We start from the raw sequence: 554,118 nt of genomic DNA on the forward strand, positions 1-554,118 counted from the left end.
GGGACTCCAAGCTGTCTCCTTTTTGAAGGCCTTTGCCTTCTCCTTAAGAATATAGAGGGAGGGAAATTAATATTCACAGAGCACCTAGGGATTGGATCTAATCATCACAACAAACGTGACACAGATAGTTTTGGTTCCATTTCTGTGGATGCAAAAACCAAAGCTCAGAGATGGTTTAAGTGCCTGAGCCCTGCAGAAAATAGCTAGTTCCCTACAAGTGCAGAGACTCACATCCCATCCCTGGGCCCCCAGAGCTCCCTGCCCCTGTCAGAAAGGGCTGACTGTCCCTCTTTTTGCCCCTCCCCAATCCCCCACCTACCAGCCCGAGACGCACTGTGCCATTTCCCCAAAGGCCACATGGCATTGTTTTCCCAGGCAGACAAAGTCCTAAGCTGGCAACATTAGGTGAGGGTTTTTCTGCTCCAGTGGTGTGGATACCGCCTTGGATTTGTAGCAAAAAAATTGCTAGAAGAACCGAGAAAGCCATGTTTTATGAACTCGCAAAAGAAAACCGACTTAAAGACCAAGCGTACAAACAAACCCAGCCTCCTCTGTGTCCAGTGTCCAAGCCGCTCTCAGGAAGGGAGGGAGGAGACCACGAGAGGTGCCTGCGGATGACCTGCTCAGCCCACTCGGATCTTATGGTGGAGGAAATGGCCCAGAGAGATTACAGGAGAGGCCAAAGGTACAGTCTGTGTGGCAGAGGTGGGACCAGATCTGAGCAGTCCTGACACCGTGCCTGGGGTTTCAGGAAAGAGTGTTTTTAAAAACTGTTCACATGCCTCAGTGTTCAGTTGGTACAAAAGTCAGTCCATCCCTGGACTGTATCCTTGAAGGTAACAAATATACCGGTTCTTTCTGGAGCTTTTATGCAAATACAAGAAAAAATGGAGACTGTTCTGATCTCTCCCTTTTTACTGGTGGGGTAAGGGTCATTACTACTGTGGGCATCAGATAGTTTCCCAGAGCCCTTCTGTGAGACTGTTTGTTGCTGATTTTCTTAAGGGGCCATCATTAGGCATGCTGGTTGCCCCCCTACTGTGAAAACTCCCACACAGAATGGCAGCAGGGAACCTTAGGACACCTGGGTTTACTTTTGACTTTGACACCTACAAGTGCTATGACCTGAACAAGTCCTTTCTGGACCCTTGTTGTCACTGGTCAGAATCTCTAAACCCAAATCCACACTCCAGAGATGAAGCAGGGTGGTGCTTCAGCTTCGGTGACAGAGAAGTCTGGCTTGGGTGGGGAGCTGCCCTTATCCAGAGAGGGGCTGGAACCCCTCTGGTGTCCTAAGATAGGGCTCAAGTGGAGAGGGGTGCTGGCAGGGGGTTGCCTGTCCTACTAGCAGCTTCTTTGTGGAGGCAGGGAAGTGATGGTTAAAAATGGAGCATCTGCCATCACCAGTGTTGATGAATTGCAGAGTCTCCTGTTCCTCCTTCCCTTTTGCATCTCTGACCTACCTCTGCTGCCTCCCGCATTGGCTTTGCCATCTCCAGCAGGCATTTACACAGAGGGCCCAGTGAAGAGCAGGGTAACACCCATTGTCGTAGTGGAGGAGAGGGACGTTTGCTCTTGGGGGCCCTGTCTAGGTTTAAAGGCAGAGGAGGTGTGAATCAAAGTTTCCCACTTTATCTTTTCTGTGCCTCTATTTTCACATATGTAAAATGGGGTTAATAGCAGTACCTATCCCATAAAGTGGTTGTGAAGATTAAAGAAGTTAATCCATACGAAACTCTCAGAACAGTGTTCAACACATAATAAGGGAATTGGTGTCACCAAGATGGTGACATAGAGTGTTCCTGACTTTGCCCTTCCCCCTCCGTCTCTCCAAGAGCAACTAACAACTGTTCATGGACAGGACACCACTGAGAAAATCCCAGGACCTGGGAGCCAGGCTGAAGCACCCCTGGTACCACAGATAGCCAGACACGCTGCATTAGAAGGATAGCAGAAGTGACCACATGCCAAGCACATTGACCTTCCCCCAGGCCAGCACAGAACCACATGGAGAGGTCTCCCCTGAGCCTGTTTTTCCTCCAGACAGAAAAGAAAGCCCTGGGGCGACATCCAGCATTCCCCAACATTTTAGGTCGCTTCATGGGACCCCTTGCTTTGGTTTTACCCCACTTGGATTGCAGGGGACTCTGGGGATCAACCACTGGGAATCAGATAGTGGGGGAGGGGCTTCCAGCACCCACCAGCAGAGCCCAAGGAGTAGTCCCAATCTGTAGATTGCTCATCTGCAGAAGCAAGTCATTGGTGCAGTGTGACCAGGGAACTCGTCAGGGTGCAGGTCTGCATGACTCAGATCCTCAAATGAGTTTTGCTGGCTGTGGAGCCTAGTCAGCTCACTTCTAGGCAGAAGACCTGAGCCATATCCCCCCCCAGCTGTAGAGTATGCCACGTGGTCCCTTCTGACCAGAAAGCCTACTAGAGGAAACCTAGGAGTTGTCCAAAGTGGGCCTCTAAGTCCTGTGCAGGTGGGAGAACAGATAGCCCTACCTGCTGCCAGTTGGCTGTTGGCCCACCTGACAGGAAGGGCTGCTGAGAATACGTGGAGGCTGCTGTGTAATCCAGCAATGCTTGAGGCTAGAGGCAAGTGGGCAGAGCAAAGCCAGTAGCCTTGTTGGGTCAGGGAGCTTGGGGCACAGGTAGGCTTGAGTCAAGGCCACAGAGAGCCTTAGTGGCCTTGGAGCTGTTCTTCCACTTTACCTGAGCAGAGAAACTTATCTGTAGCCCCACTTAATGCTGAATCTAGACTATACACCACCTGAGAAGTGAACCCTCCCAGAGCACACGAGAAGCTGCATAGGCCATCCAACAGGGGCACTTGGACAGAGGTCACAGCTCATGGCCTGTCCTGTCTCACCTGATCAGGATATTCAGTGCACTCTTGCCCTATTTGGGTCCCCAAACAATGAGTCATGCAGGCCCTGGGGCCTATCCTATTGCCCCACCAGGGCAGGAAAGCTAATTCACAGCCCCACCTGCTGCTGAATATAGCACCCAGTTCTGAGTGCGCAGGAAGCCTGATCAGAAAATTCAGGCAACTACAGAGCCTGTCCTATAGCCTCATTTGAGTAGGGAACCAATGTTTGGATAACATTCTTATCCAAATGTTCTTGCCAGTGGCACCCCCTTCCAACCTCAGAGCTTAAAACAGTTGCCTCACACAAAAGTAGACCCTCGTAGCAGGCCCTACCTGCCCAAGGACATTATCAGCAGACACATACAGAAACTTAAGCTGAGCTGACAGGTCTGTCTCTGCCACAGCAAACTTGCTAAGTCTAGAAGAATAGACCACTTACTCAGATGGAAAGATACCAACATAAGGAATGAGGATCATAAGCAATCATATATGAGACCACCAAAGGAAACTAATAAAGCTCTAATAAGCTGATCCTGGACAAGTGGAGATCGATGATCTGTCAGACAAAATTCAGAATAATGCTCTTACAGAAGTTTTGTAAACTACAGGAACACACAGATGATAAATGGAATTAGGAAAATGATGCATGTACAAGTTCAGCAAAGAAATAGAAATCATAGGAGTTCCCATCGTGGCTCAACAGTTAACAAATCTGACTAGCATCTATGAAGAAGCTGGTTTGATCCCTGGCCTTGCTCAGTGGGTTAAGGATCCGGCATTGCTGTGACCTATGGTGTAGGTCACTCATCTCAGAGCCTGTTGCTGTGGCTGTGTTGTAGGCCAGTGGCTACAGCTCTGATTGGATCCCTAGCCTGGGAACCTCTGTATGCTGCAGGTGTGGCCCTAAAAAGACAAAAGAAACCTTAAAAAAAATCCTAGAGCTCAAAAACACAATAGAAGTATTCAATAAATAGTAAACAATAAAGGCTCAATCATGCAGAAGAAAGAATCAGCAACCTGGAAGATATAAAATTTGAAATTGTAAAGTCAGAGGAGAAAAAAAGAGGAGCTAAAAAAAAGTGAAGAAAGCCTTTGCAAATTATGGGACACAATGAAAAAAACCAATATTCACATAATGGGAATTTTGGATTCTGGAAGGATAAAAAGAGAAATGGATAGAGGGTATATTTAAACAAAAATGGCTGAAGATTCCCAAACCTGGGGATAGAAATAGACATCCAGATCCAAGAGAACCTCAAATAAGCTGAAACTGAATAGGGCTACACCAAGACACATTATAATTAAATTGTCAAAAGTCAAAGAATTTTAAAAGCAGCGAGAGAAAAGAGGTACACATAAGGGGATCCCCACAAAACTTGAATTTCTCAACAGAATCTTTTCAGATCAGAAGAGAATGGGATGACATATTCAAAATATTGAAAGAAAAAACCTGTCAACCAATAGTACTATACACCGTGAAACTGAAGGAGGGATAAAGACTTTCCTGAACCAACAAAAGCTAAGGGAATTCATCACCATTAGCCTTGCCTTACAAGAAAGGTTTTTTGAGTGGAAATAAAGAGTCTAATTAACATAATAAAAACACAAGAAGCCAGTGTAAAATTCAGTGGTAATAGTAAATATAGAGTCAAAGTTAGATTCAGTAATATGGTAATGGCAGTACATAATTCACTTACAGATCTAGTTTAAAAGTTAAACAAATGGGGGAGTTCCCATTGTAGCGAAGCAGAAACGAATCCAGCTAGGAACCATGAGGTTGTGGGTTTGATCCTTGTCCTTTCTCAGTGGGTTAAGGATCTGGCATTGCTGTAAGCTGTGGTGTAGGTTGCAGATGCAGCTCAGATCTGGCATTGCTTTAGCTGTGGCGTAGGCCAGCGGCTATAGTCTGAATAGACCCCTAGCCTGGGAACCTCCATATGCCATGGATGTGGCCCTAAAAAGACAAAAAACAAAAACAAAAATAAAAAAAACCCCAAAAAACCAAAGAAAACAAAAACATAAAAGTTAAATGTAGTAAAAGTAACCATAACTACAATAATCTGTTATAAAATGTGTAAATTTTAAGATCAATAATTAAAATGTGAGAGGGAAGTGAAGTACAAGTGTAAAGCTTAGAAATTCTATTGAAGTTATTCATTTAAAATATGGTGTTAGATTTTTTTTTTTTTTTTTTTTTTTTTTTGCCATTTCTTGGGCCGCTCCTGTGGCATATGGAGGTTCCCAGGCTAGGAGTTGAATTGGAGCTGTAGCCACTGGCCTACACTAGAGCCACAGCAATACAGGATCTGAGCCATGTCTGCAACCTACACCACAGCTCACGGCAATGCCGGATCCTTAACCCACTGAGCAAGGCCAGGGTTCGAACCCGTGACCTCATGGTTCCTAGTTGGATACGTTAACCACTGTGCCACGACGGGAACTCCTGGTGTTACAATTTTAAGATGTTTTATTTAAGCCTCATGGTATCCACAAGGGAAAAACCTATAGTAATTACACAAAATAACATGATAAAGGAGTCAAATCATTTTGATACTGCAAGATGCCAAAGCACACAAAAAGACAGTAGGATAAGAAACAGGGAACAATGGATCTACAAAACAAAACAGTTAACAAAATGGTAATGGTAAGCCCTTACTTATCAGAACTTTAAATGCAAATAGATTAAACTGTCCAATCAAAAGACAGAATGGCCGAATAAGTAAAAATAAGATCCAATGATATGCTGCCTACAAGAGACTTGCTTTAACCTTAAAGATACATAGACTGAGAGTGAAGGGATGGAAAAATGTTTCAAGCAAATTGTAATTATAACAATGACAACAAAACAGAGATACTTATATCAGAAAAAATAGATTTTAAAAATGGTAAAAGAGACAAGATCATTATATAATGATCAAGGGACCAATATATCAAGAAGCTAAAACAATTGTAAATATCTATGTGCCCAACATTGGAGTACCTAAATACATATAGCAAAAGCTGGGCGCTAAAAGAAATAAATAGCAATACAATAATAGTTGGGGATTTTAATATCCTACTCTCAACAATGGCTAGATCATCCAGACAGAGAATAACAGTGGATTTGATTAAGACTATAGACCCAAGTGGATGTAACAGACATACACAGATGTTCTTTCTTACAGCAACAGAATATCATTCTTCTCAAGGGCACATGGAACATTTTCTAGGATAGAGCATACATTAGGTCACAAAACAAATCTTAGAAAATTCAAGAGACTGTAATTATACCAAGTGCTTTCTTTGACAACAATGGTACAAAAGTAAAAATAAGAAAAGGAAAAATGGAAAATTCATAAATGGAAATTAAACAACACTCTCCTGAACAATCAATGGCTCAAAGAAGAAATTGAAGGGGAAATAAAAGAGTATCTTGGGACAAAATAGAAACACGAGGACTAGAATCAAGATGACAGAGGAGTAAGATGTGGTGTTCACCTTCTCCCACAAACACATTAAAAAAAATCATCTACATCTCTTTTTTCCCCCTTTTGTTCTACCCAGTTATGGTGGGTTTTTTTTTTTGCTATTTCTTGGTCCACTCCCGAGGCACATGGAGGTTCCCAGGCCAGGGGTCTAATTGGAGCTGTAGCCACCGGCCTACACCAGAGCCACAGCAACACGGGATCTGAGTCGTGTCTGCAACCTACACCACAGCTCACAGCAATGCTGGATCGTTAACCCACTGAGCAAGGGCAGGGACCGAACCCGCAACCTCATGGTTCCTAGTCAGATTCGTTAACCACTGCACCACGACGGGAACTCCTTTTTTTCTTTTTCTTTTTTTTTTTTTTTTGCAGTTCTATCCAGTTATGTATAGAATGAATGGCAAGAAAAAAAAATTTACTGAACATTGGCAGAAGACCTTAAACCTCCAGAGAGGGCAAGAAACTCTCCACAAAACTGCATAGAACAAAAGGGAAAAAAAGAGGAGAGAGAGAGAGAGAAGGAATCAGGATGGGACCAGCACTCCTGAGAGGGAGCTGTGAAAGAGGAAAGGAACCTGCACCCTGGGAGGCCACCTAACTGATGGGGAGATCAGCCAGGACAGAGGGGGAATCTCAAAGCCTTGGAGAAAAGTGCACCGGCTGGACTGAGGAGGGAAAAGCAGAAAGACAGCCATACAGATCATTGGTACCACTGCCCCCAGATACCACAGCCTGAGACATCACTTGGGTGGGGCTGGGCACTGAGACTAAGGCTTTGGAGGTCAGTTCCAGGAAGAGAACTGGGGTTAGCTATGTGGAGACAACCTGAGGGGCTAAGGAGTGGTGCACCATGGGCCAGAGAGTGGAGTGCCACAGATGAGGGAGCATGGAAGAAGCAAGGTGCCATTGTTTGGGAGGGCAAGAGGAGGAGGGGTGGGGCACCATAGAAACATCTTTCTCTGCACATGTGTGGGTTATTGGGCAGAGGGGCGCCTCTTGCACAGGCTACTGGCAATGGGGGAAAACTGCTGCAGCTATCTCAGACTCCAGAGGTAGGTGTGGCCTGCCACCACCAGGGGTCCATGAACAGGAACTGCCTGTGGCCCCAGCCACCTCAGGGATCACTGCAGAGGAAGGCACTGCAACCAAGCACCACCCATTGCCCTCACTCCCCTGGGAACACACACTCCCTGCTGTTGTTTCTGCTAAAGGCTCTGGGCACTGTCTACACCTCCCTGAGGGTCACTGCCACTTCCCAGGGCCCTGTAACCAGGAGCAGCCTGTGACACCTCCCCGAGGTTCCTTACCACTGTCAAGGGTGCAGCTACCAGGCACTGGCTATAGGCCCTGTACATCGCCTCCATCTTCCTGGAAGCAAGCTCAGGACACACACCAGCACACCCCCTATCAAGGGGATACTAGATAATAGCCTTCACAGACTGAGGAAAGGAGACAGCAAGCGGCCTCACACCAAAGTCATCATCATCATCATCATCCCTCATAAACTACCCAGGGGCACTCTTGCATATAAATAAATCTACAAGATTATAGTAGTTGTTTTCCCTACTCACAGAATGAGAAAAATATAAGCAAAATGACGAAGCTCAGGAAGCATTCCCAGTTAAAAAAAAAACAGGAGAATTCCCCTGAAGGAGCAAACAAGGTAACAGACCTCTGCAGTCTAACAGACACTGAGTTCAAAAAGGAGATAGTAAAATACTGAAGAAATTAAGAGCAATATAAACAGTAATGCAGATTACTTTAGAAAGGAACTAGAAATATAAGGAGGAGCCAAGAAAAATTAGAAAATTCATTTGCAGAGATGCAAGCTGAGGTAAAGTCCTTGAAGAGCAGAATGAATAATGCAGAGGAATGAATAATGATTTGAATGATAGAATAATGGAACTCACCCAATCAGGACAGCAGACAGAAAACCAAGTGAAAAAACATGAAAGCAATATAAGAGATCTATGGGATAATATAAAGCAGGCCAGTCTTTGCCTAATAGGGATTTCACAAAGTAAAGAAAAAGAAAAGGAGATTTAAAATATATTTGAAGAAAATATGGCTAAAAAAATTCCAAATCTAAAGGAAAAAGATAACAAGGAAGCACAGAGGGCCCCAAATGAGTTGAACCCAAACCATCCCACACCAAGACATATAATAAAAATGGCAAAAGTTAAGGAGAGTCTTCTAAAGGCAAGATAAAAAGAAAGAATTATAAGGAAACCTCCATAGGGCTTTCAGCTGATTTCTCTACAGAAACCCTACTGTTCAGAAGAGGGTGGCAAGATACACTCAAAACTCTAAAAGGGAAAACTTTGCAGCCTAGACTATTCTTCCCAGGAAGAATATAATTTAAAATAGAGAAATAAAGAATTTCTCCAAGAAACAAAACTAAAATACAGCAATACCAAACCCATTCTAAAAGAAATACTGAAAAGTCTCCTCTAAATAGGAAAGAAGTAAAAAGACATAGGATGGAGGAAATCACAATTGGAAAGCAATCACTTAAATAAGCCAGTATACAGACCTAAAGGGAAAAAAAAACTATTTGTAAAAGCGATGATAAACACAAGGAACAAAAAAGGATATCAAAATCATAAAGGAGGGAAAGTAAGAAAATCTGGATTATTATTATTTTTAGAATGTGTTTGAGCCTACATGACTATTAGGCTAAAGCAAGCAGACATAGGTATGCATTAACTAACATACTTGAGAAACAGGGAAACCACAAATCAAAACCAAAAAATACATTCACAAAAACTAAAAAGACGACACAAGCATAAAATAAATCATCCAACCAAAAAAAAAAAAAAAAAAACATAGAATCAACTGGAAAACACGGTTTAAAATGGCAAAAAATACATATTTATCAATAATTACCTTAAATGTCAATGGACTGAATGCTGCAATCAAAAGACATAGAGAGCTAGACTGGATAAAAAAAAAGAGCCTGCAATATGCTGCCTACAAGAGACTCACCGTAGGGCAAAGGATACATATAAATTGAAAGTGGGGGGATGGAAAAAAATATTTCATGTGAATGGAAATGACAGAAAAGTGGGAGTTATAATATTCATATCTGACAAAGACATTAAAAACAAAGGCCATAAAGAAAGACAAAGAAGGATATTAATGATAAAAAATCAGTTCAAGACACTCATCCCACTGTATATACCCCTAATATAGAAGCACCCAAATACATACAACAAATACTAACAGACATAAAAGGAGAAATGGATGGAAATACAATAATATTAGAAGATTTTTAATACTACACAAACATCAATGGACAGATACTCTAGACAGAAAATCAGTAAGGCAACAGAGATCCTAAATGACACAATAGAACAATTAGTCTTAATTGATATTTTCAGGACATTACATCCAATCCCCCCCCCCCATATACATTCTTTTCAAGTGCACATGGAACATTCTCAAGGATTGAGCCCATACTGGGGCGCAAAACCTCAACGAATATTCTCTAACTATGATGGCATAAAACCAGAAATCAACCACAGTAAAATAAATGAGAAAAAATGGACTATAAGGAGACTAAACAACATGCTACTTAAAAACCAGTGAGCCAATGAGGAAATCAAAAGGGAAATTACCTTGAGACAAATGACGATGAAAACACAACCATTCAACATCTATAGGATGCTGCAAAAACAGTTCTAGGAGGGAAGTTCATAGTGATACATGCCTTCCTCACAAAAAAGAAAAATCTCAAAACAACTTAACCTACCACCTAAAATAATTAGAAGAAGAGCAAACAAAACCTAAAGTCAGCAGGAAGAAAGAAATCATAAAGATCAGAGAGAAAATCAATGAAATAGAGATTTAAGAAACTAGGGGGAAAAAATCAATAAAGCCAGGAGCTTATTCTTAAGAGTAAGCAAAATTGAAAAACATCTGGCTGGACTCACCAAGAAGGGTAGAGAGAGAACCCAACTAATGGCCAAATAAAATAAGAAATGAAGAAGGAGAAATCTCAATGGATACTGCAGAAATACAAAAAACTGTAAGAGAATACTATGAACAATTATATGCCAACAAATTTGACAGCCTAGAAGAAATGAACAATTTTCTAGAGACACACAGCCCACCAAAACTGAATCAAGAAAGAAAAATAGATAATTTGAATAGACCCATCACTAGAAATGAAATTTAATATTAATATTAATATTAATCAAAACACTCCCTACAAACACAAGTCCAGGACCAGATAGCATCACAGCCCAATTCTACCAAACATACAAAGAAGAACTTATACCCATCCTTCTTAAACTCTTCCAAAAGGTTGAAGAAGGAACACTTCCAAAGACATTCTGTGAAGCCACCATCACTCTAATACCAAAGCCAGACGAAGATACTACCAAAAAGAAAATTATAGGCCAATATCTTTCATGAATGTAGACACAAAAATTCTCAAAATTTGAGCCAACCAACCAACAACACATAAAAAAGATCATACAATATGACCAAGTGGGAGTCATTCCAAGTTCACAAGGATGGTTCAACATATGCAAATCAATGTCATACACCACACTAACAAAAGAAAAGTCAAAAGCCACCTGATCATCTCTATAGATGCAGAAAAAGCATTTGACAAAAATCCAACATCCATTCATGGTAGAAACTCTTACTAAAGTGAGTATAGATGGAATACATCTTAACATAATCAAAGCCATTTATGACAAATCCACAGCCAATATAATACTAAATGGAGGATGCTCCTGAGTTGGAAAAATTAATGTTGTAAAAATGGCCATACTACCCAAAGAAATCTACAGATTCAGTGCAATCCCTGTCAAATTACCCATGACATTTTTTTCCATAGAACTAGAACACACAATCCAAAAATTTATATGGAATCATAAAAGACCTGGAATTGCCAAAGCAATCCTGAGGAATAAAAACCAAGCAGGAGGCATAACTCTCCCAAACTTCAGACATTGTTACAAAACCATGGTGATCAAGACAGTGTGGTCCTGCTACCAAAACAGACATACAGACCAATGGAAGAGAATAGAGAACCCAGAAATAAACCCAGACACCTATGGTCCATTAATCTTTGACAAAGGAGGCAAGAATATAAAATGGGAAAAAGACAGTCTCTTCAGCAAGTGTTGCTGAGGAAACTGGACAGCTGTATGTAAATCAATGAAACTGGAACATACCCTCACCCCATGCACAAGAATAAACTCAAAATGGCTTAAAGACTTAAATGTAAGACAACACACCATCAAACTCCTACAAGAGAACATAAGCAAAACATTCTCTGACATCAACCTTACAAATGTTTTCTTAGGTTAGTCTCCCAGGGCAATAGAAATAAATGCAGGAGTTCCCATGGTGGCGCAGTGGTTAACGAATCCGACTAGGAACCATGAGGTTGCGGGTTCGGTCCCTGCCCTTGCTCAGTGGGTTAACGATCCAGCGTTGCCATGAGCTGTGGTGTAGGTTGCAGACGCGGCTCGGATCCCACGTTGCTGTGGCTCTGGTGTAGGCCAGTGGCTACAGCTCCGATTCGACCCCTAGCCTGGGAACCTCCATATGCCGCGGGAGCGGCCCAAGAAATAGCAAAAAGACAAAAAAAAAAAAAAAAAAAAAAAAAGAAATAAATGCAAAAATAAACCAAGGGGACCTAGTCAAACGTTACAGCTTTTGCACAGCAAAGAAAACCACAAAAAAAGACAACCTATGGAATGGGAGAAAATAGTTTCAAATGATGCAACTGACAAGGGCCTAATCTCTAAAATATACAAACAACTCGTACAACTCAACAGCAAAAACAAAACAAAACAAAAACCTCAATTGAAAAATGGGCAAGAGACCTGAACAGACATTTCTCCACAAAAGATACAGATGGCTAACAGGCACATGAAAAAATGCTCAACATTACTGATTATTAGTGAAATGCAAATCAAAACCACAATGAGGTACCACCTTACACCAGTCAGAATGGCCATCATTAATAAGTCCACAAATAACAAAGGCTGGAGAGGGTGTGGAGAAAAGGGAACCCTCTTACACTGTTGGTGGGAATGTAAATTGGTACAATCACCATGGAAAAAAGTATGGAGGTACCTCAGAAAACTAAAAATAAAACTACCATATGACCCAGCAATCCCACTCTTGGGCATAAATTTGGACAAAACTTTCCTTGAAAAAGACACATGCATCCGTTTTTCATTGCAGCACTATTCACAATAGCCAGAACATGGAAACAACCTAAAGGTCCATTGACAGGTGAATGGATTGAGAAGCTGTAGTATATATATGCAATGGAATACTACTCAGCCATAAAAAAGAACAAAATAATGCCATTTGCAGCAACATGGATGGAATTAGAGACTCTCATACTAAGTGAAGTAAGAAAGAGAAAGACAAATACCGCATGATATCAAATATCTGGAATCTAATATGTGGCGCAAATGAATCTTTCCACAGAAAAGAAACTCATGGACTTGGAGAACAGAGTTGTGGTTGCCAAGGAGAAAGGGGAGGGAGTGGGATGGACTGGGAATTTGGGGTTAATAGATGCATTGGAATGGATAAGCAATGAGATCCTGCTATATAGCACTAGGAACTTTATCTAGTCACTTGTGATGGAGCATGATGGAGGATAATGTGAGAAAATGTATGTATGTGTGTGTGTGTGTGTGTGTGTGAGACTAGGTCACTTTTGCTGTACAGTAGAAATTGACAGAACACTTTAAACCAACTATAATGGAAAAAATAAAAATCATTAAAAAATAAAACTATCTGTTATACAATACGGTGACTTATTATAAAGTACATATTATTTCTCATAATTTTGCTCTACTTACCACCCATTTTTTGGGATGATGTATTAAACATTTGGGACTGAAATTATTTTGGTTTATATCCTTTTAATTTGGAGAGGCTCTGGCCACTAAGCCTTCTCAGATTCAAAAAAAAAAAGTATTTTTATTTTCTAAATTTCAGTGAAACTGATAAGACTCTGGCATTTTAATCATCAACAGTTCTGAGAATTTATTTATTGAGCATGTTTAAATGACTTTATTTTGCTATTAAATTATTATTTAATTAAAACTAAAACAAATTCTAAATGGAGTAAATCTGAAAGTCTTCCCACTAAAATCTGGAAAAAGATAAGGATGCCCACTCTCACCACTTTTATTCAACATAGGATTGGAAGTCCTAACTACAGCAGTCAGACAAAAGAAATAAAAGATATCCAGATTGGAAGAGAAGAGGTAAAATTGTCACTATGTAGGTGACATGATATTTATATATAGAAAACCCTAAACCCTATAAAAACTCCACACAAAAACTACTTGAACTGGTCAATGAATTCAGCAAAGTAGCAGGATATAAGATTAGCATTCAGAAATTGCTTATATTTCAGGATACTAACAATACAATATTAGAAAAGTAAGATAGGGAGTTCCCATTGTGGCTCAAAGGAAACAAATCTGGTTAGTATCCATGAGGATACAGTTTTGATCACTAGTCTCGCACAATGGGTTAAGGATCCAGAGTTGCTGTGAGCTGTGGAACAGGTCACAGATGTGGCTTAGATTTGGTGTTGCTCTGGCTACAGCTCTGATTTTACCCCTAGCCTGGGAACCACCATATGCCAAGAGTGAGGCCCTTAAAAAAAAAAAAAAAAAAAAAAAAAAAAAGGGAAAGATATCCCATGATCCTGGATTGGAAGAATTAATATCATTAAAATGGCCAAACTACCCAAAGCAATTTACAGATTTAATTTGATCCCTAGCAAAGTACCCATGACATTTTTAATGGAACTAGAACAAACAAGCCAAAAATTTATGTGGAACATTAAAAGATCCAGAATTGCCAAAGCAATCCTGAGGGGAAAAAACCAAGCAGGAGGCATAACTCTCCCAGACTTCAGACAATATTACAAACCTACAGTAATCAAGACAGTGATTTTGTTCTGGCACAAAACCAGACATACAGACCAATAGAACAGTATAGAGAGCCCAGATATAAGCCCAGACACCTATGGTCAATTAATCTTTGACAAAGGAGGCAGGAAGATAAAATGGGAAAACGTCTCTTCAGCAAGTGGTGCTGGGAAAACTGGACAGCTGCATGTAATCGATGAAAGTGGAGAACACCTTTATACTATGCAAAAAAAAAAAAAAAACAAACCCTCAAAATGGCTTGAAGACTTAAACATCAGACGAGACACCATAAAACTCCTAGAAGAGAACATAGACAAAACATTCTCTGACATCAACCATACAAATTTTTCCTTAGGTCAGTCTCCCAAGGCAATAGAAATAAAAACAAAAACCAATTGGACCTAATTAAACTGAAAAGCTTTTTCACAGCAAAGAAAACCATTAAATAAGCAAACAAACAAAATGAAAAGAAAACCTACCAAGTGGGAGAAAATAGTTTCGAACAACAAACAAGGGCTTAATCTCCAAAATATACGAACAACTCATACACTCAACAGCAAAAAACAAACAATTGAAAAATGGGCAGAAGACCTAAATAGACATTTCCCTAAAGAAGACATACGATGGCCAACAGGCACATGAAAAAATGCTCAACATCACAAATTATTAGAGAAATGCAAATCAAACCACTATGAGGTACCACCTCGCACCGGTCAGAATGGCAATCATCAATAAGACTACAAAAAACAAATGCTGGAGAGGGTGTGGAGAAAAGGAAACCCACCTACACTGTTGGTAGGAATGTAAATTGGTACAACAACTGTGGAAAACAGTATGGAGGTACCTCAGAAAACTAAAAATAGAACTACCATATGACCCAGCAATCCCACTCTTGGGCATATATCGGGACAAAATTTTCATTCACAAAGATACATGCACCCATATATTCTTTGAAGCACAGTTCACAATAGCCAAGACATGGAAACAACCTAAATGTCCATCAGCAGATGAATGGATTAAGAAGAGGTTGTACATAATACACAATGGAATACTACTAAGCCATAAAAAGAACAAAATAATGCAATTCACAGCAACATGAATGGAACTAGAGACTCTCATACCAAATGAAGTAAGTCAGAAAGAGAAAGACAATTACCATATGATATCACTTATGTGTAGCCTCTAAAATATGGCACAAATGGACCTATCTAAAGAACAGAAAAGCAGTTCATAGCAATAAGTGCCTACATTAAGAAGCAAGAAAAAAGGAGTTCCTGTCATGGCACAGTGGAAACAAATCTGACTAGGAGCCATAGGTTGCGGGTTTGATCCCTGGCCTTGCTCAGTGAGTTAAGGACCCGGTGTTGCTGTGAGCTGTGGTGTAGGTCGCAGACACAGGTCGGATATGGCATTGCTGTGGCTGTGGTGTAGGCTGGCAGCTGTAGCTCCAGTTTGACCCCTAGCCTGGGAACCTCCATGTGGCACAGGTGCAGCTCTAAAAAAAAAAAAAAAAAAGACAAAAGACAAAAAAAAAAAAAAAAACAAAACCAAGAAAGAGCCCAGATAAACAACCTAACTGTACACCTTAATGAACTGGAAAGAAGGGAATAATCTGAGCCCAAATTTAGCAGAAAGACAGAACTAGTAAAGATCAGAGCAGGAATAAATAAAATAGAGTACAGGAAAATAATTGAAAAGATTTACCAAACTAAGAGTTGTTTTTTTAAAAAGATAAATAAAATGAACAAATTTAGCTAGATTGACCAAGCAAAAAAGGGAGGGGACCCAAAATCACAAAATCATAAATGAAAAAGGAGACATTACAACTGATTCCACACAAATACAAAGGATTCTAAGGGGCTGCTATGAACAACTATATACCAAAACACACACACGCACACACAACTGGACAATCTAAAATAAATGGGAGAATTCTTAGAAACATTCTTAGAAACTGCCAAGACTGAATCAGGAAGAGACAAAGTCAGAATAGACCAATTACTAGAAAGTAGATTGAATCAGTAATAAAAAAAAAAAAAATCTTCCAATGAAGGAAATTCCATGCTAGATGGCTTCATTGGTAAATTTTACTAAATATTTAAAGAATTAATTATCCTCTCAAACTATCCCCCCAAATTTAAGAGTTGTGAATATACCCAAAATTATTTTGTGAGGACAGCATTACCTTTATATCAAAGCCAGAAAAGGATGCTACAGAAAAGGAAACCATGGACCAGTACCTGATGAATATAGATTCAAAAAGTTTTAATAAAATACTAGCAAACTGAGTTTAGCAGCACATTAAGTGAATCATCCATCATGATCAAATTAGATTAATATCTGAGATGAAAGGATGGTTTAACATATAAATAAATATGATGTATCACATTAGTAGAATGAAAGAAAAAAGTTGATCTTTTCAGTAGCCACATAACAAACATTTTATAAAATTCAACATTCATTCATGATAAAAACTCTATAAGGAATGTACCTCAAAATAAAAAAGGCCATTTATGAAAAGCCCACAGATAAATTCATACTTGGTGGTAAAATTTGAAAGATTTTCCTCTAAGATCAAAATAAGGGAAGGGTGCCCACTCTCATCACTCCTATTCAATAGAGGTGATCAGGCAAGAAAAAGAAATAAAAGTCATCAGAGTTATAAAGTAAAGAGTTCTCATTGCGGCTTAGTGGATTAAGAACATGACATCACGTCCATGAGGATGCAGGTTTGATCCCTGGCCTCGCTCGGTGGGTTAAGGATCTGGTGTTGCCTCAAGCTGCAGCATAGATTGCAGAAGTGGCTGGGATCCAGTGTTGCTATGACTGTGGCATAGGCTAGCAGCTATAGCTCTGATTTGACCTCTAGCCAGGGAACTTCCATATGTCACAGATGTGGCCCTAAAAGGAAAAAAAAAAAAAGAGTATTATAAAGTAAGAAGTAAAATTCTCTCTTATTTTGTAGACGACATGATTTTATATATAGAAAATTGTAAAGACTCCATCAAGAAACTATTAGATCTAATCAACAACTTTAGTAAAGTTGCAGGATACAAAATTAACATACAAAAAATCAGCATTGTTTCTGCATGCTAATGAGTTATTTGAAAATGAAATAAAAAGATCCCATTTATAATGGCATCAAAAATACTAAAATTCTTAGGAATAAACTAAGGAGGCAAAAGATCTCTATTTTGAAAACTGCAAGTCACTGGTGAAAGAAATTGAGGACGACACAAATGAATGTTCATGAACTGGAAGAATGGAGTTAAAATGTCAGTACTACCCAAAACCATCTATAGATTCAATGCAATCACTATCACTTCTGTATATTTTTTACAGAAGTAGAAAAAAACACTGAAGTTTATTGCAACCACAAAAACATTGAATAGCTAAAGCAATCCTGAGAAAGAAGAACAAAGCTGGAGGCATGATGGTCCCTGATTTCAAACTGTGTTACAAAGTTGTAGTAATCAGAGCAGTATGATACTGGCATAAAAACAGACAGATTAATGAACAGAATTAAGAGCCCAGAAATAAATCCAAGCTTATAGAGTCAACTAACATTTGATAAAGGAGGCAAGATTACTCAACAGAGAAAAGGTAGTATCTTCAATAAATAGTGCTAGGGAAATTGGATATTCACATGTAAAATAATGAAACTAGACCCCTATCTTACACTACTCATAAAAGTTAATTCAAAATGGATTAAAGACTTAAATAGAAGACCAGGAATTATGAAACTCCTAGAAGAAAATATAGGAAAAAACTCCTTGACATGGGCCTTGGCAATAATTTTTTGGGTATGATATCTAAAACATAGCAAAAAATGAAAAACAAGTAGGACTACATTAAGCTAAAAGTCTTCTGAGATAGAGGACAAGATGGCAGAGTAGAAGGACTTAAGCTCACCTTCTCTCATGAAATCACTGAAATACAATCAACTGCTGAACAACCCATCAATAAAATAGAGTAGAAACTAGTAAAAAAGACATCCTACACCCAAAGACAAAGAAGAAGCCACATGGAGATGGTAGGAGGGGTGATTTCACAAAATAAGCAATCCCATACCTGCCAGTTGGGTGACCTGCAGACTGGAAGATAACAATATCACATAGGCTCTCCCACAGGAGTAAGAGTTCTGAGTCCCATGTCAGATTACCCAGCTCAGGGGTTTGGCATTGGGAGGAGGATCCCACAGAACATTTAGCATTGATGGACAGCAGGGCATGTGTGCAGGAGCTCCAAAGGATTTGGGGAAACAGATACCCCATTCTTGGAGGATGCACACAGGATTCCATGTGCACTGTGTCCCAGGCAAAGCAGGGACTCCATAAGAATCTGGGTCAGACCTATGTGGGTCAGGAGGGTATCCTGGGAAATCAAAAGCTTTACAGAAAAGCAAAAGCTAAGAGAATTCAGCAGCACTAAACCAACTTTACAACAAATACTATAAGGTGGCTGTGTCTTGTTGTTTGGGCAGGACTTTGGAGGCAGAGGTCTCAGGAATATTCATCAGTGTGAGCTCCCCTGGAGGCTGCCATTTTGGAAAAAGCTGGCACCAACCATCAGGGCTGAGAAGCCCCAGGCCAAATGACAAACATGGTGGGAACACAGCACCACCCATCAACAAACACTGCCTCTGTCCCCCTAGGCACACAGCTACCTCTAATCACACCAAGAGACAAAGCCCACCCACCAGAGGGACAAGACTCAGCTCCACCTACCAGTGTGCAGGCAGGCACCAGTCTCTCCCATCAGGAAGCCTATAACAAGCCACTCTATCAACTTCCCCCACAAGGGAGCAGACACCAGAAGCACAGGAGGCTACAACCCTCTAGCCTGCAAAAAAGGAGACCAGATGAAAAGCTATACAAAATGAAAAGGCAGATAAATATAAGTCAGATGAAGGAACTAGACAAAACCCCAGAAAAACAGCTAAGTGAACTGGAGATTAGCAGCCTCCATGAAAAAGACTTAAGAATAATGATAGTAAAGATGATCCAAAATCTTGGGAAAAAACCCAGGAGAAAAGGATTGATGAACAGCAACATTGATCAATGAAATAATAGAAGATTTAAAGACTAAACAAGCAGAGATCCAAAATACAATAACTGAAATAAAAAATTCACTGGAAGGAAAAAATAGCAGCTTACAGGAGGCAGAAGGAATTAATAAGTGAGGTGGAAGACAGACTGGTGGAAATCAGTGACATGGAAAAGAATAAATAAAAAAGAATGGAAAGAAATGAAGAGAGTCTAAGAGAACTCTGGGACAACCTTAAATGCAACATTTGAATTACAGGGTGACAGAGGAGAAGATAGAGAGAAAGGGTCAAAGAAAATATTTGAAGAGATAATAGCTGAAAACTTCCCTAATATGGGAAAGGAATCACTCAAAACCAGGAAGCAAAATGAATACCATATGAAAATAAACCCAAAGAGGAATACCTCAAGAAATGCATTAATCAAACTGACCAAAATTAAAGACAAAGAGAAAATACTGGAAGCAGCTAGGGAAAAGCAACAAATAACATACAAGAGAACCCCAATAAGGTTGTCAGCTGATTTTTTCAGGCCAGAAGGGAGTGGCACCATATACTTAAAGTGATGAAAGGAAAACACCTCCAACCAAGATTACTCTACCAGCAAGGCTCTCATTCAGATATGAAGGAGAAATCAAAAGCTTTACAGAAAAGCAAAAACTAAGAGAATTCAGCAACACTAAACTAGCTTTACAACAAATACTATAAAGTAACTTCCCTAGGTGGAAAGAAAAGCCCACAACATGAAACAAGAAAATTACAAATGAGAAGGCTCACCAGTAAAGACAAACATATAGTAAAGGTAGGAAATCATCCACATACAAATATAATATCAAAACCAGAAAGTGTGAGAAGAGGAGGGTACAAATGCATGATACTGGAGGTGCATTTGCAACTAAAAGACCAGTAACTTAAAACAATATTGTATATATATAGACTCCTATATCTAATGAAAACCCTCCAGAAAGTGGGCTAGAGGGAACCTACCTCAACATAATAAAAGCCATGTGTGACACACAGTTAACATCATTTTAAATGGTGAATAGCTGAAAGAATTCCTGCTAAGATCAGGAAAAAGACAAGGATATCTGCTCTCACCATTTCTGTTCAACATGGTTTTGGAAGTCCTAGCCATGGCAATCAATCAGAGAAGAGAAAGAAATAAAAGGAATCCAAATTGAAAAGGAAGAAGTAAAACTATTGCTATTTTCAGATGACATAAATACTGTACCTAGAAAGTCCAAAAGATGCAACCAGAAAACTGTTAGAGCTCATCAATGAATTTGGTAAAGTTGCAGGATTCAAAGTTAATCCACAGGAGTGCCCGTTGTGGCGCAGTGGTTAACGAATCCGACTAGGAACCATGAGGTTGCAGGTTCGGTCCCTGCCCTTGCTCAGTGGGTTAACGATCCGGCGTTGCCGTGAGCTGTGGTGTAGGTTGCAGACGCGGCTCGGATCCCGCATTGCTGTGGCTCTGGCATAGGCCGGTGGCTACAGCTCCGATTAGACCCCTAGCCTGGGAACCTCCATGTGCCTTGGGAGTGGCCCAAGAAATAGCAAAAAAGACAAAAAAATTAATCCGCAGAAATTGATTGCATATCTATATACTAACAATGAAAGATCAGAAAGAGAAATTAAGGAAACAATTCCATTTACCACCACATCAAAAAGAATAAAGTGCCTAGGAATAAGCCTACTTAAAGAGACAATAGACCTGTACTCTGAAAATTATAAGATTCTGATGAAAGAAATCAAAGAATACACAAACAGATAGGAAGATATACCATGTTCTTGGACTGGAAGAATCAATATTGTCAAAATGACTAAACTACCAAAGACAATGTGCAGATTCAATGCAATCCCTTATCAAATTACCAATGGCATTTTTCACAGAAGTAGATCAAAAAAATTTTTAAACTTGTATGGAAACACACACACACACAAAACCCTGAATAGTCAAAGCAATCCTGAGAAAAAAAAGTGGAGCTGGAGGAATCAAGCTACCTGACTTCACACTATACTACAAAGCCATAGTCATCATAACAGTATGGTACTGGCACAAAACAAGAAATATAGATCAATGGAACAGGATAGAAAGCCCAACAATAAATCTAAGCACCTATGGTCAATTAAGCTATGACAAAGGAGGCAAGAATATATAATGGAGAAAAAGACAGTCTCTTCAATAAGCAGTTCTGTAAAACTGGACAGCTACATGCAAAAGAATGAAATTAAAAGTTCTCTAACACCGTACACAAAAATAAACTCAAATGGATTAAAGACCTGAATGTAGACTGGATACTATAAAACTCATAGAGGAAAACAGGCCGAACACACTCTGACCTAAACTGCAGCATATCTTCTCAGCTCTACATCCTAGAGTAATGACAATAAACACAAAAATAAATGGGACCTAATTAAACTTAAAAGTTTTTGCACAGCCAAAGATGCCATAAACAAAACAAAAAGGCAACCTACAGAATGGGAGAAAATATTTGCAAATGAAGAAACTGACAATAGATTAATTTCCAAAATATACAAATACCTCCTGCAGCTCAATATTTAAAAAAACCCAATAAAAAGTGGAGGAGAAGATATTAAATAGATATTTCTCCAAAGAAGATATATGGATAGCCAAGGATCCCACGAAATGATGCTTAATGTTACAATTTATTAGAGAAATGCAAGTCATAAACAAACATCATATGATATCACCTATATGTGGAATCTAAAAAAAATGATACAAATGAACTTATTCACAGAACAGAAACAGATTCACAGCCTTTGAAAAACTTATGGTTATCAAAGGGGACATGTGTGGCAGGGTGGGATGGATAGATTGGGGGTTTGGGAATGGCATATGAACACTGAGGTATATGGAATAATTGGCCAATGGGAACCTGCTGTATAGAACAGAGAACTCTAGCTAGTATTCTGTGATAATCTATGTGAGAAAAGAATCTGAGAGAGGTATGTTCATGTGTATGACTGGGTCAATTTTTGGAAAGCAGAAATTATCACAACCTTGTAAATGAACTATACTTCAAAAAAAACTTAAAACAAAACAAAATAAAATAAAATAGCACCGTAATGTCTTCTAAACAAACAAACAAAAATCATCTGCACAGCAATAGAAACAATAAAGTGAAAAGATAACCTACAGAATGGGAAAAAATATTGAACATGTATTTGATAAGGGATTAATATCTAAAAATATGTAAAGAAGTTATACAACTCAGTAGCAAAACCCCAAATAACCCCCCAAAATGGGCAAAATCCTGAGCAGACATTTTTTTCCAGAGAAAATATACAAATATACAAATGACCAACTGGTACATGAAAAGATGGTCAATATCACTAGTTATTAGGGAAATGCGAATGAAACCTACAAAGAGATATCACCTCATGCCCTTAGAATGGCCATCTTCAAAATGATGAGAGATGACAAATGCTGGCAAGGATGTGGAGAAAAGGGAACACTTGTGCATTGTTGGTGGGACTGTAAATTGGTACAGCCACTATGGAAAACAGTATGGAGTATCCTCAAAAAATTAAAAATAGGACTATCATATATTCCACTTCTGGGAATATATCCAAAATAAATAAAAACACTAATTTGAAAAGATAAATCACCCCCAAGTTCATAGGATTACTTACAATAGACAAGATCCGAATGTTAAATAAATGGAGAAAGAAATGGTGGTATATACATACAATGGAATACTATTCAGCCATTAAAAATTGAGGCAGTAATGCACAAATAGTGACAAGATGGATGGACCTGGATGGCATTATGCTAAGGGAAATAAGTCAGAGAAAGACAAATACTCTGTGATCTCACTTATATTTGGAATCCAAAAAAAAAAAAAATTGAATAAACAACTTTTTTTTTTGGTTGTTGGACTAAGGTTCTTTGGTTAGCACTATTGCTCTGAGACTGAACTGCACTAGCTTTTTTTTTTTTTCGTAGGAGTTACACTTTCTTACAGGTTAATTGTAAAGATGTGAAAGCATCCATGCTAAGTGGTCAGCAGAGTGCTTAACAGTAGATTCTCAATAAAATAGTAGTTATTATTGTGTTACATTGTATTTTTTTTTCTTGTACCTTGGGACACTATGCTGAGAGAACCAAGGTTTCATGAGAATTTAGTCTTCACTGGTCTTCCACTTCCTGACCATTTCTCCACTCTTGACCTGCCGTCCATCTCTCTAACACACTTTATACTCCTATTAAGTCAGACATCATCCTAAGTATCATTGGGAAGGAATAGAACTGTTCTCTGGTCTTGGTGGTACCAAGCCTTTGGATGAAAGTCAGAGGGGTGGATCAAGCTTCATGTAAAGGGGACTTTGTTAGTGGCGCTGTCCAAAGGTGCAATGTGCTGACTTGGAAGGATATGTTCTCTATCAGGAGGTAAGGACAGGAAGGGCAGACAACACTTGCTAATGGCCTAAGGGATTCAAGATTTCAGTGGAAGTCTGAACTAGGTAACCTTGAAGCCTTCTTTGAATCCTGAGATTCACTGATTCTTAAAACCAATCATGGATCACCTCCATGGTAGCATATAGCTGGCAGCTATTCCCCCTTCTGCCTGAAAGCATTGCAGCTACTGCCCAGAAGATAAATGTAGGTTCTAGGAGGAAGGACGGAGCCTGGACTGATCCTCCACCCTCCTCTCCAAGAGACACACAGCTACCTTCCTCCTCTCTGAGCTCATCAGTTGCTGTTCCCAACACTGCTCACAAAGATGTGGGTGGAGGGGAGATAGCATGTGGGGAGATGCCCTATACCTGGGTTATGGAGGGAGGATTTCCATGGGGAACCAAGTTTCTCCTCGTCTTCTGTGTAAATTAAGACGCTGCTAGCAGTTGTAATCTCAGTGGCTTAATACAAATTTATTTCTTGTCTACATAAAGTCCAATTGGCATGGATGGGGATAGAGGGGCCTCTGCTCTGCACAGACGTACAGGAACCCAGGCTGATTTGGGCCCTTCCATCTTTAGTAAGTGATTTATGAACTCACTTTGGACATGATATACAGTTGGAGAAAGCAGAGGGTGGATAAACCAGGTCTGAAAATAGCACGCACCATTCCTACTGCATTCCACTGGTCATAACTGATTCTTAGGGCCCAATCCAGATGCTAGGGGACTAGGAACTGTAGTCATCAGTAAGGTAGTCACTTCCGAGCAACTGTGTACTATGGAGGGGGAGCATGAGGCTTTGGCAGATAGCTGGCTATCTCAGACATATTCTTTTACTCCAGACCTCCATTCTCAGGGCTCTGGCAGTTTGGACACACACCGGACAGTGAGCCCCTTGTGCCTAAGAACAGACCCAATGGCCCTTTGTATCACCACTGCTTAGCTCAGTGGCTGGGCACAGGAAAGTTTTGTGGTATTTGGTGAGTGAATAATTTCTTGGGTATCATCTTTCTTATTACAAATACAGATGTCTGGAAGAAGACAGTTGGGAAACCCCTCGAGAGTTAATAGAGAATTACCACTTGATCCAGCAATTCTACTCTTAGTTATATACCCTAAAGAATTGAAAGCAAAAATTTAAAGAATCATGTTCACAATGTTCATAGCAGTGGTATTCACAATAGCAGTATTCACAGTCTGCAAAAGGAATCAACCCAAATGTCCATCAATAAGTGAGTGGGACAAGAAAAGTAATATATGCATATAATGGAATATTATTCATATTTAATGTATACATTTAATGGAATGAAATGCTGATTCTGAGTGAAGAAACTGGACAAAAAAAGACAAATACTGTTATGATTCCATTTATATGAAGTTCCTAGACTAGTCATATTAATAGAGAATATAGAATGGTAGTTACTAGAGTCTGGGTAGATGGAGAAGCAGAGCTAGTGCTTAATGGGTGTTGAGTTTTGGTGTGGGAAGATGAAAAAGTTCTGGATATGGATAGTGGTGATGTTGCACAACACTGGAAATGTACTTGATGCCACTGAATTGTACACTTGAAAATGGTTAAAATGATCAAGGAAAAAACTAGAAAATTCACAAATATGTGGAGATGAAACAATATGCTACTGGGCATGAATGAGTCAAGAAAACCAAAAGAGAAAAAAAATCTTGAGATAAATGAAAATGAAAATGTAATATGCCAAAATTTATGGGATGCAGCAAAAACATTTCTAAGAGGGAAGTTCATAGTTATGCCTGTGGTGTAGGTCTCAGACACAGTTTGGATCCTGCATTGCTGTGGCTGTGGTGTAGGCTAGCAGCTGTAGCTCCGATTTGACCCCTAGCTTGGGAACATCCATATGCTATGGGTGTGGGCCTAAAAAGAAAAAAATTTTTTTCAGAACAACCTAAATTTACCCCTCAGGGAACTAAAAAAAATGAACAAATAAAGCCCAAAGTTGGTAGAAGGAAGGAAATAAAGATCAGAGTGTAGTAAATGAAATAAAGACTAAAAAGACAATAGAAAAGATCAATTAACCAAGAGCTGATTCTCTGAAAAGATAAATTGGTAAACATTTAGCTAGCCATTAAGAAAGCAAGAGAAGGCTCAAATAAATACAATTAGAAATGAAGGAGAGGGCATTGCAATGGATACCACAGAGGCTCATAAGAGACTACTCTGAACAATTACTTGCCAAATTGGATAATGTAGAAGAAATGGATAAATTCCTAGAAACATACAAATGTGAAAGACTGAATCATGAAGAAACTTACAATCTGAACAGACCAATCACTAATAAGGAGATGTAGCAGGTTAATGCTGGCAAGGACACCACAAGAAAAGAAAACTACAGGCCAACATCTCTGATGAATATACATGCAAAAATTCTCAACAAAATATTAGCAAAAAGAATTAAACAATACATTAAAAGGATCACACATCATGATCAAGTGAATTTATTCCAGAGATGTAAGGATGGTTCAACATGTGCAAATCAATCAACATTATACACCCTGTTAAAACAATGAAGAGTAAGAATCCTATGATCATCTCAATAGATGCAAGAAAAACATTTGATAAAATCCAACATTAATTTGTGATAAACTCTCTCAACAAAGTGGGTATACAGGGAACATACCTCAACACAAGAAAGGCCATATATGACAAACCCACAGTTAACATCATATGTAAACAGTGAAAAGCTGAAAGCTTTTCCTCTAAGATCAGGTACAAGACAAGGATGCTCACTCTCACCACTTTTATGCCACATCGTATGGAAGTCCTAGGCAGAGCAATTAAGCAAGAAAAAGAAATGAAACTATTGGAAAGGAAGAAGTAAAACTATCACTATTTGCAGATGACATGATATTGTATATAGACAACCCTAAAGACTCTACCAAAAAACTGTTAGAACTAATAAACTCAGTAAAATTGCGGGATATAAAAATATACAATATCTGTTATGTTTACATACACTAATAACAAACTATCAGAAAGAGAAATTAAGGAGACAACCTCATTTACAACTGCATAAAGAAGAATAAAATACCTAGGAATAAATTTAACCAAAGAGGTGAAATACCTCTATTCTGAAAGCTATTAGACACCATGAAAGAAATTGAATAAGACACAAATAAATGGAAAGATATTCCATGCTTATGGATTAGAAGAATTAATATTAAGATGTCAATACTACTCAAAGAAATCTCCAGTTTCAATGCAATCCCTATCAAAATTTCAGTAGCATTATTATTATTTTTTACAGAAATAGAATTTAAAAAACCCTAAAATTTCTGTGGAATTACAAAAGACATCAAATAGCCAAAGCAATCTTAAGAACAAAGCTAGAGGCATCATGTCCCCTGATTTCAAACCATATCACGAAACTATAGTCATCCAAACAGTATGGTACTGGCATAAAGATAGACACGTAGACCAATCGAACAGAGCAAAGAGGCCAGAAATAAACTCACACATATATATGCTCAATTAATTTACAACAAAGGAGCTAAAAATATACTGTGGATACTGTGGGGGAAGGACAGTCTCTTCAATAAATGTTGTTTGGAAAACTGGACAGCTACATGCAAAAGAATGAAACTTGAGCACTATCTTACGCTATACACATCAAAGACTTGAATGTGAGACCTGAAATCATCAAACTCCTAGAAGAAAATGTAGGCAGTAAGTTCTTTGGCATAATTTTTGGTGATGATTTTTTGGATCTGACTCCAAAAGCAAAGATAATAAAAGCAAAAATCAACAAATGGGACTACATCAAACTAAAAACTACCACACAGCAAAGGAAACCATTAACAGAATGAAAAGGCAACCTACTAAATGGGAGGAAGTATTTGCACATCATGTATCTGGGTTTATTATCTAAAATATACAGAGAAGAACTCATACAACTTAGAAAAAAATCTGATTAAAAATGGGCAAAAAATATGAATAGAAAATTTTCCAAAGAAGACACACAGATGGCCAACAGGTACATGAAAGGTGCTGTACAACATTAATCATCAGGGAAATGCAAATCAAAACCTTAATGAGATATCATCTGACACCTGTTAGAATGGCCATTATCAAAAAGGTAAGAAATAGCAAATGTTGGTGAGGGTGTGGAGAAAAGCGTACTCTTCGTTCACTGTTGGTGGGGTCATAAATTGGTGTAGCTACTATGGAGAAGAGTACAGAAATTCCTCAAAAAATTAAAAATTGAGTTATCACATAATCCAGCAATTCCACTTCTGTGTATTTATCCATAGAAAATGAAAACATTAATTTGAAAAGATATCTACACCCCCATGCTCATTGCAGTGTTATTTACAGTAGCCAAGACACGGAAGCAACCTGTGTCCATCAATGATGAATAAAGAAGGTGTGATAGATACCTTCAATGGAGATACATACAATGGAATGCTATTCAGCTATAAAAAGAATAAAGTCTTGCTGTTTATGATGATATGAATGGACCTTGAGGGCATTATGCTGAGTGAAATGAGTCTGACAGAGAAAGACAAACACCATGTGATCTTACCTATATGTAGAATATTAAAACAACAACAAACCCGAAAACTCCAAGCTCATAGATACAGAGAACAGATTGGTGGGTAGTGGAATGGGCTAAATGGATGAAGGGGGTCAAAAGTTACAAACCTCAGTTATAAAATACCAAGTCAGGGGGATGTAACGTACAGCATGTTAACTATAGCTAATAAAACCGTATTGCATATTAAAGTTGCTAAAACAGTAGATCTTAAAAATCACACACACAAAAACTGGTAACTATGTATGGTGACAGAAATGAACTAGTCCTATTGTGATCATTTCACAATGTATATAAATATCAAATCATGTACATACAATGTTATGTCACCTGTGCCTCAATAAAAAAATATGTCCTTCATTAAAAAAAGTTAGGCATAGAATTACCATATGATCCAGCAATTCCAAACCTGAAAGAATTGAAAGCAGGGACTCAAAACAGGTACTTACACAACCAACGCTCATAGCAGCGGTGTTCACAACAGCAATATTCACAAACTAAAGGAAACAACCCAAGTGTCCATCAATAAGTGAATGGGATAAAAAAAATGTGATATATACATGGAATGGAATACTATGCAGCCCTAAAATGGAATGGAATTCTGATACGTGCTGCAACATGAATGAACCTCGAAAACATGCCAAGGGAAGTAAGCCAATAGAGAGGACAAATACTGTGTGATTCCCCTGACACGAGGCATCTAGAGTAATCAAATTAATAGAGGCAGAAAGTAGAATGGTGGTTGTCAGGGGCTGGGGGAGGGGGTCAATGGGGAGTTACCATTAAATGGGTACGGGGTTTTCGGCAGGAGGGAGAGAGCAGGGGTGTGATTGTACAACAAGGTGAATCTACTTAATGTCACTGAATTGTACACTTAGAAATGGTTAAGTGGTAAATTTTATGTTGTGTATCTTTACCACAAGTAGAAAAAATACAAATGCCTGGGTTGCATGCTCACAAACTGTGATTTAGTTGGGATCGGTGAGATCGGGGCTTTTTTTAAAAAAAATTTTTGGTTGTACCTGTGGCATAAAGTTCCTAGGCCAGGGATTGAATCTGAGGTGCAGCTGCACAAATCTTTTAACCCACTGCCCTGGGCTGGGGATTGAACCTGCACCTCTGCAGCAACCAGAGCTGCAGTAGTCTGATAATTAACCTACTGTACCACAGTGAGAACTCCTGGGCTTGTTTTTTTTTTGCTTTTTAGGGCCACACTCACAGTATATGGGAGTTCCCAGGCTAGGGGTCAAGTTGGAGCCACAGCTACTGGCCTAACGCCACAGCCACAACACCAGACCCGAGCCACGTGGATCCTAGTTGGATTCTTTAACTGCTGAGCCATGAAGGGAACTCCCTTCTTCATTCCTTCCTTTCTGCCTTTTTAAAAAAACAAGCTTCTCAGGTGAATCTGATGTGCAAATAAGAGACCCCTGGTCTAGCTCTGGTTTTTGGCGGGAGGGAGAGCAGGGCTGTGGTCTCTTGGAAGCCCTTCTAGAGGAGGGCTTCTTAAACTCTAGGGCACATCTGAATCCTCTAAGGATTTTGTTAAACTTCAGATCCTGATTCCAGAATCTGACCCAGTGGTTCTGGGGAGTGGCCTAGGTGTTCCCATTTCTAACAAGCTCCTAGGCGATGCTGCTGCTGCTGCTGGCCTGTGGACAACACTTTGAGAATAAAGACTCTAAGAGACACAGAGTCTGTGGTGGATGAAGAGATCTGGAAAGGAGCAGGGAGATATTCAAGATGACTGCTCCAGATACAGAGCTCAGTGATGATGAGCTGGGGGTGAGGGAGCAGGTGAGCTGATATGTGAACTAGCTTCTGGGTACCATTCAAACAGGCAGCCTTGTGGTTTGGCTAAAGAATGTATTGAGGTTAGAGATCATCACATAAAATTGTGTGGATTTTGCACAAGTCTGTCTGAATTTCCAGAACTTGCATTTTATAGTAAGGAGCCCAGCTCAACTGAATACAAGTGAAACTAGCTCGTGCTTCATTGCTCTGTTGCCTCTTCAAGTCTTTTTCCTCCTACATGGTTGACCTCTGGCCACAGGCCTTCTCCATCAGACCCCTAGAGCTAAATCTCTCCCCTCCTATCACTGTCCCTTGCCAGAGTCAGCCCATCAGAGCTGCCCACTCCATCCAGCCCAGCACATTGGATTGGCTCCTCTCCCTGAAGGGCTAACAATTCCACACTGGCTGCTTTCCTGCCACTAAATCCTGCTGGTTCACCTGGTCCTGGCGGACCATGGGAGCAGGATGGCTCAGTGGTTAAGGAATCAGACACTCGAGTTTCAACCTCATCTGCATCTCTTCCTTTGGCTACTTACTCAACTCTCCCAGGCTCCCGCTTTCTCACCTGTCAGATGGAGATCCTGATACCTAATTCCCAAACCTGCAGTGAGTTTACATCAGCCAGTCCTCAAAGAGGAAAGTGTTTTGCTCAGCACTCGGCATGCAGTACAATGATGTGTTTTCATGATAGGGTTTCCCTTCACAGCCCTCAGGCGGGTGGCTCCATACCACTGTAGCCTCTGGGGATTTGCTCATTCCCTTCTGCTGGTTGGAGGTGGGTCTTATTTGTGTTTGTTTCCCCTGTGTCCAGCCTGCAGCAATCAGGGTCGGGGAAAGGGTGTTTTCTTAGAAAAGTTCTAGGAAAAACTCGGGGTTTGATCATTGTGCCTGTAGTTTGGGAGGTGACCTGCAGATGGCGCGTGCAGCCCTGGGAGGCGGCCTGTCCTCCAGCGCTGGAATGGAGCTGGGCGGTCGCCAGGAGTCTGCAGTGCAGGCCTTTTCTCACGAATGCGAATGCCGTTAGCTGGTTCTCCCGGGTGGGTCCTGGATGTGGGGGCTGAGATGTAGTCTCCCCAAGGGCCCAGGAGTCACCCAGGAACACATAACTTCTGCCTCCCTACGTCCCCTCAACAGCCTGTACCCTGCAGTGTAGTTACCCTCGGGCAGGAGCTCCTCGATCCGTGGTCGCTAGTGCTCAGGGAACGTTTGCAGAACGAGCTGCATTTTGGAAAGTGCTTCTATTCAAGGTCACGTATTCCAGAGAGGGCTTCCCTAGGGCCCAGACTGACAGGTACAACTCACATCCTGCCCAAACCTCCCCTCCCCTCCCCCCTCCCTCTCCAGCCCCAAGTCCCCCTCCCAGTTCCTCCGCTCAGCTGCGGGGGGAGCAGCAGGACGACGCCGCAGACTCACCTTCCTTCCAGATTCCGCATCCACCACGCAGCCTCGACTTGGGGTGCTGGACGCAGGAGCCCTCTGCGTACTTCTGAGGGGCACTTCCTTTTCAGCCAGGGCGCCTGACCCTTTGGAAGGAGACCACGAACTCCACGCCCCTGGGCTTTTGCAGTCTCCTGTGTCTTTCCCTCTCCTCTTCCTCGCCAAACCCTTTTGAAGCCCAGCTCATGTGCCCTTTGACCCTCTGATCATAAACAGGCCCCTCTGCGCACCTGCATGTGGATGTGGTTCCTTTCACCTGGAATCTAACTGCAGCTCCTCCACCACCAGATGCGGTACCTGGCCTCATTCTCTTCTGCTGAACCCCATTCCCCTCCTCCAATGAGCCCTCTTCACCTCTCTGACCTCTGACAACCTCACTGCTTCCCCTTTTGGCCTCCTCTTGCCCTAACAGTCAGCGCAGAACTTCAGGTTCTGGCTGGACCCCCCCCCAGAATAACACAATCCCCTTCCTTCCCAGTTTGGAGGCACCTCTTGCACAGCTGTCCCCTAGGCTTTGTTCCCCTGGCTACACTGTATTCACCCAAAGGAGAGAAGCCAGCAGACACAGTCCCCCACCCCCATAGGGAGGGCTCCCCAGTGCTCTCGTCAAGGCTGCCTCATTTTACAGATAAGCAAACTGGGCCTCAGAGAGGTTTAGGAACCTGCTCAAAGCCACACAGCTGCTTCCCTCTAGAGCCCAGCACCAATCAGAGAACAGAACAGGTGCTTAAGGAGGCACTCTGGCTAATGGAAAGCTTTTTAAAAAGTTTAACCTGCTGAGCTAAAGCCGGGCTTTTCAAAGTTGCTCCGTGGGAGAAAGACGGCCTGGTATGGGGGCTTTTCCTCCCTGTCTCCCCACTGGCCCTTGCCAGATGGGAAAAAAGCCACCACGTAGAAACATAACCTTTATTGCACACGGCGCTGGGTCTTTTTTCATAGAAAAAGGTATTAACACATAAGCATCTGCAAATTGAAGCAACTCCTGGTTTTCTTGGAACAGTAAAATCGCATGCAGTGTCTCTGAGTTGGGATTTTGGTCTTTGTCAAAACCACCTAGATTGGAAGGAGGGTGAGGAGGAGGGAAAAATTGCTGAGTCTTTGTGCCTCTGTCTCAAAATAAGGTGAGAGAAATATATAGATATATAGCTTGTCGGCGTGCTCCTACCCCTCTATATACGTATATATCTCTCCACACATATTTTGTTGGGGGGGGTTGACTTGTACTGTCAAATTCTTTGTGCCCTGGCTTCATGGAGAAGAAGAAAATAGTTTCATTTGTACAAAAGAGTTCTATGTACAAGTGTTCATGACTTGGGGGTTGTCTTTTCCTTGTTGCTTGGTTTTCGTCTGTCGGTTTAATATAAATAATGCAGGAAATCAGCCAAGTTGGTGTGTGAGGGCTGGAGGTGCAGACAGGTCCAGGCCTGGGGCCGCTCGTTGGCTGTGCGTCTACACCAGGGTGTAGGATTTGGAGTAAGCCCCGGCCCCCTGCTTCTGAGACCTCCCCACCCCCGACGTGCTCATCTCAAGAAGCGAGTCCCTGGAGCCCCCCATTTTGGTGTGTGGGCCCCCGGCCCGTGGAGGCTCGGTGCTGGGGGCCGGAGGGGCAGCACTGGGCGCAGCCGGGGGCTCGGCAGGGGTGGGCCGGGCGCTGGGGGGGCCGTGCCGGCTGGGGGGGCTGGCATGGCCAGAGTCCTCTGAGGTAAGGTGGCTGTGGAGGCGGCAGCGGGAGCCCCCGGGTGCGGGAGGCCCAAGGGCTTGCTGGCAGGGTCCAGGGTCAGGTGGCGAGCCTGGGGGTGGTAGGTTCGAGCCAGGTTCCTGATGGAGGCCTCGCGGGGTGGGACCACAGGACAGGGCTCGCGCCCGTCTGCCTTTCGGAAGAAGGCTTCCGACTTGGCATAGAGGGGCAGGTTACAGTAGTCACCTGGAAGGACAGAGAAAGCACAGGGTGTTAGCAGCACAGGCCTCTTGGGACCGGCTTGTTCCCCGAGCCCCGTATCTCAATCTTCTCCCTGGTCTGGCACAGGAGTCCCTCCACCGGACAGGCAGTAAAGTCAAGGAAGGATCAGTTACTTGACCTCTCTGAGCCTTGATTTCCTTATCTGTGAAATGGGGACAATCCTATTTCCCTGCAGGAATGTGATGAGGAAGGAATGGGATTAAGTACAGAGGAAAGGGCTTCAATACAGTGGCTGGTGCAGGGAGTTGCCCAAGAAATTGATCCTTTCTGTTAGATGATCACTATAGCTGGTCAGCTTTAGCTGGTGGACAGCTCATCTTTTAAAAATTTTATTTTCATATACTTTTATTATTATTATTTTGCATTTTAGGGCCGCACCTGTGGCAGATGGAAGTTCCCAGGCTAGGGGGTGAATTGGAGCTGTAGCCGCTAGCTTACACCACAGCCACAGACACAGCAGTGTGGGATCCGAGCCACATCTGCGACCTACGCCACAGCTCATGGCAATGCTGGATCCTTAACCCACTGAGTGGAGCCAGGGATCAAACCTGTGTCCTCATGGATGCTAGTCAGGTTTGTTACTGTTGATCTACAATGGGAACTCCCGAAAATATATATATATTTTTTTGTCTTTTTGTTGTTGTTGTTGTTGCTATTTCTTGGGCCGCTCCCGCGGCATATGGAGGTTCCCAGGCTAGGGGTCGAATCGGAGCTGTAGCCACTGGCCTACATCAGAGCCACAGCAACGCGGGATCCGAGCCGCGTCTGCAACCTACACCACAGCTCACGGCAACGCTGGATCGTTAACCCACTGAGCAAGGCCAGGGACCGAACCTGCAACCTCATGGTTCCTAGTCGGATTCGTTAACCACTGCGCCACGACGGGAACTCCCCGAAAATATTATTTTTTTTTAAATTGAAGTATAGTTGACGAACAATAGTACCTCTAAGTTACAGGTGTACAATACAGTGATTCACACCTGTAAGGGTTATGCACCCCTTATAGTTGTTATAAAATATTGGCTATTTCCCCTGTGTGGTACCATCCATCACTTGCAGCTTATTTTGCACATAATAGTTTGTTCGTCTTAGTCCCCACCCCCTCTATGTCCCCTCCCCCCTTCCCTCTCCCCACTGTTAACCACTAGTTTGTTCTCTACATCTGTGAGTGGTTTTTTTTGTCTGTTTTGCGTTTTTTAAAAGTTTAATTGAAGTATAGTTGATTTACAAGGTGGTGGATCATTTCTGCTGTATGACAAATTGATCCGGCGATACATCTACACACATCCATTCTTTTCCAGATTCTTTTCCCTGATCGGTCATCACAGAATATTGGGTAGAGTTCCCTGTGCCAGAAGCAGGTCCCCGCTGACTGCCCATTCCATACACCACAGTGTCCCTGTGCCCACAGGGACTTCCTAAGAGCTCTGGCTGTTAGAAAGCTTTTCTTTATCTCAAGGAGGAAAGGAATGTCACTCCCTGTCACTTCCTGACACTCAACCTGACTTGTCCACTGAGGACCCCAGAGCAAGGCCTCCCCCTCTTTCCCAGCTACATTTCCCCAGCCCTCTCCTTTGCCCCCTCTTCTCCAGGCAGAATGTTCCTAATTCGTAAAGTGCCTCTACATCCTGGCTACTCTGCTCTGTGAGCATCCTCACCTGGGCACGTGCCTCTGTCCTGTCCACTGTGCCAGGCGCTTTCCTTAGGGGATTTCGTTTGGTCCCCATGGGCCCCTGAATAGGTGAATATCTGCCTGCCTTTTGCAAGCGAGGAAACTGAGGTTCAGAGAGATTAAGTAATTTGCTCAAATTCACACAGCCAGACGGGGAGCGGGAGCCATTCTCGTGCTAGTCACCCATGACCTGGTATTCTGTTCTCTGGATGACCCTGAGCCCCTAGGTCAGCATGGTCACTTAGCAAGGCCAGGGCTGAGCAGACCAGGCTTCCTTTTTTTTTTTTTTTTTTTTTTTGGTCTTTTTAGGGCCACATCTGCAGCATATGGAAGTTCCCAGGCTAGGGGTCGAATTGGAGCCGGAGCTGCCATCCTACACTGCAGTCACAGCAACACCAGAACTGAGCTGCATCTGCAACCTATGCCACAGCTCACGGCAACGCCAGATCCTTAACCCACTGAATGAGGCCAGGGATTGAACCCACTTTCTCATGGCTGTTAGTTGGGTTCGTTGCCACTGAGCCATGACGGGAACTCCAGACTGCCTGGTTTAATGGCCTGAGCCTTGCACACCGTGGCCCTAATATCTGCTGATGGACCCCCTGTTCCCTCCCCCCTGGTTATCCTAGACCTAACCTGCTGACCCTGAAGAGCATATGCTCTGGCCCGGCCCCTGGGTCAGATGGTTCCCAGTCAGGCTAGGTCACTGCCCACCATGAGGTGTGGCCACCATGGCCTGAGCTACCAATTGCTCCTTTGGATCTAGATTATGCTCAAATAGCATTGAGACCACTGGCCACTGGGTAGCTGACCCCATAGGCAGTCTCTCTCCATCCTGGTGTAGCTTGAGATGAAGGGAGCGATCACCACTCAGTGAGAAGCTACGCTGTGCCAGGCAGGTATGTAATTGCTCATTACCACAATGCAAAGTAGATGCTATCATTTGCATTTTACAAACAAGAAAATTAAGGCCAGAGAGAGTAAATGACTTGCTCAAGATCACAGAGATGTTAAGAGGCTGAGCCAGGATAAGAATCTGATCTGCTTGCTCCCAAGTCCTTGCTCTTTGCCCTATCCCCCCACCGCTAAAGAGCCACGTGGGGCTGGCAGGAGCAGGTGCAGTTAGGGCTGGGGTCTAGCAGGGGCTCATGGGGTTTGAGGACAGAGAACACAGCAAGGGCACTCACTCTTGTTGGCCCGGTGAGGGATGGGCACAGCCACGTTTTTGCCCCGGTCGGCATCCTGGGGCTTGGGTGGGGAGGCGGTGAAGCGGCAGATGCCAGGCTCTGAGGGTGTGCTCATGGATGTCATGCTGTCAGCGTTCTCGTTGGTGCCCGTGGTCATTTGGTCAGAAGAGCTGTCGGAGATGAAACATTCGGTGATCTCAAACTTGGCGTGCTGCAGTTGCTCCTCCAGCTTGGCATGCTCATAGGCCCGGGCCAGCTCCTCGTAGGTGGAAGAGGCGCTCTCGGTGGACACCATGCTGTTTCGTCCTTTGTCTGGGGGGATGGAAGGCACAGAGTTAAGAGGAAACGAGTGGCACCCCCACCCCACGTTCACTGCAGCACTATTAACAACGGCCAACACACGGAAGCCCCAAGGTGTCCACTGAAGAATGTAAAGAAACACAATGGTAATAAACACAGTGGGATATTATTCAGCCATAAAAAAGAAGGAAATTTTGCCATTTGAGAAGATAGGGATGGACCTTGAGGGCATCAAGCTACATGAAATAAATCAGACAGAGAAAGATAAATACTATATGATCTCACTTATATGTGCAATCTTAAAAAATAAAAAATCCAAACAAAAACCCCCCAAATCCCCAAACCTCAAAACTTACAGATATAGAGAACAGATTGGTAGTTGCCAGAGGTGGGGGTGGGAGGTGAACACAACGGGTGAAGGTGTTCAAAAGGTACAAACTTTCAGTTATAAAGTACATGAGTCACGGGGATGTAATGTATGGCATGGTAACTATATTGAATATTTGAAAGTTGCTAAGAGAGTAGATTTTTAAAAATTCTCGTTATAAGAAAAAAAATGTAACTCTGCTGAGAGATGTTAACTAGACTTACAGTGGTGGTCATTTTGCAAGTGTTGTATATCTGAAACTAAATGTTACATGTCCGTTATATAAAGGAAATGTGTTTATGGGGAGAGGGGTGTAAATGAGACCAGGGTGAACAGTTCCCCTATCCCTGACCCCAGCAACCATCTGCAAGCCTGACTATGGAGTGGACTAGCCTTGCAAAATCCTGCCCTCCCCCTGTGAAGGTAGTGATGGTGGCAGAAGTGGGATCTTTGATTAATAAAGGGCAGGACAGCTTTCATTCTTGATAACAAGCATCACCCCCTGAGCAACACTGGATCTTTTCTCCAACAAACATCGTGTGAACCATTTTCTTTGTCATCTTCTGGGTGAGCAAAAGGAAACCCTTGATCAAGCCAGGCAGAGCTCAGCTAGGTCAAGTGCTTTTGTCACAGCCACAGAGTGAGTCAGTGGCCGGCTGGAAATGAAACTGACTTGTGCCTTGGACTCCATGAGCTAGTGGGTAGGAGTTGGGAAAAGAGAAGGTGCAGGTGGCTAACAGGGAAGCTGGAGTAGAGTGATCAGGATGAAGGGAGGTCCTTGGGCTTACCTGTGTCCTGGGAGAGGCTGGCACTGTAGCTGTCACTCTCGGTGACAGTGACACCATGTTGGGAGCCCACAGTGCGCCAGTCAGAGGTGAGGGTGCGGGCGGGTGTGGAGGCCTGGCACTTGGTCAGAGTCCACTGGCTTGAGTACCGGTTCCGGGTGCTGTGGGCTGACTTTACATTTTTCCTGGACACTGGATCTGCACAGAGGAAGAAAGAGCTGGCACCTTCCAACTGAGGGCATGTATACATGGGCAGAGCTGGCATTTACCAGGAAGGGCAGCAGGGGAGCAGGGGGCAGGCAGAAGCAGCCTCAGAAGTTCCCTGGGGAATGCTGAACATGCTGCTTTTCCTGACCACACAGCTATCCATGGAGGAGGAGAGCAACAATGGTGAGGCACATGGGCACTGGGCTGCATCCTAGTCCTCCCTGGCCGCCCCATTTGTTCCTTCAGCCTGGGAAGAATGTCACCTCCTTGCCTGCTACCTCATGACTGTACATTCATTCCCTAAAGTCTTGGGTGTATTCTATACTCATGTCCAGAGTCATAGGGGTAGATGCCTGAGGAGAGAAAGAACAACTAACCCTCTCAAAATTTCTATAAGGAAACTGAGGCCCAGAGAGATAAGGTTAGTGATATGCCCAAGGCCATGGCTAGTGAGTCTGCAATTAAGGTCTCTAGACTCCAATTCCAGTGCTCTTTCCATTCTTCCATGCTGCTCCTCCCTCCTTTAATGTCACCTCTGTCTTACGCTGTGCCCAAGAAACCCCATGTGGGAGGAGGCCTGTCCTCCTGGGAATAATGCATACTGGTGCCTGGCCGGATGTCAGACATGTCGATGAGGGGTCCTGTGCTCTGGATAAGGGCTGGGTGGTGCAAGGAAACACCGGTGCAGAAACTCTGCGGGTTGACAGCTTGGCTGAACTCAGCATCCGTCACAGGGATGGTAGCCTTGTCATCTCCTGGGGGAAGAAATACAATCAGCCCGAGTCTTTCCCTTTGGGCACCATCTTTGCTTCCCAGATTTCTCCTTGTTTTCATCCAATGTTGAAACCAAGAAGAGTCAGGTCAATTCTCCCATTAACAGAGGAGGAAACGTAGCCTTTCCTCCCATTGAGAGAAGCTACAATGAGTCTTAAGGTTGTTGAGTTGTTGATGGGGCTGCTACTAGAACCCTGGGCTCTGCATGAGGACGCATGGTTGTCCTTCAAGGGTTATGATGTGGGAACACACACTCAGAGCAGGACAGAATGCTCATGGCACCTGGTACTCACCCAGCTGCTTGATGCCCTCCTTGTCCTCGATGAGCAGCTGGACCCTGGGGATGTCAATGTGTAGCCGGGGGCCCTGGGGTGGCCCCTTCACAGGGGTGTCAAAGCTCCGGTTGTTCTTGCTGTGGGGAGAAGGGCTGGAGATGGGTGACTCAGCAGCCATAAGGGGTTGGGGGAGGGGGTTTGCAGGATAGTGGGGTCTTAGAAGCCTGTACCCTGCAGGGGGGAAGGGAGAGTAGAGGAGAGAGGAAGCAGCTATGTGACACCCACCTTATCAACATTTCTGCCAAACTCTTTGCATCTGCAAAACAGTAGAGAGAGGGGACTGAGTGAGACTGGAGTCTGAGCAGGACAAAAATTAGAAAAGGCATGAGGAATAAGGTGGGAGAATTCCCTAAAATGGGGCAAGGGCTGGTCTCCTGGGAAGGAATGTAAGGAGCTCTGAGATGGTCCAAAACATGATAAGATCTCACTGCTCCCAATTCAGGATTTCGCTTGGGTCTGTTTTCCTTTCCCCAGATTTTTATCTAATAGGGAGGGCCCTCCCAAAGGAGAGGGTATACAGAGTGCTCCATCTGCTTCCTGAATTGACTCTAATCAAACAAGACATCATAGCAGGTTAGAAATGAGCATCAGTGGTGGGTCTATCCTCAGTTATCTGTTGGAGAGAAGAGAGGTGGGGATGAGGCAGAAGTGGTCAATGAACAGATCCAGATGACATCAGTCAAGAGGCTTCATTTCCTTCTCTAGGGCATCTGCCCCTCAAAAGTCCATGGGTGGATTTGAGGGTCACTGCTTTGTTTCAGAGAGGCCCTGAATAGGTTCAAGCCTCTCACATTAGTAATTGACCAGAGAGGAGAAGGAAAGGACCTTGGTAATCCATTAGACCTCTGATAACTGAGAATGATCTGTTAGAATGAATATAGCTTCATGAATGCATTCGACCATCTATCTACTCATCCATCCATCCATCCATTATTGATCTATCCACTTGTCAGTCCATTCATCCACCCACCCACCCATTTATCATCCATTCATTCAACTACCTATCCATCTATCCATTGAGACATCCACTCATTCAACTACCTATCCATCTATCCATCCATCCATTGAGAGAACCATTCATCCATTCAACCATCAACCCATCCAAACATCTAATCATCCATACAATCATCTATCCAACCAGTCATCCCATCTATTCACACAACCACATAATCACCTGTCCATCTTATCACCCATCTATCCATCCAAACATCCATTCATCCATCTACCTAACCATCCATCCATCTAACACCATCCACCAAACCATTCACTTACCCAACTCCTAAACACCCTAGGCAGCCTTAGTCATTCCCCTTTCTGTGCTATTATTGTGCCCTGGCTTCTCACACTAGACCGTGAATGCTATAAGCGCATGAGTTGTTCCTTCTCATTCATTTTTATATCTCCAATGTCCGGCAGTATCAACAATATAGCAGATACTCATAAATGTTTTCCAAATGCATGAACAGACATTTATTAAACATCTAGTTGGTCCTGGGGAAATCAAGGAGAATCAGATCCATTCATGCCAGACTGTGGTATGAGGTGTAGAGGGGATATATTAAAAATGTTTAACACCTGGCAAGGCATGGAAACTTCCCAGTCAAAGCTGAGCAAGGTCCTAGAGATCACTTGCATATCTATTTTTTTAGTGGCTGAGTCCTAGGAAATTTGCAGGGATCCTATAGAAGAGAAGGGAGCCTCCATACAGGGTGGAAAGGAGCTACATCTATTTACCAGTCAGTGTGGAAGTGTTTAAATATTAATGAGCAGTATGGTTTTACCAGTGTGTACCTCTAAAAGTCAGCCCTGGTGAGGGAAGGCACAAAGTCCTGGGGGCATAGAAGAGGACAGCTGAGGAGTTTTCAGAAGATTGAGGTGGAAGCTCTCCCCTCAAGGGGACACAGGCACCCTCTCTTATCCAGCTGGTGCTGTGAGCCAGTGGGAAGTGGCCAGTGTGGCTGAGGGTCAACACTCCCTCCCAGGAAGCCCTGGGGAAAACTGCCCACCTCGGAGCCGCTTCAGCCGCTTCTCTTTCCTCTTCTTGCGGACGATGAAGAGCAGTGCCACCCCCAGTGTGGCCAGGATGACCGGGCAGCCGATGGTGAACAGCTTCTTCACGTCATCCCCCTCGCCTTGTGCAGACTTGATGGGTGGGATGGTGCCTGAATAAGGATGAAGGAGGGGAGTCAGATGTCCATTAAGAATGTTAGGCAGGAGTTCCCGTCGTGGCGCAGTGGTTAACGAATCCGACTAGGAACCATGAGGTTGCGGGTTCGAGCCCTGCCCTTGCTCTGTGGGTTAATGATCCGGCGTTGCCGTTAGCTGTGGTGTAGGTTGCAGACACGGCTCGGATTCCGCGTTGCTGTGGCTCTGGCATAGGCCAGAGACTACAGCTCCGATTGGACCCCTGGCCTGGGAACCTCCATATGCTGCGGGAGCGGCTCAAGAAATAGCAAAAAGACAAAAAGACAAAAAAAAAAAAAAAAAAAGAATGTTAGGCAAAGTGTCATGGGCAAGGTTGCCCTTTGACCTCTCTTGCTGTCTTTGATCTTACTCGGATCTCTACTTCCTAGTACAGAGCCCCAATCATCCCCAATTCTGGTCCCACCAAGACAGCTGGGAACAGCTATATAGTTTCCATACTGCATATAATAGCAATGACTTTCTGAGCCTCTTTAGAATTACCCTGAAGTCTCCCAGGGATAGTCTCCTGCATGTTAGAGCTCAGGGTTCATTTCTAGAGGGTGGGTTGATGGGCTTCGGTTCCCGCATTTGGCTCGGAAGGTAGCGGTGGGGGGGGGGGGATGGTGAGGATCACAGCAGAGGGAAATCAGGGCCATAGGATCCTGGGTTCTCTTTTCCGGATGGGGGCAATAAGCTACTACACACCCTGCGTTCTCTCCCTGCTCCACCTCTCTTGGGCAATATCGCTAACCTCGGGGGGCTGCAAGGGGGCAGTGATGAGGTCTCCTGCCAAGGCCAATGCTTCTTGTTTCAAAACCTCACCTAACAGTCATCTCCTTCATGGAGCCTTCCTTGGTTGAGCCCATCCCCTGCCAATACCACTGTTATTCTGTTTCCTCACCACGGAGGTAGACATCATTTAGCTTGTGATAGCTGGTCCCCATGAATCAGCTTTCTATGTGCCTTCAATGTGTGTGTGCACATGCATGCACATGTGAGCATGGGTGTGAGGCGTCCCCATGTGGCAGACACTGGTAAGTGCTCACCGAACACCCAGGTGCTCGTCTACGTTCCCCAGACTTCCTGGCAGTTAGGTTAGAACGAGGCTACTCGTTCTGGACAGTGGACTGTGAATAGAAGTGATAAGAATCACCGCCTGGCCAGGGCAGTTAGGAACTGTGGTGCCTTTTCTGCCTCTCTCGTTAGTCAGAGGCTACATGTTCAAGATGGCAAAGCTGCACGATGGTGGCCGGCTGACCCTCGCAAGATGTTATGAGAGCAAGAAAGAAGCCTTTGTTGGGTCAAGCCATGGAGCTTTGAGTGTTTAGCTGTTACGGCAGCATAGGCTGCCCCATCCTGGCTAATATACCATCTTAGCAGAGGGTTCTTGCAGGGCAGGACCTCAATTACATCCCCATCGCTCTCTCATCTCTTTGAAGCAACAGAAAGCAAGGAGTGCACCTTCAAAGCCCCTCTGTCTTTAGTGTCACTGACCTGCTTGTCTGCCTGTCCGTCTGCATTGGGCACTGGTACATCTACCCACTTCCCCGTCTACAGGTCTACTGTTCCCTTTGCTCGCCATTTACTTGTTTATGTACTTGTCAGCCTTTGTCCCTGACTATAGTCCTGCTGCTTCTCTGTTTGCTTGTCCATCTCTTTACATGCCTTGCCTGGCAGCACCTTGCCCCAGCCCTGCCCACTCTTGCCGACTCACTGCCGTCGTAGTCCAGGGTGGCGAACTGGGCAGTCTCGTTGCCGCAGCCAGCGCTGTTGCAAGCCCTCATGCGCAGCTCGTACCACGTGGCCTCTCGCAGCTCAGTCAGAAACACCTCCCCGGAGCTGTTGGCGCGCAGGCCCTGCCAGGCCCAGGTGCCCTTGGGCCGGTACTCCAGCACGATGGCCGTGATTGGGCAGCCCCCGTTGTTCCAGCCCTGCAGGTTAAGCCGAGCATGCGTGGAGTTGATGTGAGTGAAGAGGTGCTGGTCTTTGCTGAAGGAAGGCTCTAGGGTTCAGAAGGAGAGACAGAGTTTAGAGAAGCTGGGAAGGATTTCTTGGGTCAGTGGCTCTAGGGGATCAGTGGGAGGGGCTCCTGGGGACAGATTAGGGGGAGAAGGGAGGGAGAAGGACCTGGAAAGAAGGGCACGGCCAAAGAGGAAGACAGGTGTGGGAAGAAGGAAGGGGCGAGCTGCCCATCTGCCACCCTCCCCCCAGTTCCCACAGGGAAGAGGAGCCAGTTTCTCCTACTGTGATTTGTCCAGAGGCTATAGTGATGGGAACGAGGTGGAGCCGCCCCTTGGGTCTCCGTGCCTCTCTGAGCCCTCCTTCCCTACCCCAGCCGCCTTCCACCTGGTCCCAGGCCTCACCACGCCCGTGGGTCTTGGCCTCGATGATCTCACTGATGCGCCCAGAGCCCACGCTGTTCTTGGCCGCCAGCTTCACCTTGTACCACGTGCCACACTTGAGGCTGTCTAGCCTGAAGGACCGCTCACTTGAGCTGACGAATACGTCCTTCCACTCCTCGCTGTTGTCCACTGAGTACTGCAGCACGAAGCCTGCCCGGGACGGGGGGAAGGTTTACCTGGCTCAGGTGGGGCAGGGTGGGGCTGGGGGTACCCCACCAGGCATCAAGTGCTGGGCTCTGCAGGGGGCGAGGGGCCTTTGGCCATTGGGATGGGGCAGATGCAAATTAGACAAGAACCTGGAAGGACCCTGGGTGAGTTTTATTGCTCTTGTCAGCTCTTGTGTTATGGTTTAGAAGCCAAGGTATGGAAGGCAGCAGGCACCAGAGCTATGAGGCTTAAAAGGAGTCCTATTTACATCCTACTGCTCTGAGTGTGGTCCCCTGGTCCTGAAGCATCAGCATCAACTTGGAGCTTGTTAAGACAAGCAGATTCTCAGCCCGCCACCCCAAGACCTCCTGAATCAGAATCTGCATCCTTATAAGATGCCCTGGTGATTCACATGTACGTTCAAGTTTGAGAAGCACTGTCTAGAACACCTGTCTACCTATATAGATTTAGAAACCAAGGCCCTGAGAAAAAAACAGATTCCTTCAGGTTTGCACAGCTCACCAGTGGCAAGGGGGCAGGGTGGGTGTTCTAAAGCTTGAAAGTCTAGGCTGGTATATTTTTGGTGGCACTCGGCTAACTTCCCTGTGGTCCAAACCACCCCTCCTCCATCATTTCCTGAGCATTATGGGACAAGTGGTAGGAGTGGGTGAAGCCCTTCCCCTGAGCCCAGAATTCCTTCCTCTGTCTCCCCCCTCTTCATCCAGATCCCTCTTACCTCGGATGGAGCTGCCCCCGTTGTCACCTGGAATCCAGGTCAGAGTGATGGACGAAGCAGAGGTTTTGGAGACAGTGAGGCGGGGCTGGTCTGGAGGAACTGTGAGGGGAGAGCCACCAGCCCGCACCACAAATAGTTAACCTCTGATGGGGCGGGGGATGGAGTACCCAGGGCTTCCAAGGGGGCTGGCTTTCCCATCCTCTTGGTGCCTCCCCCACTCCTGCTCAATCTCCTCCCCACCCCTTCTGCCTCCTCTTCCATGATCCACCATCTGTCTCCCCAGTGGCTGGACTTCTTCTCCCACTGGACCACCTGCCCTCATACAGTAGATGGATTCCTCTCCCTCCTCCATCCCTGTGCCCAGCAGAGCCCTGTCTGCCTCCCCGCCTTGGGGAATCTCACCTTGCACCAGAAGGTTGACGATGATGGTATCGAAGCCCCCGGTGTTGGTGGCTGTGCAGGTGTAGTAGCCTGAGTCTTCAGCCTTCACTGCACGCAGCAGCAACGTGCCATTGGTGTGGATGAGCCGGTGCCCATCCATGGACACGGGGATGGCCGAGTCTTCGCTGCAGGGGTGGGGGATGGGTTATGGCAAACACCCCCTCCTCCCGGGGCCTCTCCCAGGTCTGCGAGCAATTGGAACTGGGGGCATAAGAGGGCTGCCTAGGGGACCCTGGGTTTTTGCTCAGCACATCCTGGGGCTATCCAGTAACCTTGGCTTCTTCACCCACCCAGGGAAGGGAGATCCTTGGCAGCCCACAGACGGGAGCCAGGGAGGCCAGGCCTGCGTGTGACAGCTGCAGCCTTGTCCCCGGCAGGGCCCCTACAGAGCTGGAAGTGACTGGGTCAGCTGGAAGGGAGGGGTACTGGTTCTCTTCATGCTCTTCTGCTGTGCCTGTCTCTAGGGGTCGCCTGTCCCCGCAGGGTCCCGCACACACCTGTCCTTGGTCCACTTCACAGCAGGGGCTGGGTCGCCCACTGAATTGCAAGGCAGCCGGACATCTCTCATCCAGGGTGTTGTTACGGTGCCCCCGAAGGAGATGATCTTTGCCGGGGCTACAGGGAAGACAGGATGAGAGCCACCCCAGTTTTACCCCCAATACTGCACTGCCCCCCTATTTCTCAGGGCTCCTGAATTTATAATTCAAGTCCTCCCTCCCCATCTGAACAGTGCCTTGGGCTTGGGGTGGGGGGTGGGGACAGATGGGAGTCATAATTTCAAGCAATATTTATCAAATACTTGTTTGGGGAGTTCCCTTGTGGCGCAGAGGGTTAAGGATCCAGTGTTGTCAGTGCAGCGGCTCAGGTTGCTCTGCTATGGTGCAGGTCCCTAGCCCTGGAACTTCCACATGCCCAGGGCGTGGCCAAAACCAAAGCAAAACAAAAATATTGGTTTAGGTCAGGTATACAGGTGGCTCTGGGGAGCCACAAAGTGAATAAGATCGATTCCTTGTCTTCAAGCTGCTCACCATCCCGGAGGGAGACAGATACTTCAGAAACCATTAGGGTGAAAAACGCTGTGGTAGGGTAGGTACAGGTAACCCTGGGGGCGGGAGGAACTCTGCCAGTTCAGTGGTGGTGGAAGTGACGGCCCGGGGAGGCTCCTCCAACTGGAAGCTTTGACTGGAATCTTGAAGTCTAAGAAGGACTGCACCACGCAGAGGAGGAAAGGAGGTAGGAAGGGGAACAGCACGGAGGAGAGACGGGGTGGGGGGGCTGAAACCCATGCTGAGGGGGAGGAGCTAAATCCTCTGGGGTCACCAAAGCCCAAGGTGAGTAAAGGGGGGGCAGCGAGAGCCGGGGCTGGAGTGGAGAGCAGGGGGAGGGCCATGGAGGGCTCTGCCGGCACCTCAGGGAGGTCCGGCTTCCTCCCCGGTCACAAGGGGGCTTATAAGTAAGCAGGGACACGTCCAAAGTTGAGTTTTATCTTTTTTTTTTTTCCTTTTTACTGTTGTACCTGCAGTATATGGAGGTTCCCAGGCTAGGGGCAGATTGGAGCTACAGCTGCCAGCCTATGCCACAGCCGCAGCAACGCCATATCCGAGCCACGTCTGTGACCTACACCACAGCTCACAGCAACGCCGGATCCTTAACCCATTGAGCGAGGCCAGGGATGGAACCTGTGTCCTCATGGATACTCCTTGGGTTCTTAATACGAATCATAATGGGAACTTCCAAAGTAGTTTTAGATAAATCCTTGGCTGCATGCTGAGGATGGTTTGGTGGCGATCTGGAAGAATACTGAACAGGGATGATACGGTGGCCAGAGGGCAGGCTGCAGTGATATACAGCAGTGGGGACGAGGTCACAGGCTCAGGGGAAGACCTGCCAAGACCCAGGGGTCTCTCACTTCCTGGTTTGGGGGAAGAGACAGGGGGGAGGTGAGGGTGACTGCCAGGATTCCAGCTGGGCCAACCAGATGGGTGCTGGTGCCCTCAAGGAGATGAGGCACGAGCGAGGAGGAGCGGGGCAGGCGGGAGGGATGGGAAGACCCTGCCGGACACTGAACCTGCCCCCCACCCCCCACCCGTGGGGCTAGGGTAGCTAGAAAGCCGTGGGAGAGACACATTTTGGAGCACGAGAGAGATGGCCAGACTGCACACACAAAGTGGAGTCACCAGCAGAGGGACTGAGGTCACCAGGAGGGGGAGCACAGATTGACAGAGGAGTGGCAGAGCCCTGGGGGCAATGACATGCAGGCACAGAGGAGGAAGGCATGTCCCCAGGGAGACAGGCGTGTGCTGGGGGGACCCGGGTGCTCAAGGAGCACCACGGAAAGCAAGGGAGGCCAAGTGCTGGGGCCCAGGGAGAAGATAATCGGGTCAGTGCCTCAGAGATCTCCAGGCCTGGAGTGGAAAGCGCTCCTTAACCCGGCCACCATGCGCTTGAGGAGCCCAGAGCCGTCCCCACTGGGCCTGGGCCCTTGGCCGGGAGAGGGGAGATGAAAGGTGGCCAAGGAAGCAATGCTTGGAGGTTTGGGGGTTCCTCTCCTGTGAGGCCAGTGCTGGGGTGATGGGCTTGGGAGCGCCTGGGGCAGTGGAGGAAAGCTGGGGCTGGAAACACATGGACTGGGCAGAGGGGCCCAAGCGAAGATGGCCTCCATCGTGGGAAGAGAGAAGTGTTGGGGTCCTTGGGGACCCCATTCTAGACCCAACTTTGCCCTGTGGCTGGGATCGGCTGCTGGAACTTCTCGGGGGGTGTGTGTGTGTGTGTCTGTGTGTGTGTGTGTGTGTAGATGGCACAGCAGTGTCCATCCCTCCTACCTCCCAGGGCTGCTGGGATGTCCATGTTCTAGGAACTTCAAAGCCCTCTAGGAATGGTTTTGTTTTTTGGTTTTTTGTCTTTGCTTTTTAGGGCTGCACCTATGGCATACAGAAGTTCCCAGGCTAAGGGTCCAAATGGAGCTACAGCTGCCAGCCTACACCACAGCCACAGCAATGTGGGATCCCAGCTGTGTCTGCAACCTACACCACAGCTCATGGCAACACCAGATCCTCAACTCACTGGTTTCTGCTGAGCCACAGTGGGAACTCTCTCATATTTGATGACCACAGGAGAAGGCGCCAGCCTTTAACCAAGACACCCAGGCCCTCAGCCCAGCTGTCCTGGGAGGTTCAGAGGCCCTGGAAACCTTCCCTCATGGGGGAGACGCGCTCAGGAGAAGGGGTTGGCAGCGCCCCTGGACGGAGGGTCAGGAGAGGTTAGAAACTTGCGGCTGTGTGGAAAGAGCCTCAACATGGAGCCAGAAGAGCTGGCCCACCACTCTCTGTAGAGGCTGTGCCACCCTTGCCTCAGAGAGCCCGCTGAGAAGGGGAAACAACGCCCACTGGCAGGGCAGCTGGAGGCCCCTGGCCCCCTCCCCACAGGCCCTCGGTCCAGGGCTGACTGACTCGGTCTGATGGGAGGGTTGACACCTCTTCTCTCCCAGCCAGAGGAGGCTCCTCACCCCAGGAGGGTGGCTGGGCTGAGGCTGGTACCACCCCATCCGGGTCCTGGTCCTGGGCTCCAGGGTGACAGGGACAGGCGGCTATGGGAGGAGGCAGGGCCAAGAGGAAGGGCCCAGGGAGGTCCAAAGTCAAGAAGAGGCTGGAAGTCTTGGACCTGTGTGGCGAAACCCCACGGGGCAGGGCGGGGGCAGCCCAGCAGCTCTGCGTGGTGGCCTCTGCCTTAACCTTGGGATGAAGCCTTGGAACTGTCATTCGGGGAAAAGTAGGGGTGCACGTGCCCCCATGCCACACTTAAGCCCAGGTCAGGGAGTCGGTGGGGCACCCCTAAGAACAGACAGGGCCTTCTTCCCCCTGGGAGCCCATCCGGCCCACGGCCTCCCTCCCAGTTTGCCCTCTGTAAATGTCTGCTGATTGAATGGGTCACCCATGAGCAGGATCACCTCGGCCTGAGCTGTCTAGGCTGTGGAATGAGGCGGGTGTCTTTGTGGCCCCTTGCCCGGTGGAAGCAGCATACCCCACCTTGGCCCCTCTGGAGGGGCTGAGTGCTGGGCTGGGGTGGGGCTAACTCCCCCCTCCGTCAACCCCGCATAGTGTGGGTATGTGGTGTGGGCGGCCAGGGTCCGTCATGGCCCTGGGTAGTGGTGCTGCCTCGAGCCTGTTGTGAGGCTTTCCGGGAGTCAGGGGGCAGCAGAGGCTCAGTCTTGGTGGATGCAGGAGCGAGGCAGGTGGCCAGCCAGCTCCTTACAGCCAGGTCACAGGCAGGGTGGAAGGGAGACAGCCCCTACTTGGGGACAACCAGAATTCTAGGCAAGGAAAAGGGCTTCTGGCAGCTTCTGTCCTCTGCCAGCTCCAGGCTGCTCACCCTTGCCAGCAGGCTCGATGGTCACCTTCTCGCTGCTGTTGCCTCGGCCAGCGGAGGTGACGGCGGCCACCCATAGCAGGTACTGCTGCCCACGGTTTAGGTGGGCGATGCGGTAGAAGAGCTGCTCTGGACTCGTCTCATACTCGCTGGGAGCCTGCGGGGCAGAGGAAGATGCTCGCTAAGGCCCAAGGCCCCCCGCCCCGGCCTCGGCCTCCACCCTTCCTTGGGACCCTGGGCAGGGGCCTGGGCTCAGCCCAGGCAATGAGGTCGGGGGCAGGCTAGGCAGGATCCTGCCTTGTTTGCCCTTTCTGGTTTTGCAGTAACACTGAACAGAGTTTGCACTGGGCCTGGCACTGGGCACGGCCCTGGGGACTGATGGGTCTGCTTTGGGGTGTTGCTGGCTCAGCCTTGGTTTACCTCTTGGACCGATCCAGGCATTGGCCACTGTGGCTCCAGGCCGGGACATGTAGTGTTTTCAGTGAAAGATGGAGGGAGTCAGGAAAGGGGAGAATGGAGGAGGGAGGGTCCTCAGAAAACCCTGAGAAAGGGGGGGGGTCTCTGGGAAGAAGCTAAATTACTGTATTTGCCTTATTAGGATGGTAGACAGGCTCTCCCAGCCTGTCCCCATTCAGAGTCACCTCCCAGCCCTGCCATCTAATTGCTTCTTCATTCCTCTCTCTGGGGGAGGAAGGGGTGGGAGAGGGAACTAGGAAAGCTTCCTGGGGCAGCACTTTATTAATGATTATTAGCAGTAAAGATCACCGTATATATTCGTAGGTTATATAAATTTATAAATTTTTTTTAACCAAATGACAGTTTTGACAAGTTGCCAACAAAACAATATCGGATCCCAGTGGTTTTACCAGTTGCTTTGATGAAAAGATTATGTTGCCTTGGAAACCAGAGGCTCAGATATTGAAATGAATTTGAGAAAGAGCTTTTGATAAGCGCTAGTTTACAGACCTCCTGTCAGCCCCTTCCCTGGTGCAGGCGGGATGGGGCCGACTTTCATTTTATTTTATTTTTTGGTCAGCCGCAGGGAAGGGAAAGCAGGACAGCACCAGGGCCTCTTTGAAATCAGGGCGGAAGTCTAGGGAGGGGGGAGCGGCCCCCGGAACAGATGGGGGGCCCCTGAGGCCAGAGGGAGCTAATAATTAGTTATCTCTGCAGTCACGGGATCCTGCACACACATGCTCACATGCACACGCTCATATGCACACGGACATGTAGACGTGTTCATGCACGTGCTGAGGGACAGACCTCCAGATGGATATGGGGTCACAGAAGAACATTCTCTGAGCCCCACGGGAGGGCAGAGGGGTCCAGGGACTTATCGCAGGAGAAAATGTCCTTTCTGGCCCCAGGCTGTCTGCCTGCAGGGGGATGCCTGGAGAAGGTACGGGCACCCCTGCAACACACACAGAGGCCCCTGGCAAACTCCCGTCCTGCCTCCCTCATGGTGATCTGGCCTTGAACCCAGGAGGCTCCTGAAAGCCACTCTGAGCCTTGGATAGCTGGGAAGTCCTTTCAGGCTGCATTGTGTGGGGACCATGTGGGTATCTGTAGGTCATATCTGAGCATGAGGAAGGGCAGGGCAGTGGCTTTGACACCAGTCTGCCCTTCTTACTATACAACCCATAGTGTCTCTCATGGTTCCTGGGGCCTCAGTTTTCTCTCCTGCAAACAAAGAAAGCAACACGGTTCTGCCTAGCCTGTGTGGTTAGACTGAAGCACACATGAGACAAGGGGTGTGCACGTCCTTTGTAAAAGTGACCATGTTCTTCTGGCACATTTTTCTTTTCTTTTTCTCTCTTTTTTCTTTTCCTTTTTAGGGCCGCCCCCATGGCATATGGAAGTTCCTAGGCTAGGGGTTGAATCAGAGCAGCAGCTGCCAGCCTACACCACAGCCGCAGCAACACCAGATCCAAGCCACATCTGCAACTTATACCACAGCTCATGGCAACACTGGATCCTTAACCCATTGTGTGAGGCCAGGGATTAGACCTGTATCCTCATGGATACTGGTTGGGTTCTTAACCTGCTGAGCCACAACAGGAACTCCCTGGGACATTTTTCTATGAGGGTAGAGGTGTGTGCACGTGTAGAGAAAAGCTGAGTGTATTTGCTTGTATGTGTCAGTGTGTACCTGGATGTACATTTGTGTCTACACAGAGCAGGAAAGATTTGGTTTCCCCTTGAAGGTATCAGCATCTTACCCAGATATTGGAGTAAGTCCAAGTTTTTTTAACTTGGACTCCCAATAATCTCCTGAAATCACTTTCAAAAACACACAACTATACACCCAAATGAAGTTCTAGTGAATCAAAGGTTGAAGGTAAAACTATGAAAGAAGAATCTCTAGGTAAATATTTATCTGTCTTTCTAATCACAAAAATAAAGGCAAAAATCATAAATGGAAATGATTTATAAATTTGAATTATATGGAAAGAAAATCTATGGTAAAATAAAAACTAGAATTGAAAGGAAAGTAGGAGTTCCTATGATGGCTCAGCAGAAAAGAATCTGACTAGTATCCATGAGGATGCAGGTTCAATCCCTGGCCTCGCTCAGTGGGTTAAGATCCGGCATTGCTGTGAGATGTGTTGCAGATTGCAGATATAGCTTGGATCCTGAATTGCTGCGGCTGTGGTATAGGCTGGCAGCTATAGCTCTCATTCGAGCCCTAGCCTGGGAACCTCCATATGCCTTGGTGGGTGTCCCTAAAAAGACAAAATATTTGCAACCTACGTGATCAGAAGTGGTTATTATCCTTAATATGTAAAGAGCACTTTAAAATCAATAAGAAAAACATAATCCATCCAAATAAAAAATGGATGAATGACATGAATTGACAATTACCCAAAGATGAAAAAACAGCCAAAAAACTCATGACAGTAATCAACCTAACTAGAATAAAGAAACATAACTTAAAACAAGACATAAAAAAAATCCAACTGGCAAAAAATGAAAAATATGTAATACTTTGGATTAGCATGGACACAAGGAAAAAGTATTTACTATTTACAATGCTGGTAGAAGTATAAATTGTGCAAACATCTATGCAAACCTTAAGAATATTCATACTCTTTGTGACCTATGAATTCCTATAGAAATTTATCCTAAGAAAATAAAATATGTCCATAAAAAAATTCATGAAGAATTCCCAATGAAACATTACACATAATAGTGAAACACTGAAAATAGATTAAATATAGAATAGCTGAGGGACTGGTTAGATAGATTGTGACCATATAGGCATTCAAGACAATGTTTTAAAAGAATATTTGATATCAACTATATTTCAATAAAAAAGGATATTTGATGTTGTGGGAAAGCGCCTACGTATATTTCTTGAAAAATACAGATAATATAACATTATGTAAAATTTTATTTTAATTTTGTAAAACCAAACCAAACCAAACCATAATATATATACAGATCAAAGACTGGAAGGTTATACGAATGCCGGAGAGAGTGTGGAGAAAAGGGAACCTTCCTACACTGTTGGTGGGAATGTAAGTTGGTACAGGCATTATGGAAAACGGTAAGGAAGTTCCTCAAAAAGCTAAAAATAGAGTCGCCATATGAACCAGCAAACCCACTCATGGGCATATATCTGGACAAAACTATAATTTGAAAAAAAAGCATGCACCCTAATGTTCATAGCAGCACTATTTACAATAGCTAAGACATGGAAACAGCCTAAATGTCCATTGGCAGATAAATGGAAAAAGAAGATGTGCACACGTGTGCACACACACACATGCACACACACTGAAATACTACTCAGCCATAAAAAAGAATGAAATAATGCCATTTGCAGCAACATAGATGCAACTAGAGATTCTCATACTAGGTCAAGTAAGTCACAGAAGCGAGACAAATGCCATATGATATCACTTACATGTAGAATCTAAAATATGACACAAATGAACTTACCTATAGACCAGAAACAGACTCACTGACATGGAGAACAGACTTGTGGTTGCCAAGGGGGAAGGATGGATTGGGAGTTTGGGGTCAATGCATATGAACTATTATATGTAGAATGGATAAACAACAAGGTCCTACTGTATAGCACGGGGAACTACATTAGATATCCTATGATAAACCATAATGGAAAGAATCTGAAAAAGAATATACATATGTGTGTAACCGAATCACCTTGCATAAATTAACCTAACATTGTAAGTTAACTACACTTCAATTTAAAAAGACTGGATGAGGAGTTCCTGTCGTGGCGCAGTGGTTAACGAATCCGACTAGGAACCATGAGGTTGCGGGTTCGGTCCCTGCCCTTGCTCAGTGGGTTAACGATCCGGCGTTGCCGTGAGCTGTGGTGTAGGTTGCAGACATGGCTTGGATCCTGCGTTGCTGTGGCTCTGGCGTAGGCTGGTGGCTATAGCTCCGATTCGGCCCCTAGCCTGGGTACCTCCATATGCCGCGGGAGCGGCCCAAGAAATAGCAACAACAACAACAACAACAACAAAAAAGACAAAAGACAAAAAAATAAAAATAAATAAATAAATAAAAAGACTGGATGATTACACACCAAAACATTGCCGATGTTTATCATAAGGGAGTGGCAGTACAAGTAACTTTTACTTCCCTTTCTCTTCTTTTATATATATATATGTATACACACACACACACACACACACACACATATAATATACATACATATATATAATATACATATATATATATATATATATATATATATTTGTCTTTTTGCTATTTCTTGGGCAGCTCCCGTGGCATATGGAGGTTCCCAGGCTAGGGGTCCAATCGGAGCTGCAGCCACCGGCCTATGCCAGAGCCACAGCAACGCGGGATCCGAGCTGCGTCTGCAGCTCAAGGCAACGCCAGATCCTTAACCCACTGAGCAAGGGCAGGGACCGAACCCGCAACCTCATGGTTCCTAGTCGGATTCGTTAACCACTGCGCCATGACGGGAACGCCTTCTTTTATATATTTATAGAATTTTCTATAGTAAAATTTTGTTATTTGGATAATCAGAGAAAAACAACAAACTTATTAACATGTTTGGTAAAATTTATAACAGGACTCAATGCAGCTCTGGCTGACCCGGGTAGAACTTTCTGGGAGCTTGCATCCTATGCCATTTCCCACATCTATCCTGATGATTCCATACACACAAGTTTGTACACTCCAGTGTGTATGCATACACTCGGACTCACACGTATTTGCCCCTCACCCCACACTCATACCCACGTCTTGCGTTGTCGCATATACTCAAGTGTACCTTCACTCCCGGAGCTCTTTCATAAATGAATTTGCAAAGCAGTTTTTTGGAATCTGGAATCCATCTGTGCAAAGTGATCACGTGCTCACACCACACACTCACAGGTGGTGGTTTAGGTCCCCTTGTCCCAGGCTAAGCCCAGTCCCTACTGTGCAACGTGGCTGAACTGAAGTTTTCATCACACTAGTACACCTGGCCCCTCGTGTGACATTGTCTTATGGGAAATCTCCCGAGAAGAGAGGCGGTTCCTCCATGCTCAGGATGTAAAGGGGAAGGAGGGAGCATCCCAGGGTCTCCAGGAGCAGGAGGAGGGGATGGAGACCAGGAACTCTGCTCTAGGAGCCAGCTGACCGGGGCTCCTGGAGCCTGAGTTAATGAGGAGGCTGTGTTCTCAGATACCAATCCCTTTAAAGACTTCATTATCAGAGGAGGTAATGACCGTACAAACCCAAGCTGGAGAATGAGTTCCCACCCTCTCATCAGTTTCTGGAGGGAAACTTGCTCAACGTCTGAGGCTTTACAATTGCCAGGCTGCTAAGTAATTCATTCATCAAACATGTGTTCAGTGACAATGATGTTCCAGGCACACTGCTCCGCAGCTGGGGACCCAAAGATGAAACGATGCTGCCCCTATCCTCACAGGGCCCCACAGACCAGGGTGGGAGACGGGTGAGTGAACAGCGAACTGCCATGGGATGCATTCCGCGTGTGCTAGAGGGTGAAGCACATGCAGGGGTAGGATCAGCAGGTCAGAGGTGCAGGGATGTGGAAGGCATCATGGGTGTCCAGATGGTGACTGGCCTAGTCTTTAACAAGAGCCTGGAACGTGTGTGTGTGTATGTGCACATGTATGTGCACGAGGGGCAGGAGGAGGGGGGAAAGAGGGGCAGAAGACATGGCTGAAAATATTGATGGAAAGATTGGCACAGCGCCCCCACAATGGCAGGGCGTTCTCAACCTAACATCTGCCCCCCAGAACCTGGCAGTTCCTCTGGTAGGCGTGCACCTAGCACGGGCACATGCACATGCACAAGACCATCAGGAGACATGGACATGAGTAAGCAGCACCACCTGTAACAGCTCTAAATGGAAAACGACCCGAATGCCTATCAACGGATAACACAACGGCTGAATAACACACACAATTGAAAACTAAACAGGAGTGACAGTGAAAAGTCTCCAACCACACAACAATATGAGCAAATTCAAAATAATGTTGAGTAAAGAAGCCAGACAAACAGTATACACACATGTATATTAAGTGATGTACAAAGAGGCAACGCTCATTTGAGGTTAGTTGGTGATTGCGCGGCCAGGGGGTGGGTGGTGACTGGAGAGGGCATCAGGAAGCCTTCTGGGGTGCTGTAATGTCCTGTCCCCTGCTCTGCGAACCCCTCTGCTGCCTGTCTGCATGTGCTGTGCAAGTTCATGGAGTGTAGAGTCAGTATATACACACTTTTATGCATGCGGGGTGGTGGCTGCGAGGATGGAGAGGAGGGGACCGAGTCACTGAAAAGACATTTCTCGGCTTCCCCTCTGGTAAGAGCACTCTGCCTCGCTGGCGAGGAGCTGGGCCTCCTATGGCTCAGAGGGTAATTCAGAAAGACCACAGGAGAGCAGAGAGCAGAGGACAAGATGATGACACAATTACTGAGCAATTTCTGGCAGCTTTCTGGGCTGCCAGCAGCTCACCTGCAGGTGCAGGGGCTGCTGTCACAGCCCGAGCTGCTGATGGAGGGAGGGGCTGACCTCTACCAGCTCCTTGCCCTCCCCCAGCCAGGCACAGCTCTCAATAGTATTCATGGCCCTCCAGGGAGCATCCCTCTGCCTGCCCTGCCAGACTGGAAGCGCCCTGAGGGCAGATGTCCTTGCATCTGCTCTCGGGACTAGAATAGGTGCGATCCAGCAGAACTCTGTGGTTGGGTGGCTGGACGCAAAGAAAGAGGCAGAGGGAAAGATGCCTTTATGTGATATGGATGTGCATCCCACCCCACCCATGCTCATCCTCTCCTTCCTCTGAGCAGCCCTCAGCCCGCACTGAGCCCCCTCCGACTCTGCTGCCAGGTTTGGGCAGATTGTGTCATCTCTCAGTCCTTGCTCTGCAGTGAGGCCCAGGCCCTGGCCCAGAGAGGGTCAGCTTTCCCCTAGCTGTCCATCATCTTGCCTCTCTCTTCAACTGGCTCCATGCTGAGGAGGCCACCCAGAGCAGAGGTCTAGCAGCCCTCCAAGCTCAGACGGCCCATGCTGAAAAGTGGTTCATTTCCAGAGGCCATGGATCAGCTGGTCCCTGGCCCAGAGCTCTGGGGTTTGCTAGGAGCTTCCTCAGTCAACCAAGACCAGAAAAGCCAAAGCCCTGTTCTTGCTTTTCCACCTGCATGAACGACCCCTGACGCAAAGGAGTTTCCAGGGCTTGAGGCAATCTTGCAGCCGTTGGAACAGAGGACTGACCCAAGATGGACTTGGGTAAGTCTTCAGCCACTATTGGGTGACCGGTGCCCATACTTATCCATGAATCCAAGTAGAAACAGAGATATAAGCAGCTCCAGGGTTTGGCTCAGAAGCCAGTTGATCTATAGCATACCCTCCCTTTCTCCTGTCCTGCTCATCATCTGGCCCTGGGCCCACTTACCGGCTGGCCAGACCCGGGGCTGGAGCAGAAGATGGTGTACTTGCGGATCACCCCGTTGGGCTTGGTTGGGGGCAGCCAGGACACGACCACGCTACTGGCGGATGAAGGGACAGCTTTGATGCCAGCAGGGGGACCTGGAACTGAGCAGGGGGAAGGCCAGGTCAGTTTAGAGAAAAGAGGAGCTTGGCCTTTGGGAAAGAATGGCAGGGTGGGGAGAGTGAGGCAGACCAATCTGGGAGAGCTTCCTGAAGGAGGCATCCTTGTGCTACATACAGTTTAAAGGAGGAGGTTCTAGCAAGGCAAACCTGTGGGAGGACAAAGGTGATCATTTTAGGCTTGTAACAAGTCTCTGAGATGGAGGCACTGGGAGTGGCCAACTTCAGAACTGTTTGGCCAGTACCAAGGACTTAGGACACGTAAGAAAGAAAGAGAACCCATAAGAACCCTTCTTGGTCCCTATGACCCCTAACCCCATCCCTGCTCCCATGCTATACTAACTGCTAATTTGTATTTAGACCAAACAAATATACTGATCACTTTCTCCAAAATTTTGGCCTGTGAGCTCCTTGAGGCTGGGGACTCTAGAGACTCATAGAACAGACCTCCTCCAGAGGGGCAAGGGTCAGTGGTCAGCCAGTGAATGACTGTGTTTCCTGCCATGTGCTCAGGATACTGCCCTTGGGATGCTGGCTAAGCCCTTTCTTTTTTAGGAGGGAAAGTCCACTTTAAAATTGGCTTGGGAAATCCATCCTAAGTGGATCCAATCCATACAGATTCTGACCTCCCATTGTCCCCATGTTGAGGCCTGCCTGGGCTCCCCGGGCTCTGTCTGGAGCCTAGAAGTGTTCTGTTTTCAGCCCACACTCTCATTTCTCTTTCCTTTGTGTCATCATGACTTGCCTTCCCTCATGGGAGCTTTCATGCTCCTTTGAAGACTGTGATGGTATCCTATTCAACTTATTTTACCTCTCCAAGCCTCAGTTACCCCAGCTACATGGACATAGCAACCACATTAAAGGTTTATAGTGAGAATTAATACTAATTAAAATAAAGCACCTGGCATGGGGCCTAACACGTAGAAAATACTCAATAAATTGTAACAACCAGTATTTTTGCATTTTCTCCCTGGACTCTCAGCTTTTAGCACCTACCTCACTTTTTAAAACCCAGTAAGTGGTCAACAATTCTAGGTTAAGTAAAATAATAAGAAACAGCATCATTATCCATCCAGGGGCCTGAGCCCAGAAGCTGGCAATCGTCCTTGACCCCACCCTTCTTCACTGCTACAGCCTTGCCATTTACCTCTGTTAGGGGTCTCTGTGGTTCTGGGGTGCAGGGGTTGGGGGGTGGTGTCTATGGATGGCTGCTGGGGCAACTGCAGTGTCCAAATCTTCTCTGTCCTTGCATACTTTTTCTTATCAATTACTGAGAGAAATATATTGAAATCTCCCACTATGATTATAGATTTATCTATTTATCCTTGTCATTCTGTTGGTTTTGCTTTTGTGTATTTTGAGGTTATGTTATTAGGTTCATAAAAATTTAGGACTGTTTTATTTGCCTAGTAAATTAACTCTTTTACCATAGCAAAATGTCCTTATAAGAACGATTTTTGTCTTAAAACATAATATGTCTGATATTAATATTTCAATTTTCTCTTAGTTTTCTATGGTTTTTCTTTTTTCCATCCTTTCATGTTTAACTTTTCTACATGTTTATGTTTTTAGATATCTCCTATATATAGCACATATTTGGGTTTTATTTCATGCTAGTCAGTCTGACAGTCTTTATCTTTTAATTGGAGAATTTAGTCAGTTTATCTTTAATGAAATTACTGATATATTTGGGTTTAAATATCATTTCTTGTTAGATACTTTCTATTTGTCCCATCTATTGTTTTTCTTTGTATTTTCTTTTGTGCCTTCTTTTGAAAATTCTCTCTCTCTCCCTCTCTATTAGTTTTGCTATTACAGTCTTTCACTACTTTTAGATTGCAATGTGAATCTTTGACTTACCAAAGCCTAATACCATTAATCGGCACTTTTCTTCTCAGACACTAAGGACTCAGGACTTCCATTTACTCTCTCTCAATTTATATGCCATTATACTGCATATATTTTATTTTATTAATTTAATGCTATTTTAAAAAATTACTCAATGGATTTTATTACATTTATAGTTGTACAACAATCATCACAACCAAATTTTATAGCATTTCCATCCCAAACTCTCAGTGCATCCCCCCCCCAACCTGTCTCATTTGGAAACCATAAGTTTTTCAAAGTCTGTGAGGCAGTATCTGTTCATTCTGCATATATATATATGTGTGTGTACACACACACACACACACATACATACACACACACATATATACACACACACACATATATATATTTTTTTGTCTTTTGTCTTTTCAGGGCACCTGCTGCATATGGAGGTTCCCAGGCTAGGGGTCTAATCGGAGCTGTTGATGCCCGCTTACGCCACAGCCACAGCAATGCGGGATCTGAGCTGTGTCTGCGACCTATAACACAGCTCACAGCAATGCTGGATCCTTAACCCACTGAGCGAGGCCAGGGATCAAACCCACTACCTCATGGTTCCTAGTCGGATTTGTTTCCCCTGTGCCACGACAGGAACTTCTCATTCTGCATATATTTTAATTCTGCATATATTTTAAACCCCTTTCTGGATAACATATCATTATGCAATCGATGCTGATTTTGATTTACCCATATAGTCACCATTAATTGCTTTTCTTTCTTTCTTTCATGACTGAGTTTACACATGGGATTGTTTTCATTCTAGCTAAAGAATGTCCTTTAATATTTCCCTCAGGGCAGGTATGTTGGTGGTAAATTCTCTCAGTTTTTGTTTGTTTGAAAATGTCTTTATTTCATCTTAATCTTGTAAAATATTTTTGTTACCTATAAAATCGTATGTTGATAACTATTTTTTCATACATACTTTAAATATACCACTCTATTGTTTTCTGGCTTTCATTCTTTCTAATAAGTTAGCTGACAATCTAATTGTTGTTCCTTTGAAGGTAGTTGATCTTTTCTTCCTTCTGGTTGCTTTTAAGATTCTTCTTTGTGTTTTTGTTTTTCAGCAGCCTCATTATGATAAGTCTCGGTGTGGATTTCAAGTTACTGCCTGTGAAGTTTGTAGAGCTTCTTGTATTTGGGCTTGATGTCTTTCATCAGCTTTGCAAAGTTTTCAGACATTTTAACTTCTGCTCCATTCTTTCTCCTCTTCTTGGGTATCTTATATCTTCTATGTCCTTGATATTCAGAATGTGGTCCATGGATCAGCAACAGTATCACCTGGGAGCATGTTAGAAATGCAAAATCTCAGGTTCCACCCTAGACCTACTAAATCAGAATCTGAATTTTAAGGGATCCCCAAGTGATTTGTACACACAGTAAAGTTTGGAAATCACTGCTCTATATATCTTATTCGCTCTTTTGTTTTCCATTCATTTGTCTTTCTGTGTTTTTTTTTTTTTTTGATATTATCTTCTGACCTATATTCCAGTTCACTAGTCATCTCTTCAGCTGTATCTACCCTGTTATTAAACCCATCCAGTGAGTTCTTAATTTCAGATATTAGTAGTTTTTGTTTCTAGATTTTCCATTTAATAGTTTCCAATACTCTTAAAATTTCAATCTTGTTAAGAATAATTATTTTAAAATCCATATTTGATAAAACTATGTTTAGAATTTTTGTGGATTTTTTTTTCATTTTTTTTTTCCTGCTGGCTTTTCTTCACATAGTCCCCATTATTTTTTATTGTATGCTAGGCACATTATTTGCAAAATTGTTTGTGGAAATAATTTGAGGTCTCAGATGATGTAATCTTCCTAAAGAGAGAATTATGTTTGCTTCTGACAGGCACTTGCAATCTGGGACACTAATGACCTGAGGTCACCTCAATCTAATTTCTAGAACTGAGATGATTCGAGGCTGTGCTGTCTACTTTTGGTCCACTTTTAATCTTAGAGTTCTGCCCTCATGGTCTCAATTCAAAGTGGGGGCAGGGTTTGCCAGACAGACCTGCACACCCTAGCTAGAGGCCCTGACCGCCAATTAATGTCTTTCTAATAATTCTCACTTTCTCAGTCACTGCCTCCATATTCAGCAAATGTCCCCCAGGGGAAGAGCTGTTCCAAATACAAGGCTCACCTACTGGGCCTCCATTCTCTCTTGGATCCTGGCCTAGTAACTCTTCACTTTCCTGTCAGCTCTCTGATGCTTTCAAACCAGGTGTTAAAAAAATTTTTTTTAAAATTCAGATTTCATAGTATCCTCAGTGGCTTCATTTTGTCTACCATTCCTGGAAGTGGAAATCCTTTGATACGTTTCTCTAAATGTGTCCCTCCTTCTCCCTTCGTCCTCACTGCTGCTGCCCTGGCACACACATTTCTCTTCTCTGCCTTGATGCCCACGGGTTCTAGGAGGCCTCTCTGACACTAGCCCTTGTCCCCCATCCCCTTCCCATGGTTAATCCTCTACACTTCTACAAGAGTTACCTTCCAAAAACACAGGTTGAGTTCAAGCCTCTTCCTCAGTTAAAGTCCTTTACAGTGACCTAAAGTCCAACCCAACTTTGCACTCTGAGGCCATAGAGCTATGTTTGGTATTCACAGGGGAGATGCCCAGTAGGCAAAAGGTTTTGTAGTTCATGAAATGAGTGCAGCTAAGCCAGCCTGAAACCAAGCTCAGACTGAGAGGTCTGGACTTAAATGAGCTTGAATCGATGTTTGCATTTTATCTTTTTATTTATCTTGCTTTTCTCTAAGTTTTCTGGTAATTTTTTCCTATGGCAAAATGCCAGTCCTGAGGGGGAGTGAGAGTGTAGGGAGTCACAGTGTCGTCACATGAGGGTATCTGCCCAAGGTCCCGTAGCAAAGCTGGAGTTGGAAGCTGCCTGCTTTTCAAGTCAGCTGAGGAGTAATTGTAATGACTGCCACCTACAAATGGGAGAAGCTGGTGGAGCTGGAGCAGCACTGGTGAAGCAGGCATGGTTGTCTGCCTACCCATCTGCCATCATTCCTTCCTATTCCTTGCCAACAGAGTCTCACTTTTGCTTGGGTAACCCCTGCTCCTCCACCCTTTAGAGAAGGCTGCCTCCATCACCTACACCAGAGGATTTATCATGCTTAGAGTAAGTCAGCCATGACAATTCCATTCTCCTTGCAGTGACTGGCTTAGCAAGAGGCATATTGCCCCACTGTGGCCCATGAGAAGTGAGGATAAATCTGTTGAGGGGGGTTTCTGGGAAAGGTTTCCTTTACTCCCAAGAGAGGCGTGCCCGTAAAAAGAGACTGCTTCTCTCACTCTGAACTCTGTCTTGTCTGGCGTGATGCCTGGAGCTGCAGACATCTTGAAATCTTGGGAGGAACAGCTGACAGACTGAAGATGGCAGAGCAGAAAGATGGGAACCACTGAATTAACCAACCCCGGAGCTGCCCTACGCCAGACTACTTCTCATGGGTGATAACAACTGTGCTTATTGCTTAAATCTTTTTTTAGTTGCATTACTCACCACCAAAAGCTTCCTGATACAAGTGGTATGATGGAAAGCACAGAGGCTATGGAGGCAAGAAAGCCTGGGTTTGCCACCCATTAAGCTTTCTGATCCTCTGCAAGCTGCTTTAACTCTTTAGGCCTCAGTTTCCTCATCTCTAAAATGGAAATGACACCTGCCCCACAGGGATATTGGAAGGTTAAATCATGCTTATGATGGCACATCACAAACATGTCAAGTTATGACCACTGTTCTGGACAAGACTTCATCTGACAGTGGCTTCCTCCTGGCTTAGGTTTCCCTCAAGGGCACTTGAGTCCACCAGAAGCAGTCATTTCATTGGCAGCTCTTGGTAGGTATAAAGCAGCAACCATTTGCTAGCACTTGACAGTTTAGAAAGGATTCTGCAGCTATGTTGTTTACAACATCTAGATTTTATCATGAGGAAACTGACGTGCATAAAGGTTAAGTGACTTGCCAATAGGTGGCAGGGCTGGGGTGTGCACTTCTGTGTTCATTAGTGCCCCTTCCGCTCTGAAACTACTGTCTCAGGACCCTGGCCCCTGCCTGTGTGTGTTCCTCCGTAGGTAGCTCTAGGGTGGGGGGCTGACAGCTCCTCATAGGGAGGGAGGGAGGGTGCTCCTAGACCTCTGGATTCTCTCACGGGGCCTCACCTGGGTCAGTTACGGTGGCTCAGGCTTTGCATCAGAATAGGACACAAGAACTCGGGGGGTCTGGGTGGTTAATTTCTAGAGCACAGGAAGGTGCCAGTTTGCGTATGTCCCTGAAGCCCCAGAAGGGGCCAGGCTCTGAGCACCATTCCCGTTCGGTCTCCACACAAGAGCAGGTGGCTTTGCCTGGAGCTGTCCCAGGAAACCTCGATGGGGGGATTAATGACAGGAAAAGTAGGGCAGGCAGGTTGGTAAATATTTAATTGCTCAGAGCTTACGGGGTGGGGGAGGGGGCTGATCTGATGGAAAGGGAAGGGCTTAGGGAGAGTGGGGAGAACTAATCTGAGCTGGGAGCTAGTCTGGTCCCCACGCCACCAAGCCTAGGCTGCACAGGGAACATCGCTATCATTCCCTGCCCGAGTCACCCCTTTTTAACTACTCTCAACCCTCCAGCAACTTCTGGGCAGAACCTAGGTTGGGGGTCTCTGCATCCTTTGAAAAACACTGAAGCTGAGCAAGAAGGAAGCCATAATGCCAACGACAGCCACCCTTAATTAAGTGCCCACTGTGCGCCAGCCACTTCACGTCACCCAACTCTTCTAACACAGCATCTGGCTCAGAAGGGGTAGAATCAACTAAGTGATGGGGTTGACGGGGGTGAGGAAGGAAGTGGAGGAGGAGACCAGAGCTGAGTAGGGTCACACATGGCACCTCCTGGGTGCGGCGAGGCCCCTAGAGGTTGCAGCTCTGAGCCTGGGTAGGAGGTCTGGCTCTTTTCCTAACCTGCTTCCTCCTGGGATGACAGCTCCCAGTCTCCCCACCTGACTTCATCACTCTACCCCTGAGGTCTGGCTCCTTATCCCTGTTTTCTTCTGGGTCTGCTCCCATGAGGAAGGGCTTTGAGATCATAGCTCCAAATGGATGCACATCCCATTCCTTCCCTGAGAGCCCCCAGCACACACGCCAGAGTCCAGGGGCCTGGCCCATTCTGGGGTCTCTGCCAGGTGACTGCCCAGTCCCTATCCTGGGATGTGTGGGGTGATGCTCCTGTTCCCCCCATCCCAACCAGCTGTATCCAGAGGAAATCAGGCCAAACCCTGCAGGGGAGCAGAGGTCATGAAAAGATGCTCTGGGTGGGGTGGGGGTGGAGGAGACTCTCTGGCTCCCTACCTAGTACGGGAAGCTCTTTCTCCCGCAGCAGGGCCCCAGCGCCCACCAAGTCACCCTCCAGCAAATCAAAGGGACGGGAGAAAGATGGTGCCCTGCTTGCACCCTTCTCCTCGGGTGGGATGAGCAGTGGGGTGGCTCGAGGGCAGCGCTCTGCAGCAGGCTCTGGGAGCCTGCCCCGTGCCAGGCTGGGCTGGAGGAGCACACTCACCATCCTCCTTGGTCTGGATGTAGAGCACACTGCTGCGCACGCCGTCCCCGGCCTGCGTGTAGGCCAGCACCTGCACGCTGTAGTTGGTGAACTTCTCCATGCCTCGCAGCTCCACCCGCTCCCGCGTGGTGGTGATATTCTGCATCTCGCCCCACTCTGCCGGACACAAGCAGCCTCTGAGTGCCGCCCAGGCTGGCCACGCCTTGGTCCCCTTGCCACTGCCCCTCTGCCAGCCTGGGCTCCGGACAGGCCTGCTCCACTGGGCTCAGACCTTGACTCCGTGGTGGTGGCGACTAGGGGAGCCCTCTACCTTGAGGTACACGGGGGCAGATCTGGGGCACTGCTCCCAGGCCACATCTCTCCCCAGCTGGCCCACCCAAGCGCATGCCAGCCTGGCCTCAGCAACCCCCTCCATCCACCTCGCACCGAATTCAACTTAATACTCTCCGGTTAGAACTCTTCCATCTCTCTAAGCAACACTTCCCTCTCCTCGCCTTGATCCTCTCTCCATGTGAGGGACCCCAAAAGTGACTTGAACCCAGAGGGGAGCCCGGGGCCAGGCAGCTGGCTGACAGCCATTCCTCTGGGCTGCCCGGAGCCTTCTTGGGCTCTGGGCTCTCCGTCGGCGGTGGGTCCTTGGGGGGATGACAGGCTGAGGCTGCCTCCCTGCACCTGACTCCTCCCGAGCCAGCGCCTTAAACTCTCGAGAGGATAAGGGGCTAAGTCACCGGGACCTTCCCCCCACCCTCGAGGATACCCGCCCTGCACTGAGAACGTGGGTGAGGCTGGTGGAGCTGCAGTCAGGAAGGGCCAGGCCTTCCTCAGCCTCAGTGAGAACCTATCTTCCTGGCTCTAGACTCTGAAGGAGAGCTCAGGGGGACGGTCCCATGGGATGGCTGGGGTCCTAAGGAGGAAAGAGACAGGCTCCTGGGCCGACAGCCCTCCCCTTGGGGCTACCGCATTTTCAGAAAGCGCCCCGAACACCGGCCGAGGACAGGCCTTGTAGAAAACAGTGCCCGCAAACCCGCCCCGGTACGTTGCCAGGGACCCTGCACAGGTGAAAGTTGGGCAGAGGGCCTGGCCAGGGGCAGGCTGCAGTCTACCAGGATCCAGAGGGTGAGGATGCCAGGCGCAGCCTGAGGGGACAAGTCAGCATGCAGCAATGTCAGAGGCCTGAGCAGCGAGACCTTCCTTTTCCAGGAGGTCAGAATCCAGGGTGGACCTGTCCAGGACCAGAGCCAGAGAAAGACCCAGGAAGAGGACCATGTGGCCAACAATCTAGGGGCCACTGGGGACCAGAGAGACGGATGCCTTCCTCCTGCAGGGGCTGAGCTAGACCCACAGGATTTAGAAAAAAGGAGGCAAGTTCTGGAAAGAGGGCCCACCCTGTTCGTGGCTCAGTATAGATGTGTGTGGCCACCTCACTAGGGCTGCGGGAGACCTTCAGGCCTCCGTGCTTTTGGTGGAGATGGTGGAGGCCAGGCAGGAAGAGACAACTCCTGTCGGCAGTGCTTCTGAGCAGAGGAGAATCCAGGTGGGGGAGGGGAGGGCAGCTGCGCTGGGGGGATGACTCTGAGCTGAGTCCCCGGTCCTGGGGGCGGGCAGGGGGCCAGTGGCAGAAGGCTCAGGTCAGGAAGGCTATGTCACTGCCATGGTCTGGGATGCTGCGCCTCTAGTTTGCGTGACTGCAGGCCTCCTGGTCACTGCAAAGTCTCTGTCACTCAGTGGGCAGGGGCTTGGTGTGTTTGAGGGGCTGCACAGCCAGTGTGGACTGGCACAGCCCAGGGGAAGGAAGGCACCCAAAAGTTTGGGCCATTGTTTTGGTTTTTCTCCTCCTGCCATTTCTACCCCTGGCACTGCACGCTCTTCTCTGCCCTTCTCCAGGTCCGGGTGGCTCTCTGCACAGACCACACACCTCACTGTCTGGCAGAGGAGCCACCCTCCCGAGGTTCTGGAGGCCCTGCTTCTTCCTCTTGCCCTTTCAGGTCTAGGCGGGGATGGCTTCCTGCTGGCACTAGGCCCAGGTGCCCTGTTCTCCCTCAGACCCCCCGGAAGGCAGCACCTTCCTTCGAGTCTCCTCCACTGCCCCACTCGAGTTTGGGACCCTGACCGACATGGCCACGAAGTGCTGATATCAACACATTCCATCGGAAGAGCAAATGTGCCTGTCACCCCTCAAGTCATTGCCCAACATGCTACTGTTCAAGAGCAGCTGGGTCCCTCTCCACCCCTGCCCCCCCAGGACCCTGGCTCTGGCCCAGAATGACAAGGACGGAGGAGGGGCTGGACTTCCACTTGACATCCCATAGGAAGATGCTGAGCCCCCACAGAGTGTGGACCTGCACCTGCACCGACCCCGCATCTCTCACCCTGCGAGCCAATTACATTCCCAGCAGACTCACCGCCATCAACGTAGAGTGACCAGAAGATGACGCGATAGCCTTTGAGGACGCCATTGAGGGTGCTGCGTGGGGGCTCCGACCAGGAGATGACGGCCACGTCGGAAGTGATGGACAGGGCCCGGACATTCTCGGGGGGCTGACTGGGCACTGCAGGGGGGGGGGGGGGGAACAGAAGGGCCCGGTCAGGGGGGACAGGACAACGTTCACATCCAGATGAGGCCTTGCTGCCCAGCTCGGGGAACTTTGGGTTAGACAAGCGGGAGGCCCTTCTGACCCAATGAGTCTTGAGAGTCTGGGCTGGTGGCCGGGAAGGGAACCAAGTCTCCTTCCCTGGAGATTTGGGTGAATAGAGATCTTTCCAACTTGGTTCCAGGGCTCTGGGTGGCACATTTCTGGATCTGGGTAAATGCTGGGGAACTCTGGGCATGAGCCCCTGGGATTTACCAGCAGGCACTGCCCAGGGAGTCCACTTCGGCTGTACATTCAGAACCTGGAAGACCAAGCCAGCCCTGAGGCATTTGTCATTAATGCTCTTATCTGATTCTCTGTGTCACCTGAGCAGCGGATCTGCACCCTGGCCTGGCTCTAGAGACCCTTGTATCCTTATGCCAAGCTGAAGGGAAGGAAATGAAGAATGTCAAACCACCCTGGGGCAGGGGATAAGGTTCCGCAGACATCTTCAGGACCTCTAGGGTCATTACATCTTTATCCCTTGTCCCTGTTCCCAAACACACCAACATGCGCAGGTGATGGGAAAACACTCTCTGAGACCAACTTGGGTGGTCTGTCCTGCCTTTAACCCTCTCCATCTGAGAGCTACCTTTGAGCCTAACCTAAGTCCCACCCCCTGGGGGTGGCCTTGCTGCAGCTCATCCTTTCTGAGATGAGTCTCCTGTAGCGACATCAGGCCCCAAGGAGCCACCTTGGCTAGGGACAACTTTGGTGGCACTTGCACTGGCTTCCAAGGAGCCAGGGGCAAAGGGAAGGGCCATGTCCGCTCTGCTCTGGGTGGGAGGAAGGAGGTGTAGGCTGGATGGAAGGCAATTAGATCCCGTTGCCCCACAAGAGGCAACTCTAATTTTTATGAGCATTTAAATGATAATACATCATCCTAACGATCCTCTTTGAGAATGATTATTGTTTCATATTACTTAGGTGTAAAAATATAAGCACCATGTAATTAGGGACCCAGTGTAATAAACTAATACAGATCGCCCGTTCGAATAAAATGAAGGTAATATAATTATGGAAAAGACACTATTGCTAAAGCAGGGGCCCTTGAATACCCCAGGAGGAGTGCTAATATTGCCAGGAAACGATCAGGAGCTGACAGGCTAACGAGGGCCTTAATTAAGTATGAAAAACTGCTGAGCAAATGCTGCTGGAAACTTTCTCCCCCCATCCCCCTCCTTTGTTTGGAAAATGACTCCACAGCCCATGCTGATCTCTCCCTCTTGGTAATTTCAGCCCCCTCCCCACCCCGTGGCCCCCAAAGCAAGGCAGGCCTGGCCTGGCTGTTTCCTGGGATGGCCCTGGTGGATGGAGTTTAGTGTTTGGTGTGGGCTTGGGCAGCCGTTCCTCAGACACGCCTTCCCCAGCATCCTGCGTCCACGTCACTTGTCCCTGCCTCCGGCCTTGCTCCCAACCAAGAGGATAACAACAGCGAGAAGCAGAAAGACTATAGGATTCAGGGTCAGGCTGCGATTTTGACCTGGACGCTTCTTCATTAGATGGGCAGTTCTGGCCAGGTTCTTAACCTCCGTGAGCCCTGGCGCCTTTTATGGGTAATGGCCTGGCTGTTAGCGCTGTGGTTCTCACAGGTGCTCCTTGCACCAGCAACATCAGCATCAGTTGGGAATTTATTAGAAAATGCACAGTTTGGGCCCCCACCCTAGACCTGCTAAAGCAGAACTCTCAGGGAGGGCCCAGCAATCTGTTTATAGCCCTCTGATAAGCGCTCAGGTTTGAGAACCACTGTGTCAGGGCACTGCCTGGGATTGGTACCGCTGGTGCTGAGAGGTGACAAGCTGATCTTCCTCTCTCCAGCCAGGCTCGTGGCCAGCATCACGGAGGGGAGGGGGCTTTGGGGACCGGGGAGGGTGAGGGATGGTTGAGGGGTGAGGGAGCTGGCAGAGTGCAGCTCGGGTACTTCTCTGCACCTTCCTGTGTTCTGGGCACCCTTCCCTCTTTCTGTGTTCTCCCTTTTTCCCGGGGGCCCAGTGCTCTGGGGCTATGATGTCTGCTCCTTCTCAAAGCCAGCGTTGTGCCCCCAGAGCAATTAAATGGGAATCTCTGGAGATGAAGCCAGACATCAGGATTTTTAAAGCTCCCCAGATAATTCCAATTTGTAGCCAAAGTTAAGAACCACTGGTACGAGCTAATCTACTCTCAGGTAGTTCTGACCTGATGTGTCCCTTTCCCTCAGGATGTTTGCATATTCAGAGAGAATGAAGTAGGGAGAGGGCATTGCTTAACAAAAGGAATGACTCTCTAATGGTGGAATGCTGGGTATTCTCATGGCCCAGGGTGATGGCATTATGTTACTGGGCACTTAGTTCCCTCCCTCTGCTGGGGGTAGGCTCAGACTCAGTGACGGGTTTTAATTTTGCATCCTGGTTTTGGGCGGGGGCATCAAGAAGGAAGCTTGGAGCATGCTCTGTTTCTTCCTTATCTGCTCCTTGGGGGGCTGTGACCACCCTGGCCCCACCTCTGGAGGGCATCAAGGTCACATCTCCCCTCCATTCCTGCCACAGGCTTGGGTACCAGCTGGCTCTCCTCTGTGCTTGGAGGGCAGGCATGCTCTTGTGGCCTCCTACCCCTCTCCTCCTGAGGAACTGGCCCCTAACTCACTCATCAGAGTTGAAGTCCTCTCCAGTCCTCAAAGAATTCAGTTTTAAAAACTGTGCTCTAATTGCTCCCACAATTAAAACTTGTGGCTCAGCAGTAATGATCCTGACTAGGACCCATGAGGATGTGGGTTCGATCCCTGGCCTCGCCCAGTAGGTTAGGGATGGTGTAGGTTGCAGATGCGGCTACAATCCAGCATTGCTGTGGCTGTGGCGTAGGCCAACAGCTACAGCTCTGATTCAATCCCTAGCCTGGAACTTCCATATGCTGTGGGTGTGGCCCTAAAAAAAATTAAATAAATTTAAAAATGGGCTCTAAATCTTCTGTACATGGATCTTGGGATTTCTTAACTCCACAGTCTCATCTCAGGTCCCTAGAACAGACGGTGGGCAGGTTCCAGCCTAGAATTCAAAGGTAACTTGGCTTTTGCTCCTTTTATAACCTGGAGGCTATAAAGGAGGAGAAACAGGAGGCAGCATGTAGAGGGAAGCCCTTGGGGACAGAAATGAGTCGGGGGAGGCAAAGGCAGAGGGAGGAACAGGGATGGAGAGTCAGATGGGGCACAGACAGATAGGCCAATAGATGAATAGGCTGATGGGCAGATCCTCAGCAAGTGATGGCTACAGAGCCAGCCAGTGGATGGAGAGGCTCCCAGCGCTCAATGGACCAAACAGCCCTTGAGGAGCCTAATGGGAGAGAGGAGGTGGAGGGACCCAGGCACCACAGGACTATGATGGGGCTCAGGAGAACCGAGGGACCCCAAGCCCTTCCTGACAGCCCTGGCTCTGCCCACAGCTGAGACCTGTCCCCTCTACCCTCTACTGGTGCCCTCACCATCCTCCAGGGTGGTGGCATTGATTTCGCTGGATGAGGGCCCTGTGCCAGCCCGATTGAAGGCCTGGACCACCACCCCATACTGTGCAAACTTCTTGAGGTTGTCCAGGGTGTAGACCTCACTGTCCCCAGTGGCCTTCATCTCCACGATGCTGTACTGCCCATTGCTGCCAGGGCTATTCTCTCGGTAGCCGATCTGATAGCCCCGGATGACACCATTCTGCAGCTCCTTCTTGGGTGCCTGTGAGCATGGAGTGGGGTGGGGAGGAGACAAAGACACAGTGACATTCTGAGAAGATGCTCTTAAAACCAAAGCCAGCTCATGTCAATCCTTTGCTTCCAAGCCTTCAAAGGCTCCCATCTCACTCAGTCAAGGCCAAAGTCCTTAGGGGGGCTCAAAAACCCTACATGAGCTGACCCCCGCCCCCATGCCTCTTGGACCTGTCTCCTCTCCCCATGTTCCCTATCTCTCACACACACCTCTCTGCTGTTGACACCAGACACATTCCCATCCAGGGGAACACTCTTTCCTCGGATATCCATGTGGCTTGCCTCCTCGCCATTGTGGCATCCTTGAGGAACTGCCCCTTTCTTTTTTATTTTATTTTGTTTAGGGCCGCACCCATGACATATGGAGGTTCCCAGGCTAGGGGTCCAATCAGAGCTGTAGCTGCCAGCCACAGCCACATCCACGCCAGATCCAAGCCACGTCTGCAACCTACACCACAGCTTAGGGCAACGCCAGATCCTTAACCCACCGAATGAGGCCAGGGAGCAAACCTGTGTCCTCATGGATCCCAGTCAGATTCGTTTCCACTGTGCCACCACAGGCACTGCTGAACCGCCCCCTTCTTAATGAGGCCTTAACTTAAGCTCTTGATGTAAGATTGCTCTCTGACCCCAGTCTACTCTTCCTTACATTTCCTCCTGGCTTTATTTTTCTCCATGGCACTAGTAGCATCTGATATTCTACATAGTTTACTTATGTCTGTGACTATCTGTCCCCAACAGGGTTTAAGTGCCATGAGGATGAGAGTGTGGCCTGTTTTGTTTACTGCTGTGTTCTCATCTAGAATGGTGCCTGGCATGTAGCAGGGCCTCAATACCACTTGTTGAATAAATGAATGAATCAACAAATTGGGATATGATTTGGCATGGGCCCAAGGGCCTAGGAGAAACGCAACAGCAAACAAACTGTAACCAGGTGGAGAGGGAGGTAAGTAATTAGTTTCAATAAAAAGAGAGAGTCCCGGAGTTCCCCTCGTGGCTCAGTGGTTAACGAGTCCGATGAGGAACCATGAGGTTGTGGGTTGGATCCCTGGCCTTGCTCAGTGGGTTAAGGATCTAGCGTTGCTGTGAGCTGTGGTGTAGGTTGCAGATGCGGATCTGGCATTGCTGTGGCTGTAGTGTAGGCCAGTGGCTATGCTCCGATTAGACCCCTAGCCTGGGAACCTCCATATGCCTTGGGAACGGCCCAAGAAATGGCAAAAAGACAAAAAGACAAAAAAAAAAAAATTGAGAGAGTCCCAAGATACCACTTCACACCCAGGAGGATAGTTATCAAAACATGAAAACTAACAAGTGTTGGTGAGGATGTGGGAAATTGGAACCCCTAGGCCTTGCTGGTGGGAACGTAAAATGGTATAGCCACTGTGGAAGGCAGTTTGGTAGTTCCTCAAAAATTTAAACACAGAAATACTCTATGATCCAGCAATTCCATCTCTGGTATATACCCCAAAATAACTGAAGGCCAAAAAAAAAAAAAAAATTGAAAACAGAGACTCAAACAGGTATCTGCGTTATTCACAATAGCTAAAATGGGGGCGCAACCCAAGTGCGTATGGGTAAACAGAATGTGGTCTGTACATACAACAGAATATTATACAGTCTTAAAAAGGAAGGAAATTCTCATACTTGCTACAGCATAGATGAACCTTGAAAATACTGTGCTACGTGAAATAAGCCAGACACAAAAGGATAAATATTATCTGATGCTTCTCTGAGGTACCTACAATACATGAATAGAATAGACTCTATACATTATACACTCAGAAAGTAGAATAGAGGTTACTGGGGGCTGGGGATGGGTGGGTAGGAGTTTGTGTTTAATGGGCACAGGGTTTCTGTTCAGATCATGAACAAGTTCTGGAGATGGACAGTGGTGATGGTGGCTAAACATCTTTTTTTCTTTTTCTTTTTAGGGCCACACCTGCAGCATATGGAAGTTCTTGGGCTAGGGGTCAAATTGGGGTTGTAGCTGCCAGCCTACATCACATCCATGGCAGTACCAATTCTAAGCCATGTCTGTGACCTCCGCCACGGCTTGTGGCAACGCCAGATCCTTAATCCACTGAGGGAGGCTGGGGATGGAACTCTCACCCTCACGGACACTATGTCAGGTTCTTAACCCACTGAGCCACAGTGGGAACTCCAGAGTTGCTAAACTTGTAAATGTACTTAGTGCCACTGAACTCTACACATGATCACGGTTAAAATCATAAGCTTTATGTAAATAAGATAGCATGTATATTTTACTACAAATTAAAAAAAAGAAAAGAGTTCTTGACTTTGATGTGGGCCCAGCCACTCTTGGAGCTGGATTGCCCTCGATGGCCTAGCCAGCAGCTGGGGTGTTGGACAGCCAAGGCCTGAAGTCAGCTCATGGATGGAGGAACAGAGATGGGCCAGGACACGCAGGTGAGAAGGGGGCGCCTCGGAGCTCTGCCTGGTCCGGCCTGAATGAAGGGCTGATCCCAGCTGGCTAGGCAAAGGGAGAGGACTCCACTGGCATCAATCTAGGGGTGGGAAGCATCCTCTCACCCCCAGCTTGAACCCGCTACACAACCAGCCACATGTACACGTGTCCTGAGAGAGAAAACATCAGGAGGCAAACATTCAGCGACACAGGCATTCTCATACACAATCACTCACACACACACACAAACACACACACACACACGCTCTCCATATATCCCCTCATATCCAGAACCATGAACATACACATCAGACCCATAAAAACAAACATCACAATCTACACCTACCCATGGCCAGAGACACTTAGACCCACAAATACAAAGTGGCTCCTTTAATAAGGGGCCCCGCCCATCTATATACTGAGAGAGAATACACATCCCGGTACATATAAAAACAGCTTGAATCACGGTGTTAAAGACCATGAAGTTAATTTAAAAGCCCACCTTTTATTGCACTAAAAAACAGTGTGATCAAAAACAATTAAGTTAGTAAAACAGCCTATTTTTAAAATCCAATGAATGTTTTAAATGAACTACATTTTTAAGCTCACTGTTAACTCAATAAAGTGAAGTTTTTAATTTAACATAATTGTTCCGAACTCACTAACTAGGTGTATTTAATTGACTTGACTTGTTGTTAATGCCCAAATAATGTTTCTCTCTGCATTTGGGCAGTCCTGTTTGCTGGTTTGTTAGTAGGCGAAATTTCTAGATTTGCGTCTTGTACGTGCACACTCGCACATTCAGGCAGACATCTGTCATAGATACAAACATAGCTTCAGGATGCCCTGGACATTGACATATACTCTCATATAACACATTCTTGACTATATTGAAACACACCGATATATATATATATATATACACACACCACACACACACACACACACACACACACACACACATTGTTACACAATGACACATGCGCCTACATACCCAGGAGCTGCCCATACTGTGATACACACTTGTATGTGCATGATATACACAGTACCACACCATCTTCCCTCATGTCAATGTATACTAGCAGAGGCCTTGGATAGGCACTCAGGCATATTCTGCTACCTGCATATAGATATTCACATATTTATATAAATCTTGACAGATCTTCCTTCCTTCCATCCCTCCCTCTCTCTCTCTCTCCCTCCCCTTCTCTCTCCTCTCCTCTACTATTGCCCCCCCACAAGAGGCACACTCAAGATTTAAATCAATCTTAACAATATTTCTCTGAAGCATTAAGAAATCGATAGGCCTGATTGCAAATTTATGTCATAAAGCAGTGGTGATCCATCTCGTGGAAAGAGTCTTAAAATGAAGTGACTTATCTTTCAAGTGAATCTTTATTTTTCATTAATCTGTTTCGTGGTGTTAAAAAAAAAATCCCCTGAGAAGTCAGCCCCAAATTTATTGATGGGCTGGTTCATTCTGAAGTTCTAACTTTCTAATCAATTTTATTTTTCATTATGAGACTTTGGAGAAATAAATCTGATTCTAAATTTTTATCGACCTCCAAGTTGGAGCTTTGTAGCCAAATGTCTCAGATTTTACATACTTACTCATCCCCGCCCCCACCTCCAGGCTTCCTTGGAATATTCCTAGGAAATGCATCTGCAGCCAGGATGCAGACAAGACTTGGGAATTGGACCAGACACCAGGCTTCACCTTCAGTTTCTGAGCAAAGTTCTGGGGCCAGATCTCAATCTGGAGGGAACCATGGTTCCACAGCATCTACTAGGAGGGCTAGTACCAACTGTCCAGCCTCTGTTCCACTTCTGTCCTGGTCATTTCTCTACAGAGGGAAGGAACCAGGTTCTGCAGCTGTGTGCATGCTTGTGTGTGCATGTGTGTGCGTGTGTGTGTGTATTTATGTGCCCATGCATTAGTCTTTTTTAGGAAAACTACTACTGGACCTTTCTGAATCTCTCCCATTCTTGAGTCTCCATTTTTGAAGGGCCCAGAAGGAGGACTAAAGACCTAGACATTTCCCCACCAGGAGTTAAAGTCAGAAAATGACCTTGGGAGTTCCTGTTGTGACTCAGTGGAAATGAACCCGACTAGTATCCATGAGGACGCAGGTTAAATCTCTGGCCTCACTCAGTGGGTTAAGGATCCAGCATTGCTGTGAGCTGAGGTGTAGATCACAGATGTGGTTCGGATCTGACATTGCTGTGGCCGTGGTGTAGGCCAGCAGCTGTAGCTCCGATATGACCCCTAACTTCGGAACTTCCATAGGCCTTGAGTATGGCCCTAAAAAGAAAAAAAGAAAAAAGGGGGAAAAAAAGAAAATGACCTTGGACTTTGATTCCAGATGTAGATGAGGAAAACCACCCCCAGCCTCCTGCCCACCAAGCTACACTGTTGAGATGGGAGAGCTCCAAGAAGAAGAGCATGAACTCAATGCAGTGGGCTCTGGTGGGGAGACTGAATGGGGGCTCCAGACCATGTGCGCTGTCACAACTTGAATGGCCATGGAAGTCACCTTGCATCTCTGTCCACTCCACGGGAACAGAGCATCAGATAAGTTAGAAAGAAAATACTCAGACACTGGAATGCAGTGTAACAGAAAGCCATCAGGATGGGCAGCCCTATGCACCCATGGTAGGGGTGTGGTGATGACGTCAGAGCTACCCAGGAAAGCATTTCTTGGTCCTGCTCATGGGTATTCTGATATGCTCCTCTGCCCAGCTGTGATGGAGTCTTCAGATATCCTCTAGATTTACACGTTTCTTCCTCTTAGAAATTGCTACAACATATACTGGTTTGTTTTCTCTATAACTTCCCTCCCTTAGAGCTGGGGAGGGCAGTTATTTTTCCATCCTGATTTTATAGGGGAGGAAATAGAGATCTGAAAAGATCAAGGTCCCTGTTTAAGGTTTCATTGTGAGAATATAGGGGATGGCTTCAGCCTACCTCCCAGCTCTAGCCACAAGGCTAAGACAAGGGTAAGACCCTACACTTCCATCTCCTGTCATCCACAGGGCCCCTTGGAAATTTGTACAAAATCAATTCCAACTGCAGACCTAAACATACAGAGTTTTTAGGATAGGCTACCATGGTGAGAGAACCATCTTCCCTCCCTGACACGGCCAAACTCTCCATCTCACCCCACAGAGAGCCAGTGTGGAGAAGGGAGTGGGGTTGGTGGTCAGACCTGCCCCTTTATCCTTCTCTCTTTTCAACCCTTGAACCTTAATGGATTTAGCAATAAACGGGATTTAGCAAGTCTGTTGGGGCTTCACTCATAGATTGAGGAGACAGGACTTCACTTACCTTCCATGTCACTTGGATGCTCTGTGAAGTCACTGGCTGCAAGGTTACATCCATGGGGGGCCCATCAGGAGCTGGAGGGGGTGAGGAAAGACAACATTACAAGTCAAATCTTGGAAGAGAAGCGTCCTATGTTCTCACTCCCATCCTTGAGCTGGAGGACTGCTGGGGAGAAAGGAAACCTTCATCTACAGAAGCAAAGGACCTTTGTTTGAGCCCCTTGACACGATCATAGGGTTTAACTCTCCTTTTCATTCTCCATAATTTGCTGAAAATACAACAAACAATGACTACGAGATACTGCTCCACATCCAGCAGGCTGGCATTTTTTTTTAAAGTTTGATAGGACAAAGTGTGAAGATATGAAGTGGCAGGAACTCTATATGCTGATCATGGGAGAGCCAGTTGGTACAAGACTTTGGACATTTTGGCATTTTGCTGTTGTTAAAGGTAGAAGTATGTCTATCTGCTGACTCTGTATTCTATAACTGCTTATACTCCCTGGGGGGATAAAAATACGCAAATGATACAGTTGTACCAAGGACATGAAGCCACAAAAGTAATGGCAATCAAAACAAGGAAGACACATGAGACTATATGAAGTATGATTTCATGCATACATTCTATTGGAAAATAGACAAAACTGAACTGTATGGTTTATGTGTATATACATATGGTAACAGTATAACCAAAAAAGCAAAGGCATTGGGATAATGCTTACTTTAGGAGGAAGGATGGGGTTATGATTGAGAAAGGACATATGGAGGACCTCTGGTAAGGGATAATGAGTGTTGGCTATACTAATTTTTGATTTATTATTAACTGTAAAACTGCATGTGTATATGTACTTTTAAACTTCTTTATTTTTATTTTTTTGCTTTATAGGGTCTCACCCACAGCATATGGAAATTCCCAGGCTAGGGGTCGAAGCGGAGCTGCAGCTGCCGGCCTACACCACGGCCACAGCAACGTGGGGTCTGAGCCGCATCTGTGACCTACACCAAAGCTCATGGCAATGAATCCTTAACCCACTGATTGAGGCCAGGGATTGAACCTGCATCCTCAATGGATACTACTCAGGTTTGTTATTACTGAGCCACAATGGGAACTCCACGTATATGTACTTTTTTGCGTCAGTTTATATTTTGCAATGACAGATAAAATACAACAAGGGAAACCTTGCTTAAAATTTCAGGAAAACTCCATGACAAAAGTCACAGAAAATAATCCAGGGCACTAGTACCCCCATCTTTTGCAGATCTAGCATATCCGTCCTTTGCAGACAGGCTGGGGCTAGGGGAGTGGGGCAGGACCGTGGACAGCTCCTAAAAGCATTGTCTATAGAATCCCTCAGGAAAAGGTCAGACAGGGTCTCCAATGATCCAGAGGCTGACTCAAACATGTACCTTGGAATCTACCCCCTGCCACACACACACTAATTACAAGCCTGCTGCCAGTGGACAGGGTGAGTGTGGGCCTCAGATGTCCCTGAACCCTGAGCCCACGGGCAGGGGTGGGTGAGGTGCTCACCGGCCTCCTCAGTGCTGATGGTGAGCTCTTTGCTCGGCTCGCTGCGGCCAATCTTGTTGAAGGAGTACATGCGGATGCTGTACACAGACGCTGGGTGCAAGTCCACGATATTTGCCTGGTTGATGGTTGGGGAGATGTTGCGGGTAGATTGCTTAAAGTCCCAGGAATCTGGAGAGAGGACACTCATTTCTAACCACAGCAAGGCAAACTCCAGGACCCCCCTCCAGGCTTAAGCATCAGCACATGCCAATCTCAACTTTGATGCCCAGAAGAGATCTAGTTCACACAGACTACAGCCAGAGGGCATAGGACTTCAAGACTATACAGAGAGAGTAAGGGTTCTGTTTCATGAAGCTCAAGAGACCAAGGGATGCCTGGGAATGGGAGCAGCAAATGCACTGACTGGAGAGTCAGGAAGCTTGACTCTTCTCTTCCCTGGGCTGGCTAGTTAACTCAAACCGCAGATGGGGGTCAGCTGAGGTATTTCCAAAGGTCCCCTCCAAGATCACTGTTTTCTTGCTATCCCTGAGGGTCTGGTTGGGCAGTGCCCTTGCTCCTTGTCTCTCATACTACATCAGTGACCTGCTGTAACTGTGAGCCACCCCATCCACCCATGATCCCAGTGCAAAGCCAGAAGCCAAGTCTTATCCCCTTTCTCCTCCTTTCTTGTTCCACTCTATATTTCCTGTGCATTTGTGTGGTGGTGGTCCTGAGTGTTGCTCAGGCTGTGGGTGGGACAAACCAAGTGCCAGAGTCCCTAGCCCAAACCCCACCCTCTCTCTCATCATCAAGAGTATGCTCTCTTGAGTCTTTAGAAGCCAACAAAGGGATGAGCATGTTCTCGATTCATCCATGGGGATTGGCAGCCCATCCCAAGGCTAATGTTTAGCAAAATCGTTGAATGTGAAAAATACTAAATACCACTCAGGGATACTGTGACAGTAAACACTCTGCATCTCCAGAGGAACCCAGTCATTCATTCAATATATTTTTGCTGTGTACCTACCAGGGGATTCCAGAGAGAAATGGGAAGGGGCTGCAGTTACAGCAATGCCTCGGCTAGGACTTTCCAAACCCAGAATTCATAACCAGGTTACATTATTGGCACTTTGCTTTGAAAGAAAAAAAAAAAAGGCAAAGCACAAGGAAACTAGCTGATAGTGGGGCTTAAAAATTTTCCCAGGGCATGTCCCAAAGCTGCTATTCAGTCTAATTTTCCGTGTCTTTTAAATCCACAGTAGAGGATCCTAAAAATTCTCAACAGAAAAGATTAAATTGTATTCACTACAGTTTAATCCCCAAATCAGGGAGGGAAGCTATCACATTCTGGAAAGATTTTTCGAAAGCCCCCACCCCCTTTTAAGCTAATGCCTGGTAAATCAGGAAACTCAGTTCACCAGAAGAGACAATCCATCACCCCCGCCAGTTCTGGTTAATTGAGGTCTTGACGTTTTTCAAAACACCACTTTTAGCCACACAGGCTTGGCATCTGTGAAAGGCAATGGCCCAGCTCCCCATCTGCAGTTTTGCATTTAATTCTTTGGTTTCATGAGCCAAAGTCACAAATGGCAGACTGTGGATGCTCAGAAAAACATTATTTTCTCCTTGTCTTTTAAAACACCCCAACTGCCTTAGAAACACTGTGGCTGGCAGGTTAAGCCAGAATTGCAAATATACAGGCTCCTACCTGCTGTGGGTACCAATCTGACTTGGGAAGAAATGGGCTAGCGACTTAGAGGCAGGTGTTCACGTCTCTCTGTGGCATCCTGGGGGATGGTGCCAGCTCACACATCATATTTGATTTGCCCATGTTTATAGGAGAGGGACAGCGATCATGAGTGAGCGCATTCATTTTTGATGTGTGCAGGCAGAGGGAAGAGACCCACGTGATGTGTCTGGAAACATTAGGGGCTAAAGAAAAGAGGTGCTAATATTTATCAAGCACCTGTGATGTGCCAGGTGCAGTGCTGGACACTGTTTACTCCTTACTCCTTTCTATGGCATCAGGACCATATCTCCACGGTATAGGTGATGCGCATGTCATCAAGCCTGATTTCTTACATGGCCTTTCAGGTGTGGTCAACACTTAGACCTCTCCCTTCCCAAAACATTCCTCTTGGGTTTCCTAGTAAAACGCTCTTTAGATTTTCCTTGTCTCTTGCATCATTTCTTCACTCTGTAGATGCATCTTTCTTACCTTACCTTTAATGGTTTGAGTTCTTCAAGGCTCCATCCTAGTCTCTCCTCACTCCATACACTTTTCTCACCTGTGACTTCTATTTCCATCTACACACAGGTAATGCACAGGTTCATATCTAGCCCAGATCTCTTCTTTGAACACAGCCAATTGTTTGCTTAATGTCTCCTCTTGGAGATTGCAAAGGCACCTCACATTCATCATGTTCAAGACAGGAGTTTAGACCATGGACTCTGTAAATCCATCACCTTCCTGGTTCCCTGCCTCAGGAAATGGCACCACCATCTACCATGGTGTGCCAAAACTTCGCGTTCTTCTTCACCCCCCCCCATCAAGTCCTACAGCTTCTGTGTGCACGTATATCTTGAATCTCTCCACTTGTCTCCATTACCATCCTCATCCCAGGCCAAACCACTGCCACGCATCATTTAGACCAGGGAAATACCACCATCCTAGCTAGCTAGTCTCCCAGAATCCATGGCGAGCCCCCTTCCATCTGTCCTCTGCATGGAGCCATCGTTCATTCTACAAACACGATTAAGCACCTCTTACAGGTCACACACTCTTTCTTGGCCTTGACATTGGTCTTCCCAAACACAAGTCTTATACTGACATCCTCTTGCATAAAACTCTTCAATAGTTCTTCCTTGCCCTTGGGTTAAGGACAAAATCTCCTAACCTGACCCAAGTCCTGCAACATCTGGCTTGTGTCACTCTTCTCCTCTAAACTCTACAGCACTCAGAGTCCCTCAGGTGAAAATAATGTGTAATGAAGAGGGCGGCTGCCTGAGGAGATGCAAGGTTCCCCAAAGGCAGGAACCATTTCGAAAACTTTGCCCTTTCTCTCCCATTTGTCAAGGGCTGGGCACTTAAAACCTACTGTTGGTTTTATACCAGAACCACTTTGTTGTCCTGGACTTTGCACTTGCAATTCCTCTGCGTTTTGTAGTCCCAATAAATATCCCTTGCCTTTCTCTCCCTTGCCTCATTCAGCTGCCAATCACAGGAAGGTTAGGGGGATGTCCCAGAGATTGGTTCCCCCCCCTCTTTTTTTTCTGCTTTTGCTGGTCATTTGCAGATGGATTTGCCCTTGTGTTCCCAAATCATCTTTGATGTTAGCACAAAACAGCACTCTCCCCACAGCCCTTTCCAGGCTAATGCATCAGAGTCAAATCTGGAGGTCTCTAGCTGATTTTCCAAACTTGATCACTGCCATCTCTCTGACCTGAATAGCTGAAATCATGGGCCCCATTTTCTTCCTTTTCCTTTTCAGCTCTCAGAGCACTGAGCTGGCTTTGGTGAATATTGTCTCTTTTAATATTCCCTTTCATATGAGCCTGGCTTACCCAGATTAACATATTTCATTAAGGGCTCTCTCTCCCTTTCTTCATCAAAGGGTTTATGATGCAAAAAAACTCTTCTTAAAAAATAAGGAAGCGGCTGGGGAGATGTCAGTGCCTTCTACTTGTGGGCTGCTTGCTGGGAGGGGACCTGGAGCCTTTGGTTTTTCAGGAGACACATTCACTGTGGAGGGGGAGAGCAGCTTGGACAAAAGCCACATCTGGAGCATTTAGCTGCCTGGACTTGGGAAACAAATCCGTTCTGTGTCTCTGATTTCCTCCTTGCATCACAGCTCTGAGCCCACCAGGGCAGTCTCTGCGCAGCCCTGAGAAGAGGTTTCCCGGGTCACCACGACAGTGCTGCACATCTCAACACTAGACCCTCTCGCAGCCCCACTCCAGCTCACACGGCATGCCACGCCACATCAAGCTGGTTCACTGGATGGTGGCTGATGGCTCGCACTACCAGGCTGCCTTCTGGGCTTGGAGGGCCATCTCAAAGAACCCATCCCTGCTCCTTGCTTGGGGAACAGGGGCGAAATATGGTGTCTGCATTTTTAAATCTGCACAGCAGCATCTGATAGATTTGAGTGGATGGTGCTATTTATCATTCAGCATTCATGTATTATTACTCTGCTGCCTGGGGCCAGGAGAAGTCAGCATGAGCGGATGGCTTAGAAAGGGCAGACTTGGTAATTTCCCTTGGAAAATTAGCACGATGAGCAACATGGCAGAAAGCCTGACAAAGGCACAGTTGTGAAAAAGAAAGGGTCGGGAGCAGATGGTCCAGACCCAGCATGGGTGTGGTCTGGGGCAAGAGGAAGAGGGGAAGGGAGAGTAGAGGCACAGAATGGGGACCCATGGAGGTTAGGCTGTGCCAGGCTCTGTGCTAGGCATGTGCATGTAAATCATCTCATTCATGTAATCCTTGCAACCACCTGACTTACACGTTATTGTTTCCATTTGATAGGTAGAGATGCCCAAAGACTTTAAGTACCTCGCTATTGATCACACAGCTCTAACACTTGGTTAAACCAAATCTTCTGCTTTGAGAATTGTTCTTATTCCACTACTCCACATGCAGGAAGATCTATTTAGACACACACACACACACACACACACACACACACACACACACATGCATGCGCATATATGCCCCTCCTTCCTTGGAGTTATCCATCCGTTCCCTAGGATACCTTTTCAGGTCTCAAGTAATTCAGTTTGTGATGTATTATACGTGATTGGATAGTGCTTTGTAATGGTTCTGAAAGTGCCTGCATGTGTGCGTGTGCGTGTGTGTGCGTGCATGCATATACACAGCGTATGTTCTCACTCCAACTGCCTTGTGAGCTCCAAGGGCAACCCTCTGTCTCCTGTTTCTCCCTCTCTCCCTGCCACATGGCTGGTGCATGATTCTGCAAAAAAAATTACTGGCGCTCAGTATGTGCTGCCTACTGACAGATACATATTTCAGACTGCAAGTCCCACAGGACTATCAATTGCCACATAAAGGATTTGAGTTAGAAGGCAGAGAGAAACTTACATGTATTATAGGTTTACTATAGCCCTGTGCTACATGCTTTCTCTTTAATCCTCAAAACAATCCCACAAGGTAGGCATTACTATTTCCACCTCACAGACGAGGAAGCTGGTCGGTGCTCATGCCTCTGCCTGAGTCCAGTGGTAACTCACTGCGGTTCCCATGGAACTCTTTCCCTAAGCACCAGGACAGGTGCCTATCTGAGTGGATGGCCTGGAGCAGCCCCACCCACAGACAGGAGAAAGGAGCAGCCAGCTTCTTCGTGCTCTTGATCCTGTGATTTATTTATTTTTTTTACAGGTGCAAAGCCCTTGTGGATAGGAGAGTTTGAAGTTGAGTTTTCATCACCCTCCCCTCCACTCTGTCCATCCATCCTTGCACCCCAGCTCTAGGGTGGGGAATGGCAGTCCCTCATCTTTCAGGAGCACCAGAGGGAGTTGGGGGAAGATGTGGATGAGCTCTGAAAATAGCATCTTCCTTGCCCATCTCTCTTTCTGCACTGCTGTCCAGATGTGTGATGTTCTCAGCTTCGCCCTGCTCATCGGTGCCGCAGGAAAGGTTTCCACACATTACAAAGGGTGGTCAGTGGAGGGGGGGTTGGGCAATGGGGCAATGTTGGGGAGGAGGGCAGGAAGGCAGTTGCAGGGAGCAGTGGGGGAGTGACGACCCAGGGATCCACTTCCCGCCCCCAACAGGAGCAGAGCCCTGCCAGCCATATGAGCCAGGCAGGGAGATGCTGGCCTGTGTACAGCCCCATCCCTTTCTATCTCGCACCTGTTCAGCTGGTTCCCAGCCTCAGGAAGTCCTGAAGTGTGGGAAGGACACAGTGGGCTTCCTCTCCGTGCCTTCTGCCTCCACTGAGGCCCGGCTGCTGTTGGTCACCTGTCCCAGCTGCAGGGCTGCGGCAGTTGCTGGCTCACCTCTTAGCTACCCCTTCTCTCACTGGATACCAGATGACATTTTGCAAGGTGCCATGATGCCTTAGACTCTCTCTGGAACCTCAGACATCACTAGCGGCTCTCAGGTATCTTTCCCAAGGAAGTTAGCTTAGCCCAAATGTCCCCTCCCAACCTGGAGCCCAGAGCACTCTTCAGTCTTACCGCCCAGGAACTAGATCTCTGAACCCTGGGTCAGATGTGCCACTCTTGGAGTGCACTGCACCTTGCTGGGGCTCCAGCCCCTTTCTTTGAATCTAAGCCCGTTACCTTTCCAGCTTCTTGCAGCTCAATGCAGCATCCACAGGGACCAGAGAACCCCTGTCAGCACAACCCCTCCTTCTCTCTGTGGCCCTTCTCCTACACTGAGAGTGGCCCCCTGGGGTGCTGGCTGTGAGCTGACTTTTCTCCCCAAGGAGACTGTAAGGCTCCTCCCAGTGGAAACCGGTGTCAAAGGTGAACAACCCAGTACCCTGGACAGAGCGGCTTCTCAAGAGGGGAAGAGAGCTCAGAGATTGCTGTGGATGCTATGCCAGGTGCTGGCAAAACAACAGGGACTAGGACTCGGCCACTCTAGGCGAGAGCACAGCTAGCCGGCCAAGAACTGTGTGCTGTGCTAAGGAACACAGGAAGGGTCTGGAAGGCATCGGAGGGAACTGAAACCTTGGATCTAGGCTAAGACCAGGAAGATGAGTTGGAGTTGGTAGGGGGAGAGGGGCTGGGGAGGACTGAGTTCTCCAGACTCTTTTTCTGCGTTTTAAAATAATTTTGGAATGCTTATATGGGCTTATGGTCTTGAATTCTGAAGGTATGCAAGGACCCCAAATGAAAAGTATGTTTCTCATTCTCTCACTCCTGCGTTGAAGTCACCCAGAGGCACTCTCAGGGGCAGCCCCTGTCACCCGTTTCTCGAGTACCATCTAAGAGACAGTCATGCAAATACAAACATGATCACCTATGGCTCTTTTTTTTTTTTTTTTTTTTTTTTTTTGGTTTGGTTCATTCCGCTCCTCTTGTCCCTTCTAAGGTTCTCTTCTTGTCATTCCTACTACCCGACTGTGGGTTCCTTGTTTCCCCAGAGACCTGGGGATCCATTGTTTACTCTGCTCCACATGGCTTCATGGCGGCGGGCAACCTCTTAGGAACTACAGTCTCAAGGAAGGGATCTGGGAGGGCTTCTAGGAGGAGGAGACTAAGATCTAAGCTTCCCCAGGGACTCTCATCCCCAAGGGACCCATTCTCGGTAAGGACCAGCTCTCTGACTCCCAAGCATCCCCACCATCCAAAACTAGGAGTGCCTAGTTGATGCAGTTAAATCCACCATGTCTCTGACACCACAGATACAGCCCGGAGCCCTGGCTCAGGGATTTAGAAACTGCTTTAAATCAGACCACCTTGTGGTCCTGCCCAGGGACAATTTTGGGAAGAAGGGGCTGAGACCTCCCTCCCCATCAGCTTCGGGTTCTTCCATCTGCCCCACCCCCCTTTGGTAGACACAGGGGCTTGTGTGTCCGCCTTAGATGGGCAGCCCTGACCCTACATGCTGGACGGTCCAGCATGAGGTGCAAGGGGCCACGGTGGGCCCAGCCCTTGCCTACCTGATTTATTCTTGTATTCGATGTCAAAGCCCGTGATGATGCTGTTCCCGTCGAATCTCTGGGTCCAGCGTAGGTTCATGCTCCGGGCCTTCACCTCTCTGATCTCCAGCTCTGGGGGGTCAGGGGGCTCTGGGGGTAATAGGGGAAGGGGGCAGCAGTGAGGATGGCAGCAGAGAGCTTGGCCTCCTGCCTCCCCCACGGAGGACCAGGGATCTGTCCTTGGGGACCGGTGTCACCTGTGGTCTACGCAGAGGCCCCGAAGCCCTGGAGTTCAGGCAAAGCAGGACAGGGATTAGGGGTGGCAGCAGGGCTGAAAGGCTGATGGGATCTGCTCCGTTCCTGCTCTGTTTTGCCCTTTTCCTGGACCCCGTTTGGAGGGTCTCAGAGCTGACGACCTGCTTCCCCTCCACACGGAGCTCCCAATTTTCCCCAGCTCCTTCGGGGTCTGGGCCATGAACCCAGGCTCCCCACTACTGCGAGCAGCAGCGTGCTCTACAGGACCTCAGCCATGGCACACTTGGCTGTCTGCAGTGAGCCTGGAAGGACCCCATGTCCCCACTCTGGGCAGGAGAGAGGGAAGAGGGAAGCTTTTTCTCAGAGCCTCTGCCAGGTGTGGGTGGCATCCTTGCTCTTGAGGGGACTTGGCAGTGAGCTCGGGGTCCCAGGAGAAGGAGCTGGGAATGGGGGGGCAGGTGAGGTACCTTGCACGGTGAGCTGGATCAGACCCCGATCCTCCCCATATGAGTTGATGGCGTGGCAGCTGAAGAACACAGAGTCCCCACGGTCGGCAGGCTTGAGCTGGAGGTGGCCAGCAGGGGCAGAGGGCAGGGAGAGAGGGAAGAACAGTTTTTAGAGCCAGTCTGCTGAAGGAGGGCCATCTAGTGGGGGATCAGCAAGCCCACCTTCTTCTGGGAGGGGACCCACTGGGGGTTTGTCAAGGGTTCCTCTTCCCAGAAAGTTCAAAGATGGAAGAATGCAAGGGTCCCGGCAGGAGGCACTGAGGGGTCCCAGGGTGGAGGGAGGGGCTGAGGAGGAGTCCCAGGGTGGAGGGAGGGCCCCCAAGAGGGACAGAGGGGCTAAGGATTCTACACATTTAAAGGCTGTGAAGTTGTGAGAGGAGATAGTGAAGTTCTAAGGCAGAGGTTCAAGGATGAAGAAGGGAAACAGGTAAGAAAGGGGACATAATTTGGGGGGGTGGGGGAGGGGCCCTCAGACTTCCCCTTTACCTCCTTTGGATACAGACACAATGGCTGTGGGCTCCCCACCTTCTGAGAGTCGGGGTCCCTCTGAGGCTGGGGCGTGGATGCTCACCTTCAGCGTGGAGACAACTTCGTCGCCGTTGTCCTTGGTGGCGATGGCATACCGCATGACACGGTCCGGGTCGATGACCGTGTCCCCCTTCTCCCAGCGGATGATGATGGGTCGCTCTCCCCGCGCCGTGCAGTTGAGCTCCTTTGCGTGGCCTTTGATGGCGATGGTGGTGTTGGGGTGGGAGGTGATCATGGCGGGGACTGGGGAGAGGAGGAGGCAGGAGGCTCCAGTGAGGCGGGGGAGGCCAGCCCAGGAGCGCGCATGCCCAGCGCAGAGGCCCCGCCCCCGGCTGCCCCTCCCTAATAATTGTTGGGGGTAGAGGGGGATACAGAAAACCCCAGTGCCTGTCCCCTTTCTATCCAACCCACCCGAGACCCCGGCAGGATGTCTCTTCATCAGGGGTTCTGATATTCAGTGGATCCCTTTTTCAGAATCTTTAAAATGCAAAGCAATATACATACAAGGACAAAGGAAACCAGATATAAGGAAGTAGGGTTATATAGACATTAACATTCAAAAGCAAACTTTTGGTATAGTATATATGTTCTTTGTGACTCTATGAAATAAGATCCAGTGCTGGGTTGTATTAGAACAATTTCGTAATAGTGATGAGCATGATTTTGAGATATCTGCACCAGCTGTGTTATGGGAATACCTATTGGTCTGCTGTGGTTTGTTGCTCATGTTCAAAAGGAAAGAAGTACAAAAATTTCAGTTAGAAATTAGTGAAAAAAAGGAGTTCCCGTTGTGGCTCAGTGATTAACGAACCCGACTGGTATCGATGAGGACACAGGTTTGATCTCTGGCCTTGCTCCGTGGGTTAAGGATCTGGTGTTGCCATGAGCTGTGGTGTAGGTGGCAGATGTGGCTAGGACCCCGTGTTGCTGTGGCCGTGGTGAAGGCCAGCAGCTACAGCTCTGATTTGACCCCTAGCCTGGGAAGCTCCTTACGCTGCAGGTGTGGCCCTAAAAAGACAAAAAATGACAAAAAAAAAAAAAAAAAAAAAAAGAAAAAGAAAAGGAAAGAAATTAGTGGGAAAAAGATGCCATTTTCCCCCCACCCAAATCCATAGACCCCTTGAATTGGATCCACAGACCTTTGTGGGGGGAGGACTGTGGACCCCAGGCTACACGCCTGGGGCTCTGCTTTGGGTCCATGGCTCAATCTCTCTCCACAGCCATCAGCTGCTTTACCCCCTGCTTCTAGGCAGCGGACCCTCTTAAATAGCTGAGAAACTCCCCTGTTCTTCCAAACAAGATGCAACAGAAAACCCTGGCCAGCAGCACCATAATTAACATCCTTCAGTTTGCCAACAGGTCCCCCCGACCCCTGACTCCCACCACTGACCTGAGAAAATCATCATCAAACAACTAAGGCCCTGGCTGGCCTTTGGGAGAGCCCTCCCCCTGCCTGGACAAGAGGCATCTCAATCCTGACCCTCCTCTGGGCCTGAGCGCCAAGGCCAGCAGCTCCAGGAGGGTAGGGCAGAGGGAAGGACGGTCTCGGCTGCCAGGGAAATCCCGTCCACTTTTCCTCTCCATCAATTCAGCATACACGCATCCAGCACTTATGCCAGTACATGGCACCGTGCCAGGCTTGGGGGAGACACAGTCCTTGCCTCCTGGGAGGAGGGGGAAGCAAAGGGAGAGGTAGACCCCCTTGCGAGCAACATGAAAAGGAGGAAAATCTGATGAGTATTTCCCAGAGGTATTAGGAGAAATTAATTTTGGCTGAGCGGGAGTTCCCATCATGGCGCAGTAGAAACAAATCCAACTAGGAACTATGAGGTTGCGGGTTCGATCCCCGGCCTCGCTCAGTGGGTTAAGGATCCGGTGTTGCCGTGAGCTGTGCTGTAGGTCACAGACGAGGCCTGGGTCCCGCGTTTCTGTGAATGTGGTGTAAGCCGGTGGCTACAGCTCCAGTTAGACCCCTAGCCTGGGAACCTCCATATGCCATGAGAGCGTCCCTCGAAAGACCAAAAAAAAAAATAAAATAAAATAAAATTTTTTTTTTTTGGCTGAGGGGGGTTTGGGGAAGGCATCAGCTAGCCATTTAAGAAACATTGATTGAGCACCTACGAGGTCCAGGCCTCATGCTGGGTTCTGGAACCAAGAGTGAGCAGGACAAACCTGATCTCAGGGAATTTCACTGCAATGGTGAGAACAGACAACACAACAGCAGTTCCAGGAGAGATTGCTACCTATTGTGCAAGGAGAAGTGCTCACTCAGACACGGCAGGATACAGATGGAGAGAACAGCGGGAAGGGCACTCCAGGCGGTGGAAACCACTGGAGCAAAGGCTCAGAGGCAGCGATGTGCAGGGCACTTCCCAGAGAGGTGAGAGGTCTGACACAGCTGGAGGACTGTCCTTTTTTTTTGGCCTATGCCCCAGACATACAAAAGTTCCCGGGCTAGGGATTGAACCTATACCACAGCAGTGACAATGCCGGATCCTTAACCTGCAGATGCACCAGGAACTCCCTGGAGGACTGTCCTTGTCTTTGCCTTTTCCTCACCACCCTCCTGGAAAATCTTGTCTCTTCAGAGTCCAGGTCCCCAGAACACTTGTCTTCTGTGGATGCTACAGCCATGCTGGAGTGCATGCATTAGGGGGCGCTGTGGTTGGCTGCAAGAATCAGAGGGCATTCCCACCCCACCCTGCTTGGGCGATGGGACAGGAGGACACTCCACCTTCTCTCTCTTTACACCCCCCACCCCTGCGGCTCCTCTCTGGGACACCTCTGCCCTGCTCCACTCCCCTTCCTTTCCCTCCTAGCATCCTAGGATTTCTCCCTGCTCCAGATTTAAACACCTACTCAGGCAATATTCTTCCCAGCCAACTCTCCAGGGTCATCTGACTTCTAAGGACAAATAAGCCCTTGGAGAAAGGAAGGCAGGCATGGAGCTCTAATACTGCCACCTGAGATGTCAGTCAGTGGGTGACGAGCTATCTGGAACAGGTGTGGGGGATGAAGGGTGATTTGTGGCATCCCCAAGTCACCATGCTGCCAGCCACCTCCTCTGCCTTCTGTCATGTGGAACTCGATCCTGAGGGCAGCCACGGCCCCCGGCCCCTGCACCAGCGTCTCAGCACAATCCCCAGCCGGGGCTCATCAAATAATGAAGCAGATAAATTTTATAATGCATGGCATTACACCAGGATATACAATAAAATGCGAAAGACAAATAACGAGGTGCAAGTTATAATGAAGAAAAAGCCTGCAGTCAGAGACATGCGAGTATGAATTATTGACTAAGGTTTTACACTCTCAAGGATGTGCGCAGGAATATTTTTCCATCAAAGATTTGCATAATTCACTCGTATAAACCTGGGTGGAATAGAGAGTAAGATTTTTACATCGACAAGTCGGGCCTTGCATTGCAGAAGCCTCCATCTTTCCTGGATGATTGAAACGCAGGGGTGGGGGAGAGGGGCACGGGGGCTGTTTCAGCGTGAATGGTCAGAGACTGGGACTTGGCAGCCCTGGATGGCCTGAGCCCTGAGGCCTTCCTGGAGGAAGAGGAGTCCTTGCTCCTGAGAGCTGCTGCTGAAGCCACAGAGGAGCTGGAGGATATTCATGCTGAGGTGTGTGTGTGAGAGTCAAGCCTTAGCATAGGTCAGAGGTCTGAGGAAGGGAGGAGAAAGGAAGAGCCTTTTTTCCTTTGGTAGGAGTTCAAGGCTCTGCACCAGAACAAGAAACGTGGAGGCCATCCCTGTTTTTCTCTCCAGATAGGGTGGCACCAGCCTGCCCAGAGGCTTGGCCAGTGGAGCAGGGACTGGGTTCCAGATTACACTTGCCTGTTAAGCTATGTTCCTGTGAGCAGTGCACAACCTGGGCATCCATACATACCAGTCCCACCTCATGGATCTTCCTAATAAGGTTTTTTTTTTTACTTCTTTCGTTTTTTGTTTTCTTTTTAATACCACACCTGCGGCATATGGAAGTTCCCAGGCTAGGGGTGGAATCAGAGCTGCAGCTTCTGGCCTATGCCACAGCCACGGCAGCACCAGATCCTTAACTCACTAAGCGAGGCCAGGGATTGAGCCCTCATCCTCACAGGCAATATATTGGGTTCTTAACCCACTGAGCCACAACAGAATTCCCCCAGTTAGGTTTGTTCAAAGAGACAGACTTGGGGACAACCAGAGACAACAGGGCTCCAAGAGCCCAACTGGTCTGTCAGCCCTGAGTGATAACCACATCTGGGGCCAGGGGTGGGCTCCCTTCACCATCGCCATGGCAACGAGCACCATGTAGCATAACCCAATGTTCTCCTCACAGCCTTACGGCTCAGGGTCAGTTCAGGGAAGCCCATCTGTAAGGAAGAGGAGACTGCTTCTGTGGACCCCACCCAGCTTGAGGAGCTTGGGGACCAGACAGATGTGTTTCTACCCACTATGTGGTCTTTAATACAGGCTACTTAACTTCAAGCCTCAGGTTTACCATCTGTGATGCGAACACCTGGCTACTGACCCTGCAGAATCCGTATATGCAAAGTGCCTGCCATATAGCAGCATCTCAAGAAACCTGGATATTATTCCCACCCCAAGGGTCTCATGTCCCTCTCCTGTTCCAGGAAAAGCGTCAGATAAATGCACACATACCCTGGGGCGTTCCTGTTGCGGCTCAGCGGTAGTGAACACACCTAGTATCCATGAGGATGTGGGTTTGATCCCTGGCCCTGCTCTGTTGTGGTGAGCTGTGGTGTAGGTTGCAGACATGGCTTGGATCTGGCATTGCTGTGGTTGTGGTGTAGACTGGCAGCTGCAGCTCTGATTCCCTAGCCTGGGCACTTACATACTCTTTAGGTGTTGCCCTTAAAAAAACCAAAAAACAGAGACACCTTAAGATGTTACTGGCCAGCTATTTTATAGGATCGCAGAATCCTAGAATTGCAGAGCCCAGATAATGCTCAGTGTAGTAGTCACAAGCCACACGTGGCTATTGGCCACTGGAAATGTGGCCAGTCCAAAGTGAGATGTGCTGAGTGTAATGTACACGCTGGATTTCAAAACCATAGGAAGAAAAAAAAAGAGAATGTAAAATAGCTAATAATTTTATGTTGATTATATGTTAATATTTTAGATATACTGGATTACATAAAGCATACTATGACAGTGAACTTCACCCGTCTCTTTAACCTTTTTGAACATGTGACAACTGGAAGATTTTAATTTTTTTTTTTGGCTGTGCCCCCAGCATGTGGAAATCCCTGGGCCAGGGATCAAACCCCAGCCAGAGCAGTGAGGACATGGAATCTCAACTTCTAGCCACCAGGGAACTTCTGAAAGATTGTCAATTATGCATGCAGCTTGCGTTTTGTTTCTATTGAAGGGCATGGTATAGCTCACCTACAGAGATCCTACCTTTACAAACCAAGAAGAGGCCACACAGGGAAATGGCTTGTCCCTGGTCACACGAATAAACAGCAACACCTCTTAAGAGTGGGCAGATGGGAGAGGCAATATGTAACACATGAAGATCTAACACTAATGGTGGAAGGTGAGGTGATGCCGGGAGAACCACTGCCCAGGTCTTTAGGACTTAGAAAGACAAGCTCCAGATGACTCGTGAAGCATCCCCTTTGTTCCAGGCTCTCCACTTTTTTTTTTTTTCTTTTTAGGGCCGCACTCGCGGCATGTGGAAGTTCCGGGCTAGGGGTCCAATCGGAGCTGTAGCCGTCAGCCTACACCACAGCCACAGCCACGTCAGATCCGATCCTCGCCTGCGACCTACACCACAGCTCACGGCAACACAGGATCCTCAACCCACTGAGCGAAGCCAGGGATTGAACCTGCATCCTCATGGATGCTAGTCAGATTCATTAATCACTGAGCCACAATGAGAACTCCCAGGCTCTCTACTTGATGGAGGACACTGACAAGCTGGAGTGCAACCAGGAAGACGGATGGACTTAAATCCATGCCATTTGAAGGGTGGCTGGAAACTGGGAGTATGTAACTTGCAGGGGGTGGGGGTCGGGGACAAGGCACAAGAGCTCTTCACAAAGGGGAAAGCAGACCTCCTATTTGGCCTGAGAAGGAATTTTCTAATAGCTTTTGCTGCTTAGGGAAAGGGCTGCTGTGGAGGCAGGGAGCTCCCTGCACTAGACAGCCTGGGAAGCACAGAGAAGGTTCCAGCAAGCCTGGATAGAGGCCCATGTCTTGGGTGCCCTCGGGTCTCAGGAGAAAGGGAAGGATGGTCTGGGAATCTTGTTACAGAGGTGACCGTGTGATTGAACATACTCTTCTTGTGCGAGGGGGTCTTCAGCCCTCGTCCTGGGCAAGAAGCTGAAGGTCTGCTTCCTCCTTATTCTTTGCCCTACGCAGTCTTCCTGCCAACACCAGAGCAGAGGGCTCTGCCATTGCGCCTCTCCCCCAGGCGCTGTCCTAGCTGCCAAGGGTTCTTGTGTCCTCCTGTGTCCGCAAGCTGGGTTCCTACGACCTCCTGGCTGCAGTACTTAACCAGGCAGTCTCCTAACAGAGCCGAGCCCAGGGAGCAGGGGCCCCACCCGATCTGCTCTCCTCTTCCCACCAGCTCCCCCTTCCCTCTTGCTCTGGACCGCAAGGTCTCTCTGCTCCACTGAACCCTCACTGCACTGGGAGCCGGCTGTGTCCCAGAGTGCTTTCTGGGCTGAGGACAGACCCCCAAGGGTTCCCTAGTGAGATGTTTGTGTGCAGTCACCTGTAGGAGCAGATACACACACCACACAGAGGCAAGGTCAAAAACACACCCCGACAGTCACAAGCAGTCACCCTTCCAGCCTACACTCTGACACCCTTACCGTTAATTCACACGTGGTGTCACATACATGTAATCTGATGCAATTGTCGATGCGTGTCAATACCCTGTGACTGTTTTAACACATATCTACCCACAGCCCTGCGTGACACACGTGCACCCTCCCTCTACACCACACACACACACACACACACACACACAAACACACACACCTCTTTATGGTTACCTTTTACTCGGCAGATCCCAGGAGCCACGAGCCTAGAACTCAACGTAGCTTGCATCACGGCGGGTCAGTACTGCTATCATCATTCCCCAGCCCCAAAGCCCGGCCCCAATGTCTTTCTTTCTTTCTTTTTTTTTTTTTGCCTTTTCTAGGGCCGCTCCCATGGCATATGGAGGTTCCCAGGCTAGGGGTCGAATAGAAGCTACAGCTGCCAGCCTATGCCACAGCCACAGCAACACCAGATCCAAGCGGCGTCTGCGACCTACACCACAGCTCACCACAATACCAGATCCTTAACCCACTGAGTAAAGCCAGGGATCGAACCTGTGTCCTCACAGATATAGTCAGGTTTGTTACAGCTGATCCACGACGGGAACTCCCCAGTGTATTTCTTGACTAAGCACCACGGCCTCCCTGTGCCTGCAACGTCCCTGATGGAGCAGGCAATCCGCTGGAGGCTCTGGCCTCTTGGTTCATTGCTCACTGGCCTCCCCCAACAACAACCATGAGAAATAAGTCTTACCCTCCCCACTTTTCAAATGGGGAAATCGAGGCTTCCAGAAGGCAGTTCTTCCCTCTTTAAGCCTATTGTACTGTAGTTGCAGGGCCTGGCCACCTCTTGCTGTCTGTCTGTCTGCCACACATACACAGTTCCTGGCTTTGGGAAACAGAACTTGGCTGACACCAAAACCCTGTGACTTCTCTCTAGTGGGCTATCTCAGGAGGTCACTCCTCGGGTTGGCATCAGGGACCTCAGCTTTAGGGACCCAGGCAGGAGAGCTGGGGGGCGGGGGTGTCTGTGTGTGGGGGGTTGCATGCACAGGGCTGAGTTCTGAGTGACAAGTGCTAATTGCAGCCACAAAGGCAACACAGTGCTGGAGTAGGACACAGGAGGCTTTAATGAGATACAACTTCTCTGCTTTCCGCAGTGTAATTCAATTAGCAGCCAGGGAAACCTAATTTCTTTTTACAAAGAGGGGTGCAGTGGGAGATTCTCTGGGGACTTGGGGACAGGGAGGGGCTCAGCTTAAGGGCATCAAGGAGACCCAAGTAGATGAGATGTCCCTTAATACCTAGCTCCTCCCGACACAGCCCCTTTAGGTGGGGAGTGTGGGCTCTTCCCTGGGGTCCTGCGGAAGGTTCTGGGGTGAGCTGGGCCAGTCTCATTCATAGCTTTACAACCCCGGTGCCAGTATAGTGCCAGTCCTGCACATGGCCAAGCTGGGGCAAACCCTGGTAGAAGGCAAAGGGGCTTCCCGATGACTCCCAGGGCCCTTCCCTGACACCCCATGTCACTGCAGTTACCCCTCCTCTGGGCATCAAGCGTCCCTGCAGGGCACGTGTCACACTGCCCTGGCCTTGTCTCTGACGTGAGACTCCAGGGTAGAAGCATTCCTGTTCAGGACTGAGCATGTGTTTGTGGAAAGAAGCCAGGCTCCCATGCACTGGGTGCCTCTCCTGCTCTCCCCACCCGCCCTGGTTACCCCGGGGGCAGCCTGCCCGGTCCAGTTAGACTCACTCTAGGGCAGCAAGGAGCCTTGCTGGGCCCCTGGCGCTCAGGCCATGGCCTTACAGCCCTGCAGGATTCCCAGATTTTTGCCTCCTGGATCTGAGGGGGCCTTATAGGCAGAGAAAGGCACCGGCCACCTCGGACCCACCCCCGCCCTCGTTCCAGGGCCTTCCTGGGGCAGCAAGGCGAGGGGAGAGGAAATCGATTTCAGAAACGAGACAGTTGTCAGAATCCGATGCAACCGGTTCCCGTCTGTGAAATTACTCGCAGGCCGGCTCCTGTCACCCCCAGGTCCTGCCCGGACCAGCTGCTATTTACATTTTAATTTGATGTGAGAGGCTGATAGATTTTTAAAACACCACGAGACAGCTCTGCTTCCTCACTCACCCCCAGCATCCACAGACTTTCTGACTAGCCCCTGGGCTTGGGATGGAGTCCTAGGGCCCCGAGACCCTGGTACGGGGTTTATAAACTGCATCTTCTTGAAAGCGGCCCTTCCCTTGCCCCTCCAGCTCCCCGTTCTCTGGGGTCCCACCCAGAAGCTGGGGTGGGCTGCTCCTTGCAGTCTGCAGAGCACTGGAGCATCCTTTATCAGGAGCTTCATTCTGTTAAGGAGGTGGCCTGGGGATTTTAGTCCCCAGAGTACTGGTGATGAAAAGGAGGCTCAGAGAGGCTAAGTTGTTTGTCTGAAGTCACACAGCTGGTGAGTGGCAGGAAGATAGAGCCCCAAGTCCCTGACAATTCACCCACACCCTTTCCTCTGGTTCCATCCAGCCTTCTCCCTCTGCCCAGTGGATCCTTCTCCCATCTTGGGCTTTGTCCCAGGAGTGGGAAACTGGGTGGGAATGACTGGGTGTGGATGAGTCATGGCAGGGGTGGGGATGCAGGAGGAGGAGGCTGAAAACTGGAGCAGGGCTGGACCAGTGGGGCCAGGAGGCCAGTCCAGGGTGGGCTGGGGCTGGGGCAGGAGTTGACCGGGGGGGGCGGGGGGGGGGAGAGTGTGAGTCGGGCCTTCTCTGCCTCTGTCGCCCTCCCTCTCTTCTGCCTGGTGATTGGAGCTCAGCTGGTGTTTCTGACAGTCCCGCGTCACCAGGGAGGGTAGACTGTCCCGAATACCCGAGGGAGAGGAGCAGTGCGTGTGGGAAGGAGGATGTGGAAGGAAGAGCAGGGGAAAGCCACAAGCTGTTGTTCGAGGCCCGATCAAATGTGAAAGGGGTGGAATGCTGCATCCCAGAAGGAAGCTTGGGGCACTTCTTAACCCCATTCGTGGGCGTGAGGATATAATAATTCTCGGAGTTTACGTTCCCGGGGGCTGGGCACTACTCTGCATGGCTTTACATGAATTCACTCATTTTATCCTCACAATAACCTTATTTTCAATCCTAGTTTATAGACATGGAAGCCGAGGCTCAGAGAAATAAATTGTCCAAGGCTAGCCAGTGACAGAGCTGGAATCCAGGGCACCTGTGCTTTGACCCATGATGTGACACTGGTTAGGGAAGGGCAGTGGTGGGGGCAGAGTGGGGGTGCACAGAGCTCAGCTTCCCTGAAGAGAAATGCAGCCAGATCTGGGGCAAAGCCGACTGGCCTGGGAACCTGGACACCAAGGGGTTAGGGCTGCTCTGCTTTTCTAGTTGGGTGGCCTGAGGGAGGGGGTTGAGACACTTCTCACAGGGTCTGAGGGAAGGTACCCCACCTCTGCCACCCCCCACTGTAGTGGATGCCCCTCTGGTCCTTCCGCTGCCTCAGGCAGGATGGTCTCAAAGCCAATAAGGTTGGAAGAAGGGCCGCAAAGGCGCAGTATTCTTCACCGACCTGAGGAGGGAACTTGACTGTCTCAGGAAGTCCTTCTGAGAGTCTAGCTGAGATCTCTCTAGGAGTCTTGTAGAGCTACTTGTAAAAAGGAAACTCTCTCCGGCATGCTAACATGCTTTTCTGGATGGCCTCCTCCTTGCCTTTTGGAAGAGGCTTTTCCAGGGGACAGCCCATGCCCCGAAGGTTCTAGAGAGCTTTGCACACCCACCTAGCCAGGGAGAAGGGAGCCTCTTGGCTCAGAGGCTTTCATCTCCTTTTGTTTCTGAAAGGATTACACGCACTCACTCGAGGTGGGCTCCCCCACCCCCCCCAACCCCACCCCCAAAGGCTGTGTCTCTGCTCCTTGTTAACAAGATCCTGACAAGAACCGCAGCCCTGCTTGGCGGTGTGAGATAAGCTGCCACAAAGGGGCATTGTTGGCACATGGGGTGGTCGGCCCTGGGGCGGGGCAGGGCGGGTGGGAGAAGTTCTTTGCACTCAGCCCTGGCAGCCGCTCCAGGCTTCCCCTGGGAAGGGCTGGTGGTGGTGGTGGGGGGGTGCCTTCTGGTGCCTGCTTTGTTTTTTTCCTTCTTAAAGAGCCAGGGCCTAGCGTTGTTAATTTGATTGCATCCACTTCGGCTTCTTGTCTCCCCTGATTAGCCAAGCTCCACCTGAAGCATGAGATTAATTCAAATTGCATGGAAGCAATCAGCCTCGGCTCTGAGAGCTGGCAGGGAGGTGCTGGGGGAGCTGGGGGCCCAGGGACCCTAGCGGTCCACTGCCCCTGAACTTGGGGAGCTGGACTGGCAAACAGTGTGTGTGTGTGAAGGGGGTTGGGGGCAGGTGATGGAGAATGGTGGGGCCTTTGAGATGTGGGCTGCAGCCCTGTTTCTGCTGCACGGTGGGCCCAGCTGGGACCCTCAATCTCACCTGGCCCTGCTTTCTCCAACTGTGAAATGGATCAGTCAGTCCCTCTCGTGGCTGCTTGCTAAGGAGAACAAGCGCAGGGCCGGGGGTGGGGGGGGAGGGTGGGAGGTGGTGGGGGGAAGAGTAGAATTCTCCTGGGAGGGTGGGACCTGTCTCCCCTGCCTCTAGTCTTCTACTCTCCCCAGAATATCAGAAAAATGATGGTTATAATGAAAATAGCCAATGTTTATCGAATGCTTATTATGGGTCATGCACCCTGGTTAATGCTTTACATGGATTATTTTATTAAATCCACCCCCTGCCAACCTTAGGATGTGGGAAGTATTTTTATTCCAGTCTTAGAGATGAGAGAACACTCAACTCAGAAGTGACCCTAAACATCGGAATCCTTTTGGAGACAAAAGGAGACGACACCCTCTTTCTTTAATTACTAGGAAGGTAGTGTTTCAGGGTCATTGCTGTGAACACCCTAGAGCTGGGGTCAGCAAACGTTTCCTGTAAAGGACTGAATAGTACTTCTCTCAGGTTTTGCTGGCCGTAGGTCTCTATTTCAAAGACCAACTCTGTGGATGAAGTGTGAAAGAAGCCAAGGACAATAGACTATGAAGACTGGGCGTGGCTGGGCTCCAGCAAAACAGGCATCTGGCCAGATACGGCCCAAGGCCCAGCTTGTGACCCAGTTGCTCTGGGTCTATTGCACAGGAGAGATTGGGCTTGCCAACTCTGGACCAAGAGGGAGTTTTGGTTAGGAGGCTGGTTGCATGCAGACAAGGGCGGGATGCTAGAAAGGAGAGCACTTCAGTTTCCAGAGTTCTGGAAAGCATGCCGTTATGGATAATAAATCACTGAGCTTGGGGATTGCTGTGCATCTGAATTGCCTCCCCTCAAAAGACATGTCAAGTCCTAGAGGCTGGTACCTATGCATGTGAGCTTATTTGGAGATGGGGTCTGTGAAGATGCAGTAAGATGAATGCTGCTGGAGGAGGATGGGCCCCTAGTCCGGGATGATTGGTGCCCTGATGAGAGAGGAGGGGAGGCGGGTGTGTGAGGATGCACAGGGAGAATGCCACGTGAGCTGGAGGCAGGGCCGGGAGTGACGCCTGTACAATCCGAGGGATGCCAACGATAGCTGGCAGCCACCAGAAGAGGCAAGAGAAACTTGTTCCCTTAGTTCCTGCCGAGAGAGACCAGCCCTGCTGGCACCTTGATTTGGGATTTCTGGCCTCTCAGAACCACGAAAGAATACAATTCTGTTCTTCTAAGCCACCCAGTTTGTGGCACTTTGTTGTAGGAAACTACTACAAGGTTCCAGTGGGTGACAGATGCCCAGGAAGACAGCCACAACCTGTCCCCATGGAGCCGGAGGGGGCTTCCTGAGGACGGAGGTTGTGAGCTTTGCTCTTCCTGCTCTGTGAGGAGGCCACCCAGTGATGCCCCAGCAGGAGTGTGCCCGGGCCACCTACCCGGCCCCCACCTCCCACCCCAGCACCTGGCCCTGGGACGGGCACTCCATGACCACAGCCTAATGAATGGACAGTGGCAGGCTGGGCAGGAGCAACATGAGCAGGAGAAAACGTTCCTCAGAACCGCAGTTTTGCCAGGGCTTAAGTCCCTGTAGGTGGGAACCTGGGGTCCTGAGGCTGGGCAGGGATGGGGAGGCAGCCTGGGCTTCTGGGGGAAGCCCACCAGACTTATCCTTTCTGGCCCAGGAAAGGACAGCTGTTAGTGGCACAGTACCTTGTAAGACACCTCAGTGAGGTGGGGGCTGTAGGGTCCTTGGGTCCAGCACGCTGTTCTGGGTAGGAATCCTGGCGGAAAGTCAGCCAGTGCCCGGCTTCCCCAGGCACCCCAGCACCACCACCTTGACATGGCCAAAGCAAGCGTGCCATCGCACCCCTCCCACCCACTCATTTGTATTGGTGGCAGCATCATACTAATCCTCAACCTCTAGCCCTTGACTCTCCCAGGTCCTTTTGGCCAGTCCGTCATCCTAGGAGGCACCTGTTCCTTCTCAACGACACTTAGGCTCCCTGTTTCTCTCCATTCACTGCTCAAGATCCGAGTATCACCACCAGACCTGGATGCCACGCACGCTCCATCCCCCAGCCCTGCCAGTGGACGCCCTCATTGCTGCCACTTCCCATGGTGTCGTGGCTCCTGCTGTGCCCTCCCCCCGCCTGCCCTCCTTTCTCCCCTTCGCCTATCCAAGCACTACCTGTTCCAAGGCTCCACCCAAGTCCCATGCCTCCAGAAAGCTCTGTCTGACCTCATCTGTCCACACTGGCTTTCACTTTCTCAAACCCAACCCTGGCACGTGTAGCGCCAGACCTTTTAGTGTGGGATCTCCTGATGGTTAGTTCCAGCTTCCTCACTAATTTATAAGCCCCCTAAGGGCAGGGATGGTGACTTAAACTTCTCTCTCTCTTTCAGACCAAGCTGGGCACGCAGGGGGGCTTCGGGAAGTACATGGCTATGGCTTGACTGATCCAGCAATTTCTCTACCCCGACCATTCAGGGGGGCTTCGGTAAGTACATGGCTGTGGCTTGACTGATCCAGCAATTTATCTACCCCGACCATGCAGAGGGGCTTTGACTGTGCCTGAGGGTGCAGTTCTGGGCTCTCTGCTTAGGGCAGGGTCTGGAGGCTCTAATTTAGCTCTTGGCCTGTCTTCATTTTCTTTCTATTTTTTTTTGGCCGCACCTACAGCACGTGGAAGTTTCTGGGCCAGGGATCGAACCTACACCACAGCAGTGACCCAAGCCACTGCAGGGACAACACTGGGTCCTTAACCCACTGAGCCACCAGGGAACTCCTGTCTGCATTTTCTTATCTAGTCAACTGTGGCACCTGGAGACAGCCCTGACTTCCTTGTGTCTCAAAATCACTGGCACCTTTTCCTTGGTTGGTAAGTATGATGAGTGTAATTTTGTCGTTAATATCCAGACCCGCTGGAGCTGAAAGCAGGACAAACCCTGGATGATACCTTGGAGCTCAGATCCATCTGGAAGCCCTTCTCTGCTCACAGTCACTGGGACTGACCTAGAGGCTGAGGGTGCAATGGTGGTGATGTGCTTTGTGCCACCACTGCCAAAGCCTCTAAGGACATAAGGGCCCAGATGAGAGCTTGGGACAGGCTCTTTCTCTCTCTCTTTTTTTTGGCTGTGGCATGAAGTGGCCTGATGTGGGATCTCGGTTCCCAGAACCCGGGCTGCTGTGGCCAAAGTGTGGAATCCTAATCCCTAGACCACCAGGGAACTCCCCCAAACTGAGAATGGAGGTTGCATAGGCAGGTTTATTCCTCTCATCCCTTCATTAAAATCTCTCCTGCTCTCAGGGGACCTGAGATGATGATGACGGGGGTTGGGGGTAGGAGCTGGGTGGGGGGATGGTTTCCCATGGAGACTGTTTTTTCTTAAAACCTTGGTACAAAGTCCCTTCAAGGGCTAAGTTTGAATTGTGACATAGCTTTGCTCCAATGTTGGCCTCTGGAGGTCAGTACAATCTCCATGGTTCTTGGTTTCAGACTTAGTTTTTCTATGAAACCCTGAATCACCAAAGGCACCAGCTTCAGCAAGGCAGGTTCTGGTGCTGAGAAGATGGGCCCTGCCAGGTCTCCACTGGCAAAGTGGAATGTCGCCCACTTGTTGAGCTCTGTTAGTATCTTAGGGCTGAGGGAAAGGTGCAAAAGATTGTGACTTTTCTGGGCCTCTCAGAGCCTCTGTTTTCCCATGTGTGCTGAGAGGGGTTAGGAATCTGAGTGTAGACGTCCCTGTCTACGCATCCCACTCTCTCTTGACACCCTGCAAACAGCCACCCCTCAGGTCTCGAGGTCACACTGGTGGCAGTGTCCTTGGCTAGACAGACTGGGGAAGATGCCCTAACAAGCCCTAGAAATTGGCTCAGGGCATCGGGGCAGGGAATTCCCGGGGTCCAGAGCGTGGCTTAGAAAGGGAGCTGTGGGCTCTGGGCCGCAGGTCATGGTCTTGCCCTGTGGGAAGGGTGGGCGTTGAGGAGGGCAGAAGAGGACCCCCAGAGCAGGAGCCCCAGTCACTGGGTCTGAGGGAGGTGCTGCTTCTGCGCGACATGGAGGAGTTTCCTTTGGGCAAATTTGAAATCAGGACCATCTCAGGTCCTGGGATTCACAGTTGTCATTGCAAGCCTCCGCATCCTGACCTCTGCCCCAGTGGCCCACCGCTGGCAGGTGACCTGGTCCACCCAGGCCCCAGGCTTCCGTCCACCAGGGTGAACCCCCTTCCTCCAATCCCACTGGGCTCCTCCTCTCCTCCCTCTTGAAATCTGTGACTCTGCAGTTGCCTGTGTGCTCTGGAGGGCTCCTGGATCTGGCTTTAATTGGTCTGACATTTTGCTAAACAAACAAATCAAAACTCAGACCAAACAAAGAGCCCTTATGGGTTTAATTGGCCTTGGGCTTTGCCTTGGCTGCATCGCTGGAGCCATCACAGGGCAGAGGAGAGTCTGGGGAACGTGACAGGACCTGTCTAATCAGGTAACCTGGGGCACCAGGGGGCTGCAGAGTCCCAGACAGTGGTGGCATCAAACACAGCAGCCCCTTGCACCCCGGGCTAAGCGGCCTGCCTTGGTACCTGCCTCAGGGTGAAGCATTCTCTTTGGAGATGCTTATTTTTGTCCCCCGTGTGTCAATGGGAGGGGGATTGCCTCCTCTTCCTTTTGGACATTATCTCCCTTTTTTATTTTACATTTTAAAAGGGAGATAAAAGGTAGCTCTGCAGACGTAGTATTTTCTTAATTACCTTTCTTTTTCTTTCTTCTTCTTCTTCTTTTTTTTTTTCCCGTCTTTTTGCCTTTTCTAGGGCCGTTCCTGCGGCATATGGAGGTTCCCAGGCTAGGGGTCTAATCGGACGAACTGTAGCTGCCAGCCTATACCAGAGCCACAGCAACTCAGGATCCGAGCCGCATCTGCAACCTACACCACAGCTCACGGCAACGCCGGATCATCAACCCACTGGGCAAGGCCAGGGATCGAACCCGCACCTCATGGTTCCTAGTCGGATTTGTTTACCACTGAGCCACGACGGGAACTCCCTACCTTTATTTTTCAACCAAGTTCTAGGAGGCAGTCTGAAAGGACCATGAACGCAGCTAGACTCATAGCCTGTCTGAGCTGGCACACACCGGGGATTAGCTATGACTAGATTCTAGTCCAGGCCTCTGACTGTACAGATGAGGAAACCGAGGCCCAGAGAGGGGAAGGGATGGCTCGAAGCTATGAAGCCTGTGAGTCATGGAGCTGGGACTGGCATCTGGTCATTTGTCTCTTGGTCTGTGCTCTCTCTACCAAACCATGAACCCACAGACGCAAGTTCCTGTCTCAACTAGGACTGTATCACCCCACGATCTTGGTCTAATACCTTCCCTTCCCGGGAAGGAACTATTGCCTGCCAACCTCAGGCAAGGTGTGAGCTTCGGAAACTGTCAAGTGCTGTGCTGTGCAAGTGGAAGGGCGGTGCTCACGGGCTCAGCACCACTCACTCCCTGGGACTCAGGGCCTGGATGGTTGCCAATAAGGGTGTCCAGGGATCAGGAGAGCTTTTTGCTTTCCCCAGCAAACTCCTAGAAATCTGGGGCCTTGAGGAAAGGTTCTAGATGGCAATTCTCCAAGAGCCAGCTCTGGAATCCCAATCCCCCCAGACCCCTGGGCTCCTGGAACTCTGCTTTGGTGCTTGATATGGAGTCAACACTGCACGGAAAGAAAACATGTAGCTTCCACAGCCCACGAACACCTCACACATGTTTCCTGTCCATCCTCCCTACTCTCCCCCCGTCACCCCAAGTTTCCACCTCATTTGATGGTGTGCGTGGACTTGCCTGCCTCCCCGCTCTTGCTTCACTTTCCTATCCTGGAATGACCTTTGCTCCTATTGGTTCTTGAGAGTCCTTCTCAGCCTTCAAGTCCTACTGAGCCATCACGGCTTTTGTGGAACTCTTCTGGACATGCCCTTATTGGTCCCCCAAATTAAAATGGATCACTCCATCCCTGGTTCTCTCTCTATCACCTTGTTTGTAGCCTTTTAAGGCACTTATTGCTTTGTGTATTATAGTTCTATGGGGGTGTGTGTCTATATCTCTGCAAGACTCTAAATTCCCTGAGAAGAGCAGCTCCACTTTACCCATCACTAGATTTTTCAGCACCGAAAACTAAGGATTGCTAGTGACTATTGAATGTGTCTTGGGTGCCAAGTACTGTGTTAATCATGGTAAGTGTGTGCCTCACTTGAATCTTACCAATGAGTGAAAACGCACTACAGTTCCAAGCTTACAGGGGAGGAAAGTGGGGCTTACAGAGATGGTCATTCAAGATCCCACAGCTATCAGCTGGCAGAGCTGGGATGTGAACTCTGGATCTGCCTGGTTCTTAAAGCTGTGCTGTTAGCCACAGAGGTTTGTGATCTTTTTAGTGAGCCCCCAGTAAGCAGCTGTTACCATCGGAACCCCTCAGGGTCAATGGTGTGGACACTTGCTAAGAGGGGCCAACTACCAATGTCCAGTTTGACACCTGAATGCTTTTTTGCGATGTGTGTCCCTTTGATATATTTAATTTCTTACTTCTCCTTGGCAAAAGTGGGGATTTAGGTCACACGAGCGTGAAGTCTGACAAGGTGGAGCCATATTGCGTCAACACTTTCTGAGTGTTGGAGGCACTGGGGAAAGCCATGAAATCGGCTTTGTAAACAGCAGGTCTGTCCAGAGCTGGCTCTGAGGTGGGTGGGAGTGTCTGAGATGGACCGAAGGATGACTAGCAAGGGCTCCACGCAGGCAAGCCCATCGGTGGCCCATGTGCCCAGCTGCTGCAGGTCCTTCCCCATCTGCTGCCCTTTGGGGACATAGCAGAGGTGGAGGGAGACTGAGGAGGGAAAGGGCAGAGTGGGCAGTGGGGGAGGACGTGCAAGAGGAGAAGCTGTGGGCGGGTCCCCTGGGGCAGGACCTGCACCAAAGCAGCAGGAGGCAGAACACATTCCCAGAAGTCAGGAGCACCCGGCCCCGCCACCTCGCACTGTCACACACATTGTCATAGGAGCCTGTCCTGGAAGCCAGATTCTGTGTGGAATGATCCAGGCTGTTACAGAACAGCAGTCAGACCCTCCAACCCCAGGCAGAGGCCCTGGCCACACTCAGCCCTCCACGCCGACTGCCCTCAGGTCTTAAATCCCTCGGTCTTGCCTCCTCCCCTCCTGCTGGCATTTGGAGGGGCACAGGAGCCTCTAGCATGGCTGGCAGGTTGCTGGGGAGAGCGAGGCTAGAATGGAAGGCGGTGTTTGTGACAGAGAAGGTGTGAGGAAAGGGCTGCCTGAGGGTTTGGAGCCCATGAGTGTGCAGAGGGTGTTGAGGGGTGCACAGCTGGGAAGCAGCCTGTGGGGGAGGGCTCTGTGAGGCATGGGGGCAGGGGGATGGGTAAGAAGCAAGGAGAGACTGTGTCACAGGCAGCAGATGAGGGACTACATGACCTGGAGGGGTCTGTGAGACGGGGCAGATGGAGGGAAGGCGTGTGTGGATGCCTGACTAAGGAAGGAAGCAGAGCAAAGTGACAAGGTGGCTCAAATGGGATGGGGGAGGATGGAGGGGACAAGGTCCAGATTCTGCCTATACGTGATGACAAGCAGCACGGAGTTCCTGTCATCCCTTGAGATGAGGGGCCAGAGGTTAACGCCACTGTGAGTGCGTGTGCACGTGTGTGCATGTGTGATTTCATGTGCCACGTGTACATGAGGCTGTCCCGGATTTACAAAATGTGCTTTCGTAGCTGCTGCCTGGGCTGTGAAGTAAGGATGACACAGAAAAATGTAGGTCCAGAGGAGGGGACGCGACCAGCCCAGGAGCCCCCAGGACATCAGGGACAGCATGATATGAACTGGGTCACCTCACCCACAGCGCACCTCCTATATACTGTGTCATCACCCACACCCACATCATGGTCCCAGAGAAACCATGGGCCACAAAGGCACAGCCATGCTTGCCCAGTGGAATGTGGAATGCCCTAACTTAGAGAAAAAGAGCAAAGATAGGAGGGGGAAAAAAAAAAGCCTGATCGTTTGGGTACTTTTCTTCTGCTGACAGTGGGGAGATAAGGATCAAATATGAAGGAAGGAGACTTCTACGAGGTGCCTGCTATTCCTCTCGCGGCACGCAGGCAGAATTAGCAAAGTTCTCCCCGGCTGAGGGATGTAGATTGATTGCCTGGTTTTATTAAGGACAAAGTGCTTTTTGATAGTACGAGGGAAGCAGCTCCCCAGGGCGGGGATTCCAGCGCTCGGAGCGCCCTGAGCATCGATCCATCGCCGGGGCTTCCCTGTCTTGTGCTGAGCTGAACATGGGTTTGGCAAGCGATAAAGAAGCTATGATTCTTAAAGGCGGGGACTCTGCAGAGATGCTGGGCAGACCGCACACTGGGCACTGCTTTCAGCAGCCTTTCCTACGTGTACCCTGGAGGGTCTCTCTCCTGCTAAAAGCCTAAACTGGCGCTTAAATCTCTGATGACCTATTGCGTGCCAGTTACCATACTGGTTGCATTGTGCATGTCATCTGACTTTTGATACAAAACCTAGCAAGTAAGGCACTCTCATGACTCTCATTTTGTGTATCAGAAAAATGAGAGACAGGGGTTGAGGAGACCCATAGAGGTCACAGTAATTATGACATGTACCCAGATTCTCGGTTGGCTTGGAGAGATGCTCAAAGTCAGGCTCATTGCCGTTCTCTATGGCCCATGGTCATAACAAAGGGCCACACGCCATCCTGACATGGTTCCTGGGCACCCACTACATAGACCCTTAAGAGCATAAAGAGACAGGCTCACCCAGGAGGAACGTCTGTGTGTGACTTAACGGACCTCAGGGAGATTCTAGACTTTCAAGGCCATTGATGCTGGCTCTGGGTCTGGGGATTTAGAAACCAGAGATATGGCACCAAATTGCAGGGAGTTTTATGGCTCTTTGGGCTTTTTTGAAGCTTCTTCCTCTTTCTATGATCCGTTCCTGGGTTTTTTACAATTTTGTGAGGTGATCGGGCTGGGAATGAACCTCTAGCCCAGGTGAAGAAGGGAACCTAAAGATGTGAAGTCACTGGCCCAAAGGCAGGATGCTCATCAGGCGGATCTGGAACTGGAACCCAGGTGTTCTGCCCCTAAGCCTTTCTCCTACATCACGTACACTGTCTCCTCTTTCTAAGCCACAAACAGGTGGACATCAAATAATAGAAATAAATGGTTTGCTATGACTATTCAGATGGAATTGCCAACCCACAGAGCAAAACAAGTGGACGGTCACGTGATCCTCTGGCACAGCAAATCTTGAGCTAATCGCGACCAGAGTGGAGTGAGCTGGTCATTCAGAGTGAGGCCATGGTTTTAGAGGAGGGTGCATTGGAGGTTCCCCAGCCCACCTCTGTCTAGGAATCCTTCCTGCCTCCCCTTCACGGAAGGAACAATGGGAACCAAGGGGGGAGGCCGAGTGAGTGCAGAGCTGGGCCTAGGATCAGGGGGTGCTGGGAGGGCCACATGGGGGCCAGACTTACTCTTAACAGTGAGGAACATGGACTTGCTGATGTCAGTGCCCACGCCGTTGCTGGCCTGGCAGAGGTAGTAGCCGATGTCCTCTTCCAGGACGTGGCGAATCAGTAGCGAGCTGTTGGGCAGGATCTGGATGCGGCCCGTGAGGGGCACGGGGTGGTACTGCTGGGGGTTCCCACTCCCTGAAAGGAGGCAGCAGTTAGGAGGCCTGGCGTCTAGGCCAGGGAGGGGGCTGGGGTGGACTGGAGTACCCCAAGGAATGGCCCTGATCCCCTTCTCATGCCCAGCTAGGGCCATGTTGTAATATCCCCGGAGTGCTGGGAGCCCACATAGTTCCTGCTTCCTGGGAGACAGGAAAGACCCTCCCAGAGGTGTGACCATGCCCCAGACCTGAGGCATGGAGATGGAGGTGGGGACCTCAACTGAGCCCTCAAATGGCAGTTGCCTGGTCTTGGCAGTTAGGCCTGGGGAGAAGCCAGCCATCCTCTAAGGGGGGCTTTGGATACCCCCCATCCCTCCAGAATCGGTCGTGGAGATGAGAGGGGATAAGAGGTTGGCATTGGGCTTAGTCAGGTACCAGATGCTTTCTTGGGATGCAGTTGGGTTGCAAGAAGGACCAAGATCCCAGAGTAGGTTTGCTCAGTGGGAAGCAAAAGTCAATGAGCTCTGGGAGCCGAGGATGGGGTAGGGAGAATTAGGGAGGGGTAGGGAAAATAGATTACAGTGAGTTCTAGGGCTGGAGTGGGGAGAGGAGAGGTCAATCTATGGGGATGACAGGGAATTTGGAATTAGCACGATAGCTGTTCCTGATCCATGGACCCTTGAGGGTGGCTAGAGATGACCTCCAGTTCAGACATGGCCTGGGGGTCCCTTAGCGGTCAGAACCCAGGGCTGGGCGTGGTGTGTAGAGACCAGGCCCAAGTCTCATTAGCATCCACCCCTTCCCCTTGCTGGCCATAATCAGAGATGCTGGCTGGCCAGGGGCTTACCCTTGGCATGCTTCCACATGACCTTGGGTGGGGGATAGCCATCCACCGAGCAGTTGAGCACACCAGCCTTGCCATAGATGCCATCCTGGTTGTTGGGCTGCACCACGAATCGAGGGGGCACTGCAGAAAGAAGGAAGGCAGAGGAGGAACAGGTCATCTTGATCTCTTACAGGTTTTCTGGGCCTTTGGGCACCTTCTGTTCAACATCAGCCCTGCCTGGACCACTATACAGTTGGGAGCAGGCACCGCTGAAACCCAGGATGTTGAGAGGTTTTGCCAGTGGTATCGGGCTGGGAATTGGCAATTCAGAGGGCCAGTTCTGACTTTACCATTGGTCTGAGGCGGTGTTTTCCCCTCTCAGGGCCTCAGTTTCCTGGCCTGGAGAGTTAAGAAGCTTGAACCTCTTGATCTTTAAGGCCCCTGGTGGAGCCAACTTTCCCTGAGTCTGTAATTCAAGCTCAAAATCTATAGAGACCGTCTTTTTTTGTTTGCTTTGTTTTGTTTTTTGCTTTTTAGGGCCACACTTGCGGCATAGAGAGGTTCCCAGGCTAGGGGTTGCATCAGAGCTATAGCTGCTGGCCTACACCGCAGCCACACCAGCTCAGGAGCTGAGCCACATCTGTGACCTACACCACAGCTCATGGCAACGCCGGATCTTTAACCCACTGAGCGAGGCCAGGGATCGAACCCACCTCCTCATGAATACCAGTCAGGCTTGTTAACCACTGAGCCATGACGGGAACTCCCAGAGACGGTTTTAAGCAGCAGACAGAGCTGGACCCTTACTCCCCCTGGCCGCCAGCGTGTCTCCACTTACCTCTCACGATAAGCTGGCGCTCCCTGCTCACGGTGGCCGCTGCGTTGCTGGCGATGCACGTGTAGTTGCCATTGTGCTTGAGGGAGACGCTGGAGATCTGCAGGGAGCTCATGAATTCCTTGCTCTCGATGGTCACGCCTGAGCCTGAGATGATCACCTGTCCGTCTTTCCTCCAGGTGATGCGGATGGGCATGTCCCCCGAAGACACCACGCAGGGGATGTAGAGCAGCTGGCCGATGGAGGCAGGCGGGAACTCGAAGGGCTGGATGAGAGGGGGCACTGGGAGGGCAAGGGGAAGTGCTGCTGTCAGGCCCCCACTTGCCCCAGCCCGGCCAGCGGCGCGTCCAGCCGCCTTGCCTTCCAGTCCCTCCCAATCCTGGGGTGGGCTGCGAATAAAGTTCCCTGGGCCTGTTCTTCTCTACATGTAGAATCTTAGGGTGCCCTGTCATTGTCCCCTGGCTCCCCTCCCCCAGCCCACCCAGGCCTGGATCACTGTTTGGTTCAGGGCCTGGGCTGGCCTGCGTTAATCATGACCTTCCGATCTGCCTTGGAACTTAAATGGTGATGCCTCGTGTTTTGGGACTCTTGTCCGCTTGCTGACACACTGCTCAGCTCTTACCCTGACTTCCCCACTGTTCCTCTGTGCTCACTGTCTCATCCCAGAGCTGCATCTCCCTGCTGTCTGGGGGCCTGGGATGGAGAGTGATGATGTGCCCCAGAGGCCGAGGCGGTCCTCCATGCACACCCTATAGCTGCTCATCTAAAGCCAGGGTGCTGTACCCTGGTCTCCTCCTGGTCCCATCACCCCTCCCAGCCCATTCCATTGCCATCACGTGTTAGGACACATGAGAGGAAGGTTGCACACTGGTAGTTTTAGCTGATTTATATACATGATCTTGCTGACTCCTCCCACCCATAATGAGTTTGTTCCCATTTCACAGATGCAAAAAACCGAGGTTCAGAGCAGAGAAGTAATTTGCCTTAGATCATCCAGCTTGTAAGAAGGGATGGTGGGATTTGAAACCTGATCTGTTCTTAAGTCCAAGCTCTCTTCCTTATGCTGCGTGGTTGCCTTTCTGAGAAATCCCCACACCCAACCGGACCAGAGATCTTTCTGTCTCATAACTGAGCGCCCCTAGGGTGGCAGGAAAGAGCAGACAGGGAAGGAGCCCTGTCGTCTGTGAGACAACCAGTGGCTTAGATTCCCCTGGCTGAGTATCCCCCACACAGCCCCCTCCCCTCAGGAATTCAGCCCTCCCCCTCCTACTGCCCACATCTCAGCCCCTTGGGGGAGGGGGTGCTGTCTGGAGCTAGAGCTGCAGAGGGAGGGATCCTCCTTTCTCAGCTCCGGCTAGAGCATCAGCCATTATCTTTATGATAACTCAATTAGGCCACGGTGACTTCCCCGGCAAGTGGGGGGGAGAAGAGAGAGAAGGAGACAGACAATTAGCTTAACAAGGACGAGCACCCAGTAGATGAGATCTCCTTTCTGCAGTCAAATAATTAAATTACAAGGCTGGCCACAGTCCTCCGGCCTTCTCCCAGGCACCAGCCCCACCCCTTCTTGGAAGCCTGCTACTCCCCCCACCCAGAGTGGCCACAGCGGGTGGTGGACCCTGAGGGGAAAAGGATGGGTGACATCATAAGCATGCTCAAGACTCTCCCTGCACCCCAAGGGTTTTCAGGGCTCTGTAGGGAGCTGTGCCTGAGAAGTGGCTAGGTGTGGACAGGCTGAAACCCTTGGCAGCCCCTTGGAAGTGACGTTTAGGAGGGCTATTGTCCCCATAACCTATGGGGTGGGAGCCATACTCCTCAGCAGGGCCCTTACCTGACCTTCTTAATGTCACCTCCCACCTCGCCCTTCACTCTGGCCCTGGGGGCGCATCAGTGCCCCAAGTATTCTGAGTGGTTTGCAGGGCCTTGGATATCTCAGACAGATTTCTCTGGAATCCTGACTCTAGCCATGGCTCAATGCTCATTGCTGAGATTTCCCAGAGAGTCCTCGTTGGATTCTGTGGCTGCTCCCATCTCCCCCTTTTTGGGTTCTTAGAGCAGACTGAGTTCTCTGGCCTCCTTGGACTTTTTTTTTTTTTTTTTTTTTTTTTTTTTAACATAGTAAGCATTGTTTCATGAGACTTTTGTGTCTAACTTCTAACATCGTAGATGAGCTTTGCTTGTACATAACATTTTTTCTTAAAAATACTCTTTTCTCCTTTTCCATTTTGGTTTATTATAGGATATGGAATATAGTTCCCTGAGCCATATACAGTAGGATCTTATCGTTTATCCATCCTATATAGAATAGCCTACATCTGCTAACCCCAACCTCCCACTCCATCCCTCCTCCAAACCTCCCCCCCCTTGGCAACCACAAGTCTGCTCTGTTCACTGTGCTCCTTAAATTTTTTTTTTTTTTTGGTCTTTTTACCTTTTTGCCTTCTTCTAGGGGCCGCTTCCCGGGGCATATGGAGGTTCCCAGGCTAGGGGTCTAATCGGAGCTGTAGCCACCGGCCTATGCCACAGCCACAGCAACATGGGATCCGAGCCACGTCTGTGACCTACACCACAACTCACGGCAACGCCAGATCCTTAACCCACTGAGCAAGGCCAGGGATCGAACCCGCAACCTCATGGTTCCTAGTCAGATTTGTTAACCACTGCGCCACGATGGGAACTCCTCCTTAAACTTTTTGATGGAATTATTGCAGAGACCCAGATTTTCAGTTTGTCTCCTTAGGCTTAGGAGAACCAGTTCTGGTCCAGTTTCCCTTCCCACAAAGGACCAAAGCTAGAGCCCAGCAGGCCTCATGGGAAACTCCTCTTCATCCTTTCAGATCCTGTTCTGGTACCACCTCCTCTGTGAAGCCTGCCCTCCTCCTGCACAGCCCTGAAGCCCCAGGTTCACACCTCGATCATAGCCCTTGATCAAGGCCCTTATCGTGGGTGTAACTATGTGCACGACCACCTTCCCTGTGTATCGGGGAGCTCCTGCAGGGCAGTAACTAGGACTAATTTACCTGGAAAATTGTGGGGGCCCAATAAACACTTGTCAGGTGAGCGAATGAATAAATATATGTCTCGATATCATTTCCTGGGTTGACCTCAGCGTTTACCTATGAGGTGGGCAAGAGGTGAGGGAGAGCGCAGGATGGGGGTTCATCTAGAAAAAGAAGGAGCTTGACCCTGTTCTTCAAGATGCTGTATTTATGCTACAGAACTATGGAGATGGGGGCGTCTGTCTTGGTTCTTCCCAGAGGTCAGGCCTTTGCCTGTCCTAGCACCAGAGTAGGCTCCTTTGATTTAGGAGGCCCTGGGGAGACTCTTGGCAGTGACGGGGGCAGGAGGTGGGGTTGCAGAGGGGAATGTGAGCGGGCAAGGCCCTGGGAGGCCCTGCCTAGGCAGGAGAGGGTGGAGGGGGTGTGAGGTCTGGAGGGCCTTGTCCCAGGGGTGGATGGTCAATCACTACATTTCCACTGGGGACAGAACAGGTGCAGAACAAGTGGAGATTGAAATTAGGCTGGAGGATTTAGCTCAGGCAGGGGAGATAGTCTCTCTCAGTAAAGAAGGGATTTAGATAATGGAACAAGTTACTAAGGCAGGTTAATTCATTAATTAACTAATTCATCTAATATTTATGAACTGCCTGCTCTGTGAAGGCATTATGCTCCGTGTGGGCTGGGGAAAGTAGAAACATGCGTAAAATATGGATAGAACCTCCAGGAGCTTAGCAGGAGCTTAGCTCAGAAAGGTAAGACATTTCCCTCTGTGCTTATTGGACAAGCACCACCTGAATCGACAGATGCTGAACTCAGAACAGAGGGAGGTGTCATGTGGTTGGGTGACCGCAGCCGCATGGAGGAGGTGGCCTTTGGACTGAGAAGTAAAGGACACACATGCTTAAAAAAAAAAAATAAGGAGCGGAGTTCCCGTGGTGGTACAACGGGATCGGCAGCATCTTGGGAGCACTGGGATGCAGGTTCAATCCCTGGCCTGGCACAGTGAGTCAAGGAGCTGGTGGTGCTGCAGCTGAGGCTTAGGTCACAACTGTGGCTTGGATTGGATCCCTGGCCTGGGAACGCCATATGCTACAGGGAGGCCAAAAAAAGAAAAAAAAAAAAAAAAAAAAGGAGTGAGAGAGTGGGAAAAAGCTGAGCCAAGAGGCAGAGGCCAACCAGGGGTTGTCAGACATTCACCTGGGCTGGCCAGACAAAGCACTGCTGTCCTTTGAGAGGCAGGTGACCAGACAACCCCCAGAGGTCCAAGGCAGGCCCCTTGCTCCCCTCGCCCCTCCACCCTGCTGCAGTTTGATGGAGCAGGCATGGTTCAGTCTGGGGGACAAGCGTCCCCTTAGAAAATCCTTGGTGGGCATGGTAGAGGCCAGAACTGCTCACAGAATTCCTCGGCTCCAGGCTGGCATTCTGACAACCACGTAACTCCAGGCACCTGAGGACAGCCTGGAGGGAGAGGCCAGCCTAGGGATCCTGGCTCCCTCACAGTCTCACTGAGTACCTGTGTGCTTGGGAGGCTCTGAGAAGCAGGTGAGGGGCCCTGAGATGTGGCCTTGGGGCCACTCTCTGAACGGAGCCAGTGGTGTCTCTCCAGCGCTCAGAGTGGACACCTTGCGCGCATGTGTGGGTCCATTCCCACATCTAGGAAAGCAGTCCTCCGGAGGGGGTTCCGACCACCTCCTTGGGGGTGATAACCAGGGACCTCTTTGGGGTTGACAGCAGTCCATGAGGGCTCCCCCAGCCCCTGACTGCAGCACACAGCCAGAATGGAGGGGGCACGGATGTCACGTCACTTGAGGATTTCTCTCTGGGAGCCCTGCTCTGGCGTTGTTATCTTTGGTGAGAGAGCCACGTGGTCAGCAGTGAGGGAGGCAGGGTTGGAACAAGACGCTGTGATGGCGAAGCGGCCAGAGGCTGGAGTGGCTGAGAAGGCACAGCGGACGTGGCAGGCCACGCAGTCTCTGGTCACCATAAAGCTGCTGGGGCCACTTGTTTGGGGGCGCTGTGCAGAGGAGGGCGTGCTGACCCCCAGCCCAGCCCATGAACACTTGAATGTGTCTCTCAGGCGCTCTCTTCCAGACTGAACCTTTTCCTTTATTGCACCTATTTAGGGGAGAATGGGCACCACACAAAGTTGGAGCATCTCTGCTTGTAGAGCACAGAGCCAGGGAAAAGAGTCTGTGACCCTGGAGCATCATGGGGAAGCTGCCTCCTTGCGGCCACGCTGCCTCTGCTCCCGGGCCTCAGCTTCCTCATCTGAGACATGGTGGAGCTGGACCAAGTAATCTCTAAGGCCTGATGGCCGTTTTCCGGCTGCAACAACTCTTAATATTTTAGGAATAATAGTACCTCAGGTTTTTTTTTTTTTTTTTTTTTTTTTTTTTTTTGTCTTTTTGCCATTTCTTGGGCCGCTCCAGCGGCATATGGAGGTTCCCAGGCTAGGGGTCTAATCAGAGCTATAGCCGCCAGCCTATGCAGAGCCAGAGCAACACAGGATCCGAGCCGCGTCTGCGACTTACACCACAGCTCACGGCAACGCCAGATCGTTAACCCACTGAGCAAGGGCAGGGATCAAACCCGCAACCTCATGGTTCCTAGTCGGATTCGTTAACCACTGTGCCATGACGGGAACTCCTCAGGGTTTTTTTTTGTTTTTGTTTTTGTTTTGTTTTTTCTTTTTTTGGCTGAGCCCTTGGCACGCAGAGATTCCCAGGCTAGGGAGCAAACCCAAGCCCCAGCAGTGGCAACATCAAGTCCTTAACTTCTAGACCACTAGGGACCTCCTCACTTCAGTTTTCAGTTTTTTTTTTTTTTCTTTTTAGGGCCACATTCACAGCATATGGAAGTTCCCAGGCTAGGGGTTGAATCAGAGCTGTAGGTGCAGGTCTACACCACAGCCACGCCGGATCCTTAATCCACTGAGCAAGGCTAGGGATTAAACCCGCACCGTCATGGATACTAGTCGGGTTCGTTACAGCTGAGCCACAATGGGAACTCCCATCACTTCGATTTTTTAAGGCACCCCCCCACCCCACTTCTCAGGAAGCCCTTCCCTGACCTCCCTATTTAAAATTGCAAACCACTCTCCCCTCGCCCGACACCCTGATCTCCACTCCCTATTTGACAGGAGGCACATTTTGCGGATTTCACAGATTTCACATGTTCACTCTTTCCCCACTAGAAAGTAAGCTCCCCAAGGGCAGGGGTTTTTGTCTGTCTTGAGCACAGCTGTGCTCACAGAATAGCGCCTGGGACATAGCGGGTACACAGTAAATGTCATGGAATGAAGAGATAGATGCTGCTGCTGTGTCCTCCTCCTCATCCTCACGCCAGCACCGCCAGCACGCCAGCCCTGACTGTCCAGGAAGGAGGGTGCTCATGCCAATGCTCCTGGCTCCGTCCGCTGAGGAACAGGGCCGTTGGCAGCAGCTTCCTCGGCGCCCCCTCCCCCAGCACTTTGGGCAATCTGCCTCTATGGAACCTGTTGTGCCCCCTGAGGATTCTGGTGAGTTCTTTCCAAACCTCCACCTGTGCCAATGACAGGCATTTGGCCGGGGTGGGGGTGGGGGCAGGCGGGGGCGGGGCACGGCTCTCTCCTAAGCCCTGTGACTGCAGAAACCCCTGACTTACTCTCTAGGGTGGAAGGGGGCCTCCTGCGAGAGCTTCAAGCACAAGAGAGGGACTTGTTGAGCAGCAAGGGAAGAATGAGTGTGGGTGAGGGGTACGGCACTTGGGAGTGAGTGTGAGTGTGTGTGTGCTCGCGTGTGTGCATGCTCACACTCCTATTATCCCTTTGCTCTCCATAGGTACCTGGCACTCCCTCTGGGTCCTGGCCTTACTGAGCATGCCCTTGATTTGGCTCTGGAGGCTCCGATGTGGGGATGGAGATGTTGCTCCCTGAACCAAAGCCAAGGAGCCCCAGTCGCAGCCCTGCCTTGTTAGATAATTAAACATTCAGCCTGCGTGCCCAGAGATGCTCTTATGCTACATTATTTTTCAGCTACAGGGGGCCCTAAAGACACAAAATCTAGGTTGGATCTCTGTGCCCTCCTCCTAGTATCATGCCAAGGGTCTCTCCAGATGCCCAGAGACGAGCACTCGCCTCCCCTGCAGCCCGGCTCTCCCGTGCCAGTCAGTGTCACGTGCACCCAAGCCCAGGCAGCCCTTGCTCCCTCTCCCCTCGGCCTCTCCTGCCTTGCCCAGTGCCGCAGGCTCCCTTGGGCAATATTTTGCATGGTAGCACCTGCAGCCACCTTTTGTGGCTCAGAAATGTTGCTTCATAGGAGGATATGGACAGAGGGAACATTCATGTATATGCAACTGCTGGCAGCATGTGTGTGTGTGTGTGGTGTGTGAAAGTGTGTCAGGCTAATGTGTGTCTCTCTGTTGCATGTGTAGGCATTCAATGCATACAGTGTGTACATGCATGTGGACTCAGGCACACAGAGGTCTCTGCACATGTGTGTACATGCATGCACACATGTGCCTGTTGTGTTCTGCTCTTTGCAGCTCAGTGTTTGAAAAATTCATCAGAAGACAAGCCATCCCAGAAGGAATGGAGTCAGCAGCAGTTTTGCCATCTCGTAGAGCTGCCTGGGTGTTTACCCCACCCTGCCTGCTCTTGGCACCAGAGAGATGGGGGTAGGACTTCCAATGGATTCCAAGCTTCCAGTGCCCTCTTCTGCCCCCACTCGCCCTTTCCTACACTCCGGGTCTCCGCTCTGATCCTCTGGGGGGGACACACGTCCTGGCCAGGTGGCAGGAGTGGCATGGAGAGTCCTGCCCTTGGGCCCGTCCCTCTTTCCCCCAGAGCCAGGGCCCCTTTCCACGCCCAGGGGCACCTCCTCTCCCCTCCTCCTCGAGTAGCTCTTAGAACAGCACATCAGCTAATCAAGAAGCGTGCTCATAATCAGCTCTGATGGGTTCTTCTGCAAAAGTGCATTCTAATGAGGTGGGGAGAGGGAGTCTGCAAAGAGCGCGGATGATGGATTTGAGCTTGTGGATGGGCAGGGACACCAGGTCCCCGAGCCTCCAGACAAATGCTGCTTCTTGGTCTGGAGAGAAAGCAGGTGACCTTACTCCTTCTGGGGCTGGGTTTGCAGACCCTGAGGGCAGGGAAGGGGGCGTGTGTGCAGACCTGCCTGTACATCATACATACATATATGCCTTGCTTAGGGACGCCAGGCTCGAGCTGTGTGCTGGGAGACACACATGCCCAGTGCAGGGCGCGCACGCGCTCGCGCGCACACACGTCCCCTTCCCTCTCCCTGGGCTGGCAGACACTGTCGCTCAGCACAATCACAACAGGCCCAGTGAGTCGCTGAGACGGAATGCATCAGATTCAATTCATTAGGACTGATCGCTCCCTGAATGGGGCTGAATAATTGATGAGCAGAAGCAGCTTTCAGGATGTTCTGCGTACTCCGAGGCTCGCTGGAGCCCTGTTATTTTTTTTTTTTTCTTTAAGCCAACAAACCCGGCCAAATGCTCGCTGGTGCGGGCGGGCGAAGCGAGTAGAGCAGAGGTTAGATGTTTTAATATGTGATGTTTACACTGTAAACTCTCGGTCCACTGCTCATTACAGAAATGGATACGGGTGCCCCGTGATGCTGGCAGGGGAGGCAGGCTGGGGGTGTGGCCTGGGGGTTTTGAGGTTCCTGTTGATCCAAGGCCTATGGGCTGAGCAGAGGCTTTAGGCTGAAACGGGGGCCCAGGATGCCCCTCAGCCTGGCTGGGGTTTAGCAGCAGGGAGCAGGGAGGCAGATGCTGTTAGGGTCTCCTCTCTCTGCCCCAGGCCCAAGATGGCCACAAAGGCAGCTCCTCCTCTAGTCTCAGGCTCTGAGCCAGGCTTCCTTGTAAGACACTCTAACCCAGACTGATGTCTCAGTTTCAGCTCAAGAAGCACTGTGGCAGGTGGTGGGTGCACAAGGGGGCACGTGCCACAGCCCCATTGCACCGAGGAGAGTGAGCCCGGGAGACAAGGAGCAAAGGAGCGAAGCCCTGACTGCACCGTTTGCAGCCACCTCCAGTGTCTCCAGCTGTTCTGACATCTCCACCCAGATGTCCTATCACTGCCGCACACTTGAAGGGGCCCAAGCCAGAGGCAGCATCTGTCTCCCCAAACCCCTCCTTCTCCCTGCCTCCCCTCTTCCTGGTCACAAGCCCTCCATGCCATCTTGCTTCAGGAGTCTGGGACCCCTGGGGGCCTTGCCCCTGTGCCAGCGCCCCTTGGCAGGCCCGGAGCCCTCTGCTTTCCCCTCCTTTCTCTTCCAGGCTTGTCTCCTCTCCAGGTTCATGCTGTTCCTTAGGATATGGAAGGGGCTTCTCTCCTTGCTTCCCTGGGAGACACAATGCCCAGGTGACAGGGCCTCTGGCTCTGCAGGTAGGCAGACCAGGGAAAAAAAATTCTGATTCCGGATAACAATTTACTTAACTCTGTGCCCTAGCTTTCTGCCCTGGAAATGGGGGCCAAAATGGTAGTCATCTTAGCTAAGTGGGCAGGGGTGTGGTTAAAGGAAACAGAGCCCCTAGGGCAGTGACTGGGTATGGTGGGACCTCCACAGTGGCATCTGTCATATTAGTATAATGATCACAACCTGGCGCTGGAGACCAGGACAGTGGCCGGAGACCCAGCCCTTCTTCCTCCCACATGGAGCCCCAGGCTGTGGGAACCTCAGGTCACAGGGCACAGCCCTCTGCATGCCCTCCCAATGCTGGAGCCCACCCTGGCTCTTCGGAAAGGGACATCATCCCCTTATTTGTGGCGGCAACCACTGACACAGTGACCTCCGCACCCCGGCTGCCTGGCTTTCAGTGACCTCTCCTCAGCCAGGCCCGGCAGGCCCCACCTCTCCGTCCTGCCCCCTGAGCAACCAGGCCATCCTGCTCTCACCCCGATCCAGGCCATCTCCAGGCCTGTCAGTTCCCAAGAGTGTATGTGGGAGGGAGCTTCAGAGCCCCACACAGCCCCTGAACCCAGAGGACATCTGTCATTCAGTCATGCATTCATTTATTGGCTCATTTACATGCATTCATTTGTTTACTCCACAGACCTTTACTGAATGGCTGCCAGGTACCAGGCACTGTGTTGGATGCCCTGTGTTAGACCTCACCCAGGGGAGCGGGGAGGGCTTGGGAGGGAGGAAGTTTTCAGGCACTAGGCGGTACCTTCCAGGCCTCCAACTGCACTAGCAGGTGGAAGGTCCTTGCCAACACTGTAAAAGCAGCCTGAGCTCCAGAAGGGAGCCAGGGCACCCAATCTCCTCTGCTCCCAGCTCCTGCCCCATGCCCACTTCCTGCTCTCTGGCAGGCCCTGCTGAGTTCTGGGTGGCTCTACCCTGACACCAGGGGAACAATACGGCCACCACCTCCCACCTGGGCCTCTTACCCCAGGTGACCTGCCTCCTCTTTGTGTGTCACTGACTCCTCATGCCCCTGGGGTCTGTGCTGCCTTGACCTGCAGCCCACAGAGGGAACCCGGATGTGGAGGTACTCAAGGCCTTCTTGTGTCCCCTGCAATCTTCTACCCCATCCCCTTTTCTCCAAGCTCCAGGCCAGAGCCCTCTCTTCCTTAGCCTTCCACTCACTCAGGATTGCCTGCTGCTGCCGGAGCGGCTGGCCGGAGCGGGCCCGCCACCCTGGGTGACCAGGAAGGTTCTGGTTCGGGGTGGGAGTGGGGGGAGCCTACCTTTGACGGCCACGTGGACGCTCTGGCTGATGGAGAGCTGGGGCTGGATGAGGACGCTGCACAGATACTCCCCTTCGTCCATGCCCTTCTGCACGTCAGTCAGCTTGAGGGTTCCGTTCTCGAACACCACCTGGCGGTGGTTGTCGGGGAGCAGGAGGGCATCCTTGTACCACTTGATGGAGTAGTAGGGGTAGCCGATGACCCTGCAGTTGATAAGGGTGTCCCGCCCAGCAACGGCCGTGATGTTCCGCATGGCCCGGATGCTGGGGGGGCCTGGGCGGGAGGAGGAGAGGAGGGGCGAGGGTGTGGTTAGCCAGGGACAGCCAGGCGCTGCCCCACGATGCTCTTTCAAGTTGCTTGGCCTTGGAAACTCTTAGGGGATGGAAATTCAGCATGGGGGAGACAGATACTTTTTTTTTTTTTTTTCTAAACCAGGCTAAAGGCAGAGGCTGGAAGGGGGACACCCCGTGGTCTCTCTAGGACTCATTGTTACCAGCTTCAAAGAGTTGCAGACAGACATGTTTCATTCATGCCTGGGGCAAGAATCCATTCCCCTCCTGGGATGGGCTAGAGGAGCACATGGAGGCCTTACTGAGAAGTGACAGTGATGGGGAGGGTGAGTCCTCATTCATGAGAAAATTAAGCTTTGGGGGTTAAAATGGAAATGTAGAGATTTTCTTATTTTCACTTGATTTGCTCATAATGGTCTTGTATCAAAAAGGGTCTGATACATGTGAACATTTAAAGGACAAGAGGAAGATCTTCACTGAATGAGCTGAGGATTTTCTTTCCATAGGTAAAGGGGTTTTGGGGCCCCTAAGAAGGGGCTATAAAAGAGGGGCTCTGATCACCCTGGTGGAGGGGAGGGAGGGTCGTCAGCCGGATGGATGGCCATGCGGGAGTTGTAAAGGGGCCACCGTGCAGGGAGAGTGCTGGAGCGGGTACACGAAACTCTGGGTTTCTGGCTCTCTCCCCAGTAGATGAGGGGCTGGACCAGGGCGTCCACCATGACCCTGCAGCTGTGTTCCCTTCTAATTCAGAGAGGGCAGCGGGGGGGCCAAGCAGAGACCACATTTCTGATGCGGGGTTGGACACCTGCTGCAGGTGAATTGAGGGTGAACCCCACTCCCATCCCTGTTCCCATGGCAGCCACCAATGCCCACCGCCCCCCACCCCTCTGCTCTTCTGCTCTTGGGTCAGGGCGCAGTGGTGGGGTCAGATAAGGACTACTCTGACCCAACAGGGCTGTAAAGAGCTTCAGAGGAGCCTCTGTTCCCACCACAGCAACTTGGAGACCTGAGGCACGGGGATGGTCACCTTGGGGACTCCTTGTCCCACTCTTGGAGGTGCCTGTCTTGGGGCACCCCCACCCAGCCTGAGCCCCACACTCTTGATGGCTGGGGTCTTAGGGGGTAGCCAGGGGATGGTGGATTGAGAGAAGATGATGCCCTCATTTCTTATACTTCTTGGAGCATTTGGGGGTTGGCTCAGTGGGAGGACACTGGAACACGGCTTTGGTAGGCTGGAATTCCCTGGTGGCCTAGTGGTTAAGAATCTGGCATTGTCATTGCTATAATGCAGGTTCGATCCCTGGCCCAGGAACTTCTGTATGCCAAGGGCACAGCCAAAAATTAAGAAAATTATATATATATATATAACTACAGGAGTTCCTATTATGGCTCAGTGGGTTAAGAACCCAACATAGTATCTATGAGGATGTGAGTTCAATTCCTAGCCTCACTCAGTGAGTTAAGCATCCGGCATTGCTGCAAGCTGCAGTGTAGGTCAGCAGCTGCAGCTCCGATTTGACCCCTAGCTTGCAAGCCTACATATGCTGCAGATGCGGCTGTGAAAAAAAAAAAAAAAAAAAAAGGTAGGTTTGGCCTCACTGCCCCTTTCTTGTCCCCACCCTTGCAAGACCCTGGAGGGGCTGTAGAGGACAGCGGAGTGCTTAGTGTACCTGGGGCCAGAGAGACCGATGAGGAGGAATGGGGTGGGGGGGACAGGGTTGTGGGAGGGGCAAAGGGGGGACGGAATGCAAAGGGGGTGACCTGTACCAGACATACACACGCACACACAAGAATGGGTGATGGGACCTGGGGAGGGCAGGGCAAAGGGGAGAAAGGAGAGGGACCTCTACTAAAATCAAAATGACGATTAATAAGAAGTACTAATCACCACAAGAATAATGGTAACCACAGAGATGGCAAAGGAACTCAAAAGCCTATTCTGATATTTAAATGTAGACAGGCACCTCTTACGTTTATTCGCGCCTGATATTCAGCACTGCCCACCGAGTTCCGTGCGGTGCACCGGTACACGCCCCCGTCGCGGATCTGGGGCCCCGTGACATTCATGTGGCTGATGGTGGTGCCGTCGGACATGGTGTACTGGTTGGAGCGGTGGCTTCCGTCCCGCACGATGGGCTCGTCGTCCAGGGCCCAGGTGACAGTGGGAGGCGGGGCACCCTTGGCCGCGCACATCAGTGAGAACTGCTCCCCGGGGTTGACCACCTTCTCGCTGAAGGACGAGACGATGCGGGGCGTGCCGTCTGCAGGGAGTGAGGGGCCCCCTTCAGGGTCACCGAGTCATGGAGAGACCGCCCTCCCAGGCCACCCCACCTCGTCAGGGGGAGGAGGCAAAGCCGTAAGCATCGTAAAGAGCTTTCAAGTACACCAAACCCCTGTTCAGTGCCCGTTACAATCGCGGGTGAATGAAGATGCCTGGATTTGAATCCTCTCTCAACCACCTGTTAGCTTTGTGTCTCTAGGCAAGTTATTTAACCTCTCTGAGTCCTTCCATCTCCCTCTGTGGGGGATGGAGATGATGGGGAATAATGACTATATCCTCCTACCGAGGATGTGCGGAGTGAATGAATTATTGCATTAAAGACACTTACAGAGTACTCTCTAAGTGCTTAATAAATGTTAGCTCCTCTCTCCTTTTCCCTTTCCACCTCTTTCTCCTCTCTTTGTCAATAAAGACATGGAATCTCAGAGGTTAACTATGTGTGGAACCAGGACCCGACTGGGCTGGACCTGCAGAATCCAGTTCTGGCTCTCATTCCAGCAGGAGGGGCGGGTGGTGGTTAGCAAAAGACATAGGCTGAGGCTTTAGGGGCAAGCTGCCCAAAGGCAGTGGTGGTGGTGGTGGTGGTGGGGTCTGGGAGGGGGCTTAAGTCTTGGTCAAGGGAACAACCTTGGACAAGACAACCCCCGGGCCCCCACTTCCTCCATGGATCGTGGAGGCTGTCATTATGAATCCTGGCCACCCTTCCCCACAGGCTTGTTGTAAGGGATTGAAATAGGTGCTGAGTCTTGAAAACGTCAAACACCAACATGCACTAGTCTGTGTCGAGCTGATGCGTTTCATCTCTGGGAGGAGAGACCAGGGGTGGGGCAGGGCGAGAAGATGGGGGGGCCTTTGGAGGGCAGTTTGCTGGGCATGGGCATGGGGTGAAGGATGAGGGATAAGGTTCGATGGATGCCCAATTGCCATGTCCCACTTCCCAAGGAATGAGGAGCCAGGGGTTGTAAATGTGAAACCAATACCTGTGGGGTTTGCAGGGGTTTGGTGTCTTCATTACCACAGTGGAAAATCCTTGCGAGGAATAGCATCACATAGCTTTTGGTTTTGGTTTGGGGAGCAGCAGAGGGGCTGGGGAACCACTTAATTTGTTGGAAGGGATAGGGCTTCTGCTAACCCCCATCTCTGTGCTGATAAGAAAAAAGTGCCCTCTGTATGGTCACAGGCTGGTGTGGGTTCATGGCTGGGTAAGTGGAGTACAAGTTGGATTTCCATCCTCATCCGCTTAGTTGGGCACCTTGTGCTGTGAACAACCTAAACGACCATACTCAGAGGCGCTGGGGGAGGGACCTAGGGGAGTGGCAGCTTTAAAGGGAGAGAGAGGCAGGCAGAAGCCCAGGTCTGTGGTAAGATATGGCCTGGTGTGAAAAGACCTCAGGCAGGGAGCGGATTCAAGAGTCTAGAGGTTCCTGGCACCCTTTTAGGGCCTCTGGGAGACCCTAAAGAGAACCCTTCTAAGAGTGACGTTCTAGTAATTTCGGAGAGCAGTAGAGGATGATGGTTAAGAGACCTGAGTTCAAACCCAGTTCCTTGGCAGAGCTGTGTGGCCTTGGGCAAATGACCGGAGACTCAGTTTCCTCAACTGCAAAATAGGTCATGTTAAAAATTATCTTGACCCCGGGGCCTTGGGAGGAGCTGCCTGGCATGTAGCAAGCACTGGATGAGTGACTCCTGTCTGGAGGGCAGGAGGGAGAGGGGGGCAGGGCATGTCCTGGCCGGGCGGTGGGAGTCCTGGCCCCGCCTGGCAACCCCAGCTCACCCTCAAGCACGATGATGGCGAAGTCCTGGGCGGTCTGGGCCTTGCGGCTGGCGAAGCACTGGTAGGCCCCGGAGTGGCTCTTCTGGGCCGAGGTGATGAGCAGGGTCTCGTTGCTGAGCCCGCGGATGGAGATGGCCTCGCCGGGCAGCACCAGCTCGGTGTTGCGGTACCAGCGGATGGTGAACTCTGGGGAGCCCATCAGGGTGCAGGAAAGGATGACCGTGCTGCCGATGCCGGTCTTCAGCTTCTTTGGTGTTAGGGTCACGTGAAGGGGGTCTGGGCCAGGCCAGGCCGGGGAGAGGCAGGGTGCAACAGGGAGGAAAAGAAAGGAAAAAGGACGGACTGTGAGCAGAGTGTGGCGGCGGGTGGGCTACGGTCACAAAAGGCCCAGGGATCAGGAGGTCCTGGTTCTGTCTACAAGACTCCTTGGAGGGGGGCAGGGGATGGAGAGGAGAGAATGTCTTTCTCTAGGCCTGTTTCCTCCTCCGTTAAATGCTAGGGCAGGAGCTCCCGTTGTGGCACAGTGGAAATGAATCTGACTAGGAACCATGAGGTTGTGAGTTCAATTCCTGGCCTCATTCAGTGGGTTAAGGATCCAGCATTGCCGTGAGCTGTGGTGTAGGTTGCAGACGTGGCTCGGATCTGGCGTGTCTGTGGCTGTGGCTGTGGCCAGCAGCTGTTGCTCCGATTAGACTCCTAGCCTGGGAACCTCCATATGTCACAGGTGTGGCCCTAAAAAGCAAAAAAAAAAAAAAAAAAGAAAAGAAAAGAAAAGTCTACAGGGGCACCTGCTGTGGCGCAATGGGATCATGGCACAGTGGGTTAAGGATCTGGCATTGCTACCACTGCTGCTTAGATTACAACTGTAGCTCGGATATGACCCCTGACCCGGGAGCTCCATGTTCTTCAGCGCAGCCAAAAATAGAAGAAAAAAAAAAAAACAAGGTAGGGTCAGGCCAAGACATGTCTCTGTCCTGGTTGCTCTGATGGCTTGTGCTTTCCTGATGTGGACCCCTTCCTCCCTGGCTGGAAAGCTCCCATTCGCTCATGAGGAGGAGGGAGTTTGGCTGGCTCATTGTCTTTGCTGTCACCCACCCTGGAAACCAGGGAGGCTCCTGTGGCCCAGCCACCTGTCTCTGGTACTTATACAGATAACCAGTCGCTACCTCCTGCTGGTTGATGCATGCCCTTCATCCCCACAGCCCCTGGCCCGGACCCTCATGGTACCCTCTTCCCGGTCTCCCTCTCCTCTTTGGGCCTCCATGCTGCAGCCAGACATGTCCCTGCTCAGAACTTCCACAGCTCCCAAAAAGTCAGCATGGCCTTCAAGGCCATCAAGACCCTTGGGGATCCGGCCCCCTTCTCAGCTCTGCAGTCTCTAGAGCAGCGGCCTGCCTGTGGTTCCTGCACACCCATTAGAGTGCTCTTTGCCCACTTTGCCCACTTCTCACTCCTCCTTCACACTGAACTCAGATGTCCTCTCTTCCAGGAAGCCTTCCTGGATACCACCGCCCTCCAGGCTGGGTTAAGAATCCCTCCTCTGGGGCTCCCTGTGTACAACTAACACTGCACTCAGCACACAGTCTTCTAATCACCACTTTGTTTCTCTCTCTCCCTCTGGACTGTGAGTCACTTGAAAGCACGGCAGTGTCTCTCATCTTTAGATCCCAATACTCTCTGAGTCATGTTTATTGATTGACTGGCTGGTTTCTTACCAGCCCTAAGCTGGCCCCCCTCCCCTGATCTCCGTGAGTTAGGGGTTCTGTGTAGAAGCTCCTAGGGCCCTCAGGGAGGGAGCCTGCAGGAGAGGGGGCACGGCAGGCCGTCCGGGTGGGCACAGTCAAAGCACCCACGAGCCTGCTCACACTCTCCTTGCCTGCTCCCAGAGCCTCTGTCAGCGCACTGTGACACAGGTGGCCTCCTGCTTGTCCCAGTCATAGGTCATGGCTCCCAGGGCCCTGCCAGCCAGCTGCCCTCTCCTCACTGCCCCTGCTCAGGCTCCATGGCAGGATGCAGGTGGGGCTTGGTGGCAGAGTGAGGGGAGTATGACCAGCAACGCTTTCCCCTCCCTCCATGAACCTGGCAGAGAGGGGCCGTCAGAGAGGATGGAAGACCGAGAGAAGCCATGGCACTCCCCCTTGAACCTGGACACCCAGCCCGGCCCTGCTGGGAGGGTGGGGAGCTGCGTCTCCAAGGAGAACGGGGTGTACCCTGTGCACCTGGGGCGGGGGTGGGGGGAGTGCGCACAGCTATCAGCCGTCACTGACTGTGTGTCTGCTGCATGCTCTGGGATGAGCATGTTACATGGAGGAATGTGTGTATCTGTGAATGTGCGTGGGCACCATGTCTGTGTGCACGCCGTGCACGAGGAGGAGTCATGTGCACGTTCAATACAGCTGCCTGTGCGCGCGCGCGGGTGCATAAACCCACCTGGCTGCCTGTACTGAGTCACGAGATGTGAACACCTCATTACTTAGAGTTAGGTTTGCTACTTTTCCAAGGATGTAGGGGTATGTGCCCCCTGACCTGTTCCCTGAAACAGTGTGTGTATGAATGTTTATGTGTGTGTGTGTGTAGTAGGAGGCAAGGAAGGGGGGGTGAAGGAAATATTAGATTAAACAATTTTGGACAGTGCTCTGGGCAAGAAGCGGGTACCCATCCTGGTCCTTCTATCTGCTACTGTGTGGTCCAGGGCTTGTATGTGTGAGAGGCCCCTGCCCACAGGCTTCCAGCATTTTAACCCAAGCCTTTGTATCATGAACTATTGCTCTCAGGGGATTTCTTGGGGCTCTTTCTGTGCTTCCAGCTTCAGAGTAAACTGTGAAGGACTGTCAGCGCCCCCTTGCCTGTCGGGGGAGAGGCTGGACCCATATGTAGGCTGAAGGTGATGGGACACCAGAAGGCCATCCCAGGAGGGATTGGGCTCTGGGTGCTTCTCTGGTGCCCCCTCCCCGAGGGTCCACAGCCCTGCAGCTCCATGCTCATGTGGTGAGCCTGGAGAAGAGCATCTCTGGTCAGTCTTAACAGCAGAGGGACTGTTTCTTTAGGATGAGGGTGTGATCACTCTGGACCCCCTCTTCCTGCTGCCCAGGTCAAGTCCTTCATGACCTCTTCAGGCACAAAGTTCAGGGACTTGGGCAACTGCTATCCCACAGGACTGCGATCCCACAAGGGTCTCCAAACCTCAGCCCCACTGCTGCCAATACCTTTCCTGCTGCCTCAAGAGCAGGGAACTTGAGGGAGGGATGGAAGTGGGTGTGGCTGGGGACAAAGGATGCTCCCAGGGCTCAGGAAGCCCCCTCCAAGGTTCTCTCTCTGGCCTCAGTCCCCCTGCCTCAACTTCCCTGCTCTTCTGGGGACCCAGCAGCAGCAGCAGCAGCAGCAGGGGACAGAGGAGGCCTCCTGCTCTCCACGCATGCTCCCTGGACCCTGGGGCTCTGGGATGGGGGAGGAACAGGAAGGACCAGAGTTAATGCCCAACTGGCAGGTCCTGGACAGGCTGCCTTGGTTGTTTACCCCCAGTGTCCTCTCTGATCAATCAGTACCCCTATCAATTATTGTTAAATATTCTGAACGTCGCCTTTGATGGGTTCCTAGGTCCTCTGATGGATTAATATCAGCATTGTTTCCTCCAGCACAGACACCGCCTCTTCCCAATAAGCTGAGAAGCCCCATGAGCTTATCACATCATCATCATCATCCCTTATGACCTCTGTGACCTTTGGGAGGTGGGAGGGCCAGGATTATCATCCCCTTTGACAGAAAAGGGCATGGAGGTGATGCTCGTGGTTATATGATTTCCCCCAAGTCAGTTACCACCATGATGTCAGAACCTAAAGGCAGGTTTCTGATTCCAAATCCAGTGCTTTTCCCAGGACACCAATCTGTCTTCCCCTGGTCGACCCCAGATGATCCCCTGGAGCCGGCCAGGGACATGTGCAGCTGCACCCATGTCCTCCCCATCACACGCAGTGCTCTCAAGGGTCCTCAGCTGGAAGAGGTGCTCCCCGACTCACCGATGACCGTGAGGGTGCCTGTGGCCTCTGCCGAGCCGAAGGTGTTGGTGACTTCACAAATGTAGGTGCCGCTGTCCTCGGTCCGCAGGTCACTGATGGTCAGCCCTGTGATGCGCTTGGTCCAGCGGCTGTCTGCCGGGAGGGGTCGGCCATCCTTGAGCCAGCGGATGGCAGGGATGGGGTAGCCGGAGGCGGTGCAGGGCAGCTCCACGGTGTGGCCGGCCCACACTTCCTGGGAGTGGAAGCCGTCCAGGATGGTGGGGATTGATTCGGCAGGGTCTGGAAGGCAGAGAGAGTGAGTAGCCCTGGGTTTAGGGGTTTGGGGTTGGGGCTGGGAAGGCAGACACCCAGAACTTGCTGCTCACTGGTGCCCAGAGTGAGTGATACCCAGGTGAGAGGGCTCACTGTATCTCCCTGTGCCCCAGGCTCTGGCCCAAACTCTCCTGCTCAGGTCAGATGGAGGCCCTGAGTATGGCTGGGGGAGGAGAGGATGCGGCGGGTAGGCTAGGCTAGAATGACAGACAGACAGACAGAGGGAAAGGGGAAACAGCAAGGGGCCCAGGAAGGGAGAGACTTTCCTACAAACAGCGCTTGTGATGTGAGAAGCAGGACATCTGGGAGTTGTGATTCTGGTTAGTCTTGGTCTGGGTCTCAGACTGGAGCAGAGGCTCCCACCAAGGATGAGCAGCCCTGTCTGGTCCTGTCTCCTCCCACTATGGTCTGGGTAGGTTCAGAGGAGGCGGGGCATTTCCACAGGGGCCAAGAAGATTCAGGAGTTAAGCCTTCTGCAGAACACACTTGCCACCCCCAACATGCTCTCTTGCTCTTTTTTTCTTTTTCTTTTTTTCTTTTTAGGGCCCACGTGTGGCCTCTGGAAGTTCCCAGGCTAGGGGTCGAATTGGAGCTGTACCCGCTGGCCTACGCCACAGCCATAGCAATGTGGGATCCGAGCAGCATCTGTGACCTACACCACAGCTCATGGCAAGGCCGGATCCTTAACCCACTGAGTGGGGCCAGGGATTGAACCTGTGTCCTCATGGATACTAGTCAGATTCGTTACCGCTGCACCACAACAGGAACTCCGGTGCTCTCTCTTTTGCATTCTCAAACCAAGAGAAAGCAGTGACTGGGAGGCCTGTGGCCCTGCACTGCAGAAAACCTGGGAGGATTCTGTGTGCGATGCCATTTCTTGGTGGTGTTCAGTCTAGTTCTCACCCTAAAAGCCTCTCTGGGTTTTCTGCCCACTGAGGAATTTCCCCTGATGTGAAACCTCTGCAGGCTCCCTTGATAGACATGCTACAACCCACATTTCTTCTCCTGACTTCAGTGATCTATGATCTCACCTGGCCAGGTCCTTGGCCTGGCCTGCCTCCCACACCTTCTGATCTAACCAGGTCCCCATGCGTGGCACCCTGTTATCATATCGTCTTCCACCTGGGTGCCCTGCCAGCCCCCTCTGCTCGGCCAGCTCCTACTGATCTTTCATAAACCAGCCTCAACATCACCCCTTCTGGACGTCTCCCCCAGGCCACTCACACTGGACTCCCATCAAGTATTCTTCCTTTTTCATTTTATTTTCAAGCCATCTTTTCTTTTGAAAGAAAAAAAAAAATTCCAAGTGCAACATATGCACCTGGCAAAACTTCAGAAAATAGAGAAGAGCATACAGGGGAAAGGGAGTCCCCTCACTCCTGCGCCCAGCCACCCCATGTCCTTCCTAGAGGCAACCACTGTGGCCACTGACCCCATGGCCCTTGCCATCAGCCCTTAGCACCAGGCATCAGGCTGTGCACCTGTCTTCCCTGGAAGACCAAGGCAGCATGGATCCACTGTGGTTTCTCCCATGCCTGGCACAGAACAGGGCTGCTGAACCCTACAAGTCTGAGGGAAGGTGAACGGGGACACACGGGCAAAGGGTGGACCAGTGGTCTGCCTCTTCTGCATGACACAACTGTGTAGGTTTAAGGACAACTCACCTAGGGACCTTGGAGGGCACCACAGGCGAGGATCCTGAGACCAGAGAGGTGCAGTGACCCACCCAGGATCACACTGCAAAGCCAAGATCCAAAACCAGTAAATGGGTCTGGGATAGAATAATCTAATACCCAATGCAGCTCCAGAGTGAGTGGCAGGAGCACAGACACCCTTCTGGCTCCCCCTTGAGTATAGGACATTTCCTCTGTCCTCAGCTCATCCCCCTTGAGAGGGGCTGGGCTGGGAATGTTCCTCCAGGAGGACTTTCTAGAAGGCTCTCTGCTCCTTTCCCACCATCAGTGGCTTTTCACCAGGAAGCTGGCCCTGGGAATCAGGAGACTCAGGTGCACCTCGGCCTAGGTCACTGCTAAGCTGTGCGACCTTGGCTGAGTCTTCTGACCTCCCAGAGCCCGAGTTTTCTGTCTGCACAGGGAGGTGATACCACTGCCTCCAGATCTCAGAAGGCTGCTGTGGGCAACAAAGCAAAATGTGTGTCAAAGAGCTTGACGGACGCGACAGCCCCACGCAGATGTGCCGGGCGATTACTATTCCGCAGCCGCCTGCCCTGCCTCCCCGCCAGCTTCGGCGGCCTCTTCCCCCCACAACCCTGTGGGAATGGCTGGGATAAACAAACCCGGTGCCAGGGAAGAATTACTCAATGTGACACTTAATTGATGCAAAATACACAAATTCCGTGGCACACCGCAGAATTTACAAGCGAGGGGCTGACGGGGCGGCGGAGGAAGGGGCGGGGGGAGGGAATTAATCACCGAGTCTCAGGCGTGAAATTAAATTCTGAGGGAAAGAAACCTCTTTCATTACTCCGGAGCAGAAGGAAAATGCTGTGGCGTGTACAGCGACAGCCTGGGGGGATCGGGGGCTCCCGGGGCCAGTGCCAGGCTGGGGGGACAGATGGCCCAGCCCTGAGAAATCTTGGAGGGTCCACTAGGGCTGGGGGGCAGTCAGGGTGCCCCGGGGAGGGGGTGCTGCCAGGACCTCCCCCAGCTGGCTGAACAGCACTGCCCTGGCTTCTGCCCCTGGCTCGGCGCTCTGAGCTGAGGAACTCTGGGCTAGTCTCTCAGCCTCTCTGGTCACTGGTTCCCTCCATGATAAATGCCAACAACAGGGCCTATTGCACAGAGTTAATGCCCGTGAAAGCACTTAGGAAACTCCAAAAAGCACCTCGATGTGTAGACTGCTTATTAGGTTGTATTTTAGGGGGCTCAGACTTTTCTTGCAACCGCCTACCTTGGACAATGCAGAAAGTCGCTCCCTGCCCCCACCTTGGAAATGTCGTGGGAATAACAAGGCAGGGACAAGAGAACGGCAACCACTATGACCATGACAAAGGCTGCAGTTACCTGCGCCTGAGTGCTTCCTCTGTGGTCAGCCCCATGTTAAGCCTTCTACATGCAGCATCCTATTTAATTCTCACAGTCACCCCGAGGAGGACATGCTGTCTCTCCCATTTTACAGACATGGAAGCTGAGGTTTGGAGAATTACTGATTTTATGCCAGGTTGTACTGCTAGTGAGTGGTGGAGCTAAGACTGAAACCTTGGCCTGATTCTTAAGGCCTTTTCCTGTACATCTCGCTCCACCCCCAGCCGCTTCCCTCCCTCTTACTTAAATACCTGGTGAGGACTGAAATAAACCACAGGTGTGGGTCCTGCCCGCATCCAATGACCTTCTACAAGGCGCTGCCAGGGGATCATTCTGTTCCCTCCGCTTGCCTTTGGGTCTGGGGAGAGGGGCAGCCGTCCCTTGAGGCTGTGCTGGGCTCGGACCCCCTCAGCCACCAGGTGCCTTGGCAGGGCCTAGAACTGCCAGGAAACCTGGCTGCATCCCCCCATCCCCAATGCCAGGGGCTGGCCTGGAGCTGAGGGATGACGCCCTTCCTGGCCACCGGCCCCCAATCTTGCAGGGTTCTGGGGATTAAGGAGTAAAACACCTCAGCTGAAAGCCGGCTCAGGACTGACCCCCACGCTTGACTCTGGGAGCGGATCTGAAATGTGAGGCTGGTGGCTCATGCCTGAGCCCCCCTGATGTGAATTTCCCTCTGCATTGCCTGGCTAGAGTATCCATTGCATTTTTGTCGAGACAAGCAGCTTGCAGATCGCCTTGTCACGTCCCATCACATCAGGGCCCGCGTCACTCCTGGGGCCCCTTTCCTCGGCTCCCTGTCGCTCTCTCCGTCTCTCTCTAGATCCCTTTCACCCCGTCACTGTCATCTTCTCTGTCCTTGTCTTTCTGTTAGGCTTCTGTTTTTCTTTGTCCTCTGTCTTTCTCTCGCTGTGCCCATGCATCTCCCCTTTTGTCTGCCTGGGTGCCTCCCTGTCTTTGTTTCTCTGTTTCTCTGTTTGGGCTTTAGCTCTGAGTCTTTGGGTAGCATCTCCCATTCTCTCCCTGCTTCCCTCATCCCATCCACAGCAGGGGGGCCATGAGAGCAGAAGGAGAAGAGCTGGCATAGCCTCTAGTTTAAAGAGTGTCTTTTTTGAGGAGTTCCCGGGTGGCTCAGCAGGTTGAGAATCTAGGATTGTCACTATTGTGGCATGGGCTCAATCCCTGGCTCTGGAATTTCTGCACACCGTGGGCATTGCCCCCACCCCCCAAAAAGAAGAGGTGTCTTTTTTTAGTGACTCCTGCCTATTCCCTCCAAAAGCTGAGATAAGATAAGGATGAAAGCACTAACTAGTCACGCAGGGGAAAGGAGCAGATCTTCAGGAGGGGTGGTGGTGGTTCCATGCCTTTTCCAAGCTGTATGAGAGGCATGCAAATAAGATGCAAAACACCATACAAACAAGTGCCTATAATTTGGAAGGGAACCACTGACACATTTGGAAACCGGGCTACCACATTGCCAAGTCTAGCCACAAAGATGGGGCCACACAGTGCAGCCCCACCTCCTCCCCTCACAACAGTGCAGCTTCCCTCGGCATTGGTTAATTCCACAAATATTTACCTCGCACCTAATATGTGCCAGGCCCTGGAGATACAAGGGGGAATCAGAGAGCCTGATCTTGCTCTCCTGGTTTCTGTTCTTCTGGTCTTGCCTTCAAATGCACCAGGCAAATAAGAGGGGTTCCTGGATAGAGTCACCTGCTGGTCCAAGAAGTCCTCACCAAACCACAGAATGTCAGACGCAGATAGAATCTGAGTGGTCACCCCATCCGGTTCCCTTCTCAGAGACCCTGAGATGTGGTGGGGGAGCCTAGTCCCCAAACACAGGTGTTCTGACTATCACTTCATCTTTCTTCCAAAAGCCATGCCCATCCCACCTCTTCCAGAGCAGAGATTTTCAAATTGCAGGTCACAAACGGTTAGGAAGTTATGAAATCCATTTGGTGAGTGGTGACCCACATTTAGTTAAATTGAAATGGGATAGAACAGAATAGAAAATATCAGAGTGCATTGCAATACACGTGGTGGGAAATACCAGCGTGCATTGCATAGGTTATACTGTCTGCGCATCGCCGTCAGGAGTTTGGAAAGCGCTCTTCCAGAAAACCCTCCCTGAGGAGCATGAAGTGCCTTTCTTGCTCCTGGGACTGGGGTCTGTGCGTGGGGTTCGATTAGCCCCTTCCATGGGGGTCTGTGGCTGGGGGAAGCTGGGGTCCGGGGCTTAAGAGTGTCAATTCTGGCTGTGCCTCCTACTGGTTAAACAGTTGAGGCAAGGTGCTTGGCTTCTCTAAGATCTGGTTTTTTGTAGAAATAGCAAGAACAGCACACATCTTACCAAGCTATTATGGTACCTAAGAGACTGAAATTTCTGGCACACAGGGGGATTCAGTTAATACCAGCTTCCATCCTTCCGTAAGGAGATATAATCACTCCAGAATAAAATCCTTTATGGAATTTAGAGGGTTTTCTTACCTTTTGTTTACCTACTTTCAAATGTTGTAAGGTAGGCTATAACAAAAGATATACATATATTCATAAATAGATAAAATAGAATCTTAAAAAATACAAAAAAATAGAATTTTAAAAAATACTTAGAGACATGAGGAAATTAAAAAAAAAATCTCCCTAATCAAATTGAATCATTACTATGAGTAGCAGATTTTATCTATGAGTTTCCTGGTGGCAAAGGCAAAAAGGGAAAAAAGAGGATGAGTCCATAACCCTCGTTATTTGATAAACAGTAAGATATCAGTTCTTCAGGGGAGTCAAGTTTCCTCAGGTACAGACTTCTGAAAAGTCTTTAACTGTCCAGTCCTTATATGAAGGACCCCCAAAACTAAATCAGATAAGCTCTGTCTCAGTGGTTTCTGAACCCAAGTTCTTTAATCTCCTTCTCTGAGTCCCCTGAGTACACAGCAGACTCCCTGATCCGAGGTGTTCACACATCCCCCCAGTCCTAGGGGTGGGCTGGTGCGCCCCCTCCCCAGACCTCTCACCTACCTGTCACAGAGAGGCGGGCCCCATTGCTCTGCCGGGTCTCCCCGCTGTACTTGTGCTTGGTGATGCAGCGGTAGGTGGAGAGGGCGTCCTCCTTCTGCACGTCAGAGATGTATAGCCCGCCGTGGTAAGTAATAAAAAACCTGTTTTCTGGAGACACAAGAGGGACACAGTTAATTATTCCTCTGGCTAGGCACACCACCAGAAGCAACTGGGGCCTGCAGCTGGCCTTCTCTCAGGCCAGGACTGTTGCCCAGGGGAGGGGAGGTGATGGGAAAAACAAGGGAGGTGAAGAGGGCAGGGGAGTGTCTCCAATAGATGAGAATTTTCTACATGCAAACAAATAGAAATCATGGTAACTATTCCTTTAAGTGAAGATGCTTCAGGTTTTAAAGGAAGATGTTGGGCTTTAGAATCAGAAGAGATGTGGGTTCCAATCTACCTCTTCCATGGATTAGCTGTGTGACCTTGGGGGAAGTCACTTAACCTCTCTGAGCCTTCTCTGTGCAACAAAGTATAAATAATACTTCATAGAGTGTATGTAATGACGAAAAAAATAATAAAGCACCTGGAACCTAGCAAGTGCTCACTTAGTGAATATTAGTCCTCGTCTTTCCTATCTTTTTGCAAGAGCTTGAAAAGCCTTAACATTTATTGCTTGTTGATTCTTACAACTGTTTGAGATGTTATCTCCATTTTAAAATCATAGTCAGTAGGTGGATCAGAACTCAGGCCTTCTCGTTTCCATCTCTCCCTTTGCACTGAGCCAAACACAAGCCTAAATTATTTTCTCTCAATTATTTATTCACCCAAGAAACAATTATTGAGGCTAAGCTATACTAGGAGTGGGGGTGTGGAGATGTGGGTTTACAGTACTAATTCATCATACATTTTTTTTTTCTTTTTAGGGCTGCATCTGTGGCAAATGGAAGTTCCCAGGCCAGGAGTCGAACTGGAGCCGCATCTGTGGCCTATGCCACAGCCACAGCAACATAGAATCCTTAACCCACTGAGCAAGGCCAGGGATCGAACCTACATCTTCATAGAGACAATACTGGGTCCTAAACCCACTGAGCCACAGTGGGAATTCCCATCATATAGTTCTTGATAGCATTTCCTGCGAGGCACAGGTGCCAGCAATGTGCTTTATTTTCCCGCCCCCCTCCACAGCCTCACTGCCGCGGTTTGGCAGAGGAGCGGAAAGGACAGGGTAGCACACCCACTGGGCTGACTATAGGATAAGACTCGACTCCAAGGTAGAGTGGATTTTCTTGTCCAGGGTCTTAAGGCAAACCCTGAACTTGAGCTAGTCAGGGCTGATTTTAAAAGAGGAGAATGTAGACTGGAGAGCAGGGGAGGGGCTTGCATTTGGCTTTGGGACTCTCTAAGCTCACAGCCTCTTGTCTAAGACCCAGCCAGACCAAGATTGAGAAGCTAGCCTTGGGTTCCTCTGCTGTTCTCTAGGGGTGCGCCAGCTTTCCCATGTAGGCACAGAAGATCCCAGGCTGCCATCTCAGAGTCTGGACAGTGATCATGACTTACAAGAAAACTGTAGGGGAGAGGGTGAGGCTGACCTCGTAGGAAGGACCTGCTAACACTGGACGCTCAGGCTTACACAGGGAAATATTTTGGGCAGCCCCAGCCCCTTCAAATCCTATTATTTTGAGTCTGATTTCCCACGCCTGAGGGGCTGAGCTGAGCCCTCTCCACTGCTGACAAGAGCTCTGATGCTGGCTCATTCTCCTATTAGGAATATTCTGTGGTGCCCAATCCTTCAAAGCACAAGTCCAAGATCTCGGCACCTGCAGACGGGGACTCACCAAAGGATGCTTTCCAATAATGCCTGCTTGTTTGAAAAGCTGAGTGTGCTGGACCTGCCCCCTCCACAGCTGGACCTTTGGCAAAGCTTCTCCAGCCTTCATTTGATTACTTCCAGGGCTAGGGAATTCACTACTCACTACTTCAGTGACCCATTCCTGAGTTGATAATTCTGACTTTGAGAAAGACCTTCCTTGGTCACAACTGGTCTCCATGGGTCCTGGTTTCTATTCATTGGACCCCTAGAGAACCAGCTGAAACCTGTGTCACTGATAGACTGCCTCACAAACTGGAAGGCAGCTATGACGCCCTTTGATCTTTCATCAGGCTAAGTAGTCTTAGTTTATTTATTTATTTATTTTTTGTCTTTTTGCTATTTCTTTGGGCCGCTCCCGTGGCATATGGAGGTTCCCAGGCTAGGGGTCGAATCGGAGCTGTAGCCTCCGGGCTACGCCAGAGCCACAGCAATGCAGGATCCGAGCCGCGTCTGCAACCTACACCACAGCTCACGGCAATGCCAGATCGTTAACCCACTGAGCAAGGGCAGGGACCGAACCCGCAACCTCATGGTTCCTAGTCGGATTCGTTAACCACTGCGCCACGACGGGAACTCCTCCAGTTTATTTTTTAAAATAGTTATTTAGTATGGTTTCAAATAACTTCATCAGTGTTGTTGATCTCTTGCTGCTTCTTTTTTTTTTTTTTTTTGACTCCAGATGTGGCAATATGGAAGTTCCCAGGCTACGGGTCGAATTGGAGCTGTAGCACTGGCCTACACCACAGCCACAGCAACACCAGATCCAAGCCTCATCTGTGACCTACCTACACTGAAGCTCATCTCAACGTTGGATCCTTAACTCACTGAGTGAGGCCGGGGATCGAACCCATGTCCTCATGGATACTAGTTGGGTTTGTTACTGCTGAGCCACAATAGGAACTCCCTCTGGCTTCTTAATAAACCTTGGTTTATCTACAAATCTCTGAATTTTCCCTCCCTCTCTCCCTCCCTCATGTCTGTGTTCAGGACTAGACCTACTGGGTGCCACGCCCTTTGCCAAGTGGTGGGAAGCTGACAGTCAGTGTATTTGACCAGGACAGAGTAGAGCCAGGTTACCAACCTCCAGCCTAAGCTGCATTAACCTTTTGCAGGGAGGAGGAGGAGGGGGAGGGGGAGGGTGGCATGGAGGTGGGGAGGCAGCCCCATTATACTACTGCTTCCTACTCTGCCCACAACTAAAGGCCCATGTCTTGTGTCTGAGAGATGCCGCTTGGCCACGTTTCCTCCCTCCGCCCTTGGACACCTGGCTATGTGGGCCTGGGTCTGGGATGTCACATGGATCCCCACCGACTGGCATCTTGTTGGGCTCTCCCTAGATGAACCCTAGGCCAGCTGGCAGCCCTCCTGGAGCTTGTGGATCCCTGCTCTGCCCCCCCAACACGAGGACCACACCCCACAGACCGCCACTCGGTACTGTGGCTAAAAGACGAAAAGGAAGCAGGAGGGAGCCAGGCCCTGCAGTCAGAAGACCTGCAGGAAGCAAGAAGAAAGCCAGGCTCCCCCACCAGACACTGCATGTGCCGTTTTGTCTCCATGTTGTGACATCCCAAAGTCAAATGCGGAAGCTCTCCTGTAATTTACTATGAAACTGGGACTGGAATGCAGAACTACTGGAGGGTGTGGCTGCCAATCAGAAGGACCCGGGTTGGGGGTGGAGGTGGGATAAGGAGAAAGAGGGAAAGACCCTAAAATCAACCCCAGCAGCCCACAGGTGCTCCAGCCTGGACAGCTAGGACCCTGTTATCCCCAGAACGAGGACGACAACAGTACGCTTGGCCCTGAGGAATTTTAAGCTGGGGAGGGGTGCTGCGGTGGTGGTGGTGGTGGTGGGGAACTGGGGTTTCTATGGCAACAAGCAGCTGCTGCATCTGATGTTTCACATCCTTCATTGTCCTCATTTTCCCCCTCCCTTCCCCCTTCTTGTGCATATTTAATTGCAGTAACATTTCCAGATACAGTGTATCGCTCCTCCTGAAACAAAGGCAGGCCACAGCCAGGGGGACGCACAGCAAGCAAGAGGGGAAGGAGAAATCAGGGGTATTATGTTAATCCCCACTGGGGGGGACTTGTGCAACATCAGTTCTGCATGTTTGATGAGAATCAGATGATGGGCCCCGCTGGGGAAGGAAGGAGAAGGGGGCCTGTGGAGTGAGAGGCATACAGCGTAGCCAGGGGACGAGGCGCAGCCAGCTGGTGGGGGATCAGGGGGGCCAGGGCTCCAAGCACACGGCTGGCCTCCACGGCTGGCTCCAGCGGGGTGCCCTGGCAATCTGGAAGCCCATACTCTGCAGCTCACATGGGAGCAGCTGTCCTCTGATTGGGTAGAGGAGTCACTAGCCCCCATCTTGGCTCCTACTCCTTGGGGCAGGCTGCGTCCAGCAGGAGGAAGAACGGAGTGGCAGCCAGGACCACCACGTCCAGTCCCCGTCCAGAGGCCACTGGGTTGTGTGTGTCTGGGGTCATAACTGGGGTGCTAATGGAATTCAGTGGTCAGGTTACAATAACAACTGGTCTACCCCAAACGCCAGTAACATCCCCATGGGAATATACTGGAGGGTCACTTTCCCTTAGGCTCTAGAATTAAGACGTGGAACTGTGTTTAAATGTGGACTCTGCCAGTGGCACCACTTGGCTGTTACATCGCAAAGTCTGCAATAGACCATGCCTATGACCAGGAAGTGCTGTGCATGGTTAATGAATCCTTTTCTTTTGATTATTATTGGAATACTCCAGCCTGCTTCACTATCCTTTTTTCCTGGTGATCTGGAGGAGGCTTCTCCTTTTTTCATTTTTCATTTTTTATGATTTATTTATTTATTTATTTATTTATCTATCTTTTCTAGGGCCGCACCCGTGGCATATGGAGGTTCTCAGGCTAGGGGTCTAATCGGAGCTGTAGCCACCAGCCTATGCCACAGCCACAGCAACGCAGGATCCGAGCTGAGTCTGTGATCTACCCACAGCTCACAGCCACTCCGGATCCTTAACCTACTGAGCGAGGCCAGGGATCGAACCGGCAACCTCATGGTTTCTAGTCGAATTCATTAACCACTGAGCCACGACGGGAACTCCGCTTCTCCTTTTTTGAAAGCTAAGTATTTATTCAGCACCTATTACATGTTGGGCCCAGGGCATATTATCTCATTTAACCACACCCCTTCGAAATGGATATTATTGTTACTGATGTTATACCAAAGCACAGAGAGGGTAAATGACCACCCACACACATAGGACTGTAAGTCTATTCCCTACGCTCCTCCGAAGCTCCACAGCCAGCCTCTGCTTGATTGCTTCTGTCACTTCCTCTTAAAGGAGCATTCATCCAGTGAATTCAGTTTGGCTTCTTGTATCAAGTCTTTATGGAGCATCCCTAGGTACTGAGCTGACTCCATGGAGAAGTCTTGAACTTGGTTTCCACCCTCTGGGATTCCACAGTTAGAAGACAGTGTCCTTCCAGCTCTCCAAAGGAAAGCTTTGAGCTTTGGTACTGGGGGCTGGTCAAGGATGGGGTGGAGTCAATAGAAGCCATAGTGAGAAGAGGAGGATAAAAAGGGGTCAAGCCACCCAGCACTGGGGAGCAAGCCCAGAACTAGGACCGAGGAGACTGAGGCAGAGCCCTGCTCTTCCATGGATGATGGGGTATATACTCGGTTGAATAGTGCCCCCCCCCAAATTAATGTCCACTCAGAGCTTGGAAATGCAAATAGAATCAAGTTAAAATGAGGTCAAACTGGATTAAGGTAGACTCTACACCTACAATGACTGGTGTCCTTATGTATAAGAAGAGGGAGAATGCGGACACAGACAGGCACACATGGGAGATGCTGTGTGAAGACGGAGGCAGAGAAGGGAGCGATGCATCTACAAGCAAAGAAAAGCCAAGAACTGTCAGCAACCCCAGAAGCTGAGCAAGGGGCGAGGAAGGATTCCTCCCCTAGAGCAGAGGGGGCACACCCTCCCCACACCTTGACTTTTTTCTTTTTGGCTGCATCTGCATTCGGAACTTCCTGGGCCAGGGATCAAACCCTGAGCCACAGCAGTGACCTGAGCCAATGCAGTGACAATGCTGGGTCCTTAACCCACTGAGCCACAAGAGAACTCCTGGTTTGTGGTCATTTGTTAATGCTGCCCGGGGAAATTGATACCAGGTGGCCTGAAGAAGTCAAGTCCTCTCTCTCAGGCCCTCAGTTTTCCCACCCACACAGAAAGGGAAGGGGTGGAGTAGGTGTGTGTGTGTGTGTGTGTGTGTGTGTGTGTGTGTGTGTGTGTGTGTGTGAGTTTGTGTGTTTTTAGAGCTGCACCTGTGGCATATGGAGGTTCCCAGGCTAGGGGTTCAATCAGAGCTCAGCTGCTGGCCTACACCACAGCCACAGCAATGTTGGATCTGAGCTGCATCTGCAACCTACACCACAGCTCACATCAACACTGGATCCTTAACCCACTGAGTGAGGCCAGGGATTGAACCTGCATCCTCATGGATGCTTGTCAGATTTGTTTCCTCTGAGCCACGACGGGAACTCCAGGAGTAGGTCTGTGCTTTTTAACTGTGTTTGTATATTAGCATCATCTGAGGAGCTTTTAAAATTAAACTCTCGTGTGTGTGTGGGGGGTGGCCTGGAAGTCAGTATTTCAAAGAAGTTTTGGGGTGCTCTAATAGGAAGCCAGGGAGAAGAACCCCTGCATTAGATGCACTTGTAGGGCCCTTTCACTCTGACAATGGATGTCTCTGTGATCAGATTCCTGTGAGTCCCATTTCTCCTTCAAGAAAATGGAGACAAGAAATAGGACTTAGGTCCCAGAGTCATTGGGAGGATTTGATGAAAGATGAGATAGCGCATGGGAAAGTCTCCAGCACGTGGGTGGTACTTGTTAAATCTCAGCACAAGTGGCTCCAGCTCGGGGAGGTGGAGGGCTGGGGGGGCCATTCGGGGGGCTCTCCATCCCTTCCTGTGGTCAGGCTTCCTGCAAAGTCTCCCCCTTCCTCTCAGGAGCTTGGAAATAAAGGAGGTCCTCCTTGGCAATTCAGAGGTCTTACCCAGGTGCTAAGTGAGCCGACAGCATCTTTTCTGTTTTTCTAAGAGGTCGGGGAGCTGGGACTTGGAGACTCCCCAGAGCTACAGGAGCCACAGAGAGGTAATGGGCAGAAACCTCGTGGTCCCTGGCATGCCCCAGAGACTGGAAGAGACAATGGGTCTTTCACAAAGGTGACACCCTCTTCCTGATCTCGGGGAGGCGTGAGGGTGGGGGAGAGGGTGCTGGGCAGAGGAGGGGGGAGTGAGGGTTTGCTGGAAGGTGTGAACTGAAAAAATCCAGCTCCAACCTCTAGAGCAAGGGAAGGGACTTACTGAACGAAGCAAGGACAGCAGCTTCCTAACTGGTCTCCCTGCTCCGGGTCCCCACCCCTCCGCCAACTGCTCCCAACAGGCAGCCAGAGTGATGCTGAAAAACCTAAGTCAGGTCATGGGGCTCCTTTGCTCAAAACCCTTCAATGGTTTCCCCTCTCACTCAGTGTGAAAGCAGTGCCAGTCACAAAATAGACACTTGATAAATATTTCTAGAATGAATGAATGAAAGAATAAATGAATGAATGAAAGAAACTTCCCAAAACTCTAAGGTAGTTTAAGCCCCATTTCCCTCATGAGGGAACTGCAGCTCAGAAAAGTCAGATCTCAGCTCTAAGTTTACCTCCTCCAGGAAGCCTCCCCAGATTAACCCACTCCCGTTTCCGAGTGCTTCTACATCTGGCAAACCTCTTGCCACTGCTAATCACTATTTCTATTATAGTCAATGAGACCTTTAAAAATAACTAGGGAGTTCCCGTCGTGGCGCAGTGGTTAACGAATCCGACTAGGAACCATGAGGTTGCGGGTTCGGTCCCTGCCCTTGCTCAGTGGGTTAACGATCCGGCATTGCCGTGAGCTGTGGTGTAGGTTGCAGACGCGGCTCGGATCCCGCGTTGCTGTGGCTCTGGCGTAGGCCGGTGGCTACAGCTCCGATTCAACCCCTAGCCTGGGAACCTCCATATGCCGCGGGAGCGGCCCAAGAAATAGCAACAACAACAACAACAAAAAGACAAAAAGACAAAAAAAAAAAAAAAAAAAAAAAAAAAAAAAAAAAAAAAAATAAAAATAACTATTTTTGAATATTCAAAAGTCAAGATTAAATGGTATGGCAGTTCCTTAAAAAAATTAAAAATAGAATTACCATATGATCCAGCAATTCCACTTCCAAGTTTATTCCCAAGAGGATTGAAAACAGGGTCTCAAAAAGATAGCTATTCACCCATGTTCATGGCAGCATTATTGATGGATGAGTGGATAAAGAAAATGTGGTATATACATATATAATGGAATATTACTTAGCCTTAAAAGGAAGGAAATTCTGTCACATGCTGCAACACAGATGAATCTTAAGGATATTATGCTAAGTGAAAAAAGTAAGATACAAAAGGAAAAATATGGTGTGATTCCACTTATAAGAGGTGCCTAGAAATGTGTAGTTATTAGAAACAAAATTAGAATGATGGTTGCCAGAGGCTAGCGGGAGGATGGAATGGGGAGTTGGGATTTAATGAGTTGACAGGTTCAGTTTTGAACGATGACATTTAATTTAAACATGACTGAACTTAAAACTGAGCTGAGGACTTCCCGTTGTGGCTCAGTGGTTAACGAATCCGACTAGGAACCATGAGGTTGTGGATTCGATCCCTGCCCTTGGTCAGTGGGTTAAGGATCCGGTGTTACCGTGAGCTGTGGTGTGAGTCACAGACACAGCTCGGATCCCGTGTTGCTGTGGCTCTGGCGTAGGCTGGTGGCTACAGCTCCAATTAGACCCCTAGCCTGGGAACCTCCATATGCCATGGGTGCGGCCCTAGGAAAGGCAAAAGGACAAAAACAAAACAAAACAAAACAAACAAAAAAACTGAGCTGAAATGCTACTGAGCTTAACACTAAAAATGGTTAAGACGGTAAGGTTTATGTTATATGTATTTTACCACAATTAAAATTAAAAAAATTCAAAAGTCAAGATTCTAAGGAATTTGAATGAGTGTCTTTGAGTGAGTTTCCTATCATCAGAGGTATTTCAGTAGAGGCTGAAGAAGCACTTGGCTGAGATATTGCATAGAAGATTTAAGTATTAAGTCGGGGGGGGAGTGATCATCTTTAAGTTCCCCTCCCTCCTGATTTATAAATTCATGGCTTCAGGAAGGTAAAGCAGCAAGACTCCATGAAGATCATCTGCTGTAATGGGTTTAAAATGAGTGTGCATTGCTCATTTCCACCCCAGGGCCTTTGCTTTGGCTATTCCTTCTGTGCCTGAAATACTCTTTCCTTGACTCACCCTGGCCCCGTTCAGATCTCTGCTCACATGCCAGCTCCTTGGAGAGACCTTGCCTGACCCTCTATCAAAATCAGCCTGGGGTCCATGTCCCTGCCCAATTCCTTGCCCCGCCTTCTTGTCTTCAGAGCATGGGGTATTTCTCGTTGAGAGCAAGGAGTTATTTTAGTATCCCAGTTCCAGAATGTGGCTGGCCCATAGCAGATGCTCAGTGAACCTGTGTTGATGGAATGAATCCTGGCAGGAGAGGAGGCACTTCCAACGGGCTCAGACAGCCGGACCTCCGGCCTGGAGTCCTGTCCTGAAGTCCCCTGCATCCTGGGGTCTCTTCCCCCTCTCACCCTCTGCTGCCTCATTGCAATGGTTTGGGCCACTTTGATCCTTGTCTTGGTTTCCCAACTCAGCAGTGGCCAGGCTGGGACATTAAAACCAGCCTGATGGTTTGGCAGTAGCAAAAGGGAAGTAAATAGACGGTGACATGCTCGGGGCAACCTGGAGCCTACACTGTCTACTCCCGCTGACTCCTCTTCAGGGAGAGGCCCCCTGCAGGGGTGACCTCACACTTCCCAGGAGCTCATCAAACACTCAGAGACACAGGGAGAAGGAGGGATGTGGGTTCTCCCCCTCTGGCCTGCCTGAGGCCTGCCTCCCATTGTCCCTCCCTGACCAAGCCCTCCCTCCTCCTCAGGTGACCTGGAGACCACCAACAGCAGAGTCGCGGGTTCCAGGTTGGAACCACATGGGAATCCCAGGGGCCAATATTCAGATCAGAGGCAACACAACACTCTGGGGGTGGTAGCGAGACATCTTGCTCCAAGGCGGACAGGGAAGTTCAAGAACAGAGCTGCCCTGAGTGGTTCTGTCTCTGCCTGCCTCAGGGCGAGTTCAGCCCCGTGGGTCTTAGAGGTTTCCAGAGCTGGGGCCTTGGAGGAAGGAGGCCTGGGTCCAAGGGACCTGCAGCTGTGAGCTTCCCCTCTCCTGTGGTGACCCTGCCTTGGGTTGGGAGAGGGATCCAGACTTAGCTGGTAAAGTGTCTTCAGTCGTTTTACAAACACAGCAGGAAAGACACCCCCAGGTGCAGGAATCAGTGGGTGCCCATGTGCCAGGCTCTGTGCTCGGCACTTGCCTTTCTTAAGCGCCATCACCAGCCTAGGAAGTGCGTGCTGCTCCTCTTGCTTCATTGATGAGGTCACTGTGTCTCGGGAGGAGACACATTCAGTGGATGGAAAAGCCGGGACTCCCCTCTGGGTCTCCTGAACACGAGTCTAGAGCTGTTCTCCCCAAACCCAGCTGCCAGGACAGCACGTGCTGCAGTTTGGAGGGGCTCTGTGACCCCCTTCCCCAGGGGGCGGATTTCTCCCCTCTCCTGGGCAGTCCCAGGCCCCATGCTTCCTCTGGAGGAGGTTTCCTTCTCACCAGGGAGGGCAGGAGTACTGGGTGAGCAGAAAGGTGTGAGGGGTGAGGTGAGACTAGTGTATTGTTATGACTGAAAGGACGGCTGAGGGATGTTTCTTGGGGGGCTGGTTTGCAGTGAAGTCAGAGGTTGAGGGTATCAAGCGGTCACTTGTTTTGGGAGGACTCAGACTTAGGGAGCAAGGACACTGCCCGGCCCAGGTGCCAAGTGTTAGCAGGAAGTTGGGCTCACAGGCAGGGAGCTACATGCATCTGCTGGCATGCACACTGCTGGGTACCTGTGCACAGCTTAGGGGGCACCAGACAGGACACGGAAGGGAATAGCAGCTCAGGTGACACTGACTCCAGTGAGTGCTGTATGGAGCACCGTATTTGGAGTCAGAAATGGGAGATTTGAGACCTACCATTTACCAAATGTGTGGATTTAGGAAAAACCCCTTAATCTTTCTGGGCTTCTGCTCTCCCGCCCCAAACTAGAGACATTAACCTCTGCTTTCCTGGCTTCCGTGGTTCTTTTGTGGTGTTCATATGATCATGACCAAGAAAGGGCATTGTGACATTTACTGCACTATACATGGTAAGGAGGGGTTATTACCATAATGTGAAGTGTGCCCAAGCACAGCGCATGTGTCCATAACACACATGCGGGTGTAGCTATCTGTGTAGATATTGTGTTGAATGAATACATCCTGGCAGTGGAGACAGTTTTCAGCTTCTGGAGTCAGATGCCTTCCTGAAGCAGGGAAACTAGAGGCTGGGGGTTGGGGGGGTCCTGCTCTGCCCCTCCATTCCTTTGCCCCCATAAGGAAGGTCCCCAGAGACAATGGGAGGTGTGGAGTGGGGGAGGGGAGGCGGGGTGGAATGGATGGAGTTCAGCGCTGGGACCAGGCTTTGGCCAGCGTCAGAAAAATCATCCAGTCTCTCTTGGAAGAGAGGAGCTACTTAGTCGTCACAGCCCAAAGTTTCCAGGAGTAGCCTCAGGATGTATCATTTAGCCCCCAGGGGCCTCCCAATTCCAAAAGAGAAATTGTAATCAATACAGGTTACCAGTTACTGCTCTAGCCAATAGAGATTTATAAAAACAATGTGGTCATCCTGCCACTTGGAGCCTGTGGGTGGCTCATGAGACTAATAAGACAACTCAGCCAGTGGCAGGGCTGCTCTCCCCCGAGGGCAGGGTGGGTGGGGGTGATCAATACTTCTGGGCTGGCAGGAATTAGCCCTGTCTGGGCCCCAGCACCAGGGCAGCCTACAGGGAGCTATTTGAGGCTCGCTCTGCAGAGCACCCTTCTTTCAGGGCTTTGCTATTTCTGCTGAGGGTGAGGGCCCTGGAGCTACCTGCCAGCCTGGGTTTGAAAAGCCCAAGGGAAGCCCAGGCACTGTTCACCTCCTCTGGATTCCCCAGATTGTAAGCCCTCCACCCAAGACCCTGGAGAGAGATTTGCAGCCTGGTGAAGGCACGTGGCATATGAGTCTGGAACTGGAGTTCAAGTCCCAGCTCTGGCCTCTCTATAATAGACTGATTTGTGTCCCCTCAAATTCATATATTACGAGTTCCCACCGTGGCTCAGCAGAAATGAATCTGACAAGCATCCATGAGGACCCAGGTTCTATCCTTGGCCTTGCTCAGTGGGTTAAGGATCCAGTGTTGCCATGAGCTGTGGTGTAGGTCACAGATGTGGCTCAGATCTGGCATTGCTGGGGCTGTGGTGTAGGCCGGCAGCTATGGTTCTGATTTGACCCCTACCCTGGGAACCTCCATATGCTGCAGGTGCGGCCCTAAAAAGACCAAAAATAATTTTTAAAAATTCATATATTAAAGCCTTTCCCCCTGCCCCCAGTGGGACTGTACTGGGGGACAGAGCCTTTAAAGGGTAATTAAGGTGGCTTAATTTGCAGCAACATGGATGGACCTAGAAGTTATCATACTAAGTGAAGTCAGTCAGAGAAAGACAAATATCATATGAGATCATTAATAGATAGAATCTAATAAAAATGATACACTTGAACTTAGAAATGAAGATTTCAGAACCAAACTTGAGGTTACCAAAGGGGAAACGTGGTGAGGGGAGGGATAAATGAGGGGTTGAAACTGACATATACACACTGTTGTCTATCAAATAGGTGGGTTACAAGGACCTCCCATACAGCACAGGGAAATTTACTCAATACTGTGTAATGACTTATATGGGAAAAGACTCTGAAAAGGGGTAGAGTTATGTCTGTTATAACTGATTTACTTTGCTATATGCCTGAAATCACCACAATTGTGTAAGTCAAATACGTTCCCATAAAATAAAAAAAAATAAAGAGGTAATTAATGCAAAATGAGGTCATAAAGATGGGGCCCTAGTCCAATAAGACAAGTGTCCCAATAATAAGAAGAAGAGACACCAGGGATGCCTGTGGACAGAGGGGAGACCCGGTGAGGACACAGTGAGAGGGAGGCAGTCTATAAGCCAGGGAGAGACCACCCAGTAGAAACCAGACCTTGGACGTGGACTTCCAGCAGCCAGAACTATGAGAATCAAATTTCTGTTGTTTAAGCCATCTGTCTGGTATTTTATTCTGGGAGCCCTAGGAAACGAACACACGCCTCCTCCAGACCTGCCATCCCCGGAGGACCCTTCCAGGGCTAAGACTGTGGAGTTGGGTTGTGCTCCCTGTGACACTGGACTGAGGACTATAGGATAGGAATGAGAGGAGGACAGTGACAAGCTGGCCCTGAGGGTCACCAGGTGAACTATGGAGGTTGGGTTCAGAAAGTGAGAGTGTGAGGGGTGGGGAGAGATGGATCCCGAGCCCCTCGTGGGCCCCTAGACAGAGGGAGGGATGAAGTGGCAGGGAAGCAGGCCAGCAATGCACCTTTGGTCACAGACAGGGCCTCGTCTACATTCGCCATCAGACACTCCAATCTGACCCACCACTGCATGGGACACTTGAGGGGACTGAGGCACAGAGGGTCACACAGCCAGCCTGGGTTGGAGTGGAGCTGGCAGGAGAAGCCTCCTGTCTCTGTGCCCACTGCTCTTTCCCCATGGGATTGAAATCGGGCAGAGCAGACATATGTGGGTCACGGTGAACCTGGCAGGATGGGAGGTGGGACCTCTGAGACTTGAGCTTGTACAGCGCATGCAGAACTGCAAACTTTACCATGCCGGGTCAGTGGCAAGAGTGAGGGGAAGGCAGCTGAGCTCGAGGGGCAGCCAAGCTAGAGGTGGGAGTCACAAGTTAACCACTTCCACGTGGCAAGTGACAGGCCCGCCACCTGCTTTCTGGCACAGGGGCTCCCAGGATCTTGGGAAGACACCACAGTCTCATATTCATCTTCAAGGCCTGATGCCAGGATGGGCAGGGGTTTGGTGTACCAGGCTCTGGGTGGGTGTCTCTAGGACCCTGGCAGAGCGGCCTCTGCCCCTCCCCTGGCACCACCACCTCTGAGATGAGAGGACAAGTGGCCAGAGGAAAAGACATAGAACTATGGAGCAATGCCATTTGTGCCCCATAAGAGGCATCAGCCAGGTCCCCCATCTTTATCTCTGCCTTTGGGGCTCAACAGGAGATAGAGTTACTGGGGGGACAGGTGTCTGAGGTCTCAGGACGGCCCAGAAAGTTGATAGCATGATGGAGCAGAAAAATCCTGGCTTGAGTCAGAAGGGGAGTTGGAACAACATTCCCCTCTCGAGCTGGATGATGCTGAGCAAGTCACTGAACCTCTCTGAACTGGAAACCTATGAGAATTAAATAAGTTATGACTTGTACCCAGCACAGGGCAGGGCACATATAGGTAGTGGGTTAACAGCTGTTGAATGAGCATGACTGACTGAATAAAGGAATGGATAACTCTCATAAGGGGGAGACTCAGAACTCGAACTGGGTCTCAGCCTTCAAGCCAACCATTCCCACCACCTCCCAACTACCCACAACTGGCTTCTTGTTGGTAGGAGGGTATGGATTTACAGGGAGGCACTTAGCTCAATTCCCTAGGACCCCGCTGACTGGTCTCTGTGAGCAGCTGGGATCTAGAAAGGGGTCAGCCCTGCCTCTGCAGTGGCCCCCAGGAAGCTGGGGTCACTGGGTGAGGGGACAGTATCCTGGGGAGGGGAGCCAGCAGGAGAGCCTTGGTGGAGGGGGACAGAGGGAGAGAGGCTAGTTTTCTCTCTCTCCCTGAGTCCTTTTCTCTAAATACAGCTCTATCTTTCTCCACCACAGGATTAGCACACATCTCTCATTCTCCTATTGCAACAAGATTTTATTTCTAATTATGCTGTAATAAAACTGGAGCGCTCCCAGGCTTCCTTTCAAATGACTTGTACACACACTGCCGATCGGATCCTCCTCGGCCCCATTGTAATAGCATTTCCCTGACATTCATTAGACATGCATGAGAGGGGCGCTTTAAGAATAGAATTGCATTTAAATGGATTTGCTGAGAGAGGAAGATGGGAAAAAAAGAGAGAGGAGAGGGGAGGAGAGGGAAGGGGAGAGAGGTTTGTTGAACAAACTATGAAAACAAGATGCCATAATAACAGGATGCTGAAATAAGCCTCTTTCTTCGCCCTTCTCCTCCTGCCACACATGGCAGAGCCCAGCCGGGGAGCGGCCTCCAACCCTCCCCTGGAGCCACCCCCCCCCACTTTTATGGTACCCGCTGGGGGGGGGGCTCCATAGCTCCTCGTGCCATGTGTCAGATGCTCATGGTGTAATAGAAAAAGCTGTTATTTCAATTCGAGAAGGCTGCCTTGCTTCGACAGAACCCCAATAGCCAGGCCATCGCCTGCAGGCAGAGGGGAGATGGAGACTGAGTGCCCCCTCCCACGCTCACCTTTGAGGTGTGGCCCCAGCCCTTCTGTCCCTCCCCCTGGAGGACCACCCACACCCCAAATCCCCATGGGTCACTGAGCAGCCTGGATTTTTTTTTTTTACCCTGGGTGTCTCTGAAGTGGGGGGGTCTGCTCCCCCGACCTCTCTGTGAGTGGACTCTCCCCGCGCGTGCTGGGAGTACCATAAACGGCCTACTAGGGAGCAGGGTCTACCTACTAGGTGTACCTACTTGTGGTCCCATCTAATTTACTCCCCTCACCACAACAAGACCCTCTTGAAATGGACATCTGATCACACTGAAAACCATCCGTGGCTTCCTATTTTTCTTAGGATAAAGTCCCAAATCCTTAACGGGGCAGCCAAAGCCTGCCATCCTTCCCCTGGCCCCACTTAGTTCCCTCTCTAGCCCCGGGCCCAACTCCAGCTACGCCAGGCTCCCTCGGGTGCTTCACGGGTCCCAGCTCCTTCTGCTGCCCCCAAACCCCACCGCTCCTCGGACAGTTACCCCACCTCCTGCTGACCCACCCTTCTGAGCTCAGCTCCCACCCCCTTCCTCCACACGACCCTCCCCCTAGTCTTCTGCCTTCTGTCCTCTTCCCTGTTTGTCACGGCATTACTGAGTCAACAAAGACATGGCACTGTGCCTAGACAGGGAGTCTGTTGAGGGCAGGGCAGGGTGGGTCCTGGCTACCGCTGTGGCTCAGCCCCCTCTCTGGGGTAAAGGCTCAGTGGGATGCGACAGAGCCTGGCACTGTGCCGGGGGCGTCCCCAAGGTTATTTCATTCGTCCTGCTGCAGCCTTATTGAGGTGGGGGTTTGCTCTTCCCTCCAACAGATGAAGTAACTGAGACGCAGAGTTCAAAGCAATTTGCCCCAAATCACAAAGCTGGAGCTGTTGGAATCCAAAGCCTTGCTTTTGCCGTGGTACGGGTTCCTGGGACACTGCATTGCCACAGGCATTTCCATTGGTTCCTTCCCACTGGGAGTGCCACCCACTTCCCCTGCACCAAGCGAGGCCCTTCTCAAACCCTGCTTCTTTTGGAAGCCCTCTTTGAGAGTCCAGCTGGTGCAGGCCTTGTCTCCCTTTGCAGACAGCTCCTGGCTCCGACTGCGGGGCTAGACCCTGGGATTGTCCCTGTCTGTTCCGTGGGATCGTTCTTGCATCCCCAGTAGAATGCAGGTCCCTTAAAGACAGCACGTGCCACTCTCCTGAACTCCCCTGTGCCCATACATGACCAACAGAGCACCGATCTGCAGCCCAGAGAGCCGCTCTGCCACTTAGTAGCTGCGTGACCTGGAGATGAGCCCTGGAGAGGAACCCAGGCCCTTGTCTAGAAGGTGTGCTGACATCACCCACCTCACAGGGTCATCGCGAGGCCTCAGGGAGCTGCGGAAAGCTCATGCTTTCTCTCATCCTATTCCTTCCTTGGGGCTCTCTACTTGGTGACAATGGGCTGGGTGGAGACAGGGAATGAGAGAGCTGGTCTTACAGGGTCCCAGAAGAGGGTGTGGCTAAAAGGGACGTGGCACTATGGCCTCTCGAAGTCATTTGATGTGGCCTAAGGGCCCTGCGATGGCCGTGGAGACCACCCCTGTCCTTTCTAGGCTTGTCTTTCCATCCACCACCTCCCCACCCCTGAGGCCTGCCTGGTTTAGACGCCTCCAGGGTCCACACACCACAGACAGAAAATGCTCCCTGGCTGAGAGGTCGGAGTCCCCAAGAGGAGGTGGCAGGTCCATCCACCTCTGCCTCCCTGTCCTTAGCACCGCCCAGGCCTGACCTACTGCATGTTCACGAATGAGACCATGGCCTCCAGGAGGGCAGGGACTGCCTGCCTGTCCACTGCTCTGGGCTCAGTTTTGTGGACAACAACTGCACTCAGTGAGGCTCAAAATGTATCTGCTGAATGAACGGATGAATGAATCACGAACGGAGTGAGTAAGGCTTTTTGCCTCTGTGGTAAGTGCTTAGGCTCTGAAGCCAGCCAGATTTTGTCTCTATCAGTGTGATCTTGCACGACTTACCTAACGTCTCTGATTCTGTTTCCTCTCCTCTAAAACTGGGCCAATAATTGTTCCAATCACACAGAGTTGGAGTTGTCACAAGAATCAGAGCACCTGGAAGTTGAATCGAAGCTACCAGCTTCCAAGGAAGGAAGAATCCATTTACCGTCCACTTCGGTCCACTCAGGAGCTTGGACTGACTACTCGTGTGGGTGGTTCTAGATTGCTTTCAAGTCTCATCTCCTTCTTCTTAGAATCCTTAAAAATCCTCTGATGCTGCTCAAACAGCAGAGGAAATTCTACTATTTTAGAACATCTACCTTTTTTATTTACAGGCTAATCAGCGGGACTATATGGCCCATCAGCAATGCCAACTGGGGAGCTCATGGCGAAAGGTAGAAATGTTCACAGTCCCATCAATGTTTGTGTCTTATCGGGTCTCAAGGCAAGCCTGTCTCATTGAAGTAATGTGAGCACACAAGTGCTCTGCCCCAACTCTACTGGCCCATTCACTTTCCCCCAACATTGCTGTGAATCTGAGCACCTTCAGGCTTGAAAGGACATCCTACGTGTCTGGGAGCCTCCCCTCCCCTGCCCAGCCTCCACTCATCTCTTCCTCCATTAACTTGTAATAGCTGTACCCCTTACCCGGCTTTTGACACAGACTTAATTTTTACCATTGATTTAAAAAAATGCATTGGTGGCTTGTGGTCTTTGGCAGTGCACGGGGGTGGGGGGGGGTGATGGGGAGGAACCTGTGATTGACGGATTTCCATTATGCGCCACGCAGAGGGCTAGATCCCTCGCATGGGTGGCCTCAATTTAATCCCGAGGGCAGGCAATATGATCCCCATTTGTTTTTTTGGCCACGCCCGCAGCATATGGAAATTCCCAGGCCAGGCAAGCTGCTGTGGTGACAACACCAGATCCTTAACTCATTGGACCACAAGAGAACCCCTAGCCCCATCGGGCTCACAGAGACACAGAAACTTGCCCGAGTCACACAGCTAGAAAACAACATTATTGGGATTTGAACCTGGAGTGTCTGATTCCACAGCGCCATGGGGACAGAGGCCTCAGATTCTCTCTTGGAATTTCCATAGGCCTGGCCTGGAAGCCCAAGGTCTGTGATTGACATGAGCTATGGTCAACAGTCATCTTTCAGGGAGGTACAAACATTAAGTAAGAAATGACAAACATAGGTAAAAGCTTCCCCTGGGCCAGGCACACAGCGAGGGCTCTGCTATGTGTGCGTGTGTGTGTGTGTGTGTGTGTGTGTGTGTGTGTGAGAGAGAGACCTTGGCCCCATGCTGCCTCTTCACTTTGCCCAGAGTGCCACCAGCTCCCCCACACACTTGGAATTCTGAGTTCATTCACCAGGCAGGTGCAATTTCCCACCTCTCACTCTTTGGCACTTTCTGTGCAATCGATCACAAAACTGTTTCCAAATTAACCTAGATTTAGCTCTGGTCTCCCCTATTCCGGCTCCAGCAATTTCCTCCCTACCGCCTGGGTAGGTTACCTCCTCCAGGCACCGCCCTTCTGTATCACCGCCTCTCTCTGAAAATTCCCTTCTCACCAACCCAGAGTCTGGGTTCTGCCCAGTGTGACCCTCTTGCCCTGGGTCAAGGACTATTCTGGACTTGGTCTCTTTCTCAGGATGCCTCTTTGCTCTGCTCTCAACCATGGCTTAGGAGCTTAGGATAAACAATTCCTTTCATTCCCTGCTACCTCTTCTTGGAATTCAGCCTATATGCTCAGCTTTTTTAAATTAATATTTTGTGTTGAGGGGGCCATAAAGATGCCTCTGCATGAGTCCCTAAAAACACGTCAAGAGAAAGAAATTTGGGAGGACACAGGTCAGACGGCATCTGTGCATGGGAAGAGGTGGGGCTATAACTCAAATCTGAAATGAGAATTTCTTTGTAAATTCCAAGAACTGTATACCCCATCCTCACCAAATTCCTGTCTTTGAAAGAGCAGAGAAGGAAAATACCATGAATTGAACACCTACTGAACCTGAGCAGGGCCGTGTGGCGTTCCTGGACACACAAGACTTTCTGTGTCCCCCATTTCTTGTCTTTGGGGTATAAACGTCAGCCTCCGAGACATTCCCTGAGTTCCAAAGGGCAGATTCAAGCAGTTGCTAATCAGGGAAGCGAGGGGATGCAGAGACCAGAGAGGAGCAGTCAAGAGACAATAGTGCAGCTTTGGGGGCAGGGTCCTGTGCGTTACCACAGCCTTACCAGATAAGCATCATCACCCCCAATGTATAGACGAGAAAACCGTGGCTCAGAGAGGTTGGGTGGGTTGTCTTCTGTGGACACTTTCATCTAAGACATCAAATACCTCTGCATCCCCCCCTCTAGTCTTCCAAGGGACCTGGCTTGGGGGAGGGATGGGAAGGAAGGGAGTGGATGAAGGTCGGGGGGACCTTCATTTATTATTCTCCTGCCATGTAACCTCCAGCTTAGCTCAGCCTCCCTGGCCCATAAATCGGAGGTATTTGATGGCCCAGAAATGGCAGCTGAGGCGGGTGGAGTTGGGGGGGTGGGTAACAGCAGCAGAAAATCAGAAAGCTGCCGACTCTGGAGGGAGACAGCAGTGAGGGCCTCGGAGTAATTTCCTCGCAAGGCTTGTGGTGGCCCAGCGGCTGTGGGGGGTGCTCTGGCCTATCAGCAGTCACACGATCAAAGAACAAGTAGGAATTAATATCCCTGAGGTGGTCCAGAGCCTCTGATACCAGCAGAAAATTACAGGACACGAGACAGGAACATTACAGAATGAATGGGAGGGGACAAGAGATTTCCATGGCTAATCTTGTTAACAAGACAATTTCTTATCAAACTCATTATGCTTTTGAGAGGAGGGGGCAAGAGGGGGAAAAGGGGGTGGGGGGAGAGTGTGATGGGGGGTTAACCCTGGAGGAAAAAGGAGAGAGATGCGGGAGCTGTGGTTACAGAGATGGCAGGTTCTGGGTAGGTAGGCGTGCGTGGCAGGCATGTGGGGGAAGACCCGTGCCTGCCTCTGCTCTTCTCGGATGGAGGCCAGGGGCAGAAACGTTCTCTGGTGGCTACTGCGAACACCTCCTCTGCTCGGCCAGTTGTCCGAACCCATGGGTGCTCAGGAGCAAAGCTGGTTTTCAATCCCCTTTTTGGCCAAATCCCCCTCTCGTTCCATCTCCCGAGGGTCAAAGAGGACCATCCCCATTTAGGCAAACGCCGATCAAGCAAAGAACACCGTGGGTCTGCACCGCGTCTTCCTGGCCAGCTTCTCATGTCTCCTCCCTGGCCCCGCCCCCCATGAGATGGGGCAGGGAGGGGATGACAGGGCCTAGGAAGTCAGAGGGTGCTTTCTGGCATTTACCAGCTGGGTATTTTGAGCAAATCACTTAACCTCTCTGAGCCATCATTTTCTCATCTTGGAAACAGAGGTTAAATAAATCCTGCCCTACTTACTCCATAGGGTCCTTGTCAGGATTAAAAAGGACAATGCAGGCAAGAGGACCTTGTGATCTGTGCACCATTTCATACAGAGAAGTGATCGTTAGGGCCATTTTGAAGTTGAGGTAACAGGTGCTAAGTGTCTTGCTGGAGGAAATGAGGTAGAAGTGGGAAGAAAGGCCTTGAACCTTTAGTTTCAAATCCAGGGTCGTTTCTGCTGCCAGGCAATCACTCCATGGCCAAGCCCCTAATCACAAGGGACTTCAGTTGGCACAAACTGAGTACCTTGTTTATTAACAGCCCACAACACACTCAGTATTCTCTCGGGCTAGCCTGGGGGAAAGAGTGAGGTCAAGGACAAAGTCCTGATCCTCAAGCATCTTGGCATCTGGGTGTGGCGGGGGGGCGGGTAGTCAGATCCAAGGAGCAATGAGAAAACTTCAGGTCAGAGTTCCTCTCCTTCCTCCACAAATACCCAAAGATATAGCATGAAGAGCCAGAGAGAAAGTCTTATGGGTGAGTAACAAGGGCAAAGACCCTGGGGCGATGCCATGGGGGAGGGAGGGCTTCCCAGGGGACTCAGGTCTCTTGTGGGTCCTGAAGGGCATGTGGGGTGGGGATAGACAGAGAAGTCAGGGGAGCACTCAATAGACATTTATGGAACACTTACCATGTACTTTGGTGTTGTGATAAATTAGGCACAGATACAAAAGATGCTAAAAATCTTTCAGAGGTCAAAGTCAGAGGTCAAGTCCAAAGTCAAGTCCAAGCCCCTGTTGGTGAGGGTGTGGAAAAATTGGACATTTATGCACCTCTGGAGGAAGTGCCAACACAGTGCAGCCACTATGGAAAACACTTGGCTGGGCTCCTCAAAAAATTAAAAATAGAATTATCATACGACCACGCAATGCCACTTGCTGGGTACATCCCCAAAGAATTGAAAGCAGGGACTCTGGAAGACATGGGTATACTCATGCTCACAGCAGCATCATTTATAAAACCCCAAAAGTGAAAGCAACCCAAGTGTCCATCAACAGATGAATGGATAAACAGAAAGTGGTCTGTACATACAATGGAATATTATTCAGCCTTAAAAAGATGAGAAGTTTTGCACATGCTACAATGTAAATAAAACTTGAGGACACTGTTAGGTGAAATAAGCCCATCACAAAAGGACAAATGCTATTTGATTCTACTTATATAAGGTATCTAGAGAAGTCAACTTCATAAAGACAGAATTTAGCGCGGTGAATGCCAGGGGCTTGAGGGGGTGGGCGGGGGAAGATGGGACGTTGTTATTTGATGCATACAGGGTTTCAGTTTTGCAAAATGAAACTGAACTTTACTGTCTAGAGATGGATCGTGGTGACAGTGCACAGCAGTGTGAATGTACTTAATGCCACTGCATTTAAAAATGGTTAAGATTGCAAATTTCACACTATGTGTATTCCAGAGCAGAATTAAAAGTGATAACATAAGGGCAGATTCTATCGGCATAAACATTTTAACCTTCGCCCTTTCTTCTTTTTTCTTGCTGAAAAGATGGACATGTGGCTCAGAAGTACAGAGGCCGTCTCGCAGTCATGAGGAAGGGAAGGGTCCGGTTTCTTAGCAACCAGGCCAGCCCTGGGCTGCCTGTTCCCGGACTCCGCTAGGAGAGAACAACAACTCTCCAACTTGGCTAAGCCATTGCTGATGACTTTTGGTTACATGCAGCCAAATGCCAACCTAACAGAGATGGTTTCTAAAGCTCATCACTTTTGGCCGCTTCCAGCCCTTCTGATCAGACCTCCCCGACATGATGGAAACTTGTACCTCTGGAGATGCCAAGCTCTGTGTCTCTGTGCCTGCCAGGCCCTCTGCAAGCCCTTCCTTCTGAGTCACCTCCTTCATTGGCCCAAAGGTGTCTTCCATGGCGCTCTGCCTCCAGGTTGGGCACTGCCCTGGAGGGGGGAGTTACCCTTTGCCAGACTGCCCCATGCCCAACTCTCGAGAGTGGCTATTTTCCTGTTCTTTCCCCTCCAGACAGGGAGCTCCTTGAAGGCGGAGAGCTGTTCAGGTCTGGACCCCGGTGCTGTGTGGGCGTCCGGCACATGGCACGTGCTGGGTAATGATGGGCGGACCAGGGCTCACCTGACTTCCAGGGGCTCACAGTTGGAGGAGGAGGATTCAGACCCAGAAAGGGCTCCCTGAGAGGAGCGGCCCAAGGTGCTGGGGAGCCCAGACGACCGAGTGACCACTCGGTTACAGAGGAGGTCAGCATTGTGCTGGGGCCTGAAGGACACTGCCCAGAGCGGGGGTGTCTGCCTCCCAGTGTCGGGGTGAAGGTGTAAGGCAGGAGAGAGCAGGAGCCTCTGGGAAGCAAGGTTTGTGGGGGGGCGGGGATGAGTTTGGTCACGATGGGGCCAGAGTGTCGAGCACTTGCCGGGTAGCCTCTGCACAGGGTGGGACTGCCGAGGGCTTTGGCAGAGAAGAGAGTGTGGAGGTTGGGGGCTGAGGAGCCAGGTACACCATCAGCGCAGCATACCTGTCAGCTCCACTACTGTGATCAACTTTGATTCATGAAAAGCTCTCTGGCATAGTGTAGAGGACAGCGGGAACCGGGAGAGGTGGCAGCAGGAAGCCAGTGTGAGCCTTTGCATGAGTCCCGGTGCCTGACAAACGAAGAAGGGGAGGGGGAGGGGAAGGAGGGGGGAGAGCGGGGGTGGGGGAGGAGGAGGGGGAGGCAGGTGTGGCGCGCAGGAGAGAGAGGAAACTGCAGTCCAGGGCCAAGTCACTTACTAATGCCACCTAGGACCCGTTCCCAATGCCTCTGTGCCCCAGTTTCCACATTAGTAAAAGGCAGGGTTCAACATGGTACCCATCTCAGAGGTGTGTCATGAGAACTAAGCACAAGGCCGGGCGCACAGCAAATGCTCCGCGACCCTGAGGGAAGATGGTGAGAGGGGTCGCCCTCGGTCCCTGTGGGGTGTTCAGGGACAGTGAAACCTGTGGCCGGGCTTCGAATGTCAGGGCACGGAGTCTGGGCTCACCTGAAGGTTTCTGGATGGTGGCATGTAGGACGGGAGGATTGCTGTAGAAAGATGAATCGGGCTGTGTTTATAGAGCAAAGAGGGAGATGGGGAGAGGGATGGGGTGGGGGTGGGAGAGAGAGGGGCAGAGAGAAAGAGAGGGAGGGGCGGCAGACTGGGAGGTGAGGGAGGAAGGACCAGACTTTTTCTCTTCTGGGCTCACAGTCATCAATCTACGTCCTGCCCAGTTTCTCTCACCCTCCGACTTGGCCCTACTGGTGGTTCCAAGAGGAAGGAGGTGGCGGGGACGTGGAGAAAAGCTAGAGACCAAGACACATCCCAGCAACACGCCCTGCATGAGATCCCACCTGAACGCGCGGGGCTGCAGCTACATGACCCCTGTGTTCACGTGAATGTCGAGAGCCAAAGCGGTGGCTGTGGTCACGTCCTCCACCACCACGTGAAGGTCAAGTGCCTTGAGAAGTCAGCTTGTCCAGCAGGCTTTATGCGTACTAGGGAAAGGTTGGCACCCTCTTGTAGCCTTTCCTCTAGAGCTTAAGACCCACATATCTGCCTCTTCTTGGTGGTGGTGCTGATCCATTTCTGTTGGATGAAATTGGCCTGGTGGGGAAGAGGGTACTAGATAAAGACATGGCATGTGGGCATTTTCCCAGTAAGAGGGAACAATGCCTTTCCTGGAGATGGATGCTGCGAAGGGCCAGTCCATACAGGACCAGGCCAGGCTAGAAGCTGGACTAGACCTTGGATGAGGGATCTTTTAAAACAGGCATGAGGATCTCTTCTGAGCCCTTCATGGTGTTGCAGACAGAATGGAAAATGTTCCCTAGAAACTCCAGTGAGAGTCAAGCATCACAGAAGGGAGATCAAGTGTGTGGAGACCTAGGGAAGCAGGTGCAAAGCAAAGTTTAGCACGAGAGGCTCTGACAATAGACAGAAGAGGACCTCCTGGGATGAGGCCAAAAGTGCTAAAGGCCAGTCCAAGCTGCTTCCCAGGAACATTCGTGGCCTCGGAATCCCTGACTTCCAGGGAAGAGGCTCTACCCTGCTCCCACCTGCCTCCTGTACCTTCCTGTCCTGGAGCGAAGGGGCCCCTCTGGGCCTGCAACCCCAGCCCCTCTCCTGCGTTTCCCCCATGGAGGCATCGGTGTCAACAGAGGGGGTGCTGAGTGGGATTTGGGAGGGAGTGGAACTGTGCCTTCCCAGAGCTCCAGGCCTTCCTTCTGCCTTTCATCTGCGCAGAACACAAGGGCATGGCCTCAGCGCCAGCAAAACATTTCGCTGTGTGCAATTCGCATCTCCTGTCTCCATCTTGAGCTTCTGGCTTTGAGCAGCCAGAAGAAAGGGCAGTGGCTCAAGCTGGAGATTGTGCTTCTCCCAGTTTGGGCTATAAAGTGTTGGTGGTGGTAGTGGGGCTGGGGTGGGGCATGGCTCTGAGCCAAGGAGAGGGGTAGTGAGAGGAAACCAGCATAGCAAGAAGACTGGGCGTGGGTGTGAGGGGTCAAGCAGGGAAAGGCCTGGGATAGTGCTTCTCAAGTGGGGGTGATCTCACCCCTCAGGGGACACATGGCAGTGTCTGGAGGCATTTTGGGTTGTCACAGCTGGGGTGGGGAAGTTGTTAGGGGTATCCTGTGGGTACGGGCCAGGGATGCCTCTAAACATCCTAAAAGCATGAAGCAGTGCTCCCAACAAAGGATTAACCAGGTCTAAAACGTCAACAATGCGAGGCTGAGAAACCCTGGCAGGGGGAATCAGAGAAGAGAGGGAAAAAGAGGGAGGAGGGGGATGGCAGTCAGACCTAACCAGTGTCTCCCAGGTGCAGGGCAGTGCTGGGTGCCATGGAGGTGAAAGAAGGAGCAGTGGCCATCTAGCTGTGGGCAAGCTGAGGAGCTGCTGTCAGCACCCACCTCAAGGGGTCCAGGCACCTTGCGGAAAGGTGGGGCAAGGATGAGGCTGGGATGAGGAGGGGCAGACAGCTCCCCAAGGAGAAAGAGGATGGAGGGAACCCAGAGACCCTGGGCAAGGTCAAAGGTCACAGAGGGCACCATTCAGGTGCAGAGGTGTGCAGGTTGGCTAGGGTGACTCAGGGCCAGGTTAGAAGGAAATGGGGCCTAGGGTTGGGGTAGGGAAGGGACGGACTCAAGCCCAGAGAAGCTCTGGCTAGGGCCAGAGCTCCTGAGGCCAGTTCCCCAAATGAATTGAATAGGTCTGGCTGCCGGGAGATGGTGGGGGGTGGAATGAGCAGGTGAGGGGCAGAGGTTGGCCTCTTCTTGGAAGGGAGGAAGGGCCACTCTGACCAGGACCCAGTGAAGAATTCAAGGGCTCGAAAGGACTGCCTTTTATTAGTGAGGATGGTGATGATGATGGAAATGAGAGTAGTTCTAACACAGCCACTGTGTGTAGAGCACCTGCTTTGTGCCAGGTATGATGGGAGGTGTTTTAATGAAGTCCCTCAACCAGAATGACAACTCCATGCAGCACTCAAAGAAGACCAGAGGGGTGAGGCGATGGTCCAAGCTGTCTAGAAACAGCCCTGTGGCCACCATGGCCCCTTTCTCTATTGTTACATCCTCATAATACCTTATATCAATGCTTTCAAAATCACTTTCTCATTGGATTTGCACATGGCCCCGTGAAGCAGACTGGACAACTACCTGCTATCCTATTTCATATTTAAGAAAAGCAGGACACCCAGTTTATTAGTGGGAAAGCCAGAACTAGAACTCAGCCTGTTGACTCCTAGCTGAGGATCTTTCCAGAACCCTCTAGAACTTGGAGGGGGAAATACTTCCTGCTCTGGCTCTGCACCTTCATGAGGGTGGTATGGAACCCAGTTCCCGTGCAACTTGCCTGAGCCATCCCACCAGCTTCCTGCACCACATCTGGTGGGGGCCAGTGGGCTCAGAGTGTCAGAGCAAAATGGTGTAAGATCCTGCCCAGCCATCCTCGCCTTGGGGTCAGGGCTTTCATCCTGGGCACACTGGCACCCCTTCTCCCCCACTGCCCATCCCCGCGAGGCTTTACTTATAAGTGTAAATTAATTCTCATTTACTAAATAATTCATGACGTGGCAACAGGAAATGCTTAACAAAGCATCACCTCCCCAGTCCCTGCTGGCTTGGATCAAGAGCTGTCCTGAAGGGTGGGTTCCAGGGCTGCCCAGGGACAGAGATGGAGGGTGGACACCGGGGCCCCTGGGCATAGCCCCTGTCCAGTAGGTGAGCAGGAAAACTCAGGCTGCAGGAGCAGACCCCTGCCCCAGGTGATCAGGGCATAGGCTCACGAGTGAACATTCAGCAAACAGGGGGTACACACGGCACAAGCTGGCAGCCCTACACCTCCCCCAGCCTTCATCTTGCGAGAGCAGCTCAGTGCGGGTGGGACCCCTTTTCACTGCGCACTTTCAGATCCAGCCCGTGCCATAGGAGGTTAGGCTGAGTCCCAGGCAGAGAGCTCTGGGTTGCGAGTCAGGAGACCTTTGTTTGTTCTGACCACTGCAGTGATTGTGGACTTGCTGCCTCCTGTTTCCCAGGTCTGGCTTCTTTGTGCAGAATGAAGACCTGCACCAGGTGACTTTCTGGATCTCGCCCTTAGACACAGTGTGATGCTACCAATCCTGCTCTGAAAACCCTACAGTGGCTCTGAGCTGTGGTCAGGATGAAGGTGAACTCCTTTCTCTTCTGGGCGCCTTTTCACAATGCGGCTACTGCTCGCATTTCCTGGCTGCCCCTCTCCTCCCCTTACTCCCTCTGTCCAGAACCATGCTACCTGCCCTGATTCTCTTTCCTTCTCCTTGCGGCCTTTGTACACACAACACCCCCTGCCTGTGAAGGCCTGGGTCTCTGTTTCCCACCCCACCGACTCCTTCCCTTAACATCTTTTTGGTTGTTGCTCTGCTTTGACTTGCACCGAAAACCCCTCAAGGACCACTCAGGGTGGGCTGGATGCCCCTTGCGCAGCTGCAGAGCACCTGGGCTTATTGCAAACTACCGCACTACATTTGTCTCTGACACGTTTCCCTGTTCAAGTACATGCTCCCTGAGGATGGGGCTGCATCTGATTTGACCCTAGCTGTATCCCAGTGCCTGGCACCGTGTGCAGTGGCAGATGTGGAATGAATAAATGATTGCACCTGATGATTCCATGAGCCCAAGAGGAACATGTTTCAGGGCAAGGATGAGGATGAGGGGAGGAAGGGGGTGGGGAGGCAGCCAGAGTGGCCTCACGGCCTCTGCTGGACAGACAGTGCTGGGAGAGGGCGGGGCATCACAGCCTTGGTGCAGGGACAAGCTCTCCGGGGCTCTGGGTCTGATAGGGCATGGAAGTGGCCCTTTAAGATGCTGGCCTGCCTGCCATGTGGGGCCTGAAGCGTTCAGACTCCCATCAGCAGCACATCATGGGTCCCCAGACAGCCCCCTGAGCCCCACAGATGCTCCCCACCTAGGGTTTGCTGCTCCCTGAATGCATCCCTCCCTTTGTGCCTGGACTTCATTCAACCCCCATGCAAATGCTACTTCCTCTGCGCCCCTCCCTGATCTCCTTGGAACTATTTTGTGCTCTGAGCCCTTACACCTCATGGCATGTGTTTAACACTGTTTTGTGAGTTGCGTTGGAATGTTGACATGTGGGTCTCCTTGGTAGAAGGCAAGTTCGCTGAGGCTCAAGGTCAAGGAAGCATGAATTAGTGGAAACCCACAGACTTGGGCTGTTAGTTGTTCCTCAGTAGCTGACACAGAGCAGGCACTTTGTGAATGAATGGATGAATGAGTGAGTGACGGCGTTTCACTTTTCTGGACTCAAGTTCCTTCTTTCTAAAAGGGCGATCACCCTATCCACTGCATAAAGATGCCGTAAGGCTGGCAGATACTGCATGGAAGGGTCCAACACAGAAAATAGAGGGTTACAATGATGGCTACTCATTAGCGCACCCCATCCATGCTCCCCATCCCAGCCCACTGCTTACTGAAATGTGAAGGTCAAGGCCATCACTGGAGCACCAAGCCCACATCCTGGTGGTGTGTCACCCACCCCAACACCAGTCCTGGGGGTGGAGGCGGCTTGTGGCTAACTCGGGGGCACTTTGCTGCTTTCTTACAGTGTGCTCATTTCCTTCACAGGAAGGAAAGGTAAGAGATTCAGGAAAAGGGAGATAAAGGAAAGAGGAAAAAAACAAACCCGTGAGATGGACGGCTCTGCAGGACCCATGGTACTGAGGCAGCTCGGCCTGGTGCCTGCCCCCATCCAGGCCCCCAGCTCTATAAGCTTGTTAAATACTGAACCCCAAGCTGAGGTGGAAACTAGGAACAGCTGGGAAGGAGGGGCCAGGGGCCAGCTGCATTTTAAAAACAACTGATAAAAGCTCCTCTGTGTGTGAACCTTCTACCTCCAAACTTTCACAGATGTGAACAAAGATACGTGCCAGAGGGAAATTGAGTCTTGTCGGCTGCCCTGAGGTTCTTAACGTCCTCCTGTGTCATTTGGGCTTCTTCTGTCACAGTGTGTGTGTGTCTCTCACATTTGCTGTTTGTGCTTAGTTTGGGGGAATTTCACCACCATTACATTAACTCCTTCCTGTTTGGAAAATGTAAAAGCAATAAGTATTGCAAGTGCTGGGCAGAAGAGGAAAACTATTGGAATGGATGCCAAAAGGGGGAGAATCTAAAACATGAGAAGTGGAGAGAAAACAGAGATGTTGCACCGCTTCCCCGTTGGAGGACTCCTATGACAATGAGGACCACCCTGAGGATAGAGAGTGCACCGTACAAGATGTGAAAAGGGCTGGAATGGGCCTGCACCACCTGGAGAAATAAGCGGCAAGGCGAGACCGTTTCTGTTTTTTAGGGCTTCACCTGCAGCATATGGAGATTGCCGGGCTAAGGGTTGAATTGGAGCTGCAGCTGCTGGCCTACACCATAGCCACAGCAACACTGGATCCTTAACCCACTGAGCGAGACCAGGGACAGAACCCACATCCTTGCAGATGCTATGTTGGGTTCTTAACCCACTGAGCCACCATGGGAACTCCAAGGTGAGACCACTGATGACATGGGAACACTGTGTGTGCTGCTCGGCGGCTACCCTGGATTCCAGTCCAGCTAGGGGCTCAAAGGTTTTACAACAAGCCAAACCTGGTTCTTTAGGTCTGAGTCCCATTGGGATCTGCCTCCCATCAAAGCTAGTTGGGGCTGCAAGTGCCAGGGCATAGCTGCCTTGGATGGAACGCCTGGGGCCCAGACAAGACCAGCAAGGTAGAGGGTTACTGTCCTGGGAGGTCTTCAAGGTTGATCACACAGGTCTATTTTGGGAAAAGATGCCTGTGAAACGTTGCATCTCCAAGAAGGTTTTAAAGCTTTAAAGGATGACTCACATTCCTGTTTCATGGGAGTGTGTGTAGGGACGGTCACCTGAATCTCTCTGGTCACTATGGTCTGAGGAATGAAGGGCTGGCTCACAGCCTTCACCAATAGGCCTGTGTGCACACCGAGAAGCCTCTCTACTTTATGCGGAAAACCTTTGTTCTTTGAACATTTTGGGAAGGCGGTTCTAGCTATAATTTCTATTGTTATTCACCTGGGGACTTATGCCTCTGGAGGCTGGTGGGAGGTTTCTCGCACCAGCAACTTCTCTCAGTCAGCAGGACGTGCATCCCCAGCAGTGTGGCCACTCCAGGTGTGCTCCTGGGGGTCCCTTGAATGTGCCAAGTGCACTCTTTCCTCGGGCCTGTGCCCTTCCTGTTCCCAGCCTAGGGAGCTCGTCCCTGGGTCTTTGCTGCTTACCTCCTTCAAGTCTTCACTCAAATTCCCCCTCAAGAAGGTTGCCCTGACCACTCTATTCGACCCTGCATCCTGCCTCCTATGCTGTCCTCCTCATGCCCCTTTCTCTGCTCCATTGTTTCCTTAGCATTTGGGACTTGTATACGTACTATACAATACCCTTATTTGTTATGTTGGTTGTTTGCCTCTTCCCACCAGGATACATGCCCCACAAAGGTGGAGATCTCTGCTGCGTTCACTCATCTGTCCTAAGATCTTGGATCAGCATCTACCCCATGGAAGGAGCAGGTATGAAATGAAAGGGCTCCATCATGCCCTGTGGTTAGGACCATTGTTGCACGTTTTTGGTGGCCCTCAGGCATGTCTCCCCTTGCCTTCAGCACTGGCTGGCTGTGAGCTGTTCTTATCTCTGGCCCAGGAGCGCCTGACCACAATATTGCCTTCTGGGTGTGACAGATACACAACTAGACACACCCAGAGCTTGGCAGCTAGAAGACTAGCTGCGGGTATGGCCAGATCAGGGATAGGGCAGACCCCCTCCCCGCCCATGTACGAGAGGTCAAAGCTACAGAAGAGCTGGTTCATTCTGTGAGATGGGCAGACACCTCTTGGAGAAGAGTCTCTCCCACCCCTCACTATCATCTTTGGGACAAGGTCAGGGTCTGAGGACTGATGGCCTGACCCAGTTCTTGAGTTTATGCCAATAATCTTAGCATAACATTTTTGAGTACTCACTAGGGGCAGGCACTCCTTGTGGGTTGCCTTCTTTTATCCTCCCAGGATTGTTCACCATCCTCATCTTCATCATCGTCTATGTTTTAAAGGTGAGGGAATGGAGATGCATAGAGTAACTTGTGCAAAGTTAGAGAACTGATACAGTGAAAGAGTCATAAAGAAGGTTACTTCCCACCCTGCTCACAAATTGCAGAGACGCAACATGAACCCAGGCCCCTTAATTCTCATCCTACCTCCCTTCTATCGCACCAAGCAATCACCCTTAGTTTATTCTGTCCTAATTTTGCTACAGGGAAGGTCAGAAAGTCTTCACGGGGATGGTGACATTTGAACTGGGTCTTTGTGGCCTGGATATTGTCATTGGCCAAGTTTTCTTACCTTGAAGGCTAAGACAAAACCGTTTCTTAGCCTTCCCTGCAGCCAGGTAGGCCTGTATGACTGACTGATGGGATGCAGGCTGAAATGACGCACTCACTCCAGGCCTCGCTCCCCAGACCTCCTGTGTGTTCCTCCATGTTTGCCCCCCTTTTCTCTGCTTACTGGCCACATACATGGATTCCAGTGGAAGGTCTGAGAGCTCAGGAGGAGAGCTCAGCCCCCAGTGACTCACAGGGATGCGATGTGAGAAATAAGCTAATGAGGTAGTGAGGCATTGAGAGTTTGGAGCTCTTTATCACAGCGGACTACGTCCTGGCTAATGCAGCCCTCAAGGATGAGGGTGTGTTTGCACAGGCAGAGCAGGCAGGGAAGGACTTTCTGAGAGCCAAGCACACCTTGGGCAAGCCTGTGGAGGGTGATGGGGGGATTTCAAGCTGGCAGACCTTACAGAGGGGAGGTGCGCTAGAATGTGGGGGGCCAGCCAGGAGAAGGCCTTCAATGCGGTTCTGGAGATGATGGGGGCCCTTCGAGGGGTTTATGCCAAAGACTGACACATTTAATCTGAGGTTTCAAAGGATATTCTAGTGCTTGTTTCCTCGAGACCTTTCCAAGCAATGCCAGTCCTGAGAGCTGTTCATCGGAAATGCAGTTTCGCTGCCCTTGGAGACTCCCTGCACGTTAACACATCAATCCCTCACCAGCCTTTGCTCGTTTACTTTCTTCGCAGCGCCTGCCACTCTTTGCAGCTCTCTTATTTACTTACACATTTATCTTCAATCTCCCGTACACGAGACTATCAGCCCCGTGAGAGCATAAAATTTGTCTGTCTTATTCACCACCTATTTCCAGCAGCTAGATGAGTACCTGGCCCTTGGTAGATGTTTCGCCTTCTCCCTCGCACACTCTCTCTTTATACATACACATACATACAATTTTTAATTTCTTTTAATCACGTGATACATTCATTTCTTCTCATGGTAACAATTCTTTTTTTTTTTTTTTTTGTCTTTTTTGGTCTTTTTAGGGCCACACCTGCAGCATATGGAAGTTCCCAGGCCAGGAGTCAAATCGGAGCTGTAGCTGCTGGCCGGCCTACACCACAGCCACTGCAAGGTGGGATGCTTAACCCACTGAGTGAGGCCAGGGACCAAACCCACGCCCTCATGGATACTAGTCAGATTTGTTACCGCTAAGCCACAATGGGAACTCCTCATGGTAACAATTCTAATGATATAGTTAAGTGAAGGTGCTTCTGCCCCAAGCCAGTGCCAGCTCCTCTCCAGCAGTAACGACCATTATCTGTTTGGTCTATCCTTTTCTATGTATTCGCATATAAAAATATACAGTTTGCAAATTTATATATATATATATACACACATATATATATGTATGTATATATATATATATATATATACGTATATATATATATATATATATATATATATACGTATATATATATATATATACACATATATATATAAATTGCCCCAGAGCTTCAATGTAATTTTGGTGACTGAGCAATTAAAGGCTCTAGGGAGTCCCGCATAAAGAATTGGTTTACTGCATGTGAAAGGCTTATTACTACTTCCCTCGACGGTCATACTTTGTAAATGCTGTTCTGTTGGCCAGTGGCAGATGGTGGCATTCTTTGCCAACTGTGCCTACTGACCCCAGGGGCCACTGAGGGCCATGACCCTTCATGGCATTGGTGATAGGGAGGTTCAGCTAAAATACAAGGATGCCATGGGCCAAGGCAGCTGGAAGCTGGTGCTGAGGCTGGAGCCTCAATCCCCAGGGAGCTCAAAGTGGGATCAGGTCTCCTGCTCCCCGCCAGCCGGGCTGCATGCCAGCTCCAAGCCCAGCTTTCCACACATGGCAGCCAAGGGGGGGAGGTTGAGCTTTAAGGATTAATGCTGGCCTTGGGCAGGGCCCGATGCCTGTGTCAAATGACCTTCAGCTGGGCACCAGGAGCCCAGACAAATGAGATAAGGAAATCCAACCTCATCAGGGGAGGCAGGGGGGCCCAGCAAACCAGGCCCCAGTGGGGAAGGTTTATGGGGAGACTAGAGCTCCGGAGGGCCCGATGCTGCACCCAGCTCACTTTGAGCACCCATAGTTGCGCGGGGGTGGGGGGGGGTGGTGGCTGAGAGGTGTTTCAGGGGTAGAAGTGGGGGCCTTAGTGCAGGAAGGGGCTTGGGAGCTGACATCAACCATTGCAGCCTTCAGTCCCATTTATTGAGCAGCTATGCACTAGATACAGACGTCGCGCGATACCCGTAGGGATAGGGATTTGTGCCCTTATTTTATAGACACTGAAGCTCAGGGAGAGAGAGAGAGAGATTGATTTCCCCAAGGTCCTGCTGTGAGTAAGGGGCCAGGCTGGGAGGAGGATCCCAGTCCAGGACTCCCTGCCCAGTGCTCTTTCCTCTACCCTCTGTGGCATCCCAGATGCCTAGCCTCTGTCCTGTGCTGCTGTGATCCGGGCATTCCCTGGGGAAACCCAGGCCCTGGGGCCCAGCAAGTGGTCTGCCCTCCTACTCAGAGAAACTGTGTGACAGAAGGCAGAGGAAGGGGGACGGTTCTCACCTGCGCTCGCCCCACCTATGGCTGCGCGCTCCGGCCTTCCTTCTGCAAAGAACATATGTTCTCTGAGGCCTTCACCAGGGCTGGCTCAGCGGCGGCCTCGCTGGATTCCCAGCATAGTCTGGGGAGATGAGGTCAGCAAGGCTGAGAAGGGAGCAGTGGCCTGTCCCAGGTCACCCAGCCAGCAGGGAAGGGGGGGTGATGCTGGAGGTAGAAGTCAGGTTCCTGGTTGCCTATCTGGCACTTTGCTGCCATCATTATAAATGTGGATTTCCAGCTGTGGAATCTGGTTCCTGGTGGGGCCTTGGCCTCCCCTCCCTGACTCCTGGGCCCCCGCCAGGGCCTTCTTGCCCCACCCCCATCTTGTCGCGGGGCCTGTGTTCGGGTCATACTAGCTCTGTTTCCAGTCTAACACCAGGGATGGGCCCTAAGAAGCCGGTCAATAAGAACTTGCAGGTGAATTATTAGGAAGGCCAGTATCCGGGGGAACAGAGCTGGTCCTCGAAATATGTGAGAAAGCAATCCTTGTCCAGTGAAGGGGAAATAAAGACGGCTTATCTGCCGCACTCCCTTCATTAGATGAGAGGTTGTTGCTCCAGTTCCCCTCGGCTAGTTCAAGTGCAGGTACACCCAGGCCCTGCAGGAGGGTCTCAGAGGCCCTCTCTCACAGACTGTTAGGTCACCTGGGTTTTGCCTCCAGGCAGGGGGAGGGGAAAGGAGACCTCCACATATTGGTCCATTCCAGGCTTCCTGGTCACAGTGGTGACCACGCTGATGCCCGCCAACAGTTTGGAAGCCCAGCACTTTCACAGAGGCTGTCTTAGCTGTTCTTCAGAACAGCCCCGTGAGAGAGCTGCTTACTGTTTTAGCAGCTTCCTTCCCCCCATGGGGAGATGAATTTAAGGGACGCGCTCAAGGTCACGCTGCTGCTGGGGGGCACTAGCCAGCACTCAAAGCTCACATGTCCTGGAGTGGCCAGAAGTGATCTGAACAGCCAAAATCCACCTGCTGCCGTCAACGGGTCAGGCCCAGAGTAGACTGTCCATGCGGCCTCTGCAAGCTTGTGTCCAGCCTCCATGGTTCTTCATTTAAAGATATTGATGGACTCAATCAGATTCCAGGCTGGAGGAATCTGTAGCCTCCCCTCACCCCCGCCCCAGCTCCTGGCGGCTACAAGGAGGCCGAGTCTAACTTCTATTTCCCCAGAGTCTTCCCCCGACCCCTTAGTCCCAGGTCTTGGACAGTGTCACCCCTGTGCTCCGCCAGCCCCAGCTGATCCCCCTCGCAGGTAGGAATCTGTGGATCACCATGCCCAAAGGTGGGGCAGGGTCATGCAGAGACAGCTGCTCTGGGCTCCTTCCTCTGCAGCTTCCTGCTCCCCTTCATGCCAGCTCCATGTGAGTGAAGCAAAGCTGGCTCAGACCCCCTGGGAGTGCCAGGTCCTCCCTTCTGCCAAGTTCTCCCTTCTATCTTCTCAGTCAAGAGGCAAGGGCTGCATCCGATGAGACTTTTGGGGGCAGGATACAGTCACCCTTTTCTTGGCGAGAGAGAACCTTCTCTTCCTCCCTCCCACCCAGCCCCCCACATCCTCCTGGGAACCTCAGCTCAGCTGAAGGGGAAGGCCCAGCATCTGCCAGCTACCACTTCCTTCCCCTGCTGCTATGGGTCCCTTGCACTTGGGAGAACATTCAAGAGGCCAACGCTGTTGGAGATCAGGAGCCAAACAGGAGACAGGACCCATCAGTGTCAACAGTATCAATAACAGTACAAACAGCCCTGTGGTTTGTCAAGTACTGGAGGATGAAGCCCTTGTAGGAAGCTGCTTTATCGTTTGGTGCCCATCACTACCCTGTACGGGGGGAAAGCCAGGTGCTTTATGCTCATTTATTTGCAAGGAAACTAATGGCCAAAGAGAGAAGAGATCCCTGCTGGGTTCCTTCAGCCCCAACTCTTAACTGACCACTCAGGCTGGGCATCTTGTCCAGGTCCTGGCAGGCACTGGTGATTATGCCTAAGCATCCCGCTCGCTCCCTGGGCACACACACTTCCCAGCCCTCCTTGAGCTGATTTGAGACCAAGGCCTCCCCAAAGCTGTGGATATCCAAGTTCTATTTCGCTGGGGCTGGATGCAGCCAATGTGAGGTCCTAGGGGGTGGGGGAGCCATAAGATGGGAGGGGCCTGGGTGCCTAAAGTTGCCTACAGACCAGGCCATCGCCTTGGACATAAACCTCTGCTGTGCTTGACAAATATAATTTTGAAGACCCATAGCCTGGCCCACTCTAACTGTTGTGTGCGCGTGTTCGCGCACACACACACACACATTTAGACTTGTGTGTTCTTTGCATTCATGGCAAGGAGATAAAAATCATGCAAGGGAGCATATTCAACAGTCCCTGACCTCAAGGAGGATGTGGTCTGGTGGGAGATGAGACAGACCCCACTAAATGACTGAAATGAGTGAGTCAGTCCCTGGGCTCAGAGTAGGGACAGTCTAGGGTGGGGGATGTGGCAGAGAAGGCATCTCTGGTTCTGCTGAACGTCTGGCACTTGGACTTTAAGGAGGTGTGTGTGTGGAGGGGGGTTCTTGGAAGGAAGGACAGCAGAGTAAAGGATTGTTTGCAGACACATGTGGTCCAGGGGGTCTCTGTATCACCTGAAGCCCCTCGTCAGGTTGTCGGCTGCATTGCAAGCCCCTCTTGTTTGGCCTGGAAGAGACACCTGTCCTCTGGGGTGAGGCTGCTGTGGTTGGAGACAGAGCGGAGGCTGGGGAGCCAGGGAGCCTGGGCTTCTACCTCTCACCCCTCTTGGGGTCCTGGGTTTTTCCCATCCCTCCGGCATAGCCATGTCCCCGGGTCTCCAAGGCAGTGATGGCACAAGCATGGCCAGGAGTGGTCTTGTTGCAAAAGCTCCTCCAAGCTCAGGCTTTCCATGATGCCTGCTCTGGGAGTATCTCTTCATCCTTGAGGTGAAGGGCTGGCTCCATGCAGCTCTAAGGCAGACAGGTGTTTGTCTCTGTCTTCCTTCTGCGTCCCACCGACTCTAAAATTCCAGGGCTTTCTGGAGCCAGGCAGGAGGGAGATCCAAATCGCTCATTCCAGGAGGTGGGTGGACACATGGGAGGTTCGGGGTGTCTATCCACCGTCTGACCTTGACTCCAACGCCATCCTGGGAGGACCTCTTTCTGGCCCTTGGGTCTCAGTTTCACCGTCTGTGGGAGCCAGCTCCACAGAAGGACAGACGGACATTGTCGGGGTCAGGGAAGGAACAGCAAACCCTGGTTCCCTGGATGATCCCCTAGGCTCCTCCACTGTGAGAGGATTAGGTGTGTGTGGGTGGGGCTTGGCGGTGGGCTCAGGAGGGGGTGCAGGTGGTTATTATCTATCTGGAAGCTGAGCTGTCGGAGTCTGGATCCCCCGAGGCCCCTGTCCTTCTGCAAGTCCCCTGTCCCCTGCTCTCAGACAGGCCTCTGCCAGACCGCTGTGGAGTAGCCTGTCCTCCAACCCTTGGGCTCTTCAGCATCGGCCCCTGGACATGAACTATAAAAGTCTATATCCTCTCTGCTGTGCCTCTGCTGTCACCTCTCCTCTGAGGCCAGTGCCAGGCCTGGGGGCCCTGAACCTGGCTGACCCCCAGGCTTTACTGACTCCTCCTTGGTCAATGAGGGGGCTTTCAGCCATGGGGAGGGATCGGCCACCATTCCTGGATGGGAGGGGGCTGCCACCACAGAACACAAGCTCTGACCTGGTGCATCCGGCGGGTCCAGCCTTGCCCTCCCCATCCCACAGGCGAGCAGGTGACGTTCCCAGCAGTGGACTCGCCTCACGTGGATTTGGTTGCTTTCTACTCCGGCCCCGTGCATTTTACTGCCAACATTTTCACACCCCCCTCCCCTCTTCCAGTGTTTTTGGAGTCAATAGAAATGAATTAGAGAGCTAAGATACTGTGCGGATTAAGGGAGAGATCATGCCCAGAGCTCGTAACACAGTGCCTGGCACCTGAGATGGGGTTAGAGATAGAAACCTCCCCGCGGTCCCTCCCCAAAGCTGCCTACGACACAAGAGAAGCCTGATTGTTCTCAACAAGCTCTTTTCTCTCTGTACCCAAACCCTTTTCATTTTCAGTTCCTGAGCAGGCAGGAGCCACTGGAGAGAAGGATCCAGCTGCGTCCTGAGTGTCAGGAAACAATCAGCTGCAGAGTCAACATTTTCATCAGTGCAAGTGAATAATCCAAGTGCAGATAATGGAGAACTGGGCTGGAGTCACAGCAGTGGTGCCCTTCCAAGACTAATTACCATTGATTTGAATATTCTCGGCATCGTACTCAGGGGCAACACACTTTCCACATGGCTCGGGCTTCACTTTGGAATTGATTTAGGGTCAAATTTATTCTACGACTTGTTTCTGTTTGGTGAATCCCTCTCTCCTCCAATCCACAGTAGCGATGTAATAGACAGAGGGCCCTATTAGGTAATAGGGTGTCTGTGGTCTAATCCTTGAGCCTCCTGGCACAGGTGTCACCCCAGGTTACTGAGCCTCTCTGGTCTCTGGCCTCTGGCCCAGGAGCTAGACTAGATGAGTGTCCTCCGGCGCTGGTCCATGGCCTGGCTGCCTCAGACTCACCTGGAGGATGTTTTACAAAATACCGGTACCCTGATCTTACTCTCAGAGTGTCCAACTCAACAGCTCTGGTAGGTCCCCAGCATCTGTATTTTCTGAAATCCTCATGGTGATTTTAATGCATGGCCAGGTTTGGGAACCATGTGGCCAGAGAAGATTTGATTTTCCTAACTTGTCCCGTTGGAGGCATTTACCCACCCGACCACCGCCTCCTCACTGAGACCCTTAACTTCTCTCGGCTCCATGATGCCACAGACTCCATTTTATCCGGTTCCCCCCTCCCTCACCGCCACCCCTGCTCACTCTTCTTTCTTGATTCCTCTCTTCTGTTGCACATCTAAATGGGGGTGTGCCCCAACGTCCTGCCCCCCTTCTCTGTCTAGACTCTCTCCCTTGGCTTTTGCACCTACCCCTATGGCTTTAAATCCCATCCATCTGCCAGGGGCTTCCCAGATCTGACTCTGTAGCCCTTATCTTTCCATATGATTTCACACTTGCACCTCCAGCTGGATGTCCAACCGTCATTTCAAAGTAATATGTTCACAACAGAACCTTTAGTTCCACCCTCACACTCCAACCTGTTTCTCCTGTCTTCCTAGTCTCCATGTATCTCTTTTAATCACCTCCATTTTAATCTATCTAGACACTAATCCAAAAATATAGACATTATCCTTTTTCCTTTCCGCCCTCATCCAATCATCAGTAAGTCTTGTTGGCTTGGTCTCTAAATATATCCCAGATCCAGCTACTTTCTCCAAGTACATTGCCATGACCTGCTCGAAGCCTCCTTTATTTCCTTCCCAGGCTCTGCAGGTTGACTCTTCTCTCTGTGGCCATTCTTGTCCTCTTGTGATCCATTCCCTACTTGGCAGCCAACGCTTTAAAAAAAAAAGTCACCTCTTCTAATAGCTTGCCACAGGTCTTAAAACAAGATCCAAACTCCTTACCATGACCTTAATTAAAGCCTTCTGTAATCTGCTCCCTGACTACCTCTCAGGCCCCATCTCTATGGCTCTCTCATCCTTATTCTCAAGACGCTGGCTTCCCCGCTCTCTTGAGTACAAGACCACGTCCATTTTGGACCTTTGCACTGGCTGTTCCCTCTGCCTGGAAGCTCTGCTCTGATCTTCACACGGCAGGCTCCATCCTGTCCTTTAGGCCTGAGCTAAATGTCACCTCCCCAGACAGGCCGTTGCTGACAACACACTTTGGCTGGATACAGAGCATGTTCTTTTTTCTTTTTCTTTTTGTCTTTTTTAGGGCCACACCTGCGGCATAGGGAGGTTCCCAGGTTAGAGGCTGAATTGGAGCTGCAGCTGCCAGCCTATACCACAGCCGCAGCCACGCGGGATCCAAGCCTCATCTGTGACCTGCACCATAGCTCATGGCAACACCGGATCCTTAACCCGCTGAGCAAGGCCAAGGATGGAACCTGGGTCCTCATGGATGCTAGTCAGATTCGTTTCCACTAAGCCACAACGGGAACTCCCTTACCTTGTTCTCTTGCATTCTCTGCATAGCACGGGCCATGGCCTGCTCTTTAATAGTTCATGCTGATGTGTTTCTTGTTTGTTTCTTGCCTGTCTCCTCTAGGATGTCATTAGTTTTGTTTCCCACTATATTCCTAGTGCCTAGAACACAGTTTGGCACACTATAGGTACGTAGTACTTATTAAATAAGTGAATAAATGGAAGTTGCCACCCAGTTCTAGAGGTACACAATCTATAGAGACTATTTTTAAAAAAATACGACCAACTAGTGAATAGAACAAAAAAGAAGCAGACTCACAGATACAGAGAACAAACTAGTGATTCCTAGGAGGAGGGGGTAATACAGGGGTGGGGGAGGGTACAAACTGCTGGGTGTAAGACAGGCTCAAGGATGTATTATACAACACGGGGAATAGAGCCAATATTTTGTAATAACTGCAAGTGGAAAGTAGCCTCTAACAATTTTATAAAAAGTAAAAAATAAATTTAAAAATTGAAAATGAACTTTATCAAAAAAAAAAGAACATGTAATAGTGAATGATGTTATTTTGTGTACAAGTTTTGTGGAGTCTAGGAATGTGTTTTTTTTTTGTCTTTTTGCCTTTTCTAGGGCTGCAGCTGCGGCATATGGAGGTTCCCAGGCTAGGGGTCCAATCGGAGCTGTAGCTGCTGGTCTACGCCAGAGCCACAGCAACACGGGATCCAGCGCATCTGCAACGTACACCACAGCTCACAGCAATGCTGGATCCTTAACCCACTGAGCAAGGCCAGGGATCGAACCCGCAATCTCATGGTTCCTAGTCAGATTTATTAACCACTGAGCCGCAATGGGAACTCCAGAAATGTGGTTTTGAATGTAAAGTCACTGGGAAGATTTCACTGTGGCTTGTAGCCATTGAGCTTTCTAGGTGTTTCAGGCATCAAAGCTCTGCTTCTTGAAAACATGGTGAATTCCATGAAGACGGGACCAGGCCTCACTCATCTTTGGGAGTTCTCAGAGCTCAGGCTTGCGCTGAGCTCACAGATGTTTGTTAAGAGAATGAATGGAGGGTCTTCTCCTGGGCTAAGGGAGGAGATGGAGATGAAGAAGGGAGGATTGTGCTCAGGGGGTCAGCATGCTATGGATACTCGGCTGGGCCTCGGGGTCAGCTCTGTTCTCAACCTCCTGGGCTGGCCGCCTCCAGGGCTCCTTTTCACCCTTCTTTGGACAAAGATGAGAGCCAAGCAAAGTCCCCAGCGCCTGACCCACCTGGGCCCACCCAAGGAACTTAGGAACAACTTACTTCTAAGGGGTGATCTGGCCCCGTGGTGGACTGAGGCCAGTGCGAGGCTAAGTCTGGACCATGTGTGTGCTGTGTGACCTTGGGTAGGAACTTCATCTCTCTGTGTCTCTATTGCTTTTTTTGTAAAAAAGGAATGAATCCTAGCCAGAGGCTGTTGTGATGATGAAATGAGGAAATGCATGGAAAGCTCTTTGTGGGTAACTTGCACACAGCAGTTGCTCAATAAATGTTGGCCATTTTAATCATCATTAAGAGTTGCAGCCTGGAGCTGGGACCTGGGTATTAGGATTCTCTGCCTAGGATTTCCTCATCCCTTCTTACCCTTTGCAGCCACAGGAAGTCACCTGGAGCCTTCCTCTTCTCTGCTTTTTTTTTTTTTTTTTTTTTAATACCAGGATAATGATAGCTCCCCTTCCTTCCAGCACTGCTGTGTGGATTAATTAGTGTTAATTAATGGGCTTTGAAAATGAAAAGCACCTAGGTAAGTGCTGATCATGATTATTAATGGAAACGAGCATCAAGAAGGCACTGTACAGGGTCCTAAAATTATACAGATTACAGAACAATGAAGGGAGTTGAGAAAGTGGCTATTAAGCTCGGAGGCTGGGGCCCCAGGTCTGCCAGCCTGCCGCAGTATTCAAACCAGAACAAAAACCTTGCAGTCATCTGAATGCAAAACTCTGTGGCAAGCCAAGGAGGTGAATGATCTTCAACAAATGTCACAGACTGGAAGGGACCATCGCAGGTCACCGAGCCAAGGCTGACTTTTTGGAGGAGCATTGCAACCAACTCAGTCCCTTTGAAGAATGTTCGGTGCCTGCGCGCTTTGAGGCAGGAAGGACTCCCCATCAGAGCCATCATAATAAGAGTTACCAGGTAGTGCCTGCTTACCATGAAAGTGGAGTTATCTAGGAAGCACCACACATTCAGAATTTGACATGAATGCCTTCCCTCTCTTTTTGGAGGACTCAGGTTTATTGAGGTACAATTTACATTCAGGAAAACTCACCCTTTCAGTGTACCATTCAAAACATCTGGATGTACTCGGATAGTCTTGTAACCACCACCATAATCAAGATACAGAACGAATCCATCACCTGCTGAATTCCTTCACGCCCCTTTGTGGGCAGCTCCTCTCCCCAGCCCCAGCCCCTGGGAACTGCTGATCTGTTTTCTGTTCTTAGAGTCTTGCCCTTTCTGGAATGTCATAGAAATGGACTTGCACAGCAGGGAGCCTTTCGAGACTGGCTTCTTTCACCGAGTACAATGCCTCTGAGCAGAACGCAGTGAGATTAAGGCATGTAAATCCACGCACTGAGAATTGGACGTGCACGTGTTATCTCTTTTCCTCCTCCAGCCAATTCTGAATTAGGTACTCTTACCACCCCCACTTATAGATGAGGAAACAGAGGCTTAGAAACGCTAGTTAACTTGATTAAAGCCACACAGCTAGTAAATCATGGAACCCAGACTTAAACTCCGATTTCTGATCACAAAGCCTGTGGATTTAGTCTTTGCAGCGCTCCCCAGGCAGAGCAGGGTGTGGCTTTTCCAGAAACCAATACAGCGAACTTGGTTAACTGAACTGATTCTACTCATGTTTCTGGAGGCCCTCTTGTCTCCTGCATTCCTATCTCTTCAAAATTCCCTTCCTCTGTATGTGAATCAGAGCCCCATTCCTGACCCCTAGGTTACAGCTTCCTATAAGACACACCGTAGTTCTCACGGAGGCGGAAGCCCCCACGACCATGGGATTGGGGCTCTGGATCAGGCAGGAGCACGTGCAGTTTGAGACAATGGGGATGAGTGCAGCAGACAAGAAGGGCATCTGGGACTTGCACAAGGGAAAGGCTAAGTTCCCTTTATGGTGAGAATCACAGCCTGCTTTCTTTTGGACTCAGTGTCTCATTTCATTTCAGCTGCCGCTTTGTTGATTTTGGGCTCCCTACCCATTTACAAGTCCAGTGGGATCTGGGGGTGCAGTGTGGTTTGAAACCACGAAACCAATCTCCCTGTCTTTGGAGAAGTGCTGACGGGGCCTGCGGAAGCAGCATTGATACGGACTCAGCAATTAGTACACCAACAAAGCATTTTCCTTGCACTGGTCCCTGATGACCTCGCTGGTGGAGACAGGGACAAGCCGATTTCCACAGCCCACGTGACCCTCTCCTTCCCATCCTCCCCACTATATCAACAATTATTAAGATGTGCATGAAAGTGCACTGACCTAGTTGGAGGTTTCATAAATATAAATAAATTAAATGGTTGTGCCTAAGGATGCCTGGGCAAGTGTGTGGGGAGGGAGAGGGCTGCTCATGGTTGGATGGAGAGGGAGGGTCCTTCAAGCCTGCTGAGTGAAAACAAGAGAGGACCATGCTGTGTGGAAAGGAGAGAACCCAGTGGGCCGGCCTTAGTGCTGGGACCCTCCATTTCTGGGACTGGCTGGGCTTGATGCCCAGGCCAATGGGTCGTGTCTGTGCCAGGATGCACGTGCCCTTGGCACCACTGCAGCCAGGTGGGGCCTGCACAGTGGAGTGGCCCCTGAAAGCCCTAACTAGGGACTTCTGGCCTTCAGTAGCCTGGTCCATGTATCCCAGTGTGCTGGAAAGAAAGGGTTTTTTTGTTTTGTTTTGTTTTTGGCTTTTTGCCTTTTCTAGGGCTGCACCCGCGGCATATGGAGGTTCCCAAGCTAGGGGTCTAATCGGAGCTGTAGCTGCCAGCCTACACCAGAGCCACAGCAATGCGGGATCTGAGCCACGTCTGTGACCTACACCATAGCTCATGGCAATGCCGGATCCTTAACTCACTGAACAAGGGCAGGGATCGAACCCACAACCTCATGGTTCCTAGTCGGATTCATTAATCACTGCGCCATGACGGGAACTCTAGAAAGATGTTCTATTCATGCCTTGAAGTGAACAAGGTTGAAGGTGAAGAAGGTCGGGGTTGGGATGGAGGTTTTCAAATTTTTTTTTATACTTTTAGCGCTATACTGTGGCACATGGAAGTTCCCAGGCTAGGGGTCAAATCAGAGCTATAGCTGCTGACCACAGTGATGGGGGATCTGAGCCATGTCTGTGACCTACACCATAGCTCATGGCAATGTCGGATCGCTGACCCACTGAGCAAGGCCAGGGGCTGAACCTGCATCCTCATGGATACTTGTTGGACTCGCTTCTGCTGAGCCATGAGAACTTTCGAGATTTTCAATACTGATTAGACCAGAAAACACTCACATCCCTTCACTCTTTTCATATCATGATCTTGTTTTATTCCCACAGCAGCTCTGTATGCAGGGATTTTATTAGCATTGTCATTCCCATTTTACAGATGAGGATGCTGAGGCCCAGAAGGATGAGTGACTCAGGTCCACGCACGGACTTGGTGGTTTTCTGATTCATGGCCTTTTCCCACCCCATGTTGTTTTGGGGGGTGGTGTCTGGACAATCTAGAGATTTCTAGTCATTTCTCTTCCCCTGTTTCCTACGCCTCTTCCATCACCAAATGCTCACATCTGCATCGCCTTGCCTCCTCCTCTGATCTGTCTCCCTCCAATATCTCCTGCACACACCCCTTCTCAAACACTGTTCAAACCCTGCTCCCACCTCGGCATCCCTCTGCTCAAGATTCCTCTGCTCCCCTTTACCGAAGGGATGCAGTCCGCGTTGGAAGCCTGCTCCTCCAGGCTTCCGGGTCAGATTCGTCTCAGAGCCCATCTAAGTCCCAGCACCTGCCATCTATCCTTCAAGGCTCAGCTGCAGGCCCACCTCCTCAGGGTGACTTTCCTGATTATCCCAGCCCCCGCTGCCCTCCCTTAACCCCTGTCACAAGTGCCATCACCCTCTGCCCCGAGGTGCTAGTCACCCCTTTCCACGTACATGTCGGCATTCCCCCCATTAGCCCCCCATTAGCCCGTGAGCCTTGGAGAAGCATCTGACAGCACAGGCCCGGACCCCCATGTAAGCAGTCGTGATGTGCCCTCTCCACACGCCCTCCACAACATGGGACGGGGCTAAACCCAGAGAGCTCAGGGGTCCTTTCAACCCCACGTTCCCGTGATGGAGGACCTCAGAGAGTGCCATGAAAGACTCATTGGTCCAACACAGCTCTTCTCCAGGAATTTGCATGTAAACAGGCGCAATGTTTTCAGCCAAAGGAAAGAAGCTCTGACGTTTTTTGGGGTGGGGGTGGGACTTCCCGGTCCCCTGCAGGGGGCCATCTCCTCAAGGCCGAGGGCTAAGCCTGCTTTGTGAGATTATTCCGCTCCCTGCTGCTTCCTCCCCCACCACCCCACCAACATTAAGGGATCCTCAGGGAACTAAGAAAATAGAAACACATTGAAATTCTTTTCCGCTTCTGTCCTCAGGCGTTCAGATGACTGACTCACACTGGCCTCACCTCCCCTGTCTCTAACTTTGGGCTCCAACCCCGAGGGGCAGGGACAGGGGCTTTATTCTAGCTTTGTTTTTGCATCCAAACTCAGACGCTGGGATCTTGGTCTGGTTCACATCCTGCCCCACCCCCACTCTCACCCCATGAGTTCATCAGCTCTCAGGCGCTAGACGCTATCCCGAGAATGGGTGGGAATTAGGAGGAATAGCCCATCCTGAAGCCAAGCTAGACAGCAAGGTATTTGTCTGCCATCCAGCCTGCATCAAGGAATTGCCTGGGACCAGGTTTGCCCAGATGCAGAGAACATCCCCCAGGATGCCTGGCAGAATCAGTGAGACTTGCTTTGGGTGAAACTGGACCACTTCTGCCTTGACCTTTCAGGGTCCTCAGAGCACAGTCCTCAGGGCCTGGATGGCATCTGGCAGCTCCACTATTTGTCCTGGGTTCTGAGTCAGGAAAATCAGACATAGGCTTTGTCCCTGGCGGGGGGCCACATGAGCTGATTTGGGGTAGCTGTGAGTGTTGATTATGAAATGCGGCAAAGAGCATGGGCTTGGAGCCATGCTGGTAGAGATGAAGGTACTTCGCCTCTATGATGGTTTAACAGCATAACCTACCTCGCTGAATTGTTGGGGGAGGGGGGCCGGAGGCGCACGCAGGTCAGAAGTAAACGTTAGCCCCTGGTGATCACAACATGACTTAGAACCAGAGCAAAGACCACGAGCTGGTACTAGATGGCCTGACTTTGTTCCCATCTCGTTTTGATGGTTTGGTCCAGATCATCCTCGCCAATATCCTATCCTGGGGTTATTCTGGGCTTCCTCTCTTCACAGTCATTCAGTGTTTCCATGTGACTCATCTCATTTTGATGCTCAGCGAAACAGAATTAGGAATTCATATTTTCTACCCCCAAAAGTGCATTTCAAATCAAGCAGAGATGATTTGGGGGGTAATGTGTTGTTTTAAGCGAGCGAGCAGCTTCCTAGTTCCTACAGATACATCGACGCGAGGGCTTAAAACAGAGCAGCGCTGGCCTTTCCAGGAGGTCGGCTGGACTCTGGGGTCACACAGTTGACTTCTAAGAGCATCCCCTGTTGATCTTCACTGAGCTGTGACACGAAGGAGGCGGCAGCAGAACAAGATGAGTGGCAGGACCACTGCCTTTGTCGGGGTGCTCAGGGAGTGTGAGTTGCCAGGGCTGGGAACCCCATTCCTTCCTGGAGGCTGAGTTGAAATGTCACTTCCTCTGTGAAACCTTCTTGGCCAATTTCCTGTCAGAATGAATCACACCTTTCCACACTCTCATAGCATTTGTGTTTATACCACAGGCCTTCACGGACCATCCCCCGCAAGCACCCTGAGGCCAGGTTGGTCTCTGATTCATCCCAGTGTCCTGCCTGTCCAGCACCACGCCTGCAGCAGCAGAACCTCTCAGTAAATGTCTACAGATAAAGGCAAGAATGGCCTTGGTGCGACCAGCCACTTCTAGAGTCTTAGGATGCTGGGGTGGGGAGGGACCTAAGAGCCAAACAGACCAACCTCCTCCTCCTTCTACAGAAACTAGGGAGGGGAAGGGACATCCCCAAGGTCTTACAGTTGGCAGCAAGCTGGGACTAGAATGCGCGTCTCTTGACTCTGGGCCTGGGCTCTGTTCTCAGCACCTCATAGCTGACTGCTTCCCACCTCACCCCTCTCTTCCACCTGTGAAGATCAGAGTTGACCTGTGTCTGTGGGAGGATGGTTGGGGAGGCTGGGTGTCTTACCTCTAAGGGACAGGAAATAGCCGATCCTTTGGAGCTTCCCATTGTGACCCCACAAGGGAGCCATCTGAGTGGGGAGGGCTCCTGCCCCTTTGTAACATCCCATTGGGGAGACCAACTCTTTTTCCCCGTTTCTTTTACAGACTGCACCTGTGACATGTGGAAGTTCCTGCGTCAGGGTCAAACTGGAGCTGTAGCTGCGGTCTACACCATCGCCACAGCAACACTGGATCCCAACCCCATCTGTGACAGATGTAGCTTGTGGCAATGCAGGATCTTAAAGCCACTAAGTGAGGCCAGGGATGGTACCCACATCCTTGCAGACACTATGTCGGGTTCTTAACCCACTGAGCCACAACAGGAACTCCAAGACCAACTTTTGTCCTTAACTTCCCACGACTAGGTTTAGAAGTAGGATATCACTCCTGGTGAAGGTCACCTTGGGTTAACAGAGCATCCTGCTCCTCCTCCTTCCCCCAAGTCAGTCCTGGCAAGATACCCTCTTTTTTTTTTTAAAGTGCTCTCTTCCTGGACACCCTATTTCCCATGCTCCAAATCCCCAATCCTGCTGGTCTCTTTGGATAGACCCAAGTCTCCCATGAGACACGAACTCCAAATCCGGTGCCATTTGGGAGATGAGGGAGGAAGCGGTGTTGGAGTGAATCCTGCTCTCCCAGGTTCCCAGCTCCCACCTAAAGGACAGGGGGATGTTTAAATGATGCTGGGGGAGGAGGCTGAAACCACAGGGTAGCTGGAACTCTCCCCAGGGTCCTTTCCCGACAGCTCTTCCTGATCCTCTCCTTCTCCCGCCCCCATCCTGGGTGTCCTGGCAACAATGGAGGGACTCATCCTTGATGCTGGCTCCCTCCAGCTCCCCAGTCTCTGGCCTCATTTCTCTTTGCCTGGAGGCGAAATCATGGATGGGAGGGCCCCATGTGCTCAACCAAGAGGATGGAGTGAAGGTCTCTGAAAGCCTCTTTGGGTCTAGGGAGCCAGCCAGAACTTTCCAGAGAGGATCTCATTACCTGCAGACTTCCCTCTCTCCCTCCACCCAGCTGGTCACATCTGCCCATGCTTCTGTGATGGTTTCTAAGGGCAGGAAGGAGGCTCTGAGACCCAGCCCTTTCATGAGCTGGGCAATATAACACTTATCCTTTGAAGATTCCTGTGGGAAGAGCCCTATTCCAGACCCAGGTTGACATCTCTCAGTGTTTCAGAGATTTGCTGAAGGCATCTGGCACCTTAGCTTTTGGGGATAAAGATGCTCAGTGCCAAGGCCAAGCTGACTTGCTAGATACAGGGATAATCATAAGGTGAGGCCCTGTGGGATGCTGGATGACAGTCCCCTGTAGTCCCATCTGACCTCATCCTCCAGGACAGGCACATAGTCAAGCTGGCTCTTCTCTGGACAAGTTCTTTGGGCAGGTCGCCACATGCCATGGCAGCCATTGTACTTTTTCCAGGGGTCATTGTTATTGCTGCAGCTCCCCAGCCAAGACCTGTCACCACTGCCCTCACTCCTAAGAAACCGCTGACCTGCCGGGCAGTGAGTAAGCGCTACAAGTATCACCTCATTTAATTCTTTCAAAACCCCCCTATGCTGTAGACACTCTTATGATCTCTATTTGATAGCTGAGGAAATTGAGGGGGAAAGAAGGTGAGTGACTCGCTCAAGGTCCACCGGTGAGAAGATGCCAGAGCCAGGACTCCCAGAGGCTGGCTCCTCCCAACCTCCACATCACACCGCCACCTGCCTCACTGCCTTGCTCCTCTGTGGTTCCGGGCTTTGCCTCCCAGCACCTGCACTGCTCCCCAGCCCACCTCGAGTCTGAGACATGCCAGGGGGTGCCACCATCCTGGTTCCAGGCTGGGAGTAGAGATGACATCTCCCTCTCCCCCGCCCCACCTCCTCCAGGGAGCCTGGGACCCCCGATGGAGGAGCTGTCTGTCGGAGCTGAGTCAGACCAAGGTTCTCTGTGTCTCCCTGCTGCCTGGAGCCCTGGCTGCCCAGTGGAGCCATCACCAGGTTGATGAAGTAAAGGAGAGGGGGCCAGTTCTCAGCCATTACCCCTCTGGGAGCGGAAAACGGAAGGGAAGGAAAATGTGGCTTTAAAAAAGAAAAATCTCAAAAAAACAAAAAACAACAAAAAACAAAACAAAACAGAAAAGAAGAGAAGAAAGAAAAATCTCCCTTGGTTTTCAGGACTAGGACTATTCTTGCTCGTCACACCTCCTCTCTGTCCCTCACTCACACCCTGACAGAGAGTCAGATGCAGAGCAAGCCCGCAGGGAGGGGGCCTTTCAGAGGGCGCCCTCCGCCGGGGAGTGGGAGGGCTGTGCTTTCCCGCGCTCCAAGAGCCCTGTGGCCCGGGGGGTGCCCACCCTTCCCCACCCACCCAGAGTTCGGGTCTCAGGGCTGACATCCTGGGACGTGGTGATACCATCCTTTTAAATCTCCGTGTAACCCACCACCACAGGGGAAGCAGCAGTACATCACACTTATTGCACAAACACCGACATGGCACTTCAACGTGGCAGGCGCCATTCTAAGCACATCAGTGAGATGAATTCATTTAATCCTATGACAACCCTCGGGGCTTGGTTCTACTGTCATCCCCATTTGAGGATGGAGGAAGCTGAGGCACTAAGGTGACATGGCTAGAAGGCGCAGGTCTGGGAGGGAGCCCGGCAGTCTGGCAGCGGGGTCTGTGCTCTTACCCTCCCCTGAGGCTGCCTCTCTGCCAGCTCTGTCACGGGCCCCTCTCAGAGACTGTGAGTTGCTGGTGCCACAGCTCTTCCTTTCCCTCTGGGATGGATGGGTCCAATCGCTGAGGGCCAGGTGCCCTTCGCTATCAGAGGGCCCATTCTGGTCACTTCTGGTTCCTGTCTGGCCTTAGGTAGCCAGTGCAAACAGCAGGGGCAAATTAATCCCGGCTAACACGGGCCGTAGCTCCCACACAAAGCCGTGTTGACAAAGCCCTCCTCCCTCTGAGGCCCCTGAGTGGGTGCATCGAGGGGCATGAAGCGTTTTGTAGGTTATTATGCAAACACACATGCGCCCTGGATGCCGGTGAGGCGGAGCCGGAGCCTTCACACCCCACAGCCTCGGCTGGGCTGCTGGAGAGAGCTCCGAAGTACATTGTCATCGAGGGACTGTCAAGCTTAAACATTTCAGATGCTTGTATCCAAACAGAAGGATCCAGTGGGGCGGGCGGGGCAGGCTGGGTTCCACACAGGGACATCAACACCCAGGACGGCAGGCGGGGGGGCGAGGTGGGCTTAGGGTTCCTGGCCCCATCCTCACGGCCACCCCACCTCACTGGAACCTCCTCCTTCTCTTCCTCCTCTTCCCATCTCCCTCTCCCTGTGACAATTGGGAGCATCATGCAGGATCGGGGGACCCTGCTGACATCTGTGGAGAGGAAAATGAGCCTCATCGACCCAAATAAATAAAATAAGCACACACAGGGGGAGAGCGGCTGCTGCAAAGAACAAGACATGGGTTTTGGAGGCTCTTGCAGGGAGAGTGGGGGTCAGGGACTCAGAGGCCCCCACTTTAGCTTATTCCAAGCCTCGGATGGGGCTGAGGAAGGGGATAGCAGCCTCTTCCTCCACCAGATTGAATACAAGCGTGGGGGGGGGGTTCTGGAAATAGAGAGAAGCAGATGACAGACGTCACCGTGTATTAAAATGCAGGCGACCAGCGCTGCCTCCTGCCCACATCCTCATCCACCTTGGAGGGGCTGCTAGACCAAGTCGGATCAGATGCGCGGGCAGACCTTCCTTCTGTCACCCAGCTATGCATTTATTCAAAACCAACATGCACTCAAAATCTTTTTATTCTAGGTGAACAAAGCAAACACATTCTGCAGCCAGAACATCCCCCCCCCCCGCACCCGCCACCGCCACCCCATTCAATGTGTTTTCATTAATATAAATTGTTTGCAGTTGGCAAATTAATTCTAGAAATGGTTTTTAGACACGGCAAATCGTTCCTCGTAAAGCAGAAGACGCGTGAGAGCCCTCTGCGTTTTCGTAGGCACCAGGGATCTTAGGTAAATATAATAACGTTGCTACTGATAATCGATGATTATAATGGCCAGGCTTAACGACCTGCAGCACCTGGAGCTGGGAGGAGCAGAGGGGTCCAGGTTTTGAGGGGCACAGAACCCTGGGAGCAGGGAAGGAACGTGAGGCTCAGAAGGCTTCAAACATAAGCGTTCTTAGTATATTTTAAAACTTGTCTTTGTAGGGGTTCCTTGCTTAAAAACACTTGACCTTTTTGAGGCTGACAGCAGTGAGGCAGACAAGCATAGCCCCATTGTACAGGTGAGAGGGGGAAGTGTTTTGGTTACGGCTAGGAACTAACAGAGCTTGGACTGAAGTTCAAATGCCCTTGGTTCCTACCTCCTACTCCCTCTACTGCACCAGTGCTCCTAGACTTCACGGATGGGGTTCCATTAGGTATTTTTTTTTGTTTGTTTGTTTTATCCAAATAACTCTGCATTATTATTCATTGAATACTCTTCTCAAAATCGACCTTAAATCACTGAAATTTTTGGCTGGCCTCATCTACAGTAATGATATCCATGAAACCCTGGGCTTGATGCCCTGGTTCTAACTTTTTCAAAATGAAGATTAGAATAAATACATAACTTATTAAAAAATTTTTTTTTGTCTTTTTAGGGCCACACTTGCAGCATATGGAAGCTCCCAGCCTAGGGGTTGAATCGGAGCTGTAGTTGCCAGCCTACGCCACAGCCATGGCAACGTGGATCCAAGGCGTGTCTGAGACCTACACCACAGCTCCAGGCAACACCAGATCCTTAACCCACTGAGCAGTGCCAGGGATTGAATCCACATCCTCATGGATCCTAGTCAGGTTTATTACTGCTGAGCCATGACGGGAACTCCTATTTTTAAAAATTTTATGTTTATTTTTATTTTTGGCTGCACCTGGGGCATGTGGAAGTTCCTGGACCAGGGATCAAACCTGTGCTGCAGTTGTGGCCTGTGCCGAAGCTGCGGCAATGCGGGATCCTTGACCCACTGTGTTATAGGGGAACTTCCTAGCTTTTTTTAAAAAAACGCTTGTCCGTGCACCCCAGTGTACAATGCCCAGTGTACCACGAGAGCGTGCGCACCACATTTCAGGAAGTACTGACTTAAACCCCAAAGCAGCAGCCTAGCACGTCTCCACTGTCCTCATTACGCACTGCCCCTCCCCCAACACCTGCCAGGAAGGATGGCTCCTCCCACACAAGTCCTGCCAGGGTCTACATATGTCTTCTTCAGACCCATGACCCTTCCAGAGCCCGGAGGAGAAGCACGAGGCTGAAGACAGAGTATTAGTGAGTTCTGACTGGGGTCTGGGGATGGGGCAGTTAAGAGCCCCAGGAGAAAGGTCTGCTGGCCTGGCCCTGATAGGAGAGTGCAGATGGCGGGGGTGAGGGGTGGGGGATCCCAGTGCAATGGCCAGGAGACATGTGGCCATGAACCCCAAAGACCCTCAAATGCAGACTGACTCCTGCATGAGGACAAGGGCGTGTTGCTGATTTTATAACCAGGGATAAAGACCACACAGTTCCACGGGAAACAGTCACACTCCTTTAAAAGATTCACCCTGAGCTATGCAGAGGCGAAATCACGGGATAGGATTAACTTTAAAACACTCGAGCACAGAGTCGGGGAGAGACAAGCAGCCAGTGTGGACAGAGCTTAACAATCATAGAATTGGAGTCATGGGGTGATAGGTATATGCAATTCCTTATTTTAACAATTTGAAATACTTTGTAATAATCATTTTTGAATGGTAATATTCTATAATAATTATTTGAAATTTGAAGTATTTTGTAATAATTATTGAAATATTTGAAATCGTTTGTAATATTTGAAATATTTTTGAAGTAGTTTGTAATAATTTGAAATACTTTGTAATAATTATTTATGAATGGAAAAACAATGACCCTCATTCAGCTGGTGTAGGAAAGGGGGTATGAAGACCTAGAAGGGAGGTAGCAGGGAGGAGGGGTGACGTGAGGCTCTTTGGGAAGGGGAGAGGGTTGGAGCACCCCCAGGACCCCATGGGCATCCCGGCTTCCCCAGATTTGCCCTCCACTTCTCAGTCTGGCTGGGTTTCTCACCTAGCCACCGCATGCCGTCAGGAGCGCCTGCCTCTGTAATGAGGAGTGATGTATAATTGATGAAAGCACAATGTGATACAGTCACAGAAGCCTCGTCTGCTAGAAGACATCTGTTCAGCACATAGAATCCACTCAGCTACTGTCACAATGCATTTACTGTATCGTATCCGAGCTGCAGGACTATGCGAGCGCCATGCAAGCTGCGATCTGTAATATTATATGTCTGGGGACGTGGAGAGGTAGGAACCCACGCTTCTGTTTTTGATATTTATGTGTTTGGGCTTCACTCCCTCTGCCTCCCTGGCTCTGCCTGCATGGCTTCAGCGTCCTGCTCATAAATTACCTCTGCTCTCTGATGGGCTTTTAGCAGACTCCGGGGCTGGCGTCTAACTTCTCTCCTTCAGACGCTGGTGTCACAGAAGCCTCGGGGAGCCCTGTTCATGCCACGTTCTGGAAAGAGGGAGGAGCGCATCCTGGGGGGCAGCTCCCAGGGACTCCTTTCCTGAGGACTCTGCCTCCTGGTGCATCCAGGCTCCTTGCCTGTGTCCATTTCCACATTGAAGGCTCCTAACCAGAGACTCTAGGCTGTGTGAGCTTTGTCCTTAGTTCTAAGTAGATCTGGACAAAGGGGAGGCAGGGTTGGGTAAAGGGGACATCTTAAGAAGATCTGGCAGAAGAGGCCACGGGAGTTGGCCAGATCAGGCCATGGGCCTCTGATCCAAGCTAGTCATCTCCTTGGGGGGTGGGGCAGGTGGATGAGGGACCCCTGGACCAGGGTGGAAACTGTGCCAATTGAAGGGCAAGGGCCTAGGACACCAGCCATTGTGGTCCCAGTGTTCCAGACTGGATCCTTCACAACTCTGGGCTGATGGTTTTGCCATCTCACTCTCTCTGCTAGGTCCTGTCACCCCTCTGACCCCTGACTCACAGTGCACCTTCTCCTGGATGCAGCTAAGAACGCCAAGCAGCCTGGATGTAGCCAAGGCAGTGCTGCCATTCAGCACTCATACCCAGACCTCATACTGTCTTCATTTGGTGTCTCAAGCATTGTGTGTGTGTGTGTGTGTGTGTGTGTGTGTGTGTGTGTGTGTGTGTGTGTTAGCACACTAGCCTACATGTCTGGGGTCTTTTATTTCCTGGAAAGACCCCTGAGGACTGGGCTCTGTGTCTTTTCCTTCCTGGGGATCACCCCTGAGGTCTGGGACAGGGCAGCAGAGACCCCTCCACCCATGACATCTAACTTCGAAGCCTTCTTTCTATTGAAGATTGGATGTGGAAGCCTGGTCTCACTAATGGACAACAGTCATTGTATTAACTGCTCATAGTTATGCAGCATCCACTACGTGCTGGGCAGTGTTCTAAGTGCTGTATTCAATGATAAAGTCCCTTCAAAAACCCAATGAGGTAGGTACTGTTATTAGCCTATTTTTCAGATGTGGAAACTGAGGCATAAAGAGATCGATTCCAAGACTCAGGGGCACACGGTTAGTAAATGGAGAAGCAGGATTTGAACCCGGGCAGCCTGGTTCTAGAGCCCAAGCTTCTGGTTGCTATTCTGAACTGCTGCCCTGCCAGGGCTCAGAAGAAAGGGCTCTGACTCTGGGCAGCTCTGGGACACTGTTGTGTGTGGTCACTTCCTCCAGGCTCAGTACTCTTGTCCACAAAGGGCTAAACACCCACCTCAGGGGGCGACTGGGAAGATGATGAAGGAAGTCACCCAAAGCATCTCACATGGGACCTGGCACTAGTGAGTCACTTACAAGGGGAGTGGGGACGGGAGGGAGGACTGGCTCAGCTTCTCAGTGACAGCGGGTTGAAGGCCATGTGTTCACCTGTCCCCACCCTGGCAGTGTCTGACCTAACCGATCTGCTCAGAAGGATGCTCAGCGGTGGGCAAACTCTGGCCCCAGGACCAAGCAAACAGACATCCTGTGCCCTCCAGCACAGCTCCTCTACTCCTCCCACCGTCCCCATCTCTTGTACACCTTCTCTCAAAAGGCTGATTCCCAGAAGCAATGAGGCTGCCTCCCCAGGCCTCCCTGGGGGCTGCAGGCCCAGGACACTCAGCTGGTATCTCAAGGTACCTAGAGTCAACCTGCAGTGGGAGCATCAGGCTGACTGCCACCCTGGCCAGTTCACCACCACCAGGCCAGCACCAGAGCCTCAGTTATTAGGAAAAGACCCAGGCTGGGCTGGGCTGGGAGCCCTCACAAAAGCAAAGTGGGGAGCCTCCTCTTTTTGCCCGTCACAGGGATGTGTAGTTCCCAAACTCCTCAAACCGCTGTATTGAATCAGCTGCATTTCTAAGTGTCATTTTGTTTTATTTTATTTTTTTTTTTAGGGCCACACCTGTGGCATATGGAGGTTCCCAGGCTAGGAGTTGAATCAGAGCTGTGGTTGCCAACCTACAGCACAGCCACAGCAAAGGATCCGAGCTGCCTCTGCAACCTACACCAGGGCTCACGGCAACTCCGGATCCTTAACCCACTGAGTGAAGCCAGGGATTGAAATACATCCTCAAGGATACTCGTTGGGTTCACAACCCACTGAGCCACAACGGGAATTCCCTCTAAGTGTCCTTTTAAGAAGGTAGCCCAGGAGTTCCCATTGTGGCTCAGCAGAAACAAATCCGACTAGGAACCATGAGGTTGTGGGTTTGATCCCTGGTCTTGCTCATTTGGTTAAGGATCTGATGTTGCCCTGAGCTGTGGTGTAGGTCACAGACACAGCTCAGATCTGATGTTGCCGTGAGCTATGGTGTAGGTCAGCAGCTGTAGCTCTGACGGGACCCCTAGCCTGGGAACCTTCATATGCTGCAAGTGCGGCCCTAAAAAGCAAAAAAAAAAAAAAAAAAAAAAAAAAGGAGGGCAGCACAGTGTCGCCTGGCAGGGTTAAGCAGGGAGGTGAGACCCCAGCCTTTCTCTGTGTTGCTAGAAGCAAGACAAAGGAGCAAGGGACACTAAAGGTAAACCTCAAGGAACTCCAGAGAGGTGCACAGATATTGGGCCCCCTTTTCCACTCCATTTCAACCCTAGAGTAAATCTCCTGCTATTTCCCAATATGGGGCTGCATTGACATTTGGGGCAGCCACCTTCCTTTGTGAGTCTTCCTCAAGCAAAGAAGGATGTTTAGTCTTCATGCATTAAATGCCAGGAGCACCTTTAGTCATTTGAGACAATAAGATGCCCCCTGCTAACCGCAGTGTTCAAACCCCCCCATGGGGTAGTGTTTGGGTTGGGTGGGTGATGCTGCCCTAATGGAGAGGAAGCCCTTCTGACTTACAAAGCTCTTACCAGGACTCACATGCCTGCTTGGATCTCTTATCCTAAGACTCCAGGAAGAGTCACGTCTTCCCTCTGGGCATCAGCTTCTTCTGCACACAGGCGGCTGTGCTCTGGCTTTGGCATCTGCGTTTTAGGTGTCCCCAGTAAGTCAGGTAACCTCCATCTCAGGTCCTGCAGAAGCCCCAGGTGCTTCTCTGCCTCGAGCTATTTGGTCCCCCCTCTCTCTCTGTCTGGACTTCCCAGGCCCCTCCCTGGTTTGTGGCAGCCTCGTTCTCCCCAGATGTTTTGTTCTTAGTGCTTTGTGGTTGGAGCCTAAGGAAGGAAGGAGGCCAGGGAAGGGAACAGGGTGTGTCGCTTTCCCCCCCCAAATAGACCCTCTCTGTTATTCAGTTCTCTCATCATCCCTTGCCCTCTGACAGTTTCTAGGGTGGGATGTTAATTCCTCATTGTTACCTTCGTGGAGATAGGACTCCTCTCTGGTTTACCCACAGCCTTTCTCTTCAGCTGCTCTGCTTTGCATTTCTATGGTGGGTTTCTTCCTCCCTGATATAATGATTACTCTGTCTTTCTCTTTCACTCACATAATCAGACACAGACACACACAGGCACACACACACAGCCTTTGATATTTCCTTAAGACACTGCTCTAAAGAGATGAGGGTGAGGGATGCCTGTAGGGGAGCTTTAATGAGGAAGGCTTTCTTCTTAGTGGGGATGGGGTGGGGGAGACTCATTAGAATAGGGATCAAGGAAGTCAGTGGAGTTCCTGTCTCTGAAGGGCTTTTAAAAATATCTACTTTTTTTCTGATTAAAACATATATATTCCTTGTAAGAAATTTGGAAAATATAGAAAAGCAGAAATAAGAAAATAAAAATTATCTGTAGTCCCACCAACATGAGATAGAAAGTTGATAATTTTTGGTGTATTTCCTTCCAGTCTTTCTTTGTGGGGGGAGGGGGAAGGGTCAAGATTGGGCTGGCTGTGTATGCAATTTTCTATGCTGCTTTTCTCCCTACTTTCTATTACAGGAAGAGCTTTTCTTCTGTATCATTAAATCATCTTCGAAACAGCATTTTAAGGACTACATAATATTTCCTCCTATGGATAGGCTGTGATATACCTCTCAGATATTCCAGAATCCTAAGATGCTAGGGCTGGCCCTGCCTACTATTTCCACCCTCCCCTCTCCTGACAAAAATGCATTTTCCTAACCTCACCCATAGGCAGGAAGAGTTTGTCACTGTCCATCCCCATCCCCATCTCTATCCTCATGCAGGCCACCCTGAGATGGATATTTTGCCAACTCCACATACAGTAACAAAAGTAACCTTTCAAGCTCCAATTCCATTGCAACCAACATAAGACCATCTTTCCTCAAAAACTCTCCCACAGTGAAGGAATAGAAGGAGGCAGGGTGGAAATATGCAGATAGAAGTGGCTAAGAAACAAAATGTCATGTCTTAAGTTCTAAGACAAATCATGCGGGAGCAAGAAACTTAATAATAAATTCTTTTTTGTTCTGTGTTGTCCATGATAAATGGCCGCATTCAGTGTCAATAAATGCAGACATACCTGGGAAAGAGATGTACACATAAGCCCATCGCTCCTGCTGAAAGCAGTGGGTTGAATTCAATTTTGCGTTTGAAGGCAAATTTCACAGCCCTAAGTAAAATTATCTAAGAGATCTGCCACCACCACACACATAATAAAAGTAAGACTATTGTAGCTAAATGGGGGAACATTATAAAAGATCTCAAGGCACTGGATGGTGAAGAATTCTATTCTTAAGTCCAGAGCTTTTGAAATGATAAGCTCTACACTTAATGGGATTCTTCCCAGGAAACACAACCTCCCTGGAAGTTCAGAGCATCTTCTGATGAGTCAGATTTGCAATCCCTCTTAGAAAAAAATCCCAGCGGGACACACTAAAGGTCTAAGAAGTAGCAGTTTGGGGAGGAGAGAGAGTTTTGGAGAAACCACTTCTATGTGCAATAATATATTTCTATGCTTGGGAGGAATTCAATAAGAGAGAAAATGTTGGAAAACACGTGCAAGATGAATATCAGTATGTGTCTCAGTTACTGCCCATGGAACATGCTTTACTATGCTTACAGAAAGGAATGGAAGCATGCATTCTAGAAAAATAAGATGAGGCATGGGAGGTGGGAGACAAGGACACAGGGATAAAGAGGTAAAAGGGAGCCACGTAGGTATACTGTTCAAAAAGCTAATCCCCATGAACCAACATCAGCCAAGGTAGATGCACGTGTATTTAATGCATAAAAAGGAAACTCCAAAAAGAGCTCATGGTTTTGAATGCAGGGGCAAACCTGGATGCCCAGCCTGTGACTATAAAAGGTTCATAGGACAAAAAGAGGAGGAAACCCAGGAGCTAGTTTTAGAATCAACTAGTTTGGCATTTACGAGGTTTCCACGTCCGCGAATTTGTCACTGCTGTGGGCTTTCTTTTCCCTTGGCATAGGATGGTTACTGTGATGAGCAGTCACATAAAGCACAATATAAATTTTTATTATTATTGGACGGTGCTGCGACTGGAACTGCACTGTTCTGCATGGAGGTTTTCAGACATATTATAATTACATTCTGTAGGTTTGCAAATAATGACATAACCCAGTCACCTTACTGTGGGGATGATTTATTACAAATAACAAAATGTTATTATATGGAAATTAGTTTCCACACAACAGCTGACTGGAGGGGAGAGCTCCAGAGCCACTTTAATCACCAAGATGGGAACCCAAGGCATTTCAGGACCTGGGACAGCGCCAGAAGGGCCTCAGTCACCTTACTTGCCAGAAAGACCTCTCTGCAAGAAGGCAACTGGAAGGGAGGTTGCTGGAGCAGGGCCCTGCGCAATTAAGACCTAACCTGAGTTCAAGGCCAAAGCCTTTGTCAGCCTGGGAGAAGGAGCTGCCATGGATTACGTTTGATTTTTCATTTGCGTGCTGCCTTCTTCTGACCTCCTCTTTTCACACCTTAAATGATCCTTCTCTAACTTGAAAATTGTCCATCTCATCATTAACCATAAACTCACCATTTTTTTTCCACCTCTGGGAATACTGTCATTATTTAAAATAAGAAGAAGAAGAAAAATTAGATCAAAGACACATCAAGGCATACTGAGCATATGAGCACATTGGGTCTAGCCTTATCCAGAAACTTAGGCCAGGCCCTATAGGAGGAATACAAGAAATATATAGTAAAATTAAACATTAATTGGCCATTGAGTTGTTTAAAATTTTCTCCCAATAGGGTGGATGGCTGCTGCTTATGACAGAAAGCATAATATGACACTTTCAAATATCCTTTCCAGCTCTCTTCTCTCTTACTGCATAAGCTTAAAAGATCTGGAATGCCAGCTAACATATCTCCCCATTCGGGTCATTTTCTGAGGTTTTCCAAGGGGATTACCTTTGGGTATAACGGATTTTTACAACATAAAAGTAAAAAATGAAAATAGTTTTCATAGAACCTTCATATTTTCCCATAACCTATGCGTAGAATTTATTACCCCAGTTACCTGAAGAGTAAGAATTAGTTTAGTCACTTAGACTGAAGAGCAAAGGGAGGATTAGAACTCAGGTTTCCTGGTATCCCACCTCATATTCCACTCCCAGGTACATCCTGCTATGTCCTGGGTGTCTCGAATGATTTAGGAGAGGGCAGCTGTCCAATATACAGCCCTGGAAACTAGGCTGAACCAGGGGTGGGCTCCATATACTTTCCTCCCACCTAGGAAGTTCTCCACTCCATGGAGAAATTCTGGTTTTTTCATTTCTGTCTACATCCAAGTCCATTAAAACTCATCTTACCTCATTCCCCGAAGGTAAACTCCAAACTTTTCTTTGCCCTGTCTATATCATTTCAGAGTTTGGGGTGAGAGAGGGTAGAGGGAAAGGGTTGAAGAAGGGGCAACAAGAGCATCTTGTGTGGTGACAGGGAGCTGTGCCAACTTTCACTGCAGCATCCTGAGGATGCGATTACACAGAACCCAAGTTATGCCTGTGGTCATTTCACAATCAGGCTGAATTGCTTTGGTTTAAACTGATTAAGGGTTCTGAGGAAGGATTCTGACTACCCTATTTTGGAATGGGCTCTCTGGTGTTGTCTTTTTTTGGACATTGGTGCCTGAGGTTTTGAGAAGATACGTGAATTAAGAATCGAAACACCTGGAAAGTAATCACTCAGTGATGTTAAAGAACATGAGTGAACATGGAAGAAGCACAGAATTATCATAGTGACAAGGATTCAGCATCAATTTCCTTTCAGTGATTAGAGGATTTCTGACCAATTAACATGAAACATTTTGTTGCAGATTGGGCTAAATCTCTAGGTCGTTTCTCGCTTTGCAGGTTTCCAGCCCTTGGCCACTGGATGTCAAGTTTAGTTTTGGTCCATACTCTTCTAATCCGGGGATGCTAGTGACTGGAAGGATATACATATTTTTTAGGTTGATAATTTTTTTAATAGTTCCTTTTTTTAATTGTTATTTCCCCAATACAATTTTTTCCCTACTGTACAGCATGGTGACCCAGTTACACATATGTGTACACATTCTATTTTCACACCTTATCATGCTCCATCATAAGTGACTAGACATAGTTCCCCGGAAGGAGACTTCTAAATTATTTCCCCCAATCAAAAATCTTCAGTGGCTCCTTATTACTTAGACTCCAGAACTGGGAAATGGGCCCTTAGAAATCTTCTAATGTCAGATACTTTTCTTTGGAGGTATGGAAGCCTTTCTCCAAATGAAATCCTACATGGAACCCCAAGGCATAAGATGAATGAGAAAGGTGATGCTCTGGATGAAGCCCCCATGAGGGGTTCAGAGCCCTCTCTGCTCAGCAGCACCCCAGCCCCTCTCCACACCATTCACTGAGTTCTTCCCCAGACTTCTCCCCTCAACATAAGACATTTGCCACCACTCTGCTTTTTTCATTAAGATGAACTCCAATTCAGGATCCAACCTAGAAAAGGCTGCAAGACCCTAGCTCTGATTGGGGCAGAAGATGGTCTTACAACACACAGATGAACAAACATCAGACCAACAGTGATGTGCACTCAGAGACAGACATCAAAGCCCTTTGGCATCCAGGACTGATCAAGGACTCCAGGAGAGCACGGAGTAAGTGGTGCATTGCCATACGCAGGAGAAGGGCAGTGCAAAGGGTAAGGCCAGGGTCTGCACTTGAATCTTGGCTCTGCCAACGTGTGTGTTCTGGAGCAAGTTACAGTTGGCCTTCTGTACCCATGGGTTTTGGATCTGCATATACGGAGGGCCGACTGTATTCACTGTTACCACGCCATTTTATATAAGGGACCAGAATGTCCTCAAATTTTGGTAATCAGGGGGGCTCCTGGACCCAATGCCCCAGGACACCAAGCGATAATTGTACTTAACTTCTCTATGCCTCATTTCTTTATCTGAAAACATGATGGGTGACACTGACAGAGCCTCCATTACAGAGATATGATGAGAAGTGGGTGAGTTTATTTTGAGAATAGGCACGGATTTAGGAAAATGTCTGAAATGAAGGAAGCATTTCATAAGCATCAGCTGTCCCGACTGCCAATCACCTGCCTGGTCTTTGTGCCCCATTCTGTCAGTACCCGCACTGGAGTTCCTGAGGGTGGGCTGGGCAGGGCTGCATGCAGCGCAGAGGGAGGGCATTTATCGCCTGTTCTTTGCAGCCCCTCCTCTCTCTTCCGGGGTCTGGCTGGCCAAGCGGGAACATCTTGCAGGCACGTGACAGCCTCTTGCGGCTGAGCTGCGATGCGTAAAGGGATTTACGGTTGTAGAGCTGCATCTCACTCTGGATCATGTCCGGGAGTGAATCCCCACTCCCTGCTCACAGCTGTGCACTAGCAGGCCAGCCCCACAGAGGGGAAATGCCAGCTTCCCTTGCCCCCGGGCTCTGGGTCCCACTGGCCATTCTGAGTCACCCCTCCCTACACCACAGGATCGCTTTTGCTCCCAGCTCTATTTTCTCTACCCCAGGGGAGGGAGGAGGGGTGGTCTGAGCCACCACATCAGGCAGTGACAATTAAACCCATTCAGAGCCGAGTCATTTGCATGCAACTCCTCGCCAGGCAGAGAACGCTCAACCTGTCATTATCTCCTGGCATTGCTGGTAACTGTGCCACGTGGCTGTGGAGATGGCAGGTTCCTTTCCCTGGGTACTGCCAGCCGGGGAGAGGCGATTGCTAAAGGGCTGGGGACCTTTCTTCCTGCCCTGGTTGACCTCTGATGAGGGCCAGGGAACCAGGGCTGGAGGAGGAGGTAGGTGGGGTTGAGGTGATAGGGCCCACAGACCCAGCTGTGCCTGGCCATGGGGAGGGTCTCCGGGGGGACACTGCAGGAGGACCGAGGGAGGGCAGGCATCATCTGGGGGGAGTTCCCACCTCCTCAGCTGGAATTTATTGAATGCGATTATCCCTTGAAAAGTATTAAAAGCCACAATTTTGCTGTATACCCACAGAGCTGGCTCCGCAGCAGCTGTTCCCTTCCCCCACCCCCTCACCCACTAATTCTCCCCTCTGTCCCTCCCCGCCCCCCCCAGCTCTAAATAAACCACAGTAAGATCCAAATGCTACAATGTCTAGTTGTGCTGGTCCAGCATTTCTGGTCTCAGAAACAGAGAGAAAAAAAAAGACCTAAAGGCTAAGGATCTCACATTGATTTCCCAACCCCGGATCCTAAACCCTTCATAGCCCCTCATGAAACTGGGGTTCAAAGGCCCCAACCCCCCAGGGCTGGGGGCAGGAGGGGGTAGACATGTTTTCGTAGGGAGACCTACTTTAACACTCTGAGGCCAAGTCAAGATGCCTGAAGTCAGGTCTAGCTTCCATTCAGAGTAGGTGGTACCATGACGAAAGATCCAGAAACACTACACCATCCAAAACACTATGTTTAGTACCCACTATGATGTGAAATTCCACTATTCACGTTTCATTCCTTTCACTTAAACATTTGATCCTGGTTTAAAGGCAAATAGCCCCGAGAGAGGCATCACTGTAAGATGGGTTTGGTTATTCACCCTTTAGCACGAATATATGCTCCAGCCTTTTCCGAGAATAAGCACTGATTAGAAAGGAAGGGAGGGGGACTCGAGAGTCTCACCCTCGAATGGCTGGGAGCAGCTTTCCCCCCTAGGAGGGAATGTGAAGAACAAGGAATCTGTATTGGGAAGCCTGGACCACCTCACATTTTTGGTTTTTTTCCCAGAGCCAGTTCTGATTCATTATTTCCTGGGATGGAGAGATCTGGGCAGGCTGAGGTCCAGCTCAGTGTCATCCCTCTGAGTTTAGGTCTCCAGGACGGCAGGGCCCTAGGTTCAATCCCAGGCAGCATCTGGAAGGTTTGACTTTCAGTCTCACTGCACTTCCGGCTGCTGTGATGGGGCCACACACCCATGCAGCGCAAGCTCGTTTCTCTTTTAAAGGCATGGACTTACCAAAAGGACAACTACATTTCCTGCCTCTGTTCCCACCTGAGAATCTGCATCTCTAGCTGGGCATGCCCAGAAGTGCTGCCTTTTGGTGATCTCGAAAAGGAGAGACTTCAGTCTGTCAGGTGGTATAAGTACCTACTTCGTGCCCCCAGATACAGGGAGACAGTTCATCTGGAGCTGGGTAAGATGCCCCCCTGGGCTCACATCTGGCCCTGGGCATAGGTAGCCTGGTGTCTCAGTGTGTGTGTGTGTGTGTGTGTGTGTGTGTGCGCGCGCGCGTGCACATGTTTGTTCTCCCCCTGCCTGTGACTCCTTGAAGGCAGGGTCCTTCTCTTTACACTCTGTAGCACCCAGCACAAGCCTAGGCACACAGCTGGTGCTCAATAAGTGCCAGTTGACTGGTTGCTAGTCCCTGCCCTTGAGTCTTTCAGTTTTCAGTAAGGCAAGTACTTCGCACACAGTTAAGATCTGGAGAGGGAGGGAGGCCCCACGGGAGACGCAGCAGACAGTCTACCAACCTGGCTAAGCAAGGCAGTTAGACTCTTCCAGATCCTGGCCTGGGAGTTCTCAAAGTGCTACAACACTCACCCTAAAACTGTCACTAAACTTGGTCCTAATTTTGTCCATCTGTGGTGCCCCAGTCCTGTATCACATGCCACTCACGTGGCTTCAAAGCAGAAGGAAATCAGGCATAGATTGGAGGAGTGCTCAGGGTCAGGTGTATTTGAACCTTTGCTCAGTAATGTGCTGTGCGACTATGGGTGAGAGAACCCCTATGAGCCTCGGTTTCGTCGTCTTTAAAGTGGCGACAGAGAGCTACCTGTGTCAGAGCTTGCTGCAAAGATTAAATGAGATAACGGACATAAGAGGCTTAGCACAGTGCCTGACACACAGTGAACACTCAACTGGTAGTGACTAATTTTTTTTTTTTTTTTTTTGTCATTTCCTAAAGCTCAAGGCTAATGTCTTAAGGGTCATGCAGCAGAATCCATCCTAAAGGAAGATTTTCACATTCAAAGTGGTTAGATCAGCATCTCTCTTCCAGCAAGGTGCAGCAGTGGAATTGTTTGGGGTCAAGAAGGCTACTCTCTGAAATGTCAAACCTTTGGATAGATACAGAAAACCTTAGATAATTTCCTGAATGATTTTAACGATCAAGATATTTGCAGGAAGGGCAAATACTATTACTGCCACCAGCAGTTCTAACTTACTAGGCATCTGCCATGTATCAGAAAATTGTACCAAATAATTTGCTTGCTTGCTTGCTTTATTTATTTATCTTTAGAGCTGCACCTGCAGCAGGCATTCCTGGGCCAGGGGTCTAATTGAGTTGTAGCCACGGCCTATGCCACAGCCATGGCAGCACCAGGTCTGAGCCACATCTGGGAACTATGCCACAGCTTACAGCAATGCCGGATCCTTAATCCATTGGTCCAGGCCAGGGATTGAACCCACATCCTCACAAAGTCAGGTTCTTAACCCGCTAAGCCACAATGGGAGCTCCCAAATACCTTATTTACAATCCTTCACACGGCATTTCAAAAGAGGCATTCTTATCCCCATTTACTTGGCAAGGAAGTTCCAATGGGTGGGTGCCATGTTTGGGCACTGATGGAGCTGGGATTCAAACCCAAGCCCGCATGATTCAAAGCCCGTCTTTCCTCCTAAGCAGACTGCCTTCCCTGCCATGGTATCGCTAGAGCACAAGCTCCTTGCAGGCAACACATGCGTCTCACGCACCTTCAGGAGCCCTACATGTTTGCCCAGCATCTAGGCTGTGGCAGGTGTTCAGTACCTGACTTTGAATGAAAGGTTTGGCGGCACAAATTATTTAATGTACTGGGGGTGGAGAAAAGCCCTGTGTGCGAAGTGGCCCAGCACTGCTGTAGCTCCCCAGCTGTAGCTCCCGGACTGTGAAAGGAGGACAAACTGTACTGACTGTGTTTCTGGGCTGATTCTGTGAACTTGGCCCCTTAAAGCATCTAGCTGCTGCACAGAGAACTACCTCCTTCCCAGTATCCCCCGACCCCCATCCCTCGCTCTCCACCAGGGCCTGAGTTAAATTGTAACAAACAACAGAGGCCCCCACCCCGGAGGACCCTGCTCATGAATAATGAACCTGAGCTGGCTCTGTTCTTTTGAAGGAATTCTCTCCTGGCCGTGGAGCTGTGTGGCAAGGCGGCTGCCTCATTATTGCAGTTGTTTATTTATTCATGCTCAGATGGGGTGGGCCAGGCCCGTTCGCAGACATCTTTTCCCTCATTGAATCCTACTCTCCACCCCTTCTCCTTCTAGCTTCTTTCCGAGGGCTCCAGTGGAGGAGGAGGTGCGGAGCCAAGTAGCTTGATTGCCCCAGGAGCCCAGGATGCGGGAGTCAGTGATGGAAATGGAAGGAGATCTCTTCGCATGCCAGGCTGCCTGCCCTGCCTCCCTGACAACCAGGCCTGTCTGGGATCCAGGGCTCCCTGCCATGAGGACACGAGGCAGGTGCCCTGGGGACCACCGTTGCCTGGCCGGTGGCAGAGGCTGTCTGTTGGCTGTGGGTCTGGGGAGGGGCCTGATCAGAGGGGCTCGGACTGATGCACCCATGGTAGCCAGAGAGCATCCTCTCGCTTCTGCTTTGCCTCCCTCCGCCCTCCCAGGTTTGATCTTCCTCCTTGCCTGTGCCCCCTACCCTACCCTACTCTCTGGCAGGGCTGGTCTGACAAACACTTCCCAGGGATATGAATTCGGCTGGGAAAGATGGGGCTGACTTTGCCCTAGACTCAGCTCAGGCCTCCCGCCTTTTGGTACCAATCCCCATCACCAGCTCAGAGAGCTTCCCTCTGCAGCAGGCACAGCCCTCTCTCACTGCGCATGGAATCACATGAAACCCTGCACAGCCCAGAACGCAACAACGAGGCGGAATGGAAAAGCACTTAAGCAGAGGCCCTCAGCCAACTTTCATTTACTCTGCCACCTGGCTTCTTTGAGTCCTGGGCACATGGAGTCTGTCTCTGTTGGACCAGATTTCTGCGTTAGGTCAGGAAGCCTGCAGGGGAGGAGGGAGATGCATGGGGGGAGGGTTGGACAAGTGAGGGGGAGGTTGGGGTGCGGGGAGAGGGTGGGGAAGGGGGTTCTGGCTTTAGCTCAAGCTGTCTGGTGAGCACCTCCTACCCCAGGGAGCACTGTGATGGGCTCAAGCCAGTTGGACCTGGATTTGAACCCTAGCTTGGGTTCTTTCTCGCTGTGCCATCAGAGTCAGGGCAGTCATTTAATCTCCTTGAGCCTTAGATTCCTTATCTGTCAACAGGGCCAACCTTGACCCCCTCATGGGCAGTTGTAAGGGATCGAGGCCGTGTATGCACAATGCCTGGCCCAGGGCCTGGGAGGTGCTTGTGACATAGTAGCAGCTTATCATCCTTTCCACTCTGCAGTCTCAGTCTTCCCTTCTGTGTAATGGGGAGAAAAAGGCTAGGCCCTTCAGTCGGGCATGTGGGAAATCATTTCTGGAGTGGCCATGAGCCTTCACAGCTCTCAGGTTTGCTGGGGGCTGGGGTCACCCTCTTGGGTCCTTTCCTGCCCTCCTGATACTCCCCACAAATGGATTCTGAGGAGCAGAGAGGAGACCCGGGGCTAGGAGTGCCTTCTCTTCTTGGGCCTCTCTGGCCCCAGCAGGAATCTTTATCTTCCCTGCGAAGGTTGTTCAGCCTTTGTGCAAACCCTGCCTGCCGTGGGGCCACCCTCCAGGCTCTCCATCCTCCTGCGCACAGCTCGGGGATCAAGTGAACCCCCTACCCTACACCTTCACCTACTCACTGTAGTTAGACCTTTAAACAAGTGTGATCTGTTTGCCATTCGACACCTCTTCAGATACCAGAGACAGTTATAAAACTCTCTGGAACAGTCTCTCTACTCTTAGATATACTCATTAAAAGAAAAAGGAAAAAAAAATCATTCTTTTCAGGATTGCACCTGCAGCATAGGGCAGTTCCTAGGCTAGAGGTCGAATCGGAGCTGCAGCTGCTGGCCTATGCCATAGCCACGCCACAGCAACACTGGATCTGAGCTACATCTGCAAACTACACCACAGCTCATGGCAACGCTGGACCTTAACCCGCTGAGAGAGGCCAGGGATCAAACCTGCATCCTCACAGACACTATGTCAGGTTTTTAAACCACTGAGCCACAACAGGAACTCCAAAAAAGTCATTTTTAATTTGACACACATTCCATCCATCCCACCCACGCTCTGGTTCTTCAGGATTCAGCTCATCAGATTCCCCTTCCTCTGCATCTACATGGGATTTTAAGGGTCTTCTTTATCTCCATGGCTTTTCATCCAGCCCATCATTGCCGCCCAAGGAGGGAACCTGAGCTCGGATTCTGACACCAGTGTTCATTGCATGTGCCAATCAGTCCCGGGCTTCCTCATCCTGGAGGGAGGGGCTCTGCTGAGGGAGGTGGGAGTGGGGAGGGAACCTGACCCAGGAAAGGGCATGGACTCATCTAGTCAGGCACTGCTTACTGGAGCCTCCCCACGTGCCAGGCAGAGTGCTGAGGGGTGCGGATGCAGCCATAACTTAGACCCCAGTCCTGTCCTCCGCATGTTCGCTGCTGCCTGGACGAGACAGTGTTCTCGGCACCAGCTTTGAGAGAGACCCGGAAAGGGGGGGGGGTCTCTTCCATAAGGAGAGCATAAGGGGGCAGGGCAGCCCTGACTCTCTCCGCTTGGCTGGCCATGACTCAGGCGGCAAGTTCTGTGTCACCTTGTCTCCTCACCCCAGCACAGCCTCTCTGTGCTCTGAGGCTGAGTCGATTCACCTTGGGGACAGGGCCAGAACACGCTTTAGAGGCAGGGGAAGGGGAAGCAGATGGGGCAGCAGCCCAGTGACCTAGAGCAGGAAGTCAGCCTACCAGTGTCAGGAAAAAGACATGTACCTGGAGGTGCAGAAGCAAAGGGACGCTGCCTGTGGCTCTAGTCTGGGTTTCTGCCATTCACCCTCCTAAGCAATACTGGCTGCTTAGGAGAGACACAGCAGAGATTGTGTCTCTATTGTATCTGTTGGGGCCACAGCGGGAAACAGAATTCAACTTGGTTCAAAAGCAGAGACTTTAAGGAGAGACAAGCTACAGAGGTGTGGGCTGGTCTCTAGTGCACCCAGATACCAGCAGCCAGACACAGGCAGATCCATGGCACCTCAGCGAAAGGTGGGCGCCTAGGCAGCAGGTGGAGGAGGCCTGGCTCCAGCAAGCAGTCCCCAGGCCTTGTCTTTGCTCAGAGAAGAGAGCTCAGGTCACACTAGCTGTGGAGCCCTTAGCAGGACAGGTGGTGAGGGCAGGACCTCAAAGCAAGAGGGCAGTGAAGGACCCAGAGGGGTGTGTTTGGAAGGCCACATGGTTGGATATTTCCCCTGCACTCAGAGGCCACCTTGAATAGGAAGAATGCAGGCGCCACGTGAGTGGGAGAAAGACTCCTGATAAAGAACGGGAACTTCACAAGGTATGTATTCATTAGACCCTTTTAAACTGCAAGAGACAGCAGTCTCTAAGTGGTGAGTTTAAAACTCTCTTCCTTTGGCGTTCCCATTGTGGCTCAGCAGGTTAAGAAGCCGACTAGTATCCATGAGGATGTGGGTTCGATCCTGGCCTCACTCAGTGGGTTAAGGATCTGGTGTTGCCGTGAGCTGTGGTGTAGGTCGCAGATGTGGCTCAGACCCCGTGTTGCTGTGGCTGTGGCGTAGGCCGGCAGCTGAGCTCCAATTCAAGCCCTAGCCTGGGAACGTCCATATGCTGCAGGGGTGGCCCTAAAAAGCAAAAAAAAACAAAAAAACCCACAAAACTCCCTTCTTCCCCTTACATCAGAGGGAAGGCGGCTCTTGAGAAACAAAGTCAGTGCGGAAGCTAATAGACATTTCATCCACCTGGTGGTGTATACATTTGACCCATGACGTGTGCTTGTGTGAGGGCACTGAGCCAAGACGGTGGGTAAGGCAGGGCAGATAAGACCTCGGGGGAAATCTGGGTGGGAACTACGTAGGCATGAACAAATGAAAAATTTAGCAGCAACGTGACTGTGGACCACAGCAATTCCGCAATGGAAGGATGGCATCCATACCTGCTCATCTGCTATGGTTAACACAGCCTTGCAAATAGATGTAACTTTATTGAATACTTTTTTCTGATCATAAAAGTAAAGTATACTTAATATTAAGAAATTGAAACATATCGAAAAGTATAAAAAAAAGAATTGAAACCCACAATCCAACTTTCTCCATTAACGGTTCAGTGAATTTCCTTAATATCACTTAAAACTTTTATACGTGCATTTAAAACACACACAGCACATACCGACACACATTACTTCAGCAGAGTTGAGATCAAATTGGACATATATTCCCTGCTCATTTTACTTCACATTCATCTGAGAACATTTTACTACCATTGAATAGTCTTCATAAACCAGTATGCATCATGCCTATGTAATAGTCCACTATACCCATGTAGTGTCATATATTTAAATAACCATCCCCATGGAGTTTCCATTGTGGCTTAGTGGTTTGAGAGCACAACATAGTGTCTAAGAGGATGCGGGTTCAATCCCTGGCCTCAGTGGGTTAAGGATCCAGCATTGCTGCAAGCTGTGGTGTAGGCTGAGGACGCAGCTCGATCCAGTGTGGTCATGGCCATGGTTGTGGCGTGGGACTCAGCTGCAGCTCCAATTCAACCCCTGGCCCTGGAGCTTCCATATACTGCAGGGGTGGCACTGAAAAGATTGAAAAAAAAAAACAAAAAAACAAAAAACAAAAAACAACCCTGTTGATATTTAGGGCATCTCTGATTTTTCACTATAAAAATCTTTATTAGCATTTCTGTTTATTTTCTTAGGATAAATTCCTAGAAATGAAATTATTATTGTTAGCTCTAAGGAAACTTTCTTTTTTTCTTTCTCAGCCATACCCTTGGCATATGGAAATTTCAGGCCAGGGATTGAGTCCGAGGTGCAGCAACACTGAAACCTTAACCCACCGCACCAGGCCAGGGATCAAACCCGCCCTGCTACAGAGATGATGCCAGAACCTTAACCTGCTGTGCCATGGCAGGAAGTCCTTAAGGCTCTCTGACACATCACCACAGTGTTGTCACATATCACTGCAAATATTGTACCAATTTTTACTACCAAGAACAGTTTGCCCAGTGTCCTTCTCACCTTTGCCAACACGGAGCATTATATATTTTTAAACATGTGCCACATTGAAAGGGCAAAAATGGGAGGTTGCTCTAGTTTGCATTTTTGATTATCAGTGAGGATGATTTTTCAAATACATTTGTTTCAACTATTTTCATTTCTTTGCTTACTCTCTGTCACGTTCTTTGCTCCTTTTTCTTTTTGGATGTTAGTGTTTCCTTAATGAGGTAGAGAGTGCTATATTTGAAGGGTTTTTATTTTTACCCAGTGCTGTATTTGTTTCAAATAATTTTTTTGACGTGTACTTTGCCTTTTAACTTTATATACAGTATTTGTCCAATGAAATGGAGTGGTAGGTGTAATGTGTAAGAGTCTGGAGACTGGCTTTGCACCCTGATGCCGTGATGGGCCAATGCAGAGAAAGTGGGCCTGACCTGTCTCCCTGTCCTCCTCAAAGCCTACCCTGATGAACTTCCCTACAAGAATTTCTTTTTTTAAAAAAATTATTATTATTAGTATTTATGTTTAGGGCTGTACCTGCTGCATATGGAAGTTCCTGGGCTAGGGGTCGAATCAGAGGTGACACTGCTGGTCCACACCACAGCCACAGCAACTTGGGATCCGAGCATCTGTTACCGATGCCACAGCTTGTGGCAACGCTGGATCCTTAACCCTCTGGGCGAGGCCAGGGATGGAACCTGCATCCTCATGGATGCCAGTCAGATCACTGAGCCACAATGGGAACTCTGACCTTCTGAGGATACTTTAGCGATCAGTCTTGACTTGGAAACCATCCATTCCCACCGCCCCCGCAAAACAGGCACAAACCCCCAAACATACCCAACAGAGCAACCTGCTCCCCCCCCGCCCCCCGCCCCAAGGAGGCACCAACACTCCCTGCATCCGGGCTGCCAGGCTGTCCCCAGCCGAGGGCTTGGGGAGAGAAATTGCAGCTAGTTCCCATGGATTGTGTGTCCTACCCCCTTTCATTGCCACAACTGCATTTTCTGGTCGCACATTCTTCCTTCCCCTTCCAGTGACATATTACATGCACACCTCTGAGTCTCCGGGACGTTAGTGTTGACCCGGTGATGGAGTGATGGAGATTCTTTTTTTTTTTTTTTTATTTTTCCCCTGGCAAGGGGCATTGATGTATACAGCAGAGACCCTTCTGTCACAGAATCTCTAGTTCGTATTCAGCAGGATCTCCTATCTATTCTTCTTCCCCCAAATGTGTGTCGACAAATGCAATGGCGTTTCTAGGGACCTCCCCCCACCCATGTGTGACCATGCTGGGGCGGGGGCGGGGGGGGCAGCCATGGGGACAACTCAGAGGGCAGGGGTGATGGAGGTGTGAGGTCTGTGCACTTTGCCTCTTTTTGTTCTGCTTTTCTTTTCCCACTTAAAATATCTTGGAGGTTACTCCTTATCAGTATGCACAGAGCCACCCTAGTCTTTGTAATGGTTGTCCAGTATTCAATTACATGCAGCTGTATCCATTTATTTAACCGGCTCTCTATCCCTGAGAGTCGAAGTTGCTTCTAGGTTTCTGTGACTATACGTAATAATGCCAAAAAGCCAAAAATACCCAAACAAATTTATACACAGACCTCTTTGCACAGGTGCTAAGGATACTTAGATCTCTGTGTGGGGGGATTCCTAGAAGTAGGATGGCTGAATCAGAGGGTATGAGCATTCCCTGTGTTTCTATCTCCTGCCAAGTTACCCTCCATGAAGGAAAGATATACCTGTGTCTCCTTCCCAAAGCATCACGGGAGAGGGCTTCTGCCCACACCAGCCAGCACACATGGAAAAAGAGAGTTCCCGTTGTGGCTCAGCATTAACGTACCGACTAGTGTTCATGAGGATGTGGGTTCAATCCCTGGCCTTGCTCAGTGGGTTAAGGATCTGGCATTGCTGTGGCTGTGGTGTAGGTAGAAGACATGGCTCAGATCTGGTGTTGCTGTGGCGAAGGTCGGCAGCTACAGCTCCGATTTGACTTAGCCTGGGAACTTTCATAAGCAGTGGGGGCGGCCCTAAAAGGACAAAAAACCAACCAAACAAACAAAAAACAAAACCCTCCCCCCAAAACTCTCAACATGGCCCATGAAGCCCTCAGGTCTGGTCCCAGCCTGTCTCCTCTCAGACTCTGCAGGGTGACCCCCCTTCTCCTCCTTCCCTGCTGATCCCGGGCTTGCACCTGCCGTTCCCTTGCCTGAGATGCTTCTCCCTGCCTTTTCCTACTTATCCTTCAGGTCTCAGCTGTGGCATGTGGAAGCTCCCAGGCTAGGGGTCTCATTGGAGCTGCAGTTGCCGGCCTATGTCACAGCCACACCCACCACTTCCTTAGCAAGTTCTTGAACTCCTGAGTGCTTGGGGTGCAGAGCCCTATATTGTACTTTGGGGGGAATTATTTGATAAATGTCTGTCTTGCAACCGGACTCTAAGCTCTACAAGGGCGGACGCCATGTCTGATCACCGCGGTCTTCCAAGAGCAGGATGTGATGTCTGGCATAAGAAGATACCAGCATGTGTGCTGGATGACCAAACAGAAGTCAAACAAACCCGTCACTTCCCTCCGTTACTCTTCTCATTCTGTGCCCATTTTCTTGTGAACAATCAGTAGCCTTCCACTGTCTTGGCAAGACACCCTGCAGTCTCTGACTCCTTCCTGCTCTCCTCCCTCCACAGCCAGCATTGTCAAATCACTTTACACGACTATGCAAACTTCTCTTTCCTCTCTAGGCCCTTATTTAAGTCGGTTCCTTCCCCGAAGAGCCCTCTCCTCCCTGCTTTGCCTGACGAAGTCCCATTCAGCCTTTAAGACACATTATGTCTTTTCTAAGAAACTGCTAGTTGAATTTAACCTCGCCCACAGCCCATAACACTGTCTCTCTGAAGAGCCTTTTCCTTGGCTGAATTTTGGAGTAGTTTATGAATTTTCCGGTCCCTCCAGTGGATGTGAGGTCTCGGGAAGCCAGAAGCCATCCTTTTTCATTTTGGAAGGCCCCTCGGCCCCAGACACAGTGCTCTGTACACATTAGGTGTTCGATACATTCTGGATAGAATCAAAACAAAGGAGGTTTAAACAGAAAGGCCGGGCTTGGCTTCTTGCACATTTGGAGAGGCTTTCCAGACAGAGCCCCCAGGCCAGGCTGATAGAGCCTCCTCCATTCCTCGCCTACCCCCCACCACCCCAGCACAGGCACGCCAAACCCCATGGCTCGCCAACTTTCAAACTGCATTATCCCCATCCCAGAACTCAGGAAAATATCATCAGACGAGGCAGATGTTTCCCATCAGTCTGGAAGGTTTCTATTTTCATTTTCCACATCAGCATCGTGCTATCAATCTCTTCTCCAGTCTGCTTCCTTCTCCTGCCTCCCCACCCCACCCCTAATACCCCACCCGCCAGCCTCACTGTGGATCAATTCCAAAGTTGCAGATACAAAGGTAGTTCGGCTTGACAAATGAAGCTGCCCTTCCAGGAGGTAATAAAGAGATCAATACTTGTTACACTGGAGCACTCAGGAGCGACGGGGCCAGCAACACCCTGGCCACCGTCCACTGTGAGAACCGCACTGCACAGCCTTCCCAGGCTTCCCCGTCAGCACTGCCCTGCCTCCTCCTGCCATACCCCTGGCAGTGGCAGAGGCTCAGTGTGCCCAGCACCCAGCCAGCCTGTGTCTCCTCACAGAGAAGCCACTGCTCATGATGAAGAGGTGAGCATTCCTCAAGTGCAGTCTCCTGCCTGGAGGGTGGGCAAGGAGCCTGTGAATCAAGGCAGTGCAGGGAGGGTGAGGAGAAGAAGATAGAAGATAGAAGAAGCCTGATAGAAGAAGCCTGGTGGGGTGAGGGGGACAGAGAGCAGGCCAGGGTTCGAGTCCCAGTTTTGCCATCCGCTGGCTGTGTGATCTTGTGTCAATCACTTTCCATCTCTGATTTAGTCACAGCTTCTGCTGTGAGTTAAGGAGGTTAGACTAGATAAGCCAGGGTTCATGGATAAATTTGTGAGGGTCTAAATACCCCTGAAATTGTGTTCAAATTTTGTGTACATGTACATTTTTTCTGGGTAGGGGGCCCATATTCCCCATCACCACCACCCTTGCCCCCAGCCCTTAAAATCAGATTCTTAAAGGGATCCTTGACCTTTAAGGTCAAGTCAGCCCTAACATTCTTGATTCCAAAGAAGAGACAGGCATTCTTGTGGTGCTGCTGATGCTGCTGGGGACACACAGCAGGTACCTCAGAAAAAGACTCAAGGCACTTTTGGAGTCGTGGCAAAGAGATGGCTGGAGGCAGGTGAATAAATCTGGGAAGACTTCCTGGAAGAAGTGACTTTCTATCAGAAAGCAAAATTCTTAGATGAGGAAGAAACCTAAAAGGGAAAGGGGACACGGAGAGATAACAGAGTGCTCTCTCCTCTTCCCCACACTCAAAAAAACAGGATGCTTTGGGTGGAGGTGGGGGGACCCCTAATTAGCTAAGGCAGCTCACAGTCCTCCACCAAGAACAAGAAATCAAAAAGTCAAACACCGGCTCATTAAGTGCTCAGGGCTGACTAGCTATTAAAAGAATTTCCATTTCAGAACAGGATGCCTACCAGGGAATGCCAGACCTAAATATAAGCCAGCCCCCTCCCTGCCAGGAGACTTCACCGCATTAGGCAGGGGGGAGGAAGGATGGCGTGGAGATGTGTCATTACTTTTAACATCCAAATATAACCCGCCCCAGGGGGTCTGGGACTGAGGCTGCTCTTCCCAGCTGCCTCCTGCCAGAGCCAGGGGAGGGGACCAGGGGAGGGTGGGAGCAGGCCCTGCAGCACAGCCACGGGCCGCCCCTTCCCTTATCCAAATGCGGACCGGCGGGGGGAGGCGGGGGCGCAGTTCTGGAGGGAGGACCAGTGAGTTCTATTGGCTACATCCTCATCTGGCTACTGGGGTGGGCGGGGCTTGGGGGAAGTTGCTTTCGGGGCTCTCTGGATATTTAGGGTGACTTTTCCTGCCTGCTTCCCAGCAAAGAGCAGAGGGAAGGGGCTGCAGGGAAGAAAAGACCCTCAAGATCTCTATGTCTTTGCATGTCTTTCCCACAGAGCATGCTCCGCGCTGGTGGTTCTGCGCCCTTGCGGATGGTGATTCAGCTGATGCCTGCTTTCCCCCTTAGAGAACAAGGGCCCTGGGACTGCTCACTTTTCCACCTTCAACATCTAGCCCAGTGCCGGGTGTGGAGGGGCCCTTGGTGAGGGGCTTAGCAAATGAAATAACAGTCCTGCCAATGGCCCCCACGTGGGTTGAGGACTTGACACCACAGGTTCTCAATCCATGCTCAGTGGGATCACTTGGGTGCCTGGGTTCTGACTGCCTTGGTCTGGGGTGCAGCGTGGGCAGCAGCGTTTTAAAAGCTTCCCTGGTGATTCTAAATCGAAGCTACATCATCTAATGAAGAGGCTCTCGTCCTCTCAGCTGAGTCTGGTCTCCTCCTCCTTCTCCTCCCCCTTTAATGCCCTATGTTGAGTCTTAAAACAATCTCCTGAGGTAGGCAGGGCAGGGATCATTATTCCCATGGGACTTAAGAACCCAGGCTCAAAATAGCTGAGTGACTTGTTCAAGGTCACATAGCTAAGGAACAGTGAGGCTGGCATAGAGACCCCAGCCCAGTCTGCTCTCCCTGGTTCCAGTGGAAACCACAGGAGGGGTCTGGACATTCAGGGAGGTGGACCTGCAATGGCTCACTTCTTGGAGTTGGGGGGAGGAGACGCCGACATGGCCAAAGACAAGCCATGGGTCACGACACAAGACAGCATCTGCCCCTTCACAGCCTGGTGGGCACTGCCTCTGCAGGGAGCCTGGCCGGGGGCAGCGTCAGGCTGGAGGTGAGCCCAGGGGCAAGGGGGTGGCTCTGATGCTGACAGAGAGAGGGTAGAGTTTGTGGTCAGACAACTGTGCCCAGGAGAAAGTTGGCAGAGAATCTACAGTGGAACAGTTCATCCCAGGCTGCCTCTGGGTCACGTGGCATGAAGATCTGTGGATCTGTGGAGTGTGACTTAGGTCCCCAACAGCTGTTTCCCTCTCTGGGGAACAGGGTCAGAAATGTCCTCCTGATGGGCTGCTGCAACAGTGAAACGAGAAAACCAAGGTGACAATGATGCTGAAATGGAAAGAAGACGCTGCTCCATGCCCCTCATCCTGGGGCTGAAGCTCTGGCTCTCCCACAGGCCATGGTCCTGGTGACTTTTCAGCCTGCTGCTCTGTGTCCTTTATCCTGGGGAAGAGCTGTTGGCCTCTGCCTCCTTTTCCCACACCCCCATCACACCCTAAAGTTGGGATGCAGGTCTGTCAGGGGAACTAGCTAATCCTACTTGCAATCCTCACTGCATGAACTTTAGAACAGAATGAGTTTGCTTTCTTGAAGTTGGGGAAGATTACATGGAAGCAGCCATGTATACAGGGAAGCAGGAGTGGGGAAGTCCAATGACTTCAACCTATTGGGCTTCAAGGTCAGTTTTAGGGAGAAGTAGGGGAAGATTTCTCACCACTGAGGTGGCAGCTTCCTGGATGCCCTCCATTCTTGTCAAGGCAACGTGGCTGGCTGGGTTACAGAGAAGGGGGTACATCAGGGCAGTGGACCTCGTTAAGCCCCAGCAGGTGCTTTTGTTGGGGGAGAAGGCAGCATCCTCTTTCCAGGTTGTAGACAGAGGATGAGCTAATCCTTAGAAATGCAATTTCCCAAACTGACTGGGCCAGGTGATTAAGCAGCTGTTGGTTAGTGTCCCCATTGTGACCCTTGGGTCCTCGGTGATTGTTCATTTACTTAGTGTTGCTCCCACGACTGGGCTGGGAGCAGCACAGGGAATCTCAGCAGAGCAGGGACATGCAGCTTCTTGCTAGAAAGCTTTGCTCATTTGGATGGAGCCGGGATTAGCAGTCAGCTCACAACCACCATTTTTATCTAGTCCAGGTCTCCCTGAGATTGTCCCACTGCCAAACTTTATGGCTACAGCCCTGTTTTTGGCCTTTTGATGCTTGAATGGCCTTTCAAGGCAGCCTTCTTGTGTCTACTTACATGCCCCTAGTGATGGGGTGCTCATGACCTACCAAATTTTCCACTCCAAGGCACTACCCATTATCTTATCGGATTGGGGCATGGTTTGGCACCCTCAGCAGTCTGGAAAGTCACCAGGACCATGGCTTGTGGGAGAGCCAGAGCTTGGGAAACTGCCACTGCCACTGGAGAAGACACAGGAGCTCAGAAATGTGGCCACAGTCGGTGGCTCAAGAATTTCAATAATCTCTGGTCAGGCTCTGTGTTGACAAACAGTCCCCAAGTCCTCAATGGCTGTGTTGCTACTGATGTATACGTTTGTGGCTTCCCATTGTTGTGCACTATTTCACTGTATAAATATGGAACAGTTTATGTATACTATTGCTAATGGATATTTGAGTTTGTTTCAGTCTTGAATGAATGAATCTCATGTGAATTTAAACCAAAATAAGGTCTAGGAAAAAAGTCAGACCACCAAAAGAATAAACTTTGCATAATCCAATAGACTTTTTTTTATCGGGGGGGGAGAAATTTTTTTTTTTTTTTGGTCTCTGGGGTGCTGGAGATGTTCTATTTCTTGAGTTAAATAATAATTGTACTGATATGTTCACTTTGTCAGAAATCATCAACCCATATATCTATGAATCTACGTCTTTTGACACATGTATGTTATACCTTATTAAAACGCTGATACAAAAAACTTCAGGCCAACCATAATTGAACTTACAATGATAATACTATAATGACTAGTATAATGGGACTTTATAATTCCTTACTGACAACAATAATTTCTTTATAATTTCTTCATACAACAGATAAAAGGGATTTTATGGGAAATATTGACCCTTTCACAGAGTTATGGTGAAAAGACTAGCAATTATAAAGATATCCTGATCCACTGAAATTTCTGGCTATTACTACATGCCAGGTATTACTCCAAATGTTTTCTGTGTATTAATTCATTGATTCCTCTAGACAACACTAGGAGGTCAGTGTTTTCATTTTGCAGAGAAGAAAGCAGAGGCCCAGAGAGGTTAGGCAGGCATCAAAAGGTTGCACAGACAGTAAGTGGTAGAGCTGGGATTCTGGAGTCTTCCAGGGACACATTTTGAGCTCACAGAAGCCTCAACTAAAAGTACCCCCAGGCTAGTTCTGACCTGAGCCAGGTTGGGAAGCCCTCCAGGTTCAGCCACTGGCCCCAGTGTTTCTGGCCAACTGAGAGGAAACCCACCCCCACAGTGTGGATGTTGTCATATTTTTAAAAAGAAGTAAATAAGCCTCCTCATTTGCATGATATTTCACGCTGACTCTGCCTCTCAAACTGTTATTCCATCTACACACGGCACTGTGGGATGCCTGCGATATTTTATAAAGTTAATAACTTTCCCTTAATTGGATGAGTTTATAGAATAGTCTAAGCAATTAACAATAATTACGCCAAAGACACTTTGATTCCAAGGATGCTCCACAAACACTGGCATATTAAGCCATTTGGGGGGAAAAAAAAACAACAACCTATAACACACTGTCATAGGACAACACTCAAGCAGACGCACACACACTCACACATTCCCTGCAGCTGTGTGACCCAGAACAAGTCCCTGTTTCCAGGTCACAGGATGGTGGAGTTTCTCTGAGATGCTAGAAAAAAAATGGCTCCTGTCACATTTCAGTGCATTTCTGCACCTCCCTCCCTCTGCCCCACCTGTCTAGGAAGAGGGGCTGCAGGGCCAGGTCCTGCTGGAACTTGCTGAAGGACACACCGTCTATCCACGCCCAGGTGACCATGCAGGACAATGTTCCCCTGGGTGATTGGCAAAGCTCTTTTTTTTTTCTTTTCTTTTTTGGTCTTTTGTTTTTTTGCCATTTCTTGGGCCACTCCTGTGGCATAAGGAGTTCCCAGGCTAGGGGTGGAATCGGAGCTGTAGCTGCCAGCCTACACCACAGCCACAGCAATGTGGGATCCAAGCCACGTCTGCAGCCTATACCACAGCTCACGGCAACGCTGGATCCTTAACCCACTGAGCAAGGCCAGGAACCGAACCTGCAACCTCACGGTTCCTGGTTGGATTTGTTAACCACTGAGCCATGATGCGAACTCCTGGTCTTTTGTCTTTTTAGGGCCGCACCTGTGGCATATGGAAGTTCCCAGGCTAGGGGTCTAATTGGAGCTGTAGCTGCTGGCCTACACCACAGCCACAGCAAGGCAGGATCCGAGCCGTGTCTGCGACCCACACCACAGCTCACAGCAATGCCGGATCCTTAACCCAATGAGCAAGGCCATGGATCGAACTTGCATCCCCTTGGTTACTAGTTGGGTTCGTTAACCACTGAGCCATGATGGGAACTCTGCAAAGACTCTTAATAAACTAGGTCTATAATAGCAGACCCGCCTGCCCCCTCAACCTCCCTCCCTCTCTCTTTCCCCACTTCTTTCTCCCTCTCCCTCTCCCTTTGATCTCAACAATACCATTACCAGGATGACATCTCATTCAAAAAGGACAACTGGCAAAGAACATGGAATTCAACATTACTTGAATCAGATTTTTGAGCTATTCAATATAGCTCCTTTTTATATAGTTACAGACATGCCAGGTTGGAAGGGCCTTAATCTCATTCAATGTTTGGATGGCTTCTCCAACATTCTACCAGGTGGTTGTGCAGTCTTTGCTGGAGCACCTCCATTGATGGGGAGTTTGCTACCTTCTAAAGGTGTCATTCCATTTTAAGATAGCTTTAATTACATAGGAACACAATGTATCTCCTTGGAAATTCTACCCCATGGTTCTACTCTTTGGAGAATAAGTGAATTCCCTCTTTCTCCATTTTTCATCACTTGACTATGAGTCGTGTTCCCCCAAAGTATTCCCTTCCGCGGGCTGGTGATCCCCCGTTTTTATAACCTTTCCTACTATCCCAAGCCAGCTTCAGAAATCTATCCATCTAAATAGCCAAGAAATTCTAGCCCTAAAACAAAATAGGCCCTTAAGCTAAAATGTCCATGGGATTGTCATCCTCTCTTTTTTAGGTTCGGTTTGCTAAAAATATATATATATATATATATATATATATATATATATATATATATCAGTCTTTGCAGGCAAATAGATGCTTGCATTTGGGCTAGTAAAGCAAAGAAGAGGGCGGGGAGAGACATACCAATCAGGCAAAGGACAGCATGGGACTGAGAAATGGGACTTCTTGCTGCTAAGGCTCCTTTAGGCCAGTCCCAAGACTGGCATCTGCAGGCATGTCCCTCAGTCCCCTTTGGGATGGCCCTGAGTGCCACCACCACTGCGGGGGTGGATGTCCCTGAGAAAGTGACACTTCCTACAGAGCTGCTGAGTGCTGCAGAGGCTATGTCCTTTGTCTGCATCACCCCTGCATCAAGCCTTCCCCAGGGCACCTCGCCCAGGCTGGCTCAGGGAGCCAACTCCTGACCCGCCGTCCCTGCCTTTCTCCCCGTCCCCTCCCCACCTCCACTCTTGCCTTTATGTTGCTAGCTTGGGGGTGCCCGTGCCAGCCCATCTGTTCAGTCCCATATGCTGCCCACAAGGGCTGCCAAGTCAGGCCCGGTGCTCAGCGACTCTACTCCAGCCTGGGCGGCTGGTCTGAGGCCTTTTCTGCCCAACCTGGTCGCTAGGAAACAGCCTGGCTGTCGTGGCAGGGCTGGGCCTCGATGTGGTGGTGAGGTGGCAGGGCCACGCCTATTGGCCCAGGACCTGATGGGCATTCAGGCCAGCCTTCCATGGGGACTGCCCCTGGTCAAGACCCATGTCCTCAGAAAAGAACGGAGGGGCAAGACCCTCTGAGGTTGGAAAGTCCCACTCATTGTGGATTTATGGATATCCACAAGGTAGATATCCATTCCAGAAAAATAAAGATTTGGAGGCTACCGGAAAAAAAATGTTTCATCTTTTTTGGTGCCCTTTGCAAATCTGTAGCTCCTTTTTAGCTAGAGAACTTAAAAGTGGATTATGGATAACATATTTTGATTCCAAAATGTTCATGTTGGTATACTTACGGGGTATGAATGAAGATTTGAAAAACACGGCCACATTTCGGGAAATGCAGCCTTTCTCCTATTTTTATCTTTCTTTTGTGTGTGTGTGTGTGTGTGTGTGTGTGTGTGTGTGTGTTACTGAAGAAGTGGTTTACAGATACATCTTTACATGCTTTCACGCATCTATAGCAGGTCATAGGGTCATAGGGTCCCTAATTCTTGCTCCATCCTCAGCAAATTCTTTTGGCAGGGCACTAAAAGGCATGATGCAGGAGAAATAGTTTTAAAAACCTGGGTTAAAATTCTCACTCTTGTATTTAATATCTTTTTGACCTCGGGCAACATCTCTGAGCCTCAGTTTCCCAATGGTAAAAGGGGATAATACTTCAAATGTGGTGAGAACATGAGTTAAAAACCAACTTGGTTACATACAGAGCACGGTGCCTCATTCACTGGCAAAAAGAAATCATCTCTTGAATGAAGACTAGCCTGGTCAATTACAGCCTGGTGACTCGGAGGTCCCAAATATGAACAGTCCCCAAACAATGTCCCAACTTCCCCAGAATAGTAGGTAAAGCCTGGTGATGGCTCTTAAAGTAGATGAGGAAGCAGCTCAGACAGCAGATGTGGGCATATGATCCAGCTTCTCTGCACAAACCAGAACTAGGTCTGAATTTTATCAGCCACTAGCAGTGGAGAACTAGCAAACTGCTCTCTTTACCCCCTCAGTGTGTGCACACACGGCCAGCTCCCTCTCCTTTTCCCCTCCTTCTCTCTCTCTCTCATGTACTCCCTTCCCCCTAAGATTAGATTGGATTCCAGTTTTATAAGTCCATTCTGACACCTGCAGCCAACCAACTGCTCCATTTAATAGGAAAGACACTGTGACTGAAATTAACTCCAGAGGGGGAGATTTCCAAGCCATGGCGCAGACGGGCTTGTCTGCTGGCCTCCAGTTTGGACGAGCCCCTCCCCCCCTTACCACACCTCCTCACCCTCCTCCCCCATGTCACAGAGGAAACCTCCTTGGCCCTGCAAATCCATCTTAGGCCCAGACAAGCAAGATGGGGCACCCGCCCCCCAGGGACAAAGGGAGACCAAACACACAGAATTAAGATTCCATGTAGAAGCTAGAGCAAGGGACTTGGAGTCAGACAGATGAGTTCCAGTTCCACCTCTACTGCTTGTTAGCTGTGGGACCTAGGGAAAGTCACTAAGCCTCTCTGGGTTTGTTTCCTCAACTGCAAAATGGGGACAACAATAACTACTATAGTGTGTGATTGTGATAATTAAGAAGAATGATGCCCGTGAAAATACTTCATGTAGTACCAAGGATACATAATAGGTGCTTAATAGATGATAGCCCAGTTAAAGTCTGGATTTCAGCTTTGAGGCAGAGAGAGAGAAGTCTCCCAGTTGCAAAAACGTCTTTATTCCAACTAAACAATTTACTGTCTATGGACATGGCATCTGGGACAAGTAAGCTGAAAATGGAAAATACGTTGCTTCTCTCAAAGCCCAGCTCAAATTTCCTTCCATTAGGAAGACTTCTTTGATCACCCACTCAAGTTTTGTATTGGTCTTTTCACTGGTTGCCCTTCAGCATCAATATATTCATTTGAAACTATAGAGAAAGTTCTATTTTAAGTAAATACAATAGGTAGATGCTTAACTTACAAATTGTTATAAACAAACTTATTTGCTGATGTGAAAACCTATGGTTAAGTCATTTTCAGCTGGCTCAGTGGCGACACCTATCAGTAAAGTCTGGTGCTGCAGAACAGCTCTATTAGACAAAAATATTTTCACTAAAGGAGAAGGCTGGAAGAGCAGTATTTCAAGAGAGAAGTGGGGGGATTCTAGGCTCAGGAAAAGGACCTATTTGTATATTATCAAGTACATTTTCTTTACAAAAATTAACGTATCTTGTTGCCCAGTTGGACTCTAGGATGCCAAGAGTAGGGCTGTATCTCTTTCTTTGGGGAAACGGACATAGGATGTGGAGTTAGAAGCTGGGTGCTGCCACTTTGTTGGCTGTGTGGTTTTCGGTAAGGTACTCAACATCACTAAGCCTCATTTCCTTCTTTATCCACTAGAGATAATACTTATCTCAAAGGATTAGCTTAAAGATTAAATGAGATAATGTGTGAAAGTAGCTGCCACTCACTAGCTATGTGTCCATAGGTAAGAAATATATCTTCTCTAAGCCTCAGTTTTCCAAAGTGAAGAGTGGGGTCCTCATGAAGTTACCATGAGGATCAAATGAAAGGACGTGTTTTGTAAAAAGTGTTTTACAAATTGAAATGCTATTTAAATATTTAGGTATTACTATTGCAAGCATACTACAAGGCCTGAATCATAGATGACTCTCATTCCATTTTTGCTGAATAAATTCATGGTGGGTTGAGAGACTATCTGCTTGGGGCAGGCTCAGATGTTTGCCAAAATGAGGACTCCCTTAAAAGGAGAAGAGGTCTCACCAGATTACTGCCAGACTGATTTTTCCCATCAGGTCCATATTTAGCTTTGCCCACCACAAAGGACCAGCAACTGCCCAGAAGCACTGTAGGCACAAGTGAGGCAGCTTTGTGTCAATGCCCTTGATTCACTATGGAGATACACCCTCTTTGTTGTGAGACAATGAAGCTGAGAAGCCACCATCTGTAAGATGTGGACCATGATTTGTCTTTTGGGAGCAGGGGAAGATTGTACCAAGTTGCCTTCTCTTATTTTACCCTGTGATGGATGCGGGAAGGAGGCAGCTGGCTGGCAGTGGTATTGAGCCTGTCAGGCTATTAGCCCATATGTGGATCAGACACATACACAGCCCAGGTCCAACCAAGAGACGGTTCCCTCCATGCTCACATGGAATATTTCCCTGTGTATGGTCTGGATCTCCACTCCACCACTCAGACCTGGAAGAAGCCTCCTATTTCGTGTCTGGTTTGTCCTACTATACTCAGTTCTGAAGGACCAGGGCCCTAACTCACCAGGAATGAGGGGATACCAGGGCCTTTAGCAAAACCAAGTTCACAGCAAGGACATACACTTTGGTGCTCCTCATTCTCCCAAGGCTCTGGGCATGTAGGACAACTTCCTAGACTGGACCTCTACAGCATCCTCGTGATAACAGATTCAGTCCACAGTACATATTTATACAGAAATTATAGTAGTCACTGAGTCCATTCCATATATCAGATGCTGAAAGGTGTACACACACACACACACATACACGCACGCACGCACGCAGACGTAAGCTCTTCTGCTGGCCAGAATAGTATAGCCGTCATGAGTGCTGACTAGTCTGAGCTGAAATCCTGGTTCTAGTCTTACTATCTGTGTGACCTCAGGTCTGCTATTTAATATCTTGAAGCTCTAACTCCAGCCCTTCTCACTCTTAAGGAATATGAGAACCCTTGTTTTCATGAGCTAACATCAACTGAAAACCTCTACGATGCTGAAGGACATCTGCTTGTCTAAAATGCTCAACTCTTCCAGCGGAAGATGCCTTAGCGTGGGGTCTGTGGTCAGTCTCAGCTCCATTATCCACCAGTGGCGGGACCTTGGGGAAGTTAAATAACCTGAGAGCCAGCTTCCTTGCCTCTAAAGTGGGGATAATATTTTTTTTTTTTTATTTTCCCACTGTACAGCAAGGGGGTCAGGTTATCCTTACATGTATACACTACAATTATATTTTTTCCCCTAAAGTGGGGATAATATTAATACCTATCTCATTGCATTGCTGTGAAGATTAAATAAGACCATGCCTCAAAAACACTTAGCCCAGTGCCCTGATACACAATAAATGTTCAATAAATCTTAGCTATTACTGTTCACTAAACCCGTAACAGACGAGGAAGCAGGGGCTCAAGAAGTTAAGGAACCTGCCAAGATACACCCCCGGGATGTGAATCCAGGTTTCTGACAGGGAAACCAGTGGTAACACAACAGGGACAAGGGCTGACTGTTCCCACACACGAAACCAGAGTGACAGTGTCTTCCAAAGAACAGGCCTGTGGGCATTCAGGTGCCATGGAGGACAGGCGGAGAGAGCTCACCATGCAGGAGGCACCGTGGAGAAACAGGACAGCTTGCTCTCATGAAACGATGAACTTTCTGCCATTCATTGGTTCCCCATGAAAGCAAGTCTAGCCAGCTCGAGAAGCCACCCACCGGCTTCAGCTTGATTGAAGTGAGCCGGATTGGAGTGACAGCATCATAAGGCGCTCACAGAGAGGGGTGAGGAGGGTCAGATGCAGAGGCTTAGCGAGAGACAAGAGCCAGACGAGGGCCCTTCAGGGAGGCCGGGGAAGAGGGGGTGTCTCTTCCTTAGCCCCCAAAGAACGACGGGAGCCCTTCCTGACCTTGTGGCCCTTGACACGGGGAAGAAGGCCAAGGCGATGTTAACCTCAAATCGAAGGGGATTTGGAGCTTCCAGACGGATTTGTAAATGGGCTGGGAGGGAAAGAGGGGTGGCAAGGAAGTCCTTACACGTTCAAAAGAGTGCATCAGGGTTTGGCCTTTTTTGTTCTGTGTTTGGGCCTTTTGATGTACAGCTTGCTTGTGTCTAGGTCAGATAATTCTTTATCATGAGAGGCATTTGAGTGGATGTTGGTGGCCCAGGTAAGAGCCTGCAGTCACTCCTCGGCCCTTGAACCCTCTCACTCCCCAGGTGGATCCAGCAGGCACCCCCATCCACCCCTCATGGAAAATTCGGGTCCAAATGCAACCCCTGGCTGGACTCAGAGTTTTGGGAGCCAGCCTGTGGGGCAGAGAGGCTTTCTAGGAAGCCTTTCTCTGTCAGGGCCACGGATGAATGTGTGGTCTGGCGGGTGAGAGAGAACTGGAGGTTGAGAGGCAGGCTTGGCTTTTGGGTCAAGGTCAATGGGTCCCGAACTTGTCCCGAAGCACTTAATCACCCAAAGAACTTCCAGCCCCGCCAGTGCCTGGACTCACCCCACCCACAGTGTCATTAATCTTGGTGCAGCCTGGGCTTTGGATGTTTTAAAAGCCCCCCTGCGCTCCATCCCCCCACCCCCCGATGATTCTGATGTGCGGTGGAGTCTGGAAGTCCCTGGGATCCCCTGGGAGAGGGAGTTCTGTTTATACCCAGCCTCCATCTCTGTCACTGTAGGTCATCTCTGAGGGGTGCCTCCCAGGTTGCTGGGCTGGGGGAGTCCAGCTCAGCAGCAATGACCAACTGACCGCTTTATGAGAAGGCCACGTCTGAAGAAAGGGATTTCAGGCCCCTAGGAAAGTGCCCTCTGGCTTTCGAAACACCTCTCCCACCTACTCCCCGCCACCTGCAGCTCCTTTCACTGGGACAAAGCTCTTTATTCCACAGTGAGAGATAAGACTCAGAACAGCTTTGCCCTTGGGAGAAGAAAGAGTGACTCAAATTCATGCTAAGCTATTAATGCCTGATGAGGAGGGAGCAGGAAGGCTTAGCCATGTCGCCTGCCTAGGGAACTGGGAAAGCTAGACAGGGAGCCTCATTTTAGAAATCAGGAAATGGGGTCCCAGAGGTGTGATGCGACCTGGACAAAGCCATCTGTTCAGCAAGTCAGCTGTAGAGCCTGGGGGCAGAGAGGATCCTTTTTGCCCTTGACACAACTTGGTGTGGGGCTGGCCTTGATTCTAAAACATGCAGGTGTATCCCATAGGTGTCCATGGCGGGTCTTTGTATCAGACATCGTAATCCTGCCCAATTGGCATTTGGAGCTATGTCAGGGCATTTTTTTGATTGTCTGCAATGCTGCTGGCATTAGTGAGGGGGGATCTGGGGACACAAAATATCCTGTAATGTGTGGGCCAGTGCTGGCCAAGAAACAACGACAGTTCATCCCCAAGTGCCATTGTCGTCCCTTGATAAGCTGTTAATCTCTGGGCTGCAGTAGCTTCTGAAGCGCTTTTCCCCCCAACCCCATTATAGCAACACTTGTCCCATGCTGTGGGCTCAGCTGTGGCATCGGCACAGAAGCTGTGAGTCCAGCCAGGGGTTGCATCTGGACCCGAAGTTTATGAAGATTTTCTGTGAGGGATGGATGGGGGTGCCCACTGGACCCGCCTGGGGAGTGAGGGGGTTCAAGGGCCGAGGAGTGACTGCAGGCTCTTACCTGGGCCACCAACATCCACTCAAATGCCTCTCATGATAAAGGATTATCTGACCCAGACACAAGCAAGCTGTACATCAAAAGGCCCAAACACAGAACAAAAGAGGCCAAACCCTGATGCACTCTTTTGAACGTGTAAGGACTTCCTAGCCACCCTCTTTCCCTCCCAGTCCATTTACAAATCCGTCTGGAAGCTCCGAATCCCCTTCGATTTGAGGTTAACATCGCCTTGGCCTTCTTCCCTGTGTCAAGGGCCACAGGTCAGGAAGGGCTCTACGGGCACTGGGCAGTGGGGAGTTTTCCCAGATTATCTGGAGCTAAGCCCTGGGTTCAAGGGAAGCTGGAGACCCCTCACACCAGCTTCAGGTCAGAGGGTAAAAATGCCCCCTGGGGGGCGTTCAGCACAGCCTGCTCCTGCTGAGACCCTCCACTCTTCTGGCATCAGACCGACACAAAGAGTCAGACTGAATGACCATCTGCCCCCGGCTCAGCCGGAGCAGCCTCGGTCCCCTGTGGATGCCGCAGAAAATAAAGGGCTTGCCAGGCAGGGACTTCTGCTCTTTCTCGAAAGGCTAGAACACCGAGCAGTGAGCTTGGGCATTCATGCTGCTGCCTGGTTGCCTACTGGGGTACCCTCTCCTCTTAATCCAAGGTGCTTATGGCTTCTTGGTTGGATAAAGAGGTGCCATTAGATTAATGGGTCTTTATCAGGTAGTTAAAGAGTTGGGGAGGGGGCTATTTTATTTATTTACTAGGCTACCCTGTCCACTCGAGCCTCAGTGTCTTCATCCATAAAGGGGATTGCTAAGCTGCTAGCCCCTTGCAGTGAGGATCCAATGAGGCAGAGCCTGAAGAGGTGTGCGGCAGATCCCACAGCTCCACGTGAGGAAGCCCCTCTGTGCAGAGGGAGCTTATTTGCTCATCACCTTTCCAGGCATTCAGCATCCCTCTGTTTCCAGGGCCCACACCTGCATACCTTAGGCCTGGCGGGGCCCAGGTCCCCTTGGCCTGCTGTCCCCAAGGATTGTCCCCCACATCGTGCCCCTCCCTCCACCCCCCAGGGGCAGGGCACAGAGGGCTTGGCAGCAAGCAGCAGACACATAGCAGACAAATCTCATAACCTGCTCCAAGATGCCTGCACCTGCCCATGACCAGTACCCTAATTCCCTAGGAGGGGTGCGGGGTGTGTGTGGGGGAAACCTGCATAAAAAATCAGCCAGGCCTGTCGGCGATGCTCCCTGTGAGACTTTACATGCAAGAGGCTGAGCTGACATTTCTGGTGGGAAGTTTTATTTCTGTGGTAAATAACCTCTAATGGTGTAGGTCATTACACTAATTACAGCAGATAATTAATTTTCCAATTCTTTTTTTTTTTTTAAGGTGGACACCTATTAAAGAGAAACATAATTTATTCCTTTTCTTCCTGGGCGGAGAGGAGAGAGAGCATCCCGTCGTCCTGCCTCACCAGAGGCTGAGATGGCAGGGAACGTTTTCCTGAGCAAGCCCCTGCTGCATCAAGAGGCTCCCAGAGGTTTCAGGGCCCCCACCCCCCCCCCCAGCCCCTCTCTCCCCCTTAAACATCGTCTCACGCAAAAGCTTTTTCCTTGCCACCATCTGAAGAGGATTCTCCTTAGATCTGCCCAGTTTCCCTGAGGCCTTGGGCACCTGGGCTGGTGCTGATCTTCAAAGCTTTGATTGAAGGCCCGTCTCGGGCCCTTCGCGGGGGAGCCCCTGGTGAAGCTGGCCTGTCGCACACGGCCCCCCACACCACACACACACTCCCACCTTGGAGCCCCGGCATTCATGTTTCCTACCATCAGGATGCCTAGGCACCCCTTTCTATGTACGCCCCATGGTCTGGGACCATGGCTTCGCTCAGCTTTCGGCTCAGTAATCGCAACTCTTTGCATGAGGGTATCTATACACTGGCCAGCAGGGAACTTGGGCACCTCTGGCACCAAGCATTTTGCATATATATCTCCTTGAATTTTCTTTTTAAAAATTATAGTTGACTTACAATGTTGTGCCAATTTCTGCTATACAGCAAAGTGACCCAGTCATACATTTATACATTCTTTTTTTTCTTTTTTTTTTTTTTGTCTTTTTAGGGCCATACCTGTGGCATATGGAGGTTTCCAGGCTAGGGGTCTAATTGGAGCTACAGATGCCGGCCTACACCACAGCCACAGCAACGCCAGATCTGAGCAGCATCTGCGATGTACACCACAGCTCACAGCCACACTGGATCCTTAACCCACTGAGCGAGACCAGGGATTGAACCTGCAACTTAGTCGGATTAATTTCTGCTGCGCCACGATGGGAACTCCCATATATACATTCTTTATCTCATATTATCTTCCATCAGGTTCTATTCCAAGAGATTGGATAGAGTTCCCTGTGCTATACAGTAGGATCTCATGGCTTATCCATTCTAAATCTAATAGTTTGCATCTGCTAACCCCAAACTTCCTGTCTCTCCCACTCCCTCCCCATCCCTAGGCAACCACAAGTCTCTTCTGTATGTCTGTGAGTCTGTTTCTGTTTTATAGCTAGGTTCGGTTTCAACATTCAAATATTTTTTCAGCATATTTTAGTGCTGAGAAAACTGAGGCTCAAAGAAGTGCCTCGTCCAAGATCACACACCTGGGGATGTGGCCAAGTTGGACAGGCATCTGCTGGGGAGCCCATGCATTTTCTCATTCTCCTGCAGCCACAGCGCTTTTTGTTTGTTTGCTTTTTGTTCTTTTGACTGCGCCTGCAGTGTGCAGAAGGTCCCAGACCAGGGACTGAACCTGAGCACAGTAATGACACGGTCAGATCCTTAACCTGCTGAGCCACCAGGGAACTCCCATCATCCTGATATTTTAAAGGGGTTTCTGTGTTATAAAGTCTGTTCTTCCTATATTGCATTTGACCCTTACAATATCCCTGCAAGGGAGACACCTTTATGTCATTATTCCATTCTAGAGATGAGAGTCGGAGGCATCAGGGTGACGCAGCTGGGTGGACATACAGACAGAACTAGAATCAGCTCTTCTGCCCCTTGTCCAGGGCTATCTCTACCACAACACCAGCTTACAGAACTGAGTGAAGGAGGGCACGAGTCCTTCTATATACTGCCCCCAAAGCCACAGGGGCAGCCTCTGCTCATGGCCCCTTCCCAGCACGGGAGAGCAGATAGTCCCCGAGCCCTCTGAGCTGAGGAAGAAAGAGTGGGAGCCTGGGTCCCTGGCAGCCTTCCTTCCCATCTCAGCTTCCTGGTACAGTTAGAACCACTGGTTTTAGAGCAGGATAAGCACCCCCCCCCCAACCTCCGCCACCATCCCAGCATGTGCTCTCCCTTCTGGGTCTTACCCTTCCAAGGCTGCAGTTATCAGTGTTGAACTGCCAGCCCCTCCACCTGGTTCCAGCCCCAGCCCCAGCCTCCCCCACTGAGCTCAGCTGGCCTCTCAAACACATCTCTCCTGCCGTCCCTTCCTCGGTCCTGGCAGCTCCTCCTCCAGACCTCACGCATTCATCCTGAAAGTCCTTACTGACTCAAACAGATACCTGTACATTCACATTTATAACAGCATTAGTCACAACGGCCAGAAGGTGAAGCCACCCAGTGTCCACTGCCACTTGGATAAACAGAATATGGTACAGAAATCCAGTGGGCTATTCTTCAACTTTACAAAAGGGAAAAAAATTCTGACCACATGGTGAAACATGCATGCACCTCGAAGACACTGTACAAAATGAATAAACTGGACATAAATGGATGACTATTCTATGATTCCACTTGCATGAGGCACTTAGAGCAATCAAATTCACAGGAACTAAAGTTCGTAGAATGGTGGTTGCCGGCGGCTGGGGGGAGGGGGGATGGGGAGTCGCTGTATAACGGGGACAGCGTTTCAGTTTGGGATGATAGAGGAGTTTTGGAGATGGACGATGGCGAGCTGATGGTTGTACAAGGTGAATGTACTTAACTGAACTGTACCCTTAAAAATGGTTAAAATGGTCATTTTGATGTTGTGTATATTTTACCACTCTCTCTATATATATATTTTGCTTTTGGGGGCCCCATGGAAGTTCTCAAGCTAGGGGTCAAATCAGAGCTGAGCTGCCAGCCTACGCCATAGCCACAGCAATGCGGGATCTGGGCGTGTCTGTGACCTACACCACAATAGCTCACAGCAACGCTGGATCCTTAACCCAGTGAGTGAGGCCAGGGATTGAACCTACATCTTCATGGATACCAGTGGGGTTCATTACCGCTGAGCCATAATGGGAACTCCAACAATGCTTTCATTTTTAAAATTTTATTTTACTTATTTTTTAAGTTAAAGTACAGCTGATTTACAATATTGTGCCAATCTCTGCTGTACAGCACAGTGACCCAGCCATATAAATATACATTCTTTTCTCATCCTATCTTCCATCATATTCTATCCCAAGAGACTGGATACAGTTCCCCGTGCTGCACAGTTGGACTCATGGCTTATAGTTTGCATAAACTATAAACTATGGACTCATAGTTTGCATCTACTAACCAAAACTCCCAGTCCATCCCACTCCCTCCCGCAACAATGCCTCCTTCATACAGTAAGCACTCAGGTTCCTTATGTGGCCACGTACCTCAGCACTCAGGCCACATTTCTTGAAGGACACTTGGCTCCTGATACGAGACCCCAGCTGTGCCCTGCATGGACCCTCTTCCAGCCACTTCTTCCTTCTCCTGACACTTAGTCCCCTTGCCTTGGTGTCAGGCTTGCCTCTTCTCCCAGACAGGACTGGACTGACTGCCCAGCCTGGCGCCCCCCTGGCCAGCACCCTGGGGGTTCTCCCAGCCTGCATGCCTGGCCTCTCCAGAGCCTCACTGTCCACTCACCTACTTTTTTGCCGCTTTCTGAGCCCAGGCCTGTCTTCCCAACACCAAGGTCACCACCCTGGCTTCCCGGACAAGGCTCCTGCCTCTGCTTTCCCTTTGGTCTGATGTGCCCACATGGCTTTCATCAGTCCTGCTCCTGCCTCCATCTGTCAAAGTGCTTCCAAGTGCCCCCCAGAGGTGGCCCCAGCCTGGCCCTGAACACTGCTAACCCAGGTGGGACATGTCCTTCCCAAACTGAGATGGAAATTAGAAATGGCAGATTGATCAGTGTTAATGAGCCTGAAAAAAACCCAACAGATCTCGGGGTTTAAAAAAAAAAAAAAAGATGATGAAGAATCAGCTCTACTTCAAGTGTGACCCTGCTGTGCCGGGAGGAGGTCTAGGGGTTTTCATGGGTACACGTCACCATCTGGAGGGGCGTGGGGTGTGCCTGTGCTGGGTCCCCCTGGGCTGTGAGGTCTGGTTGGGAGCCTCAGCAGTGCTGATAGGCAAGTGCCTCTGGCCAGGCAACTTCCCTGGGGCTGAGACCCCAGCACCCCCAGTTATCCCTCTGGGCCTTGATTAAGAGGCCTGTGTGGCTGCTGGGCTGACTGAGTCAGGAAGCTCCAAGGTTGTTCCTCCCTGAGTCAGAGGGGACAGCAGAGCTGATGGCTGCTGGTGCTGAGCCCTGGGCTTGGAATGTGTGGTGGCCTGAGGGGTATATGTGAGGCTTGCTCTGGGATCTGGGACAGCCCCAGGGAGCCCTGGGGACAGGGGACAGTGTTCTCCCACCCCCAGAGGCAGCAGCTGGAGGGGCCTGGATGGGCGGGGCAAGGGTGATGAGAAACTACAAGTAAATCAGGCAGAACAAGCAACAGAAATGGTAAGTGACAGACACAGACAATGTGAGAGACAGAGAGACAGTCAGTGAGACTCAGCGAAGGCTAGAAACACGGGGGAGGGGAGGGAAGCCAGAAAGAGATTTAAGAGGAGAAGAGAGCCCCACGCAGCCTCATAGGACCTGACACAGCAAAGTGAGGCAGAGGGACAGCCTCCTGCAGACGGCCACTCAGAGTCCTGGTGGAGTGGTGGCCAGACCCCTCCTACCCCGCCCCCCGCCAGCACTGCTCTCAGGCACAGGGATGAGGCCTCCCGCCCTGAGCCCCTTCCTCCTTCTCACAGTCCCCTAACTCGCTGGAAGGAGAATGAGAGACAGCAACACAGGCCGAAGGGGGCCCGGCCACATGGCCTCTGGATGGGTCATTGAATGCACTTAATATGCCTGCTGCTAATTGGCCTAACAAACAAAACACACATCTGCTCAGCTCAGAGGCCTTGGAGCACTGCAGATCTCCACTCCAAGGCCCGTGGCGACTCCTGCCAATCCAGGCAAGGGTGCTGGCTCCTGGGGTTCCCAGAATGCTCTGAGGTGTGGGTGGGGGTGACGGAGCCTGGGGGCAGGTGGCACCCAGCACACCCCTGCCAAGCAGGCCTCCCCTGAGAGCAAAGGAAGTCTGGGCTGTGTCCCCACCACCACTAACCCGTGCTGACCACAAGCTTGGGGCACCTGGCAGGAGCTGATGGCCCCCTGCACTGTGGCTCACAGCAACCCTGAGAAATAAGAGCTGGTGCTGCCCCCATTTTGTAGCTGTGGAGACTGAGGCACAGCAGGGCAAAATAAACTGCCCAAGGTTAGGCTGCAGGCAGAAGGCTGGGTCAGGTCTGAAAACAGGCATCTGGACTCCAGATTCTGTACTCTAGAAGAGAACGAGCTTATAGAGTGTCCCTTTTGGACCATTTTAGGGTGTGACCGAGAGCCAGACAGACGGAGTGGTCCTGGTTCAAATCCAGACTCTGACTTCCTACATGTGTGACCTCGGGCAGGTCGTATGACTGCTCTGGGCCACAGTTTCCTCATCTGTAAAACTGAAAACAGCCCTGAGGTCCAAGGCTTGTGGTGATTAACCATACCAGCCCACATAACGTGCTCAGGAGGCTGGCTGGCACATTGCAGGGGAGCACTGGTGCCAGAGGTGGGACAAGGGTGCGTGCAGGGGAAGGAAGGGCCCTCAGGAAAGACAACCTGCCCACCTCAAAGCCCTCTGGCCAGAGGTTGGTCCAGGTCAAGCCTCAAATCTGGGTTCCCGGGGCCCCTTGCTGGCACCCCATTTTATCCCCGCTCAGTGGAGAGCCTGTCCTGTAGACACTGCCCTGCTGGATCAGGGTGGGGGTGAGCGGGGAGGGAGCTCCATCAGGGCTTGTGGAAGCAGGGCCTCACCTGTTTTTATGCCCTGTGCTCCCTAGGAAGCCTGGGAGGAGACCCCCAAAGCCCCAGCCCCGGCCAATGGAGCCTAGCACACCCCTGAAAAATATTTCAGGGTCTGCCTGCACTGGACCCCAGGATTCTCAGAGACAGATACTCAGTTTGGCCTAAAGGGCCGGCTCTCTGGGGATACATGCGCTTAGAAGTCCGAAGGGAAAGAACGATGTTTATCAGGAAAGAATACATTAGAACAGCAGTCATGGAGCAGGCAGCTATTTCAGTGAGCTTCTACATGCATGCGTGTGTCTGTGTGCACACGTATGCATAGATGTGTGTGAGTGTGAATGGATGTGTGTGTGTACAGGTGTGTGCGTTCAGATATCCATTACTGCTTAAGCCAACCACCTGCCCATCTAACCATCTACCTCCAGTTTTGAGCCTTTTCTCTGGGCCAGGCCCTGAGCTAAGCTCTGGGTGATGGAGAATAGTGAGCTGGTCCTTGTCACTGGGGAGAAGCAGGTGGGGATGGGCTCTACAGTCAAGCAGCTGGCTGAGTCACAGGCTTATCTCAGGCCAGAGTGGGAGGGACTGTGTTCAGGCAGCAAAGACCCTCACCTGCTAATGAGAACATTGCAGCCCAGAGAGTGGGTGGCCTCAGGCTTCACAGACAGTTGGAGGGACATTAGCAGGAAACTAGCTGCAGCCTCCACCCCATAAAGAACCGTCTGCTATGGCCTGGTTCTCAGACGCCATCCATACGCTGTCTGGGATGCTCCCAGGGGTGGGAAGCTCGTCACCTCTCCAGAGAGGCCACTGCTTTTCCTACCACTCTAGCCGTCACGTCTTCCAACCCTCACCTGTTGGCACCGGTTCTGCTTTCCCCTGGGTCTCTAGGCAGCAGAGGGTAGAGGCACTGTGCTTCCTCAAAACCTTTTCTTCTAAGTTTTTCCATCCTCTCACCAGCCTGAACCTCCTCATCCTAGTGGGGAGCAGCCTGTTGAAAGGACTGGTTCTGGGAGCTGAGATGCCACCAAACAATTTAGTCAAAAAACAAGTGCTTGTCAAGTCACAGTAGGGACCGGACAAGACTTGCTTGAGTTTTAGGACACAGCCCCAACATTTGGCTGGCATGGGTTTTGTGGAAGGGCACGAGCCCAAGATTTTCCCTATTCAAAAAACTCAGGCTCAGAGTTCCCACAGTGGCTCAGCAGTAACAATCCCAACGAGCGTCCATAAGGACATGGGTTCAATCCCTGGCCTCGCTCAGTGGGTTAAGGATCCGGCCTTGCTGTGACTGTGGTGTAGGCCAGCAGCTATAGCTCTGATTCAACCCCTAGCCCAGGAACGTCCTTGTGCCATGGGTGCAGACCTAAAAAAAAAAAAGAAAGAAAGAAAGAAAAAAAATTCAGGCTCATGTGGACCTCTCTGCTTCTGATTTCTCCATATGTAACAGCAGTACTGTCAGAATAACCATTACTACCCATGTATTAAGCCTTTATTATGTGCCGGGCACCGTGAAGAGGGCTCTACACATATTATCTCATTTAATTCTCCCAACAAAGCTGGAGGTGGATGCTGTCCAAAAGGGAACTGAGGCTTTCAGGAGTTGACTGGCCTACGTTTACACAAACAGCGTGTGGTCGCTCCTGAGCCCGAGTCCCTACTGTGAGGTCTCACAGCCTCTCAGAAGGCCACCTGGTCCTTCAGCCTTCTGATCAGGAAAGACAATGCAAAGCAAAGTGTCTTTATCATCTGGAATTTGGGGTAACAACTGTACTGAGAAGGAACAGTCCATGTCTCCCAGTGGCCTGTGGGAACCCCGAACCCACTGATTGGCTGAGGGGTCGAGCAGGAGACACCTCGGCCCAGCCTGGGCTCCTGTCCCCCTTTGAAGAAAGAGATCCTTGTCCTCCCAACAAAAACACGTCGCCCAGCTGAGAGGATGGAGGGCAAAGGAGGGGACAGACGCAACTAAATCCAGCCCTTGCTCTCTGTCAGCGCAGGAGGGCCCTCTGAGCGCTCTAAAAACTGGGTTAAAAGTGGCTTGGCTGTACCTGTCTTATCTGCTTTCCACTGAAAGCCTTCAGCGCGTGGCAGGTTTTCACGTAGAATTTTCCCTGCTAATCCCCCTTTGTTAGCTCTGATGCCGACGCTGCAATACCAAGCTCGTCTGGGCGATTGGAGAGGGATTACAGACCCTCAATCCTCCAGCATGTGGGAGAAGAATGTTTTCTCAAATCAAATTTTACACAAACCTGTTTTCAAAAATAATCAAAGTGCAAATCCCTCCTCGGGATTGAAAGGTTGAGAAAGACACTTGTCTCTTCAAAATTCAACATGGCAAACGGAAGCGCGTCCTCCCGGAGGGCGAGGCAAAGGTACAGAGCCACCTGGCTGATTAATGGCACTGACCCTGCTTGTCCTCCAGACTTTCACGCTTTCTAAGTGGGGCTCTGGAGAGGGTCAGACACTTTGGCATGGGTTGGCATGGACCATGTCCCTGTGCTCTGAGTGGTACCATGAGCAAAGCGGGGAAGCAATGGGACAGATTCAAATTCAAGTTCAACGAATGTATATTAATAGCCTGTCATGTGCCATGCACTGTGCTGGGCATTGCGGGGACACAAGGATGCGTAAACTTGACCCTCACCTTGGGGAGATCGCAGTCCAGCAGGGAAGGCAGCTGCGTACCTAGAGGACCCTGATGTGGCCAGAATGGGACAGGGGCTAGAATGGAGCAGCAAGTGACAGAGAAGATTATTTTGCTCTCTTAGATGCCTTCCTGGAGGCATGGGGAACATGGATGGGCTTACGCTTCCTGCGGGCTGGAAGCCTGGATGTTTCAAAGGCTGTCCCGCACTAAGTAGAAAGAGGGCCAATGGGAATCAGGTAGACCAAGATCCAGGCCGGACTGTCACTGGCTGTGTGACTTCTGGTGTGTCCCTGCACCCTTCCCAGCCTCTACTTCCATTCTGTGGCATCAACCAGTGCGTTTCAAACAAGTTGCTCAGGGCCCTGGAGGAAGCCTGGTATCTGCGATGCCTGGAATTTGCATTAGTGATTGCTCCTTAAAGCTGGTGGCAGTAGCAGATCGGCTGGGCCCCAAAGCCACATGCATTTGCTAATCCTCTTCCCTCCTGCCAACCCCTCCCTTCCCCTCCCCTCCTGTGAACATCTGGGCCTATGCTGCAAGGTGGTACCCTGCCCCTCAAGGCTGATCTTCCTCACAGATCAGAATTTGGTGCATCCTGAACCTGGCTAGTCACAGGGGCTGGGTCTTCCTTTCCTAGTCCCAGAGGGAGCTGAAGTGGGGTGCCTCTCAAGAGCCAAGGCCTCTGGCTATAAATGAGTCTTGAAATCAGATTTCGTCTGGGCTGTGGCTAGGCACGGGGAGTGACGTGGCCAAGCCATAAACCCTCTCCTCCCCTGGCTGGCACTGCTGCGCCTGCCACCCACCAAGCCCCCGACAGGCTGTTCTACAATGAGCAAACTATCCTTATGGGGGCTGATTAAAGACGGTTGTACAGTCCCTGAGGTCACTGGAAGCTCAGGCTGCTCTCAAATGCATAACCCCAATATTTTCTTCTTAAGCAATTTTTCTGCTCTTTGATGTTCTGCAGCAGCAAACAATCACATTCGGTTTGGTGCACAAGAGCGGGGGGAGAAGTGGGGAGGAGGGGCGTGGAGAGCGAGCCTGGCTCGGTCTGCCCATGCTTTCCGGGCAAATTCGGTTTCACCATTTCATCCCTGGCTGGTCTGGAATTCAGCAAGCCGTGGGTTGTTTTCCTCGGCGCCAGGATCACGGGCATCTGAGGGAAGTGGTGCCAGTGGTTGGGTTTTATGGCTTTAAATGCAGACGTTCTCAACAGTTTTTTTTTTTTTTTTTTTAATTCTGTGACTCGCTTGTCAATTTCCCTTTCCCAGGGTGCCCCGGGGGCTCGGAGGAAGGAATGGGGATGAGCCTCCGAATCACTTGCGTCTGGGAGAGGGGAGAAGGGAAGGGAAAGAGGAAAAGGGAGGCCAGAGGAGCCAAGAAGAAGCTACGGAATAAAAGAGAAGGAGCGAAGGAGATGGATTGAGGTGGGGGAGGAGAAAAGAAGAGCAGGGTTCACGAGAAAAGAGAAGACATGGGAAAAGAGATGACATGCAGAAGAGGAGGTGATGATGTAGCAACGTCACAATGCTGGCTGGGAAATGTCGCCTTAGTCAAAACTGGGTTAAAAGCATGGAAATCTACCGCTGGGGAACAGGGGAGGTCGTGGATGCCCAGATTCTTTGAATGACTTAGCTAAGGCTCGATCCCACTCTCTGGACTCCCTGTCCTTCGTCCTTTCCTCCTGTCATCTCTACCCCTTTCAAAGAGTAGCCAGACAAACTGTATGCAGATGCGGGGACTTTGGTAATTGCTTTCCTGTGCATGCCCAAACCACAACCAGTGCCCTGACCACCCACCCTGTTGAAGCCAGGGACCTTGCCCTGGCAGGTGAGGGGGGTCAGAAAAGGGAAGGGCTAATGTGATGACGATGGCGGCACTGAGTTTGAGGAAAAGCTGAGCCTCTTTCGTCGGCATCATGACTCCCCTGAATAAAATCACACCCATATTTCTCCTGGCCAGACATCTGGGGAGTAGGTGCGTATTTTCAAGCATTCCTTTTTAAGAGGGAAGCAGCGAGTTTCATTATCATATTTTAATTAAAAGGAAAAATCCTATTAAACAATTCCCAATGTATTGGGATTAGCAAAAACCAGCACCTGAGACCCAGTAACTCAGCATGTATGAACACACTAACCAGACGTGTTTTCCTCAGAAATTATCTCTATACCCACCCCTCCCCTTCCAGCTAAGTCACCGGCTTCCAGCAGGAGCTTCCAGCAGGCTCCATCTCAGGCAGGCACCATCCCAGGCAGCCCGCGATGGGAGTCCCACGCTCCCCTGACTCCCAGAGGGAGATGGTAGGAAGCCGTATCTCCCCAAAATGTGTTGAAGCCCCCAAAGCTTCCTACTCAAAGCACTGCTGGCAAGAAACCTTCTTTAGAATGGAGACATCCTGTACTGAAAACCTACTACCCCCGCTTCCTAGTTGTGTGACCCTAGGCAATTCCTGGATTTTTTGGAGCTTCACTTTGCTAATTTGTAAAATACGAATTTTACATCTACTTTGTAGGATTGTTGGAAGAATGAGAATTTATATATGAAAAGAAATTGGTACAGAGCGCAAGCAGCAGTTAATAAGTAAATAGGAACTGTTATCTTACTGATCATTATTTTATCTGAAGGTAAGATAGAAGAATTATTTCCAGAAGCTCCTGATAAAACACATCTTGTCCCATGAACACATTAGAGCACATTGGTCTCTCCGACGGACTATCACAGCAGGCAGGTCACATTTTGTCTCGCTTCTTGGCCTTTGCACATGCTGTTCCCTGACTGGGACCCACATTCCATGCCCACATCCCTACCCACTTTGCCTGGGTGACTCCAGCTCATCTGCCAACTCTGAATTTGGAAGTTGTCTTCTCGGAGAAGCCTTCCCTGTCTGGGGTGGAGGCCTCCCACCCAGCTGTCCCCCACTGCCGCCACCCCAGGCTCTCTGGGATTCCAGAGTCTCTTAGAGCATCTGGAATGTCTATGAAAAGGTCTGGAATCCTCCCTTGAGACTGTGAGCTCCTTAAGAGCAGGGACAAGGCCTTGGGCACTGCTCTCATGTCGCTGTACATAGCGGATGCTCAAGGAATAGATACAAGAGAGAAATGGGAGATGAGACACAACCAGATAAAAATGAGCAGCGAAAAGTGGCAATGGAAGTGACAGTTTCACATGCAGACAACTTAGGGGTCTTACCAGGACCACAGACAGATATGGCTCCCCGCTCCCCAAGGCGATGCAATGTAGTTGCATTAATAGCGAAATAATTCCCGCACAAAGAGGGTGAGCCACAGCTGGGGTGGTGGGTTAGCTCCAGGCCCCTCTGTTAAACAGCCACCTACATGGCAGGGACCATCCTGAATGGTGAGGGGACCCCAATCCTTCACGTATGGAGACAAGGCGTGGGGCAGAGGACATGAGTTCGGGGACGGAGGTCTGGGCCTCTCCCAAGGGCTCTCCTCAAGCCAGGCTGTCACGGGACAAGGTAAGGACTGAATGTACTCTGGGTGACTCCAGAGGGGAGACCCCCAAGTCAATCAGTGCACAGCTGGGGAAGGCCGATTTGGCTCTGCATGGAGTGACTAAATATCCAGTTTGCCCTGGACTGTGCCAGTATGTAGCACCAACAGTCCCACATGCTGGAAAATCCCTTAGTCCTGGGCAAAATACTCTGTCTCCCAGCACTGATCCACTTTCTATTCCTATAGATTTACCTGTTCTGGATATTTCGTATAAACGGAATCATATGATACATGGTCTTTTTTGACTGGCTTCTTTCATTTAGCATAATGTTTTCAAGGTTTGTCTATGTTATAACATGAATCAGTAGCTCGTTTCCCCCCTTTTTTTTCCTTTTTACCTTTTTTTTGGCTACATCTGTGACATGCTGGAGTTCCAGGGCCAGGGATCAAACCCTCACCACAGCAGCAACCTGAGACACAGCAGTGACAACGTCAGATCCTTAACCGGCTGCACCACCAGGGAACTCCAGTAGCTCATTCCTTTTCGAAGCCAAATTACATTCCATTTGTGTGGATAAACCACATAATTTATCAATTTGATGTATTAACGGACATTTGGGTTGGTCCCACCTTTTGTCAATTATGACCCTTGCTGCTATGAACATTCGTGTATGAGTCTTTGTGTGGATGTGTGTTTTCACATCTCTTGGTAGATGCCCAGGAGTGGGATTGCTGGGCATATAGTACTTTTATGTTTGAGGAACTGTCAGACAGCTTTGCAAAGTGGCTGCCCCCTTTTATTTTCCCACCATGGCCTCGAAGCTTATTATTGTCTGTCTTTTACAGTTCGGTCATCCTGGGAGTTCCCGTTGTGGCTCAGCAGGTTAAGAGCCTGCCATGGTGCTCGAGAGGATGCAGATTCCATCCCTGGCCTTGCTCAGTGGATTAAGGATCTGGTGTTGCCACAAGTTGTGGCGTAGGTCACAGATGAGGCTCAGATCCTGTGTTGCTATGGCTGAGGTGTAGGCCAGCAGCTGCAGCTCCAATTCAACCCTTAGTCCTGAAACTTCCATATGCTGCAGGTGGGCTGCAAACATAAATAAATAAATAAGTAAATAAATAAATAAATAAATAAAGCAAGCAAGCAAGCATCGGGTGTGGCTGGCATGTTTTATCAATCAGAGCCCTGAGGAAATTAACTAGACTGCCTGCAAAGTGGTGAGCCCCCCTGAGGTCAAAGGTATCCTAACAGAGCTGGAAGAGCTGCCTACATTGGGTTGGTGGAGGTAGGCGGGGAGGGATGGATGAAAACAGGTCTAAAAGTCTTTGGCTTTGTTTCCCTACTCTTGCAGCCGAGGGGCTGGGATGAAGGCTTGAAGAGGGGAAGGAGACTAAAAGGGGGCGGGAGGGAGACCACCGACCCTCATGCTTGCTCCATCCTGATTCTGCTGCAGGTCTGCTGGAGGAGTTAGGAATGATTTGGGTATTGCTGGCTGGGCCTGGGCTGCTGGCCAGAGCGGGAGAATTGGCAGAGACCTTGGAAGCTGCAGCTGCCACCCTGCCCTTGACGCTGCCCCACACCTCCTGCCCTCTTTGGGTAAGACTCTGCTGTCTCTCTGCTCTTCTTTGACACCTGGCCTTTCTGTCACTGTTTTGTCACCACAGAAGGGACTTTTCAGCTACCCAGGGATGTTCTCTTATGGAGAAGTGAGCCGACCGGGCAGGGTGCTCTGAGCTGGGTGGGAGGGGGTGGGGGATGCCCGGAAGCCTCGGCACATCTCATGCGGCTGCCACAGTTCTCCAACAGGCGGCATAACCACAGCTCAGTTCCCAGAGCTTGGGCAGTGACTCTCCCCTTCATCATTTCTTCCTCACCCCCCTTATGCCCCACACGGAAAAGCCCCCTCATAGCCCACTGATGGACAAAGAGCTCCTTTCCTGCCCAGGCGGCCCATTCAATTGCTGAGCAACTTGCTGCATTGTTACCCTCGCCCCATGTTGGCAGAGAACATTGGCATATGAGATCTCGTTTTGTTCTCAGGAAATCATGGGAAGGAGGGAGGCGAGGGACTGCAGATGGGCTCAAGTTTATTTGCCTGCCTTGCTCTATATCATACAAGGCAAGCACCTCGGTCAGGACTCAAAGCCAGCCCCTCCGTTCTGGTCCATTCATACGCTTTCCCATTGCTCAGGCCAAAACGTGGGCATCCTTCTTGCCCGTCTAACCCATCGGAAAATCCTCCTCATTCTTTCTTCAAAATGTGTCTTGAATCTGATCTCTTCTCATCCCACACGGTGGTCCAAACCACCGTTTTCTCTCAAATACATGGCTTTTCCAGGTCAACCCGCAACCCCTCCCTGGCCTCCATAAACAGGAGGCCAGGCACGCTCCTGCCTCTTTTGTGTCTGTGTCTCAGGTCTTCTCCATCCTCAGTTTCCCCCAGTGCAGGGCGGAGCCAGAGGTGCGCCTCACTGAGGTGTGTCACGTAACAGAACTGAGATTTGTTTCCTGCTATGTGTGCGTGCATGTGCATGAGCGCGTGCACACGTGTGTCCTTGAACACATACAGATGTGCTCTGACTGCAACCAAAAGAATACAAAACCCAGGCACAGAGCCATACTCTTATCAAAAGCTTATTTATTCTATCCCTTTTTTTTTTTTTTTTTTTTTTTTTAAAGAGAGAGGGGAATACACACATTGCATTCTGTAGCTAATCGGGTTAGAACCACTCCAACTGGCAAGGCGAGATTGCATGTTTCCAGTTGGGGTGAGGCCACAGCTCAGTTCCCCTGCCATCTTGCCAAGTAATTGGGTCTGATCGGATGCCAGAACTGGGAGCTAGTTGACCCAAGGGTCCCAGACAGAGATCACTTGTGACACAGATGGCTAAGTGCCACCTTCTCCCCACCCCTAACAATGGAGACTGATCACCCCAAAGGCTACAGGGCTGCTAGGGAGCAGGCAAACCCAGTCTTAGCTCTTTATCTTACGAGTCTAATTTCAGCATCCTCTGCGAGCACATCAGTGCAAGAATGCCTCTTATGGTTAGTTGTCTGCATCCAAGGTGAGGATATAATGACCTCCCTGGTGTCTCACGCACGCATACACCCAATACTCCCTGAGCAGACACCCACTCTGCCTCCACACACAGCTGCACGTGATGAGCAGCCTTCCCATGTGACCCGGACAGTGGGTAGCTTTTTAATTGTCTAGAAAGGGATGGAGGCGATCAGGTTGGCATTGGCTCCAGAGTGACAGACCAGAACCTCCTTAAGCTCTTAGATGGGAGGGTCCTGACCCAGAAGAGGGAGACAGATTTGCAGGAGAGGAAAAGGCTGAGGCTGGGGACATGGCAGCAGCATCACTAGTTGTAGATTCCCACCCTAGGATGTGGAGGGAGTTGAGGCCAAGGGAGTGACCTTGCCCTGCAACCAGCCTAGGTCTCATTCAGGGACTGCCGTCCCCATGGAACCATGGGAGATGGAAGCAAGCAATACCTGCTTATCATTCACAGGAGGCCTTTCGTGAGCTGTGAAGAGGGATGACTGGGTCCATTTTACCAGTGAGGTAAACTGGGACTCGGGACCGTAACGTTTCAAAGCTGGTACGTGACAGAGCTGGGATTCTAAATCATGTCTTTGGCCACCAAGCCCGTGCTATTCTGCTGCACCACCAGCCTCTCTCTCTATCACACCTTTCCCCACCCACCAGTCCCTCCTCTGAACCCCTACCACGTTCATTTCCACCTCCCACTTGGCCCTACCATTGCTCTGGAGCTGTTTCTGCAGGGTAAGCCCCACCCCCGCCCCCCATGGATCATAAGCTCCTAAAGGGCAGAGACCATGACTTGGGATCTTGTCGTATCAGAGTCTTTGGATGTCCTGGACACCACGGTGCTGTTCACTGGGCAGACTCTGGGCCTTAGAAACAGTCTTTGGGTGGGGCCTGCAGTGCCAGCCAGAGCAAACCTGTGTCTGTGGAGGCATCAACCAGACTTGGCCCTTGTTCCCTTGGTCCCCTGGGCTTCCCAGGCCCTCCCACCCTCAGCGTGGCATAGAGGGAGCTTATGGGCTCGGCCCACCCTCAGCAGGGCTTGGCCAGTTCCTGGGGGCTGGGGGCTGGGTGCACCATCTAACCTGAGTTGTGTGGTTAAATGGGAGAGAGCATCCTGACTTAACCGGGAAGAAGTGAGGATGAAACACTGTGTATGTGAAGTTGGGACATTCAAATCTGGATTGGGTATCAGATATACCAAGCCATTACTGTTAGGGGTGACAATGGCGTTATGGTCAGGTAAGAATGTGTCCCTCTTTTGTATAAATGACTGCTGACATACAGAGGCGTGAAATGATTAATGTCTGGGGTTTGCTTTAAAATAACTCAGCAAAAGTAAAAACAAAATGAGCAAGAAGGTGGAAGATGAAGTAAGTGTGGCAAAATCATGGTAATCATTAAAATCGGGGGATGGGCACAGGGGGTTCGGTGGGTAGCCTCTCTACCTCTGTGTATATTTGAAAATTTTTCATAATTATAATACCAAAAAAGATGAAAGGAATATATGCAAAAGAAAGGGATATACTCAAAACATCTAGGATTTTGCCCCAGCACACACGAGGTGCTCACTTTATTATTTTCAGTTTTGTATTTCTCCTTTTCCACTGCTCCCCAGAGACTGAATTCCCTTCCCTCAGGAGGAAGGCCACATCTTACAGCCCAGAATAGTGGAAAACAGAAGGAAGTAGCTGAGCTCTGTTAAACACAGAAACCCTACCTCATTGGGTCATAAGACTGAGGCCAGGCGGTTCCTCTAGGGCTCGAAGCTACTGGTGCCATTCGCTAAGCACTCACCACCAGCCAGCCACCGCGCTAAGTACTGTCCCTGCATTTTCTCTTTCTTCCCCACAGCGCCCCTGGAGGCGAGTACTAGTATTACCTCCATCTGTCCTGCCCCCAGCTCTCCTCCTCCTTTTGTCTTGCGGAAGATCTGATTCCATCTAAGACTCTGCACTTCTGTACAGGTCTGTGCATAAGCCTTGCTCCCACAGGACACCTGGGTGCAGCCTGGGGGACAAGAATGGGAACCATCTGGTCCCACTGCAGAGAGGCTCCATGGGACCTATGGTGGTCAAAGCCACAAAGAAGCCTGCTGGGAGAGCAGGAGGAGCACTGTGGCGCCAGGCGGTGGTTTGGAAAAGAGTGACTCTGAGGGACGGGGGGCAGGTTATGCCCCTCTGGGTGGGAAGAAGCACCAGGGGGCCATGGCTCCAGTGGCCTAGAGTGGGTTCTGCAGGTCCTGCTTCCTTCTTGGGCCAGTGGAGTGTCATGATCCCAGGTCTCGCTGCTGCTGGCATGAGGACCTCAGAATGGAGGGGCTGAGAGACACCCCTTGACGCTGCCCACATTGAGCTTGGATCCCATCTTCTTCCTTCCGCTTCCGACCCCCTGTCTAGAACACCCTTCCTGGTCCAGGCTGTCAGAGCCATCCTGTGTCCAAGCAGCTTGGGAAATGTTGCCTCCTCCAGGAGCAACAGGAGGGGAAGCCAGAACGGTTTCCTCAACCTTCCTCTCCAGAAACACGAGATTTGCCCATACTAAGCTCTCCACTAAAACCTTCAACCTGCAAGGATTTTAGACTTTGCCTCTGGTATGTATACTTGTTACCTAGTTCTGAGTCTGAAGATATCTGTCCTGTGCTTTCTTTATATCTGCTTGTGTCCAGGTAGTGCCCTTTGAAGTTTTATGGGGCTAGTTAAAGACTGAGAGAGAAAGTGTGACTTCATACGGAAGCTTGTAAATGTAGAGATGGGACATGCTGAAAATATAAATAGCTTCTGAAAGGGCTGAGCTCATCTCATGGATGTCAGGTGATGATGGATAGTTGAAGAAAACCAAAGTGGCTGCCAGTTATCTGATTGCGAGTTTGTGCACGTAGGTGTGTGTGGGGTGCATCCCATCCCCCCAATAAACATCCCCATGTCTTTCGTTCCACGTTCCTCCTCTCTGAGGCTGGTGTCAGGGAGGGAAATCCAAGGCTGATCCCTTAAAGAATTCTGCAAGTTTACCTCTTATTTTAATTTTCCAGAGGTAGAGGATTTTTCTCTGGAAGCTTTTCACTCACCCAAGAAGAGCTGCTGAATCATTTTTTCTTTTTATGGCCATACCTGTGGCATATGGAAGTTCCCAGGCTAGGGGTCAAATCAGAGCTGCAGTTGCCAGCCTGCGCCACAGGTGCACCACTGCAACACCAGATCTGGGTCACATCTATGACCTACACTACAGTTCATAGAAATGCCAGAGCCTTAACCCACTGGGTGAAGCCAGGGATCAAGCCCGCATCCTCATGGATACTGGTTGGGTCCTTAGTCCACTGAGCCATGGTGGGAACTCCTGAAACATTTTTTAAATACTGATCCTACCCCATGGAGGCCTGTGCAGTTTTAGGTGAGGTGGGCAGCTTGCCGGAGCCTCAGTACTGACTCAGAGGCTTGCTTTCTACAGAGGGAGCAGTGACAGCATCCCCACTCCACAGGGACAATACGCGGCTAGTCATCCAGACACCCTCTCAACATGTACACCTGTCACCCTGCAGCAACCACACACACACACACACCTGAGCCCGTGTGGTCCTCGCCCTCACCCTGTGGGCTAAGCTGGACACATGCCATTTGCCTTCCACAGGTGAGGGAAGTGTTTGAGAAGTAGCAGGACCCACCCATAGGTGGAAGGGGGACAGGGGGCAGAGTGAAAGGTCATACACAAGCCTGTCTGGGTCAGGGGCGTGGAGAGGCTCCCTTGCGCTACGGAACCTGTGTGGTTCCCTCAGTTTCTGCCCAAAGAGCTTTCCTTCTCTGTGAGTCACAGCTCTTCAGGGAGGCCTACAACGACGACGGGCCCCGCATGGGGTCCACGGTCACGCCCTCTGCTCACGGCTGCCCAGGTCTGTCTGAGCCCTCCTCGCCCTGCATGCTTCTTCTCTTCCAAGAGAAACACACGTGGCAGCCACACCTTCCCCACCTCACAAGGTTCCTGGTACAAGAGGCAGAGCCTCCTCTTGGGAAATAAAGGGGAGACTTCAGAATCCCCAAGGGCCAGGCACCATGTGTCCACTCCAGCCCTTACTTTAAAGGTCCGAGGACAGAAGAGTTTTTCAGGGCCTGCAAATGTTCTTCTGGGCGTTGAGTGTGGTCGCGGGCAGTGGAGCCTAAGGCTCCGGGAGTTCCCAGCTCCGGCAGGGGCCACAAAGACACTTAGGCCCTGCTGCACATTCACATGTACGAGTTGGCACCCAAAAAACTCCCTCCAGACCACTTTCCTTCCCTAAATTGAGTCCATTTAGAAAGTTTTCTTTCCTCTCCCCATTGAAGACATCCATCACTCTCCCCAGCAGAGGCCAGGCAGCCACAACTCCTTCCCCGGGTTTATTAAATACATTCAAGAGACTATTTGTAGCTGTCACGGAGAAGCCGAGGGGGAGGCGGGGAACTCTCTCAGCCGCGCAGCCTGCATCTCAACCTCGGGGCCAGGGACCTCTCTAGAAATGTTTCCCTAGAACAGGCAGAGCTGAAGGGGCTCGGATGCATTTGGTGCCAGGGGATCACAGCAGGCTGGTCAAGGATGGAGGCTGCCCTGCAGGTCACCCATCTCCCACACCCTGGACTCCATGTCTAACGGCACAGTGACAAGCAAATATACTTCCACTCTGTCCCAGGCCCACTAAGGCCACCTCAGAGTCAGGGACGGGGCCTGGGAACCCTAGGTGTGGGGACTGTCATCCCCTCAGGTGGCTGTCCTGGCCCAGAGAGACAGAGATGTGGCCTGAGAAGTCCCTCCATGTGGTGGTTCACATTGGAGCGTGGAAACACTTTCTGCAGAAGTGTGCAGGGCTTATCTGGCGCAGAGAAAGTCTGGAGACAGTGGCTGCAGCTCAAAGGACCTCAGATGCCCTGGGGACCACGCCTCCGCCTCTGCCGCCCCAGCCCAGCCACGAGTGAGGACAATGAGTCCCAGAGAGAGAAGGGGTTTGCGTGGATCCCCCACACAGCCACCCAGTAGGACCCATTCTACCCACCTACTGGGGCCCAGTGTCCCCTCTGTGCCCCTTTATTTGAGGACCCAGGGCAACTGAGGCTAATTTTTCCCCCATCCATGTGATTTAAAGGGATGGGGAGAGAAATTCCTGGGAGAATTGGCACTCAAATTAAGAGAGCCAAGCTTCCTGATTTCTTGAGTCATTTTCTTATTTTTTTTTTTAATGTACTATACTTTTAGTTTTCTTTTTTGTTACAAAATATTTCTAATGTATAGAAAAGCATAAAGAATTATATAAGGGACATCTGTGTATCCATTACCCCAGTATTAACAAATCCTATTAACTTGAGTGATTTCTATTTTCAAATATGGTATTAGCTTCTATATGGTTAGCTGAATTTTTATAGCTCTAGTCAAATGTAAAATAATTTTATTCTTTTCAATAAAGGCATTTCATTAAATGTAGAACCAGGATTTAATTTTTAGACCATGGAAAACTTCATTTAAATATATTCAAAACTGGGGTGGAGGGGCGGTGCTCTGTCAGACCAGGGGTCCTGATGTTTTGTTGGAAAGATGGTCTCTGGGGCTGTGGTCTGGCCTGATTGGAGGGAAGGGAATTTGCTACAGATTCCCCAGACTCCAGGGAGGCAGAATTCCAGGGAGATGCTTTCTTTCAAGGTTTCAGGATGGACCCCACCCAGCATGCTCGATGGGGAAGGAGGAGCTTGAGAGGAAGGGAGGCAGGGGTAGGGATTTCAACCTTGAGTGGGCTCTGCCAGGTCCCCCGTCCTGCCTAGACTCTCTCCCCTCCCCTTACCATCCCCACTCTGTTACATTCCTTTATCCCCTTCTTGCAGGCTGTGTTCCGAGCTCCTGCCAGCTATTTCTTACCTTACAGCTCTTGTTTAGCACTTACTCTGTGCACCTGTCAAGGTGTCTGCAGGTCATTACCTGAGTGTGCTGGAGCCACTCAAGCCAGCTCAGAGAGCCCATTGTGCCTCTCTTCTCAACTCCTCGTTCAATGATATCATATTGATTGTGATTGGCCATGCTAGGGTATTTAAGTCATGAAAATCCACCTGAAAACACTACACATCAGGGATTCCCCTCTCCCTGACAGCTAGTTGTTAACTATTTGCCAACACACCACTGGAATTAACAAGTCCAAGAATACGTGCATTCAAGAGTTTCTCCTAAAGAAGAAAATATCTCAATAGCTAAAGGAATGAATCACAAATGGTCAAATTTCAGACACAAGACTGAGAGTGAGAAAAGTTTCACCTCAGCAAAGCAGCTACTGCCTAACATACTGTGACTAGACAGGTCCCTAGAAGTTATCCTGTCCAATCTTCTCATACTAGAAAGCAAAACAAAGTCCAGGCAGGCAATGTGGCTTGCCTAAGTCACAAAGCTCACTAGTGTCACAGGTAGGCTTACAATTCACAGCTTCCTTTCGTAGTGCTTTTTTTTCCCCCCCTATGGCTTTCATCGTTACTATTTAGTATTATCTATTACATTTCAATTTTTCTTTAAAAATTAGCATTATATTAAAATTTTTATATTATGCAACTAAAATTTATAAAGAAGAAAGCCTTATATACCATTAAATATTTTATATAGCATAATAAAAAGAATAACTTAACTGGTAAGAATAACAAAATAATATACCCTCTGAAAATAAGTAAAATATAAAATGCATAAATTGGTTAAAAAACAGTGTAACTATATAAATATGTCCTCACAATTTGTTACATCTTATTGATTCTTCAATTTAGGCATTATACCATTCTAGGTGATGTGATAAACAAGACATTATAGACCTTACATTTTACCATGGAGAGAAATGGTTATTAATAATAAAATCGTAGAACTGTATTATTTAATTGTACAGTTGCAGTATTTAATTATAATTATCATAAGTTATTTGATGGAGAAGAAATCAGAATCAGATATAAGAAGACTTCAGCATTCCAAGAATGATGTCAAATGACCCCCTTCATGGTGGATTATGCACTTATTTACTATGAGATATATTTCTTCTCCAGAGATTCCTTGTTTGTGTATCAATGTAGATTTTTGGTTTGCAGTCATTCTGAAGTTTTGATATAAGAGTCTATATGCATATGAGATTAAGCTGTTGTTCTCTTAATTGCAAGTTCATCTCCAGTGTCCTGCATTTGCACCCACTCTTCTCATGATTGCTGATTTTGGTGGTATAATTGTGCATGGATGATTTTGTATCTTTACTGTATATATACCTTTACTGGTGAGCCTTGTCATTTGTGGAATTTTTGTTTCCTGTTGCTGTCTTGTCTTTTCTGCCTAGAGAAGTTCCTTTAGTATTTGTTGTAAGGCTGGTTTAGTATTGCTGAATTCTCTCAACTTTTGCTTATCTGTGAAGGTTTTGATTTCTCCTTCAAATCTGAATGAGAGCCTTGCTGGGTAAAGTAATCTTGGTTGGAGGTTTTTTCCTTTCATCACATGAAGTATATCATGCCACTCCCTTCTGGCCTACAGAGTTTCTGCTGAAAAATCTGCCGATAACCTTATTGGGGTTCCCTTGTATGTTACTTGTTTCTTTTCCCTAGCTGCTTTCAAGATTTTCTCTTTGTCTTTAATTTTGGTTAGTTTGATTAATATGTGTCTCGGTGTATTCCTCCTTGGGTTTATTTATATACTATTCATTGTGCTTCCTGGATTTGAGTGAGTGGTTCCTTTCCAATGTTAGGGAAGTTTTCGGCTATTATCTCTTGGAATATTTTTTCTGTCCCCTTCTCTCTCTCTTCTCCTTCTGGCACCCCTATAATATGGATGTTGGTGCGTTTAACATTGTCCCAGAGTTCTCTGAGATTCTCTTCATTTGTTTTCAATCTTTTTTCTCTTTTCTGTTCTGCATCCATAATTTCCACTAATCTGTCCTCCACCTGCATATTCGTTCTTCTGCCTCCTGTATTCTGCTGTTAGCTCTTCTAGTGCGTTTTTATTTCAGTTATTGTATTTTGCATCACTTCTTGTTTAATTTTATATCTTGTATCTCTTTGGTCAGCGTTTCCTGTAAGTTATCCGTCTTTGTCTCCAGTTTATTTCCAATGTCTTGCAGCATCATCTTCAGCATCAACAATCTAAAGTCTTTTTCTGAAGCTAAGAATCTCCTCATCGCTTAGCTGATTTTCTGGGGCTTTTCCTTTTCCCTCATCTGAGTTATAGTTCTGTCTTTTCATTTTTATAGGTTTTTGGTGTGGTGACCTTTTTATAGATAATAGCGTTGTAGCCTCTCTTACTTCTGGTGTCTGCCCCACTTGTGGCTCTCGTACTGCTGTTTATACTGGCCCACAATCCTATGGCTCCTACTGAGCCTGCTCAGATGGAGCGGGAGATGGAGAGGAGGTCACCAGAAGCAGAACCCAAGTGACATCAGCAAAGGCACAGAAAAGGGAATGATGGAGCACTGAGCACTCCCTGTCCCTTTGCCCTCACCCCGACTTCCCAGCAAAGGGACAGTAGGTGCTCAGCAAACCCCTGAATGGACTCAGGCTAATAAGGCAGGTCAAGATGCTCTGGCAGGGGTCCATGCCCCAGACTGAGGTGTGGGCCAGGAAGCAGAGGGACAGAAAGAAGATGGAAGCAAGCCAACTTGGGCCATTACAGACTTTTATGTCATAGGAGCATGATGGTGCCCGTGACTGAGAAAGAGGCAGATGCTTAGGTAAAAACAAAGAGTGAAGAGGCTCGATAAAGGGAGTGTGCAGAGGAGGAGGTAGAGGAAGGACATTGGAAAGGGGAGGGCGATGGGGAGAGAGACAGATCCTGTGGACAGTGGAAAACAAAGTGGAGGCAGGAGCCGGTGAGAACAAAGCAGAACAGAGAGAGTGGAGGAGAATGGAGCATGAGAGGCTGAGGGAGTCCTGGGAAAGAGAGAAGGGAGCAAGGGTGACTTGTCCCCAAGAAGCCTTTCTTTTCTTTCTTTCTTTTTTCTAGGAACATGCCCACGGCATATGGAGGTTCCCAGGCTAGGGGTCGAATCGGAGCTGCACCTGCAGGCCTACACCCAACCACAGGAATGTGGGATCTGAGCCGCATCTGTAACCTACACCACAGCTCATGGCAACACCAGTTCTTAACCACTGAGCAAGGCCAGGGATTGAATCTGCATGCTCATGGATACTAGTCAAGTTCTTAATGCACTGAACTACAAAGGGAACTCCCCAAGAAGCCTTTCCTGATCTGGCCTTGGCTCAGGCGTCCTCCCTCCCCCATGGCAGCACAGGCGACCCTAGGTCCTAGTGGCCTGCCCATTGGAGCTTCCAGTCCAGTGGTCTACATGCAAGGTCAGAGAGGTGCCCTGACACAGACACGGGGGTCCAGAAGCAGCCCACCAAGTGGCTGTTCCACCCAGCGCTGCACAGAGGTGCTGCCAGCCCATGCCCCACCCCAATCCCCTGCACCCCCTCCCGCCAGCACCATCTGTGCCCAGCTTCATGCTCTCGCCCTCTGCAGCGGGAGCCGCAGTGACCTGGAAAGCAGAGGACTGGTTTTTCTGCCCAGCTGTGCGTCCCTGGGGTGAATTAGTTCCACTCTGGAAACCGAGGGGAAGGGAAGGGGTGGGGGTGTGAGAGGTGCTCCTGGGCTTCCCTGGAGGTGCAGGCTCAAGGTTGAGTTGGCATCCACCGCCTGAGCACCAGAGCCCTTTCGGAAGGGCTGAAAGCAGAGCAGGACAGGTTTCTGTCCACGTGTCCCTCAAAAGCTAAGTTCAAATTCTCGGGTGTCAGAAGAAATCAAATATGAGCAAGGAAGAGAGGAAGGGACTCTGGGGGGAGCCGTGGCCCTAGCTAGGGAAGTGGCATGGGCTTCAGGGTCAGCAGACACTGGGTTGGTGCCTGATTCAGCCCCTTAATCGCAGGTCTCAAAGTGACCTACATGGAATTCATCTTCTTTGCAGGATGGGAGAGCGATGACCCATTGCTTATGGTCGTATGGATAGAGGACTAACAGCGAGTCCAATGCCTGGTGTAGACTGACTCCTGGTAGTCGCCAATAAACGTCTCACTCCCTCCCCACTGCCCCTTCCATGTTTCTGAAGCCCTGGATGGCCCAGACTCCAAGGCGGCTCCTCCAGAGGCAGGGAACGCTATCTTTGCAAAGCCAAATGCTTGGTGGTTCCTGGGAAGGCCAAGTCTGCCACTGAGAATCAACCAAGGTGGGGAGTGTGAGCTCCCTGCAGGCTCAGGTTTGAACTGTTGAACAACAACAACAAATTCTTTTTTTTTTTTTTTTTTTTTTATGGTCACACCCATGGCATATGGAGGTTCCCAGGTTAGGGGTTGAATTGGAGTACAGCTGCAGGCGTACACCACAGTCATAGCAATGCCAGATCTGAGCCACATCTGTAACCTATATCACAGCTTGCATCAATGCCGGATCCTTAACCACTGAGCAAGTCCAGGGATCGAACCTGCACCCTCATGGATACTAGTCAGATTCATTTCTGCTGAGCCACGACAGGAACTCCACAACAACAAATTCTTGAGCATTTGCTCTGGCCAGGAACTGTGCCTTGTGATCTGCTTATCATCTCTGCTAAAACCCAAAGGAGAAGCCTCTCCCTTAAACTCCATCTCTCCAGCCCAGACAGGTCGCCCATCCCACCCATGGTACTCCCGTTCCTTCAGACACAAAAGTTCAAATCATCACATCTTTGACCCACCATCACCTGTGGTCCCCAGGCCTGGGTTCCGGGCTCACTGTGGCTGCCCCCCTCCAACACATGGGTCAGCCTTGGGCTCCCTCCTCACTGATCTCTGTTCTGGGCTGGCCCTGCTTGAACTAATTGCTCACTTTATTATGAGAGTACTTGTCCTAAAATACCACTAGCTGAAAAAACCTTCCCAAGGCTTCATGAATAATGTATGAGTTCCTTGGTCCCAATTTGCCACCAGTCTACTTTTCTGGACCCATCTCCCAGCTCTCACCACTTCCCCGGGCCCAGGGGTTTTCATCTGGAGACTTTTGTTCCCCCCAGGTGCCCCTAAACCTGCCAAGTCCTTCCTCCTCTGTCCACCCATCTGAAACACAGCCCCCCTAGGGGCTGCCTCTGGGGAAGTCTTCTAGATGGTCCCTTGCCAGAGCCACCTGCTTGTTCATCCCATCCATCCTTTGGTTGGAAATATCCCTGAAAGGGCGCTGAGTGAGGCTTTCTGTCACCAACTGAGTTAATGAATCCTCTCTCTAGAGTTCCTGATGTGGCTCAGCGGTAACAAACCCGACTAGCATCCATGAGGATGTGGGTTCGATCCCTGGCCTCGTTCAGTGGGTTAAGGATCTGGCATTGGCGTGAAATGTGGTATAGGTCGCAGATTTGGCTCGGGATCTGGCCTTGCTGTGGCTGTCGTGTAGGCCAGCAGCTGTAGCTCCAATTTGACCCCTTTTCTGGGAATGTCCATAGGTCTGTGGGTGTCGCCCTAAAAATCAAAATCAAAATCAAAATCAATCAATTAATCAGTCCTCTCTGGTCTCAGTTTCCTCATTTGTGAAATTAGACAGTGGTCCCGGATATGGCTCATCATCTGGGAAGTTTCAGAAAGCCCAGCGTTCCAGGCCCCGTCCCGGGCCTCTGAGTCTGGAACTGCAGGGTGGGGCCTGGGAGTCCATTGGGGAACACATCCCAGGTGGTTCTGAGCCATGGCTGGTTTGGGGAGTCCCTGGAGCAGAGAACCTGTGAATACGGGTTGGCTTAGTGTAGACGGCTTTTGCAGACTGCACTTTCAGAAGGGCAGGACATGTGTCTTTCCTGAAGGCTCACAAGACCAAGTGGTGGAATGTTCAATAAATATTATTTGAATGAATGAACGAACGAATGCTCTGAAGAGAAGTACCTGTAACTCTTTAGAAACCCTCTCTCTCCAGCTTTTTAATTTTTTAATTTTTATTTTTTTGCCTTTTTTGGGCTGCACCCCAGGCTAGGGGTTGACTCGGAGCTACAGCTGCCAGCCTACACCACAGCCACAGCAATGCTGGATCCTTAACCCACTGAGCAAGGCCAGGGATCGAACCCGAAACCTCATGGTTTCTAGTCGGATTCATTTCCACTGCACCACGACGGGAACTCCTCTCCAGCTTTTTTAGGACAATGAGGTAGAAAGCCAGAAGAGATCACACACAGACTTGTGCAAAGGGGCTGCCAGAGCCTCTGACAGTCTGAACCCACACCTAAAGGAAGGTCACGGTGCTGAGCTGTGGATCAGAGGCCATCCTCAGAACGAGTGTGAATCACTGTGGGGGGGTGGTGAGGCTCAGGGCTCTGGGTGGGTGGCCTGCTAGGAGCATTGAGATTCTTGCGACTGGGACTGGCCAAGGGCTGCTTGGGACGAGGCAGCTAATTGCTTGGCTTCCCACCATGGCCGTGGGCAGGGGCAGAGCTCAAAGGGAACCTGCGATTCAGGGTCACAGTGGATCCTCCACATCAGCCCAGACAGGTTCCAGGAAAGGCCAGGCAGTGGGGTTTCTCCAGGGACCTCCGGGGAGAGGGCGGGAATGTTCTGGTGGGTGGGCAGTGAAGAGGGACTCTGGAGGTCAGCCCTGTGACTGGGGGCAGATAGAAATGGTGTGGTCTGTGGGCCATTTCCCAGAAGCCCAGGGTGCAGACCAAGGCCACACTTTGACCAAAGCCTCAGTCCAGGGCACTGTGCTCTTAGGGCCTGTCCACAGCTGCCTCTGTCCTTAGCTGCTGGACCAGCATCCCATGGCCCTGGTCTCAGCCCAGGGAGGGAACAAGGGGGATAAACAGATGATAAGACCCTGGCAGGGGCTGCAGTGGCAGCACTTCTGTCCCAAGGCTCTGTCTCCCAGCTCCAACACTCACCACTCACGGATACTCTGCTCAGCCGTCTAAGCCCTGCGCTGTGTTTGAGCAAAGGAACAAGTAGACCCTTAAAATGCGATTGTCCCTCAGAGTTTCAAAGTACATTCTTGACATTATCTGGTTTAAGAGTCACAGCATCCCCTCAAGGCAGAGGTCCCCCTTCCTTCCTGTAGCCCGGAGAGACCCCAGGACGCCAGCGTGAGCAGCACAAAGGAGTTGTGGGTCCGGCCATCTCATTGCCCAGGGCAGCCGGCTCGCCTTGCTCAGTCTTTGGAGTGGTTCCTCCAAAGCAGCAAGGCCTGGGCTTTCTGTCCTGGCCCCTCTCTGCACTGCCTTCCTCATCAGTTATCAGGTTACAAGGCTGAAAGCAAAGCCTCAGACCAGGCTGGTCTGATCTAGCAGCCTCCTGGCAAGGAAGCCCCCCACCCCCCACTGACTTGGAAACACAGGCTTGGCCTCTGCAGTGTCTTCACCTTTTTGGAGACATGGATAAGAATCAATGGGATTCGTCTCAGGGGTGCTGCCTATTCTGGTCCCTAGGTCTTTCTCTCAATGATCAGATGTCACCTGGGCTGTGGAACAGTGACTCAGGGCTGCCACGAGGTTATCCCCACACCAGGAAAGGCCATGCGTGATCCCTGGACACAGGAGAGGATCAGGAGATGGAGCGGGTGACACTTGTCCCCTCCTCCAGCATCCCTGTCCCACCACTGCTGTGCCCTCCCAGCCCTCCCCTCCCCATCTGCGATGGAAATGGTGGTGAGGCGTTCTCGGAGGCCCCTGCAGCTCCACCACACTCCCATTTAAACCTGAGATGCTCACACTCGAGGCAGCCACAGCAATGTGCTCACGCGGGGTGGGGAAGAGGGGTGGTGGAGAGATGGGGGCCCGTGGAAATCTGAACCGACATGCACAGCTTCAAGGTGCTGTGAGATCCTTTCTTTTCCTTCCAGAAGCATCTGGATTAGCAGAGGGAGCACTGGGGCTAGTCACAAAATAAAGAGAGCAGTGGGAAGCCAGGTGCTCTCAGTGCCCGCGCTGAAGGCACTAACTGGCTTAGCACAGGTCTTCCCACAGGCACGGGAAGCTTGGGGCCTCCCACCATGATGCTTCTGTCTCTTTTTCTATTTTTTGGTTCAGCATGATTTTTCTTTCTCTCTCTCTCCAATGCTAGCCTACGCCCAGGTTCTTCAGAGTTCAACACCAGCTTTGCTTAGCTTTGGGGTAATGACCTATGACCCTGGTGGTATCTAAATCCTGATGGCAGAAGATGCATAAAATTGGTGCAGCCGCTTTTCTGTCCCCCCCCACACTCCCCCTTGGGACAACCAGCCAGCTCCCTGACCTTCCTGGGAAGTTTTTTTTAACTTTTTTTTTTGCCATTTCTGGGGCCGCTCTTGCGGCATATGGAGGTTCCCAGGCTAGGGGTCTAATCAGAGCTATAGCCACCAGCCTACACCAGAGCCACAGCAACGCGGGATTCGAGCCGCGTCTGCAACCTACACCACAGCTCACAGCAACGCCGGATCTTAACCCACTGAGCAAGGCCAGGGAACGAACCCACAACGTCATGGTTCCTAGTCGGATTCATTAACCACTGCACCACGATGGGAACTCCCTTTTTCTTTTTTCTTTTTTTTAACTAAAAAAAATTTTTTTTCTTTCTTTTTTAGGGCCGCAGGTGTGGCATATGGAAGTTCCCAGGCTAGGGGTCGAACTGGAGCTATAGCTGCTGGCCACAGCCACAGCCACACAGGATCCAAGCTGCGTCTGCGACCTACCACACACACATGGCAATGCCAGATTGTTAACCCACCGAGTGAGGCCAGGGATTGGAACCTGCATCCTCATGGATACCAGTCAGGTTTGCGGCCAGAGCCACAATGGAACTCCCTAACTTTTTTTTTTTGGTCTTTTTTTACAGCTGTACCCATAGCATTGGAAGTTACTAGGACATGGGTTGAATCAGAGCTGCAGCTGCCAGACTAAGCCACAGCTATAGATCCGAGCAGCATCTGTGACCTCTGCTGTAGCTGCAGCAAGGCAGCTTCCTCAACCCACTGAATGAAGCCAGGGATTGAACCCATATCTTCACGGATACCAGTTGGGTTCTTAGCCTGGTGAGTCACAACAGGAACTCCCCTTGCTGGGAGGTTTTAAGTTACCCAAACTACAAGCAAGGCTTATCCCACTCACTCAGGTCCCCAGCCAGACATGTCTGGGAAGGAAGAGGCCAGCTCGAATGCAAAATTTATAATCTCAAAGTCACCATCCACTCCACAGGAAACTGTAGTCAACCGTCTTGAAATTTTCCCTCAGCCACTAAGTGAATCCAATACCCTGACTTCAACACTTCAGATGCTCTCTGTGGAGACCACCACTGGTCTGTGGTCAAGCTGATATGAGGATGACTTCTGGAAGGTTGGACACAGCACCTTCCAGAAGGGATTCCTCCTCCTTCTCCCAAGACTCACTCATCTCTCACTCACGAAATCAGCCTTGTCTCATTTCTTTTCTTTTCTTTTCTTTTTTTTAGAGCTGTACCCACAGCATATGGAAATTCTCAGGCTAGGAGTCAAATTGGAGTTGCAGCTGCCAGCCTACACCACAACCACAGCAATGCCAGATCCGAGACGCGTCTGTGACTTAAACTGCAACTTACCGCAACACCAGATCCTTAATCCACTTAGTGAGGCCAGGGATTGAAACTGCATCCTCATGGATACAAGTCAGGTTCATTACCACTAAGCCACAGTAGGAACTCCGCCTTGTGTCATTTCAGCCTAACCTCCCCACATATCCCCTAGCTTGCTTGTAAGCCAGGTGAGGATTTAAGGGAACATCAGATTGTGGAGAAAGTGCAAGCTTATGTACTGCTGGTGGGAATGTAAATGGTGGCCACTTTGGCAAACAGTCTGATAGTTTCTCACATGGTTAAATAGCAAGTTGCCACAGATCCAACAATTTCACTCCTGGGCAGATACCCAAGAAAATAAAAATGTATTTCTGCACAAAATTTCTACATGAATGTTTATAGCAACATTATTCTTAATAGCCAAAAAATAGCCCAAATGTCCACTAACTGATGGGTGGATAAATAACATGTGGTATATCCACATAAGGGAATATTACTCGGCAATAAAAAAGGAATGAGGAGTTCCCGTTGTGGCTCAGCAGTTAGCGAACCTGACTAGCATCCACAAGGCTCGGGTTCGATCCCTGGCCTCGCTCATTGGGTTAAGGATCTGGCGTTGCCATGAGCTGTGGTGTAGATTGCAGATGTGGCTTGGATCCCATGTTGCTGTGGCTCTGGTATAGGCTGGTGGCTATAGGTCCAATTGGACCCCTCACCTGGGAACCTCCATATGCTGCGGGTATGGCCCTAAAAAGACAAAAACACCAAAAAAAAAAAAAAAAAGGAATAAAGTACTGATACACACTATAACATGATGAATCTTGAAAGCATTATACTAAGTGAAAGAAGCCAGTCATAAGAGACCACATATTACAGGATTCTATTGACAAAAAATATTCCAAATAGGTAAACCCATAGAGATAGAAAGATTGTTTGTTGCTTAGGGCTTGGGGGATGTTAGGGGCAGTTGGAGTGCTATCTAAAGGGTAGGGGGCTTCTCTTTGAGGAGAAACATGAAACATTTAGAACATGACAATGTTCTAAAATTGTAGTCATGGTTGTACATACCTGTGAATGTACTCAAAACCACTGGATTGTGTATTTATTTAATTAATTTTTAGGGCCACACCCGAGGCATATGGAGATTCCCAGGCTCAGGGTAGAATTAGAGCTGTGGCTGCCAGCCTACACCACAGCCACTTTGGATCCAAGCACACCTGACCTACACCACAGCTCATGGCAAGGCTCAATCCTTAAGCCACTGAGCAAGGCCAGGGATTGAACCCAAGTCCTCATGGATACTAGTCAAGTTCATTAACCACTAAGCCACAATGGGAACTCTGAATCATGTATTTTAAATGGGTGAATTGCTCCATATGTGAATATATCTCCATAAAACTGTTATAAAAAATGAAAAACCAGGACATTCAACTGGAATTGGGAGGTGTGGGCTGATGTCCTGGACACTCCACCAGTTTGCTCCGTCATACTGGAAAAGCATTTCTCTGAGCCCCGGCTGGCCCATCACGAGATAGTAGACACTAATACCAGCCTCTGAGGAGCATCGGGAGGAACTGGGGTGGAAGGTATGTGGCCAAGTGGAATAGGAACAGAGGCATTATTTAAATGGGCAAGATTTACTGTCGAGATGTCACTGCTCTGGGAAGTTGCAGCATCCTTGAGTTACGGGCTCCGAGCCCCGCAGAATGTTAAGTTGCAGGGGACCTTAGAGATCAATCAAGAACACAGCTAGGATGGTCCTATTTTTGCCCAGGTACATGCACTCGACATTCTCCCACCATCCACAAATATTTATCTGAAGCATGGAGGGCGCTGAGCCGATGGAGAAGCAGCAGGAAGGAATGGCAGTGCTTTTCTCAGGGTGCCCTGGTGAGGCCACCTGGAATGGTATTTCTTCACATTCATACCCCAGGATGTAACAACTTCCCTGAAATAGAAAACCCTCCTCCCACGTTTGCTTCCCAACGCCAGGTGTCCAGATGTTGCGGCAGCTGCCAGCGCATTCCCCCTTTCCAAACCCTAAGTGCACAGCCCAAGGCTGAGCCAGGGCAGTGAGCCTTCCCACCACCCCTGGGTCTGGCTCCAGGTCTGAAGTCCCAGCTGCCGTCTTGATACCCTGGATACTGGGCTCCATCTGCAGAGGGGACCCACACCTCCTGTGGCTCATGTATCATGGGGATCTGAGTGTGCCCAAGTTCAGCAGGCAGAAGATGGCTGGCTACTTCAGAGCTTTGAATTCTGGGGCAGCAAGATATATTAATGATAACGATCATACTAATAATTAAAACAATAATAACAAATAGCTTCTATAGGCATGGACTTTGTAGGTATTGTGGTTTAGTACTTAGAAAAAACTTATGAGGGATGTATTATCACCTTTACTTTATAGGGAAGGAAATTGAGGCTCAGAGAGGTTAAGTATCTTGCCCAAGGTCACACAGCTAGTAAACATAGGATTTAAAACTAGGTCTGTCTGATGTAAAATCAGTGGAAAAGTCTAATCCATTCCCTAGCCCCTTCAGGGCTTCTATCAGGAGCCCCGGTGCCAGGAAGCACAGGGATCCTAAAAGCCATTGCTCTGTGGAAGCCCATCTCAGCTCCTCCCCAGCCCCTGTGGGAGCTGGAACCAGTCTCAAACCACATTTGTCAGGTGCCAAGGGGGGGCTTTTGTTTAATCTCAGGATGGAGACACCAGGGAGAGGAGCTATCCTTTGCAGAGTTTAGGCTGGAAGGCGAACCTGGATTCAGAAGGAGCCTGGCCCCAGAACTGCCCCTCAGTTTTCCGTATCACAGCTGCTGAGACCACCTTGGCCTCTCCCCATCCCATGAGAAGCGCCTCTGGGTCGGTGTGCTGGTATAGAGCTGGTGATGCGCTATGTGACGTGGTACAAGAAGGTGGGACAAAGGTGACTGCTCACACTCTTCAGACGTGTGTGTGTGGGGGGGGGGTCAGGGTCCAGCGTAAGGCAGAACCAGATCCCAATCCCGGCTCTACACTTAGTGGTGTTGCCTTCAACAAGGAGCTCAGCTCTTCTGGGCCTTGATGTGATCAGCTGTAAAATATACTAATGCCTATACCTCTGAGATGATCTGAGGATGAGCATGATCACAGGCTTATGTAACATTCACTCTGCCAAGGATGACTGTTCTAAGTATCTATCAATATCTCTAAATCTGTCTATTTATCTTTCTGTCCATCTATCCATCATCCATCCACCTACCTACCTATTTGTCGATCAACTTCTCATCTACCCAGTAAGGTATTATTATTATCTCCTTTTATAGATGAAAAGTTGAGTCTCAGAAGCATTAACCTAGAGCACAGAACAAATAGTGGGAGCTGAGATCTGCACCCTATGGAGCCTGACCTGAGAGTCTGTGGTCTTTCTCACCACTCTACACAGCTTCTGAAGAACACACATGGAAGGTCTGGCAATGGTACCCAGACCATGCCCAGTACAGTGCCACACTGTGGTACGGACACAGATATGGTCCTCAAACACCCCAGGCTACCCCAAGGAACTGGAGGCTTACTAGGAGGTGCCAGTGTTACGTCACCTGGATCTAGCTATTGACTAATGAAGAACTAGAAATGTACCTATTACTATAAGAGAAAAATAAATAAATAAAGAGCTTGGGTGTTGACTCATACAAGGGGTATTTACACCAGCTACCAGAGGCTGGGAGAACCCACCAGCTAGGTGGGTCTGTGGGTCTGTGGGCTGTAGCGCCAGAAACATTGCTGGTCCTTGCAGGCAATGCCCCTGCCCCCCCACCCAGTCTACTGATATCCACATCCCAAGTCAAGTGGCTTCCTTCCAGAGTCTCAAAAGCCCTTGGAATTTCCAAAGGGGACCTAGCTCCCCAGGACTTCAGGCTCACACATAACTCAGTGAGCTCCTGAAAGAAGAAATGGAGAAAAATGAACCAGTCGGGCAAGCCTTGAGAAGTCATATAGAATCTTGGAATGTATGGCATCAGAGTCAGAAAAGGGAAACAGAAATTCTCAAGTCCCAACTTCCAGGGTCACCTTCCCTGGCCAGTAAATGACTTTGGCTAGCTTTAAAATTTAGTACCAGGGAAAAGAGTGTCTCTCCTGCCATAAGTCCTTTTGTCAGACACCCATATAACAATCATATTTCCATTTTTGCCTTTGCTGCCAAAAGAGCTCAGGTTTGAACTTAATGCTCACTGTCAGTAACCATCTAATCCTCAGTCCCTGGCAGCACAGGCTCTTCCTCACTCCATCCTTTCATCGATCCGGGATCTCCTTTTCTAACTTTATTTGTAACTGTCAATGGTCTCACTGCTTCCTTTTTGGAAGCTGGTAGGACATATGTCAGAGGTGGTGGCTGGATGACAGAGGGACATTTTAGCATCAAGAAGGAGCTGGAGGGGTGACCCTTTTAGGCCCCCTTTTCACTCTGAGATTCTGGGACTGTGATCAATAGTCTGCCACAGTCTTCTTCCACAAAAAAAGCCAAGCCTCTTCTTTGCCTCCTGGAAAGGGTGCTATGCTTCCCGGAATGTCAAGGAGTGATTGACTCTGGTCTATGCGCTGGCGTAGCACAATGAACGCACACCTGCTCTTGCTGGCGTCACCTTACGGTGCTAGAGCTGGGCTTGGTCACAGGATGCCAGCTGGCACAAGGCACAATGAGCTGCCTCCTTGAGAACAATGGTCTTTCCACAATGCAACTGCCTGCTAATTGGCAACAAAGGCTTAGCGGGGACCATGGAGTCACCGGGCTGTCTTTGCAAGAAGCACGGAACAGAAAGAAAACCTCTGTGAGGATCCATGTTTAAGCACAAATGGGAGCCACCAGGGTGTCCTTTCAATACCCCTAGAGTCTTCAGAGCTTATGCTATACATTCATCTGAGGCTCAGTATCAGATGGTCTTAGTGTGAGAGGTTTGCCAATCCCATGCCCATGTGATGAGAGCTGCCTCTCTTCCACCTTCCACTGTCAAAGAAGCTTTTCCAACCAGCTTCTTTAGGCAGATGGAGTTCACCTCTCTCATTTTACAGACTGACAAGCTGAAGCCCAGAAAAGTTATGATTTGCCCAAGGTCACATGGTCAACTTACTGGCAGAGCAAGAACTAAAACCCATATCTTTCAAGTGAGATCTGAAACCATCCTGGGTCTTCCACTGGGCATTGGCAGGGTGATATCTGTATGAAGAAGGATGGTTCACAGCCGGGCTCCTGAAAGATTCAATTGCACACAAGGGCCCAAGCCAACAGCTATGACCTGGACCAATGAAGGGTTGACATCTCAGAAGAGAGCCACAGAAGCTCAGACAACACATTCCAGCCAGACGAAGAGACAATAAACATTTCAGGATTAGGATAAACACATTTTCAGGTGGCATAGAGTCTTCTTAGGTCAACTGGATTGCTTAGCCATGAACTAAGCCCATCAACCAAAGTGTCAATGAAACAATCTGCCGATGTCCAGATACCTCTTATTATGTTGTTCAGGCAAAAACTGGTTAACTGGGTCATTGGGCAAAGACTGGCCCCTCGCTTCTTGAGTCAGCTTATCTGTCCCCCCCCAACCAGACTAAGTGTAGCCCTGGCTTCCAGTGTATGCAGACCACTGAGACACACTTCCTTCCTGACCTCCAGGGCAGTCTGCTCAGGTGATGGGTACCACATGCACCCCCAAGTCCAGGGTAAGCGCTGATGCTATTTCAGAGTTCCTGGAGGGGTAAGTAGTTGGGATTTAAGGTGAGCTTAGTTCAGTGTTGTCTTAGACGAACAAGGGCCCAGTATTGAAAGATTATTTCTCCTTGGGCCTAGTTTACATTTCCTGGTACCCGGAAGTACATGTCAAAGGAGAGGATCCCTGGCAGATACAACCACACCGAGCCCTTGGCTATTACTATGGTGCTTTTTTGTTTATGGAGCATTCTCACATGTATCTAATATAAGCCTGACCACAGAATACAAAGCCAATAATACTGTTCTCATTTAGTCACAGGAAACCAAGGCCACAAGAGGTTAAGGACCTTGATCAAGGCCATGAGTTAATGGAAAAGTCGAGACCCAAAATCCGATTGAGTAAAATGAGATTGTCTTTCCAAACAGCCTGGCCAATCTAGTCCCTTGCCAAAACATTTTTATTGTTTAAGCATGGGCCCTTCTGGGGTCCAAAGCCCCAATCAGTGGAAGGAATCAGCTTCTCTAAGCAGCCCCCAGGGGAGGTGGAGGCAGCCAGTGGACTTGGCTCTGCTCTGGGCCAGAGCTTCCCAGCTCCTGAGCTTCTCTTCGCCCAGCATTCCATCTCCTGGCCCACGACCTTGCCCTTACTCACCCAGAACCACTTCTCCCATTTCCTAGCTTCCTTCCTGCTTCTCTCTATTTCTCTTCCCGACACAGGCTATAGGAAACAGCCCAACTACATGAGCAGAATCTTCTGCTTCAGAGTCCAAATCTCCCAGGGCTCCAGTCCCGCAGAAGGAGCTCAGAAGTCACAGCTCCAGGCAAGGTTGAGGGAAACCACCAAGAGCCTGCCCCTTCCCAGGTCCTCCACTTTGGGAGGGAGCTGGCACCGCAGCTCAATGTTAAAGCACCAATGGGGAGCCAGGTCTGAACTGAAGGCCCAGGACAGCCACAGTCCACGTGTGCTCGGGCGAAGGGCTCTCCCCTCGAGGCCTCAGCCTCCTCATTCCTGAAAAATGACTGGTTGGATCCTGTCATCTCTACATTTCTCCCGTCCCCTGAGTCTCTATGAAGACTCACTTGACAAGCAGCAAGAGCAGAGCCTTAGTGCAAATTCCATCCTCTGAAATGCCGTAAAGGCTGTAGTGGGGACTAATAGATTGGTGAAACTCTAGAGAGTCCCAAAGGGTTTTAATTAAAATGTAAATGTTGTAAACATTCAAACTTGCTCCACCCTGGGAGCTGGGGCCCGGCTGCCGAGAGGGGTCAGGGCCCCATTCGCCACTATTACCATTGACAGGTGCCCTGTATAGTGGCCAATGCAAAATTCTATTAGGGATCTTGAGCACGTGGAACACCCATGCAAGAAGAGATGGGGTGTTCTCTAGCAAGCTGTACCTAACGTGATTTGGGGGGCTTGGCTTTGAAAAAGAACTCTTGTCCCCAAATACCTTTCTGTCCTATCATATACACATTCATATATGCATATTTTATATGTACATTTTATATATAAAATCCTATCACCAGTGGTTCTTTTGAATCAGGGATGGTGCTCCTATTCGTTAGGCAAATAGCACAGAAAAGGTAATATGTTGCATTACTGGTCACGTCCTAGCTGTGCTTGGGTACAAGTCCTCTTTCTGGGAGAGATGAAAACACCTAAGCCTCTTTCCCAGGGATGAGCAATGCTACAGTGGCTTGGCTCTTTCTTGGGACTTAGAATCCTAAACTTGTCCTCAACTTTCTCAGAGTTGACGATCCTGGGACTTTACTCAAATGGCAAAAGGAAATCCAAGGGCTGGGAACCAGAGGGAGGTACCTCAGAGGACCGCAGACTAGTAAAAACAGACCAGCAGAGGAGGTAGTCATGATGGCAATGGAAGGCCTTCCCCTGGGGCTTCTACCAAAGGGAGGAGGAAGATGAGAACAGGACAGGTGCACAAGAACAGTGAATACCATTGCTGGCTGGGTTTTCCATTCATTCTACTCACTGCAACTTTTGGTGATTGTCTAATTATGGCTCATTACCAACATCAAGTTACATTTTGCAAGGTCGTAACTGCGGGGGAAGGATACAATTATTATAATGAACCTTCCCCAACCCCAGACTCTCTCCCCTCCAATCAGTCCCAAATGCCACTGCTCAAATCATTTTCCTTGCCTGCCACCTGGTCCTCCTAGGTCTCCTCTCCTGCATCCCTCCCCAGGCCAAGGTGACAGAGCACAATCAAGGGCTTAGTTCTTTCTGTGGCTTGTCTCCATCAAAAGGTACTTTTCTCCCTTGTTCTTTCCCTGCTAATGAGCAGCTTTCTCCTGGCGCAGCCTTGGTGGAAGGGAAGAGCTGAGGATGTCAGAAGGTAATGAATGGAGTCATGGAAGCTGGGTCTACAAAGAAGAGGTGCAGGATATGAACTGGGGAGTTATAACCTTCCAGCGTGGCCTAGAGTTGTGGCCCACCTTCAGGCTGGAGCTGGGCAAATGACCCCTCAATGGCTGGATGCTGTTCCAGAGACTCTGAGCCTGGATTTACTTCTAACCTTCTTCCTAAGTCCTCCTAGGAGGAACCAGCCACGCTACTCGAAGGGCAGCTTTCCAGGGGGAAAGGCTGGTCTGTGTCCAGAGAAGGGGAAGAGGCTTTGCTCAGTCTCTCCCTTATGCCAGGCATCCTGCTTCCAGGAATAAGGTACCTCCCTTTCAGAGGGACAACCGCAAACCCAAGGTCTCAGAGAAGGACAACCAGGTGGTGAGAGGTCTGGATAAACTCTTCCTTTCAGGAAACTGGTAGTTTCCAGTCTAGAAAGAGGCTTTGGGGGAACAGGACAGCTGGCTGTCATGTATCAGAGGGAGCAGATCTGGCTGGTGTGCCTGGAGGCAGAATCATGGACCTAGAGCCAGCCAGCCATGGACTTGGCTGCCTCACAAAGTAGTGAGTTCATGGACGGCCTCCCTGAGGCTGTAGAAGACGCTCTCTCCTCGGATGGCAGGTGGTCTTTGAGGTCGCTTCCACCCAAAGACTCTGTCTTTGACTCTAGGCAATACCCATTGGCTAGTGTATAGCACCTTGTATACAGTCGGTACTCAATGATGTCTCCAGGTTGTAAAGGGATCATATTAAATTACATGGGGAAACCAGCTTTCAAGCAGATGGCAAAGACCTTCTCCAGTCAACTTCTTTCCAGCCAAAGGTAATGCATGCAGCTCCTAACAGGGGTTATCAAAAGTCATATAAAGAGGAGCCGTGTAAATGCTTATTTGAAGTGCAGGTTCTTGGGCCCCGCCCTGAACTTAGATTCAACAGATTTCGAATGGGAACAAGCAATCTGTACTTGAAAATAAGCTCCAGCTGATTCCTATGCCTGGGATTGCCAGCCCACACTTTAAGAAATGCAGACTTATAATAAAAAAAACCCTCAGTTCTTCTGGTTCCCTGATATCGGCAGCATCAGAACTGCCATTGTCTTTGTCTTTCCAAATCCACTGCCCCTGGAGATGGGAGAGGCTGAACCCTTCCGAGGCCCAGAGCAGCCAGAAGAAGATGAAGGCATTTTTTAGCATAAGACCCATTCCCAAATGATACATTTGATGCCCCCAAAAAGGTGGCCTCCGACTCCCTTGCTACAGCACAGACTGGGTCCTGAGAGCTTGCCCATCTCCTGGGCGCTCCTGGCCTTGGAGCTGACCTTCCCGTCTACGGCTCCACCCGGCCCTGCTACCCGGGTCAGTCTTTGGCTCCCACATTTACCATGATCATGGCGCTGCTTTGGCTCCACCGCCTTTGGCTACCCAGCCTGGCTGTCAGGCCCCTACACCTGAGGCTGTCCCTCATCACCTCCTTTGCCTTTTTGGCTCCAGTCCTGCAAGCAGAACCCCGCCAGCCTCCGCCGGGAGCTCTCCCACTTGCTGGGCTGAGAAAGAGAGAGGAAAGGTCTAGAATCTCTTCCCAATCCTCCTTTTCCAGGCATCTCTCTGCCCAGGGTGCTTCCGCTCCTCTCCCACGCCCTGCCAGCGTGAATGCCCCCGGGCCTCTCCCAGGAGGTTCTCTCTTTCAGTCCCCAAATTACTGCCAAGGGCTGGGCCTGGCCAGACTCTCCCCTCCCCTCTGCCCTTTCTCTACAGGGATGGATTTGTTTAGTTTCAACAGTTTAATCTTCTCCTTCCCTTAGAGCAGGGCTGTTTTCCTCTGATCCCTGTTGGGAGGCATTCTGTATCAGTCTGAATAAAGGGGGGCTGGGGGAGGAAGGTAAAGGAAAAAAAAAAAAAGAATGAAGGAAGGAAAACATACCTCCTGGCAAAACCCAGAGCACCACTTTCGCAACATCTTTCCTCACTACATTATTTATAGCGTGACTGAAACATTTATTCCTCCCCTGCTCTTCCAAAGAGCACCGGTGTTTGCACTGAGCTGTAACAAGTACAGCGAGGCTGCACTCAGCAAGAACACTGAGCATGTGATACACAACAGTGCACCCCGGAAAGGGCTGTGGCTCCCAGCAGCCAGCAGGAGACCTGGGGACAGAGGGGGGCAGGGCCTGGGAAGAGAGAGGGTCAGATGGTGGGTTCTCCAGGCAGAGAACTAAGGGGCCTACATGAAGCCAGACTTGCAGAGGACCAAAGGCTTGGACCCACAAGGGGCTGGGGCAGGCCAGGAGCTACAGCAACAGTGATGCTCAAGGAAGCACTGGCTGGTGACAGGCTTTATGAGCAGGTGCCTTCATTTATCTCACAATTTCTATAAATACGTACATTTATACATTGTGGTGCGAGCGAAAGGGCATGGGTTTTGGATTCAGACAAATCTAGGTCCCAGTGCCCCTTATGACACCTCTCTGCTGTGTGACTTGGGACAAGTCACTTAATCTCTCTGAGGCTGTTTCCCTTCCTACAGAAATAGGGATACCCACACCCACCTTGCACTGCTGTTCTGGAGCCTTAAGTTCATGTCAAGGAAGTACCTGGCATGTTAAGTGAATTTCACCACAACTAACAAACCAAGTACCTAGCACAATGCCTAGCACCCAATGGATATTCCAGAAATATAGCCCAGTGCCTTTTCGGTTGGCAAGCGTTGTACATTCTCATAGGTTCTGCAGAACCATTCCCCAGTGGCCTGCTGTACGTGCTAATGAGAATACATGGTGTGGGGAGGGAGACCTGACATTCTCAAAGGCCTCCAGTGCTCTTTGAAAGAATAAGCTCATGGACCCATGACAGCAGAGTCCCGCATCCCCGCGTAGCCCGGCTTCACCTTTGCTGAGCCAGCAGCTACCGCATCCCTTCCTGGGGGCAGGTCTGCTGGGCACCTTCAGAGCCACATCTATCAACAGCTGCTGTGGGTTGCCCGGGGCCCTAGGGATCCCCAGGCCCAGCCCCCTTTTCTGCCTTGGTTGTTGTCCCACCTGTAGGAAGAGACGCTGATTCCTACCCATTTTTTTTTCAAAGCTTTTCCCAGTGCTTGTTCTTGTCCAAGAACAACTCTGCATCCAAACACATTAAAGCCATGAAGCCATGTCGATTTTTTTCCTTTTATTGCCACACCTATGGCATATGGAAGTTTCCGAGCCAAATGGGAGCTACAGCTGCTGGCCTACACCACAGCCACAGCAACACCAGATCTGAGCCGCATCTCAACCTATGCCACAGCTCACGGAAACGCCAGATCCTTAACCCACTGAGCGAGACCAGGGATCAAACCCACATCTTCACAGAGACTAGTCGGGTCCTTAATCCACTGAGACACAAAAGGAACTCCCCGTGTTGGTTGATGTTTACGATTGCTTTACTGGAAAAGGGATATGGGATCTGGCTCCAGAAGATCTACTCTTTGGTACGTGTCCAACGTTGTAGCAAGTAACTTTACCATTCTGAGAACAAGAGAACCACCAAATGCCATTAGCATCTATACTGTGCTAAGGTTTTTATACATATTATCTCATTTATTCCTATAACAATCCTAGGAGGTGATCTTTTTTTTTTTTTTTTTTTTTTTCCTTTTTAGGGCCTCACCTGCGGCATATGGAAATTCTTAGGCTAGGGACTGAATCAGAGCTGCAGCTGCTGGCCTACGCCACAGCCACAGCAACGCTGGATCCAAGCCGCATCTGCAACCTACACGTCAGCTGGTGGCAATGCCAGATCCTTAATCCATTGACAGAGGCCACGACTGATCCTTCATGGATACCAGTTGGGTTCTTAACCCACTGAGCCACAACGGGAACTCCAGGATATTATCCCTATTTTCTTTCTTTTATTTTTCATTTATTCATTCCTTTAAACATACTTTTAGGAGTTCCTGTCGTGGCGCACTGGTTAACAAATTCGACTAGGAACCATGAGGTTGTGGGTTCGGTCCCTGGCCTTGCTCAGTGGGTTAAGGATCTGGCGTTGCTGTAAACTATGGTGTAGGTCACAGATGCAGCTCGGATCTCGCGTTGCTGTGGCTCTGGCGTAGGCCGGCATCTATAGCTCCGATTAGACCCCTAGCCTGGGAACCTCTATATGCTGAGGGGGCGGCCCTAGAAAAGGCAAAAAGACAAAAAATATATATGTATATTTTTAAACATCTACGACATGCCAGAGATGGCAGCAGGAGTACAGTGATGGTAAGACAGCTGTCCTCCTGGGATTTAGATGAGGAAAGGTTGCCTATGGCCACATGATATCTGTCCCCCACCCCATAGTAGTGATCTCATGCTTCACACCCCTCTGCGGGGCTTTGCAGTTTGCAAATCCCACGGGACCAGAGCGCCCCTCCTCCCACCTGGCCTCAGCAGCTGGACCTCTCAGGCGTCTGATGCAAGCTCTCAGCAGGAACTGGCTTACGCACATGGATGTGTAAAGGCATCTGGTAAACTGTAGAGCATAATAAACTCTTGGTTGTTTTCTGCCTTGTGATGATGGAGTACAGTGGGTCCCTATAAGGATGGCCAGGTCCACAGCTAATAGTGCGACCCCAGCAGGTGTGGCAGGAAGGTGCCTGGGCCAGTTCCTGAGCAGCACTGGGTTCCAGACAGAGAAGGCTGGCCTCCCCTGGCCCTCCTTCCATCGCTCTGCCATTTGACAGCATGGCAACCTGGTCTCACCCCAGCCACTTCTGCCGCTCAGTGCCACCTCCTTCTGGCTGTTCCTGCTGCTTCAAAGCGTGGCGAGTAGAGAGGAAAGGAGTGGCTCGAACTATAGCCAACTTGCCTAAAACCTCCATGCTGGAGTTAATAAAAAGCAATGAACCCATTCAGGTTAGCACTGAAATTACAGTCTCGGTTTCACTGTGGTGATGGAAGGCGGGGACTCGAGCAAAGGAGCTTGGCGTGGGTCTGGTGGGGGTGGTGCGAGTGGGGAGTGGGTCCCCCGCTGCAGGCAGTGAGCCGGGCATCTTGATTCTTTTCTCCCTTCCTTTCTAGCCACCCCTCCTCTCCAGGTCCCAGTCCTATGAAAATATTTGTTTGTTTATTCCTATTGATTTCCAAAGGCCTAGGTACCCCCAGGGCCTCTTGCTGCGTGTGTACCAAATGCAAATCAGACAATTAAAGTCAATCCGGCAGAAAAAAAAAAATCCCCATAAAAGGAGAAAGCCAAAGGGCTCCCTGCTGGGGAGAGGAGCCCTCAAAGCAAGTCCTCCACTGAAGGGCAGCCTCCATGGCCCTGGCAGCCCCGGCCTGGGCAGATGGCTGGCCAGGCCCTTAGGCAGGCTCTGAGAAAGCCCTGCTGCCCGTGGCTGGCTGTGGCATCTTGCCCTGGAGAACTTTAGGGTCCCCATCTGCCTGAGCATGAGAGATACAGGCGGCTTCCCCCCATCCAAGCCATCTATGTTGGCTTGTTTGTTCATTCAATGACTATTTAAAGGACATACTTGGGGCCAAGCCCTGTTCTAGGTCCTGGGGAAATACCAGTGCCCAAGATACACGGGGGAAAGATGGAGTCAGATGTGATGTGTGTGAGGGAGGCCTTTCCAGGCAGAAGAGCAGCACAAGCAAAGGCCCTGGGGCTGGGGCTAGGGGTGGCAAAAGATCCTGGTTTGTCTAAGAAACTAAGAGAGAGGTGTGGCTATATCTCAATGAGCCAGAAGAACTGTGGCACAAGATGGGGTCAGAGATTAGCAAGGGCCAGACCATGGGGGCCTTCGGGCCCCTGTGTGACATCTGGATTTAACCGTGGAAATGCAAACTTGGGCTCATGGCCCAGCCAAGTCTGTGATGCGAGACCCTCATTAAAGGAGGGAACCTTCCTGGCACCTAGGTCTTCAGGGACCTTTGCCTGCCTTTCAAGAAGGACAGGAAGGAAATTGGACAGTTCTGATGCCTGTCACCCTAATTTTAAGTATGTTCTGTATGACTTAAGCTCTTGTTATCCTTCAAAACCACACCCTCTCATTCACTGACTTATTCACTCCGGTAAATACTAAATACCTACTAGGAGCAGGGCTGAAGGGTAGGCGGACAGGAGGCAAGTGCCAAATTCGGTTGGATCAGGATGGACCTTGACTGTCATGTCAGGAAGCTTGGACTTGATTCTGGACCCGGGAGACCCTTTGAGTGAAGATTTTGAAACAAGGCGGTCTTGGCTGCAGTCTGGAGGGACCAGATGGGTCTACCGAGGTTACAGTCCAAGGCCACTGTGACTGGCCTTGAGGCATTTATCTGCCAGCTCCTAGGACAGAACATAAGCTGTGCACCTCTGTGCCTAGGTGACATTTGTTCCTAACTTCTACCGCATTCCAATTTCTTGTATGTCTGAATCTTTTGTTTATGCATATAATGATTTTTATTTTTTCTATTATAGTTGGTTCACAGCATTTGGTCAATTTTCTCCCATGGAGCAAAGTGACCCAGGCACACACATACGTATACGCATTCTTTTTCTCACCTTCTCCTCCATCATGCTCCATCGCAAGTGACTAGACATACTTCCCAGTGCTATACAACAGGATCTCACTGCTTATCTTGTATGTCCTAATCTGATGCTGCAACCCAGCCGACGCTCCACGGGCCCCCTTCTTGACTTTAGAATTCACTCGGGTTTAGGAAGAGGTGCAGGGAAGGAAGGACCAGACCCATCCCATGGTGTCATTTTGCCAATGGTGATGGTGAAATGAATTTGCCCTGCTGGGCACGCAACAACTAGACAGAGGGGGCGGGGCCCAGAGGGCTTGGGTGGCAGAGGAGGTCAGATCGGAATTCTTTTTTCCACACTCGTGTCCATGTGGATAACTGAGCTAGCTGCACCTTGAAAGTGGTGCACATTTGCATACTGGGGGGCCAGTTCCCTGTGGCCTGTGCCCGGCATAAGGAATGCACTTAACGCTCACACTTCAAAGCACCAACCAGGTCCACATCTTCCCCAAGAGGGACGAAGCCTGGGCAACCTGAGCCTGTGCAGTGTTTGATATGCAAATTTCCCAACTCTTTAAGCTAGATTGTTTGTGAGTCGGAGTTAGAATCAGAGTTGAGGAATCTGAGCCCTTAGACATCGTGAAGCCCCCACATGCTCATTTTACAGACTGCCACCAGAGGCGCACTGAGCCGAAAGGACTTATCCTGGGACCCTCAGTTAAAGGGTCTGAACCTCTTGCACAGAATGTCAGGCAGCCACGCAGAGTCTATGTTTACATCCCAGGGCTTACCTGCTAAACCCAACGCACACATAAAATGTCTCCCAGCAGCAGCCCTGGGATCTGAGAAATAAATACTTAGATAAAAAGCCATTTACCAAGACCCAAATGCCTTTTCACAGAGGCTATGCACCCGGCAGGATAAGCCAATTACCAAAGGATTGTGTTCCAAATGCAGCCTAACTGTCTCAGAGCCATGTCAGGGGGAATCAATAAGTAGTTAATCAATGGATTGATTGATCGTTTACTGCTAGTAATTAAATTTTGAGAAAGTACAAATTCTATTACACCTATAGTCGGTCCAAGGCGATGCTCAGATCCTGGAACATGAAAGGAAATAAAAATAGAAGCCCTGTGGCCATAGCATTAGAAAGTCAGAGAGAGGAGGGGTGAGGGAGGGGATGGGGGGATTTTTTTTCTTAGGGCATCGCAGGTCTTCAGAGTCAAAAGAAACTTTGGAGATCATCCAGTCTGCCTCCCTCCTTCTGGAGATGGGGAACCAGGGCTCAGAGGTGCAGGCTGTGCCCAAGGAAACCTGCGGGTTCATGTCAAGAGCAAGGACTAGATCCAGCCTCCTGCCTCCCAGACCAGTGCCCCTCAAGAGAAGAGCACACATCTCCGCTGCCTAGTTCAGGGTGTGTAGCAACATCACCAATGCTCTGCCAGCAGCTTTTCCCTTGGGGCACCCACGAGATTTCCAAGCAGCTGCTTCCCGTTCACCCCAAATACACGACCTGTCCATTTAACACAGAGATTCGTGGAGGCTCCTTATACACCTCTGCCCTTCTTTGGCAAAGGTGGAAGGAAAAAGGCTCCTGGGATGAGGATTTGCCATCACTCAGGAAATGCAACATGACCACATGTGCATGAAACAGTTCCTGGAGAAGCAACTTCAGAACAACCGCCCTGGCATCCGGGGTGATCCCACGATTGAGCGCAACTCATAGGGATGGACGAACAGGTTCTGTTTGTGAAAAGTGTCTCATTTTCTTCCACAGCCCATGTCTTTATCATCCAGGGTTCTACCTGATGCTTGCCCTGTAGACCTTAGACTGAGTACAATTGTGGGCCTGGCATATTTGGTAAACGGATTCAAAACCCTGAAGGTGGGACACACTTAAGGCGATCATCCATGCAGGACAGGTAGCCTTTATGCCAGGCAAGGAGACAGATGCCACTTGGTTTACCTACATCTGGAGGTAGGACGTGGCAGAGGGGGAAACATTTGGGTGAGTTGTGAGTTTCTGTAGTTGTTCCCAAAGGTAGGTGGAAACTCCTCCAGGAAGCCACCCTAGACTGCCTGCCAGGGTCCAGTCTCACTAGACCGCTGTGCTCTGCTGTGCTCATCATCTCCCCAGTCAATTTTCATTGCCCGTTTTTATGGCTCTCTGTGGGCAGGTTGTAAACCCCAAATACCTTTCTTCAGCCAGCCAGCAGGATTCCAAGCCTCTCTCCCCTTGCCACCAGTCTACATGTGATCAAGAAAAGCAAACACATTTTTATTACTTGCTTAAGCCGAGCGGAATTAGGTAGGTAAATCTTCTGGGAGGAAAATCAATACGTTCCAAAGCCAAATATCAATGATTTGTGAATTATCCTCTGCTTTTGTAAGATCTCTGCTGGTGTTTCTGTTTATGTTAAGCGCCTTCCTGAGCCATCCCCTGGGTGGGCTTCTCCAACCAGTAGCCAGCCCACTCCCCAAGGGTGGGAATCCCGCCTTTCTCCCCAAAGGGCTTGAGAGGGTGCTTTCTGGAGGGCTTATCCCAAGGGCTGGTCAGATGCTCTATTTCCCCTGGAATCTGTCCCTACCTTCATCTCTTCCACCCCAGCCTCCCCCACCCACCAGATCCATGACCACTGCCACCGCCTCCCTCCGCCACCCCCTTGCCCAGGGTTGCAGATCGGAGAGATTAAGGATTACTGGGTGTGCTCTGTGCGGGCACTGGTAACATCCAAGCTCCCGCTCCCCCCCCTAATTGGATTCGCCGCAGAGAAGTCTGATTTAATCAGCTTGTGATCACCACTGGGGGAGGGGGTGGTTGGAGAAAAGGATGAGCCTCCCGGGCCTCAGCTTGCTCTGTTTGCTGGCCCAGCTGTGTGTGTACAATCAGCCTTTATTAACTATTACACTTCATTCGGACAGCTGCCTGGGGAGAACATCGATTCATTCCCCAACCTTTTAGGCTGCCCTGGAACTCCGAGTTTCCATTTATTTGTCTCCTATTTCCCTGCACTCACGCAAGTTAGACCAGGACTGGGAAGACGGTGCCAAGAAAGGGATTCAATTAGAAGCGTGTACTCTACTTCTTTCTCTTAAACTCCCACCGTTTCTTGAGTCCCACCCACGTGGTGGGTTTCCCTCAATCCCCCCCACCTTGCCCACCCCAAATAGAAGATTCTCCACCGGAGGAGATGAGAGCGGCCCTTACATCCAGGGCAATTTGCTTGGTCAGTTCTGATCTGGGTCCTGTGGCTCCACTGTGATGTATTTCTGGGTGGATGCCCCCCCACCCACTCCTGACTCACACCCACGTGTGTGTGTGAGGCACATGCTGTGGACAGTGCCTGGCACAGAGCCACAGCTCCTTTCTCCAGGGACTGGGGGCTCCTAGGTCGGCAGTGGGGTGCAGTCACTCTTGGATGAAGGATATTTTAGGTTCTTGGTGGAAGGGGAAGCTGAAGCTGTACCCCCATTCTGTGACAGGGTAAGAGGGTTCTAGGTAGAGGCATTTTTTTGTCTTTTTAGGGCCACACCTGCGGCATATGGAAGTTCCTGGGCTAGGGGGTCAAATTGGAGCTGCAGCTGCTAGCCTATGCCACAGCCACGGCAACGTGGGATCTGAGCTTTTTTTGTGACCTATGCTGCGGCTTGGGGCAACACCAGATCCTTAACCCACTGAGCAAGCCCAGGGATTAAACCCACATCCTCATGGACACTATGTCAGGTTCTTAACCCACTGAGCCACAACAGGAACTCCTGTAGAGTCATTTCTGATGGGCCGGATGGATCTTGAAGAGAGTGGGGCCCCTGAAATGGCAAGGGCACTGTGTCCTCATGCTTTGTGCTGTGCGGTCCATGTGCTAAGACTGTCTTGGATATGAATGGGATATTCACCAGGTAGTAGCCCTGCATGTTACTGTAACCCAGATATCCACATACAGATCTAGGGTCCCCCATCCTCCAGAGGGCACCCTGCCACCTCCCGCTTTCTTCCGAGTGGACTGAAGATAGGAGATTATACCTACGGAGGCTGAACAAATGGTGTAAGAGAAAGAATATCCTCAAAGCTCTCAGAGAAATGGCACTTTAAATTTCTCCTGCCCACACACACTGCACCTTTTAGCTGCTACCTCCCCTATGACTTGTGGGCAAATCAGATAACCTCCCTGAGCCCCTACTGCTGCATTTATAAAATGGGGCAAATCTGCCCTGGCTGCTCGCCCTAGAGGGATATTTAGGACCCTAGGAGATGATGTGTGTACAGATTTATGGAATATAAAGGTATCTCATCGGGCGGATAGTGGGGCGGTTAAGAGAACAGATGTCAGAGCCAGCTGCCTGGGCTGGGATCCTGGCTGTGCTGTTGCCCAGCTGGGTGGTCTTGGGTAAGTTTTTGCCAGCTCTGTGCCTCAGGTTCCCATTTGTAGAATGAAGATAACAGCCACATCCCTCACAAGGTTGTCATGCAGCTTTGATGAATTATTAGACATGAAGGACAAAGGGCGGTGTCTGGGTCAGTGGTGGCTTTTGTAATGAGACACGTGGATGGTCCGACTCAAACACACAGAGAGAGACAGGGAGGAAGAGAGGGAGAGAAAGAACGGCATGACTCTGAACACTATTAGACATTTGATAAGACATCAGGGTTACACTTTGTACCCCCGGCCAGGCAGGGACCTTTTTTTTTTCGCTCTGGCTCCAGGTTTGCAGTTGGACTCATGGGAAGAAACCTCTCCATGATGGGATCGCTGTGTGGATGGGCTTGGCCGTGGGGCTGCTTGTCTGAGTTCCAGTCCCCCCTCGCTCCCTGGCAGAGGGCAGCTGGGTTGTTTGAGATAAAGGGCAGCTATCGACATCTGCTTTCCTCCTTCACCCCCCAGCAGCCCTGACAGTAACCCACAGCCTCCGAGCTGCCCGCTTCAGCCTCTGTCGTAGTGATATTTCCTCCCAGTGAAATGCAAACTTCACTGAATGGCTCTCTTTCCTGATTATGATTCTCTCTCCATCCTGAGTAATCCCTGCTCTGGAGACAGCTTTTTAAAAATGTTTGCTTTTGTTTTTTGGCTGTGCCTGCAGCAGGTGGAAATTCCCGGCCAGAGATGGAACCCATGCCACAGTAGCAACCCAACCACTGTAGTGACAATGCCAGGTCCTTAACCTACTCAGCCATCAGGGAACTCTGGAGGGGGGCAGCTTTTTACGAGTGGAGGGCTAGGGGCCTGAGGGGGAGAGCAAGAAGTAGAGGAGGAAATAGGGCTTCTGAGTTGCAATTCTGCTAATAGGTTCCAAACCCACCAGATTTTCTTGTAAAAAAGTTCATTATGATTGAAACGATAAAATAGAGAGCTGAGTAAAGGCAGGCAATAACATTGTAAATTGGCAGAAAAAAATAATCATTACTAGTCTTGATTACAAAAAAAAAAAAAAAGCAATCCTAAGGGAGGAAGCAAGAGGAAGTAGCACCATTAGACAGCAGAGCTTTTACAAATCAAACCTCATAAAGGGGCCAGAAAAGAGCTCGGACCAGGGCTAGAAAAACTTCTGCCCGTCAACATCTCAAACCCGCATTTCACATGCAGGTACCTCCAGACAACTGTAGGGCACCAGATAGGTCTCTTTTCCAGTCCCATGGCCCTAGTCTCGGGAACAGGCCCCAGACCTGCCTCTCACAGCCTAGGCCCCCTTCCCCAAAAGGGCCCAAAGGTTTGCATTGCCACAATTGTGCAGACAGGGGCTGTTCCCAAGATCAGCCCCTCTCTTCTGCCCTCATGAGCTGCTGCTGCCCCTGCAGTCAGCCTCCATCGCAGGAGCCCCGGAGGATCTGGAACTGTCTAGAAGGGCCATCATCTGCTCAGCAGACCTCTTGTCAAACAAGCAGCCTGGGCTGAGGGTTCACTTCACGAGGCCAGATGGCAGAGCCATACTTTGCTCCCCACAGGGCAGCACCCAGAGCCATAGCTTCCTGGTGGGTCCAGGCCTATAGTCACTGGGAAGCAGAGGCATGTGGGCGGGCTCGGAGCCCGCCCAGCCCCGCCAGCCCCAGGGACTCTGCTGACCAGAGGAAGGCCAGTCATAGCGCATTCCACTTGAGAGGCAGGTTGCAAAGCACTGACTCGCGGAGGGCTCTTGGGTCCATCCCTTCATCTTTGTGGGTCTCGTTTTTTTCTTCACATCTGCCAGGAAGGTTTGAACCAGATCATCAGATGTCCTAACATCCCAAATTGATTACAGTGAGATGGCAGATGCGATGCTTCCCGTAGTCTCGGAACTGCTCGTGAAGCCCAGAGCTGAGAGTCACAGGACAAGGACAGACCTCCACACTCTAGGAAGAGGCACCGGGCTCTCCAGCAGGCACTTGCTCGGGGTGCAGGGAGCCAGCTCTGAGACCCTGGACCCAGCATCGCTCCAGCCCACTGGGAAGCTGGTGGGGTGGTTCAAGGCAGTCCTCTGCTGAGCTCGACATGAGTTCAAGGGCTGCAGGCAGGGGCTGGTGATGACCTTGGCCCAGGGCAGAGGCAGGAGAGAAAGTTCTGGAAGGCTAGGATGGGGACACAGGGCTTCTGCTTACTGAGGGGTCAGCTGATGCCATGGAGGGCACAAGGGACTGTAACCATGGCCAACTTATATTAAGCAACTTGTACGCATCAGGCTCTACTTTAAGGACCTTGCACATGTTGTCTCATGTAAATAGCACCCTAACACACTGCTGTTACTCACCCCATCTTATAGATAAAGCAACTGAGGCTCAGAGAGGTGAAGGGACTTGCCCAAGGTCACTAAGCGATTGAGCCTCTGGCCAGTATGAGAACCCAGGCAGCCTTGCTCCTGTTTTTAGCCTCGGGGCGGCACCGCTCCTCTGAAGAGCTGTCTTAAAGGCAGCTGCTCCGGGACAGCCTGCCAGGGCTGAAGAAGCAGCCCGTGGGATGTAACAGAGCAGGTGCTAAAGGGGCCGCAGGAGACATCCACCACCGGGGTCCCCCCCTGCACTGGGCAATGGTGCGGTGTCAGCGGCCCCAGAGAGCTGCTCCAGAGAACACGCCACGTCATCCGAGAGGCAGAAGGCATGGACCGAGCTAGTAAGTGACCCTTCTGCCCTTTCCTGGCCTCCCTCCTCAGGGAAGTGGGAGTGTGAAAAACCAGATCACCCTGCCTTCTCCCCAGGCTTGAGGGACAGGAGAGAAGCTGCCTTGATGGATGAGAGATTGACGCTTTCATGCACAAACAAATATTCGTCGAGCATCTACTACGTGTGGAAACCATCTCGGGCCCTGAGGATACAGCAAAGAAGAAAATGGACAAAATCTCCCGGGGGAAGGAGTGCAAACAATAAATGAACAAGTAAATACTTTGTGTATCAGATGGGGTTCACACTGTGGTGGGTTAAGTGCTAAGCGGGCAAAGCATGGGTAGGGAGGGGCTGTTATTTTATAGAGGGGGCAGGGAAGGCATTTCTAATAATTCCTGATATTTCCGAGAGTCCCAGCAGCAGCGAGGGGGTGAGCCGAGTGGTATCAGGTAAAGGAAAGCCAGAGGCCAGCATGAGCTGCACAGAAGCAGCCGTTGTGCTGGATGGGGGATGGAGGATGGGGGAGGTGGTAGGAGATGAGGGTGGTCAGAGAAGGGGGGCTAGGGTCTGCAGGCAAGGACTTCAGGTTTTTTTTTTTTTTTTTTTTAGGGCTGCTCCTGTGGCATATGGAGATTCCCAGGCTAGGGGTCAAATTGGAACTGTCGCCGCAGCCTACACTAGACCCACAGCAACATGGGATTTGAGCCAAGTCTGCGACCTACACCACAGCTCACAGCAACGCCAGATCCTTAACCCACTGAGCGAGGCCAGAGATCGAACCCACATCCTCAAGGGTACCAGTCGGGTTCGTTTCCGCTGAGCCACAATGAGAACTCCTGGGTCTTCGGTTTTGACTCTGAAGGAGATGGGAGCCATTAGAGGGTTTTTAGTGGGGGAGTCACTAGAAATTTTAACACTAGAAAGTCAGAGACCAGAGCTGCTGCGTGATGGCCTGAGCTCCGTGCAGAGCAGAGAAGGAAAACCCGGATGGAAGGGCAGAGGTTGGGCAGAAGGAACTCAAGCAATTTCCTGATTACACTTCTGAGTCCAGCCTGTTCACTAAAGTGGAGACGTTGGCGCTGATTTATGCATTTCCGAGAAGGCTTTTCAGCAAATCTTTACCAAGCACCTTATGGTACCAGGCACTGTGTTAAGTATTTGCACTTAGTGTCTCATTTAATCCTCATGATACTACAGAGTGGGGGTGGTTCCCATTTTAGTGACACTCAGAGATGTGAGGGCAGCAGTCAGGCCGAGGTCACGAGCAGCCAAAGCTCAGATGAGCAGGCACACATTGGGAGAGCTCCTGGGCTCAGCGGCCACAAGGCCTTCTGCTGGAGGGAAGGGGCTTCTGGGTCTGGACCAGGGCAGAGACAGGCTCGCTGCCACCCCAGAGGCTGACTTTGGGCCTGGCTGCCGTTGGGCGCTCAGTGGCAGACATGAGCAGAGGGGGAGCTCAGTGGCATTAGGCCTGCCGAGTCCTGCGGGGGGCTGGGCCCTGTTTTCCAGTAACTCTTGTGGCCAGAGAGGAAGGTGGCAGTGGTCGGAGCTGCAGCGGTGGACTCAGCAGTGGGCAACAAGGAGGGGGTGGTGGCCCTTCCTCCCTGAGTGGATCAGCCAGAACCCCAGGAGGATGGGCACTTGCCAAGGCCTTGACGTTGGGTCCCATTAAAAGGTAACCACCCAACAGCTCTTTTGCAGTCTGGCTGCTGGTGGGTGACGGGGGCTTTTGCTGGCCCTTGATGAGCAGCTATGCCCCATGACTTGGCCAGGCCCCTCGCCTCCCCCGCATAACTGCTCAGACTCCTGTCTACCTCTGATGCCCCTCCCTCTCTGATGGTCCTTGTGGGGCCTCTGTGACCAACACCTTCACCTTCCCTGCTGTCTGGGCCCAAAGCCCACTCTCATGTAATCCACCAAAAACCTTCCCCGGTTCTCCTGGATTCTGGAACCACAATGGAGGCCTGTGGACTCACCAGATCATTCTTCAAAGGGGGAAACTAAGCTTAGCTTCTCCACTGAGAATGGACACCGCATGCTTGCCCTGAGGACTGTCCCTCTCCAGTGATTATCAAGAATTCTGGAACTGGATCGAGTCCTTCCTCTCCAGGAGACAGACGTGCAGGGGATAGAAGCTCCCAAGTCACATCTCGTCCCCCTGGATATGGACAGCTCCTCAGCCGGCAAGAGCTCAGTGTTAGACTCGCTTTTTTCCCTGCTCAGCACCTTGGGCAACCTGTCTGGGCCTCCCTCACCCCGAGCTCATCCCTCAGGTGAGGGTGACCTCTCTTTAAGGGTGAAGGCAGAAATCTGACCACGTCAGCTACGGGCTCTAGCCCGGCTCTACCACCCAGCTTGCTTTCTCCCACCATCTTCCTGAGCTAAAATGGGGCAAGGACTGGTTTTTCTATTATGCAAATAGGATTCAAAGCCAGAAAACCCAAGAGACTTGTCCCAGACCCCACTACCAGCAGGAACCAGAACCAGCTTCCAACCCCCCAAGCCTGGTGGGCCCAGAGCAACCCCAGCCCTGAGCACCCTGTACCAGAATTGCCACCTGCCAGGCCAGTGAACAGAGGGGCAGAAGCCCTCCGGAGTGGTACTCAGAGAGCTGCAGAGGCCTCCCCAGGGATTTAGAAAGTTCTCCCCACCAAGGCAGGGAAGCAGAGGTCCAGGGTGGGGAGGCACTGTGCAGTGTACTGCTTGGACTGCCTAGGATGTGTGAGTGGTGACTCAGGCCAGAGTCTGGAACAAGGCAGCTACCTTTTCCTTAGCCCTGCAGGTCTCGTCATGCCAGCCAGGCTGCTGTCCGTGGTTACACACCCCTGATCCTCAGCAGGATCGCCAGAGCTGACCTCTGTGCCTCCCCAGGGCTGTGCTCCCCAAATCTGCCCACTCTGCCAAAGAAAGATCAAACAGGGCACCTCTTGGAGGGGAGAGTCTGACAGCTCAGGCCGCCCTGGCTCACCCCGCAGAGGGGGGAGGGTCCCTCTGTGGCCCCACCCCTCCAAAGGAGCGTGGGCGGGGCTTGCGGCCGCTTGAGAAAGGCCCCGGAGACGTCTGGCCGGGAGAGGTTACCAACCAGCTCTGGGAGCACAGGGGAGAAGATGATGAAGTCGCCAGGGTGGAACTGATTCCAAAATCCTGGGGAGGGTGCACTGTCCCAGAGCTGAGTCTTGCCAAGGGGCCACTCCTCTGTGCCTGCTCTTCCATCCGCCTTCCGAGCCCGTTTCTCACCTGGCATCTTCTGGACCAGCGGCAAAAAAAACACCCCAATTCAGACCAGCCTTTCTTTCCTTCCCATGTCCTCTAAACGTTGCCAACATCCACTCTGCAAATGGATAGGCCTGATGGTAAAATCCTCAAGGCTTTTGGATCTTGTCACTCCAAAGTGTGGTCCCTGGACCCTTGGCATCAGCATCCCCAGAAGGCTCATTAGAAATGCAGAACCTTGGGCCCCTCCCAAAACCAAAGAATCAGCATCTGCATTTTAATGAGCACCCAGGTGATTCCTAAGTGCACTGAAGTTTGGAAAGCCTTGCTTTAGGCACCTAGGCTGCCCCCAGTTTGAAGGCCCCCTGGCTGGACCACGGGGCAGTGACACCCTGCAGAGCCCAGGGAAGCAAGTAGCCCTTCTTTTTTTGCAGACTCAACCCAGTAGGCTCCCCTGGACGCACAGCAGGATTTCAAGTTGGAGGAAAAAAAAAAAAAGAATCTCTTGACATGCCCGGCTGTTATTGAATTTCCATTTTTAATTTGCAGAGTTGTGATGGCTGATTGGAGACTGCTTGCTCCTCCAATGCTGCCCCACCCCCACCCCACCCGACCTTTTCTAGGCCAGAGTCTTCCCCCCCCCAAAGAAGAAAACAGGAAACCCACGTGAGGACTTTGAGAGTGGATACAGTTTCTTTAATTCATTTAATAAAGAAATCTTTGGGCTTTTTCTGCACTGCCTCCTTGGGAGCCCTCCGAAGGCACTGGGCAGAATCACAAACACCCACACGAAACTCTCGGGCTTAAGGAGCCTTTTCTCTTAACATCACCTTAAATTCATAGAATTATTTAAGCTCCAAACTGGCTGCCTGGCTTCCGGTCTCTCAACCCCACTCAGGCATTGCATGGAGCTTTCGGAGGTGCAGGCTCCACCCTTCCGTGGCCCTTCATCGCCTACAAAATGGATCTCTTTTTCTTTTTTTTTCTTCTTTTTAGGCCCGCACCTGAGCCACATGGAAGTTCCCAGGCTAGGGGTCGAATCAGAGCTGTGGCTGCCAGTCTATGCCACAGCCACAGCCACATGGGATTCAAGCTGCATGTGCCACCTACACTGCAGCTCATGGCAACGCCAGATCCTTAACCCACTGAGCGGGGCCAGGGAATGAACCTGCATCCTCATGGATACTAGTCAGGTTCTTTACCTCTGGAATTTCCAGAATGGTTCTCCGTGAGGGTGAGCCCCTCCCGTAGGTGGGGTTTGGAAAATGAGGTGTTTGGGTTGTCACAAAGAGGAGTGCCTGGGTGCTAAAGGAGCGCCCCTGAATGCTCCAGAGCCCTGTTGTAAAACATGCAAGAGGCAGATGCTGCCCGAGCCTGCCCTCCTCTACCTTTCCAACCCCGCGGGGACTTCATACCTGCCCCACTGCCGTCCCTCCTTCCCACCTGCTCCAGCCCTGAGCTTGAACCTAAAGGTTCCCTTGCAGGAACCGCTCCCCTCCTGTTCCCTGAGACGACCTCCAGGCTCCCTCCCTGCCTCACTTCAACGGGCTCCTCTTCATCCTTCTTCAAGAGCCAACGCACACACCGCCCCAGGTTAAGCAGGACTTTTCAATGTGTATTTGAATTTCAGTTGAACAGGTGAAAAGAACACTCGCATTCTAATGAGAGGTGACCCCCCCCCCCCACAGGACCTGCTCAGAGGCAGCCCAGAGGTGTCCAGCAACCCTGACCCTTTGGCGACCCTGATAGGAGGCCCACCTGCGGCCCACCGGTCAAGGTTGGATAGGGTTTCTTCCAAAAGGGTGATGGCTGGTAGACAGCAAGTAACTTAGTGTCTTTGCTCCTCATGGGGCAACAAGGAGCACATGCCCCTCACCCCAGCTTTGGACCCAAAAGCCGCCACACCCTGCAGAGAGCTCTGGAGGGAATTTGACTTATGTCCCCAAGACTGGGGGTGACAGACAGGTTTGTGACAGGCATGTGCCCTCCCAGGGAATAGTATGAAGGCCAGAGGCTGCCTGGAGTAGCTATGGAGGGAAAGGGGAGGGAAGAGAGCTCCCTGACAGGCTCCTCTGCCCTTCCGCCACTGTCTCCTCCGATGAGGAAACTGAGGCTCAAAGAGAATAGGCAACTTGTCTAAGATCCCACTGTTATTAACTGGCTGAAACAGAAATCAGACCTACCTCTGCCCCACTCCCCACCACGTCACAGTATCCCTCTGTTCCTTTGGAGAGGGGTGCCCCTTTCCTGGCTGGTCTGCTCACTGAGTCATTCATTCAGTCTCTCTGTTATTCCTTCCTTCCACCAGCTGGGAGGTTATTTCTTGATCTGGGAAGTTTATTTACTTGATTAATTTGTATCTTATCCTGCTCCAATAGGAATTAGAGGCAGCTTAGAAAGACACCTGCATTATCCTTCGATCTGATAAAATGAGGGACGAGGGTGTGCTGACAATTGAATGGGCAGGACAATTGCACAGAGGCCAGAGCAGGGCTGGTCCCCAGGACATCGAGGGTGTCCAGGCCTAGATCATCCCTAAAGGTCAAGAGAAAGTGGACTCTATGTTCCTAAGTGGGAAGAGTGAGGGACCTACTGTGTATAAAGTACATATCGAGTATTCTGATCTCTTTGGAACATATGGAGAAAAGCTTGGGTTCAGTTATTCAGGAGCTATCGCCATCCCTTCAAAATGTGCAAGTTACACTGACATGCATTTCTGTCTTTGAGCCCCCTGGTAACCCAATAAGGGAATGGAAGATCAGAGAGGTGAGTGTGCAGCCAAATGTCACACAGCCAACAGGTAACAGACGTCTCTGCCTCTAGGCCCTTTCCTGTAGAGCATAGGAATAAAGTATGTGGACTCTGGAGCCAAAGTGCTAGGGTTCATGTCCAGGACCCACCACTTAAAAGCTGTGTGACTCTGAGCAAGTTACTCAACCACTCTAAGTCTCTGTTTCCCCATACGGAAAATGGGAGAATAAGGTACATCTCATCTCATCAGTGAGTGCTGCGCTTAAAACTCCTGGCTTATATGAGGTATCCTAGAAACATCTGCAGCTATTATTTGATCCAATAGCTGGCCATTACCTTCATCATAGTCCCAATAGGGGCTTCGAAGAAGGACACAAATGCACACAGTGCCATTAAGGGCTGCTGGCATCCTCGAGCCAAACGGCCTGCAGGAACTTTCTTATCCATCCTTGCCTTCCCTCCCTGTCAGTGGATACCAGGGAATAAACCCTTCAGAGGATTTTTTTCCCCCTATGAAGACCATCCCACATGTCAATCCCTTACTCCTAAAAGCTATGGACATGCTATCACTTCCAAAAGGGGTCCCCTCTCCCAGTCCTATGCACGGATCTGAAGGACCATGGGAGGGTTTGCACACAGCAGGGTGAGGGGGACAAGAGGACATATCAAACACACATCATCTTTCTCCCGCCTCCCCTACGGCCAGCCAGTGCCTCCTGCAGAACCTGCCTCTCCCTCCCACACAGAAAGGTATGGAACCCAATGAGCTTGTCTTCAGCTGGGAACAGACGGTTCACACATTTCATTAACCAAAGAGAGAGAGAGAGAAAGGGGGTGTATGGGGTGACGATGCTAGCATATCGAATCCATTTAACCAAATTATATATGGAGACTCAGCGTTACCAGGAGCAGGGTGGCGGGAGGGATGGAGTTTCATTAAGAAAAGACCAGGTTTGAAAGGAGGGGGCCCATTCTGTCTTTGTGCTAGTTTTTCTGCGCTGATAAGATGTGTCTGTGTAATTGAAATGTATTGCTGAATGTTAAATGCCTGTAGTCCACAAGGTAAAACTGAAGGGTCCTCGCGTGAGCTCTTGAGAACTCACCGCTGAGTGAGTCGCCCCGCCTTGGCCAGCTTGCTCAGGTCTTCAGTCAAAGGGCAGCATCGGAATTTGCTTGCCTGGTTGCAATTCTTCAGGTCTAGAGGGCTCTAAAGTCCCCTGATGGAAATGCCCCAGTGGAGGTCAGGGTCAGTCCAGCGGGCACCCAGAGCATGTCATAGGAAACTTGGCCACAGAACAGGTCCCCTGTCAAGAGGAAGGCATCTAGGGGTCCCTAGGTGGCTTCCTTCACCCTCTCAATATTGACTGGTGTTGGATCGTATAAGTGGGCGATATCATTGTGGGGAAAATTGTGGGCATCAGGATTTCAGAGCTGGAAGAAAACTTAGGGATCATCCAGTCAGGCCCCTGTCTATGATAGATGAGGAAAGCGAAGCTCAGAGAGGTTGTGTGACTTTGCCAAGATCACACAGGAAATTTCATAGCCAGACTTTCTGGGTCCCAGGCAGGTGCTATCACCCCCACATCTCCCATCATCCCCTCCTTTTCTGGGCAGGTCAGCGTGGGCAAGGACACCAGAGTCATGGGCATGGCATGCAGAGTTGTGTCAAGGCAGAGAAACAGTGCGCACCTGACCCCAGGGGCAGGTCTGAGGTCCCACTCCCTCCAGCTAACAGGCCCTGTGGCAGGATACAAGGCCTGTAGTTGGAGGGGAATGAAGTCTCTGGATGGACACATACAGATGTTTTGGAAAAGCATATAGTTTTTTTTTTGTTTGTTTTTTTAGGGCCACACCCACAGCACATGGAAGTTCCCAGAATAGAGGTAGGATTGGAGTTACAGCTGCCAGCCTATAGTATAGCCACAGTAATGCAGGATCTGAGCCAAGTCTGTGACCTACACCACAGCTCACAGCAACACCAGATCCCTGACCCCCTGAACAAGGCCAGGAATCGAACCTGCATCCTCGTGGATACTAGTCTGATTCATTTCTGCTGTGCCACAACAGGAACTCCATGGAAAAGCATAAAGCTTTGCTTTGTACCCTTGCAGCTGTTCTGAGTTCCCCAAGAGGAGATGGAAAGCCCTCCTCCCTCTGGGTGACTCTGGGCAGCAGCTCGTCCTCTCTGAGCCTCTCTTATCTGTCCTGCTCCCAGGGTTGTGGCCAGGTTGTTGTGAGTGGGAAAATCTTTACACGGCCCCGTCATTGTGAGGGGAGATGCTGATGGCTAGTGGGGGGATGACGCCCACCCCATGGCAGTGAACGTGGACACTTCTTATCCACCTCATCTCCAGGTTCGTTTTGGAAAGCAGGGCCTGGGGAGAGCCCACTCCCCTGAAGATGGGGTATAGCCTCCTTCCTTGAGGCTGGGAGGGATTTTTCTGCAGGTAGATTCTCTGTCTACAGCTGCATCTATCCTGCTGGTCGCTGGGCATTTTCAGGCTGCACTCAGAGGCAACGGCTTATTGGGACAGGGTTGGAGAGAAGCCAAGACCCAGAATCAAAGGCCCAGGCCCTTTTCCATGACCCCAGGGGTGCCAGCTCCTGCTCTGAGACCTGCAAGGCAGATGGAGCTGAGCTGAACCCGACTCTCAATAGCAGCCAGAGGGCAGGCAGGGAGGAAGGGGATGCTGGCCTTGGTTGGTTGGTTCACTCCTCAGCTCAGGGTGCAGGAACTGGAGGAGATCCCCAAGGCCGACCTGCCCCTCGCATAGGCGGAGGTGCAGCAAAATTGCTCATAAGCAGCTTGCAAAGCACAGCACAGCACGCGACTGCGTCCAACCCTTCCTTTTGGGAAAAAAAAAATAACTGGGGGTGATCCTGCGCTGGAGGATCAAGAGCAAGCAGAAGCTAGCCCAGGGCTGTTGTTTCACAGCCTCTGCGCTCTGGGTCCTTGCTCAGCTCTGCTAAGTCCCCGTCATGAACCCCCCTGAAACCTGCAGTCTCCTTCCGAGCAAGGTTCTCTTCCCACTGCTGGTGGCCAATTCGGGATTTCTCAGGTGTAAATGGCTGTAACGCCTTCCAGTCGCCTCTCCTGGGAGCACATGGGGGTAAAGCAGATTTGGAGTTTCAAGGAAAAGGCAGGCATATACCTGGGGGTGGGAGAAAGACCCAGGGGGGTCGTCAGGAACCCAGGACGCCTCTGAACTCAAACCCCAGGGGCATGACCCCCCTGGCCATTGGGGAAAGATGGTCCAGCACTCCCTCTACCAGCCTGGTGACAATGACTCATGTGACGATGACAGTGACCTGCACTGATGTAAGCTCGGTCTTTTCGAAGTCGGTAGATGTTAATTCCGGGATCAGGTGACTCAGGCACAGGGTGGGAAAGTGGACGGTCACCCACTGCATGTGTCTTCCACTCAAGACTGGGAGGTGTTTTGCTGGCTGAGGATACACCCTTAGGGACCCCATCTCTCCAGAGGATGCAGGTACAAGGATGCAGGAAGTCAAGGCAGAATGTGGACCAGTGAGAAGAAGGCCCAGGACTGGATGCGGGGGAAGATGTACAGGAGGAGGAGAGAAAGGAGAGGCGGCCAGCGGGGGAGGAGGAAACCAGAGGGCTCCCAGTGGAAGAAATGAATGGAGGAGGGAGAGGTCAAGGGCTCCTTGGATTTGGGAACCCGGCCGAATTGAAATCCGCAATTCTTCTGCGACATTTGTTCCAATAACACTTCCCTGAGCATCGGCTGTGTACCTAGTGGCACATGGTGCATCAAACACTCCCCCGGACCCTGGGAGGTTAATACTAACGTTTGGTTGGAAAAATGAGGGCATCAAAGCCTAGAAAAGGTGTCTCTCTAGGCTGTAAGGGAAGAAATCACAGCTCTAAAAAGTTAGTAAGACAGTTAAGGGAAGCTTATAGAGGCTGGTGGCCTGCATTCCCACTCAAAGGCCCCTGGGGACCTCAGAGAAAAGGCAGGTGGATGGCCTGGACCTCTGATCCGACCACAACTGTCCTTGCGGCTGCACAGGCCATGGGGTACAAGTCACAAGGTGGTCTCAGGGAAGCCCCGAGGGGGAACCCGGGCAGCTCCTCCCACAGGTCCAGAACAGACATGGGGCACTGATGCCCCTTCTCCTTGACAGCTATTGCAGGAAGGAGGAGCCCCCTCGGAGCCCCCAGGGAAGAGAGGGCCACTGATGGGAGAAGAGGAGGGCAGGATGAATTCCAAGCAGCAGCAACAGCAGGGGAAAAACAGAACGGTGTCTGGGAAGATAAAGACTCAGAGAATTTGGAGCGTAAAACTGCCACTGAGGTGCCAAACCTAAGGCGCAGAGTGGGAGGACCACGGCTGGCTGTGCTCATGAGCCATCGAGCATGGCACCTGGCGGGGGCGGGGGGGGGGGCGTCTGGCCCATGACCCCTTCTCATTCCAAGGCAGGGGTAAGAGCAGGCTTGGCTCTCTGAGCTGGGCCCAGACCAGGCCTGGGCACCCCGACAGAGGTCCTGAGTCCCAACAGGACAATAATCGGGAAGTACTGGGGAGGGGAGCAACTTCCTTCCCACCTTTTGGGCCCAACATCAGCCAAGCAGAGCCAAGCACCACCCCTTCCCTCACCCACCTACAGCCCCCATCAGGAAGGGCAGCAGGAAGGAGGTAGGACCAGGAGGCCGGGGAGAGGCTTCTGGGCTGGACTTCACCAAAGACAAGCTACGTGACCTTGGACAAGTCCCTGAACCCCTCCGTGCCTTGTACCCACAGTGTGGAGATGCCAAACTATGCCTCTCCTGCCTTAAAGAGCTGTGAAGAGAAGCTCTTGAAAAGGATAAAAGCCCTAAGTGAATGCACAGTCTTATCACCAGCATCTTCTTCAAATCTATCAAGTGCTATTACAATATCCCAAGGTACACAAATAGTTGTCTTTTTTTTTTCTTTTACATCAAGATCAACGTAATGAGACTGGGATTGGCTCTCCCCTGCCGGCACCCTCCAAACGCCCCATGGAAGCTGAGTAACCTTTTCAGCCCTTGGCCACCAGGTACCACTGAGGACACTGGTCCACAGGAAGGGTCAGACCCCAGGGCTGCCTGGATCCCTTTCTTACCTAATGGCCCCAGGTGGTGGCACAGCCACTCCCCTTCTCTCTCCTTCCACGGCTTCTGCTTCAGCAGGTAACCTTAGCCGTGCTGAGCCCTCCCTCTGTACCACGTACTGTGCCTTAACACCTCATCACAACTCCAGAGACAGTTGTATCACTGCTTCACTGATGAGGAAAACCAAGACTCGCGGAGGCTAAGGAATTTGCAGACAAAGTGTAGTTTTCAGTAGACACAGAAATGTTTAGGGGACCATACAAATAAACTCAAATACGCGGGGTTGTTTGTTTTTATGCCTGTTTTGCCTTCTCTGTGTATTTCTGCCTGTCTGTTTTCTAAAGCCTTGCTACTGGAAGTGTGCTTCATGGAAGAGCATCACCCAGGAGTTGGTTGGAAATGCAAATCTCAGGCCCTGTCCCAGAGTCTGTTTTTTTAGCAAGATCCTCCAGTGATCTGCAGGCACGATGCAATTGGAGAAGCATGCATCTAAAGGCTGGTAGCACATCACAAGAAAGATTGGGTTAACTGTCAAGAAATCCTTCCTACCAGCTGGTATAAAATATGCTTACAGGGGTGGGGGTGGGGGTTGGGGGTGGGGGGTGGGGAAGAGGCCATGGCAGAGATCCTGGGCTTTCTAGGATACTCTGATGAGTGAAGGGGGTTGAACACAACGACTGCTCAAGGTTCTCAAGGTTCTCTCCCATCCTGGGAACCACAGCCTGGGCTCCTGGGGAAGAGCCGGGGAGGGAGGGGTCCCACACACCGTTACTGTCACTGCCCTGATTGCCAGAGACCTGGATTCAAATGCAACCGCCTCTGTCGAGCTGAGACTAGCTGGCTTAATTCACATTCTCCTGGAGGATAGGTATTTGCATCAGAAATTACCCTGGAACTTAATTCTGCATAATGTTGCTCAGACAAACGACACCCCTGAAACTCTTTTCCAAGGCCAATAATAACATAACTGCAGAGAGAAATAATGAATAGGAGCAGAGGGAAAGGAAAAATCAAGGAGGTGGGGGACGGGGGAAGGGGAAAGAAAAGAGACCAGCTTCCAGCCAGAGGCGCTTTTATCTTTCTGTAGCATCACTCTCATGGTGCTGGCACATAGTAGGCATTCAATAAATAGTTTTTAAAACCACAGACGATATTGCAAACATCAACAACAGAGTAAAGTGCAAGAGAGAGCAGCTCCAGCTAATCCGCTCACCGATTCACTAATCCAGCCATTCACTGGTTCAACAGATACTACTGTGCACCTGCTGAGTCAGGCGCTGTGCTGGGCACTGTGGTCCCTGCCCTCATGGCCAGTTCAAGACCTGGACTCAGCCCGCTGTGGGTAAACCCACCGTGAAGGTCCCCATCAAGATCCTGGCCCAGAAAGACCCAAGCAAGTGACTAATGGCCTCACAAAGCAGGGTGGCATCTACAGGTCTCCAGGCTATTCCCTGCTAGCCTTTCCTTGGATATAGCACTGGACAATGTAATTTCCTGGAGGACCCTATATGGCTTAGATCTTGGAGCTGGAAGAAGAGTCGTCTTATTCATCTTACAGACGGGAAACGGAGGTTCAGAGAGTCAGCGAGATTTGTTCAGGCCACCAGCCACTGAATGGCAGAACTGGAGGAAGAACCCAGCTCGATCTCCTCAACCAAGCTATGTACCTCCCTGCAAGGCAGGGGACCTGGGTTCTAGTCCCCGAGATAGACGGGTCACATCTCTGTGGAACTCTGTTCTGTTATCTGAAAACAGAGGGGGGAATCTTTCAGGATTCCCCACTCTGTGCTCCACAAAGGTGTCTCTGAAGACCCCTTGGAGAGGAGAGGGCTGGCCAGGGGGGCTCTGGGCGCCCACTCTGCTTCAGTCAGAGCAGCGATCTTGTTCACCAAGTTCTCAGGAAACAGTGGGTTTGAATCAAGGGTGCCACGGCTGAACACCCAAAGCAAAACAATTAACCAAAATAAAATAAAATAAAATATATATCTCTAGGGTTCCTGCAACACATGTATCATGCACTTGGCAATCACACAGGAGCTGAAGACAGATCTCTGTCCTCCAGACACAAAATGACACTAAGAGGGAGGAAACACAAGAGCGAACAGACTCCAAGGCCCTGGGAAGCAGCATTTAGTCCCATAATTATCTGTCCCCGGAGTAAGTGAGGTTCAAAGTGACCCAGTGCCAAAGGATGGTGTGTAGCGTGTTGGGGGCGGATGGCCACCTCCCTTCCCACGGGGGTCCCAGAGACATGAGCCTCCCTAAAAACCTACAGCAGCAGGAAGAGAAGAGGCTGGTGACAGGGGCCCTGGGGCTTCCGACTTTCTGCCTTTGTGGCCCCACCTGGTGCCCTGGGCGCCACCCCCGCCCGTCACTACCAGCCTCCCCTCCTCCCATCAGCTCAACCCAATTACGCGTGTTTACATTATGGTTACGTATAATTCTGCCATTTACATTCAGTCACCGGCTTCTCTGTGTGCTCATAAAATATTAACACTGGAGGGCCGCTTGTTGCAGAAATGTTTATAATTTCTCTTCCCCATTATGGGCTTATTAATGATAATAATGCCGTTTCCCTGCTTAGGAGCTGGGGCTACCGAAAGGCAATCACTCACCGGAGCTGAAATATGACAGTGGGAAGTCGGATTCCGTTCCCTGCTCGGCATTTAATCTTAATAACATTTTATCTTGGACGACAAGTGTGTGTAATGTTGTTTAAAAGCCATGACTACATCGACACTCCATGTTCGGGAGAAGGGACAGGGGGAGGGGCGGGAAGGCCTGTCGTCCCCTCCCCCTCCCCTCCCCTCCTCGCTGCTTTAGTTACAACTTTTGGGTCCACAATCCCCGGCTTTCTGCAGTGGGCATGGGATGCCCTTGTAAGTGAGTCAGGCTGCAGCGGGCTGCAGGGGTACCTCCCGCTACTCAACCCCTCTACCCCCACCCTGCTCAGCATCTCCTGGCCATGAAAGGGTTTTTTTTTAAACCTGTGAGAATGAAAAGAACTTATGAGGACATCAGCCTTTGAAAACACGACTACCTCAAATGGGCTCTATTAAAAATAAATAAGTCCATTTCGGCGGGAGAGCTGGGCCCAGGGGAGTGCGAAGTCTTTAAGCTGTGTTGCAGGGGGACGCGTGTGCGCTCCTTTTCCTAAGGCAAGGTTCCTAATGATCCGTCCTTGGGCACGGCCTGCTCAGCTCGGCTCCGCTCTCCCTGCGCACCTCAGCCTCTCCTCCGTCTCACCTCTGCTTGGGGAACCTTCCTGCCCCCTTTCCTAGCCCCCCCCACCCTTGCCACTTCACTAAATCAGCCCCCTTTGTCTAATTCTTGCTCCCTGTGTCTGCCTGTCACATCCCCCACCCCACCATCTCACTGGACCTTGCTCTGGGATGCAGAGAGGTGCAGGCTGTTTCCTCGGTGTTTCTCTCCTCTCTAGGGGATACTTAGCGGAGGAAACTTTTGGAGAAGATGGACGCACTTATGGCATGGATTGTGGTGATGGTTTCTAGGGGATATAATTATCTCCAAAGTCACTAAGTTGTATACGTTAAATACGTACAGCTTTTTATAGGTCAATCATACCTCCATAAAGTGTGTGTGTGTTTTTTTTTAAAGCATCAATAGAAAGATAAAATGATGGAGTTCCCACTGTGGCTCAGCAATAATGAACTCGACTAGTATTCGTGAAGACTCAGGTTCGATCCCTGGCCTCACTCAGTGGGTTAAGGATCTGGCATTGCTGTGAGCTGTGGCATAGGTCGCAGACGAGGCTCAGATCCTGTGTTGCTGTGGCTGTGGTTTAGGGAACTTCCATATGCTGTGGGTGTGGCCTTAAAAAGACAGAGAAAGAGAGAAAGAAAGAAGGAGGAAGGAAGGAAGAAAGGCAGGGAGTTCCCGTCGTGGCACAGTGGTTAAAGAATCCGACTAGGAACCACGAGGTTTCGGGTTCGGTCCCTGCCCTTGCTCAGTGGGTTGACGATCCAGCGTTGCCGTGAGCTGTGGTGTGGGTCCCAGATGCGGCTCGGATCCCGCGTTGCTGTGGTTCTGGTGTAGGCCGGGGGCTATGGCTCCGATTCGACCCCTAGCCTGGGAACCTCCATATGCCGTGGGAGCGGCCCAAGAAATAGCAAAAAGACAAAAGAAAAAAAAAAAAAAAGAAAGAAAGAAAGGGAGATAAAGCAATAGGTGTCAATTGTGCAGTGTGCCTAGAATACAAACTATGTAATTGAGGTTTACAATCAGCATTGTTTCCTTCCCTCATTTCTAAGTCATCCAACAAACTAATTTTGTTCTGCTTAAAAAAAAAAAAAAAAGAGGAGCTCTCTTGTGGCTTGGTGGGTTGAGGACCTGGCATTGTCATTGCTGTCGCTTTGGCTACAGTAGCACTAGCAGAGAGTCTATCCCTGGCCCAGGAATTTCTGCATGCTGCAGGAGTGGCAAAAGACAAAAAGAGAGAGAGACACGAGGACTCTGTCCATAGTAGGTAGTCAATGACTAAATGTTGCTTGGAATTTAAAACTAAAACTACCATGCAGCCCAGAGATTGGTTTAGGGCTGAGAAAGGGAAGAATTGTTTCTTCAATCGGGTTTTAGAAAAGAAGGCAGGGTCGTGGAACCATAGCAACTAATAACCAGAAGGGACCCTCGAGATCACCTAAATCTAATTTTTCCCAAGAGTGACTGCCCTCTGCCTTCCTGATGGAGGGTCACACCTTCAGCAACATGGAGCTCATGATTCACCCAAAATTACCACTGGATGAGGAGACCCAGCTGACATACCTTCCTTGCGTGGAGCCAGAATCTGCTGACCTCAAGCTCTCAGCCTCTGTTCTCTAGAGCTCATGGAGCCAGTCTGCAGCCCCTGCTACATAACAACTACCTTTACTATTTTCTCCAGATGAAACGTTTCTTTTCTTTTTTTCTTTTTCTTTTTCTTTTCTTTTTTTTTTTCCTTCTTTTTAGGGCTGCCTCTGCGGCAGATGGAAGTTCCCAGGCTAGGGGTCAAATCAGAACTGCAGCTGCTGGCCTACGCCACAGCCACAGCCACGCCGGATCCTTAACCCACTGAGCAGGACCAGGGATGGGACCCGAATCCCCATGGATACCATCGGATTCTTAACCCACTGAGCCACAATGGGAACTCCTCTTTTCTTTCCCCCTTTTTTACGGCTGCACCTGGAAGTTCCTGGGCGAGGGGTCAAATTGGAGCTGCTATTTCTGGCCTACATCACAGCCACAGCAACACCGGATCTGAGCCACATCTGCGACCTACACCATAGTCACAGCAACACTGGATTCTTAACCCACTAAGTGAGGCCAAGGATGGAACCCACATCCTCACGGACACTATGTCAGGTTCTTAACTTGCTGAGCCACAAAGGGAATGCCAGATGAAAGGTTTTCATTTTCCCAAATGCTCCTCATTTGACAGAATTTCTAGACTCATCACCATCCTAAGCACCTGTCTCCAGCACATTCACTTTGTCAAAATCCTTCCAGAAGGGTGATGCTCAGAGTTGGAGGCTTGGCTCCAGTGTGTTCTGTACAGAGTATGGTAGATGCATGAGAATCTCTGTCTTGGGGTCTTACTGTTTCAGAACAAGAATGGTCTTTGGCATCTTGCTGTGGCTATTTTAGGGGCTAAGATGCCTTAAGACCCTCTTGTACTCAACTCAAATACACAGGCCTTCACTTCTGAACCCACATCAAGTCAAGTTTTCCCCAGCCTGTACTTATGACATTGATTTTTTTGAAACCTCAGTGCAAGACTTTCCATTTCTTTTTTTCTTTTTTTTTTTTTTTATTTTCCCACTGTACAGCAAGGGGGTCAGGTTATCCTTACATGTATACATTACAGTTACATTCCCCCCCCTTCTTCTGTTGCAACATGAGTATCTAGACAAAGTTCTCAATGCTATTCAGCAGGATCTCCTTGTAAATCTATTCTAAGTTGTGTCTGATAAGCCCAAGCTCCCGATCCCTCCCACTCCCTCCCCCTCCCATTCCATTTATTTCTGTTAAGCTTTGACTCCTTATTTTCAGCCCATCATTCCAGCCTGAAAGGTATTTCAGATCCTGATTCTGGAGTCCCACCTATCAGCTAGCCCTTCGGCATCTGTGCCATTCACTTCTTTGAAAAACACCCCTCTGGATTTTAATCCAAAGCCTGATAAGTGACTGAATGGGTAGATAGCACATCATCTGACATCTCCCATCAGGCACACATCAGACAGTGAGAAAGCTTTCTTTGGCCATGACTGCTCAGGGGGCTACAAACCAATGGACTCTAGGAAGGGCCTTGTGTCCGCAGAGGCTCTGCAACTGGAGGAGTAGATCCTGGCCCCTGTTATGCTCCTAATAAGCAGTGCTCCTTTAGAAAAGTGAGCCTTTGGGTCTCAGTTTCTTCACCTGTAGTGTAATTGGGTTAGATCAGGCGGGTCCAAGTTCCCTTCCGGTTCAACACTTTAGTGAATCACTGACAATCCTGTAACCATGCTTCTCAGACTTGTCTACAAGGAAAATGAGAGACTTTGTCCAAAGCCTTATTCAAGCCAAGGTGACCTATGGCTCCAAAGTTCTCCTCTCCTATCAGTCCAGTATCCTAATACAAACAGATGAGTTTCTTGACATGTTGTGTTTTGATGAAACACAAGCTGGTTCTTTTCTAAAGGCAGTGTGGCTGAGTGTGAAAGGAAGGGGCTTCCTCCCGCGGCGCCCCGCCCCCCAGTCATTTTCAGTCTCTAGCTTTTCCACTTTTTTGTGAACTGAACTATGGTTCCATCTAGAGTCTCCTGGCACCTAATTTGTTTATGTGTCAAAATAAAGAGAAACTGGAGTTCCCATCGTGGTGCAGTGGAAACGAATCTGACTAGTTCCATGAGGTTGTGGGTTCGATCCCTGGCCTCGCTCAGTGGATAAAGGATCCGGCATTGTCATGAGCTGTGGTGTAGGTCATAGACATGGCTCGGATCTGGTGTTAATGTGGCTGTGGCATGGGCTGGCCGCTGCAGGTGAGATTTGACCCCCTAGCCTGGGAACCTCCATGTGCCATAGGTGCAGCCCTTAAAAAAAAGGCTAAATAAATAAATAAATAAATAAAGAGAAACTAACATTTGGAGAGTACCTAGGGTCTGCTACACCACCCCTGCCCCTTGCTACCTACTTACACAGCAGTACTGGACCCTGGGGAGCCACAGCTGATAAAAGCATGATGGCTGCCCCATCTACCCAAGGACATAGACACTTGGGCAACTCACCATAAAATAGTGTGCAAAGTGCCTGGTTGACAGTTTGAACTTACTTTAAGGAGGAGGGACCCATCCATTCCAGTTGAGGAAAGCATGATGCAACAGAGAGATCTTGAATGGCCTGCTCTGGGATGCTGGCACGAATATATGTTTTACTTCCAAGGACTCAGGAGTAGCTCATTTGAATGAAGGTTAGGGTGCAGATGGGTGGCAGGTGGGGTGTGCTGTAGAAAATGAGGCCAGTACACTGCAGCCAGGTGGTGAACAGCCTTGAGTGCCTGAAAGGACTAGAACTGGAAGATGGGGAATGTCCAGAGCAGATGATAGACTACAGTTGAGAAAGATCCCTGGCAGCCGCGCTGAAGATGGATTAGCGGGGACCCATAGCAGAAGCAAGACAGTAAGTGGTCAGGGGAAGTATCATAAGGTCTTAAACCAGAGCAATGACAGCAGTAGGAATAAAGAAAAAGAAAGAGCATCCATAGCTGCTTAGAAAATAGATTCAAGAGGACTTGGTTATCCATTAGGTTTGGAGATGAGAGACACTGTGGATGACGTGTTCCATGATTTCTAGCTTAAATGCTGGGCAGACAAGGGATTTGCTAACCAATCTCAGGAAGAGAGGAGCAAGAAGAGATTCCAAGTGAGGGGAGGTCAGGAGTTCATTTTGAGACACGAGAGCATGGTGGGGCTGCAGACACAGGGGATGGTCAAAATCAAGGGTGGATTAACTTACCAGAGAGCGTGTGCAGAACAAGACGAGAAGGCTAAGTACAGAGCCTGGGGAGAAACCCATGTGCAGGGGATGGACAAGGAAAAAGAGCCACTAAGATACCCAAGGAATCATGTAGAGTTGGTGAGGGTGCCTAAGAGACTTCTTTCACGGCTGGAGGACGGGGTGCTTGTCACCAACTCAGGTTACATCCTGGCTCCACCATGTACCAGCCAGGTCACACTGGGTGAGTAATTAATTCACTGAGCCTCAGTTTCTGGAACTTCAGAATGATGATACTAACAAGATCTCCTCCGTAGGTTGTTGTTAGAGTCACTATGGTGATATAAGTCAAGTGCTTAGACCATTCAACTGACGCTCAATCAATGTTAGCCCCAAGTCCAGGAATTTGGAGATTTAGTGGAAGAGGTAATAGAATAACTTGGGGGAAAAAAAGGACAACATTTTTAAAACTTCTTTTGATGAGAGGATTTAAACATGGCTGAGAGGAGAGGGAGAAGGGACAGTGAGGTCAGAAAGGCTAAAGAGTCATCTGTCACAGTGAAGGAAGGTCCTAGATGAAATGGGGAGATGGAAGCAGAAATTCTGCCCAGGGCATGGCCACTTCTATTTTCCAGACAAACAGAAGGCTTCCTTGGACATGGCAGACAGGAGCAATGAGCGGGTCCACAGCCGGGGTGCAGGGGCGGGGGTGGTGGGCTTCTCTTGTCAGTGGCGGTGTGTTTTCACTGAGGGCAGGGCTGGCTGGGGGCGCGGAGAGAGGGAGAGGCCTGGAATGGGGTTGAGAAGAATGAACTAGGAGCTGGAGACAAGAATTCCAAGGAACACTGGGGGCACCGTCCAGGCTGGACATCACACATTCAGAACGTGGTGTTTGAAGGTTATTTACTGAGGAGAAAGGGCAGTTAGAGAGTTCTGCCATTTGGGTTTGGGTCACCCATCAAGGACGCCATCTTCCCAGGAGGGGCTGCGTCTGCCTTCCCAGAAGCGCCCCCAGAGTGGATTAGTTTGGCCTTCTGACACTCCCCTCCCTGCCTAGCCTCGCAGCAGCTGGGGGCCGGTCCCGTCTCCTCCCACCCGTGCTCCCCCAGCATTTGCCACAGTGACCAGCCCAGAGCAGAGGCTCCCAAGCATTTTATTTAATGACTTTCCTTTATCTGGATTCACACGGGGGTTCGAAGTGCTCCTCTCCCACAGTTATAACCACAAGCTTAATGCTATTCAGCTCACTTCCAACATGTTAAATTTCTGTTCAACACCATGGAAAAGGACATCTCACATGCTCACCCATTAATAGCACAACCTCCCTTGTCATCTGAGGCAGCCGCTGGCATTTAAACAGCCTGAAAACCCTACCTCCTCCGCAGCAACTTCAGGGACTAATATGGGAGCTAACATTTAACAAGGGCCTTCTATTTGCTAGGAACCTCCTTACGCACCCACCCTGCAGAGAGATTGCATTTAGCTTGATAACAGCTCCAATGTTGTCAGTGCCGTTGCCCTATTATATCAATAAGGAAGCAAAGACCCAGAGAGGTATGATCACTTGTCGAAAGTCACACAGCACGAGGTGGTAGTGCTTGCTGAGATCCAGCTGTGGCTTGGCTGACAGCTGTTCCGGTGTGCAGCCCCCTGCACCCAGCTGCCTGCCCTCGCGTAGCTCCTCTTCTATAGCGATGCCCTTTGGCAGTTTCCTCCTGGTTTCTAACCTGGGTTCAGGACTCTGGTCCCGCCTTGTCACATACTCTGATTGCAAGGTACAAAGTAGAGATCCTCAGGTAAATTTGGGTCATTCTATCTGTCTCTCTTCTCTTATGGCAAATCATGACCTTTTTAAAAATGTTTTTGAATTGTGCTAAAACATGTAACATAAACTTTCTTATCTTAACCATTTTAAGCATACAGTCTAATGGTATTAAGCATATTCATATTGTTATGCAACCATCACCACCATCCGTCTCTAGAACTTTTTCATTTCACAAACTGACTCCCCCCTCCACTCACCAATAACTCTCCATTCCCAGCCTCACCCCACCCCCAGCCCCTACTGTCTATATTCTACTTTCTACCTCTATGAACTTGACTCCTCTAAGTATCTCTTATAAGTAGAATCACACTGTATTTGTCTTTTTGTGACTGGTTTATTTCATTGAGCATAATGTCATCAAGGTTCGTCTGTGTTGTAGCATGGGCCAGAATGTCCTTCCTTTTTAGGGCTGAATAATATTCCATTGTGCAGATGGATCACGTTTTCTTCATCTATTGTTGGACATCTGGGTTGCTTTCACCTTTTAGCTACTGTAAATAATACTGCTCTGAACATGGGTGTACAAATATCTCTTTGGGACCCTGCTATCAATTCTTTTGGGGATATACACAGAAGTGGGGTTGCCAGATCACATGGCAATCCTATGTTTACCTTTTTGAGGAGCTGCCGTACTGTTTTCCACAGCAGCTGCACCATTTTACATTCCCACCAATGCTGTACATACAAAGCTTCCTATTTCTCCGCCTCCTCGCCAATATTTATTTTCTGTTTTGTTGATAGTAGCCATTCTAGCGGGTGTGAGGGGGTACTCATGGTGGGTTTGATTTGCATTTGCCTAATGAATAACACTATTGAGCATCTTTTTGATTGCTTATTGGCCATTTTTAAATCTCCTTTGGAGAAATGTCTGTTTACCTCATTTTTGAATCTGGTTGCTTTAAACCATGACTTTTAAAAAACTACTGTGGGAGTTCCCATTGTGGCTCAGTGGAAACAAATCCGACTAGTATCCATGAAGATGTGGGTGTGATCCCTGGCCTTGCTCAGTGGGCTGGGGATCCAGCATTGCCGGTAGCTCTGGTGTAGGTTGCAGATGTGGCTTGGATCCTGAGTTGCTGTGGCTGTGGTGTAGGTTGGCAGCTGTAGCTCCGATTGAACCCCTAGCCTGGGAACTTCCATATGCTGAGGGTGTGGCCCTAAAAAGCAAAAAAAAAAAAAACAAAAAAACAAAAAAACAAAAAAACCCCACAAAAACAAAAACAAAAACCCAAACCACCCTGACCCGCTGCCTTCTGTATCTCCACACATATTCCTGGGACAGTTCATTGGCAGTGCCTGGAGGGAGGCAACGGCATTCCTCTGCACACTCTCCCCGCCCACCCCTGCCCCCACCCTCTGACTAGGTTTGCCAAGCCCAGAGCATTCATGCACACCACCACACTCTCCAGGGCTAAAGCACTGAAAAGGTCTGTCAACGTGTAAATGTTACCTGGAAGAGGTAATTCATCATGTTACCATGACTCATTAATACTCTAACTTGGATTCCTTAACCTGTGCAGCTATCTGGTCACCCATCGAGGAAAGGGCCATGGGGCAGGTCACCCCTAACAGGTTGAAGGCAGGCTCTGGTGGAATCCAGTGGTGTGAAGGAGAGCGGACCAGGCAGAAAGGGCCCGAGCAAACAGGGCAGGGGCTAGCCCCCAAGGTGGTGAGGCAGCAGACCTGAGGGGACAGCCCTTGTCTGGGTGACCTGAGTGTGAAGGATGATCAGGAAGGGAAGGGGCAGGAACGCAGGCTCTGTCTTAAATGGGAAGAGGAGGGTGAGCATGGGCTTAAGGGAAGAGACCTTTGGTCCAGGTGAGTGGGTGGGAGCTGTCGTCTTGACCCCAGGGCATAGGAACTGTAGCAAAGGGGGCGGAGGCAGAAGCTGGAAGGGCGCTGCCAGGGGAAAACAGGACAGGCAGCCGCTGGAGTGTGATCCAAGGACCTCCCTTTGGGAGAAAAGCCCTGTGAAGAGCCTCCAGCTGTTGCACCTTTGCACCCCGGCGCAGCAACATTCCAAGACCAGGCTCTCTTTGGGCCACTGTCAGCCAGCGACAGAGCACAACACAGGCTCTAAAGCCGGCCCAACTCGCCCAACACTGGACTCCTCATGTGAAGAGGGAATCTTTGCTCTGGGGCTTCCTGTCTGGCTGAGGCTTTCTCGAGCTGCCCTGCCCTCTGAGCCCCTCCTGCCCAACCCCTCGCCTTCTCTCTCTCCCCTCACTGGCTTCTCACCTACATGGGGACTGAAGGCTCTCCCGACTTCTGCTTCCTCTCCTCCTGTTACTCCACAGGCCTTTCTCCCTGCCTATTGGCTGTACATCTAATTCCATCCGACACCTGCGTCCTGGAAGATGCAAACTGACGCAGGAGCCATCTCAACATCCCCCATTCCACACACGCCCCACTTGGCTTTCCAATAGTGCCCACTTCCCTCCTGGCCTTGACCTCACCATCACTGCTAGACACTGAATGGTCATCAAAACAGGGATGGCCTTAGTTTACAGGCAGCAGAGGGCAACAAAGTGTAGCACAAAGGTGTGCAGGGATCCGTGTATTCATTTTTCAGCGGGAGGAGGGCACTTAAAATGAGACCTCCCGCTTGGGTGGTGTCCTTTTCCTGCTGGGAACTCATGTGTTGGGTGGAGGGGGGCACAGAAGCCTGGCTGAATTCAACTCTGAATCCACAGACCCTTGAATAGTGCCTGGCATCTACTCAATAGATATTTGAAGAATGAGTGAGTTTATTCATCATCATAAGGCTCTAAAATTTCCCCAAATCTTTTTTTGTTGTTGTTGTTGTTGTTGTTGTTGTTGTTGCTATTTCTTGGGCCGCTCCTGCGGCACATGGAGGTTCCCAGGCTAGGGGTTGAATCGGAGCTGTAGCCACCGGCCTACGCCAGAGCCACAGCAACTCGGGATCCGAGCCGCGTCTGCAACCTACACCACAGCTCACGGCAACGCCAGATCGTTAACCCACTGAGCAAGGGCAGGGACCGAACCCGCAACCTCATGGTTCCTAGTCGGATTCGTTAACCACTGCGCCACGACGGGAACTCCTCCCCAAATCTTTTAAGCCTAGCCTCTCATTTCATTTTCTCTGCTGGGCAGAGAGGGTCTCCAGGATGCTAAACTGAGGTCCAGAGAAGTTAAAGAAGTCAACTGCAGCCTCGGGACCCTTTCTATCAGATTAGACCACCCCACTTCCCGTTCTTCCTTCACGGGAAGAAAATACTTTCACCCGGAGCCCCCCAGACAGCAGTGCCTGTCCCTTGCTCCCCAGCACCCCTGGGACCACTAGGGCCTCCCAGCTGACTCCAACCCACACTTGGAGAAGGAGCAGCTCAGAGCACAAGGCCAGAATTAGGTCTGAAATAGGATATGGGAGGCCAACCAGCAAGTAGCGGACCCAGTCACATCATCAATAATTAATACCTTGATCATGACGAACCAAATGCCCAGGATGCACCTCAAGGGCATTGGTCAGTGTGAAGTGAGGTGTCCAGACTCCCCATCGGGGATGGCCCCTGTGATGGAAATGAATCCATGCCCCACTTGGCCCCGGGCAGTGCCATGTGGGGTGCCGGGGGTCCCCTCCAGCCAGCCAGAGGCAGAGCAGCCCTTGCTGCAATGTTCTCACAATACCATGCAACACCCAAGGCCACCAGGAACAGAGCCACTAGATTCTGACTGCCAGCATCTAAATCTCGTCAAATCCTGCCTTCAAAGACATGAATTGAGCTGGCTTTGTTTTTAAGGGAGGCACAAGAGAATGGGTTAAGGGGGGTGGGGAAACTTGTGCTCACTGAGTGGTGACATCTCGCTGGGTGGGACTGTCCCCTAGAGAATAAACAACCTCCAGAGACAAATAGGCTTTGATAACCTGCTTATGGTCAATTAAAAATCGCAATTAACACTTCTGAAAAGTAGTTCAATATTTGCCACCTAACTCAGGATAAGCTGCATCTGGTGGCAGGTGGGAGGCAAGGCTGCCTCCTACGGGGAGGAAAAGCTGGCTGCTCTCTGGGGAAGGGCCACAGGTGTGGGGGGAATGGGGGGCTGTGGAGAAGGTCCCCCTTGGCAAAACCAGTGGGGGCTGGGGGTGGCCTGCTCCTCCAGCCTCCTTCCCGCTTCCAAATGGTTATTCCCACATCTTCAAACAAAGGCGCCACGTTAGGCACCCAGCCTGGTCATTTGAGCACAACTCCTCTGCTGCCCTGCTCTGTCACCTACTGACTCTTCGTTATACTGCTTCAGCTCCTGGCTCAGGTCTTCAGGCCCCTGCCCTCAGGCCTGGTGGCTTGGATGTCCTGGGGATGTTATCCCAGCCTCCTAACTCCCAGGGCATTCACCCCACGCCAACTGCCAAGTGCCAACTGCCTGGAAGGCAAATAGCACCGCCCTGGGCCGGGTAAACAGACAATGCCTGGCAGCTGTGATTATCACTCTGCGGGGCCTCCCCCACCCTCCCGTCCACACCCTCCAGTTGCACAGAGCCAAGCGCGCAGCCACCTCATTTGGTCCCGCCACCTGCTTCTCCAGTCCCTCCCACACCTTGGGCAGGCCCTTGCCACTTCTTTTCGGGCTTTCCTCTTTCCTCTCTGGCTCCCCAAATGACCCTCCTTGCTGCTGCTGGAGTGATCTTTCTAAAAGGCCAATGGGACCATCTCAGTCCCCTCACTTGAAATAATCCAGTGCCCCCCCCCCCATGCTTTTAGGAAAAGTTCGGACTCTTTAGTCCGTCACGGGAAACTTCCTATAACCTTGGCTTGCTTCTGGCCTCGTTCTTAACCAAATCTCCCTCTATGCACTGCCCATGGGAGTCTCCTCCCAGAACGTTTCTGTGGGATGCTCTCTTTGCCAGAATTGCTTTCCCTTCTTCTTCTGCTGGTAAACACCAACTCTCCATAGCTTAGGTGTCACCTCCTCCAGGACGCCTTCCCTGATTGCTTTTCCTCCAGGTTGATTTAGAGTCTCTCCTGTGAGTCCACTGTGTTTGCTTACCCTCCTCCTCACAGCAATCTCCATCCCACACCATCAGGGTGGATTTATTGTTCCTTAAAGTGTCCTTGACAACAAGGACTAGGTCTTATTCACGTCGCATTTCCTGGCACATAGTAGATGCTCAATACAGGTTCATTGCATGAGTGGATGATCACATTTTTAATACAACTTTGTAAAAATTGTGTAAGTATCAAGTTTCGGTGACTCAAATGGTTATTTCCCGATGAGCTGTGTTATAACATCAGAGGTGCTTTATCTCTACTTCCAACTATCGCGATATAAACAGTGGTTCTAATTCTTTAACTCTGTGTGTCTTCCTGAAAAGCCTTTGTCAGGTATAACTCAAGCCTCCAATGACCTAGCAGAAGCTGACAGTTATAGGATTCTTGTGGTTAAGCCTCATTGTAAAATAGGAGACTTTCGGGAATGCAGGTAACACCACTTCCTCACTTATCGACATGGTAAATTTGAATTTGGAGGTTGCCTTAAAGTAGCAGAGAAAATCTGCAGTCTCTCGGAAAATGTGGCTGCATGTGTGGCTGATCCTATAAAGATACAGGTCAGGGGCCTTAGATCCAGTGCAGCAGCCAGCGGTGAGCAGGTACACGGTGGGGGAAAGGAGACGGGAGTCGGTAGAAAATTCCGTGGCTGCTCAGCAACCCCATTATGCAAGCCAGTGATTTTGAAGGAATATTGCTCGGAGCTTAAGCCTCCAACTCTCAATTACCCCAGGGCTATTTCATCTTGAGATGATCTGGGCTGCCTTCACCACCCACCGGAATGCTCTAAGGAGAAACTGGGAAGAAATCTCTCGTCCTCAGTCCCGTTGGAATCCTTTGGTCTGCAGCAATTCAGGGAGCTGCCTTTTTACGCTGTGGCCCCTGCCTGCACCCATCTCCCCTTCCAGGCACCGGCTTCTGACCTGGGAGGCTTTGTTTCCTCACTGCTTGTGGTAAATATTGACACTGAAACCGACTCTGCCTCTGTGGTTGCTAGTTTTCTGGTCCCAAGAAACCTCGGTTCCCAAGTGACAAACGAATTTTAGGCCCATTAGCGATCCTATCACCAAAACACAAACTATCAATCTCTATTCTGCTCCTGCCTTTTTCCAATACCTGGAAACCAAGGTTTCTTCTTCAGTCATCAGCCTTACTCTGGCCAGAACCTTCTCTCTGCAAAGGCAGCCAAGTGGAAGCGGAAGCAAACATGGTGCCCCGGAAGGTGATGAGTGCCCTGAAGCCAGGGACATTTTACTGAAGTCTCTCTCTCCAGAGCCTGGCCTAGAAACTAGACCTGGAGGCAGCCCAGGGGATGACGGGAGGGAGGAAGGAGAAATGACGACGATGGACGATGACGATACAATAACAACTGTCACCATGACGTCAACTCCCACCCCCACCCCCCATTACTGAGCCCGTGTTCTGTGCCAGGCCTTGTGCTAAATTCCTCACTTGTCTTACCTAGGTTCGTGCTCACAAGAACAATTATGTCCATTTCTAGAGAAAGAAGCTGAGGGTTTAGGATCACAGAGCTGACTCCAAAGTTCTTGCTCTTAACTCCTATGAAGACAGGAGGAAAGGAGAGGGAGAGGGAGAAAAAAGAGAAAGGATAGAAAAAGGGAGGGAGAGAAAGAGGGAGAGATGAATAGAGGGAGAGATGAATAGAGCGAGGAAGGAGGGAGGGAGAGAGGGAGGGAGGAAAAACAGATTGACCTGAAGAAAACCAGGTAAGATGATGATAATGAAATTGACTCCAAAAAAAAGAGAAAGATTTAATTACCATTCCTCAGATTCCCTGAGAACCTCAAAGCGCCCTCACATCTGTTTCTTTTTTCTCCCTACGACCCAACAAGGTGGCTCAGAGTGTCTGCCAGCCTGTCTGTCCCTTTCATTCTCCCACCCCCATCCCCACCTTCACTCCTCCCAGACCATAAACACACGTAAAAAAAGGTGTTTAGACTGATGGCAAAATTGACGTCTGGAAAAACCTATGGTTAAACCTCGGACATCCCCAGCCCAGAGGTCATGGGCCAAGCGGGGCCGCCTGGCAGGGATGCCAGGAGCTGGAGGAGGAGCCGAGCTTGCTCCCTTCTCACCTTCCTCCCGGGGACCGAGCTGGGAGTCCCAGTGATGAGAACATATGTTCTCTTGTTTCCGCTCCAGCCAAAGGGAAAAGGTGGAAGTCACACACGCCCACACCCCAGGAACAATGCAAGTATTAATAACGGTTTTAATTGTACGCGAGTCTCAGCATATTTCCCCGTGGTGCCTCAAAAGCCATTTATTTTGGTACCTCATAGCGAGGATGGTATTCTCCACCGGGGGCCAAACCAGGCTGCTGGTGACTAACACAGAGCCTTTCATTCAGAGGAACCCTGGAAAAGCGTTTCCATTTCCTGGTGAGCCTTAGGTGGGTGGTGAAGGCAGTGAGCTAAGTAGAGCGCTGTCAGGGTCTGCCTGTGCGCCCCCGGATATGTGTGCGCTGTGCCAGCCCTCGGTACCCACAGGAGGGGGGGGCGTGGAGAATGCAGATAACCCCCCACAATGCAGAACCTAAAAATAGTGTGCATTTGCCTTTGGCAATCTATGATTCCCCACCCCCCAGCAGAATCATCTTTCTAATTTTATTTTGCTTTGGCTGTTATTACAATGAGTTTGCATTTTCTTTAACATTTAAATTTTTTTTTTCTTTTAAGGGGCACACCCGAGACATATGGACGTTTCCGGGCCAGGGGTCAAACTGGAGCTGCAGCTGCCAGCCTACGCCCCAGCCACAGCAACTCCAGATCCTTAACCCACTGCAGCTTGCTGTAACACTGGATCCTTAACCCACTGAGCGAGGCCAGGGATCAAACCTGCATCCTCATGGATACTAGCTGGGTTCTCAACAGGAACCTGAGTTTGCATTCTCAGAGAACACTCAGGCGAGTGCTGGGTGGCAGGTAAATCCCACCTGAGAGTCAAAATTTGTCTTGGACAGTCCTAATCCGAAGCCAGTTCGCTCAAAGCAGGAATATTGTTTTTAAGATACATTCAAAGTTTAAATTTTGGTAGAAACTAGAGACTTCCAACCTCCAGAGACATGGAAGAGATTTTCTTTCCCTGCTAAAAATTCCTCTTCTTCTCACCCCCACCATCTATCACGATGAACATATGTTCTGTAGAGTATGATACCCTGTGATAAACAACGGACTTCTTCAAGGCTCAAAACTGTCACGGGCCTAGAATGATCTCCAATTATCTTAGGAGCGGAAGCATGGAGACTCAGAGAGCCGGATAAGTCCAAGTTGCCTCAGCCACAGGCTCTAAGCAGAATGATAACTAAATAATCTCACAGGTGAACATCTCATTACATCCACCCACCTCCTCCCAGAGTCTCGGAATGTTTTGTCTCCTTAGCAGTGAACTTGGGAATTCTAAACTCCCACGTGTTCAGTAGTGGGGCAAGGGGAGGGGGGAGTGGTGGGAAGCAGGCGAGGAAGGGAAATGTGACCTCAGGCCAGTGCTTAACCTCCCTGAGCCTCGATTTTCTCATCTGTACAAATGGGATGGAAAATGCACCACGCAGGGTGATGTGCCTAGGACCCTGCCTGGCACAGAAGAGTTGTGTTTGTGAGTGGGGCCCACTCTCAACCTCCGTTAGTGAACTGGGGGAGGCAGAGTGACTTCTTCAGACTCACATGGTCCTGATAGAGTTGGAAATAGGAGCGAGTGAGCAGTATTGTGGGGAGACCGCTTGGAATGAAGGGCCCGCAATCCGTCTCTGAGTCCCCCATCTCCTCGTGCCAATCCGAACTCTCTCCTGATGCTTCTGGGCACCACAATCACTCTCTCAGTGGCCCCCTCCAGCAGGCTCGCCTTTTCTCTTCCAACGTACATGAGCAGTCCCTGCTAGTGGGAGGTCTTCCCTAGGTTTTGATTTTTTTTTTTTTTTAATTTTTTGGGCCGTACCCATAGCCTGTGGAAGTTCCTGAGCTAGGGATCAAATTAGAGCTGCAACTGCTGGTCTGTATCACAGCCACAGTGCAACACCAGATCCAAGCCATGTCTTGGACCTACACCACAGCTCATGGCAACATTGGGTCCTTAACCCACTGAGCAAGGCCAGGGATTGAACCCGCATCCTAATGGATACTAGTTGGGTTCTCAACCCACTGAGCCGCAATGGGAACTCCTAGGTTTTGATTTTATTCGGTGGTTTGTGGTTTCAAGTCAGCCTCTCCTATTTCACATCAGGAGAAACTGAAGCCTACAGGCAGATGGAGATGAGTTCAAATCACTCCTAACTCTCCCTGACTCAGCGCAGGCCTGACTCCCAGAGAGGAAAGCAATCAGGGCTGGGTTTAGATAATGCAAACAACTAAGGGCTGGAAGGCAGAGGTGTAAACGGGAAGACCTCTGTATGGCGAATCCCTTCATCACCCGTGTTCTGGGCCCGACTGACTTTTCCCCGTGAACTGTGAGCCAGGAGGGTAGCAGCCGTCTATGGAGGCAGATACACCTGCGCAAACCCTCATGTGTCCAGGCCAACTCCCTCATCTGCACACACACATGTAATGTGAGCAGAGGCATGAGGCCTCGTGTCTAGCCCCACTTTAGCCACTAATATCTCAGGAGTTCCTTAATTCAGTTTTCCCAAAATTATAAACATCACTTGGGGCCCTTATTTTATTTTGTCTTAATTTTTTATCTTGGCCATACCCATGGCATGCAGAAGTTCCTAGGCTGGGATCACACCCATGCCACAGCTGTAGTCAGAGCCACAGCAGTGAAAATATTGGATCCTTAGCCCGCTGAGCCACCAGGGAATTCCAGCGGCCCTTATTTTAAAGTGCAGATTCTTGGAGCTTTCATAGAACGACTGACCTAGAATCAAATCCCGCAGAATCTTGAGGAGTTCATGAACCCCAGGCTGACAGCCTGGCCTGGCTCTAGACCTGCGTTCTGTAAAATGAAGGTGGAGATACAAGGCCTTCTGAGGCAACAACATGAGGCCAGAGTCCAGTTCTGAAGCCGCACACCTCTGCGACCAAGTCATATGTGAAAATATATCACAGTGAATGTGGCCCAGACTCATGTAAGCATGGGTGCAAACAGAATCTATTCTTTTTTGCTCCAACATGAGGCCCTGCTTAATTTTGGCTGGGCTTCTGGTTGTAACTAGGGGATTTTAAGATACTTGTAAAGCCGACACCTTGTGGGAGCTGGTGCTCCAAGTCCTGGAAATTATTGACTCTCAGCCCAGCAAGCACATGGTAATAGGCAAGTGGACATTTGTGACTGAGCACACAAGTTAAGGACAGTCACTTCCCTGCCCAGAGTCAGCTGAAATTTCAGGGGATTAAATAAATACCACCTTTCGAAAGCTACAAAAGTCGCGGAACCAGCTTCCTGGCTCCTAGAAGGAATGGAAAGAGGAGAGAGTGGATGGTGTTGGAGGTTCTCTTGCCTCTCTCTCCTCTCTGCTCCTCCATCCTCCTCCCAAAGGGACCACCTCCCCAAGCCAGTCTTCCCAAGCCAGCACACCTCGCCCACTTCCAGGCACACCAAAATGCAGGTGGAGGCAGATGTCTGAGCTGCCCGAAGGCAGGTAGACCAGATGTTTCTAAAGGAATATCATGAGGCCAGGTTTTCAGTCTTGGGGAGTGGCCTTGAGTAGCCTCTCCATCCCTGAGAGGTTCAAGCGGAGATTGAACTCCCCATGTAGGCTTACCGAGAAGTGAAAACACAGACTGGATTAGGGTGATGGTCAGTCAATCTGAGAACGGTTAACTGCACAGGACAATCCGTGTCTCCAACATATCCGCCTTCCTCTGTGCCCTACCCGTCTGGCGCTCACCAACAGGACTGGGTGACACTCCACACAAACTGTTTCAAAAGAGAGGCGACTTGGATTTGAAAGGGCCTTCAAATCTATCCAGTTTAACCCAAACTGGGTTAAAGCACCCAAAGCTACAGCTCTGTCATGTCATCCCCATCCAGGGAGGGTCTCCCTTCTGCTGAACTGCCTGTAGTGATAAGAATCTCACTACCTATGAAGGGACAAATCTCTTTGGACAGCCCTGCTGTAAAGTGGGCTTGATGTCCAATTTCAAACTGTCTTAGTTACCCAAGGTCCTCCCACTCATACAAAACCAATTAAATTCTCTTCGACTTTGGGCAGGTTTCTTAACCTCTCTCAGCTTTAATTTCCTTTTTCATAAAGTGGGGATAATAGTGACACCTAACTCAGAGGACTATTGTGTGACTTACATGAAACAGTAAATATATGGTGCTCGGCACATAGTAAGCCCTCAAGAAATGCCAGTGACTAATGTTTTGTTTTTGAGGAATTCATACATTCCTTTGCACCTAAGGCGCTCCCTGATAATTTCATTTTCAGAAGGGATACACGCCATGCCATTACTGGGAGGGCGTATGTGTCAGAGGTGGCAGGTAGCACCACTTGGAGCAACACTGTTTCATCAGACCCAAGGTTACCTTGGTCCTGCAGGAGGCTGGGAGAGCCTCCCAAGGGGCATGTCCCCTACCCATCCCCCAGCTTGCTCTTTCTTGTCACTCCAGGGAGCCAGAGCAGGAACTGGAGGTGGGTAGGAGTGCAGGCTCCCACTACGTGCCACTCAGAAAATCATCTATAAAATGAGGGTATTGATAATACCCAGTTTATGGACTTTTCATTCTGGAATAAACCAAAATGAAGTGCTTGACTTATGCCAAGCTTGGTACTTTCCTAAAAGACTTCAGATACAGCCTGGTACCAATCTCTGGTCCAGCCAGTCATTAGCTGTCATGAAACAAGATGGTAGCTGGCAATCTGCTCCTGCTGCTATAACAAAATAGCACAGGCTAGGTGTCCTAAATCTCAGAAATTTGTCTTCTCACAGTTGCAGGGACTAGAAGTCCAAGATCAAGGTGCCCGCAGACTGAGCGTCAGGTGAGGGTGGTCTCCTTGGGTTGAAGATGGCTGCCTTCCTGCTGTGTCCTCACATGGAGGAAAGAAGAGAAAGGGAGCTCTCAGCTGCCTCTTCTCATAAGGGCACTAATCCTACTGAACGAGGGCGCCACCCTTATGACCTCACTTAACCTTAATTACCTCCTTGGATGGCCCATCTCCAAATGTAGTCACATGGAGGGGGTAGGGCTATGAATCCAGGGAAGTGGGGCAAACATTCAGTCCATAAAATTATCCAAAAGGGGTTTTGAAGTGGGCAGTTACTTCAACAAATTTCATGGAGGGGGAGATGTTTGCATAACCACAGCTCACCTCTCTCTCCCCTAACCTCTTCTTTCTCAGTTCACTGGCTCTGGGGTATGGCTTCATAAAACACAAACCAGTAGATTAGCATCTTCAGGGCAACAGGCAACTCTCCTGGTCCATCAGCTTCCGCAGCAGTGGTGAGAAAGGTGAAGCCTCCAAAGAATTGGTTCAGGCCCTCCCTAAGGAGCTGATCCTTGAAAGTGACAATGACAGTGGGACAGATCCAGACCAAAAGACCAAGGAGCAGGGAGCTGACTCAGTGCCCCTGCTCCCTGGCTGGGCCTCCTTGGTCACGCATACAAAGAATAACTCATTGAACTTGACCCAGCCTCCGTGCAGTCCTGCCCTTGGTTCAAGGATGGCTGTTTCTTCTGCAAGGGACAGGTCCAAGGATACTGTTCTGATGACGGATACTGTTCTGATGGCCTGGGATTTACATTTACTTGACTCCCTCGAACACCGCCTTGTTTATTGCATGGATATTTCATCTCCCAGATTCATCTTGAGATCATCGTTAAAGGTTCTTTCTCTGCTCACTGAGATGTCCCTACTAATCATAAAAATCTATGTTGCAGTTTCAGATTAATTAAAGCCGTAAACTGGGCAAGCCAGTGACTGTAAGTCATATTCCCCACTTCTCTGCACCCTCTCAAAATCATATCATTTTACGATACTCTCCCTAAAAATAATTTTATCCCTCTTAAACCTCCCTATAGCCAGCAGGCAGCCTTCTTGGGCTGGGCTGTCCTCCAGTTGTGGTTTCTTGGCGGTGGGCGGTGGGGTCTGACAAACTTCCTGGGCAAAGGGCCCCCTCCCCCAACTATAAATACATCTAGCACAGTTCCTAAGGACTAAAACCAGGGAGGCAGATACCCGGTTTCGAGCCCAGCTCTGCTGCTTCCAGCCTGTGAGACTTCATGTCTCTGTGACTCAGTCTCCCCACCTATGAAGTGGGGATGATTATGAAATGCATTATGTAAAGCACTTAGCAAAGTGACTGCACATAAGAGTTTGATAAATGGTAACTTCTGAGCACAGCATTTGGGTGGGTCCCTGTGGACAGTGCTATAGATACAGTAGTGTCCCTGGCCTCTGCAAGTTGACAGTCTAATTGGGGAAATGGAACATACTTCAAAGAGCATACCAAGCCCTGCCTCTATGGCATCTGCCATCAGCTCCAGGTCACATGGCTATACCCGGTGAAGGCTGTTCTCTGTCCACACCCACCTCTGCTCCCAAGATGGACAGATTCTTGGAGAAGCATATTCAGTGGCTCAAGCTTTGCTGCTCCTGCCTTCACCAGAGAAAACTAGGAAAATTCCACACACCCCTGAGTGACCACAAAGAAGCCTTCTAGGATGGCACTCTTGAATAGGCTTTTTCCTTTGTGCATCCAAGTTGTGGTTATGATTTCTGCTTCGCGGGGCAGGCTGAGCTCAGCCAAGGGCAAAGAAAAATGAGTTTGGGAGAAATTACTGCTGCTCTGCTTTGGGCTACCCTTCTTTCCTTTGAGAAATTAAGATGTAAACCCCAACTACACCCAAAAATGCACCATGGAAACCCACTGCTGCCCCCGTTTTACAGAAGAGAGAAACTGTGGGGCAGAAGAGCTTTTGCTGAAGTCCCTGAATGGAACCCACGTGGGGCTTGATAATATAACTCGGGGTCTCACACAGCAACTACCCTGGGTGAAGGTCTGGGGAGTTCCTGTCCTCACTACCCCTTTTTCCTACACCACCTGCTCCTAAAACCAGGTCTACAAGTCCTCACCCTTCTGTCTGCCAGGAACAGGTCTCCAGTCCCTGGCACAGATAACTCCAGGGACAACACCCACAGCATCCGGAGACTTATGTATTCAAACATCTGCAACTCCAGGCTCAAGGAAGAAGATTTGATCCTGCAGCTCCTTTTATTTATAGTTTAAAAAAAAAAAATTGTTCCCCATCGCCTTAACAATTGCATCTCCAGATTGTTTAATTCCACAGTGAAGCCACTTCTGCTTACAACTGGCCCATCATCAGCTAAGATTAAGATTCATTTCAAATAAGAGGGTCCCCCCCAATCCCCCCTTTCATTCCCAAACTAATTTGCATTACAAAAAAATTAAACAAAAGCAGCTTTTCGAATCTCCACTCATTACTCCCATTACATTGGTTAACATCATTATCCTCAACTGAAGATGGCAACTATTATCAAATGTTGCAGTGCTTTTGTGGACCTCTTGCTATATTAGTTTAGAAAATTGCTTTAATGCATATGCTTTTAGAGGTTTAAAATCTACCATGGCATTATGAGCTATAGAATGCTGTACATTTTTTAATCTAATAGTGCATTTATTTTATTTCATTTTTAAAAAGCACATGCACTGAAATAAAATGTACACCCCCGGTTAATGCAACTGGGAGAAGGCAGACCAAGGCTCCTGATGGGCAGGCCCTCTCCTGCTCCCTTCTTCCCCCAAGAAGAAATCGCTCCTCTGGAAACCTAAGCCCTGAGGCCCTAATGGGTGTAAAGTGTGTGATGGTGGGCGTGGGGATGGGAGGGGAGTGGGTGCTTGGTGACCCGGCGATGGGAAGGAACCTGTTCTGTTTGGGGCTGCAAGCAAAAGCAAGCTCCTGCTACTCATTAGCCCGGAAAAGCACAGTTTCAGGGGCAATTACCAAATTTCTATATTCATAGGAATCCAGTTTCCCTGGAGAGAAAGGCTCAGGTTGGAACATTTATGAAGTGCTGGTTTCATATGGAAATAAGAATTTTTGGTAATTACACAGGAGCTGCTCTTTATCTGCTTCTGCATTTTAATGATGGGGAATGGTATTTTGTTAGTTTTTTTATTCTGATGATTATTGACGTGCACGCAGACCCACAGCATCCTTGCTGGTGTCCCAGGGACCCATTCATCCGAAGAGCCGAGAAGCAGTGTCTGCCACCCTGGTCAATCACGCTCATTCACTCTGCTCACCAAACCAGAGTGAGCAGAGATGGAAAAGGGAGCCGGGCTGGGGCCTCTGTCGCTCCAACTCCTCCTCCAGTTGGTTCCTCCTGTCTCCTCCCACCCGCCCGTCTGCGTGCCCAGCCCCCAGCACGGGGCTGTCTGGGTGTGTTGTTCCTCCCAGCATCATCTGCAGGGCCAAGAGTCTAATGTAGGAAAGACTCTGCTGCTTACACCCCTTTCTCCAGAAAACCTCCACCTCAACCCCCAGGACTCCAGAAACCCCAGCGGTTTAGCATCACTACAGAGGGGCGCGCACACACCTGGCTCCCTGCCTCAGTCTCTCCACGGCTCCTTTCCCCTACCTAGGCCCCACTGATGGCTTCTGATCCCAGCCCTAATCATTCCCGAGGGACCCATGTCAGCCTCCTCCCTCCCCTGCCCAGTACCCTACTTCTGAGACCTCATTCCATGGAATGACCACTCCCTTCTAGGGAGGCCTGCAAAATCACACCCACCCCCATCTCAGAGCTATTTGAGCTGATTTATAATGGTTACAAAAGAGGTCAGAGCTTGATTAAGCTTAATAGATCCATTAATTACACCAAACAAAACAAACATAATGAACATAAAAATTTACGACCTCCGTCACCGGTTCAGATGTGTCCCCTTGTCGGGCCTTGACAGATCCAGTGGAACCCATCCATCTCGACACTGTGTAGAATCCCTGTGGCTGCAGGGGTGGTGGGAGGTGGTGGAGGAGGAATCAGCCCAGCACCCTAGACTCTGCTGCTGAGGGCGCGACGTGCAACCGTGACCCAGGCTGCTCAGCTGGGCACCCGTCTCTCCTGCAGTCATGGGGCAGACGGCTCAGGGCAGCAACACAGCCACAGCATCCCGAGTCAGCCTCTCGGACCCGACTGCCTGGTCCAAACCCTGGCTTTACCACTTACCAGCTGTAAGGTGTTGGGCAAATGAGCCCATCTGTCTGCACCTGTGAAATGAGGAAAACGACAGCCCCTGCTCCCTGGGGTTCCAGTTGGGACTGACTGATTTAATGCATCTAAGGGGCCTGGACTAATGCCTGGTGGAAGGTACACACTGTGTTACCTGTGTGTGTTTGTTTCTTTATGGCCGCACCTGCGGCATAAGTGAGTTCCCAGGCTAGTGGTCCAATTGGAGCTGCAGCTGCCAGTCTATGCCACAGCCACAGCCACACAGGATCCGAGCTGCGTCTGCGACCTACACTAGAGCTCAAAGCAATGCTGGATCCTTAACTCACTGAGCAAGCCAGGGATGGAACCCCCGTCCTCGTGGATACTAGTTGGGCTTGTTACCACTGAGCCACAATGGGAACTCCCTACCTGTATTTATTTTGGCCTTATTGTTATTGCAGTTTAGATAAAGACTAAAGACCATCTCTACCTCTGGTATATCTTGGGGAACTTATCTTTCTCCCTTCTCTGAAAGACAGGGAAATCTGCCCCCAAATAGCCCATCACCAAACACTTAGTAAAGCCTCCTAAGTGCCTAATTTTTGGTCAGGGGCTGAAAACGCATCTCAGCCTCAGCACATGGTGCCTGCCCAGACATGACTTAAAGCACCAGCAAGAGCCTGGAAGGTTATCAAATGAAACCCTTCCCATCTTGCCACTTTCCACAGGAGGGGAGGAAGAACAAGAAAGGTTCAAAGGGACTTGCCTGAGGCCAGGGAGCTACATAATGGTACCGCTGGATCCCTGACCTGCCCAAGTGTCTTTCGCTGACACCCTGCCTTGTGTGCAATCGTGTCCCCCTCCCACCCACCTATCATCACAAACTAAGAAATCACACCAAGGGTGGCTGGTGAAGAGAAAGCCTCGTAAGGAAATGTGAATTGATAACCTGCAGGCTCGGCTCTCCCTTCTTTAAGATCCTGATACTTTTGGTTTCAGAAGCGGCATGCCCGCTTCTCCAGGCCATCACATGGACTTTGCCCTCTGACCCCCTCTCCTCCTATCTCAAGACTCAGCTTAGGTTTCCCGGCTTCCTCAGCCTCCCGAGCTAGGTCATCCTCGCCTCTTCTCAGCTCCCCTGTGGCCTTGCCACAATTCAGTCTATATAGCAGTTAATGGACTTCACTGTGACTTCTTTAAGCTTAGGCAGCCTCTCACCAAAAAATATACCGAGCACCAACTATGTGCCAGGCACTCTCCCAGGCACGGGGGATGTGGTGGTGAACTAGGCAATAGCCACGGCCCATGACCTCGGGGCATTTGTAATCGAGGGATGCTAATCTTATCTGGTGCATCTCTGCATCTCTGCTTTGAGTCTCTGTGCCCAGCACAGAATCCCTCCATGAGGTGTGAGAGCGAAGTGGCTGGGAGGCCTGGACAGGGGGGCCAAGGCTGGCTGGGGGTGGGCTGGCAGGAAGGTGGATTACTGGGACCTCTTTGCAGAGCAGGGGTAGGTGTTCTGCCTGGAGCCCACCCACAGGGTTTGCGACAAGCCAGGAGGAGTACAGAGATAGCCACTTGGTATGGTTTAACCATCTATAACCCTCCCGCATCCATTCTGACACCCTCAGATATCAATTCCTGGTCGGTCACTCAGCCTACAAGACCCTGAAAATAGATTTAAATTATTGCTTTATTTCCCATCCAGCGCAGGGTGTTGATTTATGCTGCCCAAACAATCAAGCCTTTATCTCAGTCACCCAGCAGCATTAGCAGCAATTTATCATGGTTTTCTTCTCCCTTTACTCCCCGACGCTGGGGCCCCCTGGTTGTGTCCTTCTTTTCTCAGAAAGATGCAGCAAGCGGGCATGAGCCATGATGGTGGCAAAGGCCAGGGCCACTTCCTGACAGCCTGGAGCAAAGGGACAAGAGGATGCTTAACCTGGAGACCTTTTTATCTCATGTCCAGCGGAAAGAATCCAGGCCTGCCGGGCAGGGGTTCTGTCCCCACTGTGCTATGAACCAGCTGCAAAACCTTGAGCAAATCGCTCCCCTTCTCTGGGCCTCCGTCTCTGCATCTCCGACCATGGAGGTCTCGGGAAAGGGCAAAGGCAGCCCGGAGGGCTGTTCCCCCCACCCCCACCCAGGCTCTGGCTTGTGCCTTTCCAAAGCCTCACCTGGCCAGCTCTAGCCCTGCCTCCCTACGCTCCACATGAGGGCAAAATCTCTACAAAACCAGCCCACTTGTGGGAAGAGATGAGCACACCAGGGAAGAATGGGGAAGGTGGCCCAGTGCAGCCAGAAGTCAGAAGCACCAACCCAAGTATGACACATATCAGGGGTCCACGTTCCACCCGCTGCCTATTTCATGTAACCTGGGCGCTAAGAATGGTGTTTCCGTGGCTGAAATGGTTAAAAAAAAATTGAAAGGAAGATAATATTCCATCAGACATAAACACGACACTATCAGATTTTGCTGCCCATATGTAAAGTTTTGAGGGTACACAGCCATGCCCACTGGTCTTCTGCTGCCTTTACACTGGGCAGGGATGAAGAGTTGTGATAGAAACTTTATAGCCCACAAAGCCTACAATATTTCCTTTCTAGTCCTTTATGGAAAGGGCGAGCCAACTTCCTAATTGGTGAGACCAGACTATCCCATCCCAGACGTGCCTGAGTCTGGGTTTGTGACATCTGTCTTTGGTTTAGTTGGGGATGGAGATATACTCCTCGTGGGAGGAAAGATCTCCTGAGGTTTTCATCCGTGAGAGAAACCCCACTGGGGGAAGCCAGAGATGAGAGGCAGCTCCGGGCCTCTGGCACCGAGAGGGTTGGGCAGGCGGGCTGGCTCTGGCCACCTGGTAGAACGAGGACAGCCCAGGACGCTGCTCATCACCTTGCACTTGACCTGCACATTCCTGCCTCTGAGCTTTGGTACAAACGCCCCCTCCCCCTGCGCTGTCCTTCTTCCCCACCCCAAAGGCCACCTCCTCCAGGAAGCCTGGCCCCTCCACATCCCAAAGGGCTCTGTACCCTCAGAGCCCCTTTAGCACTTCATCAGAATGTTCCTGGTGTCACTTATTTCTTCCACCAAGGATAGCGAATTGGTTTCATCTTGGGGGGAGGGGGCGGTTCCAATGGCCCGGAGGTGGCATCCTGTGTGATAAGGAATGTGAAGATGCTCGGAGATCAGCAAAAAAGACCATCCAGATCAGCCAGCGATGAGCCCAGGAGGCTCAGAGCCCACTGTGGGCATCTTGTCCTCTCCACTCTGCTGTGGCCTGGGCACCAGGGAGCAGTGTTAACCTCCTTGTGAACTCTGAGGGCCTGGCTGGCGGTGGCTGTGCCCTCCCCACCCTGGGCCCCCAGAGCTGCTCTCAGAGCATCCCCCACCCTCACTCCCTCCCTGTCAGGAGCTGCCAGGGACAATACCCTGCCACCAGCCCTTTCAAAGGCTTCCTGGTAACTGGCACCAAAACATACCTACTTGGCTTGTTCTCAAAGAACTGCCACGGGAGACACGGCTGGGGCAGGAAACAGACCCACCTCACCAATCAGGTCACAGGAGGAAGGGAATAAGTGAAGAAGTATGGTGCCAACTTTGGGAGGAATGCTTGGCATTTACAGAGCAAACAGCACCCAGGGCAGTGTGTCAGCAAGGGACAGCTCAGCAGCTCCCCTGTCTTAGCATACTTTAAATGTTTGCCACATGCCAGACATTAATATTTTAATGGCCGCACGTCGCTGGTAGGCAGTGCAGTGTCTGGAACACAGTGTAAAAATTGAGTGCTAATAGCCGGGCTGTACGTGAGGTCAGCAGGGCATCCCGGTGGGCGCCGGCCCCAGCCTCTCCCCAGCCACACCACACAGGCCTCCCCATATCTGATGACCAGCTATGTCAACAGGGCAGGGTTCTCTTGCCCTGAATAACCCTGAGGCAGCTCCTAGGACCCTTCACAAGGCCCCTACATTGGGAGGATAAATGGTGTAGAGGGGACAACAAACGTGGTTCAAAGCCCAGCCGCAGTGGCCTTGGTCCGATTATTCAGCTTTGGATATCTGAAATCCAACAAGGGCTTCCTTGGAGCAAGTGTAGCTCCTCATTGATAGAATTCATTAATGAAATTAATTGATTAATCCAATGGCTTCCAAATGACTGCTATCCCTTAAAATAGAAAATACGTATCTCAGGGGGAAGGTGAGGGTGTATTGTTACACTAAATATCAGGTCCAGTTTTCCCTTCAAAAATGCACATAAACAAGATAAACATTCAAAAAACTCCTTCAGGAGTTCCCATCGTGGCTCAGTAGTTAACGAATCCAACTAGGAACCATGAGGTTGCGGGTTCCATCCCTGGCCTCGCTCAGTGGGTTAAGGATCCAGTGTTGCCATGAGCTGTGGTGTAGGTCACAGATGCAGCTCGGATCTGGTGTTGCTGTGGCTGTGGTATAGGCCAGAGACTTCAGCTCCGATTCGACTCCTAGCCTGGGAAACTCTATATGCCGTGGGTGCGGCCCTAGAAAAGACCAAAAAAAAAAAACAAAAAACAAAAAAAACAAAACTCCTTCAAAGATGTAGAGAAAAGGGAACCCTCCTACATTGTTGGTGGGAATGTAAGTTAGTGCCATGACTATGGAAAACTGTATGGAGGTTCCTTAGAAAACTAAAAATAGAACTGCCGTATGATTCAGCAATCCCTCTATTGGACATGCATCCAGACAAAACAATGATTCAAAGGGATACACGCACCTCAATGTTCATTGCAGCACTATTCACAACATCCAAGACTTGGAAACAACCTAAACGTCCATTGACAGAGAAATGGATTCAGAAGATGTGGTACATGTATGTAATGGAATACTACTCAGCCATAAAAAAGAATGAAATAATGCCATTTGTAGCAACATGGATGCAACTACAGATTATCAGACTAATTGAAGGAAGTCAGAAAAAGAAAGACAAATACCATATGATATTACTTATATGTGGAATTTAAAATATGGCACAAATGAACCTATCTACAAAACAGAAACAGACTCACAGTCCTAGAGAACACACCTGTGGTTGCCAAGGGGGAGGGGGAAGGGAGAGGGATGGACTGGGAATTTGGGGTTAGTAGATGCAAACTATGACATTTATATGGATTGACAATGATGTCCTACTGTATAGCATAGGGAACTATATCCAATTTCCTGTGATAAACCATAATGGAAAAGAAAAGTTTAAAAAGAATGTATACATGTGTATAACCAAGCAACCTTGCTGTACAGCAGAAATTAGCACAGCATTGTAAGTCAACTATACTTTTTTTTTTTTTTTTTTTTGCTTTTTAGGGCCACACCTTCAGCATATAGAGGTTCCCAGGCTAGGCACTGAATTGGAGCTACAGCTGCCAGCCTATACCACAGCCACAGCAACGTCAGATCTGAGCCGTATTTGCAACAGATTTGTTTCCACTGCGCCACAATGGGAATTCCTAATTTAAAAATAAACAAAACGAAAACCCCTTTACCATATAAGACCTTTGGAAAAAACCCTCTCTAGTTCGTCAGCCTTAGAAGCTACCTGTTCCTGCAAGCTTGGCCTCTAAACTCTCCCACGAGACAGTATGGGGTTTACAGTGAAAACTACCCATAAGTAAGAACAGTTAGCATTAACAAATACTAAATTCTAGGCCAGGCCTTGGTGAACTCTTTCTGTGAAAGGGCAGATAAAGAAATATTTTCAGGGGTTCACATTGTGGCTCAGCAGAAATGAACCTGACTAATATCCATGAGGACGCAAGTTCGATCCCTGGCCTTGCTCTGTGGGTTAAGGATCCAGCGTTGCCATGAGCTTTGGTGTAGGTCACAGATGTGGCTCAGATCTGGCATTGCTGTTGCTGTAGGCCGGCAGCTGCAGCTCAAATTCGACCCCTGGCCTGGGGACTTCCATGTGCCACAGATGCAGCTCTTAAAACAAAAAAAGAAAGAAAAGAAAAAGGAAAAAGAAATACTTTCGGCTTTGTGAGCCAGCCTCAGCTTTTCTACTGTAGCCTGAAAGTAGCAGAGACAATCCTTTGTAGGAAAGATCGTGGCTGTGTCCAAATAAAATGCTTCTGTACAAATACCGGTGATGGGCCTGATTTGGCCTATGGGCTATGGTGTGCTGACTCCCATCCTAGGGGATGTGCCAAGTGTTTTAGGCACATAATCTTAAAATAAGCCTAGGTGATGGGTGCTGTTATTATATTCATTTTTAGAAATAAATTCAGGATCAGAGTTCGATTTCGGGTCCAAGATTGTAAAGTTAATAAGCATTGTAGCTGGAATTCAAACTACTTAACTATCATGTTCTAAACATCTCGTAAAAATAATAATAGTGCTAGCGGACATCTGCAGAGTACTAACTGGGAACCGGGAATTGTTCTGAGGCTTTTATTTAATCCTTACAACTCTATTATTACTCCCACTTTACGGATGAGGAAATGAAGTCCAGAGGAGTGAAATGACTTGCCCAAGGGCACACAGTTTATCGATGGCAAAGATCTGAAGCCAGGTGCTCTAGTTTCACAACCTTGCGTCTCAGTTGTTTAATTCCCAAGGCATTTTTTTTTTTTTTTGGTCTTTTTGCCATTTCTTGGGCCACTCCCGTGGCATATGGAGGTTCCCAGGCTAGGGGTCCAATCGGAGCTGCAGCCACCAGCCTACGCCAGAGCCACAGCAACTCGGGATCCGAGCCGAGTCTGCAACCTACACCACAGCTCACGGCAATGCTGGATCGTTAACCCATTGAGCAAGGGCAGGGATCGAACCCGCCACCTCATGGTTCCTAGTCGGATTCGTTAACCACTGCGCCACGACAGGAACTCCCTCAAGGCATTTTTTGAGGCAAGTCAGTGGGCAGAACAGCCCAGGGATTTAGGCCTCTGCTCTCATCCCCTCGTCACTGAAAAAATTAAGATCCAACCCTATCTCCCACTGTGCTCACCGATCCCCACAGTAGATCTCAAGAAAAAAAGCCCACGGTGTTCTGTGGCTTTTGGCCCAGAGCGCATGTGGGGTTTCCAAGACAGAAAAGATTTGAAACCTGGATACAAAAGTCCCACAGGCTGGCCCCTCCCCTTCCAGGCTGGGTCAGCTTTCAGTCAATGGGTTCATCTGGTCCAGGTGCCGGAGCCCTGGGTGGACCCCGAGGACAGAGGCCCCGCCTGCCTGCAGCGGTGCCGAGTCAGCAGGGAAGAGGGATCCCAGAATAGGAGCAGCCGGTGAGCGCCCACTGCCTGCACACGCGGCTGCTCAGAATGACACCCCGGGCATACAGGTACAGAGCAGATAGCAATTTTCCTTTTTACTTATTGGTGCAAGGCCAGTCAGAGAGGCTGACAGGGCCCCAAACAAGCTGTCAGGAACTTCTAATTAGGGCTGAGCAGCTTCAAGAGTGCACACGCCCTCCAGCCTCAGAATTAGCAGGACAAAGTGCCGAGATGGAGTCAGACAGGCTGAAAGACGGTGGGGCTGGAAGGGGAGGGAGGCGGGGAGCCAGGGGCTGCATCACGCGTGGGCTGAGCTCCCCTTTCCAGGAAAGCACCTCAATAAAGACAGAAGCCTGGAGCACATCTCCTGTGCCTCGGAACTCCTCTCTGCCTCCTTCTTGAGTCCCAGTCATTCGCTGAGTCCCAGGGAGGCAGCAGAGTGGTGTTGAGCTCGTGCACCTGAATCAGCCAGACCTAGATTCCAACCCCGACTCTCCTGCCCTCTGAATTCCAGCTTCCTCTCATACCTTGAGTGGTGTGAGCGCCTCAGCAGAGCTCCGGACACACAGTAAGTGCTTAAGAAAGACGTGGCCTCTGTTACGTTACTCTCACACACACTGAGATTCACTAGCACCTATTATATGTGTTGGGCTTTTAACCAGGCCCCTCAGACAGGCAGACTCATTTAACTTTCCTCCTCAACAACTGTCCAGCATAGGCCTTATCATCCCCATTTTACAGATGAGGAAACTGAGGCTCAGAGATGAAAGGACCTGCTCGGAATCCTACACACCTGACAAGGGGTAGATCCTGGCATCATTCCCATGAAGACCTTCACTGTCGTAACCACAATAATCACCACCACTGACTGTGCACTGAGCACCACTGCTAAGCAAGCTGGGTGCTGTTGCCCCAAGCGAGGCTCTAGTCACTGGCCCAGGGCTGACCAGCCTGAAGAGCTATTGCCCTGAGCCAAAATGGGTCCCCCTTACTGTCTGCTGATGGGTCCTGGTCTTCCTCTTGGAGATGCGGGGTCAGTCCAGGCCTTGACCGTGTGCCAGTCCTCCCGCTGTCCGAGGACCGTCACCACCCCTGCCCCGACTCATCTCCAGTTATTCCAACGGATCCTCATTGGCTGGGATATTAGTTAGCTAGTTGGTTATGACAGTCAAAGGTGGTTCTGGACTTCACTCCCCTGACCCCCGTCTTTCTGCCATAGCCAGTGTCATTTTGTCAATGTCCTTTTAAAGACACGAGCCTGGCATGCATAGCTCTGCACTGACTGGCCTGTCACCGCCCAGAGCTCTCTTGGGAGCCTTGTCACCCCATTGATTTAGGACAAGATGCAGCCAATGAAACCCCTAAGAATTTTTCCAGACATGCCACCGACAAGCCTCATACCCTATCCTGTCTCAATACCCTTGGACTCTAGAAACAGTAGTTCCCCTGTCTTCCTAGCAGATTTCATTTCATGTTCTGCCCATAAGTCTAGCCTACTGAAATTATATCACGTTTCTTTCATAGCAAGGAGTTAAGATCATAGACTCTGGGGTCCCATAGCCTGGTTCTGCAGCTGGCTACCTGAAGCTCTCTGTCCTCAGGTTACTTGTCTGTAAAATGGGAATAATGATTTGATCCTCCTCATCGGGATGCTGAAAAAAATGAAATGTTAACACAGGCCCTGTGTCGAGAATAGAGCCTGACACACGGGAAAGCTATAGGGTATTAGCTATCATTTTTTTTTATTACTACTGCACGAGGTATTTATTACCCCCTTGTAGCTTGAGGTCACTCACGAATCTTATTCCGTCTGTCCTCCACATCTTCACCAAAGGCACCGAGAACACCTCTCGAAAAGATCAGGGGATCCCCAGGTCCTGAGAACTTGCCCTCCAGATTGATCTCAGTCGTTAGGGATTCCTTCTCCTCAGTCTTTGTCCTGTGATATAGCACCCAGCTCGTCCACAGGGCTGCCACAAAGTGCCTCACTGAAATCCTCGTCCTATAGCCAGAACATTCTTTTGACCTACCGGTACTTCACAAAAGAAAAAGAGGCCCATCTCCAGTGAGCCCACCCTCGCTTGGCTTCGCATCCTCAGTCGTCTGCATCCCGTCTGTGCTAGAAGCTTGCCCGGGGCCGCCATGGAGCCCTCCGTGGGCCATCTGCCGCCCTCTCCCTCGAAAAGCTGAACGACATTTGCCTTTCTCCCCCCACGGCCCTCCCGCCACGTCTGCACAGGTCCCCAGGGAGGCCTGGGGTGATTCGGCAAGCTCACCCGAGCATCGCCCCACAGCACCCACAGGGTGACCTCCCCATGGCTTTGTGCCACCGTGGGCTCCCTCAGACCAGGCCCTTCTGTCCCAGCCAACCATCCTTCCATCAGACAGGGTGTGGCCCTGCTGCCAGCCCTCTAACTCCCATGAATGTCCCTCTAACCAGCCACACCATCGGACCACCTGCATCTTGTCCTTGCTACAAAAGCAACTCATACTAGAGTCCCTTCTTAAGGGCTTAATGTCATATTTTTCCCCTCATGGCTCACCTCGCCTGTGGCTTAGCCTTCCTGACCCTTGCCTCGTGGAGCACAACCCGCCGACCCCCCAGGGCTTCTTCCAGCCTGTCGAGAATGTGAATCCCTTGGGGGCTGCATGTCCAGTGCGGAGGCCAGGGGCGGGGTTACCTGAGCCCCTGGTCCTGCTGGGTGGTGAACAGGCATCGTCGCCGGGCACCGCAGGAGGTGAGGTGGCACTCTGGAGCAGAGCAGAAGGGAGCGTGAGGAAGAGGGGGCTGGGCCGTGGATGGTGAGGGTGGGAGGCAGGAGGCCCCCGCAGCCTGGAGCTGTCACACGGGCCTCATCTGTCTGCACACTGGGGACACGCTGCAGCTCCCCGCTCCCCGGGCCCTCCTGCTACTCTTTATTCATTAAAATGCTCAGATGCCGACTAACTTTATTTGCTCAGTATTTATTTCGCTGGCCTTGAAGCGGGAACAACAGGCAGCTTGATTGAAAGGTTGTCTGGTTTCATTGTGGCTCCTGTAAGTAATTCCACAGCCTCGGTGGAAATGGTATTTTATAACTTGCCAGAGCAGATATCCCTTAGTGAATTGGGACAGATATTCCTGCGTCACCCAAACTGTCTTCTCCCTGATGTTCAGGCCTCTAGAATCACTGCCCCCCTCCCCAGCCCCATGACCTGGGCTCCTCCAGGGCTACTCAGAGGGATGTTGGAGGAGCACAGAGCCAGTCTCCCTGGCAGGTGGCAGCCACCCTCTGCCACCCCACACAGGCAGAGGGGACACGGCCAGAAATGCAGCATGAGGGTTAGACCTGGGCTCACTCCAAAGGGTGAGACTCCAGAATGGGGACATGGTGATAGGGGGACATGGCGAGGCAGTGACAGTGTGACTTTTCCTTTCCTGGAAGCCCCCAAAGGCCAGGCTGGCAGCATTGGCCCAGTCCTGCCTGGAGAAATGGAAAGCTAAGATGCCTCCTGGAAAGCAATAAAAATAGGAGGAATCAGATTCCACCAGCAGCTCCCCTGCTTCCCCCTCCAACCCTGCCTGCCTCCCTCCCACTGGGAGGTCCGGTAGGCAGAGTGTGTCCCCAGGCACAGCTGGGCAGGGTTCTCCAGGGGAGGAGGGGGCAGTGGCCGGGCCCTCACACCACTGTATTCCCTTTGCCCCTTGGAGGACAGAGGCTTCTCAGGCAGAGCAGATCTCTTATGCCTTGGGGCTCCCAGTGAGCTCCCCGTGTGCCCAGGACAGCCCTGCCCTGTCTCTGAACCTGCAGCACCGCCTTCCACAGGGGCTTTGGAAGGTTGGCGCAGAGCAGAGGGAGCTCCGTCTCCTTCCCCGAGAGCGCTGATTGCAGCTCTGATCGCGGCCCGGCAATCACCTTCTCCTTACTATTATGACTAAATCAAGTTGGGTGATTTATTTCCCACTTATCTTTCCCGCTTCCGCTCCCTGTCTGATCCGCACTGTTGAACACACCAGAGTGAAAACAGATCATCCGTTCCGATCAGCAGCTGAGGAGTTGAAAACCATACCCCTCCTGCTGCCTTGGGCAGGGGGGGCTCTGCAGCAGTGGGGGAGACTGGGCTGGCCCCAGACCCCAGCTTCAGTGGGCAGGAGGAGGAGTGTCATGGCTTTGGGAGCCTCTGCAGAGGAAACGGGCCACCACGATGCTAAAAAACAGCAAGGGAGTGAGCGGTGGTAGCTGGCAGCAGGCAGCGGGCCTCACCTTGAGGCAGTCCCACCCCCCAAGGCTTCACACCGACCAGGCCTCTCTCACTGTTCCCCTCTCCTGTACCAGTGGGCCTTGAAGGTCCTGCAGCCGGGCCTGACCCATCAGCCCCACAGGTTCCCTGCCCTGCCCTCTGGGCCCATGTTTAGTGGACAGAAGAAACCTAGCCATGCCTGACATCCTCCGCCTGGGCTCCTGCAGCCGGGCTGGCCACCTTCTCTGGACACGCCACCCCTGGAGTGGAGGGACTGCAGTCCACAGGATGTCACTGCCTGCTTTAGGAGGTGGCATTTACCAGTAAGCCAGATTCTTCCGTGTTTGCAGAAAGGGAGGAGGAACATTACCTTGGGGGCAGTGCTGTTGTTGTTGGCAGAGCAAAAATCACTTGGGTGCCTTATCTTTATTTCATATTATATTTTGTATTTATTTACATATAAATAATATTTGTAAATACTGCCTGGGATACTCCTGACCCAAGCAAAGGATGCATCAAGATGTCTTCTCTGTTTATTCGAAAAGCTGCCTCTCCAGGTGTACAGACTGTGTGAAGGTGGGCCATGCAGAGCAGGAACTCAAGGGCCTTCTGGGTGGGAGGGAACCAAGACTTAAACTTTTTCCCTATAAGGGCTAAGATTGAAGCCATCTGTTGAGTAAGCTAGGGTGGCACTGCAGGAGTTCTGATGGCAGGATAGGACCCCAAGGGCCACAACAGGAGACTCACAGTGAGGGAACTGGGCAGCAGGGCTGGTGACCTAAGCAACCACCAGTATTGGAATAAGCTTTGGGAATGATGGTGGGACCATGACCTTGGAGCCAAGGCGTGGATCCTTGGACCTCTGGACTTGTAAGGGAGCTGGACCAACAGAAACAACCCATAAGAACAAGAAACCTTGGAGGTAGCAGCCAAAGCAAAGCATGGCATATTGTATCCTAGGAGGCCTTCAGCTTGTTATCAGGCACATAGCTTTCAATAAAGGTTGACTCATTACTGATGAGGCTAGTTGATAGTCTTTGAGTGTGAGCTATGTGCCAGATAATTCCATACCTTCAACAATAATTGAATCATTTAATTCTAAAAACTATTAAATAGGAACTATTCTTGCCCCCAACTTTATAAATAAAGATACAGAGGCACAGAGAGAGCAATAATTTATTCAAAGTCACAAAACCGGGATTTGAATCTAGGCTCACTGTTACTATGTTGACAATGAACGTTATCTATTGTTCCCTACTCCAATCACCAAGATCATATTAACCCTTTGAAACACTGTTGAAAGGGTTAAGAGGATCCATAGATTATAGAGAAGCCTCAGGAAAACGGTGGGTCACTACCCAGGAGCTGACAATGATCCCAACACCTTCCCTCTGTCCTTACCTCCCCCAGAACCTCATGTAAAACCCTCTTTCCAGAAACAATGGATTCATTTACTCTAAGTTAGGTGTGACTGCAGAGTTTAGCACATTACTTCTCCTGATCTCTACGCCTTTTAATTTGGGACAAATTCTTAAGTCAAAGGAATGAAACTCTAACTGTAGAATATCAAAGCCCAGCGAGGTGAGGGATTACAACCAGGCAAACATTGGCAGGGATTGAGAGCCCCTTTATGTAGGTCTAGACACAGCCCATGTCAGAAGCAGTGTCTGGTCAGCTTGGAGAAGCTTGCCCTGGCTTGTGCTGCAGCAAGTTGTATGTAAAGAATGAAAAAGGGTGAGAGCACAAATGAGGTGAGGGGGCTATTAGCCCCCGGAGAGCCACTGTGGAAGGCTTCCTACCCAAGATAATATCTGAACCAAGCCCTAAAAGACAGTGGGCTCAGGAGATTATCATCCCCATTGTCATCAGTTAACAGTTCATGGACTAATATGGGAAAGATGAAGAAGCCAAGGGAAGTAAGGAGATTTCTTGAGGATGATTTTATAGATTGTCTGGGAAGAGGGAGCATGATTTGCTGCCTCCAGGGAACCCTGACACTAGAATAGTTACTTAATACTAGCAAACTGAACACAGAAACACATAAGAAATGATTACATACCATGACCAAGTAGAATTTATCCCAGGAATACAAGGTTGGTTTAACATTAGAAAATCAATTAATGTAATACACCACATCAATTGTATAAAGGGCAAAAACCACATGATTGCCTCAATAGAAATAGAGAAAGTATTTGACAAAATTCAATATCCCTTCATGATAAAAACACTCAACAAACCAGAAAGAGAAGGCAATTTCCTCAACTTGATAAAGAGCATCTATAAAAAATCTAGAGTTAACATCATATTTAATGGGAAAGGCATATGCTTTTTCCCTAAGATCAGGAACAAGGTAAGGATATTCCACTCTCACCACTTCTACCAACACGGTACTGAAGGTTCTAGCCAGGGCAATTAAGTCAGACAAAGAAATAAAAGATAAAAGGCATCCATATATGAAAGGAAAAAATTAAACTATCTTCTTTCTACTTGCAGATGACATAAATCTATATACAGAAAATCCTAAGATTCCACTGAATATTATTAGAACTAATAAATTAGTTCCGCAAAGTTGCAGGGTACAAGATCAACACACAAAAATCAATTGTATTTTCATAGATTAGCTATGAAAAATAGCATCAAAAAGAATAAAATACTCAGGAATATGGTTAACAAACAATGCGCCAAACACATAAACTGAAAAGTATAAAATATTATTGAAAGAAATTCAAGAAGACCCAAATAAATCAAAATATTCCATGTTCATAAACTAAAACACTTAACACTGTTAAAATGACAATATTCCCAAAATTGATCTATAGATTCAATACAGTTGCTACCAAAATTCCAGCTGGCTTTTTTTTTTTTTTTTTTTTTGGTAGAAATTCACAAGTTGATCTTAGAATTAATAAGGGACTGTGAGGGATCCAGATTAATCAAAACAACCTGGGGGGAAAAAAGGTAGAGGGTTCACATTTCCTGATTTCAAAAGTTACAACAAAGCTATAGGAAACAAGACAGTGTAGTAATGGCATAAAAGTAGACATTTAGATGAATGGAAAATGAATGAGACTCCGTAGATAATCTCTCACAATTAGGGTCAACTGGTTTTTGACAAGGGAGCTAAGATTATTCAGTGGGGAGAAAAACAGTCTTTTCAACAATGGTGCTAGAACAAATGGATATCCACATGTAAAACATGGGAGTTGAACCCCTACCTTATACTATACATAAAAAAAATTAACTCAGATCAAAGAACTAAACGTAAGAGCTAAAGATATAAAAGTTTTAGAAGAAAACATCGGGGTAAATCTTCATGACCCCAGATTAGGCAATAATTTCTTAGATATGACACCCAAAGCACAAGCTACAAAAGGAAAAACAGATAAATCAGATTTCACCAAATTAAAATGCCTTGTGCTTCAAAGGACACCATCAAAAAGGGAAAATACAATAAATAGAATGGGAGAAAATATTTGCCAATTATATACTGAAAAATGATTCATATCTATCTAGAATACATAAAGAATTCTTATAACTGAATAAGAAAAAGACAACCCAATAAAAACATGGGCAAAGGCTCTGAATAGACATTTCTCCAAAGAAAATATACACATGAGCAAAAAGCACATGAAAAGAGGCTCAACATTATTAGCTATAAGGGAAATAGAAATCAAAACCATACGGAGACATTATACTTCACACCTACTACAGCGACTGTTGTGCTAGAATAATGGCCCTCCAAAGAGGTCCACCATCCTAATTCCCTGGACCCTGTGACTTTGTTATCTTACTCAGCAAAAGGTATGTTGAAGATGCAATTAACCCAAAGATCTTGGGGTGGGGGAGAGGAGGTTGGATTATACATGTAGGTGCAATGTAACCACAAGAACCCTTTTAAGTGAAAGAGAGAGACAAGAGGGCCTGATTCAGAAAAGGCAATGTGACAGCAAAAGCAGAGGTCAAGGTAACGCCATTGCTGGCTTTGAAGCCAGAGGGGGCCACAAATCAAGAATTGCAGACAAGCTTTAGAAGCTGGAAAGGACAAGGGATCTGATTCTCCTCTAGAGCCCTGGAAAGAACACAGCCTTGCCAACACCTTGATTTTAACCCCATGAGATCCATTTCAGACTTCTGACCTCCAGAACTGGAAGATAATAAATTTGTATTGCCTCAGTCATTAAGTTTGTGGCAATTTGTCGCTGTAGCAATAGGATACCAACACAGTTATAATAAAAAAAAAAAAAGTCAGATAATAACAAGAGTTGGCAAGGATATGGAGAAACTGGAACCCTCAAACACTGCTGGTGGGAATAGAAAATGGTGCAGCTATTTTGGAAAATGGTCTGACAGTTTCCCAAGAAGTAAACAAGGAATTCCTATATGACCCAGCAGTCCCACACCTACGTATCTATCAAGAGAGATGAAAAATACGTCCACCGGAAACTTATGCATAAACATTCAGAGTAGCATTTTCTATAATCGCCAAAAGGTAGAAACAAACCAAATGTCCATCAATGAATGAATGGAGAAATAAAATGTGGGCTGATGCTACAACTTAGGTGAACCCAAAAACATGCTCAGTGAAAAAAGCCAGACACATAAGGTCACATACTGTGTGATTCCATCTAAGTGAAATGTCCAGAAGAGGCAAATCTATGCAGGCACAGATTAGTACTTGCCGAGGTCAGGGTGTGGGTGGGAGGAGGAATGGGGAATGACTAATAATGGGGATGGGATTTTTTTTCTTTTTTTTTGTCTTTTTGCCATTTCTTGGGCTGCTCCCGCAGCAGATGGATGTTCCCAGGCTAGAGGTCTAATTGGAGCTGTAGCTGCCGGCCTATATCACAGCCACAGCAACTCGGGATTGGAGCCAAGTCTGTGACCTACCCCACAGCTCACAGCAACGTTTGATCCTTAACCCACTGAGCGAGGCCAGGGATCGAACCTGCATCCTCATGGATGCTAGTCAGACTTGTTTCTGCTGAGGCACGATGGGAACTCCTGTATCTCAATAAAGCTCTTATTAAAAACACAAACAGATTGGCAACCCTGTCCTGCCCTGGGGAGGTAGTCAATCATGGAACGATCCCTTAGATCCACTTTAGCAATCCGAGTCTGGTAGAAAGAGCTGCAGCCTCCTGGTTTATCTGAGTTATGATTCCAGAGCAGGGTAGTTGTTGCCTTCCCACAGCCCAAAGTCCCCAACATGGACACTGGAAAACTACCTACAAGGACCCTGTTCACCTGGCAAGGCTTGTCTCCTGCTAATCCAGCCTCACCACACACAAGCATCATTCTGCACCCCTGAGGTCGTCTACACACCAGGCTACCACCTCTCCCTGTAAACCTCTTTTACCCAACTCTTATACATCCTTCTAGACCCCACTTAGGTGTAGCTTCCCTAAATGGCCTCCCTGAACCCCAGAGGCTGGGCCATTTGCCCTCCCTCCTGCTTCCACAGGCTTCCCAGCTCTTTGAAGATACCCTGGTGAGATCCTTTCACATTGCAATAACTACAAGGGTTCCCTGTCTCTGTCACCGCAGCCTTCAAGCTCCTGAGGCTAGAAGCCACCTCTTACTTGCCTTGGTGGCATCCACATCTAGAGTGTCTGGCACCCAGTAGGTGCTCAGTAATTGTGGATGAAACAGCCTAACAAGCCATTTTTTGCAGCCTGGACCTAGGAAGGAAGACCCAGCTGGGATACACGGCAGTGAGGAAGGTAAAGCATCAGGACCGGGGGCCGGGGGGAGAAGAGGCTGTGTCAGCATGGCCCACACAAGGCCCGGAGGCAGAGTCATCCTCCTCTTCCTCTCAGCAGGTACTTTCCATGAGCAACAGCCTCCTTCTCCTCCAGCTGTCATCTTGCCCCAGTGTCGAAACTGCTACCCTCCCGGGGAAAGTTACACACAACCAGCTAACGCCGAGACAGAAGAGCTTTGGAAAGAAGAAAAGAAGATGAGCATTGATTAAGCATCTCCTCCGTGTAGGTCCTGTGCTGGAAACTGTCACATAGATTACATTCGTCATTCCTCAAAATAAGCAAGCATCAGTAGCTCTCACTTTTCCAGATTAAGGAACATGCCCGGTTACCAGGGGGCGGGGGACAACTTGGGGGGAGGGAGTGGGAGATACAGACTAGTGGGTGTGAGATGGGCTACAAGGATGTATTGTACAACATGGGGAATAGAGCCTATATTCTGTAACAACTGTAAATGGAGTATAACCTCTAACCAAATTATACAAAGAATATAAATTGTTTCAAGAAATCTTAAAACAGTCTGAACCAATTTCAATTTTAACATAAATTAAAATTCTTTTACTTTAGCCATTTTGACATCAACACTATCATTCGTAACTAAAAAAAAAACAAAAAACAAAAAACAAAAAAAAGCCCCACCAACCCTATCAGTCTTAACAAATAAATAAATCTAAAAAATTTAAAAAGGAAAGAAAAAAAGAAACAAGCCTAATACCACATTGAGAGGGACAAACAGGATGGGAATTTGAATCTAGGTCCTCCTGGTTGTAAGGGCCCTGCTTGCCTATTTTACCACCACGGCCTCATCTTGGTTCTGTTATTAACGAGTCTTGGGACCTGATCCTTCCTCTGGCCCCAGTTTCCTCCATCATAAAAAGAGGCGTGCAATGCCCTCTGAGGCCCCATGTAGCTCCTCCACTGACTGGTGGAATTTTAGACCGTGAGAGGTCCTAAGGAGAGACCACTGGACCTGCCCAGATCTTCTCAGACCACACACGGAAGGCCAGCTCTGGACGCACGTCACACCCAGCACCCTGACGAGAAGGGCCAGGGCCTGTGTCCTTTTCCAAGGTCTGTGGGAGGCAGCTGGGGCTGCTCTCACCTCTTTGCTTTTGGAAAGTGCATGGTGACTGCCCAGCTTCCTCGGGAGCCAAGCATGAAATCCAGAAAAAGCCAGGAATTGTTATTATTATCATTGTTATTGTTATTATTGCATGTAAATTGCGCATGACTAACTCGGAAGGAGGGGCGCACTTTCTTTTTCCAGATCCTACAAACATTGGTATGATAATAAAAAAAAAAATTATATACTTGAAAACATGCACCCAGCACTGCCCTGTGTTTTCTTCTAATTGTTCCCAGAGCCTCCAAAGAGCCACATTTAAATAAAATGAAGCAATTATTTAGTCTGCAATTAAAGATCACAGTGATTTATTTTTAAGTAGGAATATCATCCTTGGGGGTGAACTGGCAAGAGAGGAGGACAGGAAGTGCCATGGCAGAGGGGGAGGCAGGAAGCAGGACCAGGGACCAGGGACAGCCAGGCTGGGGAGGGGGGCGGGGCTGGTGGGTGGTGGGGGCTGCTGACTTGTCCAAGGCTGTCTTAGGCCCAGCCCCTGGGACACTCAAAATGAGTGGATGGGGGATTGGGAGGATGGCGGATGTCCCAAGAGCTGCAGGGACTGACTGGGCAGTGGCTTGGGGAAGTACGAGAAGTGACTGCCAAGCCCAGGAAGCCAGAGAGGCTAGCTCTCATCTGGCCCTGTGTTGTGAAACTCCTTAAAAATGCACCCTGTCAAGGCTTCACGCAATGCCTGGCACACAGTAGACTCCCTACAAATCACAGATAAATGGTCAAAGCAGCAGAGATCTGGACCCGCACACCCTCACTTAGAAACCCCGGCACTGGGTGAGGCTCGCCGAGTATAGGCTGAGTGATGCTGCTCAGTCTTCATAAGCCTCTACTCCCAGCAAGCGGCAACTTCTTCCCGGTGGCCATCACACTCCAAGCACCGTGTCCAGGTCATGAGGACACCAGAGGAAAAGACACGGTATTCGTTTACAAAGGACTCTCACATGCGCCATCATCTCGGAAAGATCCATCATCTTCCAAAGCTCACAGGCCATGTATTACTATCCTCATTTTGTCGATGAGAAAACTAAAGCTTGGAGAAGATGCAACATTTGCTCAAGGTCGCACACGTTAAAGGGCAGATCCAAGACACCTGCCCCTGGAGAAAGCAGAGGCTGTGTGTTTGCGTGTGTCCAAGAGGGGAACAATCACCCCTTTGAAAAGCACATGAAAAAATAAAGAAGGCTAGACCGCCATAGAAAGAGAGGGGAACACAAAATATCTTTTTCTTTTCCCAGAACGGCAGCCTGTGTGAGCCTGCAAGGCCCTCACATCTGCCTCCTCATATACAATGAGAGGTTTTGAAAAACAAGAGGGGCTATAATAAAGTGCAGACTGTGTTGGGCGCAGAGCTGTGCCCAGTGTGTCCTGTCACTGTCACTGCCGAGGAGACAGCAGCCAGGCTATCCCTGCACCCAGGCTTGCCTCCAACTCCGGGGCTCCCGGGGAGGTGCAGACAGACCCACACATTCAGGCAAGACCAAGGGAGGAGCCAGGAGGCCCAGAGCCCAGCTATCCAGGAGCAAACACCCAGAGCCTTGACTCCACCTCTGAGCAAACAGAGATTCACACCCCCACAGTGATACCACTACTGCTACATGGAACCCAACCCCCAGCTAGAGGGCTCCTTAGAGCCCTCCCAGAAATCACAGACTGGCAATGTCTCTTAATGAGGTTGTAATAGTTACCTACTGCTGCATAACAAACTGCCCCCAGACTGTGCAGCTCTAAAACAACAATCATCCAGGGAGTTCCCTTCTTGGCTCAGCTGTTAATGAAGCTGAGTAGGGTCCATAAGGATGCACTCATCCCTGGAAGCCTAGCCTACCTCGGAGCTGTTGCAAACTTGGGCAGGTCACTCATCATCCTTTCACTTGAGGTTCCTGATCTGGGAAATGGGGACAAAAGATCCAGCTCGCAGAGCTGTTGTGAGGGGCAAATGAGCTCATGTGCATCGAGCCCCTGGCACATAGTAGGAACCTAGCAAATAACTGTGCCTGGCACAGTTATCCAGCCATCAAAGATGTCCTTTTTGTAAAAAGATATCCACCTCTTATGGGGCAGCGTTGTCCAGCCGCAAGAACACGCCCTGTGCCTCAGGAAGCCTGACCTCCACCTTGGCTTTGGGTGAGTTCTTTAAACGTCCCTGGCCCTCAACTCCCCTAGTGATAAGTTGGAAAAAATCATTTTCAGTTACTTTATCCTTTCCAGAAATGCTCTGATGAAAATGAAAGAATAAGTGTAAAAGTCCTTTCAGGATGTCAAGTTTGAGTGTAGCAAACAAGGACCAGCTTCTACATCTGCTTCATTTCGTGTCCCTGTGGGGTTTGGTCAGTTCGTTGGCAAGCATACAACGATCACCTGTTGTGTGCCAAGAGTTAGGTGAGTCACCACACCCAAAGCCGATCACAGGATGCTGCTTTGTGAGACTGGCACAGGGAGCTGTGGGCCAACAGCCCAGAAAACAACTACTATTCTAGGGGCCGTGCTGGTCCACGTGTGGAAGCTCCTGAATCTGGATCCATGGTACAATGATGGATATGCTTAAGATGCTATTTATTATTATTAAAAAGATGGGGAGTTCCCATTGTGGCTCGGCAGGTTGAGAACCCAACTAGTATCCATGAGAACATGGGTTCGATCCCTGGCCTCGCTCAGGGGGTTAAGGACCCAGCGTTGCCATGAGCTGTGGTATAGATCAAAGAAGGGGCTCAGATCCTGCATTGCTGTGGTTATGACCCGGCCTGCAGCTCCACTTTGACCCCTAGCCTGGGAACTTTCATATGCTGCAGGTGCAGCCCTAGAAAGATGGGAGTCTAGCTCAGAATCAACGACCTTCTATAATCCAGACACCATGATGGGTTCATTTGTTGGCCCTGGGAAGGTACCTGCAAAGAGAGGTTTCTGAAGAATTACTTGGGCTTCCCACATTGAGAAGGGTGACCCAAGCATCACAGACAACTTGAAGAAGGCCAGAGAGGCCTGAAATAGTGTGGTCAGCTCCAGGGACTGCGAAAAGTCCAGCAGGTGGAGAAATTTATCACCTGGGCAGCGAGGAGTCATGAAAGGTTTAAAGTCAAGCCATGATATGATCGGATCTCTATTTTTGATAGAGATGGAAAGAAACTGGAGGCCCTGAAAATAGTTAGGAAGTGATTGCAGGTTGCACGGGTGAAAGATGATGACCGCCCGAAACTTGCTGAATGTAGGTTACTCAACAGCTATTTATTGTTGAAAGAAAACATCTCCATACAGGCCTGCAGTAGGCGCTATTCTAGAACAGGACCATTTCAAGTGGCATCTATTCATTTCTTCACCACCCACGCACTCTGAACTCCTTTCTCACCTTCTGCTGGCACCCCAGCCATTCCTACTTTCTCAGTACTTTTCCTGCTAGAATCTTCCCAGTTTTCCAAATAGAATGAAACCTATTTTGCATTCTAGGTCATCCTCTCCCTACAAAGAATTCTGTGGATCTAGCAGTAATTAGCTCACTGTTTCTCGAGTCTTCCTTTAGATGCTGACATCAGCCAGACCCCTCTGGCTGACGTCAACATTAGTCACACAACGTCAATGTCAACCACACTCCACCCTCAGCTGCTGTCAAGTGTCGGTACACACAGGGTTCAGTGGACATTTAGTGGCACGTATGCTGCTCAGATCTCTCTATAAAATGTACCAACACCTGTGTTCATAAAAATAATGGACCACTGGCCTTCTCTATTGAGCTTTCAGGTCCAAACCCTGGGTGTCCTGGGCATTTCTCCCTGGCTCTTTCCATGGTGCCCAGAGAAGGAGTTTAGCACTGGCCTCCCCTAGACTAACTTCCGTGAGTGGTGGCAGCCTCATACCTGTGCTGTTTGGAGGTTTGCACCAGTAAAAGCATATTTCTGGATATCTATGTATCCAGTCAGAAGTCACCCATACCACCCGTCCCTCTCCTCTCATCTTGGTAATTTTTATTGAAAGAAATGAAGAGGCATCTTGTTACATCCTAAAGGGAGAAGACTAGAGAAGATTCCACCAGAAGACAGAGGTAAAACACCTGCAGCCCAGGGGAGAAATGACCAGCTGGAAACCACATTCACAGTTAGCAAAGAACTCGCAGCTCTTGAATTCATACAGTCTAAGCTGATCCTCCAAACAGCAGGCCAGGGTTGTAAAAGCAGGATTTCTGCTCCTAAGAGAAAAAGGCACTAGGGCACAGAAAGGTGAGGTGACAGGCCTACTCTGCTGCCACTAATAAGAAGCAGAGAAGGAACCTAACTTCGGTCCCCTGCCTCCCATCACACAAGTAACCACGAAATATCAACCAAGGACAGCAATTCTCAAAGGTGGTCCTAGACCAGCAGCACCACCGACACCTGAGATGTGGCCAGAAATGCAAAGCCTTGAGCCCCATCCCAGGCCTGTGAATCAGACACTCTGAGGGTGGGGTCCAGGGATATGTGTTCTAACAAGCTCTCCAGCTGACTCAGATGTGCACACAGTTTGAGAACACTCTCCTAGGACCTGGAGGTGGATAACGAGACACAACAGATAAGAAATCATTAATCCTACAAGGCCTGCATGGGGCCAGCAAGTGCCTGGGGGCAGGTGGGGGTTGTTTCCTTCAACTGCACACAGTGTGCGTCCTCTCGCTGAAGTCAACCTTCTTACCCACTAAAACCTCCAGTGTGTCTTGGACACTGCGCATGGTCACTCAGGTTGTGCACTGCACAACTCAGAAGAAACAGTGCCCTTGGAGATGTGCCGCACATCCATCTGTGGTGGCCATGCTGCTGGTCCCACATGGTGGTGGCAAAGGGCCACACTGAGATGGACCCGAAACAAGATGAGGAGGATCATCACGTACCAGCATCATCACGTACCCAGAGCTATTTGCTTCCTTTATTTCCTTTTTTTTTTTTTTCCTTGCTTTTTAGGCCCACACCTGTGGCATATGGAGGTTCCCAGGCTAGGGGTCAACTTAGAGCTGCGGCAGCTGCTGGCCTACCTCACAGCCAAAGCAACACTAGATCTGAGCCGTGTCTGTGACCTACACCACAGTTCACGGCACCACCGGCTCCTTAACCCACCGAGCAGGGCCAGGGATCCAACCCCCATCCTCATGGATACAAGTCAGATTCATTACTGCTGAGCCACGATGGGAACTCCCCATTTGGTTCTAATTCTAGTGCCCCCTGCGCTCCTCAACACAGACTCAGAGCCAGTCCTCTTGGAGATGGAACAGCTCAACCTCCACCCTGGTCCATCTGTTCAGCCAGTTGGGCAAATGATCACCATCTTTAGAGTTTAGGGGCTGAAATGTGGACCCGTCCAGACAAATCAGTGAATAGAGATTCCTGAAAGGGATGTTTTTAACAACCAGAGCGAGGTGAAGACAGTACAGGCTGCTTTCAGAGAGAGGGGGGCTCCCTAGTCCCAGGGGAGATTCAGGCAGAGGCTGACAATTACCCACAGCAAGGAAGGACCGGGCTCCTTATACGTATCAGTTGATCTAACAGAAATAGCTCTGTGCAATAGATGCTCTTCACCTCACTTCATTGATGAGGAAATGGAGGTCCAGACAGCACAGAGGATTTGCCCTGAGGTGTACAGCCAGAAAATGCCACAGCCAGAATTTAGATGGGGGCCATCCAACACTAGGGTGACCAGCAATCTCAGTTGGTCTGGGGTGGCTCCTGGGACTTTCAGTGCTCAAACCAGGAAATTCCTATAAACCGGGAGAGGTGACCCTGTCTAACATGGGGAGTTTTCCAGCTCCATTTGCAGTCAGAGCACCTGCAACTGACGGATGCTGCGAACCTCTGTCCAGCTGCACGCTGCCCAGGGATCCTGGGAAAATCTCACTCCTGACGCACTTCCTCACTGATGTTGCGTCTTTGTCTTCCCACGATCTGGTCACCCAACCCACATTGAGAAGGAAGAAGCCTGGTCTTAGGAAGCAGCGACCCACACTGTGGCCTCCCTGTCCTGAGCCGCCCTGACTCCGAGATGGCATATTTATTGTTGGAGAAGGGTGTCCCTGTGACAACTTCTTGGGCAAGAGCAAGCTCCCCTAATGGGCCTTCTGATCCAAATGGAGATGTCAGGCAAGCAGAAGGAGGTTTTCCTTGTTTGGGGAGAAAAGGGGGAAGGACGTTGGCCCTGCACCTACCGCATGCCTGTGCCTTTGCTTCGTGCTCTCATTCCTAAGTAGTCACGACGGTGCTGGAGGTGTGTGCTCACGTAGAGGGTGTGCCGTCCACCAGAGATCTGTGCCTCCTCATCCACGGTGTGGAGCTGTTGCTGGGAAGCAGCTGCCCAGCCAGGGACTCCGTTCCCCAGACTTCCTAACATCTTGGTGGGACGTGTATAGAAGGGATGGAGAACAGCCCCGGCCTGCCTACCCCAACCCCCCACTGCCTCCTCCGCATTCTCTCTCCTGCCAACCACCTCTGGATGGTGACATCTGGCGCAACTTTCAGATGGCGAGTCCTTAAACACAGTGGACCCTCAGTTAGTCTGGGTCCCTGGGTGACCATGGGGAGGAGACCCCACTGCTCATTGGCTGCTCCACAAGCGATTGGGTTAAGCCACTGAGATCTGAGGGTTTTCTAGGACAACAGACTGTATACCGTTATCACCTGAATGGTTCAAGTTGTGTTGCCATTGACAGCGAGGAAACTCAGGCTCAAGGATGCTCAGGACTTTCCTGGGAATGCAGAGTAATTAGGGGAGGTGGAACCCCAACCTCCTGTTCCCTCCACTACCCCAGGACTTCTCCACACAGCACGATGCTCTTTGTGTTCAAGCAAGTCCAGCTCCCCTCCTCCCTGAGGCTGCAGGTTTCTGCAGTCCCAGGCCTAGACCCCTCAGCATCACCTGGAGCTAGAGGGCTGCCTGCATCCTGGGGGAGGCTGGACATCACCCTACACCAGCGCCATGCCTCAGCTGACCATGATATCAGCTTCATGGTGGGAAAGAAAGACAAGAGGAGAAAGGCAGGGTGTACTCTGGCATCCGCTGGATTTTGTCCCTACTGGATGGTCATGATATTCCATTCTGCAGAGGGGTTACTCTAGAGGAAGCAAAATGAGGCATTGTCTCTCCCGGGCTCTAGCTCCCTGGCAATGGGCTTTTGGAGGGCCACCTGGACCCATGTTAGGTGACAGCACACCCTCTCATACTGGATTCATGTGGGCCTCAGGGACAAAGAATTGGAAAACCCAACAAAATGCTGTAACCCAAGGTAATATATGACCTGAAAGGGATGTTTTTAACAACCAGAGCCAAGCGAAGAGAAAGCCCAGACTCGAACCTGAACTCCTAACTCCCAACCTGGGGGCGGGGGGACAGGACAGCCATGGAGCTGATTCACTGCTAGAGCTGAGGACGAAGGTTGTGCCAGAGGCTTGTTTGGGGATAGTGGGGGTGCTGGGGCCATCCCACCTCAAGCCTGGCTGTGGCACTCTCCTGCTTGCTAACATGGAATCTCAAATGCTCCGAAAAGTAACAGGATCCAGTCTGTGTGGCAAGAACCCGGGCGTGGAGGGAGCAGAGGTGGCTGTGCAGTGTGCTTGGGGTCAAACAATGCCAGGCAGCTTCACACTGGGTGCCAAGGTGAGGGCCTGCAGCTGGTCAGCCCCCAGGGCCCTGGCCCTATGCATACCCCCAGTTATTCCCAGTAAACCAAGTTCCCAGTTACCCCATTTACTAGCAAACATGTGCAGCCTTTGGGCTGATTTACCCCCCTCAGCTCCAATTCTCCCTTTAGTGAGTCAATATATTAGGAATAGAGAAACATCTGGAGGAGCAGGCCTTTGCAGGGGGCAGGGGGGTCTTGTCGCTGAGAACCAGTTGTCTAGAATCTGCCCTTGGCACACCAAGGGACCTGCATCAGACAGCAGTGATGAATGCTAGGGAACTGGGTTACTTATGATTCTGTGGCCTCAGGTGGCCTCTCCCCATCTCCCGAGTGTCCCTTTTGGAGAGGGCATTGATGGAAATGCCTACTCTACTCTTCCTTCCAGCCAGCCAGCAAGTATCAAGCATCCACTTGGTACCAAGCCCAGTGCTCGGGAGAGAAAATGTGGGGGAAAGAAAACAAGGTTTCTTGCCCCCAAGGCACTCGCTGTCAACAGGGAGACAGACATAAAAAGACGACCCGACGCGGCCTTAGGTGGCACAGATGAGGAGCAGACTGGGGAGAAGGTGGTGAGAAAGAGCAGGAGGCAGACAGAGGTTGGGAGGGAGCAGAGGAGACAGCCAGGCACAGAGGCGGAGCCCCGGGTGGCAGAGGTGGAGCAGGGTACCAGGCAGGAGGCCAGGTCTCTCCGCACACACGCATGAGCACGGGCAGACACAGAGCCCAGCTGGGACCAACCTCCACCCCATGTGTCACAGAGATGACGCCTCCATCCACACCTGTGTGCAGCCAGGGTCCTCTGAACACCCCGGCTCCCCAGGGAGCCAGCTCTCATCGGCCCACCGGCTCCCTGAGATGCAGGATGCTGAGTGGAGTCCAGTTCCCCTGGGCCAGCTCGTCTCCCGCTCTCTGGCATCCCCATGCAGTTGGCCCCAACCTGGTTCCCTGGGCAGTGGGTCCTTCCGAAGCCTAGATCCTCTGAGCATTCTCTCTCTCTTACTCTCCACCAGGCCTCTGCCTCCCGCTTCTCATTTAATTTAGCGCTTGCTGAGAGAGAAACACCTTGTGTTTATCCTGAACAATGAATCCTTAGCGATTAACAGGCAGAATTTAATATCCATAAACACACCAGCAGGCCGTTTATGGCCTGCACGTATCAATCCCATCCCCAGACCCAAATGGGGAGAGAGTGGCTACTGGCCATGCCTCCCATCCTACCCCACACCAGTGTGAGCTGATCAGCCTCAGTTTCTTTATCTGAGAAAGGAGTTCCTCAGTTTGCAAATGAGCAAAATCTCACTTCACTGCTGACCTAAGGCCGTTGTGAGAGTGAGTGAGAGGGTGTAGGAGCAGCGTCCTGCCCAGTGCCTGGCTCCTCTAGATAATATGCATTATTAACTGTGCACTAGACACTATTCAGTGTTTCAAGGGGGTGGTATTAATGAAATCTCACAACAACCCCTTGAAGTACTACTATTACCCTCATTTTCTAGATAAAGCTCAGAGAGGTTAAGCCACATGCCTAAGGTCACACAGAAAGCGGTTAGGCCAGGATCCAGACCCAGACAGTCTGGCTCCAGAGTCCAAGTTCTTGACCACCTCAGTGTTTTGCCTAGAGCAGGGCCTCTCAAAACTTCCTGTGCTGAAGGTCTTAGTCAAGGCAGCTTCTGATCCTGTAGGGCAGGGTGGGGCCTGAGCTCCTGCATTTTGACAAGTCCTCCAGGATACCTATTGGCATCTTTCCCTTTGCAGAAAGATAGTCTTTACAAGAAACCTGGATTCCCGGGATTTCTGAGCAGGAAGGGACCTTGGCCAGCCCCTAGTCCTCCTCAGCTTCCCGCCAGGCCTGCGGCAGGTGGGTGTTCCCTCCACTCTCCAACTAGCCCCAGCCACTGGTCACCCTGGTAACCAGAGCCCCAGGGGGACAAAGTCCACACCGACCTCACCCTCTGCCTGGTCTGTGCATCCCATTCAGGCCTGAGCCAGAGGCCGGGAAAGGGAGCCTCCAGCCCCAAGGCCTGATATTGATTCTAGACAGTGGTTTCCTATCTGAAAAGTGAGACAAAGGTCTCAAGGCTACAGGTGAAAGGGAAGGAGTCACAGAAACAAGGCCATCGGCTCTGAGACAAACAGGTCCTGCACCCAACCTCACCCAACCACAGCAGGGGCTAAACCAGAGGAGGTGTAGGTTGGCAGGACCAGGCGCTGCCTGACAGCAGGGCTGATTAAGGACCAGGACAACGAGCACAACTCAGGGGTGAACCTCTCAGACAGCGTATTGGGTCAGAGAGGCCAGGCTTGGAGAACACGCCGCATGCCTCCCCTCATAGGAAGTTCAAGACCAGCCAATGCTGACCTACAGTGACAGGCGTCAGGAGGGTGTCGGCTTGGCAGGGGTGGAGGCAGCAGCTGGAGGGACAGAGGGGAAGCTTCTGGGGTGCTGGGCAGGTTCAACCAGGGAGTGGCTACACAGGTGTGTTCATTTTGTCAGGATTTATTGAACCGTACACTTAGGTACTTTTCTATATGTATGTCGCACTTTATTAAAAAGTCAACTTAAAAACAACAACCTGGCTGCAAGACAAAAACAAAAAACAAAACAAAAGAAAACAGAACAGGGCAGGCTACCAAGGGAGTCTGGGCTGCACTACTCCAGGGAGCATTTCTTCCCCGAAGGGCAAGGTGGGCGGGGGAGGGGTGGGGGGACAGGGCGGGGTAGCAGAATCCTGCTGCCCTCTGTGCCTCATACAGAGGTGAGGACCCAGCAAGGGGGTCTGAGCTACACTGCTGAGACCTCACTCTCATTGTACCACTCACTACTGTGTGACATTGGGCAAGAGCCTTAACCTCTCTGTGCCTCGGTGTCTTCCTCTGAAAGACAGGGGTAATAAGAGAGCCTTCCTCATAAGGTTACTCTGAGGAGTAAACTAATGAATATACAGAAAACGCTTAGAACAGTTCCTGGCCCATAGAAAGGGCTACGTAAGCGGGTTTGTATTATTATAATGTCGCATGGTGCCTGCCCTACGGAGTTGCCTGGAGGATGGAGGGTTGGGCGCAACAGCGCAGATAGACGTCACACTGACGGCTGTAGGCAGGGGTCTACCCAACCACCTGCGGCTTCCTGCCCTGGGACAGACCACCTGAGCCCTTGGACCTCAGTTCCCTCAGGTAATTCGGGAGAAGGATGAGGCTCGACTCACGTAAGGGCAGTGCGTACAGAATGCAGTACTTTGTGGGACAATTTTATAAGCTAAGGTTGCCATGACCGGAGGGTCTAGGTAAGCCTAAGTGCCAAGGTCGGACTGAAATGCCACGTGATCAGAGGCAAAGTGTTAAACCAAGATGACTTCACAGGGGAGAAAGCCACCGGATCTTTATAAGAAGGCTCTTAGAGGTCTGGTGACACCTTCCCCCACACAGTGGATTTCCCTTCCAAGAGCCCCCAAAAATGCTGGGAACAGACAGGTCTGCTCTGTTATTTACAAGCTGTGTGATCTTGGGCAAATTCCCTTACCTCTCTGAGCTTACTGATGCCCATCTATTATGAGGACAATAATACCTAACTGCAGGAGTTCCCACTGTGTCTCAGTAGTAACAAACCCGACTAGTACCTATGACGATGCAGGTTTGATCCCTGGTCTCACTCAGTGGGCTAAAGATCTGGCATTGCCAAGAGCTTCAGTATAGGTCAAACAAGGCTCAGACCTGGTGTGGCTGTGGCTATTGCGTAGGCCAGCAGCTGCAGCTCCAATTCAACCCCTAGCCTGGGAACATATGCCATGGGTGCGGCCCTAAAAAGGAAAAAAAAAAAAAAACCTAACAGCAGGTTGTTAGGAGAAAGTGTACACAGAGCAAGAACACCTGCCATATAGCAGGCACTCAGCAAACGGTTAGCTAATATTATCACCATCCAGCTTGGCTTCAGGACACTCAGTAATGGTGAGCTCACTACTTACGAGGGGATCCGAGCCGCTGCTTGACCATTTCATTATAAAAGTCACATTGCTATTGAAGCCTCTGTGTTCCCCGTAATTCCTGCCCCTGGTCCCGGCCCTGCCTCTCAGAGCCTGCTGTACAAGGGAAGTTGGTCCGCTTCCCCATCGCTCCAAGAGCACCTCACACTGAAAGGAAGGCAGGAACCACATCCTTCAAAATTATCTCATCTCCAGCCACACAGTCTCATTCCATCAGCTTTTTCATCAGACCTGACTCTCCCAGGTCACCGGCCATAGACCCACTACCCAGAGTGGCTCAAAATGGAGCATGGGGTCCCGCCAGGACAGAGACAGGGGCCTAGGCCCTCTTGTGCCTGCAGTCCACTCTGGTGATGGGGATGGGAGGAGAGGAGGGCTGGGACTCCATCCAGGTTGGCAGGCTGCCACTGTGTGCAGGAACCTGGGCCTGATGCCCTGGGACCCCCACTCAGGGAGACCCAGAGATGAGGCTGCATCATCTGCATCACCCCATCCCTGCCCACCTCTGTCACCATCACCCACAACTGGGGTGGCAGCAGGAGAGGTGCTAGAGGCAGCAACTTCTCGGGGCCCCACTGTCCAGGCTGGCAGGGCGGAGGTCAGGTGAGGCTCCAGCCAGCTCCACTCCTACAGCCCAGGGCCCGCCCTTACACACGCCTGCTGTGCGGGAGGGGCTCCTGCAGCCTTCCTCGGCCTCCCCCTGGGCAGGAACAATGCTCCCAACCCCAGAGAGGACCCACAGCCCAGGGATGCAAAAGGGGGAAGGATTCAGCCCAGAACTATGGGTTCTTCCTCCAGACCCCCCAACTCTGGTTCCCTGGTCTCCTCTGGGCCAGATGGGGCGTGGGCCAGGACGAGGGCCTAGAAATATGCCGGAAACCAGCTGCTGCCATGGAACTGTGCCTTCCCAGGTAAATAAATTACACACCAAACACAAACAATCTGCTGCCTGCCTCTCCCCCTTCAGAGGGCAGCGTGCACACGGGGAATGAGCCATCCTCCGAGAAGCAGCTCTATTTCCTTGTGGCAGGTGGGGACTGGCCCCGGGCCTCCAGTGCTCCATAGCCTGTGGCCTGGACCTCTCAGGTAAATTACAGGAAAGGGAACTTTCTGAGCGTTCTGCTGAGAAGGCAGCAGAGAACCGCACCAAGGGGCCAATAGACCGTAGCCTTCAGAACCAGCCCATCTGCTGGGGAGGAAGCAGTGGGTGACCTGGACCCTTCTTGGCAAGACGCTGAGGCTCAGACGTGAATGAAACCAGCCCGCTGGTGGATGTTCCTAATGGGCCGGAACCGGGTCAGGCTAAGCTGAATCGCAGGGAGGACAGGTCTGCCAGGAGCTCTGCCAGGGCATGAAGTGCCCGCAAGCCAAAGCAGAGGATGGAGGGAGCTCCCCTCCAGCGGGGAGAGTCAAGGCGACCTCCCAAGAAGGGCTGATGAAGAGGGGGTTAGAAAAGACAGCCGTGAGGGTCTGTGCAAACTTGACCTCGGGGGGCACCTTCAAGATAGCAGACACCCAGGCCAGTGGGGACACTGGGGGGGAACATGGCCCACAGGGCGACAAGCCTGTGTCCGGCCACTGTCTGACATATCAGAGTTTGACGTGGTTGACAAGAGGCACTGACAGATTAGAAGCTGGAGCCCCTGGATTGCTGCTCTCACTTTGCCCCCATCGAGCCCTGTGACCTGGGCTTCTCCTTTGGGAAATGCTGGTTCAGGGGCATCTGCAGTGGAGGAGAGAGAATAACAGAGGGCTCTTAACTCCAGCAAGAAGTGGGGGCACACTGAGGGGACCCTAAAGGCCTCGGGAGCTCTGTCTCCACCCCCACCTACTGGATCCCCAGCGCTGCCTTTACTCTACTGGGGGGAGCTGGGAAGGGCTGGTCTGGGCAGGTGGACACCTGTGTCTTTGTGGAGCCCAGGGTAAGTGAACTGGAGGGGACTTTGCCCCTTGGAGAGAATGGGAGGAAGACTCTTAGTCTCCACCAGGGGCAATGAATGACAAAAGTGAGCCCATTGCCGGAACTTCCAATGGCTTGAGACCAAGAGATCTAGAGAGCTGTTCGGCCACTGAAAGGCGGACCCGCAGCACACACTAGGCAGGGAAGGCATAGATAACGCCCAATAAACATTGATGACACATCTCCCGGGCATGTCTCCTCTGCTGAGGACATGGGCTACTGCACACACGCTGGTCTTCCCAGGAGCGATCTAGGCAAGGATGCAGGCAAACAGAGGCCTCGGTGCTCATGCTAATCCCAAAGCGAAGCCTATACTGGAAGAGTGCATGGCCTGGGAATCAGCAAACCAGTTCAGATCAGGCCACACCATGAACAAATGGGCAGAATCACACGCATTATGAAAATGTCTGAATGACTCCCCCAGGTTGGACAGAGACACTAAGACAGGATCGCCCAGGCCAAGCTCCTGCCCTCCAAGGGTTTACGCTTTACCGAAGGGCAGTAGGTTCACGTGGGTGGGACAACAGGGGAAGGAGGGTCTCTCACCCCGCATCAGCTGGGATTACCTTCCCTTCTGGGGTGGAGGCTGAGCTGTCCCGCCTGGCCCTTTTGGTCACAGCCTTCTCAGGGCCCTCACCAAGGCCTCCAGCTTTTGTGGGATGCTTTCTGAGGTTTTTGTTTGGGGGCGGCCAGCGGCAAGGGCAGGGGCTGGGGGCTGCCCATGCATGCGTGTTTGTGTGTGTTTGTGTGTGTGCGCAGGCGTGTTGTTGGCACGGACGTGACTCTGCATTATCCAGGCCCGTAATGAGTCCTCATTGCAATGGGTTTGATGGAATAATTATATTCTGGAAAAACTGCAGGAAACTGCGTTCCACTTCTTAAAGGGCAGGATCATCAAACATTTGTGCTACATTATTTGCAGTCACACCTTCTGCTGCATCTGCTCCCTTAAAAAAAAAATCTCCAACTCCAATCTGATCTGAATATATAAATCTGAATTATCACAGCAAAGGCGATATGCTCACACCTTTTTTCTTTTTTTTTTTTTATCTGTTGCCATGGTGATTAGATAAAATTCACGCCAAGTCTCCAGGGAAGGATGGAATTATTTCAGACAGTTTCTCACCCCTCTCAAGCTACTTCTCTCTGTAACATGCCTGGGCACCATCTCTGGGCTTGGGCAGGAAGGCAAGCAAGAGGAGGAGGCACCACCTCTTTGGGAAGCTCTGGACAAGCAGAAGAAAGCTCTGGTCTTTCAGAGATGCTTTTGGTGCCAAGCTGTGCCCTCAGTCACAGAGCCAGCAACATGTCCTCAACTCCCAGCTTCTCCAGCAATCCCTGAAGCCACCTGGGGAGAAAAAACTGCAGGCTCGGGGTGGAAAGATGGCGCCTTTGTTCAAGGTCAAGGCAACAGGAGTGGCAAGAATTGACCCAGGGCCTTGGCTCTGCCCCTCCCAAGGAGAGGCAGAGCCAAGGAAACATTTTCCAGGAAAAGGAAACTCACCTCCCAGCTGTGGGTCTGCTTTTGGATCCACTTTCCATCAAGGCTTCCCCAGATCAAGAGTCTCACCACGGCTAATTATCAGTGGATGCAATTTATTACAGAGCATTATTTTTGTAAAGGGCATCACTGACCTAATTGTTACTAACGACATCAGTTCACCAACCTCTGCTGTGTGTGAGTGTGTCTGAGTGTGTGGTGGGGGTTGGGGGAGAGAACCTGGCTGAGAGGATCCGGAGTGTGTGACAGAAGGCAAAGTCTCCCTCCCAAGCACAAGTCGTCTCGTTTCTATCAAAAGTCCCGGTTCCAGGGAAGAGGAGATGGGAGCTCTGAGCCCTGATTCCTGGAGGCTTCAGTGAAGAAGCCTCTGGGAACTGAACTCACACCCATAAAAGCTGAGAGAGGCTCATTATGAGAACTGCAGCTGAGCAAGAAGGAGAACGCTTCCTCAGCCCACACCTGCAAGACGGGACCACGGTTTGTGTTTTTTTACTCCAATGGCTCAGGTCAGGGCCTCACTGGCAGTCCCACCTGAAAGAGGAAGGAGTCAGGACACATAAAATTTTGGGTGTATCTCACAGCAGCGTTTTACCTGATGATGAGTTAGCAGAGTGAGGCCTGGGGGAGGTGGGTAGAGAAGGATGCCAGCTCTCCTAAGGGGCTTCATCCAGACCCCTCCGGGCCAGGACACAATGAAGAAATGAGCCACAAGCAGGTCACTGGGACAAAGAAGACTTCTTCCAGTTTTAGGCAGAGAATGCCTCTTTGCGGCTGCTCACTGGGACCGGGGCACCTTCAGCAGAGCAGCCTGGGGAAAGGGCAGGGTCTGGGGATCAGGATGCCGGGGTTGGCCAGCGGCTCTGCATGAAAACCTGCTGTGTACCGTTTCCTCGATGGGCCTCCGTTTCCCTCTCTGAAAATGAGGGAGAAGATGCCTATTTCTATCACTGTTGGGAACGCTGCAGATTTTAATGCCGGGATGGGGTTGGCGCCAGGGGCCCGTGGAGAAGCAAAGACGGCGGGAAGACTGGGCAGCCCCCACTCAGCCAAACATAGAGTGAGGCACGTGAGCCAGCGAGAGCCAGTCCCTAAGCCTGTCCTTTGGGGAGCTGTAAGCGTGGCAGTAGCAGTAGGGATGCAAGGAGTAACTGCATGGGTGTGGGAGTCCAGCGCTCCTGGCCGTGAACCCAGCAGAAGGCACTTATTAGCCCTTTACCCCAACCCACGCAGCTTCTCTGAGTCTGTTTCTTCAAATGTGAAGTGGCCATAAATTTAAAACCTACCTCATGCCAGGTTTGAATGGCCTGAAATCTATACAGCACTCAGAAGAGCACACAGGAAAGGCTCAATAAACGGTACCTGAGATGCTGAGGAGGATGCTGAAGGAGGAGGAAGGCAACATCGTTTTATAGCACAAGGTGATGCAAACACAGCACAGAGAAGCCCTGGGCTCTGGTCCCCCCTTTGCCAACGGTTGCCACTGTGTCGGGGGCCTGCCACTTCCTCTCAGAGCCTTATTCTTCATCGACAAATCGAGAGTCTCCTCTATTGTGAACTTGGGCAATAAGTGTCATTATTCCTGATTTTCAAATGAGATAAGGAGGCTTCAAGAAGTTAAGCACTAGAAGTTGCACAAGGTCACATATTAGTGGCTGAGCTAGGATTCAAACCTAAGGGTAAGAGTATCTCCACGGCCTTCAACGCAGCGAGTATAACGTGAGATAATATGTGCACACTTTTTTTGATTGTCAAATGTGATAGGCAGCTAAGTTGCAAGGGTTGTGTGGAATCACTATGAATTGGCAGCTGAGACCTGAGGCTTGGTGGGGCTTAGATGCAGCCGTCGCTCACCCTGCGTGCTGCCAGAACAGAAACAGGAGGCCAGGAGATGGTCTTAGAGGGTGCGGTTCTAATCCCAGCTGTCTCTGATTATGGGACTCTGGACTGGGTGACTTCCAAGGTCCCCTCCTGCTGCTGAGACTTTGTGATTCTAGAATCCTGGGACCCGGTGAAATAGGTACTGTTTGCAAAGGAGAAGCTTGGGGCTTCCCTATGGACAACTAAGGGAGATGGCAGGAGAGAGGGCCGCCAGGGACATATGAAAAGAGCTTAAAAAGATCCTGGAGTCCTTTCCCTTTAAGAGAAGCAAAGATCCCTGACTTTTGGATGCGGGCTGTGCAAGCCTAGAAGGGGGAGGGGGCCCCAAAGCCCCCGAGTCTAGAGATTCAAAAGCACCCTGGCCCTGCAAGATGCAGAAACTCTTAATTGGAGCTGTGCGTGCATCCAGCACCGATCACTCCATGATGTGCCTTTCTGAGGCAGCACAGAAGGCAGCCCTTCATTAAATCTGACACCAGGGAATTAATTCAACTCACTGCCGTCACTCTGTCTCCGTCACCCTTTCCCCTCCACAGCCACTGCTCCTTGATCTTCCCCACCTTCATGTCGAAAGTTCTCCTTGAGAAGGGAAGCTTCGCCTGACTGTCACCTGAGCTATGACTATATTGAGGGCCAGGACCCAGGGCCTGGACCCAGAGGGTACATGGGGACAGATGGGTAGGTAGGTGGATGGATCAATACACACACACACACATACACACACACACACACGCACATGCACACACCCCTTCCTGGAAAGAAGGTGAAGGAAGGACCGTGACCATGACAGATCCTTCTCCACCACTGGCAGAAGAAGCAAGGATCTGAAAGCTGATAGTGACAGCTCGCTGGCTCACCTCCTTTCAGCTATTCTTGAAACAGTGACTTTATAATTAAAGTCCCTTTGGGAAGAGTCATGCGGAGACAGAGGAGGAAGAAAAAGAGAAGGGGTGGCAGGGAGCTACCTGGGCGGCTCCACACTGTCAGGCACGTCCTTACCCATGGAAACCCACAGCTTCCAAAGGGCCCCCCTCACCTGCCCACAGGTACTGTCCTACCTCCCCATGATGTCCGCCACAGTATCTTCCTACTCCACAGGTAGGTGACCCATGTGCCAAGCTCCCTCACCTGAGATGCGCCGGGCAGGAACCGGGACGGGCAGATCCTTACCACCCCCCGTGGGAACTGGCCACCCCCACCATCGGCAACCTTCTCCTGTTGCCCCAGTATGCCTGATCAATATTATCTTTGTTCTACTGGTGCTGAGAAGTGAAAATGGTTAGGAAGCCCTGACCTAGAGCACCAAACTCTGAGCTCTGTCGATCCAAGGAAAAGAAGCTTCCAAAGACTTCGGTGGCTTCTATTGGAAGTCACTGAACAGCACTCGAGTTTCATTTCTCCTTCGCTACAGAGCCCCCAAAGATGCGTCCAGGACATGTAAGGGAAAAAACAACGCTCATAAGACCAGGGGGCGGGAACGTGGGTCATGTGAACGCTAATTTATGATAGAAAAGAGGATTTTAAGGAAGAACGGCCCCAAAGAAAGGGGGCAGATCCTCCAGGAAAATATTAGCCACAGGTCCAAGCTCTTGGCTGAGGTAGGTACAGCCAAGGAAACAACACTCATTAAGTAAAAACTCCCATCAACACCCCCATTTTATAGATGAGGAAGTTCTGAGAGGTAGGTAATTGCTCAAAGTAAGATGCAGCTGAGACCCAGTCCCGGCCTCCTGTTTCCTCCAGCTTGTCCCCTCTCCCTGCACTGGTGCTTCCTTCCTCTGGAAGGGTCCCACTTGCTCAGTAATGCCAACCAGACAAAGTCACCTCTTGACTATAATCAAATGGCAGAGTCAAGTCAGAAATGCAAAATGAGCCACTTTTGAGAATTCTTGGCTTTGTTTTTTAATCTTCCTGAGAAATTCTGACACTTCCTGGAGTCATAGACTCAGATGATAAATTTTTCCACACCCAAAGTGGAGTAGAGGGGCTCTGAGTGTTGGGGCTGAAGCCATCAAAACAACGGAGCACCTGGTCGCAGACAGATAGCCTGCTGCCCGCCCCCAAAGTTAAGACGAGGCGTTGCACCTGCATCCATCTCATCCAAACCAAAGCCACCAGTGTGTCTGGAGTCCCTGTTACGCCCTCGACCCCCTGGGGGATAGGCCCATGTTCTGAGAGCAGGAGCGCCCAGCTCTTTGGTAAAGCATCAGAGGAGGGAAGGAGAAGGAAGCAAGCCCTCGTGGGCTTTCTCACTCTTAAAGGTACTGATATACATCAATGGCAACACACTTCCTGAAATCATATGTCAGCATCTGGGAAGCTGACAAAGGAAACGTGGTGCTTGGCTCCTCTCAGAGATGGGCCCGGCTGCCCCAGTTCAGGGCAGGGGACAGGAGGAAGACCATTCAACATGGCAGTGCCCAATGGACCCTTAGGGACAGGGGCGCCTGTGTGTGGTCCTTGACACCCAGTCACTCAAAAGTTCACAGGCAGGTCTGCAAGATGCATGCGGGTCTATGTGAGGGTGGGATCTTTGTGAAAATAAGGAGGGAGGTTGAGGCCACATTTGGTCAGCATCAGGACAGAGGTAAGGCAACTCTGAAACTCAGAGCAAAGAACGAGAATTCGGAAGAGCTGGGAAGCAGGAATCAGTGACAGCTACGAGACCATCACCCTTCCCGCAGGCATCTTGGGAAGGACACCCAGGACATTCCCTAGGACATGGAATTAAGATCAGAGACAATAGAAAGACAAATATGGCACAAATGAACCTATCTATAGAACAGAAAGGGACTCATGGACATGGAGAACAGACTTGTGGTTGCCAAGGGGGAGTGTGGGGTTGGTAGGTGCAAACTATTATATTTAGAATGGATACGTAGTGAGGTCCTGCTATATCACACAGGGAACCATGTCCAATCTCTTGTTTTAGAACATGATGGAAGATAATATAAGAAAAAGAATGTTTAGGGAGTTCCCGTTGTGGTGCAGTGGTTAACGAATCCGACTAGGAACCCTGAGTTTGCGGGTTCGGTCCCTGGCCTTGCTCAATGGGTAAAGGATGTGGCATTTCTGTGAGCTGTGGTGTAGGTCGCAGACACAGCTCAGGTCCCGAGTTGCTGTGGCTCTGGCATAAGCTGGCGGCTACAGCTCCGATTCGACCCTTAGCCTGGGAACCTCCATACGCTACAGGAGCGGCCCTAGAAAAGGCAAAAAGACAAAAAAAAAAAAAAAAGAAAAAGAAAAAGAATGTTTATACATGTATGACTGGGTCACTATGCTATGTAGCGGCGATTGGCACAACACTGTAAATCAACGATACTTTAATTAAAAATATTTTTTTAAATTATAGAGGTGACTTTTATAGTTTTTAAGAGGCAAGGAGCATCCTATTGCTATCTGGGTCATGGAATATTATTCTTATGTGAGAAATGAGGAAGTTGAGAGATTTAGGTAAAAGGCCCAGGACTAGTGAGAGCCAGGAAGCTCAGAAGCCACCAGCACCACAAAGTGGGTGATGAGAAAGCCGATCCCAGACCGCCCTGGCGGAAACAGCATGTTCCCACCAAGGAGGGGGCGAGAGTGCCATTGAGCCCTCTGTTCTACCATCTGCGGTGTGGAGCACTCACTCTGAGCCTGGGTTTTGAAAAAGACATCGGCAAACTGGAGCATGACCAGAGGTGGCACCCAGGATGAGATGACATCAGATCAGATCATACAAAAACTAGCTGCAGAAACAGGCTGCATGAGCCGGGAGGGGGTTGGGGGACAGGACAGCTATCCTGTTATGAAGTTGCCACGGAGAAAGAAGAAAACTATGTGATTCTGGAAGTCTGGGGGGGGGGGCAGGGGACTGGGTGAGGATTAAGGGATGAATTTCATGAAAGCAGTTTGATTTTAGCCCAACATTGGGAAGGAACTTCAGAAAAGAGGAACCGCCGAAATAAGCAAGAGCAGCAGATACTTTGCAAGGTGCTGCACTTAAACATGGCTTTTCCGTTTTCAAAGCCATTTAATCTCCTCAAAACCTACTCACAGAATGTAGAAAACAATAAAAAAGAAAACAGAAATCATTTCTAATCTCACCACCCAGAAAGAACCATAGAACGATCACTAATAGCTTTGACATAGGTCAAGATTTCTATATATGGTATACGTACATGCACGTGCGCGTGTGTGTGCGCGCGTGTGCATGTTTTAACCAGTTGGGATCCTACCATATTCTTTTTCCACTTAACATCATATTATGATCTTTGTTTCATGTAATTGAAAATGTATTGGGATATTTCATTTCTATTATTGTATCATACATTATTTAATCACGCTCCTATAATTGAATATTTAGGATTTTTTTCACTGCTGTAAATACATTGTGGTTAACGGAAATCTTTATTGCCATCTTTGGTTCCTTCTTAAGGATAGAGCCCAAAGGATATGGACATTTACCTTTATGGCTTCAGCGGCCTGTTGCCAAACTGCTTCCCAAAAAGGCTGTTCCAGTGTCGCCTTGCATCAGCAGCGGACAGGTCTGGCCAGCTCTCCCCAAGCTTGCCAATATCACCTCAAGGTTTTCCTAAAAAGAGCACTCCTCCGTTTTCAGAGGAGATCTGAGACCTCACTTTTCAGGAACACGGCTGTTATCTGCCTGCTTGTGATACACAAGTCACAAGGTCTCTCCTGCACACACACACCCTGATACACAGCTCCTCCTGTGGTTTTGGTTTTTGTTTTTGTCTTTTTAGGGCTGCACCCACGGCAAGTGGAGGTCCCCAGGCTAGGAGTCGAATCAGAGCTGTAGCTGCTGGCCTACGCCACAGCCATAGCCACACCAGGTCTGAGCCACGTCTGCAACCTACACCACAGCTCATGGCAACGCCGGGTCCTTAACTCACTGAGTGAGGCCAGGGGTCGAAATCGAGTCCTCACAGACACTAGTCAGATTCATTTCCACTGAGTCATGGTGGAAACTCCTTCCTTCTGTGTTCTTTGAACACTTTGACAATCCTTCCGGACCTTGGGGAATCTCCACCTGGCTGAGGATGACAGCCACCCTTGTCCTATAGCAGGATGCTTCCTGAAGCCTAGGTCCCAGGCCCGGTCAAGGCCACCAAGGGCATCTAGAAAGTGAGCATGGGAATGGGCCCCTCCTAGCCCTGACAAGCGAATCCTGCCGTGTGCATGGGCCGCCCAGGAACCTGGGTATATGAGAGGGTCGGGAAATAGAGGACGGGAGACATCATTGCTTTAGGGCAAGTTGGAATAGAACTAGGTGTTCCAGAAGGCAGCAGCTGGTGACACCTGCCCACCCTCCACCCAGCTCGGCCCGTGTGCCCCAGGAGCACTGAGAGATCCCCTTTCTCTCTCAGGTTTCCCTGTTGGCTACGCTCTGGGCTCCCAGCCTTCTCTTGCAATTTGAGCTGGAAGTGGGGGGGTCCACTTCTCAAAGGGGGTAATTAGCCAAGCCTCTCCCCACATCCCCATGTCACTTGTCCCTACCCAGCTGACCTTTGACACTGACCAATGGCCCCTCAGGGCAGGAGGACGGACGGACGGAAGGCTGCCAGGATGCTCCTCGGTTCCTGGCTTGGGAAATCACAGAGCAAGGGGGCCTCGTAGCCCCATGAGGAACGCGGCTGTTATCTGCCTGCTTGTGATACACAAGTCACAAGGTCTCTCCTGCACACACACCCTGATACACAGCTCCTCCTGTGGTTTTGGTTTTTGTCTTTTTAGGCCGCACCCACGGCAAGTGGAGGTCCCCAGGCTAGGAGTAGAATCGGAGCTGTAGCTGCTGGCCTACGCCACAGCCATAGCCACACCAGGTCTGAGCCGCGTCTGCAACCTACACCACAGCTCATGGCAACGCCGGGTCCTTAACTCACTGAGTGAGGCCAGGGGTCGAAATCGAGTCCTCACAGACACTAGTCAGATTCATTTCCACTGGGCATGGTGGAAACTCCTTCTTTCTGTGTTCTTTGAACACTTTGACAATCCTTCCGAACCTTGGAGAATCTCCACCCGGCTGAGGATGACAGCCACCCTTGTCCTATAGCAGGATGCTTCCTGAAGCCTAGGTCCCAGGCCCGGTCAAGGCCACCAAGGCATCTAGAAAGTGAGCATGGGAATGGGCCCCTCCTAGCCCTGACAAGCGAATCCTGCCGTGTGCATGGGCCGCCCAGGAACCTGGGTATATGAGAGGGTCGGGAAATAGAGGACGGGAGACATCATTGCTTTAGGGCAAGTTGGAATAGAACTAGGTGTTCCAGAAGGCAGCAGCTGGTGACATCTGCCCACCCTCCACCCAGCTCGGCCCGTGTGCCCCAGGAGCACTGAGAGATCCCCTTTCTCTCTCAGGTTTCCCTGTTGGCTACGATCTGGGCTCCCAGCCTTCTCTTGCAATTTGAGCTGGAAGTGGGGGGGTCCACTTCTCAAAGGGGGTAATTAGCCAAGCCTCTCCCCACATCCCCATGTCACTTGTCCCTACCCAGCTGACCTTTGACACTGACCAATGGCCCCTCAGGGCAGGAGGACGGACGGACGGAAGGCTGCCAGGATGCTCCTCGGTTCCTGGCTTGGGAAATCACAGAGCAAGGGGGCCTCGTAGCCCCATGGATCTTCTTGATATTCTTAATTTTTAGTGTAGTGGCCTCATGCTGGGTCTCCAGACTCTCATTAAACCGGGAAACAGATTACAGTGGGATCCCGAGGCAGATACATCTCTCCTCCTTTTACATGTTTACACCGTTTTCATGGTTGTTATTTAACAGCTGCGGAGCACCGCGCCTGCCCAAGGTGGCCCAGGCCGAGGCAGCAGACACTGGGTCACGGAGGCCACGGCTGAGCTGGGGGCATGTCCTAGCCCCTCCCCCACTCCATGGACCCAAACACCCCAGATCAGCCCCCTGTTCTGTCTTCCGTTCACCACCAACCGTCTCTCTCTGCTCCCAGTCCCCCAGCCCTAGAGTATCACCGAGGGACCCAGCCTGCGACCTCACCCCTCTCCTAGCATCGTGCACAGGGGGTTGAAATAGGTACTTGCCGAATGAAATAGGCATATAAAAAAAGACAAAAATGTGCAAAGATCCAAGTTTACTTTGACTATATTTTCTTCAGATCTGTTTTAGAAGAAACATTTTAAGAACTAAGACATTCTGAAAAACAGTTGTATTTCCCTCCGTGAGCCCATTGCCTCCTTCCTCAGAGGTAAGCACCACCCTAAATATGGTGTTTATCATTCTCACGCGTGTTTTCAGACGTTTGCTGCATATGTATGTATCCAGAAACAATACAAGACACTGTTCTGCATGTTTTCAAACTTTATGCAAATGGTACGATAACATTCGCATCCTTCTGCAAGATGCTTTTTCCATTCAGTGTGTTTAAATGACGTGTCCAGGTTGATTTGTTAAGCTCTGGTTCATGCGTTTCCCCTGCAGTATAGTATTTCATTGTCGCAATAGCACAGATTTAATTTGCCCATATTGGTTTCCATTGTTTTGCTATCACAAACGCGGCTACTGTGACAACTCCTGTCTTGCACCTGCGCAAGAGTTTCTTCAAGGAATATATACATGGGAGCTCTTTTCTTAACGCATCTGGGTCCCCGGGAGGACACAGACCTGTCACCATGTCCCTGGTGTCCAGCATGATGGAGGGCGTGTGGAAGCCAAACCAACCTGGAAGTGGTCTGTGGGCTCATCTATGTCGGCCCCTTCACTTAGAGATGAGGAAACTGACGCCCAAAGAGAGGCAGAAAAGCATTTGGAGAGAGAGCTGGAACTAGAAACCCCAGGCCCCCTTCCCACCTCTCTAGCCCGGTCCTTACCAGGCTCTGGGACAGCTGGCACTCTTCAATAAATGATTCAAAGGAGAGGGAAGAGGCAGAGAGCGGAACGGGACGTGAAGGGGTCACATCTGCACACTTGGCCTTCAGAGCGAGGTCTCACACGTGGACACACCCCTCCAGATGAGTCTGCCTCGGATCTGCACACCCAGCGCCCAGACTAAAGCCTGCCTTTTCTGCTTTCCCTTCCTCCTCCTAACCCCGTACGGTGGAACAGCCTGGAACTAGAAACCAGGAAACCCAGATGGCATGGTGGGCTCTGGTGCCAGATGGCTTGGGATTGAGGCCCCATTCTACTTCTTACTAGCTGTGTGGCCTGAGGGGAGTTACTTCATCTCTGTGTGCGTTATTGCCTTCATCCTTAAAATGGGGGTGATAATTCTACCTACCTTATCATGATATCGGGAGGACTAAACAAGTCAGTTTGTATAAAGAAATTTGTACAGTGCCTGGCACATGGCAGGTGCTAGGTGGTTCTTTTTTTAATTGACATATAGTTGATTTACAATATTTGTTAGTTTTAAGTATACAGCAAAGTGATTCAGTTATTTATACATACGTGCGTAGGTATGTATAGAGGTATATAATTATATAGAGAGTTATATTTAGTTTATTCCCATTAGAAGTTATTACAAGACACTGAATATTGTTCCCTGTGTTACACAGTAAATCCTTGTTGCTTATCTATTTTATGTAGTTTGTATCTGTTAATCTCATACTCCTAATCTATCCCTCCCCACAACTTCCCCTCTGGCAACCCTAAATTTGTTTTCTATGTCTGTGAGTCTGTTTCTGTTTTGTATATAGATTCATTTGCATTATTTTTTAGATTCCACATATAAGTGATATGTATAATATGTCTTTCTCTGTCTGGCTTACTTAAGTACGAGAATCTTTAGAGCCATCCATGCTACTGCGAATGGCATTACTTCACTCCTTTTTTATGGCTGAGTAACATTCCATTGCATGTATGCATATATACATACATACCACATCTTAAACCAGTCATCTGTTGATAGGCATTTGGATTGTTCCCATGTCTTGGCAAGTGCAAATAGTGTTGCTATGGACATTGGGGTGCATGTATCTTTTCAAATTAGAGTTTTCATCTTTTCTGGATAGACGCCCAGGAATGGGATTGCTGGATCATATGGTGACTCCACTTTTAGTTTTTAAAGGAACTTCCACACTCTTCTCCATGGTGGCTAGGCAGATGTGGTGTGTTATCCCCTTCCCCTCCCCAAGTCCATACAAGAGTAGGTGCAGCATCAGTGCACTCCTCACTCCACGCAGCATGGCCCCACCTGCCACTCTGACTCTGCAACCTGGCCAGAGAAAGGTATTTCTCTGAACCTCAGTTTCCTCATTTGAAAGTGGGGCTGCTACCACCTGTCACAGGAATAAAATGAGATCAAACCATACAAAAGGGCCCTGATGAGGTGTGCTCCTGATACAGACCTGGAGAGGTGGTCTTACGGTTTTGCTGATCCAGCCATGTACCTACTGATGGAGCTACGTATTTTCCCATTCATCATGGGCCAAGGACCATAAGGAAACAGAAAAGATATCCTGTCTTTAAAACGTGAGGTCATATCTGTGACAGTGCCAGGCACAGTATCTGGTCCACAGTCCAGCAGCTGAATAAATGCTGGCCTGCAGTGCTCCCTGCTTCTGTCATGAAGGTTTTCTTCTCCCAAGTATAGAAGAAATTAGAGCAGCAACAGAGCAAGGTCACTGTACCTCTTTGAGCCTCTGTTTGCCCATCTGTAAATGGGGATAACTGTTTCATGAAAAAAAATGGCAAAATCATTACAAGAGTCGACGTATAACACACATAAAGTGTTGGTAAACTAAAAGCACAATACAAATTTACTAATATTTTAAAGATCACCGAGCTTGCCTTCGACACCCATACTGTTTAAACTCTGGGTGTGACATTGTAGGGCCCTTCTGCCTAGAGGCCTCGCGGGCAAGCTCCTTCATTCCCCAGGATGGCCACCTGGGGAGGGGGCAGTGTGGGGTATGGGACAGAGACTGCCCGCCACCCACTGGCCTGAAGGTGGCCCAGTGATCATTCCTAGGAAACTCAAGGGCTGACTTGAGTTCCAGGAAGCTAAGCAGAGATGATTGCCACAATTCTGGGAACATCCTTAATCACTGAAAAAGTCCCTAAAGTCTTTCCAGAACATTCCCTACTCAAAATCTCCCATGGCTTCCCACCGCTCTTCAATTACACACAACTCAATGCAGCATCGACCACACCCCACCCTTACATGGATGCTGAGCTCCAGCCAAACCAGGCTTCTTTCCTTCAAGAGCACAGTCTTTGTTCTCAGGGCTCCCAGATTTTACCTCTGTGTACACAGAACAGGGGTTCGGAGCCCAGCTGCTCACCAGATTCACCCAGGGCGCTTTCACGAATACAGACACCTGGGCCTTCCCCCAGGGATCCTGAATTAATTGTCTGGGGTTGGGCCTGGCCATTTGGTGTTTTTTTTTAAAAGCTCCCCACGTGATTCTGAAGTTGAGAGCTGAGAGGTCCAGAACACTCTCCCCTGCGGGAGCTCAGCCTTCCAAAACTTCCATTCTCCAGGACCCATGGGAAATGCCACCTCACACGGCATACATGCTAATGACAGAAGCGGGGGCTCCTGCCTCTGAGTCCCCAGAGGCTGTGCGTCTCCCCATCACACTGTGCCTCACGTTGAGATCACCTGTGTCCCAAGTTCATCCTACCTGTTAGACAGCAAGGTCCCCTGAAGATGGGCAGGACCTTCCCCACATCCTCCATGCTTCCGCTGACCCTTCCTGAACCAAACAGACCTCCTTAAATAGTGATCCATCCGGTGAAATTCAGAACACGTTGGGCCACTCACATTCTGACCCAGAAGATGAGGAGGGAACGTTCAGGAGAAAAGGTCCAGACCCACTCCCTCACCCAGACAACTCCTGACCGAGACACTCCCCTGGCAATGCCCGTTCCTGAGGACAGTGGGTCATGGCATCCGCCCCTGGTCTCTGCTCTGAGGCACACCTATGGGGCTACACAGGTGAATCTCTCTCCCATTCCCACAGGCAAAGAAAGGTGTGTGTGAGTGCTTCTGTGTGTAGTCTACATGCACAAGCTACACCCTGCACATTATTCATACACACACACACACGTATATATTTTAATTAAAATGAGTCTCCTTGGTGTGTGGGAAGAGGAATTTCTCCAAATCCCTTGAGATCCTCAAGCGAAGACCCTTGGGAATCACTGTCTACATAACACAGCATCTTGCACCCAGGAAGTGCTCAAAAACATTTGCTAAATGAAATAATGAACTTGAAATTCAACCAACTGATTGTTGTTGATGCCAGCAGAGCCGAATAGAGAATTCGGGGGATGAAGTTAACATAAGTCAGGGCATCGCCAGGGGCAGCCCAACAGAATGTGTGCCTCTTCCTGGGTGCAGGCCCTGAAGGACAATCGCATCCTGCCGGTCTTTGCACAACGGCTTCCCTAGGCCTGTCTCAGTAACAGCAGCTCTGGAATATTCTAGGTACAAACCCTTTCCTTTTCTCTGTCCCATTCCGAAGGGCAGTGAATAGAGATCCCTGCCATGTGCTCTCCAAAGGGATTCCTTTCCTTCACAGAGTCTGAGAGCCCAGCAGACCGCCACACTCAGAGGATAAAGGCCGTCCAACACCTGGCTGATTCCGGTGCACAAGCAGAAGCTGCACTCAGAGCCCAGACTCTCCTGCTGCAACCCTCCTCCCCCAGCTTCTGCTCACAGTCACAGGCTTCTGTCTCCCACTCTGTCGTGTGCTTCTCAGCTGACTCTCCAGATTCTGGCAGATTCCATGTCCCCAAAGATATGCCCTGACCCTGAAGTAGAGGGGGGGAAGCTCCAGGTGTGAGAGGAACACACGTCCCAGTGTACAGAAAGCCTCAAAGCCCCTATCACCCCCTGTACTGGAAGGCAGAGGGCTGTTCCTGGTTCCAACTGGCCTTGCATTCTGCTGCAAAAGCAGTCTTGGCAGCCCCAAAAGACACATGCCTAAACTGAGGATTCTGCACACAGAAAGATGCCAGGTAGACTGCAAAAGCCAAGGTCATAATGTTAGGGAGTGGGCTTCAGCCAGGTAGGATAACACGAAGGACTTACCCTGCCTCTGTCCCAGTGTGAGTATTGTCTCCTAACCTTGTGCCTTTACCCTGAAGACAAGTGACCCTCAGGGTAATGAGAGTCAAGCCCAACCTCCTATATGCTCACCCCCAGATGCTCACCTATGGGTGCTCGCACACCTGATGCTCACTCCTATATACTCATTCCATGATGCTTACTCCTTGAAGCTCACACCTGAACGCTCACACCTGGGTATCACACACCTGGATGCTTACTCTCAGATGCTTACACCTGGATATCCACAACTGGATGTCCACACCTGGATGCTCACAGCTAGATATCCACACCTGGATTCCCACTCCTAGACTCTCACTCCTCACGGAACCTTCCAGGTCTCAAGGAGATGACTGGTCCTGGGACAGTTAATCATCATGTGTCTGCTCAGCACTGGGAAAAAAAACTGAATACATATAGAGAGAGAATCTATATGGAGAAACAGAACTATATAGAAACATATAAGCTATACATGGAAAATGTATTTTCTCTATATAGAAAAAGTACATAATTTCGAATCCTCTCATCTGAGAAAACTGAAGCTCAGCGAGGTTAAAGAACTGACCTAAGGTCATACAGCAAGTAAGGAGCAAGACAGGATTTGAACCAAGTACCTCTGGGCCAGAGCCCACACCCTTTCAGCTTTTCTACATAGCTTCACTCCACCAAGGAGCTGCAAGGTAGCGCTGCTGAGTTGGGGCATAACAGGAGCCAAGGAAGGCTTTATTCTAGCAGCCACAGAACCACATCCTTCCCTTTATGTAAATCCATCTCGATTATAACCTAATCCAAAGGTCAGTCACCTTCCTGGTTAACATCCCCCCCCCCCCAGCGGGGGATGGGGCGAGTGGGATGGACTGGGAGTTTGGGGTTAGTAGATGCAAACTATTACATTTCTAAATGGGTAAGAATGGATAAGCAATGGGGTCCTACTATACAGCATAGGGAACTACATCCAGTCTCTTGGGATAGACCATGATGGATAAGAAAGGGAAAGTGTATATATATAGGTGTGTGTGTGTGTGTGTGTGTGTGTGTGTGTGTGTGTGTGTGTGTGGGGGGGGGTCACTTTGTGGTTGCAGCAGAAATTGGCACAACAGTATAAGTCAACTATACTTTAATAAAATTTTTTTTTAAATAAACATTTCCGCAGGTATTCAACAGTCGCTGTCTGAGCACCTACTATGTACTAGCACAGTGAGGCTTGCTGCCTGATGAACCCAGGGCCCTCCCACCACCACCCTGAGATGGCCTCTGCTCTGCCCTGGGCCATGTGGCTCCCACTCTGGCAGCGAAGTCTCATTGATACGCAACAGAGTTCAAAATCACAGGCTTGGCAGGAAGTGCCATCTATACATAGCTCTACCATTCTGTAAGCACCGTTGGCTTCTTCTGAATAAATGCTACCCTACATTAAATGCCAGAATTCGGCGAGCAATACTGCATGTTTGCACTGAGATTGAGAAGTGAAGGCAAGATTGATTCTGATGTGAACACCAGCAAAGCAAATGGGTTTTTGAAAACCCTATAATTTCCCTGCAACCCTTGACTTCACTAAACACACATTTTTAGACTACAGCACAGTTAGGTAGGCATTAAACAAAAATGAGGTAGTCTAATGATGATTTATGTGTAGGATAACCTTCTATAAAGAATTCTGCTCTGATTTCAGGGTAACTTACAGAGGTGCCAACTTAACCAAACAATGCTGCTTATTCTGTGTCCACTGCCACGGTGTGATCCCGGGGCAGAGTGTTTGCCTGCAATTGTCTTAAATCTACTGAAATTCACCCAGTGGGTGCTCTGGAAATGCAGCACCTGCCATGAACTAAATGGAAAAGCAAAACACGACACATGCACACAGCGCCAGAGGCACCTGTGAACACAGACATTTCTGCTCGACTGCGGAGCCACGGCTGATGGTTCTGGAACCAACCAACTGGAGCGCAGATGCAGAGCAGCCCACCCGCCAGAAGGCCAGAAGGGGCGCTAGGGAGCCATGGGCATGAGCTCCAGGTGGGGCCTCAAGAGCTCCTGGGATGCAAGGGTCAAACCAGAGATCTGGTACACCCCTCCCTGGCTACATAACCCTGGGAGGGCCCCTCGGCTCCCCCAAGCCTCGGTTTCCTAGCCTGTTAAGTGAGATAAAGAATGTGTTTCTCTCTCAGATGGGGTTGGAAAGATTCAATCAGATGCTACCCGTGAACCGGCTTTATACACCAGAGAGCACTATATAACTCAGAGATGACACAGGCGTCAGGGCAGCGCTGAGAGGTGGTCCAGGTCAGCTTGAAGAGCTGAAATTGATCAGACTGTTTGGACGGTCAGCTCCTGCCCCCAGCACCCTCACTCTTGGGCAGGGGATGGGTTCCTCGGCCTTGGGCGCCTCATCTGCAAAATGGAGATAATACCACCTCCTACAAAGGACACTTATGACAATGAAATGAAATGACTCGTGAAAAGCACTTCTACAGAAGAGCGCAATAACGGATCACTTATTTTCTTACTATTATTATCACTATGATTATTATTTCAATTTAGACCATCTGAATTAGCAAAGAATTCCTTGGCTGCTTCTGAATGCCTCCTTGTAATCGCTAACCTGCCAAGTTAGTTGTCGAGTTGTAATCTCCAACCTGCAAAGTGTGTTTTAAGGCATTAGAAAGGGAGATTTTCCTCTCTGCCTTCCGAGAAGGAAGATAGGGTTAGGGCCAGCTGCCTTTTCCTCTCTACAACTGCCTTGATGAGAGAAAGAGTCATTGTCATGAGCCCTGGGACAGCCTGCAGGCTGGAGTCACTAAGTATGTTGCAAAGAAAGAGCTTGAGCTTGGGGACAAAACTTCTGGGTTCAAGCACAAGCTCTGTCATTGAGAAGCTGTGTGCCCTGGAGCAGACTGCTTGACCTCCCTGAGTCTCATTCCTTTATCCCTAAAGAATGAGGGTAGCACGCCTCCCTCACAAGGTTAAGAGGAGAAGGAAATGAGATGACATCCAGGTATCCACCCCAGGGCCCTGCCTACACATGTCTTCATACATATTTATCTGCTCCTTTTTGACTTTTCTTCTAACCGCACAAGTCCCCAAACCTCCCTTCATCTGTTTCCCCATCTATAAAATGGGAAAGGAAGTGGGGGTTACTGTAAAGAGCCAAAGAGATCCCATAAAAGCACCCCGTACACTGTTCAGTGTTCTGGATAGACTAGTTATGATTGCACCAAGATTTGAGACGGAGTAGATTAGACCTGGGGAGTTTGTGGAGATGCTCTTGGCTGGCTTGGTACCCAACCACACACCTTTATTCCTTCCTCAACATAATTTGATCAGGTACCATGCAAGGCGCAGTGAACACAGAGATGAATAATACTATAGCCGTTTTGTTTCTCTCTTTCTGCCCAGATACCCTCAGAGCCTTTTTTTTTTTTTTTGTCTTTTTCAGAGTCGCTCCCGTGGCATATGGAGGTTCCCAGGCTAGGGGTTGACTCGGAGCTGTAGCCACTGACCTATGCCAGAGCCACAGCAACGCAGGATCCGAGCCGCATCTGCGACCCACACCACAGCTCACGGCACCGCCGGATCGTTAACCCACTGAGCAAGGCTAGGGATCGAACCCGCAATCTCGTGGTTCCTAGCTGGATTCGTTAACCACTGTGCCATGATGGGAACTCCCCTCAGAGCCTATTTGAGTTAATAACGCTGTAGCTTCTCCCTGGCCCCAGCTGCTTATGGCTTTTCAAGATCACGTTAAGGGGAAGCCATTCTTCTGTCTATGCTCCCAGTATGACGGCTCCTCGGGGAGGAAGCATCTCTGGCTGACAGGTCCTGCCTCCAGCCCGGCACCCAGGAAGGGACGCACGGCCCAAGGGTGGACCCTGTCCAGGAGCTGGGCAGGAAATTTCCCTGCTGAGTTTAGTCCATTCTTTCTCCAGCTGAGAATTCAAGTTGCCCAGAAGCCTAATTATCATATAAAGGATTCCGTGTGCATTAGGTTCCACTGTCCCCATTTTAGAGGTAACAATGGATCATTAACCCACTGAGCGAGGCCAGGGATCAAACCCACAACCTCGTGGTCCCTAGCCGGATTCATTTCTGATGTGCCACAACAGGAACTCCTGTCACCTAATTTTTTTTTTATTGTGTTGTACTTCTCTCATTGATTGCAGCCGTTAAAAAACATATATGTATTCTGTGTATTAATTTTTTATACCACAAGGTAGTACAGTGCTCAGGAGCACAAATAATGGAGTCTGAAGGCAAAGATTTAAATTTTTTCCCATAGCATATGGAAGTTCCCAGGCCAGGCATTGAATCCATGCTGTGACCTACACCACAGCAGTGGCAACACCAGATCCTTAACCCGCTGCACTGGGCTGGGGACCAAACCCACGCCTCAACAGTGACCCATGCTGGTGTAGAGACAATGCCGGATCCTTCACCCACTGCCCAACAGTGAGAACTCCTGAAGGCAAAAGTTTAAATTGTGGCTCTCCTGCTTACTAACTTTAGGCAATTCACTTAGCTTCTTTGTGCCTCAGTTTGCTGGTCTACAAAATGAGGAAAAAATAGTCCCTTCATTTTCAGATTGCTATGAAGGTTAAATGAGCTATACATGTAAAATGCTTATACCAGAGCCTGGCAACTTAGTGTTTCATAAACCTTAGTCTTTATTCTCAGGTTGTCATTTTCCCGCCTAGAACTAGATAGAACCTTTGCGAGTTAAATATCCTGGCATCCTTTCCACACTTCTCTCTCACCTTCTACTCACCCAACCTCTAGCCACGTCCCCAGGTCACCCCATCCTCTCCCTGCCTGTTTGCCTTTCCCCTCACCCAACATGCCACTTCTACACCAAGGCCTCCCTCCCCTTCATGAGCGGGGTTGTCATCATCAGAAAGAATCCCAGTCTCTGTTGCATCATCTCTTCTTAGGAAGAAACTATAACCCCTAGATAGGAGATGCTGAAAGGAAGAAATAGGTTATAGTCAAATCAGTAGGCCTTGATTCCTCTGAAGGCCTGAGACCTAGCACTCAGCAGGCCACAAATCCCCTTTGCTCAACTTGCCTTGAGCCCATCATTTATTTCACAGGCCACCAGCCCAGCCCATTCTCTCCAGGCCCCTAAGTGGTCAAGAGCTGAGATCCCCAATTCTGCATCTAAATACCAGAATGCCACAGAAGGAGCCCACAAAAGTAGTCTATTTCTAGGGAGCTCTTAAGTGGCTCAGCTTAATGGAGACCGAGGACCACCAAGCCTAGACCTTGTAATGCCACCAATTTTCCATGTGACCTTAGGCCGGCCTCCTTCCTGCCTGCCTGCCACAGGACAGTCAAGAGGGGAGAGAGGCTGACATTCCATCACCATCCTTGATCATCTTCCCTGAGCACTGGAGGGGAAGGGGGTCTGCATGAAACATACATCCTGCTCTTGAAATTAGACATCCTCATAGTGGGTATAACACAGATTTTAAAATATTACAGGAAAAATACAATTAGTGTCTTGAGCAGGGAACTGATAACTTTCGGAGGGAGTTCAGAAAAGGATCCCCTGGAAGGAGATTAATCTGCGTGGTTTTTAAATCCAATCGGGAAAGACATCATGAGGGGAAAAAAAGAGGTATTTGAACCAGACTTGGAAAGATGGGTAGGTTTTATACCAAGAAGGAAAGAAGTCTGGTAATAAAAGAGCATGAGTAGTGCAGATACTGTGCCCTGAGAATGACCAAGAGAGAAGGGGGAAGGGCACAAGAACACACGGATTGGGCCTGAGTGTCCTTATCGGGAAATGAGGAGGCTGGACCACATGAATCCCAGGCCCCTTCCAGCTCAGTCGGTGACTCCATCCATTTGTAGCCTGTGTGGATTCAAACTGGCTCCCAGGCTCCACCTGGGCTTTCTCAGCTGTGCCATCCCATCCAAGTTGGTGGAGACTCATGGGGTCAAAGCAGCCAGAGCAAAATGCAATTAATACATTGACTTTGCATTCCAAAGCAAAGCAAGATCATATTTGATTGTATACTGTGCTGGGATTATCCATCCTTGTCCATCAGAGCTGACAACATGGATAGAATCCTAAATTCCCAGATCAGGACTGCCTTTGTGTCTCCCACTGAACTCAAAACTGAGCCCGTGTGCCATAAAGCCTCCTTGTTAGAATGGTGGATTTGTTCATTGATCTTTCAGCTGGAGAGCTGTCACCCTTCAGAAAAGCCAAAGCCTCTGGCCATGGTGCACAGAGCCGGAGGCCAGTGCTAGGGCTGGTGACACGTCTCTGTCCCCAGGCAAGTCCAAGAAACAAGCAGGCCCTCCTTCTACTTTGGAATCGGAGGACACTCCATTCTTCATGAGGAGAGGCCGCAGGAAGTAGGACCCTAGCTCAAAGCCAGGCCTAGCTCTGTGGTCTTGGGGAAGTTGCTTAATTTCCCTGGGCCTCATTATCCTCATATATAAAAATCATAAAAAACAAACAAACAGAAAACTTTATCTTTCTTAAAGGGTTTTTATGAGCATTAGAGATAATATATGCAGAATGCCTAACACAAAAGTGGTCTCAATATATGACAAATATTATCATTAATTTTGTTATTGTTACTATTATGCTGTAACAGGTGCTAGGAAGGCTCTGGGGGTATAGAGCTGGAAAAGAGAGAGTTGTACACACTCTTGCAGCAGACAGACAGAAACACGCCTGGAATATGAAACACAACAAAATAAGCGCTCCCAAAACGGAACCAGGAACCAGAGGTCTGTTACAGGCTTATGGAAAGCTTTGTGGAAGGGGACCCATGGGCACCAGGTTTAAAAGACAAAAGAGGAGGACAGTATCTATAAGGAAAAGAGGGAATCTGCCCAGACCAGGCAGAGGAAATGCAGGACCAAACGAGGTACAAAAACCCACGAGCCACATGGAACCCTGGGAACAATCAGGGAAGTGGGAGATGGGCGATGGGCTCACAGACTCCCACCTGCGGTCAGGGACCATGGCCCACTTTTCAGAAAAGCTGACCCCTCTGGCCAGCTTCTCCTTGCTTCTGCTTCTCCCCTCCCCCAGCACAGAGTGTCCCCAGGGCACTCCCAACCCAGCCAAGGCATGACGGCAAGCCAGCATCCAAGAGCCCCATCCACTTAGACAAGGGAGCTGCTCCAGGCTTGCCATCCCCAGCACCAGCAGACACATCTGGCCTGCATCTGAGCAGTGTCCAAAACTCCCCACCAGGGCCCAGCCAGCCCATCAGGATGCTAGGGAAGAGCATGCCGGGAAACTCCCACAAGGAGCCCGCAACAATAGAATCAGGTCTGGTGGAAATTAAAAGCTATTAGGAACCAGGCCAGATTTATCTTTATATCCAAGAACATGCATTGTGATGGTGATGATGCAGATGGGAAATTAAACCACATCTCAGTTTTACTGGAGGCCTTAATTTTAATTTAGGTTTGTGCACAGCCCTTTGCCCTGTTACCCCCATCCTGCCCCCTCTGGAGAGTCGGTTTACCTCCAGACCAAGTGCCCCGAGAGAAAAGGAAGAGGCAAGAGGCTCCATGTTTTACACACACATCTTTGAGCAGCTCCCCAGAAGGAATATGTTTAGGGGACAGGAAGGAGGAGGAAGCAGGCCAGGTGCAGTAGGGTGCTCTGGGGAAGGTAGTACATTGGCCTGTCTCTCTAGCCTCTACCACCCTGTGAAAAGCAGAGTCTCAACGTGGCTCAGAGTTTCAGCCCCAGCTCCAGAAGGCTTGCTTCCCCTTCCCATGCAGACAGCTGGGAAGGCCATCCCGTGAGCCAGTACTCACCTCCTGGAGCTCATTTAGGCCCTGAGCCTCTAATCCCTTCCCACCTCCCTCAGAGAGGCATTGGAGGGCCAGCTCCTCATTCACAGGGGCCTGCACCCACCCCGCCTGGCCCGTCCTCCCAGGGGACCCACTCTCCCGGAGGAACTGTCTCCTGGGCCTGGACTGGCCCTCATCAGCCTCCTGTGCCTCCTCCTCCTGCTCTCTCACACCTGCTCTTGCTGGCTTGTGGTTGGTGGAGGGTCGGAACCCAGTCCTGCAGACCTAGAAGTCGAAGTCAACACCCTTCTCCCTGCTCCAGAAGCTGCCACTGAAGTGTCAGGGGGAAGTCACTCAGGCGCCTCGGTGCTTCTTTAAGCTCAAGGCAACCTCATCATTAAAGCTCTCCCCTCACCACGAGAAGCTGCTGTTCAATGTTCCAGCCAAAATACCTGCATGCCTGAGCACCTGTACACACACACACACGCACACACACAGAAGACAGTATGGTATGGATGGTAGAGAATCCTGTTTTCATGGGGAAAAAAATCAATGCACAGTTTATATTTTCCAAAATTAAAGCCCAAGTTCTCGCCCTTCATCTATGGAGCCCAAGGATGCAAATCTCCACTCCCTCTGGTTCTCATAAATTCCTCTGAGCGCCTGTCAGTTGGATTCATGTACTTTGGGAAATCCTTCGCTGGATCTACAACACAGCTGTAGAGGGATCTAGAATGATTTCGGATGGGGCTGGAGGGCTCGGCGTGGGAGGAAGATTCACCAAGGCTAAAGGAAAGGAAGGGGTTCTGCAGAACCCACCGTTAATGAAGCCCTGCAGATTAGCGTCCAGCCTGTTTCCCTGATAATTACGCCCTTTGGGGCCACCAGCCCACGCCTGACATCAAAGACAGCCCTGCAGCACCATCTACCAGCACCAACTACGGTGAGCCTGGGGGAGCTCGCTGCCTCCAGCTCCTCCACAAAGAAGCCAGCTTCACTTCATCGCTCCCGTCTGAGCTGCGCTTCTAACCCCGCCATGCCCACCACACTCATCCTTCACCCGGGGCCTCTGTACACACCACTCCCTAGTCTTTCAGACCCCTCCTGATCATCCATTCATGCGTCCAAAGAACACTGGGTGAGCATTTGCCCTGGGGGTACAAGGCAGTGCCTCAGGAGCCAGGGACGTGTGTGGGAAAACAACCCCGTTCCCACCCTCGGGAAGCTCAGTCTGGTGGAGGAGACATAGCCTGTTAGCCGAAATACACCGCGACAGGAAAGGGCGGAGCACAGAGGGGAGGCACTCTCCTCCTCCAATAATGGTCCGCACAGCACCAGCCCATCCTCAGTGTGTGGCCGCCAGTGTTTGAAACATTTGACGTATATGAATGCCTTTCACTTCTACTTGAACCTTCTGAAGTAGGTCAAGCATCTCCCCCATTTTATCATCACTGGGGAAACTGGGGCACCCAGGAAGCAAAAGACATGCCCAGAGGAGTGAGTTTCAAGTCCAGGCAGCCTGGTCCCAGATTCTGGGCTCTTACTCGCTACACGTGACTCAGTTCGACAAACTCTTCCCTCAACACTCACATTGAGCTTTTCCCCTTCCCGAGGCCAAAGCCCTCCTTCCCTCAGTGCTCAAGCCTCCGCTGGACTCGGGGTAACACTTTATTGGATACACTTGTACAAGTGCCACCAAGAGGCAGTTCTGCGTGGGGATCAGGACACAGGCTGAAAGAACCCACCGGGGTTCAACCCCGCCCTCAACTTGATCCGATGTGTCACCCACAGGTCTCTTTACTTCTTTGAGCCTGTTTCTGCTTTGGTAAAGTGGAAGGGAAAAAATACACTTACGGACTTTTTGTGAGGATAAAATGAGGTCATATATAAAAGTTTCTTAGCTTAGTGCCTGGCGTATAGTAAAAAAATTACTGTTTTAATGAGCATAAACTCAGGTGTATAAGAAAGACCACATTTCTTTGTTCTTTAAATCACCTTGCATCTGACTCTCCTAGAGAGATGGGACATTGCATCTCCATCGTCACTGGGGCTTCTCTCAGGGATGTGCCAAGGTCTGGGGTCTGTCTGGTCTGACCAAGCTGTTGTCCCTGCCTGCATGATCACTCTGGGTCTTGAGCCGGGCACTCAGGCCTCTTTGGACACAAGAACCTTGGCCTCAGACCCCATGGAGCAACACATGGTTACCCCTGCTTCCTCCATCTGTGCCCACTGAGTGGCCTCCAGCGCCACCCCATCTCTGGCATCACTGCCTTCAAAAGATCTCCCACCATCCACAACGCCCATCCTGCTGGCTTTCGGTTTTACAAAAGGCAGGGAGAGCAGCTGTCTTCAAGTACTTCTGATTTCCATCCAGCCACAAGCTCTGAGGCCAGGAGATATGCAGGCCTGGCCATCGGCTTGGGACTGAGAGAAGGAAAAAGTTCCAAGAGCAAAACACAAACTAACGTCTCAAGAAAAGAATTGTGCCATGTTCACTGTCAAGGTGCCGAAGCATTGGTTTGTCTGCCAGCTCTGCCTTGGAACCACCCCAGGGGACTTAAAACCACTGATGCCTAGGTTCTCCTTCTAGAGATTCAGATGCGGAATCAGGCCGGACATTGGTGTTTTTCAACAAGTTCCCCAAGGGTTCAAATGCAGAATTAAGGACGCCAGCTTTACAGGCTTCATGCAGAGAAGGCTGCCTTCTCCAATGAACCTGAAGATCTTGAGTCACTAGAACCATTTCATAGGCCCAGTGATGAGCCATCCACGCTGGAGGGGCATCTGGTCAAGTTCCCCCGTTTTACGGAAAGGAAACCAAGGGGTGTGGCAGAGAAGGAAGGAAAAGCAGCAGAGCCTCTGCCACGGGCAGGAACGAAGGGAGACCGGCTGGAGTGGTAGGAAATACCCACAATTTTGTAACTGGAAGCCTGGAGGTATTTGGAGGATCTGAGGTCCCCTCTTGGGGTTTCCAGACTGGTTTTCCTGTTGAACAACAACCCGGCAGAGGGGAAAGGAACCAGTAATGAAGGGCCCGCAAGCACAGCGGCTCTAGCAAGGCGCCCCTTCCACATGGTATTAAGCATTCTCCTAACACCAGGCCCGGCGTGAGGCCAGCTAGAATTCCGATGGGGTCTTCAGGCAGCTTGTAACATCAATGTCCCACGTGCTCACTCACTCACGTCTGGTCCTCCGAGACTCCCAGGAGCATGGACCACCTCCCAGCCTCTCAGCCCTCCTTTCCCCCGAGTCTTTCATGGCGGGGGCGGGGGGGGGATCCTTCCAGCCTTGCCTCCCCTCCCTAAGGCCAAGGGCAGGCCAAGAACCGGCAGTCAGGAAAGAGGGCCACTCCACTCCTTTGAGGGAGCAGGAGCACCCCGGGTCTGATGGGACCTTCACACACACAGCAGAGGCCACTGGCACACAGGTTGGCATCACCCCACCGAGAGACACACCAAGCTGAGACCCAAGATGCCTTCTGGCCGACACATCACCAGAACCATGAACACTGCTCACCAGAACCAACCTCCAGAGCTGGGTGTGGTCGACCACCAACTCGGCACCTCTGCTTTTCTGCCCCCGCCCCCAGCAGCCCTGCCCGCAGGGCCCCACGGTCCTCTCTTACCTGGGATGATGGCGACTGTGTCTTTCTCCCAGGACACAACGCTAACATATTCCTGCACTGAAGAGGGGATGAGGCACTTGAAGACGGCCACGCTTCCACGCATCGACCTTTGATCCTCCACCCGGACGGTGTAGGGTTCCCTGAAAACTGCAGAGAGATCGCAGGGCAGAAAGAAGAGGGTGTCACAGGCTCAGCTGGGACACAGATGGGGGGCCCAAGAAAGCCACCCCCCATCACCTCTTCTCCCCACCTCTCGCTCACCCTGCCCAGACGTTCCTGCCAGAGTCTTACCCCTGCCTCCTGCAACAACCTCCTTCTCCTCCACTGGGCACCCCTCTCCCTCAGAAATTCCCAGCCTCCCTCTGCAAGACCGGAAAGCCAACATCTCGCCTTTCTGCTTTTGATGAGCTTTCACAAACTGCTTTAACTGTAAGGGCCCGGAGGGCAGGACTGACGCCCTGCAACGGGATTGCATTCCACAAGCCCATGTGTGGGTAATAAGGAAAAGTGCCAGAATTCCTCCAAGGAAACCACACTTGATTCCCTACATTATTCCTGGGTCCAGGGTGGTCAGACACTGGAGCCTGGTGACCATCATTTGCCAAAATAACGACTGTGACACAGGATCTAACGGCAGATTTTTATGCCACTTCAAAGGGCAAGGCACCCTGGGAAAAGGTACTGATATACCCAACTTTCTGCAGGGCTCATGGATTTATAGGGACAATGCAAGAGAATAGGTGACACTGGGATTATCTCTGAAAATACAGAATCCCAGAGTCATGGGCCATCTCCAGGATTCTCCAAAACGAGGCATCCTTGTTACTTTCTCCCACCTCCTGTCACTGCCTATAACCTGACTCCCAGTTTTGCCCCCGCCTTCAGATGATCGGCAGTGTGCAGTGGAGGCCTCCAGTCCCAGGGCTGGTTTCTGGGATGCTGTCACCTGCAAGCACTCTGCAAGTCAGGTCCCATGGGTGGGCTGGACCAAGCTTAGGGGTGGGGCCCAGGAGCCTGCCTCTAGCTCTCTGGTCCTCCTCTGCTTGGCCTCTGCCAGGGGCCCACTCCGCCTTTCCACCTCTTCTCTGCCAAGCAGAGCTGGTGCAGCCAGAACCCCACTGCCTGCTGACCTTGTTCCTCAGCAGGCACCTGGGCAGCGTGCCCTCCTGCTCTCCCTGCCACGGTTGCCAGGGTGATGCTCAGGGCCCTGCAGTCCCGCCGGCCATGCACCTGCAGCCCCTCTGGCTTCATCAAGAGCCTCTAATTGGCTGTGTTTACCATCAGGCCAGCCCTGCCCTGGTCTTTATTCTTTCCCTCCTCGGGTTGTGGCTGTGACAGGAAGAGACGCAGCTGAGGTGGAAGAGAGGGGCATGGAGAGAGACCCTGCGGGCTCTGTGGGGCTACAGTCCACTCTTGTGTGGGTTGGGCGTGGCACGACCTGTGGATACAGGGAGAGTGCAAGGAGGCTGAGGGGAGCCAGCACTGGAGGGGAGCCAATTGCAGAGCAGAAGGGGCTGGGTCTTGGGTGCATACCACGGGGACCGTCCCCAAGAGCCAGCAGAGGCCTATAGTTGAGAGCATCAAACAAGCAGACCTCCTCATCTGAGCCATGGGGTAACCCTGGACTAGAGCTAGTCAACCCTTCAGAGCTTCCCTGTTTCTTCATTTGTAAAAGGAATCATAACAGCAGCATGCAGAAGGCCCGGCACATGGAAAGCCCTGCAGCGAGTCTGCTTGTCATTAGGGCCACACCTCTGTGATTAATGGCTAGGTGCCCCTGGGCAAGTGATTTGACTTTTCTTTGTCTTGGTCCCCTGGCTTGTAAGAAACAGGAGACAGGATTACTGTGAAAACTGCATCCTAACCCAACAACAGGCAGGTGATAGGAAATAGCTGTGGAAGCCAGAACGGGGCTCCAAATCCTGGCCTCAGGGCTCCTGGCCCAGCACCTGGTGTCCTGTTAGGGGAACAGCACTGCTCCTGGAAAGAGGTTTCATGGGGGGCCCAGGGGAGATACCTAAGCATGGCCCCGGGTTCTCAGAGCTCACATTCCCCCCCACCACCACCCCCGACAAAGCAATGGGATGAAGACCAGCTCTTTAATTAAGAACTCTCACCTCCCTCATCCCTACACACACCCATTCCCAGCTTCTTGGGACGGTGTATGTGTGAGAGGCTCTCCCAAGGCAGAAGGACCTTAATTTAGCTTAGCGTTATTTCATTTAACCATCACACGAGTGATGAATGAGGCAGGTGCTAGCCTCAATTTTGCAGATGAGGAAACCGAGGCGCAGAAAAAAGGTGTTCTCTGCCTAAGGTAAGTGGCAGAGCTAAGATTACAAACCCAACTTTCCCTGAGGGGATGACTCCTTGCAAGACCGAGGGGTCAGAGATCTTGCAGGATCTGTTACTAAGCATGAGGGTCGGTGAGACTTCTTTGGAACGCACTCTCCACTGCCCAACACAGGCAGGAAAGAAGGCGCACCCGAGGCCTGGTGCCATCCCCAGTGGGCTGGCTAGAACAGTACCAGTTCTCTCCCACCCAAAAAGTTCTTCTGAGAAAATCATTCCCCAAACATCTGTGCTCTATGACTATGTGAGGCACACTTTACAATGGATTAGATCACACTGGCGTATCATGATATCCTAAGACAAGAGTAGTGGATCCAGCCAGTCCCTTGCCTCCAGAACTAACCCAGAGCAATGAGACTGTCTAATTCTTCAACGAGACCAACTGAGGGAGCTCCCACCTTGGCTCAGCAGTAACAACCCTGAGTAGGATCCACGAGGATGGGGGTTTGATTCCTGGCCTCGCTCCATGCATTAAGGATCCAGTGTTGCCATGAGCTGTGGTGTGGGTTGCAGATGCGGCTCAGATCTTGTGTCGCTGTGGCTGTGGTGTAGGCCAGTAGCTACAGCTCCAATGTGACCCCTAGCCTGAGAACCATACGCAAGGGTGCGGCCCTAAAAAGCAAAGAAAGAGGGAGAGAGAGAGAGAACAGCTGAGAAGCCCTCACTTCCTTACCTCCATCCACTCTCCCCAAGAACCAAATCCTTAGCTGCTAAGAGTTTTCCATCATGGGCGTTACCTAAATGTCTGCTCTCATGACACTCAAATGCCCATCCCCAGCAGAATGGATGAATAAGGTGTAGTACCGTCAGACGAGACTACACAGCGATGAGAATGAGTGACCTATAACCTCACACAGCAGCAGGGTCAAACCCCACAAACAATGTTGAGCCAAAGCTTCAAGAGCAGATGTCCTCAAGACTCCATTTAGATCAAGTACCAGAACAGGCAAACATCCATATTGATAGAAGTCAGGACTGTGGTTTCCACTGAGGAAGGACTGACTGAAAAAAGCATGAAGGGGCTTCTGAGAGGCTGACATCTTCCTTCGGACATTAAACTTTGTAAAAATTCATATGCATGTTTCTTTTCATATATTCTATTTTAATGAGAGGGTTAAAAAAAAAAAAAAACCTCACTGAATGTTCCCCATGCATGAATCAAGTACTAAAATGAGCACATTACTTAATTTCAATGGGCACTATCTCATGTAACCATCACACAAGTGATGCAGAAGGTTAAGTGCTGGCATCGGCTTTGCAGATGAAGAAACGGAGACTCAGAAAGGTGTGTTCTCCGCCCAAGGACACACAGCAAGGGGCAGAGCTTCCACATTCCAAAGAACAGCACAACGTTCCTTAACGGGCCCGCTTCTTTCAGGTTACACACACCCTCGGAAGGCCAGGCACTGCCTGCTCCCCATTCCCGCCCTGGAGGGGAGCCGGCATCTGGTCCTTTACCTGCTTTGACGCGGATGTTGGGGCTCCGGATCTTGCCGGCAGCATTCTCCGCGGTGCAGAAGTAGTCATTGTCGTGGATAAAGCTATTGAAGGCGGAGGGGGAGAAGGGGTAGAGCTGCAGCGTCCCGTTGGCGTGGACGTGCCGGATGTGCGGCACGTCGTAGATGTCGTCCCCCGTGGCCAGGTACCATCGAAGGGCCGCGCTGGGGGAGCCTGCGGCCGGGCAGGGCACCACCACCCCCACGGAGCTGGAAAAGGTCACCTGCTGCAAGGAGTCATTTACAAAGTAGAGGCTGGTGCCAACATCTTCAGGGCGGGCTGCAGGGAAAGAGAGGGGGTGGGGAGGAGGGGCTGGTTAGCGCCAGCTCATGATACCCTCATCGGCCACGGAGGCTGCAACACCCACGCTCATTCATAATATTCAAGCACCAGCCATTCAGGCAGCACTATGGAGCACTGACTATACACCAGGCACTGGCCACGGTGAATAATAGGCAGTTCCCACCCTGCAGAAGTTTCCAGCCTAGCACAGGAATGCACAAGTTAAAACGTCTCATCCTCCTTGCCAAGCCAAGTTCGAGGACAGAGGCAGCTGCCACTCTGCTACACTGAGGGGTCCCAAACCATAACCATGAACCATTCCCAGCATCCACACTTTAGGAGAGACACTGAAATTGCTTAGATCACATTTTGTTGCTTTTGAGGGCTGCACCTGCAGCATATGGAAGTTCCCAGGCTAGGGGCTGAATCAGAACTACAGCTTCCGGCCTACACCATGGCCACAGCAACACAGGATCCAAGCCATGTCTGTGACCTATACCACAGCTCATGACAACGCCAGATCCTTAACCCACTGAGCAAGGCCAGGGATCGACCCTTGTCCTCATGGATACCAGCCAGGTTCGTTACCGCTGAGCCATGATGGGAACTCCTGATAATATTTACTGAGTGAGGAGTTCCCGTTGTGGCTCAGAGGGCTAATGACCAGATGTTGTTTCTGTGAGGATGTGGGTTCGATCCCTGGCCTCGCTCAGTGGGTTAAGGATCCGGCATTACCGCAAGCTGTGGTGTAAGTCTCAGAAGCTTCAATCTGGCATTGCTGTGGCTGTAATGTAGGCTTGCAGCTACAGCTCCAATTTGACCCCTAGCCTGGGAACTTCCGCATGCTGCAGTTACAGCCATAAAAAGAAAAAGAATATTTATTGAGTGAATAAATGGATATTTATTGAGCACCTACTATACACACCTGTACAAACTGAGAAAAGACGGCATTGCCTTTTTTATCATTCCCTTTTGGAGGCCGGGTGTAGTTCTGTGATTTGCCTGAGCAACACAGCTAATAAGCCAGAGGATTGAAACCTGAACCCATGGCTCTAAAGCAGATCTTAGCACACTTTCTCTCATGCCACAGCCAGAAGGTAAGATGTCTGGGACAGTGTTTGAAGAGGAAGGGCTGCAGGAAGCGAGGCCCCCTTGGGAGGTCAACATGGCAAATGTGTTGCCCCAGAGGGTGGGGTGCTGACTGGCGGCTCCCAGGGATAGATCAGTCCAAGCTGGGCCACAAGAGATGCCCCCTCCACAGGTTCTAAACCCAGCTGTGACACTGACCGCCTGCGGAATTCCCTTCCCCTCTGGGACCATCTGCTCCTTCACTCATAAAATGGATGGAGGGGAGTTCCCGTCGTGGGGCAGTGGTTAACGAATCCGACTAGGAACCATGAGGTTGCGGGTTTGGTCCCTGCCCTTGCTCAGTGGGTTAACGATCCGGCGTTGCCGTGAGCTGTGGTGTAGGTTGCAGATGCGGCTCGGATCCCTCGTTGCTGTGGCTCTGGCGTAGGCCAGTGGCTACAGCTCCGATTCGACCCCTAGCCTGGGAACCTCCATATGCTGCGGGAGCAGCCCAAAGAAATAGCAAAACGACAAGAAAAAAAAAAAAAATGGACAGAGGACACACGAGGCTGCAAAGACCCCAAGCGTCTCTGACGTGTCGCCACTGCAACACTCAGTCGCACGGGAGGACCTGCTCACGACTGCAGCTACCTGACAACGTCTAGGCCACCTGGCAGGGAGGACAGCTGTCTGCAACTATCACCCCAGCAGAGCCTCGGTCTTTCCTGCTCTTGTGGGGAGCAGCTCTGAAAGGTGGGATGGGGGCCCCCTCCCTTCCAGCAGCTGCCCCCTTAAGGAGGGCCACCTCCCAGCAAGTGGAGGCAAACCCTGGTCCTGGGGCTCCAGCTGGAAGCCACTCCCTCGCCACTAGGAGGATCAAGGAGCAAACAAACTACTCTGCTGCTTGTTTAAAGAACGTTGCGGGGGACCCAACTTGACCTCAATTTCCACAACTTTATGGGGAGGGGGAGGGTTTGCATCCTGACCATATTAATATTCTCAGCTTAACTCTGAGCCGAGCCTCCAGGGGGAATGTACCGGGCAGCTGGATGAGGAAGGCCATTAAGCCTCATTGGTCAGAGCAATTCACATCATCTCATAAAAAGCCATGATGAAGCCATTATCGGCAGTGCTGGAAAACACATCCATGGGCTCCTCGCCGCGGTGTCAGGGGCACCCTCTTAGCAGCAAATGCATTTGCTGTCCCCACCCCGCACTGTGCCCTTAGCGGTGGCAGGTGGGGGTAGGGGGCAGCACAGCTTTCCCATCCACCTGCTCACTCTGCCTCCCTGTGACAATCCCGGTGGTGGTGATGGTGGCGGAACAAGGCTGCTCTGCGGAAGAGCAATGTGGGGCCCCTCAGAAGCTTGCCCAACACGCAGGGGCTAGAATCGTCTCCAAGGTCACAGAATCATACCACTTCACTAGGAAGCACACTAGGGCTCCAGAAGCTTCTCCTGGGATCCACACTCAGCAGGTTCCCCCGTCAGGAGCCGCTCCCCTTCCAAAGGACTTGTTTGAGATTCCATCAATAATTATTTGTTAAACATCTTCTACACGCCAGGCACTGTTGCCAGCACTTTACTGGCGTGACCTCTTTTAATCCTCCCAACGACCCTCAGAGGCGGGTACTATTATCAGCCCAGTTTACAGATGAGGAAACTAAGGCACTGAGTGATCAAGACAACGCTCCCAAGACCCCAAACCGGTAAGCGAGGGCTCTAGGATGCAGACGCAGGCAGTCTACACCTGGAGTCTGATTGCTTCACCCTTAGGTGATTGTAACCCCTGCAGTAATAACGAGGGGGCTTCTAGCCTCCTCATACGCCACCCGGCCACCAACTTTCATAGTCGGCTGGCCAAGAACAGGAGTAATATATCCTCATGCCTGTGTGCACTCACACACATGCACACACACACACACACACACTCATCCTGGGAGGGCCCCTGTTGGACTCAACATTTCAGATAACGCTTAGCCTGGGGGAGCAGGGACATCACTCTGGGGTTCTGGGGACTTCTGGAGACAACCTAGTTAATCAGACACCCTCCCCGTGGCAGCTTTATGGATTCTGGAAGCCAAAATCCATCAAGGAACAGAAAGACTCTACATTATGTCTGACGAATGGACTTAGGAAGCTGAGAAAGATCCTTGACGGAGAGGAAGTCTGGTATCGTCTGATTCAAAGGACGGGGTAAGAACATATTTAAGGATAAGTATGATGTAGCCCTTAGTGATGCTAAAACCAACAGCAAGAATAACAGGCACCATGGATTTCACCAGCTACAGGCCAGGGTGGGAGCCAGACCCCCAACAGGGATAATCTCACTTAATCGCATGACTTCCTAGGGGATGTTACTGTATTATTCCCATTGCACAGCTAAGAAAATCAAGGCTCTGAAAAGTTAACCAACCTTCCAAAGTCACCCAGCGTGTAAGTTACTGGAGCTGGACCAGAACCCAACTTTGCCTGACTCCTGAGCCCGGGGACGAAACTCTATTGTATGAACCATGCTGAAGATAAGAGGCAGCAACCACAAAATCCAGTTTTCCAGGCAGGGCACCCCTCCGCATCCCTGCTTACACCCCAAACCCACTTTAAAGTACACATTCTCTGTCTCCTTTCCTCCTGGCTGGAAATCCATCCCACCCTCCTTGCCCACAGAGACAACCCCTTCCCCAGGTTTCCCACAGCCCCAGGCTCCCGGTAGAACCTTCACCCACAATAGCAACAGCCTCCCTGCCCTCTGGGCCTGAGAGGCTGCCAGAGCCAAGGACATGGGGCTCTCAGCAACTACAAATGGCTAGATTTAATTGATGAATTGACTGGGATTGTCCAGCCACCTGTCAGGGCCAATGAAACCGCAGATTTATAGCCAAAGGTGAGTAGCCTCATATTTCTCCCACCCCGGGATGTGAGCTGCTGTCTTCTGAGTCTGGGGGACCTGGAGAGGATTAGACAAACCATTCATTTTTGCTTAAGGCTCTGACAGTGCATTGCCATTATGAAACATCACCCTCAGGTGTAAAACAATAGCATTTTGCACTTACGTTGGGCTCATATTTTACCATCACAAGGCATCTGTCAGCCAGGAATGCAGAAGCCTTTAAATAAACATTAATTCAGCCTCGCCCCACCTGCCAAGAGGAAGGAGTGAGCAGATGCATAAAGGGGAAACTGAGGCACTCATCCCCTCCAATCTCTGCCACGTGCCAAGATGAAGGCTGCCACAGGGCACCAGTGAATGGCTGCAGAGCGAAGGGGATGCCCAGTCTCCAGCCACAGAAAGGGGAGTAGCAAGGGCGGGGGGCCTCACCCTGACCTCAAGAGTCTGCAGAAGCTCTCCCTCCTTCTCTGGCTCCTAGAATCTTCGGAGCAGTGACAACACCTCAGCCACCTCTGAGGGGAGCACAGAAGCATGGGACGATAGACAGAGACGTGGGACAAGTCTGGCAGAGCTACCGTCCCTCCTGGAGCTCGCTCCTGACCTGATGTGTGACCTCAGGCAAGCCACGTAGCCTTTCTGAGCCTCCACGTCCACATTCACAAAAGGGAGAGGACTGCAGCCCCTTGGCGGAGCAGGTAGAAGGGAAGGTGAAAGTTCTTGGTTCCCCATAGCGAGGATGCAGGGCTATGTGGGATGCGGTTGTCTAGCGGTCTGATTGGAGCTGTAGCTGCCTGCTAACACCAGAGCCACAGCAACACTGGATCTGAATCAAGTCTACGACCTACACCACAGCTCATGGCAATGCCGGATCCTTGACCCGCTGAGCGAGGCCAGGGGATCGAACCCACAACATCATGGTTCCTAGTCGGACTCGTTAACTACTGAGCCATGAAGAGAACTCTGGGATGGGGTTGTTTGTTCATGTTCCAGTGATGCCTGGAGGGGACCAGGGAGGCTAAAGCGACTGCAGAGGGTGGCCAGGGCCCAGCTGCCCTCTGCAGCCCTGCACCTACCAGTGGCTCCTATGCCCTTCAACGGTCTCCTCTCCCAGCTTCTTCCTGACCTGGGGCCAAGAAGCACTAACTCCTTCAGGAGATGCTTACCCGGCCACAGGCACGTCCTCAACAGGAACCCAGAGGTGCTGGAAAACATCAAAGGCCAGGGAGCATCCCCTCCCCGCCCCAGCCAGGAGCTTGTGAAGTCAGTGCCATGAGGAAAGGGTTAACCCGCCACCCAGGGCAGAGTTCTCGGGGGCTTGCAGCATTTGGTCGGATTTCCTTTTGGCCTACACCTGTTCCCTGAAGGCTTCCTGGTCTGGCTGATGGTACAGAGTTTTCCAAAGGGGACTAACACTGATTGAGCACCTACTGTGTGCTCGCAGGGCATTTTCTCCTGTACTCTTCACACAGAGGGATGAGGTGGGTCCTGAGAGTCTTGGATCACAGGTGAGGAAAAAGAACCTCCTGGGAGGATGTCTCCACGATGGTACAGCCAGGAGGAGACCCAGCCAGCCTCTGGCAGGTCCAACTGGCTCCCAAGCCCAAGGGTTTTTCTGTCCCATCACTGGAGCGTTCAAAGTTTGGGTCCTTCGTCTCCGGAAGCAGGTCCCCATTCGGAAAGCAAATCCTTGGACAGGAAATGCTGACTTTCCCCTTAAATCGCAGCTTCCCCCCACCCCACTCTTTCTTCCGTCTGCAGACAGAACCAGGCATATTTACAGAGAGAACGAGAGGAGGGGGAAACACTTCATAAATAAAGAGGGAGCGAGCAGATCAACAGCAAAGCTTCTTCTGGTCAAAAGGGGAAATGGCTTTTTAATAGAAAATGGAAGTTATAGGCTTGGTTGTGATGTGACAGACGCCCAGACTTAAACCCATTTAATCTTCTCCGCCGGTTAACACTGAGCACCACCCCGAAGCCGCGTTTCATAAAACAGGCTCCAAATGGCTGGGAGATTAGAAGTGTAGAAATAGCACAGCAATATTTTTAAACCAGAAATCGCCCCCAGGCATTTGGGCTGCCCCAGGGTCACCCCTGAAACCTAAATATCCATCGCATCAACTCGGCTGCCCACCCTGCGCTGTCTGGTCATCGGAATTAGTTGGGCGAAAGAAACTCGACAGCCAGGCAGTTGACACCCAGGGGCCCCTACCCCACCTGCCTGGGTCGGGATGGAGGTGTCTGGCCAGCGGAGGCTGCCTCCCAGGTGTATGCTGAATTATCCCCATGTCATCATCTCCAGTCATCGTAAATGACAACCCAAGGGGACAGAAATATGAACACTTCACCACCTCCGCAGGGAGAAACGAGTCCTTTTTTCTCTTCCTTGACAATATTTACTCGCCTTGTTCACTGGACCTTTCATCCAGGAGCATCTGCCAAGGCTGGGGCCCCTGCCACCCTCACCCCACCCCTCAGAGATGGGCAAGAGCCTGCAAGGAGCATCCAGGCCTGGGCACAGTGAGCGTGGCTGGAGGGGAGCTGGGGGGGGGGTGCAAGTAGGAAAAATGGGCAGGGCTCCCCTTGCAGGCCTGCGGGCTCCCTTATTGGTCACCACTCTGTTCCCCCGAGCCTAGCACAGCGCTAGGCCCTTAGCACAGCAGTTAAATGCCCAGACTCTGGCACCAGGCTCCCCGGGCTTGAATCCTTGCTCTGCCTCTTTGAAGCAGTGCAACCTCCAGCACGCTGGCCTTGCCTCTCTGCGCCTTGGTTTCCCCATCCATAAAATGGGGATGACCTCTCTACTTCAAGGGTTGTCAGGTTGGATGCGTTAATATATAACAATTTCCAGTCTATGCATGCATAGGTGCTGTAGGGAACCACCTACGTATTCAGTGCTGTTGTTATAAGTATTATCATTATAGCAGGTGAGCAGGAAGTATTTGTGGAATAAATATCCCACAAGAAATTCTTTCCCTCTCACCAATGACGAAGGGGAACAACTTCAGACAGTGGTTCTCAAACCCTACTGTGTACAAGAACCACCCGGAGAGCTGGCTAAACATACACATCCTCAGACACCAGATTCACCGAGTCTGTCACAGAGCCAGGGAACCTGAATTCTGAGGCAGGTGGTCCTCCATCTACACCCAGAGGAATGCTTCGTAGAAAAAAGTCGATTTGCCAAACTGGCTTTCAATCCACCTCTCCCAACAATAGACTGTTTTCATGGGCTCGGCTGGCAGGACCTTAGCACCACATTAATTACCTTAATTTGGTGATCCAGTTAATAAAATAATAGTGGTGTGATCGATAAACAAAGCATCACCATAGCCTCAGGGCCACAGCTCTCAGGCCTCACACAGAGCTGTTGTCCTTTTAATGCAGATGTGGCTGGTGAGGTTTCTTAGATTAATTTGCAAGGTTGATTACTCTGCTGCATTTCCGCACAAAGGTTTGCATAAAAGAGATATATTATTCGTCTTCATTCTATTCTTATTCCACAGATGGAAAAAAAAAAAAGGGGGTCCAGGGAGAATCAACCAGCAGGGCCTTCACTCAGGCACCACATCCACCCAAAACTCAGGCAAGCACCAGGGAGACAGCGTCTGGCCCCTCCATCAGAAAACCCCCTTTACGGTGTGGGCACACCTTGGCGACAATCCGAGTCTAGATCCTGAGGAGGAGAAGGGCCCATCTCCCCAGACAGCATCGAAGCATTTGCAGGCCATCAGAATTGGTACTCCTCTGGGCCAGGGTGGTGCAGCCGGGACCAAATCCTAGACCTTCTGTCCCCAAACCGGGCACACAGGCTTCACCTCTAAGGACACCATCATCATGGCCACTGTTTCTTTTTAAAATTTATTTTGTGCCAGGCACTGGGAGAAGCGCTTTCTTTGCATTCTAGTGCATTTCATCCTCCCAGCTCCTCTAATGTAGCTACTGCACAAGACCCCATCTTACAGATAAGAAAACAGGATCTTTGAGAGATCAAGTAATTTCCTAGGTGGCAAAGTCAGGGCTGGCAGAGCAGCATTTTGAACCCAGGCCTCCCTTATTCCAGCTACATTTCTTTTTTTTCTTTTTCGGCCCACCACCATGGCATATGGAGGTTCCCAGGCTAGGGGTTGAAGCAGAGCTGACAGCCTACGCTGCAGCCACAGCAATGCCAGATCAGAACTACATCTGCCACCTACACCACAGCTCAGGGCAACCTTGGATTCTTAACCCACTAAGCAAGGCCAGGGATCGAACCTGCATCCTCATGGATACTAGTCAGGGTTCTTATCCAGCTGAGCCACAACGCTGGGAACTCCACCAGCTACATTTCTCAATGGGAGCTCTGCATTCTATTCTCAGAATGTCTCCAAGATGTGATCCTCCTATAAGGGGGGTTTCTGATAAAGGAGAGCAATTTGGGGGAAGGACAATTCTGATTTGGGATGGCCCGGGGCATCAGACATTTCATCCCTCCCTACCCTAGCCACTAAAATAACCAAAAAGCACTCCCCAACTTCCTAAAAGCCTCAAGGAAGCAGCATGACCTCAGTGAGAAGCAATGCTCCAGTGCCCAAGTGGCTACCTCTGTCCATGAGAAAAAATTTTTTTCTTAAGACTCTTAGAACAAACCTAATTCCTGTAACCAGCAACCAGAAAAACCTAGGAGATCCAGCAAAGATCAGTCATGCCTCAACCTACAAGGCCCCTCCATCAGGTCCAGGAGAAGTTATGAGCAACAGCTGACAGTCAAACAGACCCTTTAATCTTCCAGCCCCTTCTAGACAGGGGCTGTCAAAGGAAGGCCCCTTATGGCCAGAAAGGTCTTTCCTGGGAGGCGGCTCAGACAGCACAGTTGTCCCCAGAGATTCCTAGATTTAGAGTGTTCACGCTGGAGGGACTTAAGAGATTATTTTGTCCAATCCCCTCCATTTACAGATGGGGAGAGTAAGGCCTAGGGAGGTGGACTCATTTGCCCCAGGTACACAGCTGGCTGGTGTCCTGGCTGGGGCTAGGCCCCTGTCTCTGCCGCTCTTAAGGCTGGCGGCTCCACTTTCAGAACCAGGCACCCCAGGCGTGCAGAGGCATCATAGAGAAAGGAAATGATGTCACGGGAGGGGGCATTAGTGGAACCAGTGTGGCAGGCTGCCCGGAGGAGGGGGTGAGGGCTCAGATGGGCAGGACATGTCTATCAGGGGTCAAAGCGCTGTCAAGGAGAAGAGAGTTTCACCTGGATCCCTGTGGCCTAAAAGGTAGAAGCAGAATCAGTGGGTATAAGGTACAGGAACAAGACAGCACTGGCTGATTCCAAGGGTGAGCTCTGTCCTAATCAGAGCTGTCTGGCCGGGAATGGGCAGCCCTGAGAGGCAGGAGTGGAAGTTCTGAAGCAGAGGAAGGACAACAGAGGTGGAAAAACACAGACGGCATCAGGTGGCTGACTAGGGGATGGATTCCATGTCCTAGAAGGTGCCTTCCGACCTGGAAGACTTTTACCCATGGAAGCCACCTGACCTCCCACTTACACCCCCAAACCAGGCCCCCCCCCTTCCCCGATGGCTCCGGGAGACCAGCCCAGATACACGGTGTCCATGACCTTGACTCAGCTGGGTTCTCGGGGTCTAGATTCCAGTAATTGCCACGACCTCAAACAAGGTCATGCAAGGTGGGACTTCTGTTCTTCCTACAAAAGCCTGCAGGTTCCCAGCAAGGAAAACTCCCTCGGGGGACAGTGTCCAGAGGACAATGGAATAAACTTGCATCTAAGGACCTGGGAGGAGGGAGCAGAGGAAAACTCTTCCCACGTCTCTGGGGCACTGGGGCCACAGGGCATCTGCCAAGTCTGCGCCAAGAAAACTGCTGCCAGCCTGGCTGTGCCTCATCAGCTGTTCCCCACGTTGATGAAAAGCAAAGGCTAGGAAAATTCTCCATATGTGGGGGGCCCTGGAGGGGGAGACAGCCACACACAGCTGTGAGACCTTCGTTGTTCTGTATGATGAGATGACAGTAATTATACCTCACATTTCAGCAAAGCATTTATAAGGCTAAAACTGGTTTGCCGTGGTTTTCACATGTGTGTGTTTATATGTTGCCCTCTTCAGTTTACAAAGCGTTGTCACACGCGATGCAATTGTCTGGCCTTCATCTTCCTAGTGCACATGCAAGAACAATCGCCCCAAGAGACAGTCAGGACAGGGGTTGTCCTGACCCATTTTACAGATTAGGAAATAGAGGCACATGAACGGTTAGGTAACTTGCCTAAATGAGACAGGCTGAGCTTTGTTTTCTAGGTCCATGGACAATGCTTCTTCCAATACACACACACACAGCTTCATGGATATGCAGCCTCTGAAAAACTGTTCTAGCTTTTGAATAACTTTTCTTAATGAAGGTGTATACCTTGGAAACTGACAATGCAAGCATCACACAGACCAACGGCATGGGGAGGTGGGACAGGGGGTGGCTGAATGGATGAGGGAATAGCAGCTGGATGGCAGGGGTGCTGCCTAAGGCTAATGCTAGTCACGTCAAAGCAGCGTGGGACAAATATCTGTTGAAACAGGGCACACCCAGCCCTTGTGCCACAGCCCCCACCTCCCACATCCGTGGACCCCACAAGCCACAACCTACCATGAGCGGCATTTGACCTCTGGGTCATATGCTGCTTCCCTGTGGCTGACTGGTTATGGAGGAAGGAGTGGTCCAGGGACCCCCAAGGTCATGGGCTGTCAAGGGTATTCTCTATCCATTAAATGACCTGAAAAACACTTAAGTTCATTCTAGCAGGGAAAGACACAGAAACCCATCCAGCTACAAGATATGGGGGCTCACCCCATGGAGCCCACCTATATAGGTTTATGGTATTAAATCCAGGATAGCTCTTACTCTGTCCAATCACAGTAGAGATTTACCAAACAACCCCAGCCCTCCTTTGGTCAGTATGAGATTGGCCTTTGCCTTACCCTCATATCCAAGACTGGATCCAACCTGGCTCTCACCTTTTCCATGGCTGCCACCAGCTGTGGCTGGAGAAAGGGAGTGTGCTGGGCCCCAGGTGCCTGCATGGCCCCAGCTATCTGCAGATGGGTCTTACAGACCACCCAGCTAGGTGACAGAAGGAAACAGTGATGTCCCCTGCCCTGGCCTCCATTCAGTCTTTCTTATTGCTACAAAGTCTCAGTCAGTTGGCTTGGCCAAACTGCAGCTCATTAAGACAACTGCTTGGGACAGAACCTGATGACCTTTTTCTGGGGTTGGGCATGGGAGGGGGAAGGTGGGAGTAGAGAAAAAAAAAAGATGTCTAATGTTCATTGAGAGCAGTTACATTCTAGTCACTTCCTATGCATCATCTCCTTTGATCCCAATTCACGGCTGGAGAAAGGGAGGCTCAGATAGGCCCAAGGTCACCTATCGAGTAGGTACAGAGATAAAATGTGCATCAAGTTTGCCTTGACTCAAAACGTCCACTACACCAGCAAGTTGCAATCTCTTTTCTCTTTCTTCACCATTCTAATAGGTTAAAGGCTCTGATTGGAAGAATTAGGGGGAGGGGAGAGCCTTGAAGCTGTGCCCACCTGCCCTCTTCCTCTCCCCGTCCAGCCAACCCCCTGAAGCTCCTCCCAACACCCTAGGGCTCTACTCCACATCCTCCAGAAACCTCCACTGGCTCCAGCGGACTGACGCCCCCAACCCCCAGATCATTCGAAATGCAGAAAAACTCCCTGGGAGCCCTTGGAGCCACAACTGCTGGGGTGGGATTTGCCCAGGGCCCCAGAAACGCAGACAGAATCATTCACGAAGCCACCTCCCCACTGCGGGCATCCCAGCTGGCTCCCTGGGAAAGAGCAATCCAGCTGCCCTGAATTGTTTGCTCTCCAAGCATTACTCCCAATGCTTTATACACCACCCTTCTGACCACAGTGCCTGCCTGCCTGCCCACTGCCCACCCCAATCACTGCCCCAGAGAGAAGCCACCTAAACAATGGGAGAAGAGGAAGCCAGGGGCTCTTCCCCTAATCCCTCAGAGGCCACAAGCCCCTCGCAGGCTGGATACTGACAAACAAGAAGGGCAAGAAGGCATCTTGTCTCACTCGATGATCCTCGCTTCCCATCAGATGCTGCTTCTCTACCTACTGACTGCAGTCCTCAGCTTCCTCCATTCTGGGGGTGTGCTCACCCCTGGAAGGCTAACGTTGGCCTCGAATTCCTGAGCTGGTGTCCCCTCTCTTCTTCCCTCAGCCCCAAGGGGGACAACCCACACCCCAGGTTTGGTCCGCCTTCAGGTGTCTCTGCCACTGTCACCCATTCGTCCCCAAGTGCAAGTTCAGGGGCTGCCTTGCCAGAAGAATTCAGTGCTGAGCCCCTGTTGGCCTGAAACTCAGAGGCAAGAGAGACGGACTACCCAAAACACCATCCTTCCCCCCACTCTCGCCCCACCCCCACTTCACGCAAAGAAAAAGCTACTGCCTGGGGGCTACTCGCAGAGGGCTAGGCTCCTGGCCTGGCTAGGTGAGCATGCAAATCTGTATGCAAATGATATGCAAATCCAGGGCCTGCCCTTGGGTTCCTGGCACCCTGCCATCTTTGCTGCCTGTGGCTCACCCCGTTCAGGCACCTGGGCGCTGGTTAGAAGCTACTGAGCTGGGGGCTCTTCCTCAACTGCTTCCAATGTCCCCAAGAAACACCCCCTCCAAGATCATGTGGGAGGGAAGACTCTTCCACCACGGTATTCGTGGCCCTGCAAAAAGCTCCTGTGAACATCCACTCTCCATTCCACTCATCCACAAATAAAACCATCCTTCACCAAGCTTAACGGGACCAAGCAAGTCACAGGGATGGACTTTCTGAAGACTGGGAGGAGGTAAGGGGGGACCTGAGGTCAGCACCCCTCTGTGAAAAGCCAACAGCCCACGAGGTGCCCTGCACAGACAACCACCCTGTGTCTGGGCCCCCACCCCGGCCTACCCTTTGGGGGGCTTGCTTCTTTAACAAAGCATCACTGGGCCAATCTTCCCCCACTCCCCAACCATTTGCTTGCCCACCTCCTCTCCATTCCTCAATCTGAGAAAAATAAGCCTCTTCAGCCAGTCTCCTGGGATCTGCTCAACTTAAGCACTGCCTTTGGGTCAACTGCTTACTTGCTTTTTGTTTCTAATTGAGCTCCCCAGTCTGCTGCAGAAATATATTCAAGGCAGCTGACTTTGATGCCCAGAAATACGAAGCATCTGAAAGGTTTGTCAGGCATCATGGCAACCCCATTCTCCCCCATGTTATTCGAGCACCTGGGGCCTCTCTGCCCATCTCCCCTCTCCCAACACTCACTGGCCCTTCACCTGCTCCCCCTAAGTTGTGTTTGCCATTTCAAGATTTTAAAAACACGTTCCCTGAGCACCCGCCCCCCTCTTAATTAGACACTGAACAGAGTGTTAGAGATTCTCTTAATGGCTCGACGAGGGCTTTTAATTTGGTCTTCTCGAGAGAGAAGAACCCTGAGTCCCCATCCGAGAGGTTGGGGTGGGAAATGAAAAAAAATCAATGCAACCCATTATTTTGGCTTTTAGAAAACAGGAATTTTAGTGCCGGGGAAGCTTGTTCTTTTACACAGTAAAAATGCAAATGCAGGCAACACAGATGCTGGCACGCTGGATGTAACAACGGAGAGAGCCTCGCTGGGGTTCATCTGGCTGCCCAAACCTGGATTTGTTTTGGCAATAATAAGGCAGTTATTGGAGACTCGATAACCGATTATTAAAACACCTTCCCCGTTTAGTTCTGGGGAATCGGTCTGAGCTCAGGCTTCATCAAAAAAAGATATTTCGAGAGGGATGGAAATAACAGAAGCTTAAAACACATTCAATAACTGCTTAATTCCATCCAGAGGACGCTCCATCTCATCTTGTTTTCTTCTCCTCTCTCTCTGCCTCCTCCCGCTCCTCACAGATGGACGTACAAATTATTGCAAGAGGATATTGTTTTCTGTAACAGGCTCCAACATTCACATTTACATTTTCCTTGGTGCCGCGGGGGTGACTGGCAACGGGAGAGAAAAATACACCAAACCCCATCTTCGCTGCTCTCACCACATCAACAGCTTCCCCCAGCCGTTCCGCCACCCCCACCCCCACGCCACCCCCAGCCGAACAGTCCCGGAGACCAGCCTGGCACCTAAGACCCAATTAAGGCACGAAGGAAAAGAAAGGCCTGTCTGGCAAGTCGCCCTGGCGCCCAACGCAGACGCTGGAGCCTCTGAATGGAACGGGCACCGGGGCTCTGCGGACCAAAAAGCCACTTAGGTGCTGGCCGCCTCACCTGGCACCTCGAGCCTCCCAGAGGCCCAAGGCCAGAGCGACTTCCTTCTCCCCTTGGAAAGGATTTTGCCTCTCAGGCAGTCCTGCTGCCTTCTGGGCCTTTCTCCACCCCCACCCCCATCTGCCCCTTCCCTATCAAATAGCTAGGGCTTCATTTATTAATGCTTGGCTTCTGGAAGGGGGAGGGGCGAGGCGGCAGGTATTCGAGAAGGGGCACGGGGCCTCCACTCGCGGGGGTGGGCTGCTCTGGAAGAGGCGAGGCGGGGTGGGGTGGACAGAGCCGGGCAAGAGTGTGGCAACAGCCTCGGTCTGTGCTTCCTCGCCTGACAAAATGGAAAGGGGTGGCGGGTGGAGAGAGAACTAGCAGGGAGAAAGCTGCCGCTCCTCACCTTATGTATTTTTAATATTAATGTAATTAAAGCTGCGAGCCGAGCCAGCCTGCGGGGGCGGAGGGAGGCAGGAAGAGCCTGGGGAGAGGGAGACTTGGGGTGGGGGGCGAGGTTGAAGGGAGGCAGGCTTCTTGCTCCGCTGAGGTGGGAGGAAAGGGTGCTGTGCGAGGGGGGGCAAGGGTTAATCAACCTAGACCAGCCTTGGTGGGGTCACCCCATGGACCCCATTGGGTCTGAGAAAGTCAACTACTTTGCCCAGGATTCAGAGGTCAGCCCTCCCCGCGCAGCGCATCCCGGTCTCTAGGCAAACCCCCGCAGTATCTCGGCCTTCAGTCCGGCTTTGACCCGGCGGTATTTACAAACAAAATAAGAGTCACCCTCCCCCCGCCCCCCTCCCCGAAGCCTCGAGACACTGCAGTCAGCTCCGGCAGGTTGCAAACTCCAGAGCCCTGGGACTTCGGCAAGGGAGGACTGGACCCCTCCGGGAGCGCCAACCCGCTGCTGGATTGCCCCTCCCCCATCGCCTAAGGGTCAAGAGTTGCAGCTGGGCCAGGACAGGCGCCTGGGCAAGGGCTGCAGAGGCCATCCCCCAGGGCGCGAAGGAGAAAAGTTAGAGGGCTGAACAGGTAAAGCTGAGCTCCTAGAGCTGGTGTGCTCCGCCGCGCAAGGGCGCAGAGTTTGGCCGCCTCATCTCCCGCCATCTGCGCGCCCAGGGGCACGTCCTCTGCCATAGCCTGGAAGCCCGACGCCTGGGACGGCCAGATCCCAATTCCGCGCCCAGGTGACTCTGGTCGGAAATGCCTGACCGCCTCCAACCTCCAGTCCCGACTGCCTCGAGAATCAGGTGCGCAGCGCCCCAGCAGCAAGTCTGGACCTGCCGGACACCTGGACCCACCCCTAGCAACGCCTTCTCTCCCAGGAGAGCGACACCCCCCCCCAACCCCAGGCTTGTCCCCACATCCGCTGACCAGGTGCCTAAGGAAGAATCTCACACCTCGGTGCGCGCTGCCGGAGGTGGCCAGGCGGCGCAGCGAAGCCGTAGCTAGTGCCCCGGGCAGGGGTTGAAATGGGGCTGGACGAAGACCACCTTTAGGTTTGGAGAACAAACTTGCTCTCTGAGGGACCCCAGGGTCTCGGGACCCCCTGTTCTCCCCGCCCTGCATGCAGCCAAGGCGGGGATGAGCGCCACGCGGTGTGGTGCAGGGGGTCCTGGGTGGCGAAGGGGTGCGCGGTGGCAGAGGGGCAATAAGCCGTAGCCCTATTTGGCCAGGACTCCCAGGTGGACAGGCATGGCCTGAGGACCCCTCGACACGGAGAGCACCCTGGGGTGCCAGCGCCACCCAACCGTAGGCAGCCGGCAACGGGCTGGGGGAGGGGTCCGGGCAGAACGGTGGCCCAGCCAGGAGCGGAGAGACGAAGGGCTCGCTCACCACCACCCCGCCGGGCGCGCCCCAAAACGGCAGGCACGGGTGGCTGGCCGAGCGGTCCAGAGCGGACTCTCACCTGGTAGCTCTTCGGGTGCCTGCCCCGCCCCCGCTGCGCCCCACCAGGGCCGGGCGCGGGGGTCGGTCCCCGCTCCACGCCGGGTACCTGGAACCCGCCGGGCACCCCGCCTCGCCGCCAGCCGCGCGCACCCCCGCCCCGCCGCCTCCGCCGCCCTGCCGCCCGCGCGGGTCTCACCTTTGTGTAAAGAGTCCAGGAGCAGGAGGAAAGTTACCAGCCACATGCCATAAAGAGGCCCTATTCTCCGGGGAGGTGGTCCTGTGGCCGGCCGTGCGGCAGCGCCTCTCCCCCGCTCAGCGCGCTCCCAGCCGCCCGCACTCCGCGCCCCGCTCTCTCTGCTCCTCAGCCCAGCGCTCGGCGGCGGCGGCGGCTCCTCCCTCCTCGGCTCCCTGGCTCCTGTCATCCGCGGGGCTGGGCTAGGCGGCCGCTCTCCCCGCCCCCCCGCGGCACCTCGGCTGGGGAGCTCCGCTCGAGCCACGAGCCCAGACGGCCCCAGCCTCACCAGCCCAAGCACAGGGGCGGGGGCCCGGACCGTACTTACGGCCCTGGCCGGGGGTTCGCCTCTGAGAGGCAAGGGGTCCCTGCCACCCACCGGCTCGAAGCCTGCGGTCGCGCACAGGCGTGTGTCATACGTGTGCCAAGAGCCCGCCCTGCTCAGGCCAAGGACGCCCGGTTTCTTCTGGTCCAGTCACTTGGGGCCAGGCTCCCTGCCTCTTTCTGACTCAGTTTACCCCCTTGGATAGGGAAGCATGAGCACCGGAGTAAAAGTCAGACCAAGACCCTTTGGAGCCCCCCGCCCACGGAGTCCGGCCCACCTCCAAGCTTAAAGGTGCATCCCCTTTCAAGCTCTAGTTACTTCTGCAACCCCGGGAGCCCCAGCTGAGCCCACTCCAGCACTCCGTGGGCATTGACCTCGCACTGGTTACAGTGTGATACCTAGACATTATTTGCAATAAATAGTTTCATGTCTGCTGTATCTGGTATCTTCCTCCCGTGCCCCCCCAACCCTGCAGCTTTCTCACTGAACAGAAACTGGTTTATTCCTTATACCATTCTGAATAAAGTCGGCACAGAACTGAATAGGGCTTGAGTGAGGGTATCTTAGTTACAGAACGAATGCTGAGCACATGCCGTGTGCCAGGTTAGGCAGTGGGGACCGAGGCAGGCTGAGTCAGGACGCTGTGAAAACACTAGTATGGTTGGAAAACCCTCCTTATGTTGTAATGCCAAAAGAAGGGCCCACGCAGGGTCCAAAGAAGGGCTCCTCTGTAGCCCTGTAAATGGAATAAGCCAGGCTGGGCCTCGTTTCCTAAAGGGTAAGGGATGCTACCTTGATATGCCCTGGCCACTTGGCAGGGCACAATTTTGACCCAGTTTTCTGAGGTGAGCAGGGGGACTGGAGCAGAGAGGGAGAGATGGAGGGAGAGAGCATAGTTTAACCTCTTTGACAAAGGAAGAAAATTTACTTCCCCAAAACGCCTTGCCCAGGATCAGACAGGAGAACTAGGACTCCTCATTCTCAGGTTTTGCCGATAGCCCTAGTGATTTTAACCAAAAAACTTTGTGTACATTTACCTTTTTTAATATGTTGAAATATACATGATACAGAGTTTAGTTTTGACACTTTTTAAGTGTACTATTCAGTGGCATTCGTGATGTTGTCTAACCATAACCACTATCCATTTCCAGAACTTTGCATCATCCAAACAAATTCTGCACCCAATAAACACTAACTCCCGAATCCCCTCTCCCCCAGCTCCTGATAACCACTAATCTACTTTTCTGTCTCTATGAATTTGCCTTTTAGGTAACTCACATAAGTGTAATCATACAATATTCGTCCTTTTGTGTCTGGCTTCTTTCACTTAAGATAATGTCTTCAAGATTCATCCATGTTGTAACATGTGTAAGAATTTTGTTCCTTTTCATAGCTGACTAATATTCCATTGTACCTTTAGACTTCACTTTGTTCATTCATTTGTCAGTGAACATTTGGGTAACTTTCACCTTTTGTGAATAACGCTGCCATGACCATGGTGTACAAGTAGCTCTTTGAGACCCAGCTTTCAACTCTTGGGGGAGTGGAAATTGCTGGATCATATGGTAATTCTAACTTTTTGAGGAACTGCCAGGTGCACTTACTTTTTTTGCATAGTACTTTCAGAGTTGAAAGGGCTCTCACCTGCGATTGCTCCATGTGATCCTCTCAATAACCTTTGAAGCTTTAGCACTCCTTTTTAAAACAGGTGAGAAAAGCAAGGTTTAGCTTGTTCAAGGTCACTCAGTTTGTATCACAAGCAAGACCAGAATCCAGGTCTCCCGACATCAGGGACAGAGCTGCTTGCTCCACACCGTGCTTCCTCCCTTGGTGGCCCAGCTCCATGATGCGAAGTCACCTCTCCAAAGCAGATGCTTTTTCACTAGGTGTTTTGTGCTCTGTAAACACAGGCAGAGCACAGAGACGGGGGCAGACTGCCACAGGTGTTTGAGATGACCCCGCCCAGCCTTCTGCTTTACGGATGAGGAAGCTGAGGCCCAGCACCGGGTCGGGGGGGGCAGCAATGGACCCACCGAGGTCATGCAGGCAGTGACAGAGTCCAGCCGTCTCCAGGCTTCTGGCTGATGGCTCCCCTCACCACCGCCAGCCTGCTGGGCTCATTCTTGCGTCGTGTTCCTCCGCTTCTAAAGGAGACGGTTGCTGAGAGGAATCCAGTTATTTAAAACTAAGCCTATTGACCCAGAGCACCTGGTCAGGCCATGCCTAAAATAAACTGCTAAGCCAGACAGGATGAAAGGGGCTGCTGTCTGTTGGAAGGAGCCGGGCCCTGAGTGGGCCTGGGGGGCGCAGCACAGCTGTTCATGCCCCACATGCTGCAAAGAGAGAGGAGGACCCTTCGCTTTCCATTTACCTGAAGTACCTCCTATAACCTGAGTGTCCCTTTATGCTAGTTACACCTGGCGGCCTTTAAGGGACTAACTACATCAATATGGAGAGAGTCGGGTGTTACCGGACAGGGAGGTTATTCACCGGCTCTCTCCTGAAGAGGCAGCGTGGAGGAACCAGGGCAGGTGAGGGGGGCACACTGGGGACTCCCTCTAACACGAGGAGGCCTTATCACGTCATGATGAGGAGCGTGGCTTAAGCCAGAGCTGAGATCTCAGCCTAACTTGGCCACGTACTAGCTGTGCCCCCCTGGGGAATGAATGCGTGTCAAGCCCCCGTTGCCTCACCTGTACAGTGGGGACAGCGCCAGCATCTCCCCTGCAGAGCTCTTGTGGGGATTCAATAAGACAAGACCCACGGCTGGCACGAAGTAATCACAGTAAATACGTGTATCACGCATGTTGTTGGCTTCATTCAGAGGAACTTGACCTGTAGGGGGTGGGGGAGGGGATGTGGGCATGAGAGCCCAGCCGCCACACAGCAGAGCTCAGGAATCAGGACTCGAGCAAGAGGCCGCAGAAACACAGAGGAAGGGGAACTTGACGCTGGAAACCCACAGAGTGAGGGTCGGCAAGGACAGGACCAAAACCAGATGGCCCTTAGGCTTTTTGTACTTTCCTAGGCTTGGCGCCTCCTTCATATTTAGGACAATGTCTTTGAAAGTGACCGTCTGGCTCAGATGTATTCCACAGTCCCCTGTTCCTGGAGTCGTATGGGAGGGAGTTAGCTTGGCAGAGTCAGCAAGACTCTCAGCAAGGGAACCCCAGGGAAAAGCAAGCCTCCGAGGAAGAGCGTGGGTGCTTGTGTCACCGACACCCACGCCAAGCCCTGATGCTTGCCTCACAGCTGACATTTTGGAGGGGGGCTCTTTTTTTATTTGGATAAACGGACAATTCCTTCAAAGTCCCAAGCTGGATGGAAGCCCTCCCACCCACACGCAAATATATGCACACCAAAGTGAGAACAAACACAGTTGCCCAGGCAAACATCCATGTGTACAGGTAAACATAAACACTTAATGACAGGCACACCTGTGCTCAGAGGCAATTTGAATACAGTCCAAAAATTCTGCATCAACACCGATGCATATGCCCTAATATATTTCATTAGAGCCTCAAATGCGTGGGATTCAATTCCAGCAGGGACACACCATCCATTTTAGAACAATGACTAATCTCAATATTCTGTTGCATCAGAGTGCTGGGTGATGATGTAGCTGGTGTGTGTGTGTGTGTGTGTTACCAATGCCAATCGAAGCAGCTATATGAAGACACTGGGAGGGGACCGTTTCCAATTCAGGTTAATCATGGATATTTGAGGGGTATTATTTTGCCATGTTATATTAAGATGAGAGCTGTCGTGAGAAACAACAGATGTTTTTATTGTTTCATTCAAACAACAGCTTATATATTTTGGATGTTTTCTTCAAAAACAAAGGCATGGAATTATTTTAGCAAAGCCTTCTTATGTGCTCTGAAATTCTTTAACAACTTCAGGATAAATATGGTTTCATAAAAGAAATCAATATTGAACCAGGTCAGTGGTAAAAACTTGACATTTGGGCTATATAGCTAATTCGGGATTGACCTTCTTAGTACTTACTCATTGATTGGAGGGAAAAAAACAAATAAGGATTTCCCTGCCCTTTTTTTTTTTTTCAATTTGTAATTGATTTCAACGTCACATGAAGAGTCCTGGTCTACGGTTCAGATAGTCTGGGTTCTGGTCTCACCTTTGCCACCTTAGCCAAGCTGTCGGACCTTGAACAAGTCACTTCATCATGCTGGGCTTCAGTTTCCCATACCCAGGCCTGTTCTCTAATGCCAGCAGAGAAACAGAAATATATATTTTCATGCACAGAGATTCAGAAGCAAACAGACCCCGAAACCTACACAAAATCAACTGTGTTTGTTTCAAATGCCTGCACATGCATCTCAAATACTTCCGTCATCTTGAGACAGGGTGAATCATTGCAATTCATAAACTATAGTGCCTATAGAGAAGGGGTGCCCATGCCAGTTCAATTACCTGGACATTCCTTCAACCAAAATGCCATAGGCCCAGCTCAGACAATATCTAAGTCACACTTGGCCACTTACCCTCTCAGCGTGTCCAATGCTAGTATCGCAGTTCTGAGCTCACTGAACGAAGGGCCCAAATCCCTGAGGCTCCTTCCCCACAGGTGGAGTCTCTGGGGTCCCATTGCCACTGTCTCAGGAGGGTTGTTCATGGGCTGGGAAGACCCCTCAATAACCATGGCTGCTCTCCCACCATCGTCTCTCTGCTCCCATCTCTGAAACTGGCGGAGAAGCCAGCCCAGAGAGGTTCCAGAAAGCCAAAGTTCCCTGCCGCTGAAGCTCATTGCCATGTGTCTCTCTAGGGGTGAGGAATCTGAACCAAGTGAGAAAGAAACACAGGAAAAGTCCATGAGGGGAGCTGGCTTTGCTGGCTCCCCAGGCTGCCCTGCAGGTCTTCTGACCCACGCAGCGCTCACAGATGTGCTCATCGCATTGTATTTCAGCATCTTCTCTCCGGAAGGTCTGCGTGCTCTGCGTCTCACTCCTTTTTCTAGTGCCCCGTGCCCTTCTCCACCCAGGTGAGCCTCCGGGTGCGGCAAGGCCTGGGCAAGCACCCCCAGCTTTCCCGGACCAGCCTTGCTCGGGGCTCTGCTTGCCCCAGACGTCTCCTCGGCCTGTGGCCCTCATCCCTGGGTCCTGCATCGTGGCTAGTTGGGCACATATCTGATTTGTCTCCTCTTCCAAACCCCTTTGAGTTTGTACCTGCAGAGCCTGGCCTGGCGCCTCCCTCCACCAAGGGGCACTCCGTGTGGATTTAATGACCAGGCAGGCTCATTCCCACAAGGCTGCAAATACCTGATTACAACTTCACACATCATGCCTTCCAGAGGCATGTCCTGTAACTGGAATCAAAGCCTCAGGCTTTGTCCTTCTCATATGAGCGTTTTGGGCCCAGAGCCACAGGAGCTTGTGACACAAGCACCCACTCCTGACCTTGAGGCCAACATCTCAGCAGCTCCCCCTCTTAGCCAGCATCACTGTCCTCTTCCTCAGTGTCACCATCACACGGGACTTTTAGGAACCAGAGCCTTCACATTTTCTTTCATTTCAGATTCTCATCCAAAACAGACAGATGGGGCCAGAAGAGTTTTGTTCATGGCACAGCTGAAGAAACTGAAACTCAGAGGTTTCAGATGCACCCAGAAGCGGATCTACCATGAAACTAATACCACTTAAGCTCCAGGGCCCTGGAGGGCCCCCATCCTGTGTTCACATGGTCAGATGATATGGGTAATTTTGGTAGAACACTATGGCTAATCGGCAATCAATGATGACTTCTCTAGTGTCCATTTGGGGATCCAAGGGTCCCTCAAAGCCAGTGAGTGATGGCTCCATTCAGTCTGGGATTGGTGAGACATGTGTGCTGTGCACCGAACAGTTGGCACTACGATGTAGCCACACCCCCGTGAGGAAACGGCTACAGGCATATGACCACCATTGGGCCAAGTCCTTGGCTTTGGGACACGAAGTTACAGGGCCAGAAGTTGTATCACAGCACAGTTATGGCCTGAGGTTCCTGCACTAGAGATGTGTGGGTGTGTGTGGGTGGGTGGGTGTGGAAGAGAAATCGGGCTGGAGAATGTGTGGAGCCAGAATCTAGCCTGTAAAATTATGAGAAGAAATGTTATTTTATTTGTTTGTTTGTTTTTTGTCTTTTCTAGGGCCCCACCCACGGCATATGGAGGTTCCCAGGCTAGGGTCTAATTGGAGCTGTAGCTGCTGGCCTACCCCACAGCCACAGCAACAGGGGATCCGAGCTGGGTCTGTGACCTACACTACAGCTCACAGCAACGCTGGATCCTTAACCCACCGAGCAAGGCCAGGGATGGAACCCGCAACCTCATGGTTCCTAGTCGGATTCATTAACCACTGAGCCACGACGGGAACTCCTGAGAAGAAATGTTAAAAAAAAAAATTAATAATAATGAAAAGGCATTACAGAGGTGTGTCAGACAGATCATGTGATGTCTGCGGTATTTCAATTTTTTCCTGAATTTGTCATTTGTGGCAATTTCAGCATTCTAAATAATCACATTTGCACCTAATTTTGTATTCACAGTTGTGTGGTGTTTTCCGTAACGAGCTCCCTCCAAATGGTCTAAGCTTCAGGTCCTGCAAACCCAGGTCCGTCCCAGGGACTGGCCCCAGGTCACACTGTGGAAGCTGAGCGGGGCCAGGAACCAGGCCTTCTGGATTCTGGCCCAGCCTCTTCCCACCACCGTCCCTTGCCTCGGAGATATCAGACAATGTGTGATTTCTGTGTGTGTGCAGCACTCTGCACACACAGGGTCCTTAGAGAGGCCACCACCCCGAAGAGACTATTGTCCGTGGTGAAGGGGAGATGGAGGCCTGGGCGAGGAAAGTCCTCTTCCTGAGAAATGGGGCCTTGTCACCACAGGCCTGACCTGCTGGTCCACTTGGTGCCACCTGAGTCCCCTTCATACCCACTCTGTGGGACAACGCTCCCCCCAACACAGGAACAGAGCCACCAGCACAGACGATGGCGATGGCCCTCGAAGCCTAGGGGTCGAGGAAGACACCAGGAAACTCCTCTAGCCACGCTGAGCTGGGAGACAAAGTTGCACGGGGGTGGAGTTGTGTGTGGGGTTGCAAAGGGAAGCAGGGACATTGCATGAGGACAGTGGGGGGAGCGGTACCCGTCCAACAGCCACAGACTGGGCGAGGGGGTGGGCGGCACCTTAGAGCCCAGCTCACTGACCTCACCTCATAGCCATGGGCACTCTCTGCACCACCAGGCAGGTGCTACCTCTTCCTGGCTAAATGCTTCCAGGAACAAGGAGCACCCTACTCACCCTGAAGTTCACCCGATTGTTACTCTCGGTGTCAGGGTCACAGTGGTCTCTTTACTGAACCCAGTCTGCCTTAGCCCTTGGAGTGAACAGGGCCTGCCCGCTGAGGGCTTTTCAAATGTCTGAGAACAGCCATCCCAGCTCCCCCAACCCCCGCCCCCACTCGCCTCTTGCCAGGCTAAATATCACCGTTCCGTCAGCCTCTCCTTTTCCAACGGAATTTCCAGACCCTTCCCTCTCTTGGTGTCCCCTTTGCAATGTGAACAACATCTCCCTTAAAAACAGAATGGACCCAACCCTCCAGATGAGATCTGGGCAGCTCTGAGGACAGAACTTGGTAGGTTCCCACCCAAGATTTGATCGTCTCTTTGGGGCGGACACGCCAAAAAGCTGGGCCTCTTTTCCCATGAACTGCTGCCCATCCGGACCCTGATGTGGGTTATTGGGGGGGGGTGGGCATGACTAGACTCACTGTGTGTTGAGCTCTGGGAGAGGAGACGCTGCCTAATGGGTGGCAGGCAGCACTTACACCCAGTGAGTGAGACTCTGTACAAGCCCAGGGGTCTCAGCTCAGCCCCAGGAAGGGTGCCAGATCTCAGCTGAGACTTCAGGGATGGGGGAAAGGAGGCCCACTTTCAGGCCTCATGGCACTGAAAGCCTAGCATCTCGACCCCACATGCTCTTACTTATCCAGCCCAGCTGAAAAGCAGAAAGATCCAAGACCGCCTTTTCCAAGAGTCTCCTGAAAAGGAAATGGGTGATAGGCAAAAGCTGAGTTATGGTCAGATAGGTCTGGAGCACACTGGAATAACCCGAGGTAGATGGGCGTCTTTTATCGCAAGGACCTGCCAGAGCCTTTAAAACACTGCTGGGTAGTGGGAGCCTCCAAGCCGTGGATACCGTTGGAGGTACAACAGCCTGTTTCCCACCTCTCCTGCTCTCAACCTCTGTCCTTTCACTGGTCATTGCCCAGCCTCGACTCCGAGGAAGCACCAGTTGTGGGGTTATTGAGACTTTCAGCAAGTTCAGGCCCGACCCCCGTGCAGGGGGCTCCCAGTGTCCCTGGAAGTGCTAACGCGGGTCCCCGCCTGGGGACACTTGCTCTTACGGGGAAGGGGGCTGAAGGCCATCAACTGCAAGCATCTACTTGTGTCTACTTGGGTCGCCCTTACAGGGAAGGGGGCTGGAGGCCATCTACTTGTGTCACAGGGGAGGGAACAGTGGCCGTGCTGCTGAAGGACATCAGGCCACACGGCCTGAGGGTCAGGAGCTGCGCACAGTGCCCTCCTGGCCCAGGTCCTGCCGTCCTCTGTCTCAGACCCGCTGGCTGAGCAGCCCTGCTCACCACTCCATCCCCGGCAGCCACAGGGCTGGGTTAGAAGACTTTTAAGATCCCACTGAGGGCTGAGAGTCAGTGAGTCTATGAAGACAGCGGCATAGAAAGAAAGGCATGGTCAGGGAAAACCAGGATATGAGTGGACTTGGGTGATGGGACCAGCCTGAGAAGTCAAAGCTGGATGGAAACGGATGCGGCAGGTATCGGGAGAAGGCGCCCCGTAGGGGTTTTATAAACCTGGCTCTGTGTGCGCCCATTTGAGATAGCCACACGCCTGGCACGAAGTGGTTCAGGGCTGTGTCTTCCAAGACTCCTTGGTTAGAACCTTGGGGCTGAACTGAATTGGCCAATAGTTTGTCTGAATCAGCCAAAGTTGTTTCTTCTCTTGGCAAATAATAACCAGAGCAATGGAATCCTAATAATAATTATTATAAGAATCAAGTATTTGCTGTGGGTCCAGCACTATGCTAAGTATTTTAGATGCGTAATCTCAGTTAACCCTCAAAACAACCTATAAGGCGGGTATGTATCATTGTTATCATCCCTGTTTTACGGATAAGGAAACTGAATCAAAGGGAAATTCACACAGCTGGGAAGCATCAGATGGCCTAGCCTTGAGCCAGGACTAGGTGGTCTGACTGCAGAGTCTTTTTTTGTCTTGGTTGCCATTAGTGGTGGTTGGTCATATTTTTGCTGTCGTGTTTTTACAAAGGTGTTCGTATGGAGTTCCCGTCGTGGCGCAGTGGTTAACGAATCTGACTAGGAACCATGAGGTTGCAGGTTCGGTCCCTGCCCTTGCTCAGTGTGTTAACGATCCGGCGTTGCCGTGAGCTGTGGTGTAGGTTGCAGACGCGGCTCGGATCCCGCGTTGCTGTGGCTCTGGTGTAGGCCGGTGGCTATGGCTCCGATTAGACCCCTAGCCTGGGAACCTCCATATGCCGCAGGAGCGGCCCAAGAAATAGCTACAAAGACCAAAAAAAAAAAAAAAAAGGTGTTCCTATGGAAAATTTCAAAAATATCACAAGTAGTGAGAAGAGTATAATGATCTGCCATGCCCCCATCCTCTAGGGCCAACGGTTTGTTGATGTGTGGCCAATTTTGTCTTATCTGTATTTCCTACCAACCCCACTTTCCATCACCCAGGATTTTTTTTTTTTTTTTTAATGGCTGTTCCCACGGCATATGGAGGTTCCCAGGCTAAGAGTCCAATCAGAGCTGCAGCTGCCAGCCTACACCACAGCCACAGCAATGCAGGATCTGAGCCCTGTCTGTGACCTAAACCACAGCTCGTGGCAACGCCAGATCCTTAACCCACAGATTCGAGGCCAGGGATCAAACTCTCGTCCTCATGGACATGTTCTTCTCACATCAGATTCGCATCTGCTGAGCCACAATGGGAACTCCTCATCCAGGATTGTTTTTGAAGCAAATCTCACGCATTATATACATTTATCTATAGATTTTTTAGTGTGCATCTCTAAAAGATAAAGCTGAATCCTCATTTTCAATCCCTACACTTTATGCCATCCTGACCAAGAAGAAGCTTAGACCAGGCACAACCCCCCTGCCTCCCCCAACATTCACACCTGCTGGGCTCCCAGCCAGCCAGTACCCCAAATGGCTGAGCTCATGGGGAAGCCTGTCCCAAAGCCCTCACCTCATGGCCTGGCCAAACAGCTTCCCTGAGCCTCCTCAGAGGGTCTTACTGCAGCTGAAGCCCTGCCGCCAGTGCAGCTCCTCTGGAGACGGGGAACACCAGGTCTTCTGCCTGAGGGGGTTGTTGCCACAAGGATGACAGTCTGGACCAACTCTGGCCATGCCTCTCACCCCAGTTCCTATTTCAGGGTGATTCAGGGTGCTCTCCTCTGCCTTTGAGGGAATGGCCTCCCACCCTGTTCAGTCTAAGAGCAAGAGGTACGGGAAAGATGAAATCGAAGCACAGGGAATCAGAGATTCACGGTGCCCATCATGAACTGTGAGGGTCATGTCTCACTTTCCTCATCTGTAAAATGGGAGCACAGCATCTCCCTTGCAGTGTGGTTGTGGATGTCCAAAGAGAGGGGTGAGTTAATTTCCCCCCAGTTATCTGGCTACAGGAAGGTGCAGTACCCAACATGGCCAGCAGGTGTTGCCAAAAGACTAGCTCCTGGAACCTTGGGGTAGGGGTGGGGTGGGGTGAGGTAGGGTGGCTGCTGCTCCATCGAGAAGATGATGTTTCCATGCTAGATCCGGTCGGACATGGGGGCAGTGGAAGAAAGTTCAGCCTGTGATATTTCTCTTAGAAAAGTCAGTCTGGGTCTGGCTCTACTCAAAGGTTAAAAAGTGGCACTGTCTAGGCTTCAAAGCATGCTCACAGGAAGACCTCACAGTGAGACAGGCATCAATTCCCCCACTTCACAGATGAGGGGATTGGGGCTGCGGGAAGCAAGTGACCTGCTAAAGGTTAAGCAGTCTCTAAATTACAGAGCTCAGATTCTAGCACAAGTCTTCTGCTTCCATATTCTAGGTGCTCAGTGCGGCACAGATTCAGAGGCCAAGGCTTTGAGGGGAGCTGAGACTGGCTGGAAAAATCTAGAAGGTATGGTTGCTCCCAAAACCCCTGGCCTGTGATATGCTGTCATCTGGGGCTCAGATTCCACTGCACAGCAAGGGGGTGAACTAGAGCAAAGGTTCCCAATTCAGCTATACAACTGCAGGCGCACACACACACCATGGGGACAGGGAGACAGAGAGAGATCCCAGGCTACAGAAGCAGGTAATTTGAGTGGACACAGCTCAGCACGGGTCTCAGGACTGGCATTTGGAAAACACAGGACCAGAAGATTGTCTCTGGGTTTATGTTCCGCAGTTTCATCAGCAGTTTCCACCTAAGCCCATCAAAATACCTAACACAGTGCCTGGCACATACGTGATATGCAAATATTTAATACCTGTTTTGCTGGATTATATTGAAAAGCATGCAGTCAATCACCCACAGCAGTGAAAACTTTGGTTGACATTGCTTCATTCCACAGTTAAAAACCCACATTGCTAGCCTATATGGCAAAAGAATCTGAAAGAGTGTGTGTGTGTGTGTGTGTGTACGTATGTGTGTGTAACTAAATCACTTTACTATATACCTGAAATTAATGCAGCACTGTAAATCAACTCAACTTCAAATTTAAACAACCGCATTGCTAGCCTATATGAGAAAAGACACTGAAAAGGTATATCTGTGTGCGTATGTACATGTGTATAACTGAATCACTTTACTATATACCTAAAATTAACACAGCATTGTAAATCAACTAAACATCAAATAAAAAAAAAAGCATCGCTAGCCTACATGGGAGAAGAATCTGAAAAAAAAAGTGTGTGTGTGTGTGTGTATATATATATATGTATATAGTGTATATGTGTATAAATGAATCACTTTACTGTACACCTGAAATTAACACAACATCGTAAATCAACTCTAGTTCAATTTTAAAAAACCCGCATTGCACTTCCATAGAGCTTTATGGCTACAGCTCTTGTTTATACACATGATCTCATTCAATCTCTTTAATGAGTCAGGATTGTGGTCCCCATTTTACAGGTGAGAAAACTAAGGTTCAGAGACACTAAGGGGCTTGCCCGGTGCTGCCCAGCCAGTCAGTGGCAGAGCCGAGCTCCAACCCCAAGTCTGTGCTGCCCCACCTCCAGCGCCTCTTCGGCTGCACTGTTCCTGCTTCGGAGCGTTTTCACCACGTGGTTTGAGAGGAGGAAAAACAGCAGACCTTGAAGAGAGTGATTCTTCCAGAAGTCCCTGAGAGGGCAGTTTGAAAGCCCAGAAGCCTGCCTCCTCCTCCCCTACCCCCCCTTGCTGGGCGAAGGGCGTAACTCTGCTCCACGGAGGAGTCGTCCCACTGCCTTCGCTGTGGTCCAGGCCCCTGCGGACACCTCCACTCCCAGGCCCCTGTGCAGGGAATCTGGTTATCCACCTGCCCTAGTGCCAGGGGCCAGCCGGCCGCAGGCTGCTCCACCGCAGAGCTGAGATGCTCCACCCCAGGGCTGCCCCAACCTGACCCCGTGCCTCACGGGTGAAGCTGGGTTCTGGACTCAGTCCCTGCCTGGCTGCGTCTGTCCCTGTGGCCTCAGCATCCTCTGAGAAGTACTGGGAGGGATGACCCAGCCCCATTCTCAGCTGAGGGGGTGGAGGTCCAGAGAGCAGCGGGCAGGGAGGCAGCAGGGAGCGGCCAGGTCCACGAGGCCAGCCTCTTGCACCCTCTGCGCGGTCCCATCCTCCCTGCTGCCTGGTCTGTCCAGGTCCTCCCCAGTTCCAACACACACATACTCTCACACACCCTCTCACACGCGCAGCACATGCACAAGAAAGTTTCTCCATAAACCCTGCCTGGCCCCAGTGTGGTAGCCAGAGACTCCTCACCACTGGTCTCAAGGGGACCAGGGAGTCCTCGGCCCAGCTGGCAGAGGACCAGGGGTGGGGCCGCCCCAGGGTGGGCCAGGCCAAGTCCACATCGTGGCCCAAATGGTGCGAAGGAGGGTCTGGGGCTGAGGGTGGACTCGGGGGCCTCTGCCTGGCCCTGGACAGTGTCCTAAGAAGCACGCACCAGACAGTAAAGCATTAAGGACAAGGTGGGTGGTGAGAATGCCTGGAGGGGTCCCGGGAAAGGCAACAGCAAGGTGTCCTCACTGGGAGAAGCTTCCAGAGCCGCCAGTCACTGAGGACTGGTCGCAGGCAGGAACGCCACGAGTTAGACTCCGTGTGGGGAGACGGAGGCTGGGCGGGAGACTTGCCCACAGTCCTGGAGTTCATGGCTGGCCAGGTCAGGGCTTAAATCCAGGTTGGCTGATTCCAAAGCCTATGATCTTAACTGTGATGCCAGGGATAAAATGCCAGCTATCATTGGGATGGGCCCCTCATAGCCCTGTCCCCATTCATGCTCCGTGAGCACACATAGATACCCAGCCACATGCCCAGACTGTGACACCCCACAGCTCTCCCTGTCCCCGGAGGAGTTGGGCGGGCGGGGGGTAGGTCCATCCATTCCTCTGGTCAGCCAGTCATGGGCTCAGTCAACAAACATTTACTGAGCACATACTATGGGCCATGGATGGCCTAGGCACTGGGCATCAGATACCACTGCTCCCCCCCTGGTGCTGGCAGGCCATGGAGACAGACAGGAAGGGATGGTCAGAATCCCAGAAGATGTGGGTCCCCAGGGGTCCTGGGAGGAGGGGTCGGGAAGGTCCTGAGAGTAGCTGAGGCCTGGGGGTGGTGGGGGGCACCCCACTCAAGCTCGGGGCGGGCATCTAAGGACTGAGGAGGCTCCCTGATGCCGTGATTCACTGTGGCACGAGCATACGGTCTGAGGCCAGGAGACCTGAAATATTTACATGGGGCAGGGGCCACTCTGTGCCCATGCGGTCGTTGGGCATGACTCTGTTACTGACTGATAGGCCTTTCAGGAAACAAAGATCCCAGGAGAATTCAACACGCTCCTGGCTCTGGGCCAAGCCAGCCTCATCTCCTTTGCTTTGTCAAGTGTGTCTTTTTGTCTGCCTTCATCACTTGTTGGGAGCTTCTGTTTTTAACTGCTAGGAGGGAGGGAGTGTGTGTGTGTGTGTGTGTGTGTGTGTGTGTGTACACGTGCACCCACATCCAGCCTCCCTGAGCACAGCTCCCCTGGGGGCAGGAGGGAACAAGCTAGAGGTCCCCCTTCCCCCTTCCCCCTTCCCAGAGTCCCTTGACTTTGAAGACAACTCGTCAAATGTTTGTCTTGTGTTTGCTTCTCCCAAAGCCAAGTCCAGAGACGACGAAGGCCGTCTCATCGTCACACACAGGCCAAGGGCAAAGCTGGCAGGGAGGCCAGCGTCCACCTCCTCCAGCACAGACAGCACTGAGCTGCAGGGGAGATGCTGGGCCTCCAACAGCTGCTGAGCCTGGAACTTGCCCTCTTCCAACCTCCCTCTGCCACCTCACCTGGGGAATTCCTCTTGGTGACACCAAGGAAGCCCTTCGGGGAAGCGACAGTGAGTTTCCTGAAAGGAGAACCAAGTTTAAGAGCTGTGGAGACATCAGAGGTCCCGTCGTGGCTCAGTGGAAAATGAATCTAACACACATCCATAAGGACACAGGTTTGATCCGTGGCCTTGCTCAGTGGGTTAAGAATCTGGTGCTGCCAAGAGCTGTGGTGTAGGTCGCAGATGCGGCTCGGATCCCACGGCATTGCTGTGGCTCTGGCGTAGGCCGGCAGCTACAATTCCGACTTGACCCCTAGCCTGGGAACCTTCACACGCTGCTGGTGCAGCCCTAAAAAGACAAAAAAAAAAAAAAAAAAAAGAAAAAAAGAAAAAAAAAAACAAAAGCTGTGGAGACAGCAGCAGCCAGGAGCGCCTGGGAGCCTGGGGGTGGGGGACGTCACTCAGGGTCAGATGGGACAGGTGGCCCCACAGGTCTCCAATCAAGCAGCTGAATTAGAGCCCAGAGCGTCCACCCCAGATGCAACGGGTTCTGGTGACTTCCAGGCCCGAGGCCCGTCCATACCTGGGGGAAAACCCTTGTCTTGGTCTCCTGCGGCCACTCCCCTAGACCCCCGACCAAGGATAGGGCTGAGGTCTTGCCACCAAGGTCCCAAGTCCTAAAGAGGATTTTGTTCCAAGCCCTCAATCACTCAAGCGCCAACCGCATCGAGTTGTCTCCGGTGTGAGAGGGGGCACTGAGGCCAAGCGGAGGGTTTCTTCCAAGGCTGGGTCACTCAGGCACCACCCTGGCTTGCCACCCCTCCCCCCCCCAGCCCCGGCTCCCCGCTGCCCTCCCAAGGCCTTTGACCACCGGGGCGACTGTGGCCCTGGCTCCGAGGCCCAGGCCCGATCCATCTTGCCAGCTAGAGACTCAGGGTTGACCACAGGACAAAGCTGCGTGGCCACAGCATTGGCCTCTGGTCTCTCCTGACTGGGTGTCTGTCAGGCAGAGGGTGAGGAATGGGCGCCTGGTAAGGAGCAGGTCATCGAGGCCCTGCTGAATTGCAGTTCAGAGCTCAGCTGCCTGGGGCCGTGGGATCAACAGGGAAGCCATTCATCTCTCCAGCAGGGCTGAGCACAGGAGGGCCTGGGGGAAGGCTCAGCACCCCCTCTACCCTGGGCCCCTCCGCAGCTAAGCTCCCCAACCTTCTCCCCCTCCTCATCAGCCCAAGGAACCCCCTCCCTTGATGAGGAAGGACCCGTGGGGATGGGTTCTCGGGGGGGCCCCCTCCTTGCCCACCTCTCTCTGGTCCTGCTCATGACGTCGATGAGCTCAAAGGCAGAGGCTTCAAGGTTACCCCGAGCCCCGGGGAAGATGGTCAGACCACGTACGCTCTCGGCCTTCCAGAAGGAGTGAGGGCTCAAGACGCTACAGCCAAGAAGTACCCCAGAGCAGGGCGAGTGATACAGCTGAGGCGTGTGCAAACAGAATGAGAAGAGCTCAGGGCTTTCCTGGGAAACCAGGGCACCTGGCAGGCCAGGAAGCCCCTCCTCCCAGCAAAGGGCCCCCAGCCCTCAGACAGAGTGGAAAACACGTTTGAAAAGAACTTGGAGTAAGACACATGCTCCTTCTCGTGGCGATAGGGGGCATTGCACTCCTCAGACTAAGACTGTTACTCTTGGCCAATGTAAAGTAATTTATCCAGTCACTTCCCAGCCTTGGTTGTTATTTGTGACTTAATTTATGGGTATGAATTGTGGAAAATCCCAAAGTGAAGTGAAATTTCGGTAGCCCCTAGTCCATGTGACCTTCATGCAGAGAGAAAGGGAAGTGTTCATGAAGGCTGTGAATGTCACGTGGGTCCGTGGTTTCCAGCACTGGCTGCTCTCTCAGGAGCTGGTTAGGTATCAGCTGACATGGGTGCACCCCAAGGTTAATATTCACTAGTTCTGAAGGGGATTCTGGGTAGCTGGTGGTTTGAACAGCACCCCAAGTGCTCCGGGGTGATAGATGGGACCCAGTGGAGCCTCATGATTCGCAACGATGGAGGGCTTGCAGCAGAGGCAGAGGCAGAAGTGACTCACCCAGGCCCATTTGGGTGCCCAGGGCAGCTGGAGTTCCCCTCTGGGTTGGAAGGCTCGAGGCCTGTGTATGGAACCTTCTAGAAACGTGACTCCTCTCCATGGCTCGTTCTTCTCCCAAGGTGAGCAGCAGACTTGAAACACCCTTCTTCCTGTTTGCCATGCTGCTACACCCAAGAAATTTCAGGAGCTCTCCTCGCGTCCTGAAAGTCCCCTTGGCTGGACCTGCTCCATTCCCGTTCATTTCTCCCACTTTTGTGGGCGGCTCCAGTGTCTAGTGCATGCAAATACTGAATTCTATCTAGGGGTTTGGCCTGTCCGTTTTATTTGTCATCGGTGAGCCCATCTGGGGCAGTGCGTCACAGAGACTTTGGCCCTGACTTATCAGAGTCCAGCTCTCCCCGCTCTATCTCCCTGGAACGTCTCCTTCCAACCTGCAGGGTCAGTGAGAAGAACTCGGGAATGGGGCCAGAGACCTGGGTTGTAGCTCTGGCTCCGAAAGACTGGCTGTGTCACCTGGACAAGTCACTGCCTTTCCCAAGGCCTCAGTCTCCCTTCCTAAAAATTGATTGTCTATTTTGCTCTCTGAGGGTCTTCAGTGCGCAAGCCTTGTGATCCTGTGAGGGTGTGGGGGCCGTGGATTAGGACAAAGAATTCAGTTCTTATGCTGCCCTCCCTGCCTCTGGTCCCCAAATGCACCCTTCCCTTCCTTTATAAACTCCCATAACTGGTTGCTGTTTGGGGTTTCCCTGTCAATAACCCCTCCTTCCCTTGAGGCTTTCAGACCCAGCTGAGGAAACTGGACACTAGGTGGCGCCATGATCCCACCATCCCCAGCAGGGAAGGGCGGCAGAAGGAAGATGGGCTCCTAACTGGCAGGAAGTGCCCGAGGGGAGTGTGCTGTGTGCCAGGGGCCACAGGCATTAGGAAGCAGGCACTGGTGGGAGGGCCAGCCCGACACCACCATGGGATGAGGTTGTCCTGGGTTGTCTGGAATGGACAGGGACTGGAGGAAGTAGTTAACAAAGGCCCACTGTCGCTGTCCACTCTCTGGCCCCAGCCCTGGCATTAACAAGCCAGCACCCAAACAGGAGGATGAGAGGTGGTCTGGCTGAGGTCCACTGGCCCCGAGAGTGGAAAGGGTGTGGCTAGAGCCCAGCACCAGGGTCAGGAGGGGGACAGGGAAAGCGCCTGGGCTGAGGTCTGCCCCTCATCAACCCAGGGCCCCCAGACCCCCATCCTGGCCGGCTGGTGCATTTGGGGATATGGAAGAGCATGTTATGTGGCCATGAACAGCTACAGCTTGGGCAGCCCAGGGCGCCTGGGCAGCCACTCCCAGCGGAGAGCTCTGACAGCAGCCCCCAGGGCCTGGGCTGAGGGCCAGCAGCTCCAGCAGACCCAACAGCTTTGAACCCGTGACCTTCTCTGGCATTCAGAAGGCTGGCTGGCCTCTGTCCCTGGGGCTCCTGGCAGCTCAGAGGGTGAGGAGAGGCCTGCGGATGGTGGGACTCAATGCCTATTCTGGCATTAATAGGCGTGGGCACCTGAGCGAATAATCCAGAAACAATGGATGGGGCTGTATTTACTCCAGTGTGGAGGCGTGAGTGGTGGCAGTTACAGGACAGAAGGAGGCTGGCTTTATTATCTGCACGGGGTGTGAGGAGGTGGTGCCCACCCAGGGGTCCCGGGAGCCTGGAGCATCCTTCAGCCCGAAGGCCTGGCAGTGCTGAGGGCCAAGGTCCTCGGCCCAGGGAAGGCTTCCCACGCGGCCCCGCTGCGATGGGGGCACAGCCGACTCTGAAAAGACAAAGGCAGGACCAGGAGACCTTCCTTCCGTCCCTCATGCCTCCTGCCTTTCTCTGGGGCATCTCTGTCCCCCTCCTTGGCCACACCCACGACAGCAGGCGCTTGGCCATCATTTAAAAACACATGAGGGTGACAGATGCCTGGCTGGTGGAGGGGAGACCCTACCGTCCTTCCCAGCCCTGTCCCAAGCCCTTCCCTACTACTGTCCCACAGCCATCCCCCCTCCACTTGCCTGCCCCCTGCAAACCTACCTCTCATTACAGCTCGTCTTCATTAATAGGCCTGGGATGGAGGAAAGAAGACAGGAGAGAGGGCGTGGGGGACAGTGAGTCCAGGGGTCCTGAGGTTAGGGACCCTCTTCACAGGCCTCAGAGACCCACTCCTCAGCCTGCGCCCCCTCTGCCACCCCACCCCACCCACCTCCATCCGTCACCTAGGCAGACACTCACCGGTGCTTCTTGCCCCCGCAGCGGAGTCGTTTGCCTTAAAGAGAGAAAGGAGGTTAACTTTCCAAAGAAAGTCCTCTCCGCCCTTGAGGACTCAGCTCTATAGTAACCTCCTGCCATCGCCACAGTGTATCTGGCTTGGAGACCACAGTTGACTGTCTCTCTCTTTATGTGGGGCTAGAGCCTAAGTATTCAGGAGCCCAAGTCGGTCTGTTGGTCAGTCAACAAACATTTGCTGCAGGGGCTGCGTGTGGGTGCATTGAGAGTGGTGCCGCGCCCAAGCCAGCATAAGGTAAGGCAAGGACTCCATTTTCCCCAGAGTACCCCTGCCCACTTTCTTGACTGCTGTGTCTCTGGCTGCCAGCAGTGCTGGGTGTGTGGAAGCTGCTCAGTCAGCTCTTAGAGAAGAAGGGCAGTAAGTCCGGAGCCAAGATCCCTGCTCACGCCCCTCTGCCTCCCACACCTGTGTGCTCGACCACGGCACAGCGCTGCCCTCAACCACGGCACAGCGCCACCACCAAGGAGCCTCCAGGGGAATCTGGGAGACTGGCCACGACTGCAGGCTGGAGCACCACCACCCATGGACCTGTTACATCCCAGACACAGAGGTGTATTTGCTATATTCTGTCTTCTTTTCACTGGTGTGCATCTGTGTGTGTTTCTTCTGGTTGCACCAAAACAAGTCCACGAACATTTATTAAGTCCCTGCTGTGTGTTCACTGGGGCTGGGGGTCAGGTAAGGACCCCTTTTTCCCCAGAACACCCCCTGCCCACTTTCCTGCCTGCTGTGTCTTTGGCTGCCAGCCCTTAGGTGGCAAGCAGGATCCTTCCCATTTAACAGATGAGCAAACTGAGATCCAGGGAGTAGGGGATCCACAGTAAACTTGCAGGAGGCCGGGCCTCCAGCTCCCAGGCACATGTGCCTTCTGGAAGCAGGTGGCAGGGGGTAGGGGTGGGACTGGTGGTGGCGCACACCCCACCCCAGTGCAGCTGAACCTATTCTGCTTCCAACGGGGCTATCTATCAGGTGGGTCTGGTTTTTCATCTGAAAATGGGGACATTGGAGACCATCCCTCAGTGTTGCTGAAAGGGTTCAATGGGCCAAGATGTAGCTCAAACTAAGAAAGTACTCAAGTCTGGAGGAGAGGGTGTCCCACAGAGGCTTGTTCCCTCTCTCTCCTCCATCCCCTGGTACACAGGAGCCTCCCAGGGCCAGCGCAATGGGCCCACCCATCTTGCAGCTCCCTGGCTCCACTAGAGGGCGCCCTCAAGGAGCGGGAACCCCACTGTCTACCAGGGTCTCCGGCAGTTCCCATGTCTTGTGTGGGAGAAGGGAGCTGCTTCCGGAATCTGGGAAGGGGGTGAGAGGCTCTCCCCACCCCCACCTGGGCAGCCAGTGTCCTCTGGGACTTTGAGAAGAGAGGTACCCCATCAGCACCCCCCTTCCAGCACGAAGGCCCCACTTACTGAGGATGATGATGAGCCCCACGATGAAGGCCAGGGCCGCGAAGATCAGGCCCCCATTGCGGACTGTCTCATAGTCTGAGGAAGGAGAGGGCAAGGAGGTGACCCCAGCAGGCCTCCCAGCAGCCCACCCGCAGCAGCCCCACAGGAACTGGGGGAGGTGAGGGCACAGGGCTGGGAGAGGCCAGGACCTGGGGACGTGGGGGGCACTGAGGAGTAGGGGGAGGATGGGCCTGCCAGGCTTACCGTAGTAAAATGGGTCCACGTCCCCCTTGGGGCTGCCGCCTGGGGAGAGAGCCAGAGGTGGAGGGTCACAGACAGGGTGTGATTCTGCCACAGAGACAGTTCAGCCCCGTCCTTCCCATCCCAGCACCCCCAGGAGTCTAAGGGGGTGGGGGTGGCATGAAGAGGGATCCCAGGAGGAGGGCTGGTGGCTCCGCCAATGCCACCGCCATGGGGGGAATCTGCCCTAGGCGGCTCTGACAGTCAGCTAGGGGACCCAGCCCTGAGGATCCAAAGGGACCCACGCTGCCTGCAGGGGCCTCTGGCACCTCTTGGAGGGGCTGGTTCTCTCCTCTCCTGGCCTCATACAAAAGTAAGAAATGCCAGCAGAGGCATCACCCATAAGACTCACCAGCAACATGCCTCCCTGTGGCTGATCGACTGCAAGGGACTTCACAAGTATTTGTGAAATGAACGAATGAAAGAATAAGTAGAACTGTGACATTCACTGAACAGAAGGAGGACACTGGGGCCCAGTTTGGAGACTTGTCTAAAGTCCCAACGGCATTTGGAGGCAGAACTGGGTCTTGAACCCATGTTTCTAGATTCTTCTCTCCTATGCCTCTATCCTCGGGGTAAGTATATTTATTTCAGAAACATTAAGATATTGTGCTTCCCATGTGCCAGGCTGAGGCTCACAAAGCATTAGCTCATTTAACCATCCTAACGACCCTACGATGCATTACTACGATTCCAGTGTAATCATGAGAAGATGGAGACACAGAGGGGTTAAGCAACTCACCCAGAGTCACACAGCTAGAAGAGTAGAGCTGGGACTTGGATCCAGGCAATAGGTCGTTAACAATCTAGGTGCTTAACCCCTTTGCATGCTCCCTCTTGAAATGTCAAGACTAAGTGGTTGGACCCAGTCTCCAGCCCTGTAAACTGAGCACACTTGCCATTGGGCAGCTGGAGGGCACCTGGCCTGGGCTTTTCTTCCAAGGCTAGGGGTGGCCTGTCTTCCCTGCTTGGCCTGAGCCCCTTCTTGGCTCTAGAGAAGCAGTGTTAAGGTCAAAGGAATGCACCAGTTGGCACCCCCCCAGGCTGTGCTGAACTGTGCCCTGGGCGGTGGGAGGCCTCGGGGCCCGTAAGCCCAGCTGTCCTGGCCACACACTGCCTGTGCCAGGAGGGAATGGGCTCAGAGGGGTCAGCTCCTGGGTCTGAAGGGCCTGAGGCCACGGGGAGGCTATCAGGGGCCCAGACACCTGTCCCCAGGCAGAAGGCCTCCAAGGTTGTCTTTCCAGATTCAGTTCAGGTCTTGTTCAAGGTCACAAGGGGCCTTTAATGTCAGAGCCAGGACCAGACTCACAGGTCCTCTCAACACACCAGCAAACCGCCTCCTCCCTGACCACCTCACCTGGAGCCACCAGATGAGCCCGCCTCTCCCAAAGCCCTCATCGTTTCTAGATCTGCCTCAAAGACCACAACCAACAGAGGCCCCGCTGGACCCCAGGCCTGATCACCCTTGTTTGCAGGATCCCTTCTGGGCATGTGTTTTAAACTCGGGGATTCTCACCCCAAAGCCAGCCTGAGAAGGCGGACCCGACAGGCCTGCCCCCCGTCACCTTGACCCCGACCTGTTTCCTATTCTGAGCTCAGATAATCCCGAAAATACGTTGAACCAGGACAGACGTGAGCCAGAAAGTCAAGGCACTACCCCCACCCCAACCAGCTCCAAAGGGCACCCAGTGTTCCGCCACGCGCCAGGCAAGCTGTACTTCTTGGGCGCGTGGATGCGAAGGCAAATCCTCTTTGAAAAGCATGTTTTCTTAGGAGGCACAGGGTGGGGAAGGGGTGCTGGGTATTCTGGAAGGCAGGGGTGCCAGGAGACAGAAAAGGGATCAGCTCACCCTCCAAAGTAGTCCAAGCAGAGGCTACCTCCTGCTTCACACACACACGTGCACACGCACGCACACACACACAGACACACACACTCACCATTGTCCGTCGACAACCCTGCCATTTCCCCCACAGACCGGGCTCGACCCCACTGCCCTCTTCCTGCTGCCTCTGCTGCGGGGAGAGTGCCTGGCCGTGGGGTGGCCGGGGATGGGGTGGGGGCATTAAACATTAACAGTGCCAGGTAATATTTACCCTGGTCACAAGAAAAGCCCTGGTGTGGATGGCGGGGCTCCCGCTGAGGCCGAGGAAGCGCAGGGGCAGGGAGGAGCCGGCCAGCCCTCCAGACCCTCCCAAAGGAAATTTCCAAAAAGAAGGGTCGGGACAGCTCAGCCGTGGTGTTCTCCCACCAGCTGGAGAAGTCACGCCCGGGCTGTGACAATGGGGACGTGGAGAGCTTCCTAGTATAGTCACTATATAGTCCCACTTGGGCGGCAAGGTCAGGGCTCCCATGGGGACCCCCAATCCCAGCACTGTGGAGACCACTGATGTGTCTTACCTGGTACTCCAGGCTTCCCCAAGCTGGTCCCCAGGAACCTGGCCCCTTTCCACCTCCCAGCCCACCTGAGCCCCCCATGCACGCTCTCACCCCCACACCCTCACTTCCCGGCGGGAATGCCTCTCCTCTGCTGTCTTCTTCATCCATCCAGGCCGCATGTAACAGCCCACACCTCGGTCAGAAAGGCTCTAATGACCCCTAACTCATCCCTCTTCCCCCGAGGCCTCTGGCACTTCCCTTCCGCAGCCGTGGAGCACAGCTGTCTAGATGCTGCTATGCCTTTTCCCACGTTAAACTCCTTCCCTATTTGGGGAGGAGCCGGGCCTTACCACAGGGAGAGGGTCTGGCTTTTAAGGTTTCCAAAGCATGTCCCTAACTATGTCCTCACACTGTGTTAGTTCCCCATTTTACAGATGAGGCCTCTGAGACAGAGAGGCTAGGGCCGTGGCTGGAGGTCACACAGCTAGTGAGAGGTGCGGTGGAGACGGACAGCCAGGCCCCTGGCTTCAGGAATCAGGAGGCCTCCTCCCCCGCTACTGGGGCCCCCTTCGCCTTGGACAGCCCCGCACTGGGTACTCCGTGGGTGCTCGTGATCCTGGCTGAGTTCTAATTAATTGAATCAGCTTCCAAAAGACGGATGTTCGATGGTAGCCAAAGAGCCAATGTCAGCAGTCAGTGTCCACCAAGGGCAGGTTAGTCCTTTCAAAGGACTGCATCTCCTGGACTGTGGCAGGGATCAAGGTTTGAGTTCACTTCCTGGCTCCCCCGCTTGCTAAGTACATGTCCTCTGCCAAGTTACTTAACCTCTGTGTGCCTCAGTCTCCTCATCTGTAAAATGGGTTGTTGTGAGGAGAAAGTGAGATAGTGCAGTAACAGTCATGGCAGGGGGCCTGGCACATCCTAAGTGCCATTGTTGTTACTGTTATACACTGTCAGACCCCGAAAAGCCAACCACCCTCCAGCAAAATGAGCACGGGGGTGACAAGGAAAGAGAATGTCACGGCCTCAGACCAGGAGCCGTGACACCCACTCGGCTCTTCTACGTTCAGGGCCAAGTGATGACTATTCATGAAAATACAAGAGAGCTCACACTTGGTCGGGGGTGCACGTGTCAGGCTCTTGGATGCACGGTCCCTCTAACCCCCGCATCTTTGCCCCTTTGCACAGATAAAGAAACTGAGCTGGTCACGATTTCCTAGAGGTGGCCAGGGAAGTGCTGTGACCCCACCGGGCAGCATAGGAACACTGAGGGCAGGGAGGCTGAGGGACTTTTCTGAAACACCCAGTCAGTGACAAAACCAGGGCTGGAAAGCCAGACTCCCATGGCTGTGCTTCCAAAGCCACTGCCACTCTCCACACGACACTGCTGCCCCTTTTCACTCATTTTCTTGGTATCCTAGCATATTTTGTCTCTTTTTGTAAGCCATCATGGATTCTTTCTGAAATATAAAAATAGGTGGAAAGTAGATAGACAGGTAAGAGAGGTGATAGATAAATTGATAAATAGGCAGACAGAGAGGAGACGAGAGAAACAGGAAAAACAAGACAATAGCTGCATTTTTTAACTCTATGTGCCAGGCACTGTTCTGAGCACTTTACCAAAAGCACCGCATTTAATCATCACAACAACTCTACGAGGCAAAGAAAGGATTATTTTCATCCCATTTTACAGGTGATATATAAACTACAAACTGAAACTGAGCCCAGAGAAGTTCAATCACGTGCCCTAGGAAGTGGGGCATCCAAGGTCTGAACCCAGCAGTCCGGCTTTGGGTTCCTGCAGACAGACAGATGGATCAACACACAGACAGAAAAGGGGGCTTCCCAGCTTTTTGCAGCTCAGAGAGGCTGGGAGCCGAGATGGCAGCGGGCCCAGGACTTTGTACTGAGATGCCCTTGTTTATAGATCCTGCTTCTCCTCATTTCTGCTTTTCCTGCCTTTCTGGGGAGCTGGAGGTGCACTGGAAAGTGACAGGGCAGACACCTGTGTTAGAATCTGAGAAGGTGGGGGGACGGGGATCAGGGGACTCACCCAGGTACCACCTGTCCATGGCAGGAGCTGCTGGCTGTGTCCTCAGTGGAAGGAAAGTCGGGAGGTGCTGGTGACCAAGGGCCGGGATGGAAGGAGTGTCCTCGTGGCTCCACGCCCTGGCCAAGCCCACGGGCAGGAAGAGACAAAGCAGGAAGGAGGGGCCGCCTGCCTGAGGGCGGGCTGGGCCAAGATCCACGGGATCCACGTGAGAGTGGGGGGCACTCTCTGACCCCCGAGGGCATCTGAGGAAGGGGGAGCTGAGAGCCCCTCAAACAAACTGCAGCCCCCACCCTGGCCGCTGGCCCTTGACACACTCCCCCACCTCGGGGGTGGCGGGGAGAGATGCCACAGCCGGCAGCCTCCATGTGGCCCAGGGTACTTGCTAGGAGGGCACTAGCCAGAGCCAGCGGAATCAGAGCCCCAGCTTGCCACCTGCCCCCAGGCTGGTACCAGTGGAGGGAGACACTCAGGGGCATGTGGGGGTCCCCCCACCCCTTCCTCAGCTCCACTTCTTCCTCGAGCCCTGTCGGCCTTGGCCCTGCTGTGTCCTGCCTCGAGGGGCCCGTTCTGGAGCCGGGAGTCCCCTGAGACTGTTCAGAACAGCAGCAGCCCCTTGGAAGCTGCCCTGGGTGGGGCGGGAATGCTCTCAGACCATGGCCCTGGGCCCGAGGCACCAGCTGCAGCCCCCGGTGTCACCGGATAGCAGGGCAGAGGTGGGGAGCAGCTGGGGCTGGGAGAGGGACCCCATGTGCCACCTGCCCTTCCACAGCCGAGACCCTTCTCTTAGCCCCCAAGGACTTACCTCAGCTGTGAAGTCAGGCCCGCCTGCTGCACCTCAGGGCCCCAGCCAGAGACTCCAGCAGCTTAATGAGGCCTCTGAGGGCTGCCAGTGGGTGCCCCGGGGGATGGGCCAGAAGACGGCCCTTCTGGTGGGAAGGCAGGTGTGGGGCCATCTCCCCGCTGGAGCCAGGAGCCCGCTCTGGAGACGCAGGAGGCAGCCGAGCCCCCGCTCCCTGACCAAGCCTGGGAAAGAGCCGTCTGAGTGGCACACTTGAAACCACAGGATCTTCCTCAGGTTCCTCGGGGGCCCCCCTGCTCGGCCAGCCCAACAGGGACACTGAAATGCAGGGTCTGGGAGGCACTGGTCTGGCCCCAGCCTCTGACCCCGGGCCCGGTTAGATGACACCCCCTACTCTGTCCCTCCTTAGCAACACTTCCTGCCTAGAGGATAACTAACGACATCCCCTGGGAGCCGCTGGGGCTGGAAAACACTCTGGAAATGGAGGACAAGCCTGGAGGGGTTGTCTGGCTGGGCTGAGATCTGTCCCGAGGCGCCAGCCCCCCCCGCCCCCAAGCAGCCCGGCCTCCAGGCTCCCCGCCCTTTCTCCGCCCGCCACCCACAAAGCAGGGGCCAACCTGCCCCGGGGCCCGGCTGCCCACGAGACCAGGCCTTGTCACATGTTCCCAAGCAGAAACCTGCCCCCTCATGGCCCAGAGCCACCGAGCAGAAATTCCCGAGGCTGGCCATTTGGAGATGCTCCCGAATCTCGGGGCTGGAGGGGCCTTTGGAGGTGGCCTGGTCCATACATTAGTGGTCCTAAAAGTAGAGACCTCGGCCAGAACCAGCTCTGCGCTCTCTCTCTCTCTCTCACACACACACACACACTCACACTAATGCTGTGAAGAAAGGCATCTCCATCCGAATGGAGACCCTTGTCATTGACTAACTGGCAAGGGCCTCCAGCCCCCTCCCTTTATAAATTGTTCACTCTCCTGCTCACACTGTCTGAGGGCTCAGAGTGAAGCCAAAGCCCTTTCTGTGTTCCTAGAAGCCTTCGTCTGGCCCAATGACCTCTCTGACCTTGTCTCCAATGACTTCCTTGCCCCTTCTCTCCACTCCAGCCATACTGGTCTTCCTCTAGCCCTTTGGGGACACTCCTGCCTCAGGACCTTTCCACGGGCTATTCCCGCTTCCTGGGTACCCTTCCTCCAGAGAGAATTTTTTTTTTTTTTTTTTTTTTTGTCTTTTTAGGGCAGCACCCACAGCATATGGAGGTTCCCAGGCTAGGGGTCAAATTGGAGCAGTATCAGCTGGCCTACACCACAGTCACAGCAACGCCAGATCCTTAACCCACTGAGCAAGAGTTCAGACCCATGTTCTCATGGATACTAGTTGGGCTCATTATCACTGAGCCATGATGGGAACTCTATCCAGAGAACTACTACTTTTTTTTTGCTTTTTAGGGCTGAACCCGCAGCACATGGAGGTTCCCAGGCTAGGTGTCAAATCAGAGCTACAGCTGCCGGCCTACACTACAGCCACAGCCACACCAGGTATGAGCCACACCTGCAACCTACACCACAGCTCACAGCAACGCCAGATCCTTAACCCACTGAGCGAGGCCAGGGATTGAACCTGCAACCTCATCATTCCTTGTTGGATTCGTTTCCTCTGCGCCACAAGAGGAACTCCCAGAGAACTTCTTAACTAAACTTAAAGTTCAGGTCTTTCTTCCTGAACTCCAAAGACTCTCCCTTGCCTCCCAGTCTAAATTTTACACACTACGCAACATTTCCAATTCCTCCTTAGCTTTTCTTTGTAGCACTTATTATATCTGAAAAATATTTTCCTTACCTTTCCTTCCTTCCTTTCCCTATCTCATTTCTCTCCCAATGAAAATTTAAGCTTCAGGAAAACAAGGATTTGGGTTATGTTCACCCCTAGATCCCCAGGGCCTAGATCAGGGCCCGGCACTCGGTGGAACCCCATGTTGTTAAATAAATGAATTCAGTTCCAGAGGTGAAAAGAATTTTACCAGTGGCACAGACAGACGGAGAACTTGCCTAATGCAGCCTCTTCCCATGAAGTCGCCTGCCCTATGATAAGTAGCAAAAGCTAGTTTGTGCCCACAGAGAGACAGCAGGTGGCCAGCACCACCCCCACACCTGCTGACTTCTCCCCTAGAGTCCTTCTTGAGTTCCCCATCCCTGCCCCCACCCCAGCCCCCGACCCCAGTGCTTCACCCAAAGCCCTTCAGCAATTTTCATAAAAGTGCTCCATTTGTCCTTTTAGGGGAAGCCAGATGTAAAGAGTCCAGGAGGTTTCTTGGACCTAAAGGGTCCTGCCTGTTCCAGCTCAATCACAGCCAAGTCCTTCCTTCTCCTTGGCTGACCCCAGGGACATGGAACCCCTCCCTCAGAGACACCCTACTTTCTTCCAGGGAAACCCTGGCTCCTTCAAACCGGATCATGACCCATGATCCCCTGGAGAGAAGTCCAAGGGGGATCTCGCCCCCCACACCTCTCTGAGAGCAGGGCCTGGGGCCCCTGCAGGCAGATGCACCCACACTTAAATTCTTCTGCATCCTGACTCTTCACTAGGGACTGTGTGATGCTGGGGAAGTTTACCTCCCCAAGTCCCCTTTTCCCATCTGAAAAATGGGATGACAACACCTACCTTGCAAGTGTCTCTATTGTTGCAGGAATAGAGATGATATAGGGAGCAGGCCTGGCCAAGAGGAGCCAGATAAGTGCCAACTTCTTTACCCTCCCCCGGAGCTGGCCTGCCAGGAGCCAAGGACACTCGGGATAATCCCTTCCCCCGCAGGGTGATCTTTAAAGCAGCCTCTCGGAGCACCTTTCTGTCCCTGACCCTCGGCGTGGTCTCTGCCAGCCTCTCACCCATCCGGCATCCTCAAACTTCCCTTCCTCCCCAGCAGCCAGCCAGGCGACGTGGCTGTCCCCTGCTGGCATCCAGCCCCACTTCTTGTTCTTCAGGTCTTTTCTGGGATATGGGGCCAACGGGGCAGGAGCACTACTCTTCTGTCCCAGACGGACTACAGGGCAAAGACGTCCCCACCCCACCCCCCAAGCCCTTTCCCTTTGTCTGATGGTTCCAGGCTGGAGGAAGGGCCTGCTCTTCTGTTTTCAAGGAGAGCCAGACATCGAAGAGCTCTTTGGAGCTATGGAGGGGTAGTCCCCACTCCCAGGCCTCCCCTCAGCACTGTCCCATCCACAGGGACAGAGCCCTCAGTCACTATGCCTCGACTGCCCCGTCAATCCCAGCAGCTTCCTTCATCCCCTGACTCTTCGACCTTGGGCAGCCGTCTGGGTGGTCACTGCTGGGCTGGTGGAGTTGACAGGCTGGGACATCAGCTGAGCTTTGTCTCCCTGATGCTTGAGAACCAGCAACGAGGCAAAGGCCCTCATCACCAGCCTCCCTGAGAAGGGATCCTTCTCCCCCTCTCCTGGCTCCAGGCGTGTTGCGGGGGTGCTGCCCAGCAGAGGGCCAGCCTTGGACTCCAGGTCCCCAGTCCATCCTCCTGATGTTGGCTTGCAGCTGGAGAGCAGCTGGAAGCCCCTAGAAAGCCCTGATGCCCGGCTCAGGTCCGTCCTCGGCTGTACAGCACACACGTGGTCACTCAGAAGGGAAGGTGATGGCTCTTGGCCCCATCTGTGCTGCCCGGAGGTCCTGAACCCCAAGGAACGCTGGCTCCTGGCTCCTGCTGTGGCTGCACATGCCAGGGTCACTGGGGTGTTATAAGGCAGGGCTGGGAGGAGGTGAGCCCTGGAGGGTCCACTCCTTAATTCTTGGCTTCAAGACGGCCCGAGCTGTGGGGCACTCAGGTCCTGGGAGCTGCCAAAGGGCAATGTACTCAAGAGTCAAGGTCACCCAGGCCTTTCTGCTCCCTGAGCAGGCAGGAGAGGGGGACGTCCTCTTCTGTTTCTACAGCTGGTGACAAGGGCAAACCCGTTTGACCCACCTCTCCTGCAGTGAATACCCTGGAGAGAAATACATTCTTGACTTTTCTAAGAACTCACGTCTGGGCTTGAACTAGAGCGGAGGCTGTTTCTCTCCAGCTGCAGTTCTTCTTCCACCTCTCTCCTTATCTCTGAGAAGCAGCTCCAAGCTCACCACGTCCTGGAGCAAGCCCACCCCCCGCTGCTCCTGCCCTTCCTCCTGACCTTCTGGAGTCCACTGATGTGGCCCAAATGGCTCACATCTGGCTTTGTCACCATCATTGTCATTTATTTCACAGACTGCCAGGTCTATTCTGGCTTCATCCAGGACACAGACCATGGGGTCTGTTAAATGTCTGTCTTCACGGAGTCTGGTGTCCATCTCTCCTCACTTGCTGACAATTCCATCCATTCTATGGCTCCCAGTAGTTCCAAAGAGCTCTTGCCTCTTTGATCTGCTGTCTTCCTCCCAACGACTCAGGCAAGCAGGTTTTGTGATACCCATCTTAGGAGAAAACACCAATGGTATGAGGACAACCCAGAACTTGAACCCAGGTCTAAAAGACAGAAGAGGTACCCTGCTATCAAAGAAAGAGCATGTAAGGAAATGGAGGATAATATAAATATTAACAATGTGGATGAAAATAAAATTGCTTGCCAATTCGGTAAACAAAGAATGTTGTCTGCCATTCCAGTAAACAGCTAATGTTGCCCACCCTCAAACCAGCGGCCACTGCTGGGGATGGTGCCTCTGAGGGAAATACAGGCTGGAGAAAAACAGGATACCAGCCCTAGATAAGATGCATAGCAAAGAAATCATTTCCATGAGCCCAGACTCTGGCATCTTCCCTTACCTAGAAAGGCACTAAAATCATTAACTTGGGAGCCTGGCTTTTGTGATCAGCAGTAATGTTTTCCTGCTCAGCTACATGTTTGTTTGCTTCAGTAAAAACACCGCTCTATCTCGACTTCTCCCTGATCTCTCTGGAACGGTTCTTCAGAGCTATCCAGGAGGCTGTCTCTTGGGTTATAACCCAAATAAAACACAATTCTCAATGTTTAGGTTGTGTAAGGGCTTTTTTAGTCAACAATAGCACAAGACCTACATGTAAATTTTTCAATGTCTTTATGTCCATTGCATCACTTTGACCTTGTAAGGTACAGGAAAGATATTGATGGACCTGTTGTATAGTTGAGAAAACCAAGGCTTCCAGGGTTATACAGGAGCCCACCCATCCTCAGATGCCTAAGAAGAACTTTACTTTGCAGAGAGGGAAACTGACAAAGATGCTGAGGTCTGCCCCAGCTCACACAACTAGAGGAAACACAAGCCTTCTTTCTGCCCCACTGGACCACCTCCAAGCCTAGCTGGGAGATAGAACCCACCCTTCTAGCCGGTGCAAGGGGCCCACCCCCCCAGTAGCCCCTACCACCCCAAGTCCTTCAGGACACCTGATCGCAGCATCACCTGCTCTGCCATCACTGCCTTGGCAGGTGCCCCACTATTGTGCAACCAGGCACGGGGCTGGGATTGGCTCCATAAAATCAACAGCCGTTTGGCTTGAGCTGGCTGATTCTGGCCCCCTGGAGTTCAACTGTGACAGCAATGAATCACACTAATGGTGAGTGGTGGCCGTTCTTCCTCTCTGTGGCCTGGAGACAGGTATTTCCAAGGCTCCTCCCCTGGCTCGGGCAAACACACCTGACCTACCTCCTGCATCTCTGGCTCACGCTCTTTTTCTGTGCCCAGGTGCGGCAGAGCAGCTGGGGACAAGGTGGGGTGAACCAGACCGAGCTGGACAGCTCTCCCACCCCAGTTCGGCCAGCCACCCCTGCCAGCCTGTGATCCTGGGGAGGGCAAGAGCCCTCCTCCCCAAAAGAAGGGGAGAGGGAACCTGGTGACCTTGGGGTGTGCTTCAGCCTGGCATCCCGCTTGCCCACCCCTCTCTCCCCGCTGCTTGCCCTCTGCCTCTGACTCTCTTCCAAGAACAATTTGGCAAGTTCCAATCCACGACCTGAAAAAAAAAAAAAAGTAATGGGGAGGCCACAGCCTGGGGGGGGGGGATGCAGAAGGCAGATTGACCTATTTTTATGCAGTGCTATGTAGCACAAACAGCTCCATGCAAATAGACTCGAAAATCTTTGGAGCAGAATTCATGGGGGCGGGGGTAGGGCAGGGAGAGTAGCTGGGAGGTGACATGTGCAGGACACCTGAGAGCTCTGAGACCAGGGGACTCAGCCTTCCTCTGGGAGATGGCGCAGCACAAGAGCGTTCCTATATAACCAAGTCACATGAGCTACATTCAACCAAATCACAAATATATCAGCGGATAGCCTTATGGGGCTTCCCTTATAATTAATGCCTTTCTTTTCTTTTGCTGCCTTTAGAATCCTCTCTTTAACTTTTTCCATTTTTACTATAATATGTCTTGCGGGGGGGCCTGTTTGGGTTCAACTTGTTTGGGGCCTTCTGTGCTTCCTGTATCTTGCTATCAATATCCTTTAGATTTGGAAAGTTTTTAGCCACAATTTCTTCAAATATAGTCTCAACCCCCTTGTTCTTTATCTTTTCCTTCTGGAATTCCTATTATGCGTAGATTGGCCCGCTTTGTATTATCCCATAGGTCAAATCACAAATGTAAGTCACGTGTCTGGAGGCTGAGCGGGCAGACATGGTCCTGCCTGCCTGGTGTGCTGGTCCAGAAGGAAGACACATTAACAGCCATCCATGCCTGGATTCTGGATGCTTCTTCCCTGGCCCTGAAGTGTTAGACCAGAGAGGAAGAAGCAGTTCATCCATTGGTTGGGGGTTGATGGGGTCCTCACTTTGGGGCTGGACATGTAGGTCATCCTGGGGAGGGTCTCGGAATCCATCTTGTGGGTCATTTTCCCTGCCCTTGAACACCTCCAGTGATGGGGAGCTCACTCCAGTTTTGGGTCACCATGGCTGGAGATCGGAGGGCTCGCTCACACTAGGCCAAGTTTTGCCTTGTTCTCACATCCACCTGATGGGTCTGGGTCTTTTCCTCTGCAGCGCACAAGTCACACTGGCTTAGAGCCAGACAGCAGTACAAACTCAGGCAAATCCCACCACGCCTTGGTTGCCTCATTTGTAAAATCAAAGTGCCCTCATAGAGAGGCATGAGTTCTGAATGAGTTGGTATATGGGAAGACCTCAGCCCATCATCTGGCGCATAGTAAGTGCCTGATCAACATTAGCTGCATTCATTCTTTCACTTTTTTTTTTTTTTTGCCTTTTTGGGGCCGCACCCACAGCATACGGAGGTTTCCAGGCTAGAGGTCGAATCGGAGCTGTAGCTGCTGGCCTACACCAGAGCCACAGCCACTCCAGACCCAAGCCACGTCCGCAACTTACACCACAGCTCATGGCAATGCCAGATCCTTAACCCACTGAGCAAGGCCAGGGATCGAACCTGCATCCTCATGGATGCTAGTCAGATTCGTTCCCACTGAGCTACGATGGGAACTCCCATTTACTATTATTTTGATCACCCGTTTCTTTGTTCTTTATGTGCCTTATTTCCAGACCACTCACCTTCCACAAAGCCCTTCTCAGAGCACAGCTCAGCTAGCTTATGCCTTGAAGGGACCACCAGGCACCAGATGTAGTCTCACCAGCCCAGACAATCTTGTGTCCATCCAGGTATCAGCCTTCTGAAGAGGGAAGCCAGGCCACGTGCATGCTGTAAAGAACTTTGGGGGTAAACAGCACGGGCTCCATTCCTAGCTCCTCCACTTGCCAGCTCTGTGGTCTAGATCTGTCCAATGTATCAGAGAAACTCTGTAGAATGTGAACATCTAGCTCAGAGACCATGCTGGACCACTGGGAGAGAACACTCGCCGGGTGCCAAGCCTGGCAGAGGAGGGAAAGCCATTCTATGGTTGATGCTAGAGAAGAGAACTACCATTCTCTATTGTTAGTAGAATTATTATGAGAAAAATCAGAACCTCCCCACTGGACTTCCCAACATTTATTGTTATACTGTTTTATTTTTATTAATGAGTGTGGGGAGGTACTCACCAACTTTTGTGCATGAGAAGCCTCTAAGGATCTTCCTTCAGCCTTCCTTTGAAATTGCTGCAGAGCCTCTAAACTCCCTGACACACAGTAAGTGTTCCTCGAATGGTGGTCATCAGCTTATGTACAAAGTGAAAGCACGACCAGAGATGTTTCCACCACCGCGATCTCTGAATTGACAAAGTGGCGCTTGATTGCAACTATAAGCCTCATGTTTTTCTTTCAAAGACCCAGGGGACGGCGGGTGCGAGCAGCACAGAAGGATAAGCACATGCATGGCCCAAGGGGTGGCCAGGGTGTACCCCCCACACCGTGTCTGTTAGGGTCTGTACCTTGTGGTTCTGCAGCTTCAAGTGACTTGTAGAATCTAAATGGACTATGGAGATTTTTTGAGACCCTAAGGTGTTCCAGGCATTCCCACGACAGAATAAGACATAGTCCTTGCCTGCTAGGAACCGTGTCTCATGATAAAGTCACAAAGCACGTAGAGGTGGGGGCCACACATGGGCGCCCTCCAAGGGAATCGGCCCGCAGCCGTGTTTGCTTGGCCAACCATACTTTTTTAAAAAGCTGAATTGGGAGTTCCTGTCGTGGCTCAGTGGAAACGAATCTGGCTAGTATCCATGAGGACACAGGTTTGATCCCTGGCCTCGCTCAGTAGGTTAGGGATCCGGCATTGCTATGAGATGTGGTGTAGGTTGCAGATGCAGCTCAAATCTGGTGCTGCTGTGGTGTAGGTCGGCAGCTACAGCTCTGATTCGACCCCTAGCCTGGGACCCTCCATATGCTACAGGTGTGGCCTACAAAAAAGAATTTAAAAAGCTGAATTGGAATGTCTTTGGGAGGCTACTTCGGGTGACTCCAGGCCTCTATGCCCTATCTGTGTGTCACTACAAAATGGACATTATCCGCCTCTACAGTTGGAAAAGAAGGAACTCATCTACCTTAAATCCAAGAAGCCTTCACAGAGGAGGGGGTATTTGGGTTTAGAGAAAGATGAAAGGGTCAGGGCTGTGATCATAACCCAGTTGACCCACCCACACCCCTTTCTGTCGAGTCCTTAGGTAGCGGCCGCAGAACTGACCAAAGGGACAGCTTAGAACCTTTCATTCCAGGCCAGCAAGTTGTGACTCCCTTCTCTCCAGGACAGGTAGGAGGCACGGGTCCTGCTATGGATGGAGCCTGAGCCCAGTGACCTGGGGCGGAAGCAGAAGGAGGAAGAGGTGAACAGGAGGGGTGCAGGTAAATTGGGGGGGGGGGCAGACGAAGCAGGAGAGGAGCTGAGTGCTCCAGCTGCTGAAATAAACACATCACCTGCTGCCCCTGCAGCCATCACCTCCTCCCTTGGACCAAGGACACAGTCCCTTTGACCCTTCAAGTACCACAGGCCTACAAGACACTCAAGCTCCTTCACAGAAAGGAAAGCACCTCAGAGCCACTAGGAAACAAATGGTATTTTATTCCTCTTGTTGTTGAGAGATCACGACGCGGAGAACAGCAGTCCTGGTCACAGCAGCACAGTTTGGTCACTTTCCACAAGCACACGATGGGTTGGGGAGGGAGTCCGATTTTCCACTTTCTTCATGTTGATCCCTCTGCAGCAGGGCTGCGAGGAGCCCTGCCTGGGCTCTAACCTGCAGCATAGCCGCTGCATCTGCTGTCTGGCCAGTGATGGGCAGAGCCAAGGGCACAGGAGCCACACTGCTGCCCAGCCAACAGGGCATGGACAGAGAGGCAAAGGATCCTCTCCCTGCTGTCCCTCCCCAGAGCACTGGCCCCAGCGGAATGCATCCCTTCCACTCTCGCCTGCCAGAGACCCGAGTCAGGGACGGGAGTCTGAGTCCAGGGGAGCTGGGCTGCAGATGAGCTGCAGACGGGAGTCTTGGGAGCAGAGAAGGCTGGAGAGAGGGGAGGGTTCCAGAGCCATGGGGTTATTGCTGATAAGATATGCAAGGGGCATGTCCCCAGGGCGGGAGACGGGAAGGATAGGGCAGATGGAGATCAGGGAAAGGGGCTGCCTGAGGGCAAAGCGGTCTCACCAGCTCCTTGCTGGGAACCTCCCACTGCCAGGAGACCTCAGAGCAGACTTGGTCCAGGGAGGAATACGGAAGCAAGAGTCTTATAAGAGTGAAGAGGGGCCATGCAGAAGGACCCTGAAGGTGATGCAAACCTTCCCAAGGCCCAAGGCTCCTGGAGACTCCCACCCGTGCCCGACTCTTACACCCACCCCTCCATCCAGAGAGGGGACAGGTCTCTCAGGGGAAAAGCAGACTCCGAGGAATGGGAGGTGATGGGGCCACAGAGAGCAGGGAGGTGCTGACGGCCACACGGCCCAGCTCCTGCACAGGAAAGAGAGGCCAGGTGCACTAAACACAACATCATTCACAAATAAGCAGCCACGAAGATCACAGTCATCGGACACACAGACACACACATGTCACAGGAGATGGACAAGACCACAGGCTGCAGGTGGGGGAGGCAGGGTTGCATCATTAAGTTGGGAACAGGTGCTTGAGGAGCTGGAGAAAGAGCCGGGGGACACACAAGTTCTTGGCTTCTCCTGGGGAAAGATTGGTTGCTGAAGTGGTCGGTTTTCTTAAGCATCAGCATGTGCATCTAAAGGTTGGAGCAGCTGCCTTCAGCTTCTGGAGGTTGAAGCAGGAAGAGAATTTAAATTAAAACAGAACCCTGGCTTCCTTTCAAAATTCTTTACATGCCCTTCTCCCAGCCATTAGCTAGGACCACCTCTCTGCCCACAGAAACTGCCCGGAGGAGACCCATCCTAAGTGCCTTGTTTTCAGTAAATCAAGGAGGAAGAGCCTGAGAAGCAGGCGAGGAGAGGGAGGCGGAGGAGAGGGCGGGGCTCAGGGAAGGGGCTCGCTTGGGGGTGGAAGCTGGTGGACAGGGCAAAATCGTTAAACCAGGGTTTCTCTATCAGGACACCCGCAAGCCTTGCTCACAGTCCTGAGACTTAGGAGAAGAGGGTTTCTGAGAAAGTTCTAGTGAAAAAAGACAACTGCTGGCTCCAGCCTTCCTCCCTGCCTTCCCAGGCCACTTCCCTTCCCACGGTGCTCCTGGGATTCTGAGCGGCAGCTGCCACAGACGGACAGAGCACCAAGCTGCAGCTGGAAGCCTGCCTCCTGGACGAGGTCTATGGACACATCAAGTTTAAGCATCCTTGACCTTCCGGAGGCCCAGCGAGAATATGGAGGCTATGAGCCCCGCTCTGCCCACCCACGGGGCTTCGAGAGGATAGCAAAGCGCTTAGGGAAGAATTCCAACACTCCACAAGTCAGAGTACCCTGCGTTATTCCATCACAGTAACAGTTGGGGTATCGGCTATTTTGCATCCAGATATCCTTTTTTTTTTTTTGCTCTTTAGGGCCACACGCACAGCACATGGAGGTTCCCAGGCTAGGGGTCGAATCAGAGATACAGCTGACAGCCTACACCACAGCTCACAGCAACTCCGGATCCCTGACCCACTGAGGAGGGCCAGAGATCGAACCCTCATCCTCAGGGATACCAGTCAGATTCCTTTCCACTGCGTCACAACGGGAACACCCAGATATCTCTTTTAACTTACAATTTAGGATAAAGTCATATACCTATCTATCATGCCTTATCTGTATGAAAAAAAAGGCAGAAGTGAGCTGACAGAAGATTGAGCCCCTCCCTCTGCCATGCCCCAGTATATTCCAGGCTGTGTCAAAAGGGAGACAGGCATGAGCAGAGGGGTGCAGGCAAATCCAGCGCTTGACCACAAAGCCCTGAGCTCCAGTTCCAGTCTGTTCCTCACTATCTGTAGCGCTATTCTCTCTGACATCAGTTTATTCTATAAAATGGGGCTAAACCTCACCTGTCCTGCCTACTACTTCTGCCATATCGAGTGAGTCTGATATGTGTCAGCATCTTTTATTCCAATTAACTTTTAATATTAAAGTATAGCTGTCTTACAGTGTCATGTCCATTTCTGCTGTACAACATAGTGACCCAGTCATTCATATACAGACATCCTTTTTCTCATCCTATCTTCCATCATGTTCTATCCTAAGAGACTGGATGTTTCCTGTGCTGTACAGTAGAACCTCATTGTGTATCCATTCTCAAGGTAATAGTTTGCATCTACCAACCCCAAACTCCCCGTCCATCCCACTCCCCCCTGTGGCAACTTTTCTGTTTGTTTGTTTTTGTTTTCTTGCTATTTCTTGGGCCGCTCCCGCGGCATATGGAGGTTCCCAGGCTAGGGGTCCAATCGGAGCTGTAGCCACCGGCCTACGCCAGAGCCACAGCAACACCAGTTCCGAGCCGTGTCTGTGACCCACACCACGGCTCACCGCAACGCCGGATCGTTAACCCACTGAGCAAGGTCAGGGACTGAACCTGCAACCTCATGGTTCCTAGTCGGATTCGTTAACCACTGCGCCACGACAGGAACTCCATGTGGCAGCATTTAAAGCATGTAAGTTATTACTTTACCATGTTATTATAATGAACAGTGAAAACAGATACTACACGGATACCCAAAACAATGCCCCTACAGACAAAGAGAACAGACTTCCGGTGGTCAAGGGGAAGGAGAGGTCAGGAAGGGATAGATTGGGAGTTTGGGATTAGCAGATGCAAACTATTATATATAGGATGGATAAATAAGGTCTTAGACTTCCCACTGTGGCTTAGCGGTAATGAACCTGACTAGTATCCATGAGGATGTGGATTTACTCCCTGGCTAACTCAGTGGGTTGGGGATCCAGCATTGCCGTGAGCTGTGAGGCAGGTCGCAGACTCGGCTCAAATCCCGCATTGCTGCGGCTGTGGCACAGCCTGTCAGCTGCAACTCCAATTCCACACCCAGGCCTGGGAATCTCCATATGCCACAGATGTGGCCCTAAAAAGCAAAAACACAAAAAAACAAGGTTTTACTATATAGCACAGGGAACTATATTCAATATCCTGTGATTAAACCATAATGGAAAAGAATATGAAAAACAATATATATGTAAAACTGAATCACTTTGCTGTACAGCAGAAATTAACACATTGTAAATCAACTATACTTCAATAAAATAATTTAAAAAAACCAATGCCCCTAAACATGGAGAACAGGTAATGCTGGTACTTAGTGGCGGTGGGGTCATATACTCGTCTCCCTATTTTTGTGTAGGGTTGAAAAGGTTCAAAATAAAATGTTAACATAAACAGTGGCCCCAAAGGTACTTTCTGAATCATCCCTGAAAGCCACTGTCTTTATGCTACTTTGCTGTTAGGAGTCTCTCACTAACTCTCTCTCCCAAGTCATGCCCACGTGGCAGCTAAGATGACACCCTGGTACCTTGACCACTGCGTGGCAGGCAAGCCCTATTTCCCACTGGCTCACTCTGGGCGTGTGTGGTATACCTGGGAGGGTTCAGTCCTTCTGTCTCATCACCTTCAGACACAAGCCTCCTCCGAGCACAGCCCGGTGTAAAAGCCAAGAGCCTTGCAAAGGCTGGGCTCCAGTTCTTCCCTGGTGACTCCCTGGCCAGACTTCGGTCAGAATAGTGACAGTGACAGCAGACACAGGCAGGCAGCAGCTTACCTTTTCGCCTGAGGGCTGCGCTTCAGTTCTCTGCTTTCTGGGGCTCCGTTGCTGGAAAGAGAACCAGATCACAGGATAGTGAACAAGCCCCTCACCCCAGCGGGCCACCCCCGTGCAGCAGCTGAGGCCATGCCTGACTCTGGGGGAGCCTGACTCACACAGCAGAGGTGACTCACATGGAACTTCAAGTCAGACCTACGTGGGTGCAAATCTTTGTCCAGCTACTCACTCCTTAGAGGGCTTGGAGCATTCCTTAACTTACAACCTCGTCTGTAAAACGAGGGGGGGGTGCCTACCTCCTGCGGCGTGCCCATTAAACAAGAAGGGAAGCAGGCTGTATGGTGCCCAACGCTAAATAAGTAGATTCCACAAACAGCAGCTGTCAGGAGCAGCAGCCGCTTTGGTGGTGGCGAGGGGGCAATGAAGAGCGGAGGTCCTGGGGACCCCCCTCTGGCACGCTGGAAGCACATCTGGTTGATCACCTCTCAAGAGACCGTGGCACCTGGCAACTGTCCCTACCCCCACACTGCATGAGGCCCCTTGGCCATTCTCTCTGTGCTACCTGCGCAGGCGGTCCTGACACTTACCATTTGCAGTGACAAGGTTCTCCACCTGGGCCTCCTCGTCGCCCAGGGCCCTGCAAGAGGACGAGAGGCAAGCCCATCAGAGGTCTCCAGGCAAACCCAGAGAGCAGCACCACTCACTTGCAGGGGGCAGGGCCCGGGGGTTTGTCTTCTCCAAGTCACGGTGGATCTCTCTCCACCATGGGGGACACGGGGCAGGGCGAGATCAGGGGATGTACAGGCCACTTCGGTGTCAGCCCCTGAGAGAGCTAAGTACTGGGAAGGATGGCCTAGGGCTGCCTGGGGCCTTGGGACTTCTGAGGTCCAGGGCTGCCCTGCGTTGCCCTGGTGGACTAGTGGGGGTGCCCTTATGTCAGGGGAGAAGGCGGAGTGAAAGGGAGCCCAAGTTTCCACAAAGCTCAAAGCAGGTGACAGGCAGGGCAGTGTCACAGGTCCTATAGAGAGGAAACAGACCTCGAGAGAGGCCCCAGGCCCTCTGTTTTCCTTCTCCGCAGCCCTACTGTCTCAAGAGCCTCCAGTAAGGATTCAGCATCCCACCCCCTCCTCATCCCACACACACATCAGAAGGAAGAAGGACGGGCTGACCCTGATGCTTGGACCTCTCCTTTGCCCCAAAGGCTGCCTGGAAATTCTCAACACTTCTACCCCTCCCCCAACACACCCAGCCTGCTTCTAAGACTCCAGATGCATACCCATTGCGGGGTCACACACCACAGCCCCTACCTGTCCCCTCCTAGTGTCACCCCAGATGTTCACAACCATGGCACCCTTACCGTGGCTTCTGATTGAAAGTGCACTTGCATCTGCGACCTGAAAGGCAAAGAACCCATCCAAGGCCATGCTGTGGACTTGGCCAGAGCAAGGCTGCACTTGGAGTCTATGTGGCTGCGTGAAGAGCAGCCCCGACTCCTGGGCAGCGCACAGCTTACACAGCAGTACGTGCAACCCTTGGTCGGAGTGAGGCTCTTCTGAGGCCAAGCGTGGAACTTCAGCAGCTAAGCCACTGCCGTCTGCTGAACCACACATGAGCAGAGAGCTCCCTGTAGCCTGGGCTCATGAGGGAAACAAACCCGGGGCACAGTCTTCGGAGAACTCTAAGGACAGCCCCTGTCTCCCACCTCCTGTGTCCCCTGACCCCGTGCCCACAGCATCAGGGCAGGCACCCCGCCCCTTCTTAGCTGTGCTTGTTTTCACGCTACACGGTTTCGCCAAGCACTTCTTGGACGCGCCTAGCAGTGCATTAGGTCCTGGCGGTAACTAGCAGGACAGCCAGGCTCCTTCCGTCTCCAGGACAGAGCGCGGCCAGGCTCTTACACCGCCTGCCTCACAGCTGCAGACGGGGCCCTTAGAGAACAAAGGGACAGACTCACTCAGGATAAGCAGGATCCCCACGGAGAAGAGGACCACAGCAAACACCAATCCCCCGATCCGCAGGGTCTGGTAATCTGCCAAAGGATCGGGGTGAGAGATGGAGGACGGGAGGGGCCAGGGAGAGCGTGTCTGTCCCCCGACCCCCCAACACACGGGGCGGTGCCTCTCCCTCCGCACCTGGCGGGGCCATCACCACTCACCATAATGAAAAGGGTCCTTTTCTTTCTCCTGCTCAGCTGCTGGAGAAACAAACAAGCGTGGGCAAGAGCAAGACAGCTATGCATCCTGGCTCCCAAGTATCTTGCCTCCCAGGCCTCACTCCTCTCTGGGCCCGTGAAGCAGGGAAAGGTGGGCCTGCCGGCCAGGGCGGACCTGGGAGCCGAGGCCAGTGCGGCTCAGAGCCCCGGCCCTGCCCCGGCGGAGTCTGAGTTCTCAGCATCCACGTTGTTGCCCTTTTTAGCTGACGTCATCCCCAAAAGGCAGGGCCTCATTTTCGTCTTGCTACCAATGGGGAGCTGAGACCAAGAGGGGGCACATGTAACTTGCCCTATTTAGAGACTAATGCACAAGTCTGGCTCCCAAAGTTCAGGTCCAAAGTCTACAAGGCCTGAGGGGCTGGAGCCTGTGGGGAGAGGGGGGCAGGCTGGATTAGGGTCTGGGTTAGCTGCTGCTGTCTAGGACTTTCTTTGCAGGGGAGTGAGTCAGACACGTAGAATCTGAAAGCCGCCCAACCCCCTGTCCCAAAGGGCCAGGACCTTCCACTGGAAAGGGCTGTGGCTGCCACCCCGTCAGAGCCAGGTCCTCGAGGGGTACTTACCACTGGCCAGGACCGCAGGGGCCAGCAGGCTGCACAGGAACATCAGCAACACCTCCATGGCGTCTGGGGACAGAGGGAGGAACATGATTCCCGGAGCAGGAGACGCCACACTCCAACCCTCGGCCTGGCTGGGGCGCCTGTCGGATTCCCGCCTCTGCGCCGAGCTCGCTCCACACAACGCGAGATCCAACAACAAAGTGGGCACAGCTGGCATTTAAAGACTCTTTACGGCGTTCTCTGCAGGCATGAACTCAATTACAACTCAATCAGCCTGAGTGGCAGGCGCTGTGACTAACCCACGTTGCAGGTGAAGGGCCTGAGCTTAAGGAGGTGAAGGACCGTCACGGTGGCGAGCGGCAGAGCCTGGATCCTGACCCTGCCATGATGCTGCCTCTCTGGTGCCAAAGCCATAAAACCCCAGGGGCTCAGGAAGTAATCTCACCTGTGTCCTCCTCTCCAGGCCACCCAGACATGGCCACCTCTGGTTCATCGAGATGTCTGGGACTTCCTGGCCTGGTTCCCTACACCCAAGCCCCTCGGCGAAGTTCTTTCTATCAGATTCAATGCGGCAGGTAAACCAGGCCCCTCCAGTCCAGCCAGCAGTGGGGGCAGGAGGCCTGGGGTCCTGGACGCTACAGTAAACCCTGACATGCTGACAGCCCTCCCTCAAGGAGGCCCCGACCTCTAAAGCGCCCATGTCAACCCTTCCCATAGACTTTAGTTCATGATCCTCCAGAAACGTGGTCTGATTCAACAAAGGGAATGTGGAGACGGGTTCTCTGAGCATCAGCGCCCTGGCCTCTCCTTGCCCAGGTGCCTGAGATTTCTGCTCATGAGCTCATGCCCCTGGTGTCTGGGGTCAGTGGCCCCTGGATGGGCCATCTGGATGGAGGCAGAGGACAGGGCCAGTTGAGCCCTCCCAGGAATGGATTTCAGTGGCATTATACCCCATTCCTGGGCTTAAAGGAGTGTGGTAAAAAGAGCCAGAGAGAGGGAGTTCCCGTCGTGGTGCAGTGGAAATGAATCCCACTAGGAATCATGAGGTCTCGGGTTCAATCCCTGGCCTTGCTCAGTGGGTTAAGGATCCGGCGTTGCTGTGTAGGTGGCAGACACAGCTCAGATCTGGCGTTGCTGTGGCTGCAGTGTAGGCTGGTGGCAACAGCTCTGATCAGACCCCCTAGCCTGGGAACATCCATATACTGTGGGTGCCGCACTAAAAAGACAAAAAAAAAAAAAAGAAGAAAAGAAAAGAGCCAGAGACGAAAAGGGGAAAGAAACCTGAACCAAGAAAGCCCAAAGCTGCTTTCTCTTTCTCACTGAGGTGAGAATGACAGCAACCTGACCACTGTCCGGCGGCCAGGACCACTCTTGCTCTGACGGTTCCCACCCTATTCCTTTCTGGTAGCCGCCACAGCCTCCAGCTGCCCTTCACCTCTCAGCCAGCAGAGGGCAGAACAGCTCCATCCAGAGTCAGGACTTAGACTCTGGTGACTCAAGGAGCATTTAACAAAAGGCAGTCATTTGCTTTTAATGCTACCTCATTTAATACTTTTATTTCTTTTACATTTTACATTACACTTTATACGTCTAAAAACATATGTAACACCCATATAAGGAAGCATAGTACTAAGGAAATACCTGTAAGAAGTAACTTAAGATAGAATTTTAAAGTACTGCTAAATTTAGCTACATTTTCCTCCAACCCATCCCCCTGCCTCACTCCCAGAGGTAGTCAGTATCCTAAATATACATAATTTCATCAGTCCCTTGCCCTTCTTCAAAAAGATGTTTAAGATATAATTCACACACCACAAAAATGTTCAATGGGTTTTAGTATATTCACAAATCTGTGCAACCGTCACCATTAAGAAACATTTTCTCATCCCAAAAAGAAAGCCGATACCCACTGGCAGTCATTCCCCACTCTCCCCTTCTCCCAGCCCCTGACAACCACTAATCTACTTTCTGTCTCTATGGAGTTGCTTATTCTGGACATTTCCTATAAAAAATATCATTTAAAAAAATAGCCTTTTGTATCTGGTTTCTTTCCCTTAGCATAAAGGTTTCAAAGTTCATCCATACCATAGCATGTACCAGGACTTTTTATGACTGAATAATATTCCATTGTATGGATATGTACCTTGGTCTTCTTTTTAAAAATACATTTATCACCTACATATATCTAAATAAGATAATGCTCAGTGGAGCTTTTTTGAGCTTTAAAATTATGATATCACATTGTATAGTCTTCTGGGACTGGATCTTTTGTTGTTCTACATTTTTAAGATTCATTCACAAATATAGTTCATTCACTTTCAGTGTTGTGTAATATTCCATGGTGCAGGTAAATTGTCTTGTATTGGCCCATTCTCCTATCAATGGCTATCTTCCCCCACCCCATTTCATGCTATTATAAATAATGCTATTTTTAAATATATTTCTGCTTGTCAGGCAGTGTACACATGCAAGAGTCCCAAGGGTACTTTTTTTCCAAATCTTTTGACTACCATTTTCATATGAAATATTTTTTACATTAGAACCCAATACAAATACACACATTCTTGTAAACCAGAAACCATAATATCACTAAATGATACTTAGCCTTAAAAAGAAAGATGCTCTCTGATATTTTCTATTTTACTTTGTTTCTTTAAAAATAAAATGCTAGGAGGTCCCATTATGGCGCAGTGGTTAACGAATCTGACTAGGAACCATGAGGTTGAGGGTTCGATCCCTGGCCTCGCTCAGTGAGTGGGTTAAGGATCTGGCATTGCCGTGAGCTGTGGTGTAGGTTGCAGACGCAGCTTGGATCCCGAGGTGCTGTGGCTCTGGTGTAGGCCGGCAGCTACAGCTCGATTAGACCCCTAGCCTGGGAACCTCCATATGCCTCGGGAGCAGCCCAAGAAATGACAAAAAAAAAAAAAACTAGGCCAATTAATGGCTAGGCCCATTAATTAATGGGTCACATGCCACATTTTGAAAAATTATATTCTAGAGATAAGTCTAGGTGTGAAGTTGCTGAGTTGTATAGTATACAAATTGTCACTTTTGTAGAAAAATTTCAAACTGTTTTCCAAAGTGGCCACCCCCACTTTAAAATCCCACCAGTTGCATAGGACTGTTCTCATTACTCCTATCAACACTGGATATTCCCAATGCCCAGGCATCTGATTTCTTTAAAGTTCAGGTTTTTAAACCCCTAACAAGCAGCCCAGATCGGCAACCACTGATTTAGGTCATCACAGAGCCAAACATAGTCATTACAATTGCCTTTTTTGGCTTTTTAGGGCCACACCCCCGGCACATGGAGGTTCCCAGGCTAGGGGTCAAATCAGAGCTGTAGCTGCCGGCTGATGCCATAGCCAGGCAACCCATGGGATCTGAGCTGTGTCTATGACCTACACCACAGCTCGTGGCAACGCCAGATCCTTAACCCACTGAGCGAGGCAGGGATCAAACCTGCAACCTCATGGTTCCTAGTCAGATTCCTCTCTGCTGGGCCACGACGGGAACTCCTGCTTTGGTTTTTAAAAAATTTGATTCTATCACTTTTTTATACCCACAGCTGGGGCATATGAGAGTTTCCAGGCTACAGGTTGAATCGGAGCTGTAGCTTCCAGCCTACACCACAGTCACAGCAATGTGGGATCCAAGCTGCGCCTTTGACCTACACGACAGTTCACAGCAACACCGGATCCTTAACCTGCTGATGGAAGACAGGGATTGAACCAGCGTCCTCATGGATACTCTATGGGTTTGTTACTGCTGAGCCACAACGGAAATGCCACATTACAATTTCTTGAACAAATCACAACAGCAGCTGCAGATGTGGCACTGGGATGAAGTGGCTGGAGGGACAGCAGGACTCTAGGGAGCAGCGTGTGATCTTCAAGGCTCAGGCCGAGAGCACCCGGTGGTCTGAGGATGGGACAGGGGAGCAGAGGCTAGAGGACAGAGGCGGGGGTCAGGAGGCCGGGGTGGGTGGGCAGCGAGGGAGCTCATCAATTCTGCGGCTGCCCATGGCCCCGCGTCTCTCCGCAGGCCCGAGGAGAGGTGCAGGTGGCCTTCATCCACGCCAACCACAGAGTGGGTTGATGCACAGAACCTGTGACCAGCTCAGGTCAGTGTACCTCAGGGCTGGCGCCCCCAAACTCCCGCCTGCGTCAGGAAGTCCCTGAGAGCTGCCTCCCTTCCACCCAGGGGGCCTGGGCCAGAAGCCAGCATCTGCACTAACAAGTCCCCAGGTCAGGCTGCTGTCCAGAGCCACGTGGGACCACCACACTGGGTCACATGACCGTGGGGACAGAGCATTGGGGCACCTCCCCAAGGCCCCGGGGCACCCTGCGCTCCATGCTTGACGTGGTGTCTGCCTTCTGCCAGCATCACTTTAGTTCAGCCTGGGAAGGGCGGGGGTGTTGGGTGGGGGGGGGGTTCAAGCCCGAACTAGGCCTCAGAGAAAACCAGCTTTGAAATGAGGTCCCTGCCCTTGGGTCACAAGGCCACCCCAGGGAGCGTACACTCCTTCACCCATCAGGTCAGCCTGCAGTTGGCTTCTGTACAGCTTTTCTGCACTGCTTTTCTCCCTGCGGACTATTTTTCCTTCCACTCTGTTAGTGACAATGAGAACACCAGGCACCTCGAAGGCATTTAATAAACACCCGGACCTCAAAAAAACAAACCAAAAAAAACCCACTGCCTATTATCAGACTGCTTAATTTCTGCCAATCTGGAGGTAAAAAATACAGTCTTAATCTTATTACCTAGCAATGAAATTGGGCTTCTGATTATTTATTTGCCATTCCTGCTGTTTCTTCAGCAGTCATGTGCCTTTCATGCCTTCTGCTCATTTTTCAAATGGGTTGACGTTATCATTATTACTGAAATGAAATCTTCGTCACGAAGTATTGCAAATATCTCTTCCCAACTAATGCCTTGTCTTTTTACTTTTTGTCTTTCAGTGAACAGAATTTCTTAATTCTAGTGTAACTGAAAGCAATGATCTTTGTGTCTTGTTTAAAGATGTTCCTTGTCACCCTGAGTCAGAAAGAATTTTCTTCAAACATCTTCACGTTCTGTGTTTTATGTTTAAATATTTGTTCCATCCAGAAGTGATGTTTATGAAAGGCATGAGATCAGGATCTAATTCTTGCTTCTTCCATCATCTGACAACCATTGGTCCTGACCACCATCTGTCAACCTCTTCCTCCCGACGTGCAGAGCTGCTGTGTTGCGTATCTGATTTCTGTTCATGTGTGGGTCCGCTTCTGGGCTTTCTCTTTGGACCTATTGATTGGTTTGTCTGTACCTGCTTCAAAATCAGCATCTCAATTACTAAGGCTTTATGGTAATCTTTCCATATGGTAATCTTCCCCTGCGATGGGAGAAGCTTCCTCTTCTTGTTCTCCTCTCTTCTCTGCCTCTCCTGCCTTCTACTTCAGGAATATCTTTGCTATTCTTGGTCTTTGCTCGTATGTATAAATTTTAGGATCAGCCTGTCGAATTCATCTGAAGCAGTTGAGAATTTCATTGGAATTGCAATGCATCTATCTATAGAACAACTTGGGGAGAACTGACACATTTGTGATTTTGAGTTTCCTATCTATAAATAAATCATTTGTTTAGGTCCTTTTCACTTTCACTAAAGTGTTATAAATGCTTTCATACAGGTCTTGCACATATTCTGTTAGATTAAGCAATAGCTAGGTGCCTTAAAATTTTTATTGCTATTTTTTAATGCTCTTATGTGGGTTTTCTAATTTTTGCTTGTATAGAGAAAGGCAAATGACTTGTATATGTTGATCTTAATTAAACCCAATAATCTTGCTAAATTCTCTTACTACTAATAATAATTTACCTATAGGTTCCTTTGGGTTTTCTCTATGGACATATCGTCTGTAAATGATCCAGAATTGCTGCTGCTTCTTTTCTAATTTTTACACTATTTCTATCTGCTAGGCCCAAAAGTAAGATGTGCAACAGAGCAGTGATAATAGATAACAGCCTGTAATAGATACAGCCTGTAATAGATAATACACTCATACAGTCATGAGCAATTTTATTTTTATTTGTGTGTTAACTTTTAATCCCCCCAGCTTTACTGTGATACAATGACATAACCTTGCATAAGTTTAAGTTGTACAATGTGACAATTTGATACATGTATATTGCAAAATATTACCACATCAAGGTTAGTTTACACCTCCATCACCTTATATAATTATCTTTTGTTTGCGTGTAGTGAGAATGGATAAAGAAAATGTGGCATTTGTGTGTGTATATATATATACACACACACATATACATATATATATATATATAGAGAGAGAGGGAGAGATTCAGCCATTAAAAAAAAGAAATCACTGACTTTAAATAGATTTCTTCTAATGTTCTAGAAATTTCCCTCTAATCCTGGTTTTCTAAGATGTTTCTGTTTTATATTAATTATGATTGAGTATTCTATATCTATGGTTTTTAACCTTTAATCTATAAATAACATAAATTGTATGTATGGGTTATCTAATGTTAAATCATCCTTACATTTTGGGGTAAAGTCAATGTATTATCTTTTATTTTTTGTCTTTTTGCCATTTCTAGGGCTGCTCCCATGGCATATGGAGGTTCCCAGGCTAGGGGTCCAGTCGGAGCTGCAGCCACTGGCCTACGCCAGAGCCACAGCAAGGCAGGATCCGAGCCGTGTCTGCAACCTACACCACAGCTCACGGCAACGCCGGGTCCCCAACCCACTAAGCAAGGCCAGGGATCAAACCCACAACTTCATGGTTCCTAGTCAGATTCGTTAACCACTGAGCCACGACGGGAACTCCTGTATTATCTTTTAAATAAACCAAATTATGGATTTGGTCTGCTGACATTTTGTCTAGGATTTTTGCATTTATGTGCATGAGTGAAATTGGGCTGTGATTTTTATTTTATTGTATTGACCTTGCCTGGTTTTGGCATCATGGTAGTATCAGCCTCACAGAACAAATCTATTGTTATGCCCTGGAAAAGTTTGCAGAAGACTGGAAATCTATCCTTTGAATGTTGGTAGAACTAAACTGTAACATCATCTTAGTATTTTCTTTATCAGATGACTTTTTTTTTTAATTTTTATTTTTTGTCTTTTTTGGGGCCTTTTTTAGGGCCGCACCCATGGCATATGGAGGTTTCCAGGCTAGGGGTCTAATTGGAGCTACAGCCGCTGGCCTACTCTACAGCCTCTAGCCTACGCCAGAGCCACAGCAACGCCAGATCTGAGTGATGTCTGCAACCCACACCCACAGCTCACGGCAATGTCAGATCCTTAACCCTGCTGGGTGAGGCCAGGGATCAAACCCACAACCTCATGGTTCTTAGTCAGATTTGTTTCCACTGCACACGACAGGAACTCCTGTCAGATAATTCTAAATAGCCTATTCAATTAGTTAATGGCTATGATACTCTTAAGATTTGGGTTTCTTCTTGAATATATTTAGAGTTACCATTTTTATAAAATTTGCCCTTTCCTGCTTTTAAGTTTATTGCCATGAACTTGTACAGTATTTTCTAGTCATCATTAAAAATCATTAATTTCTGTTGGGTCTGTAGTTATGTTCTTTTTATTAATAGTGTTTATTTGTGACAACTCCATTTTTTTTTTTTTTTTGATCAGTCTCACTAGAGATTTAACTACTTTATTAGTAATTTCAAAGAGCCAACTCTTGGTTTTATTAATCCTCTCTGTGCGTTTTTTTTTTTTTTTTTTTTTTTTTTTTTTGTCATTTTGCCATTTCTTGGGTCGCTCCCATGGCATATGGAGGGTCCCAGGCTAGGGGTCCAATTGGAACTGTAGCCACCGGCCTATGCCACGGCCACAGCAGCGCGGGAATCCGAGCTGCGTCTGCAACCCACACCACAGCTCACGGCAACGCCAGATCCTCAACCCACTGAGCAAGGCCAGGGATCGAACCCGCAACCTCATGGTTCCTAGTCGGATTCGCCAACCACTGAGCCACAACGGGAACTCCTGTGTTTTAAATTAGTCTTAATTCTGCTCTTTTATATTCTTTGGGTTTATTCTATTGTATTTTCTTTAGATTTATCTTCTTATGTTGGATGCCTAGTTTATTAACACTGAGCCTTTCTTGTTTTCTAATATCAGCAGTTAAGACTATAACCCTCTCGAGTACCACTTTCATTCCAAATAGAAGCTTTGAAATGTGGCTTTTTGATTATTGTTTAGTTCGTAGTACTTTTAAACTTGTAAATTATTTACTTAGAAATTATTTGACCTGTTCATTAAGAAATACGTTTTTTAAATGTCCAAAAAGTATAATGATTTTTAGCTTATTCTTGTTATTGAGTTCCAATGTAAGTAAATTATGGTCAGGGAATGTTGTCTATAAGATACCAATGCCTTGAAATTTATTGAGACTTGCTCTATGATCTAGTATGGCTATTTATTTAAAAAATTATATTCTATGTATTAGGTTATGAATTCCTTCATTATTAGGAAGAAAGTTCTATATGTCCTTTATATTATTAATGGTGTTATTTACATTTCTCCTTTTTTTTTTTTCGTTTTTTTTTTTTTTTTTTTGGCTTTTTAGGGCCACACCCGGGGCATATGGAGATGCCCAGGCTAGGGATCTAATCAGGGATGTTGCCACCGGCCTATGCCAGAGCCACAGCAATGCCAGATCTGAGCCATGTCTGCGACCTACACCAAAGCTCACGGCAATGCCGGATCCTTAACCCACTGAGGGAGGCCAGGGATGGAACCCACAACCCATGGTTCCTAGTTGGACTCGTTTCCACTGCACCATGACGGGAACTCCTATTATTTACATTTCTATATATTTTCTTTTTTTTTTTTTGACTGTATAAATTATGAAAAATTGGGATAGGTGCCTTAAAATCTATCACTGTGAGGAAAGATTTATAAATTCATCCTTGTGTTTCTTACAATATTGTAACAGAAAGTTGAAAATTGTCGTAAATCCTATTTTACTTTCTACCTTTCTTATGTCTTTATGCATTGTATCCTATAGGCAGTAATGAATTGAATTTTTTAAAAATTTAACTTGCTTATTAACTATCAAGTTTCCTCTGTTTAACTTTATTGTGACTGTTGACATATTTGGTCTAATTTCTACCATCTGCTTTTCCCCTAGTTTTCTTGAGCATATCTCTATTTTGACTTTTTTTAATTGACTTTTTCTTACTGTTTTTCTCCTTCCACTGGCTGAGAAATTATACAAGCTATTTCTAGTTATTGAGCGGTTACCCTTGAAAGTTTACCTTTTATATTTGCTATAGACTGAATGTTGTGTCCCCAAAATTCAAACACTGAAAACTAATCCTTAATGATTAATCCAAATACCAAATGATGGTGTTTGGAGGTGGGCCACTGGGAGGTGGGGAAGCCCTCATGATGTGATTAATGCTCTTGGAAAAGAAGCCCCAAAGAACCCTCTTGCCCCTTCTGCCATGTGAGTGCTTAGTGAGGAGATGGCTGTGTCTATGAAGGAGGAAGCAGGGCCGCATCAGACACACAATCTGCTGGCACCTTGATCTTGAACTTCACAGCCTCCAGATCTGTGAGAAATGAATATCTGTTGTTTATAAGCCACCTGGTCTATGGTGTTCTGTTACAACAGCCTCTGAACAGACCCAGATAGCAGTCGATTTAAAAAAGATTTTAAAAGTCTGAAGTTAAAACACATAATAGTTATTAGATAAAATAGTCTTCTTGAAAATGACAAATCACCGCCTTCCTGATTTATATGTTATTATTGTACAAAATTACAGTTCTTTTCTTAATCCTATTAAATAGATACTGGTATTTGTATTTCTTGGAAGCAGCATTTGTTAGATTTACTCTTGTGTACAGCATCCAGCCTTCGAGACAGCCCCCAACACCTCCTGGTAGTCACAGCCTTGTCGGCCCCCCTTCCACACATACCAGGGCTAATCTGTGTGACCAATAAAATATGGCAGAACTGGTGGGTCACTTCCAGTATTAGATTATAAAAGGCATCACAGCTTTCTTTTCTTCCTCTTTTTCTCCCTCCCCCCTCCCTCCCTCTTCCTCTCCCTCTCTCTCTTCCTCCCCACCCCCCCCCCAGGCTGCTTTTCCTCTCTGAGAGAACAAGACATGGTTAACTGCCTCGTCTTAAGGCTTCTCAGGCATCCCTGGGAAGAGGTCCTCATGGCAAAGAACTGAGGGTCTCAGTTCAAAAGCCAACTAGAAAATAAGGCTGCCTTGAACCATGTAAATAAGTGAGTTTGGAAGCAGGTCCTCCTGCCTTCACTGACTGCCAACCCAGCTGCCAGCTTGACTGCACTGTCATCAAAACCCCTGAGCAGAACCACCCAGCTGTGCTGCTTCCTGAGTCCTGACCCTCAAAAACTGCCTGAGAAAATAACTGCTGTTTTTAAGCTACTGAGTTTGGGGGTGATTTGCTATGTAGCAACACATAACTAATACAATGCATTTACTAACTGGTTTGTCCATAATTCCTTTTGAAGCTCAGACATCCATCAAGCCATTGTCTTTCTTCCTGGAGGACATCTTTTGGAATGTTCTTTAATGACGATCTATTAGCTATAAACTCAGTTTTTGTTGAGCATTTCACCCGTCTAGTGCACAGACTCCAACATGATTCCCAATCATTCCAACCTTCTAGTCTTCAAGCCTTTGTGTAATCACCTCCCCTTGAACGGGGTCAGCGGCTGGGAAGTGCTTCTAACCAGGAGAGCAAGCATCGCCCTCGTGGGAGTAGGGAGGACATGTGTCAAAGGCTCCAGGCCACAAGGCACTGCTACACCTACCCCGCTGTTCCCCCGAGTCACCTCCATAGATGCTCAAGTTCAAGTCAATCCTACAAACACCCAATGAATTCCTAGTCAGGGCCATACAATTCCAAGATCCGCATGGGATACACAAGTGAAGAGGACAGGGAGGCAGGGTTTGAAAGCAGAGGGCTCTGATCTATCATCAAAGGTGAAGAGAGCATCACAAGAGGCAGAGGCTATATTCAAGAGACATCCAGCAAGGCATGGAAAAAGGAAACAGGGACTATAACAGGGGACCTCTTCCATGGAAGAGCTGACCTTCCAGCTGGACCCTGAAAGCAGGATGGGATTTTGATGGAGAGGGTAAGAAGAGAGAAAAGGAAGGGCATCCAGGCAGAGGAAACAGCATGAGCAAAGGCAGCGAGATGGAAAATGGGAAGCAGGGGTAACAAATAGTATTCAATTCAAGTTCAGTTCGAGTTGAACTTCAAGGTACTTCATTCAATAGGGGCCACCTGAAGCAGCTGCCTCAGAAGGATTCTGAATGAGGTCTGGCAGGAGAGAGGGCCTCCATCCATTAGAAATGTCTGCATAGCCCAGGAGGGGGCTGTGACAGCCATCTGCCAAGTATTTGCCATTTCTAGAGTAAGATACCTTCCAAAACAGTGAATAATCTAGTTGTGTAAAGCAGGAGGGTGTGGGTGGTGAGAATTCTGATAAGACTGGAGTCAGTCTCTAGAGGATCTTGAATGCCAGGCTGCAGAGTAAAGACTGGTCTTTGTCTTCTAAAGAAAACATTTCTGATCAAGTTACAGTGAGCTGAAAGAAATACTGTTAGAGAGATCTGGACGGGGACCAACTTCCCTCCTTCAAGCTGCCGCCTGGGCTACACCAGCCACACCTCATCACAAGCCTCCTCAGGGGGCCTCTTGGCCCCTGCAGCCGTTTTTAAAAATCCCCTTGGTACCACTGGCACTGCCCCAAGTCGAGGGGTCAAGTACACATACAGAGCCTCTGAAGGGGCACACAATGTCTTTCTCTCCCTGCTGCACCAAGAAACGCCATCTCTGCTTCCCCTCCCCCCCGACACGAGACCGTCCCTCCAGGTCCTACACCCTGCCAGGTACCACTCATTCCTCTCTCCCAGAAAGGAAGCCGGGCTGCCTGGGGCTGCTTGGCGGGTGGGGGGTGAACAGGTGGGGGAAGTGGTCTCTTTTCCAGGCCAGAGTCTAGCAGATGGAAGAGAGGAGAGAGGGATCTTTGTCAGAGGGAAAAAGCAAGGCCGGGTTGGATGGAGCTGGCAGGGGGGCTCAGGAACATTAGCCACTCATGCACGGGAGGCCCTGGACTCCTGGCTCCCTCGGAGGGTGCTCTGGCCAAGTCATCACTGCGAGATGGGGCTCTCTGAACCTCTAGATCATGTAGATCATCGTCCCCATCTGGAAAATGCTATCAGCCACATTTTGCTTCCTCTGCAGCATCTTCCGAGAAAGAATTCAGTTTCCACTCGTCTTTCTGCTCCTTTTCCATGTTCTCATCTATCTCTACATTGGTAAACAGCTGACACTTCGGGGGGTGGGGGGAGAGACAGCCGCACGTCCATGCTAATTTTCCTCCCCAATCTTCCTGCTGTTTGCGAGGCTGCTTTCGGCATGTGCGGAGAAAGCAATCAGAAGAGTTTCTCTGGTGATTATCTTTCTATACTGAGTCACATAATTTCACATAATTACTGGGTAAAAGCTGCTCAGAGAGAGGAGCCACTGGTTGAGGATACAGCCTCACGCTATATTATTTTTGATGCCATGCAGCAGTGAGGTAGATCAGAATACCCAGTTCTATTGTGAAAAGAACTCAGAAACGACCTCCCTTGAAAAGGCACAGGCTCCGAATTACAGTGGAACCTCATTCCCTGACCCTCCTCTCTGCCACTCAGCCCCCAAGGCCTCGCTTCCCTTCCCCTGCACCCCACCTGCTTGGCTCCTTCACGTTCAGCCCATCAAAAACGAGCCCAGAGGGATCACCAGGGCCTGGGTCCTGGCAGGATCTCCAAAGACAGATGAGGCCCCCCTCTGCACACAGGACATACTGCAAGGGAAGCTTTTATGGGGTCACAGGATGCCTGGGCCACGTTGCTTAGGCTAACTGGTTACCAGGGACTGCTATCATATGCCAGGGGACATGATTTAGCCTATGATGTATCCAAATCTTTGCAACAAGCAGCTTGTTCAAAGAAGATTCTGCCGTGTATAAATAGGATATAACCAAGACGTGAGGTTTACCAGATGGAGTTCGAATCACAGAATGCCAGGAAGTTTGAATGACTGAGATGAAAGCTCTTACTTTTTATTTGAGGAGACTGAGGCCTTAACAGAGAAGTAATGTAGCCAATTCATCCAGCTAGTCAAGGGCAGAGCCGGGCCCAGAACCCAGGCCTCTGTCTTCTGTCTGCTGCTCTGGTGTGCCAGGATCAGGGGCTGGGCAGGCCAGGGTGGGAGGAGCGGGTGACCCTGAGGGCTGCAGAGAAGGCTGCACCATGCCTGAGAGTCCCTGGGCCACTTGGAGGGCCAGGAAAGAGGACACAGCAACTAGAGGAGTGAGGGCGGCCAGGGTGAGGACAGGGGGTTCTCCATCAGAAGACCCCCCCCATGGTTGGTCAGAGGTAGCGGAGGCGGTGCTGGCCCCCCTCTGCCCTCAGGGCATACTGCAAGGCGAGTGATGGAGCTCTAGAAAGCTTTTCCTCAAGATGCAGCCGCAGCCTCCTTGACTGTAAAAGCCTCAGTGCAATGCCATTGCCCAGGCCAGTGTGCCCGTGACCCCAGGCTCATCCATGTGAGGCAGGACCCTGGAGCCAATGGCTAGAGGACGTGACCCTCGAGGACATGCAGGGCTGGAGCTCCTGCAGGTACACAAGCCCAGCCCCACTCACAGTGCGCACTTCAGGAGGCAGTGACCTTGAGCAGAGTGTGAAAGGGAAGTGGAGCCAAGACAGGTGAGTCTTCTAGGTGAGACTCCCAGGAGCCTGGCGGCAGTAGGAATAAGCAAAGTATTGGTGACGGGGAGTCTGGGGACGGGGACAGAGCTCTGCCGGAGCACTGGAATCGCTCTATGGACTCGAGAGAAAGGAAGAAGAAGAAATGAAAATTCTGGGATGGGAAGCCCAGATCTGAAGAGCAGGTTGGGGCCTGGATTGCCTATGAGATGATAATAGCAATCACAGACAAACAGCACACAGATCAGGTGCTATTCTTACTACTTTACATATCCATTCTCATTTAATCTTTAAAAAGAGCCTATGAAGTATGTGTTACCATCGAACCCATTTTAAAGGGAAAGCGATCCAGGCAGAAAAAGAGCAGGGCCCTGGCAGGTGAGAGCTGGGTTCCATGCTTCTGCCCAGCTGAGCCTGCCTCCCTGCTGGGGGAGGAGGGGCAGGCTTCCTGCTGGGAGCCCTGGACTCCAGGCCTGGGCCCCCCATCCCAGGGGAGGGCTCACACCCACTCAGGAGCAAAGGGCTATGACATGGCACCGGCATTGCTCCCAGAAGGCTCACCTTCCAGGCAGCTGCCATCCCGTTCCTTGCTCCTGTCCCAGTCTGGGGGCTTAGGCTGCAAGGCTCAGCCAGCCAAGAGTCAAATGACCTCTGCAAATGGGGGGCTCCTGCCTCTGGGCGAACATTTACCAACTAAGCCCCTAACATTGCCAGCTTCCTACACACTCACAAGATAAAGAGACAGTGGAATGCACAGTGCCTGCCAACTCACCCCAAGAGAATTTCTATTCCCTTGTTGGACAGAGAGCTGTTCACTCCAGAGGCTGATTTTGTATTATCAGATTATGGAACTTGTGCAGCTGATTAGGCCAGAGATGAGAGCACGGCAGAGGGGAGTGGCAAGGGCGGGGGGGTCAGCCAACTCCCCCAACCACTTTACCAAGTCTAGTATAAAAGTTGAGTGAGAGAATACATGGGAAAGTTCTTTGTAAACTGTAAAGCGCTGTGATAACAATACTAACATTTATTAGGTTTTCACGGCATGGCAAATTCTAAGTGGTTTACCTATACTAACTATGTTCAGTCCTTACAGCAGTTCTAGGAAGTGGCTCTGATTATGATCGTTCCCATTTTACAGATGCAGAAACTGAGACCAGAAAGGTTAAGCAACTTGATTCACATCCCAGAGCCAGAAAGTAGCAGATCCTGGATTTAAACCCAAGCGATCCAGCTCCAGAGACCGTGCTCTAAACCACTCCACCATCCTGCCTCTCTGCCACTCGAGGGCTTTGGGGTCTTGAACAAATCACTCCACCTCTCAGAGGCTTTGCTTCTGAATCTGTAAGTGGGAGTAACAGGTACCTCAGGAGCCATGAGGACCAGACAAAATAGCCTCTGTGCACGGAAGTCATCATTTGCCCACCTCTACCTCTTCGGCACCTCCTTTCAGAAGGAAGACGGCTTCTCCCCTCCAATCCTGTAGGTCTCCTGGGGGCGGCCAATCACAGCCCCTTCCCTGTTGCTAAAAGGACTGGGTTTGAGATGTCAGTGTCTCCCCAGAGCCCCCTCCCTCCGGAGTTGTCACATCGTCTGGATGCAAGGGAAGAAAGGTCAAAGCAGCCATGATGTGAAATGAGGAGGTGGGTGGATCTGGCGAGAAGTCAGGTAGCAGCTCACAGGTGAAGAGCTGGCGGGGGAGGGAGAAGCAGGGAGAAGAGCCGGGAAGAGGGTCCTGGCTGGTCCCAGCCCAGCGGGGCCCCCCCTGCCCATCTCCCAGGCTGCCTCTAGGAACCAGACATCCCTGCCTGGGCCCAACCACAGGCAGTTCCGCCTGGGTCATTTGCAGTAAAGAGATATCACTTCAGAGCTGAGCACTCTGCCTGGTGAACAGCAACTACTTTTTCTTTCTTTTTCTTTTTTTCGGCTGCACCCACGGCATACAGAAGTTCCTGGCCAGGGATCGAATCTAAGCCACGGCTGCAACCTACGTCACAGCTGCGGCTGCACCAGAAACTTAACCCACTGCGCTGGGCCGGGGATCCAACCAGCGTCTCAGCAGTGACCTGAGCTGCCTCAGAGACACCGCCAGTCCCTTAACCCACTGTGCCACAGCAGGAATTCTGCGACTGCTTTTTAAGCATCAACTGCTGATACTATTATCATTCCCCCAACTCCTTCCTCAGTTTCTGCCTTCCTTTTTTAGCTTCTCTTGGGAAACGGGGAAGAGAAACAGAAATGCAGGTGGGGAAAGGCCCCAGCTGCCTCCTTGCACTTCCCTTTCCTCTCCTTTCACTTTCTCTCACCTCTGGAAGGCCTCAGTGCCCCTATGACACACGCAGGGTCAGGCCTTGGCCCATGGGGAAGCAGGCAGAGCAGGGCTTCACAGATGCAAAAGGCTTCCCAGGGCCACTGCCCTCGTCTGCCTCCAGAAAACAGGCTGCATCACCCAGGGCAGCAGACAGGGGGCGGCATGGAGAGCACAGATTGGCAACAGGCATCCCTGACGGGACACAACCTCCCTAACAAAAGCCTGGGCGGGGGATGGGCACCAAGAGACACAGAAAGGGACAGAGAGAACCAGAGAAGCCAGCAAAATAGGAAAAAGATCCCAGAGGAGGAGAAACTGCATGGGGCAGGGGCCCAAAGACAGTGCAGGAGAGGCAGGCAAAGGGAAGAGAAAGGAAGAGGTGACAGGTCAGAAGGAAGGCTGGTGGAGGGGAGGTGTTCTCGGCAGAAACTGAGCAAGAGATGGACAAAGTGAGGAGAGGTGGAGACTGCTAAGAAAAGAAATCTGCTTTGGGGCGATCCCGTCGTGGTTCAGTGGTTAACGAATCCGACTAGGAACCATGAGGTTGCAGGTTCGATCCCTGGCCTCACTCAGTGGGTTAAGGATCTGGCGCTGCCGTGAGCTGTGGTGTAGGTCGCAGACACGGCTCAGATCCTGCATTGCTGTGGCTCTGGCGTAGGCTGGGGGCTGCAGCTCCCATTGGACCCCTAACCTGGGAACCTCCATATGCCGTGGGTGCAGCCCTAGAAAAGGCAAAAAAGAAAAAAAGAAGAAAAAAGAAATCTGCTTTGGAAGAGGGTCAAGCAACCCTCCTCGCTGCTGTCCTCTTGTGAGGCAGCAGCCGGGCCTCTGTCCTCGCCGCCTGAGCGCGTCTACGGTACCCCGCCTGCCCCACTCAGGCTGGCGGCTCTGGAGAACAAAGAAAGGAACATGCACCAGGACTGTGGGGAGGAGAGTCGACAGGCAGCTGCCGCTCCTGGGAGAAAACATCTCACGCCCTGCCTGGCTGCGGGGAGGCTGCCCCACGGAAGACACAAGGTCTCTGCTGTCCAAGGCGCCTGCTGGACAGGATCCAGGAGCCCGAGGCCTGGACCTGGAGGGCCTCAAGCGTCCCGCCCCTTGGCCAGCACACCCAGCCTCCTTCCTAACCCAGAGTCCTTCCTGGAGAAGCCACTGTCTCCCTCAAGGAGCCCCTTCAGTGTGTCTCCCTAGGAGGGCCAGGCCCTGAGACTCCTAGACAGGCCAAGTGGACTTCCGCCCGACTGGGAAGCTGGGCCCCTACCTCTTGGGTTTAAGGGAGGATGTTGTAAGATACACCAGGACTCTTAAGTCCCAGGACTCTCATAAGTCATCAGAGACTCTTCAGCCCCAGACCCTGAGAGTTACCTGTGGCTGTTGTACAGCACCGGGGGACCAACTTGCACCCCAGCCTGCTCCTGCTCCCTGCCCAGGGTGGCTGAAGGGGATGACGGTGGTGATGGTGATGCTGATAACACTCAACACCTGTAGGACCCCTTGCTCACCCAACAACGTCACGAGCATCAGCATCAAGCACAACGGCTGGCGATGCTGGGGAGCACTGCCATTTTACAGATTAGAGAAGGTGAGGCTCAGGGTGACGTCACTGGCCCGGGGTCCCGCAGCTAACACTGGCACACCTGGCATTAGCTCCTAATTCTGTGGATGCCACACACGAGGCTCTGCCCGCTCCTCCTTGCTGCCTCCCTGGCAAGTGGAGCAACGCGTGGGAACTAAGGGAAATGAACATGCTGACCTTGACGCAAGACCAAGCAGGCTCCCTGGTCTGGAGTGTTCGTACCCAGGCCAGGGGAGAAAAATCAAGGTGAGAGAATAACCCAAGGTAAATAGCTTTATTTAACTTCAGCCGCCCTTCAGTGGGGGCTGCCAAGCCCCCTTTTTTTTCCCCCAGTATGGCTCAGAATTAGATTCGGGTGTAGAACTGAAATAGAGACCACCTCTACTCAAACACACATCCACACCCACATTCTCCCAAGGACAGAGTTCTTCATTCTACCATTTCTTCTTTTAAAAGGTAAATTCATCCAACTCTAACAGTCAGTTATGCCTTGGCCTGAGTTACTTAATCAGACAGCTTCCCAAACAGCTGAGATCTGCCTGCAATTAGGTAGAGAAAAGGAGAGTCATTTTGGAACAAGGTGTCATTTTGGAAAGAGCGGCATCATTATCCTTTCCATAACCAAAGTCACAAACATTTATTGTTGGCCTATGGTGGCCCAGAAACTCAGCCATGACCGGGGATGCAAGAGCCACACGGTCCTGCCTCATGGAGCTTACAGTCTAACTGAGTCCACAGGGCTTCCTCCCTCCCAATCTCCATATCGTATCCATGGCCAAGTCCAAGACACGCTTATGCCTGCAGTACCTCTATCATCGCCTCTTCCACTGCTCACTCAAGTTCAGACCCTCATTATCATGTCCCTGGGCTGTTGCAGCAGCTGATTCCATGTTTAACCTCCTCCTATCTGTCCTGGACATGGATTACTGCATGATTTAATCTACCCAACGTGTATTCAGATTACTTCTCTTCCAAACTCAAATGTATTCTTGGTGCTTCCGTATTCCATTTATTTTCTAAAAATCAAAACTTTTTATTCTGGCATATAAATACCTCTAAGTCTATTCCTTTTCTACCCTTCTAGTATTTTCTCCCATTACTTACAGCTAAGATGGTATACTTCTGTCCCCTGCCATGTGTGTACTGATCTCCAGGCCACTGTATATTCTGTTCCCTCTGCTTAGAATGCCCTTCCCCTTCCCTGTTCATTCCAGTTCTCAACCATGGCTGCACCTGAGGATTTTAATAGTAATAGGGAGTTCCTATTGTGGCTCAGTGGTTAACAAATCCCACTAGGAACCATGAGGTTGCAGGTTCAACCCCTGGCCTTGCTCAGTGGGTTAAGGATCCAGCGTTGCCGTGAGCTGTGGTGTAGGTGGCAGATGCGGCTTGGACCCCGTGTTGCTGTGGCTGTGGTATAGGCCAGCTCCTATTCGATCCCTAACCTGGGAACTTTCATATGCTGCAGGTGTGGCTCTAAAAAAGCAAAAAAAAAAAAAAAAAAAAGTAATAATAATACCTAGGAATCAACTCAGTTTCATAAATTCCAAACTCAGGGGGTGTGACCCAGCCATCAGTAATTTTTAGAATCTCCCCCTCATTCTAATGCGCAGCCGTGGTTGAGAAATGCTGTCTTTGACCATCTCCCACTCCCGCCCAGGGGCTGACCTGCAGCCTTTCTCCAGACTCAAAGAGCACCTGTGGCAGGTCATGAGCACGGATTTGGCATGTGGCACATTCTGTTTATGCTCTTTAATAAGGCTCTCCTGGCTGCAAAGTCTCAATGCTACCCATGACTTGCGACAGCTGGGGCAGTGCCGACAGCCGGGCAGAGCTGGTTGACAGACCGATGTTCATCTCGAGGAGTGGAAGGACCACAGCTCCCATCGCCAGGCCTCGGAACTGTGCTGAATGCGAGGGCATAAAACGGACTGGAAACCCAGTCCCGTCAACATCAACAGTGAGGAATCACGCTGATGGGATGTACCCTCGAACGGATGTGATGAAAATCATGTTTTGTCTCTGGGATCTTCCTCCACCAAAGTCCGAAGTCCGGTCTAATCACAAGGAAACATCAGACAAACCCCCACGGAGGGGCATCCTACCACAGAGGACACAGTCCTCCTCGAAACTGTCAAGCTCATCAAAAATAAAGCAAGTCTGAGAAACTGTCACAGCCAAGAAGGGCCTAAGGAGAAATAACAGAAAGTAATGTGGCCATCCGGGTGGGATCCTGGCCCAGAAAAAGGACATGAAAGAAAAACTAAAGAAATCTGAATAAAACATTATCTTCAGTCAATAACAACATATTAATATTGCTTCATCAATTGTCACAAATGTACCACCCTAATGGAAGATAATAACATAGGAAGCTGGAGTTCCTATTGTGGCCCGGCAGGTTAAGCACCCAATGCTGTCTCTCTGAGGATGCGGGTTTGATCCCTGGCCTTGCTCAGTGGGTTAAGGATCCCTCGTTGCCAAAAGCTGTGGTGTAGGTCACAGATGTGGCTCAGATCCGGTGTTACTGTGGCTGTGGTGTAGAACAGCAGCTGCAGCTCTGATTCAACCCCCAGCCCAGGAACTTCCACACGCTGCAGGTGCGGCTATAAAAATAAAAATAATAACAATAGGGGAAACTGTGTGCAGGAAGGTTATACTGGAATTCTCTGTCCTAGCTGTTCAGTTTTTCTGTAAATCTAAAGCTGGACTTTAAAAAGTCTAGTAAAAACAATTTTTAAAAATTTTAATTCAGTTAAAACAGCTTTCCAAACCCATCACTCCCACATCTGCTCACCTTCCTGGCAAGTAGGGTGGAGTCCTGTGCCCTGTGGATGGTGTCCAATGCTTCTGTCATAGGGGCTGGGTTTCTTTGATTCAGGATCACAGAGCCAAAATCTAGCAAAGGCTTTTAAAGCTGCCTTTTAAAACAAATGCTCTGGGTCCAACTAGAGGTCACCGATGGATCTGCGGCCTTCAGAGGAAAATGCAACCAGTTTCCCCGATTTGCAAGTTAAGTGCCCATCAAATAAGCATTAAACATCAATTATTCTGTTTAATAGCCTGCGCTGAAATGATTGGCACCCCTTTCAAAATTCCAGAGAAGGGCTTTAGAACCAAGAGAACTCAAGGACTGAGGAGAGAACAAAGGGTGGTAACATTCTAGGAGCTCACAGCGGCTGCAGTCACTTTACCAAATTCCCTGCATTGCCCCAAGGCAGCTGACAGCCTGCAAGCAAGGCAGCGGCCTCTGGCCCAGATCATCACTCTTGATCATCACTCTTGACACCCTCCAGGGTGGCCCTGTCCTACCTGGTCCCTCTCATTACAGGGCCCTCGGGCCTGGCCGGGCCTCCCTGAGCAGCCTCATCTCTGGGTCTGCCTCACCATCCTTCATTCATGGAGGAGGGTACCCCATGCTGGGAGGAGGGCACCCCCCAGCTGGGAGGGGGAACCCCCCCATCAGCTGGGAGGAGGGCACCCCACATCTGGGAGGAAGGCCCCCCGTCAATTGGGAGGCTGGAAGACAGGCCCACTGGTCCCCAGGACTTAAAGCTGTTTCTCTAGAGCCCAGGCTCAATCCAACCTGGCTGCCCGGAAGGGTAGGGGGACAAAACTCCTCAACGTGTAGCAGAGAACTTGCCATTTCAACTCAGAGGCGCCTTTAATGTGGACTGACTTACGGGAAGAGGAAGAAAAGAACTGACCACGAAAAGAATTAAGGCTGTTTCCTTAAACGCGGACACAGTGAATTCACAAATCATAAACACAGGCCTGGTTTCTAAAAAAGATTCCCCGCAAAGACCCCAAGCTGGCCCACCAGCAGGGTCACAGGGCCTTGCTGCCACTCTCCTCCCATCACTGCCGATTGTGACAGTCTTTGCAGCGCCATCCCAGCCATCACCCCCCTGCCTCTCCTAACAGCCCTGAGAGGCAGGCACAAGGGGCAGCGTTGTGTGGCCAACTCCAGCGCAGGCTGTTGACACGAATTGCCCAGAGTGAGTCAGGGAGTGGGACCAGGCCTGCCTGTCCCCAGGGGATCTCGGTCCAGTTCCAGGAGGTCTGGGTGGTGGGCAGCACCACACAGAAGCCCAGGCCGGGGCCCCAGCAGGCTGGGCGGACATGAGTGAGTCTTGCCAGCAGTGGGATCACTCCCCTCCCACGCCTGCTGACAAAGGCCCATTCAAGAGAGGCCAGATGAACAGTCCCAGCCGCAGAAAGAGAAGCCTGGAGCAGCTGCTCAGGCCAGAAGCCCAGGGGCCAGGCCCATGCAACCCAGCCCGCAGCCAGACCACACTACCTGGCAGCTTGACCGACCCCTCCCACTCTCTCTGCCCAACAGTCCACCTCCTTAAAAGCCCAGCTCTGGCCAGCACAGTGGAGCCTACAGAGCGCTTTGTCTGTGTTCACAGTATCTTGCTTTGGGGTGGAAATGGCCTGGGGATGAACCTGGACCCCTGGGCCTGCCTACCTGGAAAACTGCCCTATCTGGTCACATGCACATATGGAAGTTCACCCAACCCCGTTTATTTCTGCTTCCCGAAATGCGCTGTCCCCTCCCTCCTGCTTCACACCCCACTGCCCCAATCCCACAGAGCCACGGCCCACACCTCTCTCCGGGAACCACCGGCACTAGCATGTGTGTCTCCTCCATCAGACAATGAACTCCTGGAAGCAGAGGCACATTCTAGGCATCTCTGACTCTCCGACACTCTGCATAATAGCCGCTCAATAAATGCTGATGACAATGAATGGATGCTTCGGCACTATCCCTTTAAGTCATAATCCAAACGAAGCTCAGGACAACCCGAGGATCAGGCCGGAATTTGTAAATTTTAACACTTTCTCAGGACCTCCCTCCCTGACTTTCTCCTGCCAGTTCTCCAAGTGTCCATCAAAATCCCAGTCACCAAAGCGCTATGAGGGATATGCTTCCTGCTGTTGACTTCAGCCCTTAAGCACCTCCCGGACCTCTGATGGGGATTCTGTTTTCAGACTCTACCAAAGGACCAGGCAGACTAAGAGGACACCCGAGTATAAAGGAATGTATGTACCAGGTATGTGGTATGCACCTGGGGACGAGTGACAGGTAGGAGCCAGCTTACAGGGACAGGTGTACTCTTGGCATCTCCTGATGGGTGAGGATTTTTCCCACATATGTTCAGTTCACAGATACTTCCTAGGTTTTCTCCATGTCTGACACTGTGCCGGGCCCTGTCTGGGGGACAAACAGACCTTAACTTTGAAGAGGTACGAGTGGGAGTGAGCAGCAGGCATGGACGTGAGTTGCTAAAAGCAGGCCCAGTGGACATGTCTTCTAAGGGAAGAATCTACAGAGCATTTCAGGCATAAAGCTTGTCTGGGAATTAGAAAATGCTCTTTGAGGAGTTCCCGTCGTGGCGCAGTGGTTAACGAATCCGACTAGGAACCATGAGGTTGCGGGTTCGATCCCTGGCCTTGCTCAGTGGGTTAACGATCCAGCGTTGCCGTGAGCTGTGGTGTAGGTTGCAGACGCGGCTCGGATCCCGCGTTGCTGTGGCTCTGGCGTAGGCCGGTGGCTACAGCTCCGATTCAACCCCTAGCCTGGGAACCTCCATATGCCGCGGGAGCGGCCCAAGAAATAGCAACAATAATAACAACAACAACAAAAAGACAAAAAAAAAAAAAAAAGAAAAAGAAAATGCTCTTTGAAAGAAGGAGCACTGGAGAGGAACCTCAGGGGACGCTAAACAACAACAATGGCATTCAAATAACAATAACTATGTCATACTATTATTATTATTATTATTTTGTCTTTTTGCCTTTTCTAGGGCCACTCCCGTGGCATATGGAGGTTCCCAGGCTAGGGGTCTAATCGGAGCTGTAGCCACCGGCCCATGCCAGAATCACAGCAATGCAGGATCCGAGCCATGTCTGTGACCCACACCACAGCTCACGGCAACCCCGGATCGTTTAACCCACTGAGGGAGACCAGGGATTGAACCCGCAACCTCATGTTTCCTAGTCGGATTCATTAACCACTGCGCCACAACGGGAACTCCTATTATTATTATTATAGCAGCTAATACCTACTGAGTGTTTACTATGTGCTAGACACCACAAGAAGCACTGGACACAGCCTATCCTCACTCAGTCCTCATACCCATTGGACAGATAAGGAAACTGAAGCTTAGAAGAGTTAAGAAATCTAAGAAGTGCCAGCACCCAGATGAGACCCCCAAGTCTGTGGATCTCCAAAGGCCGCCACGTCCTACTCAGCAGGTTGGAATGAGATAGATCACTCCTGGGAGGGCCTGAGCGGAGGTAGAGGGCAGTACAGGACTGAAGTGACCATCTGGAGAGGGTGCCTGGAGAGGTAGCTGCGGCAGGGTTCCAGAAAACCTCGAGGCCCAGCACCAGGCACCCATCCTGATTAACAGGCAATGGAGAGGCCAGAGACACCAGGCCCTAGGATCGGGGTGGAAGGAGGGAGCTGAGAACACGGAGGGGCCGAGGCCGTCACCATGGTCTGGGTGAGAGACTGCAACAGGCGAGGTGAGCAGGTGCGCAGGAAGCTGTGAGCGCGTGCCTGTGTGTCAGGGATGGAGACGATGTGTGTGTGAGAAACGGAGAGTGTGTGCAGCAGGAGCCACGTGCCAGGGAGCGTGGGGTCCTGCCTGTTGAAGAAGGAAGTTGCAGAGCCTTCCCCATGGAGGTACGGGTGGGGTCAGCAGGGGAGAGGGGAAGGGACGGGGCAAAGCAATAGATCTACCTGGGCAGGAAGGCTCCAGTGAATGAAACCATCATCTCCCAGCTCTGTGGGTCCAGAGAAGCCCACGGAGGCTGGTATGAGGGAGGGACCCCATTAACACTAGTTAAAGGGGTGTCCGTGAATTTAAGACCTTGCCTCTGGGCCCTTCCAACTCCTGGCTTTGCCCTCCAGCCGTGTGGGGGTCACTGTCATTCCAACCAGATCCTCCATCTTTCCTGGCCCCAAACTGATATTCTGAGCTGCAGCAGCCACATTCCCACGGCCCCAGCCTGGTCCCCAAGGCCCCAAGCCCTCCTTCGGAGCCTCCCGCTCCCCAGAGGATCTTCGCAACAAGCATGTGCCTGTGTGGGCTCCAAGCTGACTTCCTACTTTCCCAGGTCAGAGTCTCCCCTCCTCCTTCCCATTCTGAGCAGTGAAGATGCTGCCAAATTGGTTCTGAGCTTTGGTCTCGGCTGGGAGAGATCCTTCTTCTCATCAGCGCCAGCAACCAGCATCTCCCATCACGCTCTCCAGCTGGCCCCAGGCTCTCTGTCCAGAGGACTTCAGAGACCCACCAAAGGATGGCCCTGGACCTTGTGTTCTCGGAGGTCACATCTCCCAAGACTCCACCTGGCCCTGGTTTTCATCCTGGCAGAAGAGACCAGGCAGACACAGTGCCTGGGAGGGAGGGGCCTATGGCCACAGAGGACAGCACGGTTCTTGGTTTCCTAAGCATATCCCATCCCACAGGGTGACAGGGAGAGGCCTTCTCCAGAGGAACCGGCCAGAAAGCCCCTTCCCACTCAGCTCAGCTGCAACCTTATGTGATGAAATACCGAGTATCATTTGGCACCTGGAGGGCGAAGGGATCTCTTTCAAGATTGTATCATCTACAAAAATGTGGAGAAGGGACACCTTAGCAATCACGGGATTTAACCCCTCTGCTCACAGATGTGGAAACAGACGTCTCAGGTCATGGAGGCTTTCAGTTGCTGGAGATCAATCTAAACCCTTTCCGACTTTCACCAAAAACACAGTTTGCATCCAACAGGCTATCTGTGGGATAAATGCACTTCCCTTGGAGTGCAGCCTGGACTGGACTAGAGCCTGCGTCTGCGCCTCCAGGTTCATCGCCTTTATGCTCCAGGCTTTCTGCCTCCAGGGGCCGGGCCTGTCAGGACCGGTGTGCTTCCTCCAGGGCACTCAGGCAGAAGCTGGTGGGTGATTTGTTAGACAGTGAGACCTGGGGGCTGCCTGGCACAGAATGCCATTCAGATGGCAGCCAGCTAGGTCCAACGGGGTGGGGCTCTGACTTATGGGGGATCTAGAGGGCTGGCTTCCCTGTGCCTATGGGGCATTTCCTGGGTCTAGGGAACTGTTCCTCCTCCCCCACCCCAGGTCACATCCTCCAAGAAAACAGAAGAGAGCAGGATCCCCACCCACTAGGGCACCCACACTTTGGAAGGGACAGCCTAGGCCCCAGAAGATGGCGGGCACTAGAGAAAAGAAAGCAAGACATGTGGGGTGGGGAGTGTGGGGTCACAGACCCTGGCAGAAGAGTCGGCGGCCTCAGCCACTGCTGGGTGTGTGACCTCTGAGCCTCCGTTTCCCCCTCAACACCATGGCCTTCCAGCTCTGAGAAATCTAGGATTCTGAAGTCAGGGACTCTGCCTTCCTCCTCAACGCTCATGACCCTAGCAATGAACACAGAGTAGGTACTTGGAACAATTCATTGAATGATTGGGTGAAATGGGTCCTCAGGTGGCCAGGAAGGAGACCCTGGCCTCCAGTGTCTGCCACCAGACCCCTAGAGAGGCTACAGATCATGGAAAAGCTCTGGGCATCCAGGAGCCCTTTGCAAACCCGCTTCCTCTCCTAGACACACAGATGAAGCCAAGGAGAAATGAAGAAAGCACGCCTGGGAGAGACAGGCTAGCCTGGCCCTCTTCCTGCCCATCACCATACCTACACTTTCTAAACTCACCTGGCCCCTCTCTTTCATGCTCCTTCTGGCTTCCCTCTCCTCCCAGCCCCCACCAGGCTTTGTCTCCTCTCCCTGTCTCCCCTGCTCTCCTGGCAGTCCCTAGCGGAGGCTCAGAGCCTCCGGCTGGTCCCGGAGCTGCCTGACACTCTGTTATAAGCAGGAAGATCTAGGGGCAGAGCTAAGACCCCTGGGCTGGGCCAGGAGCCTCAGGCTTTCTTGGGTCAAGGCAGGTAGAAAGCAGCTGTGGAGAGATTTAAAATCTGGTCCATGCCCAGGCTCTTACATCTAGCACCTAGGAGAGGCGCCCTCTGAGAGAATCTGGAATTTCTCTCCATCTTCCTCTGGGAGGTTCCTGGGGAGATGTTTCCTCCTGGCCTTCTGAGTCTCCCCTACAGGCACCTGGGCACAGAGCTAGATAAGGCAGGAAACTGCCCTCTCTCTTTCAGCTGGAGGCCTCTTCAGAAGTACTCGTGTGTGTGTGTGTGTGTGTGTGTGTGTGTGTGTGTGTGTGTGTGTGTGTGTTGGAGGAAGCAATGGTATATGACATTGTGGGTGTCTGTGAAAGCACACACAGTGCAATGGTAGGGTGGACACTTAGCATTGTGGGTGGTGTGTTGTGGTGTGGTGTATGTATGGCGTATTAGGTGTGTATGTGGTATATATGTGGTCGATACATGTGTTGTGTAGTGTGTTTGTGTAGTGTGTGTGGCAAATAGGATTGCGGTGTGTGTGTGAGTATGTGCATGGTGTGGCAAGTGTGTACATATTTGAGGTGTGTTTGTGACGTGTGCTGTGTATGGGGGGGCAGCTGGAGTGGGTGGGGGCCACATCAGTTTGAGGTGGGAGCTAGCTCCTCAGGGTCTCCTACCCAGTGAGGTCGGGGATAACCAGTATCTAGGCAACCATGTTGGGGGGAGGGGAGGGGATATGGAGGTGAAGCATGGGCAGGAAAAGGAGGGAGGCTGAGAATTGGAGTTTCCATGGCAACTACCGGGCAGGTCACGTGAAAAAGGCCAAGTTGCGGAAACACATCCACACATATAAAAAATGAGGGCGCTGGGCCCCCAGAGTGGGAGGGGTCCTTCCACAGAGGACAGGGGCTGCCCACTGATCCATCTCCAAACCTGGAAATCTGGGGGGCGCCCTACGCCAAGGAGACAAAGGAAGTGGAGACAGAGGCCACGTTCATGGGGAGAAGCCCCAACAGCCACAGGCCCCTGAGTCCGGAGGTGGGCAGCAGGGGCCTGGCCAGGCCCATTTCTGCACCGTGGCTGCTCCCTGCTCCCACCCTGGGGAGCTTCCTCTACCAGCCACCACTTGTAAGAGCCCAGAAGCAAGTGCCTGGAGCCCCAGGCTGCCCTTCCATCTCTGCACTGACGCCCAAGAGACACAATGGGAAAGGCTCTGCCAGGGGCAGCACCGCTGGGGAAAGAGGGCTGGGCACTAGGAAAGGAGAGGAGGGGACAGGGCCCCCTGGAAGAAGCTGGGGCTGGTTAGACAAGGGGAGAAGAAAATTGATGCAAACACTCTCATCAATCCCGCGCCCTGGAATTTCAGCCCTTCTTTACCTGCCGCCCCCGCCCTCGCTTGTGCCTACTGCCCAGCCCCAGCTCCCCTTGTCCCCCCAAAGCTCCGAGCCCATTTTGCATGGCTCCTGTGTTCACACTCACAGCCAGCCACCTTCCGTCTTCACATCTGCACACTCCACTCAAGTGTCCAGAGCTTCCAAGTAACAAAGGGAAAACTCCCCCTGGATGTAGAGGGGAACAGCTCTTTCCCCTTCTCCCAAAACCAGTGCCACAAGCTCCAGGCAGCAGCAAGTGCCTTTCCAGTACAGCTTCGTCCCCACCGACACCGCCTGCCTCCCCTCCGCCCCTCTTCTCTTCCGACGCCCACCTCCTGGTCTCCATCCACCACCCGGTTTCCGCCGCCCAAGCGGCAGCGGCCCCGGGAGGACCGCTCACACCCACCGAAACAAACAAAACCTAGCAGCATGCCGGCGCCCTACGACCCGTCCCCACCCAGCCTCTCTCCCTCCTCGGAAGAACCCAACTTTGGCACCTTTGCAGCCGCTTACCTGCACAGCGCGGTCCCCTCCGGAGACAATCCCAGGAGGACGTGCCGAGTCCGGAGGAGCCTGGGAGTGGCGGGGCTGGGGGCAGGGCGATGGGCGAGGCTTTCCCTTTTTTCCGCCTCCCCTCCCAGGAAGGGCTGGACGGGCTGGAGTGGCGCGTCCTGCAGGGGTGGGGACTGGTGGGCGGGGTCTCGTCCCAGCTGGGCTCCGGCGACCGCGGTGTCACCGTCCGCTGGCCTCCGGGGAGCGTTTGCACGCGGACCCTCTCCCCGTCGCCGTGCTGCCCGTCGCCCGCCGCTCCGAGCGCGCTGCCGCGGCTCCCGGGTGCGGGAGGGATTCTTTTTCAAAGGGCGGGCGGGCTCCGGGAAGCAACAGGAGAGCGTCGGCGAGGGGGCGGGCCAGCCCCGGCGCGCACCCGCCGCCAGCTGTTGCTCCGTGCTTTTCCTCGGCTGAGGGTGGGGAGGGAGCGAGACAAACACGGTGGCAGAGCTAGTGCCTCTCCCAGATAGTAAACTGGGGGGAACAGAAAAATACGAGAAAATAACCCAGCACCAGACACAGCAACCCACGTTAATTGGGAGGCCTGGCAATTAACGGGGAAGTGCACCTAAGGCACGAATGGCTGTGTCGTGGGCGCGAGGCGGTTCTGGTTGGAGTTGTCATTTTCAGCGAGAGCCAGGAGGGGTGCTGGGGGCGGGGGCTCGCCGGAACCACAGATTCGCTGCCCAGATCCCCCTTTTCAGGGCCCCTCATCCTGTCCCTGCCGGCTCACAGTACCTCCCCCTCCCCAGTCCCCTCCGCAGCTCCAAATTCCAGGCGACAAACTGAATTAGAAGATTTAAATGCTAGCTGTGTGTCTCTACCTGTGATGTGACCTTGAGCACATCATGGAGCGAAGCTCTTAAGCCTCAGTTTCCTCCCTTGTGAAAGGGATGTGAGAACACTGACCAGCCCCCACCCCACCGGGAGGCTGAGCCCTGCGCTCAGAGGGAGTGCTGGGTAAGCAGGCATCTCTACTGAGCGAGCGGCGGGAGCGGGGCCTGTAGGAAGGGCCCTGGGCCAGGCACTGGCAGAAAGCACGGACATGGACACGGCAAGGGCTGGCCCCTCTGTTGTAGCCAGGAAGCCCTGCTGTCGGCAGTGAGGCTTCTAGCCTGAGCCGCGATGGAGACCAGTAGGATGAGGGGTGTGGGGTTCCTGAGCAAGGCTGTAACTGTCCAAGCCTGAGAGGGGCTGCAGGTACTTCCACACTGACCCCGAACCCTGGGACCGTGGGTACTGCCAGGAAGAGACTCAGCCCTGGCCTTCAGTTTTCTCCTTTGTGAATAAAGGAGATGACTAGGTAAGCCAGAGCCTGCTTCCAAGATCAAGCCCTAGGTGCTTGAATTATTGTAACACATGCCCAACGCTAGATCCTTAACCCACTGAGCCAGGCCAGGGATCGAACCCGCATCCTTACAGAGAAATCATTGTCACACAGCAAAAATCAATACAAGAATCAACCGCATCCTTACAGAGAAATCATTGTGTTCAGATTTCCCAGCGACTAGGAGCATCCATATGACCCAGTTCTGGCCAAGGAGATGGGAACAGAATATTAAATATTCTTAAATATTTTTAAATAGTAAAAAATATTTAATTTAAGAAGGCATCCCAGAATACTGAGGAAAAATACTAAGACACAGTAATACGTATCTTTTGCCCTTTGTCTTTTCTTCTTCTTCCCCTTTTTCCACTACTTCCCCTCTTCCTCCCCCTTGTCCTCCTTCTTTTTTTTTAATCAAAGCATAGTCGATTTACAATGATGTGTTAGTTGCTGGTGTACAGCAAAGTGATTCGGTTATACACATACATCTATACACACACATACTTATATATTCTTTTTTAGATCCTTTTCCATTGTAGTATATTACAGGAAATTGAATGTTATCCCCTGTTCTATACAGCAGGACATTCTTTTTCTGTTTCCTTTTTTTTTTTTTTTTGATAGGCAAGAAATAGATTTATTAAGATAGGACGCTTGTGAGAGATGCAAGCGGGCAGGCACAGAAGCACTGCCTCTCTATTTCATGTATAGTAGTTTGTATCTGCTAATCCCAAATTCCTAATTTATCCCTCCCCCCACCCCTTTCCCCTTTGGTAAGTTTGTTTTCTATATCTTATCCTTTTTTTTTTTTTTTTTTTGGTCAGAAACATGGATGCAATGCCTGGAGGTGAAGCAGCCATCTTGCAACCATGAAGAAAGAGGTTTCCAACAAATGATTTCAGAGCAGAAAGCTAGAAAGAGCTGTCAACAACACTGAATGACCTTATTTCAGTGTTCTTGTTACATGAGAAAACTCAACTCCTATTACATAAATTTGCTGTAGTTGATTTTCTGTTCATGCAGCCAACACAATCCTAATGGATACAAGTGGGGAGGGCAGCCTTTCATCATGAGGAAGAAGAAATTTGGCACAGGTCTTCCTACCCCAAAGGCCTCTATGTGCCATTGACGGCCCCATTGGCACACACTGGACACGTGCCAGCGCATTAAAAACACAAATCCCAGCATCTCTCTTCTTGGAGTGGGTCCACATGGTTCCTTTCCTTAGCTATCTTCATATCCAGGTCTTGATTTGGGGGAAGGAAGAAAGCAAAGGCAGTCAGGGTGGGAGAAGTCTGAAATAAAATTTCTCTCTGTCTTCCCACTGGAAAACTATAATGTATGTCAGGAAACAAGACATGAAATCAAAGCATGGGTGAGATTTGTTTCTAGGTGGAAAATTCACCCTAGTCCCATTAATCTTTAAAAACCAATTGCTGTCTGACTAACTTAAACTTGTAAGCATGAAACGTCACCTTAAGGTGCTGATCTCTAATTATGAGCACGTTTCTTCCAGAGCTGCTGGTTATCCAAATTGAAGCACGTGACCACTCTCCCCCCAGCCTTTCCACTCTACAAATAGGCACCCATTTGTCTCTTCCCAATGAATGCAAATGGGAGAAAACTGAGTGATGTTGCCCTTTGGAGATAATGACATTGGAAATTCAATATATAATGGCTCTCCAGACAGACCAGAATAGCTTCGCATTTTGTTTTCCTCATGCACAGAGAAGCTGACAGCCTGTTAGCATAAGCAGGCGTCTGAACTCCCCAGCCTGCCCTGAGTGCCTGGAGCCAGCATTCGTGGAGAGAGGCACCTGTTTATCCTCATACACTTTCTTCTAACCCACTGGTTCCAAGCTCAGAACAGAGACTGTAGCTGAGTTTGGGGCCAGGAAGAACCATAGGGACCCAGCAGGAACCTCCATTCAGTCTATAAACCAGCTTCGCAACTAGGCAATAACCCACTAGCCCAGGCACGTTTGCTGGGCAAGGATGACTGATCTGAATTCACTTACAATTTTTGCATCCCCAGGTCCCACCCCGACCCTAAAGTCTAAGGTGGAGATTAGGAAAAAAAATTAAAATGATTCAGGACTGAGAAAGTGTTGACCTTCTGTATCAGGAAGTCCCATGAAGCCTGCCGATGAAGCGCCATGAGGTTATTCCAGGGCAAACTCAGGGGCTTATAAACTAACCTGCATTTCTCCCAAGGGGACATGGCAGTAGCCAGAGGCCTGGCATCCTGGGGTGGGGGGAAGTCAGCAGTCCACTTGTGGTCACAGAGGTGCTGCCTCTCTGTTTATGATGGACGCTGGGGTCCACTGACTTCTCCATCCCTCTCAGCCCTCCTGTAATTCAGTTGTCTCTGATGGTGCTGTTGGCGTTAAGTGCCTCTCAGACCAGAGCATACTGGATGTCCGCCATTGAAAGCATTATCTCCATTGATTTTCATTTTCAGGCCTTAGATAGAAACTTAAATGTAGCTGTAGGGAGGTGATGAGTGTAAACACTCACTACTCTGTCCATTCATCTGACAGCTATAGCTCTCGGCACACAGCTCCTTCACATGATTTCACCCCGGGAATAGACTGAGTTGTTTACTTTTTTTTTTCGCCACGTCTGCAGCACATGGAAGTTCCCGGCCAGGGGTCAAACCACGCCACAGCAGTGACCCAAGCCACTGCAGTGACAGTGCTTGATCCTTAACCCCCTAAGCCGCCAGGGAACTCCCTAAGTTGTTTACTCTTACAGGGTGAGTACTTTGAAGATGGGATGGGTGTCTGGTTTATGTCTTTCACCCTCTGCCCCACTTACTGATATAATTGGTATATAATCAGTATTTTCTGAATGCAAAAAATAGAAATGCTATTGACTGAGAAAACCACAACGCATCAATAATTAGTCCCCATATCAGCGCTATGAGGTCATCTGAAGCTGAGCCTTGTCTGACAGAAAGGAGAAAGGGAGAGATGGGAAGCAGGCTCCCTGAGACACTGTTCGCAGACACAGGGCACAGCAGACTCATCTGGTGACTGTTTTTTAAATGATGGTAAGTCATATTTCCCAAGAGGGCCTCAGTAATATGTCCCATCCCACAGATGCCAGGACCAGAGCAAGGGCTCCTGAGCAGTGAAATTTTCCACTCCTCCCACCTAAGGACGGGATTTATTTTCTCTCCCTTTCAATCAGGGCTGGCTCTGTGGCTTATTTTGAGCCACAAAAGAGGCAGAACTATCATTGTGAACTTTCTAGACTGGGCCTTAAGAGATCCGCAACGCCTGCCTGAGATGTTTGGAAAGGCCAGCTCTTGGAGGCCAGCTGCCTTGGAAGAAGTCAGACCGCCCTGGAGAGAGAGGGGGACCATGGACACTCCCAGCCCAGCCGAGCTCCAAGCTGAGGGCAGCCCCTTGAGCCACCCTGACCACAAGCTGCCCAGTGGGGCCCTGCCCAAATTCCTGCTCCTCGGGTCATGAGTCAATGAAAGGGTTGTTTTTCAACAGAAGATTTGAGAGCATTTTGTTTGGTGGCCACACAAGGTGACCGGCCCCACCCCAGGCCCACGAAGCAGATTCTCCAGGAATAATCTGGGCATCGCCCTGTCAATAGGCCCTCCCTGGCACTCAGGGGAGTTGGGTCTCCCCTCCCCCACCGCCACCCCCATGGCTGCTTCCCCCACGACTCACCAACTCAGTGGATCCAAGCTGTGACACCCAGGGCAAGAGAGATCAAACAGCCTCAGAAAGGTAGAGTCCTGAGAAACAGGGCCCGAGAGCTTTCTGTGTGTGGAGCCCTGAACTAGACAGACTCAGGAGGAGAGTCAAGGCAACAGAGCCATGGAATATTCGAGCCAGATGAGACCTTAGAGAACACTTTCCAAATTGGGGCCCTGAGGCCCAGAGAGGGGCACTGACTGGCTCAAAGTCACAGAGCTTGGCAGCGGCCCTGTCGGGACCAGAGCAAGGTCTCCTGAGCACTGGTCTGGTCCTTCTTCCCTTGCCAGACCCATCTCTCGGGTTTCTTTGTCCTAACTGAGGAGTTGAGAAAACTCACATTTTCCTTTTCCTGCATGCATGGGAAAGGTTTTAAAATATTAACAAAACTGTGTACTTAGGAGTGCTGATTCTTAATGTCCTGGTTGAGGTGGAAACACCAACCAAGAGAAGGCTCAGAATAAGAGGTGGGACGACTCAGGGACATCTTCCTGGAAGAAGGGACTTTTGAAAGAGGAGTTTGGGTTTTGGGGTGGAGGAGAGCGGGCTAAGGCTTATAGCGGTTAGAATGAGACGTGAGGCAGGGCCAGGCCCATGTACTTGGCAGCTTCAGAAGTCCTGCTGGGAAGACATAAGGGTTTGTAAGTTTCCATCTAGGGCCTGTTTTTCTTATCTGGTTCCTCCACCATCGGAGGAGAGACAGGGACTGGCAGGTGCCCAAGTGGGAGGGTCCGGACGCAGACTTCCTGAGCCCCCACCAGCTCCGCTGTGCTGATAAGAAAGCTACCAGGGCCTGGGAGAGGACTGGCCCCAGGAGCTAAGCCATCGAGGCAGAGGGCTTCTGAACTTTGGTGTCAGGATTCCGCTTTCTGCCCCCTCTCTCCCCTCCTCAGTGTCCAGCCCCCCTTTATCGTCAGAGGGGGCCTTAGAGACACCAACCGACGAGTTTCTTTTCTGTTTCCCGTCCTTTCCTAAGAGCTGCTGGGTGTGGAGAATGCAATTTAAATGTTCCCACCTGCCCTCTGCGGAGGATGGAACAAGAGAGAAGGGATTTCGCTTGTAGTAGGAGAGGTCAAGGCCACGTAGGGGGAAGAACCACCCCGGGGATCAGAGTGGGCAAAAGGAGCAAGGTTGGTAAATTTACTTCCTTGGCAAAGAATTCCTGCTTGGTGGAGAGCTCCACAATGCCGTCTGCAGTTTCCGTGCCACAGAATGGGTTCTTCTGGAAGGCCGAGGCACAGGGGTAGAATGAGCGTGGATAATGACTAACCAGAATCAAGTGCTGTTGGTCTTGAACAAATCACTTAACTTCCCTGGGCACCAACTCCCTCACCTGTGAAGAAAGTATTCCTGACATTCTCTATGACCTGGGGTTATAATGAGGATTGATCTGGGAAACATGTCAAATACCTACCTCAGGGCCAGGCGATGACCATTGCTCAGTGAAGATTTGTTTCTTGACTTTCCTGTACTAACCACGCCCACTTTGACCCGCCCCAAGAGAGAAGATTGACACCTATCACAGACCTACCGTGCACCAGGCAAGGAACTAGGCACGTCCCACACCTTCCCCCATGACAGCCTCCAGTGACAGGTATTACTGACCCCGATTTTCTGGTGGACCCTCTTCTTGGTGAACTCCAACCTGTAGCGGACCACTGGGACAAAAAGTCACAGCAGATGCAGCGATGCAAGACAGCAGAGACGGTGGGGGTCAGAGGAACGCGGCCCTCCTCTGACCTGTGTGCCTCTGAGAGGTAGGGGGTAGATGGGGCCCCTGGGCTGAGCACAGCTGGACTTAGGCCACGTCAACTGGGCCTTGTTGCTTTTTGACACTTCAAGGAGAAAGTGAACTGCAAGAGCTGAGCCCAGCTGGAGTAGATCGATAAGATTGTTAGAACGGCAGGAAGAAGGAGGCAGAGGCTGGAGCAGTGAGACGGCAAGCGAAGTTTGTTGACCAACAGAGCGGTTGGGAGCTCGGAGCAGGCGAGACTCAGGCTCCCCCACCGCAGGGGATGCTTGGTTTTCTACAGACAGGGGTCCTTTTGTTGAGGCATGTAGTCTGTGGCCTTGGGGCTATCTTGGCCTTTGGAAACTCATCCGTGACATGGGCCTGTTCGATAAGAAGGAGTCTGTGTGCTTTTAGCCTTGTTTCATTTTCCACCTAAGAAAGATGACCATTCAATCACCCCCTGGGGTCAAGGAGAGCTCCCCAATTGCACATGCGCGGTAAGATGCTTGGGATCAGAAAGGGAGGGGTCACCAGGACATAATAAGTCCTGACACCATCCTGGCACCCTTTGCTCTAGAATCCATCTTTGCCAAAAGATGTGCACGCATATTGGGGAGGATCCTGTGTCCAGTCAGGTGTGAGAATTAAAACAAGATAATTGGCTGAAGGTCAACAAAGACCCGGAAGAACTGTCCTATGTAAGTGATTGAAATCACCTCTGTGGCGCGCTCCTCATTGAGAGAGACGCCTGCACCCACACTCCTCTTTAGCGTGTGTATTACTGCTTTGCTTCTGACTTAAACTACCTCTCTGTGTGCTGTCCCATGTGTTGTCCTGTGACTGTAACAATAAACTCTGTACCTGTTTTCACAGTCTTTGCCTCCCTGAAACATTCTTGCTTTTGACAGGGGGCAAGAATCAGAGCAATTCTGCTTCTAGCCTCTAGCTGGTCTGGTGGCTAGGATTCCTGGTTTTCATCCAGGCTGCGCAGGTTCAATTTCTGAGCAGAAAATTAAGATCTTGCTCCAAGCCATCACTCCCTACTGTCTCTCTGAGATCATCTGCAGATGGTCAGGGAACTGGGCGCCCTGGGAGGGGTGAAAGTGCCAAGTGCTGCTGACCCCACCCACGGCTGGGGGACCCCGATGCATCCAATTTAACTCAGCGAGCTGGCTCAGGGAGGGAGCAGGAGAACTGAATGCCAGTTGCTGGCTTCAGGAAGTCATGCTAGTGCCAACAGCCAGCTTTACCTGAGTGTTTACCACAGGCCTGGCCCAGTGCTCAGGAGTTCACACAGGCCCCCTGGTTTAATTCCCGCCACTGCCCTGCCACGCAGATCCTAATTCCGTCCCCTCTTCACAGACCAGGAAACTGAGCCTAAAAGAATGAAGCAACTTTCTCAAAGTTGCTCAGTTGATAAGTGGCAGAGCCAGGACCCAAATCCAGGCGCAAAGCAAGTACTTGTTTGGGGTTTGTTGGACCAAGGGGCAACCTTGGCTCAAGCTCTCAGGCATTCTGCACTCCTGCCCCCTTCTCCCCACAGGGAGACCCCACTCCCCAGGGCTCCTCCAGTGCATGGTCCTGTGACCCAAGGACCCCTCACACAGCCACCCCTCCCCTGCCCCTGCCCTGTGTGGGGCTGAGATCCGGGCACCCACCCCTGCCCTTTCTGCTGCTTTCTGCACAGCAGAGCCATTAGCCAGGGTTAGGCAGAAAATAGTTTTCTTTGTCCCAGCAATCTGTTTAGGGGAAGCAGTGGGAGGCTTTTTCCACTCTGAATGGGCATCTCTCTGGCTGTCCCATTGTGGACTTCCTGCTTTCTGTGCTGCTGAGATTAGATTTCTGTCTGTGATAAAAGAAGGCTGGTTTATGGCTGCCCTATCCAGAGACTGGTAAGAATTAGGGGCTCGCCTGGAGACACATCTGGCTACCATCATTATCACTGTCATTTGATGTCTGCTAAGTGTCCCAGAGAGCCTGCCCTAGACTCAGGAGAGCTCAGAGAGGACAAAGTCCGGAATGACAGAGTGAGTTTCCTGCCTTGAGGATGCTTACATGCAAACCTCCACTTGCAAGTCAAATATCCCAAAGCCAGGTGCACACAGGTGCATACAAACAGGTCCTTTAGGAGGGGCTCACGAATGTGAGTGAGCATCCAGCATCACAATCACAGAAGGCCTTGTTAAAACACTGAGCACTAACCCTGCCCCCAGGGGACCACACTTTGACAACCAATATGCTAATGATGCACCTACCAACAGTACTAAGAAACTCACACATGTGCTGCAATGCATGTACATGTGCAGTCATACCTGCCCAGACACAGGTCTTGCCACCTCTTCAGTAGCCTCTGGCCGCCACTCTCTCCCTTAGTCTGGGCTCCAGCCTCTCCCATCTCTTTTACATTCTTCAAGCCATGCTCCTCCTGCCTCAGGAGGAAAAAGGTAGGAGAGCATTAAATAGAGGCAGAAAGACAGACACGCTCCTGCAAGGTGTTGACAAAGAATGCTGCCTGCTCCCAGCAATCAAAAGATAGTGCGGCCACCAATCCATTAGCCACTGCAGCCATCCCCAACAGGGCACCCAGAGGGGATTCGGGATGAAAAAGAACAGGATACTGGCCCTGGTTGATTGAGGTGCATACCAAAGGAATAATTTCAATGAGCCCAGACTCTTATATCTTTCCATTCATAGAAAAGCACTAAATTCATTAAGTTGAGTTTGTTTTTCCTTTAATTAACAGTAATCTTTTGATGTTCCAACAACCTGGTTTTTGTTGCAAAACTGCCCATATATCCTGGCTCTAACCCAACCTCTTCAGAGCAGTCCGTCAGAGCTATCTGAGAGGCTGTCTTCCGGGCTTAAGTCCTCAGCAAGTCTGCCAAATAAAACATGATTCTCAACTTCTAGGTTGTGCATTTTTTTTCAGTTGACAGTGGGAAATGGCAGGAGATTCTCCTGGCAAGATGGTTCCCACTGAGAATGGAACAAGAGACAAAAACTTTCCTTCTGCCTGGAACACACTTTCTCCTACTGAAATTGAGCAAAGACGCCTGTGTCTGTGGTATAGAAAGCCAAACTTTTGACAGCGGGAGTTTGCATCAAAGTAAGGATTCATTGCAGGATGCCAAGCAAGGGAGTAGGAGACAAGCCTCAGATCTACTCCCACTTGATCTTTGAGTTAGGGGCTTTTTATTTATTTATTTATTTATTGTCTTTTTGCCATTTCTTGGGCCGCTCCTCTGGCATATGGAGTTTCCCAGGCTAGGGGTTGAATCAGAGCTGCAGCCGCCAGCCTACATCACAGCCACAGCAGCGCGGGATCCAAGCCGCATCTGCAACCCACACCACAGCTCACGGCAACGCCGGATCCTTAACCCACTGAGCGAGGCCAGGGATCAAACCCGAAACCTCATGGTTCCTAGTCGGATTCGCTAACCACTGAGCCATGACGGGAACCCCCTGAGTTAGGGGCTTTTTAAAAGGAGAACAAAGAGGCTGGGATTAATCGTCATCTTGTGATATTTCTTAATCATAGTTGCAAGAAACAGGATGCCTCTGGTTTATGATTCTCTGGCCAGGTGGTCCATGGTTCAGAGGTCTGCTTGCTTAATTTGCCCTGGAGAAACAATTTGTATGTTAACGACAATATCATAGCAATTTTGGTACATTAATAACATTCATGACAATGAAAGCAAGCAGGATTCTGCCGGGCCCTCCTCAAAAGCCCCTCTGTGTCCCTATATCTTTTTTTTTTTTCCATTTTTTAAAGTTGTATTGCAGTACAGTTGTTTTACAATGCTGTGACAATTTCTGCTGTAAGACAAAGTGATTCAATTACACATGTACACACATCCATTCTCCTTCAGACTTTTTTTTTTCCCACATAGATTATCACAGATTATGAGGTAGAGTTCTCTGTGCTATACAGCAGGTTTCTGTTTCTTATTTGTAGAAAAAGGCTTTAGTCTCCTAGGCTTTTCTTGAGTTCCAAAGAACAGGCGCAAACAGTTACCAACTAGGGAAGTGAGGCAAAGCAGAAACGAAAGAAAAGGAGTCAAGCAAGAAAATTAAGTAGCTTAAACAACAGCTCAGCAACAGAGCAGAGCCCCTTCCTCCTCAAGGGATATGAGAACAAACCGACACATCTGCGAGTGGTTCTGCAGAGATAAGACTCCCCCACCAGGTTGAAGATGACGACTACATACCGAGTACAAACACTAGAGCAGACCTGTTGGCCAGGAGGCTGATGATTAAAATTCCTGAAACAGGAGTTCCCTTCGTGGCTCAGTGGTTAACAAATCTGACTAGGAACCATGAGGTTGCAGGTTCGATCCCTGGCCTTGCTCAGTGGGTTAAGGATCTGGCATTGCTGTGGGTTGTGGTGTAGGTTGCAGATGCAGCTCGGATCCCTCGTTGCTGTGGCTCTGGCGTAGGCAGGCAGCTACAGCTCCGATTCCACCCCTAGCCTGGGAACCTCCATGTGCCTCGGGCATGGCCCTGGAAAAGACAAAAAAAAAAAAAAAAAAAAAAATTCCTGAAACATCACTCTTGTTACCTCATCAGCAAGCAATCAGAAGAAAGTCCATGAGCTACAACACTTACCCCAAAGGTTGCCTTTAAAAATTCTTCCCTAAAAGCCATCAGCAAGTTCAGGTCTTTTGAGCACTAGCTGCCTGGACTCCTTGCTTGATGCCCTGCAATAAATACTGTACTTTCCTTCACCACAATCTGGTGTCCATAGATTGGCTTTGCTATGTGACAGCTGAGTAAACCCGGTTTGGATCCAACCAGACAGTAATTTTCATCTATTAACTATGTTAGATGTTATTGACAACAGTAATTTTAGTCACTTGACTCTAACTAGTATTCAGTTAGTGCAGGATTGAGGTCAGAGGGGACAAGAAAAACAGTAAAGTTTGGGATAGGGAGATGGACCTTAAACGCAGTATGTAAACTTGGTTTGGGAGGAAATTGGTTTCACTACATTTTATCTAGTTCATGCTTCCTCATTCTTTAGATCTAGGCTCTAACATCGCTTTTTCCAGGACGCCTTTCCCGATTCCCCTACCACCCCGATCAATCACTAGACCAAGGCAGAGTCTGGTTATAGATGGTGGGAAAATGAAGACAGGATAAGAAACAACCTCACCAGAAAAACTTCTCTGCTGTTTGCGCCACTACCACCCACTTCAGTGGGCTTCATGCATCCGCATTACACATTAAATGGATCCCCTGAGATGACACGAACATGTCTAGTAGCCAAAAAAAAAAAAAAAAAAAAAGCAGCAATTTCTTCCTGGTGTCAGCAAGTTTACTCCTTAAGAGATAACATTCCTTCCTGAATCCTGTAAAGGGTCACAGTGACCAGCTACTCAGCTTGTCGGACTATGTAAGTTGTCAGTGTGTTAGTTTGAGGTATAATCCTTTGGCATATAACTCTTTGCCTAATACAGGTTGGAGGTAGGAGGGAAGAGTCCTCAGAGCTTTTTGAAAGGCTGTCTCTCAGATTGGCACAAAGAAATTTTTCCACTTCTTTAAGAAAGAAGTGAAGAATGACTCGATTAATTTTTCATCAACCTTGTCATGTCTTTGTATAATATTTCTTCACATATTTACAGCAGTTTTTTTTTAAATGAATGTTTGTGAGAGCTCTGATCACATTGAGTGTCTCACAGTTTCATCCCCAGCTGTGTGCCTGCTTCATGGTAGATGCTCAGAAATATTTCTTAAATGAATCATGAACACCTCATGAATGCGGACAGCTCCCATATACACACAGAGAGGTATTTTTATGTCTGTTTTGAGATTCCCTGAAGCATGGGGTAGCAGATTTGGACACTGTGAAGATGTAGGAGTTAAATTCTTTTTTTTTTTTCTTTTTATGGCCATACCTGTGGCATATGGAAGTTCCCAGTCTAGGGGTCGAATAGGAGCTGCAGCTGCCGTCCTATGGCACAACTACAGCAACGCTGGATCCAGACCATATCTGAGACCTAAGCTGCAACTTGCAGGAACACTGGATCCTCAACCCACTGAGCAAGGCCAGGGATGGAACCCACGCATCCTCATGGAAACTACATCAGGTCCTTAACCCGCTGAGTCACAGTGGGAACTTCAAGTTAAACTCTTCTGAAAAACAATTTAGCCTTTTGGATAAAAATGTAGATAATCCTACTCAGAGGAATTTACCCTTAGGAAATCATTGCCTCAGTATGAAGCATGCACAAGGAAATTTATGGCATTAGTGTTATAATATCGAAATCTGAAAACTATCCTACTTAAATGCCCACTGACAGATTAAGTAGAGACAGCTATACAATGGAATATTCTACCACCACTAAGATGATAATATCCACCGCTTTGGTGAAGATGTTTATCTCTTATTGTTGAGGAAAAAGAAATCAAGATATAAAATAATCTGTATAATATGATCCCATTATTATAAAATTATAAATCTCTCCCTATGGATATATAGAAAGAGTTCTAGAAAGATTTTATCAGAGTGCTGATAATATCTACCCCTCAATGGTAGGATATCAAGGGACTTCTTACTTTCTTCTTTGCAATGTACCTACTCTTATAATAGTTGTTGAGAAATTAAACGAGATAATAAAGTATGTGATGATGTGGAGAGTTTATAGCACAATGCTGGCAACAAGTTAATGGTACATTTTATATTATTTTTACAGTTTTCAGGATTTTTTAAATGCCCACACCTGTGTCACATGGAAGTTGCTAGGCTAAGGGTTGAATCAGAACTGCAGATGCAGGCCTATGCCACAGTCACAGCAACACCGGATCCATGCCATATCTGCAAACTATGCCACATCTTATAGCAATACTGGATCCTCAACCCACTGAGAGAGGCCAGGGATTGAACCCACATCCTCATAGATACAATGTCGGTTCTTTTTTTTTTTTTTTTTTTTTTTTTTTGTCTTTTGTCTTTTTGTTGTTGTTGTTGTTGTTGCTATTTCTTGGGCTGCTCCCGCGGCATATGGAGGTTCCCAGGCTAGGGGTTGAATTGGAGCTGTAGCCACCGGCCTACGCCAGAGCCACAGCAACGCGGGATCCGAGCCGCGTCTGCGACCTACACCACAGCTCACGGCAACGCCGGATCGTTAACCCACTGAGCAAGGGCAGGGACCGAACCCGCAACCTCATGGTTCCTAGTCGGATTCGTTAACCACTGCGCCACGACGGGAACTCCCAATGTCGGTTCTTAATCTGTTGAGCCACAACAGGAAATCCTGGATTTTTAAACATGCTCTTGTAGTGAGAGTTAAATTACAAAATTATAATCAAGCTTTAAAAAAAAAAAAAAAAAGACCAGGGTGGAAAGGGCCAGGGGGGAACATGGTGTTGGAGGTGAGCATTCTCCGACCCAACTGCAAGGCCCACTCCCAGCATTTAACGTAAGCCTTGCATTAGTGGGTGCTGGGAAGAGTCTGTTGAATTTAACAGAATTGAGGACATATATCAGTTAGAAGGATTATCAGAGAAGAACCTGATGGAGGTCTGCTCTCCAGGACCGACCACAAAGCTCACCCCACCCAGACTTCACCTCCAATACTGTAGACATCAGCCCTGCTGCCTCAAACCCCAGGCAGAAAGATTGAAACGTTTCTAACTGGATTTAGAGCACTCCCTTGGGAAGCGTCAAGCCCAGGACATTAAGAAAATGCAACCCCCCCCAATTCCTCTTCTTTCTCCCACCCACTGAGCTCTTCATTAAACTGCAATTAACATCCCTCTTCTTCAACAAGACCCAACATCACCACCTAAAGCTTACTAGCCTTAGCCCTTTTCACAGAAACAATTGTCCACTTTTTCCTGAGAGTGAGCAGTGAGGGTAAAACCAAGACATGGTTCCAATAGAAATTCCAGAAAGTGCGTATCCAAAATCAACACCTGTGGATTTCTGTTTTTTGGCTTGTCGTGTAGTCTAACACAGCAGTCCTCAAAGTGTGGTCTGAGGACCCCTGAAGTGCCTAAGATATTTTCAGGGGATCAGGGGGGTCAAATCTATTTTCATAATAATCCTATAATGTCATTTGCCTTTTTCACTGTGTTGACATTTGCAGCAAGGGTATGAAAGCAATGGTGCACAAAACTATGAGCTCCTTAACACGAGTCAAGGTCATGGCACCCAGTTGTGTATGTCTTAGTCACTGGGTCCTTCACCAGCACACAACTGCCAGTTTAAGAATATCTTTGAGGAAGTGGTAGAAATTATTAATTATTGAAAACTATTCATTTTATTCCATCTCAACCCTGAATATGTCTTTTTAATATTCAGGGTGAAAAAATGGGAAGTATGCCTAAAGCACTTCCGCTGCATCCTAAAATTAGTACTAGGTCGTCTCAAAGAAAAGCACTTGTATTTTTGAGCTGCAAGCCAAACTAACTAGTCACCTTTTTTCCCACAAAAATACCATTTTTACTTGAATGAAAATTAATAGGCAAGTGATTAATCAGACTTGATAGCTGGCAATCATTTTCACAAAAATGAACAAAATAAGCTTGTCACAATAAGAACAACTGATAATATTAGTTGCTAGGGACAGAATTTAAACTCACAATTGAAAATTAGAATTTTGGAAAATTGGCTTTCTTCACCATGAGCTTGCCTGATTTCCAATCCTTAAATACTTTTCCAATGAGATCAATGGAAATATTAATACTTATTAATATTGTGAATGAAATTGTGTCAGCATTTGGGAGATGTTTATAACTCAGAATCAATATTTTCCTAATGACAAATGCATAACGTTACAAAACCAGGTGTGAGTAAAAGTCCCATTCAGAGTACAATACAGACCAAGAGATTTTAATGTAACTGAGTAAAAAAGTTGACAGATTTTAGATTCCATATTGTAACTGACCTTTAAGAAATTGACACTTATTAAGTTTGCATATAATAGGTATCAATAAATTATCCACAATTATCTGAAAAGCCTATGTTGCCGCTTTCCAACTTTATATCTGTGTGATATTGAAATTTCTTCATATATTTCAACCCAAACAACATATCACAACAGGTTGAATACTGAAGCAAGTATGAGAATCCAGCTGTCTTATTAAGCCAGACATTAAAGAGATATGAAAAAAATATAAAACAATGCCACTCTTCCCCTTTGTTTAAAAGTATAATTATTTCAATAAAAAACATTTTTGTTAACATTTAATTAAATACTCAGCTATAAATACAATGAAATAGGAATAGTATCTGTATGCAGAACACTTCAAAACCTAGATGAAGGAAATCAAGGAAATCTAAATAAGTGGAGAGACATACCATGTTCATGGTCTGGAAGACTCAATAGTTACCATGTTAATTCTCTCCAAATTGATTACAGATTTAATGCAATCTCAATCAAAAGTTCAACAGGATTCTTTACAGATATAAGAAAGCTGCTTCTAAAACATATATGGAAATGAAAAGAACCAGGAACAGCCAAAATAATGTTGAAAAGAACAAATTTGGAGGATTCACACTACCCAATTTAAGACATATTATAAAGTCACAGTAGTTAAGACAGAGCAGCACTGGTGAAGGATAGACACCTGGATCACGAGAACAGAATAAAGAGTCTAGAAATATACCTGCACAAATGTGCTCAATTGATTTTTGACAAAATGCAAAGGATGGGAAAAGTACAGTCTTTTCAACAAATGGTGCTGGAACAACTGGGTATCCATTTGCAAACAAACATACAAAAAATAAACTTCAATCTAATCTATAACTCAATAGTATTTAAAAATTAACTCAAAATGGATCTTAAGTCCGAATGTAAAACATAAAACAGTAAATTTCTTAAGAGAAAACAATAGAAAAAGTCTTCTTGAGCTTGGATTTGTCAAAGAGTTCTTAGAAGGACCAAAAAGAAAAAAGTCGATAAATTAGAATTCGCCAAATTTAAAACTTTTGCTCTATAAGGACACAATTAAGAGAACAAAAAAATCCACAAGAGAAAATATTTACAAATCACATATTCAGTAAAGACTAGTATCTGCAATATATAAAGAATTCTCAAAACTCATTAATAAAAAATAACCCAACAAAGAAACAGGCAAAATACCTGAACAGACATTTCACTAAAGAGGGTATGTAGATGACAGATAGCACATAAAAAGATGCTCAGCATCATTAGTCATTAGAGCTATGCAAATTGAAACCACAATGTGATACCACTGCACGTCTACTAGAAGGGCTACAATAAAAATACTAACAATACCAAGAACTGGTGAAGATGAGGAGCAACTGAACTATTACATTGCAGGTGGGAATGAAAAATGGTACAGTCCCTCTGAAAACAGCCTGGCAGCTTCTTATGGAATTAAATATGTGATGACCAGAATTCCATCCATGGTAACTTATCCTAGAGGAATGAGAATTTAGGTTCACGTGAAAATCTGTACACAATTATTGAGACCTATGCTTATCTTGATTTCTGCCCCGATCTCAGATCTCATCAGGAAGGGAATGCCTTTGAAATGAAAGAGAATTTATTAGCCTTTGTGCAGTGTTCGTAAAAGAAAGAGGCTGAAAGGAGAAGGGCTTTGGGGCTTGAAGAGAGGGGAGCAGCCTGAGCCTGTCCCAGGGGGAGTGGGGTTCCTGAGACTGGGGGTACAGAGAGAAGCAGGTTTGTGAGCTACTTCCTTCCCCTGTAAAATCCTCTGAGGCTGCAGACAGAGCACCCCGCCGGGAGAGCAGTGGGCAGGCTCTCCTGGGGCCCAGCTTCCTGGAGAAGAACATGATGAGAAATGTTTTCCAGCCAGGCTGCAGCAGTTCAAAGTCAGATTTTAATCTGCTTTTAAAAAGAAAGGTGACATTTCTTGCCCTTTAATCACATGGAGCCAACTCCTGCTAGCTCCACTGATGTTAGCTGGAAAACTCAGGGAGGGACGAGATGGCCCAGGGTGAGCATTGCCCGAGAAGAGAGCTGAGGGTTGTGTCCTGGGGAACACCATTTCCAGAGCTTGCGGGAGGCAGAAGGAGCAGCCAGAGGGCCGGAAGGGGAACTGAGAGAGCTTGATGCCGCAGAAGCCATGACAATTTCACAAAACAGGATGTACTCAAGAGTTAAATGCCGCAGAGGTCCGGGAAGATGAGGACTAAAAGCTTCCATCAGATTTGGCAACATGGCGGTTCACTGACATGATGGCGAAGGAGCCAGATGGCCATGGATTGAGAAGTCCACTGAGAACAAGGATGCATGTTCCCTCGCAGTGCTGAACTGTCACGTCCATTGGCTGAGCAGCCAGAAGCCACCAGGCAGGGCCAGGGCCAGGAAGCCATCCTGGTCTGATCAGTGATGAGAGCACGGAGTAAGCTGAATTCAGTGACCCTGACTTAGAGAAGCCACCAAGGCATGGCCATCTACCCAGATGGTAGTGTCGTCTCCATGGAAGATCAGCCCATTGCTGCAAGACCAAGAAGAAAGTATATGCGGAGAAATGGCAAATTTCCTAAACCTTGAAGATGTATCCAAATTTCCCTCTCCTGTCTCTCTTGTGGAGCTAAGAGATATGGACGTGAAGGATCTGACCCTCTTGTTGCAAATGCAGTCTGTGTGGAGAGGTCACAATATGCCAATCACTTTACCCTGCCTGTTTACAAGCATCCTCCCACTCACTCCTGCAACAATGTGTGGGATAGATACACCCATTTCACCCATGAGGAAACAGAGATTGGCTTCCCAAGACCACAGAGCCAGACAAGTGGCGGAGCTGGAATCTGTACCTCCACGTTGCTTGGGCCCAGCTCCAGGGCTCTCTCCACGACAACACAAGGTCACTAGGAAGAATTATTCAAAGAAGATTTCCAGCTCCCTCCTTGCACCAAAAGTGAAAAACTTCTGGGACTCTGGTCTTGGACAGAGGAGACACCTTCTGCTGGCAGAGACTGAGCTTGGAGGACCAAAGATCAAGTCATGCTCTCCCCTTCTCAAAGGACTCATCTAATAAAATCTCCTGGCTGGACAGTCAGGCTGCTTATCTCCAGAGCACAGCCCTCCGTGTTCCCAGGAGGGAAGGGTGGAGGCAGGATGGAGCTTGCTCCCTGCGCCAGAGGGCAGTTTCCAAGGAACAGGAAGCCTGGGCCAGTGCAGAGGAGGCAGGGAATGAGTGGCATGTGCCTCTCAGCCACCCACCCACATATAGGAGACAAGGAGGCGTCCTAGGGTAATAGCATGTCATGGCATGGGAAGGCCTCCCAGAAACCTTCCAGGAGGGGTGGGGGTGGAGGAGGTGCTGGGGGCCTCCTCCCATCCATGATGTATTTGTCCCGGGTTCTAGAAACTGCGGGGCTAAGGCTCTGGTCATGTGACGCTCTGAGGGCTGTGCCCAGCCTCCTCTGGGGAGTTGTACATCCTGACCCTCCCACGGCAGAGGCAGAACAGGAAGGTCCACAGAGCCGGATGGTAGACCCCTCGAGGTTGCAGCGAGGAAGATCTCGCCTGTTCTTAAAGCAGATTCAAATCCAACCCTGCCACTTAGTTGTTGTTAGTTTGGGGAAAGCTTATTTCCCTTCTTTTGGCCTTATTTCCCCATCCATAAAATAGAGATAATAACAGTGCCAACTTCATGCTCAGAGGAGATGATACACATCAGGTGTTCAGCACAGCATCTGGCACATAGCAAACCTTCAGCAAGGGCCAGCTATTATTGTCGTTATTCTCATCATTATCATAACAAGGAGCTCTCCACGTGCATCCCCCAATGTCCTCCCGATTGTGTCAGGGCATCAGCTAAGCAATTATGGGAAACAATAGCTCTTGGGATTCTACCCAAACCCCAGAGGCAGCTGGATGGGCATCGAGGCTTGTAACTGGCTCCTCCTCCAAAGAGCCATCACCTGCCTCACCCCCAACATAATCACTTAGCCCTTCCCGTTTCCCCAGGGAAATTCGGCTGGCAACAGAATTGACCAAGCCAGAGTTTGACTGGTACCTGGAGATGCCTGGGATCCAGGGACCATAGGACCGTATCACTAACAACACCCCCCACCCCAGTACACACACAGTCATCTCCCTAGAGATTCTGGATCAATTGGGAAGCCCCATCACCCACTCTCCACAATTTTTATAGCCTCTATAGATGTCCTGGGCCTAAGGACCATTCTTCTTCTCCCATCTGGATATTTTTCTCTCACTTCCCTCCAACACATCTACCTCTGCACCTGTGCAAGTCAATTTCTAGGAAGCAAGGACAGTGGGAAAGGGTCTGGTTCCTAAGGAAAAGGGAATAGAAATGGGCCTGGCTTCTGAGATATGACCAGCTTCCTCTGGTGGGCAAGATGGCTGGTTATCGTCCAAAACGAATGTCTGCTCTTGCATAGAAATTGGCCAGGGACTGCCTTTCTTAGTGCTTTTCCCACTCCATGTAGATGATGCCAAGTGACACCCATAAAATAAGAGTGAAAATGACATGCATCGATTCTGAGCCAGAGCATTTAAGAAATAGATACACTTTCTTCATCTTTTCTTTCCTCTTTCCACTATCCAGAAGCAGATGAAAAAGCCAGCAGGCTGAAAGACCTGAAAAATCATGTGGAAGAAAGCCTCCCATTGGTCAGACACTTATTGGACTGTTAGGCAAATGAGAAACTTTGATTGGGTCAAGCCACTGAGATGGGTGGGAAATCGTGGGATCCATCACAGTGGTTGTGTTATCCTTACTGCTGATATAGTCAGCCTGGTACCTGCCCCCTCTGCACCTTGTCATGCAGATGGAGCAAGAAAATAACCAGAGGAAGGACTTCCCCTTGGCATTGATGTGGGAGACTACACAACCTCGAGGTGTCCAGAGGCCAGGCTCACGTGGGCAGGCCCGGAGAATTCTGTGCTTGAGACCAGAAGTAGAGTGTGCAGTAGGAGTCCTGGTGGTGCTGGGCCTTCATCGTGGGATCATAATGCTTGAGCTCAATATACTAAATGCAGGAAAAGTAGTTCCTGTCGTGGCTCAGCGGTTAACGAATCAGACTAGCATCCACAAGGACATGGGTTCGATCCCTGGCCTTGCTCAGTGGGTTAAGGATCTGTTGTTGCCGTGAGCTGTGGTATAGGTCAGAGATGTGGCTCAGATCCTGCATTGCTGTGGCGGTGGCACGGGCAGCGGCTACAGCTCCGATTGGATCCCTAGCCTGGGAACCTGCAGGTGCAGCCTTAAAAAGATTAAAAAAAAAATGCAGGAAAAGTACTTGCAGAGCAAGAAATGCTAGATCTTTCAGGTGAGGCCAATGGGACTGCCCATCCAATTCCCTTGGCCATAGCTAAGCACTGGGGTTTCTTTGTAAACATACCTTTTGCGGCGCTGGCAAAGCCAGAGGGAGAGAAAGAGGAAGGAGGGAAAGAGGACAGGTGCTGGACTATCCTTCCCCACTCCACCTGCTTGGGGAAGGCTTACCTACGCTTGGAGACTCATTTCAAACCTCACCTCCTCTGTGAAGCCTTCCCTGGCTTCTCTTGGTATGGCTGGAAGCTTCTTCATCCATGTCCCACGCATGGCATCCACACCAAATCCCAGTTTCCATCCCACTGGGTTACCACCATGCAAACCTGAGCGTCAACATGGTTCTTGTAACTTCGGGGCCTGGCGCAAGTACCGGACATGGAGTAGCCACAGACACGGTGCGTGAACAAATAAAAAATGAATATATGATTAAAAGAAGAGAACTCAGAACTGAGGAACCAAGGCTCAGAATCCATACTGAGGCTGTCTGGGCACCTGGATGGACAAGCTCAGTTTTCACTCAGGTACCAGTGAAACATCCAAGGACAAATTTTTCAGGTCACACAATTTTATTGCTGAAGACCATTACTTGGGGCTGCTGTGAACATGAACAGGGCCCGCCCCCATCCCCAGCCTTGATAATGTCACCAGCCCCCTCAGACTCTGCCCAGCCACGCCAGCCAGCTCCAGCTGTTCTTCCAGAAGGATCTTTTCCCTGAGCAGCCGCCCACCTGAACTGGGCTGGGCTGATCTGCTTGGATCCTGCCTCTGGGAGTCACAGCACCACCAGATGGGCCCAAGGAAGGTAAGGAGAATGGGCTGCAGGAGGAACAGGTGCCCCAGAGAAAGATGGGGAGGTCTGTGGAGGCCAAATGCACTGAAGACCTGCAGGGGAGGCAACTCGGATCGCTGAGGAGGGTGGTTTGGAGGCTCTGGGGATAGAACCAGCTTTCTCCCCGAGGCAGTTTTCATGGCAAATCCTGTGTCTCTGGAACAACTGAGACATTGAAAGACTAAGAAAGCTGAGAAGAAACTCCCAAGTCCCAGGGAGGCCCTGGCTGTGAGGATGCCACATGTCCACCTGGACTGTCCCAGCCTCAGGGGCCTGCGGAGAAGCAGCATCAGTTCCTTCATGCTCCTGGAGCCCTTGGACGCAGCAACAGTTGTGGCTGTTTCTGGGACGGATTTGCTCGCCAGCCCCAGTGAGGATTCCCTTCCCTGAGCATCTCCAAGGGCGCCTTCACCCGGCCCCTTGTGGCCAGGGGTGTTCCGCACATCTCCCGAGGAGCACAGCTCCCCAAAGTCCCTCGGAGTTCTTGGGTGATCAGTGCTCTCTTGGCTCCTGGAATTTGGGGAGAATCTTTAAAAATACATCTACTTCCAGTTCTTGAATATAAAAATAAAATGAAATGAAATTTGCCTCCAACAGCCAGTGACCAAACAAGGACTGTGGCGTCCAGTTCAGAGTTGATGGCAGCCCCTGGTCCCCTCCACAGCACCAGCAGGCAGGGGTGGTGCCAATGGGAATGTCTTCCCACTAAGGACAGTCCAGGAACTCTGTGACACCCATCACTGTCTCGTGACAGCAGAGGTGGCTGGGTCCCTGGCAGGCTGCCCATTCTGAGCTAGTCCAAATCAGGGTCAGAGGAGCAAGAATTCCTGCTGTGACCTTCCAGGCCCTTCCCTGGGCTCTACCTCCTCCATCGGTAATGGACGCCCTCTGGGAACCTCCACGGTGCCCAGTTATCTCCTGGGGGTTTCCAACTTGGGGTTTGGGAAGAGCTGATGCCTTTCATGGTTTCTGAAGACCTTGGGAGAGCAGTGACGTACACATGTGTGTACGCACAGGGGCAGCAGACAGTGGAGGCAGCAGCGATGAAGGTGTCTGGTGGCCTTTAGCCAGGATGAGGTTGCACACGGCCCGGTCACTTGGGCCAGAGTCTGTACAGCAGCCAGTGCTGTACAGCAGCCAGTGCTGGTCGTAGGACCGCTGCCTACGATTTCCGGAAGCGCACCTCACTCTGAGGAAGAGAAGAGGGAGAACAGGGTTGGAGGGGGGGCGGAACACAGACGCCCGGAGGTCAGGGCTCAGCGCCTAAGATTCAGAGAAGAGGGGCAGCAAAGGGGAAAAGACGGGAGCAAGCTCTGAGAGCGCCGCCAGGCTGTATTTCAGGAGCAGCCTCCTGATCCCCGATCTCCGATCCAGGCCTGAGAGCTCACCGCTCCGCCCCTGCCTGGGCAGAGGGGCGAAGGGCCCGCAGCATTGCCGCTCTACCGCCAGGGCGCAGGCGCAGGCGCAGGGAAGGTGGGGGCCCCGACCGGGTCGGCGGAGGTGGGGTGGACTTCCGCTTCCTGATGCCCAGTTTCCCCCACCCACGTCCTGACAAGAAGGGGCGGCCTCCTCCTCTGGGTGGCCTGTGTGAACTCACAGGGCCGTCACTGGGGAGAGGAGAGTGACCCTGGGGCGGGCACCCAGCCTCCGCCCATCCCTCGCAAGCCCCCTGAGCTCTGTTTTGCAGGAGGAAGAGGAGGGGGAGAAACCCAGGCAGCTGAGCTTGGCCCCACCTTTGACTCCTGTCCTGTCCTGGCTTTTTGCACCTTCTGAACAGCCCCAGAGGCGAGAGGGTGAAAGGACCTCGCCGAGGCCCTAGGGAAAGGCCAGGCCCTCTTGCCGCCTTTGGGAACCTTCCTTCTGAGCTCACGCCCCCTGCCCTCACCTCCATCTTGCTGTAGATCCAGGGGAGCACTTCCGTCACTTTGGTGTACACGCCGGGTTTGTTTCTCTGGCCACAGCCCGTGCCCCAGCTGGTGACTCCTGTCAGGTACCAGCGGTTGTTCTGCTCGCAGACCAGGGGCCCCCCGCTGTCACCCTACGGGGAGAGCACACAGGTCAGTAGGATGGGAGGTGGTCCTTGAGCAGGAAATGGTGGGCATCTGACTCACTCCAACCCCAACATCCCAGCCTCCCCCTACTCCTCCGGGGGCCCGGGCCCTGAGCCCCACACAGAAGCAGCCTTACCTGGCAGGAGTCCCTGCCTCCCCGCAGGTCCCCAGCGCACATCATCCTGGGGGTAAGGTAGCTGTCATAGACCAGGTAGTCATTGCACTTCTTGAAGTCGATGAGGCTGACCTGCACCTCCCGCAGGAAGGGGGATGTCTTCTCTGCGGTGATGCGGGGTGGAGGACAGAGGGCGTGGAAGGGAGTGAGAGTCTGGGCGGCCTCGTGGCTGTCCAGCTGCCCCCTCTGGGCCCCAGACTGGCAGCCTCTTGGGTGTGCAGGGCACCCTGCCCGTGGTGGCACCTATGGGCACACACACCCTCACACTGGACACAACTCACTGCGTATAGCAGAGACACGCATGTACACAACTCAAGAGCTTATCAGGCTTCCTTACATGTTGCACAAGGTTTTGCTGTATTCGAAGTGCCATCAAATATATCACTTTATTTTTTGGTAATGATGCACCCCAAGAAAGACAGGTGTGATTAATCCATGTACAGAGGGGAAATTTAGGGCTGAAGAAGGACTTGCCCCCAGGCACAGAACCAGTCAGTTAAGGAGCCAAGATCAGAACAAGGCTGCTCCCGGCCAGTCACTGCTCCATCCCTAGAGCAAGGGGAGAGTGGCCCTGACACCTGCGGCCGGCCCCGGGCTCATGAGCCACACGGCAAGGCCAGCCCGGCTGCCATGCCCTCCTGCCCAACAGACACGATCCTTGAGAACCGACACCAGACAAGACCACCCTGTGATCATGATGAAGTGGGGCAGAACCAAACCTCTTCCTAACTTTGTTTCAGCACAAATGAAAATGAGGTGAGGTAGGTCAAACCCCAAAAGGACCAAATGGCCACCTCCCCCAGCCAGAAGGAGGGGCTGCTGCTTCTTCACCCACCACAGTGTTAGACTTGGTCTATTCTTAACAGCTTAACAGGAGGAGATTATTAACATCTGCACTCAGGAAACTGTCCCTGCCTCCTGAAAGCATCCCATCTAGAGAAAGCTCCACTTGTGTGACTCCCCCTTAACGTACCCAGAGCCGCTAAGTCCTCTAACACCTTCTTGTCCAGATGCCCCATGGTTCTCCCTGGTGTGAGTTCTCCCTCCAGTGCAATAAGCAACGAACCAGCTTGTTCAATGACAAGCTGGTGTGCTTGGCTGGGGCACTGTCACACCAACTCCTCTGACATATATGCAGGTGCATGTGACACACCTATGTAGCCAGGCCCATGAATCTATACACCCAAAGCCTCATCTCGGTGGACCCTCATCTCTATACCCCAACACATCACCCACACACCCTCTGCACAGACACACATGTATGTATACACACACACACACACACACACACACACAGTCCAGCACCTGCCCCTCACCATCTGTCTCCTTGGTCTTGCCAAAGCCTGTGATCCAGCATGTGTCATTGAGGCCGAAGGTCTGTCCATGCATGGGGAGGCAGGCAGGGTGGACATGAGCTGCAAGAAGACCTTGAGACATCAGCGAAGGGACAAGGCTGGAGGTTTTGGGGGGGTGCATGGAGGGACAAGAGTACCAAGGTCCTAGGTCGTCATCCTTCCCCCCAGAGTGGTTCTGAATCTTTCAGGGCCTTGAACTGACCAGGCAAGAAACTCAATCATTTTATCTTGAGTCTCCAGCCTTTGGGGTGTCAGAATCCTCCAAAAATTCTGATTTTTCAGTGGGTGCCAGGTGGGCAATGCCTATGGCTTGGAAACTCCCCTGTGCCATGTTGATACTGGGTGGCTGTGGGTCTCTCCACACCGAGCGGCCCTCTTGACAAATCCCCTCCCATGCCTGTCCCTCAGAGCAAGGAGCAGCCCAGGCTAAATCCCAGGTATTATCGCCATGGCGTTTCAGTGATGTGTCCTGCCTGGTCTGGGGAGGGCACCCCTGGTGGGCCAGGACCCAAAACTCTCCCTCCAGATGAGACAACCTCTCCTAGTGGGAAGAACGCCGCCCTAAGGGCACAGCCCACAAGACCGCTGCTCACTCACTCTTGCCCTCAGAAACGCATGGATGGTGCTTGTGCCTCAGATCACATACTTCCTCTGAGGACCAGAGTCCCTACCTAGACTAGAGCACCAAGAAGTCTGCAAGAGGAGAATAGTTGATAGATGTTTGCAGTGTTGTCAGTTTCTATGCTTACTGCAGCCTCCTGCACATAGAATGGTGCCTGACACATAAAGTACTCATGGGGAGGGGGGGAGAGACAGAGGGAGGAAGAATGCCTGCAAAATTTTTCTCCTGTAAATTGGGAGTCTAACACATTGCACTGCTGGAGGGTAAACAAACAAAAAATAAATGAAGGAATGGCATCAATTATTAACCACAAATGCAAAACTTCTTTTCTTAAAATAGTCTGTGCCTATTTTCAAGACATACAGACTTAAAAACATGTAACACTATTATGTATTCCACTAGTTTTTTTTTTATATGGGGTAATTTATCAGTGAATTTTCACAGGTTTGCTCAGCTAGTACTGTGACTTCAAAGTGCTCTGCCTACCAAACAGTTTAAGAAAATCTGTCCTGATTTCTAAACCAAAAATCAGGGCACATGGTCTGACCACAGGACTATATAAATCTAAGCTGTGATTCTCAGCCCAGAGATATGCTTCTGACCCAGGAGAATACTGGGGCGAGGGGGGTGGCGCTATCAGAGCATGGAGAGGGACTGCTGTAAGTCTGAGAAGCATATAAAATGCTATAAGAGCTTTAATTTCATTTTACAAATTACTTAATTTGATTTGGAAATCCAAATAATATGGGGATCTGGGGTGTTGGCAGGTAAGCTCTGAATCGTTAGCTAAATGGAGTCTGGGCTTTACAAGGCTGGGAAGGCCTATTCTGGTCTGGCAGATGCCCTGCCCCCTTTTATGCATCCTTGGGGGCGGGGCAGGGGCACCAGGGCACTGTTATCTCACAGTCCCAGGCTCCAGGGACAAGGCTGGGAGGGGCAGAAAGAAGGCAGAGAGGGCTCACGGTGTGGGCGTGGCTTTGGTGGGCGTGGCTTCTGGTGGGCGTGGCTCTGGGCCACACCACTTTGAAGAGCCAACTGCTCTGACTCAGGATCAACACCACCTCCTTAATTACTGTGCCAGGAAAGACCAGGTCACAAGCCCTGAGCACCAGATAGGCTGGACTAACCAGAGAGCCCTCTAAGATTTCCGGAAGCCTCCCTAGCCCGCCAAGACTGATTAGGTGCCCACATCTGTGCCACCGCGGTTCCCTGGGGGCCCTAACATTACATCTCCAGCTTCTAAGTGGCTGTTTATGTGTCATCCGTTTTGTTCTCTTGGCTATGGAACCGCAAAGCAGCCGTGTAGTAGACACACAGTGTTTGATACGTGAACAAATGGGTAGAAAAAATAATGAATGAAAACTTCTTTGATCTCCTGAGAACCTCGGTGGCGTTTCCTTCCTGTAGCCCCGTTTGGTCCTCAGTGACAACCTTTGTGGCAGTTCGGTGTTTGAATGCAGGTGCTTGTGTGCGCAACTGTGGCATTGGCAATTTGCCAGCAGAGAGCAGCCTGGGAAGATCATTGTTTGGAAGCCAGACCAAGGTGGACCCAGTCCTGGCGCTGCCACTTATGACTCTGTGGCCTCAGGGAACTCTCTCTCTCCATCCCCTCAAATGAAGCTAATAATAGTACCTGTTCCACAGGATCGGTTTGTGAAGAGTAAATGAAATCGTAGGTGTAAAATGCTACCGCGGTGTCTGGCCCTCATTAAGTGCTCAATAGACCGGTGGAAACAATTCGATCTGTTTATCTTGATGAAGACCAGTATCCAAACCCTGGCTTTGTCACCAGTTTGCAATGTGAGATGTGTCCTTGGGGCAAATTTATTTCCAACCTCTGGGCCTCAGTTCCCCCAACTGTAAAATAGAGAGAGGCCGGGAACTACATGATCTCCAAGAGTCTCTGACGTGCACCACGCTGATGCTCTGGACCCCAAGAGGGGTCAGTGGATGCTGCCAAGTGCAGAGCTGTGGGACGAGCAGGGCGGGGTGTGATGGGCGTGGATTCACTCACCAGACAGGGTCAGGGGCTTGGAGAGCCGCATGAGGGCTATGTCATAGTCATCCTGTTCATCCGTGTAGTTGCCGTTGATGATGATCTGGGCAATGGAGGCTGCCTTGGGCAGCTGGTGCAGGTTGTTGGTGCCCACATACACCTTCCAGCCCTCCAGGACCTTCTCCTGGGTCCTGCCAGAGCCACAGAGAGCATGGGCCACTTACCACCTGGCAGAGCCCTCTGGCAGCATCTGCTGCATGGGGAGCTGCAGCCAGAGCACCACCTCTGGAGGGAGCTCTCTATCTAAGCCCAGGGGTCTAGGACAATGCCCTACTTCCAAAAAATCACTCTGAACTTGCCCTTCTGTTTTTATTGTTTTCTGGGTTTGTTTGTTTTTGTTTTTGTTTGTTTGTTTGTGTTTTTGGTTTGGTTTGGTTTGGTTCTGGCCATGCCCACAACATGCAGAAGTTCCGGGGCCAGGAATCAAACCTGCGCCATCGCAGCGACAGCACTGGATCCTTAACTCCCTGAGCCACCAAGGAATTCCTGACCTGGCCCTTCTGTACCTTACAATAGAAAACGGGAGGGGATAGGTAAGACCCCTGGGACCACTGGCCCCACTGTCTCCTCTGGACACCACGAGGATCAAATAAGGTGAGTAGGACACGTCTCGGTCGCATTATCTCAGCAGAAATGGAGCTTTTGACAGGACAGAGTGACCCGCTGAAGACTCACTACCTGGGAAGCCAGTGCCCCTGAGGCCTCACTCCAAGCCCTTTCCTGTCCACCAGCTTAAAGGGACAGGCCCGGCTGGTGACTGTCAGAAGCCGACTGCCCTGCCCTCCCCACAGTCCCCCGCTTTCGCTTCCTCCTGGGACAGCGCTCCTGATTTCTCTGGCTCCTCATCTGTAACTTCCAGTTTCCAGATGCAGCAACAAGCCCAAAGCCTCTTTATCTCACCCTGGTCTTTAGGGCAGCTTCCCAGTTCCTCCCTTCCACCTGCCTCTCTCTCCTTGGGGCCCCCAGTGGTATTTTCGCACTCTGCGCTGGCTCAGAACAAGTAACCCCAACTCGCACTCCCAGGACCAAATACCAAGAGCAAATCATGGGCCTCACCACACCTGTGCCACCCAGCCCCAGGGGCCAGGCCTACAACCAAAGCCCTCTCCTGCAGAGAGAGGTCACTCTGCCCTCAGCCCTTCCTGGTGTCCCCGACCCTGAGTGACAGCCCATCACTACCCCTCCACACTTACACAAAAAAGCAGTGGGCAGCAGTGAGGACCCACTGGGCGTCGATCAGGGTGCCCCCACAAATGTGGGTGGTGCCGAACTGCAGGCTAACTTGCCAAGGCCACTTGCTCTCTGGGGCCAGGGCCCCTCCCACGATCCGCCCGGTCATGGCTCTCAGTCCACAGTCTGGGGAGAAGGAGAAGAGAGAAACTGTGAACTCTGCTTTTCTCAGACCCGCTACCACGCCCGCCGGGCCCACAGAGGCTCAGGCAGCCCCACACTGAGGGCACCTCCCACCCGTGGAGGAGGCCGCTTTGCTCACTTAAGCTGATGCGGTACAGCTGATTCCTGTGAATCACAGCGCTCCCACGTGGTGGGTTAGCTTTCTGGGATCATCCAGTGGGACGTTTGTTCCTAAGAAAGTTCCCTCTCCTCCCACTCATTCAATCTTCTGTTAACTGGACAAAGGCTAACAAAGTGCCCCAGGCTTTGGGCACTGTGCCGGGCATTGGGGCCACGATGGTGACTCCCAGAGCTGTTGTCAGGAGCTCAGGAAAGGAGACCAGGTCTAACTTGACCCTGAACCGATAAGCACTGTGATGGGATCTTTTCAAAACAAAGAAGGCCCGTCCCATGATGCACAGGTCGTTGGTGCCCACGTGGTTCCCCGATGGGTCATTTAGTGGCATTGGGGACCCTGTGCCCCAGGGGAGCATTTCCTAACATGTTCTGGAGTGAGCCAGTCCCCCAAAATTGTGGAGTTTGCTCACACCTGTGTTCTTTTTCCTTTGAAGGAAGAGAGCGACAAGCCAGCAGTAGTCTGAGCAGCCCTGTGCCCACCCTGTACTCAGGGGAGCACCCCCCCCACCCCAGGTCGTCATGAGAACACAGCCCTTGTGGACTGGTTAGTAGCTTGGGCTTTGGGGTCAGACCCCATGTCCAATACAAGCCCCTCACCTACCAGTGGTCTCATTAGCAGTGGAGCAAGACAAACATTTCAGCCTCTTTTCAGTAAGTGGACAGAAATGACACCTGCCTCGTGAGAATTAAATGCAATCACATTTATAAAGCTGTGGGCACAGTGCCTTGGCATCGAAGGCACTTCATAAATGTTGGCTCTAGATCTGGTTCTATGTCTATTTCTTTTTTCTTTTGGGGGCCACACTTGAGGCATATGGAAGTTCCCAGGTTGGGGGTCGAATCAGAGCTGCAGCTGCAAACTACACTGAAGCTTGTGGCAATGCCAGATCCTTATCACACTGAGCAAGGCCAGGAATCAAACCTGTATCCTCGTAGGCACTGTGTCGGGTACTTAACCCACTGAGCCACAATGGGAGCTCCATCTCCATGTCCGTTGATATCGGAGCTTGAAGCTGGCCCCGAGGGGCTCTCCCAGTCCTCTGCCCCTGCCCAGAATCCGGGAGACGTGAATGACCAGTTTGCTGGGCTGAGCAGAATCAGGAAGGGGAAATGCCACCCTGAGACTGTCCAGGGGTCTTACAATTCCTGGCTTGGACCCCCGGGGCTGATCACCTCCCCTGAGGGACCCCAGCCCTCTGCCCCTTGACTCCCACCCAACACGAGCCACAACCCAGGTGGAAGAACATCTTCTTACGCGAACACTGGAGAGAGACATACTCCTGGGAAGGGCATTCAGACCTGCAGGAGGAGACGCAAAAAATGAGAAAAGAACACAGTAGCTACCTCCTCCAGGAAGCCTTCCCTCATTGGTCCCTGCTAAGTCCTACCCCATTTCTTTTGCACAAGGAGAAGGAGATTCTGACATTTCTCCCTTCCGACGGGACAGACGCTTCCAAAGGTTTCTTCAGGCATGGGCATGGCTCAGTGCAAACGGTTCCCACCCCTCTCCCCACCCCCCAGTTTTCCTGTGGGAGATCAGATACACTGGCTAGATCTGCGTCCTTTAAGCTCACAGCACTGCATTGTCCCAGCATCTTTCCACAGCTAAACAGGTGGTCCAAGGCTCCTCTGACAGTTCCTGAATGCTCTGCCAGCAACGTAGCCTGTGAACCACCCAGCACAAACAGCCATCCACAAAGCAGCTCATTCGCTTCCCCTCTCTCCCTTGGTAAACACTTCCGGCTGGTAGAGCACCCCCCACCCTGTGTCCCTAGGACAAGGGCAGCTGCAGTGCAAAGGTGACAGATGGGGAGGCCCAGGTGGGGGCAGTGCTTCCCAGATGGGCCTCCCTGCCCCTGACCTCATGCACCCGCACTCCCCCTGCTCCTCCCCCTCCCCTCCCCCACCCCAGTGATGTTTCTCCCTCTCCACCCCAAACCCTCTCCCTGCAGAGGCTTTCAGTCCAAACACCAGGCTGACTCATGGCCCCAAGGTTATTCATGGTCTCTGGCCACCAGGTAAATTCTTGGGGACTCCCCCAAGCCCCCAAGGGGGAGGTCTCCACACTAAGCTTCAGTAACATCCAAGTCAGGAGGCAGGTGGTGAATGAGGGCTGTTTCTGAGATGCTCTTGAGATTCACAAGGGCCTCCTGGAGGCAGGATCCCTGAAAGGCCAAGGCAGAGGGGCCCCGGACTCAAAGCATCCTTCACTCCCCTGCTGGCAGACAGGCAGCCTGGCCTGGCCCACATACCTGTAGATGCTCTCCTGGATGGTGGAGTTATATTCAGAGATTGAGAAACTGCTGGCAAAATCCCTGTCAGCCACCTTGGTTGTCCGGTAAGCACTGCCAGGGAGGAGAGGGAAGAAGAAGGGGCCCCCTTGAGATGGCGCCCACCGTTGGTCCCCCAGCTGGCATTAGAGTCCAGCAGGCAGCCTCAGACCCCAACCCACATATTCTGCTGCTGCCCCCACTAGCTCTGCACACCAGCCCAGGAGTTTTCAAAGTGTGGTCCCATCCCACAGGGCAGCGTTAGCACTGCCTGGGAGTTTGTTAGAATTGCAAATTCCTGGGCCCTGCCCCAGACCTACTGAATCAAGAATTCTGGTGCTGCATCTTAACAGGTTCTCCAAGTAATTCTAGTGCCCTCTGAAGTTTGAGAAACACCTACGTAGCCCTTTTCTATCCAGACTGATCCATGGACCAGCAGCTGCAGCATCACCCCAAACCTGCTGAACCAGGTTTTATGGATCCCCATGTTATGGGTTTGTACATTACAGCCTGAGAAGGTTTTACTGGCTTACGGGACCTCAGACCACAGCCTGCATAAAACTCACCTGGGGTGCTGTTAAGCAGTTCGAAATTCTAATCCCAGAGAGTCTGATTTTCAGGTGCATTTTTTTTTTTTTTGGTCTTTTTGCTATTTCTTGGGCCGCTCCCGCGGCATATGGAGGTTCCCAGGCTAGGGGTTGAATCGGAGCTGTAGCTGCCAGCCTACGCCAGAGCCACAGCAACTCGGGACCGGAGCCGCGTCTGCAACCTACGTCACAGCTCACGGCAATGCCGGATCGTTAACCCACTGAGCAAGGGCAAGGACCGAACCCGCAACCTCAGGGTTCCTAGTCGGGTTCATTAACCACCGCGCCACGACGGGAACTCCTTCAGGTGCATTTTAACAGGTACCCCAGGTGATTCTGCTGTGGGTGATCCAGCCGCTATCTGTGTGGCACTTTGGGGCCTTTCTAGAACCTGGGACACCCTTGCTTGAGAGTGTGCCTTGGCATTTGCTGTTCCTCTATCCAGGGGCCTCCTGCCTGCTCTGCTGTCCTCCCAGTGTGTCAGGCCCCCTCTCCATTTTGTGCCCATGATGCTCCACACGTGGCCTTTCCACTACATGTCACATGGTGCTCTGGTTATCGGTTTCAGCTTCTCCCACCTACACCATCCCAGAGACTGTCAAAGGGCAGGGCTCTTGTCTGGGGACCATGTAGTGACCCATGATAAAAGCTCAGTGAGTGTTCCTTGAATAACTGACACTATCTACGGACGCCCAAGGCAAGTTCAGATTTGCAGAAAGTCGCACAACTCAGTGATATAAGGTATCCACCACCTTCCAACTAGATCACCCAGATCACCCTTCACACCTAAGGCTGAGGTGAGGGCAGAGAACTGGCTCTAAGTTCTAGCCCTCAAGCCCCGGCTTTCTAGATACTTCTACAGAGAGCCCACAGCAAGATCCTAAATAAACCCTTTCCCCTACAACCACACACAGATTGGTGAGCCCCCAAACTGCGTGGTTTGAAAACCCAGAACAAGAGGGAGGATGGAGGTGGCTATGAGGCCCGCAAATCGGGGGCTTCTGCAAGTGGGAAGGTCATGGTAAAGCCCACTGCCTGCTCTACCCCTGGTACCAGCTTCTTGGTTCAAATGTTTAGAGCCAAAGAGACTAGTCACTTTACCTGGCCGCACCTGGCCATTTCATTTCCTGTTTGATGGGGTCCAGCCCAACCCACAGCTGCCGCAGCTTAAAGTCCACTGAAGGGTTTGCACAGCCTGAGCTGCTAGTCTTTCCCAGATATGAGAAGACGAGACCCGCCCTAATGCCCACCCACCTCATGACCATTGAATGTGATCTTGAACAAGAGGGTGCTTTGATGCAAAGAACTGTACAGAAGTGTCATCCCGCTAGAGGTCCACAAATAATTACTTTGGCCTCCCCAGGCCACTGTCTTTTTGAGTAACTCAAGCATACCCTGAGCTAGTGACCTGAGCCCTGTCAGGCCCCCTCTCTGAGTATTTACAACAATAGTTTCCGGAGTTCTCTTTGTGATGCAGTGGAAACAAATCCGACTAGTATCTGTGAGGATGAGGTTTCGATCCCTGGCCTTGCTCAGTGGGTTATGGATCCAGCATTGCCATGATCTGTGGTATAGGGGGCAGACACGGCTTGGATCTAGCATTGCCATGGCTGTGGTGTGGGCCGGCAGCTGTAGCTCCAATTGGATCCCTAGCCTGGGAAACTCCATATGCCGTAGGTACGGCCCTAAAAAGCAAATATGTGTGTGTGTATATATATATATATATATATATATATATAGTTTTCCTTGATGAGTCTGAGATGCCCTTGCAAAGAACCCTGAACCCTGAAGCTGGGGCTCTTGGGGAAGGTTTACCTCTCAAAACCCAGCTGCTGGCAGGTCTTCTCCGAGTAGGAGTCGTTCCAGTTGTCACTGCAGACGGGAAGCCACTTATGGGAGGATCCAGAGTAGACTTTAAGCAGAGACCTGTCCCAGTCAAACCTCACTGCAGGGCAAGGAAAGGGCAGAGCAGATCCTCAGCACCGGGAAGCCCCAAGTTCTTGAGGAAGGAACTGAGGAAGGTTCTGCGATGCTCTGTCCTGAGGCTTCTTGCCTGGGAAACATCTGGAAGTTGGCCCCAGGACAGAATGATCATCAGCCAGTGCTCAGAGCCCAAGATACTCAGTAAGGGCAGAGCCAAGGCAAGGGGCTGGGACAGAGCAGAGAGATCTTGTCTGACAGGACCCAGGGGCTGTTGCCGGGAAAAGGGGTGAGTGCTGCCGGAGGCCGTCGCCCCAAGAGGGCAGTGATGGGTCCAAATAAGAGAGTCAAGGGGAATGATGATCTGACTGAGTGCTCACTGGACAGGCTCAGTCACAGATGGCCATGGCCATGGGCAAGGAAGCACATAGACACACAGGTGGAGCAGGAGGGGCGTGTACCCACAGACGCCCACTTGACGGCTGTCCATGGCCAGGTCTGTAAAACCACAGAGGGCCAGCGCTCAAAGAAACCGCTGCGCTCGTCTAGGCCTTCATTTACAAACTGACCTCATGAAACCAGAGGGGTAGCAAGTCAGAGGTCACCTGCTGGGCAAAGAGGAGGGGCACGTGGATGGGGCTCCAGACTCCACACCTGCCTCCAGCCAGAGCAGTTCTGCCTTGCCCAGTCTGATAATTGAGGGGTGTCAGATTTTATTTGAGAACCACTAACTTTATCTAAGCTATTCATTTTACAAATTAAGAAATGGAAGCCCAGAGAAGGTTAGCAATTCACCCATAACACACAGCGCTGAAAGCCAGGTTCCAAATCCAAGCCTACTTCCTCTAGAGCCCAGATCCTCCTAGTCTGTCCATCACCTCTCACTTGAGCTGATGCTGTTTTCAGCCCCCAGAGGACACGCACATACAAGCACACACACACGCGCCCAGCCTCCTTACCACAGCCCAGCTCATCACTCCGCAGCTTACAGTCCACGACCCCATCACAGTGCACAGCATTCTTGGGGCAGCTCTCTACTGGCTCCTTGTACTTGATCTTCGTGTGGCCCCGCCAGAAGTAGACTGGAGAAAATGAAGCAGCAGGATCACTGCCAGCCCCACAGAGACATGACATCAAGCAGCCCAAGGCCCCCAGTTCTGAGACACCGACCTGCAATCCCTCTCGGACTCTGGGGCTCTCGTCCCCCATCTGTACGGAAAGAAAGGCTGCTCAGGAATGCTCCAGAATGCTCCATAAAGCTCCTGCAAGCAGGGCAGCACCAGGCAGACTCGAGCAGCCACCCAGAAAGAGAAAGAAAGGGAGAGAGGGAGGGAGGTGTGGAGGTGGGCTCTACTCTGGGAACTCCCCCGCCCTCTGTGCTGATCAGAGTGGTGGTCAGAGAAACCACCTCCTCCAGTATCCCAGAAGCCCCTTCTCAGAGCCCCTCTGGCATCCCTTCATCTCTGTGCTCTGCGGGTCATAGCAGAGAAATTTCCATCTTCAGTCATATACCTGCTACCACTATCTGCCCTGTCTTCTCAAAGGTTGTCCTTCCAGCTTCAGAAGCTCCTGGATTTTCTTCCTCCTCCCTCTTCTCTAAAGAAGGGATGTCCCCGAGGCTCAGTTCCTGCCCCATTCCATGTCTTGATGCCTTGTCTTCCCACTCAAGGAGCAACTCTAGGTGGCTGATTCCCAAATGCCCAAGTTGGGCTGAGAACACGACAGCTTTATGCACCATATGTGCAAATGAGCTGCACGACTTCTAAGATCTATCTCTTTCCAAACTAGGAACTGTCATCCCTCCTGCCTGGAGATGCCTCCCCTTGGATGCCTAAGAAACCCGGGTTCTGGGAGTTCCCGTCGTGGCGCAGTGGTTAACGAATCCGACTAGGAACCATGAGGTTGCGGGTTCGGTCCCTGCCCTTGCTCAGTGGGTTGACGATCTGGCGTTGCCGTGAGCTGTGGTGTAGGTTGCAGACGCGGCTCGGATCATGCGTTGCTGTGCCTCTGGCGTAGGCCGGTGGCTACAGCTCCTATTCAACCCCTAGCCTGGGAACCTCCATATGCCGCGGGAGCGGCCCAAGAAATAGCAACAACAACAACAACAACAAAAGACAAAAGACAAAAGACAAAAAAAAAAAAAAAAAAAAAAAAAAGAAACCCGGGTTCTGACTTCTCACCTGCCTCGGGTCTGCAACCTGTTCCTCAGCCTGGACCCCCCCTCTTCTCCCCTGGTCCCAGTGTACTTTCCGTCACCCAAGGTGAAGGCCACCCTGTGTGGCTCTCCTTCCAGGTCCCTCCTAACCTCTTGGACTTGCCCCTCTTAGTGCCCTGATCTTTCCCCATCCCGCGCCCTGAGCACTGAGGCTGCTGGATCGCCTTGGTGTGGAGCAGAGAGAGCTCCAGATGGGAAGTCAGGAGGCAGGGTCTCTAGTCCTGATGCCACTTCATAGCTGCTCAGTGACCACCTCCCTGGTTCTGGGATGGCTAGAGGTAAGGGGACTTCAGGAAGTGCTGTGAAATCTCTGACCCTATTCAGGGAGCCCGCCCTCTGATGCCATCTCCTCTCCATGGGTTACTTTCTACAGCTCTCAGTGCCCTGCTGGGGCTTCCTCTGGAGTGGGTGCATCAGTGGGGAAGGGACAGGGAGCAGGGCAGCTCATCCTGGCGGGAGGTTCACATGGATGCCACACGGCAGGCTCCATGCTTGAGCCCATCCCAGGCACTGTGATGGTGACCCCCCTCCCCTGCCTTGTCAGGCAGGTGGGGAAACTGAGGCTCCAGAAGTGAATTAACTCACTGAGGTCACATGCCTGGGAAGTGGCAGAGCCAAGATGCTTCGGCAGGTCCGTCTGGTCCTAAAACCCTTCTCTTAACCAGCACCTACCCTCTTCCTTAGTCAGCCCTGCTAGTGGGTGTTTCCGTTTGGTCACCCACCCCGCCCTTCCCCACACCATGCTGCCGCTTTAACAGAAACCTTACCCCTCAGCCTGGCATTTAAAGCTCTCTACACTGTGGCCCAGCCATGCCCGACCTAATGACAGCCTTCAGGTCCCCAAACAATTACTCTCTCTGGTTGAGTGGGTCCCTTCCCTCTCCCCATGTTGACTGGCCCATCTGCACCCGCCACATTTTCTGCAGCTGCTCCTCCCACCCAGATGCCCAAGTCCCCCCCCCCCACTCCCACATCTTCTAGGTCCTTATCCAGCTCATACCCTTCATGAGCTGCCCCTCTGCCTCCCCAGCCTGCACAGCTGTCCCCTCTTCCTGATGGTCAAACTCAGATCCATTTGGCCTTAATCATCTCTAGCTGCGTCCCCCTAGAAGCCTGTATTCTCCCCAAGAACAGGGTGATATAATGTATGCTCCTTCCTAAGAGTTTCCTCCATGCTGGGCTCATAGTGGACACTCCAGCAGGGTGCCCGGCCACCCATGTTGGGTATCTTTTCTAAAGGAGGCCACGGACTTGATGGAGCCTAGACTCCTGAACACTTTATCCCATAGACTGAAAGTGCCTGAGGGACTTTTCCTAATCAGTGGTTTTATGTTTTTTGTTTTTAATAATTAACGTGTTTAGAGAGGGATTTTGCACCAGGCGTTGTGCCATCATCGCATTTCTTCCTCCTAACCCCCTGAAATCTTTACGAAATCTTATGGAGCACATAGTAAGTGGAAGGAAGGAACGAATGCCTTTAATCCCATTTGAAGAGGCAGGAACCCGAGTTCAGACTGGTTAACTAACTCGCCCCAGGAAGCTAGAGGACCCAAGCCCAGCTCCTCGGCCTCCCCACACTCTCAGCTCAGCTGCCTCCACAAGGCCTGGAGGTGCCGTGGTCCAGGCCATTTGCCAGCGTGGCCGCCTATGGACTGGCAGCCGATAAGTGAGTGTTCCCCACCCCTGTCTCCCCGCTGGGCGGCCCCCGTCCCGGACCCCACCCCACCCGCCGTGACCAGAGCCTGGCCCCCGCTCCCTCCGGTAAACTCACAGAGAACGATGAGCGACACCACGAGGGCGATGAGGAGGAGGATACATCCGATGAGCGGCAGCTTCTGGCCCTCCTGCCAGGTGAACTTGGGCAAGCTGAGACCTAGGAGCGGGCCAGCAGCAGGGGAGGGGGAGGCTGTTGGAGGGGAGTCTGGCGCAGGGGGGGAGGGAGAAGGAGAGAAGGCTGGCCCCGGAGGGCCCCGTTAGCACCCCTCTACCCAGAATACAGCACTGCCCTGCCTGACCGCGAGCTCCCTTTACTCAGCATCTGCTGTGGCCAGCCAGGGATTCGCAGATATTCTCTTATTTAACTCTGACGGTAACTGTGTGAGCCAGGCGTTATTATGCCCCTTGCAGAGATGGGGAAACTGAGGTTCACGGAAGTTCAATAACTTGCTCAAGGTTATTTGGCAAGTGAGTGGCACAGCAAGGCGTCAAATGAAACGTGTCTGTTTCCAGAAGTCTCCACACCAAAGTGCCCCACCAGCCCTTCAGAGGGCGAGACTGAGCTGCACCCCAAATCTGGGGGGCTCCTCCAGGCCTGTTTGTATCGCAGTGCTGGGGCAGACTGAAGTCAAGGGCAGGAGGAGGGCGAAGTTGGGACAGGCAGAAAGATGGCTTTGCTAAGGGCCAAGCCCATCTCTGACTCCCTGCTGGCTGAATCCCACAACCCAGCTTGGCAAGTCGGCGTGGGGAGGGCCTGCCAGCTCAGAATCCCTCCCTTTGCTCCTCCACCCACAGACGGGCCCATCATCATGACCCTGCTCTGATGCAGACCCAGCCTCAGGGCAGACCCACAGGGCAGCCCAAGGAATAAACCCTGGTTTCTAACGGATAGCCCTTGCTTCTAAAATCTGCACCTTGACCCAGACTGTGCAGCCCCCAGAGTTACACCTGCTTTGTCCGTCCTGGTTTTGTATCCTCTACCCCACTTGTCCCAGTTTCCCACTGCCTAGGATCGCCTGTCCCAGTTCCTTTCTGCCCCTGCCTCCCTCTTTCCTCGCTGCCCACCCCGACCCTTCCCCACCATCCCACACATTATCCAGGAGGGAGAGGGGGCAGCGAGTACCCCCTTGGAGGTCCCCCCACCCCGCCCTTGCCATGCTGCCCTTTCCTCCTGCCTTCCCTGCAGGAGCCCCCTCACCTGGGCTCTCTCTGGTGGCCCTGGTGGCTGGCGCGGACCTGGCAGGAGATGCCCAGCCAGGGGTGGCCCCCACTGGTGTGGCTCTAACAAGGTACACTCTTGTTGGAGAGGATGTCGTGGAGGCTGACAGGGCAGATGAGGACCTGCCGGACGATGACCTGGACGGTGATGCCCGGGCTGGAGATGCTTGGCCCGGGGACGCCCGGGCTGGAGGCGTCCTTGCCAGGGAGGCATTCTGAAAGCAGAGTGAAGGCCGTCCCTCAGGCTGCTCCCTTGCCAGCCCACCCAGCTGCCAGCCCCACTGAGCCAGGAGATGGATGCTGAAGCAGGTGGCTGGAGGGCGGGAAGAGCCCCAGCCCCAGACAGGGAAGAGCGTGGCCATGGCTGGATGAAAGTTCAAAGAACCTGCCTTCCCCAACTCCCTGCGGTCTCTCCCCATCACAGGGACCTGCGGACGTGGGCAGGGGGCAGTGGGCCACCTGCCCAGAGTAAGGGGGTACCTGCTTTGGCTACACATGTCTAGGGAACCTCAAAAAAGTGGCTGCTGGACCAGACCCTCACTCCAAAGGGGATGTAACCACTTCTTCACTCCCCTTGCATCCTGTCCTTCTGTGTATGTGTGTTAGATGATAAAACATCATTCTTACTATAAGCTGTCATCAAAAAGTGTGAGAAGCACTGCTTAAGAAAAGCCCTTACCTGCCGTATAGCCAACAGTTCTCAGTAACGCCGAAACTTGCACACACACACACACACACAGACACACCCCAAAATGTCGGGGAAACAGGAGAGGCAAGATGCAGGGAAGAAGGTGACCAAAGTCCTTAATCTTAGTTGGCTGTAGGCGGAGTGATTTATTCACTTAGATTCAGCACTTTGTAGTTACAGACAACTTAACACGCTGAGTGCTCACTCACAGTTACTCACTCGCTCCTAGGACAACCCTAGGAGGGAGGACCTCTCACTATCCCCGTTTCACATCAGGGAAACAGGCAGAGGTTAAGTAACGTGATCGAACCGTCATAGCTAGAGTGGCAGAGCTGGGGTGTGAGCCCAGGAAGTCAGGCTCTGGAGGCGGCACTCAACCTCTCGGCTTTGCTGCCTCTCTTGGGAAGGATGCACGTGATAACGCAGCAGCTGCCAGAGCAGGCAACCACTGGAGCACCATGCTGATCCATCTCAGAGAGCCTGAGCCAGTAGCTGCACTGAAGCTGGGAGAGGGCCAATGCAAAGTCCTTGAGCAGCCTCTGCTGGTGGCCAAGCCCTGGTCTGCAGGACCCCCACTCCCTGTCAGCTGTCATCCTCTCTCCCACCCTCTGGCCCCTTATAGAAATCTCTGCCCTCCCTCGCACCATCTCTGCCCCCCTAAACCCCCTCTAGGGATTCCCAGAGCATCAGGGGCAGCTGGGAAGTGACCTGGCCCAGGGGTCACATCGGCCCCTCATTATAATTTCTGCTGAACACTGACTGGATACTCAGGAGGGCAGCTCAGGGAACAGTAGGAAGTGGGGGTGGGGGGCCTCGTGTGCTCAGTTGGCAGCACTGTGCAGAAGAGACTGGTCTGGACCTTGGGCACCTCTGTTTCTACCCCGCACCCACCACTGTGCTTGAAAGCATTTGATGTTATCAGCAAGCAGCCCAGTTAATAAAACGTCCTCCTCATTAGAACATTCAGCTGAAGTCAACACCATTAAGCCTACCAGGCAAGGGTTTAGTTTTTAACTCCATCTTTTAAGAGTCAGAGGTCACTGATTTGGTTACTTCTTCATTTTCTGGAGCTTGTGTGATGCACTCAAGGAGTCCCTGACTGCACTCAGCTTGCTGCAGGCAGGGACCAGAAGTGACTATTTTAGAGAGTTACCAGGCTTAATTGATGGATGTGGGTAAATACAAATGAGTCCAGATGCCTCAGCCAGCAGGGCTGGGACACACTAGTGTGTATATAGGGGCCTGAAGAGCAGCTGCAGCAGCTGCCGACCCAGCTGAACCAGAGCTCAGATTTCCTCTCACCCCTGCTGCCTAGAGACTAGAGTTCCACAAACTGAAGACAGGTGAACCCCTGGAAGCCCCAGGGGAACGGGACTGGGTTGGAGCAGGGAGAGGGGCTGAGGAGATGTTAAAATGTAGAACAGAACGCAGCTGTCCATAGCGCTGGCTTTGGAGTCGGGCAGACCTGGGTCCCAATCCTAGCTGTGTGGCCTTGGACAAGCCACTTTCTTTTTTCTCACTCTGTAGAGTAGGACTAATATTCCTGAGGTTTCAGTGAGATAAAATAGGAACACTATTGCCTGAACCTGGCACACAGCAGCTGGGCAGGAAATGGGCATTCCTCGCCCCCCTTTGCCCTGGCCCACCCACTGCTAACCGTGCTGAGGCTTCACAGCCCGGGGTCAGGGCCAAAGGCTGAAAGGTGGTGTGAGCTCATCTTGGGAGAAAAGAAGGTTCTGGACATTGGCCAGACTGCGGTCCTTCAGTGAGACGGATCAGCCCAGGTCTGTACAGTGTCCTGTGCTTCCTTCCCACCAGCGGTGGCCCAGGCCCCAGCACCTGCCCAGGACCCTGGCATTGTGGCACCTCAGCTGGCCTGCCAGGCCTCCCTCTCTGTTGCCCTCACAATGTCAGTCCTCCCCCAGCTCAGAGGAAATTCCCACAACACAATACAAGAAAAGGATAATAACACACAATATTTGGTACATGAGGCTTTACAATAAACCAGCACATCTATGACCTCCTGAGGTCCTCACTCCATTTCTAAGAGGTTGATATGTCTAGAAGTCCACTTTATTTTATCTTTATTTTTTTGGATTTTAGAGCCACAGCCGAGGCATATGAAAGTTCCCAGGCTAGGGGTCAAATTGGAGCTACAGCTGCTGACCTACACCACAGCCACAGCAACGCCAGATCCTTAACCCAGTGAGCAAGGCCAGGGATCAAACACGCAACCTCATGGTTCCTAGTCAGATTTGTTTCCGCTGCGCCATGACGGGAACTCCTAGAAGCCCATTTTATAGATGAGGATCCCATGCGGGGAGCTCAGATTGCCCAGAATCACCTCATCAGGAACATGCCCCAAGCCTGTGTACCTCTGAGTCCCCAGCCTCCTCAAGTCGGCAGCAAGAGGTTCCTGGTTCCAGTTGTCTCTCTGAACCTGTGCACAAGATGCTTGTTCTGTATCTGTGAGGTGGCCTAAGCATTGGGCCATGGGCCTTGCAGGGCCGGGAGCACCATGGGAAGCCTGGGGTGGGGCCAGGGGTTCCCGCAGGGATCTCGGTCTTGTGGAACTTTCCAGTGGGAAGCAGGGTTGGGCCCAGTGGCCTGCCAGGACCAGGACCAGGACCTGGTGATCAGGAGCAGCTGGGTCGCAGCCCTCCAGTGCTCACTAAGCCAGCTGGTGACCTGGGCAAGTGACTTGGCCTCTTTACGTCTCAGTTTCCTAATCTGTGAGGTGAGCTGGTCACCCTGCTTCATAGCATTGCAGTGACAGGTGATGGATGTAAAGGAAGGACTTGGTGGCCATTGGCTCTGATGGTAGGTGCGTGTGTGTTTGCTTGTTTGTTAAAGACACTGGACCTGAAATAGATCTGTGTTCAAACATGACCACATTTATTCCTTACGGGCTTGTACAAGTACGTTAAACTTTCAGAGTCTATTGCCAATGGGACCGATCTTACCTCCTTCCCCCAGATAAACGTGGAGTAAACATGAAAGAGCCTGGTTTATAAATGCATATCACCAGAATAAAGGTAATAGCCAGTAGCCCACTAGGCATTTTTTTTTCCTTTTTCTCCCCCCTTAGAGCCGCACCTGCGGCGTATGGAAGTTCCGAGGCTAGGGGTCGAATCAGGGCTACAGCTGCTGGCCTATGCCACAGCCACAGCCACAGCAACGTGGGAACCCCAAGCTGCATCTGGGACCTACACCACAGCTCACAGCAACACCGGATCCTTAACTCACTGAGTGAGGCCGGGGATCTCACCCGCATCCTCACAGACACTATGTTAGGTCCTTAACCCGCTGAGCCGCAGTGGGAACTCCCCCTGCTAGGCATTTTACTTCATCCCATTTCAACCTCATAACAGCTCTTTGCGGTTTGTACTGATTTTATAGAGCTTGAAACTAAGGTCCAAACTTGTTTAGAACATGCCCCAATTCACATCACAGGTAAGTGACAGACAGGGCTTGGATTCTAACCAGGTCCACTCAAAGCAAGTCGAGTCTGGCCCAAAAGTATTGCAAGGCCACAGTGACTTCATTTCCTCAGGGCTTACAGTTTGCAAAGAGCTTTTACAGCCATTATATCATTTGATTCTCCCAAGGCTCCTAGTGAGCAAGCTGGACAGGAATTATCCCCCATTGATACCGGAGGAGACTGGGGCGTGAGGGACTCCAGAGCATGTCTAAAACCCCCAAACGGATGCGTGGTCTTGGGACTCTATCATGACCTTCTGATTCTCAGGCTAGAGCTCAGGCTGCTTCCACCTGAGCAGGACCCCATGAGCCTGGTCCTGTTACCCCCTCGTGATGGGCAGGGGCTGAACGAGAGAGGGCTGAGCCGTCCGCAGGTAGTAGAGGCCCAGAGGATGACCTGGGTGGAGACCTGGGGGAGGCTGGAGGGAATGGAGGCGGGGGTGGGGTGGGCAGATGCGATGGGAAGCTAGGGGCAGCCAGGAAGGAAGGAAACCCTGGGCCCTGCCGGTCCCGCCCCCTGATGCTGGCTCCACCCCCAGGTAGGTCCCAACTTGCCCACCCATGGCCTTGGCCAGCAAGATGTGAGGAGGTGAGCCCTGGGGTCCCCAGCAGGAGACTTGCTTGGACCCCTCCTCTCTGAGTCTAAGGGGAGGTGGGACATGTGAAATGGAACAAACCTGAGGCTCAGTCCCCAAGGAGCCAGGAGGAGGAGTGAGCAGACCCCAGCCAGACTCTTTCAAATGGGTGACTCTGAACTTCAGAGTCCGGCTTGGGAAGTGTGGGGTGTGGGGCTGGAGGGAAGCTGGGAGTGGAGGGGGGAAAGGGTGCTGCCCAAGGCAGGGCCTCAGGCCCTGGTGCCCCGGCCTCAGAAGAGCGAGCCCTGGTGTCAGACAGGGTGGGAGGCAGGTGCAGAGTTTCTGACCCCGCAGGAGAAGAGTCCCGGACCCCCAATCCTGAATAGAAGTGTCCACGTGGGGAGCTGCGAACCCCAGCAGGGACAGCAGGATGGAAGCATAGCCCCAAGACCAGAGGAACACCACCTCCAGAGTGAAGCCACCTTCTCCTCCTTCTGACTCAGAACCTCAATCCAAACTATCGCAGGACACTGGGTCCTCGTTCTCTAGAACCACCAGAACGGGAGAGTCCACGGCAGTCCTTCTTTACCCACTTCACAGCTGGCCACCCTGGCATGCTGGAAGTTCTTCCTGATGTCTAACCTACCATAGCAGTCACTCATATCCTTTCCGTAGTTTCTGGAGCACAAGTGCTGGGATTCCAGCATCCTTCCTGAAGGCCTGACCTCACTGTCAGAGCAGATGCCTTTAGCAGGTGGGGAATGGGGAAGGGAGGAGGCTTCTTGCCCACGGTCCTGAGATTCAAGGGGAAGAGTCCAGACCAGAACCGGCCCAACTCCTGGCCTTGGCCAGTGAGCAGAAGACCCAGGACTAGAACTCAAATGACCAAGGCTGAGGCTGTCCACAACCTGCCTGCAGACCAGGGGCAGCCCTGGGCTCAGCCTTCAGCCCTCCCCCGGGGGGCAGGGGGAAAAGGCAGAGCCAATGAGTGGGTGACTCCAGACCATTTCCCCGCCTGGCATTGCCAAGCATTCCCTGCCTTTCTGCCTCACCCATCCCTGGGGTGGTCTCTGGGGTTACTCCTGAGCTAATACAGCCATGAGCCCTCACCATGGCACGGAGCCCCCATGCCATGCTATTGCCACCTGCCTGTGCCTCTGCAGCTCCCAGGGGCTCCAACGCAGAACTCATCCAGCCCCCTCAAGATGTTCTGGGGCAGGAGGCGACAGGCAGAGCAGGGATCTGTGGGAAGGCGGCCAGGGCCGGGCCAGGGAGAGTGTGGGAAAGAGCCGTCCCTGCTCTGGGGCTCTTTCCACACACCTTCCTGGACAGGAGTTGATAAAAATGATTATTTCCATTTTATTTTTTCTTTTTAGGGCCTTACCTGTGGCATATGGAAGTTTCCAGGCTAGGGGCGAATCAGAGCTGTGGCTGCTGGCCTACACCACAGCCACACCTGATCTGAGCCATGTCTGCGACCTATGCCACAGCCATAGCAATGCTGGAATCCTCAACCCACTGAATGAGGCCAGGGATTGAACCTGTGTCCTCATGGATCCTACCTAGTCAGATATGTTTCTGCTGAGCCATGATGGGAATTCCCCTTTTTTTTTTTTTTTTTCCTTTGTTTGTCTTGGGAACTCTTATTATTCCCATTTTATAAACAAGGAAGTAGAGGCCCCAAATATTTGTGCTTTGCTCAAGATCACCCAGGTACATCCTATAGCAGAACAGGGGCTAAAATCCGAGGTCCGTTGCACCTGGTCGGTTGCCCTCTGTTCCACAGCTTCTGGGGGTCGGGGGAGATTCCCCAGCCCATGGCGAATGGGCCAGCATGACAGTTTCCTGCAGCAGCTCTGCCCTGGGCCCTTACTTGGTGGGGGATGGGAGGAAGCTAACGACCCCCCTGTGTGGCCTATCCTTGGCCTCTCTGAGTCTCCTGAAGGCCCAGCCAGCGGTGCCAGGGAGTGCTGACACTCTGTTGTGCTGAATGTCACAGTCACCTCCTGGATCACTTCTCCTCGTGGTTATGTGGCTGCATCCAGAGATAGTGCCCTGGGCTTTACATAGAGATGGTCTTTAACCACAGGCTGTAGCCTGAACGCCAGCCAGGATGCCCTGTGCGGCACTCAGAGCCGCTGGCGGCACAGGGAAAAGTACCCTAGCAAGAAGTCTCATGCTAGACCCAAGAATGTCCACCTGCAGTGACTTGAACATGTCTTCATGACCCAAGGGCAGGCCCATCAGGATTCCTTCAAGTCCAGCCCGAGCCGACTGGGCCTCCTTCCTCAGCCTGGGCTATCGTCAGGCTGAACATATCACAGGCTAGAAAGATCTTGAAAACCCTCTGGTTCCACCTTTTATCCTACTAACAAGGCGGTTAAGGTCCAGAAAGGCAATGTGACCATCTAAGGTCACACAGCCAGCTGGGGGCAGTGCCAGGACCAGAACTTGATCTTCCGGCTCCTTGGCTGAGGCTGCCACACACGGCTGCCTGCCCCCCACCAAGCTTCAACAAGGAAGGCCCCCTTGCTAGATTTAGGCCCCCGTGGCAGCGTCTCTCTCCTGGTGGCCCTGAGTATCGAGGATGCTCAAAGGCATGGGTTCAGGCGGCACCCAGGCTGGCACCTCAGTGCTCTAGGCTAGGTGGGTAGAGGTGCTCCCCAACCCCCACCAGAAGCACTCGGGGTACCAAGAAACATCAAGAGCCCCCTTTAACAACACCTAAAAGGTCCCCCTCACCTGCTGGGAACGTGGGGAGCCCCTGGGCAGTGGCAGGGGAGCCTGAACCCCTTCCAGTGTGGACAGAACTGGACTGAACGGGCTCCGTGGAACTGAACTGGATTGGAATGGTTCATGCTTCTTTCCATCCTCACTGCCTAACCCAGGTTTCACTGTACCTCTGGGCTCAGAGGCCCCCTCCTGCCCTCCCCTCCCTGAACCCAGAGGAACCCCACAGATCCAGGTCCCCTGAGAACACAGGCAGATTCCCCGCACCTCCTCCCACCCAGGTGCCAGCATGGCACCCTGACCCCCGAGACAAGCAAAGTTAACCCCAGGGACCCCAGCCAGCCTGGAATCAACCTGGGCTCCAGACAAAGAAGCCAGAGCCCCAAGGCCCCCTTTGCCCCAGGCACAGGGGCAACCCAGCTCCTCCCTTCTGCTCCTAACCATCTGTGTGATCTTAGGGACAGTTGCATTCCTCCCTGGAGCTCAGTCATTTGTTTATAAAATGAAGGGGTTGAACAATCAGCTGTTTTCAAACAAGTTTCTACAAAGCCCTAGCAGCTTTTCCATTTAGAATGGAGAGGCAACAAGGTCCTGCGGTACAGCACAGGGAACGGTATCCAGTCTCTTGGGATAGACCATGACGGAAGACAGTATGAAAAAGAGAATGTGTGTCTGTATAGCAGAAATTGACACAACCCTGTAAATTAACTATAATTTAAAAAAAGGTTTGTATTAAAAAAAAAAAGAGGAAGTTTTGTGGATATGCCTTGGAGACCAGTTTAGTAGGTAAAGGGCCTCGAGTCCTTAACTCTGCTTCAAACAGAGGAGATTGTCTTTTCAGCTTTCTATTGCCTTTTCAGGGGGTTCTACTTTTCATTTGTTTCATTTGTTTGATTTGAACAAGAGGCTGCTCCTACAAAAGAACTTGAAAATTGCTGACCTGATTGAGCTTTAAAGTTCCTTCCAGTTTATGATGCCTTTTATACACGTGGAAAAGCCTCAGGGATCCCTGTTAGACCAGGATCGAAATCCCTTCCTGCTTATTCATTCATTCATTCATTCATTCATTCATTGAGTACCCACTATTGCCAATTTGATTGCCCAGGAAGTAGCTGCCTCAATTTCTCCCCACATCCCCTCTCTGCCAAGGCAGGGCTGTAACCCAGTTCAGGACTGGTGCATAATGGGGCTCCCTGGACAGTCCTGGGTCTTGCTTCCCTATTACAGGAGCCAGACTCCACCTGGCAATGTCAAGGCTACCACCTGGCTGACAAAGCCCTGGGTTCCCAGTGCTGGCTTCTCTCGTGCCCCCCACCCAGCACCATCCCTGCCTGGCTGGGCACTGGCCACCTCCATTGCTGCCATACCAAGAGGAAACTGTTCAGCCAAAACAAAACACTTAAGCTAAGTGGCTATTGTTACATCAGTCAGCCTTCCTGCCCAGCACACAGCCTGGAACCCCATTCACATACTCCCACACATTCGTGCTGACATTTGCCAGGCCACAGGGACAACACAGGGGGAGGCGGCATGGGATGGGTCAAGTGGAAGGCTGCTTGGCACCAGGGCCAACATGGAACACAGAGGATCAGGTAAGGGCTGCATATCTGCAGGGACAAAGGGCAGATGCCGGGGGCTCTGGAGGTGTCTGCACTTTGGGGATAGCAGAGCGACCTGAGCCTACTGGTCTACCATCTTGGGAATCTGCCCAGCCCCCTCTGGGGAGGGTGCTTCATCCTGGACCAGCCTGGGGGCCTCCAGCCATTCTCAAGTCCACAGCATCTGTGGTCTTGGGCTGATTGAAAACCTGCTCCACTTTAAGAAGACCCAGTATAAGAAAATCCACTCTGCAGAGGATTGTTGCTTTATTAGTGGGTCTACCTCAATCTTTCTTTAATAAACATGACACTTGTTTAAGCATTAAGAATGTGATGCCGCCTGAAAAAAAACACAGAATACACTGTATTTTTCAAGAACAGATGCATATATCTAGTGTTGTACACTTGTAAGCCTGTTCTACATGACTCCAGAGACTGTTATGGAACCAGAAAAGGGCCTCAGGGAACAATTTGTCCAACTATTCCAACTATCTTCTTTTGTAGGTGGGGAAACTGAGACATAGAGAGCAGAAGATATCTTTCCAAGTTTTAGAGGTGCTAGGACTAGACCCTAGATAAAGATGAAGACAATGATGATGACGACGACAACAATAAATCTTAATTCTATGAATATATATCTACCTCTATACTTATCTGTGCCAGATGCTATTCTAAAAGATACTTATTATATGAAAGACACTATTCTAAGACACCCTAGGAAGACACTGTTTGTGTTCCATTTCACAGATGAAGAAACTAAGGTGCAAACATTTGAGTGATTTGTCCAAAGTCACAGCTGGCCTGGAACTGGGTCAGTGTCCTGTCCACCACATCCTGCAGCTTTTCTCTTAAAACCAAAGAAGCGGTGAGCCTTTTCCACTTTCTTTCCAAGATCCCCCTAAAGTCCCAATCAGCTCACACAGGAACTTCATCAGCCTTAAGCCCACTGGCCACCTTCCTACGTTATGGAGCTGATGGACAAAAAAATCACAATGCATCTTTCTGCAATGAGGTTCTCAGGGAGGAGGCACAGCCTTTGATGATCAGTTGCTCCAAGTCTGCTCCTAGTCAACTTAGTCAATATTAAGAAATCCATTGCAGATACGATTGAGAGACTCAGGAGGCTCTCTCTGATCCCAGGCTCACTACCTTAAAGTTTCCACCTTAAACAAGGGGGAAAATCTAAGAACCTTATATAAATAAGTTAAGTTAGAACGGTCTCCCAGAGTGAACATGGCACCTGCCACACCATGTGACACTTAGTCTGTCAATAATGAAAAGCCTGTTCCACACCCTGGCCCCTCCAGTGACCTTCCATGCTGGATCCTATCTCTGGAGAGATGAATGTCCTAGCAGGTATCGCCCCCTATCACCCTGCCCCAGGGACTAGCCCTACCACTCTTCAGAGACCTCAGCCCCTTCTCAGCCCTTGTGCTTATGAACCATCAAGTTTAGGCTCCCAGCAAGTTACCAAGGAACATGACCCATAGCTGTGACTGTGGGTTCACCTTCTCCATGCCTCGACAAAACTCCATTCCGCCTTCTGCATCAGACTTACTGCTCATCGGAGGCTCCAATGAGCCTGAGAAGCCTACAGCCAAATGACCTTGGTGGGACAGAGACATGAACCCAGGAGGCCAGAGCAGAGGGGAGGAGAGGAAGCCTGTGACAGAAAACTCAAGAAGCGGCTAGATGAATGGTGGGGGAGATGAGAGTAAAGGTTGCAGAAACACATCTGGGTTCAGAGTGGACTATAAGCCAACTCTAAGCCAGGGCATTGGCTGAGACGATCCTCAAATCCAGGGCTGGCCCATCCTTCCCAGAGTCCCAGATCCGTTAGGAAAGAGTAAAAGAAGGTGGAGATGAACAGAAAATAAGTCCTAAGGAGAAGTCAGAAAACAAGAGGAAAGTCGCTCAAGAACAGAAGGCTGAGGAGTTGCCCTGTGGCACAGTGGGTTAAGGATTCTGGCATTGTCACTGCAGCGGCATGGGGTGCTGCTGTGCTGTGGGTTCGATCCTTGGCCCGGGAACTTCCCCATGCTGTGGGCATGGCCAAAAAGGAAAGAAACCTGAGGCACAGTTGAATAAAATCTTCGGAAGCCTTCCCATGTATATGACTGGCTTTTCCATAGAAGACATTTATCTGCTCTCTAGCACCAAAAGCAGAAGAGGAAAGGAGTCTGAGTTGGAGCAGAAGGAATCACGGTTAGACCTAAGAAAGCACTTTCCAAGCATGAAGATTACTGAGCCTGAAAATAATGACCAAAGGAAGCTGAAAAATTCTGTTGAAGATCTTAAATGCATGTAGAAAGTCACCTTTTCTTAGGATGGTTTATGACAGGGTCTAGTGAGGGGGTTACAAGATACCCTTGAAGCCCACTTAGAATGCTAATGATTCTCAAACCAGCAAAGGTGTCCCAACAGCACACATGTCCTGGCTGGTTAACTCAGGGGCCACAGGATTCAGCCTCACAGCCCTGGGGCGCTTCCTGATCAGACCCCAAATTCCATTAGCTTCTTCCCCCAGGGGGCCCCTTCTTAGGAACCAAGGCCAAAGGGGGCTGAACCATCTCCATTCCAAGCAGCTTCAAACTAGAAAAGGCACATCAACATCCCCTGAAACCCACAGCACCCAGCTGCCAGCACCACACCTAGCTCCCAGTCCCGTCCCTGCTCCCTCTGTGCCAGGAGGTTCTGGCCCGAGGTCCATGGACACACTCACCCGGCTGTCCCTTTCCATAGTCTCCCAAGGTGTCAGGCCTCCAGGCTCAGCTGATGTCAACGGGGAAATCCATGTTGGCCCCTGGGTCCCCGTGGCACGGAGGGAAAAGGGGGCTGGAGGGCGGAGGGCCAGCCCCCACCAGATGGGCGGGGAAGCCGCTTTGGATGTGTGAGCTAATCCCGTGTATGAACAACAGGGCAGAACTAGCCAGACTTGTCCCTCGCCCCTCCTCCAAGGCCATCCCAGTTACTCAGCAAATACCAAGTACCTGGAATATGAAGCTACCTTTATCCTCAAGCTGCCACCACAGAGTCAGCTGCGGGGGAACCAGGGCTTCCAGACGACCGCTTTCAGAGGGGGATTCTGGGGAGAAGCGGCCTAGGCCCTGTGAGGATGATCTTAGCCCTGCCAACCTTGACCCCTAGCACAGGTGCCCTCTGCGGTATGACCCTGTCTCCACAGGGCTGTTCCAAGGTCAGGGACCAGAGCCCTATCCAGGGCAGGACAGCTGGAACTTTCCTTTCCAAGGACCACATGTCCAAATCCCAAATCAGGGCACGTGGTATGGCAAAAAAAAATTTTTTTTTCTGAACTCTGCTTAGTCGTACAAAAACTCTTTTTTTTTTTTTTTTGTCTTTTTTGCTATTTCTTTGGGCCGCTCCCGTGGCATATGGAGGTTCCCAGGCTAGGGGTCGAATCGGAGCTGCAGCCACTAGCCTACGCCAGAGCCACAGCAACGTGGGATCCGAGCTGCGTCTTCGACCTACACCACAGCTCACGGCAACGCCGGATCCTTAATCCACTGAGCAAGGGCAGGGACCGAACCCACAACCTCATGGTTCCTAGTCGGATTCGTTAACCACTGCGCCACGACGGGAACTCCCTTACAAAAACTCTTAACAAGGAAATTGAAATGAAGCAGCTTCCAACTATGCACATCATGAATTGCCTCTATTGACATTATAAAATGTTATGAAACAACACATCAAAACCAATGAAAATAAAACATGCAAATATTGGATGGAAACCGTTCCAACAAATATTGGGCTGACTCGTGGTGCCATGCTTCTGCCTCCTCCTGTCAAAAGAAATAGAGTCAAAAGCAACAGAGGAAGAGCTGCCGTGAGGGGATGCTTAGCGCCTCCCCACCTAGCAGAGCTGCAGAAGGTGATCTTTGGGAAGAACTTTCCAGACTCTTGAGCATGTGGGGGCATGAAGATCATAGAACTGCAGACTTTTTAGAGGCTAAAGGAAGCTCGGAGATGATCTAGGGGCGCAATCTCTGCATTTTACGGATAGAGAAACAGCCAAGAGGCTGAGCAGTCTGCACAAGCCACATCTAACACACAACAGCCGCAGCAGTAAGAAGGTGCTGGGTGTTCTAGGAAATGCTTCACATACAGCAATGTGTTTAATCCTATTCATCCATTCTTCGTTCATTCATTTAACAAGTATTTATTGGGTGTTTCTCATGTTCCTGGCACTGTTCTAGGTGCGGGGGACACAGTGAACAAGATAGGCAAAGACCCCTGCCCTATGGCACTAGCATTCAGAGTGGGCGTAGGGCAGACGAAAATAATTTTAAAAACAGATAGATAACCATGACGATGATGGAGAGATGGTACAGTGTATAACAAAGTGGAAGGTGCCAGAGAGCAAAAGAGAGCAGGGAAGGGGGTCCAGAGGGCCGGGGAGGCAGAGTTGTAAGTTGAAACAGCATGGTCAGGGGGGACCTCACTGAGATGACGTTCAAGCCAAGACAAAGGAAGTGACCCTTCTCCCCATTTACACGTGAGATGATGGAAACGTCTAGATCGGAATGGAAAATGTCAGGGCCAGCTTAGGGGATCTCGAGGGAAATGGAATCCAGAGGCAGAGGGTGGAGGAGAGAGATCTTGGAGTGCCCAGGAAGAAAGCCCCACGGACTCCAATCCTGGGTGATTTTCGGTGTCACTGCCCGGGGCTCTCTAAGAGAACTCGGCCTCCCGCCCCATCCCCTTCCTCCTCCCTCCCCCGCCTGCCATGGCAGAGGCCCCACCCACATGGTTGTCCAATCCTCAGGAGGGGCCAAATTGTCCTCAGCACCTCCTCCTTCCTCTCTCCTCGGAAGGCACCCATCACCACTCGGGCCACCACAGACTACAAGGCTGGAGGCTGGTGTCAGGTCTATCCTTCTGTAGACCAGGCCTGAGGACCCTCACTCTGCCCCCCAGGATGACCACAGCCTCCCCAGGTCACCCTTAGCTCCATTCCCTGAAGGTCCCAGCATCCTCTGGAAGGAGCTTGAGCTTGGGGTTCCAGGCTGGTCCAGGGAGACAGAAACCACCCCATTCCCATGACTATTCCTCAGAGGTAAAGACCAGCTATGTGAACTTGGAGGACTTCAGATTCACCCTCTGGAAGATGATGGTGACACATCCAACCAGACAATGCGTCTGGCACTGGGAGTGGTGGTATTTCTTGCTCTGTTCCCTGGTTTCCATCAGAGATCCCAAGTTATCCCAGGGTCCTTGCTGACCCAGCCATCTGACCCACGTGGAAATCCCCATCAGCCATTGGTTCATTCAACCAGCCTTGACGGCTCAGCACCAGGACCCACCGTAGCTGCTGGAGGTGAGGCTGGCAAAGCACAGACCTTGCCCGGAGAACACGCCGTGTCTGTGTTGGGGCAGGGAAGGGGAGCAGGCTTAGGGGGTGAGACACTGAGGCATGAAATTCCCTGATGGTGGTTTTCCTATTTCCAGAGGGGAAGGTGCTGGCATGACAAAAAGCCTAGATTCTTCCAACAGAGCTAGTCTTAGTAAAGACAACTCCTGCCCTTGACTTCTGCACCTGACTCCAGCCTGGTTCTGCCCTTTCCTATCTCCTCACCATCGTCACATCCCTCTGACCACCCCCTTTCTTTTGCACCCCACCCCCAGCCCTGCTCCCTCCAGAGACCTGACCCAGGACCACTCTCCACCCAGAGGTGAGCAGCGGCACCGGAACCGGGCCCAGAGGTGCCAACAAGCACGTGCCTCAAGGCAGCCCCACGCAGAGAGTGAGCAGTGATAGAAATCTCACTGCCATTTTGAGACTAAACTCCCAGCGCTCTGCTTTCAGGGCCCCTCCACCTGCCACTACCCAGCACCTTGCAAGCTCCTTCCTGGGGCTATAGACCAGAACACAGGGCTCTTGGCCATTCAATTCCACCTGATTGTGGGGTCCTGGTCCTGAGGCCCCCTTCTTCAGCCTCACTCCAGAATCTCCTCCTCGCTCCCTCCGTGAAAACCCAAGTACCCTCTTTGCTTTGTACCCCACTTCTTAGCTTCTCCCCCACCTCAGAGCTTGACAGAGTGATGCCCCTCCAGGCCTGAGCAGGGCTGGGTCCCAGAGCACATACATAGAGGCCAGGCAGAGAGGAGACACAGAGCCCACCCTCAAGGGAATAAGTCACCAGGAAAGACCCCCCCGGGGCCAGGACACCTGCCCCATCACCCCGGAGCCCTACTCCTCCCTCCCCTCTGCTCACAGCCCCCACCCATAGCTCCTCCCTGAGTCCAGACCAGCAGGGCCACTGGCCCAGACCCACACCAGGTGCTTGGCCAAGGTGTGGGTATATTATAAGGGGAGGCTGTGTAGGGTGGTGGTATTTTTTCAAGTCAAGAGGAAACAGTCCATGAGCATAAACAGAGTCCCTCCGCCCAGCCAGCCCCTTAGCCAACCCCTAAGGAAGGCTTGCAGTGGACTCTGCTGGTGGGGATACTCTGAGGCTCCCCATGTCCAGCAGACATGGAGCCTCTTGGCTGAATAATGGGGACAGAGGAGGGAAGAAAGCCAGATACATCCAGGAGGCAAACCAGAAAATAAATGTGGGCAGGAAACCTGAGCTTGGCCAAGGGACCACCTGATGACCCTATAGGAGGTTGATGCTTCAGAGAGTCTAGAACCCTAAGCCCTGGAGCTGGCTTAGCATACTCCCCTTAGCTGTGGGCTTTGCTGCCCATTTGTGTCTTGTTCAGGACCAACAGGAGGCAGCGAGGGGCCAAGCCCTGCCCTTCTCCCCATAACCATCATTGTTCTAGTTGCATTACCTAAAGTCCATGATCAGATGGAGTAAACTAGGTAAGAAGACTCTGGCAGAACTCTGGGCTCCCTCGACACACTCTGGCCCCCACCCCCATGAACAGTGGGCAGTGGGCAATGAGGACAGCTGGCCCTGCCCTCCAGGATGTCCCAGGCCAGAGCAGCCAAGCACCTTGGGTGGACACTCGGTGACACCCCTAGCTGGTAGCTGCCCAGCTGTGCCCAGATTGGAGTGGAAAATACCACCATCTGGTCACAGTTCTGACTGCTTAGGTGCCACCTGTTTCCAAAGAAGGATTTCATGCAGCTGCTCTTCCTCGTGATTCGCCCACACCTGTTTCTCTGGATTCCTGTTTCCCCTCCAGGGGGCACACACGGCAGAAGTCAAATCCCACTTCAGCGTGACAGCCCTTCTCACACATGAGGGGACGGTTTGGTGACCCTCTGAGTGGCCTTTCCCCCCTGAACCTGCCCTGTTCCTTCACTTACTCCTGGTGTGAAGCAGTGCCAAGGGCTCTTCCCTCCATGGAGCTCTCCAAAGGCAGGCCCACAGGCACGACGGATGCCCCCCCCCCCCAGAGGATGGGCCCAGAGCCAGGGTCCCCTCAGCCAAATATACACAGGCTCCTCCTTGAGATAAAACCAACCACCAACTACCCACCGGGCTGCTGCTAATTTTTCCGCAGGACTGAAGCACTGCCCACAGATCAGGGCTGATAGACAGGTGGTGGTTACGCACAGCAGAGGCAAACACGAGGTCCCCCGGCACACAGCCACCATCAGATACTCGTGGAGTCAGCGAGGACGAATGAGAGGCTGATGGCTGTGACCATGAGACTCCCACATACAGACAGAAACATCTCGACTCCCTTCCAGTCCATCTGAGAAGGCTTTCTGGAGGAGGAGGTGAGATTGCAGGAGGTATGAAAGAGAGGCAAAAAGACAGCCTGGCACTCTAGGGTGTCAGGGGGAGTGTGAAAGCCTCAAAGGAACATTCAGTGCAGTGAGTGTGGAGTGCTTGGTACAACAGACTCTGAGACCCATCATGGGATCACGGCTCTTCAGGTACTACCTCGGGTCCTTGGGCAAACCACTCCCCACCTCAGAACCTCAGTTTCCTCAAACGGGGATAAGAGCTCCTCTCAAAGAGTATTTATGTCCATTCACTGAAATCATTTCTATAAATCATTTGGCACAAGATCGGGTACATAGTGCCTGCCCACCGGTTAATAGCAGCCATTGCGATATGACATAATTTCTAAATTTGGTGGAACAACAACCAGTGCTTTGAGCAGGTGTGGAGAGTGTTAAGACATATGCTTTGAATCTAAAGCCCAGAGAAAAGGGTCCTCGGCTGGCAGTTTGGTGGGGAAAGGTCTGGACTAAGACCCAAGACTGGGCTCTTGTGTCTGCTTTGTTATTGCCGAGCAGCTTCTTCCCAGGAGCCTCGGGGCTCAGTTTTCTCATCTCTAAAAAGTGAGTTTCCTTTCAACTCTGGAGAGCCTAGCGGTTTCTGAGAGGTTGGACACAAGAAAAGAGAGTCAACAGAGGGGACCAGACGGTCCGGAAATCCTTGCAGAAGACCTGAGGAACCGAGAATCTGAGAGAAAAATAGAGCCACAGTTTGAGAAAGAAGAAAATGTCGCTAAAGTTTGCCCAAAAGGCAGGAGCAGAAGGAGGCTCAGAACCCAGAGAGAAACAGGTGCAATGTGAGTAAATAAGAATTATGAGGAGAAACTATATATACTTTTTTCATGGTTAAAAATAAAAAGAACACCAGGAAATAATAACTCGCACTTGCAGGCATATTATTTCACTTTGTTCTCCAAACATAGCTGCATTTTCAACAAGGTAGCAAAGACTCAGAGAAATAAACCTCTGCTGTTAAGAACTTATGAAGGATGCAGCAAATGCTCAGATCTACATTTTCTGCCACCACATCTGTGACCTTACCCTGTCAGTGTCAGTTGTAACAGGCAGATATAATGGGTCATTATATTTACATTTTTCTTGAATATCAATATTCTGTTTTGATAATAAAGTTTAAAATGTTAAACATGTCATTCTTGTTAGAATCTTTATATTCTTTACAACTCAGAGTATTTTAAAAGGGATACTTTATTTTGACACAATTCTCTTCCTAGCTTCATTTTTTCAGATGCTTCAGATGTGTTTTTATCAGACCAGATGATAAGTGTGAAGTTACTAAAGGTGAATCCTGCAGGTCCCCAGATTAATCATTGTGTGTTTTGTCAACTGTCCCCAAAAAATAGATATTTAGGGAGTTCCCGTTGTGGCTCAACTGAAACAAATCTGACTAGGAACCATGAAGTTGTGGGTTTGATCCCTGGCCTCGCTCAGTGGGTTGAGGATATGGCATTGCCATGAGCTGTGGTGTAGGTCGAAGACTGTCGCTCAGGTGTAGGCTGGCAGCAACAGCTCTGATTAGACCCCTAGCCTGGGAACCTCCATATGCCATGGGTGTGGCCCTAAAAAGACAAAAAAAAAAAAAGATAGACATTTAGATTGCTTGCTCAATGAAAGGAAAATGTTAGGCATTTTGAACTTTTTGCTTTTCTAGTATGAATTATTTTTTAAAAGATGCACAAAGTTATCCAGACTTCAAATCTAGGTAACATGAGAAACTTCAGACTTTTTTTTTTTTTTGGTCTTTTCTAGGGCCACACCTGCAGCACATGGAGGTTCCCAGGTTAGGGGTCTAATTGGAGCCACAGCTGCCGGCCTACACCACAGCCACAGCAACATGGGATCTGAGCCATGTCTGCGACCAGCACCACAGCTCATGGCAACGCCGGATCCTTAACCCACTGAGCGAGGCCAGGGATCCAACCCTCAACCTCATGGTTCCTAGTTGGATTCATTAACCACTGAGCCATGACAGGAACTCCGAGACATTTTTTTTGGAAATATAGTTGATGTACAATGTTGTGTTAATTTCAGGTGCACAGTAAAGGGATTCAGTTTTGTTTGTGTGTGTGTGTGTGTGTGTGTGTGTGTGTGTGTGTGTGTGTGTGTTTCAGATTCTTTTCCATTATATGTTATTATAAGATATTGAATATAGTTCCCTGTGCTACACAGTAGGACCTTGTTGTTTGTCTATTTTATATATAGTAGCTTGTGTCTGCTAAACCCAGACTCCTAATTTATCCCTTCCCCATCTTTCCCCTTTTGTAACCATAAGTTTGTTTTCTATGTCTGTGAGTCGGAGAAACTTTAGATATTTGAGCATACTACTAAGTTACTCCATTTCCCTTATAGGTGATTCAGAATCTGAAAAGAAAACATGAGCCCTTCTGCTTTTTCAACTCTCAAAAGACTTTTCAGTTTAGAACAAAATAATCTAAAGGAATATTATTTTTTTCTCCATGCACATGGATAGTAAGATATTGAATAATCACATTGGCAAAGCATTTTCTCTTTGTTTATCTTCTCTATCCCTTAGGACAGCCCTCCAAGGTAGACAGAACAGATAACAATCTTAGGAAAGTCCAGAGAGTCTCCAAGTCCTAAGGCCAGTGGCTTGGCTGAACTTGCCTCTAGCTGAAGTGCCTCCAAAGCCTTGCACTTCACATCAGTGGTACATCCAAAACAGCCTTGGGAGCCCTTAGCAACTATTAAGAAGATGTGGTACATATGCACAATGGAATACTCAGCCATAAAAAAGGACAAAATAATGCTATTTGCAGCAACGTGGATGGAACCAGAGACTCTCATACTAAGTGAAGTAAGTTAGAAAGAGAAAGACAAATACCATATAATATCACTTATATCTAGAATCTAATATACAGCACAAATGAACCTTTCCACAGAAAAGAAACTCATGGGCATGGCGAACACACTTATGGTTGCCAAGGGGGAGGGGGAGGGGGAGGTAGTGGGATGGACTGGGAATTTGGGGTTAATAGATGCAAACTATTGCCTTTGGAATGGATAAGCAATGAGATCCTGCTGTATAGCACCAGAAACTATGTCTGGCCACTTATGATGGAACATGATAATGTGAGGAAAAAGAATGTATATGTGTATGTGTAACTGGGTCACCTTGCTGTACAGTAGAAAATGGACAAAACACTGTAAACCAGCTGTAATGGAAAAAGTAAAAATCATTATTAAAATATTTTTTAAAAATTCACAAGTATATGAATACTTCCCTTGACACTGTCTTTATTTCCAGACTATAGCACTTCTTAGGGACAATGCATCCTGACCCAGGCCCAGATCTGGCTTGGCTCCTTCCTGGAAGTGGAAACTTGGCTAAATCGCTTCCGTCCTCTCCACTGTGATTCCGCAAAGATAAGATCTGTTCTGCCCTCCCCTTAGAGATCAAATGTTACCATGAGATGGCTCTTGGGAAACGCTGAAGTACATTGGACATTATTCCTACCAGCTTAAAACTCTGTGTAAACAAAACTCCCTACAATTTATCTTCACTCAAAGCTTTTGCACTCTAAGATGTGCTCTCTGGTAACACAGAATTCAGTTCAGCCAATTGTCTTGTCTTTTCACCTTTAGTTTTCCCACACGGAGGGGTCCTAATGTCACTCGCAGTTCCTGATGGAGATCCTTAATCACGGAAGCACTGAATGGAGGCTTACACAGGGCAGGCTAAGGTTTCCAGCTGATTTCCAAACTCCTCCCTGAAAACATCCAGATTCCATTGGCCTTTGGGGCTGTGACTGTCCTTTGGACCAACCACTAGCAGGCTATAACCAAAACTGTCTGTAGGAAATTTTTTATTTTATTTTATTTTATTTTATTTATTTATTTATTTGGGCCGCAGGTGTGGCATATGGAAGTTTCCAGGCCAGGGGTTGAATCGGAGCTATAACCGCCGGCCTAGGCCACAGCCACAGCAACGCCAGATCCAAGCCACACCTGCGACCTACGACACGGCCCACAGCAATGCCGGATCCTTAACCCAATCAGCGAGGCCAGGGATCGAACCAGCATCCCCATGGATGCCAGTCAGGTTCATTACCACTGAGCCACAATGGAACTCCCTGCAGGAAATTTTAGATCCCTTTCTTGAGTCAAAACAGAAGCTCAGAGCCTGTGACCTTAAGGCTAGTTAGTGCCTGGGTCATTTTTCTGAGATATGTTCTCTTTCATTTACCAAATCAAAGCCCACTCACTCAGTCCCTGAAATCTTGCTTAATTTTTATACATCTGCAAACAAGTACTTGCTGTGCACCTATCACGCACCAGGGGCTGCTCAGAGCACTCACACATGGCAGGGGCAGCCCAGCATGGCGCCTGTCCTCATGAAGCTTCCCCTTCGGTAAGGAGCCCCACTCCCCTCCCTCCTCACCCTCTCCCCTTAGGACTTTGCTACCAGGAAAAGAATGACTCATGCACCTTGAACCCTCTTTATGTGCCGTGTCAGTTAGCTGCCACACTTGCCTTAGGAGGAGATAGTTTATGTCCATGCTACAGATGAAACAACACTCAGGCTCAAAAAGGATAAGTAATTTGCCCCAGACCACGTAGCTACTAAGTGCTGGAAATAAGTTTGAAAACAATTCTGTTGGACGTTTGAAACTGCTTTTAATGCTACACTATGCCCTTTTAAACAGTCTTACAATTTAACATTAACTTCAGTTATGGAAATATGAGTGGCCATTCTGTTTTCCAGAGAACGCACGAAGCTTTAATAAGGTCTGTCCACTCAGAGATTCTTAGAGAATGTTACTTGACAATTCTTTGTATAGAGAAGTTTCCAATTTTCTCTATGGTAGGTTTTCTATGCTAAGTTAGCTCCTTATCTCTAAGGCAATATAACATAATGTTTACGAATTTAAACTAGACTATAGTTAAAAAAAAAAAAAAAAAAACACCCTAGGGTGAAATTCTGGTTACATTACTTGCGAGTTTACTAACTGAATCTGTTTCTCCATCTGCAAATAGAGAATAATAATACCCATCTTTGAGCTCCCCTTGTGGCTCAGCAGGTTAAGGGCCTGATGTAGTCTCCATGAGGATGTGGGTTCTATCCCTGGCCTCATTCAGTGGGTTAAGAATCCAGTATTGCCACAAGCTGCAGTGTAGGTCACAGATGTGGCTCTGATCTGGTTTTGCGTGGCTGTGGTGTAAGCCTGAAGCTACAGCTCCGATTTAACCTCTGGCTCAGGAATTTCCATATGCTGCAGGTGCAGCCCTAAAAAGAAAAAATAATAATAATACACATCCCATGGGTTGTAATATTCCATTATTATCCCATGGAGTTATAGGATTAAATGAGACAACACTCACTAAAATGGCAGTGTATGCTATCATGCAACTGTCCTCTTACTCCCAATATTTTCAATTGTCTTAGATGTTGGGATTTTTCACCATATTTAGAAGGTCTAAAACAAACAAATATGGCAAACTAGCTTCTCTCTGGCTGCATTAAGATGTGTGTGACGGGAAAAACTCAGTGTTTCTCTGTTACTCTCACACTAGTACCTCACCCACACTCTGACACCAGATGGTGGGATTTTCCCCACACCAGGCAGTTCTGTGACACCAGACAAATGTCCTACAATTTAACTCAATTCTGACACTTCCCACAAGATGCCACTGCAAGGAGGTGGTCCCCAGTTTGCCCACAACTTTTGGCCAGCCCGACCACAAATGAAAGGTTCTCATGACCTCCTGATTCAATTATTTGCTAGAACAGCTCACAGAACTCAGGGAAACACTTACACTCACCAGTTTCTTTTTCTTGCTTTCTTTTTTCTTTTTTTTTTTTTTTTTGTCGTTATTGTTGTTGTTGTTGCTATTTCTTGGGCCGCTCCCGAGGCATATGGAGGTTCCCAGGCTAGGGGTCCAGTCGGAGCTGTAGCCACCGGCCTACGCCAGAGCCACAGCAACGTGGGATCCGAGCCGCGTCTGCAACCTACACCACAGCTCACGGCAACGCCGGATCGTTAACCCACTGAGCAAGGGCAGGGACCGAACCCGCAACCTCATGGTTCCTAGTCGGATTCGTTAACCACTGCGCCACGACGGGAACTCCCCTCACCAGTTTCTGATAAAGGACACCAACGGAGACACATTGGTGTGATCTGGGGAGAGTGGGAGCTTTTGTGTCTGTGGAGGTGGGGCACTCCACCCCCCTCCCCCAGTATAGGATATACTCACCAACCTGGAAACTCCTGAGCCCCCCACCACTGGGATTTTATGGAGACTTCCTTATGTAGGCATAACCAGTTATTCACCCCCTTTCCAGCCCCTCTGCCTCTCTAGGGAATGAGGAGTGGGACTGAAAATTCCAAGCTTCTCATCACAGGCCATTCAATAGCCCACTCAAAGTCACCTCCTTAACACAAAAGACACTCCTACCACCCGGGAAATTAAGAGTCTTAGGAACTCTGTGTCAAGAACCAGGGTCAACGACTAAATATTAAAACAAAAGATTCTCCTAGCATCCTATTTACAAGGGTTTCAAGAGTCCTAGGAGAGGAACTTGGAGGAGCAGAGAACAGTACATATATTTCTTCTTCTTTTACAATGTATTTCATTCAATTTGGACAGTATTCCTTTTGCCTGAATTAATTGCCATTTAAAAACCCAAGGAAGTCTGGTCTCCCTTCCAAGACTGGCCAATGCTTTGCCCGTGCTATACCTTCCATCAGCATTCCCTAGTTGCCTGATAGAATTCTTTCACATCCCCTCACAATGTCTAGCACAGATCCAAGCAATCAGTCAGTCAGTCAGCAAGTCTTTATTGAATCTCCACTCCTGCCTCTCAGGAGTTGCCTAACAAGTAAATTGCTTCCACCTATCTCCCCGGCACAAAGAAAAATTACTGTGCTTAGGATTCGCTTTAGAGGGTTAGTGAGTATGAACGGAGATGGCGTGTGTAGCCGTCGCACAGATCAAGGGCTCAGTGGATGTTCACGGTCAGACTCACAGCATGTCAGAACTGGAAGCCCGTCAGAGATCCTCACTTCTGAATCATCCTCTTAAACTTCTGGTTGCAGAGAAACCCTCTGACATCTTGTAGCAAAGACTTTGAGAGGCCAGGATGGTGAAGACCTGCTTCCTGTCCTTGGCCTTTCCTCTCAGGCCTCTGCCCACCCCTTGGAGTCTGAGGTTGCCCAAGCCTTCTTTGGTTCCACGCCAAACCACAGGCCCTGCTATACCAAGTTCAATGCTTCAAGGCTAAACACAAGCCCAATCAGCCAGCTGTCTTCAGCTCCGGCTGGAACCACCATGGCCCTACTTGGTCTGAGTTCCAGGTTTGGGGTGAGCCGTGAGGAAGATTAGAGAGCCCCTCTGTGTCCCACAGTCCCCTCCTCTCAGTGCTGACTGCCCTGGCTTTCCACTTGCCCCGAGCACCTGGAAGAGCCAGTTCTCCCAGTCTTCACTGGGCCAAGGCTGGTGTGATGCAATGTGGCCCAAGACATCAACCCCGAGTTCAGTGTCATTATCCACATGCGTGGATGACACATGCAGAGGGGCTAACGAGGAGTAATTACCCCGGGGCGGGGTGACGGAGCCCGGTGACTAAGAGAATGCTTTGCTCTAGCTGCAGAGAGCTGGAAAGAAAATTCCACCAGTCCTGCCCGGGCCTGGACCCTGGGTGGCCCTTCAGGACACCCTTCCCATGAAGTCTCCCATGGCAGCCGGGGGCTCCAGAGGGATGAGAATCACAGAGTGGGACAGGGCCTGTGCACAGAGGGCATGCCTGCCTCAATTGTGTGTTTCCAGAATAGTGTCCCATCCAGAAACACAGGCCCAGTGACCAGCTCATGAGGCTTGTCCTACCTGATTTGGCTCCCCTAAGAGCCAGGAAGTGATCAGAAGCAGCAGGTTCATTCATTCATTCAGCCCATTAAAAAATTCAACAGTTTTATGGAGACAGAATTCACATCCCATATAATTCACCCCACTTACAGTGTACAATTAACTAGTTTTTAGTACATTCAGTTATGCAACCATTACCACAATCAATTTAGCACATTTTCATCACCCCAAAAAGAAACACCCCATCCACTAGCAGTCACTCTCCATTTCTTCAACTTACCTCCCCTAGCCGTAGGCCACCACTAATCTACTTTCAGTCTCAATAGATTTGTTTATTCTGGATCTTTCATATAAATGACATCATATAGCATGTGGTCTTTGGTGACTGGCTTCTTTCACTCATCATGATATTTTCAAGGTTCATTCATGCTGCAGCTTTTATCAATGCTTCATTCCTTTTTATTGTGAAACAATATTCCATTGCATGGTTATTTCATATTTAATTTATCCATTTGTCAGGTGATGGGCATTGGCCTTAGTTCTACATTTGGTTATTACGAATAAGGCTGCTACGGACATATATACACACGGTTTTGTGTGGGTATATGTTTACGTTTCTCTTGGGTATATGCCCAAGATTGGAATTGCTGGGTCATATGATAAGTCTGTGTTTAGCATTTTAAGGAACTCTTTCACAAATAATTTTGAGAGCTTCCTATGTGCCAGGCCTGGGCTGGGTGCTGGGGATTCTGAACACACCTGGCAGAAAAATCTGAAGAGCTTCTAGGGAAGAAAACAGATGAGGTTCCTGCCCTCATGGAGCTCAAATTCTAATAAGGAAGACAGGCAGTAAACGAGGAAAAGTAAAGAAGCAAAATCATTTCACATAGCGATGGAAAGAAAACCGATGAAACAGAGCAGAATGAGGGGACTCCTTTGGATGGCACGGTCAGGAGGCCCTGGATAATGAGAGCCAGCCAGTAAGGCCAAGAATCAGAGGCGGTGCTCTGGGTAGAAGGAAGAAGTTGAAGAGTTTGAGGAACAGAAAAGAGAGCAGCACTGCGGGAGCTGAAGGAGCGAGGAGAAGAGTGGTGCTAGGATCTCACAGGCCACAGGCAGGGGGGCTCAATTTTATTCTAAGAACAATGAAAAGCCACTGTGTTCTTTTAAAGTAAATGGCGGGGGGGGGGGGTGTAGGGGCATGATCTGACTTTTAAAAAAATCAGATTTCGTGAAGTGTAATTCATGTATAATAAACTTCACTTTTCTAAAGCAGGAAGTTTGATGAGCTCTGAAAAATATCACAGTTCCACAGCTGCTACTGCCTTCGAAATATATAATATTTCCACCTCCCCAACAGTTTATCTTAGGCCTTTTCTCAGTCAATCCTCTGTCCACACTGCCTGACAACCACAGATTCATTTTCTGTGCCTTTTTAGAGTATCATATAAGTGTAATCATAAATATGTACTCCCTGGTGTGTGGCTTCTTTCAGTTGGCATAATGTTTTTGAGATGAATCCGTATTGGCAGATAGCAAGTCTGTCCTTTGGGGGGGGTGACTGGTATTCCATTGTATGATACGCCACAATTAGTTTCTCTCTTTACTAGTTGATTGACATTTGGATTGTTTCCAGTTTGGGGCTATTATGAAAAAAGCTTATATGAATATTCATGCACATCTTTGTATGGACATGTTTTCATTGCTCTTGCGTATAAATATGAGGAGTGGAATTGCTGGGTCATATGGTAACTTTGTGTTTAACTTTTTAAGAAATACTGGGAGTTCCCATTGTGGTGCAGCAGAAATGAATCTGACTTGTATCCATGAGGATTCAGGTTCAATCCCTGGTCTCGGTCAGTGGGTCAGGGATCTGGTGTTGCTGTGAGTTGTGGTGTAGGTCACAGATGCTGCTCGGATCCTGGATCCCACATTGCTGTGGCTGTGGCATAGGCTAGCAACTCTAATTCCAATTAGACCCCTACCTTGGGAACTTCCATGTGCCATGGGTGTGGCCTTGAAAAGCCAAAAAAAAAAAAAAAAAAAAAAAAGCAAGCAAGAAAAAATAATAACTATTTTCCAAAGTGGTTGTACCATTTTTGCATCCCCCTGGCAACATATGAGAGTTCCAGCTGCTCTGCAACCTCACTCAGTATTGTCAGTCTCAAGATTTCAACTATTCTACTGAGTGTGTAGTATTCCAACGTGGTTCCACTTTGCATTTCTTTGATATCTAATGATGCTGAGCAACCTTTCTTAGGCTTTTTGGCCGATTCTGTACCATTTCAAGTTCATATTTGTGCGTGGTATTAAGTAGAAGTCAAGGTCCTTTTTTTTTTTTTTTTCATTTTTGATATCCACTTGTCCAGTTCCATTTGTTGCAAAGATGATTTGTCCCTGTTGAATTACCTTAGCACCTTTGCCAAAAACTCAATTGACCATATATATATATATATATATATCTTTTTCTGTATCTACAGGGCACATCAGTGTCTGAAGCAGGGAGCTATGTAGCAGCCTCTGACTCAAAAATAGGAATGACAGCCTCTGACCCAAAACATAGGGCCTCTTGGCAGCCACACGGCCCCTCTGCTGGGCTATACTTGGAACCCACCCAGGAGGATGCACACCCTGGAAATTGTCTCCACTGAGCAGAGGGAGAGGGAGAGACTCCTGGCACAGCATCTGACGCTGCCCCAGCAGAGGGAACCTCTGAACCTAGAGATCTCTCTCAGCTTCTCTGGTGAGGAGTGAGAGAGGCTGTGGAAGGGGCAGGCCAAGGTAGGGGAGGGACAGAAGAAGGGATATCACTGATTTGTCCAGGCCTGGTGGCCATAACTAGGTAGAATCGGCTTTGAGAATCCTGGCATCAGAGGTAGAAAGACCAAGAGAGCAGCAAAGGGAGGAGGAGGGAGAAAGAGAGAAGAGAGAGGAACCTGCTGTCATCGACAGGAGCAACCACAGCAACATGGGCCAGCCCTTGAGCTTGGGGATAAAGTAATGAATGGGTCCAGGTATAACACTCACCGCAGAAGAAGAGCAGACCACCAGAAAGGACTTTAGATTCTCTAGAGCAATGGTTCCTCAGCCTGGCCACACAGCAGCGTCACTGATAACCTGGGTTTCACCCTGACCAAAGCTCTGGAAGTGAAGCTGGGTGGTGGTAATTCTAATGAGCAGCCAGGGCTGGGAACCCCTGTTCCCATCCAGCTTCTTCATCTTACAGAGGAGGAAACTGAAAAGCAGAGTTGGGTACAGGCTTGAACTGGGACAAATGACCATTCTGGTTTGCCCAGGACTCAGGGACTTCCCAGGATGGGAGACTTTCAGTTCTAAAACCAGGAGGGTCCCAGAACATGGGACTTCCAGTGCCCAAACGGGGAAAGTCCTGGGTAAACCAGGGTGAGGTGGTCCTAATTTAAACTTTTATCTGCCTATTTTCATAGCTCTTTCTACTTAAAATGAATAGGTGATCTGTGAATCCTGGACAACCAACTGGCTATCCTGCTGTTGGATCAAGCCCATAATGTGGTAGAGCTTTTGTTTCTAGCTGCCCTTTGAGACATGAGCTCCCTCAGATTCAGATGCAAAACAGTCAATTGATGAGACTCCGAGGGGCAGGAGGAGAAGCCACATGGAGCTTTGCTCACACACGTTACCATGCTGGCTTGCCTCTGTGGGGTGAAGGAGTGTCTTTTTTCCCGGCTAAATTCTCCTAGAACAAGCTTTCATGTCACCACTACCTCTCCTCTATAGCTCATCACAGTTGTAATTCTCTATTTGTGTGACAATCTGAATGATGTCCACGAAGAGTTTCAGTTCAGGGAGGACGGGAGCCATGTCTGTTTCAGCTCATTATGGCACCTCAGCACCGAGCAGGGTATCTGGCACATAGTAGGAGCTCAGCAAGTGAATAAATGCAGCCACACATGAATGAGTGAATAATGAATAGCTGGTGAACAACACTACCTACGTGTGCCCGGGGAGTAACACTGCCTTAATCCTCTATCACTGGGAGATTTCAAACCAGTAGGAACCTAGTGGGTTCCATGCTATTATGTGAAATGCAATTCATCATCATCTGATATATAGAGGCTTAGGATGATAATGAGGGGAGCCATGGCTTCGCTGAGTGGCCTCTCTTTGCTACCTGCTTCCTGAAACATGGATTTTCCTCTTTTTTTTAATTTAGTTTTATTGGAGTATAGTTGATTTACAATGTTGTATTAGTTTCAGGGGTACAGCAAACTGAATCCGTCATGCACCTCGAGTCGATTTTCCTGTGCTGTACAGTAGGGTCTCATTACTCATCTATTTTATACAGTAGTGTGTGCAGAGACATGGCTGCTTCTGAAAACAGAGCTGCTGATTACCCTCAAGTCCAGTCCATGTACCTCCCTGTCTCGGTAACCTCTGACATCTTTATTAGTATGTATGATATTCAGGGCTTGCCAGGCAGGGCCTCTGTCACATTCCTAGACCTCGGGGCAGATGGCTCATGTGTTTATCATCCTCATCACCACCACCATCAGCATCATCACCATATCTTTAGTGAACATCCCGACGATCCAGTCACTGTGCTGAGTGCTGGGGAGGTGGGTGGCTGGGGTGGGAGTTGCTAAGATGATAATGGTGAATGAGACATAATTCCTGACCTCAAATGTTTTACCATTCAGCTGGTTGGAAAGATAAGATACATTCTTAGAAATTGCTTATCAGACTCTAGGGCAGATTTCATTAAATGCCAGAGACGTAGTACCGTCAAGAAGCGGTGTCCAATTTCAAAGAAGGGAGAGTGGAAGATAGAACCATGGGTTGGGCTGGGCTGGGGTATTCTCTATTGTGTCATCCACATCCCCCCATCTCCCATGTTCAGACACCCGTCTTTGGCCCTCGCGCCCACCCTCCACTCCACTTCCCAAATTCAAAAGGAAACAGGACAGGGGTGTCTTTGTGGAAATACTTGTAATGCCCTTTGGACCAGGCACTCAACAGAATGCTAATGAATGTCAGCAGAATCAATGAGGCAAGAAGGGCACCCCCAGCTGCAACTTCACTTCAGATATAACAAGACGATACCCGGGTCTTCCTGGACCTCACCCCACAGAACCTAGTGAGGAACACCGCACTGATGAAGTCTTCCTGGTGAGTCACTTCTGGGAAGTGGTTAGAGAACAATCTCTCTGCACCCTAGCCTTCCAGGACAAACTTGGTTTAGGGCGCCACCTGCTGACATCCCTGGGAAAGGCTCTCCAGCTCACCACCTCCTTCCCCACTTGGGTAGGACTCAAGAGTCCTTCAGGTTGGGAACCACAGGCAACCAGGACCCAAGGTCCCAGTCCCCCAAAGTAGCAGAATCAATCCTCTTTCAAGCCCCCTCTTATAATCCTCCTGTGTAGCCTTGGCCTTGAGCATCCTCTTAAGAGAAAATGTCACCTGTATATCAGCTACTTACATGTTTCTAAGGCATCCAGCTGTCTGGGATTACCCACTGCTTCCCAGCCAATACATGTGGGAAGCCAGGCTCAGTCCTCACCCCTCCAAGGACTATGGAGGGGGTGGAGGTGTTGAGGCTTCCCAGAGCTACCTTTAGGTCTATATCCTTTCTTCTGCTGGCGTTAGAATTCTTGGCTCACTGCTCTTTTTCTGCACCATGCACCACACCAGACAACATCCCAGTTGCTTTGCTCCCCAAAGTGCCACCTACCAAAGGCTGTGTATGTAGCACACTTGACAGAAGGTGTAGAGACAGAATGGAGGGTTCAAGTGGGAAGATGCATTGCCAAATAACTCAACACTGAGCAAGAGATGGAGGGGAGGGAGGCTGTGGTCAGCATGATGCCATTTACAGACCTAGCCTTGTTGTAGGAAGAGAGGCTCCAAGACAGCTCAGGTCAGTTCTGGACAAGAGTCCCCCATGGTTGGAGAGACAAGGGCCCTGCCCCCCATGAAACTTAGGTTCTAGAGGAGGGGGTGGGCAATAAACAACCAGATAAGTAGATGACTTCTGTAGTACTAAGTGTTATAAAGAAAACAAAGTGACAGGGAGTGGCTGGTGGAAAAGAAGGGAAGCACCTGCATAACATGCTGTCAGGGGTGACTTCTCCAAGAAGGTGACAGGTGAGCCAAGACTTCAATGATGAGAAGGAGATGGAGTGAGGGGAGGAGAGGAGTGAACTCTGAGGACGTGGGTGGGGAGGAGTCCTAAAGGCCTTTCACCTTTGGGGTGAAGGGTCAAAAAGAGACCCCAAAGCAAGGTCACTGATATGACTTTAAAGGATAGAAATGTCAACGTACAGAGGTACAGAGTGGCCACGCATTTTCAGTAAACTAGTCATACTCATGGACTTTTTGGCAAGGGAGTTTTTACTTTTGTTTCTGTTTTGGTTTTGGTGGAAATCAAAGGAGGAAATGAGATGGTCACCCAGCAGAATAGAAAAACACATATCTGGAAACAGAAGCCAACAGGTAAAGACAAGCGTGAGCACACAGGTCCCCCAGGAACTTTCCTTGAGTAGGGCTTCCGCCCATAGACTGGGACTGGAGGCTCAAACCCAGCTAGATCCCAAAGAGCAGGGATATCATGCCCCATGTTCACTGCATGCTCACAAGCACTTGACCTCCACCGCCTCATGTCAGCCTTACACCTGGGTACCACCATGGTCTCCATGTGATAGATGAGGTCACTTAAGGCTAAGACAGGTTAGGTAACTTGCCAAGATGATGGAACTCGTACATGGGAGATGTAGGATTTGAATTCAACCCGACTCTAACCCTGTGCTCTGGGTCACAATCTACATATGACATTCGTGAATGAACCTTTTTTCTTTTTAGGGCCACACCTGAAGCATATGGAGGTTCCCAGGCTAGGGGTTGAATCGGAGCTACAGCTGCTGGCCTACACCACAGCCATTGCAATACCGGATCTGAGCTGCATCTGCAACTTATGCCCCCAGCTGTGGCACTGCCGGATCCTTAACCCACTAAGTGAGGCCAGGGATCGAACTTGCATCCTCACAGAGACCACAATGGGTCCTTAGCCTGCTGAGCCACCATGGGAACTCCCATGAACGAATTTTTTCTTTCTTTCTTTTTTTTTTTTTTTTTGCCTTTTCTAGCGCCGCTTCCTGTGGCATGTGGAGGTTCCCAGGCCAGGGGTCTAATTGGAGCTGTAGCCGCTGGCCACAGCCACAGCCACAGCAACAGCAACGCAGGATTCGAGCCACATCTGCAACCTACACCACAGCTCACGGCAATGCCGGATCCTTAACCCACTGAGCAAGGCCAGGGATCGAACCTGTAACCTCATGGTTCCTAGTCGGATTCGTTAACCACTGCGCCATGACGGGAACTCCGAATGATTTTTTTAATGAATACTTCTCCTGCCCTCTTACCCCACGACTCGGACACACACAGACACAAGCAACTCCTCACTCATTTGAATCCTCCATAGTAGTTGGTCTGTTGACATCTGAAAGAGACCTCCACTACACAGAGCAGTGGTTCTCCCCCAGGAATATCTGGCCGTGTCTGGAGACGTTTTAGGTTGGTGGTGACGGTGGTGTGGCCTACATCTAGCGGCTAGAGGCTAAGGTGCTGCTAAACATCCTACAATGCACGGGACGGGACCCACAACAAAGAATTAAGCAGACTGAAATGTCACTCATGCTGAGGTTGAGAAACCCTGATGAGGAAGATGTCATCAAGGAAAGCCAGTGTGACATTATCTCGATGACTTAACCTCAGTCAGGGGGCAGAACCCAGAACCTAGATTTTTTGAATTCCCTGAGGTGATAAAGGTCTGAAGAAACAACTTACCTCAAGCCAAAAAAGGATAAGAATGAGAGTTTTTAAATGTCTGAGGCAGATGGACCCAACGCCAAAACAAAACAAGCAAGAACTCTCCCCAACTACTCATGGATGTTATTGCAATAAACCTTAAAAAAGTCAAAGGAGGAAAGTGGGAAAAAAAAAAAAAACCCTCAAATCCATTGCAAGTCCTGGGGTAACTGGTCTCCTTCTCCAGAAGGTAAGAGAGGAAGAGCCCTCGGTACATACCCACAGCTGGGCACCACTTGTCCAGGGCTGCTACACTGGCACCCGGGGACAGATACCAGAAGCAGTCCTTCTAGAAAGATTCAGACCTGGAGATACTCTGAGATCCACAGAGACAAAGCCAAAAGGAAAGAGCCCACAAATGAGGCCAAAGACCACCGCCGTAAGACCAGTGAATTCTCCAAAGCTGTGCTAATTTACCACAAAGAAACCCAAGGGACATACAGTCTAGAACTTTCTGATAGCACAGAAGTGAATTCTCTCCCAGAAGCAAACCCTCAGAAAACCAACTGCTCATTCAATTTAGAGGGAAGCCCCACAGAGGAATGAATGTAATGGTCTCCTTTGAAAGTGCCTTCCTCACCCCACGACTGACCAAGCCAGACCCTTTCAGAAAGATTCCAGTCCTGAATACAGATGACCTTCCGGCTCTGCTTCTCAGTCCCAGGGGGCCTGGATCCCACCGCCCACCTCCCTGCTCACCCACGTGTGTGTCTTCCTCCTGTGGGTACACCGGCCAGGTGGCGTGAGTCTTCCTTAGCCGGAAGCCAGTCTCTTGATTTGACCTGGGATGTGTTGATCTTCTAGTTTTGTTCCCAAGAGGCTCTCTCATTGCCCTCGCGCACCAAGGCTACTTCCAGGGGGCTCCTATCTCCCACGCTGAGGCCCTGTGGTGGCTCCCCTGTCACTTCCCACCCTGGAAGCGTTCCCTGAGTATGTACGCTGCCTCCCGAGCCCTAGCATGAGGTTGGCGAGGCGGGTCCAACAGCACAAACTCTCAACGTGCACCAAGGCGAGACTGAGTCCCAGCTGCACCCCATGCTGGCTGCAAGTGATGCTCTCCCCTTTGCCAAGTGTCTCTCCTCTCGCCTGTAAATCAGGGCCATGCATGGCAATTTCATGGGGCTGGTGCGAGGGGTACGTGGAGGGACACGGATGAAGTGCCCTGCACGGTGCCCAACAAAGGTGACATGGTAAATGTCACCTATCATTGCGGCTGTCACTCACACCGGGCCTAGAAGGGGGTGACACCTCCCGCCAGACTCTCGCATGACGCGTGCCCAGAGTGGGTTTGTGACTTGGGGAGTCAGTGCGGAACTTCTCGTTCACTGTTTGTTTCACACACACGTGACTATCCGATCCGTGTGGATTAAAAACTGGGAAGGCAGAGAGGAAGGCAGTGCGGCCGGGGAGGCCCAGCACTGGGTGTCAGTCCTGCCTCCTTCCCAGTGACCCCGGCAGGTTACCTGGCCTCTCCGCCTCTTCATCTGGAAAGTAAAGCAATGGCCACACAGGCCTACCTTCTAGACCAGCACTGGCCACCCGAATATAACCCAAGCCACAAAAGCCAACCACATATACGCAATTTTTTTTTTTAATTTAGTCCCCACATTACAGAGTAAACACAGACAAAGTTGATCTTAATACATTTTATTTAACCCAAGGTAGCCACAAGATGATCAACATGTAATCAATGAAAAAATGTAAGGGGCTGTTTCATAGTCTTTTTTTTTTTTGAATAATCTCTGAAATCCAGCCTGTATTTCATATAGACAGCACATCTCAATCCATACTAACCAGATTTCAGGTCCTCAGTGGCCACATGTAAGGAGAAGCTGTCACACTGGGTAGTGCAGTTCTGGGGATTATAAACATTAAATGATGGGAGTTCCCGGGGTGGTGCAGTGGAAATGAATCCAACTAGTATCCATGAGAACACGAATTTGATCTCTGGCCTCGCTCCGTGGGTTAGGGATCCGGCCTTGCTGTGGCTGTGGTGTAGGCTGGCAGCTACAGCTCTGATTCGACCCCTAGCCTGGGAACCTCCATATGCCACAGGTGTGGCCCTAAAAAGAAGAGAAGAAAAAAAAAACTTTAAATGAGTTGATGGAGGTAAATTACTTGGTCCCAGGTTAAGTGCATTTTAAGTGTTGGTGTTCAAATGCCACCACTTGAACTAGCCAGCACACGGGGGCTCTCTGAGGAATTAGGTGTCAGAGTCTTTTTTTAATGCTCGTCTTCTTACATTAGAAACATAATATGCAGTGGACTATAGAGGCTAAGTACCCATACTCTGAAGTCGAATTTCCCAGGTTAGATCCTACCCCTGCCACTTACTAGGTGTGCAGCCTTGGGAAAATTACTTAACATCTCTGTGCCTCAATGTACTCATCTGTAAAAGGGGGGCAAAATAGGACCTCCACCATGGGGAAGCTGTGAGGATGAAATGAGTGAATTCATGCAAGTGCTTAGAACAAGGTCAGCCACTTGGTATCATAAGAGTAGGTTTTACGGCTCCGTGTTTGTTAAAGAAAGTCTGAAAATACAGGAAAGTTGAAAGAAAAATAATCAATTAACCCAAGAGTCTTTTCTACCCCAAACAACCACAGATGATATTTTTCAGCGGTGGTTTCTCAATAAAACCAGGGGCCCCACCTAGTTCCTCTCTTGATGTTAGAAGGTGCCTCTCCCATCCTTCCCTTACTCCTCACTCCACCCTCCTCCTCTGTCTTTGAAATCTCTGACCCCCAAAGCTCAGTGAAGGTCAAAGAACACTCCTAAGAACTTGAAGAAAAAGCAAAACAAACAAACAAAAGCAGCCTTAGGCTTCAAGGCAACACTTGTCTGGGCTGCTGTCCAGTGACAGTCAGATCAGTGACTGGCATGGCCTCTGCTTCCACCACATGTCAGTTGAGATGGGCCTGTTGATTGGGTCATATCACAGTCCAGGGCAGCTCTGTGTGTCTGTGAGGCGTCCCCGCCCCTGCATCGGACAGACCCCAGGGCCCTCTTTCCGTCACACTAGACATTCCCGGCACATCTTCGCAACCCAAATTTGAGCACCTGTCCCTGCTTACAGCCCCTCCTGCCGGGCCTGCAGCTCTAACCAGGGACATTTTTTTCCTAAGGCAATGGTTCTCAAACTTGAGGGTGTGTTTATGAGAATCCTCGGTGGAAATTGTTATAATGCAGATGTGGCTGGGTTCAGCTCTGGAGGTCTGGGACTCGGGAGTCTGCATCCTGCAGGGGATTCTGACGCCTGCAGTCCGCAGCCCCCTCTCTCTGTGAAATCCCGTTTACATAAGGGGGATGATTGAGCCCCCTTTGCAGCTCACTGGTGTCTACACAGAGACACACAGAAGCTAGAGACAGTGACAGGGAGAGCAAGAGCGTGAAAGAGAAAGGGGGGAAGAGCCCGTCCCTCGGCCTGAGTGCCTGGACTGCAGTCCTCCCCTTGGAAACTCAGTTGTCTGCCTTCCACCCGAGCACAGACAGCACCCTTCACCAATTTTAAAAACGGTGCGACTCACATACCACATGCCAATGACTATGGAAAGAAATCTCATGTCTGGAGTCAAACCTTGACTTGGCAATTTATTAGCTGTGCGATGTCAGGCAAGGTTCTCTCCTTTTTCAGGAATTTACTCATTTATAAAGAGAGACAGTGAAGCCAGCCTCTCAGGACGGCTTTAGCTATTAAACCAGATACTGTATGTGAACCAATAGAGCAGAATCTCCTGCGTAGTTGAGGCTCATTTTATTTATTCAACAACCATTTATTGGCTACCAGTGTGTGCCAGGCTGTGCGCTAGCTCTTGGGGCACAAAGGTGATTCAAAGGAGCTGCCTTTCTGCAAGGTGCCCTCCTGGTGCTGGAGGAGGCGGGCAGTGGCTCCATTAGGAGACAGAGGGCAGGCCAGAGAGGCAGGGTGGCTTCCTGGATGTATGAATACCTTCCCTTCCCCAGAGGATAATTTGCTACCCATGCAGAGGCTGGGGAGTGGCCCGCTGAGACCCAGTCCTCCCCTCGCTGGAGCTGGCCACGGAAAGGATGTGTTCCTAAGCTTTCGCCTGCCAGACCAGGGAAAGCTAGTCTTCAGCAAAACTCAAATCTGCTAACTGACCTAGGAAGTGAGGACCAGGGCTGGAGGCAGAACTCTTGCCAGAGGGCACATCCAAGGCCTTTCCGAGGTTTAGACCCCCATAATCCCAGTTCCCGAAATTTCCTCTAAGGAACTGATCTTTAAAAGAGAAAACCTTTACGCACAGAAGTGATATATCAAAAGCTCTTTAAATAAAACTTCATGCCCTTTAATGTCATAATTTCACTTCCAGAAATCTATTCAAAGGAAACAATAATGGGGTCACACAAAGATTGTGATGTACAGGCTGTTCATTGCAGTGTTTTAAGTAAAAAATCTTTCATCTATTGTCAAACAAGACAGGAACTGGCTAGGAAGGAAATAATATTCAAAACATTAAACAACAGTTACAAATAAGGATTGTGAAGGCCCCTGATGTGCCAGGTATTAACTTTCTAGTTGCCAGACCAAGAAAAGGTGGGGGAGGGGTGTCCAGGACAGCCTGGACGGGAAGACAGGGTATGGTACCGTTGTCTATCCTGCACTAAGCTAAAAATTCAAATTGGATTCAGGGGAGAATTATGCAGTCATTAAAAAATGACTGTGGTTGGAGCTCCCATGGTGGCACAGTGGAAACAAATCCAACTAGTGTCCATGAGGACGCAGGTTTGATCCCTGGCCTCGCTCAATGGGCTTATGATCTGGCATTGTTGTGAGCTGTGGCATAAGCTGCAGAAGCCGCTTGGACCCACGTGACTGTGGCACAGGCTGGCAGCTGCAGCTGTGATTTAACCCCTAGCCTGGGAACTCCTATACACCGCAGGTGCAGTCCTAAAAAGACAAAAACAAAAAAAGACTCTGGTTACATGTATGTACATTTGTCAAGACTCACCAAATTATACACTTAAGATCTGTAGATTTTTACTGTATGTGATTGTATCACAATTTTTATAATTATTTTGGAAGAGGGTACCAGTTAAATGCTTATATTCTAACCTCGAATGGACCTTAGTTGAAAAGATCAGCTCCACCAATTCCCAGACAAGTTATATAACCTTTCTAGGCCTCAACTACCTATCTGCAAAGAGCGGACAATGATAGTGTTTATATCACAGTATTATTGTGAGATTAAGCAAGATAATTAATGAAAAAAGCATTAAGATAATGCTCAACACTTAGTTACTACTTTGTAAATTTCAGCAATACTTTGATAATAGGGAAAAATATGTTATGTATCATAACATATATAATACACATGTGTATCATATACATCATATACATAGACATATAATCATAAACATATCAATGTATATCGTATGTACATATATACCCATGATATAATAAGAGATATAAATGCCAAATACAAAATTATATCTGCAATATGATTAAAACATATATATTTGTAAATGTTTAACTCTTGTATAAAACAAAGACAGGGATGGAGTGATGTCGCTGAAATGATGACATAGGTTGTTCCTGACTTCACTTCCCCCCAACAAAAAGAACAATGAACAACTATTCAAGAATAAGACACCACTGTGAACATCCTAGAACATGGAGGTGAGGCTGAAGCACTCCTGGTACTACAGCGACTAAGACAGATGGCATTAGGAGAGTAAGAGGAGTGACCAAGCCTGAGCACATTGTCTTTCCCCCAGGCCAGCGCAGAACCACATGGAGAGGTCTCTCCTGAGCCTGTTTTTCCTCCAGATGGAAAAGAAAGCCCAGGGGTTGACATCTAGCACCCCTAGTGTTGTGGGTCACTTCTTGGTCACTCTGGTCTTGCCTCAGGGGATCGAAGGAGAATCTATGGTGCTTGGCCACTGGGAATCAGATTGTGAAGAAGAAGGGAAGAGGGCTTGGAGCAACCAGCACTTGGATTTTGGCAGAAGACATTCCTACTAGCCACACCCAAGTGATTGTCTCAACCAGTGGCTTTATTCATCTGCAGAGCCAAAACAGTGGTGTAGTTTGATCAGGGAACTTGGGAGAGTGTGACTCTGCCCAGTTTGGGACCTCAAACAAAAAGCCTTGTTGGCCCTGCAGCCTGGTCTATTCCTCCACCAGGCAGGAGAGCTATTTTGCAGCCCAGCCTACTGCTGAATACACTCGCCAATCCTATTAACCAGAAAAACCTAAGAGCTCCTGGGAATCTCAGGGGCCCACCCTGTAGCCCAAATTACACTGGCACTTGAATGGAGAACCCAACCAGCTCTGAATCTGCAGAGCCAACTCAGTAACCCTTTCTGTCGAGGGAGCTTACCATGAAGGTCTGTCTGATAATGAGCTCTTCCAGCCCAGGGTCCTGTTCTGAAGCCCCAGCTGGCAAGGAAACTAATTTACAGGCATGCACAAAGCTAAATACAGCCCCCAGCCTGGCCTGAACAGAAAACCTTATCAGAGCCTGCAGGAATCAATATAGTCCATCTTGCAACTCTGATTATAGCAACACTTGAGAGGAGAACCTGACCAGTGGCCCTACCCATCTGCAGAGCTAGGATGGTGGCCCATCAGGCCAGGGAACTTTCATCCCTAAACAATAGCCTTGGGACATATATGGAGGCCCCACTCAGACAGGGAAACTAATTCGTAGTCCCCCTCACTGCTGAATTCAGCCTTCAGCCAAATCAGAGAACCTAACCAGAGCATAGGGGAAGCTGTACAGCCCATCCTACAATCTTCATTACAGCGGCATTTGAACAGAGAACATATCCCATAGCTTTCCCTGTCTGCAGAGCAAAAACAGTGCACCCATATGGCTGGGAATTCAGTGCACAGACTTGCCTGATTTGGATTCCCCCAAATAATAAGTCATACAGGCCTTGGGTCCACTCTACACTAGTGTAGAGAAGCTAATTCATAGCCCCAAATTCTAACAGAACTAAAAGGAGAAACAAACAGCACTACAATAATAGCTGGACTCTAATATCCCACTCTCAACAATGGATAGATCATTCAGACAGAAAATCAATAAAGAAACAGTGGATTTGGGCAATGCTGTAGACAAAATGTACCTAACAGTCACATAGAGACCATTCTATCCAACAACAGCAGAACATACATTCTCAAGTACATATGTAGCATTTGCTAGGATACACCACATGTTAGGCCACAAAACAAGTCTTAGCAAATCCAAGATTGAAATCATACCAAATACCTTCTCTAAACACAATGGTATAAAACTAGAAGTCAGTAACAAGAGAAAAACTGGAAAATTCACAAATATATAGAAATTAAATAACACTTCCCAAACAACCAATAGACGAAAGAAGAAATCAAAAGGGAAATTAAAAAGTATCTTGAGACAAACAAAAATGGAAACACAACATACCAAAATGTATGTGATACAGCAAAAACAGTTCTATGAAGGAAGTATACAGCTATAAATGCATACATAGAAGAGACATGCAAGGTACTTTTTCTTTTAAAAATCCCAGTTCTAAAATCTAGACATGAAAACTACAATATTGCAATTGAAAAATACATTGAATGGGGTTAACAGCAGGTTAGAATAAAAGGTCAGTGAACTTGAAGACACAGCAACAGAAACTACCCAGAATGAAAGCTAGAGGAAAAAATAGCCACAAAAGAAAAGAACATCAGTAAGCTGCAGACCAAATTTAAATGGCCTAAAATTGGACTCCCTGAAAGAGTTCCTAAAGGAGACAAGAAAGGAGGGAAACAGAAAAATATTTTAAGAAATAATAACCAAGATTTTCCCAAACTTAATGAAAATTATAAGTTGTCTAAAGAACCAACCAACCAAACAAACAAACAAAATTCAAGCACAAGAAACATGCATAAAACTACCCCAAGGCACATCACAATCAAATTGGTCAAGACCAATGTTAAAGAAAAAATCTTAAATGCAATTGAAGAAGGACATGTTACATACAAAGGAAGGATTAAGATAAGGATATGTCTCATCAGCAAAGATGTGAGCAAGATGACTATGGAGCAACATTTTTTAGAACTGACAGGGGAAAACAATCCATCTAGAATTCTATGCCCATAAAAATAAAGTTACAATAAACATATTGTCAGATATATAAAAACCAAAAGAATTTTCATCCCACACCCAGTTTCCCCTATTATTAATATGAAAATACTTGGTTACAATGAATAAACTAATGTTGATACATTTTCATTAGCTAAAGTTCATACTTTATTTATATTTCCTCAGTTCTTACTTGAGGTCCTTTTTCTGTTCCAGGATCCCATCCAAGGTACTACATTATATTGGTCGCCATGTCATATTACATTTAGTCATCATGTCTCCTTATGCTACTCTTGGCTGGGACAGTTTCTCAGAGATTCCTTGTTTTTGATAACCTTGACAGTTCTAAGAAATACTGGTCAGGTATTTTGTAGAATGCTCCTCTGTTGGATTTGTTTGATGTTTCCCTCAAACATTTGTTTGATGTTTTTATACTGGGGTTGCAGACTCTGGAGAAGGAGGTCACAGAGGCAAAGTATTATGCTCTTCACATCCTATCAAGGGTGGGTACTATCAATATGACTCATCACTGCTGATGTTGACCTTGATCACCTGGCTGAGTTAGTATTTGTCAGACTTCTCCACTAGAAAGTTATTTTTCCCCCTTTCCATATGGTCCTCTTTAAAAGGAAGTCACTATGCACAGCCCATGCTTAAGGAGTAGGGAGTGATGCTCACCCCCTCATGAGGATGGAGTATTTACATAAATGACATGAAATTCTTCTATGTGAGAGATTTGTCTCTTCTCCTAGTTGTGATTTTTCATATTTTACTCAGAGCTTATCATTGTAATCAGCCAGAGGGTTATTCCAGTACAAACTATTCTACCATCACCTGAACAGAATTTTCCCATATCTAACATTTGTTGGACATTTAGTATGTATCATGCACTATATTAAACATCTTTTATGTATCCAATTTCACTTATTCCTTGTAATAACCTTATACAATAAACACTATTATCCCCACTTCATTGAGAAAGAAACTGAGACTCTACTTGCAAAATCATGGTATTCCTGGCTATGCCTTGAACACCATACCCTAAAAATTGGCGTGAAATTCCATAGATTCTTCCTTCACCCAGATTTTGTGCTTCTAGGTGGACCCTGCTCTGAATCCTCTCCTTCATACATTTCTCAGCCCATCTCTGAGGTTGATTATTCTCCCTTCCCTGCTGGGTCCAGTTTGGTAGTAACTAGGGTGGGGCCTCAGCTTACTCTGGAGCTCACCCAAGAATCCCATTCCAGGAGTTCCCGCTGTGGTGCAATGGGATCAGCAGCATCTTGGGATCACTGAGACATAGGTTTGATACCCAGCTGGGCACAGTGGGTCAAGGATCCAGCGTTGCCATAGCCATGACTTAGGTTGTAAACTGCAGTTCAGATCTGACCCTTGGCCCCAGGAACTCCATACGCCACAGAGCAGTCAAAAAAAGGGGAAAAAATATCATTCCACAGTTTCCACTGGAAAACCATGGCAAGATCCTGGCTACCACAGCAGCCCCAGGGCATGAGGGGTCACAGCCCAACATGTCTGCTCACACAGAAAATGCCCTCCCCATCAAAGGACAAAAACACCTCACACCTATGAAGACCTGAGTGATCTAGAAGACTGTTTCACACTCTGAACAAAATCCCCCACCCAAATATTAAAAGGCGAGATTGCTGGGAGGGAGTTGAAGACTTAAAAGCCGTTATGGTTGGAAAAGAAACTCAGCAAGACAATGGGCAGTTAACCCACCAGTCCCCACAACCTCCCGAGGAGGAATCACGAGTATCAGTGAACAGTAAGGCTCAGCCAATTTTAGAGTTGCTCAAAGTTTTGCCCATCCTCACCCCACCCTAAATCTTATCTTGGGCACCACAATGGAGATAAAAATAGGACAGAGGGGCAGAATAAATTTTATACTCATGAAAGCCCTGGAAAGATCTCAAGGGATTTATATTTTCATTTTACCATAGATAGGGAGGCTTAAAGACATAAAGTGCTTTGCCAGACTAAGTGGAGCTGGCAAGTTGTCTGACCCCATCTTGGCTTTTTCATACAGTTGGTTCAGTGGAAAAGACTAGGGCCAGTGTCATCACAAAAAATCAAGTAGAGGCCCCTGATAATAGTGGCCAATAAACAAAGATATAGATGAAAATCACTGATCAAAAGAGTACTCTACAAAGCTGAGGATCATGTAGTAGGAAGCCTAGGTTCCTCCATCAAGGAGAGTTCTCTGAAGACAATGCCAAATATTCTACAGAAGAGAGGAAGAGGAGGCAGAAAGCAGGTCAGATGGGACCATAACCCAGAACACTCATCTCCTCCCCCTGACTGCCATCTCCTGAAGCACTATCCCTGGGCAGGAACCATTTGGTGGCATGTGCCTGGGAAGCCATTTGGATCAAGCACTGTAGGCAGCAGAACTGGAGCTGGAGTCTCAGGGGAGGAAACAATCAACCTCAGTGTTCTGCTCCAAGTCAGAAAGGTCTCTGAGGAGTGCCAGCACTAGCACACAGTGGGGCCACATTACAAGTTGGTTGACTCGTTAAGTGCTTCTGAAAGGGACTGAGGCACAGAGAGGTGATGTCATTCTCCCAAGTCACACAGCAGAAATGGGATTCAGTTCAGGTCCACAGACTATTCAGCACTCAAGCACTAGTGCTTTTTCCCTCCACCCTATAGTCTCTTGCCTCAAGAGCCAGAAAAACGCTTTCTCTTCTTATTCTCGAACTCTGACACAATGTCTGCCACACGATCGGCTCTTATGAAATTTTTGTTGATCAAAGCTTAGAGATCAGCCTTTAGCGCCAAGCTCAGGGGGTTTCCTTGCTAAACCACATGCCACACTGGGCAGGAAGTGAAAGGACAAGGCCTGGGGAAGGAGCAGGGAGGAAGGGTCCGGGGATATGGGGCAATAGCCATGAATTAGAATTGGGGTAAAGGATGGAGAGGAGGCACCAGAGACAGACCTCCACACAATCCCTGAAACCCACACCCTCTTCCCCTGCCCAAGCCCTGTACTTCCCACCAGTTCAAGTCCAAGTTCTGCTACCTGTTCACTCTGCCTGGAACACTCTTCCCTCCCGTCTTAACCTGGTAACTCAAACTGGTCCTTCAGGTTTCAACTCAAGCAGCACATCATCACGGAAACTTTCTTGGGTCTTTCTCACCAGGTCATGTTCCAATTACAAACTCTCATAGCACTTTCCACAGTTGCAATTTTTCATTTTATGTGGGTGATTATTTCATTAATGATTATCCCCCCCTTTAAACTGTAAGCTCCAAGAGGGCACTGCTTTGCTCACCGTGTATTCCCAATGTCCTGCAGTGTCTCGTACTGAGAAAATGCTCAAGAAATACCTGTTGAATCAAGGTATGATTGCATGAACGTAGAAATGAATGTGGAGGAGTTCCCGTCGTGGCGCAGTGGTTAACGAACCCGACTAGGAACCATGAGGTTGCGGGTTCGGTCCCTGCCCTTGCTCAGTGGGTTAACGATCCGGCGTTGCGTGAGCTGTGGTGTAGGTTGCAGACGCGGCTCGGATCCGCGTTGCTGTGGCTCTGGCGTAGGCTGGTAGCTACAGCTCCGATTAGACCCCTAGCTGGAACTCCATATGCCGGGTGCGGCCAAGAAATAGCAACAACAACAACAATAACAAAAAAGACAAAAAAAAAAAAAAAAAAAAAAAAATGAATGTGGAAAGCTGATCATTGTAGTAAGATGAAAAGAGCACCCTGGAAGAGATCCATTTCCTCATCCTTGGAACCTGCGAATGGTGCTTCTTAGGGAAACAGGGTCTTTGCAGATGTGATTAAATTAAGGATCAACACAATGAGTCCTACGTGTGATTGCATTTAGGTTCTTAAGAAATTTCTTGTCATTAAAATGAGACAGGGAGATTTGACAGGCACACACCTCACCCTGGCTGCCTTGGGTCCTGGGTCTCTCACAGGGGGACATAGCTGTACCCAAATACCTGCCAACAACCTGGTTCTTGGCCTGGCAGCCTCCCAACTGGCCTACAGCTAAAACCGTCCCCTCCGCTGCTTTCTGTCTGTGGCTGGTGTGAGTAGGAGTGAAGAGGACCAACACAGTGATGTAGAGTCAGACAGACTTGGACTATACCGCTTGCTGAGTAACCTTGGGAAAATCATAAACTTTCAGCTTCCTCCACTGTAAAATGAGATAAGAATATCACAAATAAGATCAGATGAAGTAACAGCAGCACGTTACCCACAAAAATAAATGCTAGGTTTCTTTTTCCCTTCCCTGTCAAACTTTGCCTTTCATCCTCCAAGGCAAACACAGTATCTTTTTCATTTCTGTGTCCTGATGCCAATCACAGTGGCTAACACAGAGCAAGTATTCAATGAATATGAGCAGCTTTGAGTTACTGACCCAAGAGGGAGAAAGGCCGCGAGGAAGATGTGGCAATTATTGACTTTGTCATCAAAGCAGGACCTCAGAGGAGCTGTGTTATTGACTTGGACTTTAGTATGTGATGACTGGATTTGGTGTGGGGAGGAAAATTAAAGGCAAAAGGGAAACGAATTGAATCCTGTGCTCAAGAACATGTGTAACAGAAAGAGGCTAACAGGAGTTCCATGATGGCCTGATGGTTAAGGATCTGGCATTGTCACTGCTGTGGCTTGGGTCACTGCTATAGCATGAGTTTGAACTCTGGCCCAGGAACTTCTGCATGCTTTGGCCCAGCAAAAAAAGAAAAAGAAAAAAAAAAAAGGAATAAATAAAGAAAGAAGCTATTAGAGCAGGAGCCAGAAGATGTAACTCATTATATGGCAGGACAGGGAGCATCTCCTGGGACCAATGGATGGGCAAGCATCCAGGACCCATATGGAAACCCTTCTGCTCAACTATAAATGTGGACACAGGTAGTGACCATTTATGAGAATTTCATGAACCTCAGAGCATTTATGTACTTCGGCTTTCTGAAATTAGTCTTAGAATTCTACAATTTGTAACATTAAACATGAGTCACTGTTTGGAGCTTCATACCATGCATCAAAATGTTGATAAATGGTATCTATTTCTGGACATATTACGTAAAGAATTTTTATGTGTTAAAAAATGTATTTACCAAAGTATTAAGAAGTGTAAAAATAACCTTACCATATGCAAGAACTCTAAAAAGCTGCAGAAGAAATGCTAATTTTCTTCTCATGGGTCCTGAGAATTTTCCACTCGGGTTTCTTAGGTGACCTGGGGGGAGAACTTGGGCCAGGAGAGAAGTGCAGCAGAAAGGAGGGGAGGGGCTGCTGGCTGCCAGAGACCTGCAGGACCTGTGGACACCAGTCACCCAACTGTTGGTTTGGAAGAAGGTGAGAAGAGCAACAACCGACTTGCTCTTTTGTCCCAAAAGGTCAGATGGCCACAGAATGAATCTGGGGGTGAGGTGTGAACCTGACTTTATCTAGCTGAGCTCCTCCCCTCTGATTTTCATTTTCCTATAAATTAGAAGAACTTCAACTGCACCCTCAGACCAAAGCTTCCCTCTTCCCTCTTCTATGCCCCCCCTCCCGCACACCCATTCACTGGGCACATGGGCACACTTTCCACACACCACCAAGAGCTGACCTCCAGTTGCCATTTCTCGCAATTGTCATTAATTCTGTGAAAGAGGAAAAGGCCTTGTTTCCAATACGTCCTGGGGAAAGCATGAAAGAGAAGCAAGAGGGGCCAAGAATCTTCCACCCAAGGATTTCAGGATTCCATGGAGCAGCAAGACCTCCTGGAACCACAAGGGAGGGAAAGAACAGGTTTGGGGTTGTGACTGGTCAAGAGGCACTTGAACCGGCAGTGAACAGAAAGGCATCCCAATCCATAAGAAGAACATCAGCAGCACGCACACCCTCCATGTGTATCACGCCTTAAACAGGGCAAAACAGATTCCATCTAAGCTGGTCCTTCTGATATCATAGCAAACTTACTTATTTCAGGTTTAAATCTGCAAGTACATATACTTCTGATAAGGCCAGTGTCTGGCTAATTTTCATATCCCGCAGTACTCAGTCAAGGGTACATTCACGGGAGTTCCCATCGTGGTGCAGCAGAAACGAACCCGACAAGGAAGCATGAGGTTGCGGGTTCGATCCCTGGCCTTGCTCAGTGGGTCAAGGATCCAGCATTGCGTGAGCTGTGGTGTAGGTTGCACAGGTGGCTCAGACCCCACGTTTCTGTGGCTCTGGCGTAGGCCAGCGGCTGCAGCTCTGATTCGACCCCTAGCCTGGGAACCTCCATATGTCGCAGGTGTGTCCCTAAAAAGACAAAAAAGACAGAAAAAGGGGGGGGTACATTTACGTACATAAACTCTCTCAATATTTACTTACTCTTAAAAGTAAGCACGTATAAAAAAAAAATGTAAGCATGTATATACATAAACACTCACAACACCGCCAGTAGGTTGTAAGAAAAGGTATCGTCCTCATTTTACAGCTAAGCAATCTAAGGCCTGGGAAATGTGTGACCTGCCCAAAGTCTCAGATGACAGTTGACAACCTGGGGCTTAAATCCCAGTCTTAGGTCTTCCCCCTCAGCACTCCTGCTGCTACCAGAGGTATGGTAGAATGGAAATCTTTAAATTCTTGAAACAGAAAAACTGTCATTCAAGGGGTTACAAGCAATGTCTACATCACAGGATAGTAATTAGGTTTGTCTTTAGGTGGGAGCCTTCCTCTGTCTTGGGTGAACCTTCTCACTCCTGTCGACATAACATTAAGTGAATGCCCATCATTTCTGGCAAGGCCTTGGACATCACTGGTGGGTGGGCAGGTGCCTCGGGTCAAGGTGTAGAGGTTTTGTTTGGCCATGTCAACTGAGTATCTCCTTAGCAGAACCATGGCCCTGAGAAGTTAGAGAAATCGTTTTCCCAAAGTCTGAGTTTAGGTTGTCCCACCCTATATCTGAAACTCGCTGTTCTTTGACCAGGAGCCCCGACAAGGGCAGGGAGAGCAGGCAGACCTGGTCTCTTCCCTGTCATGGAAGAATGGCTGTGTAGGGCCCTGGATTGGGCCTGACCTGCCATGGTCTGGGTCACCCAGCTTCTGTCCCACCTGCACTGTCACCTAAGGTTAAGGCAGACTTAAGGAAATATGCCAGGAACTAGCCCTATATGGGCCTTTGGAGCTGGACTCTGCTTTGGGGCAGGGCTAGGAATTTCCCTTGAAGGGTATCGATGTTCTTTCTGTGAATCATCTTAAAGCAAAAAAAGGAGAAGGAGGGAAGGAGGTGTTCCCATCGTGGCTCAGTGGTTAACGAACCCAACTAGTATCCATGAGGATGAGGGTTCGATCCCTGGCCTTGCTCAGTGGGTTAAGGATCTGACATTGCCATGAGCTGTGACATAGGTCACAGGTGCGGCTTGGATCCCACACTGCTGTGACTGTGGTGTAGGCCGGCAGCTACAGCTCTGATTCGACCCCTAGCCTGGGAACCTCCATATGCCATGAGTGTGGCCCTAAAAAGACAAAAGACAAAAAAAAAAAAAAAAAAGGAGAAGAAGGAGGAGACAAAAAAGAAGATGTGGGCTTTGAGCAGGGGAAGGAAGGCCTTCCTCTCTCTGGGGGCAAGAATGTTGTTCAGAGAGGCCTGGAGATTTCCAAAGGTGGCTTCCTCCTACTAAAATGACCAGAAGCTTAAGGAAAGTTTTCAGGACGGGAATGAACTGGTTGGAGCTCCAAGGGGCTACTTCTTGAAGTAGTTGCAAACTATCTCATTGGTACTTCTGCTATTTGCTGGCCTCCAACAGCAAGTCCAAATGCGAGGGTCCCTATATCCACACTGGACATGAGCAGCCGCAGCCCAGAGGCCAGCGCCATGAGACACTAAAGGCGATCTACAAGGCTGCCAGGACAGCCCTGGGCATGCAAGGCTTCCCTGCAGAGCCCCACATGTTACCTGGGAATGGAAACCCAAGAGCAGATGCACCTCCCCCTTCACAGGCTGGGAGCTCAGACTGCTGTTAAGTTTAAAGGGAAATGACACCCCTACACTTGAGAAGTCAAGGTCATCTGAGTTGCAGAAGGAAAGCACAGCTGTTTCTTGAAATGAATGGGATATTTTTGTCAGAGTTCTGTTCGTCACCTCTTGTATCCAGGTTCATGAAAGTGATGGCAATGGACTAGGTTCTCACCTTTCCTAATAAGATAATTTTCTTAAAAATGACTTTGAAGGTGGTAGGGGGGGGAGGTCAAGGATGGTCAACGGTCCAGTTGTCCTGGGGTGGAGCTCAGCACAACACATAGCCTGGAAAAAGGACAAGGGCATGCAGACAATGAGAAAGAGCGCTGGCTCCTATGGGCCGTAAGAGGCCTTTCTGCTGACTCTTTCTATAGCCACGCCCCCTCTTATTTGCAAAGCCTTTATTTGTTGTCAGAACACTCCTGTTTCTGGCCTTACGACAGTCCAGAAAGGGTACAATTATTCCAATCTTGTCATTAGTTACTAGAGGTAAAGGGACTGGTCCAACGGGGCACACCTGGCAGTGGCCAAGCTGGGGCTAGACCTAAATCTCCTATTTCTCAGGCCCATAGGCTCCTCCCAGCAGCCTGGTGAACCTGACCCCTGACCAAGAATGACATCCTGGGTAGACTGCAGGGTCTTGGTCCCAGCTCTGCTGATTCAAGGGGATGAGTCGGGGAGGTCCCTCACCTGGGGACCAGTATTTCTTCCTCTTTCTCTTTGTCAATGGGCACAACAGACAACACATGACCCATATAGTTGTGTAGTTCCACAGGCTTAGCTGATGGGGCATGTCAGGCAAAGAGCTGAACTTCAATCAGGAGACCAGGGTTTTGATTCTGCCGCTAACTAGCTGAGTCATCTTAGCTAGTTACCACCACACTCTGGGTTTGCTCCCCCCAAAGCCCTTTAAGGAAGGCTATCACCCATCCAACAACAATTCAAGTGACTCCTCCTTCAAGTCTAAGTCACCAACCCAACATAAGAGAGAGAGAGACATCCAGAACCGGTAT

The 554,118-nt window shown here is 50.4% G+C and overlaps 4 protein-coding genes and 1 long non-coding RNA gene across 13 annotated transcripts; all 5 read right to left on the reverse strand.

Moving 5' to 3' along the window:
* Positions 32,420-400,534, reverse strand: DSCAML1 (DS cell adhesion molecule like 1). The gene is given in 34 exon segments (XM_021062901.1): positions 32,420-33,166; positions 33,169-33,450; positions 36,346-36,657; positions 37,801-37,995; positions 38,607-38,759; positions 39,072-39,190; positions 39,339-39,369; positions 41,120-41,275; positions 43,012-43,299; positions 43,661-43,849; positions 44,583-44,681; positions 44,985-45,148; positions 45,521-45,638; positions 49,392-49,545; positions 57,287-57,426; positions 64,866-65,021; positions 67,268-67,414; positions 70,949-71,189; positions 76,969-77,039; positions 78,496-78,663; positions 86,106-86,234; positions 86,807-86,903; positions 87,417-87,616; positions 108,164-108,340; positions 109,148-109,267; positions 109,965-110,243; positions 120,660-120,932; positions 122,914-123,210; positions 125,005-125,280; positions 129,021-129,299; positions 135,395-135,541; positions 373,553-373,699; positions 377,363-377,680; positions 394,011-400,534. Coding segments are annotated over 34 exon segments (6,339 nt in total). The 5' UTR covers positions 394,237-400,534; the 3' UTR covers positions 32,420-32,975.
* Positions 412,592-419,718, reverse strand: FXYD2 (FXYD domain containing ion transport regulator 2). Of its 3 annotated transcripts, none has more exons than XM_005656629.3 (6): positions 419,458-419,718; positions 414,992-415,030; positions 414,749-414,823; positions 413,285-413,318; positions 413,087-413,117; positions 412,592-412,826 (listed from the first exon to the last, which is right to left on the reverse strand). In XM_005656629.3, exons 1-5 carry the CDS (start codon positions 419,474-419,476, stop codon positions 413,093-413,095), a joined length of 192 nt encoding a protein of 63 aa, XP_005656686.1. In that variant the 5' UTR covers positions 419,477-419,718; the 3' UTR covers positions 412,592-412,826; positions 413,087-413,092.
* LOC110255436 lies at positions 419,845-426,625 on the reverse strand. Its single transcript, XR_002335655.1, has 2 exons — positions 422,915-426,625; positions 419,845-420,480 (listed from the first exon to the last, which is right to left on the reverse strand). It is a non-coding gene; the product is annotated as an uncharacterized LOC110255436 (long non-coding RNA).
* FXYD6 (FXYD domain containing ion transport regulator 6) lies at positions 429,674-465,527 on the reverse strand. Of its 4 annotated transcripts, none has more exons than XM_005656632.3 (8): positions 465,024-465,527; positions 436,587-436,649; positions 435,970-436,008; positions 435,769-435,843; positions 435,172-435,208; positions 434,402-434,451; positions 433,815-433,865; positions 429,674-430,881 (listed from the first exon to the last, which is right to left on the reverse strand). In XM_005656632.3, the coding sequence occupies exons 2-7, from the start codon at positions 436,642-436,644 to the stop codon at positions 433,837-433,839; spliced, it is 288 nt and encodes a 95-aa protein (XP_005656689.1). In that variant the 5' UTR covers positions 436,645-436,649; positions 465,024-465,527; the 3' UTR covers positions 429,674-430,881; positions 433,815-433,836. The 4 variants fall into 4 exon arrangements, with proteins under 4 accessions (XP_005656689.1, XP_005656691.1, XP_005656690.1 ...); XM_005656634.3 differs by having other exon boundaries at positions 435,970-436,005; positions 465,024-465,325; XM_005656633.3 differs by lacking the exon at positions 465,024-465,527 and adding an exon at positions 464,617-464,790.
* TMPRSS13 (transmembrane protease, serine 13) lies at positions 486,627-517,035 on the reverse strand. Of its 4 annotated transcripts, none has more exons than XM_021062905.1 (14): positions 516,410-517,035; positions 504,597-504,831; positions 503,454-503,555; positions 500,638-500,676; positions 500,427-500,549; positions 499,363-499,492; positions 496,943-497,035; positions 495,946-495,989; positions 494,354-494,516; positions 493,119-493,291; positions 490,444-490,542; positions 489,089-489,231; positions 488,787-488,939; positions 486,627-488,090 (listed from the first exon to the last, which is right to left on the reverse strand). In XM_021062905.1, the coding sequence occupies exons 1-14, from the start codon at positions 516,425-516,427 to the stop codon at positions 488,064-488,066; spliced, it is 1,542 nt and encodes a 513-aa protein (XP_020918564.1). In that variant the 5' UTR covers positions 516,428-517,035; the 3' UTR covers positions 486,627-488,063. The 4 variants fall into 4 exon arrangements, with proteins under 4 accessions (XP_020918564.1, XP_020918561.1, XP_020918565.1 ...); XM_021062902.1 differs by having other exon boundaries at positions 503,454-503,636; XM_021062906.1 differs by lacking the exon at positions 500,638-500,676.

The sequence above is a fragment of the Sus scrofa genome, chromosome 9 (assembly GCF_000003025.6).
Source record: "Sus scrofa isolate TJ Tabasco breed Duroc chromosome 9, Sscrofa11.1, whole genome shotgun sequence".
Classification (NCBI taxonomy): Eukaryota; Metazoa; Chordata; class Mammalia; order Artiodactyla; family Suidae; genus Sus; species Sus scrofa.

What these genes read in the sequence shown, in the direction of transcription:
- FXYD6 (XM_005656632.3), bottom strand. Translation starts at nt 436,644, where the DNA reads ATGGAGGTGTTGCTGATGTTCCTGTGCAGCCTGCTGGCCCCTGCGGTC. An exon ending in AAAGGACCCTTTTCATTATG is followed by an intron (nt 435,844 to 435,969) that starts GTGAGTGGTGAT and finishes ATCCTTTGGCAG; the next exon opens with ATTACCAGACCCTGCGGATC. An exon ending in GAACCTTGTCACTGCAAATG is followed by an intron (nt 433,866 to 434,401) that starts GTAAGTGTCAGG and finishes TTCTCTTTCCAG; the next exon opens with CAACGGAGCCCCAGAAAGCA.
- FXYD2 (XM_005656628.3), bottom strand. Translation starts at nt 416,990, where the DNA reads ATGGCAGGGTTGTCGACGGACAATG. An exon ending in CGTGGACCCATTTTACTACG is followed by an intron (nt 414,824 to 414,991) that starts GTAAGCCTGGCA and finishes CTCCTTCCTCAG; the next exon opens with ACTATGAGACAGTCCGCAAT. An exon ending in GGGGCTCATCATCATCCTCA is followed by an intron (nt 413,319 to 414,748) that starts GTAAGTGGGGCC and finishes TCTCTCTTTAAG; the next exon opens with GCAAACGACTCCGCTGCGGG.
- TMPRSS13 (XM_021062902.1), bottom strand. An exon ending in ATCCAGGAGAGCATCTACAG is followed by an intron (nt 495,990 to 496,942) that starts GTATGTGGGCCA and finishes CTCCTCCTGCAG; the next exon opens with GTCTGAATGCCCTTCCCAGG. An exon ending in GGATCTACAGCAAGATGGAG is followed by an intron (nt 488,091 to 488,786) that starts GTGAGGGCAGGG and finishes TCTCTTCCTCAG; the next exon opens with AGTGAGGTGCGCTTCCGGAA.